This window comes from Drosophila mauritiana, chromosome X, assembly GCF_004382145.1.
Source record: "Drosophila mauritiana strain mau12 chromosome X, ASM438214v1, whole genome shotgun sequence".
NCBI lineage: Eukaryota > Metazoa > Arthropoda > Insecta > Diptera > Drosophilidae > Drosophila > Drosophila mauritiana.
The window spans coordinates 2,274,003-2,794,745 of NC_046672.1; the positions used below are offsets into that span (position 1 = coordinate 2,274,003).

Consider the following 520,743-nt stretch of genomic DNA (forward strand, 5'->3'; position numbering starts at 1 on the left):
TGGATTTTGCACGCTCGTTTCTCCGCTCGCTTCGTTTTGGAAATTGTTGTGTTTGGTATTGAGTTACTCTGCGCCACATCCACCAGATCCGCAAGAAACGGTCAGGTGGGGTTGCCCCCCTCCCCTCGCCCTATCACTCCACGCCCCTCATCACCAACACGCCCCAAAAAATAGAGTTCAACTTCTAGGGGCTTCCACTGGCGACAAATGAATACCGATAATTGAGTGCTGAATCGGAAATGAATCTCGAGTGCTCCCCTTCCTCACCCGCCTGGTGGAGCCACTGGAGCTCCTTATCAATGCAGATGGAAGCCATCATTGGCGCCTTAGATGGCGAACTTACCACTAAAGAGCCCCACACACTCTTTGAACTGTGCACATGGTGACATTGATGGCATTGGGGCATCGGGGAAGCCATCGTTTTTCGAAATGCGCAAGTGAGTGAGCCCCTGAGCAGGGGAAGGGGGTAGCATGGTAGCGGGGTAGCGGGGTAGGGAGGGAGCTCCTTGGGTTGTGAAAAGCCATTTGTAACCAGTTTGCAGCACACATTTTCGAGATTTCGCCAACTGCTGAACTAGCCCACCGCAGTTATCGGCATAGAGCGTCTCATATTAATAATCAACGTTTTTCTGTATCTCTACGCGGTGCCCGGTTAGCGCTGTCTCTTTCTGCACGGCGCTAGCCGTCTCCCTCGCTCGCCTTGCATCCGCTGTGTGTATCCGTGTTTGGCAGCCACGACGAGAGCAATAAAATAGGGCAAAGCAGGCATAGGCTAACGAGGGGGGGGGGGGACTGACAGAAATATCTTATAATTTCAAAGACAAACACATCGCATAACCCGAAATCTTCGTTGTGGGAAAGTAATTTCTATTTTTCGGTTTCAGTTTCGGTTTCTCCGCACGTTGTTTTGTAACATATACAAACGTACATTTAATATAATGTAATATATGTATGTACATATGTAGTAGTAGCATGTGTTTCAATTGTGTGATAAGTAGTTCCATTGTCTTTACATTCTTATAGAGCACACTTCTTACCTTACCTTACCCTTACTTTTGCAATTGGGGTCAAAACCTGTTGACACACGCATTTAAAATGGGTTAAAGACAATTTCAATAAAAGCCAATAGCAAAACTAATAACATTAACCAGCCGAGGAAAAAACATAAAAACTATAACAACAACAAAGAGCCAGCCGCTAGCTTACAATAACAACAATGCGGGCGCGGAGATGGGGTGAGAGAGCAGAGAGGGCGAAGAAGAAGAGCGATTATCTTGAAATGAGACCAATGCGCACACACACGTGCGGGCCTCACACACACACACAATCAAACAGTCGGGCACACAAAGTTAAACGGCCGCGCAACAATGACGACGCTGACGTCGACGTCGCAGCCGACAGGGCAACACGCTCTCTCTCTTCGGAAGAGTGACCCTAAGAGAGCCCCGTCGAAAGAGAGCAATAGCAGCTAAGCGACGAAAACAAAATAAAACCAAGCCAGCGAAAATACTCTGTTTTTTTTTTGTCGTTGGTTTCCCATTTGATTATTACTTTTTTGTTTGTTAATTTGGCTGTCCAAGAAGGAAAAACAAAAAAACTGAGCTGGCTAAAAAAGAGAGCGCAGCGCCCTTCACTCGAAATATGTATGAATATGCACGAAATGCTAACCCAACAGCATGGGCCACACCATTAGCCAGCTGCGAAGAAAGTCACTGGTGGCTGTTGGCAAGGATGTGCCAGGACTGCTCTGATTCGCATGGGTTTCATTTATTTAACATTGTACAAGTGCCCAAAGTCCGAGGTAAATATAGGAAAGATAGTGGAATAGATAATGGAATGTCTGTGTTTTGGCCCCATGTCCTTAGGCAACGATCTCTTCCAGATTCTGCAGTACAACTCTTGGATCCCAAAGGCACTTGGGATCTGCAGCAAACACCTAAAACGCTGACCGCACTTGTGTGCGTGTCTGTGTGAGCCGTTTGCGATTGCGACGCTTGCGTGTGTGTGTGTGTTTGTGCAATTATACTGGTTTGCTGTGCATGGCCGACAATCAAATGTTGCTTGAGTTTGGCGTCGTTCCTCTGTCTTTGCTCTCTGCCTGTCTTTTTGTCTTTTTGCCTTGTGTCTTTGCTGGCGTTTTGTGTTTGCTGTCTATGCTTTTGTTTGTTTGGCTTTGTGTGTTTCCTCGTTGCCGGAGAAGTGCACTGAGTACGGCCATCTCCCTCTCGCTCTCACTACCGCCCTTGTCGGACCCCCCATCCCCCTTCACCCCTGGGGTCCCACTCGCTACCGTCTGGCCCACAAAACTGAAGTTGTACAACTTAAATGGATTTTGCACGCTCGTTTCTCCGCTCGCTTCGTTTTGGAAATTGTTGTGTTTGGTATTGAGTTACTCTGCGCCACATCCACCAGATCCGCAAGAAACGGTCAGGTGGGGTTGCCCCCCTCCCCTCGCCCTATCACTCCACGCCCCTCATCACCAACACGCCCCAAAAAATAGAGTTCAACTTTCTAGGGGCTTCCAACTGGCGACAAATGAATACCGATAATTGAGTGCTGAATCGGAAATGAATCTCGAGGTGCTCCCCTTCCTCACCCGCCTGGTGGAGCCACTGGAGCTCCTTATCAATGCAGATGGAAGCCATCATTGGCGGCCTTAGATGGCGAACTTACCACTAAAGAGCCCCACACACTCTTTGAACTGTGCACATGGTGACATTGATGGGCATTGGGGCATCGGGGAAGCCATCGTTTTTCGAAATGCGCAAGTGAGTGAGCCGCCTGAGCAGGGGAAGGGGGTAGCATGGTAGCGGGGTAGCGGGGTAGGGAGGGAGCTCCATTGGGTTGTGAAAAGCCATTTGTAACCAGTTTGCAGGCACACATTTTCGAGATTTTCGCCAACTGCTGAACTAGCCCACCGCAGTTATCGGCCATAGAGCGTCTCATAATTAATAATCAACGTTTTTCTGTATCTCTACGCGGTGCCCGGTTAGCGCTGTCTCTTTCTGCACGGCGCTAGCCGTCTCCCTCGCTCGCCTTGCATCCGCTGTGTGTATCCGTGTTTGGCAGCCACGACGAGAGGCAATAAAATAAAGGGCCAAAGGCAAGGCACTAGGCGCTGCAAACAAAGCAAAAGGGCCAGGGTGTCCTGGATTGTTGGGGTGAGGGGCGAGGCGCGGGGCACAGCGCTCGGCTACACGGCGAAAAATGCATAGTTAGTTTGTTAACAGTGTGACATCTGAGTGAGCAGTTGAACCAAGGATTTCTTCGAGTGTGTGGCACACAATGCGTTTTTGCGTGTCGGTTTGTTGCTTTTGGCAGGGTTGTCACTGGCCACGTCTCAAAAGCGGGCAGCAATTAAGCAGGGATTATGCCGAAAGAGGGTTTCCTTCTATCGGGGGGTTTGTTGTTCAGGAAGTGGCAAAATCGTTTAATGGCGATATGCTCGAATTTTGGGTCGGTAAGTCAACGAGAACTTGTTTTCAATTCCCTTGAATGCCACTCGGGAGTCAATTTATGTACACAAATTTATGTAAATGGTTAGTCATACTGTTTATCGTACCTATGTAAGAGCAACCCACAAACATACATACGTACATACATGCATACATCGCTGTTTGTGTGCTAGATTCAGTTCTGGGAATCCGTTAAGGAAAAGTGTTGGCCAAACTAGATAAGCAACGAAATTAGCCCATATAGCGTCTTTGATTTCGCTGAACCTTTCAGCCTAATGTCTAACCTAGTTTCCTGAAGAATTCGCGCTGGCTCGTGCATCTGTAGCATTCACTTCAATGGGTTAGCAGCAAGTATGTATGTACATGGATGTACGTACGTATGCACGTAAGAGGTTAAGGGACTATCATTCTGGGAAAGGGAAGATCTCCAGACTCCGTTGGCATTGACCTCTCGCCTGCTGTTGCTTTGCCCCTCCTTTCTCCTCCCTCGTCGTCCTGCGACTCACATGTGCAGCTGTTCATCGAGTCAATCACAATCGGGATCACAGGTAGCCTCACTCACACAGATGCGGTGGCGGCCGATATCCCACTGAATATACATATGTACATAAATATCGTTAAATGACGAGCTGATTAACAATAAAGGTGAAATGAATAAGTTGAAGTTCACAAATCACCTACAGTCGAGACCAAAGTGATTTAAAGCGATTAAGATTCATGTTTTCTTGGCCGCAGCTGTAGACACGCGCGCACACACACACGCGTACACACACGCACACTCAGCCGCACACGCACACTCAATTGTCAGCTGTTATCAGTGCAAGACAGAAACGTAACATGACAAAGCGGGGGGCACAAAAACACAAGAAGAGAGACGGAGAACAGAGAAAAGAAAGGGGGAGGCCGTCGAGAACGAGAACAACTGTTACTTGTCAAGATCGTGATCGTGTCTCCCCCAAATCGCTCTGTCCCGCTCACCCGGAAGTTTGATCCCCTCGAATCAAAACCAAACAGAGAGAGGGCGAGAGAGAGTCAGAGAGCGCCAAAAGAGAGCGCGCCTCTCTTCGTCTGCGAGATTTGAGTGTTTGCTCGACGTCATCATAAATTTGGTATGCCCATCAGCTGTTCACAATGAATACAGCTGCTGCTAAAGGCAAGAAAAAACAGAGAAATGTCATTGGGGGGTTGCTCTGTTCTCCCGCCGTTTCCCCCCTCTCTACGCGCTGTTCTTGAAAAGCAATTAAAGTGAAAAACGCTTTTTGATTTCAATCGCCGTTGATGGAATCATTTTCCCTGTGTGATTTGTTAATTGGAAATCAAGGAATGTCTTAACTCGGTGGTTTTTATTTCGCCTGGCCTCTTTTTCCCATGAAATCGGTAAACCCATGGCATTTACGCCCTTAGGGAGAACAACATCAGTTTTTGATCTAGAAAAAACATATTCGAAAAAGTGGTGCAGATTTGCAGCTTACTCACTGGAAGCTCTGGCATTTCTCGTGGCCTCCATGACCCCGCTGCATCCACTTTCCTCCGAAAATTACGCACCATCTTTTTGGGGGCCCTTGGCCAGGAACTAATTGCGTCGCAGCTGGCGCCCGGTGGAGTATGTGTTGATTCTTCGCACTCCAACGCATCGTCAAGTCGAAGCGGACCACATCCACCACCCACCACCCGCCGAATAGCACCCGTCCACCAAACAGAATCCCCGTCTCCGCCAGACACTCCATCCCAGAAAAGTTCACCACGCGGCGTGGACAAATCCACTTGGTCGGCAAACAAACCCTCTCTTTTCTACCCCGTACCCAAGCAGCAGCCAGAGGGTATATTACGTTGGCATAAGGAATGTAAGACAAACAACTTCTCGGAAACCATAAAATTGAATTTGATTTGTCAACGTCTACCTGGATACCAACGGTTTCCCCAGACGGGCCAGTCTTCGCCGAGTTACAATGGGTATCTGGTAGTCCGAACCACGCGACCGAGGCGTTCCTGCTTCGAATGCAGCCGACCCCCCCGCTGAGCCAATGGGAAGAAAGAAGAGGGGATATTGCGATGACGCTGTTCAATACGCCCATTGTCGTTTCGTTGATGGATTTTAATGCAGCAGCCCGCAAAATCGTTTACGGGGCTTTTCTCTACCATTACGCCCCGTGCTTCTACACTCTGCTACACTCTTTCTGGTTGCCCGGCAATCGGGGGCTTAATTAGTTTAAGTGCGTCCCGTTGTACGGGTACCGGCCTATATGTACCCTATACACATACTCGTGTATGTGTACTCCATACTCCATATTGCATCCATACTGTTCGCTCTATCCCTTCTCCGGATGGTTTGAAAGCCTTTTAATCGATCTAATAGTAGCTGCTAGCCAAAGCGTTAACTTTTTGCGTCGCAATGCTGCCAAATTGAGTTTGGCTCAATAACTGCCCGCACTCTTGAAGGCCTTTTTTTGTATCTTTAAGCCTTAAACTATTCGATAGTCTATTCGATACCTTCAAATGAAGGTAACTGCTGGGAAAGTTAATAATTTTAATTGATTGCGGGTGGTGAGAGGTGATACAAATCTAGCGCAACAATGAATTTCCACCCCATGTGTATCTTATAGATCATTTGCACCGAAATACTGGTTAACGGCTTAATCATTACGGATGAAAGCCTTATTGCAGGGGTGCATAAGTTGCTTAGCCATAACAACAATGAATAATTAATTCGAGCAGAATAATTGTATTATTATTTTGCAATCTTTTCTTTGCCTGTTATTAAGCAGTTTGAATGGGAAATGAGCATTGTCTCTCAAATTTTTAGTAACTTGGGGTGGTTTCTGTTGAAATGTTCCAAATTTGGAATTATTTGTGTGGGTGGTTGACATGAGTGGTAGAGCAAACTTTGGACACGTGGCCATGGCCAAGCTCGGAAGTCACTCGCCAAATTGTATTTATCTTGCGCTGCGCCTCATATATGTACATATACGTATGGTAATCTCCAGAGGTCCAGGTGCTCAAATACCGAACAGCTTCTATCCGCAGTTCATTCCACGACTTGTTGTGCGACTTTTTCAGGGCGACGACTATAACGATGGCGATGGCGATGATGATTATGATGAGGTTTCGGTGGCTGTTGTTTGTGACTGCATGAGGACTCCTCCTCAGCCATGTTTTCCCACCCCCCTGTGCCCGGATTTTCCCATTTTGACTGACAGGCGGTGGCGGCGGTGGACGTCAGCGTTTCTGTTGACGTCTCCCGTCGCGTCGTTTTCATTACCTTCGAGGGACATTGTCGTCAGAAAACGCACACATTCACATGCGTGTGTGTGTGTGTGCCAGCGGAAAAGTGGAGGAAAAACAGGAAAACTCCCTTAGGCTGGGAGATGAGCCGAGCTGAGATGCTAGATGTCTGACGCTTCGAACGCCTGACTACGTGAATATGGGAATATGGGTTAGGCGGCAAATTGATTTGATTAGGCCACCATTTGTGTCATCGATAAACGATTTCGAATCGATACCGGAAATGCGATTAGGATTTGAATAAGTGGGCCCAAATGAATGCAGTTTGTGTGCAATTAGTAGTTGTAGTAGTGGCAATGAATTTGCTAGGTTTGTTAATTAATAAGACTGGTTAATAATAATACCCTGTTTCCAATTACTCTCCAGGGATCCTTGATTGTAGCGCCTAACCGCTTCTAATGCCTTAATACGTTCTCTATACCAAATAACCAGTTCGAAAGCCTATTTCTGGGCGTCAGCATTGTGTTTCGAAGTCCCTAGGGGTTTTTGAAACACCCTTCAACATTTGCCATGCAAAACAGCGCGCTTTCATATTACTCGTGTCGAAGCTGTAATTTTGTGGGGTGTAAAAACACACAGTGCATTTGGTAGCTGGTTGGGTTTTTTCAAATATTTCCATATTTCAGTATCTTTGCGAACCAATTGCGTGACGTGGAGAAGTCGATGAACTTGAAATGGATTCCACGCTTTGTAATGCATTTGCAACGACTCCTTGGTGGGTTAATTACGCAAGTCTTTGATGGCAGCTATGCCGCGTAACTTCCACGTGGGCAGGGGTCAAAGGCCTGAATTCCCCGGATTTTGGGGACATGCGCATGCAAATTTCATGATCTAGATTCCGGGTGCATGTGTCATTGTTCGCGGGCCCCAAGTGAATCCGACAAATCCATCTTGAATGTGTATTTATTCCACGGGACCTTCCTGCACTTCTCGCCCCATTTCCTTCCTCGTTCCATTCGCTTCAGTTCAGTTGGCTTTTCTTTTCGCTTTTCTCGCTTGCTGGCTTTCCCCTGGGAGGTCGAGCTGCGTTGTTGTTGTTGTTGGCCTCGAGTGGCTCGATTTGTTTTCAAAATTGAAATGGTAAAAAGATTGATGTAATTATAGCCACCCTTAAATGACGATGGAAGCGACAAATTCAATGAGTTCTCCCCGCTTTCCACATTCGTTGGTGTATTGGTGTATTGTTGTATTTTCGTGTGTTTGTTTTACAAGCATTGTGTTAACATTTGCCCGCGTTCTTCGTCTTTTCTAAATATATACGGCATAAACCTACTAAAAACCCACTAAAAAAAAAAGAAATACAAAACCTCCCAGAGAAAGCGAGTCAGTTGCTTGGGGATAGATGATTGCCTTCATCTGGGGGATGGACGAGTGCAGGTATCGCACTGAAATCCCCGAAAACTCGATGAAATCATTTGGTTCTGTGTACGCACACCTTTCCCACTTTTCGAGTTTATTTCCATTTGTGTGTCCCCTCGCTACGCTTCCTTCCCTTTTCGCCGCTGTGCCGGCCTTTTTATCTTTTGTAAAACGAGTTCTTTAAACCCAAAACAGAATTCAAGACACGTCAAATTGATTTTCATCCATTTCATTTGCAACACGAGGAAAAGCAAGCCGAGTTACTGGTATTACCATCCCGATTTTCCATCCATTTCGTATGTTTTTTGGGTGGTGCCTGGTTTTGCATGGCTCTCAAGCAAGTGGGCGTGGCCGTCGTGGAATCAATCGGCGCGATAAAGGGAATATGGCGAACAGCTATATCTTGTTATTATGGTAAAACCAAAGGATTATTGGTATTAGCCTCGTCGCGCAAGCACACATGTACATACATATGTATGTGAGTACTTCTCCGCCAGGATGTTCGGTTAAATGTATTCCGTTTTCGGTGTCTACTGCTCCCTGGCTCTCCTCCACTTGCTCCATCTCCGTTGGACTGAAGTACAGTGAGGATTACTATGCATTACTAGGGATTTTTGTGGTTATCAAGAAACTGTGCGTGTTTGAAGAACAGAACAGTCACACTCCCTTCTACGACATTTGTGGCATCCCTTCACAGGCAATCCTCACTGTACCGTACTGCTCTTGGCCTTCTTGTTGCGCTTCTTGATGTGGCTGTTGCTTTTGCGTTTTTGCTGCCTTGAACGTGCGAACGAAAGATTTTGGTGGCAACTCCCACGGCAACTTGTTGTTGGCCTTTGTCTGCCACCATTACACACACACACACATGTCCATCGATGTGCGTGTGTGTATCCATTGCGAGGTTGGTGTTTTTGTTCTCATCTTTCAGCTGTTCAAAGATTGTTAAATATCAAAGGCGAACCTCAACGGGGAACTCTGTTTTCCTTGTTTCCTATTGAAGATAAAGCTGAATTTGTTTACTTATCCGTCTGACGACGGTTGGGGCAACACATGCACATCTCCCGAGAACGAGGCTGAGGATGAGGATGAGGCTGAGGATGAGGCTAGGGCGGAGGAAGTCGTTTTTGGTACTCGGTGGGGTGAAAAAACCAAAGGCACTGGAGCTGGAGCTGGAATATTGACGGAAGTGGGGGCCACAAGGGCACAATGGCAGGCATGGTCTAATTGCTTTCTTTGGAAACCTAAGCCGAGTTGACCATTCTGCTAATAAAATTATTTGCAATTTTAGCTCCTAACTGGGGTCGGTAAATCAAAGAGTCGAATGGCTTCTTGGCTTCTTCTTGGCTGCGAAATGGGACACTGGCCAGCGTAGGAAATCGAAGTTTCACCATATGGCTAAGCCAATGCCTCCTTGGTCCCTTCAGACTCGGGTTGCGTTCCTCTTGCCATTTCCTTATCGTCATACGGGCATCATCATTCATGCGACGAGACCGAAACTTTTCCCTGGAGTCCTGAAATCCTGAGTCTTATCGGTGGCACGCCCACATGCGGCAAGAACGCATTTCAATTGCGCCTGAAAAAGATCTGCTTGGGATGTAATTCATTTCTGAACGCAACTCCCAGTGTAATCAAAGGAGTGCAATACTTTTGGATCTATCTAAGCCTGCTGATTCTACATCTTAAAAAATGTGTGTGTGTGTGTGCGAAGAAAACCAGTAAAGGAAATGGAATGGCAGGGAACATGGGTAGGTTGTGGAAAAGGCAGGTGTGCGGCACCGAGGTTAGGGGCAACTGAACTATTCTCAGGACCCTGTTTCCATCCATCTCACCTTTGTGGTTCCTTCGTCTCGCACTTTCCCTAACTGAAATCCCAAGGAAGTTAAACATAATTGAGTGGCATTCGAGTTTGGCGACCAAACTTCTTGACGCAATTTCATACCCGTAACGCAAACTTTGAACTTTCCTGACGACTGGACTCTCTTCGCAACTTTCGGGACTACTTCCGTTTCCTTTTAGCGGAGAATTACTTGCAGAAGGTTAATATTTAATAGAAATTAATTGTTTTCCGGCTAAAGATCAAAAGCGCTTGTTAGCCGCTTTAGGTTTAAGCACACTTAAAGCAAGCGTTTAAAACGCAGCTTCCATGTGGGCACCAAATCAAGGTCCTTTATTGGCCCAATCGTTCGGCTGAATATATTTGCCAGGGCCAGACTAGTAGTGGCAGATGGTTCATCGAATTACAGAAGTTCGTTGGTATTTAGTAATGAACCTTTAATAGCGAGCCAAAAGGACGCTGAACGCACAGCCATGGCCTGCACATAAATCGAATTGCCTGGAGGTCGGGAGACGGGGGTTGAAGCGATACATAATCGGTAGGTGGAGTTGGGGAGGATTGCAAGTACACAGGGCGCCCCTATGCGAACAGGCACAGACGGATGAAGGGTCCGTGGTCCGTGGCTGGTGGAGGAGGAAGGAGGATGGAGGGAGGAGGGTCGGAACAGACGTTGCAGGTCTCGTTTCCAAGTTTCTGCAGGAAGAGAGATACAAACAAAGCCGGTCAGCCGGCACACAGATACAAACCCACACAGCGAAGAGCCCTTGCTGCTCTTTCCGTCGCTTTAAAGAGCACGAACACAGGCGCAACATTTGCTCTCGTCTCGGGGAAAATGAGATACGAAAAGCGAAACTTTTCACCAGAGTGCCAAGCGAAAATCCCAGCACTACGCACTTTTCTACACATTTTATTTTACCCAGCCCAATCGGGCATTTCGATGATGGTGTTGACCCTCTGCGGCCACTGAACTGGCTTACAGCTGCGACCCTTAAAAAACGAACTCCTCCCCCCCACAAACAAAAGTCGAGGGGCCAAGGATCTGATTTGGCCCAAAGCTAACCGATGCGGTGGGAAAGTGAAGGGGGTAATTGACCTGATTTGTGGACATTTTAATGCTTTTTATTGTGTCGGGTAATAAATACATTGGCCATGGAAAAAATGAAAGCTATTTGTGGAGTGAAACGAATGAAAACATGCTTATGAGCTATGAATGCCTGGATGGATGGATAAAATATGAGGGAATTCAAATTTTTGGGCGTAAATCTTACTTGTTGTAACATCTTGAACAAGCGAGCTGCAATCACTTCATTAAAAGTTTATGGGATTTGAATTATGATAATTGAAACCACGAGGTGTTACCAACGACCAATCAAAAAAGAAAAAAAAACCTTGCCACCCCTTAATCTGACTTGCAACCCCTAAAGTTTGTTGGTTTTTTAGGTGTTTGACAACTCGTGAGATAATTTTTATTTACAGCAAAGCGTTAAGAAACATATGTACAGCATAGAGACGCTACGGGGAGGCGTCGTCGGCATCGCCCGTCCTGGAATCTGTTTCTTCAAAGTGACCCATGTCCGCCTTGTACAGGATGCGTGTAAAATCCCAAATAAGAAGACTTTACTCGTTGAGTTTTTGTAAGAAACTGGTTTTATTTGGAAATATCTTCGGTTTAGATAGGTGACATGAGAATCGCATCTTAAAGTAAATGGCCTACGCAGAGGCCTAAGTAAATAGTCCCCGCCTTATCGAGGTCCCACGCTCGGGCACATCTGCCTATCTTGAGCGGCGAGGACCTTATCTGTGGTCTCCCACTAAGGGACTATTTTAGGAGGCGGGGAACGATCTCAAGTGACTGACTCATGTAGTGTGCACTTAAATTACATGTTTTTGAGCAATGCACCCATGTCGCCTTAGATAACAAAATCCTAAATATAATTTATCGCTCTCGATTCATTTACATAAGATATGAACGGAGCCCAAAATTGTAAGTCTTTAAATATATTCGTGTTCATGTGTGAACATTCTGCCAAAGGGCCAGCAAAGCTGAGATGTACATTAGTATATTAGTTGCATTTATAACAGTAGTGGACTGTATTTATTTGATATATGTTCATTTATTTTGCAACTAAGATTTCAATGGGCCTAGTTTTTCTGGCTTTTAATTTTATTGGATTACAATTATGGTTTATATTATTTTTAATTCAACAATTTGTACTCAATTAACTTATTTTAAACATTTTGCTTTTTCTATGTAGAAGTACATTTTCTATTAAACAACGATATAGTGGACTGTATATTTTTATTTGTTATATTATTTTATTGTTTATTTACTATTGATATTTATAGTACTGGCAACGGACCTGCAAAGGTTATTGCTTGCATTCTTTGTTGCACAGCACATTTCCGTATGAAATATATTATTAATACTATCATTAGTATTAAAGCAATAATTAAACCAGCATGTCCGGAAATATGATGGAAATGTAAATCTTTCAATTTTTGATGGTTCTCTTTCATAAATTTAATTTCATTATTCAATCGTTCAAATTCCTCAGTATGATTTAATATTGATAGTTTCAGCGGATCCCAAATAATCTTCGGCACTTCACTAACTTCTCCTATATAAGGTGTTGATAATAATTCTTCACTTTCGGACTGAATGTTATGGTGGGCAACTAGAATTTTATCGTCGGTTCTTGCCGTACAATATGGCGCAATGCTTAAAACTCCTTGCTGAGGCAAATCAAACAATTCAATTTGAGAGCCAGTACATTGCAGACGGACTTTTGAATTCGCAGGAACCTTAAACAACCAACTACTTTTCTTTTCTAACTCTACCCAGTAACTTTTAGAGTCGACTACTGTTTTATAGATGCAGTTCGCCGCTTTATCTGGCTTTAGAGGCTGAATCTCACATGCATTATCATTCGCTGAATTCCAGGGCCAACTTCCTTTGCATATTCTCTTATTTAATTGCCATTTCTGACATTGATTTAATGTGGCTTCCGTCATTATGTGATAGGAATCTATCTCAAAATTATAAATTAAATATTCGGACGTTGTATGCACCATTATTATCCGATCTTCATTTCGAATTGGCACCGGAATAAGCCTGAACAATTTGGATGGATGCCTGCTAAACAGAGGCACCTTTGCACTAATGATCAATTTATCGTCGATGAATAAACCCCTGGCTGTTAACAGTGTATACACCTCCTTAAGTTCCGTACCTGACCGTTTTCCTGGAATTACTAGGTTCTCCGAAAGACTCTGCTGAATTTTGGCAATTTCTTTTTTAAGCTGATTTGGCCTGAGAATATTTGTATTTAGCCTACCGTGATTAATATCAATCAACAGGCTTATAATGCCTGCTTGAATTTTTTCGCCTTCTTCAATCAATGAGTGTAGCTGTTTCGTAATCATAAAGAATTTTATTGATTCCTTATAAACATAATAATTTTCTTTAAGAACTTCTGTCATGTTCTCAATTCTTATTTGCATACTTCTAAAATTGGAGTTAACATCTTCTGTTGTTCTCTTTAATAGATTAGAAGTTGAATCAACCACAGATGTTTGTTTTTGAATTAGTTTATCAAGGTTGTTCTGGTTATCTAACAAATTCTTCATATTTTCTTCTAATTGCTCTCTATCATCTTCATCCATTATACCAAATAAAATATGATACAAGGAACCCATAAATTCGAAAGGAGCACGCTTGCTTCTAGATCTAGACTGCATCATAAACAATTTATTGTTTTCTTCAAGTTCCGATAACTGACTTTGCATATTATCTAAGACTAGACTACATTGCTCTTCAAAGCTATGAAGTCTTTCGCAAACTTTCCTCATACTTTGTATAAGCGCATTACCCTTTGTTAACATTTTAAAATATGGATCCATTTTATAATAGATAACCAAATTCCAAGAAGTACTCACAATCTCAACATCTCCTAGCGGGTCTAGATATATTGCTGAGGTTTTATTTATTTTGTCTATAGAATATCTTGGTGCTATATCTTTAGGTAATGCGCTAGAAACTTGACAACTTAACACAAACAACAACATTGCCATAATGATTCCGATCTTGGACATTCCCGATGTCGCTCTAGTTCGTCTTTTTGGCTCTTGGTCAGCCTCATTTTTGTCAACAGACTTTATTCCTTCCAAGGGACAAATTTTAGTAATGGGTCTAGTGATATATCCTTCCTGCATCTTTACTTTAGCCACTCGGACCTTATCATCATTCCCCTTATGCACCTTTTCCACCTTTCCTAAAGGCCATCTTGCAGGATGACAATTCTCATCCTTCAATAAAACTATTTGCCCTTCTTCTATATTAGGAATTTCCTTTTTCCATTTATTCCTTTGCTGGAGCGTATGCAAATATTCACTTTTCCACTTAACCCAGAAATCTTTCTTCATTTTTTGGATAAGTCTCCACCTATCCAAATTTCCGATTTTTTCATCTTCCATTGGTTCGACTATTTCTAAAGGTGGTCTTCCAATTAAAAAATGACCTGGTGTTAAAACTTTAGGACTAAAATGGGAACCTCAAAATGATTTATTTAAGTTCAGCGTAAATTGTAATGATGAATCAAAAAATATAAATAAGCGCGTTGTGTTATCAACGCTAGCAAAAATATTTGATCCGTTAGGATGGTTGGCACCAGTCACGGTTTCAGGAAAACTTTTTATTCAAAAACTTTGGATAAATAAAAGTGAATGGGATCAGGAATTATCCATAGAAGATAAAAATTATTGGGAAAAATATAAAGAAAATTTATTATTGTTAGAGAATATTCGAATCCCAAGGTGGATTAATTCAAACAGTTCTTCAGTCATTCAGATTCACGGATTTGCGGACGCCTCCGAAAAAGCATATGCTGCAGTAGTCTATGCTAAAGTAGGACCTCATGTTAATATAATAGCTAGCAAAAGTAGAGTCAACCCTATAAAAAATAGGAAGACAATTCCCAAACTCGAGCTGTGTGCAGCTCACCTGCTTAGTGAATTAATCCAAAGACTAAAAGGATCAATTGACAATATAATGGAGATCTATGCTTGGAGTGATTCCACGATTACCTTAGCATGGATTAACAGTGGTCAAAGTAAGATCAAATTTATAAAAAGAAGAACGGATGACATTCGGAAATTAAAAAATACTGAATGGAATCATGTTAAGTCAGAGGATAATCCAGCAGATTTAGCATCCAGGGGAGTGGATTCTAACCAGTTGATCAACTGTGATTTTTGGTGGAAAGGTCCGAAATGGCTAGCAGACCCAAAAGAACTTTGGCCTCGGCAGCAGTCTGTAGAAGAACCTGTCTTAATAAATACGGTATTAAATGACAAAATAGATGATCCTATTTACGAATTAATAGAAAGGTATTCCAGTATAGAAAAACTTATACGTATAATAGCATACATAAATAGATTCGTGCAGATGAAAACAAGAAATAAAGCCTATTCATCAATTATTTCAGTAAAGGAGATAAGAATAGCGGAAACAATTGTTATTAAGAAACAACAAGAATACCAGTTTAGGCAAGAGATAAAGTGCCTTAAAATCAAAAAGGAAATCAAGACAAATAATAAAATATTGTCATTGAATCCATTTTTGGACAAGGATGGGGTTCTAAGAGTTGGAGGAAGATTGCAAAATTCCAATGCAGAATTTAATGTTAAACATCCAATCATTTTAGAAAAATGCCACCTAACAAGCTTATTAATAAAAAATGCTCATAAGGAAACATTGCATGGAGGGATAAACCTAATGCGAAACTATATCCAAAGAAAGTATTGGATTTTCGGGTTGAAAAATTCGTTGAAAAAGTATTTAAGAGAATGTGTAACGTGTGCAAGGTATAAACAAAATACAGCTCAGCAAATAATGGGTAACTTGCCAAAATATAGAGTGACGATGACATTCCCGTTTCTTAATACTGGAATAGATTACGCAGGTCCTTATTATGTTAAATGTTCAAAAAATCGTGGCCAAAAAACATTTAAAGGATACGTTGCTGTATTCGTTTGCATGGCCACCAAAGCCATACACTTAGAAATGGTAAGCGATCTAACTTCAGACGCATTTTTAGCAGCACTCAGAAGATTTATTGCTAGACGGGGAAAATGTTCCAATATCTATTCAGACAACGGAACAAATTTTGTAGGAGCTGCAAGAAAATTAGATCAAGAGTTATTTAATGCAATACAAGAAAATATAACGATTGCAGCGCAGCTTGAAAAGGACAGGATTGATTGGCATTTTATTCCCCCGGCAGGACCTCACTTCGGAGGTATTTGGGAAGCTGGAGTTAAGTCAATGAAATACCATTTAAAGCGTATAATCGGCGACACTATTTTGACTTACGAAGAAATGTCAACTCTTTTATGTCAAATAGAAGCATGCTTAAATTCAAGGCCATTATACACTATAGTTAGTGAGAAGGACCAACAAGGCTTGACCTGTTGTTCTACACGTATTCACTTTTTCTGGATTATGACCTGCAAAGTGAAGTAACGTGTGGTGAGGTTTACGACAAGTCGAACAAAGCTGCTCGCTTATACATTTTTTACCAAACGGATGCCTCAGACATCTTAGGCAAATCCCATTTTTTCTTACCCAGTCAGACCGTTCTGCTGGATTCATTATTTTAAATTTATGGCATTGAATTAAATAATGCCCTGGTAGTTTGCAATATGCACAATTGTCACTATAATTTTTATTCTTGTTATTATTAATCATTTTCTTTACAGGTTTTACTTCCTGTGAGAATGATGATATAGAATTGAGCCTTTGCTCTAAAAAGTCCATGACATCAGAAAGTGCCTGTATTTCTTTTGTCTTTTTAACATGGCTTTCATATAAATTGAGTGATTCTTTATTGAATTTCCGAAGAATTATGTGAGCGAAAATTGCATCCACATCTTCTGGTAATTGTGCCTTTAATTTTATAATATAAATTGACTCGTTAATCGTGTCAATAAATGTCTTTATTTGCTTATTGGATTCTAAATTTAAATTTGGCATATCCATAAGCCTATTCATATGATCTGAGAATATGTTTCTTTTATTCTCATATCGCTTGGTCAAAAACTCCCAAGTGGCTTCATAATTTTCTCCAGAGCCGAGCAGTAAATGAGTAACCACATTTCTGGCTTCTCCTTTTAATGCTGACTTTAGATAATTAAATTTGAGAGAAGGACTGAGATCCTCTCTCACATGTATGAGCTCTGTAAAGAGTTCATTAAAAAGATCCCATTCTTTGGAATCACCAAAGAAAGTGGGAATCTGTATTTTAGGCAGGGTTGGTAACTCCTCCGCCTTAACAACCGTCGACATTTCAGCTTTATTTATTGTGCCACTGAGTCGACTATTAATGGCTGTAATAATATTTTGTTTGTCAAATTCAAGTTCGCTAATTTCTTCTTCGAATAGCGAGCTCTCAAAATGACTATTCACCTGTTCAATCAGGTTATCTATTTTATGCCATAAAAATTCAATTTTATTTTTCCTTATTTTAAGGAAATCTGGACTACTGTCTATTAGTTTAGACGTATCTTCTAGATATACTCGAAATTGGCCAACATTATTTCGAAATGCCTGCTCTACTTTTAAAGCGTTGTTTTGTGCTATACCCTCTTTTTCAGGGTGACCACACATTTCAAGGTTTAATGTAGGGGGAGGGTTTGATTTAGGGACAGTGTTTGATTTAGGGAAAGTGTTTTCTACCGACTCGCCCTTAATTTTTTCATTTTTATTTTTAATTTTTTCTAACACCATCATTATTAAATCATACTGCTTCGCGTTAAAATATTCATGATCGACAACGCCGATCTTTAACAAATTGCTATGATTAGCAATGAAACATTTTTGAAGCTCATTTAATTTTAGAATTTCTACATCTGTTAATGTTGGTTTTACTTCCAACTTTCTAATTTCCAAAATAATTTCGGACTGCTTCTTAAGGAATTGAATAGTCTTTTCTGACATCATTTTGAAAATTTTTTGTAATTTCTTAATATATATAGTACGTGTATATGTATTTTATATGTATTTATATATATATGTGTGTTTGGATAAACAGAAAATTCTTGTTTTGACTTAGCTGATGTCGTTGTTGTTGCTGCTGCTGTTGCTGCTGTTGTTGCTGCTGTTGCTACTGCTGTTGCTGCTTCTGCTGCTGCTGTTGTTGCTGCTTCTGCTGCTGGTAGAGGCTCCTTTGAATTTGACTTCCTTCTCTTCTTTAAGGCTCCGTCGATGTTTAAAGATGATTTTTTTTTTTTTTTTGGCACGTTTTATTATTTTTGTAGTCCAGTCAGATTTTTTGTTTTTTAGCCATTTATTTCGGCATTTATGCTCTTTTGGCATATACACTGCACTCTATTTATGAGCTGATTTAATGCTATTAGAGCATTTATAAGGCACTGTTTTCAGGCACTTTTTATTTAATTTATGCTCTTATGGCATATACACTGCACTCTATTTATGAGCTGATTTAATGCTATTAGAGCATTTATAAGGCACTTTTGTTATGCACTTTTTAATTTCACAATTGCTGATGTATGGCCTCAAGCACGCCTTACCACAATTTATAATGGTACACAAAGCAACCTTTAGCTATAGACTATAAGGTGCTTGTTTTAAAACATAAAAGATTCTTTTGTATCTTTTTGCTTTTTATATTTATACTCTGTTCCTTACCTTTGGTAGGGGGAAACAAGAGTCACTTATTTTTGCTACCTTTAGCTGTAAGATGCTTAAAGGAGCTGGCCTTTCTCTGAGTTCCTTACCTTTGGTAGGGGGAAACTGCAGAGTCGATTAAAGGCTCGATTGACCAAATGTAAAATCCCAAATAAGAAGACTTTACTCGTTGAGTTTTTGTAAGAAACTGGTTTTATTTGGAAATATCTTCGGTTTAGATAGGTGACATGAGAATCGCATCTTAAAGTAAATGGCCTACGCAGAGGCCTAAGTAAATAGTCCCCGCCTTATCGAGGTCCCACGCTCGGGCACATCTGCCTATCTTGAGCGGCGAGGACCTTATCTGTGGTCTCCCACTAAGGGACTATTTTAGGAGGCGGGGAACGATCTCAAGTGACTGACTCATGTAGTGTGCACTTAAATTACATGTTTTTGAGCAATGCACCCATGTCGCCTTAGATAACAAAATCCTAAATATAATTTATCGCTCTCGATTCATTTACATAAGATATGAACGGAGCCCAAAATTGTAAGTCTTTAAATATATTCGTGTTCATGTGTGAACAATGCGATTAATATGAAACTGGACTGTGTTCTTCGTGCGCGCGGAGTATTTGCCCAATTTGCTGCCGAGATAGCGGAGGAAGTAGTCCTCGTCGCCTGAAGAATTGTCTAGAGCAGCCGAAGATGCGGCTCTGGCTGGAGACTTGGCACGAGCAGTGGTGGAAGTGGGGGCCACACAGACGCTGGATTCGCTTGTAGTCAGTTCCATGTTTGCGGAGTTTTTCCACTGATACTCCTCGTCAGGTATCTCCGATTTCCCAATAAAAACGCCCTGGAACTGACTATCTGTAGCGTTGTTCTTGTTATCTACGTCCCCGGTCTGTTCACCATTCACCATCACCATGGTTTCCATGGCAGTAAGCTGGGAGTCGTCGTCCTGCAAAAGAATGGCTATTTAGTTGGGTCTTTGTGATTCTTGAGCTGTAGAAGCTCTGAATTTGAATAGATTGTGTATGCACCTCGGTAATGAAAGTCTTCTTTCGTGTCGATGGATATTGACACTTAGATGTCAGGACTTTCTGCGTCGGATTGACTGCGTCTTTGGTGGCCTGCTGCTGGGCAAGTGCCGCACGGATTTCTCGCTTCTCGTCCAGAACACTTTTGTAGGCATCCTCGTGCTTGCGTTTCAGGTGCCGCATCAGATTCTCGGAGTGGCGACCTGCCATGTCGAAGTGGCACCTTTTGCAGGTACTCTTCCGCGTCCTATCGCTGTAGATGAAGTGCTTGGTCACCGGGTTCGGGTACTTTTTAGACATTGTTCCGGACTGCGGGAACCTGCGGTTCAGCTTTTGGGTTCTGGGGTGCACCGTACTCAAGTTACGGCTGGTTACTAACTCACGTTCTCGCGCTCGAGCCACAGCCAAAGCGAAAACCGTTCTCTGAACCAGAGAGCGTGAGAGCGGTTCGGAGAGGAGCGGTTCAGAGAGCTGCGGTTTCACGGGCAAGCACACTGATACGCCGAACCGGTTGCAAACGGTTTTGTTCGCTTGATTTGTGATTATAGCGGTTCGTTTATGCGCCACAAAGTTATCACGTTCTCTCGCACAGTTCTATGATCAGTGGTAAGCGTGGGCACATACATATGTTTTAAATAATAATTTTCAGCACTCATCGCCACTCTGGGGTTAATAGTGGCGTGTGTGAAAAAAGACAAAGGCAAACAGAAACCAAAAAACACATGCAAAAAGTCATTTTCAACTGCATGGTGCGAGAGAGAGAGGCGCCGAGCGCGCCAGAAAGAGAGGGGACGAGTGCGTGCTGCAGCAGCGCTGCTAAATGTTCCGCAGCTGCCGGAGATGCAATATTTTACCCTTGTTACTTGCGCTTTGAGTGGCGGTCTGGTGGTTACTACTGCTGTTTTAGCTACAGTCAAGCGTGGCTCTAAAGTGATTACCATTTGATCTGGCTCGGTTCTCAATTCAAAGCCATACAGTAAAAAGTCGAGGATACGTTGGAGGAACATCTAAACTCTTAGGCTTTCAAATTTGCTTATTGATGCACATATAGAAATATTAGGAGTTTGCATTGTATGATTAAGGGGCGCTAAGTTATCAGGTCTAAATTTCAACGCTTAGGATGCATTTCAGGACTTTTCCACTGGCGATGGCTGGCATAGTTAACAGATTGCTGGTTATCCTGAAATTCGAATTCGAATTCGTCGACAGGACTGTGTCTGAAATGACATTACTTATCCCTTCCGGCCAAATAGCCGCATGCATGACAAAGGGAAAAGCACACATCTATTCTTAACAAATACCAGCTTTATGGGGTTAACTTACGGCTGTACTTTATGTGCGTGTTTTGTGTGCCAAAGTTTTATTTGCCTCCGCATTCAACGCTTCGGAATGGAGGGAGGACCATGTATGTATGTACATGCGGGCTCTGGGATTGCCTCAATATTCCCTTTTCCATTTTGGTTCACACACTGGCGAGCGGAGTGGAGGACAGCAGTTTCTCTACTTGCCACTCGGGGCAACTACAGTTAATTTTTTAGTGAAAAACTTCATCTGCTTGCTGCATGTGCAGTTGCAGGTGCAGCATTTCGCATTTCCTGCTAGGTGTTTGCCCAAAAAAAGTTGGTAAACATGAGTGAAGTATCTAGTCGGCATATTATGCCTGTGAGATTTATGTGTTTGTTTGCGGTCTCGAATTCATTGCAAAATTCGTCAGCTTCAGCAGCAGATATCACATTTTTTCTAATATTCAAAATTCGTACGACTTGGCAGCACTTAAAATGGTCACACTGCGCTTCCTCACTCCTCGCAGGATCGTCGACTATTGTCGTCGTCTGCTGAGCACGGACTTGGTCACGGCCCTTCGTCCGTTCTACCAGGCCATTCGAACGGATGGCCTGACTCACAATCCGGCGGAGAAGCGGGTCAACGAGGAGTCACTACGTCTGCTCTGCTCCCATCTGGAATCCCTGACTGGGCCGTCGGCAAGTGGTCTTCCGCCCGATGGCCACTTGGGGTTCTATATTCCCTCGGGCGCGGAGGGGGCCGGCGGGCAGGGGGTTAGTCGACTGGTGAGGGTGCAGGTAGACCGGAGTTTACTGGATCCCAGGGCGGTGATTAGCCAGATTCTGAGGTCCTGTAAGCTGCTGCCGAAGGAAAAGGAGCGGGAACAAATGAAGCGGGTAAACCAAATGATCAACTCATAAACACATGAATATTTGTTAGGTTCGGTACCCATTCTCTTCACAACGTAGTTTTGCACCCCCCCTCTACAAGGGGCTTCCCAAACTTATTGCACACATAAAGATTCATATTGTCCGTGCAACCCCTTTTCCACTCAGGGCCAGGAGATGGAAAAGGAGCTCGGAAAGGTGCTGAGAAAGGGACCGGTGAGGGAAAAGGTGAGACCGCCCCAAGCGCCAGTGCAAACGAACACGAGTGCCTTAAGGGAACTCTTTAAGGATGCCAAAAGGGAGCACTCCCTGGAAATATGGATGCGTCAGGCCCTGGCACGCTCCCAGGCCTCCGAAGTCGCTACTCTGCGCGGCAAAATCGAGGGCATTGAAGGGGCTTTGGTCCAGTTGCTGGGCATTCGGGGAACCCGCTACGATTGTGGCTGCAACATGGAACGCTACCACAACTGCCTCAGCAGCCTCAAGGGCTTGTCCGAGGATCCGAAGGTCGCCGGCCAGCTGGGAGCGCTTCGCAATCGGTTTGTGGTCTTCGCCCCGTACACTGGTATCAGCTTGGAGGGCGATGTAATGCTCTTTTCGGGCGACTCCCCCGCGGGATGGCTGGCCTTCCTCTCCGAGATGCGCTTGCACGAGGAGCAACTGAAGCTAGTGCCCCTGTACGAGAAAGCCCTGTCTGCCGTGCTCCTCGGCATCCGGATTGAGAGGCGCAGGGTTCCGGAGCCGGGCTGTGAGGCGCGTGCCTATGCGGGCAGCTTGAGGCGCGTGATCCGGGCGGTCAGTGAGCACCTGAGGCTGGAGGAGAGTGTCCAGGAGCTGCCGGCATCGCTGCAGGACCATCAGTTGGCCATTGTGCCGGACAGCGATATACCGAAGGTCAGCCAGACCGGTCTGTTCTTGGCCCCCGCCTCCTGCTCCGGACCCGATCTCGTGGAGTTCATATGCCGGAACTTGGACGTGGCCAGCGGGCGGTTCAGTCGCTATCGCAGGGACATCCAGGTGGAGCGGCAATTGTGGCGACAGTGCCAGGAGGAACTTGGCCTGCAGCGACTCAGCAAGGACGACTCCGTAACGCCGGACAAGATGGTCGTGGCCATACGGCATCTGCTCCAGAGTGGCGTCAAGTCCTGCCGCGGCCTCAGTCTGCACATCACGAACTATTGGTCAGTGCCCACCGATGGCATCGTCTGCATTCCCTGGGACTTTATGTCCCGCGAGAAGTAGGGAATCCTGCTGGGTTGTGTCACTTAAATTGCATAAATTGGTAGATAAATTGATAGGTTTGGGCTCACGCTTAAATGTTCCACTCGGCATTCCGGCTGCTTTTTGTTTCTGGCTCGTTGGGGGCTTGGATTTGGCTACCTTGTTGATCGATTGCCATTGTTCATTTATTATTTCGATTGATCCCGCTCATTTGATTGCTCCTCCTCCGTGGCCAGTGTCTGTGCGCTATTTTACTGAGTCAGCTGGAATCATTGTTTATTCAGGTAATTTTTATTGTGTTCCTGCGTTGGGTTGGCTGCCCAGTTGAAGTTCCTTCTCGGTTCATTACATTCCTTAGGCTTTTCGGGCGAACTAAATGCATAAATAGAAGGACATTCTGGTAAGAGAGCACACAGGCAGGACTGAACCAAAGTTCGCAACTCTTGCCCGGATGACTGGGATTTTCCTGTACTTTTCGTTCGGCGTTGCCTTGCCCTCTGGGGTTGAACGTGTCCCTGTACGACTTCTGTTGACACTACCCACTTCCAGCCGTCGCATCCCTGCAGATAGAGAAAATGTATGGGAAAGCGGACTTGCAGGACACCTTTTTGGAATGAAAGCGTATCAATGGAACATTTAAGTGCTTAGTACGAGCTACTAGAACTTCATTTGCCTAACTTGTCGCGGAAAGTAAGAGCAGTTGCTTCGGTTGGTTAGCAGGAGTTTTTCCCAGTGCACGACGACCCTTTGAGCTATGTTTTCCTTTGCAACCCCGTCGAGGGGCGAATGGAGTGGAATGGTCTGGTTGGGCGGTCGAAGCCCCGGGACCCGCACCCTTCGTTTTCGCCACGTTGTGCGAAATTTCTGTAAGATTTAGCTAATGTTCCATGGCTTCGCTCCATCAATGTCGAGCGATGGGATGGGGATGGTTGGTTTCCAAGCCTAAGCCCGGCGAAGTTTGTCTGGTGTCGTTTATCCTTCTTGGGCAACCCACATCCCACCCACTTTCGGACCACTCGATTTCCAGACGTTGTCATCCAGCTCCGACCCATCTCGTGTCCGTCGCGTGTCCGTGTCCACTGGGTGGAGAATCCTTTTCCTTTTCAATTTGCTATTACGCATGAGTTATAACTTTCTAATATCAAGGATCTTTCGCATTTCTGAAATATTAGGAATACATAAACACATACTTATTCCGCATCCGCTTGAGGAACTATTCAAGTTTCCTTGAATTCCAAGTAGTCCATGGGTCAGACGAATCCAACTGTCAAAGTCAGATATATTCCTGTCCCCATATTCAGAGCACAACTCCCAGCACTTGCACACAAATATAATTTTCACAACGTTAAGCATAAACAAGCATCTAAATTCTACGGCTCCACATTCGATACAATTCGATTGCCCTCGTTTTTCAGTTTTCTTCGAGATCCGTTTCCATGGCTAAAATCAATCTGTGGTTGGGTAAACTCCGTGACTGCGTTCTGACCGGGCTGCGAGTGGGTGCTGATCAGATTTCTTCGGTGGCAAGGAGATGCCCATTGAAACCGCCGTCCCTCCAACGGAGCATCAAGAAACCCATAACCCTTCCTTCGACCAAGAAGGCTTCCTTCAATGAAGCCAATGAAACCTCCAATTCCGATGGAAATATTTGTGACTTTCAGCAGGGCGATCCAATAGAAGCTAACAAGACACCGAGGCCTCAAAATGGATTCGTCAGCCGAGCCCTCTACTACCGAGGATACTACATACGGCGCTAAAGGATTCGTGGCCAACATGAAATTCCGTCTAAATGGACAATTTTACACATTCTCGGATTAACAATCAAATGGCCTTGAAACACCGGCTATGTACAAATCAGCTGAGTAATTTCTCGATCACGAACTTTTCCAAATTATCTGCCGTGGAATATGCATGTGCCACATGTGTCACTCTCTTTACGTCTAAAATTGGAAATCAATAAACGTTTGTACTAAATATGAGCCAAAGGATGCAGGATACATTTACTGCGAACTCATCCGAATTACAAGATTTTTCATTTTCCCCGAGCCAGAGAGGCGAGCCCTTCTTGTCCCCATAGAGATTTGCAGCTGAAGTGGCGCTGGAGGGATACACTCGCACTCCCATGTGTGCCTGATTTGCACCATCATTAAAATCATCATCGTCAGCGTTTGTAATCTAATTTGCAGTCATCTCATCACCATTTGACCCCATATATTCGGTGCTCAGCTTGCGAGTGTCCTTTGCAAAAGTTTTACGCCCGGCATTCAATTTAAATGGGGTGGGTGGCCTGGCCCATTGGCCATTGGCCACTCGAAGGGTGGTGGTGTGCTTGTTGAATGACCCAAACCCAAACCCAAACCCAAACCCAAATCCCAAACCCTAACTCAAAGCCATGACAATCTCTTCGAGTGTCGCCATGAATAGATTTCGCCCACAATAGAGGGGTCTAATGAAAGGGGTGTGCCGAGGAGTGGCATGGATTCGACTTGGAAAGATCCCAAAATTGGAGCGGGAAATTGGTACATGGTGGTACCACTACATTTGGAAACCTACTACGCTACACATGCTCGCGCTCACTTCAAATTTCTTTTATTGTACAGAATTTAGTTAGTGTTTAGTTAAATTAGTAAATATACTTAGTATACTCTAGGGCACACTGCTGCTTGCGCTTCATATCTTAGGGATTACGAATGATGGAGTGGTGTAAATTGGTTTGCAGTGGATGGGTGTGGCGAAGTGGTGTGTGGCTGTGTGGCTGTGGATCCTCCACTATCCTTTGCAGTACTGCAAGAGCTCCCTGTAGGTGCAGCCACCCGACTTGCAGCACAAGTCGGTCACACTCTGCAAGTCGCGCTTCCTGCGCTTCCCGAAACTGTTGGCTGTGGGGATTCGTTGGGATTAGATGTCGTCGGAATGGCAAGAATGCTAGATCGAACTCAAGGATCACACTTACGAAAAACGTCGCCGAGGGCCACCGTTCCGCTTACGCATATCTTCTGTATCACATCGCTGAGGCCGGTGGAGCACATCATGCGTCTCTGCTCGTACTCCGTGGGCGCGAGCGGACTGGCCGCCACCTGGGGCACCCAACTGCCGATCAGCGCCGGCACGGCGAACAAGGTGGCCAGGACTAGCAGGACTTTGGACGTTGGCACTTTGAGAACCATCTGCAATGGGCACAGATTGTTAGATTGCTTTGAATCGCTGAGGCAGTGTGCCCCCGGATATGATTGACCCCCTTGGCCCCTTCCCCCCGTGCTCCCCGTTCTCCCCGTTCTCCCCCCGCCTGGCCCCAAAAAACCTGTGTGGCTGCAGTACGCCCATGGGTCGGCAAAGGACACGGTTCTTCGGAGCCGGCCAGATAACTCCCCACTCTCTTCCGCCTCGCACACGCGCCTGTTCCCTGGTCCCTGGTCTCTGGTCTCTGGTTTCTGGCTGGCTCCCTTATCAGCAACAACGCTCAAATATTATTGTATTTTCCATTCGATTCTGTTATTGTTTGTGTCTGGGCTGGCCAGGAAATATATTTACATAAACTTCAGTGTTTAAAAATAACCCACCGATTTGCCGCCTTGCTGGGCTCCCCACTTATCATTTGGAACATGAGTTCTTTTTATACACAATCAGAAAGTCGTAGTGACTCGAATGGAAGGGGGCGGGGGATTGGGTGTTCGTGGGGCATATGCCCCATGTGGCTTGTGTTGTTTTTGCTTTTGATATTGCTTGCTTTTATGACTCTCCTTTGGAAACTCGGTTTCCAACCACACGCTATATATAGTAATGTGGTTCAATGTTTTTCCACTTCTGTCGCTTTCGTTTTCACAGCGATATAGACGAGTGTACATGGGTGTATATTTAGATGTCGCACACCACTTGGCTGATTTCGGCTGGTCGCTTGGTTTGTTTGTTTGTTTGTTTGGTTTCATTTCCTTGGGAAGACCCGATCCCGGCTCGAGTTTTGTTTCCATCGTGATAAGAATCGAGAAGAGGTTAAGGCTGTCTTTGTGTCAATCTCTAGCGATTGGATGGTTCAAGGGGCTTGAGGTCTTACACTTCTTACATCCTTGAAGGGCTTCGATTTTTGAATCTTGTGCGACTTTGATTTAACAAAAGATTATGGGCTATTCCATGTTTTTTTCTTTTCTTTAAAATCTATGGTTATGCCTATGAAATTGAAAAACAAGCGTGATAAGACATTTCTGGTAGCCATACCCGTGTTATTCCGTCCTAACTCTGAACTTGTGCTTTCTAGAAAATCCGCTTCTACACAATATGATTTATCAATCCACCACTAGATAGTCCCTACTATGACATAACCCCATGGAAAATTTAAAAATATCCCATACGAGTGTGTGAACTTACGTTTGCATGCCGTTTAATCCTTGTTTTTGAAGTATTAATTAGTTTCCTCAGTAGTAGTCCTCGATGACGAATGACAGCGATACTTATGATGTTTATGCTTTGCTTGATTTTGTGGACTATATTATGCGGTGCTAATATGCTTTAGTTTCGTGGTTTTGTGTCTCTTTTCTCCGGCGCTTCCTCTTCTTTTCTGTCTTTAGAGTTTCTATCGGATTATCACTTGCTTAAGGAACTTTCTTTTTTGCTAATTTGCAGATTTTCTTTTGCGATCACACAGTTTCAAAATCACAATCAATTGACGAAAAAACAAAACAAAGCGACTAATAATAAGGGGTAACTATAGTTTTTTCGTGGGAGTCGTTTGGGTTTTTAATGTTTAGTATAGGTTTTTACGTGCAAAAAAAAAAGGGCGAATTGATAAATATCCGTGGGTCTTGCGATTGACGTTCGATCAATGTCCTTTTAAAATCGATTGGCGTTCGGAGTGTGGAAAATAGAGCAAGTGGTTAACTTCTGCTGCGGCTGCTGCGTTTTCGACTGCTGTTGCGGCTGCTGCGTTTTCTGCTGCTGCTGCGCCCGCCAGTTGTTGTTTCATCGCGTGAAGTATTGTGGCAGGAACAGAAGAGTGCGGGTATACGTCTCGGGCCGCAGGAGAAGGAGTGAGTGAGTGAGAGGGCAGTCGACTGAGAGTGCGAATTGTAGCGGTATTCCGCTGTCGTTGCGACTGGCTTGGAATTGGAAACGCTTTTGGAAGCTAGACGCTTGGTTGCTGGAACGTAAAGCTGCCGTTTTCTTCGGAGTGTCTCGTGTTCCTATCTGCCGCGATCTCCCTTCCACTGCCACAACCTCAGTCTCAGTCTCAGACTCAGTCTCAGTCTCTGTCTCTTTCTCGCTCACTCTTCGCTCATGTTGCGCTGGGCTGGCTCTCTGCGCGTCCTTATCTCTATCTCTTTCTCCGGGAGAGAGTAGAATCCGAGTCCGAATCCGAATCGAACAGCTGTTTAAAACACTCTCCAATTGTTTGGCGTTGTTTGCGGTTGTTTATTTTTAGACCACCAGTGGGGTCTATAATTAGATGCCGTCTTATCGCCACTTTCTTGCACTTTCTTTCACTTCTACCCCTTTCACTGCACTCCGGACGAACTCTTCTCGCTCGTTCTTCGCTCGTCGGATCTTACACTTTTAATTGCACTCTCGACGAACTTTACTCGCTCGTTGTTTGCCAGGAAGACCGTTCTTCGCACTGCCTTTCTTCCGCTTTCCACGCTTTTAATTGCACTCTTAGCGAATTCTTCGCTCGCTCGGCAGAACGTTCTTCGTTGTTTCACAGCCAAATTGGAAAAGAACCGTTGCCGCGACGCCAGCGCAAAACGAAGCCTCACTTTACGCGCGTGCGAATGAGAGAGCAGGATGCAGCGAATGCGCAGCACGTGGACTGCAGGTGGAAGTGCGAGCGAGACGGCGGCCCCTGGAAGCAAAGTCCAGTGTCTTGCGAAAAGGAAAACGAAAACGAAAAAAAAAAAATAAAAAAAAAACACAGTAAGCGCAAACAAATGCTTAAAATTAAACAATTTGCCGGCCATGACACATTCAATCAACTTTGGGTCACCGTGGGTCCGAGTGTTTGCGGGTGTATTAGTGTGTGATTGTGTGAGTGTTCGAGTGCTTGAGTGTTTGAGAGCATTAATACAGGGCAACGTCAGTACGCCGAACTTTTGTGGGTCAAGATGTTCGTTGGGGTTGCTCAGTGAACGCCACCGCTCCAGATCGGTTCTCCAGAGTGATAGCCTGATTCTTACTGCTTTTTTTTTTAACTCCATTAGCCTAATCTTCGCCTCTAGTATATGTATGTAAGTACCTAACTGGAGGAGCTTCAGTCAGAGTTCAATTTGTGATATCAGCTAGAATTGCGTTTTGGGTTGTTGACGTCCAGCTGCGTTTGCAAATTTGGGGATTATGCGATTATCGCATAATATACACACATAGTCATCGGGCAGCGGTGAGTCAGATGTCGGGATGTCAGGGATTTGGGGCTCCAGAATATCGACTGCGGAGCACTTTGGTTCGGGTTAGGAATGTCGGACTGTATAAGCATACAATGGAATAATCATATTAATAAGATCGCCTTTGAACAAAGTACACACAAACGCCGCCTGTGTGGGTGTGCATGCGTGTGTGTGTGTGTGTGCGACAAATGCACACAGCAACAGCAGGCACAACAACAATAAATAGAGTGAATCCATCAGTGGAAAAGCAGCATCCAGTCCACGCTCCATATATGCACTTGTTGATTTTCAATTTCCCTATTAACGCTGCCGCTTCGTCAAAGCGACAAAGTTCACTCGCTTAGATGACTCCAAACTACATACATATGTACACATGTGTGTATGTATGTATGTATGTACGTACCTAGATAGTATAGATAGTATTTTATTCACGTTGTTTCCGCAACCCTTGCCCCCAATTTGCACGAATATGTGTAATAGCCACTTGTTAACGCTCATTTGGCCAAAACGAACAACTGGAACTTATGGATATCCCATTGGTTATGGCACATACTAATCAATTGATATCCCATGGAGATGCAAGCAATTGGGGTCTGAAACCCTGGAAGTACCCTACATACGACCAGATATACCCTGTATACGGGGTCTTGGGCTTGGCTTGGCTTGCAGATAATGATTCGGCGATAAGCTTGTTGATGTTTTTGTTGCTGGAACTGCGAGTGCGACTGCGACTGCGACTTCTACTGCACGAAGATGAAGAACGGAAGCCGATGGGGCAGCCCAAAAGGGGGCGGTACGGGTCAGTGGGCGGAAGGGGGGTGGTAGGAAGGAGGGGGGGCGGTACGTTGGGAACGCCTGCATATATCAGTGAAAAATCCGTAAACAACGCCAACGTGAATTCGTCGTGATCTAGTTTCAATTCAAAATAAAAGATCCCTATTTTTAGCATTACTCTTGGCACTCCGTCGGGAAAAACAACAGAGCGGTGGAGAAAGAGAGAGAGACAGTTGAGTAAGGAGAGAAAGAGACGGCGCAAATTGGGGGGAGGGGTGCGAGGCCCAGTGCGCTAAGTCATCGCGAAAGATAAGCCAAGACTTCTACATACTGAGAGAAATAACAGTGAAGTACCTATCCAAGTTTGAGTAAATGATATAGGTACATGATATATGTTATATGTACATATGTACCTGCATGTTTGTTAACAATCCTTTGATTCCTTGGGAATCCCTGAGTGTAGATACTTTTAAGAAACTTCGCAGTTTCTCCGCGTGTAGGTTTGCCATCTGTTGTTTTGGGAAGAGGGATGCGTTGGATTGGATTGGATTGGAGGATCGGCGAGATCGGGATCGAGAGATCGGAGATCTCAGTGCCTTGGGCAATACGCAATACGCGTTGCGGGGCAGAGTCCAAGGTGGGCAGGCCCACACGGGCGGCATGCCACGTCAGGGTCAACGATTGGGATGGATGCCTAAATATACCCCGTTTTGGGCTGGAAACCCAGCTGGTGAATCATGACTACTGAGGGGGTAGTGGAGCTATCTAAACAAGTCTGCGAATTTGGGGGCTAACTCTGTTTATTTGGCCAATAAATTCGATGCGTATGTTGGATAAACCGATCGTAGTTGTGATCGCTGAGGGGAAACACGAGCGGCCCCTTGGTTTTTTTCCTTTAGCCAGCGCTGCAGATAAGCCGCAAGTGGGGGGCGCCTCAGGTCCACCTCCCACTACAACCGCGCAGTGCAAACCCCCGCCCCACAGTCACTTCCCACGCTGCAGCGAATATTGTTTACTTGTGCTAAAATTGGATCTCCATTGATTGACATCTGCGATCGGGCGCCAACGCCAAGACATCGCGAATCTATAGCTCGCAGCGCGCATCTCGCATCTCCCAGTTTGCAACTCTCAGCACGAAGCTGTAGCTCAGACGCAGATTATTGACCCAGAAGCGTGGAGGAGGTTTGTTGTTGATACCAAAAGCCTAGACATCGGCGACAACAGTCTGCAATCGTACCCGCAGTATGGGGGCAAAGAGAAACAAGAGCAATAACAAATCAAATGCCCATTCTAGCGAATTGAACTTTGCAATTAAGCCGCAAGTTTCATCGAACTGGCTCTAATGCGAAATTCCTGGATGGGGTTCCCAATCAAATGCCACGGACCCTTTCCACCGCTTGCGATGAGTATTTCACAACCCAGCTCAAGTGATCCGATCCAGTAACCTTGTCCATGATGATTTACCAAGATTTGTTATTCACTGCGTTTAGTAGCAACATTGATTTCGAGCTAATTAGCCTTTTAAAGAATTACATAGTCATAATAAGTTAGTTCTTATTATTTGTCTATGGCGGGAATTTGTAAATGAATAATTAAATGGTATTCGCAAGGGCTGATTTACGAATATCCCCTGCGTTACTTTGGTAACACACCTTTGCATATTTGATGACCATTTCAAATCGCACTTAAATATTCAAGAATCTGTTATTGTTGTTCCTCTTTTTTCACCCGGGTGCTGTGCCAAAAAAAACAGCTCACGAAATTATCGCCCGATGTCAATAAACTGTCGCCAACGACCCCAAAAAAGCAACAACAGCGCGCTGCGGTGATGCCTGATGCTGTGGGTGGTGGGTGGGTGGTGGGTGATGGGTGACGAAGTGGCAGAGTGTCCAAGTGGGTGCTCGGGGGCTTGGGTGTTTGGGCTGAAGAGCGAAGAGCAACAATCGATGGTGGCAGCCACCAGCGGGCATAGACACACATTTGCTGGCTATACTTCTTGTTGCCCTCCACATTGGTGGGCGGTGGGCGGTGGGCGGTCTCTAGTTCGGTTGGTTTTGCCAGCTGCCAATGAACTGCAATCGGCTGAACGGCTGGGCGGCTGGGCGGCCTCAAGGTCAACGCTTGGCAGACAGAACTCTGTGGTTCAGGGAGTGCTGAACTGGAATTGAACCCACCGAAACAGCGAGAAAGCCAAGGGGCCTTGAACTCGGTTAACACCGAAAGTGGACAATCAACTAGGGTCTTAAAGTGAATTCCTTAATTCGGCACATAAAACCAATTTCTAAATTTATAAACGCAGCACTTAAAGGTGTCAAATAAATAACACCATGAGTTAGTAGGGCATTTATCCGAGTTCGCGGACAAGTAGCAAGCAACATCAAAAAAACCGCATGGAGAGTGTTAACTTTACTAGAGTAACTAGAGATAAGTAAAGGCTGGGGTCCTTCGAGGAATTCGCAAGTCTAGTGGATTGGATTCACTAGAAGCACTATAGGCTAAACACTGTTTGTTTACGCGCCACTTCAAGGTTGGCTCGATTTCAGTTCATCCGTCAATGAAATAGGAACCACTGACCCACAAATCCCATCTCTAATCTGTTTTCCCGGACTCTCCGGCTTCGTAACCGTCTTCGTATTCGTAATCTGCGGGGGTCGGCCATCTGGAGTCGGAAATCGGGAGTTGGGGCGCTGTCTACCATCCGTCTGGCTGACTGGCTAGCTGGCTGGCTGGCTGGCTGGCCGGCTGGTGACCTTGAAAACGCCCAGAATGTGCCGTGAACACGGGTACTTTGCACCCATCGAAAATTGAGTGTCCCGATGAACTTTCACCCGAGCTTTTCCATTTCCCGTGAAACAGAAGCCAGCGGGCGAATCACTTGAACGGCGCGTGGTCCCGACTTGTAAACAGAATCGAGTTTACTATATGCCAGACTTACTACACCGTCCATTTCTATATATAAATATATATATTCATTATGCTTGCACGCAAGTGTGCGATTAGGAGTGCGATTTCAAAATAAATCATTAACCGCATTTCAATAATTTTCATCAATTAATCATTGACCAAAAAGCGAAGCGTGAAATATATACAGAGGTGGTCAAAAGTATTTACACAACGAGCTTTTTTTTCAATTAGTTGACAATTGAAAAAAAAGCTCGTTGTGTAAATACTTTTGACCACCTCTGTATATAGTTCCTCGGCGAATCTAGCCGTTTTACGGGGAAAGAAGGAGCACAAGGGTATCGGATCGGAGTGACCCGGTTCCAATCATTCAATCTTTCAATCTGTTCGATTTCCCACGTGGCCGCTATTTTACAATTAATATGGGTAATCCGCTGCAATCTAAATTTGTTGTTGTTCGCATCGCTTGACACCTCTATCAGGAATCATCTCAAAAGTCATTGGGATCCTAACTTATCGGCCAAGCCATCAACAGCAATTCAAAAACCTATCTTAATGTAATAAGGATATGTACATATGTACATATACATATGTGTATATAGCAATAGCAATAAAAACACCAGTAAAGTCTGCGGATTCTGGATTTACTTCAAAGATTTGAAATTGACTGCAGTTCGTGTTGAAATCCTTTTAAAATATTAATTCTGGTTTCATTTATTTGTATCATTTCAAGCGACCAAAAGTGGCCTTTAATTTAAATTTCGCGCCAATGCACGCCATCTATTGGTGATATGCTGAAACACGCTGCTTTTGTCAGGGCTGCCACTTGGATCGAACCCATCGATGTTTCTTCCATCACTACCGCCTGCACCTGTATATATATGTAGTGGATTAATATCCACGCCAGAAACTAATTTACCTGTTGCCGCCCGTACAATCGAGATTTTTACTACCCCGAGAAGTTAAAAGCTCTAGGCAAATTAACAATTAGCCGCGACACAAACCCCGTATCGCAGAGCACCTGATACCCTTTATCGTTATCGATTGGTACAGCCGAATCACGCCTCCTGATAACGATTAAACAAAAAGTCGAAATGTAGTAAAATTCGCGGAAAGTAAATAAATTGTTATAGCCAAGGTGAAATAACGAGCGGCCAGCTAGTGGCGATACTGATACTATTGCGAACGTTGGGCAGCCACCGACGGTGCCGGCTGGTCAGGGTGTTATCGGGTAATTGGCAGCTCCTGTGGAAAATCCTCAAGTTCAGCTGCTTCTGCACACACTGACCTTCATTATACATACATACCGTATATACGAGCTGTTTGTGCGTGTGTGCGTGCGCCTGCAAGTGTGTGGGTGCACTGAAAAAAGGTTGGAAAGGATACAAGCTAGAAGTCAGTGAAAACCGGGAATATTGCATCCCGGAGACGGCGGAAGAGCCGAAAAAGCCCATTAAAAGTCAAGGACGACATGCTGCCCTCCGCCCACAGAAGTGGATGTGGGTGGCTCACCCATTAAAACTCCACCAAAACGCAAGCGCAGGAGTTTTTCCTTCAAGAAGTCAAGGCTTCTTCGTTTTCGGGGTCATGGTCACAGCGTATAGTATATAGGATAAAGCAACACCATGTCCAGCGAGTCCTCCACCGAAGGCGACAGCGATCTATACGATCCATTGGCTGAGGAGCTGCACAACGTCCAGTTGGTCAAACATGTGACCCGCGAGAATATTGATGCCCTGAATGCCAAGTTTGCCAACCTGCAGGAGCCACCAGCCATGTACTTAATAGGTGAGTCGTCGAAAGCCGAGCTGAACACTTCCTGGGTTCTTGGAAATCCCACGCCCACCTCCAAGCTATTTATAAAATACCCGACATATGTATGTATGTATCTCACGACTTTGGTTCTTGCCCACAGAATACCAGGAGTTGACCTCCAAGCTCCACGAACTGGAGGCCAAGGAGCAGGAGCTAATGGAGCGACTGAACTCGCAGGACCAGCAGGAGGATTCCTCCTTGGTCGAGCGGTTTAAGGAGCAGCCCCACTATCAAAATCAAACCCAAATCCTGCAGCAACAGCGGCAATTGGCGCGAGTGCACCACGGCAACGATCTAACCGATAGCTTGGGCTCCCAGCCGGGCAGCCAATGTGGAACTTTGACCCGTCAGCCCAAGATACTTTTGCGAGCCCACCTGCCCAATCAACAGCGCACTTCAGTGGAGGTAATTTCGGGAGTACGACTATGTGATGCCCTCATGAAGGCCCTAAAACTCCGGCAACTAACGCCGGATATGTGCGAAGTAAGCACAACTCATTCCGGAAGACATATCATACCCTGGCACACGGATATCGGCACTCTGCATGTGGAGGAGATCTTTGTCAGGCTGCTGGATAAGTTTCCCATAAGGACCCACATCAAGCACCAGATCATACGGAAGACCTTCTTCTCGTTGGTATTCTGCGAGGGCTGTCGAAGGCTTCTGTTCACCGGGTTCTACTGTAGCCAGTGTAATTTCCGATTCCATCAGAGGTGTGCCAATAGAGTGCCCATGCTGTGCCAGCCCTTTCCCATGGATAGCTACTATCAGCTACTGCTGGCCGAGAATCCGGATAATGGCGTTGGTTTTCCCGGCAGAGGCACTGCTGTCCGCTTCAATATGAGCAGCCGGAGTCGCAGTCGGCGTTGCAGCAGCAGTGGCAGCAGCAGCAGCTCGAAGCCACCATCTTCATCCTCTGGCAATCATCGACAGGGTCGTCCGCCGAGGATCAGCCAGGACGATCGATCCAATTCCGCACCAAATGTGTGCATCAACAATATTCGATCGGTCACAAGCGAAGTGCAGCGCAGTTTGATAATGCAGGCCAGACCTCCTTTGCCGGTGAGTCTAAATATTTGCTGTTCATATTCTTATGTGGCTTAACATATGCATGGATTTCTTACAGCATCCGTGCACAGATCACTCCAACTCCACGCAAGCGTCGCCCACCAGCACTTTGAAACACAATCGTCCCAGGGCCAGGTCCGCCGATGAGAGCAACAAAAATCTGCTTTTAAGGGACGCCAAAAGCTCAGAGGAAAACTGGGTAAGCTAGGTTGCGTGTGCGGTTACGTATTCAACATAATGAAAAAATGTTCTATTCCTGCAGAATATTCTTGCGGAGGAGATTTTAATTGGGCCGCGCATCGGATCGGGCTCCTTTGGAACCGTTTATCGCGCCCATTGGCACGGTCCCGTGGCCGTAAAGACACTCAACGTGAAGACACCGAGTCCCGCCCAGTTGCAGGCATTTAAGAACGAGGTGGCCATGCTAAAGAAGACGCGCCACTGCAATATCCTCCTCTTCATGGGGTGTGTATCCAAACCATCTTTAGCGATTGTGACCCAGTGGTGCGAGGGCAGCAGTCTCTACAAGCACGTCCATGTCAGCGAGACCAAGTTTAAGTTGAACACGCTCATCGATATCGGACGTCAGGTGGCCCAGGGCATGGATTACCTGCATGCCAAGAACATCATTCATAGGTGGGTTTCTGTGTGGTAATCAGTTGTAATCGGTTAATAATTCTATTTTGTTTCCTCTTTTAGAGACCTCAAGTCAAACAACATCTTCTTGCACGAGGATCTCTCCGTGAAGATAGGCGACTTCGGATTGGCCACTGCGAAAACTCGATGGTCGGGTGAAAAGCAAGCCAATCAACCCACGGGCAGTATTTTATGGATGGCTCCGGAGGTGATTCGTATGCAGGAGCTGAACCCCTACTCCTTCCAGTCGGACGTGTATGCCTTTGGTATCGTGATGTACGAACTGTTGGCGGAGTGCTTGCCCTACGGTCATATTAGCAACAAGGATCAGATCCTGTTTATGGTGGGGCGAGGACTTCTGCGCCCGGACATGAGTCAAGTGCGCTCGGATGCGCCGCAGGCATTGAAACGCTTGGCCGAGGACTGCATTAAGTATACCCCCAAGGACCGACCGCTCTTTAGGCCGCTGCTCAATATGCTGGAGAACATGCTGCGCACTTTGCCCAAAATTCATCGCAGTGCCAGTGAACCGAACTTGACGCAATCGCAGCTGCAGAACGATGAGTTTCTGTATCTGCCCAGCCCGAAAACGCCGGTGAACTTCAACAACTTTCAGTTCTTCGGCAGCGCTGGGAATATCTAGACAGCGACCTGTACCTGTACTTACATATATCCTGCGTGATCAACGTGATCCTACATCTATATACTTTTCGTTCTTGTCCCTCTGTACATAAGCGATTCGCGAAGGGGACGGCTTTGGTTGCCCACCAAAGTGAAAGAGAGAGAGACAGAGAGATGGGTTGCCTGCCGACCCGGGAGCGAAACTTGCTTCTTTCCTTGGAACTGACAAAGTGCATTTCTGTTACCACACACAAAACGACTACAAACTGTAAACTAAACTGCAACGCCCATGTGTACATAACTGCATCATAACTTATATACGTTAGGCAAGACTACTGAAACTAAACTAAACTAAACTAAACTAGCTGATCGCAATTACATTATACACATTATACTTATACTACAAGAGAAGGTGTTGTTTCTGGAGTTGAGAGAAGGTGTGGAGCACGACGAAGAACATTTAATTCAGGTATTATTTGTTATTCATTCTCATTTACTACTTCTTGGTTTATGTTTACACAAGGTCTTTGCCATTTTTATGTATGGAACCACCCTATCTGGCTAAGCAGCATGGTATATTCAATTGGAAACACCACTGATTCAGTTGGATAAACTTTATTCATTTAGCAACAGAATGGCGTGATCCGGAGGATCCTAAACATATCTGCTGGCGATGGCCAGAACCTTGGTGTAATCGGCTCCTTTGGCCAGCGTCTTCTCCTTGAGGATGGTTCGCAGGATCGTGGGAATGGGCACATGGATGCGAGTGCCCAGCGGACTGCCATTGTCGTCGATGAGCACCAGGTTGTTGCTATCGAATTTGGGCTGTTTGGGCTTCTGCTTCTGCTTGAGTCCCACGAGAATGCCCTTCTTCATCTGCCCCTTGATGGCCACCAGCACCTTATCCCCGATCAAGCCGACTCCGCGTTTGTTGTAGACATGGATGCACCTCGGTGGTCGTCCCTCGGCCATCGCCTTCTTTCCCAAATCGCTGTTGTCCACCACCCGTAACCGGGCCAATTTCCGGATTTCGCAGCACGCCGGCGTTGTGTGAATCAACTGTTGTGTTTGCTGGCCGCCCAAGGCTACCGCCAGCGGTTGGGCCACTTGTCTAACTGTCTTCAGGATGCGCAGCGCCATTATTCGCAGGTATTTTTGTAGCTCCTAATTTATTTAATTCATTAAACTCAAGGGAAACGCACAACAAAAATAAATTATACAATTCCTTCCAATCGTTCGACAGCGTTGCCACATCGCGGCGATAATCATATGGTGTGCTACAGCATAGTTATCGATGTTACCACCTAACAGAGCAAACAGCTGTAAGAGCGGACTATTTAAACAGTACTGTTAAAAGGCAAGTGTTTTTAATTCGAATTATTCCTCGTTTAGTTTATAATGGAAAATTGGCTTATTGAGAATAATTCAGGTCAGTCGATCGTCTTTCAATAACGATCACTCCTACTAGAACCACCCTCGTCACTCTCACATTTTAAAGATCCAAGTGCAAGGTATAAAAAACACCACATTTAACTTCTGTTTTTTATTTTATTCAGTTTAATACAATGCCATATATATATATACATCAGCGCATTAACTGCAGTTGTTTAAAAATAATTTATTAGCATTATTAACTCTCGGTATTGGGCTAGTTTGTTTCGCTACCGTTTGCTTTTATTTGTTTGACACGACTAAGTAGACCAGTCCCATTGGTTAGAAAATTGGTTACTATATTTCACTATGACGTAAGAAATATTATATCGGCATAACATATATATATATATCTATATAGATAAATTTTGCGCTTTTCATTTTCTTGTTAATTTTTTGGGTTCTCTTGTGACCTAATGACTAAAACAAACTTTTAAAAAACTAGATAGTTCATAACAAAAACTAAGATTAGTTAAAAAAAAATGCGGGGGGGAGGGCGCACTTTAAAAGTACGGGGATGAGGTGAAAATAAGTTTTACTAAATCTTGGCATTATCGAAATTATTTACAAAATCAACACAAAATGTACTGTTAACGGTTTAAAAAATATATAACTTGTGCGCTGCTTCTATGATCTTTGCCCGACTCTCCTCAGTACATTTTCAAAAACTTAGGATCGTTTGAGGTCCTCGCGTTTGAAGTTCCGTATTGCGTCCATCAGTTGGAAGCGGGGATCAGGCGCGGTGGGACCGCTGCGTCCGCCGTTGGTTTTCACGGGCTTTGCAGCCGGAGGCGGCGGCGGAGGAGAGGGTGTGGCCGCTGGCTGGGCAATGGGCTTGAGTTTGACCTGCAGGCTCACCGGCTTAGATTCCGGCTCCTGGAGTTTCAGCTCCACTTTGGTGGACTTCAGAGCGACGTTCTCACTTTTCGACGGCGGTGCTGGTTTGCTTTCTGGCGGGGACTTGGGCGTGATAGCTGAAGAAGGAATGCTTTCGTTCACGGACACCTCTATTCTCAAGGCCTGCTCCTGTTCCTGCTGCTCCTTGGCCAACATGCGTTCCTTGAAGCCTGTGCGGCGTAGAGTACTCTGGCCAAAGGGCGCTGGTGCAGGATTGGCTTCCACTGGTCTGTTCCTCTCCAAACTGGAAAGAGGGCGTGGAAGGGAGTTCATGGCCAAGTTGGAGACCATTTGGTTGTTTTGGGCAGCGGGTAGAGTGAATCGATTGGTTTTTGCTGGACGCGGCAATGTAGAGGAATGGTTTTGAAGGGAGTTTTGAGCCTGATCCAGTGGTTTTTCTATACGTTTTCCTACAGGCTTTGCCGGTGGTTTAGGCCCTACTTTAACTGAAACGGTTTCCCTTTCGATGTCTTGATCCTTTAGCTCCCGGACCTCTGGCTTATCCTGCTTTTCCTGCTGTTGATTTTCTAAAACCTCATCTTTTAGTGGCTTAACCGTAATGGGAACATGGTACTCCTTTCTCTGCGAAATGCCCATCCTCAAAGTGGGTGAAGCCACTCCGATGGTGAACTTGGCAGGCGGTGAAGTCACCTGTTGCGACTTCCCTGCCCCTCCAAAAATGTAGTCACCTTCGTTCTTAATGGCCACAGTGGATTTGGGTCGCTCGCTCCAAGTGGCGAAATTAATGCTCGGTGGTCCGGAATACCGATATGTGGTTGGCAGAGGTTTGGAGCTCGGAGCTGGTTCATTCCGCTGACTTGGTTCAATTTCCGCTACGGTGTTATTGGGGTTTCGTAAATTAACCGGACTGACTGGAGTGGATGGGGTATTTGGAGGAGTTATCGTGGATTTGGAACTCTCATTGCCTGAGGATTCCTCCTTGACTACTTTTGTGAATGGCTTTGGGACCTTCTTGACAGCTGGCGGGGACATCTTTGACACAATAACAGATGACTCCTTCATGGCCACAGGTGGCGGCGATTCTTTCTGTACAACTATCTCCTTTTGATGCAACGAAACTGCTTGCTTCTCGACAGGTTTCACAGCTGGAGGTAACGATGGCCTTTCAACTGGAGAAGTCCTTAGCTCTTGTACGGCAGCAGATGACTTCTGCAGTACAGGAGAAGACGGATAAGGTTCCTGCACAGCTTCGAAAGCCGGAGATGTGGGTTTCTCAACTTCACAATTCGACTTTTTCGGGACAGACGTAGGTGACTGTTGCGAAGCATCAGAACGAGAGGAACTCATGTCTTTTACTCCATCCACTGATGATTGTTCTTTGGCCAGGCTCTCCAGCTCTTTAATGATCTTTGGTTGCTCTGTAACAGGCGTAGATGCACTGCCTCCACTTTCGGCCAAACTGTTCTTTCTAGAGTTCAGAATGGTCTTGATGACCTCTGGACTTTGCAATGAAGGTGATTCACCAATGCTCAACTCACTAGAGGAGCGCCTCTGACCCAAACCAATGCCATTCTGCTCCAGCTTGTTTAAGGAGACGTGAGAAGCGCTGCGATGACTTAGAGCTCTTCCGGATGAGGCTTCCTCTGTCTCTCCGCCTGAGGCGCCTGCCTGAAAGGAGTCAGCTCGTCCAATCCTCGTCGTAGTTTTCGCCGTAGTTATGCTGAAGTTAGCCAATCGATTTGGTTTGGCCGATTCGATTTCAGCCAGTTGGGGATCGGGTTGTTTCTTTATCAGCGTATCCAGACGCTGTTGGTTGATTATAATGGCCAGTTCATCCACGATCTCGTCTAGCGGCGAGCCAGGACTTACCGAACCCGCATTGCGCTTCTGCATTTGCTGATCGGAGAAGTCGGGAGGAGGAGAGATGGGAACCGAGTAGTTCCACGAGGTGAGCGATGTTTCGCTACTGGGAGTGGCCAGATTTCCATTTGTTATGCTCGCTGGCTGGTCCACGTGATTGTCCTCCTCCTCGATATCCTGGGCTGTCAGAGCTGCCAATTCCGCCAAAGTGGCTGTTGGTGGTTCAGGTTTCTTGGATGTCTGGCACAGCTTGAAATTGTACACCTTGATTGCCTCATCGTCCTCGGAACTCGATTCCTGCTGCGATTTCTCCGCCTCTGGTTCGGGAGAGACGGAAGGCGATGGCGCTGGCTCTCCGATTCCCGAATCTGCTTGCTTTGAAGCCGTATCGTTGTCATCATCCTCTGTGGCACTGCCCAGGGATCGGGGCTCTGGAGTGGGCGTTCTATTCAGAAGGACTTTGGACACGTTTCCATTCGGTGATCCGTTGCCATTGCCAATGCCATTTACTTGGGGAAGTGGAGGATTGACTGTGGGGGCAATGGGCAAGGGAGTGGTTATCCTAGGCGCTGGTTGCGGAATATTCGGGGTAGGTGTGACCGGTTCCGGTAGTGAGGCCAGTGATATACTGTCTCCCCCACTTTGAAAGTCCGGCGGTGGAGCCGGTGCCGTTTTCTTTTTGATCTGCAGCAATCGCTTTCGGGGCGTTGGTTCCGGACCGCCAGCAATCGGAGGTTTCAGATCCAGGGTAGCATAATGGCCATCCGTTGAGTCTTCATCCGGCGACTTTGAGCCGTTCCCATTGCAGTCCAACTCCAAGGGACCGGAAAGGTTGGGCGTGGACATGCAGAGCTGGGGGCGCTTCACAATTACCGCATAAGCGGGTTCGCTTTTCGAGCTAGCAAGCGGAATATCCGGAACAGACTGCTCTGGAATGCAAACCTGGCTTGGCGGCCGTGGAGCGGCTCGCTTTTTGCGGGGTGGCGGTGCTAGTACCTTTGCTGGTGGCACCACCACCGGGGTACGAGTGTAGTTCATTCCCGTGGAGTCCATGGAGTTCAGTGAGTTGCTGGAACTGTACGGACTCGGCGTTTTGGCCGTGACCTTTGAGTTCCGGCTGCTACTGAAGTCCGAGCTGCTGCTCAACGAGTCTCGAGCGACTCCGGTGCGCTGGAATTTGTGCATCACGTCCGGATTGAAGTTGTCATAGGACTCCGACTTGTGGCACAGTCGGATCTCCGAGAGACCCACTGTTCCGATCGTCGATTCGCAGCTGTACACCTGACTAGCATCCACTGAAAGGTGAAGGAAGAAATGTAGTTTTATATAGGAAATCCTTCGTTAAGCTTTAGATCCACATACCTGGACTGCGAAACTCGTACTTGTCCGCATCCAGTTGCTTGTTGTCGCAGACGAGGGACAAGAGCTTGCTCAGTGGAACTCTGGCTCCCAATCGGGCCACGAAGAGCTGATCCTTCGGCAGCAGGACGGTGATGCGGAAGGTCTGTTCAAAGGGCGCATTGCTAGTGGCCGCGGGCACCGGGGTTATCCGGTTGTACTCCAATTGACTAGTCTCGTTTATGTCCGTGTCCGAGGACAAATGATGGAGCTGCGTCGACGACTTGGACAACTTGCCAATGGAGGAGTTGCCAGTGCCGGATTTGTCTGAAAGACAAACAATTGAGATGGTGATTTAAAGCGATTCTTAAGATCAAGCATAATTGTTTCCAAATCTTGCTGTTACTTTTTGGCCACTTACCCTTTTTTCGGCCAAACCAGCGGTTCAGTGTGGAGAAGCCGCCCTTCATGCTGCTCATGTTGTGGGCGTGGCTTCGTTAGTGTCTCACCCTCTCTCTCTCACTCGTTTCCCTCTTCTTCCTCCTTCACCGACTTCCGCTTTTGGTTTCCTGTCCAAAGGTGTCTTAATTTGTTCAACTAGGCGGTTGCTTTAGTATTTCGATCTAATTTCGTAATATTCGTGGCGTGCGATTTGTGCGCTGCAAAATCTGAAAGTGGAAAAAGGCAAGAAAGCGAGTCAGAAGCGGTCCGATTACAAAAGACGCTCGGTCTTATCGGTTTTTGGCTGATAAGGATGATGGAGGGGGAGGTGGGCCATTCCTCTGGCTCCTTATCAATGCCACATTCAAGCCACATACGCGTTATACTCCAGTGAGGAACACATCCATAATACGCTGTGCCAAAAGAAATAACTTTTTTTCTGAGCTTCCCAAAAAACAACAATTTTGATTTCCAAAGTATGTTCCAAAGTCGACTGAATGGATTTAGTGTCCCGACGTATCTGAACTGATAGTTCATTTTTCCCCGCCTGCTATTTGCCTTTTTCGCCTGGCTTACTGCTTAATTGTCGGCCAGCTTGTTTAATGGCCAACACCTACACACAAATATAAATACAAAATAGCTAGCGATAAGCCCAAGAAAATCGAAATCGTCGGCGGCATTGAGAAGCGCGCGACTCGCGGGCGTTTTTTGTCGCGTGCGATTCATTTGCACACAATGCATATCGCGAAGGCGATATTGCACTTGTGTATGTACACACGTATGTGCACACACATATGGGCGAAATGGAACAAGGGGCAGCCGGGGGGCGTGGCACTGTTCACTCAGTAGTGAGTTCTAATGACATAGTTAGGTGTGCGGCAGTGTGAGTGCAAGACCATGCAAATTACGGGCAATTGTTGCAGCACCAACTTCTTCCATTGTTCGTGCACTGAGAAAAATATATGTGTGTAAGCAGCGATCATTTAGATTATATTTGTATAGGCTGCAAGTTCTCTCAGCTCAGGAGGTACATTATATAAGCATGGTTGATACGGAAATATTTTAGAAATTAAAAGCAAACATTGTTGTTTTCTCTGCTTAGAGTTGAACTTACAATTTAATTAGACATACAGCAGGTAACAAACCTATAAGGTTGATCGCAAGCAGTTCCCACAGGAAGTGCATAGTTGCTCGTAATTGGGAAATCAATTCAGTAAATAACCTTCTGAACGACAAATAAAACAGATTTAATGGAACTAAATGATGATAATTGAACTCGGTTATATGTGCATTGTACAGCCCACTTATAAAGCAAAGGTGAAGTTATTAACATTGTTTACTGAAATTACAAGGGATCCCTCAAACGCGAAAAAGTGCTCAATGTAAGGCATCGCTACATCCTCAATGGACTTATGGTAATGAGCCGTACTGTGTACATTCGTGATTGGCTGTAGCCAATCGATTTGTGTTTGGTTTTTGGTGAGCAGCCCCGACTAATTAGTCCGGCCATTAGGCAGCCTAATTAGATATTAAGCCTAACATGAAGTCGTCACTTCGATGCCCATTAAATCGGCTGGGCGTATGGATACCCCTTACTAAGCTTGTAAACACTATTTTCATAGATATTTATGTTCATTCATTTGAATAGGCGTATGTGTTCACACATATGTCTTGCCAATAGGTATTTCCCCGTTCCGTTTACAAACTCTTCTAAACAGTTTCGGGTTATCAATGCGTCGTTGTTTTTGCTTTAACCCAAGCGCTTTTATAGTCAGTCACTAAAGTTCCCCTTGAAATAGACATGAGTAAGTATAAATTCCGCAGCTATCGTGGGGCGACGATGAAAAATGTTTTTTATTTTGGTTTTTGCCTTAAATCATCACGTTCCATAAACATGGCTGTGTGGTGTTGCCAAAAATAATGGGCCTGCCTAATGGCGTTAAGTGTTTGGGGGCCTTTGTGAACCGGCTAATTGAAATAAAAATTCATTTGCTCTCGGATTGCGGATGGTACGCGATCGTGAACGTGAACTTTATACTTTGCCTATTGCCATAATATGCCCGGGATATGCGCGTATCTTTACAAAGGCGCTTAAATTTATGGCCATTTATAAGCTCTCGGCTATCTAAACATATTGCCTAGTATAGTATATGGCATATAGCATTTGAATAGCGGTGAATCAGAGGCAACTGGCAACTGCCAACTGCCAACTGCAGCTGAACAATCCGACGTAATTGAACTGTTTGCTTTGGCACGTTGGCTTCGTGTGTTTGGGATTGGAGATGGTTAAGTAACCTCTATCGATTTCCACTTCTCTCCACGAGTAGCCCAGTTTACAGACAAACAACGAGTGATATGCCATATAACGTGAAGTGCGATCGAGTCAGAGCAATTCCCATTCCGGCGTTTATCAACTGAATCGTTCCGAAACAAGGTCTCCGAAACTTGGCGAACTCAGATCGCTGTGTGAACTTGATTGATCGGCGACATGGCGACCTTAGCTCCCATATCTTTGGCTTTGAAAACGAGAATCCCCAGGCGAAAGTATTGAGTTTACTTCGTGTTGAACAGCCCCTCAATTAAGGAAACATCTTTGGCAAACGATATTGACGAGCCAAAGCACAAATGGAGCTGCGCATATCTTAATTGGTATATATTTTTAAGTGTTCCCATCGAGAGTCGTTATTTGAATCTTTACGGCTAGCAGTCCACTTGAGATCCTTTGTTCAAGTTCTGAATGGAAGCCATTAAAAAGTCTGGCCATTTGGGTCTTTATTATGGTTCTACATACATTGGATAACCCAGGCAGAAACTACGACTCCCATCCCATAATCGCATGCTAATTTCACGACTTGTGTCTTTTGCCATTTTAAAAGACTGATTCGATTCTTCTGTCCGTTATGTGTACTCTTCGAATTGGCAACTTTCTACCGTTACACAAGTGCCCGAATAAATGGAGGCATTTTCGTTTTGGCGGCCCAAGTACCGCTCCATGTTTAAACAAGCCGAATCAGAAGTGCAAATAGAGGATGATTAATGGCCCGGCTCTGTGGCTTCGGATGTGATTATTGAAAGTGCCGGAATGTCGGAGTGTCTGTCCATAGGAATGCCGGAATGTCGGGGGATCGCTCCATCATGGGCTTAAATATAGAGATCTTTCGACTGCGAATCATTTTCGCCGTTCCACGGATGACACTGACATTGAAGTTCGGCATTGCATTCAGCGGTTCGACTGAGGTTGATCCAAAGTTAGGCGATGATATCATGGCGGGCAACGGACGTGAGGGAATTTTTTATTGGTGCTCATCATTGTTTTTCTATAATCATGACCCATCCAGCTAGACGGCTATGCTAATTTCCTTCGACTGGTGAGTCGCTAGAGCCAGAAACACCTGCCGAATGACTTTCTCGAGTCACTGTTCGTTCGCCTGTTTTGCGACAACTTTATCTGGTCGCTTGTTTGGCTTGTTGTGAGTTATCAGCCTAGTGATACGCATGACTAATCCCGAATATGCTAAGTCGTAGTCGTCGTCGTTATGTCGCCACTGTCACTTGCCGGCCATTATCTATTTCAATTTGTGCGGCAATTTGAGCCACTTGATTAGGCCGCTACGGTCTGCAATGTGCGATCCTCGGGGTCTCAGCCATATGCCATATAGTACAGTACATGTCAGCTATCACGTACCAGTGCAATAGATCGAATGGCTCAGGAGAAGTCACCTGTACCTCTGAAATTCGCTTGGGTAATCCATTGGCACTTTGCACTTTCAAGCTATACTGCAGATAACAAACTCTTGGTAGAACCAATATACCCTATATAGCCTTCATTTAAAGGAAGGTATATTATTTTAATTACGATACTAAATGTGAAAAAAACAAATCACGTCGCGAGAATCAATCAACAAAACCCCAATAGAGATAATGAATAATTAGAATCGATGGCATAATATTGCTGAAAGACACCAAAGAAAGAAACGGTAATGGCTGGCGAGTCCAAAGAAGGCAACGGGTTCGAATAAGTTTAAATATGAATGAGGCAGCCGGGATGGCCAACAATAAGAAGAAGAAGAAAAAGTGAGTTAGTAAAAATCGATAGGCCGACTATTTTCCGCACTTTAAGCCAGGTTCTTGTGGTTCTGCCGCCTGAAACTGAAACCCAACTTGCCCGGCTAATTGAAAACAAATCGCCCGACGCTTGGCTTACGGCAAGTTTTCCGTTCATTTTACAAAGATAACAATGTAGCAACTGTTTTGTAAGTGGCAAGCGCGTACAGCTGTGTTCAAAACAATAGCAGCGGCTCAAGTGCTAAATTCATGAAGAACATGGCCTGGATCCAATATCTGATTGGAAGTTCATTGTAGCGGTTCTCGTTCTTTAATGCTTTAATGGTAACTGCTGGGCATTATTTAAACCGCAGCTTTGTTTATTGTGCGGTATAAAGGTCGTTTAACATTGTTTCGCAGGATAGGTTAGGTTAGTCAGGACCCCAATGTTCGTGACGAATCGCTCCTCGCACTTTGCACTTTCTTTTGCTCCTCACTAACCGCACATGTGTACATATGTATATGCAAACATATGTACTTAGATTTGTATGTGCATACATGAGAGCAGTGTTTGTTGTTCGACAAATTGCACGTTGTCATAAACAGACATAAATTAATGCACGCACTATAGAATCAGCTATTAAGGTGAACTTGAAAAACAACAAAAAATTGCGTACTAACTGCGGCTTCGGTGTTTTTCGATTTGGCTTTCTCTCTCTTTCTAGACGAGGCGGCGCGGACGACGACGTTAACAAAACTGAAAACAAAAACGAGCAAATTATGCATAGAACACAAAAGCACGCACACACGTAAAGAACACCACACACTCTACACACACAAGCAAGAGACCACAATAATAGTGGCAATAATAAAACAACGGTAACTCTCTCTCTTCCGCTGCTGCTTTATCTTATCAGACCATGCCAAACGATAGAGCACAATAACAGGGTAACCAAAAATGCATGCGAAATATTTGTAAAGTTCTCTGATTGGAGATTCCTTTTTCGATGTTTCTAATTGGATTTTTTTTTTTTTTTGGCATTTTATTCTTGAAACTTTGTCTTCATTGATAGTGAGCTGTAGTTTCAGTTTCTTCTGTGAAAAAACTCTGAAAGTTACATTTGTTGAAGACTTTTGGGTAGAATTAGAATACGATATTTAGTTTAGAGCTTTAATACCTATGATAACCAATGAACCAATGTTTCGAAAGTGGTTTTTTGAGGCACTCGTGGGTTCTTGGCGTATGCTTTGGCTGGACTTGTACTTCACTTTGGTATCTGGAATCTGTTGCTCTGCGTTTCTGTATCTTCACTTGTCGCCGCTCTTGGGCCAACTGAACTAAAGCTTTTAGCTATGTGCGTTGCATAAGTCAATGATGATGAGCTGCGCCGACTGCAGCGCCGACAGAATTGCGCAAGTCTCGCGTTCTGATTGACGACCTTCAATCGCAGTTAACTATTACTATAACGCGTGGGAGTCAGACCACCTTCTCTTAGTTTTTAAGAGGTGGCGCTCCTTGTGCTAAAAATGTAGAAGAACAACAAGCGCCACCAACGCTTTCCTCTGCCAGGAGTGGCGACATCGACATGCGTGACCATTTTCGGCCCATAGCCAAGAAATTAGAAGAAAAAAAGAGGAAGGAAGCCTCACCTAAACGCACACGCACACTACCTTTCTGATGACATCATACGTATCTGAACCACCATAAATGGACATTCCGAAAGACTATAGGGTGTGTTCCACCTTCTTTGCTTTGCGATTTAATTAAGTGCATCTCAGAAATTAAGACTTATAGATTTCAGTTTGCTTAAAAATCGAATCTGCATAGAAATCGTTAGAATTATGTTTATACAAACATCGATATTGAATACTTGGTTTTGATCGAAAGCATTACTAGTCTAAACCCATATTAGGCGCATAGTAAATCTGTTCTAGGAATTGATTAAACAGCAAACGATCGACTGGCTTGGCTAGTATAAGTCCGATTCCAGTAAGGCCCCAGCTGCTATCGCATCCATCTCGCATGGCTTCCCTTCTAGACCGACCCTATCTTGATCACTTAAGGCCTGTTTGACTCGCATATTAGCGGTTCTGCATTATCGGAAGCCACGATAATGTACGCGAAGAATTCCAATAAATTTGGTATTTTTCGGACGCCTGATATGACTGGAGCATTTTCGAGGGCGCCACTAAGGCATTGGAACACCCAAACTAACCAGTCGAAAACACTACTCGTACCATCTGGCACTCGCTGTATACTTGTACTTGTACTTGTAGCTGTTATATCTCCATCTATTTGTAGTTGTACGGGCACGTTTTGGGGTCTGTGATAACCTCAACCTTAACACAGTCGTGTCTTCGGTCGTCGTGAAGGTTTCTTCGCAGACGGGGGCGTTGCTGTCAGTCGTGTACTATTTAGATGTCGATATGTGTAGCAATAGCGCAATAACACATCGTATCATTGAGGCATTTCTCCAGCCAACAGACAAGACCTCCTGTCTGGTACTTGGTGACCCCGATTTGGGGAATTCTTGTGCTGTCTTCTCTCTCTCTCTCCCTCTTAGCTTTGGCTCATTTTTTCGTAGCTGTTGCGAAAAGTGGCACAAACTCATTCCGAAAAGCGGCAAGAAGAACACAGAGAGAACGAGTCGTAAACAAGTTTCGCGATGGCAAATTCGACAATGGAAACCATATGATCAGCGTAATAATAGTTATGATCATTGGTTGCCAGAGGTTCGCTTCAGGACGGCTCGAAAGATCTGTTCGTGGCAAATCGTCTATATATATTTCGTGGCACGCCTCGGAAAAGTAACCCTCCTTTTCACTGTTTTTGTTGGCCAGGAAAGGCGGATGGAAAATGCTCGGCATAGCTAAGAAAAGAGTTGATCCACATACCGGGCCGCAACAATCTCCGTTAGCCGTGGCCCTTTTATTCAGTTTTTTCTTCAGTTCTTCTTATTTTTGCATGTCTCGCTTTAATTAGACTTCAATCAATGCCAGAGGCAATTGTCAGCGCCCTAGTGGCTTTATGGGTATCCTACACCGGGAAAAACACCTAGTACTTCAGAATTGTCTGTATCGTTTGTGGCATGATGGAGTCAAAATGAAGACTCCACGAGTCAAAGCAACACAGCGGTGCTGCCTTGAGTAAGCCTTCAAATCGGTGGAGCTGTGGAGTATACTCCACTTCTTTCTGTGCAGCAACTCGCACTCCAACTCTGACGTCAGTCATTAGTTCGCAGAATGGGGTCAACTGCAGTACGGCAGACTGGATACCCCCGAAGCACTCGATCTCTACGGAGTCTTAGCCGAACTGACAGTTGCATGCGTTTGCGATGATTTCAATTCGACGAGATCCAAGCAGCTGATTCAATTACGGTCGCCATTGCGTTTGCGAGTGCAGTCAGCCGTCCGGACAATTGAATGTGGCTCAATCTGCGACAGACATTTGCGTACACATGTGTTCAAATTCGCAGAGTGGAGTGCGACAGGAGATATCCACTTACACATGTTGATCGATCTTGTATTACATATGTGCATAACCACCATTATCACTGCTCCCGCTCCCCGCTTCCCGCTCCCTACAATACACGAGTCGTCTATATGGTTTAATCTATGAGGTATTTATAGCTATAAACTCTCGCCTCTGCAGCTGTTTGCCCCGATTTCCTCCACTTTGTGGACTTTGACTAGGGTCAGTAGCAATAAGAACGTGATATAATGCTTATCTGTGATCAAAGTGTAGTAAAAAGTACTTGCAGTGCTGGAGGTCAAGAATTGTAGTATGCATGTGGAGTTTTTCTGTTTCAGTGTTTGTTTTTTTGGCAAATAGCATTCAGCAATTGCGGTGGCCGGCCCATTAAGATACCCCATTAAATGGATACCCTTTCGTGGCTCTGGCCACCTGCTAGTGTTTTATAGTGGTTTTTTCGGAACTTCAGAGCACTGAAAATGCCCCTCAATAAACGGCAACGGTGCATAGTCAACCAACCTGTCAAGATCGGGTTTTTTATGATTATTTTTTGGGTGTTTGGGTGAGTGTTGCAACTGGCAACCACAGAGGCAGCAACATGCTCACCAGCTCCCCACACATCCACAACCAATTGCAGACCAAGTGCTGCGAACAACAATTTGTTGGAGTGCATTTTCCACATTGCGAACGGGGATGCCGGTTTTTCAAATCCCCAACCCCGCCCACTGGCCAAACGAGCTGGAAAACGGCTGCCTGGAAGAAAGTGAAGCGAAATGAAATGCAGCTGCACCAGCAGCAACATGCCACTTGCAACTTGCTACTCGCTCTTACCGACTAGCAACTTCTGCTTCTCTCTCCCTCACTCACTCTGTCTCTCTCTCCTTCTCTCTCTCTCCGGTTTAAGCAGCTTTCTTACTTGGGTAATAACTGGCTTGCATTTCATTTGAAAGACGTTTAACGCACCGCTTTAATTGTGGCTTTAATTGTGGCAGCCAGATACAATTGCAACCATCGGACGCAAGATGCAGCGTGTTGCCGGTGGCACCCCTGATGTTGCAGCTACATATAGTCACGGTGAGTTGCTGCTGCTGCTGGGCTTGCCTTGCCGAACAACCTTGACATGCAGCCAAACTAATGACAGGAAATCGTCGACAAGTGCGCGGCCCAATCCCATCTGCAGTTTGAAATCTGGCATCTCCATTCGACGGTCTCCAAACCCATCCGCGATCCAAAATGATCCATTCCAATCTAGTCCCACACAGAGATGAGCTCGCCTCACCTTATTATAGTTAGTGTCACAGTAGAGCCTCTGCAGATTGATGCACCCTTTGCCAGATATGCACGGGAAATGCCAATATGCCTGGTTTGTTTACGTTGCCTCTCGTCAAGTCATTCATTCTACCAACATATATGTACAAGGGTCTTTAGTTTTCCGCATAATTTCGACTCGGATATAGTGGTCCGGCTTAAAGATGTTCAACTGTGGTTAGATTGCCTTGGTTGGTCGCGCTTTTTAATTGCACGTCGCATCCAACCGGTTGCCACTCGAATTGAACAATCGCCGCCCATGCCATCCACGTATCTGTATCTTGAATCTGTATATCCGTAAGTGCAAGTATCTGCATCTGTTTGCCAGGCGAAGCAACAAAAATGCGGCTAACTTCGTTTTGGCCATTTGAGCCGATTGATCATAGCCTGCCTGGTGGACAGACGCCGAAAGGCTGCTGGCCATTGGAAGTGGAGTGTCTGCACCACAAAGTGCACCACTGCACCACTAGGCGGGGTGCATTGAACCAATCGAAATTGAATCGAACGAATGTGGCTCACCTTGGCTCAAGATATTTCTCTATTGCTCTCTTTCTATGATGTATATGTGTGTGTGTGTGTGTTGGGAGGGTGGGGCAAATGGGCAAATGTTTATCAATGAAATTGGACAGCTGAATGGGTAACTAGGTGGCCAGGTGCCACCGCGAACCACCAATTAGTGGGTGAACATGGCCTGGCCAAATATGAGAAAAATGCTAAGCTAATGGAACGTGTCGCAAAAAGGAACCAGCTAAATGTTGCACTTGCATTAAAGGGCTTTATACATTTCGATAAGATTTTCCAAACAATAATTACCCACTTTCAAATTCCGTGCAAAGTTCTTCTGTTTTCTGTGAATATCCATGTCCAGTTCCGGAGTCATGCGTACCTGTTAACCCCCTTTGGATCGCTTTCAGCGGCTATCGGATCCGATTACCCTGTTGATTCGCTCCAGAAGCCGGATGACCAGTCGCAAAATGGATGAGCTCACACCGCCTGGAATGCAGTTGCGATTCGGAGTCTGATTCCGCAAACAAAAAGCCAAAGTACGCATAAAGCTGTGCAAAGTATAAAAAATGCCAAGGGGGAACAAACCCAGGCGCATGTCATTGCCCGGATTTGGAAACGGATTCGATTCGATTCGAGCCGGAGACTCGAAAACTGTCAGCCATATATTTGCATGTGCAGATAATGGCCATCATCTGGCTGGCATTAAGATTCATTGTGAATGCAAGTCACAGCTTTTGGATGGTGGGAAACTACGGACACGACTGTCGCTGACCTTGAAATGGACCCCATAGAAAACCAGCCAAGAAATGCGCTGAGAAATCCGGCAAGAAATCCAGCCAAGAAATCCAGCCAAGAAATCCAGCCAAGAAACCAGCCAAGAAATTCACCATCAGGGCAGAGAAAGTAGTTAGCCAACCAGTTGGCGGCTAAGAAAAAGTAAAATTATTTTAGGACAGGCCGCCGAGAAAAGTATGTCACCTGCACCCAAGGCACTTAGACTTTCAGACCTGGCCGAAAAAAGTCGAGACCTGGCCAAAAAAAGTTGTGGCAAGTGGCGGATTTTACTTTCTGCCCCCCGAAAAGCGGTGCACAGAGAGAAAATACGAGAAGCAACTTATTACTGAAAACGAGAAAATATGGGTGTTGCAAAACGCCTTTGTACCTTTTGACTCGTACCAAGGATTAAGATGTAAAAAACTGAATCCTCCCAAATTTGATCTCGATTTGAAAGAGTGATTACGCTCAGTGTAAAGTATCGACAACAAGTCTCTCTCTCTAGATTCGCATACTGGCCAAACAAGTTGGCCAAGGCCCCCCGATCACTGATCACTCCGCTCCCAACTGGATGCGTGTTGCATGCCTTCTCTGAGCAGGAAGCACTTGCAACTTGCAACACTTGCAGCACGCAAGCGCCGCTTGATTTGAGCTCTGGTTCGTTTTTCGCTATGCCACTTTTCGGAGTTCGGCTAATGGAATTCCAGCCTGCACTTATATAAAAGATTAGACCCGCCGATGCCTCAGTCATGTCACGTAGCTCCCGGCTGAAGATATCGCTGAGTGTCCAAGTCTTGGAGTCTCCGACTCCGAGATTATACAATGATCGAAATGTGTGTTTTGGGAGCGTCTCTCGCTCATGTGAGGCACGTCCTCCTCAGGCATCATGCTTTGGACATTAGCTAAACCCAATGGGACTTCAATCGATCGGCGCTGTCTGCCATCAGTAATACTCGTATGCATGTGCGAGTGCTCCGATGGCGAAATGTGGTATCGATAGTGGGGCGGTTTCGCAGGGGTATAGCTAGTATATGATGGGTGAATCCCATTCCATATAGCATTACCATTTTTAAAAGTTACTGATAGTTCTACAAATAGTTCTCATAATGCTCGCTGTTGTGGGGTCTTAATAAAATATACACAATTTGTACAGACTTGTGGAATTCAGTCGTTCTATTAGAATTCTACGTACAAGTTCTTGACAGAGAAAACATAACCTTTTTTTATATATCTGTTTCTTAAATTTACCCCCTACTCCTACGCGCATGTACAAATTTCAAATAATATAGCCAAATCACGTATCGATATTTGCTATGATTATGCAATAGATGGCTAAATCTGTTTGTGCATTTGGGGCGTATTTCACGCACGTCTTCCCACCCGCTGCTCTTTCTTCGCCTTCGTCGGCTGCTCCGTCTTCTGGGCAGTCTTCTTCTCAGTCTTCTCGGGTGTCTGCGGCCCTTGCCCAACATTCGTGGATTTCATGCTGACCCACTTGCCCCAATGCGATCCCATTTCAACTCTCCGGCTTTCTGGGCTTCTCCTCTTTCTTTTCTTTTTGTGTGTTTTTGTTGCCCCTTTTTCTTTTGGCCATTTTCAATGTCAACACGCTTTTTTGGGTGACAATGAAGTCAACTGGAGCTGGACGCTTTTTTTGCCTAATTTCTTTGGACAGCGCGTGTTTTGCATTTTCAGCCGAACAAAACAAAAAATATGTCTGCGAAAACGAGAATTTACACAAAATCATATGTAAATGCCATTGAAGATTTGCATAAAGACGCGCCATAAATAACAGTTTTTATATTTTATTTTCGTCAGCAGCTTTCAGGTTCAAAGCAATTAAGTAATAACACAAATCAAAGTTAACAAAGGCTAAACGTAAAAATTAAGTTATGCAAGTCCCGCCTAGCGAAAGAAACTACGGTTCGGTGATTTGGAGGCTCCCGACCTGCAAGACACATTTTTACCACGCATTTCAAGTTCAAATAAAAGCCCCGTTTTGAGCTAATTTCAAAACTGCTTCTCCAACACTACGTCCAATAAATCCAATAAAAAGCAATACACTCCGGTGGTCAGTGGCCGGTCAACTCCATTAATAATGCTGGAATATGTCGAGTTTTTCACGCTTTCGTACTCGGCACAATTGAGTCGAATTGCAATTGAAAAGGAAAAACGAGAAGCGACAAGAAACGAATTGCAATTGTTAGACAAGCATATAAGTACGTACTATGTACACAGTTGTGGTCACTAAAATAGCACTGAATTAAGAAAAGCTAACCAGCTTTAGAGTTGGGAATGCTGCACCTGGCGATCGGTTTCATTTGTTTGGTCAGTGATCTGTGAACAATATATATTCCTTTGTTTTTATATTTTTTCATAAACTGTTCTCTATTATAGCCAGTTTGCACTTAAAATTTAGCTAGGCCTAATGTGCGTTCAATTTACCAAGCTGACTCCCACAGCCTCCAAACTCGCATACAGATTTTATAGCTTACTCAAGTAATGTACCACTAAGTAAAAAGGCAAAAAATGCCAATAATTATTTGAAAGCGTTAAAGGAAAATAGCAAATTTTGCCCATTTGGCTTACTCTTTGCATTGCTATTAACTGAGCTTTATTTGTTCATTCATGCATGCCCGCCCATAAGGGGGTGTGCTTTTGCTTGGATGCTCTGTTGCAAGTCTGCTGTGCCAGCATGCTTTTGGCTCATGCTTCGGTTCTCCCCTTTGGCACGTGGTAAAAAATCAGCTTGCTTGCTCGTCCATTTTTCGTGTGACAATTTTTGTGTTGGGAAATCTGTGAAGCATCTCCAAAGTCTAAAATATCAGCGGTCGCAGGAGGCAAGTGGAGGGGATGATGGGAGCATACCGGTTTGCTTAGAGAGCAAACACGTTTGCTGAGCGGCTGCCCTTGTCAAGGTCATGCCCAGTCAAATGCTGCTCATTTTATACATTATTTTGGTTTCTGTTTTACCAAAGGTAAAACTGCAGCTTTCGTTTCACAATTTAATGGAGAAGTAAAATGATGGATCAGCAGCTGATCTATTGTATAACTGCGATGTCCCCGACTTTTAACACAAACACGGATAAAACCAAGAAAAAAAACGAAAAAAAACAATGTTTGGTCAGAAGGGGGGACAAATAAACTCTGGTTGTTGGGGGCTCTTGAGTTCAACGACTCCTCATGACAATTGGCCATTGTTGGTGTTGTTGTTTGTTGAATGTTTTGTCGTCGTGGAAAAAGCAAAAGCAAAGGCACAAGCACAAGCACAAGCAAAGCAACAGCACGAGCAATTAAAAAGACGTTAATTTGTCGACTTTTGTGGCCACGAAATTGAATTTTCAACTGACCAACTCCAGTGATTAATAGCATTGACGACCAGCTGGACTCAGCTATCTCCGATCCCGAATCAAATTCTTTGCGTCGAATGGCTTCAGAGGCAAATGGGAAATGGTCCGCTTCTGTCGTTCATAATTACCGGAGTCTAAATTAACGACTGCGGCGCAAACGCCAACGGTTAAAGTCACAGTCAGCGAACTCTGAACACATACCCCCGGATAAACACACAGCTACAAAGTTACAGATACAGACAGCCAAAGGTATGCTCGTGCATGATTCTAATTACTATGTATGGGCTTTGTGCCCCATGGATTATATAGACAATGCATAGGGAGCGGGCTGAAAGGGGGCCCAGAACAAAAATAGTAGAATCCAGCAGCAACAAGAACTCCATTGTTCGGTGAGCGTCGCCAGCGGAGCGTCAGTTGGAGAATGGAGAATCGAGAACGGAGAATGGAAGTTCAAGTACCCCCTGGCAGAGGCATTACATGATAGCTATAGATCATAGAGGAAGTCTTTAAGCAAACGTCGTATCCCAAGGGAAAAGCTGAGGTGGAACTTTTTGATAGCTCAAGAAAGAATTACCATAAAATTGCTCTTATTTTCGTGTTTTTTTTTAGCTATGCATTAAATATCTTAAACATATTGTTCACCTAGTGGTTGTTAACCAAAATCAAATTACCAAAGAGGTAACTCAATGAACCTTCGGTACTATTATCTTTCCCGCATTTGTTCCACAGCTTGTAGCAGTTTTGTGTACACAACGCATTACACAGAATTCCCAGTATCAAAGGTAAAAGGGGATCATCGATGGCGACTGGCCATTAAAGATTTAGAAAGGCCCTTCATCACGCAGTTGCGGGTTGTCCAAAATCGAACGAAAGTGAGAGGAGCGCGCGGCAGAGTGACAGGTACAAAAGCGAGAAAAAGTAATGGCGCCCAACGGGGGACTTTTGGGGTGGGGAGGAGGCCCAAGTGGGAAAATAAAGAGAGTGATCCGAATCGGAAGGGAAATAAGGCGCAGATTCATTCAGCAAATGGTAACCCAAGACTTTGTTTGTTCGTCTTTTGTTCGCATTTTGAATTCTAACCGGGGACTTAAGCTGCTTGCGAGGCAGCTGTTGTGTTGGGCCGACACTTTTTTCGGGAGGGTTTGTCAGTTTTCAATCTCGAACTGCTCGAGCTTTTTGCGCGTCGGTGAGAATCAGATTCAGAATCAGAATGAGAACAATTCTACGGTGAGTCAAATACCTTGGACAAACTCAACGAGCATCGAGATCTTTTGTTTTCTTACTGAAATTGTTTATTGTTCGGCGGCTGGAGCGATGCAAATGTTGTATAAAATTCAATAAACTGCAAAACCAGTTTATCAGTTCATCGCCGAGCTTGGTTTCTCAGGGAAAAGTCTTGGGCAAAAGTTGCCAAATAATAAACGCCATACGTATGTGTTCATTAAAATTAAAAAACAAAAAATGTATAAATACAGTACAAAAAACAAAATCGTCGGCAGATTCGAGCTTCATGTCCCAATCATCATGATCACCATTTGTTGTCTTTGTCGCCGCGTTTTTGTTTATCTTGCTTTTTATTTGATTTTTTCCCCATTTTTGCTCTTTTATGTTTTTTACTTTTTATGTGAGATTCAATTAAAAACTTTTGACCAGCAATTTCATAAATTTGCGGGTTTACGAGTGGGGGAAAATAGAGGAGGGTGCTCCTATCGTATCCATCTCCAGCTAACCAGTTTGATGTTAATCAATTTTCGCAACAAATTTTTGCACTTGCCATTTGCCTTAGCGGAACCAAAAGCACAAAAAAAAAACACAAAAACAAGCTGCGAATGTTTGCCAAAAGGAAACATGCGCTAAATAGAGCCGTACAAGTATCTATTTACGTTTTATCTGGCTTTTTTTTTGAGTTTCTCACTTGCTGGAAATTACTTAATATGCATTTAGCCGCCGTGCTTCGACCTTACATAGCTGCCTGCTTTTTTGATCGATAGTTGAAAGCCGCGATAATGCCGTTTCCGCTGTGGTTTTCATCGCCGATCGGGCCAGCATCATTATGGCCATAAACCATTGATTGCCGCTCAGTTATGTGGCCGCCTGCCTGTTTGGATAATTATATTATCAGAGCCCGTCCCCAATGGCTCAGCATTCTGGTTCTCACTCCGCAGATCGTAAGATCTTCAGATTACCGAGCATCGGCGACGAGGAAGTGGAGTCGAGAGAGCTTTCGATCCAATCCAATCCAATCCGAATCGCTGCTTTCACTGCTGACTCAGTGGCTTTTTCTTCTGACGAACTCCGACTATCTGTCATTTTGATTTTCCGCTTTTTGCTGGCCACCCTGGGGCAACCGCACTTAAAGATGGTGCGATTTCCTAGACGGCGGGGAAAAACAAATTCAGGGGAAACCAGGTGCTGCGGTTTTACCCGAGAAATCAAAATATTTAAATGAACTTGAAATTACATTTCATTAGAACACTAAACCACCACGGTAGTGCTAAATTCAAAAGTTACAAAAATTATATTTTTCCATAGTTCTTAGAGTCCCTTCTTTACTCTATTGAGCCGGGATCCTTTTTTATATCATTATTATATGCGTATAGGCAGTCCGCTTTCCACATCCTTTGCCCCACTGTGCAACGTGTGAATTTTGCAGACCAGGAGAGTTTTTTGCCCCCAGCGCGCCGGCATAATTTACCGTTTTGGAGCTTTATCTGCCGATCGCAGATCGTTGTTAGTTAGCAGTATTATTTCTGTTGGTGTTGCATTGCTTGTAAGTGAATTTTTCAGAGCTGCTGCAAAACGGAAACCAGAAGAAACTGACAACTTACCTAGACAACGACCTCAATTAGCAAATTTGTTTGGGCCGCGTCTTTCCATGGTTCTAACTGCCTTTTGATGTGGAGTGATGCGATGCGATGTGATATGTGATGTGCTGTTGTTGGCTTAATGGCGCTCTATTTCCTGCCAGTTCACATGCATCGGTCTATAATGCCTGTACCCAGGTTAGCACTCTCTCACACACTCTCTTTTCTATCTTTCTTTTTTGGTTACTTTTTCGGAAGGCACTTTCGAGAAAAAAAAAAATTCCAAAAAAAAGAAGCGAACAAAGTAAGGCAAATTATTTTGCACACACTCGAAAACTCGTACACTCGCGCAGCCAATTAAAAAGCCATGTAACGTATGTAAATAAACAAAGCTCGGCGAATTCTTTCCCCACTTTTCTACCGCAGCGAGAAATCGGCGCAGCGAGAGCGTCCGTTCGGCTTGAAACTCGTTTCTCGACTGAACCGCTCAGCTGAAAGCTGACTGAGCCTCAGCTGCAGCTGCTCGGCGGCAGCGGGCGCCAGCTGACGACCGAGAGCCGAAAAGAGAGCTCAGCCGCCAGAGCAGCACCTTTCCACCCAACCACCCAACTACCCAGCTACCTATCCACCCATCCACCGATCCACCCTCCGACCTGGGAGCCCAACCCCCGGAACCCGATCCCCAAACTGGGGGAATGCGCATTAACCAACCGACCGGGCGCACGCACTCGGTGTGCCTACGAGTATGAACGGCCCAGCCCAGCGCCGCGGGAATTACAATTAATTTGACCAACATTTTCAGTGGGAGCACTCTCCCCACCAGGGGGGTATCCCAGTGCGCCCAGAGTTCTGGTAGAGTACTCGCTGGAAAAAAAACAGATTTTCACGTATGTACAATAATATCACGTCACATCAAAGCGTGTAATTCATTTTCGATTCGATGGGTATGCATTATTGTATTATTGCAAATATACAGTTGCAAAAGTTGCAGCAAGTGTATTACGGACTACGACTACTGACTACTGAAACCCAAGTTTCTCAGCTGAATTGCAGCTGCTGAACAAACACAGGGAAAATGACCAATTGCCTGCACATTCGGGAAAGGCACAGGGACCGCAAGTAGAGAAACACTGTGGTGATGCATTCGATTTTGATTTATTGTATATTGAATTTATTTAGATGCTTGTCCTTGGAATTTGTTTTTTTTTAAATAATTGAATTTCTTAGCGAATTTCAAGAGAAATTCGTGTCTGCACTCTAGTACTCTCGTAAAATTCAAATATTGACCAAAAAAATCTATGTACGAGTATACCGCAGATATTGAATACACTCCATCCATTTTGTTTTGTAGCCCCGTATACGTAAAGTACATTGTGTGTTTTCTGAGTTTACAAACTAAGTTACTGAATATCTCACGTGGTGTAAACGGTGCAGGATCAATGAATGCTTCGAGTGAATGCGAGTGATAAATGCCTAATAACTCGATCGCGTACTCACTATTCAAAAGTAATTCGCATATGTCAATTATTTAACTATATCTAGAACTATTTAGATTCATGTATATATATTAGATTTTCTATTAAAGCTGATAAATGTACTTGATCGTTTGTTATTAATTCGTATAATTTGTTAGCATTTTCCAGCTGGGCGCTGCGTTCAACAATTTTCATGCCATTCCCGATTCAAATTCCAATTGCAATTCCAATATCAATTTCAATGTGAAATGAACTACCAAGACTCGCTACATATACTCGTATATATATATATATATATATATAAGTATATATACATATACATAAGATCAACTGATGCAAAAGTTCCGTTTGTAAATAGTTGAGAAAAACGTGGAATTGAAGTACTTAAACTTTTATTACGACCAACTACTAACGACTGACTACTACGAACTGCTGAGGCTGTAAATGTTATGTGTATAAAGACTACTACGTTAAGCTACCCATACAATAGTTCATTGGATACGTAAGGCAAATTCACTGTCTCAATCCCGCAACATAAACCCAAAACTGCTAAGCTAAGACATAATCATGATCTCTAAAAAATAGTCAGTTTACGAACTCCTCTAGATCCTAATTCATTTGGCTGGACTGAAGTGTTATTTGTTATGTGTTAAGTTTTTTAATGTCTACAATGTCTATTTTGGAGTGAGTGAGTGAGTGTGCCCAGTACTACCAACGTTCGTTGTCTATATCATATTTGGCTGGGACTCGGTTCCTTGGCTCTGCTGGCAGGAGAATCGACTTTTATCATTTCTATCATTTTTATCGTTTTAGTCGCTTATCGCTTATCGCTTATCGTTTTTTTGGACGCAATTGGACGCCTAGAGCTGCCCGGTATCGTTGCGATCCGGGGGATTCGCTAGCTACAAAGTCGTATCAAAATTCTTAACATACTACTAAGTTTTTGGTTTAGCTTTTGCCAGTTCTTTCGGTGGGACAGCCCGTGAAGATCACCGTGATATGGTTACAGTTGATTACTGCCTATCGACGGGCTGCCCCGTGCAAATTGTTGTCTGCCATCGCTCGTCGATCGCTGCTGCTGCTCAACGGCAATCGCGGATCGAGGCTAAGATCTAGCCACACAACACGGTTAGTGAAAGTAACAGAGGGGACGAGTGGGGGCGACGAATCGACGGATCGACGGGCCGACGGGTGGTGACTCCCCTAGCCTGCGACTATTTGGGACACGGAGTTGGTGCGTCTGCGTTTGGTGATTTGCTTCCAAAGGCGGCGATTCAGCGATGGCTTGTCCTGCATTCGAAATAGACGTTACGCGATTGAAAGCCTTTGGGAATTTGATGGGTACTTACGTTATCCTTGCGCGGCGACATTTGGGCCATTTCCACTGAGTCCTGGGCCTGCGACTGACCCGGCGGCAGTTTCTGGAGAAGAAGACTGCTCTGGCTGTGGCTCGGTTGGGGCTGCTCGCCAAAGGCGCCGTCGGAGAAGTTGGGGGTGCTGCTGGTGCTACTGGCGGTTATCTCGGAGTTGCGACGCTTAATAAAGTTTATCCTGCGGAGGGGTTAGACATTTGACTGGCTCCATGTCCGGTGGTCTGGTGTGAGTAATACTCACAAGCGCTTCGATCTGCCCACTTCGGTCTCAAGGAAGGCCTCCTCAGTCATTGTTGTGGTGGTTGTGGTTGTGGTGCTGATGGCTCCCGCTCCGTCCATCGAAGTAGAACTCCTCGTCCTCGTCAGAGAGGCTGCTGCAGCTGCTCGTTTGGGCCAGGAAGAGTCGCGTTTCTCCGAATCCATCCCCGAACGCATCTCCGTAGCCATGGCCATCAGAGTGGTCGTGGACGTCGTCTCCCTGACTCGACAGCCACTCCTCGATTGAGACATGGAGTATATCTTCTCGCGTCTCGCTAAGATTTCCAGATCGCCTAATTTGCTCCCGCCTCTGCTGGAGCTGCAGGCGGTGCTGTTGCCGCCGGCGCTTCCGCTCCCGCCGCCTACTCGACCAGCAGATCCACCACCTGCTTGACCCACCTGCTGCTGGTGGCCCACTGGGTCGACGCCGGCACGGGTTAAACCACCGCCGAGCGGACTGTTGCCGTGGCTGCTGCTGCTGCGACTGTTGTTCGGATTGCTGTTGCTGGTGGAGCCGCCCAAGGCGCCCGCTGAGAGGGGGCGGGGCCGGCGGTTCACCGTCGGCGTGTCCATCTTTGAGTTGCGTTGTTGAGAGTACGATATGACAGCCTCTTTTGGCTGCACCCTGTTCGTGGCTGAACGACTCAATAAATCGCGACCCGTCAGACGATGAAATGTGGAGAGGTCGTGCCTGGAATAGGGACACCATTTTAATTTAGTACTAAAGCTGATCTAGTGTGCGATTGGGGGGACACCCTTACCCCAGAATAGTCGTTAGATCGGGACCAGGCTCGTAGCAGATCAAGTCCTCGTCCCCGAGAATGTCGTGGTTGAGGGCCAGCCGCATTTCCAGCCTTGGGCTTAGGCCGCATCCAGCGTGGGGCATTGGGGCAGTGGGTGCGTCTGGCGCAGCCGTCGACGGTGCTGGCGCTGCAGCCGGGCAGCTCTGACCCCTCGGCTGCGACTGGTGCTGGGTGGGCGGACTCTGGCGGATCGGCTTTGCCATCCTCGAGGCTGTTGCTGATGAAGTGGCTGAGGCGGGCCTGGGTGCCCCCAGCAGGCAGGTCTCTATTATCGTTGATGACGGTCGTTTTGGGGCCGCCGCCGACGCCAAGCTGCTGGTACTCGGTGTTGATGGCATTGTCCTTGACCCGATAGCGGTTGGGTCCGAAGCGCTGGCGGCGCCGCCGACAACCACCGAGCAGCCACTGTCAGCAGTAGCGCCAGATCTTTTTCGAGGTAGCTCCTAAACGGAAACACGGAAACCTTCATTATTGCGAGGATCAAGTGCATTAATGCTACGCTGTTTACCTCTAAGACTGTCTGTCTTTCTATATAAATACACTGGGAACTCACCGTTTTGGCCTGACCAGCGACTGGATCGGTCTGCGTGAGGAGCAAGCGACGTGGAGGCGGTGGCGGCGGCACAAATCTCGGAGGTCTGCCGCTGGCTCTGCCGCCGGAGCTGGTAGTGTCGCTCGCGTTGCTGGTTGTTGAAATAGTCGATGAGGGAGCTCGACTCGGCATCATCATCGTCGTCGTCGTCGTCTTCGTTGTCATCATCGCATTCATCCCGATCGGCGTCGCTGCTGCCTTCGCCGGAGACGGAGGCGTCGGCCGAGAGGATGTCATCGTGGTGGTGCTGATGCTCCCGCCGGCGAGATCGCGTCCTGGTACGCTCGAGGGGCGCTGATCGAGCAGATACTCGCAGGATGAGGCCACCAGCACTGCCGGCGGCTGAGGATCGATAGCCGTGGTGGGCAGTAGACGGGTGGTGAGCAAGGGACGCGGCCCCATCGCACTCGTGGCCAGATTCGGAATCAGGCGCTCCACGCTGGAGTGCAAGTCCTCCTGGTCCTCCGTCGCCAGATTCACCTGCTGGCCCTCCGCCGACGGATCCTCCTCCCGATCCGGCACCACTTGCCGAGGAACTAGTGGTGGGGCTGGTGGCACCGACTCGCTGTCGCTTGAACTTCCAGCCGAATCCTCTAGGTAGTGGCCATTGGTCGTTGCTTCCCCCTACCAATTGTTGGGAATAGAATTCAACTAATCAATTCTGGTTGGGATAGAGATTCCTGCCAGCGGTTGGCGCAGTTTGATGTGAATGGGGGTGAGGAGTTGGATGCTTGGTTCGTTTTCAGTACGGAATGTCGACAGCAAGATCGAATCGATGGGTCTAGTTCGCAGGAGGTGGGTGATGGTTGTTTTCCGGTTGTACGTCAATCATGTCCGGACGTGTGATGTTGATGAGCTCGCAGTATTGCAGGATGGGCTAAAGCTTCACTAATTTTACTACGACCTTCTATACAAGTACAAGTACATATTTATATTTGGCAACACGTTTTACAGTAACACATTAAGCAGACAGGCATTAAAAGTACAGTTTTCATACAAAGTCAAAACATGTTAGCATGATTGATTGATTGTTTTATGGTGGTGATGTTTGATCGATGAAGATGAAGATGATGATGGAGATGAGCAAGTTGCAGACGATGGTTTATGAAAATACAGACAGAATAGAAAGACAAATCAAGGTCAATTCCGAGGCTAGTTTAATAGTGTGGCTAGGGCTACATGCAGGAGGATTAAATCTAAAGAATCGTTGCAGATGGAGCAAGATTTAGCTCTCCTTCCCGATCTTTTATTGTGCTTGGGTACAGTTGCCCACTGTAGTAGTAGTTGGCCATGCAGCGGAGTGCGGAGTTGAAACGAAACGCGAGCACTGAACACGGTTGCATTTTCGTTTGGACCCGGGACCATGTTTTTGTTTTGTTACATTTTGGGGCGTGTGACTGGGATTTGCTGTAATAACGACCCACCTTTTTGATGTCATCGCTGTCCTGCTGCGTCTTCTCTTCGTCGCTCTCCGTCTCCTCCTCAAAAAGGGGCTCAAGGCGACGTCTACGTCGACAATACGGATACGATTTACGATAACGATTTCGAAAATACGTGTGTATGGCGAATGCAAACGAATTTCAATTGGAATTTAGCAACAGTCGATCGATGTGTTGATTGTGTGTCGATGGCATAAATGATATATCAATTTCGATTGAGCAAAACTTAGTTGAGGTTATATGTAAATACGTTGGTAAATATATGTAAGAATGGAGGGATATGCTACAAAGGTATGAACCCTCGCCTTATTATTAATAACCTGGCTATAACTATGACTAGATCTAGGACTAGCCCGCAAATGAGTGAGCAATACTAGGTATAAAGTTATTGGTTACAGATAGAGATACAATGTATGACACCGATTCAAATCGAATTTAGGCTCATGTGAGATACGTGTGTGTGTGTGAAACGAATGATAACGAAAGGATAAACACCTGTAAAAGCTACGAAAGAAAGTTTCCAAAGGAGTACACGAAAAAAAGAAAGTTCGTATTCTTATTAACAGTAGGATCAATGGAGGCACTAGACTAAGCTATACTAAGTATGGCAGATATAGTAAGTCGAGATACTCGGTATGGTGTTCAACAGTTAGAGATCGGCTGCCTAGGGTTTCTCTACCGGCTGTGTGTGATTATTGGTGGGTGTTTCTTGGAGCTCCAAGTGCCAACTTAACCTGAAAAACCTCCTCAAGTCCTACATACCGCGGCAACAATCCCCGAATCGTGCTGGCAGTCATAGGTGGCGCCATTAACAGCTCGTCCATCATCAACTCCGTGTCGTCGTCGTCATTCAAGGAGGTGCTCGACTTGGTTGGCGACTGTACGTAATCAGATTCATTAACGATATATTAATGTACATTACAAATATCAAATGCTCACCGAATGTGTGTTCTCCGAATTGATCAGCTGCAAGTCCTGATCATCGTTATCCCCGCCACTGGTGGGTGTGCCCCAGACCTCTTCACCACTGGTGGCTCCCGAGGTGCACTCGTCCATCTGCTCATCCGTCTCCGAGGCGGTTCCCTGGTGCTGCTGTTGCGCATCGCCAGCATTCCAGCGACCCAAGTACTTATCAATGAAAGCGCGCGACTCCTCGAAGAAGGACATCTTGTCGGAGACATAGGCTCCCGCCCGATTTGTCCACGCACCACTGGCCAGGCCCTCGCCATTGACAATCACTCCCGACGAACTGGAGGCCCCTAGGTCGTTTTGTACCAAAGCTCGTTCCGAGCCCGCATCCTCGTCGTCTTCCTCGTTTTGGGGACTGTTGTCATCATGGCCATTTGGCTTAAATGAGTCCAAATCATCATCTAGCTCATCGGCCTCATCCATTCGATCATCGGAAGGTAGTTTCTCTAAGCTTGACATGGTGCCGAATCGGCGAAGAGCACTGCTCATGGGTCGATAGGGTGGTTCCTCATCCAATGGGGACTCGTCACACGAGTCCTCTGGAATATTCTCAATAATGGCCTGCCTGGGCTGTTTCGTTGTAGTGGTAGCGGTGCTGGTGGTGGAGGTGCCCCCGCCGTTTGACGAGCAGCCACTGTTGTCCCAAACGTGAGTGCTGGTTTTTGTGAGCACCGAATCGGGAGTGGGCGGCACCACGGCTATGGTGGGTGTACTATTCTCCTCCTTGGGGATCCTTTCCTGCCCACAAAGTGTGGCAGCCGGAGCAAGCTGAGCCAGCCCAATGAGCATCAGGGACAACTGCTCATCTTCCTGTTTCTGCTCCAGTGTGGTGGTCGTTTGCTTGGGTGATTCCAGTAGCTTGCAGGTCTGGTGCTCCATTTTGTCCGGCGAGAGTTGGGCGTGGGTAAAGTCCTCTGGAGTGCAGCGGCAGTGGCAGGCCGCATACTTGGCTGGGGAACCACCCACCGAGCCTGTGCCTGTTCCCGATCCCGAACCCGAGCCTTTCGTTGGACTGCTCCGCATTATCCTGGCCGTCTCCGTAATGGTCACAATGGCCTTCACCTGCTGGTTGGCCTTGGGCCTTGGTGGCTCCTGGCACATTTGGGCCACAACGCGGGTGCGACGTGGTGGTGGCAACGGTTTTGGCGAACCACCACCGACGCCAGCGGAGCAATGGCCATTGGGCAAGGATGAAACTGAGACTGTTGGATCTAGATGACGTAGTTTGGAGCCGGTGGTGACTGGGATTCCCTCTCCGGCACTGCTACTGCTATTGGGCATGGCTCCGACGCTGTCATCGGTGGCCTCTGATTGCGATTGGGAAATTTCATCGGTTATCAGTTGGGCCACGTCACTCTCGGTGTCGCCGGTTTCCCGACGACTGCTACTGGCCACCACTTTGGAGGACAGTTCCCCCGTAATAGTGCTGCTGGACATGCTGGTCACGCTTCCTGTCCCAGTTCCAGTTCGATTGCTGTTCTTCGGGTTAGCCATTTCCGTGGCACCCGCAATACCATTGCTAAGCTTGCAGCAGCGATTTGGCGAGGATTGGCTGTGCTGCACTTTCAACGAATTGCAGAGCAGGACGGGCGTGGAGCTGGAGTTGTTGACTCCGCCTCCGCCGCCAGGACGCGCTCCACCCGGTCCGCTCTGCTGGCAATTCTTGTGGCAATGACGGCAAACGGCCAGCTTGTCCAGCACAATGGGACTCGAGCGTACGGTGATCTGGCAGCGGGTTACAAAACAGCAGCAGGAAAAAGTTGGGAACAAAGAGCAGGGTTAGCATGGAAGTCTACAAGTAAGAGGCAAGGGGTTGAAGCTGGTTGCGTTAATAGGTTGCTATGCATAAGGGACTACAGTTGAAGCAGTATTGTGGACGGAAATAATCGCTTCTCACCTGACTGTCGGATGTGGTGCTATGCGACTGACTGATCACACTGGTCACGCCCTCCGCCTCCGACGTGGAGTAGATATCCGAGGTGGCGCTCATGCTCAGCTCCTCGACGCCACTTAGACGCTTGCCCCCAAAATTGGGCCTAGCCGATAGGGCGCCATTTTCCTTGGCCAGATTGAGCTCCTTGGTACGCTTCTCCAGCTGCTGACGCGTCCAGTAGGTGATCCGTTCGTCCTGCTCGCTGTCGCTGTTGAAGATCAGCTGCTCGTCCTCGGCACTCACATTCTCCTGCGATCGCGCGATCGCCGCCAGTCGAGCCTGCTGCTGCTGCTTGTCCAGCTGGCCCTTCATCCAGTTGGCCAGGTGCAGGGCGCTCGACTTGGGAGTGCCTGTCTTGTTCAGAATGCGACACTTCTCGTCGATCAGCAGCTCGATCTGCTCCACATGACCACCGTGGATGCCATGGTTGTGGCCGTGGGAGCGATCCGCAGATCGATCGGTGGCCACTCCTGCGGCGGAGTGAGCGTGTCCGTGGGAATTGTTGGTGCGCTGCTGGAAAAGCTCGGTTATGTGAGTAATACGTTACCTGGACCCGGGGACCATGACCTTGAGCCTCAAACACCACACCACCAGCACCACCCACTGCCGCCTGTCGTTTGGCAAATTAAAAATTTGTGATGGGCTCATTTGCTTTTTGCTTTTTGCTTTTTGCTTTAGCTTAGCTCGGGTCTTGCCCTGTGTTTGCTTTTGCTTTGCTTTTTGGCTTTGTCTTTGGGTCAGAGAACTCTTTTTGCGAAGCGGTGAAACGGAACGGAAACAATAATCTCAGTCCATCTTTGATTAAAAACGCTTGCTTTTGGCTAACAACGGAAATTGGCTCAAAAGGGACATTAGGACTTTACGGATCTATAAATATATTATATATATGACACAAGACAACGGTTTACGATAGCGAGTACAATCACACAACAAACAACTAATAAGCAATGGAAGTTGAAGTAGGTTTGGAGAATAGAAAGAAGCAATTCGAACTTAAAACTAAAATTGAGTCCATCACAATTTTTAATTTATCAATTTTGGTTTTTGATTGGTTTCATCTTTTTTTGCACGGCTTAAAAAAGATTTTTGCATATATTTTCTTCGGATCACAGGATCTGGTTTTGCGGAGCTATATGGTTATCCAGTGAGTGCTCGGTGGGTTTCTACTTGGTATAATTTTCACTTATTTTGTTTTTCGTATTTTTTTTTTTGTTGGTTTTTGAAATGAAATAAAAAGATCATCACAAGCGTTTTTAGTCAAAGAATCATTTGGTTTTATTATTATTTGAATTCATCGTTTCTCTTCGCATTCTTAATCTCAATCTCAATCGACTCGATATATCGATGGTCGATTCGCGATCCTCTCGTTTTATGTAAAATGTCGAAAAACCATAAATGGAAAATATCTAGACGTACATAAAGTTTACAGAATATGAATATGAATCTAAATAGTTAGCATGTATATATATACTGTGTATAGAAGTTTCTTGTTTACTGCTCAAGGCACACTCAAAACCGAACCGCAAAAGACAAAGCGGCGTATGCTTGATATTTCACAATCAGTTTCAATTCGCAAATGGATGTCTGTGTGCGTAGCGTGTGTGGGTGTTTCTTTGTGTGTGTGAGTGTGTGTCTGTTTGTATGCTAAACTGTCTGTTTAAACTTCTGGCTGGGTGGAAATTTGAACAAACTGAATCCACACTGCAGGACCATATTTCAGAAGGTTAGCCATTTATCAAACTAACTTTCTTTAGAATTTTGTCCCACTGTGCAAAGGCAGTCTAGTGCTAGGTAATACATACATGTAAGTGGTTAGCGTGAAGATATATTTTTAAGGCAACAAATTGCTTGTCGTAGCTAATTGACATCGATGGCTAGATCAGATACATATATGTATGTAGCTCATGTAGTTCGCCATCCAGCCAAAAGTCTTTCGACTGAGCACCATTTTAATACAGATGAAACAACGCATACTGAACTATGTTGATAGGAAAGTAGTATATATACAACTAAGATTTTGATTTCGATTTTGATTAAAATTTGAACTGGCCAATCGAGGTGAACTTAACTAAGTTAGTCGATTAATCGAGCGATTCTACAAGAAATTTGGCTAATGGGTCAACTTAGCATACGAGGAGGATCCGATCCGAGGCGAGAATTTCGGGGAAGTTAGGAGAAACTAGGACTAGGCTAATGTAGGATAACAACAGCAATAACAGTAATCAATAGGTTTTCAATTTGGCTACAAAATGGAAGCATTATTAACATTAGTATAATTTCAAGTAGGTTATCTTGTTTCTTTGTTTTTGTTTTTGTTGGATTGGCAAAAAAGTTTCAATCGAATGGTTAGTACGAATAGAGTGTGATATATATATATATGCATATTCTATGTAGATATATGTATATATCTATAAGCTAAAAACTCTTGTAAAACGCAAACCCCGTTGGGGTTTCGCGTAGCAGATTGTGCATCTGTTTGGTGTATATTTGACTAGCTAATATACATATATATACGGCTATATCTAAGGTGGGTATACTACGTATACTCACATACATTACTAAAAAGAGCTAAATACTAGCGTCAAACACATACAATCATCATCGAACCTTAATCTCTGCCCTCGTTCAACTGTTTATTGCTATTTACACCCGATTCAAAATCGACTTGGATGGAACGAATACCATATAAAGGGAGGGTTACTCAATGGGATATATGGTATGGATGTCAATACACGAGTATATACAATGCACAACAGAGATACATACACTTAGAGAGCGATGATTATATGTCTATGTACAATTTTCCACGGATAATTGTCACTTCTCACTCAAAGTTAGAGTCAGCTAAACACATATGCTTTTCACCTGGATCTTAAAATCTTTGGCCGTTTATGTGTTTCCGCCTTAAGAAATCACTAGAGCTATTATATAACAGTTGGATATACATGTGAAGTCAGCTAGCTATCTTGCAATGCAAACTGGAAAAGAAATCTGTGAAACACAGCGGATTTTTAAAATGGCTCTTATCCAGGTGATAGGTTCCTAAATGTTGTTTCTAGTATCTTATTCGGGTGTCACTCGTTTTAATCTCACTGTTCGGTTTCTGATTCTGATATCCTGGCAAAGTCAATCCCCAATCTTCCAAAGACAGGCTGCCACTACACTGCAAAGTTTTGATTGTGAGTGATGGAAAACTTGGCCAAAGCTGACACAAAAGCAGAGCAAAACGGCGATTGAGCTAAATATTTAGAGATATAGAGCAGAGGTTTCTGGGTAGTTCAGTGGTAACATAGTTGAGTAAGCTCGTCGAGATTCAAAGATTGTGCGGCAAGGGGCTGTTAGCGGGGTCTGACTGCAGCCAGAAGTCAAATCACAGGTCCAGCGAGTCCGGTGGCGTTGGTCTGGTTGGTAGCATGCCGAAGGGATCGTCCACCACCACGCTGTCGTCCTCGTCACTGTCCTCGTCGTGTCCGTGTCCCTCAGTGCCCTCCCTGTCCTCCTCGTCGCCCAAAAAGATGCACTCCTCCACATCCGTGTCGTAGCTGGGATCTAAATTGACCTCGTGCAGCTGGAGATCGAGCTCCAGTAGATCCCAGGAGCCACCAAATTCAGCTAGTGGTATATTCGGGCCTTTCCCGCTCGTGGAGGTTGCCACGAAGTCATTGGAAAAGGCGTCCGAGTTGCAGGGCTGCGAAGTGGTGGGTGAGATGTTGGGTGTGGGGGTCTCTGGCGTAGTCAGGGAGACCTGACCACCAACCACTCCACCGGACTCATCGATGAACGATCGACCCACTGAGCTCAAGCTAAACTCCAGGAGTTTCTGCGTGGCATGCTGGTTGACTGGCGGTTCACTAGTAACCTCCGGAATGACGGTTAAGCACTTGCAACTGGAGAGGGACAGCACAGAGGTTTGGGTCTGCGAGTGGGTCTGGGAATGGCTTAGAGTCTGGGTGTGGACCTGCGTCTGGGTTTGAGTCAAGCTAGCGTTGCTGCTCAGGCAAGAGCTGTTTGTATTGCAGCCACCGAATCCCACACCACCCACTCCATTGGGCACCGACCCACCCACATGACCTTGACCATTCGGATGGCGTTGGTTGCGGGCGGGCGAGTTGGTGCGCGAGGGCAGCGAGGTGGTGCAGAGAGGTGGCTGCGGATGGGACTGCGTCTGGGTGGCGCTGCTCGTGGTGGTGCTGGCACAGTGGTGCCGAACCGCACTGGCCAGCCGCTGAAGATTCTCGTAGGAATCACCGCTGTCCAAGCGCTTGCTGCGAAAGAGACGCACCTGCTGTTTCTGCTGCTGCTTCAGGTGGATGCTGTCCAGCGAGGGTAACTTCATCGACCCCATGGAGGCGGTGGTCAGACCAATATCGCTTAGCGGAACCAGGGTGTTGAGGACATCCGGCGAGTCCAAAGGACTGGACAAGGGCGTGGAGCCAAGGGCGGCGTTAACTAGAAAGCTGAGGGGAAAGGTAGTAGATGAGTGGTATGGTTTCCTCACTGGCAGGCATATGACTTACATCTGCCGCTGGAGAAGATTCTGCCAAACGGCCTTAAGTTCCAGCGAAGGTGCCCTTAAAATAAGGCTCTTGCGGCGGGCTCCTCGCTTTGGAGTGCGGGTAAGATCGGGGGCACAGTAACCCGTTGGACTCTCCGCCAGGCGTCCATTGGGATCCACTGTGAGACGGAACTCGGTGGCTGAAAGGGAAAAGTTGAATGTCAAGTCTGGGAGCCGATCTTGCGGACTCGCACTCACTTTTCTTGCGCATGTGAAAACAAGAGTCAACCACATTGGCGATGGGAATGGGCTCCTCTGTGATAAACAGGACGCGATCACGGCTGACCTTGGCAAAAACGATGATATCACTGAATAGCAGTGTCCAATAGGGTTTCACGGAGCGACCTTCGACCCGGGACAAATCGCCACCAAAGATCCACTGGCGCCCCTGAACGGCCAACGTAAAAGGCTTGCATTTGGTGAAGACCATCCGGGACTCCAGATCCTGGAGGGTGAGCAGGGGGCGACCTTCTCCCAGTGGTTCCATCAGACCACTGCTCACAGTGATCTCCCGATAGGCGGCCTGCAGTTCGTTGATAACCGTGCTAAAGTTCTTGTGCTCCTCCGTATCCACATGACAATTTCCAGCGAGCAACTGCATCAGTTTGAGGATTTCGCGAAAATGCTGCAGTGGTCGATGGATGAACATGGTGAGATCGGGTCTTTTACGTGGAACGGCCGGTTCCGTAATGAAGGCTATAAACTCGGAGCCAGTCTGTCGGGACTTATTGACCAAAACACAGTCCGCCCGCTTGATTCCATTGCAGTACTTCTTGTATGCCGCGCAGATCGCTGTAGTTTTTGATAGGTAGACCCGCGAGGCAAAGTTCATGTGCGGCTCCTGGTCCTGCTGATCGCTGCTGCACAACTGCTCCAGGATGTCCTCCGCAATCCTGAGCAGCTCGTCGATGTTCTGGAACAATGTGCGATGATCGTTCGGCGATATCAGATCCTTTCGTTCCCCAAGCGGCTGCACAAAGCGGTCCACTCCGAAGTGCAGGGCAGCCGTGAAGTTCTGCTCCCGACTAATCAGCTGGAGCAGGAAGCGCCTACGGTTGTCCGTGATAGGCACAATCGACTGTGGGCATTCAAACGGGTCAAGGGTTAGAGAGCTTAATAAGTCGAGCTTGTTAGCATATGGGAACCAATGGGAACAGCAGATGGAAACAAACTTATGGCAATAAAATAAACTCAAAATCATTTGGGATCGAAAAAAAAAGTTTATTGTCAAGCGTAGCGAAGTCGCACGAAGCTTAAGGACTCTCAAACAAAATAGAGGCCTAGGCTAGGCAAAAAAAAGGATAAATAATTAGGTAGTCGTAATGATAACCAGCATGGCGATAACTTAATCTCTTAAACTTAACAAATTAGTATGTACACAAAGACACGAAATGATTCAAAGAAAATAATAATCCTTAGACGAAGACACCTTTGCCTACCTCCTTGCTGAAGGTGACCTGTGGCAGGTGAAGCCTCCTTTTGGCCGCCTCGATGGAGGAGGTGGTTCCCGAGCATGCGGTAGCCGGCCGGCTCATGCTATTTGCCACCGGCTGGATCCTCGTACTGGTGGTCCTTTGCAGACTCATTACGGTGGTCGTTCCTGTGGCGGTGGTGGCCAGGGTGTGCTCCTCGCTGCCCAAGCCCACTGCCGCGCCCAATCTGGTGCTTATGTGTACATTGTTCTGGCCCAAGTCCGTCGACGTGATTGTTGTGGCGCCCGCGCCTGACCTTCTGAATATCTCCAACGTCAAGGACGAGCCCTGCGATCGTATCAAATTCAGAACATCAGCCTCGGGCATCGTGACGACGTTGTGCTTGTCCACAAAGATCACATAGTCGCCGGGCAAAATGCCACACCGATCGGCCGAGAGTCCCGCCTCGATTTTCTCCACCCGTGGCGGATGCGTCCAGACAATAGAGAATCCAAAGCCCCGTTCCTCGGTTCGCGTAAGTCTTTTCGTCATGGTGAATGGGGTACGTCCCTGTTGCTGGCGGACAGCGCCTCCTACGCTGGATCCTCCGCTATTTGGCATGGTGGACTGTCTGCGGCCACCGGATGTCCCATTGTTCAGATGGTTGGCATTGCTCTCGTTGGCCTTCGACGCCGAGGACTGGGAGCCCGCCGCCAGTGCCTGGGTGGTGGTACTGTTTGCATTGCCATCCGCTGGCGGATCCAGCTCAAGGAATCTCAGAAAGAGATTCTCGTCGGCATCTCGCTGGTGGAGTGCCTTCTTGCTGAGCTTCATGGGCTGTTGGGGCTGCTGGGGCAGCAGAGGATCCTCTTTGCCCATGCTATCGATGCTAATGCTGATCACCTCGTCGTTCAGTGCCATCGCTGCGGAATTTGATCCCGATCCGGATCCAGTGGCAACCGGTTTTTGGGGCGTGACTGTGGCGGCGGCTGCCATTTCTGCGGGGGAGTCGTCCTGCTGTTTATCCTGATCCTTCGGCACTTCCGTTTCCTGCTTTTGATCCTGGCCTGCGTTGGCTTTTGGTTGGCTATGGCGGCTAGTAGGCGGAGGACATGCCTGTGCATGCAGCTTGTAGGATCCTGCCGAGACGCCCGAATCCGGATGCACTAACTCATTCAGTGGAAAAGTGCTGCAGCCCAGGAACTCGCTGCGTCTGAAAGGGAATTCAAAAAAAACAGTCAGTGGGAAAGTTCTAAGTCACTCAAAAAATCACTAATATATATGAGTTGAAGAATTATAGGTATTCAAATTTCCATACAGGAAACCTACAGCCTTCGATGGTGGTCAAAGTCCCCTGAATGATGGAATCAATGGGTTTGTGGACAGACTTGGACAAAATGCGAAAACTAATATGGCCATTAAATATAAACGAACGATTGTCCGCCAAATCCTTGGCCCCTCGCAATTGCTTTTGGATAATGCCAATGCCCATGGCAGTACCCATTTTGGTCAGTTTGCGTCACGTTACAACGTCTGACGGACATTGTCTATTTATAAGTGAGTGAAGGTGGCTCGCCAACAGCTGATCCAATCCAATCCGTGGAAGGCCCCAGAAAGCCCGTACCGAGGCACCAAGTTCTCCTGGTCGTACGTGACATAAATCAATTAGCGGCCCTAAGCTGCCGCCACATTCCACATTTCCACATGCCACAAAGTACGTATGTACGTACTACGGACATGTGGCCCGGAAATGCGCTTGGCCCGGCCAATTGGCTGGGTGTTCGGGTGGTTCGGTGTATGGTGGTTCGGTGGGTGGTCCAGTGGGTGGACCAGTGGGTGGCATGACAGTGGCTTAAGGCTCTGTCTGCTGCTTCTTCCACTGGCCACTTTAGCTGAAGTTGGCGCGCGTATTTGGGTCACTTTTATTGATTTTCCTTGCGGAGTCCGTGGGCTTCTACTCGTACCATATATGTATAGTTGTTTCTTTTTTGGGGCGATTGCAATCGCAGCTGTCAGTTCGGGAGGTGCATTAAAAATGTTGGGGCCTTCGTACTGCTGCCTCCGCAACTGTGTGCCGAAAAGCTGGCCATAAATTATTCAACCGCCAGTCGTTTTGTAAATTGACTTAAAACGTTCCTTTTTGGCCTAGACTGTTTTCACAACCCAGGTGAACCTAAATTATGCATGGCCAACAAATAAAGGCAGGTGCGTGTGAGGCAGGGAAATGGAATAGGTGATATGGTTCCCGGGTGTACATTTAGTTAGTTGGCCACTTCAATTAGCTGCTGACAGCAAAAAACAAAGGAAAATACAGAAGATAGGGGTGTGTATGTGCGTGAGCTGGTGATTATTGCATAATCGCCCCCAACCGCCAGCATCGATTTGGCATTAAACCCAGAATTTGACCAATTTTATTGTAGAATTTCAAGTACCACACTCCTGAATGTCCTTGAATTTTAATTAACTTTCGAGCACGCTGCGAAAGGCCCTCTCTCACATAGATACGATACTCCGAGTCACGCACACACTGGCACGCACACACACTAGGCCTTCTTCCACTTCCTGTTTGCAATTTGTTTAGCAGCATGCCCGAAATTATGCTACACTTTCCATGCTTCGCGCACTCACGTACACAGTTACATAAGTTTTCGTTGCACTCTTTTTTGGGCAACGGAATTGAACACTGCCATTGAAGGCACTTTAAAAAAAAGGTAAACAAAATGGAATATTTTAGCCTGCGTTGTGGCCCGCAAGGATATACATTTTCTTGGGCTTACTTTGCCTCGTTTCCTGCGTTTCGAGCTTCGCCAGCCGTTCTGCCGTTCGCCGTTCTGTGCCGCTTTTCACGCGAGCTTGCCACTCGGACTGAGTAACGGGAACTGAGCTGGGAAAACTCGGGAAAACACGCAGCAGCGCAGGTCAGCCCGGGAAAGTCGCTGGAAGTCGCATGCCCGAGCCACTGCGCCTGCGCTGGCAAGCTGGAACTTCCGGGGGAAAGCGCCGAGCGCTTGTTTATGTGCAGGAAATGCACCAGGAAAGGCGGGAGGCGAAAGGCGCTGGAGGTGCCACGAGGCCAGGAAGAGCGCCACAATTAACCAGACTTGGTCTTTTGCCTGTCTGCGGAGCAGGCCCTCCGTCGCCATTCCCCAATCTCTTCCAGAACTTCCCCCGATAAACGTTTAGGGGTGAATGACTTACAACAGGACGATGATGGCACGCGCAAGAAGGCGCATTACAAGGGGTCAATATGGACATATTTTATGGCAATATATGGCAATTGATACTTTGATTGAATACGTTTGGCATTCTCTTTTAAGATATGATTATACTATATTGGAACTACTGGAAGAGAGTACTTTGCATAAGCAATTCAAATTTAACAACCAATTGTGCAACCCCACCCCCTTTCATATAATCATATAATATATAACATTTGCTCTTCAATTTCAGGAAATACTTTCTGTGCTTTTCTTGGCTGTCGACCGTACTCGTACTCACTTTAAATGGCGATCCCGATGCCACACGGCCAATTGAAGATACTGTCCGGCGGTCTCCTCGCCACTGGAAATCTGGAAGTTGAAGCGCTGATCGAAGTACGGGCGACCCGAGTGCCGATGGACGGCGGTGCGTTGGTACCCGGAACTCATGCTTCCCCCCGACGAGTGGCCACCGTATCCGTGTGGCTGGGCTCCTCCGGACAAGGCCACCTTGACGTAGGCGTTGATGCTGCCGTTTCCACTGCCATGGGAGCGCTGCAAGTCGCGACAGCGAATCACTGCAATGGAGAAGGACGGGGTGGACAGGTGTAATTAACAGGTGAGTTCGGCAATGATTCTCGTGGGCTGGCGGGTCAGTATGGGGGATTGGGACCTCAAGACTCAGGCAGACGGCTCCCCGATAATCCTATTTACCGAAATTGAGTGCCGTCTGTCTGGTGTACATAGAAAGTTTCTAAATTGAATTGAAGTGCAGTTTTTGCAGAAAAGTAAGTGGCAAACGATAGACATTGATAGCAGAAATTATTGGAATTATAGGGATATTTTTGAGTTGGGTTTTTACGAATTTAAATTGGAACTCACCATGTACATTAAGTTGTTGCTCCTTGGCATCGAATGCGATGCTTACATCGATGCTGCCCCGCTGACTGGCCTCCACGTCCGCCCCACTATTACTGCTGCTGCCGCTGCTGCTGATGCTGCTGGTGGTGCTGGTGGTGGTGGTGCAGTGGGAGGGTGGTGTGGTCGTGGGGGAGGCCAGCGAACTCCTCTTGGCCACCTGCTGCTCATCCTCGTCCAAATCACTCGAGGCGGAACTGGATGAGAAGCTTAGGCAGCGTTTGGTGCTGGGAACCAGCTGCAGTGGCTCCAATTTCTTGGCTTGGTGGCTTTGCGTTTGGTTGATGGTGGTAGTCTTGTGTGGGTTCTTGCGCCGCACCACCCGCTGCCGCTTCAAGTGGGTGGGCGTGCGCACCTCCATTTCGTGGACACTGGTCTCGCTCCACTCGGCATTATCCGCCAGAATGGTGGTCGAAGTGGTGGCGCCGGCGCCTGCCAGTGGCTTCGTACACCTCACCTCCTTCCTGGCCGACTCTATGATGGCATCCAGCATGCGGTCCAGTGTGGTATCGCCCATTCGCGATGAGGAGAGCTGAGAATCCTCCAGAGCAACTGCACCACCGGTGGTGCGTGGCAAGCAGCGCAGTGCCGCCAATTGTGGCGTGGCCTGCCGCGGACCACTGCCCTCGCTGAAACTCCTGCGCTGCGGACTCTTTCCGTGCACGTTGCTCAAATCCTGCAGAGCAATCAAACTGGCATTGCCGAAGGGACTGCTCATGAAGTGCACCCCGAAATTCTCCTTGTTCGCGTCACCGACTCCTGGCACGCCCACTCCACGGCGCCGGCCACGCGACTCCTCCACCACGGCACTGGAACTGGAGTGGCGATGCATCCGTGTCATGGTTGGCATGTCCCTACTGAAATAGAAGAAATACCTATGTAATCTATGAAGGTAATCTAGGTGGTTTTATAATCCTAATAAATGTGCCATTGTTCCACTTAGAGCTCTTAGCTTGGCCAAAAGTTGAAATATTTTAGAGTGGAATACATTTTTAGACTCCTAAATATATGTTCAATTATTAGGCTTTTCAACTTTTTCGATTTGAAAAAAAATTTTTTTTTCGAAATTTTAAATTTTTGTAAGGGGTACCATCACAAAAATTGTAAATTTTCGAAAAAAAAAATTTTTTTCTTAGTTCTTTAATATTTAAATACATGTTTTTTGGGTTAATCAAAACGACCAAATAGAAGTATTCGGATCAAATTTTGGGCAAGTTTTGGCTGAGATATGGCACGTTGAGTGAAAAAGCAGCCGCAATATGTTGAATTTAATTAGGTTTTTTTGGCGATTTCCAACTGTTAACAGCTTGGTGCCAGTAAAGATATAGAACAGATTAGTCTGGATGATTTTCCGGATCTGGTTGGCAAATCGGGTATGCCCGGTTAGGTCCTTGGTCCTTGGCAGCTGGCTGCCAAACAAGGGGATCAGAGCGACGGCTTCCGATCTGGTTTCGTTTTTTCCCATTCTTCTGGTGTCCTTCGGTTTTTGGGAACTCTTCCAGACAATTTCGAGGCAGAAAAACAACGGCAACAAATGAAGGGGCGAGCTGGCAAACAAAGTGCAGGACAAAGCAGGAAATTTGCAAATTGTTCTGGCGGCAAACGAGTTCCTCGCCAGGTCCTTCGTACGTCGCTTTCCTTGCGAATTTCAGGTTTGCATTTAAATTGAAATTAAACATATGCTAATTTCCCTAACAGATTTCTGCGCTGCGGTTGCCAACCATAAAATTGAGCGGGTCCTTTGGACAAGGAGTCTTAAAGGATGCTCTGTGGCTCTATGGTCTGAGATCTGCGATGTGCGTTTTCTTTTCGCTGTGTGAGTGTGCGTGTGTGCGCGCAACAATTACGCCCCAGCATAATGATGCCATTTTGCAAAAATGCGGCGATCGGCAAAGCCAAAAGGGGCCTTAAAGGATCGTCCCAAAGATCCTGGCCATTGTCTCTCACGGAGAGTGAGATAGAAAATGGGTTTTCGTGTAATCCATAAACGTCACCCCAGCCCCAGAATAAGATGAAAAGCCGGGCGAAACTACACAAACGCAGCCGGTAAAGGCGAGCAAAAAAATATTTTCTTTCCAGCCCAAGATCCTGCGAAGAATGTGCGTGTGTGTGTGACTTGTGCCCGGAGGATTAGCTCGGGGTGGTAGGAAAAAGAAGTTGAGGAAAAGAAAAAAAAACACAGCAACAAATTAAATGTATTAGAGAACGCACCACCCCTTTTTTACTGTGGGTACCGAGATCTGGATCGGGATCGCTGTCTCTAGGGGTTAGGGACTTACGTCAATTCGTCCCTTTCCTTGGCTAAATTAAAATTAGAGCTAGAGCAAAGACAAACACGGCTACCTCATGGGTGCGATCGTAATTGTTTTTTCCAGGTGTGCCGCCGCTTCGGAAACCGAGCTTATCGAGCGATCTACAGATCGATCGATCTAAATGGACGTATCGATCCATTTCTCGGCACAGATTGTATGTCTTTTGTATGGACTTACCTGGTAACTTGATCTTTTTGCGACTACGTCGCCTGGCGAACTGAAACTCGATTTAGCCTAGGTTCAACTTGATTAACAGCACTGATTTTGTTTAAGAATGTGATCCTTGCGCGTCGGCGGCACACAAATTTTGATAGATCCTTTGCACGAAAAAAAATAAACCAACTAATTTCTTCAAGCCAAAGGTATTTTCGTTCCTTGCTGCTATGAAGTTCACGTGTCTGCTTAGCACGAGCTCAGAAACGGAAATGAAGGTCGGCGCAAGCGCACGTTTCAGCGAAGGCTCGTCCGAGACCCGAGGCGAAACGAAGCGCTCACGAAGCTAAACGAAGTGGAAGACCAACCACCAGAGAGCAGCTTAAAGAGAGCCTCTCTCTTGGGCTCTGATTTTGTGGGCAGACTAACGGAATCTTGACTGTGGGAAAAACGGAACTAAAACTAATACTACAGATTAGATAAGGAGTATTTGAAGCTAGGACTGCTTGTATCAACAGATATCCGTCATCTGTCATATATGTATTTATGGGTAAGATAACCAAGCAAGTGGGGCTACAAAAGGGGGGGAAGGGGGGCTGAATGATACTGTTTGAGAGAGGGACGTGGGGATTTATTACCATACCTCTGAAGAAGGAAAAGAAGATAAGCTTACGATAATAATGTCAAACAAATAAGATCCCAAAGATTTGTTGTCCATATTTGAGGATCTCAGGACCTCAGCTGATCTGAGTTTCAGCCACCGTCCAACAGGGGGCGCTGTGCGAAAAGTGCTAGAATCTCCTGTTGAACCTCTCCTCGCTCTCTACTCTCACCGCTCTTCCGGTGAAAGAACAGTCGCTCAGCTAAGCAGGTAAATCCCGGTAGATTGGATCCTTTGTGTTTGCCAGACTTTGCCGTTTGCCCCTGCCCATATATATCTGACTATATGTCAAACAATGGTCCGATCTCCGGCCAGCTGGCGACGAGCTGTAAAAAAAGTGGGAAAAGAAAGGAAACCCACACGGCGACGTCGCAAGGTGTCTTAGCCCAGATTTGTCTCGTGTGTTGTCCAAAATGTGGAACAATTGCCGAGGGAAACGGCAGGAGCAGAAGCCAAGATCTTCGGGACTACAAAAACAGTAGCCTAATGTCTCTGTCCAGGGATACCGGTCATTACTTTCACTTTGATTTGTACTTGGTCCCGAAATTGCATTGTGTGTAGGCGGCAATTTACGAGCCGAAGCTTCGGTAAATATTTGCCCAGATGCCCGGATCGGATCCCGACATCCTTACAGCATTGCAGGATTGAAGGACTCGTGCCCTACATTAGCAGCCGGTTGGCCATGTTTATGTGACGTCCGCTGTCGATCTTGGCATTTTACGAGCTCCCATCAACTTTTCGACCCAAAAGAGAATTCAATTCGATCGCAATGGCAATGCGATTCCCATTGCGTGTCCCTTAAGGATTGCGGGGGAGTTGGTTGGCCGGGTTTTCGTGGAAAACTGAGTTTTCCCGAAACTTCGGTTGAGAGTACTTAAGAATACGGTTGCCCAAACCCGCTGAGACCGCTCGAGATCCTCAAGTCCTTTAGTCAAAAGTCAAAATTTGGACAGCTGTATATCTGTTATGTCATTGAACCGACAGTCACGTTTTCAGCTGACTATTGATGAGAAGTTATGTTACTGATGGGTTTATAAAGGTTCTTATAGCTAAGGAGCTTCCGTTCGTTATTAAAACAAATATGGGCAATGCACGAGCAAAGAGCTTAAAGTTTTCATTCCCATAATTCGCGATATTTGGATATTTTGCAATGTGATTCAGCCCACATCCTCCACATTTGATTTTCTAATATGCAAGAGTTCTGTGAAAGGTCTTTCCCCTAACTCGATCATGTTTGCGCTTTTCATGGCCGCGCTGGATGAGATTCGAGGGCAGATTTGAGGCTGATCTTTGTCTCTGTAATTGATACGATTTCCATGTTTTCGTAATTCGCGCTTCATTAGAATCGAAATTAGCAACAACAAGAGACAGCGTTTCGCATGATGGAAGGGTTACGTCCTGGCATTTCGGGGTGGATTTGCCATTTGTGTGTTGGCAGAGCTGTATTGCAAAAAATGATCTAAATTGATTATAAATTCAATTTAAATCTCGATGGAGTCGAGGGTTTGGCCGTCTAATTGCGAATGCATTAGGCATTAGCCTTTTAGCCCTTTGGGTTGACACGAACCTAAACCCCTTGACATATTTGGTGGCCTGAAATTTGCCTAATTTGTGCGAAACTTGATTTCGGCATGTAAGCGATAAATATTGCGGATTTCGGGGATTTGTGAGAAATTTGCATGCAAGTTAAGTTGCTCAGGGAAAATGCAAATGTGGGAAATGCTGAAAATATATGTGCAGAGACGAGGGACAGAGATGAAAATGGGAGCTGGAAAAATCGAAGAGGACTTTTGATTGACAGGCCGACAAGACGCGCCCCGAAAAAGGACTTTCCGCAAAGAAAGCAAGAAAACGACTCCGATGTCCTTGTTTTGTTTTGATATTCACTTCACACAGACACATACACACACACACACATAGACACACTGATCTGCTTTTGCTTGAAATTTGATAAATGACCAAAAAATGGCAGACACCGCTTCGAGCCATTGAGGTCCTTCAAAGTCCTGCTGACTGTTGTCAGGAGCAAAAACTCTGGGGGTGGGCAGTACCCTTCTCAAGACCGAAGACCCAAGACTGCATTTCGTAAAAACATCAAATTAGTGCAGCGCTTTTTTCCACTCTTATTCCCTAACAAATTTCAGTTTTTTTCCATCGCCAAATTTGCATTTCTCAGGGTTCGCCGCATCGAAAAAAGGTCTATCCACCCGAAAATGAGAGAAGAGTTGTCTGCACTGCAGATCCCGTGGCCCTCGTGTCTTGTGTCTGCAGTTGCATCCTTTTCGTCCTCGTACCCACAAATAATTCTCAGACATTGCGGCGCCCTCAAGTAATTTGACAGGCAGCCAACCAAAAAAATATAAAAAACGAACCAACCCGCCGCAAAAAACGGGGATTTGAAATAATGCAGCTCACTTTTTAGCCAAAAACCCGAGGAAAAAAACTAAGAAACTTGTTATGCAGCATGTCAAGTCGCCGAATGACATTAGGCAGCCTGATTTACGAGGCCCCAGGCTCTGATTTCCTTCGCAAGCGCATTTTTCGGATGCGGATGCAGCCTGCGATCCGCGACAGGATCTTAATTTCGGCAGTTGCCGGAGTCCTTAGACGATCGCCGTGGGGTCCGGCCAAAAAAAAAGTAAAGCCGAAATTTAATTGAAAATGTCTGCCTTTATACTTTATACTCGTAATGGAAAACAGCGTATAGCCTGCAGATGGATTTCCTACAACAGATAGATAGCTAAGGGTTAAATACTATTTAATAACTCAATTCTTCCAATTAGCCATCTGAAGTTAGTTTACTTCTTTCAAATAACTATACAATACATTTTGATTTGCCGTTTGAAAAAGAACAATGTCGAACAATCCTTCATATATAAGATGCACATAGATAGCATTGAGGTTAAAGATCTGGCAGAATCGCCAAACATCTTTGATTGCAGATGAACCCACACCTTTGTGTTTGCACAACTGGGCCATCGAATGCCCATGCCCATCGCAACCGATCGATCAACCATGGTCCATCGATCGATCTGTCGCCCACGAGTTGGCTTAATGGCTCACTTAAGCACCTCGACTTGAACCCCTGATCCGAGCTCGAATCGCTCACTTGGAGTGCTGCTTCCACACCGATCTCTGTCCATTTCCGGGGCGAGCTGTCACCGAGCACTAATTAGAATGTCAGTCGAGGTCCTGGTCAAGGCAGGACAACCCACACATCGCCACAGCACCACACCACACAGCACAGCAGTGGAAGCCACACCGCAGATGAGCCCACACCACAATCGCAGCAACTCCCTGACGGATTGATTGGAATGATTAATGGCCAGGCCAGAGTGGCATTGCGTGACAAGTTTGTTAGATATTGAGCACACCGTGGACGTGGATGTGGTTGTGGTTGGCCTGTGGTCCTATGGTCCCATAGTCCTGCCTTTCTCCTGCAGCTTGCCACTAACACCTTTTCGTGACAGCTCCGAGCAGTTGCATCATTAATCTTTCTCCGGCGCGTACTGTACATCCATGGAGTAACCATTACTGGTGCCCCATCTACTGTATGTCATCGGCCTAACTATAGTCGTAAGTTCTGCGGTTTGGCGCGATTCCCACGGCGATCTCGCGGCGATCTTAAATCGATTTTAATGAAGTCCTCATAAACTGGCCGAAAACTGTCATAAGCCGGGATTGGGTCCAAACATCCTACTTTCCGAAACGCAGCGTTGCGTGAATTTTTCGCCGAGCTGACCACAAGAACAAACAGATTTTAATAGGGAATCAAAGGGAAATTTATTGGATGCGATCATTGTTGTGGACTTCTTCGACCCTCACTGCGTTTGCATATCCTGGGCTAGACCTCAAAATCAAATCCCCACCCCGAGACTCGGTGCCATATAAAGGTAAATACCTCAGAGATTAATGAGATTTCTTATGGGTGATTTTTTTGTGTATTTCCATTCCGTTTTCTGTGTGTTTTCCCGGGGTTTTTTCTTGTGGATTTTTTATGGCTCGTTTAGCGATCGGCAAACAGGGCGCTTGTCTCATAATTTACATGAAATTACTTCATTTGCAGGGGCATTCTTCTTGGTCCTGCGATCAAACAAATCGTGAGAATGCAAATCAGTCAGGGTTCGATCTCCTTTGCCGATCGTCTTCCATCAAAGTCAGAAACTAAAGCAGATCGGTGTGGTCCTCGAGGAAGTTTCCTCCAGCAGCTGCTGACCAATGGACACGCTGCCAATTAGCCATGAAATTTTCCATCTTGCCGGGATCTTCGGCACCTTTGTCCTCTGTCGCTGGACAGTGGAAAATCAATGTGCAAAATTATGGTCTACGCGGCAATTTTCATAACCAGGCTTCGAGTTATGAATGGTCGTCAGATTCGGTCGAATTTTCCAACAAAAAAAGTCGAAAAAATATGCCTTAACATCCAATCTAAAGGATCCAGAAGGATCAGAAAGATGTCATGCTAAAGCAAGACTAGATTATACGAATGGGAAATACTTTTAACTTAGCTCTTATGCTTTTCCCATAATAAATAAGAAATGGAATATTTGTCAGAGCAAAGACCTTCGAGACCCCATAGGCAGTTTACATAACCCAGTGTCTCCAGTATCTGATCCCGGAACCCAGCCAAGATCACGAATAATGCTGCCACTGAAAGGACACTAATCACATTCCATTCAGCGCAGAAGGACATCCCGCTGGTCGGCGAATAAATTCAGCTGGAGATCAGCCACAGATCAGTAATCCGTAATCCCATTCCTCGAAGACACCCCAAAAGATACATATACGGACGACGCCCTGCCGTTGCCCTTGACCAGGGAAATGGGTTTGTTGGTTATTCCTTCAGTTTTTTATGACCCCCGACGAAACGGCGATGAAAACCCACCGAAAACGTTGGGCAAACACTCTTGTCTCACTTTTTATGACACTTTTCCCACTTTTTGTGGACGTTTCGCTGCGGTCAGCGTTTTTGCATAAGAACCTCAGTCGAATGCGATCCCAACTGGGGACGGGGCATTGAAGAGAAATTAATGTGAAATTGAAAAAGGTAGAGGGAAATCGTGAGGGAAAATGCATGCGAAGCGGGAAAGGCAACATGCAAAATCGGCTGGGAAATGGGGCGCAGCTCATAAACTAGCTGGCAAACATTGTTTTGATGACACTCAGGGGCAGTCAGCCACCCCAGTCCGCTGTCAGTTTTTCACCATGTCCGTATTTAAATTTTCGCAATCCATGTCAATCTGTGACGAATCCCGGGTCCGATTCGATGCACTTAATTGGCCCGGCCAGGAATCACTGGGAATGTGACGAGGGCAGGGAGCACAGCCAGAAACTAGAAAGTAGAAAGTGAGGCGAAATGTATGCGCCATAAATGTCGATCAGATGCGATGATGCGTTCGCAAAGTTATAGCCCTAGTTATGCATTCATGACGAAAGGGTTCCTTCACACGGTTGTAGGTGCTAGCCATCCGCACTGCTGGATGCTCCCTACGATCTCCCAAGATCGACGATAAGATCCCGGAATCGCTGTGAATGAAGACCGGGTTTACGATCTCTCTAATTTGTTGTGGTTTCCGAAGATGCCAGTCGCATGCCATGTTTCCAGTGATGATCTCTTGGCAGAGATATAGGTCCGTTAAGTGCCCCTGCTAAGGCGATTACCCAGAAGCTTGTCCAATTGTAGTACAACTATTTGGGATCAGAGATAATCGAACACTAAACCCACACTCGTAGTGTAGTGTAGTCTCTCGAGGTTATGTCCTATATAGCAAACTAATTCTGGAGCAACGAGAGTCTTAAGGATCTTAAGTGGAAGCTCAATCAAGCCCGACTCGCATTACGAGCATCGCGGTGCTGATGACCGACTTGGCTGGCAAAGTTGCCTCCTGCGAAGGGCGTGTCAGTTGGTCGCTTGCCCGATCCTTATCTTAAGTGTCGCCCAGTTGGTTACCAAAAGGGTTCGGACTGGGTGTACTTATTATTTATTTGAGAGCGGGGTGCTGTGCTCCGTGGAGCTGGAGAATGCTTCCGATGTGGGCGCTGACAGGCGACGCTGCTTGAAATTTATGCGCCTCCAGCTCGTCGGCAATTGTTCGGCGTTTTTGGCCATATGTCGTTCCGCTTGTTGGTCTGAACTTTATCCTTGGGTTTTAATTTAATTTACATAAATTTCATTCCTCGCTGAGCGTCGAGAAATTAAAAGGAAAACGGTTACACGTCCTGAACTTTCCAAAGAATGCGCAATTGTCGCGGCTGTAACTCCTTGAGTTCAACTGCTATGCTAATTACGCGTGTGGCCCATTGTCCAGTGCACTGAGAGAAATATTCTCAAGTCGTTATGAGTTGGCCACTTTCTGTGCAGCGGTCCTGCTTGCATGGTGTAGGTATTTCTCAGCCCTAAAGGCATCCAATTTTGGTAAAACGAGCATTGCGGGTAATTGGCATTTTGTTCAGTGTACAATTGCACCACGTGCCGATGGTGGAAGCACCATAAATGTGGAAATGGAAATGCAAATGCGAGGCGGGACGAAGGGTGCAACAATAACTGTAATTAAACGCGACCATTGTTGCGGTCACTCCACCAGCATGTCCTTACACCACCCCTCCCCCTACCAACCCGCTGCCCGCTGCCCGCTGCCCGCTGCCCGCTCCACCCCCACCACCATGCGGCCAAGGACACGTGGCCAGCGTTTGTTTTGTTGAATGCCCACACACTCGCACCGACAAAAAACAGGGGAAACGTTTTAGATTAGCACCGATAGCGGGTAGAAGAGCCTAAGCCCAAAACCTGAAGTTGGGCGTTGACTGTCCACTCAATGCAATTAGGCCTGTACAACAGGGAGCGCTCTATATAATCAACGGCACCAGCAGCTGCTGTCCGGCGAAGATGAATTATAGATCAGGGCGAGAACGGGAGGCTGCTGACCAAAACAGCAAATAATAGCCAATTAATCGATTGTTCGCTCTAATTCAACGTAAGGTAACGGATTTAGATTTCAAGTTCATATCGTATGCAACGGTTTGGAAATAAGTCAGTTTCCGTGCGTAGAATAATCTTATAGGGAAGATATGCCATGCATTTTAGTGGTAAACATTCGTTTTCCCCAACTTTATCTCTTTTTTTTTATCTTCCCGCAAAACGCTCATTAAATTCCTATAAATAAATTCGCATTGCCCATTTTTTACTTGGCTTGAGAACTTTTGACAGCAATTAGCAAATGATCGGAGTCCACAGCTGCCTTCCAGTCATTCTTCTTCGGATACGATGGGTTAGGTGTACATGGTTATAGGATGGAATGATCTATGATCGAATTTCTACTCAAATCGGGCGCCGTCTTGCGAAAAACAAACGTGACTTGAGCGTTTTATCAACGCTTCATTTGCCACTTTTCGCTTTCTTTTGTGCGAATCCGCAAAAAATGCACCCAAAAAATGGGAAAATGCTTTGTTTGTCTAGCGAAGAAAGGAAAAACAAACCCTCCACAAAAGCAAGTTTAGCAAGGGGTTTGTGCGGTCGAAATATCTCCTGTTTTTTGTGCATTTTTCGACACATTTTGTGTGCCGGCTTTGTTTCGTTTTTTAATTTCCAATGTAAGAAAAATCGTTTTTGTTGCGCCCTTTTGTGCGCGGCTTTTCAGCAGTTTCCGTCATCGCTTTTCGCCGCTTTCCCGATGAAAACCCTTGGCAGCTCATTAGGCGAGCGCAGTTTAATTTGTCATGGTGGCTAAATCAATTCCGGCACCTCATTAACGGCTAACGAATGGATTTCCCAAAGCACTCGCCGATAAATGGATTTCTAAATCTGCAGTTATGGTCAAAAACAGGAATAAGACCCGATTCTGCGGAGTCTGTTGGAAGCTAAGAATGTATTTTATGTGATTTTAGTGACGAATAATATATACTCCTAAACTGACTGCCAACGAAAACCTCTCGATAAGCCAAAGGCAAACGTCACTGAGCAAGCTAAATGCAAAACTAGTCGTAGGCAACTTTTGTGGCTTAGTTTCATTCAGGTTGCGATTATTGGGTGGACGATCCGGCCGCGTCCGCTTGGGTCACGTGCGTCCAATCATAAGGATGTGGCTTATCGCATATAGCATTCGGCGGAATTAGGCCCGGGGCAATGACGAGTTAAGCGCCCGCGCCGCTTTTAATAGCACATAAATTAACATAAACGACGGCAGCCTTTGTTTTGCCAATGACGTTGCATGGCGTTCGCATTTCAATGCCACCAATCCCACTTTCCATGGTGGTGGTGGTGTACTTCGGCACCACTCTGCACCCACTGTGGTTTTGTTTGCCCATCAGATAGAAATCTGCATTACCCACCCCTCGCTACCTTGCTATTCCTCCTCCCCGTTCCATTCGATGCCATTCCACTGGCGCAGCTTAACGTCGAAAGTTGCTTTCGTTACCTATACCTTACCTCACCCCGGGGAATGCCGACATGCGAAAGGGGAGATGGAAAGCCAAGGGCTAAAACGAGACAGCAACAGACCGCGGCGGACTCGAGTGGCCGGGACAGTGGGTCGCGCAGGGCTAATACAGATTATTCTGGTATGATTTATTTTACCTTTTCGTTACTACGCTAATTTTTTATTAAGTAAAGTATATTGGTAAACATATTTCTTGATTACAAATGTGCTGCAACTACAAACATATATATGTATATATATATATTAGCTTGTTAGTAATTCGTGCTGGAATTGTGTTTACTCAGCCCACTGTGCGTGTGAGCGCTCAATGCGATGGCAAACGAAAAGCGAAAAAAAATGAATAAATAAATAAAAGTGCCTTGGCTTCATTAGGCGATTAGCGCGACTCAGAGCAATGATCATCCTGTTGCCAGGACCCGGTTTTGGGATTCCGATTCCGATCCCGGTCGCTCTTTCACCCCCACTTCTGCTTTTGCTTTTGCTTTTGCTGTTGCTCTGCTTTTTCCCTGCTTTCCGCTTTTGCTCACTTAATGCGCGCCTGCGCAGCAAGTCAAGTGCGAATCATGTCAATCAGGACCATTTGCGGGATGGAAGCCAGGATGGAAACCAGGACGAAGGACCGTTAAAAATGTGTCGCCCGGCCACGCCCCCTCCCCTTTTTGCGATGCACACTTTTTTTGACGAACTGACAGGCAAATGTCAGCGATTTACAAAACGTTTAAGCCGCGCGCTCTTTGTCCACTTCACTGCCCATGAAACAACAAACACTCGGGCCAGTTTCCCGAATTTCCCTCCACTCGACTTGAAAACTCGCTCGTATTTGTTTTTCATGAGCAGCCAGCAAGCAGCTACAGCCACTGGAAAAAATGTAAATTTTCACCCAAATAGAAGAGGGACGGCGGCACGCGTGTAATCGCCCGGAAGCGTTTCGTTCGCATTCCCATTTTTTATATTCACTTTTATTGTTTTGTCGCCCGTGCAAGTCACCCCCTTTTCGTGGAGCGTGCGACGAGCGACTTGCAATGTGCCACCAGCAACAGTGCAACATTGCAACATCGCAACATCGCAGATGCACTGCAGCCATTACTCAGCCTTACATGGACATGGGGTGGCTAGCTCCGGCCCAAAAAGCTTCTGTTGCATCATTAGTCGCCTGCAAATTTGCATGCCCTGTGTGCCTTTTGACCTGCGGCAACAGACGGGGCACGTGGCACTCCGAGGAAGCGGCGGCATATGGCATGCAGCATATAGCACACAGCATATAGCATATAGCAAATATAAAATAACGTATAGCGTACGGCCAACTGTCACTCCGATCCGGCGGAACTGCGTCGTCATTTGCCGATCACTCATACTCATTCGACACTCTGCATTCTGTATTCTGCCCACTCATCATTACACGGCGAGAAAAATTTTAATACTTCGAACTGACATGGTAACCCTGCTACTGGTCCATACAAGGTCCTTTCTTCGTAGAACTTTTAGTCCTGACTGGCTGACTGGCTAGCTGGCTAGTAGTACAGATACATACTATACATCCTAGATGCCTGCTGCATTTTCGCATGAAATGAACCACCAGAGTTGAGTTCAATTTCTCACAGTGCAGCGCTCGCTTGACTTTCACACCTTGCGAATTGCCCACTTCACCCGATGCGATGCGATTCCGATCGCAAAGCTAATTAGCAGACTTGCAAAAACCCATTTCACCAGCGTTGCGATCCATCCGCTGGAGTTTGAAGTCGCCAGCGGCAACGAAATGTTGCAACCCTTTCGCTTCAGTTTCAGTTTCTGCTTCGGTTTTTTCTCCTTCACTTTTTTTTCTTTGTCAACGCCGCTGTTCGGATTGCATTGGAAAATTTGTTTATCATTAACAGATTGCAGCAGCTCGCGCTGGAAAATGAATTATAATTACGTAGCAACCACCCTTGCCGGGATTTAAATATTAAATATGTGCCACACGCGGCGAGCGGGGATTTCAGTTTGGATGCCCATTGTTTGCATAATATTTGGCAATTATTGGAACACACTCACTGACAGTTCGGGAATCCTCGGGACCTCGAGCGGCAGTGGAGTGTCCTGCCAGGACGGCGGATGGCAGACGGATTTCTAAGCCGGCTTACCAGCTTTCTAGCGGGGGTTCTGGCGTTTCCCTCTGCGGTTTCTGCTTTGGGGAGGACGCTCTTGCAGCTTGCCCTTCGCAAAAGAAAGTTGCCTGCCCCGGGGCCAGTGCGAAAATTCGCTGGCATTCTGACTCCGAGGCAGGGGCGTTAGGGGGTTAGGGGCGCGGCAGAGGTTCCTTCGAATCCCATTCGCCCGCGGCGCTGACGACGTCTTGTTTGTCAATCAACAGCACAACGCGTACGAAAATCCGCGAATGCATCGGCATCTGGCGAAATCTGCTCCTGCCCCCGAAGCGGTGGTCCCTCGACTCAATCCTGAATCCTCAATTCAGAATCCTTTTCAGCCGCAGAACTTCCTCTTTCTGCGGCCAGCTGTTGATTAACTAACTGCATAATGAAGGAGTGGAGAAGAATGTGCGCAGGAGAAGCTGAACCCGAAGGAAATCGGGTTTTATTATTGTACTTATACGATTTAAGTGGAGGGAGATATACCCTTGCATACTATACAAACATTTTCAGAGTTTGCAGTGCTCTCATTGGCATTAAAATGATTAGGTATGATTTTAAAAACAACTGATCATTTAAATTACCTGACTTCCGAGTGAAAAGTCTTCGATTACACAACTGTAGTAGTTCCTTTGGCGACATAGCTCGTCCGAGTCGTACCCCTTTTCCGGTGCCCTGTCAGCTGTGACCAGAGTTTCCACGCCTTGCCGAGGATCCAGAAGCCCCCATAACCGATGATCATCCATGCTCTGCACACTCGATGGCTGGCACTTCCCCCGTTCGGGGGACGCTTGTTTCTATCACATTTACAGGCAATTAATTAAATTTTTATCGATTAACCAAGTGACACCAAGCAGCCCGAAGGAAGTGCGGAAGGGGGCGAAGACGGAAACGGGCCAAGAAATGTAAATTCGATGGCTCTACGGGCCGAGTTCGGCTAAAAGGGTTAGAACGGGAAAAGGGGTGTGACCCAAGACGACGGCATTAGGAAATTGGTCTAACGATGCGGGTGAGCACAGCTGGCCAGGTCGAGCGGAGCAAGTGCGCCCAGCGGGGCCCATAACCGGTCGTCCGATGCGAACAATAAAAATAATTCAATTATCTATCGCATCGCAGTCTAAATGGTCTACAAATTAGGGACAAGCCCACAGAAATGTGCGATGCGATGACAGGTTGCTAAGCCGGGGATTAAGCGGGTTCCTTCCGCAACAGTAGGGCTCCTGCGGAACAGCGACAGGTACTGGCATGGTTATGGGTATAGCTATAGGTAGAGGCAAAGGATACCATCCATGCCGCACTCAAAACGAGTTACAGTGCCAAAAAGTGTGTGCGAGGGCGTCAACGTGCCAACAAGTGTCATGTGCCGGAGGATTAGAGATGATGTTCTTGCCAAAAGTCGGAGCATGGAAACATAGCTAGATTTTCTAGCTGGACACTGCAGTTCCCATAATTCGATTTCGAAACATGGACATCCGCAAGGGTGCCTACGATTTTTTTAATAGGATACTAATATGAGCAAAACGTTTTCTGGTTGGATTACTCTAAGCTCTAAAGCTCACAGACAAAAGCGAAAATCGGGGGTTGATTTCGTTTCGATGACTTTGGAAACTCATTTGCTGTAAAATATGATTTTGAAATGGATTTAAATTATGATAAGCGAGTGTACGCGAAATGTGTTCTCTTCAAAAGCGGTCGCAATGAATGAATTAATAACATATAGCCATATAGTTCTTGAGCAGCCAGTTCGATGGGAAAATAGCCAATTGAGCAGCACAGCGGACGCAGAGTCCCGAGTCCTCGGAAACAAGGAGTGGACCAGCTGTTGGCTGGCTCTGACTTCTCCTTTTCTTCTTGATTGTAGATCCCGGGGCGTGCCATTGTACCTGTCAGGCATTCAATTATTCCCAGTTCCCAACCTGCACCGCCGTTGTTTGTTTTGGTCGCCTGGAAAAGCAAAGCAAATCGCTTGGTCAAGCAACTGTGTAAATACACGTTGTGCGTAGCCGCAGGTCAAAATGCAATCGGCACGAGATGGGATATTGCGTAGGTGACGAAGGTGACCGCAGATGTTTCGCATTCCTCCGAAAACTCAATGCGATGCTATGGCACAAACAAAATTATATTTTTTCGTCTTTCGGAAATCTATCTATCTATAAACCTAACATTTAAAGACTACGTTTCAATGGATACATGCCAACACCTTTCTAGACTATGAAGTTAGCTAAGGTATTTCAAATATCACCATTTCTATTCAATACGCATGGAAGTAGCCAAAGTTACAAAGTTACAAAAAACATTTTGACATTTATGACAAAAAGCTGATGTATAAAGTATTTCCCATTTCAAAAGAAAAGAAAAGTGTGCTTCATTGTTTTTGATTTAATGCTTTTATTTTAAAAAAATAATTATTTGGGTAACTTAAAGTAGCAATAAATATTCATACAAATATTTGCTTAAAATTAAATAATGAAAAAAAAGGTATATTCGAAAACTACATAACAGCAGCAAAAAAAAAGGGTTTGTTAGTAATTGGAATAAATAGTGATTAAGGTGAGCTACGAAATTATGTACAGTAATTGAAAGATGATTAGTTTACGACTTAGGAACTAGTTAAGCGTCATAGTTAAGCGTTTTCCCCCCGTTTGTCAGCGTTGCTCGCTTCCTCGTCTTCATCTGCATCTCGCATTTTGTTTCTCTTCTCTTTTTTGTGGCTATCCGAGGATCTGTTTGAAAGGACCTCTTCTCAGACATATATAGATGAGGGCAGGGCCAATCCCACCTCGAAGTAATTGCGCTCGTCCACCTTGTAGCGCTTAATGGGGGACTCCTTGGCGACGATCTCCTTGCGGGTCCTCTTCAGGGCCTTGACCGGAGTCTCCAGGCAGAAGGTGTTGTCGCAGGGGGCGGACTTGGGGGCCACTGGAGTGGCCAGTTGGACAAGCAAGTTGTGTGGAATCTTGGACAGGGGCGAGGCCGGTTCCGGAGTGGCCATCAGGTTGTGCATGGGCAGGGGAACCAGGCCAAAGCTCAGATCCGAGGCCGGATCGTCTCCAGGTGCGTAGGATGGCGACAGCACCTCCTGGGGGCAGTTCGACTCCATTTGCTGCTTGACCAAGGTGCGCCTGCGCAGATTGAAGGTGGACCTTCTCGGCTTCTTCTTGGTGCTGGCATTCGCCTTGCAGGCGGAATCCAAGATGGCATCGATTAGGCGATCCAAAGTCTGATCCCCCATCTGCGTGGAGGCGGGCTGCGGTGTGCTTGGACGCACTTCCACCTTGGGGGTGGGTGGCTCCAGCACTGCCGGCTCCTGCAACTCCGGCTCCAAGGTGGCCACAAAGTCCTCGTCCAGTCTACGCTGCTTTAGTTTGGTGACTCCTGCACCCGAGCCCACTATGTAGCGCGGCTGGCCCAGAAAGGGATCCAACGGAGCCAGGCCCCTCAGCGCCAAGTGTTGACCACTGGGCAGTCCGTTGGGCGAGTAATCCTCGGCAAAACGTGGCAATGTGGTGGCGTATCGCACACTCTGTACCCTTTGGGGCGCCTGACTGCGCACCACCGCCTCCGGGGTGACATTCCGGATATCGCTCAGCGGCGCCAGGACCAGGGGACTGTTGAGCAGCCTGGAAATGGGCACTGGCGTGGAGGTGTAGCCCACGGTGTCGGGCACGTTCTCCTTGTTGGCGATGGTGGCCCTCCGCTGACGGCGCTGCCTTCTCTGCAGCCTCCTCCTCTGCGGCTGGTTGGCATCCTGATCGTGCACGGGAATCTCGTTCAGGCGCTGCGCCGATGCCGTCCACTTTAGCATGTTGTGTGTGGTTCTGTTTCTACTGCTCCTGGTGCACAAAAAAAAAGATGTACTTCTAGACTCTGCTAGTCTTCTGCTCTCGAACGCTCTCGCTGACAAACTGAAGCGGTACGGGGAGCGGGCTGCGTTTTATACCCGCTCGGCGCTCAGGGGTTAATGGCTAGAGGTTACGGGGCTAGGGGTTGTTGCGCAAGAGGCACCCCGGCGGGCAGAAGGACACTCGCTCTCTCCGGCGCTCTCTCTTTGGGTGAGAAGGCTCTCTTTCGAAGGATGGATGTGTGTGGTATCAAACAGTCTTTGGATCTCGAGCTCGAGGATGTCAGAAGCTTAGCTTAGAATATGAAAGTATAATTTCACCTTATATCTGTGAGCCCATAAGATCTCTTACTTTGATGAAGATTTTGAGGCGTGCTTGGCTTCGTCCTTTCCCACAGTTCCCAGTACCAGCCGAGAATCACCCACTCCAATCCAGCCACTCATCCACAGCACCACCACACGAAAATGACATCTAGATGTCTATCGGCCAGCGCTTGGTTATTAAATTTGCTTTCATTCCCCTCAAGGAAGTCTGCTTCCTTTCGCCCTTGTCTCCCCCTCATTTGAATGGACATTTAGAGCAGCAACAGGCTGAAAAACAGTGAAGGGAAGTAGAAGGGAAGCCAGGTTGGCCGGCTAATTAGCCCATGCCAAGTCCAACTTCCTGGCCGACAGCTCCTCGTCATTTTAGCCACTTGTCGTAGCGCGGTATCAGTATTAATTGCGGCTCTTTAGCGGCCGCAAATGCAATTTATATACTCGGCGGCTTTAATTGAAAATGTTTGCCACTTCCGGAAGGAAGCATTAGAAAAACGTTACAAACTCTGGGAAAAGTCCTGTGCAAAGCGTTAGTTGTTCACCCAACAGGGAAAAAGTTTGTTCACAGTATGCATTATCAAATTATCAACTTTTTAATAGGTGTTCTCTCTACATATATAAGGGCCTCATGCCGTGCAAATTCACAGCTGGTGAGGATTTGACTTTGAGATGTTCTGTGGTAAAAGGATATGGTTCCCATAACCTTTGTAGTGATCTATATTTTAAAGCACAACCGCAGTCCTCCATATGAATATGAAATGTGGAACCAATAAGTAGATTATATTTCCGATGACAAGATCAAAGATAACTGCCCCCATATGTGGCTCTTGACCAGCTGAAGATGAAGTGATCGTCGAGATCCCTGAGTGATCTTCAAGTGATCATCGACCAGCGATCCTAAGTGACGTTCAAGTGATCGCAGCTCGTCATCTCCTGGACTTGGATCACTCAAAGTGTCCGTGACCGACGTGGCTGGCTATCTGGCGGTCTCATCTAGTTCAGGATAAAAAGGCGCATCCTTGAATGGGTTCTGGTCCCCTGGAGATATCTTTATTTGCGATCGATCGCTGAAAGATTTTCGCTAACGGGGATCGTATATTTCGCACGTTATCCTTTTCGGCTTTTTTGCGGTGAAAGTAGTTTTGTTTCGTATGTGTTCATGTGACTATCTTCCGATCGGCTTTCATCCTGGATAGGGACACAAAAAGGGTGCAGGGGTAGTTAATCGATTGCCCAGTTCCATCCACTGAAATGGCGAATTTCTCAACTTTTCAACTCTTTTTCAGCGTTTACTTTGCGAAATGCGCTCCTTTTGCTTACTTTTTACCTCTTTTCCCTTCGATTTGCCCTCGTTATGTCCCCGAGTCCTTCGATTCTCTTTGTGGCGCTGAGTTATTGCTGTTTACACAGCCGCACACAAGGATTAAATGGGTTTTTGAGAGAGTTTCCAGCGCTAAGAAAGGATTCCGGCTGTTGATTAATATGATTTAACGAGCATCCTGCCTAACAAGGCGTATCCCGGCTAGTCTTCACCGGCAATTGCCACACAAAATTACCATAATCCTCGCATTTTCTGCGGTTTAGAGGGACACAACGAAACACAAAATGGATAAAGAACAACACGAAAACCTCTCAAATTCAATTTGAATTTTCGGCATTTCGTGTGCGACGATTTTACGCTTAATTAACGAGCCCAAGGACCCTGCCTCAAGGACTGCCCGAAGTCACGATCCAGTCCCGATCGCTGTATGCAAATTGCCCATGCATTTTTTACCGCTCCGCCCGGCCTGCATCTCCCGTCCCTTTCCCCTGCACGCGTGCTCGAGCGAGATCGCGTCGCCAAGAGCCACTTGACTTTCACTCTCACTCAGCCGGCGTCCCGAGGTCCTGCGCTCCTGCGGTCCTGCGCCGCGAAGCCGGAAGGATTTGCATGCTCGGCGGCAAGCTCGCGAATCCGCTAGAGATGCGTGCTCAACCCGATTACCATCCAGATGTGAAGAGTACTGGGTAGCACCTCCTACGATTAGGACTTGAAGTTAGCACCCCACTAATTGCGACATATGTTTTAGTCTTATAAGTTGTAAGTTAGTCGTGTTTACTTGTACTATTGTGTGCGAGCAGCTTAGTTTACCCCGTTTGAACGTGTGAATTAGCTACTTGAACCTCTCCGGCAGGCTCGATCGCTATTACCCTCCCCTTCGAACGCCTTTGCATATGTGCTTACATGCAGATCGGCCACTTTGGCTGGATCCTACAGATAGGGCTGCTTTATTGTTGCCGCATTTGATTAATGCGCCCGTGTTCGCATTGTTTGCGAAATTTATCGATATTTGATTTGCTGCGCGCCGCCTGAAATGGCATTCAAAGTGCCCAAAGTGTATCAAATGCTTGTCGCGCGGCTTTGTTTGCGTTTTGCATAACGGAGGGAAAGTGTTTGCGAAAGGGGAAAGTTCGCATATAGCCATGCGCTGCATTGGGCGGTAGGACAGTAGGAAAGTGGGAAAGTGCCAGTTTGCGACTTCATTAACGCGCTGCGAAAAGGTTGTGGGGATTTTACGTTTTACGACTCTAAGCGGAAACCACAAAAAGTGAAGCCATTAAATCATAAATGAGCCGAAATGATTAATTGATTTCATAACTTTTACGCTGGCATTTTCGCTGGAGGCAGGGGACTAAAAATGACTGGCACTATATAAAGGATAAATTGCCAAATGGCAATAGCAACACGGGCCCCTGGCAAATATCATGTTTATGCTCATAACTTTCAAACTCAAAAGTCGACCAACTGTCAACTGTCAAATACGAGACAGTTTCGCAAACGGATCCTGGCCATTTGGGGTGGGGGATGCTCTCCTAAGGACGACGACTGAGACTCGAATTGTGACCCTGAAAAAATAAAGAAGAGGCAGCGCAAACTGGAACACACGAAGGGACACCCAAAGGATGCGTCTGAGGCAGACAGCGCAAGACAATGGATGCCATAATGAAGAGCAGATACAGATACAGATACATATAGAAATACAAGCGCGAGCACGGACGGAGATCCTGATACACAGATACAGATACAGATACAGATACGCAACGGGAGATGTCTGCTGCATCCAAGGAGCAGAAAGTAAATTGCAACAAAGGAACGCCAGGGAAAGGATGCGAAGTGGGCAAAAAATCAGAGGCCGGGGCTGAAATTATTGCAAATAATTTAGAGCACATATTGCAGGGATCCGAAAAAAAGGATCCGACTGCCGATCCCTTTTCGGTTTGTTCGATTGTCATTTGCCCACAGCGAAAATCAGCAAGGACTCGCAGGAGCAAACCCAAGAAGTAGGTCTTCTCCCAGCCCTCGAACATAAATTTGCAACAATTAAAAACAAAGTTAATTAAAATTTATGTGCGACAGTTTCTGCACTCTCGAGCAAAAGAAAGTGCCGATCGGGCCCATCCTTTGGCTAATTGCTGGGTGTGTCCTGCGAAATGGAGAGGCATTCTGCGCTTCAACAGTCCACTTAAAAAATGAGATAGGGCACGAAGAAAGCAAGTCGAGCATCGCAAATGAAGATGTTTGGGCGCACATAAAAAATGGGCGGATCGGGGAGGAAGCGAGGTGATGACCATCGATGACCACCGATGGCCAGTGGTTGACCTATACGACGCACAATGGATTTTATGGCGTATTGGTCAAATATAGATGGCCAATTCCTCACACAATAGCCCCTTTGTCGCCTTTTTTTCCACAAATTTCAGACTACCAAAGCTGAAAATGCTTCTACATGTTGAGAAAAAATATATTCGAAAAGACGTATGAATAGCAAGAGAATTGCTGCAGTAATTCTCCTATTTTTGTTACCAATTTCGCAACTTTCCGAGCACCAATAATTAGTACTGCTATTTTTTGTTAAGCTGATTTGCCGTCGAAAAACAATCAGGACTTTAGCCACAACACACAATGAGGCGCACTTTATTGGCTCCTCCCGCCCGCTGTTCCGGAATCCTTTGGTGGATTCCGATCGGGCGGCGCCTGTTTTGCATAGGAACCGCAGTCGGCGCCACCGGTTTTACGATCCAGCGGGGGGCTACGATCCTACGATGCGGGCTTTGGTGTCCTGCTCCGCTTCCGATCGGCCCAATTCGAATTGGCGCGTCCTTTGTTCGCCTCACGAGCTCTCGACGAAGACAAAGCCGGCCTGTCAGTTTTTGATGCGCTGCCGATGCGTAGCAGATTTATTGGCCTCTGGCTTTGTTTGATCGCATCCTGGGCATCGGGATTGGACTCGGACTCGTCCTTGTCACGTTCCACACGCTGCGAGGACTCGGGTCTCGGCACGTTGGACTAAGGAGCGTGAAAGTGCCGAATGTCCGGCAGCCGGACCTCAACAAAGGATCAAGGACCGAGATGAGCCAATTTCAATTTCAATTCCCATTCCGATTCCTTGCGCAAAAATTACCCAAAACGTCTCTAAATTAGAGCAACTGTCTTGGGCGGCTCTGCCGAGGTGCGCAGATTGGTTCGGTGGTTGGAGGGCCACTCTGGATTGCAGCTGCGTCCATTGCCCATCGTCTTTCGTGGCTACGACTACCGGACTTATCGCCTATTATCCTTTTACCTGGCTAGGAGGAGCTCTTGAAAGGCTTTCCCTAAATCTAAATCGATTCGGAGCAGACTCTAAAATGCCGATGTGGCTGATCGAGTCAATTTACTCCGAAGTTTATTCAGTTTTAAGACATTCTGATACATTATTTGGTTACATACCTTACTTGAAGGACCTCTAAATACTACAAGGATGAAGGATGCGTTTTATTATAGCTTCTAGGACTGTCTCCACACAAGTTATCGCGATATTCCACTCATTCAACTATAATTTCATTACGATCTGACCATTCGAAGTTTATTAAACACGAATTGGGCAAGGGCGGGGAACAGGGGAAGTCAGGAGGGACCCTATCGGCGCATCCTTCGCATGTAATTAGCCCTGCAGCTCGGCGATATGGAAATCCGCTTGCCACCTTGATTGACAATCCCCTGATCCGATCCCGATCTGCCAGATCCTCGTAAGTGATGTTCTGCGAGGGACGCGAACAAAAAAGGCATGCCTAAAAAAAGAAACATTTCCCACGTAACCGAAGATGTCAGGAAAAAAACGTCGCACCCCCAGGAGAAAGCAATGTTGTTGCAACCATAGCTAACAAGCCTGTAATTACTCGGCGGAGATTGTTGCCCGAGTAACACCTTAATGGACTTTCCGTCGGGACCTCAGGGCTCACAGTCATCGCCGTTCGTCAGTTACCCCCCAGAAAATGCAGGGCACACGGGGAAATTTGCATAAAAAATTCAGAAATACCCAAGAATCGGAAAATGAAAAATGAAAATCCGAGATGGTGTCAGGGTGAATCCTTTCGATGATATTTTGACATGACATCGTGGAAATATTTATTTGTCATCGCCTTGACAAAGGGATTAGGCGCAATCATATTTTACGGACATGAAAATCCGTGTTCTGCTGTCCCGGAATTAGCATAGGTCCAAAGTGCAGGAAATATTTTGACACCCAGTCCCGTGCAAGGACACAAAGACAGTTCAATTATGAGCACAAAGGGTTAGGGGTTGCCAAGGAGTTGGAGTCGGAGTTCTGGCCAGCGTAAGCTGGCTTACGTAACCCGCCGCACAAAGCAAATCGGGACTAAGTCGCTTAGCGAACTGCACAACGTGTCAAGATCCCCTGACATCTGTCGGACCTCTGGGTTTCCGATCCCCACAGCCCTTTCTTATCGCCAGTGCCACATCGCACGGCGTCTCTAAACGCAGCAATTAACTTAAAGGCCACCTCAAGATATCCCTAGCTGCGCAAGGAAGAGAGCTCACTCAAGCGCGGAGTCCAAGTCAGCCTCTAAGTAGTTGCACTTCCGACAATTACTGCGCAGCCAGGACCCCGAAGACTGGACATTACTTGGCTCCTGTGGGGGAGTACTCGTAGTTGAAATGATTGCGGTCAACTCGGGATCGCGTTTCTCAGGGTCATAGCTCGCTAAACATGCCCGCTACTCTTTCTTTCCTTCTTTCCCAACCCTCCAGTGCGACTTTCTTGGTTTGCTTTTCGTGAGATATCTTTTGGAGGAGCAAAGACCGTGTTCATGGCACAGATCCTATGGATTTTGCGATCTTGTAATCACTGATCATCTAAATATGGGAACAACTTGTGTTTATTTATTGTTTACAATACATTTTTTATGCACTTATTCCTATCAGTAGGGATACAGATCCCAATTAATTGTCGAGTGGTCATCGAACCAAGCGAGGCTTAAAAGGAAATGAACACGGCAAACAGCTCTATAAAACTAGGTAAACATCGATGTGAAACCCACCCAAAACCAAACACCACCCCCTGTTTGCGAGCTCGAAATTAAGAAATTACAATGCGGCGGCACAAAACGTCGCATGGCCAATTAAAATGCATTCGTTTTAGGCCTATCAAAACAGTTGGAACAACTTGCATGAAGCGATAAGCAAATACCAATAAAAAGGACATCGGCTCGGCGGAAAAGTGTGGGATGATACGGCCTGGAGCGTCATCTGGCTGATCGGTTCGTGTTGGACAATTTAATGCAATTAGTGCGATATGCGATGGTCAGTGTTTTGGGCATCGCTTTCGGTATCGGCACTCCGTATTCCATATCGGTAATTACATAATTACAGCGCGTGTCCTGCAATCGAAGGGATGTACGGAACGTGTATCCTCTATCCACCCTCTCCTCGGATCAGAAGAAGGTGGCACATGTCATATGCCGCGGCATTCCAGTTCCGATTGCGATTCCGATTTCACTCGGCTGATTAATGATATTATGTAATCCCATTAGGGGCCTTTCGGCCTCGGGGCAGTTTGCTGAAAATAGAATCGAACCGAGCCGAACTGAAAAGAAAATGCCTGTGAAATGCAGCCAACCGCAATAATCGCGAACGGCAAAGAGCGAAAATCGAAATTCGCAAAAATCGAAAGCAAAACATTAGGCGCTTAATGCGACTTAGCCCAAAATGAGAGGGATCTGGAAATGGACGTGCCAGTGGCAATGGCAGCGAAAGCCAAGAAAACCAGACCAACGACCTACTTCAATGACGATGTGTTAATTTCATTTGATTGACATCTGTCGGGTAGAGGGCCGTACGACTGCGATCCTCGTTCCCAATCCGGCGGATTCTTCCTTAAAAAAGGAAATGTCCCATCTCTTGACTTGTCATGTAAATCTCAAGGATGTTGTTGCGGCTGGCCAAGCATGACGCTTCATATTTTCGGGGATTGCGCCTAGGCGAAGGACTTCACGTCACAGGACATTGTCCCGATTGAGCTGTCAGCGGATGACGGCACACAAACCCATAATCAAAATCGAAAAACGGCAGAAAGCAACTTTTTCAGGTCCGAATCTGAAAGAGATAGTCGTGTATCCATGTATGACATGTATACGCGATACAAGGACATCCTCCGGGAGAGTCAATGTCAGGACTTTTCTGTCCTTCTCCCGAAGGACAGATGCAAACTTGGCCAGCGCAGAGAAAAGAGCAGCAGCAGCAAAAGAGGAAGAGCAAGGGAAGGATTGTAATTTAAGACACTGCCATTCATGACGTTTAAATTTCGCAAATTGTCAAAATTATTGCATTCGATATGCAGCGCACAAAGCGAAGGGAAAATTGTGCAATGAAGCCGACTGCATTTTGCATGCCCTGCCCTTAACCCTTGAGTGAGAATGAGAGTGAGGAGGTACTCTAATCACTCGGAAAATGCCTCCCATCCCCGCCCCTCCTGCGAAATTCTTGAGGAGTGTGTGAAAAATTGATAGACTTGTCATTCGCTCGTCGGTCGTCGGTCGCCGGCGGGGTGGATTTCCATTGCGCCCGTTGTCCTGTTGTCCTCCTTCTCATAAAGTTGCATAAATGTCAGGCGACTGTCATGACAACCTCTTGTAAACGCCCCATAATTTTTATTATTAATGGACTCGGCCCGCCATAATCGATGAGCTGCTCTATCTGCTATATATCCCTTCCATATCTGCCATCGATTCGCATGCCGAAAAGAGTTGGCAGGGGTTCCAAGGATACCCAGACCTATCCGCTTTGTTTTGTTATTTAGTACTCATGTACTCAGGTCTTGGAGTGAAAGCCTAAAATTCTTTTCTTCAGCGTTGGTGCTTACCTAAACTTATTTAGGAACAACTCCATATAGATATTCTATTCAAATTATTAACGTTCATATAAAAATTGCAAGTTTTCAAGACCTATCTAATTCTTTGTGTTATATTGCCAGACATACAATATAATATTTATTCAAAAGCTTAACAAATTGAAATAATCTACATCTTACACCCTGTTTCATGTCAAATGTATATAAACTTTAGCGCACTTTGATAACGAGTATTTTAAAGTATTCGATAAGTGTTAATTATTGGATCGTGTCTACGCTAAGTCTAGTAAAGTTTCTGATCCGTAAATGTGAGCAGCTGAATTCGGTTCGATTGAGCGCTATCTACATCCAAGTTTCCAACCACAAAAACCCAACAAAGTTTTCTCCTTTTTCCAATCGTGATGTAAAAAATGTTTGCGAAGTTCCAACTAAAACAAATAAAAAAACGATAAACTTGGCAAACAAATGTGATATGATATTAAGTAACAAAAATATCAGAATTTTACCCACAACTTTTGGTAATAGTCGATTAAATGCGGAATGCCATACCTTGTTAAATTCGTAGCTTAATTTCCTTTCGAGTGGCATTCACAGCTGAAAAATTTTAAATTTTACCATTTTTCGAAAAAAATTGTGATGTAACTAACCCCTTATAAAAAAGTGCAAATTTCGCACAAAAATATTTTTACCAAATGATCTAAAAAGTGAAATGAGTCGATTGGTAAGGTTGTCAGCTGAAAAAAAACAGTACGTTTCGTATCTGTGCGTCATAATTTTGCGAAGTTATAACTAAAAAAACACAAAAACATTATTTCTATTAAATAAAGTTAATAAAGTTCCCTAGTTGGTTTTCAGTAGACACCTTATACTGATTATGATCGCCTGGTACGATAAACCAAATAAGGCAAATTGTGGGATCTTTCGGTTTAAATTTCTAAGCAAACTGAAATAGCAGAAGGTGACGCTGAGTAAATCGAATTCTTACAGAGCCTAAAAGTATGCAACAAATATATGAGCACCATTGAGTGTCAATTTGGCGCGGCCTAAAAGCTTAGTGGTTTGGTGGGTATATGATTTACAGTAGTTGCATTATAATTATTATTAGTTTATAGGTAGCTTTTGCTGATCTCTACATTTATTCTTTATCAACATTTAAGGTAAGTTTCACATTTTGTCCGCTTTTCGGGGGATAAACCTAAACGCGCTTGTGCGTCCATTTTTGAATTACTAATAAAAAAGTTCAAATTTCCAGTTGAAATGTTTTCGCTTTTTTTGTAAAAGTTTTTTCATTTTCCATTTTTTGTTTTATTTTTTGTTATTTTTTTTGTTGGCTGCATGTTTATTTCGATTTTTTGCCACTCATTGACGAAGTCGGGCTCCACCGGGTGTTCTAGCCATTCACATCGGTCCTCCAGATTCTTCCAGAGATTCATCATCATCCAGCTCCAGACACTGATCCTCCAGCATCTGTGTGGTAACGACTGCACATTGAGCAACAGTTGTGCGTGTCGAAGTCATCGAGGAGATTCTGCATCAACATCTGGAACTTGGGCATCGACGGCATCATCACCATGGGAAGTTTACCCTTTGACCTGGACAACGTCCAGTGCTCAGGGCCGTTGGAGCTGGTGCAAGGAAGAATTTGCTGACCGCGAATCCTAAAATTTTGCACAAAAATGCGCATTTTGTACGCCAAATTGAGAGATTTTTCGGTTCAAACTACCAGGCGAACTGGAATTCCAGGAGGTGACCAACGATAAGTTGGTTTTCAGTAGACACCCGCTACTGATTATGATCGCCTGGTATCTAAAATCGAAAAATCCACAAATTTTCGACAAAAATGCGCATTTTGTTAACAAAATTTAGAGATTTTTCGGTATAAACTACCAGGCAAACAAGAATTCCAGGAGGTGACCAACGATAAGTTGGTTTTCAGTAGACACCCGCTACTGATTATGATCGCCTGGTATCTAAAATCGAAAAATTCAAAAATGTTGCACAAAAATGCGCATTTTGTTAACAAAATTTAGATATTTTTCGGTTTAAACTACCAGGCGAACTGGAATTCCAGGAGGTGACCAACGATAAGTTGGTTTTCAGTAGACACCTGCTACTGATTATGATCGCCTGGTATCTAAAATCGAAAAATCCACAAATTTTCGACAAAAATGCGCATTTTGTTAACAAAATTTAGAGATTTTTCGGTTTAAACTACCAGGCGAACTGGAATTCCAGGAGGTGACCAACGATAAGTTGGTTTTCAGTAGACACCCGCTACTGATTATGATCGCCTGGTATCTAAAATCGAAAAATCCACAAATTTTCGACAAAAATGCGCATTTTGTTAACAAAATTTAGAGATTTTTCGGTTTAAACTACCAGGCGAACTGGAATTCCAGGAGGTGACCAACGATAAGTTGGTTTTCAGTAGACACCCGCTACTGATTATGATCGCCTGGTATCTAAAATCGAAAAATCCACAAATTTTCGACAAAAATGCGCATTTTGTTAACAAAATTTAGAGATTTTTCGGTATAAACTACCAGGCAAACAAGAATTCCAGGAGGTGACCAACGATAAGTTGGTTTTCAGTAGACACCCGCTACTGATTATGATCGCCTGGTATCTAAAATCGAAAAATTCAAAAATGTTGCACAAAAATGCGCATTTTGTTAACAAAATTTAGATATTTTTCGGTTTAAACTACAGGCGAACTGGAATTCCAGGAGGTGACCAACGATAAGTTGGTTTTCAGTAGACACCGCTACTGATTATGATCGCCTGGTATCTAAAATCGAAAAATCCACAAATTTTCGACAAAAATGCGCATTTTGTTAACAAAATTTAGAGATTTTTCGGTTTAAACTACCAGGCGAACTGGAATTCCAGGAGGTGACCAACGATAAGTTGGTTTTCAGTAGACACCCGCTACTGATTATCATCGCCTGGTATCTAAAATCGAAAAATCCAAAATTTTCACAAAAATGCGCATTTTGTTAACAAAATTTAGATATTTTTCGGTTTAAACTACCAGGCGAACTGGAATTCCAGGAGGTGACCAACGATAAGTTGGTTTTCAGTAGACACCCGCTACTGATTATGATCGCCTGGTATCTAAAATCGAAAAATCCACAAATTTTCGACAAAAATGCGCATTTTGTTAACAAAATTTAGAGATTTTTCGGTTTAACCTACCAGGCGAACTGGAATTCCAGGAGGTGACCAACGATAAGTTGGTTTTCAGTAGACACCCGCTACTGATTATCATCGCCTGGTATCTAAAATCGAAAAATCCACAAATTTTCGACAAAAATGCGCATTTTGTTAACAAAATTTAGAGATTTTTCGGTTTAAATTACCAGGCGAACAAGAATTCCAGAAGGTGACCAACGATAAGTTGGTGTTCAGTAGACACCCGCTACTGATTATGATCGCCTGGGATCTAAAATCGAAAAATCCACAAATTTTCGACAAAAATGCGCATTTTGTTAACAAAATTTAGAGATTTTTCGGTTTAAACTACCAGGCGAACTGGAATTCGAGGAGGTGACCAACGATAAGTTGGTTTTCAGTAGACACCCGCTACTGATTATCATCGCCTGGTATCTAAAATCGAAAAATCCACAAATTTTCGACAAAAATGCGCATTTTGTTAACAAAATTTAGAGATTTTTCGGTTCAAACTACCAGGCGAACTGGAATTCCAGGAGGTGACCAACGATAAGTTGGTTTTCAGTAGACACCCGCTACTGATTATCATCGCCTGGTATCTAAAATCGAAAAATCCACAAATTTTCGACAAAAATGCGCATTTTGTTAACAAAATTTAGAGATTTTTCGGTTTAAATTACCAGGCGAACAAGAATTCCAGAAGGTGACCAACGATAAGTTGGTGTTCAGTAGACACCCGCTACTGATTATGATCGCCTGGGATCTAAAATCGAAAAATCCACAAATTTTCGACAAAAATGCGCATTTTGTTAACAAAATTTAGAGATTTTTCGGTTTAAACTACCAGGCGAACTGGAATTCGAGGAGGTGACCAACGATAAGTTGGTTTTCAGTAGACACCCGCTACTGATTATCATCGCCTGGTATCTAAAATCGAAAAATCCACAAATTTTCGACAAAAATGCGCATTTTGTTAACAAAATTTAGAGATTTTTCGGTTTAAATTACCAGGCGAACAAGAATTCCAGAAGGTGACCAACGATAAGTTGGTGTTCAGTAGACAGCCGCTACTGATTATGATCGCCTGGGATCTAAAATCGAAAAATCCACAAATTTTCGACAAAAATGCGCATTTTGTTAACAAAATTTAGAGATTTTTCGGTTTAAACTACCAGGCGAACTGGAATTTCAGGAGGTGACCAACGATAAGTTGGTTTTCAGTAGACACCCGCTACTGATTATCATCGCCTGGTATCTAAAATCGAAAAATCCACAAATTTTCGACAAAAATGCGCATTTTGTTAAGAAAATTTAGAGATTTTTCGGTTTAAACTACCAGGCGAACAAGAATTCCAGAAGGTGACCAACTATTAGTTGGTTTTCAGTAGACACCCGCTACTGATTATCATCGCCTGGTATCTAAAATCGAAAAATCATAACATTTTCCAAATTCTGTGATTTTTCGGTTTAGATTACCACGCGAACTGAAAGGTGAACAGAAGGTGACGCTGGTGATTGAATTCTTTCAGGGCCTAAAAGTATGTTACAAATATATGGGGCACCATTGAGTGGCTATCTTTTTCGGCCTAAAAGTACATAATGTAATGTTAAAAATTTGCAAATGTTTAATATCAGGTCTCGTTGAGCTTGCATTCAAATGTTATCACTTTTACATTTATAATATATCTTGCAAATTTAACAATTCAAAAATTTGGCCAAAAATTTATTTTCCATAAGTAAAAATGTTAGGGATTCCATGGGTAATGAGCTGTACTAAACGTTGAAAATTTTTAGCTTTACGAACATTTATGATGAAAAAGTAAAGTATCGAATTTTGTAATTTTTCAGATTCTGAACACCAGGCGAGCAGAAGTTTCAGTAGGTAGCAACAGCTTACCAAGAGACAACGAAGACCATATTAAGCAGTAATGAAATATAATTATTTTCGATAATTTATTATAATTGATTCCTTAGGGCTATGAAAAAAATTCACTTATAAGTTAAACATTACTGGCTAGCTGGGACTGCTACAACTATAGAGGATTCCATTGATAGTTAACTGGTGAGATTGCGAGATGCACTACAGCTAATACATTTTCCAAATATAACGTATACTCCAAGGACTTAAAGTACTTAAATGCGAGTGTGTAAAAAAAAGAAAGTTGAGCCCCCTAAACTATTCACAGATAAGCTGACCCAAAAACAGGACATACGATTCGGATCCTCGCGTTCAACGCATCAAGAGAGGAGTGGACCTTTAGGCGGTGGTTACTTTGGCGGAGGTGAAGGCGGCCAGCTGGGCCTTGAGTGCGTCGATCTGGCACAAGAGCTCGATGTTCTGGCGCTCCAGATAGGCGGCCCTGATGGCGATCTCATCCTCCTTGATGCGGCGGCGATCGCGGGACTTCTTGGCGGCAGCATTGTTCTTGCGACGCCTCTCGTAGTAGGCGGCATCCTTAACCTGGCTGCCCGAGCTGATACCGGAGTTCGCTGCAGTAGCGTTGGCCAAGTTGCTGGAGCTGCTGGTGGCGGACTTGCCCTCGAAGTTGCCCGCCTGGGAGTCGCAGTCGCTTGACTCCTCCGCAGCAGCGCGATCCTCGCTTTCGCTGTTGTTGTTTGAGGAGCTGCCTTCGTTGACGGATCCACTTCTTGAGTTGGTCCTTCGCATTTTTGGGTTGGTTACGGTGCGCGATCCTCCGTTGGAGCTGCGGATTTGCTCAAGCACTCGCTTCCGGTATTCCGTGTAGCGCTCCACTCGCGGATTGTCCAGAAGGACATCAGTGGCTGCGAAATTGGCAGCTATGACCAAGGGATCCCGGGGAAAGGCCTTGAAGGGACGGGTGTTCTTTCCCGCCTCGCCGCTGCTGGAGGTGGTGGGCGTGGTGGCCTCAACAGCCGGGGACTGGGGATTCTCCAGAACGTCTATCTGCATTGTGCTGGCGTTGCTGGCGGGTCTTGGTGAGTTGGTCGAAGAAGCGGCAGCAGCAGCGGCGGCCGCAGCAGAGGCGGCAGCAAAGGTTTGCAGAAGGTTGGCGGTTGGTGTGACCTTGGGCGGAGCAGCAGTGGGCGTGGCTTGCTCCTGCTTGATGTTGCTGTAGTAAAAAGCGGGATACAGGGAGGCCAATTGTTGCTGCTGCTGCTGTTGCTGCTGATGTTGCTGCTGTTGCATTTGGGCCGCATACAGAAGATTGCTGGTGGGCGAGGCCGAGGGGGAACCACTGCCGTAGCTGTAGCTTGTTTGATACGGCGAGGGAGTCTTCCTTGGCGTCTCTACGCTGTCACAACGACGGGAAAGATCCAGGACCTCTGCAGAGGAGGTCTGCTGCTGCTGCAGCTGTTGATGTTGCTGCTGCTGCTGTTGCTGTTGTTGCTGCTGACTGAGGGCAGCTCCCAGCAACTGCTGCTGGTAGGCGTAGGCCGTGTACAGATCCATTTTGGGCAGGCCCAAGGATCCCTGAACCGGCAATTGGCTGTGCGGCAAGTGGTGCAGTGGTTGCTGCTGGTGGTGCTGGTACTGGTGGTGGTGCATCAGGGGCTTGCGATCTGCGGAGATTGAGAGAGAAGGGATTTGTTAGTTTACGGATCGAGGAGAGTCCAAGGGGCGTGGCCAACTTACCAGTCTTGAGATCGAAGAACTGCCCGGCCATGAGTTTCTCGTGCATTAGCATGGTGTTCGGTGTATGGTCTCTGGGTTTAATCCAACTGATTGACGCTATATAGACTGGTGATCTAGCTCTGATATTGCTATATCTTCACGCTGACGATGTCGAACGCAAACTGATTTCCTCTCGTCGGAACCCCCTGCATTTATACCGAAATCCGGAGGCTGCGCCGACGCCTCATTCACATCGAAATGGCGGACACGAGCGGCCAGCCGAAGCGGTACGAAGCAGGTAGGCGGTACAAAGGCCAAAGGGCAAAGGGGTGATTCTGGCTCTGCTTCTGACTCTGTCCCGCTCTGCCCTGTTGCCCTCTCTGTCTCGCCGCATTCGAAAGGGTTTTACAAGGGTGCGGCTGCCCCTTCCCTCATTTGGTTTTCGCAGTTTTCGCAAAAATCATAGTTCTTTGTGCTATTGTTAGTTCGCCATTTAACGTAATTTAAAAAAAAAGTACAAAGAGTTTTCGAACTTTATGTTTCATTAGTTTCCGCGAAAGGATATGGTTTTTTCTTGGTTTTAATATTCAATGGGGAAAAATATAAAAATTCGTACCACCTTTGCAATGCTTTACATTTCGTTTTCATGGAATTGGCTAAAAATATTCATAATCAATGTAGAGTTTTAAACTTCGGGTTTATTTTCATAGGCGTTCATCGCGAAGTTATAAGTCCAAGTTTGAGGAAACCCCATTTTTGTATATACCAGCATTGTACAATCGATGTTTTATCGCAATTATACCTAACTTACTTCCTTTGATATCTAAATGATAAAGCCCTTACCCAAAAACCAACCTGAAAAATCTTTAGTTACTAAGTCTTTAGATTTAAGTAACTGCTGAATATGTTTCTTATGTTGTTTAAAGAATAAACCGCAATTAAACATCGTAGGCTATTCTCTTCTGCACTGAAATAAACCATAAGCATGCTTCTGAATTTTCCAGAACGTTTCGCATATCAAAGACCCCCTGACCGTGGTATATTATAATCACAGTGAAATCATACTTTTCTGGCCAGAAAGAGAGGCATCTGGTCAAAGGAAAGAGATGGAATCTGGTTTGTTGATAATAGATGCACAACATCCAAGGGTTGTGATGGCTAAATCCGTTTGTTTTGCGCTTTTGTCCCGAAATCCTTTTGCTGACCAGCCCATCTAGAATCTGTGTATCTATGCGATGGCGAATTCGTTGGATTGTGCGTGACAAATTATGGAAATTAGGCCGAGTTCTGGCGTTCTTGCAATTTGCAGCCCTTTTCGGCTGGCGTAATTCGCATCCTTTTCTTATTTCGGCAATGAAAACTCGTCTTCCCGGAATCTCGACAAGGACACTCGCCAGTCTGCCCAGTTGATTCATGACGCCGCCAGCCCGAGGATCGAGAATCAAGAGTCCAGGATCATTGCGACAAGTGTCCGTCAGTGTTGACTGCTCGTGTTTGTCCTCCTCCTTAAACATCCTTGATTCTACGTCCTTTATCCCTTTGGCTTCCGCTGCGGCGTGGGATGTGGGATCCTCGACAAGTTGTTTCACTTTGTTAACTGTTTGTCCTAACGGTCGCCTCGACGGCCAACGGAAGTGGGTAGCGGTACAATGTTGGCTGTCATCCATGGGAAATGTTATGCTGGATACTTACTGCAGCTACTTCGAGGACATGACGGTCAGTGTGTCCAAATCTGTAGTTTAGATTTGTTACGCAGAAATGATATCAAATCCTATCAACAATACCTACTTTATATACGTTGATCAGATTTCCATATCCCCTTGCTAACTTTCATTCATTCTCTTTTTACGACTTCCCATTCAGTGGGATTGGGTGGATTGGAAATAAAAAGAGGGATCGATATGGTAATCAGTAAAAAACCGCGAACTTATCCGCTAATCCGTGCGCTAATCCAACCGTAAAAATGGTGGATTAAACTAAAACTCGGACGGTCACGTCGCCGTCATTGAGTCGATCCCTTACCTGCGGTTCCCGGGCCCGAGCCCGAGCCCTTCCAGATCCTGGACATACGTGTAACCCAGCCCAATCGATCCCGAGCAGATGCCATAAAAAGTCGCGGCCGAAGTCGCAGCCAAAGAGTTGCCAAGTTCGGTGTAAAAACCAGATTCAGCGAAAAAACTTAAAAAACAGCAGGCCATAAAACCATATATTCATATACGCGGACTGCTGTTGCTTCGCCATAATGAGCTCCGAACCAAAGATGCAATATTTGTGCAATCCTTTGAGTGGTGACCTTGGGCGCGTTTTTTACGGAATCATCTACCTGATGCCCGAACGGGTTGCCCACCCACAATATGCGCTGTATTAGGCTGTTATGCTGTTGCCTAAAAAACATCCAGAGTTTTATTGCATAATGGACGCTTCGTGCGAAAAGGCCTCATTCCAAGTCCGCGGACCCTAAAACCGCTGCTGTTTTTTAAGGAGCCATAAACTGACATTTCAGACATCGGCTGTCCTTAAAAAAAAAGGGTTCTCTCCTCCGCCCATTGTGGCTACGATTTTTATATTGGTCCGCTGCGAGGTGACAAAGAAAATCAGCGACTAATTGACTGAAAGGGGTTTTGCCTTATATGACCCGACCCACCCGACCAAAAAAGGGTGAGGAGTGGCTTGGATTTGGATTGGGATTCGTGCTTGGTTTCGGGGAATTGCCGTTAACTCCTTTCGCGGCCCTTTGTCTTAATGGGTTAACAGTCGCATATTGGAAGCCTTAGCTTCAAATGGCCCCTGTCGTAAACGTAAGTTGAAAGCAACTTATCGCATATTAGGACTGCCATTTTGTTTCTGAGAAACTGTTACCCGCTTTTTATCCCTAAAAAACCCTAGTTTGGGATAAGCAAAGAGCAGCGCTCTCCTCCGCATTTTCATCTCGATGTGATGGTAAGTTACAGCTAATAAATGATCTTTTTGATATCATCAAATATATTTCACTAATGCAGTGCTGTTTGAAAGAGTCGTGCTTCGTTCATTCTTCCAACTTCCTCCAAAAGGAACTCCTTGAAAGGCCGTTCCTCAGCACAATTGATGAAATGAGATTACTTTCAAATGTATGATTAGTTTGGCCGTCATTCAGTTGATTCTCAGCCACGATGGCCGCCTAAGCCCATCAGGAAAGGCACTTGGGCCCGTCCATATCCCTATATCCTGCGATGCTAATGAGGAAGTAAGTAGTCGGCCGGCGAGGAAGTGAACGGGGATTACACGTGCTCCTCGGGCGGACAAAGGCCCTCTCCTCTCGCAGCAGAGTGTTTGGGCTAAGCGAAAAAGACTAACCAGGATCGAGAGTCGGGAATCGAGGACCAAGGATCACTTGTTTGTTTTCCTTGGCATATGCAAAGTGCACACTTGCAGAGGATAATGGGAACAGGTATTGCTCGGCTCGATGTGTCTGGGGATTTGCCTTAGCCACTTCCGCAAACGGAAGTGCACAGCTCGGCAAAAAGAACCCCGACTAAAAAAGACACAAGTTAAGTACTCGAAGGGAACCCACAATGGCCATAGCTTCCGTCGTCAAATCCTTTGGCTAATTGTTATCCTATGGCTCCTAATCCCACGTCCAGCAAAAGGCTGCTCAATTATGGCATCTCTTTAATTGAGAGACGTCGAGCCGCTCCGAATAGAGCCTTCCTTCATTCACCGCTGACCAGCCGAGCGAAAAGATCTCGAGCAGATCTCAAGTCCGGAATATGAAATCCGGATCCCAAATCCCAAGGCAGTATTGCATTACTATGCCAATTAGTGCGGTTTTGATTACCCAAATGACATTTGCCTCGCAGGCCCGCAATGCTTTGGAGTCCTCTTATCTGCCGAGCGAGTTGCATCTCCCAAATTGGGGCGACAGCGCGTCTATCGTATTACTATCTTATGTTTGCACCGGCCAAACATCCCAGCAACTCAATGAACTTTGAATGATCGACTGCGCTGAGCTGCGAATGCCCAATATTGAAATTGTGCGCGATAAGTTCAAGGTTCTGACTCAAGATTCGGCCGATCGATCGAGCGATTGATCGATGGGGAGACCCCACACGGGAAAAGTGCCATTTAATGCTCGTCAAATCGACGCACAAAGAGCTCGGTGTCCAGAGTGCTATTTAAATGGGCAAAACTAACTTGCTACTTCCTTACGCCATCATTGTGCCTGTTGTGCTCTTGTCCCGTTGTCCCGTTGTCAGGACCTCAGGAAGATGGCCAGGATACAGGGGATCGAGGGGTGTGTCCGTGTCCACGCCCATCGCCATAGTCAGAGGAAAATGAGAATGCTCGGGTTGGGAAAATACTGAAAAAGTCGCACACACAAGACGAGCAAAAGAAAGGAATCCAAAGAAAGCAACATTTCACGCATGATTTCCGAGTGGGAGATCTCTGCTCCTACAGCTACACTGCGATCATCTGGAAGGACCAATATCTGAACATTAATACTTAAGTGAGCAAGTTTCGCCAAACCCCTTTTCCAGTGCACCAGACACTGCTGCTGAGCAGCGATTGCAGGGTATTTGCCATCGCTGACGGCACATTCATTTTGCATGCTTCATTCGTTTTGATGAACTGTCAACGTTTTGGGCCATTGTTCCAACTCGGAGCTCTGTGATCGGTATCTATTTGGGTGAGAACCGCTCGCGGTACAGTTATGTGCGGATAGTGTGAAACAATTCTAATAGCCGGCGCAAAGACCCTTATTCCCGATAATGCCCTTTCAATGCTCACTTAATTTTATGCATTTTACTGTTGATTAGCTGCCATCAGCCACGACGCCCATTGTCAGCGGCCGAGCACCGTTAGGGGTTTCTCCGGAGTTAATCAAACCGCCGGTCGAAGAGCCCACATAAAAAGAGTTACGATCCGCCCCCGGCCATCGGGGTGTCGAGCCCACTCGATCTATCAAGCGGCCCTTGAAATTTTCACACCTTTTTGCGGGAGTGTCCTTGCTGCAGCACTCCTTTTTGTCCTTTTGCCATTGTTCAACTGCAAGCCAAAGCCGCCTACGAAACCCCGTTAGAATGGCTACTGTTAGCCCCCTTCCTCTCGAGAAGCGAAATTCAAAATTCCAGATCCCAGATCACATTGTTGGCCAGGACAATTGCTGTCAAAATGGCATTGCAGCGGTTTGCGGATTTGGCCGTCCTGGTAATTGTGTCAATTGTCAGTTCGCACCATCTCCTAACTGCCATCAGCATATAAAGCATATCCATCCAGCACGATCTCCACCGGAACGGATGCGCTGCCCAGATACAATCGGGATCGGCAGATCGGGACCGGGCGAGAACGGTAGATCGAGGAAATCCTGGAACAGAGAACGGAACTGAACCGAACGGAACTGAACGGTCCTAAGCCTCATTCCGCATAACTCTTTTTCATAGAGTGACTCCTGGCCAGCTCGTAATATGAGCATTTAACACCGTAAAGTCTTCGACCCGGCCACGCCCATTGTATCCGAGTTCCGTTCCGTTCTGTTCTCATCTCCTTTGAGAACCACAGTTGCCTTTTGCCTCGAGTTTTTTCACATGAAACTAAAAACGACTGAAATCCATGAGATTAAACGGTCTTTAAGCGGTTTAAGCCCTTTGTGCACGCAGTTTCGTAGGTGGCAAAATGTGCCATTGTCACCGAGTTCTGCCAAAAATATGAACTAGCATATCATTTCATAATTTTCAGTTTCATCTTTAAAAGTGCATTTTTTGCTTCTCGGAAGGAGAACACAAATATTGTTGGAAGCTCAGTGGGCCGGAGGGTTCCGGGTGATCCGACAGGTGACCAGGTACAGCTCTCTCGATCCTCCAATCCTCCATGCTAATCCTGACTATCTGGCTGCCTCAAGTTAATCTCGCATAATATTGCGTCTTCCGAACAGCGTAATCCCCTGAAAACAAGTGTCCAGATCCGCAGCTCTCCACTTTTAAGCCGGCAATGGATTCCAGATGACTTGACTAACTGTCGAGCTAGGCTCAACGAGCAGATTTCTCTGAGCCTGGTCGCAACAGTAATACGTTTGACGTAATGCAGGAGAATCAAAAAGGTCGAACAATGTGTCTAAAAACTGGCAAGTAAGGAGCTGGAGTTAAGTAAGCTATGTTAAGTAAAGCTAAACTTACTACATTGCTAATTTCTTGCTGATTGGACAGTTTATACAATATTTCAAATCAAACCATTCCCTAGATCACTGAAACTTCAGTCAGGAACTGCAATTAATCTTCTTCATCTCGAACTTTCCTCACATTCCCCACAGTTTGTAGAACTTGACTCAAGGTCGCATAGTCCAAAGATCGAACTGAGGCCCAGTTCCATCGCCATGTTACGTTGCATCCTCCATTGCCAGGGATTGCGCCATTTTGGCGTTTATAATCGAGGTCCTGCTACGAAATCGAAGACTCTGCCGAACTCCGGGCCACGCAATAAAGTAGAGCTCAAAGGCTCGGCCAATCAGAGGCAGAAACCACAGCTGGAGGGGATTTCGAAAAACCACCACCACAGCGACTTCATTTTGTGCGTCTGGTGGGAAACTGGTTCTCTGGGCAATGAATCCCCGCAACTTCATTAAAGCCGGGAGATATAGGACCGCATTTAGGGAGTTGGGGGAAGCGGTGAAGATGGAGGTGGAGGTGGAGGTGGGGGTGGAGATGGACGTGCAGGGAGTGGGTGACGGATCCAGAGATCCAGGGCTTAGGGAAAATGTGACAGCTGTGCCAGCTGACCCAGTCCATTGTCCGATGTCCATTGTGTCCATCCGGAGGCGAGGGAGTCTCCTGCATTTAATAAATAAATAGCAGGCGACAGACAGACACACAGAGAGACAGCATCGGGGGCATTTTCATTAGGGCAAATGAAAGGGTTCTGCCTCGGCGTGGTTCGGCTCGGGAAAGCCCTTTTCCGACTTTCCCGGGCGGTTGCTTAATGATAACAAAACCGGATGGCGTTGGCTTGATTACAAGTGGTCGCTCGCTGGCAATTTTGCGGGTCGCTCGAAATGCTGACCGCCGCTGTGGTCACTTTTGGCAATTTCCTACAATTGTTGGCTCAACCCCTCCTGCGTTTCTGGGGCGCAGCAGGGTGGACGTGGCTGTCTGGAGTTTGGGGTGGGGTGGAAGATTGGGGAACGAACACCCCATCAATTCGTCGCGCTGTGACACATTTATGGGGAGTCAGTGGAGTTAGTTGCTGGCTCGAAATTAGGTTTTACGCCCCCACTCCCGCCTAAATCGATGCGGTGACCACCTGCCCCTCGCCGTGGCCGAAAACCCTGTCATCGATACTGAAACTGTTTTGTCAATACAATCGGGGGAAACTCGAGAAGACTTTTGCTGTGGCGCAGCAACATTATAAGATTATCTGGTCAGGCAACCTCAAATTTGTGGCCAGACAAGTGGAAACGATGCGAAGAAAGCAGATCACTTCCTGTCTTACCCTTCGCCGATTATCTTTTTGTCGTGATCGAGGTCTGTTTGCCAAATAGACAAATAGTGCGATCAGCGGAGCGTGGAAAGAGTTCCTCTCCCTGGGAACTGACCCGCTGTCCCCCGGAATCCTTTTCTCTACCAGACCATGTATAAATATACATCGCGTTTATTGTCTCGACTGTCAGCGCAGACCATTAGCCAGGGTTTTCCAACAATCCGCCGGACACAATGGAGGATCACTCACATATGCCACGCCATCTTAGCACTCTAAGCGCTGAACTCCTAACTCCTAATGATCTACGGTTCCGGTCGACCCTTGGATACCCCTTGCATACAATTTGCCACAAGTTGCCGTGATTAATTAACTCGAATGGCAATGGCATTTGCATTTCCATTGCCATTGCCAAGGCTCATGTTGCGTTCTTGTTCGGATTGCACGAGTAATTTGAGGCGCTCAATTTTTCGACGCATAATTAGGAGCGGACTGGGAACTGAGGACCGCTGGCTGCGGAATTGTGTCGGTGCACGAGCCACACGACTTTCTTCACTAATTGTTAGCTGGAACGCTTCAAAGGAACTGCGGGAAAGAAAGTTCCTCGACTAACAGCCTCCTGCCACGAAGCCCGGACTTGATCCTTTCCCTTGGAGTGTGGCAAACGAATCGATTCTGGGTTATGCTCTGGGTGCAGCAATTAGTTCGAATTTGCTGGGTCTCAGCTCAGATGCTGAATTGGAGATCATTGGGCGCCATTCGGAGTGCTGCAGCGTTCTAGTGGTCAGATCGCGTGGCAGTCAGCAACCCACTGACTGCTTGGGGTAATTGTGGAGTGAGTGGGAATAGAAATCGAGATACGATGCTCCAAGTAGTGGCTGCCCAGCTGGCTGCTGGCTGCTGGCCACATCCCGAAGGAAATGCTGTCACAGAATCCGAGCATTGAAGACCAACACGAGCCATCGAGCGACAGTTCGCCTCCCATTGTTGGTTAATTTATCAAAGATGCAAAAAGAGCCAACTCACGCTTAAGTGGAAGGCTGCCTAATGAGCGTGTTCAGTGGTCTTTTTTCGGTGTTTGGTGTTCAATGCTCAATGACCAAAGTCCGATGCCCAGTGCCCAGTGTGGTCAGCAGCTGGAAAAAAGGAACACATGTGGCTCATGCCCCTGGCTAGTGAAAGGATTCGACTTTGGACTCTGGGCTCTGGATCCTGGACTCTCGATTCTGGATTCTGGATTCTGGACTGGGAACATGACGGAGTAAACACACGCCGCACATCCTCATTAATCTCGAGGGGGCGTAGACCGAATGGGATCGGAGTTCGGACTGCGGCCGGAGGATCGAAGCTGCTCCGGCTCTAATCCCGCCGCACACAACATATTGCAACTTTATGTCGGGGAAACGCGATTCGAAATCCATTTCGATGGCTTGACTTGCGTTTTGTTTTTCCAGCGTCAATGGCGAGTTAGTTTGGCCTTCCAGCCCCGGACTGGAATCCAACGAAAATATAATAAGTGGGCACGTGTTTCTGCCTGGTCCATAGGGCATACAAACGATTTGTTTTTCTACGGCCAACAGGCCCTTGGGCCTCGTCTGGGGTTTGTTTTTACGCATAAATATTTGTTTATATTTGCCTAAGCACAGAGTTTGTGTCGTCTTCTAGGGAACGCACACACCACAGCCAGGAACGCAGTTCGAGAGTCGCAGGATCCTTGTCCAGGCGCCAATCGAGCACCTCTTAAGCCTTTACAGCTGCCCAACGGAAGTGAAGTGAAGGAGTTGCTCAAAGTGGCCTCACGTTCGCCGAGGTCAATGGGTGAGTTGTCGAAGTCCACATTTAGGAAGTATGTCTCTAGTTCCCCCGGACACCAGATACATACATAGGAAAGGCTTGTAAGCCTGGTAAATTATGAATTGGCAATCAATTGAAATAAAGAGATTTCCCTTCTTTCTGCAGGAACACAACTTTAGCCCCTTTTTTGCAGGCGCACACAACAGTGTGTGGATAAAGTTTTGGCCTAAGTGAGAGAAAAAAACTCATTATGAGTTGCATAAGGCTCATAATTGATTGGCAAATGGGCCGACGAGCTGGTGGAACTGATGGCCAAGACGCACCATAGTGCAGGGTCCACGCTCTGGATTAGACCAATTTTAAGGAGAATTGCTCTCTGCACGGTTCACACATAGCTGATCTGCCCTGTCCTGCTCTGAATTGCAGGACGTTAGACGCTGGGCCGAGAATTTTGAGCCGTGGGCGTGTGCGGGCCATGGATTTCACACACCGATCTCAGGAGGATCCTGAAACAATCCCTTGCAGCATGACGAAAGGTAAATTTGTAAACAATTGTGCTAATTAAGCCAGCCCAATAAAAATCGGCTCACGAAGGCTTGAGCGGCTCGAGCGGCCTGAGTGGCCTGAGAGCTCTGGGCGGATGGCCGAGTGGCCTGAGATCTCCCGGGGAGATCCAGGCGAGCACTTGAACTAAATCCGGTAGCTTAAACGAGTTAAAGGAACTTGAACGGAACTTAATCCCATAAATTTGGGAAAAATACAATTTTAATCAGGTTAATTCGTGTGTAGCGCGACTGTTGCATGGTTTCGGGATCTGGGCCACGGGATCAGGGGCCAGGTAGTCGGTCAAGCGAAAGGATTAGGCCTCTGGATCTCGGGGATTTAGCGCAAACAGAGGTGAGTCCGTCCAGCACAGGCCCACCGCCCATCGCCTTCCTGCGACATTTTAATTTAATCTCAGATTACGAGCGAACGAGGAGAGGAGATCGCGGATCGGGAACGGGATCGGTATCGGGATCAGTCCACAGTCCACCAGATTAGGCCACTCCGCTCGTATATTGCCAAATAATGGTCGAGTTCCAGGGGCCGCCACTTCGATTGCAAAAGTTTCACGTAAATCCGTAAGATTAGATGGCTAGATCCCCAGATTTTCAGATTCCCTCCCGCGCCTAGCCCAATTGTTAGGTCAATTGCCAAATCACTTGAGCGGGGAATGGAAAACTGGGCCATCTCATCATGGAGGTAATCCCAGTCGCAGCAGATCTAGGTAGATCCTTGAAAGCCACTGGTCATGCCCACTAAAGCTAGCAGTGCCTCCGATGATCTCATTCCCCTGATCCCCACACAAGTCCAAAGTAGTCTCCTGGACTAGATGCGTTGACTTTCGAACCCCTGGGAATACTACAGCTACAAATGCTACATGCTACAAAACTTAATTATAAATAATGTTTAGGATGCAGAAACAAATACTCTAGAATCTGTAGTTATTTACGAATTGTACATCAAGATTGTGAACGAATAAATCAATGATTAAAATCAATTATCTCTTCTGTTTCTACCGACAAAATTCACGAGAAAAAGTGCGAAAAATATCAGCTCACGATCCAAGTCGCCACGTGCCGATCGTGCGCTGGCTAGAAAGGATTGCCATTCGATCGTGACGCCCCAAAGGGAAGGGATTTAGGCCATGAGTAAACACATTTCGATCGCCAGGATCTCTTTGACAGTGTCAACACAGATCGAATAGGAGTCGTGGGCTGCGATCGTGGCGAATCAGATGCGATCTGCGATCGCTTGGGGTTGAAATGCGGAAATCACAAGGGGATCGCGAGTGAGTCCTGATTGACACTTGGGCCGCTCACCTGGCGGCCAAGGTGTGTGTGTCTTTTCTCGCCTGTGATTGGAGTGTGCTCTGCACGTGGCCAGAGGACACACATTCCGCACATTCGCAGCAGAGCGAGAACGACGATCGGATGACGATCCTTTGTGTGGTTTGGCCCGCCCGTCGTTTGTTGTTGCTTCTCCTCCCTTTTTCCGTTGGCCCGTTTTTTGTCAGTTTGATCTTTCTGAGAGAGATTTGCTCGGTTCTCGCCTCTTTCTGCAATCGATTACAAGAAAATGATGATGTTTCCGAAGGATAATCTCGGTTGCAGCATCTAGAGACCGTCTGGTCGGGGGTTATGCATCATTATTTGACTCACACTTGACATTTCGATTGTTGCCAAAGAAAAGGCACAAGGGCCAAAACAACAAGATGCCAATTAGGGACCTCTTTCTTGTGCGATCTAAAGAAGATCAGACCAGAAGTTAAGGATCACAGGTCCCCGCGGAATGCAGCTTAGCTGAAACCATTTTTATTGCGAATCGCACACTGATTCTGGGATTCCGGGATTCAGCCATTTGGCAGCGCCATTTTGGCTCCGGCGTTACGAGACTCACATCACGCAAGCACAAGGGTTGCACAAGGGTTGAACATTAGGGAGTCGTCATCTTCTCGGGGTGGCCCATTCTCCATCCACCGTCCGCAATCCACTATCAACCCCCAGCCACCCAACCCCGAAAGGTCGCCGAACACGTGTCCATGATTAAATAAAATGTTTGGCAATTCGTACAGTCAAACTCCAGTGACTCCGCCACCCTTTCTCTACGCCTTTCCATTTCGTGTCCGCAGAAAAGAGTAAAACTAAACGGGGAAGTGACAGCATCGATTGGTTATGGGTGTGCAAAAGATGATTAGAAGGGGTGCAGGCACAATTAAAGCCCTTGGCCACAAAACAACCAGAACAGAAACTCACAGATATAGAAGAGGCCAAAGTTGGGAGAAAATCAATAACTAACGCCCAATGTTGTGGTAAGCAAAGAACAATTAAATATATAGTCGATGCAAGAGCCAGAGGGTCAAGGGTGAGTTTGATTTAAGATGTGTTATATCTTCGCAAATATTCTAGATATACAACAAGATTAGCATATTGGCCGGCCGTATCTCCTAGTTCGGACACTCAATCATTCCCCGAAAAATTGCGATTCGAGTCGCACAATTCGTTGGAGATAAAAACTTTTGAATTTCTTTTTCCCAGATGTTTTGCCAATTCATTCTGGCCAAGCCACAGACGTGTGAACGCCTCGATGATTGGCCAGTAATCCCCGAGACCGGGAGTCATTTTTCATTTAACAAATTTTACAGTTAACACGGCGAACAAAAGGAGCTGAAGAAAAAGCAGCTAATATCCTTCGGTGATTACACGGAAGCGGGACTCGTATGTGTTTTTTCCTCAACGCTGGACAATGGCGTTTTTATTGATAAAAATTATGCACGCCGGCAAACAAAGGCGGGGCCCAAAGATGTTGGACAACTTGACTCAGCAGAAAAGACGGCGAAGACGAACGATCCCCGGACAAAGGACCTGCTGTCATAATGGCTCAATCAGGCAGCAGGACTAAGGACTTTCGGCCGGGACTAACGGTACACCCATGGTCCTGCATTCCGACCCTCTGTTGACACAATGTCTGGCGGACAGAGGAAACGGCATTGCTGCGGTCACCGAAATGTCATCCATCCGAGGATGTGGACAAAAAAGACATCTACACGGCGACAGCTTCGACGTCGGCTAACTTAAAAAGGATCCTTCGATGTATTTGCCTAACGGTCTCTGCGACTGTCCATTCTGCGGATGGGTTAACGGTGAGTCCTGCGCAGGACACTCCCGAAACGACTTTGATTCGGACCGACAATTCGGGTTGAGGAGAGTAACTGAGGATCCCACAACTATGAACTGTGCCTGTAATTATAGTTTGATATTAGATAGTTTGCAATCAGAGATATTTACATTTTGTGCCCATATGCATTTCATCTTCAGCGAATGATAAATCGTAGAAGCCCAAACCCAAACCCAAGCCAAGCTCGTAATTAGCAATTGCACTTGTGATCAGAACTGATCAATCCGTATTTAAGTCCCAGTTCTTTAAAGAAGATACTTCCCCTTGTGGAAGGACTCAATTTTCTTAGCTAATTTTCGGCAGTCACCCAGCAGGATTCCCAAAAAGGACCAACTACTACATCGATTTTCCATTGAACTTCGTAGCTGTGAAGAGTGGGCGTATTGCAGTGACGCCCATTTCAGCTAACGATTATTTGGCAGAAAATTTGCAATTCTGTTAAAAAGCAAACAGGATTCATGCAAAAGGATTTGCCAGCTAAAGCGTAAAATGCCGTTTAAGACCATTTTCCCCTGAGAGACCCGGCTATTCTTAGGTAAAGATGATGCGACAGCCTATTGACTTAAGATTACGAGAATGCAGCCAACCGAAAGGAGATCCTGACTGAGCCCGTTCACTTGTCACTACTCACTCACTTACCTCTTAAGCCGGCTGAGCTGCATAATTTTCCGTAAAAAACAAACAATAATAAGAACGACGCATCCGTCTGTTGATTGTGGAGCTATGCATTTGAACAACGTGATTAGGAAGTGGTTAATAACTATTGGCTCTTCTTGATGACGTGCGCCAAGTCGTAGACTCCGCGCACAGCCTTCAGCTTCACGCCGGGCACGTCCTGCAGACGCCCCACGCGGCACAGTACGATGTTGTGCTCCTGCAGGTTGTGCCCGATGCCGGGGATGTAGGCCACCATCTCCTTGCCGGTGGAGAGGCGCACCAGCACGCACTTTCGATTGGCCGAGTTCGGCTTCTTGGGCTTCTTAATCAGCGTCTTCAGGACGACGCCCTTGGCGAAGGGCTTTCCATCAAGCGGCTGGCGCGGCGGCCGCGTCTTTATGTGCGGTCCGCTGCGGTGCATCTGCTGCAGCGATGCCATTCCACGGACGGCGGTCTCATAGCTGCACTGGATGGCTGGCAAAGAAGTGAAAGAGTTAGATATGTCGCTTAAAAAAAAACCAGTACTCATGATCATGATCATCTATAAAGGTAATACTTCTAGTAGAAACTCCTTGATTATGAGCAAGTGGCTAGACTATGAACACACAAGGGTTCGGCCATCGACTCGATTGAGAATGCAATGATGGGAGCGAAAGAGATCGGTCGAAATCAATAAAGCACGACTGTACCGGCTTCGAAATGCGGACAAAAGGGTCACTTCCACGGACAGTTGGTCAGTGATTGACAATGCCCGCTGGTTCTGTGCTGGCTCCTTTGTCATGCGGCTAATCTCTGTGGAAATCGAGAATTGTGGAACGGAGTTGGCGGCTGGCGACAATAATTGCGGCCAAATGACGCGCAAGCATGGGAGTACTCGCTCCGAATCCTGTCAAGCCTTTTTGGCCAGAAACAAAGCGACGCAGCAGCGTTTTCAATTATAAATATGCCAAATGCCACACACAACACAAGCGGCAGGTAATAATTTCCATATGCAGGATTGCCGGACAAACAAATCCGGCACCTATTGTCCCCTAAACTGCGACCTTTTTTTGCGGTTGAACATTTCTATTGTTTCCGCGCTTTTCCTTCTTTTTCGGGGTGACAGGTTTTCAATTATTTTACCAATCTAAAGCGGGGGAGCTGCGGAATGTGCATGTGCATGTGAAACTGGCAATGAAAATATTCGCATGCGAAAAGTGCGGCCGCCACGCGCTGCCAAAACTCAAACTCAAAAAGAGTTGGGAAAACCTGGGGAAATGCAGGAAAGTCGGGGGAAAACAAACACTTATGCGCTCCCGCTTTATTTGGTTTGCACTTCGCAGCGGAAGGGTGGCTAAATGCGCCAAGTCACGGACTTCTAGGGGCCAGTTCCTGCGTAGGAGCAGCTCATGCCCACAAAATCAATTAAAATATTCGTTTTTAATGCATTTAACTTGTTTTAGTTAAGCTTACCCTGCGAAGCCAACTGTTTCGTAATGCCAAAGGATTGCCGCAGAAAATTCATGCTCTCGGAGTTCTGTTCAGCTTGTTCGTGGTACCAGCCGTTCCTCGGATTGGTGGCGCTTGTTCGGAAGCTATTTAGTCGGCCTCTTGTGTTATAAAAGCGCTAAAATAATTAATAATCTAATTCCAATTCAGTTCTAATGTGACAATCAGCTGTTGTTGTCCTAGAGCTGGCACAAGTGTCGATAGTCACGCATGGCAGTCAAGTATGGTAGGTGCGCTCGCTAAGAAATGGTGGGTGTATTCGCTAGTGAGCGCCATATGAAGGCGGGATTTTTAAAAATGGTACTCAAATATATGAAAATCCCAGTATCTTGAATGCCAGCACTTAAATTTCCCATCATTAGAACAAAAATACCGGGATATGTTTAAAGATTCACTTTTTAATTTCAGGACTCGCATATTCGTTTAAAACTGCCGCCTATGAGCTTAAATGTAGTTTAGGATGCTTCTCTCTTGGGTTTTGTGTATTAGTCACATCTAGAAATGTACTTATTGCTAGATAGTTGGTTTGACTTAAACGTACATTAGGTTGCTTGGTAATTGAACTAATCAATTCGAGTTGCTGACGCCTGACGCTTACACTGCAATAAATAAATAACGCTATGCTACAGGGCTTGTTCGAGATAAAGTTTGGCCCCCGAAATAGTTCTATCAATAGTAAAAAAAAACTTAACATTAGTAATCCTACTGACTATCTGGCCGGCAGCAACGGGAAAAGTTTTACATTACCAATTACTTATACTTAAGTTTGTATATTTTCAAATTCAATATTTACCTAAAACAAAACAAAGCAGCATTAGCGTTTAACGACTTAGCTGCTTAGCTGTTTTTTAAACGTAAATTAAACGTTCTGCTCGAAATACATTTTAATGAGCTCAAAATGAAACCGAAATAGCGCAAAGTTACTCGAGCATATTAAACGACAGAAACTTCTGTTAATGGCAAAATCCCTAGCTTAATGGTTGGCCAAATTGATTGGTTTTTGGAAAACTAAACAGTACCGGGTGCCTTAAAGCTAATATTCGAGGGTTTTGAGCTGCTTTGCCGGCCTGTCCTACGATTACCTCAATAATACACATCTAGTTTCGTATCCTTAACTGTCTGTTTTTGGGGAACCACTTTCGCTTGACGCTTAGGTATATTTCTCCTCGTTGTGCTGCTCCGCCCACTAGTTCTGGTGCTCCTCTGCGAGTCATCACACCTCAATACTGTTCAGACTGCCCGACGATATGTTGTCCGTGTGGCTGCCCAGGCGCGTCCTCTTGATCATCGCCCTGCTCGGCATCGGCGATCTCTGGACCCTCGGGCTCCCTGGCACGATGGGTATGCCCACCAGGCCACCCGGATGGCCAGGGTGGTGGTGCAGATGCTGGTGGTGCGGCGGCAGGTTGTTGTTGTTGTTGTTGTGGTGGCTCAGGCCAATATTGAGATTGCTGTGGCTGTTGTGCACCTGCTGGTTGCCCGAGGTGCGTCGCTGTCGCCGCAGGGATGGGATCCTGGTCGGCGTGGGTGTGCCCTCCTCCAGATGAAAGCCCCCAGGCTGCTGGTGACCCCTGACACTGCGCTCCATCATCGGCGACGGCTGGTGCGTGGGCGCCTGTTGGTAGTAGGCCGAGTGCGGAGGCACCGGCGGCGGCTGCTGGTGGTAGTCCAGTCGCTTGTGCATCAAGGTGGGCGTGCCAGGCGGATGGTACGGCTGTGCGTGGTGAAGGCCATTCTGATGGAGGCCAGAGTTGTTCTGTGGAACATTAGGAGACATAAATTAGCAGGATAGGACACTAGGCGAATCGTTTCTTCATGAGTGAATGAATGACAATGTTGACAAAACAATATCGGCTGGAGGGGTTGGCTTATCCTGGTTGCGGAGGCGGAAAGGCAATAGCACATGGGAGTTGTATGCACAAACTGCCAGCAAGTTGATGTTGTCAAAATTGGTATACAGTTTTCATTTGCATTGCTATGCGCCCGTGTGCTATTGTTTTCGATTGCAGGCTTACTTGGCCAGCGCCGTTTGCTGGTTTCTTGGGCAGCGGAGGTAGCGGCTTGCTGGGCGCCTCCAGCACCGCGTTCGGAGCATCCAGCTGCTCCTGGTCGTGTTTCTGGGGAAGATTCAGTTTAATTGCAGCGTCGCAGGCCTCCAGCGTTTCGCAGGAGGACGAGGCAACCGCCGGTAGCCCCTTATCATCTTCGTTTCCGTCCTCATCCTGCTGCTCTTCCGCGTTCGACCGCTCCAGGGCTAGATCTCTGGCCATGCAGTTGCCATTTCCATTTCCATTCGCCAGCGGCGGCAGGAAACGCAGCTCCATCACGTTGCGGTTCTGGAACATTGGACGCTCAATTGGCAGGCGAATCTCGACGAGATTTGGCAGAGTAACCAAGCGAAAGAGACAGAGACAGCGAGAGAGAGGGCAAGCGAGACAGAGATACCACGTTCGAAGGGGTGTTTACAATTTGAATTTGAATTTTGACCAACCAACCAGCGAAAAGTTTTGGATGAAGCTGTGAAAATTGGGCTCGAGTTTAGACCCGGAAGTTCATGGTTTACCTTATCGGATGCCGTTTCCTGGGCCATCGGATTGGGCGTAATGTTCATCCTCGGAACCACTCCGTTGAGGCGCCTCACATCGCCACTCTTGTGGTGGCCACCAACTCCCAGGACGGCGGAGGTAACAAAGTCCGCTTGGATGTGCTCCAATTGCGGTTTGTTCTCATCTGTGGATGCAGAGATATAATTTGATAAGTACGAGGATATCCCACTCCATTAAGCTGGACTTACCCTCCGGCTGAGAGTTTTCACGTCTTTTTAGGCAAAGGCAGACCAGCAATGAGGCGATGAGGAGTAGTATGCCTCCGCCAGCGGCACCTGCGATCAGTGGATATAAGGAGTTCTGGTGCTGTTCCACTGCTTTATTGGCTGGCACTGGCGTGGCAGAAGATGAAGCTGGTTGCTCGTGGGTTTCTAAAAAGGAACACAAGTTAAAACATATTTCAAGTCCATCATAGCAAACCTGAGCTGCACTCACTTCTGGTCCTCGCTTGTCGAATAGCACTGAATTCAGAGGCTGCGTCGGAGTTGAACGATTGCAATTTGAACTCATAGGGGGTTCCTGGACGAAGGAGGTCTATCTTAAAGCTCCTGCTTCTTCCGCCATCCACCGTGGCCTTCAAATACTCCGCTGCTGAGTCCGCTGGCCTATAGTAGGCATAGTACCCGTCTATATCCTCGTTTTGAGTCGAGGATACCAGGGACCAATGGAGCACCACGGCGGACTCGGAGAGCGTCTCCACCGCGCGAAGTTCTGGCACTGGCAGATTCGACTTGGCCGTTCCATTCTGCAGGAAGAACTTGAGGGAGGTGTTGCCCTCCTTGTTGTCGTTATTGGAGTACACCGCCACAATTCGGAAGCGGTAGTACTTGCCGGCGGTCAGTCCTCTAACGGAGGAGGTGAAGTTCTTGGGCGGATTGCCCATCTCATACTCCCTGTCCCTGTTCCGCGCCCGCCAGTGACTGTTCCCCTGGCCAGGCCCGGATCCGTGCGCGTTTCCGTATGGAATATTGTCGCTGGTCGTCTGCCAGTTCTCCCTTCGATTTTTTCCGTCTCCCAACTTGCGATACTGCACCTTAAAGAAGGTGATCTGGAGTCCAGAGTTTTGTGGCACACTCCAGCGCAGCATCACGGACTCGTCCGAAAGCCGGGTGACATTGGGTCGCGACGGAGGCACCATGCTCGCTGTAACAAGCGTTTTTATTAGGTTTAATTTAATTAATTGTTTTGTTGAGGTTTCTGTTTACAATTCTGAACATTTGAATATCTGGCGTTGCCAGACCAGACCACCGATATACATTTTCATATAAATCGATGGTAAGGAATAAGATCGGATAATTGCTATTCAGAATGATCATGAGCACTAAATTACTGGTGGAATAATAAATTTATAGATTTGAAAAAGTAAATTGTTAAAAATGCTGCAGAAGCTATCTTGTTAAAATTAATTGTTGATAAGAAGACCAACATTATCGATAGATTAGTGAACAGAATTTAGAGTACACACGATATCGATTGGTATCGAAACTGCGGCATCGATACCAACTCTCGTATATCGCAGCGCTTACCAGCTCTGACATTCGAGTGAAAATGTGTGCGTGTAAGCGATTTATTTATTGAGCGGCGACTCTCGGGCGTCCTAAGACTTTTTTATTTATTTATGTAAACCAACGCGAGCCGAATCAAGTGCAATATAGAATTTGCGGCTGCAAATCGGGTGAAAGGGGTAATATGACGGCGACTGACGCACACTAACACACGGGCGCGCGCGCTGCTGCGTCTGTGTGTGCGTGTTTGTGTGCCAGCCACTACTGTGTGTGTATAAGTGTATACATCGAAGAAGAAGCAAGGACTCAAACTCAAGTGAAAAACTCAAAACAAACTCAAATGTCGGCGCAGGGAGAAGGGGGCGGTGCTGGCGGAAGCGGCGGCGGTGGTGCTGGTTCGGATGGAGGCGGCAATGCTGGGCAAAGCTCCACGGGGAGTGGCACAGTGGTGGTCACCAACGGAGGCAATTCGTCCGCCAAAAACCAGCTGCCGCTCACCCCGCGCTTCACCGCTGAGGAAAAGGAGGTCCTGTACACCCTGTTCCATTTACACGAGGAGGTCATCGACATCAAGCATCGCAAGAAGCAGCGCAACAAGTACTCCGTCCGAGAAACATGGGACAAGATCGTCAAGGACTTCAACTCGCACCCGCATGTGAGCGCCATGCGGAACATCAAGCAGATCCAGAAATTCTGGCTTAACTCCAGGTGCGGAATAGTGTTTATGTGGTCGGAAAATGTTGCTAGAGTAGTATAGGTTCCACAAATCCCACCTCAGCAAGAACTAGCTTTCAACTCATTATCTTGTTATTTGTGATTTTCTGTTTAGACTCCGCAAACAGTATCCGTACAGGGATGGCAGCTCCTCAAATCTCAGCTCTGGTAGTGCCAAGATCAGCTCCGTATCCGTGTCCGTCGCGTCAGCGGTGCCACAACAGCAGCAGCAACAGCATCACCAGCAGCATGACAATGTGAAGGAGGAACCCGAGTACCAGATTAGTCCCGATGCCTCCGAGCACAATCCCCAGGCGGACACCTTCGACGAGATCGAGATGGATGCCAACGATGTGAGCGAGATCGACGAGGACCCGATGGAGCAGCAGCAGCAACAGCAGCAGGAGGCTCAGGCCCAAGCCCAAGCTCAGGCCCAAGTGCAATCCGCCGCCGCCGAGATGCAGAAGATGCAACAGGTGAACGCGGTGGCAGTGGCTGCGGCGGCGGCGGCCAATGCCACCATGATCAACACCCACCAGATAAACGTGGACCAGATCAGTGCTGAGAAACTGACTCTGAATGATCTGCTGCACTTCAAGACAGCTCGCCCCCGCGAGGAGATCATATTGCAGATTAAGCACCCATCAGAGGCTACCGGTGAGATTGTACACCCTTCTTAAAGATCCCCTTCAAAAGCTAAATTGTTCCTTTTCGTTTAGCCACCCAGATCCACACCATACCCACCCAGGCGCAGCAGCATCCAATGGCCACAATCACCGCCGGCGGCTATAATCAGCAGATAATTAGTGAGATCAAGCCGCAGCAGATAACTTTGGCCCAGTACCAGGCTCAGCAGCAACAGCAGGCTCAAGCGCAGGCCCAGGCACAAGCACAGGCTCAAGCGCAAGCTCAGGCACAGGCCCAGGCCCAAGCACAGGCGCAACAGCTTGCCCAGCAGCAACTTGCTGCCGCTCAACATCAGCAACTGGCCGCCGCCGTCCAAGTGCATCACCAGCATCAGCAGCAACAACAGGCGGCCGTTGCCGTCCAACAGCAACAACAGGCAGCAGCGGCGGCGGCGGTTAAGATGCAACTAACCGCCGCCACGCCAACGTTCACCTTCAGCGCCCTGCCCACAGTTACGGCTGCTACGACGGTGCCCGCGGCGGTTCCAGTGCCCGTGGCCACTGCATCATCGGGATCAGCGGCGGTCAACACATCAACAGCCTCCTCCGTGAGTATCAACAACACCAGCCTCGGCGGAGGAGGGGGAAACGGAGCCACCAATTCGTCTGCTGCCGCTGCGGACAGCTTCGAAGAGCGAATGAACTACTTCAAAATCCGCGAGGCCGAACTGCGCTGCAAGGAGCAGCAGCTGTCCACAGAGGCCAAGCGCATTGAGCTCAACAAGGCGCAGGATGAACTCAAGTACATGAAGGAGGTGCATCGACTTCGAGTCGAGGAGCTCAGAATGAAGATACGCATCCTGCAAAAAGAGGAGGAACAGCTGCGGAAGTGCTCCAATTCATGAGGTCTGGAGGACATTAGCGACGCCGACGGTGACGATGATGAGGAGGACGCGGATGCCTATTTGGATCGCTTCAACACTGGGGGCTTTTAATTCGTTAGTTTTAGATTTTAACAACCATCGACCTATCCCTATCCCAATTCCACTTTCCACCTAGATTTTTTTGTTTAGGTTTTTTTTCTAGTTGTCGCGGGGCGGGGGACAGCGGTGCGACTTTAGTCCATCGCTGGCCAGGATTACCGACTAAGCCATCATAAATTGTAAATCGCAATCAATCAATTATACAGACACGCAATTATACAGTGGGCGTGGCCAGCTAATCCACGATGAAATCTTAGCATGTTAAAACGTGACTTTTTTTTATGAATTCCAGCCGAATCGAATCGAACAATGATTCACGAATATTTCCAACTGATTCGAATGCATTCACAACTTCTGCTGTTTGGGTAATTCCCATAAAATGTATGGATTTGCACTCACCTTTAAACTTTCGCCTGCCGCTCTTGTTCTTGGAGCCCACAGAAGGAGTTGACGAGGTGCCCATTCCATTGTTGGATTCATGAACTGGCCACACGGGAACTCCGCCAAGTGGTTCGTCATCCTCGCCGGTGATTTCCAGCGGATTCACGCGCAGTATGTTTCCCTCGCTTGTCTGCAGGGCGTTGGGAAAGTTAATTAGAACTGCCTATCCAATGAGAACCCTACTCCAAGCTTACCTCTCCCAAAATGTTCTTTGCGAAGCACTGAACCACGCCAGCGTGACGCTTTTGAACTCGCTTCAGCTGCAGGCTCCGGTTATCCACGACGGCCTCCGGATCTTTGGTGGCATCCTCACCGTTTATGAGCCAGTAAATATCGGGTTGGGGATTCCCCGAGGCGGAGCAATCCAGCAGCAGAGGATTGCTCTCATTTGTCAGAGTGGCGGCCGGTCCTCTTAAGATCGTGGGCCGCTGCAAAACACTCAACTTGATGGTGTGATCGATGGGTGGTGCAATGCCATTGTCCAACATGCAGATATAGGAACCCTGATCCTCAGGCTTCACATCGGTGATTTGCAGGCCGTAGGACAGGATGGTGCTTCTGTTATTATAGATCTCAACCACATTGGGACTACTCCAAATGACTCGGGGTCGTGGGGATCCCACGCCAGGACACTCGAGCACCACTGTTTCTCCGGGACGAGCTGAGTATTCGGTGGGTGGACGTTGTAGAAAGTACGGCGGTGTCCTATCTGTGTAGTCCACTCTTAGTTCAATAGTTTGGGGGAGCCTAAGTTCATCGCCTGTTATGGAATTCGTGGCTACGCACGAGTAGTTACCCGCATCTTTGGCGGTGACCGTATCCAAAACCAATGCCCCCGCAGCGCCAGGCAGCAGCTCCGACTGAGGTAGCTTCTTTCCGTTTCTGTAGAAGCTCCAAATAGCCGGCGGATTGGATATGACGCTGCCGCAACGAATGAGCAGGCAGTTTTTGGGCGCCACGCTCCAGCGGATGGAGCTCCTGGCCCCCATGGATCCCTGGCCGACGTCCAAAGCAATCGAGACCAAGGCCAAGCGGGCTGGCGTGGAAGCCAGTGCACCTGGGCCATACCAAGCCACACACTGGTAGTCCCCAGCCGTTTGGGCACTCACATAGATGCGCAGTCTCCAGGCAAGACCATCGCTGCCGCTGGTCACGTTATAGCCAGCCGAGGGTCTTAGGTATAGATAGGGATCCGAGGAATCACTGCGTCTGAACCGCCACTCCAGGCGATCAGGTTTCAGATTCAGCTCGCACTCGAAGACCACCTCATCTCCCTTCGGGGCCACCGCTGATTCGGGAGCCCTCTCGAACAAAACGCCCAAGGTGGTTGCCACGGAGGAATTACTGTCACTGGCTTGAAGTGTGTAGATACACGTTGTCATAAGGACCAGTAGAAACACAACTAGCCTGATTTCAGTCATTGCGAAGCAGATCCTACTCTGAAATAGACAGACAAGAAGGGTTTCGATAGGTTAGAAAGATAGTCCCGATACGCATATTTATTTTCGATGGACTATCCAACTCAGCTAGATAAATCAATTCCCCCATTCCCAATCCTATTCCCATAGTAAATCTAGAGAGAGATCTCTAACCATTTGACAAGCGAGGAATGCGACGGAGTGGGTCTTGGACCCTACTGTACCATTCAACCTGCTCCTTTCTCTGCTGCTGGTACTGGTGCTGGTGCTGATGCTTCTGCTACTGCCCCAACTGCCACACAAGGGGGCGTGGCAACGGAAGCAGTCGGGCCAGGCAATGTGCCATTTAAACTGGAGCTCCAGCTCCGCGCACCCAAGGACTCGACGTCCCGGACCCAGATTGTTAATGGCGTGTCATTATTATGAGCTGCAATGCCCTGCCCTGCCCTGTCCAGTTTCTCTGAACGGGCAGCAAAGCAGGAGGCGGACGGCTGGGGATCCAGAACGGGTTGGTCGAGCGTCTGGCCTGCGACAGTTTGGGGGCCCTCGATTTGAAATTTAAACGATGCCACAACACAAAAGCGCGCGCGGAATTCCAGGAAAACGGTCGCCCTGTCGTTAGGCATCCACCTCGGTCCTGCCCCCGGCTACTCCCCCAGCTGCCCCCTGCCTCCACGATTCTCTACAGATAAAAAAATTCAATGTAGCATTAGCAGTACTCGATTCAGCATTTTACAGGCCTAGATACGGTTGTCTAAACCTTTTCCTAATCGATTTACTTTGATTTGGGGGTATAGTTTGTTGGCCTGACAACCAAGACATGACAGTGATTCAGCTAAAGGTGCCGTCATCATCATGTCGTAGGGAAATCCATTAAAATCCAAGTCAACCACACCACATGCAGGTTGTTCCCTGTGTAGCAGTCCCTGCAGGGAAACTCCTGATGCGCATAAATCGCAAAGCGGCTCCCATTTGATAGTCATTATTGGTCCGAAGGCGCGTGCAGCTGCCGATGTTGCTGTTGCTGTTGTTGGGGCTGTTGCAGATGTTGCTGCTGGTGGTGGCCACTTGTTAACCCAAGGAGCAAACCGGACTGCCTACACACGAGCAATCCAACAGCAACACGGAGTCGAAAACCAGCTCGCCGCCGCTGATTTAAAACATCTGACAACAAAAGTAAAGCGCGAAATTGACGCAGGTTTCTGTGCCTGCCCCGCACAGCAATCCGCATCCACTTGTTGCTGTTGCCGCAGCCGTTCCTGTTGCTCTTGCTCTTGCTGCTCGCTGGTTGCGTGTGTTGGAAATTAATGCGCATTCCTGGGCCAAGAGCAACACAAGCTAAAAAACCCCACAACGACTGAAAACTGAAGCAAAGGAAATGAATGGGGAGCGCTGCAAGAATCCATAAAAAGTTGAAAAAGAGTCAACAAACCAGCAGAACGAAGAAGTCTGGGACAGATGCGCTGCACTGGCCCACACAGAAAGAAAAATGCATTTCGTATGGTTCCGTGCAACATATCGAAACGAAAGTGGAAAATAGATTATTTGCCCAGCCGGCATCTATATGTATGTATGTATATAATAGCCACCTCTGTTAACTGTCAACCATTGTGGCCAAAATAGCGCAGACAATATGTTGCTAGTTCCCAACACGACGTCCATTGTTGCTCGTCTGGCAACATGCCGTCGCTGCGTATTACCAACTATTACGAGCTGTGCAATCAAACATTGATTGCCTCCATTGACAACATGCAATTTGTGTTGGCCACATAGCGGCAACTAGCTGCAACTAGCAATAAACACCTATTAGTTGGCTCTTAATGGGCAACATGTTGCTGCTGTGAAAATCGCAAGTCAAAACACATGTGGCCAACAATTAAGCGATTGTTCCTGGTCACAAAGAACACTGTGTTCGAGCTGAACATTATTATGAAACGGCAGCAACATGTTGCTGGCTGCTGCTTGCAACAGGCAACAGTTGCTAGACGATTGTTGCCGCAAGCAGATGTTGCTGCCGTGCATTATTCACCATCCCAGCCAAATATGGCCAATGATCTTGGATCGCTGTTTATGGTTGTTGCTGCCTCTGCTGTTGTTGCAGCTGTTGGCAGCACAATTAATTGGTTGTTTGTTTTCGGGCCAGAAGTTAATTTGATTAGCCGCGGACAACGCGACAGCCTCCTTTTGTTGACTCATCCGGCGATCTATTCACGGACATCACAAGGCGCGACTAAGAAGGGTTATAAATCAAAGCGGGATGCCAAATTAAAAGGCATTAATTAATGGCAAATGAATATGTTGATCGACGTCTCTTTCGTCTTCATCATGAGCGCAACCACCGGCGGTACACTGTGCAAAAGGAACTATGCGCTCCCTTGCCAATATGATTTATGGTTATCACTCGTAGAAAGGCCACGTTTTTCCCCTTCACTAATGGCCCAAAGCAATTTGCTATATTTAAATGAAATGACAAGCACTTTGGACAGTGCACGTGTTTATATTAATCCAAAGCTGATCTCTTCTGAATCAACCATGTTGATTAAGTCGTTCGCCTCCTTGCCTAGTTTTGAGATATATATGGGAAGATTATGAAATTCCATCGGGCCTATTTTTCAATGTGTACTATCTTAGTGACTGTCTGTTTGTTTGCCTGCCAGAAATTAGCATAAAACTGTTAGAAAACCCATTCAGCGATGGCCTGGGCGTGGCGCCCGGGGTTTGAGACAATTGAATTGAGTGGCGGAAGAGTGGAGGGTCTTCACATCTGGGGAGGGTCTCATGTCTCATGTCTCAGGTCTCAGGTCTCGGTTCTCAGATCTCAGATCTCAGGCCTAAGACCGTGTTTAAGTTCATTAAATAAGTGCGAGGCGTAACGAAGGAACATCCACGATGGTGGTTTAATTTATCCATATGAGTGCTGTTGTCATAAGAGAGGTGCCCCTTTCTCGAATCCCATTCCCCTGATACCCTGCTGCACTTGGCCATTAGCCGCGGCAGTTAACAGCTTGTAAAACACTAACACCTGCTACAAGTTGTCGTTGTTTTGTGGTTGCTGCTACACCGGGTTCAATAAAACCTGAGAGCCAGTTCATCATCATCATTGCGATCATCAGAAACAGTTGCTGGCAGAAAAGGAGCAATAGAAAAATCACGAACCACAAAACCCCCAATCACAGTGGCAGATGATTAAGGCAAACACATCATGGGTTATTAAATTCCGCAAGAGAAAATTATGGTCTACTTATTGGAACAGTAGTTTTTGCAGTGTCACCCTTAAAAGTCATCTTCACGACGGTGATCTTAACAAATAATTAACGTTGAATTATCTTGGGTGAATTTTAAACTCCACTTTGCTGGAGAAAAGGCGATCATATTATTATTAAGGCTTATTAAAATCAAATGTCATGACATTAATTCAATTTGAAGCCTGGCCATTATGTGACTGTAATTTTCTCCAGAACTCTGTCCACTGTGGCCGGTCTCCACTGTACGCTCACACACACACACACACACACAGGCGGAAGATATCGGCGAAAATTCTTTAGCAATGGAACCTGTTTTGCCAGCCGGAGAAGAAGCAGCAGCTGAAATTTTTTTTTAAGCGCGACCGGAACCGGAGCCCAAAAACAAGATGCCAAGCCACACACACACACACACCAGTATCCATTAATACCAATACACACGCACGCGGAGAGAGAGACAACAGGAGCGCTGTGGCGCCCAAGAAGAGGGGCCTCTAAATCAAGCTCATACGTGAAGATGTGGCGCCCAACGTGGGGCATTAAGGTCGCGACCAAATGGGCGGACCGAGGAGACAACCGCAATGTATACATTTTGACGCACATTGTAACGTTTTAAAATGCATTTTCTCTCAGTGCATAGCCTTTTTCCAGGGCACGTTAAGCGCCAGGGCGGTGGCGTAGAAGGTGAAGAAACTCGCATGTAAACGAGTTCGAAATCTGCATTCCACCGACAGCCAACAGGATTTTCTACTGCGGCTAAAACGAGGATGATCACCATCATGATCGTCTTCGAGGTCATAATGATCCCGATGAAGAAGCTGGATGGGTTTGCCCCACCTGTTGCTGTTGCAATTCTGTCTTGAAACGAAAAGGAATGGTGTGGTATAGAATGGAATGAGTTGAGATGGGATGGGATGGAATGGCATGAGATGGTATAGGACGACATAGGATGGGGAACACAACCCCACAACCCCTTTTCATCTGATGGGTCCAATATATTTTTCAGAAGGTGCGTGGGCTCCAAAAACGAATTGTATGGGCTATGAGCCAGAGCCGAAAGTCAGTCTGAAGTTGAGTACTGGAGTGAGGGTTATATGGGTGCGGAATCGAAGCTGCACGCCCACCAACTAAAGTTTCGAGGATCGAGGGAACCTGGGGATGCGATCATATTTTGTATTCTTCTCTCTAATCGCGTGGGCGCCGCGGTCAGGATTAAGATTAGCAGTAAGTTACCTTTTGTACCCTTTGTCACTTGCTTATCCCTCCGTCTCGTTTTCCCGCTGTCTTGCTGTCTCTTTCCAGGCGTATCTGCTGCTTTAGAACTGCATTCTGCAAATAAGAGAAAAAGGTCGAATCAAAACACACATAAATATTGAAAATAGACGACACTTTTAATGAATTTCAAAATAATTGAGGCCTAAAGTGGCACAAAAATGCTTGGCGACAGCCAAATAAATGCGAAGCCTATAAATAACCACAAAACTGGGAGAGTGAATGGGTAAAAAAGAGCTGACACGTGCGTGTGAAGAACACTAGAAGATGTTGGGGTTACTCAGCAACTTGGGAATACATATGCTTTTCAAATCATATGAACTTAAAAATGCAAGTGAAGTAAAGTTAGTGAAACCGGAATTAACTTATATACATATACTTATTTTATAGATGCTAGAAATCAAAAAATGTATTAAAAAACTTGGTAATCGCAGTCCATTAGACTAATTCCCGCTGCTGAATGCCCACCGTACCTGGGGCTAAGAAGAAAACTCCCCTTCGGTGTTTGCCTGTCCATTTAAAAAGACATAAAACTAAGACTACGACTGAGACGGAGGCAGAGAAATGAAAATTCCCAAACGAACAAATGTCATAAATATCCCGGGAATCCAAATCTCCAAGCGAGTGGCTAAAAATTATGCCAAAAAGAACATAAATAATAACGAAAGGAGCGCGAGAGGAGGTGAAGTCTTTCGATTTCCATCCAATACTCTTAATAAATTTATGCGATTCTCTCACTTTTCTCTGGAACTTCGCCCACCCACCCACACACACAGTTGTTGGGCCATAATTTTTCTAGAATTTTTGAAAAGTCGCCAAGTCGAACAGGGCCCCAAGCACAAAAAATACAAAAAAGTTAACAACGTACAAAAAATGTGAAAGAGAACAATAAAAATAAAACGAGCGCCACCCCAAAAGCGTCTGTTGCATGTATTGCTATATCGGTGTGTGACAGTTGTCATTTTTCATAAATATTTTCCAATTTCCCCAAAGCCAAGTGAGAAATTAACGACGAAAACAGACACAAAACAGGGAAATAAACTCGGAATGCCATTTGCAGATCCGTAGAATTGGGCAATAGCGCGGCAGGTCTTCAGGTGGCGATCTCCAGATTCTTCACAAATAATTTCATAACTTTAATGGCGCTTGTCAGTCATCATGAGGCGATAATGGCAGCAAATAGAATCAAGTTTGAGTCGTGATAAATAAATTTGGGGTTTTATGTGCGCCGACTTAAGTGAATTCCATGAAATGACTGCTTTTAAATTAATAACTTTATCGCTCGATATTTAAAATGAGCCGACTTAATAAAGGCGAGTCAATTTGAATATTTGCACAAACCCCAGCTGAGTTTCGAACAATAATACACTTGGACCTTCCAGAATCCATTGCGAGCATGGTCTTTTCACTGAGTGCTCACTGTGCTTTTCATACTCTCGATGTACGATGTACAGACGCAAATATCGTGTTTCGCAGCGGCCTTTTTGCAGAATTGGCGGCACTTCGGCAAGACAGCAACATGTTGTTGTGCGGCTGTCGCATGTTGCTGATGTCGCTGCGGCTGATGACTCACTTTCGGCTTTTTGTCGGTCAGCGAATTAGAAATCGGTGCAACTGCATCCAAATAAGTGACAGCGAAGCTTTTTTACTTGACACCGGGGCGCTTCGAGTATCTCGCAGATGTGCCACTGCCGCCGCGCCGCCTCGCCGCCTCTTACTTTTGCCATAATTATTGTGCAGTTTCACTGCCTTGTCTCTCCCTCTCTCCCTTTTCCGCATCTCTTGTTATCATTATTATTAACATTGGCCACTATTAGCCGCCCTGCAGCGAACGACATTTGAGCCAATTTTCCCGCTGCTCGCATTCCGCGGGTGAAAGCCATCGCCTCTCCATCGACATCGACATCCACATTCCCATTTAAATTTACGTTCACATGCACATTCACATTTCACAGCAATACGCGCCATTCTGCCAAATGCAAAATGCAAAATGCAGAAAAAGAGACTCATATAAAAATAAGAAACGACAGTCTGAAAGGAAGAGGGCTGCGTTTGGGTGGCGAAGAGGCGAATACCCTGCGAGCATGAATAAATACCGAGTCATACCATTATTTGCAGTTTTCCCGCCCCTGGGCACACTAAAAGTGGGTCAAGTACAGTAATTCCCATGCCTTTTCTAGGTTCGAAAGCAGCTTGGGATTGACTACTTGCGCCACCTACTCTCTAACAGGGTACTAACTAGTCTACCGAGCATGCTTGCAAAGCATGCTTCAAAATTTATGCGTTGCCTGATTTGAGGGGTACGTCCAGGGGAAGGATTGGGATCTGGGCTGGGGGGAACTGGGCCTTCAGATGGCTCCGATGGGTGGCTCGAGTCCAGTTTTGAATATCGTTCAATTTGCGATCACCCCCCTCGGGGCTCCCAGCGTCTTGCTCTGTGCGGTCGCATTCCTGGTTTTCCATTCCTGCTTTTTGGCTCATGGCAAGTCTTATCCATTTTCGATTGCCCCCAAAGTCCCGCGGTGTCCCTCATTTGCATGCCTATTATAAATTTTTCAAATACTTGTCTTGGGCTGCCCTCGTTGTTTTTTTTTTTGTTTTTTTATGGCCCACCATGTTTAGTGATTGCTATCTTTGTCATTGTTGCTTTTGGATTCGTTTTTGTTGGTGGGGCCCGGCTTTTCGCTGCAATTTATTTGATTTTCATTGCATTAAATTTGCGCCGTCTCACTCTTTGCTTTTGTTTCCTGGCGCTGCGTTGCCATAATTTGTTGTCTCTTTTCTGCCTTGCCTCGATTCTGATCTTGGAATTTCAATTTGCGTTTCGTTTCTTGGCTTTTGCGCAATTCGCCTGTCTGCATTCTGGTCTTCTGGTCTTCTGGTTTTCTGGTCTTCTAGTCTTCTGGTTTTTCACCTAACAAGCTTGTCGAGCCATTTATCATAAACATTCGTCAGCTGTCCCACGCCCCTTGGGGAAATTCCTGCCCCGTCATTAAGATATTTTTGTTTTTGGGCTTTTCCATCTCTATTTTCATGTCGCCCTGCAGCTAGACTAAAATGCCGGCCTCTGAGGTTACCAAACGATCTCTTCTAGTATTCCCCTTTGCACGTACAGTGTCGGAAAAGTTTCCTCAAAAGCATATCCACATCGCAAGCTGTGTTTTTTTTTTGTTAAATATTACATATAGGTAACCACCAGTTTTTTGTCCGTGTATCCCAGCAGTCGGTTTATTATTTCAAGCTTCTGCGACCGCTTTCCAAGCGCTTTTCATCGGAGCTGAGTACATGTGGGCGCCCTAATGGTCAAAGATTAGATTTCCCCGCTTTCCCAGCCTGCTCACCCCCTTCCCATTCGCCTAATGGGTCTCTTAAGTCGCTTGGGCCGCCTCTCTGCCCACACAAACTCTGGCAAATTGCGCAAATTAATATGAAATTCATCAGCGGCAAAATATCAACTAATTTGGCAGCAAACAGGAAATGCAAGTCTCTCGCATGTGGGGCAGACGAATAAAAAATTATCTATTTTTTCGCACGACAAAAACGCCCAGGCGGACAAAAAAAGAAAAGTGAAAAATGAAAAACAAAATAGAGGCAACGGCAGCACACCTAGAGCTTCCCCTCTGCGCTCATGGTAATTTTTGATCATACAGCCGCCGCTTTTCGCCTTCACTTCCCATTTTCATTTTGCCACTAGCCGGGTGGCATCCAAATTGCCCCACTTTTGGCTGCCGTTTGGCTTTTTCTGTCGGCTGCTCCTCCTGTTTCCCGGGCACAGTGATCGCCAGCTAAGATGATTTTGGGTCTTGGAGTGTCAAATACTGGGACTGCTTGTCCAATAGGCAATAGTTACAATAGGAAAGTTGGCACCAGTTGCATAAATTCATATATGAAATTATTGTTACAACAAGAATTGTGATCAGGAGAGAGTAGAATTTATACACTGGGTTGGGGCAATCACTCAACTCCTCTCGTCAGTTGGGGACACCTTAATTTGCGTCACAATTTTCGACTCACTTTTTTTTGGGGAGGGGGGCCCTGTTCCTCTTTTTGTTCGGGGTAATTTAAAACGCGCGCCAAGTTCTTCGATTACCTGCGGGTTAGACAATGGTCACCATTTCCCATTGTTGGTCTTCCCCGACGTGGCCCCTCTTCGAAAGCTCCCTTAATACGTTCATTAATTTTAATTATGCATAAATAGTCGGTGTCAAAAGAACAAGGAAACAACAATGAAAATCGAGAATAAAATGACCAAAAATGTTGAGAATAAAGCATGGCGCATAAAACTTGATACGAGCAATATTGAAATATATTGGGAGTGGCAGGTTTGGGGTTCGCTGTAAGGCACGCGATTCAGCAAGGGGGAGGGGGGTAGAAGCCGGGCAAGTGCCAAAGGAACTAGACGACTAGCAGATACCCTCTGCCTGCCACGGCATCAAACTAACGGAAGAGCAGTACATATTTATGTGCCATGGATTTCAGAGGAAGGCACCCCACACATATTTTCATTTCTGATGGAACTGCAGCCCAATTGCCCAAATCATACCCCTTAAAACTGAAACTGAAACTGAACTCTGAGTCTGCCCACTCACTCACTTGGAAAAGAGGAACGTGCAGCGGTGTCGACTTACAATGCCATACCATTCCCGTTCCGTAAATTCGCGAGGCACTTTTCCCTGGGCAGACTGAGATCTGAATCCAAGCTTCTCGGGCGGCGATTTCGTCATCGATGGCCAGTCGAAAATGTATGCTGGCAAAATAAACTCGAAGATCACAACAACTCAATTGGTCTGGCCAAAAATAAACAAAACGTGCAATCAACGAAAAGAGATGCAAATTAATTATGCAATTAAGCACGCGTCACTTTGCTCGCGGTTTCTTGCTTTTGCTTTGCTGCTTTGCTGCTTTTTGTCGCATTAATAAGCATTTCCACATGAAAATTGTCAATTGGTATTTTGGCCAAGATAGTTTAGGATTAATCAAAGAAGTGACCAGATCATGGTAGTGGCATATCACCAAAAGATGGTTCGTAAGACGCGAGATGCAATGGCAATGAGGAGAAGTGAAGATTTCCTTCCTTTCTTTCCGTCTCGAGTTGGTTTCCCATGAAAAATGCAATTGATGCAGAAATTCAGACACGTAGGCGCAATGGGGCGTGGCAGACAGAAATAACACAAGCAGAAAGTGGCGAAGGAGGGGAGGGAGAAACGGGGAGAGGAGCAAAGCGGAACGGAAGAAGAGCCGGGTTACGAAATCTGTGGGGAGCGAGCAAATAGATTCGGATTCTACAATGTAGAATCTACATCACATGTGATACATTTGATACATTTGATACATTTGAGACCGCCCATCTATGGAACCACATCCCCACACCCCTTCAGCTAACCACCCACCTGAACCTGAGGCGGCTCCGCCTTTGTAGCGCTCTTTTTTATTGTTGTGCGACCGCTCTTTCGGTTTTATTAGATCATATTATCTATTTTCGGGTACGACAAATTTGTAATTTAGATCAACCGGCAGTGGCGTCGCCCCAGTGGGGACTGTTCGGCGGCCTGCCTACCGTTATGGGCTTTTAATTAATTGGCATTTTGGCATTTAATTGAAGCAAACGCAGCTTAGCGGTGCGTAAAAGGGGTACGAGTGCTAGAAGGGGTTTCGGGCTCGGCGATTAATGGGCGGGCTGGCCCACATTTGTGGCCTAACTGCTTGATTCAATTGATTGAATGATTGAACATTGTTGGGCGCTTTTGATTTGACAAACAAGTTCGGGGACGGACTGTGTACTGTACCATGTGGATGGATCGTTTTCGGTTCAGTTTTCAGCTTCTTCTGCTCGGTTTGCCTTTCACATGAAATGCAATAAACCCAATTTAATTTTTGTTTTTATTTGTTTCGCTTATTTACTCAAACGGTCGGACGGACGTACGTGTGTGTGTGTTTTGGCCCACACCCCCTGCCCAGCCCAGCCCACCACTCCACTCCACTCCACTCCACTCCACCAAGTAAGCCGCAGGGTCGTAGGGATTTCTTATCAGGCCCCGGAATCAATGGACAACAATCTTTTTATCACGTAACAAGAAGAGAAGGCAAGACAAAAAAAAAAAATAACTATGCGTACGGAAAGAAGAGTAATTTTAAAGTACAAACAGAAATTCTAACCTTTTGGGGGTTGAATGCTCCGGATTTCTTTCAACATCTTGATACCCCACTCCCATTCCGTTTGGGGATAGTACAATGCGTTCCTTTCAACGAGATTGCTACCCTTTCGGTTTTTGTTTTTTTATCAATTTTTCAATACTGTGATATATTATTTATGGTACCAAGCACTGGAACATGGCGTTGAGATCTTCAACTCCTGTCTGTGTTCACCAATTAAATATTTATTGAGATAAGCGTAAGTTATATTTCTTTGAATATGGTTCGAATTCGTCATGGATTTCTTAAGTCCGGAAATGGCTTTTTATTTTGCTCAAAGGAGATCACTCGTTGGGCAAAATGCTGAGGGGAGTAGTGCGGTCTAGCCAAAAGTCGGAAACAATTAGCCGGGGAACGGAGAAGGGAGTTCGGGGAAGTAGGGGCTTTGGCTTTGCTAACTTCTGATGCCCAGTGATCGCGGTAAGCGATGCCTTGGAATGCAGTTCGGATTTCCAGTGAAACAAGACGGGAAGAAAGAACTCGGTGGAGGTGGAGGTGGAGGCAGGGGATTCAAACAGAGACACAATCGATGAAAAGGTTACCCTGGGTCTGGACCCGCTCCTCCTCCTACTCCTCCTCCTCAGCCTCCTCTTCATCCTCTTCTTCGTTGGTATGCGCTTCAAGGTGAACCGAAGACCAGGGACAAACTACTAAATTCGAAACAGGGGGAAGAATGACAAACGTGACCGTGGGTCGTCTCTCCATCTATATCTCTCCCTCTCGCTCTGTCTGGCCCTTATGCAAATGCGGATGCAGCAGCCACTGTTTGGAGCCCCTTTTCATCTCTGTCTGAACGCCTACCTTTCCTCTCCTGGCCTACGGTTGAGCTTGGCTATGGTGAACTGTTCATCGTCAGTACTCAGTTGTTTATGCGATCGAGAAAGTCGATTGTTTCTGCCATACATGTATAACTCGCATTTGTTTGGGAGTTTCTTAGCCAGTTCCCACTGTGTTACATTGTTTGTAATGAAGCAGTTAAGAATGCAGCCTCTATTTCTGTCTCTCCCATCTACCTCTCGTTGCCAGGTAGCTAGTTGAAGACCCCTCCCCCTGGTTTTCCTACGTGGGCGACGGATACCCCTTTACCCATTCCCCTCTGCCGGGTTTTGAACTTTGTGCGGCGTCTGTTTATGAATGAAATCCGTTCGAGCCTCTTCCAAAACTCTGCTACCATTTTCCCGATTTCCATGAATGAACGTGCGAGCGAGCGCAGGGCAACTTTGTGGAGCTGCTGCAGCTGGCGGGAATCGTAGTTGAGGGTTCACGGTTCAATGCACATGCAATGCAGATGCCAAATTAGCTCACTCCCCACACCACGCCACCCACTTCACCCATTTCGATTCGATTGAGTGAGCAAATTGATCCTCCAATTAGGGAAAATGGGGAGCAGAGAAATAGACCTCGGGCATTAGGGGCTCCCCTTGGAGCATGGCTCTCGAAACGGGTGCAAAAGGTTAAGCTCGCGGGTTAAATGTGTATCGGTACCGTTACGGAGTTACTGTTACAGATTTTGCCAACACATTCGCTCTTCTGCTAATCACTTCTCTAAACCGGTGCAAGACTTTCAAAAAATCAAATGAAAGAAAACCTGAGAGAAAGACAAGAAAATACCAGGCTGGAGCAATCTCCCTCGTCTCCGTCCTCAAAATGCTTGCTTTCTACTCACGCAGCAGCAAACGTAGGTAGTACCCTGTTAACTTGATCGGCTGAGGGGTATGCCCGAACTCAAGGGTCTCAAGGTCTAGCATAACTAACTTCCTTTTGGTGGTCGAGGCCTCAGGCGAGACTTCAATTAACTAATTTTTGGGCAAGGTCAACCCTACAATTTTAATGGCAAAACCTAGAGTAAAGACGAGAACTAGTGAGCAACAAGGTTGTGACCCTGCCCAAAGCTTTTGAATTATGAACTATATGATCTTCATACATCAATTATAACCCATTATCGAACCATTCAACAAGTATCCCCAAGTATCCATTATCCTAAAGACCCGATGTGGAGGAAAGTTGCCTTCGTAGGTATCACATAGTTGGCATATGGCGTCTCGGGAGCCTTAACTTATTTCCACATCTGGCTTATCATGAACGCTGATCTATGACTCGAGCTGGCCTGCGAATGGAGCTCCGATCTTGGATCTCGGATCTCGGAATGGAACGCTAGCGTTCGCCGACTTGGCTTCGAACTCATTTTCTAATTGCCCCACGGTGGCCGAGGAATGTCTGTCTATTCATTCGCGGTCTCCTACTCTTCATCTTACTGCTCACTCTGGTATGTTTATTTCGTTTCGTTTCGTTTTCCTGTTTCCACGCAGGTTTAATTACCACATGGAGGGAGCTGCGAGACGTGCAAAGTTCGAATCGGCAATGGAATCTCGGTTTTCAGCATTTGCATGGATCCCGATCCCCCGAGATCGCTTGAAATACCGATCGTCTGCTATTTTAATTGAGTTCACAAATGCCCTGAACCGAACCCCATTCACAGCTGGCGATCGACCCCCCATCTCTCCCCCCTCCGACCCCACGCCCCTGACCCTGAGGAGAGAAGTGCTTTGATGGCTAGTTAGTTAGTCGGAAATCAAAGCAGTTCGATTACTCAATATTTTCACAGGGCTGGTGGGAAATTAATACATCATCGTGGCCCCAGGCCTCCCATCCGAAGACCCCAAACCCACTCGCCCCCCTCCATTTGCTTCCCCTCTGCAGAGGGCTCTAATTAAAAACTGCTTGAAGCAGGTGTGCGCAGGAAAAAAGGGGAAAGCGTTGCTCTAATCCATCAAACAGTTTCGGCTTCATAGAGGTTCATTGATCAACCGATGTTGTAATATATGTATATATATCTATTCAGCGGACTAGGAACATTTAAAGCACGCATTTACTCAAGTATTACAGTTTGGTCCAAAAAGTGTCTAAAAATTTCTTTCGAAATTGTTTCAATTCATTCACAATTTTCCCTAAGCCGATATTCCTAGATTTCCTTTGTCAGTCCCCTTGCGATCTGAAGTGAACCGTTTAAAATCGGCTTTATAGGCCAGACGACTCATTCCAGCCGATCTCCGGCGAAGATATCAACATCCGCACATCCCTCGGAGGTTCGTCTCGGAGCACACTTGCCGGAGTTCCCGAATCACTGAATCACTGGGCCACTGGGCACGACGAAGGCAGGGAAAGAAGTGAGGTGGCTACCTGGGCATTGTTACTGCGATTCTCTACCTGTGTCAATGTCAGACTTCAGCGCTAAATTGTCGCTTATTAAATGTCTCTCGTCCCGCCGACGAGCCACTTTATCAAAACTCCTGAGGGCGGAGATACATGAGATACATGAGATAAAGGAGGAAATGGCGGGCGGAGGTAGCCGAATTCCACGTAACCGTAGTGTCGTCTGCGGCCCATTGTCGAAAATTATGACTTGTTTTGGGATTGGAGTGCAAATAGCCCACTTCCTGTCTGTCTTAGTCCGCCTCAGTCTGCGCTCTTTCTCTGTCTGCTGTCCCGATCTTTCTTCCCAGTCCATCTACCCCCTGCCCACTGAGCCGCTCCAACGTGGCCGTTGTCATTGTCACGGACCGCCGATGTCTCCGCTGATAAGAGGTGCTCATGGAGGGGGGGTGCAATGGGGGAGTGGGGTGTGGAACATTTGTTTATGCACTACCGTCTTTGTTTCTGTTCAAACTACTGCGGTTAGTTCTGGATTGCTGGTGATACTGGTCATTGCATTGGATGCAGTCATATCGTCAATAGGAATAGCCTACTTCCACGAGTATGTCGCCGTCGTATCGTCCAGAATTTTAACTTCTACTAGGACACTTCGTAGCTGACCAGGTAGAATCCAAATTCCTATAAACCGCATAAGCAGAGCAATTGATGTGGTCAATCCCAGGCGATGTATTTAGTGCGATAAGCTGAAGATCTACGTGCCTGGGACGCACCTCATCCCCATTAAAGGCCGCATTTCGGGATCTGTGGGAGTGGCATCACTCAGAAGAACATATGTGATCACATTACGTTGGCGGCTTGTAATGTGCTTCCGTTTTGTGCTCCCCGCTCCGCCCCTGCCCCTGCTCCTGCCCCCGTTTAGGTAGTTATGCTGGTAACCACTCTTCTTTGCCCTCATTTGTCTTCTTCGTGGCTAATTTACCCAGTGATGCAAAGGCGCCGCATAAAAAGAGCCAAGATGGGCCAAGATGACTACTCCCAATCCCAATCCGAATCCGAATCGGAATCCCGGCCAAATCAGCCTGCAATTACACTTCCGCTGGCGGAGAGCGAAGATCACAAAAAGGCAGGGAGAAACATAGCCCCTCGCCCGAACGAATGCCTCCCATTCATGCCGTCTCCGCGTCTCAGGCTCATTCACAAGATTCAAAGTCGAGACGAGAGTTCAGCCATTCATTCATTCACGTTGATTGCCACCTTTCTCGATATTTTTTTCTCCTGCCCCACGGCAGCCTCTTGTGCTCCAATGATTAGTCTGTGCTAATGAACAGGCGGCGGCTACCTAGCAAAAAAAAAAATACAACAAAAAACGATGAAGGGAGGCGGGGCGGGGGAAGGTATCCATGAAGTCCAAGACCAACAAAAAAAATCCCAAAGACACAAAAACGCCGAAAAAAGAGCGAGTAAAAGCGAGGCAAAGCTGCAAGAAAGCGGCAAACAAACAGAAATCAAATCCAATTTATGTTTTCAGCATTAATCATAATTTCTTGGGGGCCCATTTTTTTGGTGTGGCGTGAAATAATTTTTATGCGCCGTTTTTACGGAACCCAAAATCGAAATCGAAATCAAAATCCCAAGGGGAAAAGGTGTCAATGTCTAATTTTGTGGCCAATGCACTCGGAGCATTCTGTTTCCCTCATTATGATGGCTATGGCTGTGGCTGTGAGGTTATTGCCTGAATGTGGGCTGGATGGAAACTGGATCAGTGGATCAGTGCTAATGGGGTGTGAGAATCGATCGCGGACGTTTTGGCCATGAAATTCGAGCGCACAGAATGGGAAACAGTGCCCGAGATCAATTGGAAATGCGTACAACTTGAGTTAAGCTCTTCATTTGCGGAATGAATTAACCCCAACCACTAAATCGCATGCCTGGGTGGGCTGTTCGATTGATGCAATTTAGATGCTTGCAGCAGGATCGAGACCCTTTACTGTCCCATCCAATTATCCCGTTTTATGCTAAGCCATTTCCCATTGATTCATTGCAACACGATGATTCCCCCAGTGAAAAGGACCTGGCTAGAGCCATGTTTCGGATCGGTAGCTAGCCAGACTATAGTCTACTGGAGTGGACCCCACATCGAATAGGGCCCTGGGTTTCGGGGCGGGGGTTTCGTTGCTGGGCCACTTGAAAAGCAATTTTTTGAAATTTATTTTCCATTTATCGCTTTATTTATTTTCTACCTTCTTTCAGTGTGGCCCTGTCGCTTTGCTCCCCTCGTCCACAGTTCACCTGGTCTATCTGCTTATGCGATTAGAGTTGCAGCAAAGGAGCCCAGGAAGATGACGACGTGGATGGTACAAGATTGGGATTGGGACTGCGACTGGGAATGGGAATGGGAATGAGAACGATGACGATGACGGCGATGATGGTGATGATGCTGCTCGGCGTGTTTATTTTTGTTTGGACCGAGAGACCTTTTTGTTTGTCTGCATTTTCGACGACGAACAAGACGGAGCAAAGGAACTGTGTCTCAATGGGCCACAATCGAAAGTAATAATGAAATCCCATCAACAACGAGACAAAGGCTCTCTGACCATTCCGATTCCCATTCCCTCGCCCTTTCCATCCCTTTTTTGGCCAGCAGAATGAGAAGACGACGACACTTGGCTTGATTTTTATTGTTGGGCTTTTCCCCCGGCCCTTTGATTTATTGTTAGCGGGAAGGGGCTGGAAAATGGGAATGCTCTCCGGTTTCAGGTTTGGCATTGGTATTGGTTTTAGTTTTGGTTTTGGCCAAGTGTCCGGTTCCCTGAATGCATCTATGTATCTCTATCTCTCTTCTCCCAGATGATCTTGTTCTGCGACCAGCTGCCTGTTGCATTCCGCTCGCTCACCTCTTGCCAATGGCAACAGAAATGTGCGTGCTTAAGCTACAGGTGGACTTGGCAACAGACGGACTGTGGAGACTGTGGAAACTGGTGGTAACGTACCGCGCATACAACAACAAAAAACTCTTGAGAAAAGTTAAGAAGGCCATAATAATTCAGCAAAGAATTATAATAATACTGGTTTCACATACTGGGCTAAGGATCTCCACATTACGGAGGGTCCACTGTAGTTGTGCAACCTCTCCCGATCCCCCATCCCATTCCCAACGTGGGGTTCTATTCTGGTGCACGGCACATAGACAGTTCATTAATGTTATCAACGAGCAAAAAGGGGAATGAAGGATGGTCTTGGGACCCCTGCCACCTCGGATGACAGGTTTGGTTGTGCACTTTTCTGGTTTATGTACGCGCTGGATTTGATGTGCAACACTTGTTGTTATTTTGTGATTTTGTTGGGGGCCCGCTGACACATAAGAGTAACGGCAATTGGCAATTGGCCATTGGCCATCGCCTGTTGGCCAAAAAAGGACATGGCCACATGACCATCGCGAAAAACTTGTCAACTGGAATCGATCGATATGGCAGTGGTAACTGCGGGGAAGGGGCTTTGTCTGATTTACCGACATTTACGGACTGCACTGACCAGATGAACTACTTTCGAGCCACTGGCCACTGGCCGCTGGCCATTTACCGTTGCAAAACTCACCTGTTGACTGAAACCTCGAAGGGCAGCTAAATCCTCTATCCAAATCCAAATCCAATTCCAATTCCAATCTGCACCACTTGTCGCACGCTAAACGAACGGTAAATATTTTGATTAGATTTTGATCACTGGTCGCGGCATTCTTGCGATTTTCCCATCACACAAGAAGCAGCAGTAAAAGAACAATGAGAGCCGAGAGGAAAGGCAGTCCAAATAACAGAAACCCATTAAAATGTTATGGCATTTTCAAAGCCTTTCGAACACACACACACACACATGCACACACTCGAGAACAGGGCGATTGGCATCGGCTTAAATCGAATTTCTGGGGATATGGAGATCACTTCTCGACGGACATTCGGCAAGTATTGATGTTCCGCCAGGGCATAATTTATAGTTATTAGGTGTTTCCTACGCGACGCCGCTGCCTTTTTAGCCGGTTGCCGTTATAAAAATAAAAACAAACTTGGCACACGCACTTTTCTTGCTCTCGCTCGCTCCCTCTCTCTCTCTCTCTCTCTCTCTTTCTTTGCACTTCCTAATTTGAATGCACTTCAAGGGCAGCCAAACCGGCACTCACAGGGATTTAGAACTGGCAAAAAAAGGTAAACAAATAACCGTTATTAGCACGACGATTTTATTTTCAGATATATATTCAAATATATCTCTGTTATAGTTTCGCGCAGACTCCGCACACACGTCTTTCTTGCTCGGCGGCGCGAAGCGAAGTGAGCACAGTAACGTCAATGTAGTATTTATATCATTTCGTGCATACTTTTGGGCGCGCTTCGAAAATCATGATGCGAAAGAGAGAAGAGTTGCAATAGAGAAACCTAAAGAGAATATTTTGAAGTTGTCTTCTCTCTTCTCTTTGAATCGTAATTGAAATCTTCTCTTCTCCTACAGTTTTGAATTTGATTGATCGGGAGAGGGCCACTCTATTTTGATATTACAAATAACGGAAGTAGGAGCTAATGATTGTTGTGAGCATACTTTTTATAGTTTTATAATGAGTATAATAATAAATACCTTAATTCTGAAAAATCCTTAATAGAGATGGAGATGATCTATGGAAATGATGATCTATGAATGAAGAACTCCTCCCACAATTAAACACCTTCCAGACTGTTGTTGATTTCATTTTAATATATCTTCTGCATTTGCTTTTATCCACTCCACTTTTTAATCGCTCGTTCACAATAGTTGCATTCTTAGTAATTCATTTATCATTATATGTAGGTATATTATCAATTGGTTTTTTCTTTTTAATTAATAACGTGGTCTTGTGTGTGTGTAGGGCCAATTTGCGATCTCCAACTTTTTTACACTGGGCTGGCAAAAAAAGAGTCGTAGTCATAGGTATAAGCTAGAGACTAAAATTATAATTAAAATGCCTTCACTATTGTGGATTTTGTGGTTGCAGTTGGCTAGTATGCGTTGTTGTTGCTCGAGTTAGTTAGTAAGTTCTTAGGGTTCTAGGCTTTAACGGTATTTTCTGTATTATTTGCATTAGTTGCATTATTGTATCTGTTTCGTTTCACTTCTTGCATGGCGTTTTTGTTAAATAAATGTTTGTGATACTTTCGCGTTTTTCCTTGCTACAATCTTTAACTTAGACTTAAGGATCGAAGAAGCAATTGTAGTTGAAGTGATCGTTTCTCTTTTGTTTTTGTGTTTTATATTATGTGTAAGTGATATAATATTCAATTTTTGTGGATTTCCTTGGGCTTATGCATATGTTGTATATATAAAAATTGTTGTTCGTTTTGTTTCATTTGTTAATGTTTAATTAAAAAGCTAGTTTCGGTTGTTGGTTGTGTCCTCAGACGACTGGCGGTTCGGTTCCTCCCAGTGGATCGTCGTTACTAATAAAATAAAATGAAGAAACGAAACAAATTGTAAATAAATTAAGGAAACAAAATAAATTAAGGAATAACTAAGAAATAAATATGAAATCAAATTTGTGCGTAACTTTAATAAATACATTACTTCTATTTAAAATTTGATAAAAGCCTCGCCAAACTGCATTTTCAGACTTTGCCTCAACGCGAAGAAGAACTATGGTTTTCTTCGTACACTCAATGTCAATGTAAATTTGAATATAACTTCTTACATACATATATGTATATTATTTTAAATAATTGGGCAACTACGCATCTCAGCACTACCCATCTTTATAAGAACATCTAGCTAATAAGCATGGATAATACACAGCTATATCAAATAATAACGAAGTCAGCTTTTTGAGATCTGCTAAAATTAAATATAATTTTATAATTGTTTCATATGGTATATAGGTATGCCCCCTGCCAAACTGAAATATCTTACTGGTTAAAATAACAATTCAGTTTATAGATATGGTCACAAAGCAGAATACATTTCGACTACATTGAGCTACAGCTACCGTATCTCAGGATAGATATATGCACAGATATCTGTTTTAAGGGTTTTTCCTATAGGATATGTTTGAACTACCTATCTATGCAAGAGTTTTCTACCTATAGATAACTGGTGTTCGGATGTGACCAAATATATAGCTTTAGAGTTGTGTGACCTGAGCTTGGCTTCGAAACGAGTACAATCCAGTTAGAATTGGCTAATACTAGATAGGATCTGTAACAATACCATATGTGTGAACTCCGCACATGTCTGACTTGGTGCTAACTATTTGACTAGAAAAAAAAAACTTATGGATTTAATATCCTTTATGATAGCTTAATATAGTAGATTATCTATTTTCCTTTATCCGTCTGCCGTTCTAATATACTTTGTATAATATAACATGATATTCTGCAATGATATGGCACGATAATTTCAATGGTAACACTTCAAAAGTATTTGACTATATTGTAAATGGATTAGGATATGCGGCTAGGACACTTGTTATACCTATATTTGGAATGATTAAAGACTTTCAAAATGTCAGAGATACTCAAACGGTTTTAAATATTTTACTGCAGACACATTTCTACACAGATTAAAATTTAAAACATCATAGGTTGATTTTCATTTTATTTTTAAAAGAGCCTTTTATGGGCTTTAAACAATCTAGCTAAAACAGCTCAAATATTATGTTGCCACATGGACTTGAGAAGTGTCATAGCCGCCCTTCTTTTAGGTTAACAAAAATGGAACAAAATTCCTTTTATGTTTAATTAGGGGTACAGTTGCCACAGTCAACTGATGGCGATTAACTATTTCGCCCCATGATTCGCTGTCATTTCCGTTACAACCCTGGCAATAATAGCTTAGCTTGGAGCGGGCAATAGACACAAGGATATCACCGATAACCGACAACTCAAAAGGAGTATCGATAAGGAAAGTGATAGTGGTAGGACCACTCGAGGAGCCTTGTTGGTGGGAAACTCGTTGATTTTGGGACGCGGATATAAGATATGCACCGGTGGTGGTTGATCCAGCTCGTCGAAGAAACTGAGATCCTTGCCAATCACGTGGTGGTCCATAACTACATCAGTGCCGATCTCCTGGTGCACAAGGCTAGAAGGACTCCATAGACTAATCGCAGGCATAGGATTGATAAGTGGCGAAACCTGGTATTTTTTTTCTGGAATTTAGCTTAGATTTGGGATTACTTACGCGGGACAGACGTTGGCATTCACTCCGTTAACGGCAGCAGAACTAAGATTAATTTGGCCCACAGTTTCGCCCTCGACGACCACAATGCAGCCGTTCAAATTGTGCTTGTATCGGAAACCCGTAAACACCTCGAGGTCAGGAGCGCCACCTGGAAAATGAATGAATGGGTATGATTAATACAAAACTGCTATGCTTCAATGCTTTTTTATATCCATGAATATGAGGACACTTACCGACAAAAACATTGCCCGGCAGCTTCATCGACTTTTTGCTGGTGGGTCGGGTTTCGCCCGAATGCAGCATGCGATCGACCTCTAGAATGGCGGTGTTTTCGTCCCGCTTAGCGATCACAATGTGCCGCTCCCCATTGTCTACGCGGATATCGCTGTTCCGGATCACCGCCTCCTCGCCATCGAGCCTCATGGAGTACTCCACATAGCCATCCACCACTGCGGCAGCTATGAAGTCCTGTCCGGTGTACTCCTCTCCGGCCTCTTGGCCCCACCAGAACAGCAGACCGTTCGGCTTGTTGGTGGTGAAGACGATGCCCATAGAAGTGTAGGATTGCTCCAAAGCAGGTTGGAAGTGGCTTCGATTCAGCTCAACGTACCCATCGCCTCGGAACGAGGCATTGAAGCCCAGTTGGAGGTCTGCAATTAGATTTGAGATGAGGTTTGAATGTCCTTGCTCCCCTATTTGAATTTTGTATTTGACTTACGCTCCTGACAGTGCTTGCCACTGAATCCGAAAGGACAGGAGCATACGGCCACGTCCTCCTGCTCACTGCAGCTTCCTCCGTTTTCACATGGATCGCTGGCGCACGGTGCCATCGCATATGGTTGAAGTTCGTTCTCGTGAACATCTGGAGTTGGAGGCGGAACTGGGGGCTCATTGTCGCTATCCTCGTCGCCTCCGATCATATTAGTCTCCCCACAACTCTGAATATTTGCCGCATCCTTGATGTCCGCTAGGAGATTGACAGGTTTTTGGAAGTTGTATAGCCTGGAGATGCAGCCATCGAAGCCCTTAGTGATGTTCACGTCCCGATTGACCTTGACCGTGGAGCGATCGTAGCCGCCCACATAGAGGTGCGTTTTAAGGGACAAAATTCGATCCGAGCCTGGGGCCTTGGCCTTTCGCTCTGGTCCGTCGCCCACCCGTAGGATTCCTTCGCCCAGGCGACGTCTGATCTCAATTCTTGTCCAGCGGTTCAGGGGCAGTGGCTCAGCAGATCGCACTACCACGGGATCCAATCGAGCCGCCGTATTTATTAAGAGCTCCGCGTGACCACCACGCAGTACCAGGGCCAGGTAATCGCCGCTGGGCAGAGTCGATTCTGCAGTATACAAAATCACGGAGTCCGCCAAACTTGCCGGACGTACGGAGAGCGTTATGTTGACCTTGGTGACTTTAGGAGTTCTGCGGAAAGTAGAAATGTTCAGTATTTAGTTAAGATATAACTTTATTTTCGAGTTATTGATAACTCACCCATAGGCCGCAAAGCTGTTGCTCTTAAAGTTGAGACTGTGCTCATTTAAGATCTCATTATATTGGCATCGATCTCCGGATCGGTTTAGTGGGCACAGGCACTCCATGTCGTTTTCCGTATTCTCGCAGCGTCCGGCGCCACAGACTCCGGGCGTACACTGGGTGCCCTCAATGGCACAATCCCTTCCAGTCCAACCCGGCTGGCAAATGCAGGTGTAGGCCTGCTCGGTCTGGCTCTCCAAGCAAACTCCCTTATTTTGGCAAGGTCCCTGCGCACATGGCCGGCAGTCCGTGATGCCCTCTTTGTACTTCGCCTCACGGATCAGTTCCACGGTGCGTCCTTGCAGGGTTAAGCGACTGATGCAGCCCACGAAGCCAACTTGCTGGCTAACAGCATCGGCGGGCAGGAGCTCCCAGTTGGGTACTCCGCCGATATACAGATCTTCGATCAGATCCAGTTGGGGTATCTGCTGCAGGGTGGGGAAGGCCACCGGGTGTTGTTCGTCCACCTGGATGTATCCATCCCTCTTGAAGCGACTCACACGAACCGTGTGCCACTCATTCAGCGCCAGTGGTTCCTCAGCTCGCACCAGCATTGGCTTACCACCAAAATCAAAGCGGAATTCCGCATAGCGATCCTTGAGCGAAAGTGCGATGTAGTCGCCACTACCGCGGGTTTGTCCGTTGAACAGTAGGAGACCGTCGCCGTTTTCCGGTCGGAAGGTCAGCTCGAAGTTGAACTTAAACGAAGAGTTTGGCAGCGTGGGGAAGCTCATGTAGCTGCGAGGTTCCTGCCGGAACTGGGGAATGGCCCCAGTCACAACCAGGATATTGGGGAAGTCCGCAGTCTCACCGTCGGCGTATTGAGCGGTGCAAATATACGTACCGGCATCGTTTGCCTGCACACTGTCCAGGGACAGTTTCTCCTGAAATGGACAAAGGGTGCCGATCAAGGGTTGTACTTTTGCTTTGCATCAGGGACTTACGTTCATTAGACTGCGTCCCGCTTGAAGTTGCCCGTATTGGCGAGACCAGCGGTAGGTGGGCTGTCGACTTTCATCGGCCCCGCAGTGCAAGTCGGCATTGGCGCCCACCTTGGCGTAAACTATCTTGGAACTCTTGAGTTCATGAGGCTGATCCTCGACCTCCAGTTTGTAGCTGGTGGTGTAAAGATCCCCTTCGTCCGTCTTGCACTTGCACACGTAGTTACCGGCATCGCTTGGCGCCACATTACTGATCACCAGATGATTTCCCACTTGCTGGAAATCAAAGGACGATAACGTTAGGAATAGGAATCAAGCACAAAAAGAAAAGTATTGGCTAATTCGGAGTAGACAGTGATAGGGACAAGAAAGTTAGGAGATAGTATATTCGTACTAACCCTGACATTATTGCTGAGTGGAGCCCCGTCAGAGCGTTCCCACACCACGTCTGTGTAGGTGTCATCGGAGGAGTAGCACTCGACGTCGGTGGATTCACCCGCTCGCAGGTTCGAGGACTGCTCGTCCAGTTTGAGGCTGTAGTCGCGGCTCTTTGCTGGCAACTGCGGCGGCAGGTAGATGGGGCTGTTGGGCGGGGTAGCCACTGATGCCGCTGATACCGCCAAACCGTCAACAGGACACCAGATACACACGCACATTGAAAGAAGGCGACAGGTCGACAAGGTGGACAAGGATGGTCGGCGGAACGATCACAATTCAGCGACAATTCACAAGTGCATGGGTGCATGTGTGTGTTCGTGTGTTCGTGTGTTTATGTGTGTGTATTTGTGTGGGTGGTTTATTCGTGTTTGTGTGGTGGTGAGCGATGGAAATGGGAGTAAGATAGTAAAAAATACACAGAAAGAGAAAACAGTTAGCAAAATTACACGTCTAAATTGGGCGTTCAAACAGAAGGAGAGCGATAGTCATCGAACGAAACGTTCTTGTTTGTTCTGCATTTATGTATATGTAAACAACAAATGATATAACAACACGTATTTTAATTCATTTTATAATTTATCGTTCGACTACCATTGCATCTCGGCATTTTTTAGTTGTTTCGTTTTGGAATTTGGTTTCCTAGTTAGACAATACATAGATATACGATATACATTTAGAGAGGCGACAGAGAGGGACTTTGTGGATTGGTGAGGTGAACTACATTTTATGGAGCTACTATTATTCAATACTGCTACGGATCGAATCACACAAATACGAATACATGGGGTGTTACATATGGGGTCTTTTAGATTGGTTTTGTACTGGTTTTTGTTCATCATTCATCTGGAGCGTTTGAATTCTACAGTTCTAATTTGGACTCGGGTTACCACTAAAATCACAGATGATTGATTTCGGTTTTTGGTTTGACAAATACATATACATATAAGGTAGATACGGTTAAGGGTACACTTTACAGAATTTCGATTACTTAGCTATCGAAGATCATGTGGCTTTGAGTGCGCGCTCATATGTGTAGGTGTGTTGTAGGCAGTGTCTCGTATTATTTACACAATGTGTATTGTTCTTAAGTCTAGATTGGGTTATAGTAGTTAGTAACTCTGTAGCCAGCCGCATGCATATTCACAAACATCCACGGTTAGAACCTGTTAAATTGCCAACCCGCACAGCGCTGCAAAAGTATCGATCGATTGGCTATCGCTTATCGTTATTTGTTACATGTTAACCCCATCTAGGTGCGTGTGCTCGACGTTTCTCCATTTTTGGGTCTCGCTTGCTTTCTTTTGGTGCAGTTGGTCGTTCATCGCAGTCGTCTATCGACCGATTGGGATGCCTCCATTTGAGTGCCCATTGCAATCGCTTCAACTCTACGATTTTGTGCACCCGGGAGCATTACGGAATTGGACAGCCAGCGAAAGGAGTGAAGAGATAGTTGGGACTAGGGAGAGAATATTGGGTGGGATCGTATAGAGGTGGAACTGGGGGTAGGAGGACTTGGACACAAATAGGTACAGTTCAGTATTAGACAGCGATACCAGGGTAGGAAGTGAGAGAGAAAGCTTTTGCGGTGAGGATAGAGACAAAACTTTGGGACCAACCGAAGCTGCGCTTCCTCAGCTTCCATTCCTTAACGGCCTTCGCCAGGCTCCTCCTTCCTTGCTCTGGGCTCTTCTTCCAGCGCTTAAAGCTCCCCGATCCCGAGTCGGATCCTGATTTGCCGCCTCCCTTGCCGCCGATGCAGTTGAACTCGTCAGAGTGATCCGTACAGTCGTAAATCCCATCGCACACCATGTTGGCTCTGACGCAAGTGTGCGGATGCGAAACGCACTTGAAGTCGTTGGGTTGGCAGACGTACGAGATGGCTGGAGCCCGAGTGGTGGCTGGTCCGGAAATGATGGGCTTCGCGGGCGAGAGTTTGCTGCTCTTGAAGTCTGTGGCGTTTTTTTTAGATCGTAATTTTGCGGTTCGAAATTTTCGGTAATTTTTTTTTCGGTATTTTTTTTTTTTTTTTTTTTTTTGAGAGGGCACAAAGTAAAACATTAGCAAGAGTTTACAGCCTCCGCAGCACCAAAGCCCTTGGTTAGTATTGGTCCCTAAACCCTATATATGTATAGAACTGAAAGCCCGAGGGTCTTATGTACGTAACTAGGGTATGCTGTAGTTTGGACAATGTAATGTTACTAAAATCGGGGATCCACACATGCTGGAACGGTTGCGATGGTGCTTTACTAATCGAACCGAAACTCGTGGGACAATGTGCATTAGTGGGCGTGGTGGTGGGCTGGGGGAGTTTCATTAAAGCAACTTCTTACAGGTTTTTGGTATTATTTTTGATTCTTTTTTTTATAAAACTTATTTTGATCTAGGGTTAGGCAGTACATAATACAGATATAAAGATCATTAGGATAATAATACAAAACAAATGCAAAATAAACGAAAATAAAAGGTCAAACAAAATCAAGGGAACTCAATAAAATACAAAAAATATAGAAATCGTATAATGGAGGATCGCTGCGATTAGATTTGGTTAGGCGGCAGTGGCTGTAACACACCTGCACAAATATACAGAACCATGCAGGGCGTGTCCTTCAGGGAGACACCGCCCTTGAACCGATTGTAAGGATACTGGGGAGCTCCTGGGCAGTTGTAGTCGCGTCGTTCGTTCGATTGATTGCAGTTGCATGCCATACCATTACATTTGTTTGTGTTTTGTGTGTTTTTCGTTTTTTTTTTTTTTCGATTTTTCGACATGGGAACAGCAAAAGCGCACACAGTGTACCATATCATATATAGCATTTACCAATTAAACAGTTTAAGTCAAGTCAAATCAAAGGGTAATTAAAAATATTTCAACAAGCGCACATGTAAGAAAGTGGAAGAGAGAGAGAGAAGAGCGTGAGAGAGGAAGAAATAAATATCAAATTAACAAATTAATCAATGTGTTCCATTTGCATAAAAAAAGTAGGTGGAAATGTAAAACCTACAACTCAACGGATTCTTTGAACTGATTCATTTGCATCTGATTGTTTGACTGATTTTGACTGATTCAGGACCAAAAAGTTTAAGCTACATTTATTATTTACAATTTAATTGGTGCTGGATTCCTTCGTTATTGTTTTTTCCTTGTGCTTTCGGTGCGAATTCAGTGAAGTTGTAGAAACTCCAGAATGGAGTGGTGGAAATGGCAGTGGATTGTGTGCAGTGCTTAAATTATAGATATTTAGCTTGTCGTTGATTTACACTTATTAATTCACAAAAACACAAACAAACAGTTGACAACCAATAACCACGGTAAGTAAGATAAAATCATAATATAGTTAGCTTAACTTTTAAGGGGACCGATATAGACAAACAACACCAAGGGGGTCAGTAGCGATAAGGAGAGAGGAGCCGACACCAGAATGGTATTTTTTTTTTGGTTTTTTTTATATGTTAATAAAAACGCAACGAAAAATGGCCAGAATCGGCAAACCGATGCTCTTAATACCCGTGCAGATCCACAAGTATGGTACCATGTAATTTTAATTGGTTTTTTCAAAAAATTTGTATAACTACGTACGGAGTTTGCTCTTCTAATTTGCTCGGACAAATTAAATAAGTTAATAAATATAACAATTTGATGCTCAACAAATGGACTCTGCAAGAGCTTGGAATGTAAATAAAAAGAATATGTTACAATTTGCTTTACACATTTCGCTGTGCAAGTTTTTAATGTTAATAATATGTTTATTTCTCACTTTAAGTGGGCTTTACTTAAATGTATCGTATTAGAAATGTTTTTGGCAGCCATTTAGGTAAGCTTAAGATTTATCAAGTTGTAAGAATGTTCGTATATATATTATATATGTATATATAAGTGTGCGTGTGGTGTATAATTTCGATTGTTCAGAGCTTAGTTTGCTAGAATTTCAATTGGTTAAAAAAATAATGGAACAACATTCGGAAAATCTTCGGATTCGGACATTGTTTGCATGCAATGGACTTGGTACTAAAAATTACTACATGATTGGTAGTTGTCCCCTTCGTTTGTCACTCCGCCACCAAAGTTCGTTCAATGATTTCGATATCTTTTGCTGGTCATTTGTTATATACATAGTGTGTTGTTGTTCGTAGGACCCTGGAACCGCTGCCTATGGTGCTGGACATATATATATATACATAAAGATATTGCTCGATTTTAGTTGTTGGGGGGACTGACAATTTCCGTTTGCATATATACAGGGTGTTTATCTGACATCGACTGCGTGCCATTATCTTAGGGTCGATTTTGAGTTTAGGCTAACAGATACGAGTACATTGATGTGTTTATATATATAGGAGTATTATATCTATATATATATGTGTGTATATATGTATATATGTATCATTCAATTGAGTGGGGAATTAGTAAAATCAGCGAACGATCAAACCTGCTTAACAAAGCCTAATCCTTGAAAATTCTTCCTTTTCTTATACATTTAAGCATTATTACTCTTTTCGCAGTTTCTTAATTATTTAGTTGGTTTGGTTTGGTTTGGTTTGGTTTTGTTTTCGGGCTGGCCTAACAAGCTTTTGTTCAAAATTGATTTTCTTTGGAGTAAGCCCATTTTTGAATGGGTCTTTCTTTTCTTTCTTTTCAGGGGCGAAATGGAAGTAAGGTTGCTTGTCGGACTCGACATCTTCTGACTGCGGACCGGCGGACCCGACTCCACCTCTAAGCCGGAGTCGGAGATTCCGGGGCCTCAGAAAACCTAACGCGTGGCGATTACTCACTTAGTACTTGCAAGTCGATGGACACTTCGGGCAGTTGCTGCCCACGGTCCACGTCGTACGAGTTGCAGATGTAGCGACCCGCATCCTCGGGTCGCAAATTGGTCAGCACCAGGACCTGGCTATCCGTACGGGCGTTGTTCGGCAGGGGCCTTCTGTCCTCGCGGAACCAGTTGAACTGTAACGGACATGAAAACGTTAATCCATTGCTGAAGATATAGGACCAGTGTATGGCTAGAAGGTATATTCATATTCTCAAGAGAACGGAAGTTCTTGATGTTTTGCTATTGATATTCAAGGGATTTTCGGTGACAGGAGGACACTCACCTCAACATTGCCTTGAGCCTTTACGCCATATTGATCGGTCACACTGCATTGCAGTTGGATGTTTTCACCCTCGCGGTGCCGTTGCAACTGGGACTGAGGAACCTGATGGAAGTCGGCGGGCTTCTTCACCGCCACTCTTGCGATCTGCGATCGGTTTCCATATTGGTTGAAGGCCGAGCAGCGGTATTCACCGGCAGCCGCCTGTGTGATGGACACGAAGCGCAGGACGCTGCCCACAATGCGAACCGAACTGGAGTGGAGTCAGATGGGTGGCAAGAGGTAAGAGGTTAGTAGTATATCTCATCAAACACTTTCCCCCTATGTGTTGGTATTTCCCCTACCTGGGCAGTGGTCGATTGTTGTCGGTACTCCAATGGACGTCCTCCGGATTCACGTTTTCCACTTGACAGTGCACATCCAAGTTCTGACCCACATCCACGGTCAGCGGGATATTCGGGTAGAACCTGATTCGGGGCAGGGGCAGAAGGACCAGCTCTTTAACGTAATAGGCCTTAACGTTGCCATCGCGACCGATTGCATTGCACCGGTACTGGCCCAGATTTTGCTGTTCCACGCGCACAATCTCCAGCCTGTTTCTAATCGTGTAGGCATTTCGGGGCAGTGGTGCTCCGTCGACGCGTTCCCAGCGCGTGTTCAGGGCTTGGAACACGTCGCAGGTCAGGGTCACATTGTTGCCAAAGTCGGTGGCCAGGAGTTGGTTGCTGCCCGGCTGTTGGATGCCAGGGTGTTGTGGTTGTGCCGGATTTTGGATTATGGGATCCCGGTCGGAATCATCATCAACTGTAAAATGCATTTCAAGATTGGCGTTAAATTGTATTCATGCAGGAATTAACAACGATGAAAACCATTTCTATATAAGCTTACTTGCACAGTACATTTTTCAATTACATCCCAACATACCTCCTCCGATATCTCCGCGCCGTTCCTTGACCTCCACGCGAACGTAAGCTTCATCGCTACCCGCCTCATTTTTGCCATGGCAGGTGTATATGCCTGCATCCGCCTTGGTCACTCGATAGATCTTCAGGATCGCTTCATTGCTCGGGGGGCTGTAGAGATCCCGTTTCAAGTCCATTTCATTAACCCATTCGACTTCCGGGCTTGGGACGCCGCTGCCCACGCAGGTCAGTGAGAGTTCATCGCCCTCCGTGAGCCTAATATCCCTGTTGTCGGGCAATATCTGGACGAGAGTTGGCTCCTGGACGGTAATGGTGGCCACGCCGGTCGCCTCGCCAACTATGTTCTTTGCGCGACACTCGTAGTTGCCGCTGTCCTCGAGCTGGATATCGTCGATCCTGCAGAGAATTATTAAGTATATATAAAGTAATGGAAGCTTTAGGAGAGTCCGAACGTTGTACTACTTACAGCATGTAGCCGGGTGACTGGCTCTTGTGACGCGGCGACAGCGGTTGGCCGTCCACACGAACCCATTCGATGGTCGGATCGGGAATTCCCTCTACCCTGCAGTAGAGGGATGCCTGAGCGCCAACCGAAAATGTTTGCAGGGGCGCCGATACAATCTTTACACTCGGCCGCTCCCGGGCTGCAAGCAAGTAAACCACAGTGGTGGCACCAATTAGTATTAGGATCAGACTGTGCGGACCTGTCTTATTACCAACTCCACTCTTGTGCACTTGCATGGTGAAGTTTTGGGTTTAAATTATATCAAGGATCGGGATTGGGTTGGGTTAGGGCACAGGGTAATGCAAATCAAAATTCAAAGAAGGGGGCAAGGCAAGGTAATCAGTGTTTGTGATGGAAGAGAGACAACAGTACGAAATAGAGCAAAGGCATCGTTAGTGGGTTACCTTTTTTTCTGTCTTTTGAGTATTTTTTTGTCAGAATGAAAGAGTTAAGAGAAGATGCGGTCAAAGTAGTCTTCAACGCCGACTTGTTGCTAACCCCATTGCACTTCTTGTTATAAAAGCACCCGCTCTTTAACCGCAGCTTATATAGACTCTATGTAGTATATAAAGGGTCATGGACTGCTGAAAACTTACGTTCAATGTCGATACTTGTGCTGGACAAATCGGATCCGTGGTCATTTTCGGCAACGCAGGAGTAGACACCACGATTCTCGAATCGTGCTCCATAGATGGTCAGCACGTTGCCACTGATGTGCACATTTTCGGGCATGAAGTCGTGCACCTTGGCCCACTTGATCGATGGATATGGCGATCCACTCGCCTCGCAGGTGATGCTATAGTCCTCGCCCTGGATGATCAGGATATTCTGCTGCAAGCTCTCGATGACCGGTTTGTTGCTGTGATTTATAAGTGCATCCATCAAGATCATCGTTCATTCAAACTCCACATAAGGAGTACAGTCCTCTTGGGACCTTTCTATACTCACCCAAATGGATGTTCCTCGCGTCGGTCGATGTTAACACGGGCGCTCTCGGTGAAGTTGCGGCGGGTGCGGACGTCATATGCCACACAGGTGTAGATGCCGGAGTCGCTTTCGCTGGCTTCGCGAACTTCCAGGGTGTTGTCTCGGATCTGAACATTTCGCGCGGGCGAAGAGGACAAGGAGCGGCCATTGTGCGACCAATCGTAGCGCAGAGAGGCAACACTTGTGAATTGGCAGTTCAACTGGAAGGACTCGCCGGCCAGGCCATTAATCTCCTCCGGTGTGATGTACAAGCGATCCTGTTGCGGCGGCGGCTGGGGCGGATTGCTCTGGACATAGACGATCACGTACTTCTCATCGCGGTTCTGTTCATTTTCCGCCTGGCAGCGATAGCGACCTTCGTCCGATTTCCTTGGCGAGTCGAAGATCAATCGGTTGTCGTATGTCCGGGTACTTTGGGCATCCGCATGGCCATCCACTCGCGCCCAGGTGACTCTGGGTGCTGGGTTGCCAAGTACTTCGCAGATGATCTCATTGCTCACGTATTCCTCAAATGTAACGTGGCTCGGTAAATTCACAATCTCAGCCGGTGAGAGCTGGTCCTTCTCTGTGGGTTACATTTGAAGTTTAAGAAAAGGATACTGAGCGTCAATATGGCTTTCATAGATATTGGGGGCTTAATGAGGTAAAATCCATATACAAAATCATATCTTATGTTTAAAAATGTAAAATACCGTAGCGTGCCAGCATTTCCTGGGCATATCCTTTGATAAATGCCGCAATTTGTATAAGGTTAGGCGAATGATTAATGCATTGGTACACATTTGCGGACAGATGAGCATTACTTACTGGTTATGGTAATGGATACAGTGTCCTTAAACACGCTGGCGGTTTCATTGTTGACGGCCTGGCAGATGTAGACTCCAGAATCGCTGATCTGCAGGTCGTACAGATACAGATTTCCGCCTTGGACTTCAATATTCTCTGGCAGGCGGCTGTTCTCCTTGTACCAGTTGACAATGACTGGACTCTGGACGATACAAAATTCGATGTGTTATACATAGTCATTACATAAATTCCTAGATAAAATATATACTATGATTAAATCAAAGTCATGTACACTCACATTGCTCCAACGCATTCGACCGCTACAGCTGAGGGTCATGGAACCGCCCACTGGCACAATGGTGATCTCAGGCTTTTGAATCGACACGATAATCTGGGTGAGCACGGGATCGTCGGTACTGTTATCCGTTGGATCGCTGGTGTCTAGGGTGGCGAGGAACAACGATTAGACATAATCCTGGCCATAACCCTCGTGGTTTCCCACAAACTGAGTTTCTTGCGGTGTGAGTAAAGCCCCTTTTAAACGAGGCGGTATCTCATTCGAGTTCTTACATTAAATTTTGCTTTGATAATATTTGGATCTAAGAGATAGGTGGTTGAATTTTTAATATAAGAAACTCGTATGGGAACTCAAATCGTCTAAAGTGGTCCTTGGAGTGTGTTAGTGACATGTGGTTGCGGCTTAATGACTCCTAGTTGGCCACGAAGCCAGGCGGTTTAATTAGGGGTTTAAGTTTGGTTTCTTAAAATTCGCATCCTCTTAATTGGGATGACTCCAGCTAACTTATAGATTCGAGGGTTAGGCGACAGATGGGTTAACAAACACGGAGAAAGTGCGTTTCAAGATTATCGAAGTTATTTTTAATGGTTAGTCTTAATACTTGAAGTAACTACTTTACAGCGTAGTTTTTATTAAACTAACAATAGATACGCTGTTTCTTAGTAGTTTAGTCAGTATGTCATCAAGGTCACCTAATTGTTAGTCATTAGAGCTATCGATATCACCGAATTCGTGTCCCGGAGTTATGAATCGCACGGTAGAACTTACATAGAAGTTTTTAACTTTGGGTTAGTGGCTATAAGTATCTATGGCAATGTCATAAGCTACTTCAACGCGATTCGGGCCAATATTTGTTGGCTTTGTTGTCGCTGACGTTATAGACTGGTAGCTAAGATACACATTATATTTGATACACACAGAGACAGAGACAAGAGACGTTATGTTTGGACTTGTCAAGGAGGGTTCGGAGGAGCAGAGGCACTAGTCTGGCATCTGTACATAGAGAGCAAAAACTACGTTGGGGTAAGACAAGTACTAAGACACATAGACTAGCTAAGTGGTTTTTAAGTCACCGAAAGGTCAGATACAGAGTCAGAGAAAGAGAGGCGGTAAACAGGAGCTAACTCAATTACAAGAGTTGTGGATACTTCCCACTTGGACTACTTGGGGTTTAGGCCACAGATTTACGAGTTAGGTTCGCTCTACACACAGATCTACAGATCTTTACACATATCTAAGCTGGGAAGATTCTTTATATAGGGTGTAGAGTGGAGTTTTAGGAGTGCCGGTGTAAGAGATAAAGGAACGAGTATTAGGAAAGCAACAGTTGTGGTGTTTTGCAGACGCCTGAGTGGTTTTCAGTGTTTTTTTCTTTCAATTCGGTGGATCGGAGAGATTGGAGCGAACCTCGCGATGGACAGCCGTAGCGCAGCTTGGTCATATTTCCTATGATTCTGTTGCCCTTATATATCTGCAGTGTGTCATTGAACGAGATTGTCTCATTCGGTGCGATATCGAACTGAAAGCCGCTGCAACAGAATCCCCTGCTTAAATCACATATCTGGGGCGGTTCTTCGATAATGGGCGATGTGTCTAGAATGTGGATGGATGGGATTTTTGTTGGTTTTGATGATTGCAAATTTAAAGTTTTTTTGTTTTTGTTTTTTTTTTTAAATATTGTTGGTATCGAAATTCGATGGGGTTCAGAGTTCATGACGGAGAAAGAATGGAAAACAAGGTCCGAGAGAGAGAAAGGAGAAAATAAATCAAATAGGTAAAAGATTTCATTAATCGGGTATCCGATCGTGTAATACCTACAACTTAGATTGCGCAGCTTCCAAAGGTCGAAAAATGGTAAAAGGTTACACAAACTCGTATTGCGCTAAAACGTTTACTTTCATCAGGGTTCTGGCTCTAGTTCCTGAATTTACAAAGCACTTTTCTTTTTAAGCGGACATTCCTAGTTTCGACCTAATGTTACTTTCACAAAATCTAAGTGGGTATTTTAAATGCAAAACGGGTCTCTTCTACTAGTACAAATACGTTATATAACCTGGAACTTGAATTGGACACGGGCCTAAAGAACGGGGATATCGTATAAGAGTATTTTTTGTAGTTTGATATGAAGAAGATTGGCTAGAGGCCAGTGATTATAAATGGGAAGAGCGGCAAAAGGACAAATGTCATTTGATGAGCAACGATACTTGAAGTTTTTCACTCACCGATCTCGCGACACCGATCGCCCTTCCAACGTGGCTTGCAACGACATTCAACGTATCCGCCACTGACCAAGTCACACGACTCCGTGTTGGAAGCGTCGCAAGGACACATGCTGCAAGCTCCGCTGGCATCGCGGTAGTGGAGAGGTGCGCAGGATTCACAGGAGGTGCCCGTGTATCCGGATGGGCACTGGCACAACTCAATGTCGGAAGCATGCGTTGCTCCTGGCGTCCTTGTGGTCACCGCACTCTCCAGAATGACATTGCCGATCGAAGTACGTTGTGTGGGCACTTTGGGTGTGGCTCGGATCAGGATGTGCTGCAGATCCGACAGCACAGTCATGAAATCAGACCGAGAAGCCGGTCGTGCCGATTCGCGATCCTGGCGGGTCCATTGCTCGTCCTCGTGCAGTTGGACATTGTATTCCTCCTGATTCTCATTTCCCTCGGGTCGCGACCAGATGAGCTTCAATCCATTGCCAATAAGCACGACGTCGTGGCCACGCTCATAGTTGCCATATGACTCCACTATTAGACTGTACGCCAGGCGGCCACCGTACGAGTATAGCTGGTTGCCCAGCACACTTCCCCTAAGACTCCAGTACTTGGGCAGATAGGAGGTGTACGCGTAGGTGTACATATTCCTAGATATGTCGGGAATTAAGTTCTCCGTGTCCTGGACAACTCCGTTTTCGTCTGTAATTAATGGTGCGTTAAGAATAAAGTCCACCGGTATTAGCTGGCGGTAGAGAGCTGCCGAACGACACTGGCTGGCCAACCCAGAGCAGTAGCACTCTTTGCAGCCATCCTGATTTAGAGCTGACAGTCCATAGGTTCCAGGGCGGCATTGGTCGCATCGATCACCAATTACGTTCCTCTTGCACAGGCAGTCGTTGCCGCGGCAATCATAGATGCCCTCTATTTGGCAATAGGCTGTGCATTGCAAAGTCTGGTTGCCGGGTTCCGGATTAATCGGGATCGGGTAGTCTTCATCGGGTTGGCAGTCGTAAATTGTTCCACGGGTGGCATCACCCACATATCCAGCGACGCATCGCTCACAGCTAGGTCCTTCAGTGTTGTTAGCACATTCCTGAAAATTATATAAAGTATTATTTAGTTGTCGTCATCGCCTTGGTACTCCGCGTCGGATACTCACTTCGCAGTCGCCGGTATCGCTGTTGCAATATTTGGAATGTCCATTGCACTCACAAGGCCTGCAGAGTCCCAGATAGATTCCGCCCTCCGGATCGCGGGCATAGCCAGGAGCGCACTGCTCACAAGAAAGACCCAAATAGCCTTCTGGACAGCGGCACTGTTCAACTTCGACGGCACGGGGAGTGCCAAGGTTCGTGGGAGTGGCAACGTCCAAAGTCACCTGTCGCAATGAGGCCTCCTTGGTGCTAGTGGTGTATGTGGCCTTTATGTAGATGGCCGTAATATCGCTAAGTGCCATAAGAACGTGCTCACGGTTGGCCACCACTTCGTCGCCGCGCTGCCAGGCACTTTCCTTGATTTCCACGGAATAGGTGTTGGCCACACTGGGGACAACCTGGGATTTCCTATAATGGATGAGCCTTAGATCCTCGCCACTCTTGATCACCACATCTGGGGCACTGTTCCGGGACATAATGCCGTTGGGCAGCGGACTGTAACTTAGGGTGTAAGTCAGCTTGCCTCCATATGAAGAGAGTTTGTTTCCCAAAAAGGCGGCTGGCAGACTCCAGTAGAGCGTATTTCCAGATTGCTCAGCCGATCCTATAAAGCTTAACGCATTGGGTTCTCCGGCCATTGAGACAGGTACGGTGTCTGGCGTAGGTTGCATATAGTTAGTAACCAAAGCAAATCCGTGATCGACGCGTGATCTTCCGAACGTGCTCGTTACTTGATCGCGATACCACGTGCTGCTATCGCAGTCCAAGCCCACTCCGCTGCAGAAGCACTCGATGCAACCGGTATAGGTGAACGAATTGAGGTGGAAACTCTTTGATTTGCAAGTGTCGCACTGTTCGCCAATTACGCTGTCCTTGCATTGGCAGGTTCCATTGGAATGAACGGAGTACGTACCATCCACGTTGCATGAAGTATCGGGTATTCTGCGGCAAATTCCGCCCGGAGCCAAAGGATTGCCCTGGTAGCCGGCGGCGCACTGTTCGCACCGCCTGCCTGTGTAGCCCTCATTACATCGGCAAACCACGTCGCCATCAGGACTTTGTTGACAGCCGCTGGCAAAGTTATTGCTGCCGGTTAGTGGACAAGGACACTCCTTGCAGGGCACACCACGGCGGGGATCTCCATAGGTTCCGGATGGGCAGGGTTCAGGGATGAACGGCACACAGTGACCCAACCAAGGTCCACCGGGCTGTCTCACATAACCGGAGGCACAGGACTCACACGAATCACCAACATAACCAGGTGGGCACGAGCACTTCTCCACGAGAGACGCACTACCCAGTCCCTTATCGGCAGAGCCTGCCGAGTCCAAGGCAATATTTATAAGATCCACTTCGCGAGCGGTGCTATCCAGGTATCCGAGTCGGATCAGGATATTGTCCACATTGGCCAGAATCATCATGATCTCCTCACGCGACGCCTTGCGACCATCGGGCTTTTGCCATCCTCCTGGCACGAATGGAATGCTCACTCTGTTGTTTTGACCCGGCTGAGTGCGAACTCGATAAGTAAGTGTAAAGCGATTGCCAGTGATTATTACATCTGGACCGTTGACGGGTCTTCCGCTGCCTCGGTAGTTAACCTCGTAGCGTAGATTTCCGCCATAAGACTTTAGCTGGTTGCCCATGTACTCCGCGGGCAAGGCCAAATAAGGCGTCTCCCGACCGCTGAAGTGAACATTGGTGGCCCTGAACTGAACGCCATGGAGCAGTGTGAGCAGGTCCTGGCCAGGAGCAGCCTCATTGATCACAATCTGTCGAAGTGGACTCAGCTCAACACTGACAACGCGGTGTGAAAGGATCGGCGGGTGGATGGCATACGTAAATAAGTTGGCACTGTCGCAGGCCTTAGCTACTCCGAAGCAGAAGCACTGGACGCACTCCTCCGCTTTGCGGGCTAACATATTGAAGAATCCAGCTTCGCACACATCTGTACGCACGGGACTAACGGTAACAATGGTGTCCGGGTTCACAAAGTGGGTGCCGCGTGTGTTAATAATTTCGCACGAGTAAGCTCCACTGTCCTGCGGCCTCATGTCCGGACAACGAAGTGTTCCGGTTCCACCGTAGCTCTTTGACTCGCACTTATCGGGCACATGACCCCAGTTCAGACGCCACACGATTGTGGGAATGGGGGTTCCGGTGGCCACACACGTAAGCTCGAGCACCTCGTACTCCAACAGGGAAACAGATTGGGGTGGAGGGCGGATTGGCAATGGTGCCACTGCGAATAAGAGAGGTTTGCACATATAGTAACTAAAAATGGAATTTTAAAAACAACTGACGACTATATCCGTCCTGAAGGACCATTTGCTAGAATGTTAGCAAGCAATCAATCATTCGATTCGAGCCTACATTATCTATCCTACGGGTACTTACTGCATCCAACTTCATCGGAACCGTCCGTGCAATCAGGAACATTGTCGCACTGGAAGCTCTTGGGTATACAATGACCACTGCGACACTGGAATTCATTATAGCGGCAGGGAGCGCCACTTGGCTCCGGATCGCAGGAGGTCTCATCCGAATTATCTCCGCAGTCATTCTCGCCATCGCATCGCCAGGTGCGGTCCACGCACTTGGAGTTCGAGCACAGGAACTGGTTGGGCTGGCACTTGAGACCTAAACTGCAGCTTTGCTCATCGGAGGCGTCCGAACAGTCCGGATTTCCGTCACAGATGGACGACTTGTCAATACATTCGCCGTTCATGCAGGTGGCCTGATATTCCGTGCAGGCTGATTCCGGACGAGATCCAATGTCGTTATCTGGTGAGAGGAGAGTTGGGGGTAAGAACAGAGTGTTATTTATGTGGAGAGCTCTGACGAGTTCTAATTGCTGGCCAGCTTACCAATAACAAAGCCAAGCGGCAACGGGGGAGTACAAAAGTTATTTAAGATTCTTGCAAAATTCTATTCGGTCAGGGAAGTAACCAACACTTATTGATTATTGATTGTTTTCTTCAAGGTGATCGTGAAAAGTTCATTTAAGTTCGATTTTCGATGTGTTGGTTACCTCTTGGAGACCCGAGTCAACTTCCAATCGACAATATAACCCTACCTAGTCCGAAGAACTCTAGATCGATGTGCGGCACAGTTCCATATCGTATGCGATTTGAACGTAGCTCCTCGTACTTGTTTTCGCCCCAGGCTGCGTCCACGGATTGTACAATATCTTTTACCCTTAGAAAACCCAAGCCCAGCACTCAGTTCAACTTAGACTCATACTCACAGCGCTCGACGTTGAGGTTGACGGTGACCTGCTGGCCGGGAATATAGTTGGCATAGCCCACAGCCTCGCAAACATAAGTACCGGCATCCTCGACCTAAAACATAGGTAAATGCAACGTGATTTAAGCTTGGCTAAGTTTGTTTGGGAAGTAACTTACCCTGATGTTGGGAATCTCCAGGCGGCCGTTCCGATCGGTGAAACCAGGTGGCAGAGGCCGTCCGCCTGGGCGGGACCACTTGACCTTGGCGCGGGCGGGTCCCTCATCTCGGCAACGGAAGATGACCTCGCGACCTGTGGTGCAAAGGCTAATTAATGGGGTTCAAGTACGCATTGAACGGCAAGGACAAGCAAATCAGGGAAAATGCAGTAGGCTTGCGGAACTCAAAAGTTGATCGTAGTGGGATTTACGGATATGATATAAGTGTTCTAATTCATTAAAGTATAATATATAATATATAAATGACCTTAAGGGCACGAATGGAAATCTAAAACTAAATACAGGAACAGAATTTTGACAACCAACTATTCACACAGTAATCCTCACTCGTATCATACTGAAAAAGAATAGTATTTATCTTAATAATAATCATTGCGCTATAAGGGGAATTCTAAGGAATTTGTGTTTGAAAATTTCGACTCAATTTACAACTCCACTTGTGGCCAAATTCGTTCGTGCAATTTCGAAGTGCTGGAGGTGCTGGGATCCATGTGCTCATCGACACTATTGTGTCTACTATTGGATATGCATACAGTGATTGTAGTTAGGCCAACTTACCCTCCCTAATATATCCTGGGGTTTTTATATATTATTTGGTTTATAGAATTGGATTGGGTTAAGCATTAACGAGAACAGAGAACGGCAATTAGGGTTTTCCAAACAATTTTAAGTATCAAAATAACGAGACATAAGATTAGACAACATCTCCCGGCACATTTAACAGACAGAAGATTCATCTCATTTTTTCTTTTAATTTTCAATAAAAGGAAAAACAATTGCAATACTTACTCTCCTTGATGATCTGGCTGTCGGGATAGGTCTTGAGATTCAGTTGGTTTGATTTGCGGTCATTACTGTTGTCGGCGGCTGTTTTTAAAAGGATTGATGGAAACTCAGAATTAGTCTCGTATAAAGTCGGCTTATCACTCGGTTATGGTTATGGATGGCAGGGTGGATCAGGGGATAATAGGTTTGATAGACAGATGCGTGGTAGCCAAAGCCCTCGATAGCAGTTAGTAGCTACTTTAGGGTAAGTCAGACAGTTAATTATTAACTTTGGTTCTGTGGCATCTCGGTGGTGCAGTGGGTGACCCACTTACGATCGATATCGTTGCTGATTTGACCACAATCCGCCTCATCGCTACCATCATATGGACAATCAACGCGTCCATTGCATTTGAGACCCAGCGAAATGCAGGGACCGTTTTCGCATTTGAATGAGGTTGGCGGGCAGATGATTCTCAGTGGCGTCATGGCAGTGGTGCTGGTCGTGGAGGTGGTGAAAACTCCAGTGGTTCCCAGGCCCTGACTGACCTCTGTATGACGATGACCTTTTGGCATGTAGAAGCGAGCAAATGAAGCAGTGTTCGGCGATGACGATGATGCTGGTCTCGGAGTCTAACGCATGGCGACCATCTAATGCTCTTACTTACCGCAATTTTGCTCGTCGGAGCTATCACGGCAATCGGTTCGTCCGTTGCATCGCACTGAGGAGCTCACGCACTGGCCACTGTTGCAGCGGAATTGGTTGGGCATACACTTCGGGGTTTCGCCACAGTGGATCTCATCGGAGTGGTCACTGCACTCGGAATATCCGTTGCAGGGAGCGGATCCGGAAACGCAGTCACCATTGTCGCAGCGGAATTGGTTTGCGTAACAGCCTGTTGGTTAAGGTGAAAATACAGGTTAAGTTCAGGCACTCGCACAAGTTTTGCTACTTCTGAAAGGTTTGGGGTCTATATCGGATTCGAAGAAATTAAAAGTATCAAAAACAGTGCACACAATGTTCAGAGCATGCAGTCGGACTTACAGCAAACTTAAATACCTATTGCGTAAGAGCAATTATATTGAAAATCATCGATTAATTGTACTAAAACAATAATGCTAAATAAATCCAAATATTATAATTGCTTGGGCAAACTTAAAAAATAGAATTAAATCAACTGGATTTGGTGTTCTATTAACCAATGCAGTTCTGCTCGTCGGAAAAATCTCGGCAGTCGTAGAAGCCATCACATTGCTGCGTTGCATTTATGCAAAACTGACGATCGAAGCAGAGGAACTCGTTATCCTTGCACAAGATGGCGGTACCTGTATGCGATATTTGGTTGGTGGTGTGCAGTGATTGTGATATTTGGCGGTGCAGTTCAATATCAAGTGGATGTAATTATGTAATATGTAATACACGCAAAATCAATAATATAATAATATAATATAATATGATATTATATAGTCACACGATCAAAAGCAGAGTGGAGAAAGCGTGAGAGATAGAGAAACGAGGTGAGAGACGAATAATAGAGAACGAGAAAGAGAGAGATTAGCAACTGAAAAGGCACATAAGATATATTGGATGCAGTACGATGTTTGGGTGCAATAACTGTACCCCTGTTAAATCCTTACATCTAACATCAATTCAAAATGAAATCGGGAACATGTCAGGCCATATTCCGTATTCTTGCCAAAAGACAATATGACTAAACTCTGCAATCTAACAGATCAAACTTCGATGTATGTATGCACGTTCTTATTAAATGGAATGTGTTAATATTAACTATCATTAGTGCTGATCAAAAATAAGCGCTGTGCTTATATTTACGAATACACAGAAAAAGTGCTTAGGAAACGATGAGAGATACACTTAGATTGCGGTCTTGGTTGAATATTCAACCAATTATTACTTGCAGACCTCCACAGATCTGAGCCGAATACAACTTTGCGATCGCGAACCCTGATCTCAAAATCAAAGGAACTGGTCGGATATGGCACATGGAACGATGGAGACGGAGACTTACAGTTGGCCTCATCGGAGCCGTCCTCGCAGTGTCTGTGCCGGTCGCATCGTTCACTTTCCGTATAACACCGGCCACTGGGACACTGGTGCTGCGGACATGGCAGTGAACAGCCCACCTCATCACTGCCATCCGTGCATTCCACGTGCCCATTGCATCGAACGGAGCGATTGTAGCACGACTCATCGCAGAAGAACTGGTCCGGACTGCAGTCGCTGGGCTTGAGTCGGGTGGTGGCTAAATGTTCAAATGGCATCGGATCGGTAGCATCATGCAGGGTGCGTTGTGTGTGGTTTAATGTTTGATGTGTGGATGACGCGGCAAGAAAGAGAGACAAGAAAGCGTTGTGATTAAGCTCATGCCTTGGCTGGGGCAGCTCCTAAGTCTAGGGGCACATACAAACCTGGTTCCGTTGGGAGAGACTTACGTAACTACTTGATCTCATTTAAATGCTTACGGATTATTATATTCTTAAGGAAACTGTGGCTAATGAGTTAAGAAATGAGTGAGCTCGAAAGCGGCGGGACTAAGGATCAAATAAACCGCCAGTATATCGTTGTGTATCCTAAAGAAAGAGTGTCAGTGGAGGACTTGTCTCGTTTACCGGTGCCAAAGCAAACGCTGAGCTCCTCATCGGATCCATCGGAGCAATCCTTAAAGCCATTGCACTGCAAACTGTGATCTATGCACTCGAGATTCGCACACTGCCATTCATGGGGGCGGCAGGATTTCGGTATAGGATTGGGGCCCAGTTTTGGTCGAATAACATTCACATTTTGTGTGGGATAGTGGTTGTTGGTCTCTGTGGTGTTGAATGCGTGTGTGTGGCGTGGATGTTGGTGTGTAGGTTAGCAAAAACAATGGAACGACAAAACGAGACAAAACCGTAAACGAATGCTGGGTTACAGATTGATATGGCTGATATGGCATTGATAGTTAATAGAAAAGCATTTAAGTTGTAGCAGTAGCATAGGCTTGGTTTCAGATTTGAGTCGGAAAAGATTTTGAAGTTCGGTCTTTCACAATTTCAAGTTGAATGCCAGTGGAAGGCCTCGTCGCGTAAGAAGAAATTAGAATTGGCAAAGGAGCTTTAGCTTCACAGGAGTACAGAACAGAAGAGTCGTCAGAGAGGAGTAAACTGGAAGGATTACAGACTACAGGTTGGATTCATTACCCGGACAGTACATCTCGTCATAGCCATCGAGGCAATCGCGGATGCCATCACACCTTATTCTCCGACTGACGCAAGTGCCATTGCAGGCTAGCTTGTTAGGTGGACAATATATCCTTGCTTGAATGTGGAAAGATAGATTTCACCATGAGAACTCACTTTCAAAGGACTAAGGCGGGTTTTTACCGAGTCGAAGCCAATCGAATAGAATCTAAGACCAAATCAAGCGTACCCAAAGCAAAGCAAAGAACTAAATCTACATTCTTGGACGGTGCAGGGGATTCGGGACTAGGATTGAACCACGGATTCCAATGGCTCATGGCTTTATGGCTTTGATGGACTTCTTACCGCAGTGACGCTCGTCGCTGCCGTCGGCGCAATCGGCGATGCCGTTGCATCTCTGATTATCGGCCACGCACTCGCCGGTGTTGCAACTGAAGACGATGGACGATGAGTTTCGGTTAGCGATGGTCGACGGTGAGTGATGTTCATGTTCGAGTAGTATGGTGGATGATGTGGTTTGTGTGGTGTGTCGTGTTTTGTTGAAAGAGCCATGACATGAAAAACGTAAAGAAATGATTATGATATGGAAGGAGTAGATCGGAATGGATAGGGAGATGCGTAGGATCATAGATGTGTGGCGGAAATCATTATCTAAACTTTGATCAATTTCGACTTTAGTTTCGTAACGAGAACTAAATAAAAATGAATAACCTTGGCAATCAAATGGATAGGTAGGTGTGTGTGTGTGTGTGGGGGAGGTAGCTTTGGTGGGTAGATGGTTTGTGGTCTTACAGGTAGGCGTCTTCCCGGCAGAAGGTGCAGTTGCGCTCGTCGCTGCCATCTAGGCAATTGGGATTTCCGTTGCACAACTGATCGCGGGGCAGGCAGTAGCTGTCGCATTCGAACTCAGACTCTAGACAATGGTCTGCGAATGATGAATGATGAGGTGAATGTGAAGTTGGACGGGGTGTAAGGCGGTGCATGATTGATATTGAGCGCAAGTGGGTGGTTGGTTTGTTGGTTGTTTGTTTAGAGTTAGAGGGTTAGACTTAGCACAAGTAGCACCTGATGCCATTTGGTTAGCCCCGATCCGGGGGTCTTTACCTGTGTACGACTGACATTCGAGCTCGTCGCTCATGTCTTCGCAGTCTGCGTAGCCATCGCATTTCTTCTCTAGCGGCAAACACCGACTGTAGTCACATTCAAACTCAAGGATATCACATTCATTCAATGGATTGTTGTTCGGGTCGGTGTCTGTTTTTCGTTTTTACATGTGAATGTGTTTTTGGTATATGAAAAGTTGGAAAGATAAATAAGATAAATGTTATGATCACTGGGGAGGCGCGCAGACAAGTCGATGGGTTCGAAGTCAGGCGGATAGATGCAATTGCGACTAGAATAGTAGCACCTTGGGTTCCTTAGCATTTTCAATAAAAGATTACATTTCAAAGCAATTCATAGGGCGTTTCTGATGCTATATAGCTGCTTTGGTTCTAAAATTGCTTTGGAGGCAGTAATTTCTCATTGAGATTCTTTTCGGAATTCCCGGCTATTTTAACCGCAACTGCAGAGAGCTATGGATGGTGAGTAGATGAAAGGAGGGATCTATGGGCTACCGTAGGTGTCTTCGTAGTCATAGATGCAGTTGTACTCGTCGGATGCATCGGCGCAATCGTGGATGCCATTGCAGCGCTTGTAGCCGGAGATGCAGCTTCCATCGCCACATTGATACTGGCTCTCCAGGCACTTGACCCCCAAACGAGTCTTATTCAACCTTCCCTGGAGGTCTGGAGATCGGAGTTTTCAGGGGCGGGCGCGGTGTGTTGTGCGATAGCGGGGATAGCAGAGTAATACGTTTCAGGGTGTCAAAGTACGGGATAGATTTTTACACAGGACATTTTTTTGGCGAAGAGAGAACAAAAGAGAAAGTACAGTTAGCAACAAAAGTCGAGTTGTGAAATGGAGTAAACACGGCGGGCTTGGCACTATCAGTTAGCAGTTAAACCAATTGGAATTGCGTTCTAATCTACATATGTTAGCTTCGAACTCAGTCTTAATCTAAAGTATCATTAATTGTATTAAATTGAACCAATTGCTTGTTAGAGAGCAGGAGAGATTAGGAGAATCGATGATGAAAGGAAAAGGCAGCGATGAATAGAAATGCGAAGTTCATAATGTTAATACCTATTAATTTAAAATACACCCAATTCGATTTTAATCAAATTGGATGTGACTTTAGTGGTTGATAGAAGCCCCGAGTGACAAAAAATGCGAAAAGATATGGTAATGCTACTTACGACATGCACTCTCATCGCTGCGGTCGTGGCATTGAGGTTTGCCATCGCACACCTGGGATTTCGGAATGCAGCCTCCGCCGCGCTGGCATTTGTACTGCAGAAAGCATGAGAATGGGTGTGTATTCCTACTGGCGCCAGAGGTGGGTCCTAGATCGCAGATCCCACCTCTGACAGCGGCGTGTGTGTGTGGGGATGTGGGGATGTTTGGGGGGATCAGTGCTTAATATATAGTACTTAGTGCTTATTATGATTGTATCTTTCAAACTATTTGATTTAATTGATTATTTGATAATCCATTCATGGATGCCTTTGGATCACACCGACTGTTTTCCATTGCGTTCCATCTAACAAGCACTAAGTATGTATATATTTTACACGGGATATGTGTGGGTGGGGTGGTCAGTGCGGTGGTGGGCTCACCTTGTCGCCGCTGCACTTGCACAGAGCGTCGTCCTCGTCTTCATTGCGTCCGCAGTCGGGGATGCCATCGCAGACGCTCTCAATCGAAATGCAATCGCGATTGTGGCACGCGAATTCGATGTTTTCGAGGCATGTCTGGGGTGAGCTGTCTATACGTGCGGCGTTTTATTTTTTTTTTGTTGGGGGTGTTGATGATGGGTGACACAACGGGGCATATGTATAATCGCAATGATAATAAAACAAGCCATAACGAGAATGGAAAGAAAGAGAGGAAGCGTGAGCGGTGCATGTTTATGTACAGGCATGAGCTGTATGAGGCATATCAATTAAAAGAGCTTATAAACTAAATGCTTAACTAACTAAATTGTAATTGTGCGTGTGTGTGTGCGCTGGGGCAGGGATGGTTATAGCTAAAGTAGGTTTCTATGTTCCAAACGTGGCATGCTCTTTTACTTAACCCAACGCTTCCTAAACCATCAACGTGACTTAGATTTTTTAAGGTAATGTTACCAATTATCCTATACCAGTTATTAATCCATTTATGTATGCTCGGTATTATTGCAACAAAAGCTGGGGAAACGAAAATACTTTTTCATCGCCTATTCCTGTTACTCTCAGGGTATTTTGTTTTAACCATTTTTTGTTGCAAACGAACCTCTACCCACTTAAGTATGCTACACTTTTCACCGATTTTCAAGGACACCTACTCGCTACGCCAACTGTTGTTATTGGGTTAGAAGTCGTGGTCGCGATTGTTGTCGTTTTCGTTGCCCATGGCCATCGCGATGCTTCGGTGGCTCTGGTGGTATTGCGACGCTCCAGAAGACCTGGGCCCTGGGTGGTGAATCTGGAGGGGGGCGTGGCCGCGGTCAAGGGGCGTCGAGTCGTGGTGTGACGTTGATACTGCTCGCAGGACTTCTCGTCGCTCATATCATTGCAGTGATAGAAGCCATCGCACCGCAAGTGCAGCGGGATGCAAACATTCGAGGTGGTGCAGCGGAATTGGTTGCTTGCACATGGATTTTGAGAATTGGCCTTCTCATAGACATTACTCGGCTGGTACACCTGGTACTCGCTGGCGTCCATTTCGTGCAGCCAATCGTCGTGCTTGGACGCTGGCCTCCGCGGCTGGTGGCCAATGGGTATGCCCACCCTATCCTCCTCTTCGTCTTCGACTGTTATCGTCCGGTTATTAATTTGGTTGAGGGTTTACGATTAACGATTCACGGCACATGAGACAACCGCATGCAGACCACGGATTTTGGGTTAGGGGGAGTATTGATAGCACATGCATTTAATTTTTAAAAAATTCGTTGAGCCAATTCGTAGATCGTCGCATTTGCGGGTATTTTTCCAGAGTGGGTTGACGTGCAGTTAATCGATTAATTTTTGGGCATTTGGTAACCAAAACCAGGGGTTTTCAATACACATTTTATCGTGTGGGAGGGGGAGAAGAAAAATAAAATATTTCGAGTTAAAATCAAAATCAAAGAAATATTGGTTGACACACACACTTCGATAAGTGACTATCGCACAGATAGCGATTAAAGCGATTTCAACGGAAGGGGCACACAGATGACAGCTGACAAGAAGGTGGTAAGACGGAGATAGAAACACAGAGAGAGCGAGAGAGACCAACACCAGTAATCGATTTTAGTTACCCAGGAAGAGGCATCAAAGCAAAGCAGAACAGTAAAACTTATCGATTACACGAAACGCTTACCGCAGTTAACCTCATCGGAATAATCGTTGCAATCGTAGATATTATCGCACACCTGACGCATTGGTATGCACTCACCAGTCCCGCAATGGAACTCATCAAAGCGACATTCCTCGCTATCATAGCCACCTGGCGACGACGATCGATATTTATCGATAGCACGCATTTGTTAGTGTTTGTTCGGTATTTGTGAATGTTTCGGTGAGGTGGAGTGGGTGATGTGACTTGATCAATTTTGCAATGAAGTGATAGGGAAAAGGATAAACTTACCGCTTCTCCACGGAGAATTCTTAAAAAACAGAAGCAACAAAGCTCCGTATTTTACTCACCCTCGCAGTAGCGCTCATCGGAAATGTCCTCGGGACAATCGATGTTGCCATTGCAGAGTAGTTCCTTGGCTATACAGGTGCCGTCGTCACACTGCCACTTGTCGTACAGACAGGCTGCATTCCCATAAGAGAAGCGAAGCGGGAAAAAAGAGCAAGGAAGAGACATCGATACTTATCGAGGATAATTTATCCAAAACCGGACACCTACGACAGCCCTCCTCGTCCGATCGATCGTTCGGACAATCGGCCCGACCATCGCAGCGATGGACAATCGATATGCAGCTCAAGTCCCGGCACGTAAATTTGCCCTTGGGGCAGGTGTATCGTAGCTTGGGTACAACTGTACCGCGGCAGCATTAAAGGAAGATTCAAATGGAAATTGAAAGTGATGAGGAAATGATGAGATGGTAAGAAAAAACGGTGTGTTGTGTATGAGGTGTTGCCCTCTCTTCAACACATCATAAACACGAAGTATGAGGGTGGTTGGATGTACTATGTAGAGGTGGGGTGGCTGATGGGGTGGTGTTAACTCACTTCCGTCGCAATGCTCCTCGTCGTCGCCGTCACTGCAATCGGAGTGACCGTCGCATTGCTGGCTCACACTGATACAGCGCGTGCCGTCGCGACATTGGTACTCCATTCCGCTGCAGGCGGCGGCTGTTAGTAGATTGGGTTAGTGGTAGCGGTTAGCATGTCGTCGGGGTTAGAGGAGAAAAGAGAGATGGGGTTAGTAGAGCTGTGGGCTAGCCGACGGCTTTCGACGGGCAACTTATTCTAAGTCTTAGATACTTTAAGCTTAGCCACTACAAAACGGTTCTAGTTATTAAAGCGGAAGTTAATCCATAGAGCGAGGCAGAGATAGAAAGAGAGAGCGTATCACTCTCACTTAATGTGTTTAGATACTTTAAGCTTAGATACCTCGTTTGGTATCCACATGTTAAGAGTGATCATAGGAACCGTTTGTTCTACGTCTTAGATACTAAAATCGCATAGTTAACTAAAAGTTAAGGGGTGTACTATAGGTGCACCCTTACATTTCTTGATTAGCACTGTATTCTCTACTGGATTCTAGATGAACCGAGTCTATGTATATATCACTTACGGCACTCCTCGTTCTCGTCCTCGCCTTCGCTACAATCCGAAACGTTGTTGCATCGCTTTCTGGCATCGATGCAGTCGCCATTATTGCATCTAAACTCGTTGGCCTGGCACTCTGCAAATACATAAAAATGGGGGATATTTATATTTGGAACGCCAGATGGATTTGACAGCCTGCAATTAGATGACAACCGGATGCAGTTTAACAAGGACTTCCGCCGGCCGATGGAAATACTTCTACATCGCCAACTCCGACACCCCCGTCCGTCATCAACTTGAAAGCAAAAGTTTGTTAGGTGTTTGTTGTGTGACAGGACTGGCATCCCCGCCCTCGTTAGCCACAGTTTCCTGTGCATGTCTGTTGGCCTTTTGAACCCTTTTTTCCGCCGGACTCCGCTTAATATTTCATACAGGAGGAGCAGCAGCACAAGACTCTTAAGCAATTTCACAAATATTTTTGGACAATTTTTTTTTCCAGCCCCATTCAAAGTGACACAACGCGGATTTGATTACAAGCAGCCGGAAAATTCGCGTAGAGGGGTATAGATAACAAAGGGAGCTGGGGCAAAAGGCAGAAGAGCCGCGAGCAGCGGCTAATTAAAAGCAAAGAAAAGTTAAGTGAACATTTAAGGGAGTGTGGGTGTCGTAATCAGAGGAGCTTAAAGTAAAAGCCAATTCAGAAGCAAACAATAAGCGATGATTTCACTTTGTGCTCCACAATGTTTAGCTTAGCCATTGAGCTGAATAACAACGACTATATTTAAGAAAATTCTTAGCATAGCTTAGGTGTGTACAGCGATCATTACAAGCCGCCGAAATAATTGCTTATATTTATAAACAAAATTTAAACTGCGACTTAGTTTTGCAGGCACTGGGGTTATTGGCCCCGCAAGTCAACAATTTGTCATCGCGAATGTGGCAGTTAATGTGGAACTGCAGTGGCGAAAACTTAAGCAACTTTTGGGCCGCACACAAATCGCCAAAGTTTTCCATTCGGCAATTTTCAACACGAAGGCGAGCGAAATTCCGGCCAACAATTTGACAATTTCATTGCGGACAGACAGACAGACAGGCGAAAAAAAGTGAGGGAAGGGCACCTGCACCTCAAGTCAATTTGCAAACGGAGGCAAATATGATTTTTCGCTGATGTTCCTTGGCCTCTGTTTGTTTTTATTTGCCAACTGCCGCTTATTGACATTAAAGATTCAAATAGTGGGCGAAAGCAGAAGGGCACACAAAGGATTTTCGGCTGCCAAAGGTTGTTGGGCTCCAATTATTTGGCCAGACGTGTGATCCTAATCCTTTTGACGGCCCCACACAAGCTACAAATTATAATCCGCAGTCGGAAAACAAGTTTTTCTTTCGTGCATTTTCTTGATAAAGGTGAAATTTCGAAGGGAATGGGTTTATGGTCCAGCTGGGGATTTACTCCTTTCACTTTTTGTTCTCATTTTTTGTTATTTGAACAATTTAATAGGTGTTATTTTTTTGGAATTTCAATCCATTTATGTATCTTAGGTTTAGTTATAATCCACAAAATGACAGAAGGGAATCTATGCCAATTCGTTTGGTGGCAAAGTGACAACTTCTTTAAATATTGGTTATATCAATTACTGCTTTCAGCATTCTCCGTGCCCATAAATTTGTCCCTAATGACTGTTACCTGCCACTCGTTCCCGCATTGCACTACTTTGCAGCTCCTTTGGCTCCACAGTTGCATTGTGTCCTCCTCGCTGAGTGTCAAATAGATTTTCTCAACCGAAGGAAAGCTTTTACATTCTTTTCTTTGCTCCCTTGAAATGGGATCAGTTGGGATGGCTGACTGACTTTATTTTTTATTTTTTTTTTGCCTTTTCCCAGTTGGCTTGCACTTGAACTTAAAGCGCCGCCAGAAAGTATGCAACACACATACAAATGCGGCGGAAAAAATAGCACTGCATTTTGTGAATCATGCACTTTGATTTGCATGCAAAGAGTGCAATGGTTAATAGTCAATATGCTGGTGAATTTGCCCTTTAGATAACGATATATTGTCGAAATCCGAATGGTAAAAGTAGCGCTATTCATCCAGCCGCAGCTGTGCGTATCTTCGAACGAAAAAAATGGTCGTGCATGCGGTGGGGAAAAGCTGGGAAGGAAGAGCTGGGAAAAGGAGGGCTAAATTCGAGTCGATAATTGATACGCGCGGGCGCATGGAAAACTCAAAAGAGCGCCAACAGGCCAAAAGCCGCAAACAAACAAGTTAAGAGGTGTGTGTGTTCGGGTTTTCGGTGGGGGCCAAGATAGACCAGTAATGTGGGGTTATGCAAAAAAAAAAAAAAAAAACTGTTCACTCTGCTGCCACGAAAATTGTATAAAAATTCAGATGAGATTTAGCGCGAGGAAAAGCTGTTTAACAGCAATTTGTAAAAAGTATTTTTGATTTGATTATTGCTCGTTAGCGCTTAGCGTTCCATCGAATCATTAACTCGCATTTATGAACAGCCAAAGTGCTTTGGAGGGGGGCGGGAAAACAGCATTAGAGTCTGCCTTAAAGCTGCGACACGAGTGGTAAAAAGTGCGAGTAAACATCCGCACAAAATTGGTAAAGAGTCTGGTCTGGCATGCAAAAGTGTTATTACCTTAACCTTGCAACCTTAGCCACCAGCCCCCCGCCCAGAAGAAACCTCTTAATTACGGACCCCCAAAAAAACTATCAGCGATAAACATTCATTTCGGTGTTACGCGGATGACTAATCGATTTCCGTTTCCGCTTCGGCTTCGGCTTTTCGGTGCGCTAGACGGGAGTTAGCCAAGCAGGTAAGGAAGGGGTTAAACAGGAAGAGTGGGCCATGTCCCGATGCAAATCTGGCATATGTGGCGTATGCGTGATGCCTCATATTATTAATGGCCAATATTTGGTTGGGAAGGGGCGACAGAGAATGGGAAATGGCCCAGACAACATTGTCGGTTCGTTTAATTATGGTTTTCCTTTTTGGAAATTCAACTATCTTGATTGTGGCTACTGTAGGACTTGGTGAATAACAAGGAGTTGTAAGCCAAACTCTAAAGTTCTAGCGTATAATAGTTTGTATTTTTTTTACGAATGTATAAAGAAAATTTAGTTTTTGCGATCCAATGATTCATTTGGGATTTATGATCTAAGCAGCTCGGTTGAATCAATCTCCGTCAATCAAAGCACTCAAATGCCGCCTAGCCCATCATTCATGATCGCATTCATTCAGCTATTTCGGCAGAGTTTCGCGAACCCAAACCGCAACCCTTAACCCCCTGCTGCCGGCAGGGGCTGGGCTAGAATGCATGTCAAGTGGCAGCAGGGCGACGCACTCGAATGACACAGAGACAGGGACACACCGCACTCTGATTGATGGCTTGATTCATATTCATATTCATATACTCAAACTGGTGTGTGCACTCACTGTTCTTCGCTCGGCTTTTTCGGCTATGTAAACACTGCCAACAGTCGACGTCAAAATGGCAGCTTAACACGAAGCTCATGAATATGCACACATTCCTCATCCACATCCTCTTCCCTCCCCCGCCGAGCCTTAACCCCTTGGTGCAGCGCGTTATTTAATGAGTCATTAGCTGGGGGGCTGAGGACTGGGGGTTAGGGGGTTACGGGGTCAGGGGTTTCGGAGGTCGTAAAGGTTGCCCCCGAGTGTTTAGCTTTTGGTTGCAGTTAGCTTAACTCGCGAAGGATAGGGAATCCGTGTCACAAACCAGTGACAGTTGTCAGTGCAGCAATGCACTGCGAGAAACACTTTCCTCTATTGAAGTATTTCAAAAAAAGGGACGAATGGCTGTCCAGTTTAGGTGCGATTTCCACCCGATTTCCACCCCCGCTAAAGAGGGGGCAAGTAAAGGGGGCTCTCCATGCAGCAGCTGCCAAAGGAAGGAGGGCGGGTGGGGGGCGACAATTATGTGGCGTCTGCAGTTTTAAGTGCGCCTTTGCATGTGACTCTGTTTGCCCAGGCCCAAGCAGCGGCTCCTTGCCATCGCCCACCTCGTGACCCCCCAACCACCAACCCACTTCCCCACTTGCCACTTGCCACTTTCCCCTTGCCACGCCACTCGGGCGCTTCTTCAATCTATTGCACATTTCACTTATTCATTTCGGAACCGTAAACACACAATGAAAATGTCGCATAAATAAGCTCAAAACAAAAACAAGAATCCAGCGGAAAACCAGCGGCGGCAACAACTTGTTGGCCCAAACTCCCTCCGTGTTTTCTTTTTGTTTTTGTGAAATGCCCTGGTAAATCGATGCGATTGTTTGACGTTGGCATGTGTGCCTGCCACGCCCCCTCCTCGTTCCTCGCTCGAAAAAAAAGGACCTGTCTGCGGGTTAAAGTTTAGCCACTGATTTGTCGCATTCCATGCGCAATGTGACAAACGTTAATTTTTGTGGCTTGTTTTGCATAAACTTTTGCTGTAAGACATAATCCTCGGGGAAGGGGGAGCGGCAAGGGGTGTTTGCCGGTGGAGGGTGGAGGGTTAAGGGTTCAGAGTTCAGGGGTTGCGTTGTCATTGCGTGCGTCGTCTTAGTTACTCGGCCAATTTATGGCAAATTAAATAAATTTATCATTTGCGGCCACAGTTGCAGCCGCAGCTCTATAAAGAACCCATACATTCAAGACCTACACTTGGATACAAAAAAAAAAAAAAATAAAAATAAGGTAAACAAATTTTTGTTTTGCTCAAGAGGAGATTTTTCTATATACATTTCATGTGTAAGCTTTTAAAAAAATATTTTTATATCTGTCGTTGTAAACTAAAAAGTATGGAAGATGTTTGATAAAATCATGATACCAGAAAAAAGAAAATATAACTGATAATGCGAATCCACTGATTTCAAGCAAAATATGACTGGATTAATATGGTCGGCGACTGAAGGATTATGTCAAACTGGATTCCAGATGACATCAGGCTAGAACTAGATCAATGTGAACTGAGTTGTTTCCGCACGGTCGTCGGTGGCATGCTCGTGGCTCCCGGTTGCAAGTTGCCGGTTGCCAGTTGCTGGTTGCTGGTTGCCGCCCTTCGAGGTCCGTGGACAAAGTAAAAGTGTCAGCGCGTGCCAGGCACCAGCGACAAAGGGAAACGGAAGGCGGCGAACAGCAAACGGAAACCGAAAACCGTAGTAGGAGTTTTCCCAAGGAGGAGTTTTCCAAGGAGCACTAGCAGGAGCAGGAGCAGGAGCATCGGGATGGCAAAGAAACCCAACCTGAGAGTGGGAGACAAGCCCAAAAACGAATCGTCTATTTTTTTCTACCCATTTCTTTGCGTTTTGTTTGCAAGTTTTTAAATACTTTTGCGGCGGCCAAAACGGGGGAAAGGGCGAAAAGTCAAACGGGCAAAGCCGCAACATGAGCCACACAACGTCGGTGGCAACAAAACCAACAAAAGTCAGCGGCCAGCAATTAACGGAGTTTCGGCTAGCAAACTGGTCAAACAGGCACACAAATACGGTTACTTTAAAACTATTAAGCATATTAAAAAAAACATAGTGCAGACCTTAACATCGAACTCTTAGGGAGGCTTAAAAAAAAAGGAAGGCAATCAATGAAGATATGATAATTATGAATTAAATTTGCGATTAAATATTTATTCGCACCCATAACAAGCGCACTTAAAATTCGAGCACCCGGAAACCCCTTCTGTTTGCCATAATTTGCACCGCAACTGTCTGGAAAATATCAAATCAGAGCATATGGTCGCTGGCTATCCATTTGTTTGCACAACATGTCGTATGCGTGATTTGGCTGGCCTCCCTCACTGTCTTTTTGTTTTTGGTTTATGAGTTGACTTTGGACTGCATTCGTGGGGCAGCGGCATGAAATGCAATGCAAATATGTATATATATGCATCAGCAGCCAGCGCATATGTAAATATTTTATGCAATTTATTTATTTAATTTTCAAGTCTTGAGAGGGGACGCGAGTGCTCGCTATCTTCTGATATATCGCTGAGCAATTAAATGCTATCGGCCAGAGAGACGTCAAAAACATACATATGTACATCTGTATATACCCGCACGGATACGGACACGCGGACATACGGACACGCGGACATACGGACATGGGTGTTCAGATGTATACATATGCATATATAGATGGTGGAAAGGAGCAGGCTATAAGTAGGGAAATTGGAGAGACACGTTCAATCCAGCGATTGTCATTAATCATTGCGGGCGGCCAGACATAACCATAATAACCATTTTGTGGCCAAATATTTGTTGGCCGCGGCCAGCGGAAACAATTTCTATGATTGTGCCAGGACACGCTTCAGTTTCAGTTTCAGTTCCAGTTCCAGTTTCGGCTACGACTCCCCCCTCAGCGCTGCCCTTCCCCTTAAATCAGCAAACAACCGGCTGAATCATGAAGTTCATTGCCAAATGCAGTCCAACATTCGGAATGGATATGCAAATTCAGAGTGTGCAACTGATCGATGACCGAGGAACAACAAATGACGCAAATGGAGGGGGAGTCACGAAGTTAGAGATGCGGATATTAGCCCAGATAGATGGAAAATATGTGCCCAAAATGATGGGGTCGCCCTTAAAGTCAGTCACATTTCCAGAGATATCAGCGAAAACTTGAAAACATCTGGTTACATCTAGTTCAGTATATAATTTTGATTGGCTATGTATCGCCTTGGTCATTTTCCGATTTAATCTACTAACCCTGCCGCTCTTCGATTTTCTACTGATTCATTCAATGAATAACTAATGAAATTAGCTCGTGGCATATTCATATTCCTTGGCAATCATTCGATTGGAATGCACTTTCAATTCCCGACTTGCATGCAGGGAGCTTTGCCCATAGAAGAATCCATCGGATGCGATCTGTATATTATACTCCCCTTGTGGATTCCCCAGCGGAATATTAATGGTGCAACGTGCGGCGTCGCTTTGTGAGTTTCTGTCTCTTTCTGCACTGTTCTCGATCTCTTTCTGAATATCATCATCGTCTTTCCGCAGCATCAGCTGTCGGCCGATGATGTCAAGCTGCCTGTAATAGCAATTACAAATCGTTCAAATGCATTTATGCATGTTCTCGTGCCTGCATTCTTACACTCAAAAAAAATGAGTATATAGTTGTTGGTTGTAGTTTTTTCTTTAAAAATACTATCCAAAATGAAATTATATGAATGAATTATGCTTTTTAAATGCGTCTGGCAGAGTGAACTATATTTTTTTTTCAGTGTAGCAGCAATCGTGAGTGTGTGATCTACACTGCCTCCCTCCTCCTCCCTCCCCCCTCCGCTCTTCCACTCAATATATCTAATTTTGCTATTTTCGCTGGCGTTGCGCCGACATCGCTTATCGTTTTGGATGCTCGATTAAAATTCTTTACTTCATTTCGATAACGAGTGTAGGCCAGAGTTTTGTTGTATCTCAGATTTTTGCCTTGCTGATAAAATATTAAAAAAAAAAACACAAACGCAGACGCTCATGCCCAAGTAACCCAGTAAAATCCACCTCGTGGCGCCACTCGCTCCGCCACAAGTTCTGCATGTTCGAGTCAAGTGGGTGCAGCCACAATTGAAGTGCATTATCGACGAGCTTAATACCCCGCAGATTGCCTAGAATTGCCGCTGAGCTCATTAGGCAGGTGTGATCGCACTCATGAATTATTCATCTATGTGTGTACGAGTATGAGGTTGTGCGTATAAGAAGCGCGAGGATTGAGTCAAAGGAATTTAAATGGATTATTATGGGGATTACATTTGCCAAGGCCTGCCATTATCATTATCCCTCTCATGCCAAAAATATGCGCGAAATAATTTATTTCTCCAATACTTCCTAAGGCCATAACCTAACTGGATGGGCACCAGTTCCATATCCGAATCCGGCCGTTTTCCCCTCGGTTTCTCCGCGGCGCTTTCCGCTTTCGTTTTGCAAATTGATTTCCTTTTCGCAATTCAAATGCCGCCGCAGTTTCCCTTTTCGATGGATGAATCTGAGGGCCTATCGCTGGGAAATCGCTGAATGTATCTGCTAGATGCATTATGCGGTATCTGACCGCATCTGCAGTGCGCTCGTAAATTCACTTTTGCTGTCCCGTTGTCGGTCGTTCGTTGTTCGCTGTTCGCTGTTCGCCGTACACGTTGTTCCAGTTGTCATGCAAGTCTGTCAGCATTTCTGCCATTTGCATTAGAGTTGGACAAATAAACTACATAAGTAAACAGAAATGGAAAAAAAACACTGTCTAAAACTCTGACAAGCGATGCTGGGAACACAAATTAATAAATAAGCTACATTTGTGCAGTGCACGTGCCAAACACTTCAGCTGTCTTAGTTACGAGCTGCACGAATGCAGTGGCAATTAATAGCATGCATTAGGTGCGCTACACTGAGAAAAGAAGTGGGAAATCGTAGTACTAATGCAGACAATCCAATCGAGATGGCGTACTAGTATTCCTAAACTATGATCTAGTTAGTTTCAATGATTTAAGCTGGCACAAGTTCTCCCCAACTGCTATTCAAGGAAATGCATATGCAGGATCCTAGTTTGAATTCAATACTGCACTTGCCGTCCCATGAATTTTGCATAATTGGATATCGGGTTACTGGTTAGCTACATTCTCGCAGTGCATATGGAGAAGGTAATGTATCGAATTGAATCGAATCGAATCGAATCTTCGGATATTCTGTATCTGAATGGCGAGCGAGGCCAAGTTGAGTTGCAATCGTCACCCGTCCGTCAATCGGGCCAATCAAATGTTAATTCTAATTGCATTGCCACTGCATAAATTTGTATAAGTCGAGTATCTTTAAGATACCGGGAATTAAGTCACGTATTTAATCAGCTAAACAGATTTCCCTCTTTTCCGCATACGCAACAATGTCTGGCCATTTCCCATTTTCCCCCACAATCCAGATCCCATTTCGATTTCGTCTCGAGTTTTCAGTTCGGTTTTTACTCCCGGTCCAGGCGCAAATATCAAATCTCATTGCGAAAAACTTTTCTTTTCGTATAATCTGCAAGGCGACTTTTCTCTAGGTTCTCTTGACATTTCGCACGCGCCTTCAACAAGCAAATTACGTGCCTGGAAAACGCTGGCGGGCGGCGGGCGGCGGGTGGCGGGTGGCTGGTGGAAAACTGTGAAAAGCTTCTGTGTATAGTCATATGCCCAATGGCATTTAGACGTTTTGACATTTTTGTTAATGGCATAAGCATCAAATTACATACAAGTCAGCAAAGAATCAGAATCAGTGAAGGGTTTTCCACACACACACGCACACAAACAAACAAACACACACTCGTACGAGTACAAAGGAGGAAAATCTCGGCAAGCATGAGCAACTTTAATCCAAAGGCAAGGCGAAAGCAAACAATTCTGGCCAAGCGGTAAACAAGCGTTAAGTTAACCCTGAAAAAATAAAATAGAATTAAACAGAACAAACAGTGTGGCGCTGGCACTGCAAATGGGAAATGCACTCCGCAGCGTTTTCTAATTGTTCTCGCAGAAGGCGCTTACATCAGCGCATGAGCATTCAGCTCGACGCCTTCCCATTCTTCAGTTGTGCACACACACACATGCACCACCTCCACCCCCCCCCATCTATACCCATTTATTTATTCAAGAGCCTCCGCAGATCTCATTTCATTTTCTCGGGCTTTCAGGAAGCGCTCTGCGCTCTAAGCCGGCGACCAGAAAAGAAAACTTGCTACAAATGGTTGGAAGATGGCAGGCCGTGTGGCCAGAGGGGCAGGGGGGTGTGTGTGTGTGTGTGTGTGTTAAACAGCAGCCAGTGTGTGTGGCACATTGTACTAAAAATAAACATCTTTCAATTCATTCTTCCAGCAATTGCAAGCAGCGGAGTAAATAAGAGTCCCGAATTGAAAAGTTGATTTCAGGACACGGATAACGAAGCGAATAGCGACGCCTGAATACTCTGCACACAATGTTTGCAATATGCACATACCCTGTAAAGTCTCGTTCCACTTATCGCTGTTCTAAATTCAAATATTTAGCAAATGACTCAGAGATTGGACCATTTTCCTGCTTTTCATAGTTGCGTGTGCGCGAACGAGATAAGAATCTGTATCTGTATCTGTATCTTTGGCTGTATCTGCATCTGCATCTGCATCTGTATCTTTATCTGGTCCTGAGTCAGACGATGACTTCAGAGTGCAATTCAGTAGTGCAAAATAATAGTTTCGCTTTATCTCGAGGGCTTGGCTTCGTTTGTTTGTTAGCTGTTATACTGGTTTACTGGTTTGATGCCTGCTTACTTGTTTATTTGTTTGTTTGTTTGTTTGTTTCTTTGTTTGCTGGTTGGCTCCCGCTGAGGTTTTAACTTCAATGCGATCGTGTTACGGTTAATGAAGTCAAGGATGACATTGTTGTAATGGCCGCAGTTGCCGTTTAGATGCAGTTAACCGTTTTTAATTTCTCTCTGACGACCGACGGTTCCTGGAGTATCCGATGACCATTCCGTTTGTGCCTCAAGCCACAAGCCCCTTAAATCTCAAATCTCGAATCTCGAATCTTTCTCCCACTGACCGTGACCAAAGGCCTAGAAAACAGTTAGCGATCATACAAAGGGTACCCATTCCAAGGCAATAAAAGGCCAGACAATGCCAATGAAAGGCAACTACTCTGGTTACCACACCAGAAGTTTCTACTCCACTACTATTTAGGCTATTTTGGCAATTAGTCAGCCTGGCTAGTCACTGTTTAATTTGCAATGCAGTGAACGGATGTGTAAGTAATAATTCACTTTGCTATTCTTGTCGCATGAATAATGCACTGAGTAATCCTAGCCTCAGAACCATAGCAACTTTGCAAGAATTCTGCACACGAAGTACATAAGGTCATCGACGGAAGCGGAGAACTACCTTTGTGAGTCACTTGTGCTGCGATCTCGTTAGGAGTAGCCCATTTATCCTGGCATTTGGCCCTTCAGTTGTAGCACTCTGCTCCGGCGCCTAAATTCTTTGTCAGCAGCTCATCGCGGCTTATCAAGATAATTATTCTATTCTTAGAACCGGGCAGTGCTCAGCTGCTCGCCAGCTTATCAAGTGTTGCCAGTTGTCGAGTGTGCTCTCTTTGCGGCGGCTTCCTAAATTAAGATGTTTGTGCAAATTAATTGGTCGCTGGCATCATTATTACAACAGCGACAAACAATTAGCCTAGATTTGCGCAATGCAACGCAATGCGGCGCAGTGCAACTCGACTCGACTCAACTCAACTCAACTCAAATCAACCCAACTCATCCGAATGAACTGGCACTTCCAATCTCTGCATCATCGCCAACTTGCAGCTGCATTCCTCAATTCCTCAATTCGATATCAAGCCGGCAATTGTTGTCACTTGAGGGGCAATTAAATGGGGATGGGGCCGATTGAAATGAATTGCCATCGAGTGCCAGGGCATATCCATATATCCCTGCCCCTGCCCCTGCCCCTGCCCCTGCCCCTGCCCCTGCCCCTGCCCCTGCCCACTGCCCACTGCCCCATGCCACACCCACACCCACACAGCGAGGGTCGTTCGATTGTTTCTACTTCAAAAACGAAGACACGTGGTTTTAAACACGAATTATTTGAGCTATGAAAAACTAGCATGTTCTTAACATTTTTTTATTTTTTTATATTTTTTATTTTGCTAATCGTAATGCCCTCGTTGTGTCTTGTGAACTTACCACCGTAGCTGAGGTACGTGCCGCGAGCCACGCTTTTTTGGGGCTTTTCGATGACGATCAGGACCGCCAGCAGCCAAAAAGCTGCCCTCAGGCGCCGTCCCATCGCGGATGCGAGATGCGGATGCGGATGTGGATGCGGAAGCGCGAGCTAGGGAAAAACTATAAAGAAAAGGGCACGACGAATGGCGTTGGGTTTTTTTTTTTCAAGCTCAATCTTGGCAATTTTGGCTTTGACTTCTTTTATTCTCGAGCAGCTCTTTGGGAATGTGCGAAAATTTCTGTTTCTGTTTTGGCGCATAAAAATCACAGCGTGGGGTCTGGGATCAGGGGTCAGAAGGGGCGTGGGGCGGCGTGACCGCACCCGGCGAGCGGCGACACTTCCGCTGGCAAACTGAACGCATTAACAACAACAAAAAGAAGGATACTTTAACAAACATTTCCGTTACAAATGAAAGCAATGAAGGACCCAAAACAACCCACCCACTACTACTGGTGACCCACACACTGCCACCCACCCAATGCAAACCCACACACGCCCAGGGCCACCCACTTGCGAAGTCCACTCCGGATTTCCGCCTTTGTCTATGCAGCCGAAAGTCGAGAAGTGCTGGACCAACTACACTGAAAACAATGGTTTTCACTCATGTTTGCTCTATAAGTGGGTCACTTGCTGAAATTACAACTCTCTTATGCGTTGCAAAGTTAATATTTAATAGTGGACAAAATTATAATATTATTATTACTAATAAATAGTATTTTTAAGTATTGTTCTGCACTTCAAAATCAATTCTCGCGGTGCAAGTGAAAAAGAGCAAATGCGAGCGTAGTGCCATTAAGTGTTTGCTTAATTTTAAATAACGCAACGCCAGAGAATCCCCATTCAAGGATGAAGGGCCCCCCGCCAGGAGCAGGCTTCATCAGCATTCAATTGTCTGGCCTTCATAACTGAGCGCGAATCTCAGATATGCATGTATTTATATATATTTCCATGCATAAAAGGGGGAATCCCATTTCTTTTTCTGTTGCTTGCGACCCTGCCAGGGGTGTTAAATGAAAATTGAGGCAGAAATTATTATAATAATAAACCTTTTATCAGCTAGCTGGAAAAATTCATCAGTATGACAAATAGTCAAAAGATAATGTTTGAATATTTGCATGATTTCAAGGTGTTATATCCTCAAATATCTCTTTTCTTTATTCATCATCACAAACACTTGTTTCGATCACGATTTCCCTGGCATTACGTAATCCCCATTATGCTTACTTCCAATGCACATATCGATTTCGATCTGAAATTGACTCACTGCATACTGATGGTGAATTAATACCTAGCAAACATAACCAAAACGTGACCAATTAATCCCCATCTAGCCACCATATAATCTTCCACTTCCCGAAGAATCAGCGCTTTCTTTGCCGCCCGCTGTGCAAATTTTCGCAAAAATGAAAATTTCGCGAGTAAATTACAACAAATTGCTGGTCTCCTCTTTTGTTGCTCTTTCCCTAATGAACTTGAACTTGAGTTGTTTTATCGTGTGTGCCATATATATTTGTGGGCGATTATATAGAGCAAACCGGCGGGCATATGACATCTGAGTGCAAAGTCGAGTGGCGATTGTGAAAGGTTTCGTTTCGTTTAGTTTCAGTTACGGTTTCTTTGCTTCTTATTTTTTTTATTTTTTTTTTTTTATGAGGGGCAGCTAAACGTATCTGTGAGATACGCGCCTAAAAGCTTTGTTGTTTATGCGGTTTTGGCAAGATGCCTGCATTTTTCAATTATTATATCGCAAAAAGTTGTTCGCCAGCGGCCCGGAGAGTATGTTTCAATTAACCGAGCATTAAAGGAATGCTTTTAGTTTGTCCAAACGGTAAGTGGTCTTCAGCCGCCTCCAGCCGGCAGCGTTTTGGCCAAGTTTCGAGTTACCCGACCCAACATGTTACGCATAATAAATTGGCGAATTGCACCGCCGCCAACACACACAATAAAGGCTTTTCGTTAATGAGATGCTCCGGCAGATTCCATTCACCCAAGATGCATTCATCCCAAAATCAACGAGTTCGTGAGTCCACCAGGCGATGCTTCCAGGGAGAACCAGGCAGCCAGGAGCCGCGAGATGTTAATGATGAGTTTTTGGAGTCATTAGAAACTCAAATTGCGTCCGAGTTTTTAGCCAAACTCCCGCATCGCCTTCATATTAACAGTCATTAAAATTAATGATGCATATAGTGCTTTCTTTATCTAATGTCCGTTTAAGACCGCCAAGCGGCGAGTGAGTGCATTCATTGCAGAAAGCAGGCTTAAATCAAAATGCTCATCCTTTGAATTGGAGGCGATGTCTTTGAGGAAGGACCAACCTTCAACGTGATTGCATAGAATTGGGGGAAAATTCTTGCAAAGATCTTTGTTAATAATGTTATTCGAATCTCCATACGATTTGTATAACATTTCGATTCACACATATCGCAAAAGCGTAGAATACCAGGCTCGCAATTAAATTCTCTGAATGTCCAAAATCCTTCTTAAAAGTCAAGTTTTTCAGAAACAACAAATGCTTCGCTCTAACAACAAATATTGGTCAAATTGCCAAGGGAATAAGTGCGCACTGTGCAGAAACTTTGCTCACTTGTTTTCCCATAAGCCAAAGCAAGACGATCCGCGCCGATCCTGGCATTATAACATTGGAATTAGCATTATCATTCTGCCGAGCGAAGCAAATTGCATTTGACAGACGGACAAAGAGACAGACTGACAGACAGACAGACGGGCAATGGAAGTGAGCAGGGCTGAAGAGCCCAACCGAAGAATTCAGATTTGAAAATCCGAAAAAAATCGGAGCGCACTCCGAAAATAGCCTGGCTTCATCCATATTTGGGCGCTTATTTTTGTCAGCCCGAGGCGGAAAATTTGTCAGCACCCTGCGCATTGCCGCATTCCTTCGATTTTCCCAGCTATTTTGGGGCATGGCTAATCGAAGTCGCGGAGTTTCGGGGGCGAGCAATCAGTGTCAGAAGTATTTAACATTTTTCCCTCGCCTGTTTGTTTTTTGTATCCACCGAACGAGATTTATTTGCCCAATCTCTACTCGGCTCTTCCGAACTTCTTTGATTGAGATTTACGACCTGGCAACAGGCGACGGTAATGTGCAATCGCATCGCATCGCATCGCATCGCATCGCATCACAATCACAACATTAATGACATTAATAGCATTAATAGCAGTCACCTCAAATGCAACCGCAAGAGCAACAATAACACACAATAACCACAAGATGTCAGAGCTCGCTAAATTAATAACCGATGGCAAATATTTGGTTTCGTTCATTCACAATGAGTGAGCTGAGCAAACATTGTTTGGTCTAAATGAGTATTAAGTATTTGGCTCGATTTCCACCGATCTTGTTTGATGGTCTGCTGCCTATTTCAGGCATATATTTGAGTATACAGCTGAATTTAGGCAGATCATTTTCGAGGCAAAAAAAACTAAAGGATATAATGAAAACAAGAACTATAGATTGGGTAAGTACTTTGGTTTTTAAGGGCCATTTGCAGGATGCTATTAACAAAAGCCTTTAATCACTACTACTCGAAGGGGTAATACTCCCCTCAAAAGCTCAACTGTCAGCTTTAAAAAAAAATGAAAACGATCTGCTAATCAATGAATATTCACGGGAAAGTTATAGTTTCGCACTGAGCTGAGATCACACGCACCGAACAGAATTTTGAGAGGATTTCGCACACCAAAGGCTGTTTTTTTTTGTTTTGGTTCTTTCAACACAATTGATAAAAAAAAATAGTTACAAAAAAAATGGGTATTACACGTTTCTCGAACAACGACTTCTTGAAGAATCGAATCGAATCGAGAGGAAAGGATGTGTTTTGTTGATACTGTTGAGCTGGAGCCAAAGTCGCGCCAACGTAACGCACACGCAAACGCTTCACGTTGAACTGAACTGAAAATGCAAAAGCCTCGCAAGCGTTCGTTGAGCAGGCGTAGCGGAATGTTGCCGAGCTGCGCCGACAATGTTGCCCGTGTTGCCAAGCATCTCAATGAAAATGACAACAACTCTCGGAAGATGATGGCCAAGGGATGTTTGGAAAGATGATATTGAATACTATTTAGCTGAAGAGGAAAAAGCACGTACATAACTCAATTATGAATTAAATTGCATTAATTATTTTTCTAACAATTAGATATGTTACAAAGTCCGTTATACACTTTACTTCTTATTCGGTTGCCTTTCGAATAAATAACTAATTCTGTGGGAAAATGTGCACTATTGGCAACATTGCTGCGGCCTTAAATGTTGATGGCAAAACAGCGAACACGAATACAAAAGCCGAAGGCCGAAGATGACGACACCGGGCGCACCACACGTATAAAACCCGAACGGAACGGAACCCGAGCATTTGCCAAGCAGCCAACCAGGTGAAAGCAACATGCTGCCGAAGGTTCGCCTGCTTCTGGCCGCAACATGTTGCTGCCGACGGGCAAATCTTGAAAATGCTGCGCTTGCGCCAAAGGTTTAAATTAAATCGAATTTTATACATTTGGAGCCAATTTTCACACATTTGGTTCACTAAATATTAGTTACTTTCATTGCTGACGCTCTACGTTATGCATAGAAGCCAGGAAGCAGTGCTAAAGGAAGCAGCATCGGCGCAACAAGCTTTTCACTTTTCCCTTGCAACACAATCAACGTTTATGCGCATGCCGTGAACTCGAATAAAATGTTTCGATGGCGTAACTCAAATAAATATGTTTGCACGTGGAACTTTTTCCGTTCAACAATGTGAACCAAAGTAGATTTTCGAAAATAACAGAAAAGGAATTCAAGTTGTTGCAAGCAGCGGACGTGTAAACGCCACCAAGGGCACACATTCGGGCAAAGCTCATCAGACATGCACAACTCCCCGGGGGGCGGGGTCGTGGCAGGGGGAGTGGCATTGTTTGCTGTTATGTTTTTTTATGATTTCAGCAGATTTTCCGCAGGTCTTTGATTCGAAGGGTAGTTGCAAACTACAGTAGCCCTTGCTCCCCAAATTATTTATTATTATATTGAAAGCATACAAAACATACACATTTAACTAATTAAGTAGCGTATTTGATAGCTGCTGATACTTGTTACCATAAGATGTTCGCAATTCAAATTATTTTGCAGGGTATCTGTGTGTGCGCTTTCTATTTGCCCATACTTACCATTCTATATTTTGTCTGCCCCCTTTGTTTTTGCCATTTGCTGGCTTGTGTACTTCTTTCTTGGCTTAATTTTCGCCCTTTTTGGCGCTCGGCGAGAAAAGAAAAGCGTTGGCTGGCAAATTCAATTTGCATATGTGTGGCCACCTAGATGTTGCCCACTTTCCTTGTCCATTTGAGCATTGTGCATTGTTTTGCGCTGATTTTTGTGTTCGCTACTAGCTACTAGCTACTACATACGTGTGTGCTTGCTAGTTGCTGGTGGCTGGGTGAGCACATTGAAATCTGCAGCCATTTAACACAGTTCAGGCAACTGAAGCCGCTAATTGACTCGCGCGCAAAATAAAAAAAATAATAAAAAAAAAACGAGCGGGAAAAGTGCAAGTTGTCTTTGCCAAATTTAATCAACAAAAAAGCCAATGCAGCCGCAAAAGCGCACAAAAAATATGTGCTTCATAAATCCAACTTTGAATACCAAATTACAAAATTTTCTAGGGAGCCGAGGACGAAGGGCGGTAATTACATTTCCCAACTATGCACATATGTATGTACGTTGCACAATCATAAAAGCGGAGGCACACCAAACACAATTCGAGCTTCAAGTGCAAGCTGTGCACAGCTTCCATTGACGCACTTTCGAAACCAACCCAAAATCCACGAAAGTCTAGGATTTCAGAACAGCGACAACGAGTGTAATGGCAAACAAGAACATCACTCAGATGCGAAGAGTGTGGAAATATACGTACATATGTTATTTCTGCATTGGAATCCACGAATATTGCCTTCATTAACCCAAATGAGCCCAATTTAAGGTCAATTTAAGGTCAAGCAGCGGGAATCGAGCATTTATCACATGTTCATCTATGTGTCCTATTAGTAAAATTATTCAATTCGTTTTGATAAATTTCTTGATTCCATCTAAACACTATCCCAACTAATTCCAGGGTATCTCCCATTTCCCACCCTTTTCCCCCAGCTGCTCTTCCCCTTCGAATGCCGCGAAGTGGAGTGTTGGAAATTCATTAAATTTCCAAGGACACAACTTTTTTCGGGGCTTTTTTTTTTCGGTGCGTGTGTGCCATTTGGTGTTTGGTTTTTGGTGGGTGGCGACCTCCGACATTGCATTTAATCTCGTTGACAGCACTTAACACGCCCCCAAAAGTAGTAAAAGCGAGCTGGGAATCTGCTCGCTGGCTATAAGGAGTCAGGACTCGGTTCTCTGGACTTGGGGGTGGTTCTTGTTGTTCTTGCAGTGCGAGAGGATTATTTAAGTTTATAATACGCTTAGGGGTAATTTTAATCTGTTGCAAATTGTTTTTGCTGTTAGCTGTCGACAACACAGTGCAGCCCCCACCCAAAATGGAAATATATAGAGAACATAAAAAACATACACACGCACACACACAACACACACACTCTCTACGGACACACACTGCCTGTCAGACCTCAAATCACCATCTATATAACATATTTTTTCTCCCGACTTTTGTGGCATATTTCATGGATATTGTAATCTGGTTTTTTGGCTTGCTACAATTGCGGTTCGCGCTGGCTCGTTGGGTTGGGTTGGGAGGTTAGAAGTTGGTTTGTAATTTCACTTTTTGGTAGAACGCTTGTTTCGCCTTTTTGTCTCCGCTGCTATTTACATTTATGTTTTTCGGTTTTCGCTGCAATGTGCACAGCATGAGGTTGCTTGGAGGGCCAAGGAGGCGGAATGGTGTTGGTAAGCGGATACAAAGTGTTCAGGGTCAACATTTCAAGTAGCAGCGAGGTTTCTAGAAGTTCAACATAGAATGCTTAACTTATCGCTGAGTTGACTAACTCATATGCACAACTCAGAACTGAGAAAAGGTCCATTGAAGTGCAGGAATAGTTTCGCATTATTGTAAATTATCCAAATTTTTCTTTTGGCCCAAATCCCAGAAATGTACATTAACCGGATTGGAGCGCGTATTCGATTACGTGCCGTCTAATGGCGACCAAAAAATTCCAATGCATTGGAAATCCATTAGAAAATCAAATATTTAACCCAATTGCCTGCCCGCGAAAGGAACTTTATTCAAGTTGAAAGAACACAACAATGAGCAAAAGTCCATAAATAAAATACGAAAGATATTACAAAGAACGAAATGAACTGGCCGGCATGAGTGGCACTCGGTGGAAATATTTGATTATCGGGCCAATTAATATGCGGAATTTATTTGGCCATTACAAAGAGCATAGTTCTACTGAACGAGCGCCGAACGCAGACATTAAGGCAATGAGATCATGCGATCACCCAAATTAGGCGAATGCGAACGAACAGAGATCCCAAATCAAAGAGTTCCCATGTCCCCGCAGCAAACTATCAAAAAAAAAAGAAACTGTGGGATCTGACCGCTTTCAGAACGAACCCAAAGTTACAAAATAATAGCACATACAAGAAAATAATCAAACAAAATGACGCAAAATAATCAATAGAACTTACCATTGGCTTCCGGGACTTGGGGTTCAGGTTCTGGTTCTGGTTCAGGTTCGGGTTCGGGCTCTGGTTCAGGTTCAGGCTCTGGTTCAGGTTCAGGCTCCGGTACAGGCTGCTCATTAATGCAGCCAGCCTCGTCGGTCTGATCCAGACAATCGATTGTTCCGTCGCAACGTCTTCTGAGCTCCAGGCACTTATCGTCGCACTTGAACTGATCTTCAGTGCAAACTGAGGCGCGACAAGAAATTAAAATGAGATGCGAAATAAAATCAAAATTGAATGAAAACAATATAAGAAGCCAAATCAAATGTAAATGAACGAATACTAAGTTCTAGAGTGAAAAGTTGTCATATATAGAGCTGCAAAGCGTGAACGACTTGAATCTACATAGCTTATATATATACACAAAATCAGGTATCCCTCAACCAAGAGTTTTCCAATATATTTAGAAGAAATGTATCCACTGATTTGCAGCTCTATTGACTTAAAGTCGTAAAGAATTAGAAGAAACATTAAACTATTTGATGAGCCCCCTTTGGAATTGTTTTTAGTATGGAGATGTGGGGATCGGACAATGCCAAACGATCGATGATGAGTCGAAGATCTTTCGTTATGATCTGTTATTAAGCTCCCGCGACATTTACCATTTGGATAGGTGCAGAACTCTTCGTCCTCGCCATCGGGACATTGGATCTCTCTATCGCATCGCATTTCATCGCAAATGATTTTTCCGCTCCGCATACAGGTGTAGGTGGCGTCTCCACGACAGCTGGAGTCATCGCTACCAGAGCCCTCAACCTCTTCCGTGGTCAATGCAACATCGATTGGCTCATCCTCGATATCTGTGAGGTCACAAAGTGGATTAGCTATGGGACATTCAAGTTCTGGGAGGGTGTTTCCCAAGACATAAATACAGGATTTCGGACAGAGATCACAGAAATGGAAATAGAGCGGATGGAGCGGATGGCATGAAGCGACACAACTATTGATGATGAGGGACGTTCACGGAGGTCAAGAGGTCACAAGGTCACGCAAACACAAACAGGGCACCATCCAAAGCACAATTACATAGAGGTCCACTCCGGATGTAACTTTAAACTCAACTCTTATTAACGAAATGATTAAAATTTTCGGCAAATTTTCTCCACATATAACCGCAGATGAGAACCAAAATTCGAGTTCTTCAGGCATGTAAACTAATTCCAGGAAATACTTTGAACAAAAAACCAGAGCAGACCCACACTCGTGTTAGCAATATTAAATTTATTTTCGCGCTGCGAGCTTTGCCGGGTTAATCACACATGGGGCAATCTCGTAACTTTCGGTTTATCGGTATCCGTCGGTGGGTGCACAAACCTTGGGCTTCGGTGGTTGGCTTTCTTTCAAAATCTTCGTGTCCTGTAGCTGGCCCTTTGAAGTAAATCGTAGGATATTCCGCAGATCCCACATTAAAATGTTGAAGTGGTTCTTCTGTCCCTTTTGGGTTTGAACATTGGTTGATTTTCAAGGGTTTTCGAGTAGAGAAAGAATTTGGGTATGGTGATTTGTATTAAGGGAGTGGGATGCAAACGAATAGAAGAATTATGCTCAGCAGTACGGTTATACCCCGAAATAAAATCGAAATATAATACAAAAATAATTCTTGTTGCACCCAAAGTGGGCTTCACCAGTTTGCATCCGCTACTCGGGAATTGGAAAGTTAAGGTTGCTAAAAGCTGCGTCTTACACCAAAGCTACGTAGAAAGTCGCAGAAAAATAAAGCCATGGATTCATAGGCACTTACCATTAGATTCAGTGAAGGAAAAGATGCCATCGGTGGCGGCGCCCAATTGATCGATTCGATTATAGACATTCAGTTGCTCCTGCAACTTGCTGCCGAAGTCGTTGACCGAATTGGGCAGCTCTATTCTGAGTTGCACGCGAACTTTGAAGTTGTCATTAGTGGGTCTGAAAGGTAATCGATTTGAACAGCATTAGCAATCGAACGAGCTTCGAGGACATGTGCTTGGGACTCACTCAACGCGCTCCAGGGTGCTGCGAATTTCCTGCTCCTCGTCATCGTTACCTTCGTAGTTGCTGTGAAAGAAGTTGCGCAGATCATTGTCCAGGAATTTTTGCAGGTTCTGGAACTGTTCGCTTTCCCGATCTCTGTATTCGTTGGTATAAGGTTCGTTGACGACGAAGTAGGTACGATCTAGTCGGAAGAGGATAAACACAGTTTTCATTATCGCGTTTGAACTCTATGCATTGCAATGCTTACAGAGAGTGGTGTCCTCCTCGTGGTAGCCGGATGCCTCGTTCTCGTCGTAAAGGTCCGATGCCCGCTTGCGAGGATCGGTGGCGCGGTTGAAGACAACATGATTGGCCCGTTTGGCCAGGCGTTGCTTCTCCAGCTGTCGCTCAATTCGCATTTGCTTCAAGTGGTTCTGGTTCTCCTTTTGTCTGCGGCGCAGTTCTTTTTGCCGGTTAATCGCATCGCGAGTCCTTTGCGACCGCTCACGCTGTCGTCGTCGTTCCCGCTCCTGATTGTCATCGGCACCAAATAGACGGTTTATGGAACGGCGAACGCGGTGGACACTCTGGCTGAACCAGTTGCCAGTGGGCAAGTCCTCCTCCTCGGACTTGGTCTCCATGGGCTGCAGTGTCTCATCGACGTCGTCCAGAAGGCCGTCGTCAATGTCATCACCCGTGGGCTGCCACTCGGAATCGTTGATGCCCTGCAGCGACACATCATCCGCCAGCATAAAATCTTGGTCATCGTCAAGATTTGAGATTTGCTAAAATGGGAGATACGAGATTAAATCATATTAGTAGAGCATAAGAATTGTTAAGTTCAATATAAGAAGGCAACAAGTCCAATTACATAAATAAAACATTTAAATATTATCACTGCACAAGCTTATTTTTAAATGCAGCCTGCAGCTTTCCTTAATTATTTTCCAGATATTGCAAAGAAACTTTCTCGTCGGGTTGTTCTCCATGCTAAGCAATGAAAGTGGCTGCTAAAGTTTGAGAGGAATTGTGTATCGGCTAAGGTTTCACCACAGTTACAAAACATAACAGTACTGTTAGCCCTAACATACATGTGGGCTTGGAAAATGTTATTTTATCACTAGTAATTATTTTATCTAAGTTTTTTGAGCTTAAAAAATTTGTTTTCAGCACTTAGATTTCAGCGTGAACGTATTATAAAGCTTAAGACTTTCAGCTTGCCGGAGCCCTTTCCATATTTTGTTTTTCCTTTTACAAACCCTTTTTAAAAGCAACTCAGTACCTCCCCCCTGTTTTTTTACCCACTTCCGATCTACAGAGGTGGTCAAAAGTATTTACACAACGAGCTTTTTTTTCAATTAGTTGACAATTGAAAAAAAAGCTCGTTGTGTAAATACTTTTGACCACCTCTGTATTTCGGTCGACTTTTTAATTGAGCATTGATTTCAAGTGTCAATTCCTCTTCATTTCTTTTCGGTAATCGGTGCTGGCTCTATTTTCGGTCTGCCTCCACCCAAACTCGTATGTCTTACTCCCCCCACCAGCAATTCTTCTGTTGAGTGGAAGTGTCAGGAAAACGCGTGCTACGTCATATTTATTGTTGCCTGTGCTGATAAAAAGCACTTGCCCCGCATGTTCAACATGTGCCACACGCACACAATACAGCCCCGCCCCTTATTACCAGGCCACCGCCCCATTTCGAGGGACCCACGCCCCTGATCCCCTCAAGAGAGAAGATCATATCTGGCCACGAAATCGATGTTCGATGCTTTTCCTTGCAACAGGAAAACTTTTCTTTTGCTCAGCTCTTCGTTAGTTAGTTAGTTAATACTAACTATTTTTGTTTCTTTAGTTCAAATTCAGTGTATTACTTTTCAAAATGTTTAACTGAAAACCGATTCTAGTGGAACTTTAGTGGCGCGAAGAGCCGCCGACTGACTTAGTCGTGATTTTTCGCAGTGTGATAAATGGTATGTGGGCCAAATGTGCATGGCCCGAGCACCTTCTATCCTCTTATCGAAATGCTTCGATAAACTAAAAAGATAATGGAAAGACATAGGAATGGCAGATAGCATTTATAGGTGGGAAAAAAGGTGGAAGCATATGGAAGTATGGGAATACTTTCATTTTAAATTGCCAACGCACACCATAATTCAAATATTCAGATTCGTATTCAGATATATCATATTTTCACACACTGAAAATGTACATTTTGATGGCAACTTCATCAACTTCCTTTTACATACAAAATACTACTAAGCGGCACTTGCTTAAAACCAAAGTTGAACCAACTTCAATGACAAATTTCGCCGGATTGTTTGGGTTTCATTGTTGTTTTGAGTTTTAAGTGTTGTCTGCGCTGTGTCTGGTGTTTTTTTCGGATGTCTGGGTGGCCACGGGGTGGAAACTGGGTTGCTCCGTGTGGTTTTTGGCCAAACTGGGCTGGGCTGCCTTCTGAAGCTGCATAGTCACGTGCCACGACTTTGGAGTTGGCCATGTTTCCCGGCAAGTTTGCGCTTGTTTGGTGTGTGTTACACATAATAATGCTACTGAAATCAGGTCTAAGCTATCGACATCACGATACAGACGGCCGCCAATCGATTTGCGGGTACATAAATTATTAACTTGAATGATTAGCTTCGACTTTTAATTGGCCCTTTAAATCTCAGCCCGATCAACAGCCGATTGCTGCCCCCCGAAGATGGGATGGGATGAGGTGGCATCTGCTGCCCGTTTATAGCCCCCATTTTAGACGGCCAGTCCGCATGCTTGACACAGATTCCTGGCGTTTATTGTGATTACTCGAGCTGTTCGCTAATGCAAAAACCAGCATGGCCTGATCACTACAGTGGCTGCCAAACTGTACAGTGAACTCCGAATGCAATGCCTTGCTTCGTTTATATTCATTCCACAGTGGGCTGTAATCTGCATAGATATTCATATTTGATAAGTAAACACTTCGCATAGCTTCCTTTATTTTGTATTATTTAATCTAGGAATGTAGCAACAAATGCATCCGCATAGCCATTGCATCTTTTGCGGCCGCCACTGTGCAAATGCCATATGCAATCCCAAATGAGTGTCGAAATGAATTATTACGCATACGCAACGTGCGAACGGCGAAAATAAATAAATACGCTGGCGTGGAAACAATGAGAAATGTTATTTATGTGCCCGCCCAATTAGATGACAACGCAGTGTCCTTGAACCCATTTCTGCGAAATGCATCTGCATCTGCAACTGCATCTAGATTTATGCAAGTGAAAAGTGGCGGGGGGAAGAAGAAAGGCAGAGGAGCAAAATAAGCAGACAGAATGCCAATTGTCTCAACTTGTTGCTCGCGAGTGTGTTTGTGGCCAGCCACCAAGTGGGTCAGTTTGGGGCGGAAGGTCGCGAATTGCACCATCCACCAACCACTCCACCCACCACCACCCACAACACACCCGTCATGAAATCAGTGTGCGTGCATTGAACCCCCAAATGGACAGGGCATTTTTAACCTTTTTGGCTTTTCTGCACTTTTGCCTGCCGGGCCTCATTTCCTGCAAGACAAATTACACATCGAGTCTATGGCCACTCCCCCTTTTTGGCCAGTCATAAATTTGGCGCACATATGTGTGCTGGCAATTTATTTTCATCATGTTCAAAAATCGCAGCAGACAACCGGCCTGGCAATTCTCGTTAAATCGATCGCAAACACATCGAGAAATATTCCCTCCGCCGCCGGACGGCAAAAGCCGAAAGAAAAAGTTATTGACTGACTGACTGACTGACTGACTGCGCACATTTTGTGGCCAAAAGGCACGCCAGACGATGGGCGGTTGTCCTGAGGGCGTGGCTCAGCTAGCCGTTCGCAATAGACGCCACGAAAATGAAAAGCAAACAGGATGGATATAGGATGCAGGTCATCCTCCTTTGAGTTCCTCTCTATATATATATATATATGTTCCAATTCATTTTGAAAGTATCAAGATCCAAGACTTTGAAAACTTAATTTCAAAAGAACTGAAATATTTTTATATTTAGCAATATTACTATTTTACCAATAGTAAGCATGATTCCGCCGCGAAGAGTATCACGAATTGGACAGACGGAGACACTGACTCTGCTAGGAGCACATGTGTGCCAGAAGCCAACTTTGTCTTTTGCCCACAATTATCCCAGAAATGCGGGGCGAAGTGGAAGGCGGGAAATCGAAAAGGGAAAAGCAGGGGCAATGGAAATGGTACTGGAACTGGAACTGCAGGAGGTGGAGGAGGAAAAGTTGGGGCAGGAAATTTGGGGGGTGGAAACATGTGAAAATTTGATTAAAAACTAGCGTCAAGGTAATTGCCCGGCGAACGCAGACAGACGAATTCCTGTTCCTCCCTCCAAGAAGTAACCAGAAAATTGCGCATACGCCGTGTGGTTGCGGCGGTGGTGGAGGTGATGGCGGTGGATGTGGATGTGGAAAGTGCAGCGAGTGACATCAAGCCGAAGAATCTAGGTATGTGGAGCAAGTGCAAAGCAATTGACGCCGTAATCCTCCGCCTAGAGAAGATTGCGCCGTCAATCATCATTGCAAGATTGCGAGCCAGAGATTTCGATTCCGCTGGGAGCGACCGACCTGGTTGCCCGGGACTTGGCGACTTGGGGACTTGGGGACTTGTGGACCTGGGTACCCACATTTATGTGCAGCTGAAGATTCCGATTCCGATCCCGAGTGCCCGCTCAGCAGGAAATATTTAGCGCTGCGCTCTTGTGTCTCATGATGTGCTTAATTAAACTGTACGTTCCAACAATTGCTTTGATTTAATTAGTTTTACCCCATATCCATAACGTTCTCCGTGGGCGTCAATGGAACTCGGCCGATGGATGATCGTCATCGTCTTCCTCTGATTTACCCATTTGTCCATTTGCCCTGGATATTGCTCACACAGGTTCCATATTAATGGGAAAAGTATGAAAATCCAATCAGTTCCAACTACGTTTCCCACTGCACCATTTAACCTTTAACCTTTCGCTGTGGGGATTAGTCGATTGAGGGGGAGGGGGAACGGAGGGGCGCTGTGCGGAATTCCTGGCCCCACTGACTTGCTCTTTCAGCTAATTCTCCCATGGAAGCCTTTCATTTCGCTGACATAAACAAATAATTCAATTCAGCTGCCGCGCTGATTGCCACTAGGAACTGACCTGTTGTTTCTATTCCTATTGTTATTATCTACTCTGGGCGCAAAGATCTCGGACTGAACCCATGAACCAACCACCTGCTCATCCAGAGATTCATGTGGAATGCACTTGCAATGGGGAGGAAATTAGATTTCGCAAAACAATGGGTGTGTGTATGTTCTGAAAACATGTGAGTGCTATTCAGGTGCTATTTCAATGTAAGGAGATCCCCTATTTCAGTTCGCAGCATACCCATTACAGGGTATCTCTGCAGCACTGACACCTGCTCGAGCTTTGATTTGCTGTGGCCTTTGTGCGGTGGCAAGAAACGGGCTAAAGTTCAGCGCAGCGCGAGACAATGTTGTTGACGCTAATATTTATGTTTTGTTTTCCATTTTATTATGCTGCACAAACTCATTTAAATGTTGAAGCCACTCCAAGGTTGTCACGTCGCTCGGCCAAAAAGTGAGGGAAAAGGCAGCGGAAAGATACAGAGAAGTACAGAGTATAAAGAACATGGAGGAGCACGCTTGGCGACTGTTGATCCTGGGCGCTTTGATGTCTCTGTGTGATTCCTCCTCCTTCTCCTCCTCCTCCTCCCACATCCTCATCGCCGGAAAGGGCCGAAAGAATCTGGATGCCGCTCACGTTTTGGCAATTTCTCATAAAACAAACGACCATTAACGCCTTTAAGTTGTCGGCAGCATTTCGCCAGCTTCTCACCCCCCTCCACCCACCGCACCACTATCATTCCCCCAGTTTTTTTTTTTTCTTTATTTTTTTTTTCTTTTTTGACATCAGGCTTGCGACTTGAGGCTTCTTGGCCGGCTTGGTTGACTTGGTTCGTGCCTCATATTAAGTTGTCAGCCAGCTTGAGCCACTCCCCCCGCCCCGTCCCACTGACTGACGATATATATATATATATGTCGCTCAGGAAGTGCACTTACTTTGTTGCTGCTGGTCCTAAGCCCCGTTTAATGGGCGAATTTTGTGCTTTCCTCAGGGCTGCATACACGCAGAGAAATGATTTAGCCCAGCACTTTCGAGTATTTGCTTTCCCATACTTTGCACTCATTATTTCTCCCAGTTGATTGAAACGATTGCAGGGAAACTATCGATGCTGCAGCGGATCGCAACCACCCAAAGAGACAGACCACCCACCACCCACCACCCACCACCCACAGAGACCACCACCCACCACCCAACTGCCGACACAACAAAGCCAATTTGCGTGCGTAATTTGCGGCACTTAGAAGCTACGTGACAATGATGCGGATGCCTCCTGCGGACGTCCTCATCCTGCCACTTTCAGGTGCCTTTGGCTGTCATTTGTCTGCATTAGTGGCCACAAGAAGAACAAAAACCGAAGCAAAACCAGTTGAAAGGGGGAGCGGCGGTGGTAGCAGTCCATCAATTTGCATTACTTGCCCACCTGCGCGTAATTAATGTAAGTTTAATTAGGTTACGAATTTGTGGGCAAAAGCGTAATAAAGTGGCCCGAAATGCAAACGATGTCTGGCCCATATTGCACGCATTAATTGATCCAATGATTTTGAATAATACTATCCATAGTTTTGTTGCTTCGGATTCTGACTTTTATTCTCCACAGATTTCCATTTCAGCTCTCACGGACCGCGTAACTTGGGGCATTTGTTTAGTGCGCATTTGTTGTTGGCTGTTACGATTGTTGCTAACTTTTATGACCCATGTTCGCGGCACTTTCGTGACTCCTTACCAAACGATTCGTTCTTATTTCGTATTTCAATGTTTTATGGCCTCTTGTTTTGCCATTCGCGCATATTTTGTAATAATCTGAAACTGAGTAATAACCCCTTGTGCTTCTTTGGGTATCGCATTTTATGGCACCACGTGTGTGCGGCACTCTGATCCATCACATTTTTATAGTGATCTGTTCGGCTGAAGACATGCCACATTCTCATTTCATTAAATCTATTTCATTTGACAGCCCAATGGGAATTGCTTCTACATACATACATACATACATACATGCATATGTACATCCACATATTGTGTCTTCAATTTGCTTACACATGTTCTTCATCTATTTTCAGATGATGAAATGGAAAGAGTTCCAAATAGTTTGTCAGATCGTTTGTTGGGTCGCCTTTCGATTGTCGTTTATTTATTCAAATCAAATGAAATGGGAACTGGAATCGGAATTGGAATTGCTTTATTGCTACACTCGCCGAAAAACTTCGTTCCCCTTCTCACGCTTATCGTTTAAGTTTAAAGTCCCAATGGCCTCAATTCTCCGCCTGCGTGTGCGTGTGTGTGAATTCTTTTTGCTTGATACTCTTTTCTTGCTTTTGTAGCTGATTATGAAAGCCAAAGGCGATTCGTACATATCGTCCATATGTACATTCTCACGAAAGTGCGTGGATCCAGATCCCTCCATTCGGATCGGTCGCACTCGTTTTGAGGAAGTGAATTCCGATTTCAATGACTTGAACTTCTATAAAAAGCATTTACGCAATTTGTTCTTCAGCTTTTCAACTCAGGCTGCTGAATCCATTTGTTGCTATTGTTGCCATTGTTGTTGTTGTTGCTGCTGGACTGCTCGGTGCGTTTTATTACACACATTTTGGCTTCGCCTTATTTATAGGCGACCGTTGGCTGATAACAAGCACTTGGCTACAGCGATACTGCGATACGGCGATGCCACAAACAAGCAGTAGTAAAAGGCGCACAACCTCTGATTGCTGATTGCGATTATTGAATGAATATTAATTAATGCCAATCAACTTTGCAGCGACACACTGACAAAAAGCAATCGATGAGCTAAAGGAAACACACTTTCACTTTCACTGCTCTTTTGGGACAGTTTTCCTACATTTTTCGCCACTTTTTTTCGCCCAGTGCCGTGGAGATCTCTAGCAGGTTAATGAGGCCTAAGCCAAGTATTGCCGCCCTGCTTAACCCTTTTTTGGCCACAGCTCGAGCTTCTGTGCGGCAAAAGCACGGCGCTTGTCGACTGAAACCCGAGCTCAATTAGAAGAGGCAAGTTCAGAGACTAGCTGCCATACACATCACCATCTCCATCTCCATCTCCATCTGGAGCAGCATGCCCATCTGCAGGCCCACTCCCATTCCCATTGCCAGCCCGAATTTGTTGCCCGGGTAAAATACTCTGGCTTCCTCTTGGCGTGTTGTTGCAGTGCTTCTGCTACAATTTCATTTGACCGACAACAAAAACATCGGGACAGGCAGTGAGTATCAGTTAAAGTTTCGTGTCGGCAGGAACATTGCTGTGGCCACGTGTGTACTCAGTTTTAATTTATCTAAACTTTTGCAAGTTTTAACTGACTGCCGTCTCCGCCAGCCGCCGTTCAACCCCCGACCGCAATTTGCAATCTGACCTTTTAACCCCTTGGCACACGGACCTCGCCGCAAAAGCGGGAAAACCAGACGGGGCGACCTTGTAACCACAGCAACAGCATGGCTCACTAAAAACGGGGAATCCCTGCAAAACGGATGCCGCATTCGCAATTCACAGATTGCAGCGCATCCCGAAATTTATCATCATTCGATTTGATGGCCTTTAAATGTTACTAACCACTTGATTACTGTGATTATAATCGGTATAATAAGGTAGTAAACATTTATTTCGGTAATTTTGAAGTTATTTGCGAGAGTCGATAGAAAAGCGATGGATGCAACAGGTGTTTTGAGGTTGCACGTTGCAGTACGAAAAAAAGGGAGTTGCGAACATAATAAGTACATAATAAATGATTTAATGTTATTAATATTTAGTTGCAAATATCTGTGCGGCATCGCAAACATGGCCTAGGAAAAGCCTACATATAACATTTACCGAAGATAAGAATACGAATATAGGGGAATTTATTATTCATCACGAAGACAGCCCAAGGAGGTGTCCGTCCATTATTATCGGTAGCTTATCTCCTGCTCTGGAGCCACAAAAGGTGACTGACTGCACGACTGCAACTGCACTTGGCCACATTTCACGATAACAATAATCTAAACATCTGCGATTGGCGAGATGCATTTATGCAAACTCCAGGCGACCGATTCGCGAATCTGTGTCACTAGCTTCGGGGGAAAAGCGGGTGTAACCCACTAGGGTATATTGTGGTCTATTAGGTAATTTTTTTATTTTTGGGAAATACAAAACCAGAATACCCTCGAATTCCAATTCAGCATCGCATTGAGTCACTCATATGTAAGTGCAAAAAAAATAAGAAAAAATGCTGAAAAGCAACAAAATTCAAATGAGCGGATGATGTCATAGGCTCGGCGAGCAGAACCTAACTTTTTTGCCACATAAATCAGATTGCCAGTGGCGCAAAGTGCACTGTGCAGCAATCATTATCATCGGGCCTCGACATCCCAGAGACCCCAGAGAGGCCATTAATCAAAGTTCGGCCATCAAGATGTTAGCATCGAAATTACAGAGTCATAAAAAGCGAAGAGCCGAACAAACGGCGACTTTTGGGGCCTTTTTGGAGAGCGGCTGAGCCGAGCCACCCAATTGAGTATACAGCTCCAACTGCATCCTAACCTCCAACCTACTCCTCGTCCTACTCCATCCCAGCATCTTGGTGGGCGATGCAAATCGCAAATGGCTGAGTCGCCGGCGGGTGACGCGGCATGATGATGTTGTATACGGTATACGGATAAAAAAAGCCAAACGGCCTATGGCAAACTGTTCAAAATCGAAATTAATACATCGCCAAATGCATATAGATGCACATATTTTTTTCACGTGCACTTCAGCCGTACGAAAGCTGAACCACCAGCGAATTCTGCACCGCCGAGTGGGGCAAGATTCAGTCGGCATGGAGCGTGTTTAATTGCGTGCAATTTGTTTTAGACACTCCGTGGCTACCTAAGCCAGACACTTGCCACAGTGAGGACTCGTACATGTGCAACAGATATACGCAAGGGTGGTCCGTGTTATTCAAACAACCAAGCATGGGATAGTTTTCAGGCTGCAGAAATCCTAACATTTTAGTTTCAGTCCTCCAACTCGAGGTCCCACTGTGGCCGGCGAGCTCCGTCTATATGGGCCAGGCTATATGTTACAGCCACTCACAATGGGCAGACGGTCGTATGAAAATTTTCGGTTTTGCATTACAGCAACTCATTAGGCACGCACAGACGCCAAGAGACGAGTGACGAACGACAAAGGGGCGGCGTTGGTGACGAAGGCGCCTCGTTGTAGGTCAGCTCGGCGGCGACTGCACTGCACAGAACAAAAAACTGACTGACTTGGTGAATTTCGGGAACATCGGGAACTTTGTATAACAGCAATCCGATCGCATCTGAATATTAGGCTCATATTGAACCTTTTTTCTTTCTGTGTTCCTTGCAATTGCGTCGCCTGGCGTGCTTCACAGTTCAGTCGCTTTTTGCTGGTTTTTCAACTTGATTTTCCTTTATTTTGTTTGGGTTTTCAGCTTTTTTAGCTGAATGCTTTTTGTGCCTCAACTTGAAACTTAATTACCTGAGCGAGTGTGAGTGTGTGCGAATGGCACGGAGGCGGGCGTTCGGCACTACGCATAGTCCGCAGATTGTTTAATAGCCACATCACTCTTTACTTTATTATATTTCCATTTCAATTTCGTGTTACCAACTTCCTTATGGGCCGAGTCGCCAGCACGTGTACCATAAGTGCTCAAGTAAGCATATTTATGGTGACTCAAATGTTGGGGAACCTAACTCGGTTGCGAGAAACGAGACTTGGAATTAGCTTCCAAGAATCCTGGCGCACAACTAACTTGAAATCGCATAATAGAAAAATTCAGAAAGAGGAGAAGAATTGTATCAAGTACATATAACGAAATTAGCAACTATTCAATGCTCTTTACACCTACTATTTGCTAGCTCGAGCCAGTGTTGTTAATGATGCAAAAACCAAATTTTTTTCGGTGCAATGAAAATCGCTTTAAAGGAGTTTGGACCACGATGACTGCCTCTGCGATGCCGGGGCCATATCTATAAATTAAATATTGACGTAGCCGGCAGTTAACTTATCGTGCCGGCGGACTTATCGTTACCCGCTGACGATACCGACCTCGGATTGGGCTTATCAACATACCCAGATATTACCTCATCACCGGCTAATCGTAAAAACCGAGGCGAAGAATCAATCAAATGGCCCAAAAAAAACATTTTTGCGGCCAAGCATTTTTCTACCAATTCTCCTGGCTCTCCAGGCTCTGTTTTTTTAAGATTTTTTTCATACCTATGTTTAGATTATATTTTTCATTTTCATACTCTTTCTTCAGACACTGCCGTATGCAAAAGGCGTCGCGGAATGAGCAGAGGAACTGTCTTGGAAGCGGCATAAATTATCCGGCTTAGGCCACTCCAATCTAAGTTTGAAGACTGTCTGCCGGGTTGTCTTTTTTTTTTTTTTTTGCCTCATTTTTGTTCATTTTTGATTCGTTTCTTATTTTTTTAGCTTTTTGTCTGGGCTCAGCGATTGCGACGTGTTTGGCGCACCAAGTGGGCGCGGCCAATATGCAAAGCACGTTTCCCGATCCATTCCGATCCCCGCCGATGGGCCTATATGCTCCTGCTCCCGATGCCCAAAAAACAGCGAAGCCACAGGCTTCACTCTGCACTTGGGAGATCATAATGACACTAATGTGGATCAGATTAGAGTGATTTTTATTTAATGCATAACATGACTTGTGGCAAGTACACAATGTATGATAAACCGGCTATACTCGCAACAATTAGATCCTGGCTAGCATGCCGGCTGAGTTTTAAAGATTCTCCACAATGTCGCAGTGCGTAAGCACTCAACGTAAACTAACCTCAAAAAACGCCAGGAAGAATATCGGGAGTGGAGAACGGGTGGCATTATGTGGAGGTGGGTGGACTAGAGACTAGAGATGGAGGTGGTGACCTCAAGTGCGGCACCCAGAACAAAAGCCCGCCAGCTGCAACAAAGGTAGCCAGCCTCCTGCAGCCTCGTGCTCTCCCGCTCGCACCGCGCTCTGCCGTCTCGCTTGCTCCTGGCCGCTGCAGTTGTTGTCATCAAGTGCAACGTCATCCTGCTTATTAAGGGTATTACAATGCGAGAGGGAAGAATACGAAATAAAGAGTGCAACCTCAGACAAGTAAACGTAATTACGGACTCTGTTACTTTTACTGCCTGAAAATCAGCTAAGATTTACACTGGCAAAAAATATGGGCACCTAGCATGGGAGTATTTCACAACTTCGTTTCTGGCAAACCGTTGATTCTACTTAAAAGGAATTTCCACTTTATTTACCCTTCGAGGAGAATCCCCCCGTTTCTCGCAGTGCTCGTTGTCGGCTGTAGACCTCCTTCTCATTGTCACACACAAGAAGATATATGTATGTATGTAGTAGTGTGGCGGCGGGGTCTTGAGAGGGGACAACCTCTTGACTTGCGGCTTGTTGATTTCTTCTCTCTCCCTCGGCGGGCAGATGAAGGGACTCTACTTCGAGGGGGGGTGACTGGTGACTGTGTGTGCGGACTCGACGCGCATTGCTGCACATTTTCCGCGGCAGCAAAACAGAAAAGTTATTTCTTCTATGATTCCAACACTTGAACTGCATTAGCGTAAGCTGCACCTACATGGGCATAGCCCCCAAAGACATCTATCTATCCATCATAACTGGGTCTCGTGCTGAACAACAGCCTCAGTCCTCCTCGCACATCAATGGCTGTCAAACTGTCGCCGGTGGAGAGGGTCCAAGGTGTGGCGGGCGGGGTTTTCAAACAATTGAGAGCCCTGTCACTGGGAAGGCCGCTCGCACAATGTGCCATCCTGGGACCATTAACATCGGGCATTTGGCAGGTTCTATGACCCAGAGAAAAACAATTTGCCCGTCTTCAAAAGCAACAAGTTATGGCGAAATACATAATACACATGTGCTTTTCATGCACACTTCTGAGAAAATGAGGTAGTTGCCTCAAACAAATGGGATTGACTGTAAACTGGGGGTTAGATGTCAGCAAGTGACTGGTGATTAGCATTTACGCTATAAGCCTTACTTTTTACAGGCTATTACTAGTTCACATCATCGGTCGACAGTTCATTTAGCAGTGAATCTTGCAGTTGGCCAACTTATCGACGAACTGCCCATCTTGGTGACCAAATGTTTGTGGGATGTCAGCTTGGAACTTCAAGGTCAAGTGGCTGCTGTTGCTTTTTTTACTGTTTCAGCCCAAAAAAAATAGAAATCGTTGCCGTCTGAAGTTCATACTTGTTTTTTGTTTTCTTTGGGTCTATTTCTATGTTTTTTTTTTTTTTGGCTCTTTTGGCGGCACGTTTCATTTCAATAAGAGCAACACGCACACACACACAGAAACAGGAAATAAATCAAGTTTGGCTTTTGGTCAAGAGCCAACGTTGTTGTTGCCCGGCGACAGCGACAAATATTTGTCTTTTGACAGCTAATGGGTCTCATTTGGAGATCGCCAGAAATCGCTGGATCGATTCGGGGTATACGCATGTATAGGGGTTTCAAGGGGCGGCTCCCCAGCGTCAAGCAGTCTGTTTGGCTCGTCGCTTTAAGATCTCTCGATCCGAATCGAATCGAATCGAATGGAAATAGATTTCGGCTTGCAAATTCGTCGAGATCGTCACATGCATACATACCTGTTAAAGAGGCGGCGCGAAGGCGGTTTCTTTTAATTGAATTATTAATGCATAAATCAATAATAGCGAAAAACGATTGGGGAACTCGTTTTTCGTTTCGAAACAAAGGGTTTGTGGTGCACAAATGCGATGTGTCATTCAGACCAAAATGTGCTGAAATGTAATTGAATCTAAAGTGTATAAATTTTGCCTTTTCTAGCTGTGATATCATTCATTCACAAACAACTCGAGTTGCGATCCCCCGTTATCAGTTGCCCAAAATCGGACGAACTTTCGCCTACTTTTTGGCCAGCACATTGCTGAAATACGATTTGTGTTGCCTGGGAAATGATAACTACATCAGCTGATCACCTACCTAGACACTCAACACGCTTCGCAGAAGCTAATGAACTTGCGTTATGAAAGCGCTGATCTGGCCAAAAAAGCATGGGACGCCTTTTTGCTGGCCACGGAAAACTGAATTGGATCGGATCGCATTGGATCGCATCGGCTTGGATCGTAGAAAAAAGCGCATATGTGGTCGATGGGCAGACGAAACTGTATAACTTGGAATATTTGTGGTCTTAGTCAGACATAATGCCTCGATATTGGAGCCCAAAAAAAGGTCTTGCTAATGGCTAATGAATGATAAGGCAACTAGTTCTGGCCACAAATAAAATAATCATAAACTGTGGCAGCTTCTGCGGCCGGAGCGAGCGAGAAACCAGAACCAGTTTCCAGATCGAGTGACGATCTCACACGAATTTGGTCATGCAAATGTCAGCGGCATATGCATTAAATTAAGATTCATCAGCGCACGAGTGCCGCCAGTTTGACAGCCACTACACATGCAGTACATACATACATGTATGTATATAGCGACACGCATACATACATATGCCCGTCCGATCCGATCCCTTATTAACCTGGTCCCACTATCAGTCAGTTGACACCTTATCAACTTGCCAAGAACTGGGAACTGAGCATCGGAAACTATGCCACCTATGTACATACACATACATACATATGTATGCAGCCGCCATATCTTATCTGGCCGGTCTGGGGTTTCTTCCAGATACTCGGGGCTTACACAGCCGACTTTGTGTGGGTAACATTTTCTTTAATTGACTGCTCCGTTCGCCGCTTTTGGCGGCAATTAGCTGAAAACCCCGCGCCTCTGTTCCGCGATGGAGTATCAATGGAGAAGCTGACACGCCGAAAAATATATATAAATATTATTAGTTGGCACCTCGTCGAAGTGCGAACACGCTTTAATCGATCTCATTCGGCAAATAAATCGTTAAAATCGATAAAACCGATTTCATTCATCTGCAATCTTTCAATGTTTTTATTTTGCTAAAGATTGTTCGTAGATTGTTAACATGTTCTTCGACATATGTAGATATTCCATCGATCTCTTTTAGTCTGATGCTTTAATCTATAATTTTGTTAATTACCGTAATGTACTTTACTTAATTGCTATCTGCGCATGATTAATCAATGCTCTGGCATAGCATTTTATTTATTTATTTATGTCAAATCTGTTATTAATTAAGTAGCTTATCGCTGTTATTTTGTTTGCCCAACTTCGATAGTCGTCTATGGCTGGCTGAAGCCATCAGAAACGTATCCAAAGCGACTGAGATTCAAATGAATCCCGATATCGAACCGAATCGAGTTGAAAATCAAAGTGTTTGCGGGCTTATTAAAGCATAAATATATGCAAGTCGCGTAAGGCAATGGCAAATTAACGAATTTGCATAATTATGCATCGTTTTTTGGCTTGTTTGATTGCTGCTCTTATGCTTTGTTTACTAATTAATTGGCGCGGACTTCGGCGCAGTTTGGCAGCCACTGGGGGCGATTCGGAATTGATTGTTAAATTTATTTCGCCATTTGGGCCCGAGCAGCAATTAATACAAATTGAAATGATGTGGATTTCCATTGAAATGGGAGCCTCCTTTTTATTTATCTTCGTTTTCCCTCGACTTCGTCATGCTCCGAATCATGACGACGATGATGCAACTCCATTGGCATCAAAATTGGGGAGACGCCACATGGATACATATATATATATATATGTATGGATATATCTCTCGATCGCTGTGAGGCATTTTTTAATTTCCCCGAAATAAAAAAGCGTTTAAGATTCATGGAGACGATTGCCGCCGCACTGAAGCTGATGTCACCCGCATCGTCGATATTTTCATATTTTCATGTTTCAATTCATCTTCATGTTTCATTTTCCACAGCCCATCCCCGATTCCCAATTTCCGGCGCACTGATTATGATTAACGATTAGGACGGACGCAAAGTAGTCGCCATCTCGATCGATCTGTAATTGGCAGTCAATTCCGCCAATTGAAAAATCGCCCCTAACATTTCGGCCAATTAAACTCAACCCATCTGAATTCGGCTCGGCATTCAAAAAAAAGTTTCACCCATTAATTCGCCGCCTTGCGGTTTAAACCCGTTTTGTATCTTCGAGAATGTGTATCTGATTTTGACTATCAATCAGAGACTTTCAAATGACATACGATTAATCGAACTCGAAGATCCGATAATTAGAGTCTCAAAATATTTAAAGCGATACATATTTGTATTATTCTAATAGAATGTTCCTATATCTTTCTTGCACTGTACCTAAAAGTCATTTGCATCCTTTCTATCTATCTATCTATTTGTATAACCATTCAGCTTGACGTGTTATCTATATCCAAATCAAAGCCGATAAATCTTAGAATCTCTATGGCTTTAATCGCCTTTATCGATGGGCCCTGCGATGCCTTGAATTTCGAATGAGACCTACCCAAAAAAGCCGATTATTGCCTTGCATACTAAGTTTCGCGATGGGATCATCAGCTTCGGTTCTTGGCGATAATATTCTAATATTCTAAGCTCTATAATCGCTTGAATTGAAAAATTTAAATGCAGTTTTCAAACACATTTTATGGCATCATGTGTGCGAACAATGTGTCTTTACTCTTCGTGCGTCTTATGTTCAGTGGGATTGGGATGATGACACGATCTACGTATATACATATATAAAATATCTAGATATATATATGTATGTCCACCCACACGACCTCCTGCATTTTGCAATAACTCAGAAGGCAAATTGCGACAGTTTAGGAATTTCCCCATCCTAGAAATGCTGTTAATGGGTGCTGGGATGATTTTTTTGTATTTTCTCGCTGCTTTTTTCTATTTTCAAAATTTACGCAATGCAATAGTCAAACAATAATTGCTCATATGCCACATATATACATAGATGTATATATATATATATATAGTATACTTGTGCCCCCACAGACGCGCCATGCAAATATTAAATTACAATAGTTGGTTGGGGACTGCGAAGTGAGAAATGAAAAGTCAGGCTGAGAAATTGGTTTACCCTACACTTCGGAGTTGTTTTTCAGTGTTTAGTCTATGTGGCAAATAGCCCAGTGGGATCCCCTTTACTCGCATTCTTGTGGCTCGCAATATGGCGAAATATTCGAGGGTGGAATGAACTCTAAAGAACATCAGGTGTATCAGGTGTATCGCAAGAGAAAAGGTGTTGATTTTCAATTAGTAATCAATGTACTTCAGTTGCACATTCCATTTGCATTTGCACTAGATCACAATTCGACTTATCTATAGGCTATTATAGGGCATCATTATAGGGTATTAGCCAATTTAGCCACTCCGAGTTCCCAACTTTAATGCTACGCCTCGAATCGAAAACTTTCGTCTCTGGTATCTTGTCGCCATCTATTTTTAAATGCTTGCCTCATAGCCTTGCCTCTCCCCATTGACTCCCAGATTCCACCAGCTCGTTCCTTACAGAAATGCATACGTCAGCCGGGGAAAATAGATTCCGGATCCGCAGAAATGAATCGCCCGGTCTGGGCATCTAAGGATCCCGACCAGGTCAAATGCGGCTGCCCCAGTGACTAATGGCAATGGAAGCCATCTGGCAATGCCAATTTGACAAAGCCAACACTCGGCGATATCGCCAATCAGCGTTTCAGATACAGTGCCACAAATATAGGAAGGGAAAAGCGAGCCAGACACTTCACTAGCACCTCGCACCTCGCACCTCGCACATCTCGCACAAACAGTTTTAAGTGTGCCAGTTGTCTCTGCCCCCGCGGCCCCGCCCCCTTATCGAGTACCCGCCCCTTGGTCAATGTCTGAACTTGAGCTCAAGTGGGCGGGGGGTGGATGGTGGGTGGGTATGCGTTAGGCAGCACACCAGCGTAATATTTAAACAAATGCTCGCATGACTCTTCCCGTGAAACTGCATGTGATCGCTGTGCGAATGTTTTCGATACACAGGAAAGGAGGATGAGCTATATATACAAATGTTACATATTTTCATCGCGAAATGAAACTTGATTGAAAGTATTAGTTAATATTCAAAACCGATTCGATCCCACCCCGCCACCACACCTATTCAACTTAAAGGCCATTTCCCAGTGATTCCATAAGGCCAGCAAAATAAGGCAGATACACAAACAGTCAAGCAGCCGGTCACATGTGTGATCGGTGGTACAACATCTTGTGTCCATATGTTGCACAAACAAACAATCGAAACAGAAACCGTGAAGCCACGGCAACAAGAAAACCAGAAAACTAAAGACCGAAAACTGAAAACTGAAAACAAGGAGAACGAACTGAACCGAAGGGAATGTGCCAACGAACGCATCTTCAGACCAATGAAAAACAAAGAAAACATAATCCCAAAAAGCTGAAAAAGAAACCAAAACGATACGGCCGAGTCAAAAAAAAACAAAAAAAAAAAGCTGCGAAATGATATTTTCTCATCTGTTGGCTGCCGTTTTGTGCTTTAATTTTTCGTCTTATTTGCTTTGCAGTTGTGTTGTTGATGATGCAAATATTTTGACAGTTTGTTTGACAGATATCGGGGCAAAGTGATGAGCGATATACAAGCGATGGGGGATCGGATACCCTTGTAAGCCGGAAAAGGGCCATCGAATGGGGACCCATCCGTCGATGTAAACACAGCAGCTCAAGTCGGTTGCCAGGCGAATATCAGTTGAAGCAACAGAAGTTGACATATGGAATATATATCTTATATATCTTAATCTGTGGCAAGTTGCACAGTGGCCAAAAACAAGTAGCACTTGACTTAAAATGCCAGCCGGAATGATGACATAACGTATGGATAGGTGTTTACTGGTAGCATATGTGCTTCAGTCAAGTTCAGCTATCAATTTGAAACGGATAAAACCCAAGATAAACGATATCGAATGCCCCAAGGGGCCGTGTGCCACCTGATCGTATGCGCAATGTCCGATGACCGGCAATACGCATACGCCGGATGGGCAAAAGCGGAGGATGGAGCTATCGTGCTGCAGCAGTGACCTCGTTCGCAGTCCGATTTGCAGTGGTTCCTTCTTCGAAGTGTGGCTCCCATTCCCGTCCCACTCCCATTCCCACTCCCAGTCCCAGTCCCACCGATAAGCCCTGAGCAGGCGACATGGCCCCGTATGTATGTGTACATGTGTTTCGAATTTGGCCTCATTTACGCAACTTCCGATGTGATAAAAAGTGTGAGCGCTGCAGCAAAACAAATCGAATGGAAACGACACTCGACGAAATCGAGCCGAGTTGTCCAGAATTGTCCAGCAGGTACTGACGTCCGTTCACACATCCAACGAAATTCACAAACGTTCAGTGATTTTAAATGTTAATTTAAGAAATTATTTCATTGCAGGCAAACGTCTGTGGGCAACATGTCATTAACACGCTGATAACGCGCTATCATCGAGGCTCATTATGGTGGCAAACACACACACACACACACACACACACACACACATCCCTCCTTCAGACACAAAGATAGAATTTGGAACTGGAACAATCGACTTCTCATAATAATTGGCAAAGACGTCCGAACACAATCGCATCATTATTCAAAACGCCAGCAGCTGAACTCGATCCGAATTTGGAAAAAAGAAATTAATTCAGCGTCTGTTTTTCGAGGGAGTAGTGATAACCCGCAATGATGACCCCGGCCCAATGGACTCGGTGATCTACTTTTTTGGCCTCTGCTCAACTCGAAATCCGGTCCTTAACAGAGCGAACCGAAGCGCGGCTCACTTCCCAATTTGATGGCGAGTGGTGGAGAGGAAAACTATTTTCCAAACCACTTACTATAAATACATTTTTATGCTAATCACTGGGGCGCTCGTTTTATGTCTGTCCCCTCTCATCTATTGGGAAAACAATACTCGTATGTGTGTCATGCTAAATAGTTCAAGTTCGTCGCGGGCCCCAGTTGTGTCATCCGGAATAGGAGATCATTGGATGACCGATCCCGACAATTGGATGTGGATCAGCTGATGGGCTGATGGGCTGATGGTCATGTGAATGTTACCATTCAGCTGTTGGGATCATGTCACCGAATAGAACTAATCAAACGTTTGACTGCAGCATTCCTGGGCCTCAAATACCAATCTAATATAAATGAACTCACCTTGGCATTGGTCAGCGGTGCGTGGCAGGCGGCGAGGACGAAGGTCACGGCAAGGAGGCGCAGGAGCAGCGACACACCCGCTTGACCCCTCCGCCCGCTTCTGATTCCGACCGAGGTCGCGATCGCGGACGCTTGGGATCCCGGCGATCCCATCATCTCTTTTCCGGGGAACGGCGGTTTTGGTTTCTTTTGGCAGCTATTTACGTTTGGTTTAGGTACTTTGTGAAGGCAGTTTCGGTTCGTTTTTTAGTTTGGCTTTAAACGGCTGGCAGGTTGTGGTTACGGCTATGGCACTGCACGGAGAAAAAAAGCCCCGACATTAATTCGCAATTGAGCAACAATTAAGCGTCAGACAGGGACAGACACTTGGGCCCAGACTGAGATAGATATAGAGAGCATCCTGATATTATGTTTCTGGGGATTTTTTTCTCCGCGCACGGAAAAAGGGGAAACAAATCGGTGATTTGACATCAGCAAAAAAGTGTTGGCTTTGGTGAAACCAAATCCGAATAAAAAAACCCGAAACCGTTATGTTTCAGAAGTTTCCTCGAAAAATCTGAACGATCCCCTTTGATCATCTGTTCGCTCCTGGCCGAGCCGATGTTTGTTTCCCCTCTTTCTGTTCGCTTTTCCGCCATTTCGCTTTATTTTCTTGTTTCATTCTTTATTCTTTAGTTTCGTTTCACACGCGATGGACACTATTCGTATTCGTTGCGAGTGTGGATTCCTTTTTGGGATCACAATAGTTAATTAATTTAAAAAAAAAAGGAGCAGGGCTTGGGTTATTTGTTTAAACGTTGAACCGATATCACCAGGATATCTTGTCGGGGATTTTGAAAATTTCGGCACTTCGAGGATATGTGAGAGCACTCAACAAAAAAAAAAGCAAACGCTCCCCACAAGAGAGTCAGAGTCACACAGAAAACAAAGGGACAGCACACCGTGGAATGTGCGACCGCCTGGAACGATGGCGCGCAACCTAATGTCTAAGAACCGTTGCTGCGATTCCCATCGCTGCCTCTGCTCTGCCGGCGTCGCCCGAAGACGCACGAAGGCCGAAAGCGCGACGGAGCCGAAGCGATTTGCGTGCTCTTGTTATTGTTTAACGGCGCTTAATGGCCATTGCAAGCCTGTTGCGTCGATGCACCGCACTCTCTCTCTCTCCCTTACCCTCTCCCTCTCTCCCTCTCGCTCACATGCGTGGGTGTCCGCTTACGCAGAGTTAGCCGCGCCTGCTCTCTCTCCTCTCGCTCTCCCTGACCATCCTTATTCGCGGAGCGTAGTCGCGATTTAGTCAGTGGGCTAAAGCAGCATTTAAGGCCGTAAAAATGGGGAAAAAAGTAACTGTTATATTGCATAGTATGATAAGCCCCTCCAATTTTTCACTCAACACCCGCCCCTGTGGCTCTCGCTCTCTGGGTCAACTGATAAACAAGTGAAAACCGTTGCTCCTTGCTCTCTTTTCACCTTTCGTTGTTGCTGCGGCAGCCGGTTTGCAAATTATCCCACTCACTCCCACGAAAAGCGGCGCTCTCCTCGCACATTTGTTTTCTGGAAGTTCTTTGAATTTTACACTCGAAAAAAAGGGGAGTTCAATAAAATGCTTTTTATGGCATTTAATACAAAAAGTTGCCTTATACTCTTTGCATTTGAATAATCCTCAAGATGCAATTCGCGTAGGAAAAACAAACTTTATAGCCTTTACTCTCTGTTCCTCGGAATATTTGCGTTTTATGAGCAATTAATTCTTGGCGCATCCAACACATACATACATATGAGCAAAACATCTTAAATGTGCAGTCATCGGTCTAAAATTGAAGCAAAGCAGCATTTAAATATTCAACACAATACAAGTTTGGCAGGACATCCATGTGGTGTTAGTATTTAAGGCTCGGCGGCTTTGGCGGTTAAGTTGGTTGTCAAGTAGCCATAGGTCATGGGCTTCAGCGGCCACAATCCGTGACCTTCAGCCCCATTAGCCCCCCACCCGTCACCCCCAAAAAGGCGGCTTCCCATTGGCGCCTGACCCAATGACATCCGAAAATGACGCATGCGTGAGGGTGAATTACCGGACTTGGATGCCGACGCCCCACATGGAGGACCAATGGACACGTTGCGATTTTTTAGGGCCCCATCTCCTGGAATAATTGGCCCATTCCCCAGGTTCGTTTCCCTGCTTCTCCCCTTTTTCGCCTTTGGTAATTCCCAATGTGAAATATTTAAATAGTGGACCCTCGCAAGTGGCCACAGCTTCCGTTCGCAGATAAGAAAAGGCACTAAAAATACGAGCAGAAAATTGTTGAATACGCCGTTGAAAATAATGGCAATGGTCTGGATACACTTGGAGAAATTAGCTTAGATGGGCACATAAATATGAGCTCAATATTAAGCTTTATAAATTGGAGATAAGATAACATTAAATATTTGAATAAAATTGCACACGATTTAATTTCAATGTCGGAGTGCGATTCTTACAAATATTTTCTTCAATTCAAAAGCAATGACATCTGTTCGACTTTCGAAGCACTTGTTTTTTCGACTGCTCAAATCATTTAATATTTAGACATGTGTGCACTCCCGAGCATTTCATTCAATTTGGGGAGTCAAAAGTTATCACATCAAAATTGGAGCAAATGCTGAAACAATTAGAATTATCAACCTAAGTCCGTAACCTATAAAGGTTATCGACGGTGAGAAAAAAATGCCAAAAAAAACTATTTTTAATTTGCCGAACTCACCACAGTCGTCGCGTGGTGAGTACACAATTCTGTTAGCCACATTTGCCATAGAAAGCTATCTACAGTTTGAGAGCCATTGCACAAAAGCTTTTAGCCAAGTCAGCAAAAAAGCTTTCCCAAAGCGTTAGCCGGCAAAAGTATAAGTTTTCTAAACACGAATAGTCAACTATAGGTGCAAAAAAAAAGAAATAAAATACGATTAGGAAATAACAAGTTATATTTGATTAAACACACATTAAGAGATTATGAAATAGCTGACTCCCAGGATCTCAACAACTTGTCAGAAAAAATATTGTGTTCATTCGTAAAGAATATGTACCTCTGTATACAGAGGTGGTCAAAAGTATTTACACAACGTGCTTTTTTTTCAATTGTCAACTAATTGAAAAAAAAGCTCGTTGTGTAAATACTTTTGACCACCTCTGTATACAGAGGTGGTCAAAAGTATTTACACAACGAGCTTTTTTTTCAATTAGTTGACAATTGAAAAAAAAGCTCGTTGTGTAAATACTTTTGACCACCTCTGTATATATGTGGCCACAAGGACAATCCAGAAAATGACTGTTTTTGAAGAGCTTAATAATAGACTGAAGGATCATTTTCCATTTGTCCATTGAAGATATCCCTGTCCCATTTACATTCCGCCCTCGTTTTTGCACTCACTTTTACATTTTCTGAGCACATTTTTGGTTTCCGTTACCGACTTTTACGCTAAATACTCGCCTACCCCATTTTCTGGCCCAGTCACGTGTTTCGCAATGGCAACTTGTTGGCTGCGTAAAATGTGGTAGTGAATTAGTGAACTAGGAGGACATTTTGTAATTGAAAACTAATTGTTGCCGCGAATGATTTCAAGCCACACAGCTGCGTTCTATTTTTATACACGGTATAAATAGCCTTTACGAATGTTTAATTATATTCTATGATAGAACAGAAGAACAGCTTATTGGAGTAAAGTTGGCAGATATTACCCATACGCCTAGTGTTCCAGGTCAAGTTGTGTTCAACTTGGCGTATGAGCGATATTGCAAGGATTCCTTTGTTCGAAAGAAGAACGCTGCCTAACATCTAGTGACTGGTAAATGATTGCTTGCAGAATTACGTATGGATAAAAACTATGAAACCATAAGTGTGTATATAGTTTACTCTTTTTTGTTTCTTGCCAGTGGGGCGCTCCCACCTGCAGCTGACATATGTACAGCCCAAGTTCTAGGGCAGTGCGAAGCTATCTTTGCCAATCAACAAGCTGCCCCAATCGCAAAATCGACAGACGTGCATATGTATATGCGTTTGAATCGAATTTCAAGGAAATGTCGGTTACGCGAAAACCCCACGAACAGTTTTCCCCCGGAAAGCCCAACAAGTGGCCGGGGTAACAAGTTGAAAACTGCAGTTTGCATAAGGAGGAGCCAACCTTCGGTGTTAGAGAAGTGGAAAAGTGGGAAAGCTGGGAGGCAGCATCCCATTCCCATATTTTGGACCCCATTGTTGTGCAATTGCCGGCCAGTCTGCGTGTGTGTGTCCTGCTGCGGAAAAGGTCTCACCGGGCTTGCTGAGTTGAGTTACCAACCAACCAAGGCCGTTGCTGCTAATTGTTTGGCCGGCTTTCACTCAGTTCTTGGCAAGCCCTTTTGGCCGGAGCTTTTAGCTTAATTGAGCCAGCCGCTCATCAATACGCATCCGAGAGTACTTTGTGGCATTGAAATTTAATTTCGGTTTCAATTCGCATTTCGCATTTCACATTAATTAAATTGACCTCCTTCTGTGCGAATTTGGGGGCGGGGCCACAAGACTGCCAAAAGGTCGGCGGCGAAAGTTAAAAGCCAACGGGCGGATTTGCAGATAACACATGTAGTCAGTTTGTATGGGGGGTTGGGTCTATTCGACAATTGAAGGTCGTCTGAAAATGATTTCGACTCCTCCCCATCTGCCCAAAATCTCCGATGAGGAAATTCATGGTCAACGCTCCACTTGCCACCTGTCTTGAGGTGGACCTAACCTAATCCCGATCCCTGATCCCTGCTCGTTCGTACTCCCGATCTAATAATAAACCATGCTAGACGTCGGATTTGCCATCAAAGGCAGCACTACTTAATTAATTAATTTATATGCCCGGCTTTGTTTTTGGTGGCCCCATCCGAATGGAAACATTGCCACTTTGGATTTACAAACGCATTGCCAATGAATTGGCTTCAATTAGTTTCCCAACTTCGAAGCGAGTTTCAAACGGGCGAGGAAAGATAAAAGATAGAACCGCTGGAGAACGAGATAAACAAAGCCAAACCAAAGAAGGCCGTTGCTCTTTTTTTCTGCTTTTTTATTTCCAATTGCTGCTGGCCGAGCTTAATCATTAATATTTTTGTTTTTGGGCCTGTTTTCGTTTCGTTTTAATATGTGCATGTGCTCTTCGCCGGCTAAATACAGATCTCCTATTTTTCGCCAAACGCCATTGTTTATGTTTATTTGCTGCTCAGTAATTAAAAGGCAATCAAAAGGCAAATAGATTCTTGCACCGGGCACCTGAGCCACGCCCACAGCACCACCTCCTTCTTTTATTGTTCCATCCACTGAAAAGATTCGGAGCTACTGAATAACATTCGAAAATCAATAAAACAATGCTACTTTTATGAAAAAAAAGGAAAAACTTCAAACACCTTTTAATCGTCTAGTTATATGTGCATATATTACCCACCGATTTTTCTCTCTGCATTCTGCGCGACTTGTCAACTTTGCTGGGGCCAACAGCGGTAATAAAACGCTGAGAAAAAAGCGCTGCTCTTGCTGCCTGCTAATAAATCTGGCTAAAATCTAAACAAAAGCAACGCAGCAGCCAACTGAAGCAACAGGGCAATAAAAAATTGATTTTCCACCCTGCCGGCGCTTCGTTTAAACAAATTCTGTTGCCAAACGCGGCACAACTGACAGTCATAAAATATCTATATGTATATATGAAGGGGAAAGGCTTTCACGCAAAATCGAATCGCTTTGCACATACCCCTTAGTTGCTATTCTCAAAAGTTGTTTGGAACAACAAGAATTCATGGCTTTTGTAAACATGTTTTGAATGAAGTCCCAAAATAAGCGAATAACATTAATTTCAAATCGAAATAGCTGCAAACTCAAGTGGCGACTTCCAGATACCCCTTAAAAATGCCAAATAATGGGTAATACAAAGAACTGAGCACTCGCTAAGCATAAAAATTGCAAAAAAGACCATGAACTGCTGAGATGCTCGGCGGAGCGTTGAATATGATCGAATTTTCGGAAACTTAAATGTCCAGATGGAACTGACAGATGTAAGAATACATATCCAATGCATACATGCTGATGTATGTATGATGTATGATGTATGCAGGTGTGAAATGAATTTTGTTAAATATTCGCGTTTGCCGAGACTATCAAGTAATTGCATTCAGTCGCCGTGTTTCGATCAATTAAAGACGTCAATGGCAAGCGGTGCACAGTGCAGCAAGTTTCCTTTTTCTTCTGCCATTCTCTAGTTGCAGGACGAGTTTTCCTTTCCCCGCCCCGCCTCGCCTTCAGCACTCAGTCAATTTAACGCTTCATTTGCACAAGTTTTTCTCCGTATTTTCGTTATTCCTTCCTTTTATTCCTCCCTTTCAAATGGACAAAAAGGAAAGCATTCAAGGCAAACAAAACGTGGAACAAGAGGGCAGGGAACCGAAATAGGGGCATTCTACCCACCCAGCCACCTACCACCTGCGGCACTCCTGCCCGGAAAATCCCCCTGAAAATTCCACTCGTACAGGTGACGACGAGTGGCACTTCAAAATGAAAATCTGCATAGAGCTCGGCCAAAGTTAGTCGAAATAATGCTACATTTTATGGCAGATCTTGAAAGTATATAGTAGTATATAGTATATATAGTATGTATATACGTATTCAGTGTTACATTTAACAATTAATTTTTGCCAGTGTGCGATGAAGATGATAACTGCGTTGACAGGCCAGAGAAAGACAAGAGATTCTGATTATTATAATGCACGCAAGCGTTTTGCTCCATTCAAAATAACAACAACGTTACTTTAGTTTTCCAGTCGACTGGCGAGGGGCAGGGCGACGCAAGTGGGCGGATGTCATCAGCTGCGCTTTTGCCTTTTGTTTTTGTGCGCCACCCTCCCCCACTTCCCACCCACCACCCACCACCCACCAGGCAGCAGTACTTGCATTTTCTGCGTCTTGGCGGCGCGAATCCATCATCAAGATTGCAAAAATTACGCAAAATCGCACTAAATGTCAAATTAAGTTGCCTCATTTCGTTAAATTCTTAAAAATAGTTAGTAATACCCTATATTTTCATGTTCCGCTTTCCACCGCCCAAGATCGCGGCAATTTTCCTTTGACATTTTCGCATTTCCCCCGATGTTTATTTAATTTTTACGCTTCACTCTTCTCATTTGCCTTAATTTATGCCTTCGCATACAGCGGAATTCAGGGAAACACAAGTTGCAGCGGCATCCCCCCACCCCGCCCCCCTTGGATACATATACTTAGTATTATATATATTCCATAATTTGATACTGTGTTGTTGCGGCGGCTTTGTGTCGGTTTGCATATTTTTTGCGGCTTTTGTTTTCGCTTCGAATTGGTTGCACATCACAAAAACCAATGGCAGTTGTCGGTTCCCTTTGTGCTTGCCACCTGTTGCCGGTGATTTTTGTACAAATGATGCATGCCTCCTAGTTGCATCCTGACTGCATCCTTAATCTTTACTACTACTATTTTACCAGCTACTTTTCCTGTGCCTCCATTTGTGGCAGCACTGCGGACGGGCTGCTGTTGCACATTTGAATTTAAATTTATATGGCACTTGCAGGCGTTGCCGCTGTTGTTTTAAATTCCGCATTTGTTGCATCTTTTGTGCTCATTAGCATTGTGCTCCCCCTGCTGTTTTCCACACTCTTCCTGGTGATCCCCGCCTTTGACAGCCGCTTCAGCCGCTCATTATGGCTGCATGTGTGTAGCAAATAGCTTATAGCTTATAGCTCATAGCTCATAGCTCATAGCTCATTTAATATAGTAAATAGCAGTGGCTGATACTCGAGACAAGTTGCAGTCAGTTCCGATTGCGCCCCCAGTCGCCGGTCGCCCGTCAACGCCGCTTGATCGTCGGACCAAGTCGGTGCCAAGTTCATTCCGCAAATCCCATTCCGTAAGATTACCTACCGTTTGGCGGGCAGGCGGCACAGATTAGACGCCTAATCGGAATCGCCTAGGTGCCGGAGTTCAGGGACAGCTCGCAAGCGCCTGCTACTATTGCTCGCCCGGATTTCGCCTTGTAAACCCAACAGCCGAAACATTTGATTGCATTCAACAAGAGTGCTGCCCCAGACTATCGCCCATCGATTTCCCATACTCGTTTTTTTTTTGCTCATTTACGATCTCGGAAAACAAACTTCATCTGAGCCGGGCAAACAAACATCTGCTGGCCCTTCGAGTGATTGTTGCCTGATTTATGAATTCTGCACATTTTTTGTTTGGCCCAAACAAACACCAGTGTTCCATATGCGTGTGTGTATCTGTGTGTGCGGCGGCATTTGATTTATGAACGTGTGGAGCACAAGCGTTGCATTTGACCGCATTTCATGCAAAATGGGTCGGTCAGTCAGTCAGTCAGTCAGTCAGTCAGTCAGTCAGTCAGTCAGTCAGTCAGTCAGTCAGTCAGTTAGTCAGATAGTCAGTAGTCATTCATCCCACTAGTCAGTGACTATAATTAAACATAGGCCGACCGATGCTGGCACAGTTTTGCCACAATTTTTCTCCAGCTTTTTGTGCATCTTTTCGTTTGTCCAGTGCAAATTGAAAGGCCAGTGTTGCGGCAGCCATGGCAGGAGTCGCAGCCGGATTACCCTGTAAATAGCTACTGATACCATTTGCACGAATGCGACTAGTCGACTAGTTTACCCCACACTCGCTACTTGGAAAGGAGCGGGTATAAACGATTGAGGAGCGAATCAAAACGTGACTAGGCCAATGTTGACGTCGTTGCTGCTGCTACAAATGTTGTTGCTGCTGTTGCTGCTGCTGCTGCTAATGTCGCTGATGCTGCTGCGTGCCTGCAACAGTTGCTGCCGCGGCGCGTTGACGTGGGCGCATCGCTTTTTGCTTGTGACAGCGATTCGAGGCGCACATATGTATGCCTATATATAGCGCCTCATATGTGCCGCCCTGCTCGAGTTGGTCACGTGCTCCGCCGGAGGCATCAGTTGCATGCAGCGTGTAGCCAGTTGCAGCTGCAGCCACAGTCGTGGTGCAGCAAACAAGGATGCAACTGTATGTTGCCTACTTCGCAGCGCGCTGCTCGAGTGGCCTGCACTTTGGCGCCTAATAAATCCATTTGGCTGAAGGCGTCCTTTGCAGGGCATCCATCATTCGTTGTCACACTCGTTTTGCCACGTCAATCATCATTACGGGGCAGAAATTGTCACGGGAATTCGAAATTCATAGACAACCAGGCCAAAATGAAAGGAATTGTGGCCATTTCATAGTTTAACAGCCATCAGGAAGTAATTAATTTGCGCTTGGCAATTACAAATTTCACATAAATAGGTTACGCCCAGATCTGACATTGTTTCCGCCTTTCGTTTTCCAATTTGATAGTTTGTTTTTGCGACTTGTGAATGCGTGTTGCAGAACCGGAAGTGTCGCTTTCTCCGGCTTCTTGTTGTCACTATTTGGTGTAAATAGCCATTACTTTTGGGTGTGTTTGTTGCCGGCAGCGGAGATTTATGCTCACTCACTTTTTTCACGGCCAGGCCAAAGCGGCAAAGCGGGTAAAGCGGGAAAAGCGACAGAGGCAGCAGTAACAGTAAACAGTAAACAAACAGGCAAACAAACAACAGTGAAACTTGCAGTGCAAAAAGAGAGGAAAGAGCGAAAGATTTCCCGATATTCCCTGCAGTTGCACACACACACACACACACACACACTGAGTAAATGACCGAGAGCCGAGCGGCGTTCGTGCATTGGCTTTTCCGCTCGGCTTTTTCCGCTTTTCCGTTAAGGATAAGTTGCTCGGCTGCTAGCCAGATTCTGTCATAACGGCTTCGGCACTCGTGGCGTTCGTTTCGCTTTTCCAGCAAAAATTAGCAGAGGCAATCGCCCCATTGATTTCAACCCGCTTTCGAAAACGTTTTTCAAGTTCATACTCCCACATTTTTTTTTGCTGTGCTTTCAACGCGAGTTTGAAATAAACAAAAAAAATTAACAAAATTAAAACAAAGATTTAACACCCAAAAAAAACTCGAAAACGCCAAGAAAATACAACACACATTTGAATCGAGTCCGGAACCCAAAAAAAAAAGAATTACCACCAGCAGTAGCAGCAGCGAAACCGGCGGGTGAGTGTTAATTGGTTAACAAACACGCTTTCAGCGGGTTAAATGCCATTCGGTGATAAAAAATACTTCTTCTATTTGTGCGCTGTTTGCCGGCCTTTTTGTATTCATTCATTATTTGAGCGGATTGTTTGTTTGCTTTAATCTTGGCCCAACGGCTTCATTACGAACTCACAAAGCCAAACGATATAATTGTGGAAAATTATCATATCAGTTGGGCGGGCGGTCCAACTATTTACTTATTTATTACCAATATTTGCAAGGTCTATAATCCAAAGTAAATGTGAAATAAATATATTATAACACAGAGGTAACTATTTTATTAAAAAACAACAACAGTACACTTACAACGAAAACAAAGTTCAACGATATTTTGTGCAAAACTCATAGAACTTCTTGGGTTAATGAGCTCTATTCATCTCAGAAGTATTTGTTTAAAAAGTTATAGTACCATTGACTTTGCTGGTTCAAAATGAGGACCAACTTTGGGTTTTATGAAGTTCAAAGATGCGATTTTTGTAAGGAAGCTTTGTTTCGATTTCCGCACATTTGGATATTTTTCGAGCTCGTTGCGCATTCTGCAAATGGTTTGCGCAAATGGAAGCTGTGCACCTGCCATATTCTGGGATAAATATTTATGAACCCAAGCGGTGCAGATCCCTCCACTCATACTGACACATCTATCTAGCTATCTTCGTATCTATCTATCTATCTACCTATCTTTATATCTATCCATCTATCTATCTTTGTATCCTTCTATCTATCTATCTATGTCAAATCGCTAGCGGTCAAAGTGTTTACACATGTCATACTTTTGATATAACTTCGTCATTGTCTGCTAAACAAGCTGTCCGTGCGCCACTCCATTTCACGTTTTGCCAAAACTTTGGGATGCATTCTCTGCATCTTTGTATCTTTGTATCTTCGCATCTTTGCATCTTGCACATGAAGCGAAGCAAACTACATTTAGTATTTATATTTGAAGTGTGCACTGCTACACACTCGTACACGAGTATATAGCACCCACAGCGTGTATGTATGTAGGTGCATCCATGTTATGTGGACGAGGTGGTAGCTCGTTAGCATTGTCCAAAGTGCCGCGTGAAGTGTTTTTGTGTGCCCTGGAGGAGACTTTAAATGTCCTTGACTCGCTCTCTAATGAACTGGGCAAGGAACTGAGTTGGGCGGCGATTCCCAATGGGAGCACCTGTCCATGTGCAACCAGCCCGCCTGCCCACCTGCCCACCTCATTATCGGAACCGGCATCCTGTGGCCAACTTAAACGTTCTTGTAATCAAATTGTGCCACTTGCGGCACAGCCGTCCCCATCTCGACCACATCTGTCCACTTCACCACTTTGTTGCACTTCGAGAAAGTTTCCAAATTGTTGAGTCAATTAAATTGCAAGCTCGCAAGACCTTCATACTGCAGCTAAGTTATAAGCCGCAGGTAAAAGTTTGTGGGCCACCTTTTGCGCTGCTCGGCGAAATTAAATCGCTAATGCAACGCTGCATATTTTTGAAAGTTTAAATAAGTTGCAGCGCGTTCTTATTCCCAGATTTCGTTATGTAATTTTGTCCCATTAATATGCAGTTCGGAGTCATGATAGCTTTCCGTTGAATGATTGGCCCAATGGCCCAATTTATTGTGAGATGGTGTAATTTTCCGCGGATTTTCGCAGTGCAGCCAAAAACCCTTTCCTCGTCTGTCAAGTGCTTCGACCATTTCCCATTTCCCATTTTCCGCCGCCTTTCGCACGACACTGGAACTGTGTCAATTGTTTTTTTTTTTTTCTGTTTTTCGGGAGACAAGTGCGGAATGTGTCGAGGCACAGCCAAATGTTTGGACGCGGATGCGAAGGCGAAGGCGAATTTCGATGGGATTTGTATGGGTGGGCATGGAGCTGGGATGCGCTCGGTGGCGTATGCGTAATGTGCAAATAGTGCCAGCGCCGAAAATTTGTTTATCAGCTGCGAGTTTGCCAGCAAGTGTCTAAACAAAGGAGACAAGCGTAAACAAATGGGTCTATTTCGGACAGCGATTCTCGGCCGCCGTCGACCGGCTACAGTGAATACAGTGAAGCCCCCCGGCCCCCCGGTGGACGGTGGCCCAGAAAAACCATAAAGGAAACCAAGTTAAGGGCTCTTCAGCTAATTATAAGCCCCTGCCGTCTTAACCTGGCCCATAAGCCACTTACGAACCGACCGTTCAATATAAACGCAGAGAGTAGAGATCTGGGCCAAATCACAAGAAATATTCTGTATTTTCTTTCAACTTTGCGGTAAACATACAGAATTGGTGAACACTGAAATATGACTAATTTGCACTCAGATAAGATAATAAAAATAGGAAGATACTTCTTTTAAATCTACTCTTTTAGGGTGGATAAAATTCACATTATCCAAAAATCCTTGATTTATTCTCTACATATGTACCTATGAACAATCCAGTGCAAATAATTTTCATATCAAGTTGTAAATATTTGTTCAATTTGCATTTATTTCGCCCACGCAAATCGAAAATTCCATAGAGTAATATTTCGCTGAACTCGAGTGCAGCAGGGAGTTGAAATGAAATCGAATAAGCCACGACTTTGAAAAGGGAGTTGGATGAGCCGGGCACTTCAAAGCTGGATCGCATGGTATCAAATGGGCTTTCAGGACCTGCAAGATTGATTGAACACGTAAGCCCGATCTGAGTGGCGAATTTTCGTTAAATCCGATGTGGCAGATACTTTCATCGCTGCGCACTCGTTACAATGTCAAAAACCATCCGGTTTGCCAGTCATAATTGTCGCGAGTGCTCAAATATCAATTGTTACGTAAGGCAAGTGAATCCGTTTCCAGCGCAACTAATTAATCACTCTTGGCTTCCCATTTAGCTCAGCTGAGCTTTCTGATGTTACGGGCTTATGGGGGCGGCGCCAAGTGAAAAAGGGGGCGTGGCGGATTGTGGAAAATTCTACGTTTTGTTCGGCACAAAATGTGATTGAAATGTAACCCTGAGTTACAGAAGGGGAAACCAATTAATATCTGCCCTTCACATTGCAGGACCAACAACCGATGTATCTAAAAATGCACATTTATTAATTACTTTATTGTGTAATTTTATTTATTCGCATACCTCGCACGAACGTGCAAGCCAGCCTTCCCCTGACCTCCAAATTGAAATCAAATTGCACTCGCTTTTCCACTACGTGAAAATCGTGAAAAACGTTTGGCTCTTCGGCGTTCTGAAAGCGCACCAAATACCCTATTCAAAATCATGCAAGAAATTCGAATTTCGAACGAAGCAAAACATTGTAGATTTTAACAATAATAAGCATAAACATTAGTTACATTCATTCAATAACAATTCTCAATTATTTTAAAACAGAGTAGGCAATGTATCGCCTTACTAAAATCACCATAAGCCCATGAAAATCGTGTTTTGGCCGTTGATCCCGAGGAAAAACAAGCGGTTTTCCCTTCTTGTTGCCGCGTGCATTTAACGCTGAATTTAATACATGTGAAAAACAATTTATTGGCATCAGCGAACGAAATCGCATAAAAACAGCCGATGGCGGTGAATTACGGGGGCACAAAAGGGATGTTGTTGAAACAATAAATCAATTATATAGTTTGTTTTTGGCATGTTTTTTTTTTCTTTTTTGTATAAAAAAACTTCGAAAGTAAGTGAGCACCGAGACCGATCCATGCAAAGTTTATTTTTAATCAGTCGAACGGGAAGAGGGAATCCATCGATTGACGTCAGTGGGGAAATGTTTCAAATGTTTGACGACGATGCAGTCCGATAATCGAAAAATCGGCATGAAAAACGCTGCACGAAAATGTAGAAAAAAATTTGGGCGAACCGGAAGTGATTTTCCAACGGAAGCCTGCAGCCATAAAATATTAAATGGAAACCTTCAATCTCACTTGTCCAGTTCGCTGTGACAATCGGTGAAGTAAATAACAAAAACATGATTAAATATAAGTATTCAATATAAAGAAATCAACGGAAAAATGCTTACAAATGATGTAAGAAGGCTGAAGAATGGCATCTATTTGTGTGCTTTACAGTTTATTTATGTTTAAAACGTACTAAATCAATATTATGCAGAAACTCAATGGTTACACAATTGTTTATTCTTGGACTTCAGCGCTTCTTCTTGCAAACACTTAATTATTTGTTTATGTGAACGCCTTCGAAATTGATTTACTTGCATGTTTGGGCATCACTGAAATGTGGGATAATAAAAACTAAAACTTGCCCACGCTTGTTTTATGGCAACTAGGATGCGCGAATAGTTCTGGACTTAGTTGCCACTAAAAGCATTTGCTCGAATCATGTCCTGCGGATTAGGGACCATGTGTGTGGAGATCGCACGACAAAACGCGAATTCGTTCTGCCGAAATTCCGAAATTCTGAAATCCCTCAAGTGCGAATTGTAAGAGTTAACTGTCAATGGGCTGTAACCCTTACACCCATACACACCTACACACTCGCACAAAAGGATGCCAGGATGTGTTCCGTGTAGTTGTTGTTGCGGCAGTACTTTAAGCTAAATCGGCTTAGTGGAAGACAGACAGACACACTCACACACCCATGATAAAGTGGGCGTGGCAATGGAACGTCACCTCTTAAATTTATTTGCGCATTTGAGCGCATTTAAAACGGAATTCGACGCCCTAGGCAATTGTGTGTGTGACTGAGTGCAAGAGTGTGTGTGGGATCCTTGCACCTACGACTAGTCTACGTGACTTTCATAATCCTTCCACTTGCACTGCGAAAATCACACAACCGAATAAACAATATTCTAAGGGTTAAGGGCGCAAAACTTTTATTTGCAAAATTTTCCATTTGCCTAGTTTAATTTAAATTACTAATATTAAAAAAATATTAAAAAAATATTCTAAAAATATTCGGTATATATATGTTAAAAATACTAAGTTGACAAACACTAGAAATATATACCATAAACAAAAACTATATTTGCACTGTGCCGTGTGCTTACGTGCCACTAATGAGAATCGAGGAGGAGGGCTCAAAATTTTTACTTGCAAAATTCTCCATTTGCTTAGTTTAATTTCTAATTTACCTCCAGCAAAAACAAAAAACTTTTAATTCGGCATATCATATCGTATGAAACAGATACAACAATTGTTGTATTCGACATCAAATTTTATTCTACCAATTTCGAAATATTAGGCGTTGACTTAATAGTTTGAATGGCAGCCACAACTCTTGGTGCAACGAAATGCATGTCCATGCAACCGCAAGCCACAAATGCTTTTCATTTGCAATATCAATTTCAGTTACTGCCAATTAGGCCAGCATGCCTTATACATCTAATCAAACAATTAGGTGAAGGAATCACATGTCACTTGGAGATAAATTTCCACATTTCGGCCAGTGCATGCCAAACTGTGATAGAGTCTGTCACGTTACGCGCCATTTTTCCCCCCCTTTTCGAAGATTTTGTTATTGATTTTCGCCCACGTACATCCACACGACATGTAACACATTATTATGCCATACTTTTATTTTTCATTTCACTTTTTTTTTCTTTTTTTTTTTTTTTGGGCCAGCAACTGCATTTGCCTTAGGCCAACAATGAGGGAAGAAGCAGAGCAAGATGCAGTGAAAACAGAAGAAGAAGGAAAAAGCCAAGGGAGCGCTTCTTCTTCCTCATGTGACATTACATTGCTTGGCTTTGTGTACGCCTGTGGGCATATAAATACAGTCAAGCACACGCCAACATTGGTGTGGCTGCACAGCGAGAAGTTGCGGGTAATGTCGCAGTGTGACCCTGCTAGCGACAGCGTGTCGAAAAGTAGGGCAATCCAATGCGTAACTTAGGAACTTAGGAGTGATGTAAATACCCATTTACTGGGTTATGGAACCTAAAAAACCGATCGTAAAGAAATCTAATCAAGCAATTTGCACAGTACGGACTATTTCGTTATGTGTTTAAAGGCCCCAGCGTTGACTTGTTGTCAATTTCATTTGGCTGCCATGGCAATTATACCCCGAGACTTTCTAATTGAATCGACGCCATTAGAGCAGCGACTGTCCCCCACTTTCACCCACTTACAACCCCATTTGTGATCCTTAATTTATGCACATCTCAGTTGGCCTTGCCCAAGTCATGCAGCACATAATTGGCAAATTGCAATTCCCAGGACCACAAAGACGGCGACCGAGTAATGTCAAATGAAAGTTGCTGCCACGACCACTAGTCCTGCTCCGGGTACCAAAGACCCCCTCTTCTGCTCTTCTTTGAAATTCCCCTCGGTAAAATAAGCCAAGAAGGCAATTAGTCACTCAATGCATTGACAGCAAAATTTAAAGAGTGGCAGAATCAAGAAATCAACAATATGCGAACCCAGTCAACACATAGGGCCATCCCGACTGCTACACAGGAATAGTATGTCTTAAAGCACATTAATGAAAATTACACACGGATTTGAATAAGGATTGTGGGCAAATTACGGGAGGAATACGAGAGCTTTGGGCCCACAAAACAGGCAGGGAAGGACATGACTTTTGGGCGGCCCAAGCCGCTAATTTCACTTAACTCGGTGGAAATTTGCATACGCCAGGTGCCGCATGAAACACTCCTGTAGTTGTAAGGCACTTTAGCCCACTCATAACCAATTCCCTTTGGGCCGTAACTATAAGCTGACTCTTCAACTTAATTTGGCAACATATTTAAGGGCCAAAGCCCAAAGCAGAGCCAAAGCCAATGGAAGAATGCCAAAAATTCGCTATTCGCCAGGATTTGTTTTTGGAGTTAAACTTATGTACTCAACACTCTTGTTGGCCACTTGACCTTATGGTACTTTAAGCTCAAAATTAATAAAAGTTGCAACAATTGCGTAGGAAAAAGAGCCCACAAATCGTTTTAATATTTCATAACTTCTTTACAACCTACGTTATATAAACAGATTCTGTGGTCACGCCGCCAAGGCTTCAACGAACTGAAGAAAAACAAATGTTGAAATCAGAAAATATAACAAAGATGTTTGTTAATAAATAAAAAAAATCCCCTTTTTAGTGAATATGTTTACATTAAGAATAAAATAAACTTAACCATTTTAAAAATGTGTCCTTTAAAATTGCATCTTCCCATTTATCCACACATGATTGTGAAAGGAGGTAAAGAGCTTGCGAAGAATTATCCTTAATTTATTCTTACATTATAAGGGATGTGCTCTGTAAATATTTATAGTCTGGAATAAGGGAAACGGCGGAAGAAGAGGGAGAAATCCGCGCAAACCGAGAAAGTTAATTAAATGCCAAAAGGCGAATGGCTTAAAGGACACACACACCATTACATGGCGCGGTCAGCTGTCTTTGTGCGTCCACATCTGTGTGTGCTGGCAGCATTTATAGTTTTTTTTTACCAAACAAGTGGCAAGGTCAGCCGTGAATTTTGATGGCAGGCCTAGTCGTCTGTTGCAAAATGAGAGGAGATGGCCCCAAAAAAGGGGTGAAATAGAAAAATAGGAGAGCAAAAAAGCACAAAAATCACAGCAAGGACAACAAGGAAACTCGGCCAGCGCCATTGGTCATTTTGGTGGCCATTCGCCGGCGTACGAAAAAATACAAACAATAATTAAAAACTTTCCCAGAGTAAAATAGAGGAAAATATCTCAGAATAGCTGCCAAGAGAATGCCTCTTTTCGAGTTCAGCTCGCCAAACTTTCCCCACTTCTCGCAAACTTTTCAATTGGTCGAGATTCACAGCTGAATTCCCATCGATGTCCAAGTGGACTTGGAAAAAAGGCATATTTGAAAATAAATGGCAAAGTAATGGGATCCAATAAAGGCGATTCAATTATTGGCAACCATTTCAGAGAAACCACGAAAAGGGAAAAGGTAGTGGAAAGATAGAAATGACGACGCGGAAAACGAATGCAAATAACAAGGAATCTGCGGAATGCAATTATTAGTCAGCTTAACTTTTCTTCAAAGCTATACTTAAAGCTATTTACTTAACCTTTAAATGCTGGAAAATGGATTAGCAAACACTAGGATAAATTGATATATTAATTTCCTTTGTGCGGAAAAAAGATACCACATCAAGATCAAGGTCACACTGCATCTTGCCACACTCAACGCACACATGGCCACACTCAAACACACATGCTACGTTTTTTACAGCAACTCATTTATAAGTAGAACAAGTGATGCATGGCAGTCGCCGCAGCTTTATATGCAAATCTTTGCTAGCCCCACCATCCCCCTCTCCCCCTCTTGCACACCCATCTCTTTACCGGGGCAAGTGGAACATTTTAAGCATGTGCAAACACACACAAACACATCGTATCGTGTTTGAGCTCGTTTCCCTCGCTTGCTGTCCTGCTCTGCTGATTAACATAAATGGCAGGCCAAACTGAGGGGACACAACAGCCAAAACTAGGGGAAAAATCACAAAAATTCACAGTGAATCGAGATCAATTAAAGTACATTTTCAATTATAAGAAAGTAAATTTATCCCTATTACTTATTCATTAGCCATTTGAACTGGAACTCTATAACAGTTAAATAATTTACTACTGATCTGGAAATTAACAAATGTATTCATTGAAAGGATATTTTTGTAGTTATTTCCAAGTACCGTGTACATTCGTTTCGGAACTTGATATTGTTCGAAAACATTTCATAATCCCAATGTGGTTTTTCATCCACTGTTGCAAGACAAGAAGACTTGAGATATTGCGATTACAGTGGTCTCTGGGTATAACATTTCATTGCCGCATTGTCTTGCCTCTCCCCTGCCACGCCCATGCCTCGCGAACTGTGGGCAGTAAAAAAACGTGGCATGTGCCCCGGCTTTTGTTTTGTGTTTTGCGTTTTGTGTGTGTGTGTGTGTGTGTGTGTGTTCGTTTATTTTTCCCTTTTTCTCCAAGCGTGTTTTGTGCCGGAACAATGCAACAGTTTTTGGCCTGGCCAACCAAGTCTGGCAAACAAAGCCAGCCATAATAAAAATAACAACAATAATACACATAATACATAATAAGAAGAAAGCCTCCGTTCTCCCACCGCCCGCCCCACATGGAACAACCTCTCAGCGTTGTCTGATATTTCGGGCTCTTTTGTCTTCGGCGAAAGTGTGTAGAATGTAGAATGTGAAAAGTGCAGAGCGCAGCAGATAGCTAAAGACTTAAGCATCCGCCCCCTAGTGGGCGGGGCGGGGCCACGCCCACTGCGAAGGAAGTTCGTCGATTTTGGCGATTAGCGAAGGAGAAGTCAATCGACAGTTCGATTGGGGAATACAAATTAGTACAAATTGGAAATATGTTAACTTGACTATTTGCTAAGCGTTAAAAGCAAGGCCAAATAAAAACTTATCAAAGAAATTAACAAACATTAGAGAGCAGAAATTCCGCAAAGTTAACCATGTAGAAATGGAAGTGAAATAAATTGAATACCAGAGTAACATCCGAAACAAAGCAGAATTAAAAGTCGGCCGTGCAATCAATAAGCACGTAGCATTACGCAATCGAAATCAATTAACCGAAAAAATGAGAAGAGATTCTAGTTCAATGGGAGCAGAGCAGAGATTTCGATTTCCCATCGAAGAAATTCGAAATTCAGGCGTAATTGATAATCTAATTGCTGAAAGCGATATGGCATCTCATTTGTGTCCTTTTTCATCGAACGCAAAGCGATATAAATTATTTGATTAACTGATATGTTATTCCGGCTTATATAATTGTTTTTCATTTGATTTCAGGCATGTGTGTGTGAGCAATCGATTGGTTGTGGCGCCCGCATTGTTTTGCGGTCGCCGTTGCGTATGCGTAATGAATTTTACGACCCATATTAATCATACGCCATGTGTACGGGCTTTTAGTTGTTCGTGTTGTTGTTATCGCCGCGCACTAACTGCACTCGATTCAATTAGTATGCGAAATTAATCGAAGCGCGAATTACTGGACTCCAGCCAAGTCCAATTAGCCGGGAAGTCCGACGAGTCGTCATCCCAATCGCAAGCCCAATCGCAATCCCTTTGACATTGTTGCCAACGGACGCTTATTATCTAATCAGACAGCGAGTCCTGCTGTCCCGGTTTTCAGGGACATCCTTGCCAGCATTTATCGCCCAAGGTCTTTCCGCGAAGTCAGGAAAATAATTGCACAATTATAAAACATGGCCATTTTCGAAATTCATAGCCCCATTTGCGCAATAGAGATTTAAATACTATAATTATAGTGAAGTTATCACCTCTGGTGATGCAATGAGCCAAGCTAGCCGAATTCTGCACTTTAATCCAGCGATATTTTCCTTGCACCGTTTTGCCATATTTTTGTTAACCAAGCAAAAAACAGTGTTTCCATCTTGTCTGTGGTTTTGCCGAAATCCAACCAGCTTCAAACTTATGCTAATCCAAAGTACACTTTCAAAAATAAAGTGTGCTTAAAGTCCCTGGTGCAGATGTTCATTTAATAGCTTGAATATTAAGTGCCACATTTTCGTGCCATTTCGCCACCAGTGTAGTAGTGTCCATGCAAATCCTGTAAAAACAAGGCCAAAGGGAAACTTTCGAGGCCAGTTTTTTTTAAGTGTGGAACACGGAAAACTGGGCATCCAAACGGAAACCCAGAACGCCGAAAAACAGAACGCAGGAAGCATAACTGCAAAGCGCAGCAAAGTATGCTACATAATTTTTTGCAGCACGATAAACTCGTATATGGCGTAAATGGTGGATGCGGGGGCATCTAGTGGATCTAGTGGGGCAGTAAGCTGCTTGGCCGGCTCAAAGCTCACAAAGGGAATGCCCAAGAAGGCGGTGGCGGTTAAAAGTGGGCGTAGCCACTTACTGACTGCCACATGTATGCGAATTGTGTGAATAGTGAAATGCGAAACGCAAAATGCGAAATGCTAAATGGAAAATGCAAAATGCAAAATGCAAAATGGGAAATGTGAGCGGAAAAAAGCTGGCGAAAAGCGGCGGTAGGTGGGCGGGCAATTAGCCAACCGCAGTCAGCTGTTAGCGGATGACCCTTGACCTTGCTGCCACATCAACGACCCTCAATTAAGAGCCAGCCACCCAGGACACTCCACTCGATTGGCTTAATCCCCACCTGACAGCAAAGTCGAGTCCTTTTGATCCGTAATCCGTAATCCGTAGTCCGGATTCCGCCTCCCGGATTCCATTACAATTTCACATGGCAATCCTGGATGGCAGTGAGTGGGTTAACCTCGCTGCGCACTTTGACAGCGGCTGTCAGTGGGTTAAGTCCACCGAAAAAGTTAAACAATATGCAGCTCTTGGCTTTGAGTTTCTCTCGCTCCCTCTCTCGTTCTCTCTCTCTCTCTCTCTTTCTCCCTCACTTCCTGCCTTACTCGCTCGGCATTCTCCTCTTTCCACTTCCGGTTATTGACGGCAGTTCAGCTCCGACTTGGCCATTAACATTCAGCTGCAGTTATTTCGTATGCCATCTGCGCTGATTGAATTCGAACCGTCCAGTGGAATCACTGGAGAAAAACGGCAGTTGTTACGGCCCTCAATCAATGTTGACCCAGTTCTCAGGTGTTTCAGCCATCGTAGTTTTGAGCGAAGACTGAACCCGTTAATAGCTAAAGAAAAAAAGTTCGAAATAACATTATTATGCGAATATGAATAAAACATCGAAATGTTTTCGAGTGCCGACACGCAAAAACATGCCACTCGTTTCTTTCGCAGCCTTCTGTTTTGACAGCCTCTTATTAATAGCGAAAAAGAAAATGGCGGCAGCTTTTGATGCTGTTCGAAATTAGAAAGCATGTGGTTCACGGCGAAATTCCACTTTAAAACTAAAAGCACAGGTAGCGTTGCTCAATCGTGAGCTAAATAAGTGAACTTCCAAGGATAGCCATTGCGAAAACAGCTCTCGAAATCACTTCACTCACTTAAAACCATTACCGCAAAAGGTTCCGTCTGCAGGAATTTGATGAATATTTTCGACCGCCCTTGTTGCACAAAAAAAAAAAAAATGAAAAGAAAAAGGAAAATGCGAATCCGAAGAAAAGTGAAGCAAACGTGTGGTGATGCACGGGAAAAATGGGAGCATTTCCTCACACATTATTTCACGAGCTTCACATCTGCTAGCCAGGATGGGCTATCCCAACCCCATCCCATCCCATTCAGCTACATAACAAATCGAGCCCTTGAAGCCCCTTTCTTTCTGGACACCGATAGATAGATCTAACAACATTCAATGACAATCACGGGGCAAATTTTCGATTGGTTTGCGAGCAAGAGCGACATAATTACGCGTAATTGTATTGCGAACAATTAGGGGCGAATCATTATTATTTTCATGTCATTCGAAACGCAAGTCAAAGCCGCCGAAGCAGATAAACGAGCCGAGAGAACGGTGAAGATACATCTGCGGACGCCGCAGATGTATATATGTATGTAGATTCAGATTCACGGATAGTCGGCGATGCAGGAAGGCTGAAAAGCGGAGGAGCAGGAAGGCAGCGACCACAACAATCAGCCAGCGAACCAAAACGAGAGTTACGAGAATTATTCTGGCAGTCTGCCAAATATATTAAAAAAAAAAAACAACAAAGCTGCACTGCGCGAAATGAAGGAGTTACCTTCTAATAGGCGAATATGTAAATCTTAAAAAATTCAGGTATTTAAGATAAGAAACTATGCTATGTGGTATTATAGGCATGCTGATGGTATTCACGCATACAAAACATTTTTCGACAAAAATGTGGATCATGAAATGTTTGAACTGACCCCGCATTTCGCTGAGTGTGCATACCTATGTGTGTGTGTGGTCCTGGGTGGGCAGAAAAGCGCCAGAGCAGCGCAGATCCTGTTGCCTCGTTGCCAAGGTCTGGCTGCGACTTGTGCCGGGCTAACGAGTAAAGAATTTCCTTCGTGGCCAGAGCTTAGTGGGATGGGTCGACCGGGAGTGGGTGGTGGGTTACTGGCTGGGTCGACTGGGTGGATTGTGGGCTGCCAGGCAGCCAATTTGGGGCCACTGCCAGTAGCCTGGGCCACAAAACGTCGAGGTGAACGAGAGCAAACAACGAAGCAACGAACCTTGGACTACACCCTACGCTACTCGAAAGATGTTTACTTATGCCGCAGGTTGCTTCCCAACCACTAGGCCTTTTTTTTTTGAGTGTACGATGGGTGGGTAGGGTGGTTGGGCGACGGTCCATCAACAGGTGCCCGTTAAAGCCCTGCAAATTTGAATAAACATTATGTAACTAGCTTATTATTGTGCAACGCTGTAACGAATATTTCGAGCTCGTGTTTTATGCAAACTGTTTGCGTAAGTCCCACCCCGAATTAGGTTGGTCAGTGAACTCCTGCGGATGCTGCACGATTGCATAATGTGTCAGAGCTATAAATACATCATGATCAATTATAAGGCGGCCTAACGAGTGACGCAAGATGTGGTCCATTGTTGGCCAAAAGATGGCATTTATTTAAAAACCCAATCCTGGATTAATAACAATCGTGCGCTTCGGCAAGACAACTGCCAACGAAATGGGTTGGAAAACCAATTCAAGGGAATTCATTTGGCACGACAAGCACTCAAATTCAATTGACATTTAATGGTATTAAGAAGAATCACCAACCAATCGAGGCAAAACGGAGCGGCGATTAAACAAAGCAGTAAACTCTTTTGTGGCCTCGAGAATCGACAACCCTCTGTCCACTTGGAAGACAGTAATCCATTGAGGATGCTTAATTCATCGATAGCCATGCCGAGCGTCTTTTGTCGGTGGCAATATTCCTGTGGCGACTCGCATTGACACATTGCACCTGCCACCGGACGGCACAGTGAACACGTTCCCGGCTTCACTGTGGAGCACCATAGAGCATTGTAACTGTAACTGGCAGTGCCAACAAATGGCAGTAAGTGCTGCTGGGCCAGGCCAGCACGTTCTGTTCCGATGATATTGATTTATAGAGTGTCAATCTGGCAAATTGCACAGCAATAGCGTAATCAGTAATGCAACAGTTGCTCGCACTCAGCCATTCGCACACTCTGGCATTTTTCGGAATTTTCGACAGGCGAGGAAAATCGGGCTAAAGCTGTGCGGCATTCAACATGGGGCATGGGGCATGGGGCATGGGCCATGGGGCGCACAAAACAACTTGACGAGCTGTCAAAATCTGTTCGGTCTGTCAAACGGATTTCAATACAAAATATCAACATGCAAATCGGCGGAGCGAAATCGTGAGGCCCATTCATTAGAATTTCGCCCCCGGAATTTCCCCTTTTCGTTGGGTTTTCTTCGCTTATTCAATTACAAGCCCGAGACCAAGACACTAGCATCGATCCAAGATGCGAAGCGTAACAAAACTGTGGAGAACAAAAAGCGCTCAGCAGCTAAGTGCACTGAGCAAAATGGGTGTGAATGGAAATAGTCAATGATTCGGTTGCATGCTACTCTAAAGTATTTCCATTCATCGATTTAAAGAGAAAGTGAGCTGAAATTATATGATTGTGGAGACCAGCTATTCTTTTTTTTCCAGTGTAGCCAACTGCAAACAGTGGCACTTTCAATGCCAAATTGTATAAGCAGCTGCAGTGGCTCAGCCAAGCGGCAAATGTCCTGCGGTGACAAAAGCAAAGCACCACCCACTCGGGGTATGCTGCGAGATTGTGGCCAAAAGGTGATGTAACCTGACCCCCGCCCTCCTCCCGGACTACCGAACTACCGAACTACCATCTACCATCTTCGCCAGAATAGGCTTTTAATGTGGCCACTTGTCTGGCCTCGTTCTTCCTGGGAAATCCCTAAAATTTAAGATTCATTTGGCTGCTGCTTAAACATTGGGCCATCCAAACTCTCACTCAATTGGAAAACCCTTTGTGGCGACTTAATTGGCCCGGATCCACAGACTACAGTGCGTTTCGCAAACGAAGGGATGCAAATGTACAGACCACGCTGCAAGATAAGTAATTCAGATTGGTTGCACTTGCAATTAGAAAATCCTTTGTGCCGCCCCCAATTGGCACAAGCACAAATGCAAGTCAACATTAATGAGCTGCCGACACCGGAGTATGACCAAAAGATTTAGTTTAAAGTGCGCTCTTGAGTATTTATAACTATTATTAAGTGACCCAATTGTTAGGCATTAATGTTTTAAAACATTTGCAGTTCACAATAATTGAAATAGGTTTGTGGAAAGCACTCGAAAGTTTCTTTCGTTTCGAATAAAACTTAATTAAGCCCAATTTAATTGGGCCTACACTCCCGAAACGCACTGTACTTGCTATGGCAACTCTGGGCTAAAGAAACCCCGCAGTGAAAAGTCTTTTGGCTTGTCAAATAGCGCGAAAACTTTTCAAATAGCGTCGCTAGCCGCCAAACCAAGCCCAACCAGTTTTTCGTGCACTTCCACCCGCTTTCCACCCGCTTTCCACACGCTTTCCACCCGCTTTCCGCCCGCTTTCCACACGCTTTTCCGTCACCCACTTCACCACTTGGCCCACTAGCCTTTTGTTAGCGAGCATTGGCCCATTCAATGCACTTCGTCTCGCTGAATGGCGGCTCTTGAGATTCATTTTCTTTCATTTTCGCCATAATTATGGCAAAGAAATATACGAAAAACACGCCCCAACGCCTGCAGATGAGTTTTCTCCCCGTGGCTCTGTGATTTTTCCGGGCCTACCGTAAAGGAAAACACCAAGTCTTGGAACACCAAAAAACTTCGACTGCACTTGTGGGCCGATGAAAATGTTAAAACAATCGATCGGCGAAAGGGCACGCCCATTATTTAGGGCTCAATCAACCCAATTTTCAAGTCGGGCGACGTCAGCTGAAATTACTTTATAATCCTGTCGATTGCTGATTGCTTTTATTGCACATTTAAAGCTCCGTCCGACTAACGAATTAAATCCACATAAATCCTGATTGCCTGTCACTATCCACTGCGAGTAGCCACCATCAAGTGGAATTGACAAGCTATTTGGGGCATTGCAATGCGTGTTAAATAATTGAATTGCTGAGTGTTCAATAAGAAAGTTGATTAATTATTCAAACGGCCCAGCATGTTGGGTTTCGAAATTGTTGTAAACAATCGAGTCGAAGCTCGTTCAATTATCGGCCTGAAAATGGATTGCTCAAGTTAAAAACATATGCCAAGGGCGTGATAAATATAAAAATGTGCTTATGTGATATGCAAGAACATTTTGATAAACATATTTGTAATAACAATAATATTTACACACAAACAAGCTGCAGTGCAACAAACCGCTTTCCTCAATGTGATTAAATTTTAGTTACTTTCCGTTGCGAACTGCTGCAAACTTTAAATTGCACAAGTATTTAATCGGGTGACGGAGCCCCTAACCCCTTAACCCCTGGCCATCGCATTTTAACCCGCACGCTGCAACTGCTGCCAAGTGACCCAAATCAGGGTCTGCCGTCAGCTTGGAGATGCCGAGTAGCGGGATCCAGCATCCAGCCAGTTGGTTATCCAATCCAATCCAATCCAATCCAAACCAAGCCAAACCAAACCGTTCCCAATCCCTGGCTCCTCCACCAGCTTTTCAGTCGCTTTGGAGGGGCTTTTGCGCTTAGTTAGCTTAATTAGGAGCGCGAGCTGAGAATCGGTTCGCTGCGGCGATAAGCATCGATTGGCAAATGAGCGCAGAATTCAAGGTCTTAATTACTTAATAATATATCTTAAATATACAGAGGTGGTCAAAAGTATTTACACAACGAGCTTTTTTTTCAATTGTCAACTAATTGAAAAAAAAGCTCGTTGTGTAAATACTTTTGACCACCTCTGTATATATATATCGTTGGTTTTTTGCGCCGTGGGAGTGCTTAGTCGTTTTTGCTAATGCTGCACTTCGTCTGGCGCTGGCGCTTATGCAACCAAAATACATATTGAGCAGTACAAAGCCAGAGGAATGCCCCCAGGGTTGCGGAAATGCGGAAGATGCAGAGATGCACAGACGGTTAGCGGGGGGGAGTGCGGCCGTGTGGGCGGAGCATATCCTGCATGCATGCATTCGTGTGCAGCGACTACTGGCGAAATTGAAATTCTTATGAAATTATGTAAAATGCACTCAAAGGCATTTTTGGGGCAGCTTAGCAACACAAGCAACATGGGCGAAATGTGCAACTTTGGCCACTTTGGACGACCGTCCTCCGCATGGCTTGTTTACGCAATTCCGGAAGTGAAAAAAAATGAAAAATAAAAAGTTGCGGCAAAAGCAGCGAATGGCAACGTGTTTCCTGTGGCGTGGTGCCCAAGCTGCTGCAGCAACGCAACCAAGACAGGAAGAAATCATAATTTGTCGTGTGCGATTGTCATTGAAGTAATTTACATTCCGTTTAGCCTTGGCCATAAATGGCGCACAAGAAACTATGTGATGCCGTCATTAAAATGTGAAATCTTGTTTTTCACGAAACGTGGCACTAATGATAAACAAGCTGTGTTTTTCATTGGGAATTACTCCATTTGATAGAAGCAAGATCGTTGGCCACATCATCAGTAGTTTCCAGGACCTTGAGTCCTTCATACAAAGTGTTAGCTGGCCACTTTAAGCTGTTCCTTGTGCAGAGATTACACTTCTCCGAACAGAACCGACACGTAAATTGGAAAAGGGCCAGCGCAACTGTTGGCATTGGAATCCATCACATAGCCCGGCCCGTAGTTCCTCCTCCTGCTGCACAGAAAGAAATTCGTATGTGGCGATCGTTGCCATGCCCGATGGAAACTTACATGGCGCCATGAAAAGTATTTGAAATGGGTAAACAAACCCACTTGTTTTCTTTTCTGCGTGTATGCGCTCCTGGCCGTTTGCCATTTCGCCAGACATAATCCCGACAATCGGTGCGATGTGGGTGATACGAGTGCGAGTGCGAATGCGAGTGCGAATGCCAATGATATGTGTATGTACATATGGCGGCGTAGCGTGTGGGCGTGATGTTTGCACTCCGCTGCAGCGGGACTATAAATAAGCCGGGTATTTATTAGGGGCAATCATAAACTGCGTTAACGACGGGCACTCGCTCTGCCAACGAGAATAAGATCCGGTAAACAAAGGCGCCGGTCGACGTACGTCTCATTGTGCGATAAGCTTTCAATTAAATCTGACCCGGATAACGGGGCGCACGGGTGCGGGAAATCGGAAACGAAAACGAAAACGGAAGCGGAAATCGAAATCGAAATCGAAAGAGATCAATTTCCAATTGCAACCAGTGCATGCATGTCCATGGGTTCAATGCTAATATCCAAAGACAAAGCTCCATGCTCTGGAGGTCGTATTCGCCATGCAGAATCATTGGTTGGTTGGGTTGGTTTCATAGAACGATATAGCTCGATATAATGCTGGTGCGTTAATAACAAGATATCAATGCTCGTTTTGCAGCACATTTACTATGTGGTCGATGGCAAAATGACCCTCCTGTCGAACATTCTCGACTGCGGAGGCTGTATTTCCGCCCAGCGCTTCACCCGCCTGCTGCGCCAGTCCGGCTCATCGGGACCATCCCCATCTGCACCGGCGCCCGGAACATTTGAATCCAAATCCATGCTGGAGCCGACATCCTCGCACAGCCTGGCGACCGGACGCGTGCCACTCCTGCACGATTTCGATGCCACGACAACGGAATCGCCGGGAACCCATGTCCTCGACGGTGTCGCCAGGGTGGCCCAGTTGGCCCTGGAGCCCACCGTCATGGACGCACTGCCGGATCCGGACACGGAACAGGTTCTCGGTAATCTCAACAGCAACGCGCCCTGGAATCTAACGCTTGCGTCGGCGGCGGCCACCAATTTCGAGAACTGCTCGGCGCTTTTTGTCAATTACACCCTACCACAAACAGGTAACAAAATCCTACAATCTTTTAAAAAATTTTAAATCATATTGCAGCATTTTTTTCTTGCCGGGACAGGACTCTACTGCAATTGGACCTGGGACACATTGCTCTGCTGGCCACCCACTCCGGCTGGAGTCCTCGCACGGATGAATTGTCCCGGCGGCTTTCATGGCGTCGATACGCGCAGTAAGTAACTTAAAAACACTAAAAATTCAGCAGCCCAAAAGAGAACACAGCCAAAATGCTTAGTACAATTAGCGTAATTAATTGTCGAAGCTGTTTAGCTGTTTAGCAGCCACAAGCGATTTTCTATTTGCCAGCTTTATGACTTTTGCCGGCTTGTTAGGAGTCAAAAGACATGTCCTGCGGTGTTTATCCCCATCCACACGGCACATCTGGCGGTCACAATCATACGGATCATTAGCTGGGAATCGGTTCAAGTGCTGCACGGCAAACAATTACTTGATTCCGTATTCATCGAAAGGATGTCAATATTTACATGCATGACTGGGGCGTCCACTCAACCGCACTCCCAGTCGGGGCCGCCGCCCCTCCTTGGCCCCCGAACATTCTACATATACAATATCCCGACGAGGTCACCACGAAACTGGGACGAAAGTGGGCGTGGACATCGCCGGGGGCTGTCCAGGTGTTCCATGTGCACCCTCGAGCTCCGCCAGTTGAACAGGGTTTAAAACACCAGTCAATCGATTGCTTAATTACGATCCTAAATGCTTGCTACCCCTCCTATGAATTAAACGTTCTGCAATCGGGAATTGCTATTTAATAACCATGGGCGAAATACACTGAACGAAACTATTCTCAGTAGCTGACTTGCCACCCAATATTTCACTAACTTTAAATGTGCGCTTGTGGTGCCAAATCTGGTTATACCGAACCATATCTGTTAGGAATTCTTCGAGTGCATTATTGAGCTATGGCCTCATTTCTCCGGGCCATGTCTTGATTTTTAGCCCCAATCTTTCCAACTGGACGAGGTCGGTCGCCCATTCGATTGGCATAATTGCACTTGTCAGTCAGTGTGTCAAAGCTCGATTACTGTCATTAATCCGACCCAACCCCCTCTTTTTCGGTTCGCAGAATTCGCCATCCGAAAGTGCGAGCTGGATGGCCGATGGGGCAGCAGGCCAAATGCCACGGAGGTGAGTCCGCCGGGATGGACGGACTACGGGCCGTGTTACAAGCCGGAGATTATCCGACTCATGCAGCAGATGGGCAGCAAGGACTTCGATGTGAGTTGAATTCTTTCTTTCACACTACATAATGCAGGAATCATAACACCTGTTTCAGTTAAAAGTATTGTTTAAATCCCAACCCAAATTCCAAATCAAGGGTTTTGAAATTACCTAATAAGGTTCTAGATTCTAAGTGATTTCAAAGGTTACATTTGTTTATAATAGTTTATAGTAGTAGTTTTAATTCAATTTCTTCCAACTGGTTTGCGATATCCTTCAGGCCTACATAGACATTGCCAGGAGGACTCGGACCCTGGAGATCGTTGGCCTCTGCCTCTCCCTGTTCGCCCTGATAGTCTCCCTGCTGATCTTCTGCACATTTCGCTCGCTGCGAAACAATCGCACCAAGATCCACAAGAACCTCTTCGTCGCCATGGTGCTGCAGGTGATCATCCGCCTGACCTTGTACCTCGACCAGTTCCGGCGGGGAAACAAGGAGGCGGCCACCAACACGAGTCTCTCCGTCATTGAGAACACGGTAGGCTTCACAAAGAGATCCCCAAATATGGGTGCTTAAGTTCGATATTATGTATTCTACAGCCCTATTTGTGCGAGGCATCCTATGTACTGCTGGAGTACGCTCGCACCGCCATGTTCATGTGGATGTTCATCGAGGGCCTTTACCTGCACAACATGGTCACGGTGGCCGTTTTCCAGGGCAGCTTTCCCCTCAAGTTCTTCTCGCGACTCGGCTGGTGTGTGCCCATTCTGATGACCACCGTGTGGGCGAGATGCACGGTCATGTATATGGACACCTCGCTGGGCGAGTGCTTGTGGAACTATAATCTCACGCCCTACTACTGGATCCTCGAGGGGCCACGACTAGCGGTCATACTGGTGGGTAATATCAACTGTTGATCGCTGTGATCCCCTATTCACCCAACTAAAACCATCCGCACGCAGCTCAACTTCTGTTTCCTGGTGAACATTATCCGTGTGCTGGTGATGAAGCTGCGTCAATCGCAGGCCAGCGACATAGAACAGACTCGCAAGGCCGTTAGAGCGGCTATAGTCCTACTACCACTTTTGGGTATAACCAATCTCCTGCACCAGCTGGCTCCTCTGAAAACGGCCACGAACTTCGCGGTCTGGTCGTATGGCACCCACTTTCTCACCTCGTTTCAGGGATTTTTTATAGCGCTAATTTACTGCTTTCTAAATGGCGAGGTAAGTCATCAAGTCACGAAGGTGTACAGTTTTTCGCATTTCCCTAAAACCTTTACTATTTCCAACCAAAATATATATTTGTTAGGTTCGTGCCGTGCTACTGAAGAGTCTGGCCACCCAGCTGTCGGTGCGTGGTCATCCGGAGTGGGCGCCGAAAAGGGCATCTATGTACTCGGGTGCTTATAACACGGCGCCGGATACGGATGCAGTGCAGCCTGCAGGAGATCCATCGGCCACTGGAAAGCGGTAAGTCTTCGCTTTGTGCACACCCCAATTTGAACCTCCTTGCATCAATAAAAAACTCCCAGAATATCACCGCCGAATAAAAGGCTGAATGGAAGGAAGCCGAGCAGTGCCAGCATCGTGATGATCCACGAGCCTCAACAGCGCCAGCGACTGATGCCCCGGATGCAAAACAAGGCGCGGGAAAAGGGCAAGGACCGGGTGGAGAAGACGGATGCGGAAGCGGAGCCGGATCCGGCCATATCCCGCATTCACAGCAAGGAGGCGGGCAGCGCGAGATCGCGGACTCGCGGCTCCAAGTGGATAATGGGCATCTGCTTCCGGGGTCAAAAGGTACTGAGAGTACCGTCAGCGTCATCCGTGCCACCCGAGTCAGTTGTATTTGAGTTGTCAGAGCAGTAGACCAAAACCTAGCCTAACTAGTAGATGTAGCCATAGCCGTAGCCAAATAGCCGTAGAAGTAGCCAACGCCATGTAGCCACCACCACAGTAGCCAGCACCCACACATCGGACCGGAAATGCCCCCAAAGATAACCCAGAACCCGACTATTCCTGCATCTCCCATCGACCCACCAAGAAAGCCAGCTGGAAACAGCACATATGTAAATTACCCCAACAAAATATCGCAGTTCTAATCCCCAAGATCATTTCGAACAGAAAGTAAGCTCATTGTTTTGTAATTCTAATTAACCTAATAGACATTTTATTTCAATAGTTATATTCGCTTGCCCTCCTTCCTTGCTACCCTGTAATTATGTAAATACATACATACCCTTATTTGTGTAAGCCAGATCCAAGCCCTTTCCAAAATTTAGAAACTTCCTATCCTTTCGAAATCGGCAAATCCTGCGAAAATTCAAATTTTCACCACAAGTTTTACAAAATATTTTTGATGACAATAAATTTCCAATAGCGTCACCTTCTGTTCTGGACACGCAAATACACTCAAAAACACTCGCACACGGTTCTTACTCGATGAATTTTTCAGCAAAACTTCAGCGGCATGTTCTTTTACTTCTACTATTTATATTTAAATATTACATTGAAATATTTAAGTGAATTAACACAAACTTGCGGTAACTGCGCAGTGTGGCCAGGCATTGTGAGCCATTAGAACTTATTACATAACTGAATTAGTTTGCCCAAATTGTATTGACATTGTATAAAGAAACTCACCTTTAGTCAACTGGTAAACTTGTTGTTCATCGAATTCCGTTATTTTTTTATTTGTTAACAGCTTTCTTATTGGTTGTACTTGTTTTTGCTTTCTCTTTACCACATTGATTTGCTTACACTTTCCGTTCCTGAGCTGGTCACACTGCCAGCTACGATCTATCACGTTCACTGCAACTGCCTTGAATTTTGCTAGCTGCGCTTTGTTGTGCAACAAAAACTTTGCCACAATCGATATTTAACTAATGGGGTCCGCAATCGGAGACACATAAATGCAATAAATATCTTTTTGGCCATTCTCTCCTCCTTGTTTCCCACTCAAAATGCGGCTCTCTTGGCGGACTCTTTTCGTCTTCTTTTTCTTCTTTCTCGCTTTCTCGCCTTTCGTTCGCAGGACAAATGTGTGATGCCGGGCTCGCAAAAGACGCAGCAAATATTCATGACGTCGCAAATGCCGCCGACGTCGACGCTGGCAGCGGTCGCAACAACAATTACCACAACATCAACAACAACAACCGCAGCGGCAGCCAAAACAACAATAGCATCCATTGCAACCATCGCGACGATAACAAAGTCGAAGGCGAAAGCCAAAGCGATTTCGAAGAGCCATCAAATACAAATGCCGAAAGCCTAGTGCATCTCGCTCTTTTTACCGCTCACACCAGCAACACACACCGAAACACAATACTCACGTCCAACCGCAGGCGCAACTGTTCTTAAACTAACTGAAATGCCGCGAAGTATGCTCTCTTAGTGCAAGCAGCGAGTTCGATAAGTCGGATATCGATCGATACACGACACACACACACATACATACATATATCCTATATTTTTGTATATTTACCAACAGCAGTTGGGCCACAGTTTTTTTTGCACATGTGTATGGGAGTGCGCTGATGAATGTAACTGTTAATCTTTTTTTTCTAAATAAGCTCAATATACATAGATGTAACGGTATTTACAAGAGCATAGATAAAGCATACATATTTACATACCTGTTATTTACACGGATGCAAGCAGAAGAGAAATGTCGGAGAGTAGTTCGTACATATAATACGAGTATATATGTACATAAGTACATACATATGTGCATTATGTATGTACACACATAACGAGAGTACAAAGCACATGGAATGGTAACGAGGAACAAACAGAAACAAACGGAAATTGAACGTATCACATCATCTGATCTGCGATCAGTGCGAATGTCGAATATTCATTACCCTAGCTTTAAGCTTACAGTGCATTTTAAGTGGAATATCTTGTGTGTGGAATCGTGTTTGTTTTCAGTTTTTAGTTTGGTTTCCTACTCGCTTCACGCAATTTCGAAACTAAGAATTCAAGCCGAATTTAAAAAGAGAGGAACCTAAGAACCAGATCCCCAGTGGTCGTCAATGGCAAACTATTACGTGTATAAGGCTAGATGGAAAATGAATAAACTTGATTTTATATGCATACATCTAAACTTCACTCGGCTGTCGTCTACTTTCTTCATCTGGATTTGGGATCGGGCCCAAGCTCGGGATCCATTAGGTGTGCCGTTTTTGGATAGGCACGTGCCGCTCGTGAATCCCCCAATTGGCATGGCTAAATTGGCAATTTCAGCCCATAAGCAGCTTAATCCGATGTTTTGATGGACCATCAAATGAATATTACGGGTCGGATAGTGTGTGCTGAGTATTCAACACACGGAGAGATGGGGATACCCTACTTTTGTTTCTCCGTTATGATTCGGATCTGGTGACCACTCTAATTGCCTACCTTTTGAATACTTGTCGTCACCTTTACTGAATACTTGATATTTCTACAGATTTCACAAACACAATAGTTGGCTGGCGATAGAAACCACAAACATGGCGTTTACAAAGGTTACGATTACGGATTGTATTTCCAAGAACGACAAGTGGTACAACATCCGGATCACAACGAACGACAACAATAACGAGTGGGAAGTGAGGTAGCAAAGTTGAGTGATGATTGGGTTGTCAGGTGGAGCACAGGATGGGTTGGTACACATGTGGCTGCTGTTCGTGTGTCTAGAAGAGCAGATCCTCGTCGCCGTCCTCGTCGAGTATATTCTGCACCTCCTGCGCTTCGGCCACTTGGCCCAGGAGACGCTGCTCCGCTCGCAGCTTATCGGATGCCTTGCGAGCCTCGCGCTTCTTGTCCTGAATCTTCTTCAGTCGGTAGAACTCCTCGCGCTCCAACTCGTCCAGCTCGCTGATGATGTACTCTATGGTTCGGTTGATGCGGGGGATGATCACTGGATAGGAGAAGCATGTCAGATGCGTATCGTTTCAAGCGTTTTCAAGCAAACCCACCGTGCTCGATGGCGTTGACCCGCCGGTTGGTGACCTTGATGACATCGTCGAGGGTCACAAAGGAGGTCTGCAGGGAGGCCAGTTGGACGAGCAGGCGCACGGCGCTCTGGTAGTTCTTCTTGAGCTTGGCCAGCTGCTGGCCACCACGTGCCAGGCCGGCCAACTCATAGGTGTCCACGCCATCCGTGTAGGGCTCAAAGATGGGCAGCGTTACCCCGGCCACATTGTCCTTCTTGGTGCGGATCTTGATCTGGGCCTTGGTCACGTTCTGCAGCACAATCTGATTGATGTCGCCGGTCGTAAACTTGACCTCGGCCAAGGAGAAGGCAGCCTCCTTCATCACCTGACCCATCAGGGTCTTGGTCTGGAAAGCGGGTATGATAGGATAGTAGGGAGGATCTTCTTAGTTACACGCGCTCACCTCAATAATCTTGCCCAGAATCAGACGGAAGCGCATCTGCAGGGCATCCGCCTTTTTCTTTAGCAAACCATGTCCCTTGGTGGCGCCCGCCAAACGCGACTTCATCAGCGTTTGTGCCCTACAACATGGAGTAAAGGGGTATAGGGTTGTGGGAGCTCAGCAAGGATTAACTACTCACCCGCGCGACGGGAAGATGGGCAAACGGTCTTTGGCTGCCATCGGAAATCAAACAATATATGCCACTCAAAAAAAAAACAAGAGTACAACACGCACCACGCCAACCAAGTCAAAACTATAAATAACAACAACAAAATATTTACTAAATATACGCGACACAACGAAAATAAAATAGACGACAAAGTGGGCTACAGCGGACAGAACAGCGCGACGACAAACTGGGCCAGCGAATGAAGACTCATCGAGCGACCTGGCGAGAGAACGGCGATCTTGGGTAGGCATCACATCGCATTGGATCGGATCGGATCCGATTGGATGGTGTGGTGGCGGTAGGGGGGATTTTGGGGGCTCGGGACTCGATTCGGGCCCATCAGCTGTTCCGGAACAGCTGTCGCCCACAGCGAACGATGATGAGTATGGTGTGTCCCCACCGCAAACACCTGTAACTCGGTGGTTCTTGAGGTTCGAGATATGAAACTTGGTATGCGCACTTGGGATACTAAAATATAATCGAATATATTACAAAGAGTATCTGCTGGTCGATGGGGTTTGAGGAACACACTCTCCGTGCTAGTTAACCAATGGAAAACTGTCAGTAGTAACAATTATTTAAGCCATAACGTGAACAAATTAATTATTCGTATTCATAACAGATACGCAGCAAACAATGAAAGGCAATAGTTCCAAAATGATGCCGATGGCATGGCTGGATGGATTCTCGACATGACAATTGCTTTGTTCGGCACTTAGTAAACTTTTTGAATCAAAATTGAATCAAAGATAGACTAACTATCCCACTCAAAATTCCAAGTCTGCGCCATCAATAGTATGGGTTTCAAGAGGTTGGCTCCACGGATCCTGAACCATCCCGGTTTCCGCGGTAGAGCCACTGGGATTCCCCGTTCCAAGGTCAGTTAGTGATGCCTTCCCTTCGATAGTCAATCGATATTGACCGTTAGGGCAGATTGATTTCAATTGAATCTGATTGCCATCAATGGATGGACAACAAAGAGCAATAGCCACACGCAGCTAAACGCACTGCGTCACTGGCTGTGAAATACCTTTGTACTCCGACGACAATTTGGACGTCTCCGGATCTCAGTCTCCGGTCATGGCTACATGATACCCACCCATCCATCCGGCGCAGAGTCACGCAATTTGAATACGGTTCTTGGTGTCGTCATGTGGCCCAATTTCAGCACTTTTGTGCAGAGCGAGAAAATATAGAAGATTCAGTAACTAGACTATTTGATGCCTCGCATTGGTTTCGAGTTAACAGCTAAATTGCTCATGGCCGGAAGAAAGATTTGTTTTCAGTGTACTCTGGCCACGTGTCCGCCACAATTGGTCAACAGGGCTAATAATTAACGTAACGAATATGCATAGCAGGGAGTTGGTTACGCGGCGAGGAAGGTCAAAGTGGGCGGCACTTTTGGTCAAGCAACAGTTGGTGGCTGTCTAGACTCCACAATGAGGCAAGGTCATGCCGACTACCTATGAAATTCGTCTTCATACCATATGTATATACTAGTTACCAGTTAAGTTATACTTATAACGCATTTAAATTTAGGACATGTTTAACCCCCTATATCCAACCTCTCATATTGCGCCATATAAGCAGAGGATAACACGGGCTTTTCCCCTCACTTAATGGTGCTAACGGCACGTCCTGGTCGTCGAGAGTCAAAATCTGTATATGAGTGCGGCTTACATTGTGCGGCGGAATCAACAGTTGGTGCGTATAAGCAAAGGGCGGCACTTCGCACGTATTTTCCATGGCAAATTGGGGCGGGGGGACACTCTCGATTTCACTGTACTCCGGCACAAGTCACGAGCAGGCGGCAATCGCTCCCATTGCTCCAGTGTGCGTATGTTGCGTATACGCATGGCTGACACTCGAGGGATACGACAACAACAAGGAGAACTCGGCACCCGCTCCCTGCCCCACTTTACTTGCACCCCATCCCAGAGGACAGCATTTTTCTCATGCTTCGGCAATGAGGCAAACACGAGGGCGTACACGCAGCGAAAAGTTGGAGTCACTTGGAGTGGGTTGACCTACAAATAACCTGTGAAATAGTATTGATATTGAAGGCCAATCGTTTTCACTTACGTGTGTGCAAAGTAATTTCAATTTCCATTGGTTTGTAAGTTAGTCTGAGTATTTTCTCGACGTGTATTAACGGGAGGATGCTGGCGCTTCGCTTGGTCGGTCGGCTGCTCCAGCTGCTCCAGTCGCATTTCGCATCTGAAAGCGCCCGCAAGTAGGTTACACATTTTTTCGCCGAGCAAAACAAACAGCACTCCTCTGCCCGCCGTCCAGCTCATCCGATCCCATTGGCCACAGACGAACTGAGTAAGTGGAACTAACTTCCAAATCCAGCACCGAAATCGGTTGGCCACAGGTGACACCGCTTTGGTCGCGGTGCCTGGGATTAGGTGGCCTAAAAAGTCGCGATTATCGGAAAGGGGGCGGCATTCGTTGGGGGTGTGTCATTGGGGCAACACAAAGCATAGCGAAAGTGCACTGGGAGCGAGCGAGAGGCAAGAGGTCGAGAGTTGAAAGGACAGCCAGAGAGTTGCGACTAATTGAGTTATAGGAAAAAAGTCGCAACACATTCGACGAGCACCAAGCCCACATGTGTGTACCTAGACTTTTGCAAACGAAAATTAAAATTAAAAAATAAATAAATAGTGCTTAAATACACAGTAGGAGAAGAAAACCTTAGCCAATGCGCACTTACATCTTAAATCATCTAGATTTAATAGCAATAATATTTATAAGCTCCTCCCACAGATCTTCATTACCATCCGCAGACGATTCGGCGATTGCAGCGGCTGTGACACCATGGAGTACCAGATGATTGCACCGGAGCACAGTGAACAGGTGCTGGAGCACCTGCGCCGCAACTTCTTCGCCGACGAGCCGCTGAACAAGGCGGCCGGCTTGTGCCAGAACGGCAGCAGCTGCCCCGCCCTGGAGGCGCACTGTGCCGAGGCCATACAGCACCGGATGAGCGTGATGGCTGTGGACGCGAAGGAGAAGGGTGCCTGCAAAATAGTCGGCGTCGTCCTCAATGGCATCCTCAAGCCGGGCGACACGGCCAAGGCGCTGAGCAAGCTGGACTGCAACGACGACGCAGACTTCCGCAAGATCTTCGACTTGCTGCACAGGCACAATCTCAAGCACAATCTCTTCGAGCACTTCGACGTGGACTGCATGTTCGACGTGCGCATCCTATCGGTGGACTCGTGCTACCGTGGCCAGGGCATTGCGAATGAGCTGGTCAAGCGGTCCGTGGCGGTGGCCAGGAAGAATGGCTTCCGCCTGCTGAAGGCCGACGCCACCGGCATCTTCTCGCAGAAGATCTTTCGCTCCCATGGATTCGAGGTCTTCTCGGAGCAACCGTACATCAAGTACACGGATGAGGATGGCAAGGTGATCTTGCCCGTGGAGGCGCCCCACATCAAGTTGCAGCAGCTCTACAAGGCGATCTGCGCGGGTGACCAGGATGAGAAGAAGCAGTCGCTTTAAGGAGTCACCCGGCTGGCTCACATTTGGAACAATAATCTCATTTATTTTCTACATATACATACACGCATAATCGTTATTGGAATGTTTTCGTACTACAAATATGAAAATTAGTTGGGGGGCGTTTAACGGAAAGTTAGCTAGGAACAATTATTATTGTTCTGTGTTAAACATAACTATGAATAACATTGGATTTTCGGACTTTCCTCCGACGGTTTTTGGCGCGTCAATGGAACGCCTCTAAAATGTACGAGTAGACGCTGCCTGGCAAGTTTACATAAATATGTGTGTAATTGTTTTTTGTATGGGGACCAACTGCTAACAATACCTAAATAAAGTACACTGTTGTGCCAAAGTTAACCAGACAGCTATTTCTCTTACCTCCCACTCGAAGTCCCCCCCCAGAAGGTCTCCTCCTAAAGTCCTAATATCACAAGCGCAGATTCCAATCATCCGTTCTCATCACCTGGCAACCTGGCGACGGCAGGTACTTCTGTTCATCTGTTCATTTGTTTATCTGTTCATTTGTTCATCTATTCATCTGTTCCTCTGTTCCGCTGGCTAATCCATCTACTACTCCCTAGTTTCCTTCTTCTCGTATATGAAAATGATGTCCTCGTCGGTGCCATAGGCGCGCCGGGCCGTGTCCATGGACTCGATGAGGCAGCGACAAATGTCTGTGGAACGCAGCCAAAAACGAAAATCAATGAATTTTCAAGGACTGCTAGTAACTGGAATACTCACGGCCATCGTGGACCTCGGGATTGTGGTAGAAGAGCTTCTGGGCGGCCATGTCGTATCCGCAGAGCACCACATAGTGTCCGGCATACCTTTTGGGTCCATGGAGGCGTGTATTTTGAGCAATGCAGGGTATGTGAAAACAGCTTTTCATTCGAGTTTGAGGGTTCGTGGGTGTGGATTTAAGGTGGTTTTTGTGAATCGCCGGTGGCAAGAGGAACTCACCCGAACTTCTCCAGGACATTGCGCTTGCACACCTCGCACGTGAGCAGCGAGGCGTTGGTCAGCAGGATGACGGGACCGTGGCGGGCCAAGTGCCGCAGAATGACCTCCATGTCCACGGTGCGCTGCTCCACGCGCAGTCCGTGTGCCCGGGCGTCCTTGAACTTGCGCGTCACGCGCCGTTCGTCCTTGTCGATGATCTTGGAGTAGTACGTGTGCTGCGCGTAGTTGGGATCGATCCCCAGCGTTTGGGTGAAGTACTCGTGGCGCACCTGGCCAAGAAGAGAGTGTCAATGAAGTGAGCGAATACACATGTGCACCATGGCATGCCCACCTGGTAGCGCATCAGCAGATAGCACAGGTCGATGGTCCAGGTGCTCGAGCCGAATCCCTCCTCGCCGCACACGGCCTCAAAGTTCCCAAGGAGCTGCTCCCTTTGCTGCGCCGACAGGATCATAATGATGCAGGACAGACCGCAGTCCCAGTTGTAGCGTTGCTGGTAGTGCGTCAGGTTGTAATGCTTGCTCGGCGGCAGTCCGTTCATCCTGGCCAGCAGCTGGGCTCTTCTTGGCTTCTTGTGCTCCTCGGGTCCTCGAGTCCTTGGCTCCGTGTGCTTCGCGTGCTCCTGTGCCCGCGGCTGCGCTCCTTTGATCCTGGCGTCCAATTGGAAACTGAACTGGGAATGTTTTGGTCTGAGAATTTGCTTAAACGCTGGTCAGTGTGGCCAGGTGCAGCGGTCTGCGGAATGCCAATTGTCGGCCATGTCCAGTTGGAAATAAAGCCAATTGGAATTTTTAAACGAGTGCCGGATATTTTGTAATTAAATATTATTTATACATACATTGTAAGTCGCCAAAGGAGTTAGGTGTATTATCCTACAAATCTTGGTTGCTGCTAGAGAATTTTTGGTTTGAAATCTTAAAGGCGCATAATATGTTCTAACAATATGTAAATACTAATTAAATCTAATAAAGTTGCCAATTCAGTTAAAATTACCTGCAATTTTAAGACCAAATAACTACTGACAATTGATTTAAATTTAAATGCAACTGTACACGAAATTTCAAACATGTATGAAGCGATCTGGCAACGTCGAGCTAACTGCATGCAATTTTGCATCGATGTGCCGATGCACCCCCCTTGATTTTTTCAGCGGGAAACTAAGAGTCCCATTCTAGAATCATCCCCCAAGGACGAAAACAGCGAAAATCTCCCTAAAAAGAAAGGGGAACCGAGTAAACACGTTCCACCACCGCTGTGGCAATCCGCTGAAGGTGCGCAGCGGTCACATTGACGCGCTGACCAATTTTTAGTTATTAGTGTGACCGTGCGCATTATTATTTTCACGTGTGGCACGCAAACGAGCCAAAAAACCAAGCGGCTATTTACACAAACAAATCGCACGCCCAACAGTGAGAGCAGCCGGTGACCACCGGTAACGGGAGTAGCTGCAGTTAATCCGACAGGCCCAACGAATTCGCCCGCTAATTGGCGGCGTTCCTCTAGCCGGAACAACAAGAAGAAGAAGCACGTGTGCGGCGTGCCAAAGAGAAGGGAAAATAAACAAGCAGGCCAGGCCAAGGAGCATAAGCAGAATCCGCATCCGGAGGACATGGTGCCCATCGGAGCCGTGCACGGCGGCCATCCCGGCGTAGTGCATCCGCCACAGCAACCCCTGCCCACGGCGCCCAGCGGCCCAAACTCGCTGCAGCCGAACTCGGTGGGCCAGCCGGGGGCCACCACCTCATCGAACAGCAGCGCCTCCAACAAGAGCTCGCTCTCCGTCAAGCCCAACTACACGCTCAAGTTCACGCTGGCCGGGCACACCAAGGCGGTGTCGGCGGTCAAGTTCAGTCCGAACGGCGAGTGGCTGGCCAGCTCCTGTAAGTACAAACATCCCTACCACGAATCTCTGGCGGGAATATGATGGTATTGAACAGCTGCTGTACAGCTCTGGCAGCTCAGTTAATGGGAATTGGGATGTTTATGTTTTAAATAAGCTTTCTGTAAAGAGAAGAAGCATTTTTAGAATGCACATGGTGTTCATTCGTTCCATACATACAGCACATGCCTATTAAACTTCCACTTCTACTCCTCAGCCGCTGATAAACTAATCAAAATCTGGGGAGCCTACGATGGCAAGTTCGAGAAGACCATTTCGGGCCACAAGCTGGGCATCAGCGATGTGGCCTGGAGCTCAGACTCGCGACTCCTCGTGAGCGGCAGCGATGACAAGACGCTCAAGGTCTGGGAGCTGAGCACCGGGAAGAGCCTGAAAACCCTGAAGGGCCACAGCAACTATGTGTTCTGCTGCAACTTTAATCCGCAGTCCAATCTGATCGTCTCCGGCAGCTTCGACGAGAGCGTTCGCATATGGGATGTGCGCACCGGGAAGTGTCTGAAGACCCTACCCGCCCATTCCGATCCCGTTTCGGCGGTGCATTTCAATCGCGATGGCTCGCTGATCGTCAGCAGCAGCTACGACGGCCTCTGTCGCATATGGGACACGGCCAGTGGTCAGTGCTTGAAAACCCTGATCGACGACGACAATCCGCCCGTCAGCTTTGTGAAGTTCTCGCCCAACGGCAAGTACATCTTGGCCGCCACGCTGGATAACACGCTCAAGTTGTGGGACTACTCGAAGGGCAAGTGCCTGAAGACGTACACGGGTCACAAGAACGAGAAGTACTGCATATTCGCCAACTTCTCGGTGACGGGAGGAAAGGTGAGTTCATATCTTATGCACACTAAAACATTGAGGCTTTAACTCACAAGCGTCGATTGCAGTGGATCGTGAGTGGCAGCGAGGACAACATGGTCTACATCTGGAATCTGCAGAGCAAGGAGGTGGTGCAAAAGCTGCAGGGACACACCGACACCGTTCTGTGCACCGCCTGCCATCCCACGGAGAACATCATTGCCTCCGCGGCGCTCGAGAACGACAAGACCATCAAGCTGTGGAAGTCGGATACATAGAGTGGCTGGTATCCAGCTGGAGGACGCGCGATCGGAACACACACATACATTTCTTGGATAATATTATTATAATGCGGATCGCCTAATCGTAATTGTAACACCCCCACACCCCCCACCACACCCCTTTTTTTTGTACGCATAATTTAGAAAAAGAAGAGGAACTCTAAAATTCTACGTTTAAATCACACTTTAAACCTCACATTCTACGGCAAAACGGAAAAATCACAAACAAACAAAAAGAAAAAGTGAAAACAAAAAAACGATTAATGTATAAATATTTATTAGCCTATTGTATTGGCCACCATGCAAACGAGAATATTCCCCCAAAATTGTTTGTAACCTTTGACACAGCCACGCAAACCAACAAAACTTATATTGATCTTTCGGTGACGAGAAAACTAAATTTAAGCGAAACACATACAACAGGTGCTCGGGTCAGAATCCCAGCGCCAGAAAGAATATATATAAAATACGAAATGTAAATTTTGAATAAAAGAAAACACCGTCTCAGCGGCGCCCAAGTGTCCTTTCAACTTGCGCGCCTTTTGAGGCGAGACACTTAAATGTACAAATTGCATTTTATTCACTCAAAAGGAAGTTTCAATTCTAAAAAAGCATATAGCTAGCAAAGTTACGAAACAAACAAACCTTCATTACGGGTTAGAAGCGATAATGAGCGGGTTTAATATATTACGTTTTTCTTTAACGTAACGTTTTCTTTAAGTTATTTATTTTTAAACTTTGGCGCCTATTTGAGTGCGACCCTGCGCTGACTTGGCTTGTAGAGGGCCACACTGCCCTCTTTCGTTCAGTTTCAACGTTTGCCACTGGATTTCGATAACGGCGCGCGACGGTCACTTGGCGAAACGAAAATCGAAAAAACCGACGAATCGAAACTCGGGATGACGGATTCGACTCACTTGATTCAGAACCTTGCCGAATCCGAATGCCATGCGATGCGCGCGCCAATCCGCTGAACAACATTCGCCCAGTGAATTTTGCAATTAATTTGCAAATCAATTTCGACCCGCCGCCGTCGCGCGCACACACACACACGCAAGCACCCGCACCGCGCACACATACACACACACACATACACACCGCGACACGCGTAGTGAGAAAAAAAAGTGGCAATAAAAGCAAAAGAAGAGAAAAAATACAACGGTCGTGGGAAAATCGATTTTCCTTTTAAACAAATCGCTGCTAGTTTGGGCTTTTCCAGGCGCCTCTACTGCAATTCCTTTGCTTTTTTTTCTGTGCAAAGTACGCCGAAAGAGCGGCGTGAACCGGTGCAGAGAGAGAGCGAGTGTGAAGAGGTGAGAGAGAGGAAGGTGTTCATCGGCGGAAAATTAGCAAGGCAACAAACGTTTATAAATATAAACACATATATTCCAATATAAAAATCGCAAATATTAATGACGAGACAAGAGCGCCTGCAACAACAGCAACCACAGCAAGAACTGCAACAACAGCAGCCCAGCAACCAGGGATTATAATTTGAAAATAAACCAAACAAATCCAAATCGGCGGGAGCGACAAGGAGGAGAGGAGAGTGCGAAAGAGAGGCGCCAACAAAAGTGTATCATTTAGCAGCGGCACACCCAGGAACGCGGAAAACTCCCGCCCACCCTCGCCACGCCCCTCGCCGCCCAGCACACCCATTACCAATACCAATAACAGCAATAACAACAACAATAACAGCAGTCTGCAGCGAAGAAACGCCGAGGAAGAGGCAGACGGAGACAGATAGAAACCCAAACATTCGGACACTCGCTCTTCTTCTTCCCAATACGTTTGGCATGGAAAACATGGTGAGCAAAGAAAAGCAAGTTGTTAACTTTTCAGGGGCGTAAATCGACAGGGGTTTAGCTAATATTCATCGAGTAAATGTCCGCTTGACGAACTAGTTTAATGAGCTCAACTACCCAATTATTAAACCCATTTAACTGCGCCCTTGGCTAGCCACCCCCTCACCCACCCCCCTTTTCGACGCCCTTGGACCGCCTATTAGCACATTTCGGTTAGCAGCACTCGTTGTCGCCGTGTGTGTACATATGTATGTGCACAGCGGCGGGCAAGAAAGTAGGACTAAGTGCGAGTAATTATGCAGGGTCATAACTATGTCCTTATTACTTAAGATGAGCCGCATTACCAAATCAGGCATTGGCAGTACTTTTGTTGCCATGAGAAAAGAAAGTCCTAGACTTTGCAGCACAGCCGTGTCTGTTTGCTCGCGTGTTTTTGTGTAATTTCGTTCCCATGTGGCAATGTGACCTGTTAACTTGGAAAGTTACCCGTTGGATCTCGTGACTCTCGTCTGCATCCAATATTCATAGCCAGCGGCGAATGTCCTTGAGCAAGGGATTGGCCCCCATTTAACCCCCGACGGGCGCAGCAGGGCGTGCGCCTAACCCTTATGCCGCCGCTCCCTCGATGACGTACAGTCAACACGGCGAGCGAAATAAGAATGCAGGATGTGTATGATGTTGATGATGTTTATGTGCACATATGCACATGCATAAGATAAACATATATATGCTCAATGGCTCCATTGTGGAAGCATTGACAACTCGGCGGTGTAAACAAAGTTAGCTTCGTATTTAGAGCGCAAGAAGGGTTTCCGTTGAACGGAAACGTAGACTTTAGCAAACAACTGGGATTGTATTTCGGTTTCCTACCTAAGTAGGTTTCCAAGATTCTAAGGCTTTACTTTAAGCAAACGTTGATAAACACGAATGGAGGAGCAACGACCATATAATTTCCTACTAAGACCACGCCTACAGCAACTTGATCCGCTGCACTTTCTGGCGAGCTGCTGCAGATAAGGAGAAATGTAGGCTTTAGCTGGTAAACAAACTGGGAAACAGTACAATGTGGCACACCTTTGTGGCGAGCTTACTTGTCCGACGAGGGAACTTTCCGTTTAGCTACCGGCTACTGTATTTGTCATTGTGTTTACTCGGCGGACTGCTCTGTGCGGTCCAGTTGTCCAGTTGTCCAGTTCTTGCCCTAATCGAAGGGATGGGGGCCCACCGTTTGCATGGCCCCCTTTTGCAACTGGCGGCCTGCACTCGAGGAAACCTGCCCACATTTCACTTGTGGCCACCATAAACGAGTGCTGATTGTGTGCTCTGCCCGCGCTTATCTACGCACGGACACAGACGCATGTTTGTCGCTGTTTGCTCAGTCCATTGCGATAAGCGATGTGGCTCTCTGCCGCTGGTCTCTTTTCTTTCTTGCGTGTCAGCCCTCGATTTGTGGCCAAAAAGCTGCTCAGTGGGCTGGTGACATAGCACGCCTGGTGGTGCTCGGTCCATGTCCTAGGTGCCATCCTGCCCCACCTCCTGACCTGGCCATGATGTCATGTCGGGGGAAGCACCTGCCTGACCTACTGCTAATGTGCGCTCCTAGTTTTCGACATGCAATTATCCTATCCGTCCATCTGCTCCGCTTCCAGCGACGCCAATGAACTAGGCTTACAACGAACCGCCATCTGATATCGAGTCCATTTGCATGTCCAGCTCCACGATGATGTCATACTGGAACTTATAGTCCCACCGACCATCTGAATAGGTGCCCTTGACTTGGCATTGTCCTCCTGTACACTCCAAATGTCCTATCTACGATAGTGTATTCAGTGCATCTGCAGACATACATGCGTATCTTTGCCTTTTGGAATCCCCATTTGCCTGGCCCATGACGACATTTCGACAGAAGTAACACATTCGGAACGACTGTCCTACGGAAACCGAGTGCAAATGCTCCGGAATTAGTCACCCACTGTGGCAGACACTCACCATTATCAGAACTCGTTGTTGTGTGATTCAAATGATTCAAGAGTTGGACGGACAGCCGAGCTGTGATTACGACGTAATCAAGCAGTACGCACAAAGAAATAAGTATGTTTTATTGTTGGGAGCTAAGAACTTAAATAAATATGCTGGTCTGCAGGAAATGCGACACAATATAGATCACAATTGCTTGGAAAGCGTGCAAATCATAAACTAGATATGGGCACTCCCCCCGGAGAAACCCACACAAAACATTCAGATCAAATTGGGGCTAGAAACGGAAACCACTCAAGTGACGTTCGATGCACCAACGATGAGTTGGCCCAGATCAGTGCAGTTCCTTGCCAGTTGGCTGGATCGTGGCCAAGAGCGTAGTGATTGCTGCAGGCGATTCCTCTACGTGTACCAACCAAGTACTTAGTGCCAACATTGGTTAGCGGCGCTCTGCCCTCCGCTGATTGTGTTCTGCGCTTGATAACGTATTTAATTTATTATTATGACTGCGCACACACACACGGGGACGGCGTATAGCGTAGCGTATGGGCAGGTGTACCTGGTGTACCTGACCGATTTCCATGGAGCTTAGTGTGCCGGCGACCGTCTTCGGAGCTCCAAGCACGAGAGGAGTACTCACAAATCGCGCGTACTAAACGAATCCCATTCAGTCGAAAACGTGCAGCGAATCAAAGCGAACAAAAAACGAAAAAACAACGAACTATAGTCAAATCGGAAAAGAGAAAAAAACAAATAAATAAATAAAAAAAATAAAAAAATAAAAAACAGAAAACGAATACGAATACGCGCGATTATGGACTGGTGAGCGGGGCGCTTCGATGGCGTGGGGGTGGTGGGTTGGTATTGGGACCTAAACACCTGGAACGATCCCCTGTGAAGCGGGGATTTCCCATTCATGGAGCACGCCGCTGGACTTTGACATTGACTGCAGCGGTGCGGTGCTCAGGGAGAAATGTTGCGAGTGGCGGCAAATCGATATTAAATGGACGCGAATCATTATCAGAAATGTGCGCTTGCAGGACTTTGAGTTGAGGATGATCTGTGGGGCAGTAACTTTGTGAGCTATATACATTCGCACGATGTTACATAAGGTAGTTGGATAATGCAAGGTTGGGCGGGCGCAGTTAAGGCACTACTTTAATTGGCTTCTAGGCCAGTCGGCCGTTCGAGAGACGTGCTAATTAATGGCCACCGTCGTTCGGAGGGGGCGTGGCGGGCAAAGGGGCGCACTATTAACTTGGCTAATGGAAACGCTGCTCGAGTGGCCAACGCGATGTGACTCAGGGCAGGTGCTCACGATTAGATTTCCCGCGACCAGGCTGCACTTGGAGAGCTGCTCATCGCTGCTTTCAACTGGAATTGTGCCCGGGAACAATGTGCCGCGGCAATTAACCAGTATATCAGTATATCAGCAATGGCATCGCGCACCACAGTGGTTATCGCCAGCGAATTGTTCGCAAATAAAAGTTATGCATTAAGTTGGACAATCTTTCGATTGGCACTCGAAGGAACCAAGAGCGATAGCATTAGCCAAGAAGGAGGACCACATCTTCGCACCGGCAAGGTAGTGATCACTGGCTCAGTTTCTTGTTCACCTGCTCAAGCGTTTGCACTTTCGATTTTGTTTCGCCCCCACCGCCCAAACCCATGTGTGCACCAGCCACCCACTGTATTCGATTTTGTGCACTGCCCTGCAATCGCTGGAGCGTTGCATTCATTTTCATTTTCATTTTCTCGCAGTTAGTTGCGAAAAAAGAAAACAAACAAAGCGAATGAGAGGCGCGATATATAGTATAGTAAAGTGCTATTGTTTAAATGATTGCACCCAGTCAGTCAGCCAGTCAGACAGTCAGACAGTCGGGCAGTCCGATTTGGTTTTTTTATATAAGCGCGGACCGGTTATCGCGAGCAATCCAAGTTCATTACGCCCCCAACAACAAGGGCCCGGGTTAATCTGCGGCTGGTCTCTCCGGAGTTGCCGTTGAACCCGCTCCTCCTCCGGCCGAATGATTCATTCGCACGCGGAATCTCGATCGCGGATCTGGCGGTGATAAGCGCAGCGCGCTGGAGTCATTGGATTTGAATTTGGACGTGGATTTGGATGTGGTTTCCAGCCATTTCGGATGGCCTGTCATGCCTGATGGCATCGGCCAGCTCTGACGTACAAACGCATGTATCTGGGATTTCGCAATTGTCGAAGGCCGTCGCTTATCGTCAACGGATTGTAAACTGTGTACTCGGTTGCGGGTCCGATTCGCCGTGCGAAGAGTTTCTTATCAGGTTGTCTGAAGTGTCACAATAGCCGGCCAAGTACGGTGGCCACCGGCTAGGGTGGACAGCAAAAGATATGCAAAGACACAATGGTCGGACAGAAGGGGGTATCTTAAATATATACTCAAGTAGGATGCCTTACATGACAAAGATCACAGTTGTATACATACATATATGTATAAGTCCACCGAGTACTCACTGTTCCACTCGAAATCGGAGCTCTGTTCCATTTGGAACAGCTCACATGAGCCTCTAATCCAGAGACCCTAGGGAATCGTAAACATTTGATTGTTATAGCCAGCCCTCGATATTGTGTGTTATTGCCGCTGAAAACGACACACCGCAAAACCTCCCAAGTTTGTGGGTTCCTATTGCTCCTGGGTGGTGGCACCCCTCCGCCAATTGAGGCGATGTCAGTGGATAAATCGATATGGGGCGTGTGTAATCTTTATGTGCCCACCCCACCATTGGACAACGCCCCAGACTGTGGAGTACACTCCCGTGGAACTCGAATCGATGGAAAATTTCGCTGGCACTTGGTCAGATATTTTCGTTATTGGACTTGGACCTGGTTCCTTGGTTCCCTGGTCAAGGGCCTCGATTCGTCTCGATTCCAAGTGCATGAGCATGAGTCAGCCATCATGGAATGGAATGTGTGTGTACAAAATTCCGACCTATTGTGATTTCCCTTTTGTTCAACTTCCTTTCTTTTCCATTCATCAATATAATACACAGTTGTATATATTGCTTATACGAGATTTGAGAATTCATATTTATAGAATTGGCTCCGAAAGTCGCCAGAATCCTATATTTAGATTAGATTAGGAATATTTTCTTTCAATTCGAGTTAATTGGACCACATGAGATTGTCGGTACTCCGATCCATAATTGTGGTTAATTGCTTCTATGGCATTGCAAATTGAAGTGCGAAGGGAAATCAAGTCCACGAATTTATGTATATATGTTGGACTATTTGACAAATGATTGATGATTATTGGAAACGAGTGTTCTTATCGCCGCCTATTTGATTTCCAGCTCCCCTAAATTCACGCGATAGTGCCAATCAAACGCTGCTACTCTGAGTACTTCCTGGTATCCCCAGTTTTTTTTTTTTTTTTGTTTTTTTGAAATGCCTCTAATCATATGAAATGAACGACCTGCCAGCGACAAATGGAAACATTTGCAAACACACAATATGGATGTTCTTTAAATAATACAGATGGCCAGTCCTTATCCGCGTGGCTGGCCGAGAGTTCCCCTTTCCCCCAAAAAATTGCCAAGGCAAGAACGATAAACACTCGATATGATGTGTACCAATTGTAATCAAATCGTTGCCATTTGAACCCGCTCAATTGCTGCCCATGATGATGATGCGGGCTTTATGGAAAATAGATGGAATGCGGAGAAGCTGAATGGCCGCATGGCTGGCTGCTGGTTATGTGATCAATAGTTCTATGGGCCGCCGGGCACGCGATGATGGAGATGATTAACAAGTTTCCATGGCGGTGGGGCAGGGAAGGCCCGCCCAAATACTCAGTTCTAATTCAATCATACGAGTAAAATGTGACCGATGTGAAAGGTTAAAAAAATTAAGTATACTATACAGCCGGGCCAGCAGCACTAATTCATTTTTAATGCCAGATTACGAGTCACAGCGGCGAGGCGGGATGCCAATTGTGTGGCATATTTGGTGGGATTCTGAGGGCTGATAAGGGCTAACGAAATGCTACCATGCTCGCTTTCCATTTAGAACTCGATACTAATGCCAAAACCTCTTGTTTCCGTTCCAATCGCAGAAATGTCTGACCAGGAAACAGAGCTGAGAGTCTCAAATGCAAGAAAGCCAACGCCTGCGGCAGCAACCACGTCCAAGTTCACCAACAGCTGAAGAGGAAGCGGAGGAGACGAGACCGCGGAGCAGCACAGCCAGGAGCTGATAGAGCATCCGGAGCACCACACATATTGACCCGGGGTGCCTGGACCAACCAACTTCCGTTCCGCTCGGCGGCAATCGCTGAGCTTCAGGCACAAACAAACTTACAAACCCTTAGTATCTTTAGCCGGGTAGCCGGGTAGCTGACTCATCCACCATCGTTTGAGTCGGGATCGAACGAACGAACTAACGAAAAAACAAGGCAGATAAGGATTCCAGATTGCGGAATTGCCAGATTGCCAGAGCACAAGTCTACTTAAGGCTGGAGGACCATAGCCACTTAAGTTACGTTATTACACACAAAAACTAAAAACTAAAAACTAAAAACAGAAAACAGAAAACAAAAAACCAGACGCAACCCGCAAACCAAGATGAACTCCACCACAAAGCATCTGCTGCACTGCGCACTGCTCATCACTGTGATAGTTACCTTCGAAGTATTCTCCGGCGGTATTAAGATTGACGAGAACTCGTTCACGCTCGTGGATCCTTGGACTGAATACGGCCAGTTGGCCACGGTTCTGCTGTACTTACTGCGCTTTCTCACGCTGCTCACGCTGCCCCAGGTGCTGTTCAACTTCTGCGGCCTGGTATTCTACAATGCCTTCCCCGAGAAGGTCGTCCTCAAGGGCAGCCCCCTGCTGGCGCCCTTCATCTGCATCCGTGTGGTCACGCGCGGCGACTTCCCGGACCTGGTGAAGACGAATGTGCTGCGCAACATGAACACCTGCCTAGACACGGGACTGGAGAACTTTCTCATCGAGGTGGTCACGGACAAGGCGGTGAATCTGTCGCAGCATCGACGCATCCGGGAGATCGTGGTGCCCAAGGAGTACAAGACGAGAACCGGCGCGTTGTTCAAGTCGCGCGCCCTGCAGTATTGCCTGGAGGATAATGTGAACGTGCTGAACGACAGCGACTGGATCGTCCACCTGGATGAGGAGACGCTGCTCACGGAGAATTCGGTGCGTGGAATCATTAACTTTGTGCTGGATGGCAAGCACCCGTTTGGCCAGGGCCTGATCACCTATGCCAACGAGAACGTGGTCAATTGGCTGACCACCTTGGCGGACAGCTTTCGGGTCTCCGATGATATGGGCAAGCTGCGCCTGCAGTTCAAGCTCTTCCACAAGCCGCTCTTCAGTTGGAAGGGCAGCTATGTGGTCACCCAGGTGAGTAATTCCCTACGTTTCGTTGCTCGATTTGTGGGCGAATGAGTGGGCCTTTGGGGAATTCCACTCACTACTTTCCCAACGGTCTTTTATCAACCGTGACAGCTCAGTAAGCTCTGAACGGAAAGCAATCTAATTCCTGCACTCACGACACGAATGAGAAATCGCAGGCATTTCCAAGGGGCATTCTTATGGCATTTGTTGTGCCATAGGAATGAAATCACACTTGCACAAGGTTTCAATCATATTATGCCCACAAATCGAACTACAACTACATATATGCGTGTACTAACTAATCTTCATTATGCTAGGTGAGTGCTGAGCGTTCAGTGTCCTTTGACAACGGCATCGACGGCTCGGTGGCCGAGGATTGCTTCTTCGCGATGCGTGCCTTCAGCCAGGGATACACGTTCAACTTCATCGAGGGCGAGATGTACGAGAAGTCGCCGTTCACGCTGCTGGACTTCCTGCAGCAGAGGAAGCGTTGGCTCCAGGGCATCCTGCTGGTGGTGCACTCCAAGATGATCCCCTTCAAGCACAAGCTCCTGCTGGGCATCAGTGTCTATTCGTGGGTCACCATGCCGCTGTCCACGTCGAACATCATCTTTGCGGCACTGTATCCCATTCCCTGCCCCAATCTGGTTGACTTCGTGTGCGCCTTCATCGCGGCCATTAATATCTACATGTACGTCTTTGGCGTAATCAAGTCCTTTTCGCTGTACCGCTTCGGTTTGTTCCGATTCCTGGCCTGCGTGCTGGGTGCGGTGTGCACGATACCCGTGAATGTGGTCATCGAGAATGTGGCCGTCATTTGGGGCCTGGTGGGCAAGAAGCACAAGTTCTATGTGGTTCAGAAGGACGTGCGCGTACTGGAGACTGTCTAGGATATTGTGGAACTGGCGAAGGGAGTCATCGAGTGCAGCCATGGTCATCATATCGCCCCCAGAAACCAAAAACCAAATTAAGCAAGGCAAAAACAAACGAAATTTCGCACAATTCGGCCAGGCTCAGTGCGTTGTCCTGGCACAATCTGATTGATTTACTTTATTTGTACATTTTATAAGCATAAGAGTCACTCAACAACCACACCCACACCCACACGCACACCACATACACCACCTGCACACACGCACATATAATTGTTGTTTCGTTCTAAAGTCATGGTCATTCGCAACATTGCCAAAAAGAAAAAGGAAATCAGATCAGATCATCGTAGCAGCAATCAGCACGGATTACAAGCGTACCAGGGTGTCCGACCCAAAGAACAAATGCAATAGACAACGTCTTGGAGCGAGATCTATGATCTAGTGCATCACTCACTAGAAGATGCAACTGCAATACAACAACAATTGGGGCAATAACAATGATGCAAGAGAACCACACGCGAAAACTCTCCATTAAGTGTAATTTCATTATATATATTTTTTTTTTGTATAGTCTGTAGTGAAAGAAATGCGCTATATTTATATAAACGTAAATATTGTATGTACATTGTAGATTTATTATTACAATTACGATTATTTAAAAATGTGTACATTGATGTATTGAAAATCTGTTAAATATCATTCACACCGAAACCAAGGTTAAAAACAAAAAGCGAAGCAAACTTAAATGTTTAGACTTATGTACTTACGTGCGCAAATTTTGATGTACTTGTGAGCAGTTTGGCCTATGTAAATACGTCATTCACCACAGGATGTATGCCCCGAGAGCCGGGAGGATCAGGATCGCCCACTTTCCGCATCCTTCCGAAGACCTTCTTCAGCCCGGAGAAGTCGGGTGTGAATGATATGATCGTGATTTGAGAAGAGGTCCTCGATCCTCTCGGGGAGCCCCCTTCGAATTTCGTTGTTCTTATTTTTTAGTTGGAGTACTCTGTTTTAGTCACATTTCCTTTGTTTGCCTCTGTCATTCTGTTAATCTGTTATCGGTGCTTTGAAACCCACGCCCAAATCACTCACGCCCCCTGAAAATGTGGAGCACGTGAGTTGCAGTCACCTCGTAAATCCCAAAAACAAAGAAAAAAGAAAAGGCGAAAAAGGATGTCTCGTCCACTCACACACACACACCACCAATACACACACACACATACAACTGTTACGAAAAAAGAACCAAATACAAAAACAATAATAAAATGTCAAAATATAAATGCATGTCTTTTATATTCGAAAGTTGGGGTGAAAATACGAGACTTATTTCGAAAAAACAAAACAAAAACAGCAAGGTTCTAATTTTATTCCTTGGAAAAAAATGGGTGCATTTTCTTGGGAAATCCTGTTTTTAAAAATATATCCATCTCTCTCGTAATCATGTATTTTGGACAAAAAAAAAAAAAAAGAATTTGTTCTGAATGTTTCTGAATCGAAAAAATTTGGAATAGCGTAAGAAAAGATATAAGTTATTTGAATCATCTGAGTGCTGCAGCTAACCGAATTTAAGCTTAGATGACCCAGGAATGAATTGATGCAGATCAATGGATACTATATTGATAAATTATAAAACATGGATGGGTAATACAGTCTTGGTTGATAAAAAGTTCATAACGATCATTTCCTAAAAGATAACGAACATAGCGAGAACAAGGCGAGTCTAATCTCGCCACTACAATATGGGCTGTCAGGCATTTAGGGGCTCCTCCTTCCTGCACATCTGTTAATGCTCCTCCGTTGACATCCCTGATTGGTTCCCTGAGGTTCCCTCCAAATTCAAAAGAATTTCCGCTTGGGCGTGTCAAACGCCAGTCCGGACATCCTGCGAAATTAAATCGAATGCTTGCATTTGGAACGTACAAAATGAAGTAGTCTTGCCCACTTAGCCAACTTGGGTCCATTGAAGTCTTCCCCTGCGTTTGTATCCATCAGCGGTGTGGCCGCGGCCTTCGGATCCTGCAGCGTTCGCTTCGGCGAAGCCACAACTTTGCCGGGCGCTTCTGGAGTGACGAACTTCACCGCGTTCTCCTTGGCGGTCTGGGGCTCGTCGTCGCCGTCATCATCAGACTTGTCGGCATCCTCCGCCTCGTCCTTCTGGCGTTCTTCGTCAAGCGGGTCATCGCCACCCCCGCAATGCGGAGCTTGATCCTTGAGATTTAGGGGATTGTGGCAGTTGCTCTTGCAAACGCAGCTCTCGCTGCACGCATTGTTGCCCAAAAGGCAGCCGCAGCGCTTGGTGGTGCACTTTGTCCGACACTTGCAGCCCTTGCAGCGTTTGCCATCCTCTGTGGCGGATGTGGAGTTCAGCGATTGTATGGATGAGTTGCCCAATGACGTCACGTTGGCATCCTGTTTCTCTGGCGGAGAAATCACATTGCGGCTATCGGATTGAATCCTCTGCGGCAATGTCAAGAAAATTGGGGAACAATTAGTTTCAAGAGTTTTCGAAAGCCAAATGCAAACTCACCTTGGATTTCGATGTGGATGGCACCCAGTCGGGATCGTCGCTGACATCGCTTAGTACTATTGTATCGTTGCCATCCACTATCTGGAAACTATCATCTAAGTCCTGAGGCTCGGACTTAGCTGCCTTGGCTTTTGACTTGTTCTTGGCTCTAAGCTTGTCCAGCTCCTGCTGCAGTGCCTCCCGGCTGCTGAGCAGCTCTTCGAGGATCTGATTGCGCTGCTGATCCTCCGCCGGTGACTGAGCTGCAGCCCATCGCCGGTTTGCTGTCCTGATTAAAACGGAAACCTTTTCCTCGTAGTCGCGCTGTTGCGCCAGCATTTGCTCTTCATGCTGGGCTTGGAGCAGACGAAGGCGTTTGCTGGCCAAATCTTCCAGCTGTTGAGCATCCAGTAGCTGCACGCGCAGCTCATCCAACGTTGTGCGCTGCTCATTCAAGATGGAGGCCTGTAGACGCCGCTGCTGCACCAAAGTCTTCAAGAGGTGCTTGCTAACCGTCCTGGACTCGCCAAGGCTTTGGACGCCCTCAGCCAAGGAGCGAATGCGGCTATCCAGATCGGTGGGGCAGACTTTCTGCTGAAGATCGGAGATCTGGGCATTGCGCATTTCCAGCTCCTCCTCGAGACTCGCCAGAATGCGGGCCTGCTCTGCGGCTTCGGCGGGATCGTCGACTTTGTCCTGCTGGACCAGATGGTAGTGATTGTTGATTACCGCCCGGTCCTCCATCAGTTGCTCCAGGCTGTGCTCAGCATCTATAAGCGAGAGTATGATCTCCAGTTCACGATCCACCCAGGAATCTGTCTTCGCGTTCGCGTTGGAGGAGCCAGCGGCAGAGCCACCGTTATCCTTGTACTTGTGACGCTGGGCCTGCGCCGAAGCCTGCCGCTCGAGAGCATCCTTCAGCCTCTTGTTGGCAGCCAGTGCCTCCTCGCACTTGCGCTTGAGGACCTGGCGCTGCTTGGAGTGCAGCGTCTTTTGGCGCACAATCTCCGACTGCATTTTGCGGTCCTTGCTCTTGAGTTGGGTTAGCTCCTTTTCGCGAACCATCTTCCATTGGCGGAACTTCTCGGACTCACCACGCATTGCTCGTATGAGCTTCACCTTGGATTCCTTCATGGTGCGGATTTCGGTACTTAGATTCCTAATCTTTTCACGCTCCTTGTCTCGTATCTTTAGCAAGTTGGCCTGCGTGATCAGCTTCCGGCGCAGATCGGAGATCTCCTGCTCCAAGAGCTGCAGGCGTTTGCGTCGCTCCTCCGCCAATTTGGCAGATGCATCCTTGTTCTTAATGTTGCGCAGCTGATCCATGAGGTCTCGTCGCTCCGCCTCGAGGTCATCGATCTTTTGGTTGCACAGCCGCAACTTGACGTCCTCGTCATCCGAGTCCAGTCTGCTAAAGTTGCGCATAATACGCTCGTGCAGCTCCTGCTTGAGATCCAGCTGGCGATTGATGTTGCGCAGTTCGCCAGCGAAGTTCATTTGCTTGTTGGTATACTCCTCCGAATGGGAATGCAGCATTTCGTGGACCTCATCGCCGCCGCCTTCACCGCCTTCTGTATGGGAACGACTGCTCTGTCGCTGGCGTGTCTCATGGCCCTGGGACTCCAGCTCCTCCTGAGTGCGTTGCAATTCTGCGTGCACTTTATCCACCAGCAGTGAGAATTCGCGAAGATCATCGTCACCATTTTTATTCTCGTTTCCGAGTTGCGCCTGTTCTCTTTTATCCAGTTTGCTCTTTAGCTCCGTCACATGGCTTCGGAGTTTATCGTGGGCCTGCTCGGCGATGTGGGCACGCATTTCTTTCTCGGTGAGATCGAGCAACGACTGATGAAGCTCTTGCTGTAATTTCCTATTCCTGTCCTGCAGGGTGCGCACCTGTTCCTTAAGCAGCTGGAACTCGGCCGCATTGGCCATTGAACCAGCTAGTGAATCCTCACAGGAAACGGCACCCAAGCCTACGGCTCCGACAGCGCTGGTTAAGGAACTGCTCATCTTGCCGCCCGCCAACAGCTCTACACGCAGCTTTTGGATGACATCCTTCAGGAAATTAATCTCCGCCGCATGCGGATCGAGATTGACCACTGGCTTGTTTTTGATTTGCAGTGCTCGATCCGCATAGCGTAGGGTGCTCAATGTCTCGGCCACGTTGTAGTCGGCGGGGCTGACGCAAGCAATCATGAGCGTAATGGAATTACCGCCCAGAGAGTCCTGCAGCAGACGCGTCAGCTTAGACTGGCGATAGGGTACGTAGCCAGCGGCCTGACCAGCTGCAATGTATATGGAATATATGAAAATGGAGACCAGTGGTTAAATCATAGATACTCACATCCCAAGGCATTGATCACGTTGCCCAGGGCCAGAAGACCCTTATTGATGTTTACGCCCTCTTTGAAGCGATCGCCGCTGGCTAGGGTCTTTGAGCAGCGTTCAGAGCCAGCCAGATCCACCAGGTTGAACCTGGACGTGGTGACGGATTGTCTATCGGAGATTGGGGGAAAAATGTGATTAAGAATTAAGTATTCTCGCGAGGTGATGGCGCCCCACTTACTTGCCGTCCAGCTTGGTAGCTACTAGCGTCAATGTGAATATGGCATGGGATCTTGAAGAGGTTTCATTCATAGCCGTGGCGGCCACAGCGCGTCCGGCTGAGCCGCGGATCAGATGATCGGTCACTTCCTGGGCTGATGTGACCTCTAGCTCGGTGAGACCCGGCATGATAATACGGTTCTTGACCTCCCTGATGTCTACGGTGGCCTTGTCCCGAGTTTTCGACGAAAAAAGGTCATAGAACTGCTCCTGGTAGAGCTCCACAAAAGAGCATGTGACAGAAAAACGAAATTCACTCTGCATTTCCGCAATGGCTTGGAATATATCATGAACGGCGCGTGGTATAACGCCCACATGATCATCTAGCACTCCGTTGAAGGCGGTGCCCATGGTGTAGGTCTTTCCGGAACCCGTTTGTCCATAGGCCAAGATTGTGACGTTATAGCCATGCAACAGCTTCTTCACTTTGGCCTGCACACACGTCTCGAATAGATCCTTCTGCGAGTCGCCAATGTCGAAGACATAGTTGTACGTATACGACTCATTCCGGTTGACTGTAACCTGTGGCGCTCCATCCGCTGATCGTTCGACGGCAATCCGGCAGCCGCGATCCAACTCGGACTGCACCAGGGGACGCACGCGCAAGGCCACTGCCACGCAGCTGGGATCCTCGCTGGACATCTGGGGGTTTTGGAAGGACAATCATCACATTCCATCACCCTTACCGACATCTCCACCAACCACTTACCTTCTCTGGGGCACAGCAGATCCGCTCAAGTCCGAATCGGGAAATAGAAAATCGCGCGAAAACTGATCTGATGGTTAGCACTTACAAAAACTTAGAATTTAGGTTGTTCTTGATTTTGGAGCAAAGTGGCTTCTCCGCGCGCAGCCCGGCACTCTCAATGAATTCTTTTTTGAGTCCTAAACTAAACTAATCCAATGCGACGCTAAAAAGCAAAGGCATTTCTGCCAGTATTTTTAAAAATGGCGTTGTTATCGATTCTCCGCAGATGTCGATAAGTGCCTGACGATGGAGGTGCCGGTGTATAACGATTTCGATTGTTTTGGCTCTAAATAGCATCTGAAAAACTGTTGTTGAACGATTTGTGTACAGCGATATGACTAAAGGAAACCTAGACAGTCTACCTACAAACCTATACATAAAAATACAAGCTACCTAGTTCTACATTTATTTTCGCTCCTGCCAGTGATAGTGATGAAAGGCCAATTCTTGTCAACTAGCCAATTCGCCGATAGCCGATAGCAGACAGCCGCACATATCTATCGCTTTTTTGAACAATCGTTGGCAGCAACAGGGAATTGCAGAAACCAGTTGTCTTGGGTTTCGCAAGAATTGAAAAAGGAGGATTTGGTCAAACGGCAGGACATGGAGGAAGAGGCGCCGGGGTTCAAAGTGCTGGAGGAGGCGTTCAACGGCAATGGGAACGGGTGCGCCAACGTGGAGGCCACCCAATCGGCCATATTAAAAGTGCTGACGCGCGTAAATCGCTTCCAGCTGCGCGTCCGCAAGCACATCGAAGACAACTACACGGAGTTTATGCCCAACAACACGTCGCCGGACATATTTCTGGAGGAGTCGGGGTCCTTGAATCGCGAGATTCACGACATGCTCGAGAACTTGGGCTCCGATGGACTGGACGCCTTGGACGAGGCGAAGGTCAAGATGGCGGGTAACGGCAGGCAGCTGCGAGAGATCCTTTTGGGTCTGGGTGTCAGCGAGCATGTGCTAAGGATCGACGAGCTGTTCCAGTGCGTGGAGGAGGCCAAGGCCACCAAGGATTACTTGGTGTTACTGGACCTTGTGGGTCGTTTGAGGGCTTTCATCTATGGCGATGATTCCGTCGACGGGGACGCGCAGGTGGCCACGCCAGAGGTTCGACGCATCTTTAAGGCTCTCGAGTGCTACGAGACCATCAAGGTGAAGTACCATGTGCAGGCATATATGCTGCAGCAGAGCCTCCAGGAGCGCTTCGATCGCCTGGTGCAGCTGCAGTCCAAATCCTTTCCCACATCGCGGTGCGTCACCTTGCAGGTGAGCCGGGATCAAACGCAGCTGCAGGATATTGTGCAGGCTCTCTTCCAGGAGCCCTACAATCCTGCGCGCCTCTGCGAATTCCTGCTGGACAATTGCATCGAACCGGTGATCATGCGCCCAGTGATGGCCGATTACAGCGAAGAAGTCGACGGTGGCTCCTTCGTCCGATTGTCGCTTTCCTACGCCACCAAGGAGCCCAGCTCAGCACAGCTGCGTCCGAACTACAAGCAGGTCTTGGAGAACCTCAGGCTGCTGCTGCAGACGCTGGCCGGGATCAACTGCAGTGTGTCCAGTGACCAACATGTCTTTGGCATTATTGGCGATCATGTGAAGGATAAAATGCTGAAATTACTGGTGGACGAGTGTCTGATACCAGCTGTGCCCGAAAGCACGGAGGAGTATCAGGCTTCCACGCTGTGTGAGGATGTCGCCCAGCTGGAGCAGCTGCTGGTAGACTCATTCATCATCAATCCCGAGCACGATCGAGCCCTAGGGCAGTTTGTGGAGAAGTACGAGACCTACTACCGCAATCGGATGTTCCGTCGGGTGCTGGAAACGGCGCGCGAGATCATCCAGCGCGATCTGCAGGACATGGTGCTGGTGGCGCCCAACAACCACTCAGCCGAGGTGGCAAACGATCCCTTCCTCTTCCCACGCTGCATGATCTCGAAAAGTGCTCAGGTAAGTCGCTCGCTAAACGAAACGATTGATTTCACTAAAGGATTCATTGTCGCCGGCAGGACTTCGTCAAACTGATGGACCGCATTCTTCGCCAGCCCACGGACAAGCTGGGCGACCAAGAGGCCGATCCCATAGCCGGCGTCATTTCCGTCATGCTGCACACCTACATCGATGAGGTGCCCAAGGTGCACCGCAAGCTCCTCGAAAGCATTCCACAGCAGGCCGTGCTGTTCCACAACAATTGCATGTTCTTCACCCACTGGGTGGCGCAGCATGCCAACAAGGGCATCGAAAGCTTGGCGGCGCTGGCCAAGACACTGCAGGCCACCGGTCAGCAGCATTTCCGCGTGCAGGTCGACTACCAGTCCTCCATCCTGATGGGCATCATGCAGGAGTTCGAGTTCGAGAGCACGCACACGCTGGGCTCTGGTCCGCTGAAGCTGGTGCGCCAGTGCCTGCGCCAGCTGGAGCTGCTGAAGAACGTGTGGGCCAATGTGCTCCCGGAGACCGTGTACAATGCAACCTTCTGCGAGCTGATCAACACATTTGTCGCCGAGCTAATCCGTCGAGTGTTCACGCTGCGCGACATTTCCGCACAGATGGCCTGTGAGCTGAGCGATCTCATTGACGTGGTGCTCCAGCGGGCGCCCGCGCTCTTCCGCGAGCCAAACGAGGTGGTCCAGGTCCTCTCTTGGCTGAAGCTGCAGCAACTGAAGGCCATGCTGAACGCGTCGCTCATGGAGATCACAGAGCTGTGGGGCGACGGCGTCGGCCCGCTGACCGCCAGCTACAAGTCGGACGAGATAAAGCACCTCATCAGGGCGTTGTTCCAGGATACGGATTGGCGGGCCAAGGCCATTACGCAGATTGTCTAGGACGTGCTCCACGCGTTTTTGCGAGCGAGGGTTGCTGAACGGCGGGATACACATCACATTTGAGGTGGTAAACGGAGTCTAAATTTGACGATCACCATCATGTGTCCTTACTGAAATTCCTTGAACTGTTTACCACAAATGCCAAAAGTAATATAATTTGATAATCTTTAATTCTCCGAATGGTTTCACTTGTACATAGAGAAGTTACAATCCACAAAAGTCGTTCCATTCTTCCCGCAACGCAACACAATTTTTAACATAAGACTTATTTAAATGAATAAAAACAACTGAATCCCATTAGTGCGCCTCTTGTCGCGCTTGGAGAACGAGCAGGTACAGCTGCTCAGTTAGCAGTCTGTGATCTCGGCCGTGGGTGACGGTTAGGATGCGTTGGGCCTCCTCCAGATGGTGCAGGGCCTCCTTGGCATGGCCCTCGTAGAGCTGAATCTTGCCCAGCTTCATGTGAAGCAGGCCCAACAGCGGATTCCAGGGACCATGGTATTTCCGAAAGCCTGGCAGCAAACGTTGGCCGTAATCCAGGGCGTCGCTCCACTTGCCCACTTCGATGGCTGCTTCGAAGGCCGCATCGAGCGTCTTGACGTACCACACGTTCAGGGGATGGAACACGCCAGTCTGCTTGTCCAGGCACACCTTGCACACATCGAGATCTGTGATCGAGGAAGTGAAAAGGTGCTATAGTATGGAGCTTATGCCAACTTGGCGCAGCTACTCACAGGCCACGTCCTTCATGTTCTCCAGGTTGTGCCGGGTCAGAGTCATCGCCTCGTTGAAGGCATTTCTCAGCTTGGGACTGATGCCCGCGTCGCAGCGCGGGCAGTTGGTGCGGTCCACACTGATTCCCACGCCGCAGTTGCGATTGGGACACAGGGCAGCCAGCATCTCCTTCGACTCCTTGGCATCCGTGCACTTGCTGCACACGCAGAGGAAGTAGTAGTGCTCCTTGAGATCCAGACGCCTCTGCTCCGGCGTGTTGAGCAGGTCAATGTAGCTGATAAAGATTTTCGACCAGTCCAGGCACTCCATGTCCTCGATCGCGTGCACGTGCAGCTCGTTGCCCTCGAAGGTGGCGACCGCATTTGGCTGGCAACTGTGGTCCGTAATCGAGACGCCCAGATATATGGCCGTGGCAATTGAGTTCATCTCGGCGTCCAAGATATTGAAGCCGTTGGTGATCAGCTGCGAAGAGCAGAGAAGAAAGAGCATGAGCTCCCGCGTATCTGTGCGCCGGGGAATGTGAACCGAAGCCCTTCCTAGATAATCAATTGACTGGCAGAGCGCCAGGCACACAGCATTGATTGCTATCTAATTTGGGCGACCAGGAGCGGCTGCATACGCAAGCGTCGTGGTTTCTCGATTCAGTACCAGCGCGACGAATCGCCCAATCCGCTCCTGCTCGCTCGCACAGGTGCCTGCACACTTACGCGACCGTAGATGCTCATCAGTTCCGTCTTGTTTGGCACCGTGCTGGGACTCTCGGCCATCATATCGCTGAGGACTGCGTGCAGCGAGTCCAAGTGCTCCAGTCGCATGGGGTCGTTCTTGATTTCGGCGTAGTCTGCGCACGTCAACGGGTATTAGCAAGGAATGACCATGCAAAGGGTTTCGCCCTCTGGCTTACTCACGGGACATGAGATCGCGGAACTTGCGGGAGCCGTGCTCGGTGTAATAGCCGCGGATCAGGTCTCCGCCGTGCTCCAGGCGCAGGATCAGTCGGCAGAGCATTCGGGCAGCATCGGGCACAACTCTGGGATGCACCTTCTTGAGGAAAGGACACTCGTGCTTGTGCTGGGCCCAGGCTTGCATCTGGCAGGAGCGATGGCAGTAGGACACATACCTGCAGTTGGAGCACTTCAGCACCTTGGTCCTGCAACGACGAACCCAAATTAGAGAGCCCACAAAGGCAGCCACATGGCGAAACTTACGCCTCCAGGCAGTTATCGCAGCGCTCCAGGCGGTACTGCGACTTCAAGACGAAGGCAAAGGGTTTCTCCGTGAGGATCCGCTGCCCCCTTTTTATTTGCGGCGCCGGATTCTTTCCGTTCTTGGATTTGGATGAGCATGCGAATGTGGGTGCGGATCTGGATGAACCAACGGCGGGGGTGGCCATTTCGTCCGAACGGAGCAACAACAAAGACTTTCGCCTGGGGGCCCGTCTCACTGACGACTGAAAATGAGCGCACACCTGAAGATCAAAAATATTGTTTCGAATGCTTTTTGAATATTTTGCGGCATCTGATTTCTATTTTTGGCCACAAAAACAAACACAATTTACGCAAATCGCTGGCAAACACAAAAACAACAACACCATGGTGTTTATTCGCATGCACACGATGGCGTTGCCAGATCGACTGGAATCATGCTTTCTACAGTGGGCACCGCGTATGGTTAACGCAGTGGTTAATGTGGGTAACTGCATATCTTTAAGAAATACGCTTAACAAAACATATTTAAGTTTGTTAGGTAACAAATAAAATATATTTCTTTTATGTGTTGTTCCCAGTGTCTACGGTTTGGAGGCCTTGTGTCCTTTAAAACGAGGGAGACAGCTATATAGAGCAAATGCATTTGTAAAATAAAGAAGAGCAAGTAAAGTTATATCAAATATGGAAAAGATACGATTCTAGATACAATTGTAACCTCAGAGAGCATAGTCGTCTGGTTTTCGGTGCCCGTGGGGGCTGTTTTAAGATTTATTTGTAGCAAACTTAGCATAGCATCGGGACAAATTGTGTGATCGACTCGAACGGACTCCTATGAGCAGTAAACGCGGGTAGTGGGAACGGGACTAACTAATTGTTCTGGGGCTTGGACCATTCGACGCTGAGGATCAAGTGGTCGTAGCCGTGTCCGTTGAGGATCTCGATGGCGGCGGCCGCATCCTTGCGCTGCTTGAAGTGCACGTAGGCGAATCCCTTGCAGAGTCCGGTGTTCTTGTCGCGGGCGAGATACATCTTGCTCTGCGGCCCAATCTTCTTCACCAGCTCCTCGAGATCCGCCTCGGTCATCGACTCCGACAGATTGGATATCCTGATGGCGGCCGTGTCGTCGCGTCCGCGCATTCCCAGCGCGCCCTTTTGGCTGTCCTTGAGGAACGGCGGCACATACTTGCCGGACTTGGGCGCATCGACGGCGGCCGCGGCGGCTGCCGAGGCCTTCTTCTCCATCATATTCGTGTCCATCGCCGTGCCCTTGTACGGGCAGTTGACCGACCAATGCTCGCCGTTGCAGATGCGGCACTTGGCAATGTTCTTGGTGGGGTCCAGCAGCGGATCGTTGGCCTTCTCGTCCTCCTTGGAGTTGAGGAACTGCATGAAGATCTCCTCGGATACCATGGTCGTCTGCGAGTTGGGGCCGGGCTTGTCGTTCTTCGACTCGCCGAACTTCGTCCAGGTCCGCCGCTTGGCCACCGTCTTGGGCACCACCTGCTTGGAGATCTTGTACGTGCGCACCACCTTCGTCTTCTTGTCGTCCTTGTTGTACTTGTACTCCGTCACGTACTTCTGCCCGTTCTCCACGGTCTCCGTCGTCGGAGGGAGTCCACCATAGTCGAGCTCCACCTCGTCGGCCCAGGAGGATTTGATCGTTTCAACGCCCGGCATCTGAAAGAGATTGAGGGCGCAGTGAGTGGGGCTTCACTGGGCGCTTGCTTGGGGTGCACTCACTCTGTTTTTCAACGCGATTTGTATGCGAAATCGTAAATGCAAATTTCGCCACGAGTTAAGCGGATTTTTAATCAGCAACAAAAGAGTGTTACCCTGCCGCGGTCACAAAAACATGCCGTGTGTCCAAAAAATATACCGCTAATACCAATTTGCTCTTTTTTGAATATACCATTCGAAATTTCGATACTTTTGGTATTTGTTTAAACATTTAAATTAAAAACTGTCTGTTTTTACTTTAAATTGCAAAATAAATCCCAAAATTAGGAAAGAACGTATTAAACTTTTGATTTTACTACGCTGGTATATATACCAAAAGGTATTTAAAATACCATAAAGACCGCGTATTTTCAAATTTACCATTTACTTTAAATAAATTCGTTTTCTTTGATTTACTATGTGTTTTATTATCATACATCTACAATATTAGGGCTCTAGATTAATAATAAACCCAGAAATAGTTCTGGATGAATAGATATTCAAGATTTGTGCGCATTGTGGTTGCTTTTTCCAAGTTACATATAAATAAATGCATCGAATTTCAGCAAGTAAGTCACTAACTAAATATAATGTACATATGGCGTTGTTTGGTCGGCTTGAGATTACAATAATTAAGTGGTTTGAGATGCGTCTACAACTTCATGTAGGAGTATATACAGCCAGGCAGTCGATTGCCACAAAAGTTGGGGAATGAGTATTAAGGAATTAAAAATGCACACACCTTACACAAAACATGCAAGGAAAATAGGAAAAAATATTCGAAAATAATATTGCACCGTGGAAAATTCATCGGTAAGTCTGGCGGGTCTCTTAGTCAATGAATAGGGAGAAATATAGGTCTCACTTAAGACTAAGACTATCGTTTAACTATTCGAGCTTATGCATACATATTTATAATATTCGCTTACTACTGGGCTTTTCTTGCATTACGATCTCCGACTTTTCACTACTGGCAATCCGTCCGCACGTGAGTGGTGCACAAAACAGGGTACTGATTCCGAGAGTATGTAGTTCAGGTGCGGTTGTAGGGCCCGTAGAACTCGGGCTGTCCCGGATCTCACGCCAGCCAACGCGACTTCTGCAGCTCGATTTGGCCCTCCAGCGTCTTGGCCAAGTAGATGACCAGCAGCTGGATGAGCGCAATGCCCAGAGCATTGCCGGCAATCACGTACAGATTGTGCTCGGCCCAATCTCGGACGATCTCTATGCAGCCGCTGGTCCAGATCAGTTTCCTGGCCTCGGGAACGGGAGCGTTTTGGACGCCGTAGCCGCACATGATGTTCACCAGGCCGGAGGATATGTCGGTGGCATTGATGCAGCAACTGTAGGGCACTCCGCACTTCTCCACCGACGGCGAGCTGCAGTTGAAGTACTCGTTTTTGCCTGCAAAAATTAATTAATTGCTATTAATGGCAATTCATCTGCGATTCAACTCAAGTTTTATGCGATTTTCTGATAATAATTTAACCAATGTTTCTGCATCAACTCACTCCAGTCCTGGTAGCCCGAATTACTGAGGCCACAGCACTTGAACTCCTGCTGAGCAAAGTCAATGAAGTTCTGCAGGTCGGGATCGTCGCGGTACGAGTGGATGATCTTGTGCGTGAACTGCTTCTCCAGGAAGGTGTGCATATACTGCGGGCACACGAAGCAGACGATGGCTGTGGGCGCAGACAGAGGGGGAGGTAGAGAAAGTTGGTGACATTACGGCAGCGCAACAAAAAACCAGGTGGGCACCAGGTGGCGTGACTCACCGATGGCCATCTCCAGCAGGAAGAAGAGCAGCAGGCACATGGAGTAGAACTTCAGCAGGAAGGTGTTCTCGCGCAGTGCGCCCAGGCAGCCGGAGAAGCTGACCAGAAAGATGACCATGCCGGCCAGGATCATCACCAGCGAGATGTTGAGGAACACGTCGTAGAAGTTCTCCAGCCGCACCGATCCGTTCGCCTCCTCCCACTTGTCCTTGAACGCGTAGGCGCCAATGCCCAGGAGCAGGCCGCCAAAGAGCCAGAACACGAAGTTCAGCAGGAAGATCATGTACTTGACGCACTGGCTCACGTAGGTGAAGTGGTGCGGATGCATCACCTCGTGCACCTCGATGCCGCTGTAGCCACGCCCCCCGGCCAAGCCGCCGCCCCCGAGCCCAGCACCCTGATATCGGTAGTTGCTCATCCTCGCCGTTTATCTGTATCCGTATCTTGAACTTCAACCACTCGCTATGCCACTGATTTCACTTTGCATCCGCTTCAGTCACCCGTTTATCTTGTTTGCCCAATTAGCATTGGCAGTTGATTAGCATTGGCACCTTGATAATCACTCTTTATTCATCCAATCTCCTTTTAGTAGCGTAGTAATATTGCACGAAAAGTAAAGTGTACAAACAATGGACGCAATCGGATGGATTCGTATCGGTCGTGTTATCGATAAACGATAGCGGCGCACAGCTGTTTGGAATGGGGAGCCACTACACTGTGCAGCAAAACTGAGCAACAAGTTGGACCAGCAATCTGTCTTCTGTACTCAAATCAATGAATTTGGCGCCTTGGGATAATAAACTTTGCAGGCCAATCATACGTCGTGTTGTCCAGTGTAATCACTATCATTATCACTCCGAAGCCATAAAATTGGAAACAAAATCGTTTCGGCACTGACCTTTGAGCCGCCGGTACAACGTCTGGGATCGCGGATAGATGGATCACAGCCATTGCGCCATATGTGAATCAGCAGTCGATAGTGCCCATGCAAATCCCAGTGAGAGAGAGAGAGGACTTCCAAGCGGTGGCCACTATCGTGAATTGGGAACTGGAAATTGGAAATTGGGCACTGGGGATCGGGAAACGATAAGCAATCGCGGATCGGCGCTGATAGCAGCGGAATACAAAATACCTAGCTTGGCTAATTGCTGTTCCAGTTGCAGCTAGTGCTCCTCTGCCACCATGAACATCCTGCTGCGCTTAATCGTCTTCGCCCTGGATCCTCTGGGTCTGGGCCGGCGCTTCCTCATCCGGCCGGCCGTGAATGTGGGCTGGAACGTCTACGATCGCGTGCGCAGCAAGGCGGACGAGAAGGTGGGCACGGTGCGGGAGCTGGTCCTCCGACTGGGCCTCATCGCCTTCGCCGTGGTGCTCATCATCTGGCTGGCGGTCTTCATGTACGCCGCCTTCTACTACGTCTACATGCCGGCCATATCGCACACTCGACCCGTCCACATGCAGTTCAAGTGAGTAGCCCCGAATGTGAAGGAAATCGAAGTGGCCACAGGTTTCTTCCTGTGCTATGTACATGTATCTAAATGGAGGCCAATTGTCCATAAATACAGACCTAATCTGCTTATCAGTCACTGCGATTGGCTATTGCAAGCTAGTTAGTACCTGTGTTATCTCGGCAATTGTCAAGTCGTTTGATTCTAGACTTAGTACCCAATGAAACCATGTCGTTGAATCCCGCAGAACCTGCCTGGAGACCAGCACGCCCTGCACATTTCCGCACGCGCACGTCTCGCTGACCAAGAAGCAGCAGCTCCTGATGGTTGGCCAGGCGTACAAGGTGATCGTGAACATCGACATGCCGGAGTCGCCGCAGAATCTCGAGCTGGGCATGTTCATGGTGTGCGCCGAGATGAGGGACTACGACTCGATGCTGAGGGGCCACTCCTGTCGGTCCGCCATGATGCGCTATCGGTCGCCGCTGATCCGCATGATCTCCACGTGGGCCCTGAGTCCGCTCTACGTGCTCGGCTGGAAGGAGGAGTTCCAGCAGGTGCCAGTGGAGATATTCTCGCGCTACCTGGAGGAGCGACAGCATCCCATAACGGACGTCTACGTGGAGATACAGTCGCAGAAGATCCAGTTCTACACGGTCACCCTGCACATAGTCGCCGATTTTACCGGGCTGCGGTACATCATGTTCAACTGGCCCGTCCTGTCGGCCATAGTGGGTATGTTGGCGCATATGCCTCCCCATGCCAGCCGCCAGCGAACCGCCGCTAATCCTATTTTTTTCCTTTCCAGCCATTAGCACCAATCTGTTCTTTATACTGGTCGTCTTTCTGCTCAGCTGGTACCACTGGTCCGACGCCAAGTGGCTGCACAGCGTGCAAATCAAGTACGCCCGGCTCACGAAGTCGCTCGAACCCGACGTAATGCTCTCCAAGGCGAGCAGCCTGCGCGACGACGACGACGACCTGGTTGCCTACAGTGATAAGTCCGACATTGCGGACGTGGGCGGTGACACGCTGAGCGACGTCGATGCCGACGACTTGGTGCTGGTCAAGAAATCCCGCGGTGGCAAGCGCGAATCGCCCGATGCGCTGCGTAAGCGTCCCACAAAGAAGACCACCGCGGACCATTGAAAAGTGAAAGGGTGGAGTTGAAACGAGATGGGATGGAACGAAGGAGGGACCACCATTTACCACCGAAGGCTAGACCACCGCCCGTGCGACGCTTGAGCCAAAGACTAAATAGATTTAGGACTAAGTTAGTGAACACAGCGACAGCCCACAGCCCACAGCCAGCTGAAGTATTCCGGCGGATTAGCCCACAGAGCTCAAGCTTCAACTAGTTCTTACTTAAGTGGTGGACAAAAGTGTATCACAGTATAGGTATTATTGCCCCAGTTAGAGATTGCCTTGTAGATTGCTGAACTGTGCATTTTCGATGCAGTTGCTCATTCGTTGTTATCTATGCCCAGTTGGGAACTGCAATCCATTGAGCCATGCAAGTCAATTAGCTTAACAAGAAAGCATTCCATTTGTACATGAAATTTTACCAACAAAGGAAGTCGAATCTAATGAACTTGTAAACGAACGTGAATTAAACAGTTTCTCTTGAGATTTGGCAAGGAGCACATTCATCTTTAGGCTTCAGCCTCGTCCTGGCTCTTGTTCTTCGGCGGCGATCCGTCTGGCCCCCAATCGGGCTGCTCCCGCTGCTCCTGCGGCAATTCAACATCTTCGTCGAAGAGGAACATTCTGATCAAGGTGAGCTGCGTGTTGAGGATATTCTGCACGTTGACCATCTTCTCGCCGCGATCCTTGTACTCCAGCAGGGCATCCTCGGCCGATTCTTGTCTACGCACTCGATGGGGCCGCAACCTCCGCCGCATCAAACGCTGCCTGTCCATGGAGTCCAGTTTCCGGCTCACGTTTTGCGCCACCGTACGCCCGTTGCGGACGTAGTTCCTCCGCCAGCAGGGCAGCTTGCGGAAGCGCCCAAGGACGCCCGAGAACTCGACGAGCAGAAAGTCGAAGAAAGTGATGCGATTCTCCCGTTCCGAGTCCCTGATCATCTTCGACACGGTGAAGTAGTCGTTGATCAGGGACACAAAGACGTTGATCAGCAGCACGATGATGACGAAGGCCAAGACGCCGTAGCAGACAATGCCCAGCCACTTGCCGCCGTGGAAGAGCTCCGATGGCTTCACCTGGGCACTGAAGCCGAAGGAGAAGCACATGCACATCACCATGCTCTTCACCAGATTGTTGAAGTTGCTGCTGTAGTTGCCGTTAATGGTGACCACGGCGAAGCAGAAGCCGATGAGGAATATGACGATGGCGATCGCGGTGCTGGCCACCGCTGACCAGGCCAAGTAGAGCGTCCTGGTGAACAGCTTGAAGACGCTGGCGAACTGCAGCACTCGCCACAGGCGCAGCGTGGTTATGCAGATCAAGAAGCCGATCGTGATCGTGGTCAACTGGTGCATGCGCGACGGCCGCCGGAAGTCGATGAACTCCACCTTGCTGGCGCCCTCCACCTTCTTCATCATGCTGGCCACCAGGGACTCGCGCAGCACCACCAGCACCATCACCAGCAGGTTGACCATAAAGATGAACACGTCCAGCTTGTTCCAAACGCTCTTCAGCAGATGCGGCTCGTACCACAGCTTGACCGCCAGCGTCTGCGCGAACTGTATGAAGACCAGCACGTAGATGAGCAGGGCCAGCAGCCCCGTGTATGGCATCTGGTCGACGTTCTCCAGCAGCTTGGCGCTCTCCACCTGCACGTCGGGCACTATGCCGCCGAATGGCGTCTTCTCCACGCGCAGCGTGCAGATGCTGAACAGATTCACGTCCACGTTGTACAGCGTGAAGTCGATGAACACCGCCGACGTGTTCAGCGTCAGCCAGTGGTTCTCCGAGAGGTAGTCAATCACCTGGGGGCAGTGCGAGATGAAGAGATTGTACTAGTAAGTATGCTCGCCCACCTTCATGCTATTAGCCGCGCTCCTGGCCAGCAGGCTGACGTAGCCCGCCAGCTCCGGATAGCTGTTGAGCGAGCCCACATGGTCGAAGTTCATGAGCAGGGCGTCGAGGAACTCGAAGTTCATCTTGATGGGTAACCAGGGCTCGTAGATGCGCCAGTACTTGTCGGAGTAGTGGAGCTTGCGGTAGGGCAGCTGCCAGCCGGGCATGTAGTATGTGTCGGAGAACTTCGGTGGACCGAGGCCGACTTCCGGATTGGACACGCGCAGCTGGCGCAGTCGCATCACGCCCAGGAGCACCGATTGCTCGGCGTGTGCCCAGCCGGGCGAGCCGCTCTCGGAGGCATTCGAGTTGAAGGCGATCACCAGGGTGGACTCGATGAAGTCGAAGAGCTGGTTGAGGAAGTACACCTCCTGGAGGCCCGTGTAGTCCGTGTGGTTGTACATGAAGAGGTCCGTGATGATGCGCGTGTTGTGGTAAAGGGTTTGGTCCCTCGTCACCAGCACCAGGCACATCAGGCAGAGGAAGTACGGGCCGTAGATGAAGAGGTCGTGGGCGATCATCTTGTACTGCTCGTTGAGCTTATAGTTCCTGTAGCGCGAGGACAGCATCAGGTTGGCGCGCTTGCTAACCAGCCGCCGCTTGAGGAAGTCCCTGCGTTCCTCCTTCTCCTCCTTCAAATTCTTGTCACAGCGTGGCGGTATGTAGATCCGCGGTGGCCACAGGGCCCGGTCGACGGACAGGATCACGAACTTGATGGGGTCCCCGATGAGGAACTGGAAGAGCAGCACTATCACAATGCTCACCAGCATCGTCTTGAACTTGACGTCCTCGTGCTGGAAGCCGGCGAACACCGCGATGCATATCAAGCAGCCAATTATAATGCCCACCGTGATCGCGAACATGGCCCAATGCGCTTTTTTCACTTTCATTTCGAGCAGTTTTTTATCCCCCGTATTTTATATATTTTTCGATATTTTCGGCTTTTTAGGCGATTCACTGGCTCTCAAATGCTCTCCAAGCAATTCGAGTTCGGAACTACGAGTGGCGTGAGCTGAAAGGCCAGCTAGACGAAACAAAAATAAAATAACTTTGGAAAGAAACGTTTTTCGAATGTGTAACGTATTTTGGTCTGCATAAGGGTTAATTCGAATTTATCGAGACACGACATTCGGTTGAGCGGCTCATTCCCGCGCACTACGCAGCCAGCGCCACATTTGCTGGCCAATGCGCGCTGGTCACACTGGCGAAAGTAAAATAAAAAAAATTAGTTTTATTTAATTTCTTGCGAGCGAGCCACGAAAATGACGAACGCCTAGTGCGATTGCCCAAAACGACCCACTGAACCAACCGCACCGCACCGCAGCGAACCGCATCGAAACGAACGAACGGAGGAGGAGCAGGTGGCCGCCAGTTAGAGCAGCCATGACGATGACCGCCTCGGATAAATACACGTACCAGCGGACCGTTCTCTGCCTGGCCCGCGTTCTGGCGGGCATCCAGCCCACTCCCTGGGATAAGGTACATGATACATGTCCACCTGGCCACGCACTGCACCAGCCACTCCGCCAGCCACTGCGCCAGCCCCCTGGCAATCGACTTTTCGCACTGACCTTGAGCGGCGGCCATAAAACAGACATGCGTGGGCGCTAAGGGGGCGGCGGTGAGGCGGTGGGGCGGTGGGGCAGCCTCGCAATTCGCAGGAGCCCCACACCAAACCAACTCAGTTCGCAAAAGTGCCTTTGGAACATCAACAGTGCAGCGAATCTTCAGCTGTTGCTCACTGAAGCGCTCACACGAAAGCTGCTGATGATTCAGGCACAACAGAGGAGCTGTAGGATGTAGTTGTCTTCCCATGCACTGAGGTCACCAGCAGTAGAAGCTATATCATGAGTAGAGTGTATAGGTCAAGGAATAGGAATAGGAATAGGAATAGGAATAGCAATAGCAATAGCAATAGCAATAAGCACAAGACACTAATATATGGCTTCCTCTTGCCACACGCCCACAGGTGCAGACCCTGTTCCGGTATTGCCCGCAGGAGAATGCCGCCGGAGTGTTTTGCCTGGACACGCGGGCCCAGGATGCCGTGATTGCGCTGGGCATTTACTTCCTGGAGGGCGGCTGCCAGCACGAGGGTCAGATTGTGCCCTACCTGCTGCGTCTGGCCAAGTGCCTGCCGAAGGCGGTCTGGATTGACGATGCCCGGAGCAACAAAGTGGAACGTAAGTACCAGCTGCTTGCCACATGAGTGCCTGCCACACAGTTGGCTAATCCTGGCTTCCCCACTTCCCTCTGGCAGGCGTTCGCATTCCGTCGGCGGAGAAGTTCAGCTTCTGCTTGAACACCCTGCTGTCCGACATAGCGGCCAAGTGCCCGGATTCGCGCGAGGAGATCATCCTGAACCAGGTGGAAACGCTGAGCGCGCTGGCCAACATAGTCAAGTCGAGCAGGGACAGCAGCTCCGCGCCGCCGCCCATCATCCTGTGCAAGGCCACGGTGCCGCTGCTCTTCGGCCTGGCCCGATCGATGGGTCGCTATGCCAGCAACGATCCGCCGCTGCTGTGCCGCATCTTCCCGCCCGAGCTGCTGCCCATCCAGAAGGGCGGCGGCCGCGACGGCACCGGCTCGAGCAGCAGTGCCAGCGGCACCTGCGGCGGCTCCTTCAGCAGCAGCGAGCGCCTGGCGGCCACGCATCACTTCCGACCCATCATACCGCGCTCCATGTCCGGCAGCCTGGCGCAGGCCCAGAACGCAAGCTACGACGATGGACGGCAGCGGTACGCGGGCGGCAAGCCCAGCAAGCCCTCGTTGCACAGCTACTTCTCGGTGCCGTACGATCCGCGGACGCACTTCTTCACGCGCTACGGCTCCAGTTTCAACCAATTCCCCAACATGCGCGTCTGCGAATCGCCCACGAAGGGCGGCCCACGACCCCTGTATCGTGTGCCTCCGTTTCCCATCCAGCATCTGCAGACCATTTTCGCGGTGTCCAAGAAGCTGCTCACCAAGGACACCCTCGAACATCTCGACGAGCAGGCCAGCGACATATTCTCGCTGCACCAAATCAAGGGCTATTGCTACAAGAGCTTCTCGGAAACGCTGAACCTGGTGCTGGTGACCCTGCTCCGGGAACTGCTGCAGCATCAGGTCGACCTGCCCACGCCGTTCACCAAGGACGTGCAGGAGTTCGTCAAGCGGCTCTTCCTCAACGGGCAGACGGAGCTGCAGAACAAGCAGCAGGATCAGGAGCGCGAGCGGCGCGAGGAGAACGGCATCGCGGTGGTCAACAAGTACAAGGTCAATGTGATGGCCAATGCGGCGTGCGTCGACCTGCTGGTTTGGGCCATTCGCGACGAAACGGGTAAGCGCACATCCTCGCCGCGGAGCAAGCGATCTTGAATTCCAGCTCAACGCAAAATGCAAATGCAAATGGCAATATCCAAGCAGCAACTTATTGCAAAACAGATCGAAAGAGAGAGAGAGGGAAGTAGCTTCATTGCCAGTTAGAAGGAGAGAGTTCCATGATTATACTATATATAAACTAGCTCACAATCCATAGTCATGACCATCCAAGATGCTCATCCATCCAATCACTCGAATAACTATGTGAGAGCGGGTGAAGGAGCTACTTCCTTCTGGTGCTGCACATCCATTATCCATTATCCATTTATTTATCGAGTGAATTATGCTTTCGTTGGGTGCTTCTATATCTACATACTACACACGTTCGACTTCCGATTCTGCCCCTCTCTCTTTCTTCAGTAAGTTTCAGTTATTTCGTTTAATCTCTTTTAGTTTCTTATAGTTTGTTTGTATTGATTTTGTTTTTTGGTGGCCGGAACCCGGAATATGGTTCAGTTGACGTCGACTATAATGTGCCATCCCTGCAGAATGGCTTGCAATTTTTATTGAAGAAAGGTCAAGAGCAGTGTAATCCCCAATAGTTTCGATTCTTGCACCCACAAAACTGATCGTTGAGGGGGGAGCCATCCGAAAGAGCTTTCGTACTAATCCTCCAATTGGGAACACATTCGTTTCGATGAACTTCGATTAATTGGCCATAGTTTGCGTGGATTCCCCCTCTTAACTGGAACTACCTTGTACGTCGGTTTTGTGGCTTAATTGTTAATTGCCTGGCCAACGTTCGCTGCATGCTGCAACAGACCCACCTGCTCCTCCTGATCCCCTTTTTGCTCCTCGTTGCCTTGTTCCCTTGTTTGCAAACTGCCAAACGCCGCCATTGCCGTGTACTAATCCATACTTGCCACCCAAACAGAGGCGGACAAGCTGTGCGGCCGGCTGTCGCAGAAGCTGAACCTGGAGCTCAGCCACAAGATCGTGATGGATCACATGCCGCTGCTGATGGTTTGCCTGGAGGGACTGGGCAAGCTGGCCCACAAGTTTCCCAACATAGCCGGCACCTCGATCTCGTATCTGCGCGACTTCCTTGTGGCGCCCAGTCCCATTCTGGGCAAGCTCCACGACCATGCCATGCAATCGCTGGCCCAGCAGAAGAAGGAGAAGGAACTGACGCCCTTCAAGATCGCGGTCCAGCACTCGGACTCGCGGACGGCGGTCGTCATCTACGGGGATAATCAAAAGCCGCCGGGCAGCGGAACCGGTCGCAGTGGTCATGCCGCCTTCGAGTCACTGCGCGATGCGGCCATCGAGAATCTATCGATCGCCCTGCGCGCTGCCCACACCCTGGACCAGTTCTGTGTGCCAGCTCTGGTGGCCAACGTCTCCAATCGGCTCTTCACAGCCGAAAAGTCTGGAAGGTGGGTGCAATGGTGCGATATATGTGTATATATAGTTGACTCATCCGACCGAGTCATGTTTTCAGTGAATCGCAAGGCGAGTGCCACAAATCCAACCTGGTCAGCCTGAACATCATCGTGATGCTGGGCCACGTGGCCGTGGCGCTGAAGGACACCTCGAAAACGACGCAGAACATCCTGCAGTTCTTTATCCAGCGCTTCTGCAAGGTGCCATCGGAGCAGAACGCCCTGATTGTGGATCAGCTGGGCTGCATGATCATCTCGCAGTGCGAAACGCATGTCTTCGATGAGATCATGAAGATGTTCTCGCGCGTCACCGTGCAATCGGCGTCGTTGGCGTACACCTCGGATCCGGAGCACCGGAAGCAATTCCATCACGTCTCGGATGCGGTGGTCAATGCATTGGGCAACATCGCGGCCAACATTCAAGGGGATGCCGAGATGCTGGAGCTGCTGGGCAAGCTGCTGGAGCTGTTCGTCCAGATCGGCTTGGACGGCGAGCGCAGCTACGACAATACACCGGGCGCCCAGAAGGCCAGCTCGCGTGCTGGCAATCTGGGCATGCTTATACCGGTGATTGCGGTACTGGTGCGCCGCCTGCCGCCGATCAAGAATCCCCGCCAGCGACTGCACAAGCTATTCAAGGACTTCTGGGCCTACTGTGTCGTGATGGGCTTCACCAACGCCCGCCTCTGGCCAGCGGACTGGTACCAGGGCGTGCAGCAGATAGCGGCCAAGTCGCCGCTACTCATCTCGCAGACAGCCCACAAGTCGGATATGCGGGAGCTCAACTACACGCTGGCCATCAAGAGCGATTCGGTGAACGAGCTGCGTAGCCAGATCCTGGTGCTCCTCGAGCACTCCTCGGACAACGTGGCCACGGCGATCAATAAGCTCTCATTTGCGCAGTGCACGTACCTGCTGAGCGTTTACTGGCTGGAGATGCTGCGCGTGGAGAATGCGGATGAGCCGAGTCTGGAGCCGATCATGAGCTACCTCTGCGACACGGCGCTCCAGAGGGACAAGACGGGCATCTGGCAGTGCGTCAAGTGGTAGGCCTTCTCGAATTAATGCTTGACTTTCTTTGTGTTCCTAAGTAACCAATCATTCATTCATTTTTCCTTCCTCTGTTCCACATAGCGTTGCCGACCAGGTCTTCGAGAAGTTCCGCAACGTTCTATACGCCCACGACGAGATCCGCGAAAAGGTGCTGGAGTCGCAAGCCACGCTGCTGCTGGTCTACTTCAACCACATCCACAAACCCATCCAGATGGTGGCCGATCAGTACCTCTCCTTCCTGGTGGATCGCTTTCCCCACTTGCTCTGGAATCGCCGCGTGCTGTGGTGCATGCTGGACATCCTCCAGCTGCTGGCGTACTCCCTCAGCCTGGACCCCAACGAGGAGACGCCCACCTTGCGGGTGGTCTCGACGCCCTACACCCTGCAGCTGATGGACTCGCTGCCGGCGCGAGAGCTGCGCCTCAAGGACTTCGCCGATCGGTGCCAGGGCATTGTGAACGAAGCCATGAAGTGGGCGCCGCGATCCACGCGCTCGCACCTACAGGAGTATCCCAACCAGATCCCCACGCCCGTGCTGGCTCACCACAGCGGACTGGCGCTGGCCTTCGACTCGGTGGTGAGCAGCAGTGCCCAGCACACGGGCACCATGAGCAAGCGGCCGAGCTGCGTCAACTCCGACACGCCCAGATTCGTATCGGTGTTGTGCCTGAGGAGCAAATACGCCGGTGAGATCAGTGGCCTGCTGTCCGTACTTAGCGAGAAGGATAAAGCCGGCCTGGCGGACCGACTGGTCAGCGATGTGTGGGAGGCGTGTGCCGAGAAGAGCGACGCCCGCCATCGTGGCGCCCTTTGGCGTGCCACCGCCTACCTGATCATATGCTCGGAGATCAGCAGAAAACTGCTGCACGCGGTGGCCAGTTCGCAGCTGGAGCTGTTCACCGAATCGGCGATGGAGACCGCCGTTGAGTGCTGGCAGTGGGTGCTGACTGCCCGCCAGGATCTGGAGCTGTGCTTCATCCAGGAGATGGTCAGCGCCTGGCAGACGACATTCGAGAAGCGAATGGGCTTGTTTGCATGGGAGACGGAGGTCACCAATCCCCTGGCCGCCTACGAAGGCTGCAAGCTGGTCAGCAAGCCCATACTGATCACGCCCCATCTGATTTGGCTGCAGCTGCTCTCCGAAATGGTGGACACAGCCAAGTATTGCAACAGGGACAAGGTGGAGATGTTCTGCCTCCTGCTGCACCGATGTCTTCCCGTTCTCAAGAGTAGCAAACAGAACCGCCAGGTGTCCACCGTTGGCTGTCGCTTCAAGCTGCTGCAGTGCGGACTGTCGCTGCTGCAGGGCAACACCATTCCGAAGTCGCTCTCCAGAAATATCCTGCGCGAGCGGATATACTCGAACGCACTGGACTACTTCTGCGGACCACCCACGTGTCCCAATCAGAGCAGGGAGCAGCTACTGGAGGACATAATGATACTGCTGAAGTTCTGGCAGACGATGCGCAGTGAAAAGAAGCATCTGGTCACCTCGGAAGTGGGCGACTACGACTTGACAAATGCCTCCGTGAGCTCCACGCAAATGCTGGCCGTGAGAAATAATCCGGAGACGGCCTCACTGATCAGCGGCGGTGGGCTAGTCAACGACTACACGCGCTCCATGAGTGCCAGTGGCAATGCGGTGGGCATGGGCATGGGTGTAGCGGGCGGCGGGAGCAGCAGCGGCTGGTACAACACCATTCCGCACTCCACGTCCACGCTGTCGAAGCGATCGAATCGCTCCAAGCGGCTGCAGTACCAGAAGGATTCCTACGACAAGGACTACATGAAGAAGCGCAATCTGATCCTTGAGTTGCTGGCCGTCGAGCTAGAGTTCCTCATTACCTGGTACAATCCCAACAGTCTGCCGGATCTTATAGTGCCGGGTGAGTTAAGAAGAGTTGGCAACTTCAGTCCAGAACCTAATCGATCCCATTCCCTTTTCAGGCGAGGAACAGATCACGGAATGGCGCAACCGGCCGTACAAGCCGAACGTTTGGCGGGACTACGCGCGTCTCGCCTGGTGCTATAACCCGGCGCTGGCTGTCTTCCTACCGCAGCGGATCAAGAACGCGGAGATCATTGATGAGGAGGTGTCGCGGCTGGTCTGCTCCGATCCCATAGCGGTGTGCCACATTCCCGAGGCGCTCAAGTACCTGTGCACCACCAAGAACCTGCTGCAGGAGAGCCCGGATCTGGTGTACATTCTCTCGTGGTCGCCAGTGACGCCCATCCATGCGCTCGCCTACTTCTCGCGGCAGTATCCATCGCATCCGCTGACAGCTCAGTACGCCGTGAAGACCCTCTCCTCGTATCCGGCGGAGTCGGTGCTGCCGTACATCCCGCAGCTGGTCCAAGCACTGCGACACGACACCATGGGCTATGTGGTGGAGTTCATCAAGAATATATCGCGGCGGTCGCAGATAGTGGCGCACCAGCTGATCTGGAACATGCAGACGAACATGTACATGGACGAGGATCAGCAGCACAGGGATCCCAATCTGTACGAGGCACTCGACCAGCTATCGCAAAGTATTATCGCATCGTTCTCGGGCGCCGCCAAGCGGTTCTACGAGCGGGAGTTCGACTTCTTCGGCAAGATAACGGCCGTCTCCGGCGAGATTCGATCGTTTGCCAAGGGCATTGAGCGGAAGAACGCATGCCTGGCGGCGCTCAGCAGGATCAAGGTGCAGGGCGGCTGTTATCTGCCCTCCAATCCGGAGGCCATGGTCCTGGATATCGACTACAGCAGCGGCACGCCGATGCAAAGTGCAGCCAAGGCGCCGTATTTGGCCAGATTCCGGGTGTATCGTTGCGGCATCACGGAGCTGGAGACGCGCGCCATGGAGGTGTCCAACAATCCGGTAGGATTGCCCTTGCCCCACTTGCAACACCCAGCTTAGGTTATCTTCGGTTTTGCTTACAGAACTCCCAGGAGGACGCCAAGATGACGCTGGGCGTGGAGTCGTGGCAGGCCGCCATTTTCAAGGTGGGCGACGATGTGCGCCAGGACATGCTGGCGCTCCAGGTGATCACCATCTTCAAGAACATCTTCCAGCAGGTGGGACTCGATCTGTTCCTCTTCCCCTACCGCGTTGTGGCCACCGCTCCGGGCGTAAGTTCTCCACCTCCCAACTACCTATAGGTATAGTGCCGTGATATCCTAATCGTGTTTGCCTCATGTTCCTTCAGTGCGGCGTCATCGAGTGCGTGCCGAATGCCAAGTCGAGGGATCAACTCGGCCGACAGACGGACAGTGGACTCTCCGAGTATTTCCAGCATCAGTACGGCGACGAGAGCTCCAAGGAGTTCCAGGCGGCGCGCGCAAACTTTGTCAAGTCCATGGCGGCCTACTCGTTGATCGGCTATCTGCTCCAGATCAAGGATCGCCACAATGGCAACATCATGATCGACAAGGATGGCCACATCATACACATAGGTGACTCACTTGGTTAGTGCGCTGGGCATATCGTTGTCTACAATACGATTTCGTTGCAGATTTTGGCTTTATGTTCGAGTCGTCGCCAGGTGGTAATATCGGCTTCGAGCCGGACATGAAGCTGACCGACGAAATGGTCATGATCATGGGCGGCAAGATGGACTCGCCGGCCTTCAAGTGGTTCTGCGAGCTGTGCGTGCAGGCCTTCCTCGCCGTTCGTCCGTACCAGGACGCAATCGTCTCGCTGGTATCCCTGATGCTGGACACTGGACTGCCCTGCTTCCGCGGCCAGACGATCAATCTGCTGAAGCAGCGCTTCGTGGCCACCAAGAACAACAAGGAGGCGGCCGCCCACATGCTGGCCGTCATCCGCAACTCGTACCAGAACTTCCGCACGCGTACCTACGACATGATCCAGTACTACCAGAACCAGATACCCTACTAAACCCAAGTTGCAGGCACCTCGCGTTCGTTGTTGTTTGGCCAAAAGACACTTAAAAAAATACACTCCCCATTAGTCCCAACTGGAAATCAGTACGCCCCGTACTCGAATCCTTCTATCCGTATTATCAATGTTTCGTTGTCGTATTCCTTAACCCGTATTTTTCCGAGTGTGTGTTTCGTTTTACCTTCGCGTACTTATAAGATGTTGAACTTTTTCCAAGATTTTACGACGCATATATACGTTATACAATATTTATAAATATTAAATCAATTATAGGGCAATATGTTATATAATGGTAAAACAAGAAACGTATTATTAGAGGGAAGTGGATGTCGTTTTTGGTGGTTCCAATAAATAAAAGGTTTTCCTTCAGAAATTATGCATTGCAATTGATGCGGTTGTTCTATTATATATCGCTTTTAAATAACAGCTCTTAAATGGCATATTAAAAAAATAAAGATATTTTATAACATATTTGAACATAAAATTTCATAATTAAGCGATTAAATCAAATTATTGAATACATGTTTAACAGTCGATAAGTATTGTATTCGATAACACCCGATAACAAGGTGGTTCGCGTCAGTATTAAATGGCATTTCTGGTATTCGTGACTGCATGCGCTCATCTCCTTTTGGTAGTTTCTTGCGATTTCTGCGCACGGTCACGCTTTACAGTCGGACTAAAAAAATATACAGATCTTTTGTTGTAAGTAAAAAACTCGAAAAGTAAAATAGAAGCCATTTGGCGAAACTCGCAGCTGCTAAAAAGTGCCAAAGAGTAACAAACAAGTGACCCAGCATACGGCAGTTTTCCCAATTTTCGCCCCACACTTTTTTTTGTGCGAAGCGAGTGTGAAAGGTACATATATATATATACATATATACGGAAGCAAGGTGTAGCAAAAGACGAAAAAAAGCAGCAGAGCGTGTTTGTGTGTGTGTTGAGTAAAAGAAAGCAGTCGAAAAATGAAACGCATGAAAATGTCACGAAAAGCGATGAAGCCAAGAGAAACGTATACATGAAAGCGCAAAAACACAAAAGGCGAACATAATATTAATAATTTTTCGAAATAAGTGCTCATGAGCACCGCTCTCTCGACGTGTGCCTCCGTATGAGCGTGTGTGTGTGAGTGTGTGTGTATGTATGTGAGCGTGCGTTCCGTTCCTATTTTTTTCACCCCATGCGTGTTCCTTTTTTTTGTTGTGTGTGCGTTTGAATTGCTAAGGAAATGGTGGAAATTCTAGAGAAATTAATACTGGAAAATTGCGATTTATTTTTTGTAGTACATTGCACACACGCACACACCGAAAGGCGAGGAAATTGCGTTACACAAGCACACCCGCTGCCGGCGTCGCTGCCAGCGTCTCTGCCCAGAACCTCCGCTGTGGTGAACAAGTGTACGTGTGTGTGTGTGTGTCGCGTGTCTCTCTCTGCGCGAGTATGTGTGCCTGTGTGGGTGTGCGTGCTTCAATAATCAAATAACATTTTTTTTTCGAGTGTTGCAAGCCAGCGAATTCAAATAAAATAACAAACGAAACCAAAGTAACAAGAAAGTAAATAAATTGTTGCAGAAAGCAACCAAACACACACGCGAAAAACGAATTGAAACGAAAACGAACAAAACTGCAGCCAAACTGCGCCTCTACGCCTGCGTCGACGTCGACTGCGCAGCCAGCGCACAGTGGAACAGAATTGCAGGTAAGTGGGCCACAACTACACCGACCCCATTAAATTTAAACATAGCTTTGTTTCTGAAACGCTAAAAATCGGCATTACTTTTGCTTTCCACTTTCCGAAAAAGTGGAAAGTTATACATAAATTTACCCAAAATAGTAGATTAGCTTATAGTACCATGTGTTCTTTTTGCAAAGTCAAGACCCCTGTTTAAATTGCTAACACAGGGTATATACCCACTAGTGGTTAGGGTAGCTAAGCACTGGAAGAGATCGGTGCAATAAGTGCGTCAAGTGTTTTTTTTTTCGATCGGTGCGACATTACTCATTTGGATGTTAATTGATTGAGCAGCGGGATATCCGTAACAGCGCTTTTCCCATATCCAATGCAAATAAAATGAAATATTTTTTCTTTAATCCCGTACAATTAAGAATCTCACTGGCGTTGATATGTGGAGTTACTTAAACATTGCACCGTGTATCTGGTGGTGTCCCCACTGTGCTCAATTTCGACCCACTGTGGCTATGGCGACGTTTCCATGAAATTAACAGTCTGCCTGTCGTCGGTCAAAGGAATTTAAATTAAATAAGACGAAATTGGTGCGAAAAGTCTTTGTGTATGGCGTTCCTCTTGTTGTTGTTGTTGTTGTTGTGGGCTCGTTGCTGCTTGTAGCGGATTGTATATCATTATTTTGACTGCAAAGTGCAACGTTTGCACTGAAAGTGACATTGAAAGTGAAGACAACAAGTAAACACCCAAATTCACATGCGTGTGATCGGACTTGAATTTCTTCTGATCGTTCTATTTTCTTTTTAGTGTGCAAGCGTGGTTGTCAATAAATGTCAATAAATGCTTTGCTCCTGGAATTATTTACTTTGTAGGCTGGCAATTTGACACTCAACTGCGACATTTTATCCTCAATAGACATGCATATTTCTTTCCAGTTTGTAGTCAGTGTTTTTGAGGCTTCCCTGTGGGGAAATGCCTTCGCAATAAATGTCAGCCTGCACGGTGCAAGGGTGGGCCTAGAAAGCGAGAGAGAGAGAGGGAGAGAGCGCGAAAGAAAGAGAGAGGCGCTGCACGCTATGCGACGGCACGAGATCCGCCCCGCCCCTCCTCTCTTCCTTTCCTGCGGCCCACAGGCACATGCACACCAACGCCCACGAACTTTGCAGGGGCACGCACACTCGTGCAACTCCACGCCAGAGTTGTCAACTTCCTGTACACGTGCTCCACTCTCGCTTGGCAACTCCGCTCAGTTAGGGGAAACAAGATTGCGCAAAAGTGCAGGGCACAAAAACACGGGGTGACAAATGATTGACTTTTCACGTTTCATTTCCAAGTCGGGCTTCTGTGGCTCAGCTGTTCCTCTGCCGCACACCCACACATCTGCGCCTGGCTTTGTGTTGTGGTGGCAACACTTCTGCTCAGTGTGTGTACGTGACGATGTCCTTCGCCTGCGCGTGACATTCCGATACTTTGTACACAGTGTGCACGCCGCCAACGTCTTATCGATTATTCCATTAGTCATCGTCTTCTTTTTGGGAACTGGCCGCTTGGAGAGTTATAAAAACATCACATCTTCATCTTTAGTACCGCCACTTAAAGTGCAGGCACTATTAAATTTTGCTTTCCCATTGAAATGATCGTTTTTGAATTACCTGTAGAATTGGCCGAGAAACCGTGAGCGGAATACTAAGTTTATGTGCATATCAACCTGTATTTGGTGGTGGTGATTTTGTGGCCATTTTTCCGACTGCTGGCCACTAAATCCACTAATCCACAGGACAAGTATGAGCTGTTTAGCCAAGTTGATTTATCTGTGCAATAGTGGGCAATGAGCTTTTTGGCGCGAAGGAGGCGGCAGGGCTGACATCACTTTGCAGTCGGTAATCGATTGCAGTGGGAATTTGACATTTGACAGTGTTGTAAAGCGGCGGGGCAGCAGCACTAGTTGCGTCGCGTCTCAGTCGCTGCGCTGTCGACGGCGACGTCCTTGCTGAGCTCCTGTAGCGGCTCTCTCGAGGCATTTTCCCCGGACTCTCTCTCAGTTTTCCTCTGCCTTTCCCGTTTGGTTCGTCAGTCGAATTCTGCCAGCAGCGGGCTCAAAATCAATGCAAATTTTCGCGCCGCCGTTTTCCACGCTTTTCACAATTATGCTCGGTTCCCAGCCGAGCGGTTTGACTTACTTTATTTTCAAATACCTATTTTAGCTACAGAAACTGGTTTAGATAGTGGTAAAAATCAGCTGATTAGCATTACGTAATTGTGTGTGTGTGTGTGTGTCACGTGCGTTGCTCTCTCAAGCGTGTGTGTGTGTGTAGGTGTGTGTGCGTGGGTGCTGCAGTTTCTCCTTTTTGCCGGCAGCCGAAAACTTGGAAACCACTTCCAATCTGAAAACCCTTTTTTCTTTTATTTTTTTTGAGTGCATTATGGTTTTCCAACTACGTCATTGAAGAACCGAAAAGAAGTAAGTTTGGATAGCGGTGTGTATAATTATAAACTATAAGAAGGACTTTCGAATATCCCTTTCGACTCATTTGTTTATCGATGTTAAAGGCAAATAGCTAAAACTAATAAGAAATCCCCTTCAGCGTAATAATCTATTACCACTTTTCGCTGCTGATATCTGCTGATACCATCGAACTGGAAATGTCTTATTGTTCTTGTTATTGTTTTCAAATCATTTCGAAACAATGGAATGAAGTGCAAAATACGACAAATAATTTAAACTCCCCATACTTGTACATACATACACATACTTACGTACGTATATACTGTGCGGTTCAAACGATAAGATTATGATTGGGTTCTTTGTTGCTTAGTTCCATTTGAAAGTACACTGTGTATATCATTATTTGATATTGTTACTGGGTTCTTCCATTGATACTGGCCACAGGTAGGGAATATATAGAAATGACTGCGGAATAATTGAGCTGAATTGAGTGTGTATTACAAATGCGATCAGTAGATAGGTGGACTGGAGATACTCCGTAATGGCCAAGTATTGATTTGCGTGATCCAAAAATAGGGGGGTTTCCCCTTGAGCTGACCAACCGGCGGAAAAACAATAACTTCAAAAAAGAAAAATGTGAAAAACCAAATAGAAAGGGAAAATAGAAGGCACCCAACAATGGCAATTTCTACGCTCTATTCGAACGTTTCTTTGGTTGTGTGGGGCGCGTGTATCAATAAATAAAATCAACTAAAAATACGTGTGAAACGCACGCGAAAATAGCCGGCAATCTGCAAATGAAAAGAAATGCGCGGGGAGGGGGGTGGTGTTGGTGGTCGGAGAAGGAAAAGCGCGGGGGGTGGACAGCGGGAAAATTATGACGCGTTCGCGACTTTTGCGCGAAGGCGGTTGGACCCAGCGAACCCCGCCCCTTTTGCCAAAAATAATCATCACCATTGGGGCGACACTTTCTGCGAAACTCACGAATGCAGGGGGCAAAAAAAAAAAAAAACAGGGAAATTGGGAAAATTGGGTAAGGAAAAGTCGTCGGCACGCAGAGCTTCATTTTAAATTCAATTAAGGGACATCAAGGCAGTTATTGAACTGCCAATAGTTAAACGGCTTTGGGAAATCGAAACCGACCGAAAAACATCAAACGTCCGAAAAGCACTGTGAGAAAAAGTCGGTACAAACCATTTGTGCCTTTCGAAAATAAAGATAAAAAAAAATAAAAAAAATAAAATATCAACGAAACGGTATTAATATCAATTTGCTGTTGTTCTGACTTAGTTTCTGAGAAAAAGTGAAAAAGTATAATTTTTTTTTAGCTGTTTTCCCGAATGGATTTTTGATGAAGGGGGGACCTTCGTCACCAGCTCGCTCTACCATATCGCCCCGCATTTCCCGCCCGTTTACGGTTGCTGCCAAAATGTTTGCCTTGACGCTTTTAACCTTGATGGATTCGCTTTTGGAGGCGGTGGGCGGTGGATGTGTGGGTGGTGCAGAAGTGTTTGCTGCTGGAATGCCATAGCATACTTTCTAGAGTGCGGCCACAAACACAACAGCACACACACACAGGCACACACACACACACACACCCGCAAACATCACAGCCCTCGGGTGTGCATTGATTTTTCTGTTCTCCTTGCTTTCCTCATTTTTCCTTGATTTTGTTGTGTATTTAGTCATCTTTTTTGGGTTGCCAGGCAGCCACCGCAATGCTCACAAGAAGGGTCGTCCTCCTGCGCCCTCTGACCCCTGCGATCGATAATTTATTGAGGCGCATCATTGGCATCGTTGAGTGAAATTCAGATGGCGATGACGCTGTTGTTCCTTTGATATTTACACGGCCAACTAGTAGCAGCACTAGTTTGTATGCGATCAGCTGCACATTTTCCATTCGCTTTATTAGAGCATTTACTTTTTCCCGGAGCTTCCATTCAAGCTCTGGTCCTTGGTCCTTAGTTATTAGTCCTCCGTCCTTAGTCCAACATTAATTACGCGAATTGCGATGGCTGGCGCGAATTTACTTTGGCCGAACACGCAATTCGCTGGGGTCAGGTCAAGTGACCTTCGCCCCGCTCTCTGGTACGATTCTGGCCAAGTCAGTCGAATGAATGAGCTAATTGAATGAATGGAAATGAGATGGCGACCAACGCCAATGTGGAAAGCCTGCTGGCGGGGTCAAAACCCGAGGGGATGGCTGGGTGGTACGGGAAATTGGAATTGGAGAACCTCTTCGACGCTGCGGCGTTTGGTTTTGTGGGTCAAATGGCGGCAGTCGCATGACGACAGCCACGAAAATGAAACCTACGAAGCGTCCTCGTTGTCATCGTCGGTGTGTCGCCACTAGTTCCCTCTCTTTCTCGTCGTCGTCTCTCTCTCTCTCGCACTCTGCGCTGCCCTTTGACCCCTTTCTGCCACAGTCACCCCCCTGAAATTTGGGCTTATTATTTATGCCCTTTCTGCAGCGGGCCACTTGCATTTTTAACGACGACCTTTGCGGCCCATAAAGTAACAATCTATTTCCAATGCAAACCGATTAGAAAACTCATGTTCATCCTCGCACAGAAGGATCCTCGGGGATGGGGCGGGGGCGAATAAACGATGGGATGTGTTCTAGGATGGGAGTCTAGGACTTGGACTTACTTTCTCATGCCACGTACTCTGCTTGTCCTTTGTATTGTACTTGAATTTATTGCATGCAGTTTGGCCGCTCGCGTGGTGGAAAGTCATAAATTGGAGGCTCCCCGCTTTTCCGGCCCCGCCCCTTTTGCGCCGCCCTTGCCGTTGATCTATTTAAAATTAAATGGTGTCATTGTCAGGCGGGCAGTCGTCTCTCTCTCGCTCGCTCTCTGCTTTCCTAGCCACTCTCTCTCCCTCGTCCTTTTTTTTCCAGCTGCAGGACACTTTGTCGAAGGTCTTGTGGGGCGGAAAAAAGGGTGGTAATGGATTTGGGCATGCACCACTACTACTACTTTTGGTTTATTTGCACTGCAATATTTCAGATTCAGAGACTACTTCGAAGTGGAAATGTTAAGGATACCCAACTGGGAAATGCCGGAAGAGGTTATTCCACTTGTTGGCTGTGGTCCATGCGCATGGAGTTTTCAATCAGATCAGTTGCAGTTGGTCAGTCTAGGGACATTGGTGGAGCGTCACTGCAAGTGGGTCAATCAGTGGGCGCCACGCCCTAACCTTTGCCCCGCACCGGGTCCATCTAGCTGAGTGAGCCACCAGTTTGCTTGTGGCTCTTGGAGGTTTTCTCGGCTGAAACGTGGCCACCCGGCTGTTGCAGCTTTGATTAACATCTGTTTGCAAATTGCGGGGCAATTTATTTTGTTGACACCGTGTGGGGGGAAGGGGGGAGGTAGGTGGGCTGTTAGTCAGCCGCCTTTGTCACTGTGCCCCTTCGATTTCCTTGCAATTTCCAACACAACTAACTGCCAATTTCTCTTTCTTTTGTTGCAGACTGCAGTGCGCCCGTCTCTTTCGCACCCATTTGAAGAGCTGCCAATGGGAAAAGGAGCGGATTTTCAAGTGGACTGAGAACTTTGTGTATTTAAAAACATACAATAAAAAAACAACTGAAAATAAACAAAAGAACAAGAGCTGTTGTGCAACTATGAAAAAGTAAAACAAAATTAAACGAAAAACCGCGAATTCGACCAAACTGCATTTGTGTGTGTGAATGAATCGGTAAAATATGCAACAACAATACCCCAAAAACCAAAAACATTCGAAAACGAAAAGGAAAACGCGAGAGCAAAGTTTCTAAAATAAAAATTAGGATAATTAACCTATTAACCCAACCAAATGAACTGAGAAATTGAATTCTTTAAAATAAGATAGTGTTTTTTTTTTGATTATTCTGAAGGCTTGTAACCTATATATCGCTAATGTAATAAAATTTTTAATAATTGCAGCCAATGAACAGTTACAATTGTTGAGCCGTTGACGAGTTTGTGTGTTTGAAAAGAGAAGCCGGAAATACAGAACTAAAGTTGATTCTTGCCAAAATACTCGAAACAACACTGCTGCATGCCAATGGCCTTGCAGTGCAGTAGAAAAACGCAGCAGCCGAAGAAGTAGCTGTAAAACGTGGTTTTTTTGACATACTCGTTATTTTGTAGTGGCAATAAAACCGAAATCGCAGCAATAACAACACCGCGGCCACGAGCAACGCAGATATATCGAAGCCAGCTGAGCTACCAATTAGCTGAGATAATCACTTCAGAACCAACAGCAAGCCAGCTCCAAAGAGTTATAAAAGCCGAACAAGGAAGGAGCACCGGAAGCAAAGCAGCAGCAGGCGTTACGATGAGCGGTCGTCCAAGAACTTCCTCCTTCGCCGAGGGCAACAAACAGTCGCCGAGTTTGGTGCTGGGCGGCGTCAAAACATGCAGTAAGTAGAGCCAGATCCTTAACGAATATCCATCCCCACTGCAGCGAAGGATCCAAAATCCTGGCAACCAATTTTACAGCCTGAGAATTACATATTACATGAGTGTAACAGCGATGTAGAACTAGCGCTCGCACCGATTGGGAATTATAAGTGCGCATAGTGGAGCAGTGATAATCGAAATCTTGTTTTCTTGTTACTTCCTTCGTTAGTTACTCAGAATATAATTTCTGTGCTCCTGATCCGTTTCAGAACAAAGACCAAGATGTTTATTTCAGCAAATTAATTAAGCGACCAGTTGCTGTAAAGTGAAATTAAGCCTTAATTGAGTTGCTGCTTTATTTGTTAGATTTTGTGTTCTTGAGTAATTGAATTTTATTACTCAGCTGTTTTGGGCACACGGCTGTTTTTAGCCCTCGATACGCGAAAAATGCCATCGTATTATCAGTGCTTACCCCGCCCGCCCCTTTTCAACGCTACTGCTACCACCTGTGTTAAATGTTAAAAGCTTAATTCTTAACAGCGGCTGCTTAGCAGAATGTTCCCTCTCTCCCGCTCTCTCTCTCTCTCCCTCTCTTCACTCACTTACTCGGCCGCTCTCTTGTGCTCTTCTTCTTTGCCAGTCAATCGATAAATATGTCCAAGTATTCGTATTCGCCGCTCTCTCAGCTGCCTCTTTTTCGCCGCATTTTCGCTGCGCTCGACTTTTGCGCTGGTATGCGTGTCTGCTGTTTTCTGTTTAATTCGCCTTTTTGCTCGGATTCCGCAGCGAAAACGTCAAATTTTTAGTAGCACGAAATTCGTGGCGAGAAGAACGCTGAAATCGAAAAACGCGCGCCACAAATTAAAGTTAAAAGTGGAAAACAATAAGAGTAAAACCTTTGAATTTGCCGCTCTGCCGCTGTCACCGCGCTGCCTGCGTCGCTGCCCCCCGCTGCGCTGACGCTGCTGCGAATTTAGTTTCAATCGAGATTCACTCGCTGTGTGTTCGAGTTCTCTGCTCTTCGCTCTTCGCTTCGCCTTTGATACCCGAGTTTGCACTAAATAACGCAGGAAAAAAGCGCTGAATAAAACACGAAAAACAAACGAAAAACGCAGAGAAAGAAGCAAAAGTAAAGCACCTCGAAAACACCGCAGAAAAGGCAAAAAAACGACGAAACTAAGCCAAGAAGGCAAAAACGAAATCAAACGTCACTTTAATTTTGTTCTGTGCCCCTGTGTGTGTGTGTATTTGTGTGCGCGCGCGCTCGTGTGTGTATGTGTGTCAGTGCCCGTGCGTGTGTGTATCAGTAACTGCTGCGCTGCAGTCGACAGCGCGGCGACTGCGACGCCGTTAGCGCTGCAGAAGTTTTCGCCAGCAGAGAACAGAAACAACAAAAGGAAGTGGCTGAGGAAAAGAAGGTCAACAGTTGAAAACCCAAATCAACCCAAAATCAAAAATCCAAAAACCCACCGACCGACCGACCGCCCAGCCACCCACACTTTCTTCGCTGCTCTCGGCGACCGCGACAGCGATAGCGGCGTCGACGTCCAGCGCCTTTCGCTTCTCCCGTTCTTCGCATCGCATCGCCTCGCATTTCTTCACTTCACCTCGATTCAACAGCGCTTTTCCGCTCCGCAATCTCATCGAGCATGTTGATCAACCGCGGCTCCCTACTCGAAGGTAAATCCGCGACAACAACAAGAACAACAACAAAAACAGCAGCAGCAGCAGCACGTACATAAAATAAACAACCAGTTGCGGGGAAATATAAAATAAAATTGAGGAAAATCACACACGAACCAGGCGCTATTCCACCGTGCCCTTTGACCCTAATTTCCTTGGCCGTTTCCCAATTGCTCGTATAGTTTCTGGAGAGAGACAGAGAGCGAGCGAGAGAGAGCGAATTAATCGTAACAGATTCAAAACCCAATAGCATCTGTTTTTCGCTGTTAAATGGGTGAACCAAATCGCCATTGTTGGGCTATCAAAGGTGAATCATAATTTACGAATTAATCAAGGTGGAAGCCATCATCTCATCAGCGCTTGGCATTGCAATTTGCAAACGAAATGAAATGAAATGATTGCGCGCGCTATTCCGAATCCATTTCCACGCCGCTTTTCCGACTTCTGCTTGGGATGCATTTCCAGCTGTCTCGCGTCACTCCGCACCACCCACCACCCACCCATCCGCTCAATTAATTTCGATTCATAATTCGATTCGCAACAACAGGAGCTTTCTTGGTGCACCTGACCCCCAGTTTATGCCGCCTATTACGTTTATGCGGTGGCGAGATCGCGAATTTGGGCCAAGTTGCAAGTTTTCGCAGTTGCACAAACACTCCGTTTGATTGCTGGCTGTTTTCATTATTCGATTTTCATTGCGATTAGTAACGCACTAACTACGCAGCTGTAGTCGCCGCTCTCCGGCGTAAACAAGATAATGACCTACATTGTGGGCGGGGTGTGGGAATGGATGCAACGATCTCTGTTGCTCGCTACTTGGTTTCTCATAAATATTTCTGCCGTTCCGAAGAAACGGAAATTTTAGCGGCCACCTTTTTGCTATTTTTATTTATTTAATTTGTACATTTGGTTTTTCTTTGTATTCGATTGCGCTTGGTGTCCTGCGATCGGCGACCCCCAAATGCGTTTTTCGGTTTATATATTGCGTGCACTTGGCGCTTCTCCAAATCCGCCATCCATAATTTATCAATGTTGTTTATAATTGAAGAAAAGCAAATTAAATGTGTCTGTAAATTCGGCTACAGAATTCCTTGCTATCGAGCAAAATAAAAAAGTCAGTCTACTGGCAAGGTCACAGACCTCATGTGCGTGCGATACTTTAGCTTAGCGCAGTATCTAAAAACACTTTTCTCAATAAGTAGGTCTGATAAGGCGGGTCTGTCTGAATTTATTGTCAAAAATTCTGTTCTGCTTTAAATGCCAAAATTGTGTTCAAAATCTTTCGTCAAATATTCCCATAAATTAACTTAAAGAACGGACAGCCTCCACTTGTTAGCCTAATTAGCATTAGCATTCACTTTCGCGAAACCATCGAGGCCTCTTTGATTTGACCACAAGTCCCTAGAATCAGTAACCATATCGGCCAACAAGAAGGCAGCCAAACAGGGCCCCACCCGCGATGTGAAAGTCAAGAGCGCGGCCATCGAGAGCGGCCCCTCCAAGCCGCCGCCGGACAAACATCTGGAGCGGCAGTTTGTCCAGTCCGTGAATAGTTAGTGTCCGGCCGCTTCGAACCGCTGAAATTATAGCTAATTATTAAGTATCCGTACTAATCCCGAAATTTCTTTTCCATTTTCTTTCCAGGTAAGTTGACTATCATATTACCAAAGTTACTATAAACGGGTAAACGGGTAAGCAAAAGTCTGTTCTCCCACATTAAAGTCTATATATATATAGTAATAACTGCTAAAACTTATAGATATTGTAATCAATAATTTAAGTAATATTTACTTAGAATAGAACCGTTAAATGAGTACGAAAATGTTAAGCTAGTCTAATTTTGCAGAATTTGTATCTAGTATTGCCCAAATGGCTTAAGTTACTTGAGGTTATAAGATAAGAAGGCTTAAGATTTCAACATTGAAGGCTGTGGCCTTGGGACTTGCATACTTTCGGGCGGCGCTCGTAATGAACCGGCTGCATTTTTCGATGCTTTCGCAATTAGCGGTGCTTAAAAGACTTCGCCACCCACCGCCCACCCTCCACATTCACCACCCACTGCATTTTCCACTCTTTTTACTCTTCTCTTTTTGTTTTGTTTTGTTGACTCATCGGCACGCGCGCTCTCATTTCGGCCTCTTTCTTTATCTCTTTCTCGGTTACCTAATTTTTGCATAAGTCGCGCCGACACATGAGAAATTCCGGCGCAGCGTACTAACAAATACGCACACACACATTCACACACGTTCACACACACACACACACATGCATGCAGCTAGCACACTCACGCACCGCATGCAAATTAGCTGTCCGCTGACTAGAAATTCTTTCGCGCGCGCTCTCTTTCCCGCCCCCTTGCTCTGTGTGCTCGCTCGCTCCCCAAACTCCACACACACGCTCCCCCGCTCCCTCCCTCGCCATACACCGTCCATGTGACGATCAATTTTAGCGCACATTGGGGCAAAAATGTGGAGCAAGCTGCCAGCATTGCTCTCTTTCTGTTGAGAAACAGCATAAATACTTCTTTCATTTATTTCCACTTCCATTTGAGAAGCGAAGCAGAGCTTTCGGCCCACCGTACAAACGTTCAATGCTCCGGTACAGCTGCGGTCAGTCAATTAGAAATAAAAGATATGTCAAATATTCCTTGCAAGAGGCCAAAAAAGATGGGTCATGCCTTGGTAGAGACAAGCTTACCTAGAAAAGTGGCTGCATTTATAAACTACGATGACATTTATTAAAAGTTGTCGAAATATAGATTAGTTAGGTGGTCCTTCCGTTGCGAGCGCTGCTGTGCTGGGGACGCCGGCGCAGGCGCTGCTGCGCTGCCGGCGACGCTGTCGCCTGATGTGAATGTGATGTAGATGCCCATGCTTCGACTCGCTCACTCGCGTTGAATCCATCGAGCAGGCGCGTCGTTCTCTCCTCTCGTTCCGCCGCGTTCCATTCAGCCATTCCGCGACTCTATTTGCTTGTTGTTTTTGTAGCTTTATCAGCGACAAATAAAAGAAAAAACAAAGCGAAACGAAACATATAAATATAAATAACAACGGCGAAACAAAAAGTGAAACAAAATCGTGACGCGCCTGATTACTTCTTTATTTTTTGTGTCAACAGTGTGTGCAGTGTAATGTGTCTCCAAAAGAAAACAAATACAAAAAAAAAAGAAAAAAAAATAAGAAACTAGTCGTATTCAATATGCATTGAAATCTAATTAGTTGCCGCATTGTTGTTTTTTGTTTTTGCCGCCTGACACCATTAGAAAATCACGAAAAGAGCTATCAACATGGCCTAAAGTGGCCAATGAATTGGAGTTTATTTCACGGCGTTGTGAAATGTGCTCCAACTTTAACCCAAAAACGCACACACACTCACTGCCAATGTATTTATGTTTTTTTTTATTTATACTTGGGGGAGATATATTTTTAGTGGGGCGAATGTTCTAGAAAGCTCTTTAAAGTACCTCGATTTGTGTGGGAATCTAACGCTCGTTGTGGGGGCACCAACTCGCAATAGTTGTTTGTGGAAATGTTGAGATGTATACGTATCCACGATTTCAGTGCATCTTCACTACCAAATCCGAGAAGTGCCTTAAAATTCATCAATGGAAAAGTTTTTGCAATCTCCCCGTCTCGCTCACTTGCTCTGGCCCCCTCCATCGCCGCTCTCTTTCCCCCGCAAGGCGCACAACAAGTGGCAAACCGAAGCGGCGGCGGCGTCGTCTTCAAACCAGTTTTACTGTAGCGCTGTTGTTGCTGCTTCAGCTTACACGGAAAAAAATGCAGTTAATAGATCTTTCATAGAGGTTAAAATAAATTCGTTCTATATATTTTATTAACACATTTTATAAACAGGAATTAAGAGAGAATATGCAACAGATACATACCTAAAAAAGCGCAAATGATGTGATTAAAGTTTGTTTTATTATCACGACACTTAAATTGTTCTCTGTGTAGTTCTGCGGCTGCTGCGTCTCCGCGATAATTGGTGCGGAGGCTGCCCCTTCCGCCCTCCCCCAAACTCCATCTACCATCTACCGTTCCGCCGATCAGTATTTGCTTTTATGGGCAAAAGTTCTTCAATGAGTGGTCACAGCATTTGCGAAAAGGGGGTGGGGACGGTTGCGGTACGTGCATGCAATTCCTTATTGGCGACAATGTTGAAATGTGTGCCTGTTTGAAGGAAAACACCGCAGATCAAACCAATAGCTTTTAAAATTTTGATTGCCTTCTGATTAAATACAATCAATGGGATGTAGAACTTAGTGCCATCACAGTTATTGGACGTATTCTAATTCCAATTTCCAAATGAGAAGCGGCTGAGGTCATGCTGAAAATGCAATTGTTCCTCGTAACGTGAATCGGTGAACAGGGGAATCCCCCTCAATGAACTTGCACACTCGCATACCCACCTTTCCCAGCGCAGTGGGGCCAAAGTCCCAAGTTTTCAGTATGGATGGCAGTGCCTATTAGTGTGACCGCTGGTGTTCGTGGTGGCTTGGGCCAAAAGTGAATTATTCATGTTGTTGCTGCTGTCGCTCTGCCAGTGGAAAATTCCCAAAAAAAATTCGCATGAACTGCGCCGGCTGCTCCTCCGCTCCTCCGCTGCCCCACGCTTCTCCTTCCACTCGTTCTTCTTCTTCTTTGAGTGCCCCCCAAAGGCAAAAAGTCGGAGTCGAAGTTACTTGGTGTGTTAGTTGTTGTTGCTCTTGCCCACTCATTCGCCTCGGTTTTTTTTTTTTATTTTCTTTTCTTGTCTTTAACATTTTTTCTTTTTATAAAAATAGCACAGACGAAGAAATATTTGCACACACACACACCACGCACACACGTGTATTGTAGCATTTGCTAATTTTCTTCGTTTGTTTCGCTTGGCGTTTTTTGTTTGTTGATTCGCCTATTGCTCTCCCCCCTCCCCCAAACACCACCTCCGTCTTCCCGCTCTCGGTCACTTTTGTATTTTCAAAGACAGCAATTTGTATATTTAGTGCGGGGATCACTTTTCTCTCTTAAACCCGACTTTCTCACGCTCTCTTCTGACGCTCTTTCGTCTCCTTACCCCCCACCCACCCACGCCCTAAATGTGTCAATGGTTCAAGGCGGACGAATGAATAATCAAAGAAGAATTAACTCGGAGCTTTTCACATTAAAAAGCTTCTCAATTGTGGAGCTTTGCTTTCGTCAGACTTTTTTCGGGGGCCAAAACTGCATGACGTGCCGCCAAAATCAACAAACATAGTTTTATTTCGCACTTGGTGTATACATACTTCCACACTTGTTTTTCCCATCCAAGATCTTAGTATTTTCCTAGCTCCTTTGATCTTGATTTCTATGGTTGTCTTCATTATTGAAACCGAATCCATCTCGTTTAATGCGGCTGTCACCGCCTCTAATCTTTGATTTCCCTTCAACATTCCTCCCACTTGCAGGCAGTTGAGTTTGTTTCACTGGGAGCCACGCGTTCCTTGTCGATTTGATCCTCTTATAAATATTTGCACGTCTCGATTTACATTTCAGCTTGTTGTTTTTGTATTTATGGCATAATGACGCTTACGATGACGCGCTTGAAACGACCAAAAGTCGGAATTATATGGTGGCCCCCCGCTGATTTCTCACGCCCATTTTTGGAAGTGAATCGGAGCTTTGGCATTTTTGATAACCAGAAATGCTGTCGCCACTGCAAATACGAACAAAATATACATAATAACATGCGGAATCCGGCCCATGCCGTAAACCGGTGCAACCTTACTGACAAATTGCAAATGCGAATAGAGGTGCGTTTCATAATGCACTTCCGGTCATAAAACAAATAGTTCCACACATAATAAACAAAGCTTTCGATTGCTAATTTCGTTGTTAAACAAAAGTATGAATTTCCTTTAAGTCCTAAGGCGAATTAATTGTTTATCAATCAATTGTTTTGATACAAAAGCACACATGGACACAAAGAATCTGCTGACGTCGTCGCATTCTTGTTATCGATCAATTAACGCTTTTCACTTCAATTTGCAATAAAGTAATTCTTACGATAATAATGACAGGGCAGGATTGGATGGTTCGTACTCGAATCGGTAATATGAGGCAAGGGAAAGGAACACGGGTAAAAATAAAGTTAACGATATGGCAGTAAACAATGTGGGTTGGACACAAGCTGTCCAAGAAGCCGCTCGACGCGACGACTTGGGTTATAAAACTTCGACAACAGTTTTCACAGCACGCGCTGTTCCATTCCGTTTTATTCCTTTCGAAAATTGCTTTTTCGCTCAATTAATTAACTTATTTTTTATTGCACACAATTCTATTAAATGTGTGTTGTCTGTTGATTGGATTGCTGGGATTGTGTGTGGAGCATACAAATCTATTGGGGAATGTGGCCCCCATCATGCTGGCACTAAAATCAACTTAATAGCTGCGCACAGCTTGGGAACATGTTCATTGTGTGGATTTCTTCAGGACTTACTCTTCCTGTATGACGGGAATGAACTCGTCGATATCCACTCGTCGTTTGATCAGTAACTGTCATCAGGTGGTGGTTTCGATGGAATTGATTGACAGCGAGTGACAAGTTAAAACTAATCTTTAAATTGAGTTCTAAGCGAAAATATTGTCAATTAAGTAAGGGAAGGGGGTTGGTGCCGCTTGCTTTGCTTTATTGTGCCCGTTTTTGCGGAAACTCGCAGCGTAGCACGAAAAACGCAATTAATTTATGCGAGAATGTGGAAATGGCGGAAAAGCATTTGCCTTTGTGACGCACCGCTCCTCCTTACATTTATTTGTGCAGGTGAATGGAATGGAAAAAGGTCTATACTTCTATGACTCGAGCTGAGTATACATTATATATATTATATAGTGTACTTGTATCGCATTGAATGCGCTTTTAACCTTTGCGGTTTAGATTTGGCTTTGGCCATTTGCTGTTCTTTTGTTGGTGGGCTGGCTGTTTGGTGTGTGAGTGCGAGGCCAGTAAACCACACTGAAACCAGTTGTGTGGTGTTCGCAACTACGCCGCCCACCTGCCTCTTTCCCATCGTTCCTGCCCCCCAATTGGCAAGGCCGATTATCGACCGCTGGCCGAAGGCTGCGAAGAAAAAGCAAACAACGAGCCGTTTAGAAAGTTACCAACTGTTTAAGTTGCCTTAATTGATCTGTTGCGTTTATTCCTCGTTTCATTTTGCTGTTTCAGGTTAACGGTCGTGCCTGGCCTTGGCTGCGTTCTATTCCGTTGTTGTGCTAACGCAACGTTTGGAATTTAGCCAACTAAAAACTGCATTTACCAACTGTAATGATTTGGATTTGTTTTTTGTTGCGCTTAATTGGTTTCGTTGTGGTTATCACCTGGGTTTTATATCGCTGTTTCAGGCTAAAGCACATTTGGCCTTGACTGTCCATGTTCCATTCCGATTCGTTCCGCCCGTTCCACTTAGCACATTGCCAGGCGTCAATTAATTGATCAACAGTAGGAACGTTTTGCATCCAAAAATAGGCGCCAAATATTATCACTTGCCTTTTGTCTATTTTTAATGCAAATTTTGAGGGCAGGGAATGGGGAGAAAAGGACGTTTAATCAGCGGCGCGTGGCGGCTAACGAAATTATCGCATGACCAACTAAATCGGCTGGCTGCCCCCTCCTCATCCACCGATTACACTGAGATTTTTCGCCGCTCGCCAAAACTTTCCAGTCTGCTGCACAACAATGTGAAACGGAACACGAAACGTTCCTCTTCTTGATTCACATATCTGTACATATAGACCGACAGACAAACGTATTTTCTGCGTTTCGTTGCGAATCTTTTGGCGCAATTAGCGTGCACAATTAGCACATCTCTAGTACTCGTAGCGCCGTCCTTTTCCAGCTCGCTTGCGTGCAAATTTAATTAGCGGCCCATGCCCGGCGAGAAAGAGACGGCAAGATGGGAAGTACTGGATGAATTATTGGATGGAAATTTAATGGCTTCGAGGTGAAGTCTTTTGTCCACGACTCCCAATTATCGATTAAAAAGAGAAAAGAAAGACACACAAATTTTCCACTGGGACGATCTGCAATTAGCACCTCGTTATTTATGCGCCGAATTCATTTTCCGCCTTGCAATTTGCCTACGACAAATATAAACATACAGTATTGGGACTAGCACTTAGCTGGATCCATCAAAAATCCGCTTATCGCTTATCACGTGCTTCCCCAAACGCCCCCGAGTGTCGTCTATACGAGTATTTGCGATGTCGTTTGTAACTCGCAGTAAATTTCGACCGGACTTTTGTGGGCCCACCGGTGGCGTCTGGTCTGAACCGAATCTGACGCAACTTGGCCCAAGTTGCTTGGGATCGATCTTCCGGTGCACTAGCACCTAGGGCGAAATGTGGGTCTTTCTGTTGTTGGATTTTGTCTGTCTGGGGGGAAATCTTATCGCACACCATATAGAGTTGGGCTCGCCTGCCGTCTGGTGTCATCAAGTGTCTGCGCCAGATACGGATACGATGTGTAAAAAACTACTTGATGGAATCTTGGGAAAGTTTATTTACTACCCAGAATAATATTTCTACTCGAGTACTGCGTTCACACTCGCATTTTGTTCAATGAAAAGTACCAATTCGTGTCAAATTGTGACTTATTTAAGTTCGCGCTTTTGCGAAATCATGAAACCTTACTGCATAAACGTAATAATGCATGAAGGCGGTGTGTCGGCGAACTTTGAAGGGGTTATGTGGCTAACTTCTGTGCTTTCGATTTTAAACAATAATGCGGGGAAGCACAATGAAAATGAAACATAACGAGAAACAAAAACAGAAACAACACAAAGGCGTTTCAAGAAACAGGGGAAGCAGCGAGAAAGAAGCAGAAACTTCAGCATTCGCCTGACGTAAATGCTGCCACGCATTGCGTCATTGTGGGGCTGAAGTGGGAGCGAGAGGGCCGAGACTGTGCGAGTGAGATGGCTGCATGCGTGAGAGGGAGAGCAGCTGTCGTTCCTTCTCTCATGAGAGCATTTGTCGGCTTTTTCTGCTCATTAATGATTCGATTTTTGTTTTGTATTTTGTGGTTTTGTGTGTGCCTTTTGTTGTTGTTGTTGCTGTTGGAGATGACACATGGCTCACTTATTCAACGAGGGGGGTGAGCCAAAAAACAAAAACAAAAAGAGAGGAGAGATTGTCTATAAATAAACCAACATTTTGGTAAACTTTATGCGGTGCAAGCGCTTTTCTCTGTGATAAACTGTGCGTAATTTTTGTGGGAAAAATGGGGAAAAATTGGGAAAAATTGGGAAAATCAAAATTTCATGGTGACCTGAATTTTCGAGTTCACTATCTCCAACGATCGCTTATTGAATTGGCTGATGCAATTCATCGATGGCTTGCAAATACCAATTTGGCATTATGTTTTTGTGTTGTATTAATTTATAAGTTTTTTTTATTGGATTTACTTGATCAATAGCTATAAGGGTTTTTAAAGTCTGGGTTGAAGGCAGTTCGCTGGCTTACTTTTGCATATTTTTTCTTCTTTGTTTTGTTTCTCGGGTTTCTTGGCTCGAGTTTTTGCATTTGGGGGACAACCCAAGTACTTGGAACTCCGCATTTAGTCAGCGCTCGTTTAATTTGTCTTGGTTTTTTCCTTCGGTCTGCTTTGAATGGGTAAAAATGGGTAGTGACTAAGCCAATGCCAATTTAAGTGGCTTTAACCCATTGGCGCCGCTCGAAGTCGTAGAATTGTTTCGACGAAAATCACTGTGTTAAGCAACATACACACATTCAACCACTCTTTCGCTTTATGAGTTGACTCACTGTGTTTTTGTTTATATGCAAATTGTGTTCCGTTTTATTTTTACAATCGCAGTCGTTGTGACTTTCCCATAAATTCCAAAAAATAAACAAAAATATTTTGTAATTTCTTATCAATGTGGAAAATGCTTCTCCGCTGCCTTGTTTATTTGTTTACATTAAGCAACCCAACATTGTTGTTGTTTGTCATGTAATTATGATAATCAAGTGCAGTAAAAACGAAAACAAAGAACTTGGCAACAAGAAGGGGTTTTTTTCGAGGGGGTTTTGGGGATTGGGATTGGCATACGTTCGCATATATGTATGGTGTGAGGTTTTAGAGTGGATTGCCGCTTATCATCGCAAGTTAATCTCCTTTCCCAGCTCATATACTCGTTCACGATCATGTACTCCTGTTCTGTATGTTCTATATGCACACTTAAATGCGACGGGCCATATAGATAGGCGATACATGATCCGAGGTGCTCCAATATAACCCCAGTCCCATTTCACTCTCTTCCCCGTTCCCAATTAACAGGGAAAAGTACTTAGCACAACACACACATGACCAAAGTTCACTTTCGGCTAAGCGTTTTATATTATTTTTGATTAATTAGGCAATTTGCCTGCACAGTTGTTGTTGCTACTTTTTATTTGCTGATAAGATTGGGCCATGAATTGCGACGTGCACGTGCGGTTTTGGCATAAGTCGAGTCCCTCCTCCATGCTTCCGCCCACCAGAAGCAAATCCACTCCAGAATCGGTGCTTTGGTTTGGCGACAACTTGACATTCAGACCACCAGCCATCCACCTGGTGGGTCTTTGGTTTTGTTGGTCGTATCGTATTGAGTGCACAGCTAAGGACCGAAAGTGAATTTCAAGTAGGAGTGGGTTTTTAAGTGGATGAGTGACACGAATAGCGTTATTACTTGATTGGTCATAGTTTCATGGAGTGGAGTGGCTCTCTGGAGCTGTTTGGTAGTCTAGCAACATAATATGGGCTCCTACATATATGCACGACGTAGCTTTTCTAGTAACCGATACTGTATATTGTTAGCTTTTGTTTGTATCAGGGTTCTTAGTGAGTAGTGCTCTCATTATATTTCCTCGCCTTGGGTTATATTTTTTTGTTTCCATTGTTTGGCCATTATCTCTTGCTGCAACTATTGATTTCCAGCTGAAATTACTAATCAATTGATAATGGATTGCTCTTAATGTACGTTTAAAGTCAGAGTTTCGTAGTCAGAGCGAAAAACTTTGTTCTCCAAGTTTCTTCGTTTCCATTTTATCACTTTGTTGTCATATAAGTGGGTTAAACAATTATCATATAATTGCCGTTCTAATGATACGAGCAAACGCATACGCCGATGCCTAATCAACAAATATTGATTGTTTTCATTATACATGCATTCCGTTTACATAGAAGTATTTCTGAATATATATTATATATATTTACATGTGCTCTAGACGACGAGAATCAAGGTATTATTACCACAAATTATCGCATTTTGAGAAGCCAGTTTGGACGTTGAGCTTGTTGTTTCGGTTTTTACCAGTTTTTGGTTGTTCTTGCTGCCATTTGTTTCGGACTAGAAAGGTGTGGGTGGTGGTAATTGGTAATTGGGTGGCGGTTGCCACCAGGGTTGGGCATTCACTAATCGCGTGTTGGCTTTGGCACCACCACCACCTCCCCTCACCTCACATTTCTCCCATCACCTCTCCTTTGTGTTGTTCGCTTCCTTTTCCTTCAGTTTTCCAGAGATGGCTCGTCTTTTTACCATTTTGACGGCTTTGTGTTGGTGGCTTTGTGCCCTGTAACTTTCCTTTTGTGTTAAATGTCCCATTGTCTTTTGTTTGTCGATTTCCCCGGCAAGAAGCAACTACGCGTCGCAATATCAATTATAAGGGCTTTTTTCTAGAAGAATTTCTTCCAATATGGTATAAGAGAATTGTAATAGGGGAAGAATCTTCTTTGTTTCACTTTGAACTCCATTTCCGCTTTTAACCAGTTTACGTTTGTTTATCGTTATCGCTGTAATCGGTGTTCGCCACCATTGCTATCGAAGTCATATGCCTTTAAGATGTTAATCGACGTCGGTGTGATGCGATGTGCTGCAGTCTGTCATGGGTTAATTGCTTGGTCAGCTCTAATTATTGATTGCCGACTCGGTCATTAGCAGCTGGCGAAGGAAGTCAACGATAGCGATAGCCATGACCAAGCTTTTTCGGTTTCTTTTTATTTTCTTTCCATAGTAGATATGTGTGTATGAATATGTTTGTATTTTTATTTACCACACCCTGCGTAGGGTGGTCTTTTGTGTATCACCCCACCAGGGCCTCCCAGTTTTAGTTGGTTCTTTGTTGACTGTTGGTATTCTCAAGTCTTTGGCAAATATGCAGATGCGCAAAATTTCCTGTGGCGCTTTACTCTTCAATTCTCCTCATTTAATGATTCTCCTTCTATTTCTTTCCCAAATGAAATGCAAATGTTTTGCTGTTTGCTATTTGCTATTTTCTTTCGCCTATTTCATCTATTGTTCTATTTTATGCTGTTCTAGCGCTCGTTGTTGTACTTTCACTTTCGCGCGGTTGATGAGGTGGCCAACAGATGGTGCTGGCGTGCAAGCAACAGGCGTTGATGAAACAGTGGAATTGGAACACATTCGATGTATTTTTGGGTCTCCTTTATTCCTTTTGCTAATTATTTGCTGCTTATTTATATTTCACTTTCGATTTCGAATGCCGCCTCTACAGTATTTTTAGTTTCGATTCAGTTCGATAGCCTAGACCTCAAAAAGGGGCACGGTACGGTACGAATGGCGAATGTTAAAACATGTTTCGCTTTTTGACATTTTTCCTGCATTCGGAATCAATATTGCCCAGCCGGTATAAATAGCCTGTTAAAGCATGTCTTGCGGCAATTACCGCTGTTAATAATACCAACCACGGCAAATGTCAGAGCGCATTATCGACATGCAAGTTCAAGACCAAGTAAACAAGAACCACAGCCGCTTGGCTCACATGCCCCTCACAAGACCCACAGACCAGCCTTTCTCTGTGGAAACCCCACTACTTAAGCCCGACCCAACTCATTTGCTATTTAAATGGAAGTTGACTCGAAGCCGGAACCCACCGGCACGTGGGTAATATCGATTGAAATGGAAAAGAAACTGTATTGTCCTGTGCTGTGGCACATTTCAAAATTTTCCGTTCCCTGCGGCTCCAGATACTCAGAAGCAGTTGGAATTTGATGCATTTCGAAAGTTTTTTTTTTTTTTTTTTTTTTTTTTTATTATTTCTTACGTAACTTAATTCCCAGGTGTTTATTAGAGAAACAACCAATTTGCTGATATTTATTACAATGAATTATTTCTAGAGTGGCTAATAAGTGAATGTCCCTATAAGTCACCTTCTGCTCAACCCAACAAGAGCGCATTCCATGGTGTATACAACGAGTAATAACTTGTAGGCATTATATATTTAAGGATTGGGGCTCTGCGTCTTTTCTAAGCTCCAATGTCAAGTCAATAAACATTAAAGCAAATGACGCAGTGGCGAACGGAATTGGTTGCTGTTAGTAGAGGGGTTGCTTGTAGGCGAAAGTGCAAGTTCGGAAAGTTCGTGAACATGGGCCCGATTGATGTGTTGGGTATAATCTAAATGATATGATATTTGGCAAAGTAAACATCATTATTGTAAAAAAAAAAGTATTTGAAAGTTGATCCCCGAGGTCCGAATGATAGGTGTGTTGGAACGACTTGTACATTGAACACCCTGTACGAACTACACCACCCTGTAGGTAGATTTGTTCATCCCCCAACTAGCAGGGTTTCGTGTTTCTGTTTCTTTATCATTATTTTCCCGTTTCTTGTTGTTTTTGTGCCATGGCATGACCTAACCGACTAAGCCAACAAACTGACCCAAGCACACCCTTCACAACTTCCCGTCTCGTCCGTTGTTGGACACTTGTCATCCGTCTGCAAAACCGCTTTCAACCTAAAACCAACCCGTACGCCGTTTAGGGGAATTGGACCTACGGACGGAGACTCGTGCAATAATTGTGTTGCCTCGTTGATGGGGTTTGTCTTTGGTCTATTGCGCACTATTGGTGTTGACCATTGTTGATTTTTTGTTAATGTTTACCTTCTACACGTTTGCCGTAGTTCCGTGCGTAGTAGTTTTCTTGGCAAACTACTCAATCTCATTTAAATAAATAAGACTTGCGGACTCTCCCCTATTCGCAGTAATGCGGGTCGATATCTATAGATGGAATCTAGATGGTGCGATACCAATTGGTATATGTACTGATATTCCTTCTATAATTTCCGTTTTTGATATTGTTCGTTGCAGTACAACTTTTTTTTAGCACATTTTTCCAGATGCCGTTAAGCTGTTGCTTAATTTATAATTCCTGTTTGATTTAACACCTCCGCTTTATTTTAGGTCTCTTGATAAATATGTGCAGTTGTAAATTAATGGCAACAAAAAGATTTCCTACCCGCCCCACCCATAGGCGGCATGCATAAGGCATAAGTAAATAAAAAACGCTGTTGTTTTATTGTTGTTTCTTTTTTTGGCTTTTAGTGTAGTATTTTTAATGCTGATAAATGGCAGTTTAAAGTAGTGATAAGATTAAGGTTTTTACGGCCAGAGGAATAATGGAAGAAGAAGATACCAGGAGCTTATCACATTTCTGCCAGAATTGCATCTGTGTTCCATTCCATCGTGTTCCGGTCTCTGCAGGTGTTTCGCTGCCAAAGCGTTACACACATTTGACCGAGGAAAGTTTGCTCGCCATCTCGCTCTGAATCCGTGCCCCTCTCATTGTTCTGTGCTCTCCCTTTCTCTTTCTGTCACTGCGTTGCGTTACATTCCCACTCGTTCCGCCGTCCATCACATACACATATGTGTGTTGGCGTGCGTCAGCGATAATAATTTGGAATTTGAGTTGTCGTTTTCGCTCTGTTTCGCTCTTTCTCTCTGCGTTTCTGTTTCTCGGTTTCGTTTGAGCTTCTCGAGTTCTCAGTTCATTCGCGACCTTAAAGGCGGCCGCACATGTTGCACGCTGAGAAAAACGGACCAGACCAGAACACAAATAAATAACCCAAATTGACAGTAAAATATTGAAAATCACAAAGATCTCCCCATTTCTGTTTTTTTTTTTTTGTTTCTGTTTCGTGAGAGTGTGTTGTTTAAATTCGAATGCTTTTTGTTTGGCTTTTCTCTATGGTTTTTACGGTTTTAACAAACCGCAGTGCTAGGCTAAATTTAGCCAGAAATTCAAAATAGAACAAATTGGTTTTTGAAAATGCAGCAAAAACAGCAACAATTCGTGTAACAAATCGAAAACAACCACTAATTTGTTTACTTGATTTGAATAATATTAGGCAATGTGACTGTGAAGCGCCAACACTAAATAAAAAGAATCGAAACTAAGCTAAAATCAAGAAGTGATTTAAACTACCCAAAACAGAAAAACTGTGCCGCTTTAGACGCTTTAAAAGTTTCAAAGAACCGAAAAGGAAATACTCTAACGCCTAGAGTATTTAACAGACCATTAAAAACCTGATGGCAACAACAACAACCACGCAGGCAGCAGGAGCTGCACCAGCTCTCAATTTATTGCCCGCCAGCAATAACAACATAAATAATACACTGAACAACAACAATAACAATAACACTAGTAACAGTAATAACAATAACAACAACGTAATAAGCCAGCCGATTAAAATACCGCTGACCGAGCGCTTCTCATCGCAAACATCGACGGGCTCGGCGGACAGCGGTGTAATTGTTTCCAGTGCATCGCAGCAGCAACTGCAGTTGCCACCACCACGCAGTAGCAGTGGCTCGCTGAGCCTGCCGCAGGCGCCACCTGGCGGCAAGTGGCGGCAGAAGCAGCAGCGCCAGCAGTTGCTGCTCAGCCAGGACAGCGGCATCGAAAATGGTGTCACCACCCGTCCATCGAAAGCCAAGGACATCCAGGGTGCGGGAAAAGCCAGTCACAATGCCACAAGCTCGAAGGAGAGCGGCGCGCAGTCGAACAGCAGCAGCGAGAGCCTGGGCAGCAACTGCTCCGAGGCCCGGGAGCAGCAGAGAGTAAGGGCCTCCTCCGCCCTGGAGCTCAGCAGCGTGGACACTCCCGTGATCGTGGGCAGTGTGGTCAGTGGCGGCAACAGCATCTTGCGCAGCCGCATTAAGTACAAGAGTACGAACAGCACCGGAACCCAGGGATTCGATGTGGAGGATCGCATCGATGAGGTGGATATCTGTGATGACGATGACGTCGACTGCGATGATCGCGGATCGGAGATCGAGGAGGAGGACGACGGCGTCAATGTGGACGACGATGTCGAGGAGGCCGACAACCAGTCGGACAATCAGTCGGGTATTATAATAAACCTCAAGAGCAAAACCGAACAAGAGGAGGAGGTGGACGAGGTGGATGCCAAGCCGAAGAACCGACTTCTGCCACCGGATCAGGCGGAACTCACAGTGGCGGCGGCCATGGCACGTCGACGCGATGCCAAGAGCCTGGCCACCGACGGCCACATATATTTCCCGCTGCTCAAGATCAGCGAGGATCCGCACATTGATTCGAAGCTGATCAATCGCAAGGATGGCCTCCAGGACACCATGTATTATTTGGACGAGTTCGGCAGTCCCAAGTTGCGGGAGAAGTTCGCCCGCAAGCAGAAGCAGCTGCTCGCCAAGCAGCAGAAGCAGATGATGAAACGGGAGAGGAGGAGCGAGGAGCAGCGCAAGAAGCGAAACACCACCGTGGCATCCAACTTGGCGGCCAGCGGAGCGGTGGTGGACGACACCAAAGATGATTACAAACAACAACCACACTGTGATACTAGCTCTAGGAGCAAACATAACTCGGTACCCAATCCACCCAGCGGCCACCTCCATCAGAACCACAACCATCTCGTTGTGGATGTGCAAGAGGATGTGGCTGATGTGAATGTGGTTGCCACCAGCGACGTGGACAGTGGTGCCGTCAAGATGCGCCGCCACAGCCACGACAACCACTACGACCGAATCCCCCGGAGCAATGCTGCCACCATCACCACCCGCCCTCAAATCGACCACCAGTCCCAGAACACCGAGGACGTGGAGCAAGGAGCCGAGCCCCAAATCGACGGCGAGCCAGATCTGGACGCGGATGCGGATGCGGACAGCGATGGGAGCGGCGAGAACGTTAAGACTGCCAAATTGGCCAGAACACAGTCCTGCGTCAGTTGGACCAAAGTGGTGCAGAAGTTCAAGAACATACTAGGTAAAATATATGCTCTAAGCTTAATCGGAAGCTAACTATAGGATAGTAATTAGTACACAGACTACATAGTATATAGACTTCAAAGCCCCAGACTTTGCCCCTTCATAGAGATTTTCCACAATGGATATATAGAAATAGCAGAATGTCTCTTATCAATTGTTTTAAACTGTGATTTCTAAAGTCTTTCATTTCCTTTCTTCTATTTGTAGGTAAGTGTTGATTGAATGGAAAACACAAATTCCTCATAACTCCCGAGGGTTATCGTATCGGGTGAGATTGTTCTATGTACACACACATATGCACGCATAGATAAGTATTCTTTATACGTTTATGGGTGCGGAAAATTTTCGGAGATTTAATGTAAAGTGATAAAGGTCTGGCTGTGCTCTCTGCTTCCATTACTCGTCATTAGTCAGCGAGTGAAATGATGATGTATAATGCAAAATAGTTTGATGAAACATACGCACTTTGTTGCATATTTTCTGTTTCTGTTGGGGAAGTTGGGTCAATAACCCAGCAACGAGTACATTTTTCCATTTTTCCGATAGCTTTGTCTTCAGATAAACGAGGGTGGAGATGATATACGCCTATATGGGATCTTATTCTCCCTTTTATTGCCATATGTACATGTAAAATGTGATCTTGGCTTTATCGTGGAGCGCCGACGATAAGGCAAAGCGGAATATTCTCGCTCGGTCTCTACAACAGGCCATTTCTCTGTTGTTGCATTTGCTCGTTGATAAGAAAAAATCCGACGATGGGCAGGGCAGGGCAACAGCACCGACTTACGCCAGCTGATGTTGATTTCTTCGCCAACTCATCTACATAGTATACTTTATGACTGGCAAACTTTGGATTAAGTGTATAGGTTATAATTATAACGAGTAGAAATTAGTGCGCACAAAATGACCGACGAGTTTGAGGACTGACTTATGGATAATATAACTTTTCCGACGAGCGATCCAGTTACCTGCCCACCTGTGTCATTCGATAGCGTAGTTAGTACTTGCAGTTGGTTGTTTTTTTTAAGATTCCACTACCCACTAAACGGTTGTCAGTTGCATCACTTGGGAATCTTGGCCCGTGAGCTTAGCTAGCAAACGAAGCGTTAACGCCGCGGTGCGAAAAGTGGTGAGTGGTGAGTGGTAAGTGGCTAGTGGCATTCCCCTGGCTGGCTGCTACGATTCCAGCGTATGGAAGGCACTGTGTCACAGCGTGCTTGTCACCTCGGTATCATCGCCATATCATCATCAGCCCAAGGCATCGTCTCAGTTCCCATCCGGCAAGTCGTAGAAGTGATTTGTAGCTTTTCGCAGATGCTGACTGATAGCAGGAAGGTTGGCGAACTATATACATATATATTTTTGCTTTACTCCACTCCCAACCCAACTCCCTCCCCGGGTTTCTCGCTGTGTAGAGGTTAAGTCAAAGCTACGGCAGGCTGCATGATCAGAGATCGGCGGTAAAGAGATCAAGAGGCACGCGGCTATACTGCTTACAGCGCTGATTATATATAGCCATATATATAGACCCGATTCCCGTCGAGGGGGTGGCAGGGCAGAGAATGGGAAGACGGGAGGAATTGGGGATTCGGGAGCAGAGATTACGCCGTGTTAGCTGCTGCTGTTGTTCTTTTTGTGTTAACGCTCGACAATCACGCGCTCGTTTCATAAAACGGATGACAGAGCAAAAAACTTTTCCAAAAATATCAAAGCCCAACAACATGCATATATTGAGCAGCTTGTGAAATGTATTTTTACGTATATGTACATATATGTATTATATACATTCGAATATTCACTAAATCTGTGACCAAACGGAGGCGTGTCTCTGTCGTCTTGTTATTTTTTTCGTTTTTTATGCCGCCCTCTCACCTCATTTCCTTTCTACCCTGCCCTGCCTCACTTTCGATTTGGGATTTGAAATGGAAAAATATGTTTTTGTGTATTTCACTGAGTATTTGGGAATGTAATATGTATATTTGCAACTGGTATTATTATTTGGTGGCAAAGAGGAGGGGGAATCCCTATATTGATGCTCCATATTGATCTGATTAGTACAATACTGCAATTTGTGTATTTGTATTTGCACACCGATAGCGATGCAACAGGTGATTAGTGATTAGTGTTGCTATTTTCGTCAGTTACAGCGAGGGAAATGTTTTATTTAGCATTTGCCCAGCTGTTTTCCATTGCCGATACGCGTCTGCTTTTATTTTAATTGGCTTTAGTTGATTTTATGCTATGTCAACTCGCATTCAATACTCGTGTTTGATCAGCTGCGAAAGGAGCGTTTTCAATGGGTTCTAGTTACTTACTAGATACCAGACACTAGTACTAGACACTAGTAGTTCTCTTTAAAATGCACCTCACGAACTATTGATTTCTCTTCGGCGAAATGGCTTCCTCTGCTCCGATTTGTTTGCGTTTTGTATATTTTCCGCACTTTGAGGTCTTCTAACGATTGGGAATGGATGGGGAGGCATTTGGACGTTCCGTAGATACAAAAGAGAAGAGTGTTGCCCGATTTTATTGGTGGCATTCAAAAGTATGCTATGGAAAGTTCTGCCGATGCAGCCGAAAGACGCTGCGATAAAAGCGACCGATGATAATGATGCAGGTGACAATGGCTGGTGGATTCATTTCTAGAAGGTTGCCAAGTGCTGCAGATTGTGGGGCATCTCGTGATCTCCGCCCGCGTGGGTCGTCATCTGGCCATCCCTCTTGCACCGCCTCGCTTAGCGATCTCTGGCCTCTCTTTTGCCCAAAAACCGTGATCGACAGATAGCTTTCTTAGCCAATAAAATAAAATAAAATCAATTCGATTCGATTAAATGAAGTCTATATGTGCAAACTATATATACTGCATATGCATTATACTGGCACTGATAGAGTATATTTTTTAATAGTCAGCAACGGCAAGGTGAAGATTGCGCATCAAATATATAAAAAATAGTCTAAAAAACAAGGGCTATACGTACTCGTACATACATTTACCCTTCAGACGTTCCAGTCTTGGCTGATCTCAAAGGGTTTATTGTAAAGTGTTTTTCTTATCCCTCAAAGTAGGTGGGCAAATCCAAGTGGGGATTATCGTTCTACATCCTTGAAATAAAACTAGTTGGGTGTTGCGTAAAGGTTTTCATTCAATTCAGAAGCCCAACTCAGTTGGGGGATAGCCTGCTCTAATCGTGGGCATTTAGGGCGTGGTTCAACTGAACCCAAAGTTCGTGCGGCGATGACTCCACTCCGCACAGATATCTATCTAATGGTGGGGTTGCAAAATGCCAGTTTTTCGGGGTAGATCCCGATTATTGTTTGGTAACGCGCCTTCCATTTTCCTTTATTGCTCCATCCGTCTGCGTTAGCTTCCTCCGCCTCCGCCGTTCCGAATGGGGGGATGTTCGCCCCTCAATGTGGTGGTACTGCGTCATGGCATTTTGCATGCCACCGCACTGCGCCGCCCACAACCGCCCACGCCCCCTTTTGCGGCTGAGTGGTGCCAAATGCTTGTATATCGATTAGTTTCCGTCGACGGTGGCGGCGGCACAACAAATTGCTTTGCCGCTCGGACAGCTCCAACTGTTCCACCAGCAGCAGCGGCCCATGTTCCACCTTTCTGAATGTTTGGCCAGCGGGAGGGGAGCAGTGTGTTCTACCCATTGATAATTTGATTGATTTGGTCGCAGTCCTGTAGAAACTCAGTTGATTAATGTGAGAATGGCAGCGGAGGAACCAAAACAGAAACGATTTACAATTGATTAATCGATCAAATCGATAAATGCACATTGAAATGTATATAACTGTATGTATATTGATCCTTTGCGATTCTTTCGAAAGTGCGAAGGCCACAGCGTCGTCTAGCAATAATTTGTATATCGATTGACAAAGTTTATGGGCCAATAAAGTAAATTGGTTTATAAGCTAGCACGCAAATATTTTATTATCAATTTTATTATCATTTACTAAAGCTTTTCAACTTTGAGTACCTTGCTAACATTTCGCATATGGATCTTATCTCTTCGCCGCTGCAGATGCAATGAGAAACAATGTCAATGCTATTGGGGCTTTCATTTTCGTCGCATTTGTGATTCTAATTGATTCATTAAAATAAAATAAATTTGATTTGCACTTGCACTTGCATGTGCTGCGTGGTGTATCCTTTGATTGGTCTTCTCCGCCGTATTCTCTTCGAATTCTTCTGGCGAATCTTCGTTCTCCGCTCTGCCTCATTCTTCTCCGCCGCCGCCGCCGCCGCCGCATTGAACTGTCAGTTGTCTGTCGTCAGAAAAAGGCAGGGGCCATAAGGGGGCGTGGCTGTCGCATGCTTGACCACGCTTGGCTGCCACTGTCTTTCTTCTGTCGACTGTCTTCAGTCGTTCTGTCTTCTGCGTCTCCGAACCAGCGTCTTCTCTGCCTTGGCCTTATCACAATTTTCCCTCAATTAAAATTTTCCCCAAAACCGCAACAAATTGTACGCGATTATTATGATGGGGATGGTCTAAGATTAGTAGGCTTTTGAATTTTTTCAAGCGCGTTTTAAACGATCGAAGAATCGGTGGACCGCATTCGCGTGTGGGTCGCGTGTGGAACCCACCGATCGCCCTTCGTGTGGCATTCGAGTGCGATCTGTGGGTCTCTCAGCTGTCGTTCGTCGTTCGTGTTGTCCTCTGCCTTCTTCCATTTTTTGTCGCCAATTGTGCAACGGTAGCTCGAGCGATCGGATCGTTGGATCGAAAGCGGAACGAAACGGACGGAACGCATCGGATCTGATCGGAGGAGGAGCACTCCTCTTCTCTCGCTTCTTCTTCTCGCCCCTTCTTCCTAAAAAAAAAAACATTCGAAAAATCGAAGATCGTACTATTTCGGTTCGCAATTTTTTTTACTGTGATATTCCACTTTGTTGTTGTTTTCGGTGGTGCCGCGTGTTTGCATTTTTGCTATTTGAAGATCGATCGATCGATTGATCTGCACACAAAGCGAACGAAACGTCAAGTGACCGAAAATAAAAACTAGGCCAAAGCCTGCCATCGTACACAGAGAGAAAAAGCATTTAGAGTTTGTATGCAGTGAACCAACCACATTTGGCATCGCCTTAAATAAGGCCTATATTTTTTGCATTCGAAACTGGAAAATTGGACGTTAGATTTAGATTACCCATTCTGAAACACAAGCACTTGGTGCAGATACATTTGTATCTGTGAAAAAATGCTCTTAGGAGTGAGCTTGCGTAATAAGTAGGAATTAAAGCAATTGCTTACGTACGTGTATACACTTCGTATATTCTCCAAGATATGTTGCTTAAATTCTATAAATTCTCAAATATGTTTCATCCAAATAATGAGTTTCGAATATAGGTTTCAACTAATTTAGCTGCCGTTCTGCACAGGCTTTGATTTCATATATATATATACATATTTTTTTGCCGTGTAAGGCAGGCATCACTCTACCGCCACTCGCACGGTGGTTCAGTGGTTCAGTGGATCAGTAAACCAGTGGTGGCCACTACTCCCCGCTCAAGGTGGATAAGTCACAGGTGGTGCCCGTGGCGGTGCCGCGCGGTGTCCGCAAGGTGGTGCGAGTGGTTCGCAAAAAGAAGCTGGCACCCGGCAGTGGGTCAGTGAACGAGGCCAGTGAGTCGGATGGTGCTGGCTCTGGCACCACTACCTCCGGCAGGCAGAACTCCATAGACGCCAGCAAACCGCCCGCCAAGGTCATCAAGAATAAAAGGGGCTCCCTGGGCGGCGGTGGTGCAGCGCCACCCATACCGTTGGCCACCAAAAAAAAGAACAAACGTCGATCGTCCAGCGATGAGGAGGCGAGCTCCTGCAACGAAAGCCCCACCGAATCCGAGCCGGAATCCGGTTCGGGCAGCTGCTCCAGCGCAGGCAGCGAATCTGATTCGGACAGCGAAACCACCAGCAGTAGTTCCTCCACCACCGAGTCCTCCAATGCGGATCGCAAGTCGAAGGCCAATGGCAAGCACAAACCCCTTTCCGCCGCGGCCAAGGCGGCCCAGTCCGCCTGCTCGTCGTCCTTGGTGGTGGCCGCCGCTCTGAAGAAAAGCAAACCGCCGAACCGGAGCGGCAGTGGGGCCAGCATCGCCAGTGCCGGCGGAGGAGGAAAGCAGTACAAGGACCCAAGTACAGAGATAGGACCTAGAAGAACACCCCCAATATCCCAGATCCCAAAATGTGAACCACGCACACACCCGACATCCTTTATCGATGTAGATATAAATACATAAAGATAGAACGATAGAATTTGTTATGGAAAAGCGAAAAGTACGAAGCATCTGAAGATGTGTGACCACCAAAATCGACAGTGATGCGAGAGGCAGTAGCAGCTGCCCCATCATCATCATCATCGTCGTCATCATGAGCATGAACATGGCATCGGCATCTTTGGCGCCAATGCCAAAATTAATTAGCAACAAAAATGCAAAGGGCTCGGTCGCAAATTGCAGGGAAAAATCAGGCACTTAGTTTAGTTGCTATCTTATGTTAAATGTATTAAACCTAATCAGTATGATCGCAAGCGATAGTTAGAGATGCAGGTGTGACATAATTTTAATCTCTTTTAATACTCTTTGACTTTCTCAAAAGACTTTATTTTGCAACTCGTCGCGCGGAATACACTATCCACATCCTTTTATCTCTGTTTCTCGCACTCCTAACCGCCAACTTGCCTTGTCCCATCAATCCGAACTCTTCTGTCTGTATCTCCAACCCGTGTTTGTTTAGTTCTTCACCCCCGTGACTCTTCTATCTTCCCTCCATTCCTCGTTCCGCTGTTTTTGTTTCGAGATGATCCCTGAGCAGGGACGATGACTGATCGTTATCCTGACCACATCTTGTGTGATTCGTGTCTGATTTGTGTGCAGGCATGAAACAACTGATCGGCAAGCTGAACGACCTGTGGCCCGAGCACAGTGTTGCACTGTCCATTCCAAAGGAGGTCGATAGGAGCAAGGAGAAGCTGGAGGGCGCCTGGGAGACGACAGGTGTATAAACCATCAATATTTACGATTTACTATATATATGTGTGTGTGCCTAGGATGAGGGAATCCAACTTGCTCCCACATACCAAATACTTGAACTAACGAAATATCATTTTGCTCTTGTGCCCCAAACCAAACAGGTCGCGATGGTTCTAAAATCACAACAGTTGTTGCAACACCCGGCCAAGGCACCGATCGCGTACAAGAGGTCTCCTATACAGACACAAAGGTCATCGGCAATGGCAGCTTCGGCGTCGTGTTCCAGGCCAAGCTCTGCGATACCGGCGAACTGGTGGCAATCAAAAAAGTTTTACAAGACAGACGATTTAAGGTGGGTGCATCAATTGAATTGAATCAACATGTACTGATCCTGACTAACAATGCCACTTTCTCTTCACAGAATCGCGAATTGCAAATAATGCGCAAACTGGAGCATTGTAATATTGTGAAGCTTTTGTACTTTTTCTATTCGAGTGGTGAAAAGGTAAGATCTGCTTGCCGAAGGTCAAGTAGCCGATCAAGTAGCAACCTTTTTGGGGGAGGTGGACTGCTGAAGTTGCCAGCATTGGTAATTACTTAGTACGTTTCAGTTGAAAATCCATCATCCACGAGCGAGTGGAATGCGAAAGAATTCAGCTGTGCTGAGTTTTAAGCCAATTATGTTGATGGTTAAACCGTACTAAGTATTTATTTTCAGCTGAACTGAGCTTTAGCTTAGCACTTTATGACCGTTTTATGAGTTAAGCGATTGCCGAATTGAAACGAATCTCTTTCACTTGCATATTGAAACTGATACTGACTGAACCGAACCCGTTTCGAAACTGAATCTGAATCCGAATCCGAATCCAAAACCGAACTCGGAATCGGTCACTAGCTGGCCGAGTTCCCCATCGATTTGGGCATATTCGCGAGTGTGCTGAAGCCCCAGGTATCCCAGATCTCAAAGTTATCAGTTCTCCAGCTCAGATCATTCAGCGACTTGCTCTCACTCGATCTTGATCTTTCTCTATCTCTCATAAACGAATCCGAACGAATCCCCCGCTATCTATTAGAGAAATGTACAATGAAACGTGCAGAAGATCACACCGCATGGTACTCGTACAATCTCCCGTGAATCAATGATATCCTGCTGCTATGCTAGTTTGCTAGACTCAGTTAAATGTCGCCGACTGTACAACCCCGATCAAATAAAACGCATGTTGACAGCTCGCAACTGCATCGGTCAGCTTCCCCCAAAACCCAGACTCACATACGCATCCACACCATGGATCATTTGCGCCCAAAACACTCCGATGTCGTATCCTAATCGATTCTTTCTCCCCCCTCCCCACTTTGCAGCGTGATGAAGTATTTTTGAATTTAGTCCTCGAATATATACCAGAAACCGTATACAAAGTGGCTCGCCAATATGCCAAAACCAAGCAAACGATACCAATCAACTTTATTCGGGTGAGTCCTCCACTGCACTCCGTGTCTACGCACTCGGCGCTAACTTCCCTGCTCTTTCGCCCGGTTAGCTCTACATGTATCAACTGTTCAGAAGCTTGGCCTACATCCACTCGCTGGGCATTTGCCATCGTGATATCAAGCCGCAGAACCTTCTGCTCGATCCGGAGACGGCTGTGCTGAAGCTCTGTGACTTTGGCAGCGCCAAACAGCTGCTGCACGGCGAGCCGAATGTGTCGTATATCTGCTCCCGGTATTACCGCGCCCCCGAGCTCATCTTTGGCGCCATCAATTATACAACAAAGATCGGTGAGTACTATATCCTCATACCATCCCATACCATGTAATCCTAATCCTGCATTTTTCAGATGTCTGGAGTGCTGGTTGCGTTTTGGCCGAGCTGCTGCTGGGCCAGCCCATCTTCCCTGGCGATTCCGGTGTGGACCAGCTCGTCGAGGTCATCAAGGTCCTGGGCACACCGACAAGAGAACAGATACGCGAGATGAATCCAAACTACACGGAATTCAAGTTCCCCCAGATTAAGAGTCATCCATGGCAGAAAGTAAGTGGCTAGTTGCCAGGAAATGAATTGGATCGATTATGATTTTCGATTTCCCTCGCGCTTTTCACGCGCTCATGTTAACCGCCCCTCAGCACTCTTCTCGGGGGAGGAAACTCCATTTTCCCCTGGAACAAGCACCCAAAGCACTCATTGTTAATTTACCACAAGTGTTTCTAACCGAAAATTGTGTGTACATACAAACTCGTTGCAGTCACTACTCGAACGCACCCAATTTCCAAACGCCCTAAACCAGAAACAACGATTGCGAGTAAGCCAAGAAACGAATTGAAAACATCAAGCAAAAAGCGTTAAGCAAAATGACCAAATTAAATAAGCACAAATGCCAATCGCAGCCACATTTGCTCTTCAAATCATGCAGGGTCGTATCATGACTACTCAAGTGATTGTGGGCGCATCTAGATCCAGATACAGATTCCCATTCTTGCTTGATCTTGATCTCCCAACTGATAAGCCTGGTTTATCCCAAAAGCTTTCACTCAGTTATGTATTAACTGCGGGAGCCTACAGATGCAGCCGCCTCAATCAATCCGCATTTCATGCTCAACTGCATACATTGGGATGGGTACAAGTATCCAGATTCCGCTTGGCTTTCGGTTCATGCTTAGCTTTTCGCCAGCCCTCCCAGCTGTACAAAGAAGTTATACATTTGATTGATTTATTGGATTTGATTTGGAGTTGAATTTAATTGATTGTTTTGGTTTCTTGCCCTACTGCCTACTGCCGACGTTTGTTTTGATCCGTAAAAAATGAAGAATGGTCGGTGCTGTTTCGTGCTGAATTCCGAAACGCGTCGATCAAATATCTGTAAATACGAACGCTTCCTCTGTGTTCTCGTTTGTGTTCTGTCCATATCTACGATGATTGCCTTACTGCCCGCCCCTTTTGCCCTCCAGTCCAATTCTGTCCCGCCAAGTTGTTGAGTCCCGCAAGAGAGTCCGTGCAAAGATGTCCGGTGGTTGAAAACGCTACTTAACCGGATGCTTCTCCCACTCCACAGGTTTTCCGTATACGCACTCCTACAGAAGCTATCAACTTGGTGTCCCTGCTGCTCGAGTACACGCCCAGTGCCAGGATCACACCGCTCAAGGCCTGTGCACATCCGTTCTTCGATGAGTTGCGCATGGAGGGCAATCACACCTTGCCCAACGGTCGCGATATGCCGCCGCTGTTCAACTTCACAGAGCATGGTGAGTGATCAGGTCGAGCAGACCCACGTGGGGCAGAATCGTTGCAACACTAATGTCGCCTTCAACCCGCAGAGCTCTCAATACAGCCCAGCCTAGTGCCGCAGTTGTTGCCCAAGCATCTGCAGAACGCATCCGGACCTGGCGGCAATCGGCCCTCGGCCGGCGGGGCAGCCTCCATTGCGGCCAGCGGCTCCACCAGCGTCTCGTCAACGGGCAGTGGTGCCTCGGTGGAAGGATCCGCCCAGCCACAGTCGCAGGGCACAGCAGCAGCTGCGGGATCCGGATCGGGCGGAGCAACAGCAGGAACCGGCGGAGCGAGTGCCGGTGGACCCGGATCCGGCAACAACAGCAGCAGCGGCGGAGCATCGGGAGCGCCGACCGCCGTGGCTGCCGGAGCCAATGCCGCCGTCGCTGGCGGTGGTGGCGGAGCCGGTGCGGCGACCGCAGCTGCCACAGCAACTGGCGCTATAGGCGCGACTAACGCCGGCGGCGCCAATGTAACAGGTGAGTAAGCGGTTGGCCATGCAGCTCCTCCCGCCTCCTACTCCTTTTCACCCCCTCACCTCTCGTTCCCAGTCATAGCATCAGTATTGCATCGTATCGTATCGTTCCTTCAGTTTCTAGCTTGTGCGCCATGTGACGGGCACTAATTTTCCAAATCAAGCCTCGATTTGCAGTACAGTTTCCATATTTGCAATAAAAAGCAGCATTTAATCACGATACGATACTTTGATCTTGGCAATGCGCTTGCCACACACAACCCCATACTTCATCCATTGCCCGATCCTTAGCTGGTGACCATCTCATGCTGAAGCAACATCGCAAGTTGCCGTTGTCGGGGAAGCCCTTCCAGCGCTATACGTCCAACATTTGATTCCAAGCTACCCGAGCACCGTTCCTGTATCCATCCATTAAAAGCACCTCCCGAAACCCAAGCACACCCAGGGAAAGATACGAATAGATCCAGTAGTAAAGAAGCCGTAGAAGAAGCATGCTATATGTGGGCAAAGAGTGGAAATTATGAATCAAGAATTACGAATCAAGAAAAATAATATTTTGCAGACTCAAGAGAATGATCTCAAAAACAAATTCTTGATGTAGTTACATTTTCAGTTAAATATAAATCAGTTATTCCCGTCACTTCAGTGGGGTTTTGTTAAAGGTTCTTAAAGTGGAGATCTTCAATAGAGTTCATCAGGGTTGCACTGAAAATGTCTTTCCAAGGTTTGCCTACTATCCATGCACTGAAAATCCTTTTCTGCAATTGTCCTTTTCGCCATATTTCGAATCGATCGGGATATAACGATCGATCACGGCTTTTTATGTCTATCTATCGCTATGGAACACTTGATAATAGAACCTTGTATTTCATTCGATTTCATTTGATTTCATTAAGTCATGTTTACTTTGGTTTTGGTGTGTCATTAGACGGCTAAAGAATTATGATTTTAATTTGTTTTTTGTTTCCTTTTGTTTTATTTACAGATTCATAGGGGAAATAGTAACATACATACACACACTAATATATATCCAGGCATATATATATAGTAATCATTATATATAACACCTACACCCACAACAACAACAACAGCAATTATATATAATAACCGTAAACAAGAATGGAGCAAGCCAATCCAATCCAGCAATCACAGCAAACTATATACACGAGAATAATTAAATTAATTAATGCAATTGATGAAAGAACAGCAGCAGCAGCCGCAGCAGCATCAACCGCACTTTCAAAAGAACTAGAAACAGCAAAGGCAGAAAATATAACAAAAGAAATATTTTACTTAGGTAAAACATTAAATTTATTTTAAATCTAAAATAAACTAATAAGCATTAAATAATAATACATGATAATGGTAAATAAACACACAATAATTATAATAGTAGAGCGAGCGCTGATCGATTGTCATTTTATTGCTGCCGCGCGTGGCGATATATATCTTTTAATTAATACTTTAAGTGATCCTCTCCGCCACTCTCTTCGTTAATTATTGTACCCTCCTATTTTTTGACGCCTTAAAGAAAAAACACGAAACATGTATATGTACATTGAAAAGAGTCACGCATATTTTTTTTACAACACCTTGATTTAGTACGTTTAACTTATGATAACTGATGGTAACACAATGGCGGGCGAGTTTTGTGTGGTTAGAGCTAAGATCTAACTAACTAAGAGTTTGCGTAGGTTAACCAGGGCATGGTCGTGCAACATGCAGCATGCAACACACTCACACACACACACACACACACACACACACGACCCTAAGACAGCAGAAGAAGGCAGAAGATTGCAGAAGAAGGCAGAAGATTGCAGAAGAGGAGGCGAAGATGAAGTAAAGTGGAGGAGAATGAGGAAGAGAAGGTACAGAACAGAAACAAAGCAAAGCCCCGAGCATAATGTTAATGTTATGTTAAAACCTAAATTTAATGAAAATTATTAACGCAGAGAAAACGAAAGAGAAAAGAAAAGAGAAAAAAGCAAAAAAACAAAGCAAAAGCGAAAGCGAAACTGTTTAAAAACTATACCTATAAAATATATAATCATTATGAATATAAACTATATTTTTTTTTCAACACGCATTATGTATACATACATACTGAATAAATAAATTATTTTTATTTTTATTAAATAATAACTATGATTATTGAGCAGCAAGTAAAACTCGATTCACAAGCCGAGAAAGCAGATCGAGCAAGCTAAGAACCCCTAATCGTATATATTTTTTTTCGCACTAAAATATATATGTACAGATACCATTATTTAGCCAGTAGATGAGTTAATGACCACATACGGACATACAGACGGAGGAGGAAGAGAGCGCAGGCGTGGAGCTGGCGCCTGAGAACCGGCGGCTTAGTTGCAATATGTAGATAAGGTCCAATTACCGGGTTCCCGCCACCGTAGAGCTCCATTATTATTCGCATACATAGTCAGTGTCGTCCTGCCTCGCCCCAAAAGCTCCTTCCCCGCTCCCCCCGCTCGCCACACTTTCCGCACAGAGCTGCTACTGAATATTATTAACAATTTCTTGCTCAGAGTGGCAGGAGGAAGAGAAAAAAGAAAGAGAAGAAGAAGGAAGCGAATTGCATATGCGAAATAATGAGAAATGAGCAAAACACTTATATTTATTTCTATAGCTTATTATAATCGACCTAAAACTAATTATTACGCTAATTATAAACGATTATTGAATACACACACATGCACACACGCAGAATAAAATACATTTTCCTAGTAACTTAGGCACACGCGAGTATAAAAGAGAACAACTGGAAAATCTTGAAAAATACAAAAAAAAAAAAACCATGGAAAATTAAACACGTTAGCTTATTTTTAGACTCGCTAATTACATAACACAATAACACACACACACACACACGTGCATACACCGACAATTGTATATGTAATGCTGTAATAATCATGATAATATTTAGATTCGTTGATGATAATGAGCAAAGAAGCCGTAATGATAATGATAATAAATGAATACAACAAAATCCAACAAATAAAAAGAGAAACAAATACAATATTTAAACAAAGTAAAACCTTCTGTTGTTGCCTTTCCTTTTGACCACCGTATCCACAGTATCATTTTGTTCAGTGTGTCGGCTGCATCTTCATTTTCCTCCCGGAGCAAAAATCTCCGAAGTAATTGGGCTCCAAATGGTTGGGATTCCATCGATTCTAATGGTGTTACCTATTCGCCATACTTAATGTTTAACTATAATTATTTGCATTTTCAGTTAAACATGAGTTCTTAAATCATTTCCATATTATTTCTTACTTAAATGGGTAGTGTGCATTCTGATTGAGCTCCTAGGAAATGGCTTGAAACTGTGTGCAAAGGTTGGGTCTCTGTTTGGGCCTCCCAAGCGCAACACCCCCAACATAAAGCTAATGCATACGAATTGCAATCCACATCTGTATATCTTTTCCTTCTTGGCTGACTCGTTTTGTAGGCTCGCAGTCGAACAGCGCCCTCAACAGCAGCGGAAGTGGCGGAAGCGGAAACGGAGAGGCAGCCGGCTCGGGTTCCGCATCCGGTTCGGGCTCAGGAGGCGGGAACGGCGGGGATAACGACGCTGGCGACAGTGGAGCAGCCGCATCTGGAGGCGGAGCAGCAGAAACCGAGGCAGCGGCGTCGGGTTAGCGCGAGCGAGGAGCTCTTTCAATGTAATGTTATTAGCAGGTTTTTCGCTCGGCCCGGGGATTCAGTTAACCCATTTCGGCCAAGAGCGAGATGACAACACCACACACACACACACACACACGCAGCTACACTCGAAATATGAAAGAGATGTCGGATGTTCCCCAGCAGAAGCTATGAGTAAATGAAATGAGACAAAGGAATTCACACACACAAAACGCCCAGTACCCTTACACACCCACACAACAATAAACCCATCCCTACACACACACACACCAACACAAACACACACACACATGTATGTATGTATATCTAGCTATATGCATTGGGCGCAAGCAAATATTTAGCATAAAATCGAAATAAAACCAAAAATCCACTTTAAACTATGCATAAATAATTAAAATAATTATCTGTACTATTAAAGACAAGGAGAAATCCCGGATGGAATGTTGAGAAATAATCGGAAGACCCCTCGCCCGCGTCCCAAACCTTCAATATAGTAAATAACACTTAACAACCAGCTCGCGGAACGTAATATAACTTAAGTAAAAACGCAGACGAAACTTGAATGAATACTTAGTGAAATAAATCAAAATTTTTGCCCATTTAACGTTTATATATATGCGCGGTTATACAAATATATAACGATCACAGCAGTTAGCAATCCATAGTAAAAGTAAACAATTAAAGGCGGCAAGTAAGAGGAACTAGCAAAAGGGCGGATACAACATAAACTAAACTCGCGCAAGTGCATCTATATGAGTACGATATAGATATTATATAAACATAGATATATATATATATACGAGATATTAACAAGAGTAGTTATCCCAGTAGCCACCCCCGACCCTCGAACCCCACTCAACCCCCGACCCTTGAACCGGAAACTCCCCAGATAACGAGAAAAAGAAAGAGAAAGAAAGAAAGAAAGAAGAATAACAACTCTCCACGAATAGCAACATTTTCCGTGGCCTGTTCTTATGTAACGTATAGCAAGTACGATTATCTAAGGAAGCGATCGTCAAAATGCAATATACACTAAACACTATACATAAAGACAAGAAATATAACAAATTGAGCAACAAGTAAGTGAATGTATGAATGAGTAAAACGCTTTTAGCGCGCGACGCCACCCATTAACTTAAATAAACAATGCAAATAAATGAGGTAATGAGATAGTGGAGCCACAATCTTGATATATGTAAAAGTAATCGACAAAGGACATTTAGCTGCAATTGAAAATTTAAACTAATTTAATACAAATTGAAGTAAAATACAATGAAACCGATGATGGTTTTAGTACGTAAGGCCTTAGATCGATCAACCGGAAACTCCTGCGCAACTATAGTATTGGTTCCAATCTATCTACTATATATACCTATGACAACCACCCAGTTAAACTGCTTACCATGATAGATCTCGTTTCCAAATTATGTCTGCGATTATGTCCCAGCACTTTAACCCATTTACCAGCAACTAAGTAAGCAAACAAAAGCGAAAAAGAAACCAGAAGGCAAAGGGCAAAGGGCAAAAGCAAAAGCAAGAGCAAAACCAAGTCTATTTGTATGTATTTCCATAGAACTCCTTATATATTGTACGAGAACATATTTTTTTTTACTAACTAAATGATACATTTATACAATTAATGAACGTTGAGTTTTGTGGCATCAAAACTAATTAAATTTAACTATATACATATATGTACACACCCACACAAGAACACAATCGAGCATTCAGACATACTCACGCGCACATACGTCTATAATTTCAAATAAATTAGAAAGAAAAAACCGAAGATTTCCAAACTAAGCCCCAAACATTTTAGTAATAATCTAAGTAAACAGCAGACAAGTTATATAAATCTTTAAACACACCCACTCACACACACACACACACCACACACACTCTTTATTTGTATTTGAAAATGTCAGCAGATGGAAAATGACAGCCCAAATCAATATATATTCAAACATATATATGCATAGAAAAACCAACTTATATATGATGAACAACTTCAGCGTTTCGCTTTAATTATGAGGCAACAACCTCATGAGAAATTCAAACCGAACATTAACTTAATTAACAAATAAACACAAAACTAAACTAAACAATAACAACAGGAAGCCCCAAATTCAAAGAGGAAATGAAAATGAACACGAGACAAATGCGTAAAGAAAACATTAATTTAAAAACAATAAAAATTACAAACAAAAATATATACAAATATGCGTATTTCTTCAATTCGGTGTGGTGGAAACAAAATGTAGTATACTTTTGGGCTGCGGAAGGATTGGGACAAATGTCAGTTGTTAGCTGAAATCCCACAATTTTCAACTTACTTTGGAAAAATTAACATATTTAATTCCTTCTTGATTCTTAACACCAGGACACCATAAACCGTAGAAGGTCAGAAAAAGTCTACTGAAAACCAACTAACGATCGTTGGTCACCTTCTGAAATTCCAGTTCGTCAAAAATCGGATATTTACAAGCTCGATTTTCTCCATAACTTGGAAAATAGGCATAACTATCAAAATTACAATTTGAATGATGTGAAAAATTGATTGAAAAAAAAATTTTTTTTTAATTTTTCGCATTTTTGGTTTTCAGTAGACACCCGCTACTGATTATCATCGCCTGGTATCTAAAATCGAAAAATCCAGAAATTTTTGACAAAAATGCGCATTTTGTTAACAAAATTTAGATATTTTTCGGTTTAAACTACCAGGCGAACTGGAATTCCAGGAGGTGACCAGCGATAAGTTGGTTTTCAGTAGACACCCGCTACTGATTATGATCGCCTGGTATCTAAAATCGAAAAATCCACAAATTTTCGACAAAAATGCGCATTTTGTTAACAAAATTTAGAGATTTTTCGGTTTAAACTACCAGGCGAACTGGAATTCCAGGAGGTGACCAACGATAAGTTGGTTTTCAGTAGACACCCGCTACTGATTATGATCGCCTGGTATCTAAAATCGAAAAATTCAAAAATTTTGCCCAAAAATGCGCATTTTGTAAGCCAAATTGATAGATTTTTCGGTTTAAACTACCAGGCGAACTGGAATTCCAGGAGGTGACCAACGATAAGTTGGTTTTCAGTAGACACCCGCTACTGATTATGATCGCCTGGTATCTAAAATCGAAAAATCCACAAATTTTCGACAAAAATGCGCATTTTGTAAGCCAAATTGATAGATTTTTCGGTTTAAACTACCAGGCGAACTGGAATTCCAGGAGGTGACCAACGATAAGTTGGTTTTCAGTAGACACCCGCTACTGATTATGATCGCCTGGTATCTAAAATCGAAAAATCCACAAATTTTCGACAAAAATGCGCATTTTGTTAACAAAATTTAGAGATTTTTCGGTTTAAACTACCAGGCGAACTGGAATTCCAGGAGGTGACCAACGATAAGTTGGTTTTCAGTAGACACCCGCTACTGATTATGATCGCCTGGTATCTAAAATCGAAAAATCCACAAATTTTCGACAAAAATGCGCAATTTGTTAACAAAATTTAGAGATTTTTCGGTTTAAACTACCATGCGAACTGGAATTCCAGGAGGTGACCAACGATAAGTTGGTTTTCAGTAGACACCCGCTACTGATTATGATCGCCTGGTATCTAAAATCGAAAAATCCACAAATTTTCGACAAAAATGCGCATTTTGTTAACAAAATTTAGAGATTTTTCGGTTTAAACTACCAGGCGAACTGGAATTCCAGGAGGTGACCAACGATAAGTTGGTTTTCAGTAGACACCCGCTACTGATTATGATCGCCTGGTATCTAAAATCGAAAAATTCAAAAATTTTGCCCAAAAATGCGCATTTTGTAAGCCAAATTGATAGATTTTTCGGTTTAAACTACCAGGCGAACTGGAATTCCAGGAGGTGACCAACGATAAGTTGGTTTTCAGTAGACACCCGCTACTGATTATGATCGCCTGGTATCTAAAATCGAAAAATTCAAAAATTTTGCCCAAAAATGCGCATTTTGTAAGCCAAATTGATAGATTTTTCGGTTTAAACTACCAGGCGAACTGGAATTCCAGGAGGTGACCAACGATAAGTTGGTTTTCAGTAGACACCCGCTACTGATTATGATCGCCTGGTATCTAAAATCGAAAAATCCACAAATTTTCGACAAAAATGCGCATTTTGTTAACAAAATTTAGAGATTTTTCGGTTTAAACTACCAGGCGAACTGGAATTCCAGGAGGTGACCAACGATAAGTTGGTTTTCAGTAGACACCCGCTATCATTAAAATTAGCAAAAAATGGCAAAAAATTAGAATTTCCAATTTTGAATACAGTTCGATGGGGAATTTTGTATCGAATTCAACGAGGTATGACATTCCACTTTTGGACAACTATTTTGATTGCTATCGAAAAAATAATGATTATTTTTTGTCGAAAAAACACAAAATAAAAATAATGTCAAAAATCGGGTAGTTACAAACGGGGTTTTGTCCATAACTTGGCCAAAAAAGATATCACCGCTGAAATGAAGTTTGTTTTGTGCTGCTAATAAGCATAGCTAACTATCCCTATCACTATTTTTATGATTCCCAAAAATAAAAATTTTGACAAATTTTCGCATTTTCGGTAAGGGTACCATCGGTACCATTCGGTACCATCATCAAAATTTGCAAAAAATGTCAAAAAATTAGAATTTCCAATTTCGAATACAGTTCGATAGGGAATTTTGTAACGAATTCAACGAGGTATGATATTCCACTTTTTGACATTTATTTTGATTGCCATCGAAAAAATAATGATTATCACACCATTTGCATTTTAAAGTCCGCGATTTTGTGGCAAATTAATTAGATTTTGGAATTTAAATGGCTTTTTTATCTTGGCTCACATCCTAACTTTGTGATTTATGTTCCTTCTTTGCTAATTTCGTTCGATTGGAAATTCGATTCAGAGTTTTAGGTTATGGCATTATAGCTTTTTCCAATGATTTGTCGAATTTGCTGTTTATTTTAAACCGTTAATTATTTAAACTTAAATTTGAATAAACAATTCAAACTATAACTATTGATTCCGGATCTTTAATTTGCACTATTAACTTTGTAATTTATTGGTAGTTTAAAAAAAATAGCAAAACGGGGTAGTATACTATCTCCGGATGCTTTGGCAAAGCCGGTATCCACTTGTTCCAAGATTCCATCCCTTAGATTCCTTATTCTACGTCCTGCGCCGTTTGCCCAGACTGAGATCGGTGGCTCCGCCTTCCGGCTTGAGGCGTCGCTTGCTGCTCCGACCGCTGGCCGACTTTACACCGGATACGGTGCCGCTGATCCGCTGAGTCTCGGCCATGGCCAGCGGAGCAGTGGGCAGTGGCAGGGGTGGGCCGGTTAGCGGATGCCCAAGTGGGAGTGGAGACTCCAGGAGGAGCTCGCTTTTGACGACGGCTCCCGGGGCAATCATCAGCAGGTCGTTGCCTGTGTTCCCGTTGCCATGTCCGTGCCCAATGCCATTCCTGTGCAGCTGTGCGTCGGTGCGTTCACACTTGATGTGCCGTACAGGCGGAACATCTGGGTTCTCCAGCTCCCCGTCCGCCGCGTGGCCATTGGCCATCCTATTGTCGTTGTTGTTCGGCTCCAGTTGAGCCCGGATCGGATGCGAGGGCGCCTGCCGCTGCTGCCACTCGAGGATGCCCGTCAGTAGCTTGATGTACTTAATGGCCGAGCGCAGGATCTCGTTCTTCGATAGCTTCTTGTCCGGCGGATGCGTGGGCACCAGCTTGCGCAGCTCTGCAAAGGCGCCGGACACGTTCTGCTGGCGCCATCGCTCCCTTGTGTTGGTGAACACCTTGCGCACTCCGCCGGTGGCTCCTCCGCCGCTGCCGCCGCCACTGGATGCATTGCCGCCGGAGCCGTTGCCTCCACCACCGCCGCTTCCGCCGACGGAGCTTCCGGAGCTGGCCGGCGCCGTCAGCAGTCCGTTGCGGGAGTGACTGCGCGGCGAACTGGACAGTGAGCGATTGCCTGCGGGCGGAACAAAGGAATTGAACGTTATATTACGTATATTGAAAAATGGGAATTACGGGATGTACATAAAAGTGGAGAAAGTGGAGTGTGAGAAATGTTCTGGTTGCTCTACAGTTGTAAAGACTATGCCTCACCATCCGCCTGGTTGCCATTCAGAACGATGTAATCGCGAAGATCCTCCTCGTCCTCCTCCGTGTCGTTGAGCGAGAAGTCGGAGAGCTCCGCGTCGCCGTCTCCGTCGGATATGGACTCCGTCTTGGGCTGCAGGTGGGGCGTGGCATGTCGGAGCAGGGCGGGCGGATGCCTGCCGGCGGCAGTGTCCCGCATGCCTCCGTTACCGTTCATGTGCCCGGAACGCGGTGACTCGTTGGGCTGGCTGTGGCCGGAGGATCCGCTCGAGGCGGTGCTCCGTTCGTCCGCGTTATCCGCTCCGTTCGAGCTGCTCGGTAGCCAGGCCATCGCCGCGATTCGCCGGAGCAGAGGATACGTGTGTTCCGTTGCGTTTGAAGCGCCGCAGCGAAGTGAGCAACTGACTGGGTAACTGGCACTGTGTGTCTGGGAACCAACCCCCGTTTGGACAGAGGGCGGAGCCAATGGCGCAGCATCCACCCCCGGACGAGGCATACACACAAAATGGGCGTAATCTTACATACTTACGGAGCGTTAGGGTTACCAATGTTGGACTGACTTCTTAGATTAGATGTATACCAATATATATATTATTATTATATTAGCATAAGCAGTTGGCTTAAAAGTAAAATAAATTTATAATTTATGTAGTAATTTAAACGTATCCAATGCCAATCCAGTAACTGCACAAATTTTCGCATGCCAGGACAACAAACATTCCCAGTTGTTCCTTTCATGGAGCCCAATGTATACTACTGGCCGATGGAGTGAGGTATGCCCACACTTAGGCGGTTCTTGGGCTGCTTTGCCGGCGTCTGCGAGGGTCGCGCCACATCGCCCACCTGCTCCCGGTCCCGGTCCTGTTCCTTTTGCTCCCCCGGTGCCTCCGGCACGGCGGAATCCATTGCGAACTGGGGCGATGCCCTGGGCGGACCATTTGCACTGGGCACGAGCACGGGCGTCAGGTTCTGTCTCATCATGGGTGAGGGATTGACGAATATCATCTTGTCGAGCATCTCCTCGCAGATACCGGCGTGACCCTCGCGCACCACGCGCGGCCGGAAGATGTACGAGGTGGCCGACATGCGGGCATCTATGTACTGCACCTGCACCTCCAATGGAAAGTCGCTGCCCAGGACCTCGCCGATCTCGAACGGCGCGCTGTCCGCCACGTGCAGTCGCAGCGGCAGGCGCGGCGACATCTTGAAGGTGACGCGCCGCACGAACCGCGACAGGTCGGCGCCATCGCGGCCTGGGCGCAGGTAGACGCCCCACGTCGGCTCCAGCATGTAGGGCATGTCCGGGTCGCACTGCTCCATGCGGCAGCCGATCACGATGTCCCGGCTGATCACACAGCGCCCGGTGACAGTGACCGGCGGACTGCGGTTGCAGCTCACCCGCTGGCAGTCATCCACCACATTCTGATGGCGCAGGAGGTTTGTGTAGCTCATCGCGATTCAAAAAAAAAAGTAAATTAAATGTAAAACTAAAAATTTGTCTACGAAAATTTGAAGGGAGCTAACTTGTGTGGTTGGTGTGCTGCTTTCAAATCGAAAGCGACAGCAAAAACAGAAGCCCACTAGATATGGATATAATTACTTTCTAGATTTTATCACACTTCTTAAAATTTGTAATAACCGTGGAATGTCTGCTACCTTGTTTTCCCCCTCGCAGAAGATGTTAATCCCAACTTGGGATTAAGGACCCTCAAAAGTTTCGCGAAAGGCGTTGAAATTTCAACGCCTCCGTCGTCTTACACCGGCCATCTCGGATTTTTTCACGCCTTAAACTGTGATTTTTCTAACTAATTAACGCGGAATCGGTTGGTGGACCAGGGAAGAGTAGGTGGACTTGGGAGAACGCAATGCGCAGACGCCGGAGGGCGGAGTTAAGTGCTAGGTCAGAGGAACTTGGGGTTGGTGCGGCCCGGGCAGTTACTTGGCCGGGAATTTTCCGGGCACAGCGGCAGCTGAATTGTAATGTGGACATTTCGAGAATACGGTTGGACCAGGTAACGACGCTCATGGACGATGCAGTGTAATCTGTAGGTGCTCCAAGGTGCTAAAGATCTACTTCAAGTCCGTCTGATCTGAGCCGCGTATCTGTTATATTTTGTGATGCACCTTCTCCTGAAGTTGCCACCCGAGCAGCTCCTTACGAGGCTTCCTAAGGAAACCTAAGTTGGAAAGTTCCCACTATATTTCTGGATCCTTCTTCAACAGAAGCCTGATGTTAATTACGGACATCTATCTCAACAGTAAGTAGTAAATGCTGAAGTAATCTCGCTGGGTTTGTATCCCCGTTTGTGCTTACAGTTCAGCGCTGGGGCGGAGTTGAGGTGCCAGCAATGCCACCTGATGTGGTCCGCCCATCCTCTAATCGCAGTCCATATTCATGGGCAGGTCCTCGGACCTACGCCACTTGGGCGTTCAAAGGGTGGGCCTTGGGAACCCGGCTCTAATCCCGCTCACAGTCCGAGCGACACTCACCCGAAACCACCACCCGGAATCCGATTAGAGGCAATCAAATGAAATCACAGCACATCAAAACGCGGCGGGGAGTGGAGAAGTGCGGCAAGTCAACAGTCGCAGCATCAAAATCAAATTAGCAGCAGTTTGGTGGCTAATTCGAACGCACTTTATCATTTTCGGGCAGGCGTCGGTGACTTGGCGGCACGTGTGTGGCAGCGATAGATAAGAGCGAGCCCCAGCTTGGGCAAACACCCACACGTGCCCACAAAGGAGCTGCGTGTGGAGTGGGCCGGGTCAAATGGATTTTCACACCCACTCGACGTCGGCAAAGCCGCCAATTAATAGAATTCAATTATTCAAAGCCACCGCAGGCCGATGGGCCAATGGGCCGGCTGATAAGGCATAAAGACATCCTGGACACTTCCATCGGATTAGGATAATAAAAAGTGCCGAAAAAATATGATTTTATGAGGGGTGCTAAAACCATTTCATATTTATCAGATGCCTCAACTTTTAACCCTTCCATTGCTGAGGCTAAAAGCCAAATGCAATGCACAGTAATTGCAAGTAATCATCATTTGTAACTACATATGAGTAGTATCAATGTCGAAACACTCGCCCGCTCGGAGTTCATCAACCCCTTGGGAAAAGACGGGGAATCCCCTGCTGGCAGGTATGTGTAACGCCACCTGTGGGCCACAGCGCGCAACAGCCAGCTGGGCGGAGGCGGAAAAGCCAGGGAAAATCAGCTGTCGCTGCCGTCCCACTCCGTACGCGCCCAGGTAGAGCTTCCACGAGACGAACGGGAAACAGAAGCACCCAAAAGCTTGGCGCCACTTTCAACTGCTAGAGAGCCGAGCTGCTGGACCGATGCACTGCGTTGATCCACTGGCGCTCGGGTGCACTGCCGGCCGCACTTGGACCATGGCCAGTGGGTGGGTGAGTAATGCCGTTGCGAAATGCCAGTGCGAGTGGCTGTGCGCACAAGTCATGGTGGGGGCAGGGACGGGTCCGAGTGCAAAAAGCGTCCGAGAAAGCCGTAGGCAGTGAAAAGCCGCCGCTCACGTGGCAAACTGCGTGACTTGGCCAGCAAATCCGCCGCCCAGCCGGCTCCCCGGAAAACACCCCTCGGAAAACGTGCTGCCAGCCGCCCACCAGGCAGCCCCAAAAAGGCAGGGGATTCCACAGCTTTCCTTAACCTGCAGTTGGTGCGTGGGGCTTGGATTGACACTTGGCAGCGGAAGTGCCATTCCAGCATAAATAAAAACCAACAGAAACTAGTATTCCATAGAATGAAGCCTTGAAAAAGACAGGAATATGCCATTGGGGGTTCCTTGCAATGGAAATGGAGTCTTTGGCATTGCAATTACTTGCTTTTGGTGTTCTTAGCTGGAATTCCCAGCAAAAGCTTCGCCCAAGGGTTAATGTTTGGGTCCGAGTATCTCAGCCGACCAGCGATTTCCCGAGCGACTGCGATTCCCCGATTCTCAGCGACGGCGGAGAGCAGCGAGTGAGTGTGAGAAAATTCTGGGAATGCGAGTGCACGCGGGCTTATAGAGCGGAGCTTGCGATGCGAGCACTAGTGTTCGTGCGAATTTGGAGCCAGAAGGTCGACATCGCGCGCTCGTCGCATCGCAGAAAGAATCGCCCTATCCCAAATAAATCGAAACAACGACCTGTCGAATCACGCAAACAAACACCTTCTTCGTTTTTTTTTTCAACCAGAAACAAACTGTTGTTCTTTGGTGACAGTGAGTCAGTGTGTACAGCTGAGTGACGGATAGCCAGCCAAAAAGTGAGACATAAGTGAGAGATTCCAAACAGAGGCAGCAGCAGACGGCGCGCAAACCCGATCCACACCAGTTGGCCACGGAGTGCAGCTGGGGAGAGCGAGTAGTCGGCGAGCGAGAGTGTAAGTGCAATTGTCACGTTGTTGCAATAAAGCTGCACAACAAAAAAATCGCAGAAACAAAATAGTTAGAGGCGCGAGAGCGACCATTATCATATTGCCAATAGAAAACAACGCTTACATAAAGAACTCGGTTCATAACGTCTGTATGTATGTAGCGTGTTTATTAATAAGTGCACGTTGCACACAGAGCAAAGCGTAAACAAAAGCCCACAGCACATACCTGACCCTACTGAACAACGCTTCGGGAATGCCCCCATCCTCCAGTGCGAACACACACTCCGACCGCACAATACGCATACGCCGCGTGGTCCGCCGCTGCAGTCGCCGCTTGCCTTCCGGTCACCTGGAGTGCAGCACGCACACTGCGGCTACGTGGAGTGAACTCACATAGCTGCACATAGCCAATCGATGCCCGCCGCCAATCTGGGTCAGAGCATATTGCGCATACGCAGCGTGGTCCCTTTGGGCATTGACCCTTGGTATTTTCAGCTTATTTGGAAGCAAATTTGGAATGTCTATTAAAACCCATGCGGTTTGATAGCCACAGTCGCGTTACACAAGTTATACAGAATACCATTAATAGCTCACCATTCCCGCATTTCCACAGTCTTCCCCAGTAAGTCTTGCCCCCGGGTTATGCGACTGTCATCCATGTCTGCCGCGCTTCCTCTGCTGCATTATCTAACATCCTCGGAATGACGCACGACCAATGTAATCCAGCAAATCCCAGCATCGCGGCGGTTTCGATTCGACCAGTTGGCCTTCTTGCCGCGCTGCGTCAAAGTTCACCCACATATGGGATGCGAACTGGGTTAACCACCGAGTTACACAATCCTTGGTGGGGATAAACTGGAGGATTTGGGCAGATGGAGCAGTCGGTTGGAAGCCACTTTGTTGGGCACAAAATGGTATTATCCAATGGAATTTTTCGACACACCTATCAGCTTGTTTACGTGGCCCATTTGGTTATCTTTGCTTTGAATAGAAACTCTGAAGAGCCTGGAATGGGGTCCACCCTAATGGCTGTGTGTCTGTAGTATTTTTGGGCTTAGTTGATTCAGCCAAATCGGGGAGGATGAACCTGGGTCTTATGCAATCGCTGAAACCGAACTCCTCGCCGAATTGGGTGCTTGCTATATGCACGATTACGACATAGTGTGCATTGTGGGAAATATGAGTTCCTCGATGGGTTCTTTTGTAATTGCAGTTTTCACCAAGTCAGCGCTTTTCGTGCTGGAGAATGTGCCTCCAACCAGGGTACATTTGCGCACCAAAGTCGCATTTGTGCAGCTACGTATCTGAGTATCTGAGTATCTGAGTATCTATGTACGTATCTGCGTATCTGGAGCCGGGCTGCATTGCGACTGCATAACGACATCCGTTGGCGGAGCTGCAGAGGCAACGCGAGAGCAAAAGCACATCGCACTGCACGTGAATGCAGCGTCGCGCCGTCTCGCTCGCTCCCGCTGCGCTGTTAATTAGCACAGTGAAGCCTCGTTGCAGTCAACCCCCGTGTGGGCGGCTTTGTTCTCTACCCATCGTTCTCAGTCTGAGCCGGGCAGAGAGTATCCACTCTATGGCCACCAAGCAGGTGCAAGTCAAGGTGACAATTTCACAATAAAGCTCTGGCCAATTAGGACTAGGAGCTACCCAAGCCATGATTCATGAACACGAATGGCAGGCAGTCGGAACACGTGCAACAACGGCTGGTTTCCCCCCCTCCAATCGCTGGGCCTCAGATCCTAGAAAGCGTCGGTGGGTAGCTGGGCACAATACCTTTGGCGAGCAACGTGAAGACGCTAACGAACCAACATTCGGAATTTGAATTGGATTCTAGGGAATCGGGGGGCTTGCGCGCCGCAGCCCGGTGCCGCAACAGATTTCGTGATTCATTTCATCACCCGGCCGAAGTGAAACTACTCACAACGCAATCGACTCACGTTGATGCAACAGTGCTGCTCTGAATGAATCCGGTGCAAATAGAATCCGCATTGTGGTGGTCGGTCATTCATTGAACGGGTACTCAGTAGTCCTGTCCTGCTCACGGAATCTCCTCGAAGGAAGGACATACATAAATAGGTTCATCATAGAAGTTTAATCAGTTGTGTTAGTTTGAATAGGAATAGTGGGTTATCCCTATTCAAGGTCCTATCAAGGATAACTAAAGTGCTAATGGTCACCCTACGATTTTCCAGCATCTCGCACTAGTCAACGAATTCTCTCTGGGCAAGCTGGAGAACCTAAGCACCATGGAGGGCGGCGAGTCCACGGAGTCCACACACAACACCAAGGTGTCCGACTCGGCCTACTCGAACAGCTGCAGCAACAGCCAGTCGCAGCGCAGGTGAGTCCATCTAATGTGCACCATCGTGCGGAGCGGTGACTAAGCGTTCCTACTCCCATCCCCTTCCAGTGGCAGCTCCAAGTCCCGCCTGAGCGGCAGCCACTCCTCCGGCAGCAGTGGCTATGGCGGCAAGCCCTCGACGCAGGCCAGCAGCAGCGACATGATCATCAAGCGCAACAAGGATAAGTCGCGCAAGAAGAAGAAGAACAAGGGCGCCGGCCAGGGGGCGGGGCAGGCGCAGACCCTCATCTCGGCGTCGACGAGCCTGGAGGGCAGGGACGAAGAGAAGCCGCGGCCCAGCGGCACTGGGTGCGTAGAGCAGCAGATATGCAGAGAGCTGCAGGACCAGCAGCACGGCGAGGATCACAGCGAGCCGCAGGCCACAGAGCAGCTGCAGCAGGAGGAGGAGGACCAGTCCGGCTCCGAGTCGGAGGCAGACCGAGTCGAGGGCGTGGCCAAGTCGGAGGCGGCACAGAGCTTTCCGATTCCCTCGCCGCTGTCCGTCACCATTGTCCCGCCCTCGATGGGCGGCTGCGGCGGAGTGGGCCACGCAGCTGGTCTGGACAGCGGCCTGGCCAAGTTCGACAAGACCTGGGAGGCAGGTCCGGGCAAGCTAGAGTCCATGACCGGGGTGGGCGCAGCAGCGGCGGGCACAGGACAGCGCGGGGAGCGGGTGAAGGAGGACAGCTTCTGCTGCGTCATCTCCATGCACGACGGCATCGTCCTGTACACGACGCCCAGCATCACCGATGTCCTGGGCTACCCGCGCGACATGTGGCTGGGCAGGTCCTTCATCGACTTTGTGCACCTCAAGGACCGTGCCACCTTCGCCAGTCAGATTACCACGGGCATACCCATTGCGGAGTCCAGGGGCAGCGTGCCCAAGGACGCCAAGAGCACCTTCTGTGTAATGCTGCGTCGCTACCGGGGACTCAAGTCCGGCGGATTCGGCGTCATCGGCAGGCCCGTCAGCTACGAACCCTTCCGCCTGGGGCTCACCTTCAGGGAGGCCCCGGAGGAGGCGCGACCGGACAACTACATGGTCTCCAATGGCACCAACATGCTGCTCGTCATCTGCGCCACTCCGATCAAGAGTAGCTACAAGGGTGAGTATCTGCGCCTGTTTAGATTCATCCAGCCATCTAACCATCTATCTCTGCCCCCAGTTCCCGACGAGATTCTCTCCCAGAAGAGCCCCAAGTTCGCCATACGCCACACGGCCACCGGGATCATATCGCACGTGGACAGCGCGGCGGTCAGTGCGCTGGGCTACTTGCCGCAGGACCTGATTGGCCGCAGCATCATGGACTTCTACCACCACGAGGACCTCTCCGTCATGAAGGAGACCTACGAGACGGTGATGAAGAAGGGCCAGACGGCGGGCGCCTCCTTCTGCAGCAAGCCATACCGTTTCCTCATCCAGAACGGCTGCTACGTCCTTCTGGAGACCGAGTGGACGAGCTTCGTCAATCCATGGTCGCGGAAGTTGGAGTTTGTCGTCGGACACCATCGCGTCTTTCAGGGTGAGTTCGCAGGCCGACCCAGTGATCCAATGATCCTCTAAACAGGTCGTTTCACCTTCCAGGACCCAAGCAGTGCAACGTCTTCGAGGCGGCGCCCACGTGCAAGCTCAAGATATCTGAGGAGGCACAGAGCCGGAACACGCGGATAAAGGAGGACATCGTGAAGCGCCTGGCGGAGACGGTTTCCCGTCCGTCGGACACGGTCAAGCAGGAGGTTTCCCGCCGCTGCCAGGCACTGGCCAGCTTCATGGAGACGCTCATGGACGAGGTGTCCCGGGCGGACCTCAAGCTGGAGCTGCCGCACGAGAACGAGTTGACCGTCTCGGAGCGGGACAGCGTGATGCTCGGCGAGATCTCGCCGCACCACGACTACTATGACAGTAAGAGTTCCACCGAGACGCCGCCCAGCTACAACCAGCTAAACTATAACGAGAACCTGCTGCGTTTTTTCAACAGCAAGCCGGTCACGGCGCCGGCGGAGCTCGATCCGCCCAAAACGGAGCCGCCGGAGCCGCGCGGCACATGTGTCAGTGGCGCCAGTGGTCCGATGAGTCCCGTCCACGAGGGCAGCGGGGGCAGTGGCTCCTCGGGCAACTTCACCACCGCCAGTAACATACACATGAGCAGTGTGACGAATACGAGCATTGCGGGCACTGGTGGCACGGGCACTGGTACAGGGACTGGTACAGGTACAGGTACTGGAACTGGAACCGGGACTGGAACTGGGACGGGAACAGGTACAGGCACTGGAACTGGAACCGGGACAGGAACTGGGACGGGAACAGGTACAGGCACAGGTACTGGAACAGGCAATGGAACGAATTCCTGCACCGGAACCGGCACCACCAGCTCATCCAGAGGCGGAAGCGCCGCCATACCGCCAGTCACGCTGACCGAATCCCTGCTCAATAAGCACAACGACGAGATGGAGAAGTTCATGCTGAAGAAGCACCGCGAGTCGCGCGGACGGACGGGTGAGAAGAGCAAGAAGTCCGCCAATGACACCCTTAAGATGCTGGAGTACAGTGGTCCAGGCCACGGGATAAAAAGAGGCGGCTCCCACTCCTGGGAGGGAGAAGCCAACAAGCCCAAGCAGCAGCTGACCCTGGGAACAGATGCGATCAAGGGAGCGGCAGGGAGTGCGGGAGGAGCAGCCGGCACTGGCGGTGTGGGATCGGGAGGAGCCGGTGTGGCGGGCGGAGGAGGATCCGGAACAGGCGTAGCAGGCACACCGGACGGCAGAGCCACAACGACCTCGGGAACGGGTACTCCAGGTACAGCCGGAGGAGGAGCAGGAGCGGCAGCAGCGGCGGGAGCGTCCTCCTCCGTGGGCAGTTCTACGCCAGGACCCTCGTCCTATCCCACCTGCACGCAGAACATAAACCTCTGGCCACCGTTCTCGGTGGGTATCACCCCGCCCGTCCACTCCACGCACACGGCCATGGCTCAAAGCAGCTTTTCCTCCGCCGGCCTCTTCCCGACCTTCTACTACATCCCCGCCTCCTTGACGCCCACCAGTCCCACGCGCTCCCCCCGGATGCACAAGCATCCGCACAAGGGTGGCACGGACATGCCCACCACCTCGCAGCAGGCGGCTGCCGCGGCCGCCCAGGCCATGCCGCTGCAGTACATGGCCGGCGTGATGTACCCGCATCCTTCGCTCTTCTACACACACCCGGCGGCGGCCGCAGCCACGGCCATGATGTACCAGCCGATGCCCTTTCCCGGAATGGCCAACGCTCTCCAGATTCCCGAGCGTCCGTTGGGCTCCCAATCCGCGTACAACAAGTCGGTGTACACGGTAAGTCAGTGGCCGGTGCCGTACCGAATTGTCTTAACTCCAACGAATCCCCATACTCATCCACAGACCACGCCGGCGTCCATGACGAAGAAGGTGCCGGGTGCATTCCACTCGGTCACCACTCCTGCCCAGGTGCAGCGTCCCTCCTCGCAGAGCGCATCCGTCAAGACGGAGCCGGGCTCCAGTGCGGCGGTGTCCGATCCCTGCAAGAAGGAGGTGCCGGACTCCTCGCCCATTCCCTCCGTGATGGGCGACTACAACTCCGACCCGCCCTGCAGCAGCAGCAATCCCGCCAACAACAAGGTATGCTATACGAGTGAGGTCCATTGGTAATGGCCAGTATGAAGAACATGCGCTCATCCACAGAAATACACGGACAGCAATGGGAACAGCGACGACATGGATGGCTCCAGCTTCTCCTCCTTCTACTCGTCCTTCATCAAGACCACGGACGGATCGGAGAGTCCGCCGGACACCGAAAAGGACCCCAAGCACCGAAAGCTGAAGGTACGTACAGTCCAGTCCACGATGCGATTCAATGTAAACCATTTCTGTACTTTGCAGAACATGAGCACATCTGAGAGCAAGATCATGGAGCACCCGGAGGAGGACCAGACACAGCACGGGGATGGGTAGTAGCCACACCCGCAGTTGCTGCTGACCGACGTACACAACCGAGTGCACAATGTCGATCCCTAGGACGATCCGAGCAGCAGACACCGAGGAGCAGCAGGGTCCTGGAAACGAGTGAGCAGTTGCCTCCGGTCTGGCCGAGCACCAGCCAGTCCCACCAGTTCCCCCCATTCCTAACTCCCCCTTCCATTCCCTTCAAGTTCTCCGAATCAACGCGAACGCATCCGTGGGATGTCACCATTCAGTATCCGAAAGCATCAGAAGAACTGACGTGGAAGCCGACCTTGGAGGATGCCCAGAACCTGTGCAAGCCGAGGATAATGTAGATCTCAAGCCAAGCAAAGCTTCTAGATGATATCTGTCCTATGTTTAACCAGAATATTAAGTGAATTGAAAACTAGAGTGGTTCGAACCACCCTTCTCTTCTACCTAAGGTTTATTTATCCGAATCTTTTTTAGTTATTTATTGTACAATAAATATCGAAAAGCCAACGCCCACACCTGGCCTAGTTGTTTCAATCGGATATGGATTAAGTGCAGCTAGTTAGTTAGATGGTTTAATCAGTAATTAGCTAGAGTGGCAAGTAGTTCGACTTCGATGCGTTCATTCCTCTTCGAAGAACTCGTCGTAGGGAATGTTGGCCCACAGATGCTGCACGATGACCCTGAAGGCCCTGGAGCAGGCCTCGTTGATCTTCGGCTGGACATCGAGGGCCAGGGTGCTCCACTCCTGGTTCAGCACCTTCAGCGTGCTGTCGCGCAGCTCCTTGTTGTCGTTGAACAGATTCGACAGGTCAAAGTGGCCACTAGGAGGAGAGGTTTGAGGTCACCATTCAGTTGGCTAGACATGCAGGCCATGCTCACCCCTTGATCTTGGTGGCCGTCTTGTAGTCGGTGATGTTGAGGTAGGTGTGGCCATCGGAGCGCTTCACTGGCTCGGCGGTAATCCGAACCTTTGTGTGCACATCGTTCATCCGAATGGTCAGGTCGCCCTTGCTGACAATGGGCAGGATGAGCAGTTTGCCGTCTACGTCGTACTTGGCCCGCACCTCCAGTTCCGGATTGTCCAAGAGCAGGGTCAGCTTGAGCGGCCTGGTTAGGTCCTTGGTGAATCCCTTCAGGCTCTTGAACATCATCGAGTTGGCCAGATTGTAGAGCTTGGCATCGCTCATGGTCAGCTTGAACTTCAGCGAGTCCGAGTGGCCGCCGCTCTCGATGAGCAACGTGCCCAGCGCAATGGGCTCCAGCGCGGCCACCTGCCGCTCCGGAATGCCATTCTTGAAGGCCTGGAAAAAGGTCTGCGCCTGCGCCACCAAGCACGCCTCATCCTGAAGCTTGCAGCGTTTCAGCGGCGATGCTGCCATTCGAGGGTATGGAGTAAACAATTAGGAAACATTAGGAGCCACTTCACTTATACTGATTAACGATTGAAAACTCACGAAATCCTTCGGAGGCGTCCACTCTGCTGGAAGCCCAGCTAAGTAGACCCATCCACACGAGGAACATAGGGGCACCGGTAAGCTGCATTTCTCCGTATTCCGTGTTCCGTTGTCCGTAGTCCGTAATCTCTGTGCGCCGATTTAGCCAAGCGACAACTGACGGAATCCAGCCAGAAGTCGGGCCTATTTATCCTCTGGCGGCGGGTGCAAGTTCAAGTGCGATTCTGCGACCAGATTGAATTAATTGCGCCCAAGTGCGGCTTACCGGCATGAAACTTAGTTTTAATGCGGACTGGGAAAACTGGAAAAACATCGCCTTTGATCAGAGATCATACTTTTCCATTATAAATTTGAACTTAAACGAGTCCAATAAAAGGCATTCTCCTTCCTACATAAATCATCGGCCATAACTAAAGGCGCTAAAGTAAGTAACTTGCCGGTATGGATGTGAGCTACGTCCAAGCCGCACTCGGATCATTCATCGTATCCGATCGGATGTGAGTAGAAGCCGAACGCTTCTCAACTGGGTTGCAATGGAGAACTGGTTTCTCTTCTCCATATCTCTCTCGTGCGGGGAATCTCCTCTAGAGGTTCCATAGAACCGCCATGAATATGGCATACCCTGTTATTTAGGTAGCTTCGATCCACAAGAGATACTCTTGGCATCTCAAAAAAGTAAGTTGTGTAAAATAGAGTTCAAAGTTGCGCTCCCCTTATTCAACTTGGATTCGGATTCGTATTCGGATACGGACTGCCATCTGGTGACCATCGGACCGCTCGGCCAATTGGCAGTGCGTGTCAGGTTCTAGGTCGGCGTGGACAAGTGTGGAGTCAACTTTGATCTCCTGCCATGTCGGTGAGATGACGCCGACTCAACATGGGCGCCAATCAACAGCGAGTTGTGTGAACTGGAACAGTGATGTCGGCTTATCCACATACCATGTTAAGCTCCAAATTAATTCAATACTTAAAATCTAAACCATTTTACATTTAAAGTACTATGCGAGCAATAGTTTCTGTAAAAACCTTTAATATATTGCTTTGGGTCAACAAAAAATACATAACAATTTGTGTGCCGCTCACCATCGAGTGCATTTCTTTTCCGGGGCGTGACAATTAGTGGAGTTGTACTGTACTGTCCGTTAGGTTGTTAAAAGTCGCCTTGCCCGCCGCGACGCGTCTGATGAGCGAGCAATTAGTTAATGAACACGGATCGGAGTCATGTAGAAAGGTAAACAACTTTATTTACATTCAACGCACATGAGCCAGGGGCGGGCGAAAAGGTGAGCGACTAGGGGCACGTGGCGTACGAAGACTATGGTTATGACTTGGTATCTGAGCTGGGATCTGAGTTGGACCCATGGCCTCAGGCTTTTGTGGTGTCCGTGTCGGTGCTTAGGTTCTTCAGTGACTGCTCAAACTCCACGCTCTCCACCTGCCGCCTGCCCAGATCGTATGGCGGGGGTCCGATTAGCTGCACCACCTGGTCGTAGTCCAGCGTTTCCTTCTCCAGCAGAGCTTCGGCCAGCTAACAAAAAGAAAGCGATTAGTCAAGGCAAGCATAATAAATTTAGCTTAAGCCAATTTATGGAACAACTCGTTTCATTAGGTATTGATTTACCGAAATCAATCATCAATCATTTTCTATAGTTTACGCTGCGAGATCTCTAACAAATCTAAATTGTATTACCTTTATAGTGGTACGTTCTAGAAGCACGTGAATCTAATAAAACAGTTTACGAGGCATAAACAAAAACCAATTAATCTATTGATTGTTAATTCTCCATTAATTCTAAGGGGAAGAACAAAATTTAAGAAAACGTATAGAGGAGTGCCAACAAACCTTCTCGAGCTTATCGCGATGCGTAGTGAGTATGCCCTCGGTGGTTTGGTAGGCACTCGCCACCACATGCCGCGCCTCGTTGTCGATCATGCTCTCCATGGCCCGCGAGAAGGGCTTCTTGCCACCGCTGCCCATCGCACCGCCGCCCTCGGTCTCATCCGCGTCGCGTACGTAGATGGGACCGAGGGTGTCGTTCATGCCGAACTTCTTGATCTGCGAGTACGCGATCTTCGTCACCTTCTCCAGGTCGTTTTGAGCACCCGTCGTTATGCGGTTAAAGACTAGATTCTCGGCAGCGCGCCCGCCGAGCGCCATGCACATCTTGTCGAACAGCTCCTCCTTGCTGTACAAATGCTGTTCGCTGGGCGTATATTGGGCGAAGCCGAGCGCCAGACTGGTGCGCGGCACAATGGTCACCTTAAGCAGGATGTCCGAGTTGGGCAACATCCAGCCCACCAGCGCGTGTCCCGATTCGTGGTAGGCGATCACCTTGCGCTCCGCCAGCGACAGGGCATGCGAACGTTTCTCAGTGCCGCCTGATTGCAAAGTTATTAGTAAAGTAGTTAAGCAATCTGCTTGTGCGAGAAGAGAACAACTTACCAACTAGGCGCTCAACGGCGTACTCAAGATTCTTGCTGCTGACCTCCGTCTGTGTGTTCCGCGCCGCATGCAGGGCGGCCTCATTGCACACGTTGGCGATGTCAGCACCCGAAAAACCCGGTGTCAGGCGGGCCAAGCGTTGTGAGAAGGTCGTGGGCGACGACTCCAGTTTCACCGATGACAAATGCTTCTCAAAGATCTCCTTGCGCTCCGCAAGCGTCGGCAAATCGATGAGAATGTGGCGATCAAAGCGACCGGGTCGCAGCAGCGCCTTAAAAAATGTAACAAGTATGGTATGGTATGGAAATGTCAAAAGATTGGCTTGTTCCGAACCTTGTCTAGGATATCAGCTCGATTCGTACTGGCCAACATCAGCACGCCCTCCTTGGTGGCCATGCCGTCCATCTCGACCAGCAGCTGGTTGAGCGTCTGCTCCGATTCGCCAGAGCTGCCCTGTCCCATGCTTTCAGTTCCCGAACGTTGCCGACCGATGGCGTCTATCTCATCGATGTAAATGATGCATGGCGCCCGTTTTTTGCCTTCCTTAAACAGATCACGCACTCGCGCGGCCCCCAGACCGCCAATCATCTCGATGAACTCGGAGCCGTTCATGCTGAGAAACGGCACCTGGGCCTCGGTGGCGACCGCCTTGGCCAGTAGCGTCTTGCCGCATCCTGGTGGACCCAAGAGTAGGGCTCCTCGTGGCACCTTGGCGCCCAGCCGCTGGTACTTCTCCGGCGACTTGAGGTAATCCACAAATTCCTTAACCTCCTGTTTCGCTTCACTGAGACCGGCCACGTCCCGGAAAAGCACACCGCGACCGCCATCGAAAGGATCAACTAGCGTGAACTTGGCACGGCCCATTTGGTTCTGGAACAAATTAACTGCGTGAGATCCGCGGATTTTTAGCCTAAACACTACTACTCACGAATGAATCCATGCTGAGCGGGCTCTTGATGCTCTTCATGCGGGTGGCAATGGACATAAGCAGGGCGCAGACGAGAAGCAGCATGAGAATACGTCCGGTGGTGTCCGTCTGCCGGTCGTAGGTCACCGGCACACCATCCTTGATGCCCAAGCGCTTCTCCACATCACGCAGCTTCTCCTCGAACTTGTTGGCATCGGCCACCGCCATATGAAAGATGGTCGAGGACACCTTCCGACCCTTGATGACGGCTCCCTCGTGCAGAATGATGGTCACCATTTCCATGTCGGGTCTGATGATCAGCTCCTTGACCTCACCCACGGCCAGCATGTGGTGCACGAACTCGTTCCACGACACGTAGCGCGTGGAACCCTGTACAATAGGAAAGATTCAATAATTGAACACCTTTTGCGGGCTCAGACTTACCTCGGGTCTCTCGGAACGCGGAGTAATTAGCAGGGAAAAGAAGGCCACAAACATGTAGATGGTAAAGAGCCACAGTACGGCCTTGGTCAGTACAGAACGCATCTTTTCGTCATTCTCGTTGTTGTTTTTGTTGGGATCTTCGCCGGGCTCACCAATGGTACTGCTAGAACTAGGAGTACTGGCAGCCTCCTCTCCTGGCGCTCTGCTGCTCTTGTCGCCATCCTCCGCCGCGACAGCTGATTTTTTATCCTTCGACGAATCATCTTTATCCTTGGCACTGGCCTTCTCGGGCTGTCCATGCTTTTCCGTTTTGCCATCCGAAGCGGTTGGAGGTTTTGCGGTGCTGCTCAGGCTGCGCAGGTGCATCAGTCTTACCTCCTTTGGGGTCAGCTGCAGGGAGCGCGCTATTAGGCCCACAATCGCCTTGTACTCCGCCTGCAGCTGCATCACCTACAGAGAGAAACAGCCTGCGTAAGTCTCTGGGGGATTGGGGTACCCTCTCATCATACCTGCCGCCGGCTGAGCTGAAGGAGCGACAGTTCCCGCCCAATCCTTGGCGGTTGTCCTGTGGCACTGCGGAGCTGGACCAGCTGAGATCCACCGCGCTGCAGCGCATTCCGCACATGCCGCAGGCCCTTCAACATTATTTCCCAATCGCGGACCGGCTGCGACTACGTAACTCCACCGAGTCCAAACACAAAACACTATTTCGTTGACAGGTCCCGATTAGCCCGATTAGTCGTCAGCCCCTGCGAATACTGATTTATAACCGAAGAGCTCCCTAATTCCCGGGTCACGCTCTTGGCCAGCCCCAAAAAATGATGATTTAACTAAAATAAAAACACACGAAATTTCACGATAGACCCCGATAGGTCACACAAATACCGCCTTCTGATATCGATGTATCGATAAAGGAAGGATCCGATAGGGGCAGTAGATTTGTCTGCATCTATATCGATATGTCTTCTTTTTGTATTGTTCAAATACATTTTTTAAATAATAAACGCACTCTTTGGGAGTTGTTAGCCACTTTATGCGTGCAATTTTGAAAATTTAGCCCATCATTGATGGAATTGCATAAGAATTAAACCTTATGCGTTACGCAAGGCTTTAAATATTGAGTACTTTATTAATGATAGACATTAATTTTTGTTTTGGCGGACTCTTGGCGATTAACTAATCTCCTGACCCAACCGATGTAAGTCGCCTGATGCACGTTCATTATAAACGTGTACAACTTTTAGACTCTTTAGTTTTAATACAACATATCGTGAATATTCGGATATAAACATATTTGGATGGATATTAGGGGCATAATCCAGCAATCCACCCCGCCTATCGCACTGTGCCCACTATCGATGTTATCGACTAAACAAATATTGTGTCCATCGCGCCATTCAAAGTACTGACTGATTTTGTTAGCAACGCTTTTCGAGAACAAACCGGTGACTATGAAAAAATCCAAGGACGAAGACAAGGAGGAGTCGCCGGTTCAACCGACGACCCCCAATTCCAGCGCAGGCAGCAACGACAACGACGCCAAATCTCCAGTGGTTACTTCTGCACCGGCAGCAACTTTATCCGTATCCGTTTCGGATGCCTCGGGAGCTGGAGCTTCCGTTCGCACCACTGGACGCGTGAAGGTGAGTGAGACCCGCATCCCTGCGCCCCACAATTCTCCATCTGATCTTGAATCCGTGTCCTGCAGAAACCCAAACAGGTGTACGATCCCTCGGACAACTATGTGTCCCGCAGCAACCGCAACTCTTTCGGCGGCACAGCCGCATCTTCAGTCCCGGCCACCTCCAGTGTCCAGTCACCGCCAGTCAAGGAGGCCACCGATTCGCAGGACTCCACAACCAGTCCTGTTTCGGAGCAGCAGCAGCAGCTACAGCAGGCCCACCATCGCAACTTCGACACGTGCCAGAAGTGTGGCAAAAGCGAGCCCAAGCGCGGATCTGGCCATAAGAGCAACTTCCTCACTTGCAAGGGCTGCATGCAGAAATGTAAATATCCCTTACTACTTTCCCACTTCACCACATTACCATTGGCTACGTAAACCATGGCACGACCATAGAGAAAAGTATACTTTTATTGTTGGTCAATGCTATCTACCTTTTGTAGTCGCTTTATCAAAAATGCAAACATGCAACGAAAACAAAACTGGTTTTTAAAAATCCTGCTATTCTTTCCGATGTTCATGGTTTAGTTTACACCAAACCATAAATTTGCTGTCTATGCATATGTGCAGTTGTTGTTATCTTACACACGTACTTACGTGATGTGCCACTTCGGCAGGTACTAATTCGTTGTGTACTTGCATTCGCATCATTAGCATCATAGTGTCTTGCAGTGATAATAGATTGCCATCAGTTCACAAAGAAAGTAAAAGGACAATCCTTGTTTTACTTTTACACACGATATATCTAACAATAGCTAGCGACTTAAGCATATCGCTTACTAGATTCCTATAATAATACCCACATTTTGTGCAATTCTTTACAGGGCACTTCCCGTGCTTGCCGGTCACGTTCCACAACCAGAGCACGGCCCGCAAGAAGTTCAAGTGCGACAAGTGTCGCTACTGCCGGTTGTGCAACGTGAGGGGTCCAGGTCTTTCCATTTGCAGTTTATGCGTGGACGCCTATCACCCGGACTGCAATGATCCCACTCTCAAGCAGAGCAAAACCGTCGAGGACAATCCCAAGTGGCGGTGCTTCCGCTGCGAGGCGTGTAATGTCGGCAGCAGCACGAGTGCCTCCAGCGAGGAGCAAACGGCGGCCAAGAAATCCACTGCTAGCCGCGAGGACCAGGACCAGGCCCAGCCGGTGGTGCCCAGGAAGTCGAATGCGGGTCGCAAGAAGCGCGTCCAATCGGATCCCACCGGGCAAGAGAAGCCAGCGAAGATTGAGAAGGTAGCCAAACGAAGACAGCCCTTGAAAACAGAAAAGAAGAAAGAGTTCAAAAAGGAGAAGGATGAGGAGCCGGCACCAATAACACTCAAGGTGGAGAAGGCCGAGCCGGTAGATATGGAGACTGAGCAGATTGAGAATAACGACGTGCCTCAGCCAGAAGAGGAATCGTTTTCCTTGCGTCTAATCACACCTGTAGAGAGAAGGAACCATCCAGTATCCACCTGGTCCGTGGAACAGGTCGTCCAATTTGTTGCCAAGCGCTACCCGGAGGAGGCGAACGTGTTCCGCTACCAGGACATTGATGGCGCCTCCCTGCTGCTGCTCAACCGCCAGGATGTGATGAACGGATTCGGTTTGAAGCTGGGACCGGCGCTGCGCGTCTTCGAACTCGTGATGTCCCTGCAGACTCAATCCAACAACGTGGGCCTCGCCTGGCTAGAATAGCATCCCCACCTCCTTAGCACCTAACGTCATGTATCAATACTCTCTTCTGCAGCCATCGCAACCGCATCCATTCACAGCCAATGATGCTTATATTAAGTCTTCTGGCGGATGGCTAAGATTTTGCTTTAGTTTTAAGAATTTTCCGCAATCCGCACTCGCAAAAGCACATACTTTTGAATGGTATCTGCTGGATTTGCAACACGTTATGATTTTTATTAAGGTTGTTTTTTTTAGGGTAAAGGCAAAGGTTTACTCTTTTATAGATGAACTTAAGATCTTCAGTTAAGAGGAAACCTTCCTTTGCCAATAAAGCAAAAAACTGACCCCAAAACCTTTGTTGTGTTTTTACTTTGCCTGGGTGGAAAGTTGTTATTACTTTTAATTGGAGTAAAAAACGCCTCTTATTCGTCTAATATTTATTCAAACAAAATGAAACATACGATATGGAATCACTCTTAAAACGCTGTGCGAATGATGCGACTTTAGTGCAAATGTAAATATATAAGTGTGGATTGGTTCATCCTAGGATTTCTCAAAAATATAGTAATTGGCAATGAATGAATGCACATTCAAGTAGCTATATATACATATATATGATCTTCTTAAAAAATTCGAACAAAAGTAGTTGTGGCTGGGCATTGGCCGAACATCAGGTGTAACTTGAACACTATAAATCGCTACAAATCTTAGTCTAAACTTGAGTGCAAGTGGATATTTACAAAAAGATAGGCACGGGATGTGTGGTGTGTTCAGTAAATACTGCTGGCATTCCTTAGCATTCGCAAAGTAACAATCAAAATGATCAATTCAAGCTGTATCATTTCATTATCTATACTTTAGTTTCGCTAGTGAATACCCTAAATACATTTAAATTACATAAATAATTAAGTATTCTTATCGCTGCTTTACATTACAATTATCGTCTCAACTGAAAGTGCTACGAATTGTCCAGACGTTAATATCCACCATAACATATATACACACAGAACGTGGGGAATATCAAGGACACCGGATGCACCGGATGCACCAGAGCAATTACCGAACGGCCTCCGGGTTGCGGACAAATACTGTTGGCAGATCCGGATTCCTCCAGAGCTAGACGCGTGGCAGCAGCTTCTCCTCATCGCCGCCAGGACCCTGCATAGTTGGCTTCGGCGACGACCTGGCCGGATCGTAGCCGTAGAGGAAGATGGAGGCGATGACCAGGCCAGCTCCGAAGCTGAACTGCAGCGTGAGATTGAAGTCGAAGATGTATATGGAGGCCACGCACGAGATGATGATGGCCAGCGAGGTGGCGAAGCCCTTGAGAATGTTATCCGCGTACTTGACCACCACGGCAACGATCAATCCACCGCCGGCCTGCAGCAGGACCAGGTACCAGACAAACAGGTCGTAGCCCTTGAAGAATCCCTGGTCGAAGATCCTGCTGCCGTCGTTAACGAAGCAGGTGAGCAGGCCGAAGGGAATGCTGAGCAGACTCAACTGCACATTCCGCATCCACACGGAGATCTCGGCGCCCTTGAGGATCTTCTCGAAGTAGATGCCCGCGAATCCGGAGAGGAAGCAGGCGCCCAGTGCGGCCCACAGTCCGAGCATCCTGTTCTGCTCAGGCGCCCCGCCAGAGGAGGCGGCCGTGGCGGCAGCTGCGGCCCCACCGGCCGAGCCACTCGCCGGACCCTCCGTTTGGGCCAACTGCACCAGGACGATGCCCATCACCAGGAGCAGCAGCGCTCCCCACTGCGTGTTCAGCAGCTTGCGGCGCAGAATGACAACCGCGAACATGGCCGTGGTGAGAATCTTCAGCTGGTACGTCACCTGGTAGGTGGCCGCATCCAAATGGGAGGCAGAGACGTACAGCAGATTGTTCTGAACGATATAGACCAGCGAGGGGACGCACACCTTCAGCGTGTCCATGGGATTCGCAATGATGGTCTTGTGCAGCGAGCGTACAAACTTCTGGGCATCCTTGCCCTCCTCGTTGAAGACCAGGAACAGGCACGTGATCAGTTTGGCGAACTCTGCCATGAGTACGGCTGCGAACGAGGGCAAAAATAGCAATCAATCAAATATGTGTACATATATACTAATAAATCCAAGAATCGCTGTTCGGGTTTTCAAATACAGAGTCACCAAAGCAATCACCAAAGTTTAATGGCAAAATTTTAACCCAAATGTAATTCAGAATGTCAACCAAAACCTCTTGAACTGTCGCGGTTTTATCTAACTATTAGGAGCCAAGTGCGGAAGTGGCTGCTTATCAGTTTCTTTGGCAGCTTCACATCTACCCGAACGACCATTCCCCGCCTGCCGCTGCTCCTCCAACCACCTCCACCTCTACGACTCGTTTGCTTTTACTGCTGATGTTGCTGCTTGCGTGGACAGACCCACGTCGAGGTTTCGTGGAAGTGGCTCTGGGCAACAAGGTGAATCTGCTAAGCGGTGAACCGGCTTGACCTGCTGAGCCCGACGACCTGTTGGATAAGCACTCACCCGTGGAGCTGAGGAAGATGTCGCCTGGCCGGGTGCGGGCGTAGCGCATGCTGAGGCCCAGGATGGCATTCTGCAGGGTCAGCGTCAGCAGGCTGATGTACTTCAGCGTATTGGCGTTCACTGCGCGATGGGAATAGGAATACGTGACGGGGGCGGGCAGGAGCGCCATATCAGTACCGCTGGAGCAACGCCACCGCACTAAAGGCCAAATACTCACTGTGTATGCTGTTCATGGTGCTACGCTTCTAGCTCTATTGTTGTCTCAACTCCAAAACCAAATAGAAAACGAAGGCAAACAAAACGCCGTAGTTGCGGGGTACACAAAGACTCCGTTCCTGGCCAAGATCAGTAGTCGGCGGGCCGTTCCGTTCGTCAGTTCGATCCCTTCAAGTTGGCCACAAAAGCAGAAGAGCGCAAATGAAGACGACTCCACCGGACCGGGCGACACGTAAACAACAATCAGAGCCCGAAGCTTCTGCCAGCGGCGGCTTTTTATCGCCGCCTATGTGGTTGTTGTTGATGTGCGCCAGGGACGTGGTCAGGGCTGGCAACGGGGGCTATAAACGCAAGACCTTCTTTGTTGAATGCAATCGAAATTTAAAACTGCATTGTGAATTTCAGTAAAGTAAATATAGCTTACATATGCTCCCAGGGGATGAACCCCCATCTTATTGCAAGCTACGCCCATGGCCTGCAACTTTTGTTGTTGTTCTCGCAGCAGAGACCGACTTTTCGATAGCCACAGTGCTGACATTGTGGCGGGACTCGCGAAAAGTTGATCCCAAAAAAAAGCTAGATATGCAATAATCGGGCATGATTGCTTAAATTAATATTATGACTTTATTGCTATTAAAATCTAAGGCGCTTAAACAAGAGAGCATGAGGAACGAAAGTAGAAAACTAGAGAAAAACTAATAGACGAATTAACTACTATGAGCGTAAATACATATTGTGTATGATTGTTCTACATACACATGTATGTTAAATGTTTTAGCTCAGCGGAATTTATTTATGCCGCACTAGGTTGGCTATTTACTCAGCTGTCGTTGAAAATACGTCACAAAACCCAGTAGATGCAGACAATTGAAATAAACATAAGAAAACAAATTAAACCAGTGAATGGTGAACAACCTATTGGCGGCACCTAATAATAGTGATGCATCAAATTTACAATACAATATTACAAATATATTGCCATTTGGGGAATTAAATAAATTAATTTAATGAAATGCAATAAATGAAAACATTAATAATTTTCGAGTTCATTTTAAATATATTACTTTTTTGAGTTCATCACTAGCATGTGCTTTCGTCTGCCCGCCTATCGATAACACCGCTCGGTGTGGCGATTTCGTAAATAGTTTTCTAATTTAATAATGGTAACAGTTGGCCACTTTAGTTGATAATTCATAATTGCAAAAACCATAGACGCCAGGACACGATGAAGGAACAGCCGCTCAAGGAGATCACCCAGCTGATCCACGCCATCAAAGTGGGGTAAGCCGTCGGTTGGCAGGCACTGCGATTCATTTTACAGTGGCAAATATTCTACAGGCTGGTGGAGGGTTCCTACAACATAACCAACAAGACGCTGGACATCTTCAAGTACATCATCATGAGCAAGAGTTGGCAGAACGCCGAGTGAGTTGCAAGGGATGGCACACCGAGGATAACACATTAACCGAAACAACTCCCCCTCATTTGACAGTGCTCTCATGCAGATCGTGCGCGACCAGTGTAAGATCCTGCAGGCAGCTCTGCCCCAGGAGACGGTTACCTCGAACATTGCCAGGCGGATACTCAAGCTGACTCGCGAGGAGTTCGACCTGTTGCACGCCAAGGTGCAACACTTCGCGGACGACTCACAGGCCTCGCTGTCGCTTCACAAGCTAGTCACGCAGACCAGCGAGAGCAACGTCAGCGTAGATTACTCGGTGCCCCAGCATGGATTGCGGGAAGCGCTGCTCGACCACCTGCAGGAGGTGGAAACGGAGCTGGAGACCAGTTCGGAGAACATCTGCGTCCAGGCCGAGGAGCACATCCATTCGTCGGAGATCATCTTGACACTGGGCCACTCGCGCAGCGTCGAGAACTTCCTCAAAAGGGCGATCAAGAAGCGTCAGTTTCTCACCATCATCGTAGCCGAATGTGCACCAGCCTGCCGGGTTAGTTGGGTCTCTTTATGGGACGACAGTATTTGGGTCTGTATAGATGTGGCTAAATGTAAGTACATGCCTTTTGCAGGGTCACAATTTGGCCGCCAGCTTGGCCAGCGAGAAGAATGTGGAGATTGTCGTGATCCCAGATGCGGCCATCTTCGCAATGATGTCGCGCGTCAACAAGGTAATAATCGGTACGCACAGCGTGGTGGCTAATGGAGGACTCAGAGCGGCATGTGGAGCGTACACAGTGGCCCTGGCCGCCAAGCATTACTCAGTGCCGGTCATTGTACTGGCGCCCATGTACAAACTCTCTCCACTGCATCTGTGCGAGCAAGACGCCTTCAATATGGTTGGCTGTGCGGAGGATGTGATACCCTACGATTCGATTCCAGCGCGCGAAGCCAAGGTATACAGTCCCATGTTCGACTACGTGCCTCCGGAACTGGTCACCCTTTTCATATCCAACACGTGAGTAGTGCGCTTACCGGCCTTTCGACTCTTTTTATTGCATATATTGGATTCTTCTTTTACTCAGCGGTGGCCATGCCCCCTCGTATGTGTACCGCCTCCTTACGGAACTGTATCATCCCGAAGATTTGGAGATTTGAAATCGTGTTTGTCTCCTTGTTTTAGCAATTCTACCAATAAAGTCTACAGTATAATCTACAGTAGCAAGCCCATTTCGAATCGATCCGATTCGGATTGATTTAAATGCATCAATTTCGTAGACATTTATAAACTTTAAAATTCAACAATGATTATATCGAATAAGCAATAACGGTGGATCGGTTTTCGATTAAAGAACACACTACTTTATCTTGCGTTGATATTGCTAATTTCAGGTAGCACGTTTCTCGTAATTTCCCTGCGGCACACGATCCCTAATCTATTTTTGAATATTTTCAAGCAGCTGCGTGAAGTCGGCCAGGCTATCGGCATAGTAGTCCGGCTGGGCTTCCACCGGGGCGTTCAGCATGTCCTCCTTGGTGAGGCAGCCGCTAAGTACCAGCAGGGACTGGAAGCCGCAGGCCTTGCCGAACTGCACATCCTGCACCAGGGTGTCCCCGATGAAGATGCAGCGCTTGCAATCACGAATCTCGAACATTTCGCCAAACATCTCGCCCAAAATGGGAGACGGCTTGCCCAGGAACGTGGCCTCGCGTTGCGTGTAGCGTTTAACGTGCTCCAGGAAGTCAAAGAAGCCGGCCACATTGAGATTCTCCGCCAGTGGCATGATGACATCGCTGCCGCCGGCTATCAACTGGCAGTCGTCGTTCTCCTGAAGGTGCCTGATGGCCTTCGCCAGCTCCACGTACGAGAGGTCCAAGTGGATGTCGAAAAGCACAGCGCCCACGGGCTTTTCAATGGCCAGGTGATCCACCAGCGACGCGGCCGTCAGGTGCTCCTTGACTTGCTGAAGGAGAATGAAATGAAATTTTAAAGTCACACGGAAGCTCTTGAACTAAATATATTGTATATATATGTGTTAGTAATAACCTTCCCCTTACCAGCGATTCAAACTCGATGTTGTGCTTACGCAACGTTTCGTTCGCTTCGAGGGACATGAGGGAGAATACCCGCTCCCCCGGCTTGTGCTTCTTCAGGTACCGGACAATGGTCTTCACCGGATGGACGATGTCGTCCTCCTGGACGTTCTTGGCGCCGATGTGGCGAAACTTCTCCATGTAAGCCTCCTCGGACCGGAAGCTGTTGTTCGACACGAACTTGATCTGCTTGCCGGCCGCTTTCAAGGCATTGACGGCGGCTCCCGTGTTGGGAATCCAGCCCACCAGGAGCCAGACGACGCCATCGCAGTCGCTGATCACCAAATCGAAGGAATCGATGAACTGCCGCTGCTCCTCGAGGCTGAGCTTCAAAATGTGTCGTGGTGGCGACATGGAAATGTGTGTTGGTTTTGTTGGTTGGTTTTTTGGCTTACAGGAACGAATGGGATGCTGGTTGCGCGCGCACCGAAATTCCACAGCCGACTGACTGCCATTGCCGGCATTTAACCTTCAATGTCAACGCATTGACATTGTTTCCCCGGTTCCTCGGACCCGAGCCCACCCAACCCTGCCCTATACAACCCTATGCCTACGTACATACGTGCTAAGTATCTTTTATTACACGATTTAGCGAACCGAGCGGAGTGGTTGGTCCGATAAGATTCCGTATGTAAATATAAGATCTTCTGTGTGGAACGCGGCATGAAAGACTCGTGCGCCCAGTCTATTTCACATTCCCATCTGCCGGACAGAGCGATAAATAGTCCGGAAAACACCTACATACATATGTATCTCATTTGCTTCCTAGTTGTCGGATTTGCAATCAAGCGTAAGCGTGATTATACCAAGTTATCTTAAGGAACACCTTATAAAATGAGTCTGCTGTCTTCGACAATTTTGGTTGTTCATGCTTTTTGGCTGACATTTGAATTTAACGGAAATAATTTAGAACCATATAGATTATCGAACTAGTTCACTGCAAAAGTGACTGGAATATTTTGGGGTCTCGAAATAATTGACAGCCTTATTATTGAATTCAATTTTATGCAATCAAACCGAAATCACAAACCCAAAATGGCTGTGAAGAAAAACTTAATTAAATTTCAAAGGTTTCGCATGATATAAATATTATATGTATTTGGCGATTCACATGCTTCCTTTTCTTCCTTCCAATTGCATTTCTTAGAAATCCTCTGCGATGCACGTGATTGAAGGCGATTGGATTGACATATGTAAGTATTGATCGGTGCATCGGCCTTTTGTTGTTTACACCCATCGCAAATGTTGCTGTTCGCTCAAGCTTATAACTATTGCAGGCACAAACATGTACAGTGAACTCTCGAGGAAACATGTATGAGCACGCTTTCCTCAGTTGGAAAAGCAACGGTACAGTTGACGCATGGGCAAACTAAGCCTGAATGATATGCACATAGTATGATGACGATCGCGAAGACAACAGAAGGCCTGTCGCCCTACGGAGGTCCCACTGTGCTGGGCCGTAGACCCTGGCCACACATGTCAACACCTTGACATTGATGGCTGCGGCATTTGGCCAGCGGAAGCGGCGAGGGGAAATGGAAAGGGGAAGGCGGCAAATGGAAAAGCCGCCGGAACGGAGGAAACCACAAATGGCCAATAATTCAAATTCAAATGCAACATTTCAATCGGCGGTGTCCGGAAGACGCTCGTGTCCATGTCCGCGTCCGCGGCGGAGAAGGAGAAGGCGAAAGAACAGGCCAACGGGGCGGGTACTTGATGTGCGAGCGTGTGAGTCGCGTCGCTTGGGGTTCGGCTGGGTTTTGGTTTGGTTTGGTTTGGTTTCGGCTGCGGCATTTTGGTATATCGCATCACAAGTCCAAATCGATTGCCGGGCCAGCTAGTTTAGTTAGGCGTCTCCCTGATAAGATACGAAAGTACGAGTTGCGAACGCTTGCGGAGAATTCCGCCAGAAGAAAAGCACATTCGGGCACCTGAGCTTGGAGCAACTGTTCCCGGCGGTTATACAACCAGACAACTAGTCAAGAAGTAAAGAAAATTGCCGAAAATGTCTGCCCTGGCCAATGGTGGAAAGGAGGAGGATCTGAAAATTCTGGCTCAGCTGAAGAGCATCGAGCAGATCAACGAGCAGCGCCGCATATTCCTCAACAGCACGATCAACGAGGAGGTGCCGGAGGCCACAAACGGATCGACGGTTCGGGAGGAGGACCTGGAGCAGAATCTGAAGGGCTTGGACGAGCCGCAGTCCACGAAGGTGCCTCCGGAGGAGGTGGCGAAGAAAACGCCTGATGAGGTCCCAGCCCAGGAGCAGCAGAAGGAACCCGAAAAGGTGGAGCCAGCCAAGCCTGTGCCTCCCAACACGCTCACCCTGAACGTGAAATACGCCACGCTGCCAAGTCCCAATGTGGTGACCCTGCGATCCCCAATCTCGCCGCCCCCCAAGCCGCCCATGCTGGGCCGCACCCGCAGCACAGGTCCCGGCGATGGCAAGGGTCCAGCGGGCAATGGAGCTCTCTCGCCCGACAGCTCCCTGATCCGCCAGAGCTTTCCCGAAGGCGTCATCACGCCCAGCAAGCCGGCAAAGAGCCCTGCCACGCCCAGCGAGGAGGTCCCGCCGACGACCGTCTCCGCCCGCCACTACGAGGGACTGATCGAGGAGCTGAGGTGTCCCGGCTGTGCCGGCGCCATGAAGGCGCCCATCCTGCTCTGCAAGAGTGGCCACAGTGTCTGCGAACAGTGCACCCGCATTCTGCTCATGTGCCCGCTCTGCAAGGTAAAAATTGACGTCAGCTCGCCGAAAGTGTTGTTCGGTTATCAATATCATATTGCCCCAATGTGCTCCTTATCTAGTGACGTGCAAATATACATTGGCATAGACTAAGGAAAAGCTACCCGCAGATTGCCATCATCGACAGGCGCAGGACAGAATGATCTCCCGTGGAGATTACTTTATTACCCAGCCGAGGGTGTCTAATCAATTTTCAAGTGCAGCCCACTATCTGCACTACAAGTGGGACTATAAAAAGTAAGCCTTGTCTTGCTCTAGGAAATGTGTACCATCAGTCCGCAACCTTCTAACTATCCAACCGAATCTGAAATCTGCAGAGGAAGTCGATATTAACGTTCGCTCGGACTTTCCCATAGATAAACTAGCTCGCTAGCCAATGGACAAAATAAGTACATCGAAAAGTCCGTGTCATACTATCACTATGATAAGTATGATAAAGTGTATAGTTTCTTCATCAAGTTCTTTCCATCAATGCTTGAATACTAGGAAATGGGGCATATGATATGGGTAACACACATCGCATTCGAACTTTCACACTAATTGTATGCCAATGCCAATGCGAATAACTTTATGTTCCAGGAACCCTTCACCGCCTCCCGATCGCTGACCGTGGAGGCGCTGTGCGCCAAGGCGCACTTCCGGTGCGGACACGCTTCCGGCGGCTGCCAGGTGCGGATGCCGGTCGTCCTGCTGCCGTGGCACGAACAGCAGTGCATGTACAAGCCGATGAAGTGCTTCATGGGCCGCGTGTGGGGCGATTGCCGCTGGCAGGGGCGCGAGGTGCAGTGGAAAGAGCATCTGGAGGAGGAGCACGACGACCGCCTGTTCCGGTCAAGCAGCGCCGATCTGGAATGGAACCTGGCCACGCGGCGGAAACCGCTAACCGGCTACTACGTCTTCCAGGCGCACGACGAAATGTTCAACTTCTACGAGATCCACGACCGCCAGCGCGTGCTGTTCACCATGACCTGCACGTCGAACCGGCGGGACAGCAAGTACAACTACGCCTACGAGGTGACGGTGCTGCAGCCGGACAACGAGGCGCTGTCCATGACCCAGAAGTTTCCCGTGCACAGCGAGTACGACAAGGACATCCTCATGGAGGGCACCTGTGTCAGCATTCCGCTGACGGAGCTTAACCGCTTTCTGGACCAGGACAAGGTGAGGAGTACTTAGCAGCAAATGCTCAGCATTTAACTAATCTACTTATTCGACGACCACCCGGCAGGTTCTCCACTACCGCGTGAGTGTGCTGGCGGTCAAGTCGCCGCGTCGCGCAAAGCCACCTCGCCAAAGTCTGCCGCAGCCGGTGGACCTGGAACAGGCCCCGAATGGAGGCGTCAACGTGAAGAGCGTGCCGACCAACATGATCATTACGCGCACCTACAAGGAGGCCATCGGCGAGGTGGCCAAGGCGGATGTGGCCAGTCCCGAATCGGAGGAGGATCCGGCTGCCGCCGACGGCACTGGGGCCATTGGGACCGACGGAGCCGGCGGCGTGGAGCTCGAGCGCAAGTGGGGCACACCGCAGCTGCACTTCAACCGGAAATATCTGCGGAACACTCTGAACGACGCCACGCCCGCGGAGGACGAGCTGCGTCCGCTGGCCGCCGATCCGCGCAACGGACATGGCGACGACAAGCTCTCCCAGTGCAGCAACAGCACGAGTTACACGAAAAAGGTGTCGGATTCGCTGCGAAGAAGCTTCCGGGCACTCAAGGCGGATATCGTGGATCTGCGCCCGTTCAGCAAGAAGGCAGTCAGGGCTGGGTCAACCTCTCCGGTCCAAACCAATGGCAAGTAGTCATTCCGTGTGTGTGCCTCTTCTAATTCGTCAACAGTCAACAGTTGAAAGCATGTAAATATAGCAAATGTTTTAATCTATTGTATATGTACTAAAACCGAAATAAAAATAAAAAAAACAAATTATACTCCACACACGTTCGTTACTTGAATCTCAATCCGTAGCGAATGAAACGAGTATGGCTTGGTATTGGTTTGGATGACACGCTTTATCTAGGACTTAGACTACTCAGCTACTACTACGCGACTCCTTTCGCGTGCTACAGCAAGCCCTGCATCTCGTTCATGAACTGCAGATAGGCGTCATCCTTGGTGGGCGGCTTGCTGTGCACCTCGGAGTGGGCGTGGTGTCCATCGTTGGCCGCGTGCCTGGGCCTCGCCGTGCGGCGCTGATCCTCGCGCTTCACTCGCAACGTGGACGGTACAAAGCGGGTGACATCCGCACTCAGATTCCTAATGAGTAAGTAAGGAATATTTAGCAATGGCAATTGGTTCTACTGCGCCGTAAAGTCATCGAACCCACCTGATTTGTGGCTTGGCTGTAATGGTGGCCACGCCCTTGGCTGACTCCTTCGGTGCACCTGCGCCGCCTCCCTGCTTATTGTGGTGCGCGAGGCGCGGAGGCAGGCCGGGCGGCGGTCCTGGCGGCATCCTGATGCCCATGCGCGGTATTGGTCCCAGGCCATGCGGTGCCCTGGGTCCTGGCGGCGGTCCAGGTGGCATGCGTATGCCGAAGCCGGCACCCGGGTGAGGAGGTCGCATGGGTGGAGGTCGGTACATTATGCCCGGTGGCCCAAGATTTGGAATGGGCGGTAGGTGTGGCAGCTGTGGCGGCGCAGGCACCGACGACGCTGGTGGCAGCGGAATAGTCGGCAATGTGGGCGCTGTCGCAGGAGCTGGTGCGGGCGTTATTGTGGATGATTTGACTGATGCTGGCTTGGTCGGCACTTCGGGCATCTTTTCATCCTCATCCTGGTCATCGTCCTCCTCATTGTCCGTACTGCTGGGGGTTTTCTTATCGGAGTCAGATGCTCGTTCATCTAACTTATCTATATCTTTCCCATTGTCCTCCTCCCGCTTTTTGTCGGCCTCGTCCTCTTTAGCCGTTAGTTTTCGGTGCTTACGCTTGTGAACATGCTCCATTTCTTTCATGAAGTCGTCGATATTTTGGTTATTTGGCTCGGCGGCTTCGCTGTTCTTGTCCTTGTCCTTCTCCTTGTCCTTGCCCTTCTTCAACGACTCTGGCTCTTCCTCCTCGCCCTCACCATCGTAGTCAGTATTTCCCTCGGCATCGGAATTGAGTTCGGATAAGGCAAACAGATCTGGCGGCGGTCCCGGCGGGACACCCAGCCAATCCTTTTGCTCGTTCTCCTTCGATTTCTCCGCTTGCGCCTCGCTGGCTAAATCGCTATTTCTGGACACGCCTGGCGGAGCACCTGGCGCATAAGGCGGCAGGGCCATTGTCATGGGCGGTGGGGGAAGGCGTATGACAACGGATGCGCCGAATCCCGTCACCACCGATCCGCCAGTCGTTTCGGTAGATCCGCCTGGCATGGCAGACACCGGAGCGGGCAGCGGAATTTCGTCAATCTGGACGCTCTGGGCGTGCTTAACGCTTTCGTAGTACTGCTGCTTCTTCAGGCGCTTCTTCTCGTACTCCACCTCCTTGCGCTTGAGGTCCGCCCAGTGCTCCGGCTCGTCATTGTGCTGGAAGATGGATTTTTGAGTTGTTAGGTGGACTACCCTATTATAGAGCGAGTTCGTCTTACATAGAGTCGCATTACGCGGTCGAATGTCTCCTTCAGCTTTTTGCGCTTGTCGCGCAGCACCTTCTCGTTCAGCGGCGATGGTTGCAGAACGTTGTACTCTGCAAATTGAAGGCGCTGCATGAGTGGCTGAGGCGAACCCTGCTTGCTCAATGGACTACTCACCCATCTCGTCGATCTTCTCCATCTCCTCAAGTATCTGTGAAGGATCCTTGTTCTTCAAAACGGCGGCCCGCACCATTTGGCGCTGTTTCTTGTTCTTCTTGAGCTCCTTCTTGCGGGCCTCCTTGCCTGAAAGGTGCAGCTAGGTGGGTTCAACATATCGAGCTGAAAAGGATCATACTTACGCGCCTGGTCCGTGGGATTCATGTACTTTCCACTCTTCGTGGTGTTTATGGAGCGGCGTCCCATCTTGCTGGCGATTTGTTGTGACTGCAACTAAACGAAAGACTTCACCTAACCGCCGGCGCTTTTATATCGTTACCGGCGTTTTTCTCCTGCCCAACGTCACAATTTGCTCTTATAATATCACTTTCAATTTATTTATTTATTTATTTTTTCGTTTGCAGCTCGATAGGCCGATAGGCGCGTGGTCCGCTGATATCGATGAAAACAGAACAGTAAGCACTAGGGCTCGAAGTGTGACAAAATACATTTGGCGGGAAATAGCTAACACTAATACGCTCAAGCGTCTTCGCCGATGTTTTCCATCACTAGCAAGGATTAGAAAAACGATAGACGATTGTTGCCGCCACACAGTTAACGCGGCTAAAGACGCGAAATTGCCAGTGCGATGGCATTCGAGAGCTCTAAACAGCAGTTAAAGATTCCTGACGAAGGGATGAATGCACAGTGGAACAATAGTGGCGTACAGGTAGGATGTGCACCAGTCGCCAGCCAGGTCAGTCAATCCTAATCCCATTTGGTTCATTTCATGTAACCGCGTGCAAGGCGTCCCATGCAGAAATCGCACTCAATCAGATACCGGACGCGTTGATATGCATTTCAGACGATTTCCGTACCTCCACGCCGGGAGAGGGCCAGGAGGTCGTGGAGAACCTGTACCGCCGCAAGCTGCGGGCCAGAGGTAATAACACTGTTGTCTGGTTGACACCTGCATTTTCATTCCGATTTCATGCCGCAGGTCCTGTTTCCATTCGAGATGAGAGAAAGACCGCGAAGTTGGCCGTGAAGCGTCTCTGGACAGACTGCGAGGACGATGAGCCGAACGCCAAAAAAGGTAAGTGGGTCTGGTTATGGGAATATGGGATATGGGGCAACCCAAGCTAAATTCATGCAGGCACCTAGCTGTGTATTTTAAGTCATCCCATTAACCGGCCTCAAACTTTCCCGCTATCCGCAACATTGCTGTTTACATAGCTTCTCTTGCCGTTGTTTTTCAGCACTGGAATTCGAGCAATTTGTGCCGATATACGATAGGAACATAACACCGCTGCCTCAAATCGAAAAAAGTCAAAACCGCAAACCAAATAACGAATTCGATTTCGCATTCGAAATGTCCGCGCAGCCGAGTGCCAAACCGGAGGACATGCTGGTCGGCCTGTTCCAGGACTGCAAACTGGAGAAAGATGACGAGGCACAGATTGGCTGCGACCAAGCGGCCATGCCGGCCAGTCAATCCGAATTGGCACTGGTTCATTTGAAGTTGCCGTGCAAGACGCCCCAATCCCAGTCCCAGGCGGAAATCCATCAAAATGATTCAGTTGCGACCGCCAACAGCGACAGCGAAAGCATAATACTGGCGTCCGATGATTCCTCAGCTACGCCGTGCAGCTTCCTTCACTCGTCCGAGCTCTGTAACTCCTCCGACTTCGAGGAACTTCGCAAGGAGTTCACCGAGGACTCCTCCCACATCGATCTCTCACTTGATTCGGCCAGCAGCAGTGAGTGCCGATCAATGAGTAATAACAATAACAATAATAATAACACTGCGAATGCAATAGATCCTAGTGCCACTGAAACCGACATGAAGACACCCAAGCTGGGCGCGAAGCGCAAATCGCCGGAGACCAAGGACCATGTGTTGGCCAAAAAGATTTGTGAGTAATAGTATATAATTGATCTGCAAGCTCCTAAGGTTGCAACTGCCCTAGCTAAACCATTTACTAAATTGCTACTACGCAGCTTACCAAAATCGGAACGAGATGAACACCTCGAATCAGCCCGTGGTGACGCGCAGCGGCCGTGTTGTGGTGTCACGTCCGAACCAGCAGTTTGACTACTCCTCCTCCTCGAAGGACGATGGCGAGGAGGACTCTGACGAGGTGTCGCTGGATGCCGAAGACGATGAGTATGAGGAAGAAGATTTCGATCAACTCCAGTGGACGGACCGCAAACGGCGTAGCTCCAGAAACAGCAGCTTGGCCAAAAGCCCCGATGGCAGCCTCTCGTCGCCGGAGGCAGTGCCTCCGATGGTCTATGTCGAATTGGGCGGCAAAGTCGTGATCATTAGGGACAAACCACAGCCCAACATCGTTCTGGAAGAGGATGAGGAACTCAAGACGCAGATGCACAAGTTTTTGGGTCTGATGCCATCACGTCGCAAGCTCTTTGATCCGGCTGAGTACAATATGGATCGGGGGGATACTGAGATGGATGTGTACGTACCGATCAGTATTTTTACCAATCCATCTCTTAGGTCCTCACCAAGTCCAGGTACTCCATCGGCCAAGCCACCAATGTGGCCGGAAATAACGCCGACATCCACTTGCTCCAAGTTAAATTTATCCAATTCTACCTACACGCCGTCCGAGAATGATCTCCAGACTAAGAGCACGGATGACTTTATAACCCAGGTCAATTTGGACTGCTTTCAGGAGCAAACGCCGGGCTTTATCAAGGAGCCCATTGATCTAAGCGAGCTACCCAGCCAAAAGCAACTAGCCACCAACTGCCGCCGGCACAGGAGCTGTATAAGCCGCCTGGAGCGGCACCCACATTTCTACGGATTCGTCCAGTCGCTCAGACTGAAAGTCCCGATCAACATGTGCCATCCGCTGGCCATCAGCTTCCGGCGGAGCAGTTTCCAGAAATATAAGATGGCACTGGCCAAGATTCTGTTCAACATGTTCAATCACGCGATCTTCCACTGTGGCCTGCAGGTGCCCCTTGTTTGGAAGCACGCAATGAAGAAGCGCTCGAAAGGCGAGCTTGGCATCGACGCCTTCGGCAGGCGCACAGCAGAGATCCTGCTTCTGCACAGCATAAACAAGACGGCCGAGCTCATCAATCTAATGCTGCACGAGATGTGCCATGCGGCGGCTTTCCTGTTTAACCGGGAGTTGGGTCACGGCGACAACTGCCGCAGATGGTAAGATCACCCTGTCTCACATTGAATGTGCCTTCACTAATCTTCGTTCCATTCCTCAGGGCCTACCAGGCGAAGATGGCCTTTCCAGAGGTGCCCGCCATCATGGAGTGCATTCCTAGCTTCATGTATACGTGCAGCATGTGCAGCCGCTCCTCCTACGCCTCGGACGACTTCCAAGCGTACAACATACGCTGCTACTACTGCCAGTTCGAGGTGAGCGTGAAGACCGTAAACCAAGCGAACTTGTACGAGGGCACCCGTTCCGATCGGACGATGACTCCGTTCAAGTGCTTCATCCGTGACAAGTATTTGAAGCTGGGCGAGGAGGGGGGCGCCACACACTCATCGAAGATGGCGCTACTCAACGAGCAGTTCGCGAAGATGAAAGCCGCGACGGATTAGCTGCCAGCTGTCTAGCTGCTGGCACACAACTTGGAGAATATATATTTTATAAGTACTATATGAACAACCATGGAAGGCCCCATCAAAATGGAGCAGCCTTCAGTGAAAATGAACCCGCTGTGACCTTTATACCTACACTATATACAAACTTCTATAACCTGTACAATGGCGCACTACGGGATGGGGTGTCCACGGAGCCCCAGAACCCCGAGAAGGCGTTCGGCACTAGTCTACGTGTTAACTAGTATATACTTTTATGTTAACTAACAAATTACATGTGAATACTACTACAGTAAGTCCCGTCGGAACGCTGGTGGCTATTGAATAGCGACATGCTACTATTCTTCAAGGAAATCAAACGAGAAATCAAAATTTAAAACAATTTAATATGAGGAACCATCATTAGTCGCATGTTCGAATGGAATGCGTTGTTTGTTTTTTTTTTTTTTTTGTGAAAACGTACTGTTTGCCAAATTCTCTGTTATCGGCATCCCAAAAATAAAAACGATTCAAATACAAATACAGATACACCAAGTATAGATACTTTTATTTCAATCCACATCCTCTAGCCCATCATGCCCTTGCTGCGCTTGAAGGCTGCTCCTGCTTTCCGATTGTGGTTGGCACGAGAGGACTTGTGGGCCTCCTTTTGGCCACGGCTGCGCTGCGTCTGCTGGGACTGCCCCTGGCCCTTGGGTGCGCCGACCACCGAGGGACTTGCTCCTTGTGCCCCACTCTTCTGGCCGTACTTGGACATCTGGCGCTGCTGGTAGCGGGCGCGAGTCACCTCTGGATTCTCGCAAAAGTCTCGGTTGGTGGGCTTCGACGGCTCCGATTCCGAACGGTCGCCGGAGCTCTCCTCGTCGTCGTTCTCCAGCTCATCCTGTGCCTTGTGCGCCGAACTGGAGGCGGCTTCCTGGAGCCTCGCGCGCAGCAGACTTACTGGCGGCGCTTGACCCTCGTTCTGGGCCTCGTAGCTGTCGTCGTACTCGTCGTCATACTCGCCCCTCTCCAGCGTGGTCTCCTCGACCATGGCGTACTTCTGGTAGTGCTCCTTTAGCGACTTCAGGTCGCGCTTGTCGTCCAGCAGCTGTTCCGCATTGCGCGGCGCGCCCGGCAATCCCTTGCCCTGCTTGATAATGCACTCGGGCTGGTCCCGCGTCAGCACGTCGTAGCGATCGCCGTCGTGGACGTTGAAGTGCCGCAGGCCCGTTTGGCGTTGCTGTGTGTCCTGCGGGTCGGGCGGAATGTACACCTCCTGGCGGTCCATCTGCGCTAGATCCGGCGGCAGATTGTCGTCCAGAATGGCGGCAATGACCTGCTCGCTGTTGTCGTAGCGGATGAGGAGGCGCCTTATGAAGCCACTGCCCAGATCGGGCAGCACTTCCAGCACGGCGGTGACTTCCAAGTCGATGTCCCTTGTCGTTCCGTTGGCCGTCGGCGCCGCCTGTGTAGAAGTGCGCGAGGAGTCGCCGTTCTTGAGTTCCTCGTCCTGGACGTTGCTCGTAACTTGGACAGCGTCACTGGCCATATCGTCGGCCATTATGCCGTTGGGGCAGCTGGTCAGTGCCTTCTGGTAACCGGACACCACGAAGTCCACCTCGTAGTTCTTGCTGGCGATGCAGAGATGGCGAATTAGAATAACACAGGCTACTGCTACTGACCACTGGGCAAGGCAGACAACTCACATATTTGGGCAACGTTGGATCAGCAGCTTCATGTCGTGCTCCAACGGAAACTGCCGCTGGTAGTCCACAACGAAGTTCTGGGCGGACAGGCACTCCTGCATCACTTCCACCAGCTGCTGGCCGCGTCCCAACTCCATCTGCAGGCTGACCACGCCACGAATGATGAAGATATATTGCTGGCGCGTCTCATTCAGCCAGCGCAGCGAACTCGCACCCGGGTTCACCATGTAGATGTTCTTGTACAACATGGGCACAGTCATGTCATAGAAATTGGCAATGCTGCGAATACGAAAGGGAAGGCAATAGAATCACACGGAACACGGATGCTGGTAATGATAGTAACCTTGGGGCCAAACGCAGCTGTTCGATGGTCTCCAATAGCTGGGGACAGAGGAGCAACAGCAGGCGCAGCGTGTAGGCGCAGTCCATGGCGAAGAGCACCACATCGTCGTAGGGCGTCTCCAAGTCGACGTCCAGAGACGCCCCGCCGCCAGCGCCTTCGCAGCCCTCGTTCTCCACCTGGATCTGCATGCTGAGGAAGGCGCTCTCGTAGAAGGTCAGCGCCTCCTTCAGATCCTTTAGGTACTCCGGCTGCACTTGCAGCACCTTGTCGAAGATCTGGCGCAACAGTTCCACGTTCTCCGGCTCCGCATCGCCAACAGCGATGAGCAGATCGAAGAGCAGTGGCACAGAGATCAGGTAGTTGCTGTACAGCAGGCTGCCGTGCTGCTTCGGGCTGATCCACTCCGAGTCCGATTCCTCACCGGTGCACAGTCGCATTATCAGACGCACGACGAGATCCAGCAGCTCTCCGTACAGCAGATGGGCCTGCTCCAACTCCTTGTCCCGGCTGGCGTCCGTCTGTCTGTAGTAGGGATTGGCGCGCTGCAGGAATGTGACAACGGCCGCCATGGCCGACTCCTCGTACACCATGTAGGACCAGAATCTGGCGGGGATCAAGTGTTAATATGTCTTCGGTATACTGAGCGCAACACGATGTAGCTTACTCGTGCTGCGTCAGGCTCAGCAGGAACTCCATGTCCGCGCGGAAACTGTTCGCCGAGAAGGTCCATTCCTCCAGTGCAGCTCCGGATTTTAGGCGTCCATAGGAGCTCAACATGCACAAATAGCTGGCAAAGGGCTTCTCGCGCCGCACCCAGTGCTCGTCCTGTCCACACAAGAACACATATGCATAGTACTATCTCGCCGGAGGTGCACCAACATGTCCACTTACCAGCGCCGGAACGTTCCTGCGCACCCCATCCTTGCCAGAAAGTGCAAACTTGAGTTCGTCCAGCGGCAGTTTCTGTGGGTTGCAGTTGTTGTTGTTGCTGGTGTCGTTGTCCAGCATCTCGCCCCCTTTGGCTGCTAAAACTCTCGAATTTCGTACAATAACAAATAAAATGCAACTTAAGCGAATTTCGTGCGACGCAAGGTGGCAGCACACTGGTAAGGTGGCGCACGCAGGCTCAGTTTGTAACGTCACAAGCTGCGAACGAGAGTTGCCAGACGATCGGAGTGGTTCGATTATCGATATTCAGTAGTAATCGAACTTGAAGCTGAAGCGACAAAAGAATTCAGTTGGTTTAAAATTTCCAAAGCAAAAGGAGATTCTCCCCGGTGAAGTGGAAGGCGATAAAAAAGCCATTAGTGCGCGATTTGTTTATTTACTTGCCGAAGCGCTGCCCGTAACCGCGCTAGCCGTACATATCTTAGGCGCAGCATGAAGCCAATTGGAGATCTCCAAGTGCCCAGCTTCCAGGTGGTGTCCGGGGTAACCACCTTCACGTACGCCAGTCCCGCATCCGGAGCAGCCTCCCTCGACTTTCTGGCGCACACCCTGCGGAAAAGAGAGGCGAACACAGGAAAAACCATTTTGATTTGTCAGCAGAATCGCGAGGCCGAGCGCCTGAAATTTGATCTTGCCGAGCGGGATGTCAACACTATTCTCCTTCCACCGCATGAGGCAATGATCGGTCAAGTGCTGCTCCTCTGGTCCAAGGGGGTGAGTTTGAATCGGAGCACTAATATTACGTCAGCAGAGGTTATTGCTCCCCTTTCCAGTACATCAACCAAGCTCTAATTCTCTGCGACGACATGCTGGAGCATCTTGGAGTAGTCGATGCGAACCTGGTGATCCACACAACGCTGCCGGAGCTGAACAAGTTCGAGGAGCGTTTGAAGTGGCTGAGCATGTCGGCGGAAAAAGCCGAGATGTTGGTCATAACTCCGTGCGACGAGGAGAACGAAAAAGAAGGCCAGGGAGAGACCGAGCTGGAAGTCGTCCAGCAAACCAAGCCACTCAAAGTAGATGCCCTAAATTCCAAGCAGCTTCCTGAAATGAAGGAAAATACGCCTCCAACATCATCGGAGGATTACAAGGCGGAGGCGGATGCTGCAACTCCAGCGACAATCCCAAAAGATGATAAGGAGCAGGAGATATTTTTAAGCGTGGAGGATGCTACAGAAAAGCTCCTGGTGTCCACAAGTACCGACTCGTCCAATTCACTGGATAAATCGCAGCTCGATCAAGCTTCTTCTGAGTTGGCGACAGTGGACGCATCCTCTCCAGCCGCTGCTAACGCCAATGCTCCTGGAAATTCTCCTTTCGATACTGAAAATCCAACGAAGTCTGCGGACGCCGGGTTTCAGGAGTGGGTAAAGTTGGTGCAAAACGCATCCAACGACATGAACTTGCCGCCTCCTCCCTCTGTTTCCATTGAAGAACCGTTGTCCAGTGCCTCCGCTTCTGATCTTCGACGCCAGATCGACACCACTTCGCTGGACTCCATTCGAAGTGTGGAGGATTCGCCTGCCTCGCTGGCAGTGGTTCCCTTTTCTGCAGAGGGAATAACCTACAACAACTATGGCGTTCTCGGCTGGAGTCGCCACGCGGTCGTGCCGTGCTACAACTTGACCGAAGCGCCGGACATAAGCGCCATCATCGCGCGGGCCATGCAGCAGATGGGTGTGGGTAAGCCGCGGGCGCGGGCGGTCCAGAGGTTCGCCTGGCCACATGTCTCGTCGGGTAAATCCGTGTTAGTTGTGGGCAACATGCAGGTGGGGAAGACGTGGTCCTACCTGCCCACCGTGTGCCAGCGCAGCCACGAGGATCTGCTGCGCCGGAGAGATGTTGGCCGCGGACCTACCTGCATCTTTGTGTGTCCCAACCAGGGGCAGGGCAAACAGATCGAACGCTGGATGAGCACGTTGCTCCGTTCGCTGGGCAGTACGGCGGGGTTCGAGGATGTGGTTACCCACTGGGACAAGAGCCAAGTGGCGGACATCGTACGCCGGCTCGAAAAGCCCGTCGGAATCCTGCTGACCAGCGTGGACTTGCTGCTCCAACTGCTGACCCAGCACTCGGTCTGCAAATCGAAAATTTTCGATGCCCAGGCGGTGAAGTGCATAGCCTTGGATAACCTGAACGACATGGTTCGTGTCCTGCCAAGCGACACGATGAAGCTGCTGAAACAATTGCCCAAAATGTTCCAGCTCACCCAAAGTAAGTGCCAACTGCTCGTCTCCGGCCGCGTCTGGCACACCGATCTGATGGTGCAGCACATCCTGCCTCTGATGCCCGACGTCCTCCTTCTCTTCGACGACGCCTTGGAGGCGAGTGTCTATGGCGGCGTCCAGCTGGACGTGAGAATCGTGGCGGAGGAGCCGGAGAAGCTCGATCATTTGAAGGCGCTGATCGCCGAGCGCAGGAACTTTGCCAATGAGCCCGCCGTTGTGGTCTGCTCCACCTCGACAGAGGTACTCCTACTCCGCCGTAAACTGCAAGCGATTGGGGTGCATGCTCATACCTGCGAATCGGAGGCGCGCTACTCCAATGTCGCCGAGTGGCGACGCCAGTCCCCGGGTGGCCTGCTGCTGGTCACGGATGACGTGGTGCCGAGACTGAAATGCGGAAAGATCCCGCTGCTCATCCACTACAGCTTTGCCAACAACTGGACGCGTTTCAAGAGCCGCTTCAGCCTGTTCTACGCGAACCTCAAGTCGCCAACTACGCGCCCGGTCGGCCAGTCCGTGATCTTCGCCAAGCCCACTGATGTGGATAACATCTGGAGGCTGTGCGACTTTTACATGAAGCACAAGTTGCCCAGGCCCATCCGTATGCTGGAAATCCTTTCGCAGCGACACCTGGAAGAGCCCCACGAACCGACAAGCACCAGGCTCTGCCACCAAATGGCCGCTTTCGGGGATTGCCTGAGGCACAGCTGCAGGTATCGCCATGTGATGTGGCGGCACGAGGTGCTGCCGCCGGATCACTATCCCAAATATGGAAGGATTCGGTTCTTGGTCCTAGTTGTAAGTACTCTCGATATGATCGCTAACAAGGCCTGCCCCCCACTGACTCCTTTTCCATTTGCCAGTGCTACAGCCCCGCTGCGTTGGCGGTGCGCTTGAGCAACCAGTTCCCCACAGCGATCCGCTTCCTCAACTTCCCGATGAGCACTCTGGGCGAGCAAGTGCAGCGCCACTACGAAGTGGAGGCGAACCGGCGCATGCACCTCAATCCCGTGCCCGGCGAGATGGCGGTGCTCAAGAACGCCAACCGCTACGAGCGGGTGGACATTGTCAGTGTGGAAAGCGATAGCTTGGTGGTGGTGCAACTGCTGGACACGTCCACCGAAAGTTTTCCCTGCAACACCAGCAAGCTGTACAGCTGCGATGAGATCTTCAAGGTATGTCCATGGATGATGTATGCTAGTAGTGTGGATTCACTGTAAACTGTTGCGACTTCACAGGATTCACCCAGAGAAGCGATGGACTTGAGGATCATTGGCCTGCAGCCCGAGAGCCTGGATCGCATCTGGCCCGATGACGCGCGCAACTTGGTGCGCAAGGAGTTCTTTCGTCGCACGCACAAGCGGAGTCGCCTATTCCACGCCGTCGTCGAGTCCGTCATCCACCGCACGATCTTCGTTAGCAACATGTACGACGACGAGGGCAACGACCTGCTCAGCTTCGTCACCAGTCGCTTTCGCTCGCATCAGGAGCAGCGCTGCCAGCTCAAGCTGGATGCGATGGTGCGGAGCTCCAAGGACCTTCCACATATGTAGCTTCTAGTTTCATCATGGCGCCACCACTGACCACTGACCATTGACCACTGACCGGCATGCTCTTGCGAAGGAAACCAGCTTCTACAGAAAACCAATTCAATTTCCTATTAGATTACGAATTTATACAAAGATTCTTCAAAATATTGTTTCAAAATTACTAATAATAATCGAACATGTGCATCATCGTCTTCAAAGTATTTGAAGATCTTCACTTGGCACGCTCTTTTAAATGTATTCCTAAACTTGAACTTAAACGTAAAATAAAGGGCATGCGCTCAAGAGTTTTTTTTAAGTGTACTGCGTGCTTTCGTTTGTTACAGGTTCATAGCTAGCAATCGATATACCTAGTCTGGATCTCCTAGATCTAGATGAGAGAGATTAGCTGCCATATCTAGCCGAAGAACCGTTTCATTTCCGTGTGAAGGTGTGTGTCCATGTGTTAAGTCCGCAACTTGCGCGCTTGATGTCGTTTTCCAATGTCCTAATCATGCGACAGCCCGACGAGGTAGGCTCCAAACGCATCCAAACGTTCCATCCGTAGTGACTCCACCTTGATTTCCAGGGCAAGTGCCACATCTGCAAGCGTGTCTTCTGCTGCGGCAAATGCCGCCAGAAGCATCAGTTCAAAGCGCACGCCATTGCTGTGCGCGAGCCATTGAGATTGAGGGCCGCCGGCGGCGGGATCGTCGAGCATCGCCATCAAATGGAGTCCGGCGCGACCACCATCTATGTGTTCTGTCCGATCTGCGAGCGGCGCCCCCTGCTGCTGCGCGAGGAGATGCACGGCGAGCTGCTGGCCCACATCGAGACCTGCCACCTGCCGCTGCGGTGCCGCAAGTGCCAGCGCAACTACACGCGCGTCGACGATCTGCGGGAGTTCAGCAAGTGCGTGGACCAGCAGCAGAGCTGCACTGATGTCACCGGCGCCACGGAGACATCGAGGGCGACGCTAAAGAAGGCAGCGAATAGCACGGCCATTTCCACGCAAACGTCGCCGTCCGTGACGCCCATTTCACTGATCAACATGCGCTGGAAGGCCAAGAGCCGCGTCACCCACGAGGAGTTCATCAGCGACAGCGTCTCCTCCATACGCAACCTGTCCTCGTTCAGCAACAGCTCCATTCGCCGCTCCATTGGCCACCTGGGCGTGAATGCGTCGGAAACGGTGGGGAAGGGCAAGGTCATACGCTCGACGTCCACGCCACTGCACGTGGAGTCCGTGTTCGCCAAGCCCAAGGAGCCGATTACCTTCAATGCCTCCACTGGCGGCCACGTGTCCAGCATCTACCACGAGGAGCCCAGTCCGACACCCGAGAGCAATCCCGTCCAGCAGCAGCAGCAGCAGCAGCCGTTGCAGCAGCGCACCTGGAAAATGGGCGCCCGCAACAAGATGAGCGCCGCAACGCCGCTGCGCCAGGTCATGTCCAAGAGCATTCAGAAGGCCTTCGTGGAGCACGGCGGCATGATGGTCCACCAGCCGCCATCCGCAGTGGTGCAACGTCGCGTGCGCCTCGATCTCAGCGAGCACAGTTCGCACGAGGCAGCAGGCTCGTCCGCTCTGGACCTGCGACTCTCGCCAGCTATGCGGCGCACTCAGAGCGAGTCCAGCGCCTCGGAGGTCAGCAGCGGCAGCAGCTCCAGCTGCAGCACCTCGCGGAATGCCGATCTGTGCAAGCGGCAGTTCTTGCTGTCCGCACAGAAACTCACCACCGAATCGATCATCATCACGCGGACGAACTCCAGCTCACAGGAGACCTCTTCCACGGTGTACAACTCCTGCGAGAGCGTCGAGATCATACGCTCCACCTCGGAGTCGGCGGAAGTGTGCCACGTGCCGGCCATAACGCCCATCCGTGTCACCGGTGCCGGCATCAATAAGAAGCAGATCAAGTTCGAGACGCCGCCCAAGAGCATCCAGCAAATGCGACCGAATGGCGAGGGCGATGAAACCAAGGACCAGTTTTTCACGCCGGAACCGGGAACGCCGGAACTCCCAGAGCGTCGTCATCGCCAGGCGATTGTGCCGCGCCAGCTGAGCGGCGAGTTTTCCCCCAAGAAGGATAAGCCGAAGGAGAAGGGGCTGGCGGTGATGGCCCTGATCTCGCCGCCATTGCAGCATCCCAGGGCGCGTCCTCCGTTGCGGGAATGCCGCCAGCAGAGGGTCTTTAGCGGCGTGCAGGATGTGGGCGAGCCGGAGGACGTGGACGCGGACGAGGAGGACGAGGTGTTCCGCCCCACGAACGCCTCCACGTGCAACGACAAGAAGCTGGAGGCGCCCAACTCCGGTCGCCTGTGGTCGCTGATGAGTTCCATGATGCGACTGCCGGCCAGCTTGCGCGGCGAACGCGAAAAGGACAGGGACAGGGATTCGGATAAGGAGAACGCTGGCTCGGGCTCACTCATCCGTCGCTGCGCCTCCATCGCTGGTTCCCTGGTGCGCCCCAGTGCAAGGGACTCCTCCATGGAGAACCAGCAGTGCCTCAAGAGGAAGCGCACTCAGACGCTGGACAGCCAGTACTGCAGCCCACTGTCGCCGTCCAGCTCCTCGAAACGCTACCGCATCCGGCCCAGGGAGCCCATCGAGCGCATGCGTCGCCAGTAGGTTTTAAGCTTTTGCTTGCGAATCTGTGTTTTAATTGTGAAATTCTTTTTTTTGTCGTTTAATAAATGTTTGGTCTTGCATTAACCGTTATGCGCAGCAGGAGTTGGCAGGTTCAGGAGCTGTGCTCGCCTCATTTAGAGCTGCCAACTCGATCTATTGATTCTGTTATTAATTAGAAGCGCAAAAAATCTAAAAGCTTAATTAAGTCGAAATGTGCGCGTAAGCCAGTGGACAACGGAGCGCCCATGCCGAGATCACAAGCAGGCCAGACCGTCGAGCCGGAGGCGTGCAAGCTGTGGATCCACTGCAACAGCTGCTGCGCCCTGTTCTGCGATAAGAAGCACACCTTCTTCCTGCTCGCCTGCCACCACGTGTTCTGCGAGCGGTGCGTCAAGGTCTCCGCCGGCCGCACGCCCAGCGACGCGCCCATCTTCGAGTGCTCCACCTGCCGGCGGAGCGTGCGCGGCCGCCAGTTGACCAACTCGATGCCCAACCACTTCAAGCAGCTCTTCCATCCGGAGCCCTTCACCATCGGCAACGACTTTGTGGAGACGTTCCAGCGCGGCAATCATCGGCACTTCGACAAGTACAAGGAGAGAAAGGAACTGGAGATGGATAAGCTGTTCAAGGACATCGAGGTGGCCAAGTCCGTGTGCCAGAAACGCTTCCTGGAGGCGCAGATGCTGCGCGTGGAGCGCAAGAAGCTGATGCAGCGATCGCGCTACATTAAGGCGGAAGTCGCCAATCGGAAGGCGGAAATGCATCGGTGCGACATTTGGATTCCACTGAAAATAGTTCCCATTAATGCATTCTATTTCTACCCGCCTTAGGATGGCCCAGGCCTACCGAAGCCGCTCGTTGACTTCGCAATCTTCGTCATCCGCCCAATGCTCGGTGCGTGGACGTCCTCGTGGCCGTGGAACAGCCACACAGTCCTCCAGTCGACGACGATCAAAGGAATCAAGGGAATCAGCCAAGCGGCAGCAAATCACCAGCTTTATACACCCGCCGAACCACTCGTTCGATCTGTGAGCTAGTGCGGATAGGGTAGGCTCTGTTTTAAAACCGAGGGGGATTTCAACTGCTACAACGTATATATTTTTTGTAAATAATCAGCTGAAAACAATAAAATTGTGCCATTAGCTTTAAAATAATAAACTGCTAAGTTAACAGCGACCGTTAAGTTTCAATTAACAGCTTAGTTTAACAGAAGTGTTGAAAGTGAATTCGATTAATCGAAATCCATCGATGTTTGGCTGCACCGATAGTATCGCATAAGCATCTGCGCTAAAAACGCATAAAAATTGAATTGACCAAAGTAGAAGTAAGGAAACGTCACAAAAGCGGCAAATCCGGCGCAGTCCGACAAGAACGACAGGGGAAAGCGGATAAGTACGTTATGATGAATGGCAAAATCGCCGAGGCAGTGGTGCTCAACTGCCGGACCTGCACGCGTGCCTGCAAGCTGCACAAGCCGCTGCAGGAGGAGATCGATCTTGGTTCGGAGGGCAGCACCACGCTGGCCAGCATGCTGAACTACTGCGCGGGACTCTCGTTCGAGCCGCAAGACGGCGCCGCCATGCCGCAGCACATCTGCCTCCACTGCCTGCAGCTTCTGGAGCAGGCGTTCAACTTCAAACGCATGGTCATCGAATCGGACGACCTGCTCCGCCAGGCCCTGGACGAGGCGGTCGGCACCAGCTTCTATCAGAGTCAGATTGATAGCCCCGACCAGAGCCAGCAGCACGACCAGCAACAGCAGGCGTTCGACTCCGAGGAGTACCTCATGATCGAGATGCTCAACGAGGAGCAGGAGAACATCGCCAACGTAAGTAGCTATCACTTTAGGGTGCAATGGAATGCAGGCACTCTTGTCCACTCCCATAGACCTGAACCTCCATACGATGGATTTGTCTGCTCTTGCTGGCACTACGTCTAAATAGGAGATGGGTTTCATTAAGGCTAACTCCAAAGTAAAATTAATAACACCTCCTTCATCCACAGTTGGAAGAACTAGCAGAGGAGGAACGTCGCATGCAGGACATCGCCGTGGAGGAGGAGGAGGAGGAGTTCCTCAACGAGGCGCTGGATCAGGATGACGAGCTGTCGGAGGAGGAGCACCATCTGGCTGAGTCGGGCGACCAGCAGGAGGAGCACATCACTATGGAGAGCGTGCATGAGTTTCAGCCCGCCGAAGTGGAGTATGTGACCATCAAGAATGAGTTCGAAACGATCGTCACAGAGGATGATGAGTTCGAGGATATGAACGGCTCCCACGACGCCATACTGGACTGTCAGATGATTGTGATACCCGCCGAAGGAGCCATAGACGAGGTCATCGGCGAGGAGACCCTCGAAATGGAGGAGGATGGGCTCGAGGAGCACCTGGTGAGAGTGGCCACGTAATATTGCACTAGAATACCATTCATCCTCCATTCTACTACACACAGCTGCCCGAGGCGGAGGATGTCTGCGAAGGTGAGGACTTCCTGGAGGAGTCGCTGGACTCAGCGCCGCCGACCGCTGGCGAGGCGCTGCCGTACGTGTGCGCCGTGTGCCAGAAGGCGTTCCGCCAGCAGTGCCGTCTCAACCAGCACATGCGCTCGCACGTGGACGAGAAGCAATTCGAGTGCGAGGAGTGTGGCAAGCGTCTGAAGCACCTGCGCAACTACAAGGAGCACATGCTGACCCACACAAATGTCAAGCCGCACCAGTGCAGCATCTGCGGCCGCTTCTATCGCACCACCTCCAGTCTGGCGGTGCACAAGAGGACTCATGCGGAGAAGAAGCCCTACAACTGCGATCAGTGCGGCCGCGGATACGCGGCGTTCGACCATCTGCGGCGCCACAAGCTCACCCACACGGGCGAGCGACCCTACGCATGCGATCAGTGCGACAAGGCCTACTACGATTCGTCCTCGCTGCGCCAGCACAAGATAAGCCACACCGGCAAGAAGGCCTACACCTGCGAGATCTGCGGCGTGGGCCTGTCCCAGAAGTCGGGCTACAAGAAGCACATGCTGGTCCACAGCGGCGTCAAGCCGTTCAAGTGTGAAGTCTGCGGGCATGCCTTCACCTTCTCCAGCAACCTCAATGCCCACGCTCGCCTCCATTCCGGCGAAAAGCCGTTCAAGTGCGAATTCTGCGTGAAGGCCTTTCCCACAAAGAAGCGACTGGTCAGCCATTTGCGCGTCCACAACAAGGAGTCGCCGGTGACGGCCACCGCCGCTATTCAGTCCATCAATCCTCAGAGCCGACAGGCGGGCGCAGAAGGTGCCGGTGGATCGGCAACCAACCTCCACATCACCGAAGTACCTGAGCAGCCGGTGTCCACCTCCAAAGTGGTGATGGTGCTCTAAGCGGGCACCAAGCCGTGGGAGCGGCTCTAGAATGTAAGCCTAGGCTAACGATAAGACACTAAGATCCAGAAAACTGTTTTAGTTCCAGAAAACTGATTTAAAAACAATAAAGAAAACTCGACACTTTTTTTTACATACATAAAAATAATTTGTTTTCACGATAACTATCTCAGCAGGTTTAGCCACCCTTATCCAACATCGTGATTAGATAGCGCACGGCAAGCTCTCCACTTCCGTAACGAAACACATGGGTGTCTTGTTTTTGGTTTCACGGTTAAGTCGTCTGTTTATAATAATAGTATTACGATTAAATTGCCAAAAAACAAAAACAAGCAAGTTTAGTTATTCAATAAAACAAAAACATGCGCCTCGTCTTTTCCCAAAGGAGCAAAAGACAGAGCGGGCCTCCCAGTCCTGCTTCCTGCTGTCTGCTGTCTGCTACTGCTTTTGCTTCTGCTTCCCACTACTAATCTAAAGGTCGACGAAAAATATGGCCAGTGTGCTGCTGCAGGGCGTGTTTGTTGCTCCGGGGCAGGCGGAAGGTTAAGGTATGCGTATGGAACGGGTTGTGCGGGATGGCCAGCCTCCTAGCGGCCGAGAATGTTGCGCGACCACTGCTTGACCATGGGCTTGGTCTTGGACTGCTCGATGCGTTCCGCCTCCAGCATTTGCTCGGCCAGCTTGCGCTGGTTCTCCCGGAACTGGTTGATGGGATCGTCGAACTGGCGGTAGTAGTGGAGCACCTCGCGCACGTCCTCCACGTTGTTCTGCGCAATAACTGTAGCGAATTGCAAGCGTCAGTGTTTAGCTTTCGTTGTCACTCGTGGCGCAACTTACTCTTTAGGAAGGCGATGAGGTCCAGCAGCTGGCCATCATCGTCGTTGCCATGCCAGCGGGCCAAGCCGAATGTGTTGTCCGGATGCATCTTGGTGGCGTTCGCATCCCAGTCCACAACAATCACCTAAAATACTCCCTTCTTTCTAGATCATTGCAATAGAAAATACGCTGTGCATGACTTGCCTTCTTGAGGTCGCGGTTAAGGTTGTCCAGGTTCTTCACATGATGGCCGTCCACAAAGTGCGTGGCATCCCTGACCAGGCGGTACATAATGTAGCCGTTGGGATCGAGGGCGTCCAGGATGGGAAACACGGTCATGCCCTGTTCGGCGGTGAAGACGACAATTTCAAAGTCCTTGGCGCACTCGGCCAGGAAGTGGTCGACGCCGGGACGCTTCTTGAAGCGCCAGCCAGTTTGGTAAGTCCAGTCCGGATGCACCAGCACGTCCTTCATCTCCAGCACAAGCGTGTAGCGCGGCTGCACGTACGGCGGCTTGAGCGGATCGGGCAGCAGCTTGGCCCGCGACGGCTCCTGGATCATGCGCTGATAGTAGTGGATGCTCTTCCACATCCGCTGAAGATACTGCTGCACCAGCGGCTTGTGTGTGAACTCGTCCTCGATGGTCTGCCCGTTGGGGTCCACCTCGGGCTTGCCGAACTCGTAGACGGCCCAAAATCCAGCAGCCACGGCGCTGCCTCCGAATATTGCAAAGCTGCAGCAGGAAGTATTGTTATGGTACTCTTAGGCATTGAATGGCCGTCAGCTTACCCCAGCTTCATGCGCTTCCAGGCGCGCTCGTTCTCCTTGGCCTCCTCCTCCTCGCGCTTCTGGCGCTCCTGCTCGGCGTTGCTGTCCGCCTCCGGCGAGGTCTGAGGAAAGAGTTTGGCCAGCAGCGGGGCATTCGGTGCGGCCTCGGGCGCATCACTGGCTCCAGTGGCTCCAGCTTCCTGCTCTGCGAAACGAAAGTGGCCATGGATGGATGTTTAGGACTTGGAGGTCTCTACCGCGAATCACTTACTGGTTGTGCTGCTGTAGCCACGCGCTGTGTGCAGGATCGGGAAGAGCGCCGGAGCAGCCGCTGGCAGTGCTGTGCAAGTGAATAGTCGGAGGTACTGCTGCTGGTGGCGGAGGAGGTGGTGCTGGTGCTGGTGCTGGTAGTGTTGGTGGTAGTGGTGATAGTGATTACCCAATGCGCGGTGCTGGTGGATTTGGGTGAGAAGGCGCGGCGTGTTAAGGCCGCGCAACATCTGGAGGACGGTGGCCGGTGCCATGCTCATGCTCATGCTTCACCCTTCCTTCCCGATGTCGAGTCCTAGAGCCGTTCACGAGTCCTGCTCGGATGGCAGCGACTTTTCTCTTATAAAAAATTCCAACAAAATTTCAACTTCCCACCGGCACGGCGTTGGCGTTAGGGATTTTATATACTGTCCACTGCCAGGCGGCACCAGGCGTTAGTACATTTAGCACGTGGCTCTCAGCAGCTGTGAATCGTCGGTTTTCCAGCCAGATCTGGCGGGATTTTTTGAAAATAACTGCGAATGTATGTTGCCTTCGGCAATCTGAATAATCATGGTATTAAGATAATTTTATATTAAAGTCTTAAAAATAATATGGAAATATACAACCTTTAGCCAACCTCCAAGCCACTGTGCCTCTGGCCATTTCCTAGCTGCTGTGCCTGGCTAGCTATTTTAGGTGCCACCACTAACGCATCAGCTGGACTTTGGCAACACTGTTTGGGACGCTAAATTAAGCTATTTATTTGAACGTAAGTTATCTACTGCGGATTTCAAACCAGGACAGCCATGTCGCCGCCGTTCCCCATGGATGCCTTGTGCCGCGTGTGCCACAAAACATCGCCGCTCTGCCTGTCGCTCTTCAAACCGCTCGACAATGCAATTTCCGGCAAACTTGCGACGCTGGCCAGCATTTTAAGCTACTGCAGCGGTCTGGAGATCCTAGAGGCGGAGCTCTTCCTCCCCCACCACATCTGCCCGGGCTGCGTGGCCAAGTTGCAACTCTCGCTGGAGTTCAAGCGGAGTGTCCACCGCATGGACAGAATTCTGCGGCAGAGTCATGCGGAATTTTGCTGCAGCAAAAGGATCAGCGCGGTGAATACTGGGCCCAGGATGTCACCCGAGATTCCGGAGGACTTTGTACTCGTGCTCGATGACCAGGAAGTGACTGAGCATCCAGCAGAAACGGTACGAAATGAGGAGGAACTCGTGGTCGTGGTCGAATCAGATGAGGGGGAGAGCCGGGTGGAAGGGCCAATTATACAGGAGGAGAGGCTGGATAATGCACTGGAACAGCACGCAGACTTTCCAGGTAGGGAGAACAACGAGGAACAACAGAGTCACACATTTGAGGAGATCTACTTGGTTGCCAAAGCAGATGACGATATCTGCGAGATTGTCGACGATTCGGATTCGGAGCAACGTAGGAGCAGGTTAGGAAGATCCAAGCCAGCGCTGCAATGTTCCGTGAGTTGCCTTACCGAGTTATAAGAAAAGTAATAAAATAGTTTCCCATCTTCGGCAGATTTGCGGCAAACAACTGCACAGCAAGCGGACCTTTCAGTCTCACATGACGCTACATAGCCCGCTTCCCGTTCGCCAAGATGGCAACGTCCACTGCATTGAAGAATCCCTCCAAGTAGAGCCCGTTTTGCAGGCCAATGCTGGCGAAGATCTCTACGAGATTGTGGAGAAAACAGCGCAGCCTTCTGCGGCGCAGAGAACTTTTCCGAATAGGAGCCGGCTGTGGAAACCACTCAATCCCTGCCTAAAGTGCCAAGTAAGTTGGTCATCGCAGCTCGCAAATAACTCAAAGCCGAAGGTCATGAACTCTCTCTTCCTCAGATCTGCGGCAAGCAGCTAAGCACCAACAACTCCTTCAAGTACCACATGCAGCTACATGGCACCGCCACGCCCTACGTTTGCACGATCTGCGGAGAGTCCTTTAAGACGCGAAACGCCCACGACGGCCATGTCACGCTGCACGATCGAAACAATCCGAATCGGTGCCCCACCTGCTTCAAGGTCTTCCGGCAGGCATCCTCGCTGCGCACACACCTTCTAATCCACAGCGGAATCAAGCCATTCCCGTGCACCATCTGCGGCAAGAGGCTGACCCAGAAGTCGGGCCAAAAGAAGCACATGCTCACCCACACGGGCGAGATGCCGCACGGCTGCGACATCTGCGGCCGCCGCTTCCGCTTCTCGAGCAACCTGACTGCCCACAAGCGCTGCCACAGCCAGGAGAAGCCCCACCCGTGTCCGGTGTGCCAGGAGCGCAGCTTCGGCAGCAGGTCCGAGCTCAACCGCCACATGCTCGTCCACAGCAGCGAGCGACCGTTCGGCTGTGAGCAGTGCGGCAAGTCCTTCAAGCGCCGCATCTCACTCGGCATCCACCGCCAGTCGCACAAGGCGGGAGGGCAGCGGAGGCGGGCCGAGCGTCCAGTGGTTGTCCAACTGGAGGAGCAGGACGAGGAGGAGCAGGACGAGACCTGAACCTGCACACAAGTCACGACATTTAGTTTTAGTTCATTTCGCTTTTATTTTCGGTACTTTCTCTCGCACAATAACAAGTTCTAACTGTTACTATTGTTACATACATATGTACGCCTTAGGATAACATTTGTTGTGTTCCCACCGAAAATAAAGCGTTTCATACATACATATATATATATATGGTCAACAAACATTTCGAGTCTTCTGACGATCCTTTCGATTTGATTTAATGAGCTTTAGTTTATCAGGTGGAGGCGGGAGAATCTCTATACATATGGAAGTTTCGATTGGGTTTGGGATTGGGATTGGGGTTGGTGGTGCGGGGGCCTTAAACTAAGCAACTATGCTGGATTTAACTTACGCGCTAGAAACCAATTAGAGTAGTGCGGAACGAGTGTGCGAGCGGGTAACAAACAAAGTGGGGCTGGGATTTAAAAGTGTGAGATGGGAGCTACGCGTTACGCTGCCGCGTGATACATAAAGTTAATGTATAAATAAATATATGTGTTTAGACAATGTGAGTGCTTGCTAATACTTGGCATACATAAAATGAGTATAGATCACAAAAAGTCGCGTAAAAACATAAATGTTAGTGGGTGTAACGTGGGTGGGATGAGTAATGAGTAATATCAGTGGGACATGAGGCTTGGAGGCACACGTGGCTTTCCTTTCCGTCGTCCAGCTTGGACGGATACCCATCGTCCTTGGCTCTCATCTCAAGATCCGGACGACTTGGGTACACGAACGAAGAGGACACGACCGGATTGCCGCAGTGGCCACTGCTAATCCTTCTCCTGCTGCTGCAGCAGGGCGGCGATTTCCTGGAACTTGTGCCGAAAGTCCACGCTGCTCTCGCTGATTATCGACATGCTCGACGACGGATCCTGCGGATTGGGTTAGACAATGAGTGTCCACAATGAATGCATGCGGTCTGGCTTACCAGTATATCCCTGGTGGCATCAATCTCATCCAAATGCCCCAGCAGCGACGTCAACGAGAAGTCATTGATATTGTCCTCCAGCCAGCGCGCGTTGGATGTTGAATCCCTGAGCAAGTGCATCGGACTCATGCTGCCGTGGAAGAAGCTTTGATCTGTGCGGAGAAGATAATATAAGATTGATTTAAGAATGAAAAGCGAAACCGTGCTGATGCTCCTACTTGTGCTCTCGTCTTGGACCGCCTCTTTCAGGGAACCGCTGACGTCCGTCCTGCTGGTGGCCACGCAAATGTCCAGGTTGGGCATGTCCCGATTGCTGGCCTGCGTGGCCTCGTCGTTGAGGAAGTCCAACGCCCGCTGATCCCCTGGCTCTTGATCCTGCGAAGCGGCCGTGGCACCCATGCTGGAATCGGGTTTTGAGCCGGAGGAGCTGATGCCACCGGAACTGGTGCCATCCACGCGATCAATCGGCTCGAAAAGGCCGCTGTGGAGTTGGCGCACACTCAGCAGATCGTACGGACGATCGCCAACGGATGTGGGGGGCAGGAGACGGCGCTGCACAAGCACCTGACGATTGATCTTTTGCCGTGTGAGCTGCAACGCACGCAATGAATGCAAATGAATGGGCATTTGGGTAACGCCAATGGGAAAGACCACTTACCGCTGAGAGCTGGCGCACAGGATCGATGTTGAATATCGGCCGGCGCACCGGCAGCATCGGCGTGCGGAAATTGCCATCAACCACACCGGTGGCCGTCGCCTCCGCCAGCTGCTGCGCCTTGGTCATCAGGTCCCGCTTGCGATCGCACGTGTGGCCGCAGTTGCACTGGCGCTTGCGCACGCGCTCGCTGAGATTGGCCACGAGCAGCAGGTGCTTCAGCTTGTTGCTCACCGACGATGTGGTGACGGCCCTGACGCGTTCCACGCTATCACAGTCGTTGGGATTGTAGGGCAGCGAAGTGCTCGAGGTGCTCGATGCGCTGACGTAGCAGTTGGAAGATGCGCTTGTTTGGATGGCGTTCGAGGCGGAACTGCCGGTTTGGGTGGCCACCGACGAGGAGCTGGGCGCTACCGTGTTGATCGTTAGTATGCTCGATGCCATGGCCGTCGAACTGTCCACCTCGCACCAATAATACTCCAGCTCCAGCTTGGAGTCCTGGCCAAAGACCACGTACAGATCACCGATGGTTATATCCGCCGCATTCGCCTGCGTCCAGCCCTTGCGGATTCTCTTGAGTATGTCGTCGCTGAGCAGGGGCTTAAAATTTCGAGCCTGTGCCGCGGCCGCCGCCTCCTTAGCTTCTTTGCGTTTGGAGCGGGCTACGGATGGAGCCGTCAAAGAACCAGATACAAGAGTGGAAGGAGCAGGAGCTGCAGCACAGGTAGTTTGTATAACAGAGGTCACCATGGCATGAGATAGATCAGCGCTGGCTGGATAGGCCTGCAGTACAGGATCGTGCGACGTTTCGAGCGCAACAGCAACAGTTGTGGTATCACCAGTGGTGGTCGAAAGTGCTGGAATAGTGACTGCTTGCGGATGCGGTATGGCCTCCAATATGTCGCCCAGAAACTCATGAATCTCCTCGCCCAGCTCATCACCGCTGCTGTTCTCCATCTTCATCAGATTGCCCTCCAAGGGCCCATCGTCCAAGCTCTTCTCCAGCGGCGGGCTGGCACCCGATTTTGGTTTCTTTGTCTCCGGCGAACGCTTCTCGGAGCCGCTTTCCGTCCGCAGTCGCTTGCTGGCCGCCACCGGCATGCCGGCCAAGTTGCCCAAGGTCTCGCTGCGCACTTTGAAGCCCATGCGCTCCTCGTATGCCGTCAAGCATATGCTGATGCTGCTTAGGTAGGCGGTGATGCTGAGCAAAGGTCGGTGGATGGCCACTCCCGGTCGTGGCTGGAAGCACATTGAGGGATCCAGCGATGCAACCGACGGCTGCAATGGTTCCGTTTCATTGTTGTTGTTATTGTTGTTGGACGCAGTGGATGGCAGGTTGCTGGGAAAGAATGCACTCTTCTCCTCGTGCAAACGCTGATTGGCGCTGCGCCATTTGTACTCGAACGTCTTGATGAAGCTGATTAGTTTCTTGTGCAGCGGAACTATGATCCTGCCGCGTGGGTTCTGCGCCAGGGACTGGACGCGACCGAAGGCCTCCATATTGGCGGGAGTCACCAGCACCTCCACCTTGCTGGGCAGCCGGATATCCTCCAGAGAGTCTACGGTTTGTCATTGGATATTATTGGGCACACATATCGCATGGAAGCGCACTCACCATCCAATTGATTCAGCCGTCGGAGCGCCTTGCACGATGGCGTCTTAATGCGGATGTTCTTGCCCTTGCAGCGCACGGTGATCTGGCCCTGGTAGACCAGCTGCTTCAGCTTCATGAAGTGCTTCTCCGTGAGGAACTGCAGCTTGCGCCGCATCTCGCCGTAGTTGATCAGCGTGTACAACTCCTGGGCGGGCTTTTTCAGTTCTAAAACGATTGATTGAAGTTACAAAATGTCCAGCAATTCGAAAAGAACAAGGCCAATGGCAAAATGGCAAATGGCTAGTTGAATTCTGGGAATTGACCGATTCGCAGAAATTCAAAGCACGCGGCGCGAAGTTTTTGGCGCCGAAAATATCTATTTTTCCCGGAAACCAAAACCAGCGAACTGTGACCTTATTTACGCATTATTTTGCCAATAGCTTGCTAATTCAACATTTTGGGACATGCCGCATCCAGTTTGACCCTTCTTCTTACCCTCCGAGTAGCGCACATATTTGCAGATCTTGTGATAGGTCTGGTAGTAGTGCTGGCGAACTTGGTCCTTGGTTTTGAAGCTATAGTCGCTGTTGGCGTTGCGGCGCTTCAGCTTGGCGTTGATGCAGTTGGCCACCGCCTCGAAGTCCTTGCCGAACTCGTTGAGGGCGTCGAAGAAGCAGTTGCGCTCCACATTCGTCCAGGTGGTCTTCCCGCTGCCCGTCTTCAGCTGGCTGGGCGTCTTTTGGGCGGCCTTCTCCTCCTTCTTGTTCGGCTCCCGTTCGCTGGGCGGCGGTGTCATCGGGCGCGTCTGGTCCTGCTTCATCTTCTGTATGACCCGGGCACTGGCCCGCGTTCCCGGACAATTGTGCATGGTCACCGAGCCGAGGAGCTCCTCCTCGGGCAGCTTAGCTATCGAGTGCACAACTACTGCTCCTCCTCCCTTGCCATTTGGTAGCGGATCCTCAATGGCCACGGATGACGACGACGGCGGCGGCGGCAGCGGTGGCGGGGGCGGCGGCTGCTTGCACAGTTCCTCCATGTTGGACAATCCACATCCGCTTGCCTCCTAGACGGGATTATCAATGACAATATCAATTAAACTGCGTAGTCTTCCGGGAAAAGTGGGAAAATGGCGCCGAACCGTCCGATTGCTTGTTATTGTCGCCGAACCGCGCGCCCTGACAAATCCACTGCCGACCAGATGTGATCTCGAAGGCTTTCCTAAGCTCCTACGTGCACTCACCTACAAATCAGACATGGGAAATCGGTGCTAAACGACTATATAAAAAACTTATTAACGAGACGCCAGGGATGTTGATGTTGGACAACAGTGTTCAATCAACAGTGCAGTGTGTGCTGTTAGGCGCGAAGTGGTTGCTGTTAAGTTGTTTTGTTTACTCGCAGCGATGCCCGCCCGGCTGTTTTACAGCCGACAACGGCTAGTTCTAGCCGCAGCTTTCGTTTCCTGGCTGCTTTCCAGCTAAATGCGTACCCTTTGTACTGACCGTTATTTTATTTACATTTTAAATTTAATAAAAATATACAAAATCCGCACGAAACAGCGAACTAATAATTTAAAGGGACTCAGAATAGAGCATGCTCTCAATAGCATGAGCTTTTATTGATTTCGTTTACCTGTTGATTAATTGCAAAGTTTCTTCTTGAGGTTTTAAAGTTTATTTTCTTACGTGTAAATTTTAAAATTAGGCCAAAAAAAAAGTGTCTCGCGTGCATCACAAATAAATACCAACAAGGAGTAATACTAACAACACGGCTGCGAGTATCACGATGAGCATTATCTTTTTCTGCAAATACAAGGTAAAATGCCTTTTAGAACCCAACGCTCTCGGGGATTCGCAGTGTGCCCACCTTGCGCGCCTTTTTCTGGTGCTGCTCCGCTTGGTCCAGCTCGTCGGCGCCCTTGTCCACGTGGAGCGTGGCCTGCTGGGCGTGGAACTCCACACGCTGGATCACCTCGCTCTGCTCCATCACCAGGGTCTGGATGCGCATGAACAGGGCGTGGACCTCCTCGATGGACTTCTCCAGGCGGCGCAGCTCGTTGAATCGGTCCATCATTTCGCGCAGTGTCTGCCGCTCCTTCTCCGTTTCCTGCAGAAACTAAAGATACAAAAATTGTTAATATAAAGCCTAAGCAATGCTTGAATGTATTATTTATTATTTGCAAAAAAATACCTTTTGATCTTTATATTTTGTGTTAAAAGGGAGGTTAATTAACAGAGAATGTTAGAAACGGCGGGAAAAGAGCTTCTTTTATTGATTTACCGTTGGTCCTTGATCGTTTTCTCTGCAAGTATTCCTCTTCCCTTTTTCTCAGCGACATCGAACTACGCACGTGATTTTTAATTGTGCGTCGCGAAATAAGGTTTATTGTATTTAGCGTTGTTTAGATGTAAATGTGAGTATCGGCATTGTGATACGCGCATTGGCGCGCTTTTCTTTCTAAGTTCGCGGTAATTTTGAGTTTTCAATCGCGCGCGAAATATGTTTGTGTGTATAGAATGTGCGCCCTAAAATCCGCATTTACATATGTATGTATGTATGTGTATGTTAATTTGTGTGTTGCGCTATATAAGCTTCCACTTCTTTTTTTTATATTTTTTTATGGTGAACCATCTAGTTTGAAAATATATTCTATTGCCTTTGGCCCATTCTATATAAATATGTATAGCATAACTATACATATATATTTGTATATATATGTACACATATACATATGTGTATGTGGTGATCTGTATTGCAGAACATGATGTCAAGACAACAGCGTGAAACAGTGAGAGTGCATATGAGTTTGATTTACCGTTGGTCCTTGCTCGTTCCCTTTTGAAAACTTCCTCTTTCCTTCTTATTCGCGAGCATCGAAATGCGCACGTGTTTTTTAACTGCAAGCCGCGAAATTAGGTTAATTGAATTCAGCGTTGTTTAGATGGCGAAAAGTGTTATTATTTGGATAAATGTGGTTACCGGCATTGTGATGCGAAGCGTTTAGTGGTTTTTCCAAATTTCCTTATAATTTTGCGTTTTAGCAAAATACCAACATACATACATATGTATGTATGTATGTATGTAGGTGTGTGGGTGTTACACCAAATGAGCTTCAGTGCTTTTTTTTCATTTTTTTTTATGTGTAAAGCTTTACTAAAAGCAATGTAAAAATGATCGTCTCGCGAAGTGTAGATGCGATAAAGTCAGATAAATGAATATAACATCGAGGTGAGTTTAGTTCTACTACTTTCTATATATTTTATATATATTTAATAGGTTATAGTCCTTGATTGTATAAATGCCATTTAAACTACATACTAAATGCCAAACATATTAAAAATATATGTTTATGAAACCGACAATATTATCGAAATTGATAAGGAATCATATCAGACAGAAGACTTGGTTGTTTGTATCATTCTTTCTCTACTCACATTATCCACAAAGAGTTTGGTTGTCTTGTTCTCGATGAGTAACTCGATTTCTTGTTCGCTGGCTTCAGAATTAACTGAAAAGTAGATGGTAACGAAGTTCTTAAACAAAATAATTTAAAAGTTGCGAAGTTTTTAATCAGACTCGTCCATTTTGTCTCACACTTACTGATTTTTGTATGCAGTCTCAGATTCTTTTTGACCTTGGTCTCGTAGTTCTGCAGGAATAGTTCGTTTTTGTGCCACAGATTGATGAAAGTCTGGTGGAGGCCATAGAAAAGGGTTCTTTTCATCCTTGCCTCCAAGCTGTAATCGTTTTCCGCCGGCAGATTCGCCTTGAAGTCGTTGAATCGCGTCATTAGCTGATTGCCCAGCCTCAGGTTTTTGTTGTGAAGCTCATCCATCTCGTTCTCTGCGAATTGCATTTAGACCGTGATGCAGTGGAAGTATTCACAACTTTAGATTCAAATTCTTACCGTTGAAAGTTCGCAGATTGACGGTTTGGGCCATGCGGTTCATCGCCTCCAAGTTGGCGGCTATCTGTGCGAGTTGTTGGCGAATCTCCGTGTACTAAAGAAAGGATACCGTAAAATTCTATTAAAATCGTATATTCACTTCCATTCCATAATAAATTTCCTTCCTGAGGAGGAAGCAGTGCTTGTTTTGCTTTTTGCAAGAGTTTCTCCCGTTGTTTACATTGCGACTACTCTCCTTCTCTTCATCCGCTCTCTTAACCACAATAAAAAACGTAGTTAATGAGAAGAGGTTTTTTTTCTGGACTTATCACGAGTTTTCGCGCTACGCCGGCAGCGATTGAGTAATACAGCTGATTCATAAGTGCACAAATGTGTGGGTAAACCTTAAAAAAGAAAAAAGGTTTCCCCTTTCTCCTGCTCTCTGATCTTTTATTTCCATTGAGGGGAAGCGTTTAACTATCTGCTGGATATTAGCTGCTTTGTGTTTTATGTTCTTGCTTCGCTAAGTATTAATAACTTTTAAGATAGCTATCATGGGAGTTAAAGTTTTTTCTATTAACTATTTCAATACTCAAGAATGTTAAGAACTTGTAAGAGGTTGTGTTTCGCATCCACTTCGATCCTTAAACTCACCGGATTGAGTATGTCGTCCACATTCGAGCCATACTGCGCCATCTTTGCACTGGACCGATCCTTGGGTTCGCTGCTGCTGTTGTTGTTGCTGCAGCTGTGAGAGTTTTGGCTAACGATACTGTAGCTATTATTGTTACCGCCGGTGTTGCTAGTGATGAACTCCGTGGTTCCACTGTACACGTTCAAAAGCAGTGAACCGTTCGACGACGAGTTCGACGAGTTCGTGCTCAATGAGCGCTGGAATTAGTACGGCAAAAGTGAGAAGAAACAAAAAAAATAAAAATAAAATAGGTCCATGCGGTCCTAACCAACTGCAGGGAAAAACTGAGAAAAAACTAAATTGAAACTAACAACTTTGGTTGCGTTTATTTACGTTTGTGTGTTCACAATCTGGCGCGGTGTAAATGAACAATAAAAATGACTTCGGTACTGAAATTCACCTGGTGCTAAAAGTTTGGCGGCGGAGTCGCGGGGTTGCCCCGCAAGTGTGATGTGTGGCCACATTATCGTCGTTATCTCTGGCCGATCTGATAAATGGCATAGCGAACACCCACCAAACCCCCTTGGCTCTCAAGTCGAAATAGTGCCAAAAGCGCCAACAGAAATGTGAGAGATTGGGCCAATTGTAAAGAAGGTGGCAGCACCTTGGTCAGAAAGTGTTTAAATGTGCCGCAAAAAAAAACTTTTATAATGATTATTTTTGCCGAGAAGAGTGGATTCCTTTCCTAACAAATACCACCAAATTCAAATCATCTTGTTCGGTACATTTTATTCGTGTTGCGGTTTCGAGTGCTACCAAACCACTGTGCTTCAAACTAATTAGCAGTTACCTCATCCCAACCTCCCAACCAACCACCCACGTTTCTAATATTTTCTTACCTGCAAAAGCTCGGGCAGACGATCTTTTCCCATTTCTGCAACTCGGACTGCCTTTGAATTATGCCAACTTTATGCCAATTACTTGTATTCCTTTGCAGGACTCCAAAAATGTCCACTTTGTATCCTTTACAGCGGCTTCTGAGCTTTGTTCCTGGTTTGTTGTTGCCGTTGCCTCCAACAGCTGTTCGCGAATGGGAAAATTTGATTGAGAGCGCAGGAGAGAGCGAAACCTGCTATCGAAGCTTATCAGCAGTGTCTGATAAGAGCCGCCTAATATTTACCGTCTGCCCTTCGGAAAGCGACAGGGTGGGGTGGAAAGTCGGGGAGAGAGAGCGAGAGAGGGCGGCCTAAACACAGATTATCACCTATCACATATTTGCCATTTATTGGCGGCTCTTTGCTCTCTTACTCGCTCTTTTGTTGCACACACACACACAAAAAAAAGAAAAAAATTGGATTATTGGAATAACCAGCTTTCTGTATTTTCAAAATGTAACATGTAAATACATTCTGTTACATTTTTTTCGATTTATTGAAAATCAATTCCTTTGTCTTCACCGCGCCGCATACGTTTTCGAACTAAAAAATCGACGCCGGCACAAAAACGCAGAGCCTCCCAGTCGCGTCGAGATTTCTTTCAATTCAAAAAGATTAAAGACAGCAAACACTCTGGCCACAGCCTGGGCCAAGATAATAGGCATTTTAGGGTATAAATTCATTGGGCCTCATCTAAATTCAAATTAGTTGTGGAAAATTCTAAAATGTACATTTTATGCAGCAATAGGATGGTGATTTGAATATGCAGGGAGGTATTCGATTTCGTGAACTCGGGTGTATTTGATATGTACGTTCATTTGCTTTAGCTGGAGAGAGATAAAGATGGAGACTCGTACTACATTATGTGTAGTTAGTGGCGATCTACATTTTTTGTTGTCTCCGAATAAAATGAATAAATCGTCTTTGCCACCGAAATGAAAACTGGTTAGGCGGCGGAGAAAAATGTGTTAATTGTTTTTATTATTATTTCTACACTGTTGTATGGTAAACATTTATACATTGCTCTGCCGCCTTTTGCTGTTGTTGCGGCACTTTTCACGCTCCATGTTGCCGTTCAATTGAAATAAAAGACCGAGTAAGAGAAATAAACCTGCGACGAGAACGTTCAAAAGTCACTTGCGCTAATTAGTTGAACTTTTTTCTATTGCTGGCTTTGTACGGTGCCTCCATATGCATGTACAGGGTATCAGCGGGTCGCATTTATGTAGGTCACTGTCAGATCTTTTTATAACTTGGTCCACTTGGTAACACGCTTGTGTTAACTTAACTTCTTAAGCACAGTTAAGTAGCTTGTTTCTTCGAGTGTATGGTGTTTATTTCCCATGATGAATTTATTTATATTTTGTTGCTGGGTAGTTACATGGTCTACCCGCTTTATATTAGCAATTCTTGCGGTTGCAAAACGCAGCTTATGAACTGCCCTCAACTACGTCAACAACAATAACAAGAAAAATAAAACCATCAACACCAGACAGTTGCGAATTTCCATTTCTCATTTGGTTCGCAATTCTTCTCAAGTTGCCATGTCATTTGAAGAGACAGCAGAAAAGAATCGTGTCGCGAATTCTTCCCTCTCTAATGATTCTACAAAACGTACGTACGTATACGTGATATACTGATACTTTGAATTGAACTGCATGTAGCGCCATAAGGTTAAAATATTTAAATCGATTTGGAAATTCCATGTGGAATATGTGAATTCGCGAATACCCTTTAATGCACCCTTTAACCATGTACATTAACTTTTTATTGCCAAATACCAATTAATTGAGATTGAGAGAAACTGATTTTTCTCAGCTTGAGCTTGTTACTTTTTTTATTTTTTTTTGTTTGGATTTTAAAATGACTCATATATGCAAATAAGTTTATTTTGTGACCCCGTCGTGGAATTCGAACCGCCAATCGTTTATCAGATACATTCGTAAGGTTTTGTGGGTTCCAATGTCATTTCTCGCATATCCCATCTGATTAGTCGACGATTTCTTGCCAACTCGTTATTAAGAGGCATTCAATTGCTCGAAAGTCGTGAATCCGCTTTTATGTACGTAAGGTACTTTTAGAACTCTGACTCAATGGAGATATTGTCACTTTTGTGTTGTAAAGTTTAAAAAAAAACTGCATAACAAAGCAAAACTCAATTTAGGTGGAGTGGCTATACAAAGCAGTTTATTTTTATCAATCCACGGGATTCATTGAGTTTAGGTAATGGGAATACAAAAAGATGAAATTCTTCTTTTTCCCGCCTTTATTTGCATTGCGGACTGTAAGTCTAAAATGTATTGCAGCTTATTATTATCTATTCACTAATTTTCATAGTGCAAATTGTTGGCAAAAACAGCAACATATTCTCATATTCCCTGCGTTTAACACCCGCTTTCCACCTTTTTCCATTGCTTTTCCATAAACAAAGAGGTCGGAAAAGCGGAGATATTGTCATAGGCAGTCAAGTTTATTGTGCCCGTTTTTTTGTTAGTTTTCTCGGCTCTCGCGCTTTCCTTTGTTTACAATTTATTTTGTCATGTGTCGAAAATTGCAAATTTATGAGTTTTTGATGAGTCTTTTTGTGCGTTGTTGTCCCCACCTTAGTTACCACTTCTGTTGTTATTCCTGTTTGTTTTTATTTGGGTCAGAGGCTCACGCACAAAACGAGAAATGGGAACTGGTGGAAAGCGCTGGCGGGGCGGGGGAAAAGCGATAGCTTTGGGAAAATCAACTGGGGCGGTGGGGTGGTCGGCAAGTGTGTGCGCTTTTTGACTTTTGATTAAATTCGCACTCGTCAAAAAAATAAAAAAAAAATAGGCCAACATCTACAAAAAATATGATAAATAATTGAACTCTTGCAGAAAAGGCTTAGACCTGCCGATATCCTGTAGTTTTCAGTCCTTATTTTAAGCTATCTTCGCACGCCATTAAACTAAATTAAAAATTAAATAAATAAATTAAATTCGCTTGAGTATAAGCCAATCGGATCATTCCAAATAAATAAATTGAATTCCTAAATTCCTGATTAAACAGTATAACCGGGTTGGCATCATATGCATCCCTTGGCATAGCCGGGCTTGGTTGCCATGCCCAAATGGGCAGAGGAAAATATCCAAATATTTCACGTGCCAAACACAACTGTAGACAAATTGCTTTTAAAGCCTTTAAGGCAAGCTGCAAGTGCAGGGCGATGGGTTAAAAAGGATGAGAACGTTGATCCGCACCAATTTAAATGCGCGCCCAAAACTATGCAACGAAATTTCATATTTCTCTCTACCATTTGCATAAAAGTCACACCAACGCAAAAACCAAAAACCAGAAACCAAAAAGAGTCCCCTCTCTCCCACTTTCATGGCGTTTCTGGTTCTGGTTCTTGTTCGGTTTTTTTTCCAATGCAAATTTTTGACTAGTTGCGGTCAGGATAAGTGTTTGGTTTCGATGGTTCACAGAGAAGAAGGGTCCTTCACGTGGGGCGTGCACCACATCGTAATGTGAATTATTCATTTGTTTATGCTCTTAGTTTGTGTTTTAATTAAACTTGTTGGATGTCAGGGGCGGGTTTGGTTTGTATTCCCATACATGTGTAGGTGGGTGCCTCGAATTCTCTCGAGGAGACCCACGGGTCGTATGAGTGATGCACGGTTTGATTGTCGCTTTTTTATTGCCAAGCAGTATCTTTTGCATTATTTTATATTATATATACTAATTATTGATTGGAGTGGAGTAGTGCAAGTGCTTTTTAGTGGCCTATCCATGCTTGGTAATATTTTATCAGCTCGAAACTTTAAGGTCGGGTCTCCGAAAAAGGCATAAAACCCAGAGAAGGCAATGAAAATTGCCAAGTCGCATTATTTATCGTATACGCATCGGGGAGTATAGCGAGCACACACACACACACACAAGTGCTCTTAAATGCACACACACACACACACACACACACATGCAGTGTTAGAGCGGAAGGGGGCAAAACAAAATGGCGCTGCATTCATAATGGCGGTTGGTGGTTCGGTCGCTTCCTGTCGTCGTTCCGTCGACGCTCCGGTTCTTCTTGTCGCAGCGGATGCTTGGCATTTATTGCAGGCGACAATATTTTGCTTTGCCCTGCATCCTCTCAGCGCCTTGGCCCAGCCCAGCCCAGCCCACCGCCACGCCCCCTTGCCATGCACTGAGAACAATGCGAGTAAGGAATTGAATTACAAGGCTTTGGCAGCATCATTCAATAATGGAACCAAAATATTATGCACCAACTATTGAGGCCTTCTCCCGAATTTTATTAGATTTTTATGTTAGGCCGTATTCACTGTATCGGAATGTCCTTTGAAATTGGAAGAGTAAACTGCCTTTCTTGCACTGCACTCCTCTTGTGTGCATCCTGCTTTTGCCCTGTCATTGTCAGCAGGCGATAGAAGCTCGCTGAGAGCCAAGGAAATTTTTACTCCTATTTGTTTATAATAAAGTCACAAAAGGACAACAAAGCACTCTTCGCCGATAGGATGCGAGAAGGTGATGAACGGGGACAGGAAGTGACACGTTCCACAAAGCCGATGGATGGAGATTACGTTATGGGCAGCAGGCATACCGAAAATAAATTAAAGGTGCGTTAAATCCGAGGCATTCGGGGCAGATGTCTCAAGAATGAGGTCTTGTTGGAAAAAATCAACAACGAGAAATTGATTCATAAGCTGAAGAAAGCCTGAAAAAATTGCGTTTCTTTGAGCAACGATTAAGTTTATGCTGCAAAAATACATAGGTGTCTCTAAGCTCCTTCGTTCGTTCGTTTTCTATTACAATCTATTTATTCGTTTACAAGGCCTTATTCACGGTATCCTCGAGGCAAGTTGATTGTATAAAGCAAAACTATAGCCGAGGATACAGCAAAGTAAACAACTTACTTTGTAATCAGAGCCCAGGATTGGGTGCTGCAAGAACATGTTGTTGTCCTGATGCTGCCACACTTAACCCCCACTGAAAAGGACCTTTTGGCCAACACGTCTTTCCACTCAATGCCCTTCTTCCTACCCAGGCTTCCCTGGATTCCCCTCTAGTTTGCCGGCTGGACCAGCAATTGTCCTGTCCGAAGACAAATTTCATTCTTAGTCCTTGCCGCAGCCAAAGGATTTGTCAAAGCATATGAAGAGACTAAAACTTGTTAAGTGAAATCTCTTTTATTTTGCTTTATTCGCCGGAGAAAATCACTCGCATATGGAGAGGAAAATGCTGGAGAATGCATTTAAGGAAGTGGGCAAAAAAAGAGGCAGAGGCGAAGTACATCACTTGCCGGCTTAAAAATTTAAGAGCATCCGACAAATTTGCCGCAGATTTTCACAACTGAGTTATCGCTTTTTGACTCATATACTCGTGTGTTGCAAAGGTTACCTCCAAAATGGAAAATCAAATAAAATAATTTATGCAATGTTGCTTCAACTTATATGAAGCACAACAACATTAATCCTACCTGGCGAACTTTCCACGCATTTGAGTCCGCAGGCTGCATGTAAAGTGTGTCATAAGGGCCAGGGTTCCCAAACTCTCCGTTTACTCGCTATTCCAGGATGCCTTGTAACACAACTCTTTGATGATTACCGCCATGTATCACTAGGACAACTGCTGAGCGAGCGAAATCAAATTGAAACGCTATTCAGTTGACAGCCCTTTGCCACCCCATAAAGCCCTTTTGCAAACCTCCAGCAACGCATTCCCTACACAGTGAAAATATTAGGATATTTGTCGATATATCAACTCAATTTCAATGCAATTTATGTGTCAGAGAAACATTTTGATGATCCTGTCATCCAGCATTTCTTTTAGTGCACTTAATAAGACGACTCCTGTTGCTGCCACACAACGTGCGTTCGGGGCGACATTGATTGTGGGATTCGATTTGGCCAAACGCGGGCAATTACATCAATTATTTCGATAATTATCAATTGCAGCCGGCCCGCAAATTAATTGTGGCCAGCTCTTCTATCATGCCGCCTGTGTCCGCGCTGCTATGGTATCCTTGAAGTGAAGCGAATCTCTGGAACCTCTCCAATTTTCCGCAGAGTTGAAGAGCAACATAAAAAAGAGCTGCTTACTTTTCGGCGTCGTTTGCCGTTTGCGAGGGTATTTTTCGGGGTGGACCTCGTAGTGGCCTCGTAGATTGAGTGTAAACCTATTAGAGAAATTGCCAACTAAATGAACCCCTAAGCACACACACAAGAACAAAAAACACACATACACGCCCAAGCACCTGATCTGGGTCAATTCAATTACTGTGAAACGCGAGGGCGGATCCAAAACTTGTCGCGATATTAAGATACTTTTAAAGCAGATCGTAGGAGCACTGCCAACTGGTAAAATAAACCCTTTAAGTTTCTTAAGATCAAAAGTTCTTTAATGAGTTGTTAAGGGAACTTGCAAGTCCCAGAAAGTAGTGAAACCACCCGTGCTCGCTATGATTTGGCTGCCGTGTAATTTAAGACATATCCCCCCGCTCTTTGTGGCTGTAAATATTTAATATATTTGCAGGGCCGTTCCCGTAAAGCTTTCACCTTAGCATCTAACCTTTCTGCGGGGCAAAGTCGCCACGTTCCAACGGCAATTGGCATAAAAATAAAGCGAAGTCCTCGAATTTCCTGGACTAGCATTATTATTGTTATTAAATTTTACTGCCGTTAACTGTTGCTGCGGGTGCCAGACAAATTAGGGGAAGCCGGCGGCTACGTGTGGGTGTGTAAGGTCCTGTTCGCAGGACCTCGACCGCCCTACGCACAATGTTTTAATGTTGTGTTTGTGTGCTCATCAATATTTATTGCGGTTCGACTACGTGAGCCGCACACAATCAGCGCAGCTCCACCGTGTTCGTTCGGCCTCAACATTTGTGCAAATATTTTTATTATGCCCGATACCTGTTCTCAAAAATAAAAATCGATACAATTTAAAATGTACCCAGGAACTTATATTAATATAAAATAATAGCATAATCATATTTTTGCCACTAATTACTTGAGATGTTTCATTCATGAGTCACTTAAAATCGGTTAGTTTAAACTTACATATGAACCAAGTTACCCATATTTACCCATTCTTCTACAGTATTTTCTGCGTCGAGTACATGTTTGCTTAAGCACTTAAATTTACTTACTTTATTTGTTGTTATCGTTGGGTGGAAGGTGGGCCAAGTAAGCCAGCCGGGTCTGACCCCTGAAATATTGCCGAGGCGTGGGCGAAAAACAATGAGCAATTGTGGGCGGTTAATTGCGTTGGAAAGGAGTGGGGGGAGGGGGGCGTGGCTATTGCTAAACATAGCTCTTATTTACTATTCAAAAAACTTCAATTACCGCAAAGTAGTCGCAAGAGTTGCTGCCAGTTGAGTTGTTATGCTGATTTAGCGCTTTATTTGCGCATAAATATAACAAAAGATTATTGGCTATTAAGTCATTTCCGCCGCTTTTCATATTTCCACGCCCACATTTTCCTTTGCCCGAAAACGATTTAGCCGCACGCAGCTCCAAAAATAGCCAACAGTGCGATTGGAATCGCCTAATGAGATATCAACGTAATATGATGGACAATTAGTTAAAGCTGATTAGGGCATCGAGAAGGTATCAATTGAATTTTGGCACCCTCTATGAGCCACGTTGCTTTAAACCGGAGGCTATGTGGCCCACTGGCCAGCCTCATCCCTCATCCTTGATCCGTCGACTGAGTCCTCAACATTATTCGCAGCCATCTTTCCGTCGAGTTGGCCACGCGAACAGACACAAACAAATGTGGCGCATTAAATGCAAATGGCTCTTGTCCCACCTGAGGCAACCCGTGTCCATCGAGGTCCATGGGGCTCCTCTGCCCCTCTGCCAACGCCCTGCCCCACTGCACTCTTGTCTCCGATACCCGAGCTCCCAACTCCTCGACGCTACAATTTCCCTCCAGCAGGGGATTTTGCTAATTAAACTCAAATCGCTATAGTTCACAGCGTGTTAGGCCGAGCAAATTGATTTGAACAACAGGAACAGGAACAGGAACAGGAACAGGGGCTTCGGGTGCCAGAGGGAATTGTCTGCTGCACACTGGAAATCGTTAAAAAAATGATGTTTCATTCCAATCTATAGGTTAAATTTCAAGTTTTGTTGCTTTCTTATTTTGCCATTTGTTAAGAAGCAAGTTGCACTTTTTAAGGCAGTTAAAGGAAAGTGAAATTACATATTTGTTATTCATATAGGAGCATTTTAGATATAAGTTGAATTATATTTACTCCTTTACAACTTCCAATGGAGGGCTACTTGTTTTTTGCGCAGTGTATTAGTCGCATTACAGCTAATTAATTCGTTGGCCGCTTGGTTAATTAAAGGCGAGTGACCATGGAAGCCGAAGTGGATTCCGCAGCTGATGAGGTGGCTTCCTTGCCACGCCTCCTTTTGCTGCACTCCTTCCCACCTGTCCATTAACCGTTGCCTTTGTAATTCAATAAACGCAATAAATGCAATTTGTCAAGGAAGTTTTCTGCGGGACAGGAAACACAACAAGGTATTTAAAAATCAAAGGTGCACTTTGAGTTTAATTGTTATGTAAATCAATCAAATCAAATAAAACTATGCTTTTAAAAATGAAGCAGCAGGGAATGTGATCTATTAATTAAGCCGCTGTTAGTTTCCACATATTTTCAACGTGTATTTCAACGACAGTCAGGTGAAAGCAGCGGGGCTGCGGAATGGACTGTTCCACTGGCTTTGTTCATTTGCAGTCGGCGGCCATAAATCGCCGGGCAACGCGGCGTATGAGTTACGGAACCTGGTCGACCGAGAAGAGGAGAGCTGAGAGCCAGGATGGCCAGGGAGCGCATCTTTCAAGGATCCCGCCGCCGCGTCAGCAATTTTTCATGCATTTAACAATGGGAGGAGGTCGCCGCCAAGATGCAGATGCAGTTGGGAGCGGGCTTGGCATTGACACCTCCTGCCGCATCCTGTCCGCTGCCATTCACTCGCGCAGCCACTCAGTCACTCGGTCAGCCATTCAGTTGCTCATCCAGTCAGTCAGCTGGCCATTCATCCATTGCCTGGATTGATGGACTAATACCCTGTGAAGGAGGCCCTAAGCTCCAGGCTAAACTGACTATTATTCATCGATTGGAATGGAACAATGGTAGGAGGCATTTCAATAGATGTCTTGATGGCCTTGGCGTTTTTGCATTAAACATATAATTATATACAATATTTAACAATGTAACGTAGTAACGACTCTAGTGATCTGAGTCGGCTTTTCCAGCCATACTGCTTTCCATTTGGTGGCTTTCCGCCCTTGTTATTTATGCAATGTCTTGACAAAAGTGTGGAATAGCTGCGGCCATTATGGCTTAATTAAGTTTTGCTATACTAATTGAAACTTGCCCTTGCCTTGACACCTTACTGTCTCCATTTTCCCGTTTTTCATTTGTTTCTCGCACATTTTTCACCCATTTCCCCGGCCCCCTTTGGATCTCCTCCGTCAGCGAGTCAACCACATTCACGTGCCTCGGCAGTTTATCTTCCCACATTTGTCCTTTGTTCCTTCATTTTGTTTGGCCGGGCCAAAGGACACGCCGCCTTGGTGGCCTTGTCACCGTCTCTTTCGCTCCAACTAGCCCCCTCCCCCTTGCTCCCTCGCCGCTCTGTTGTTTCCCTTTTGTTGGCTTTTTGATTGGAACAAATGCTTTTCTAATCTCAGCTGGAACATTGCCTTCTTCGAGCATTTCTTCATCTCGCTTTGCTCCTCCTTCGATATTTCTCATTTCGTTTTGTCGCCTATTTGTCATTGCATTTTCCTTGCACATTTTCCCACAGGCAACACCCCAGAGTTCCCTCCTCACCAACCCCCTTCCCGCCACACACACTCACACACAGATGGAAGGACATAGATGTCAACACCCACATCTGCTGCAGGCCATCTTCAATAGCTTTGCTCCTTGCCTAGGATGGATGCACTCGGCCAAACAAGTAGCTACTTGTGTTTCTTGCAATATATTTAACTTTCCATTTCAGCACTTAAATTGCTAAACATTCTCAATCTGAAAGTATTTCAAAATGCACACAAGCATACGTATATTTTTTTGTAATAGTAAAGCGCCAAACCTGGTTTCTCTCTCTGTGGAGATGAAGATATGACCGGGTGGCGGAGGGATGGCGGGGGATGGCGGTGCACTGTGGAGCATTGCATTTAATGGCCAGCTGTGTCCAGCACATTTTTGGAGGCCAAAGGGGGACAGTCTATGTATCCGGAAACAAGTTGGGAAGTTGGGAAGTTGGAAAGTTTCTCCGAAAAATGTTCGATTCCAAAACGGAAGTTTTGCGTCTTTTTAGCTACAAACACATGTCCTTGCCAGCTCAAAGAAGCTGGGTTCGGAAAAATCGAATTTTTGAAATTTAAAAGCTGGAATCGTTTGCCCATTTTTTGCCCATGTTTGCCCACCAATTAGTTTTTTTTGCCCACGTCCAGTTTTTGAGATATGAATTTTCGAACAAGTTCGAAAATTTTCGAAGATCAAAAATTTCACTTTTTTCAAAATTTTTTTTTTTTAATCGCAATAACTTCGTTTGCCCACGTTTGCCCACCCTTTAGAATTTTGAAATTTTCGAAAATTTTCAAAGATCAAAAATTTGACTTTTTTCAATTTTTTTTTTTTAAATCGCAATAACATCGTTTGCCCACGTTTGCCCACCCTTTACAATTTTGAAAAAATTTATACTTTAGAAAATATAAGACATTCAAATTTACCTATGTGTCTTTGCCCATCCTTTGAAATTAATTTTTTTCGTTTGCCCACCCTTTAATATTACATTTTAAAGTTTGCCCACCCTTCAAAATTATTTTTTTTCGTTTGCCCACTCTTAAAAATAAAAAATTTCGAATGCCCACCTCTTAAAACTAAAAAATTTCGTTTGCCCATCCTTTAAAATTAGTTTATTTCGTTTGCCCACCCTTTAAAATTAATTTTTTTCGTTTGCCCACCCTTCGAAATTAGTTTTTTTCGTTTGCCCACTCTTAAAAATAAAAAATTTCGATTGCCCACCTCTTAAAACTAAATAATTTCGTTTGCCCATCCTTTAAAATTAGTTTATTTCGTTTGCCCACCCTTTAAAATTAATTTTTTTCGTTTGCCCACCCTTCGAAATTAGTTTTTTTCGTTTGCCCACTCTTAAAAATAAAAAATTTCGATTGCCCACCTCTTAAAACTAAATAATTTCGTTTGTCCATCCTTTAAAATTAGTTTATTTCGTTTGCCCACCCTTTAAAATTAATTTTTTTCGTTTGCCCACCCTTCGAAATTAGTTTTTTTCGTTTGCCCACTCTTAAAAATAAAAAATTTCGATTGCCCACCTCTTAAAACTAAATAATTTCGTTTGTCCATCCTTTAAAATTAGTTTATTTCGTTTGCCCACCCTTTACAATTTTGAAAAAATTTATACTTTAGAAAATATAAGACATTCAAATTTACCTATGTGTCTTTGCCCATCCTTTGAAATTAATTTTTTTCGTTTGCCCACCCTTTAATATTACATTTTAACGTTTGCCCACCCTTCAAAATTATTTTTTTTCGTTTGCCCACTCTTAAAAATAAAAAATTTCGAATGCCCACCTCTTAAAACTAAATAATTTCGTTTGCCCACCCTTTAAAATTTTTTTATAATGTTTGCCCATCGTTTAAACTTAGTTTTTTCGTTAGCCCACCTCTTTAAAATAAATATTTTCAGTTAAAAACGTTTTCCCACGCCTTAAAAATGTTTTTTTTTCGATTTTCTACTTATAAAACCAAATTTTTACATATGTATGTAATAACTGTAAGTTGTGCCGCCAATTCACATATGTATCTTAGGATCGGCGGACAGAATCACTAATATTATATGATTATGATGAACGTACATAAGGAGATCGCAACCCGTTACACAGTTTTTTCTTTAATATTTATATAATGTTAATCATTCGCTTACAATTTATAAATTTTTCTTAATCATTGATAAATTTCATGCAAGTGTTGATGAACATACATATGTATATATATTTATATATATTTATTTGTATATATATATATATATGTGTTCATCATAATCATATAATATTAGTGATTCTGTCCGCCGATCCTAAGATACATATGTGAATTGGCGGCACAACTTACAGTTATTACATACATATGTAAAAATTTGGTTTTATAAGTAGAAAATCGAAAAAAAAACATTTTTAAGGCGTGGGAAAACGTTTTTAACTGAAAATATTTATTTTAAAGAGGTGGGCTAACGAAAAAACTAAGTTTAAACGATGGGCAAACATTATAAAAAAATTTTAAAGGGTGGGCAAACGAAATTATTTAGTTTTAAGAGGTGGGCATTCGAAATTTTTTATTTTTAAGAGTGGGCAAACGAAAAAAAATAATTTTGAAGGGTGGGCAAACGTTAAAATGTAATATTAAAGGGTGGGCAAACGAAAAAAATTAATTTCAAAGGATGGGCAAAGACACATAGGTAAATTTGAATGTCTTATATTTTCTAAAGTATAAATTTTTTCAAAATTGTAAAGGGTGGGCAAACGTGGGCAAACGATGTTATTGCGATTTAAAAAAAAAAAATTGAAAAAAGTCAAATTTTTGATCTTTGAAAATTTTCGAAAATTTCAAAATTCTAAAGGGTGGGCAAACGTGGGCAAACGAAGTTATTGCGATTAAAAAAAAAAAAATTTGAAAAAAGTGAAATTTTTGATCTTCGAAAATTTTCGAACTTGTTCGAAAATTCATATCTCAAAAACTGGACGTGGGCAAAAAAAACTAATTGGTGGGCAAACATGGGCAAAAAATGGGCAAACGATTCCAGCTTTTAAATTTCAAAAATTCGATTTTTCCGAACCCAGCTTCATTGAGCTGTCCTTGCCGCAATTCAAAAGGATTTAAGTGCCTGCCGCGAGTGTTGAAAATCGGTCTATTGATAATCTGCTGCATTTCGGTAATATGATTTGCCACAAACTTCAGTTGCTCAGGGCTAGTGTAAATCAATATTTATGATTTATCACATGCTTGGCAAATTAATTTTTAAGTGGATTGTTCAATAAGGAATTTGTTCTGCCAAAATAATAATTTGCTAATGCTGATTGATTATATAAACGATACAGAACACAAGTTCAATTTAAATTAAACCATGTTTGTGTAATGCACACAATGTGTGTCACACATTTTATATAATTTATTAGTCAGTGCGTAGTTTATTCAGCACAAACCCCAATTTACTTTGAAATACCAGCTCGGTACACAGCAAACTGATTATTAAATCAAATGCAATATACTATGCAATAGTAAGTAATTAAAGGGAAAACGTCTCGAAATGAATGAAGAACAAGTTAAATTAAATTCCTGGTCCAATTTTATAATTGCAAATAGGTATTGCTCTCCACTGTAATTTCTGGCGAAATGTTCGCGAATCTTTGATATCACTTGGCTACCATAGACCAATTGCCAAATTGACTTAATCACCTTTCACCGGCACTCGTTTATCAATCAATCGATTGCATTGGGCGATAGGTGAAAGTGTGTGGGTAATAGCTTCTGGGCGCACACTAAAAATCAATGTCTGATGATTCTGCTGGCATTTTGCACTTAATTCCAAGGCAACTTTAAACTGAAGGCTAAAGCTGAGTACATCGAGATATGGAGGAGCAAAGGTCTCGGGACAGGCATTCGACTCTGGTTTTTCCACCATTCCTTTCCCTCGCAAAAAGCCTCTTCTTTTGCCTTCCATCCCGACTTTTTCGTTTTGCTAAAATTCCGAAATCATATCCCACACACACACACACCAACCCTGAGATCTGCACACATATCCCAGCCATTTGGACATTTGGTAGTCTCTGTAGGTCGCATTGCATTTTAGTCACGTACCGTCGGAAAAGTTATCGAAGATTTAAACGCACGAACATGGGGCCAAGGAAAATTCTGACAGTGCGTTACGTTAAATTCATAATTCCCCGGAAAATCATCACGAAGAATGAGGATAAGAACCTCTAGCAAATAGACAGATATATAATTAGGGGTTTATAATGGTCTCGTGCTCGCTTTACATTTGTTATATCAAATGTTTGTAGAAAACTGTTGAATTTAGTTATAATTTGGTAGTACTTATTTTTGCGGAACGCACCTTATGCAGGAATGCAGGAAGATAGGAAGTACCAAAAGCCGTCATCAAATGCCGTGAGTTATTGTAAAACGTCGAGTTCTTCAATTGCGACTCCAATGCGGACGGGAATATATTCGCACTGGGTTGGCAAGGGGCGGTGGAAATGCGGGGAAAACGAGAAGCGGAAAGCGGAAAACGGAAAACGGAAAACTCCTAGGACTCCCCAAACGATTTGCACGTAGTCGAGGAAAGAGAAAAAGTGCCAACTGTTTTGCTTGTCAAATTGAAATTAAAAGCCAAAATGTCTCAACTTGGCTGATCCCAACTCACCCCTGCCGCCGCCAATGTACAGATATATATATGGACCGCCTGATCAAGCAGCGTTCCCAGTTGGAGTCATAGATATAACCATTTTATAAAATCAATAAAACCGAATAAAATATGTAGAGAAGTATCCGCAGTCGAGCGGCTTAGGCGCACTTGGAGAAAACGTATAATATACATAAAAAATGAAGTTGAAAAGTTAAGAGTAATCTGGGCTACCAAATCTGTTAACTGAATTCATGTTATTTGGAATAATCTTTTGTAATCTTCGGAGGCAGTGTTCAGTAGTTTTGCGTGTTTCTCCCAGTGCACGATGTGGCACGTAGACAGTTGTGGATTCCTTATCCTTGGGACTGGGGCCAGTCCCCGGAGGCAGACGCAGGACGAGACCGAGCCAGACGCGTTGCTGCGGTCAGCTTTGGTTGTATTGTGATACTTTTGCGGTCGCGTGACCTTTGCCCTCCGCCAGAAACAGAAACTTACGTGAAGGCGGGGATGTTCGTGTCTGGGTCAGTAGTCAGTTGGTGGTGGTGGTCCACTTGATCACAGGTTTGTCCACCTTAAATAATTCACTTTTCACCAAGTATTTCAAGAAATCTAGAAACATGCGTTGTGTGCATTTGATGTTGATTAACTTTCATGTAGTTTCTTCTCCCAATTATTTGGGATTCAATTTGATATCGAAGCGAACAGCAGCAGTGAATGGTTTTTATTGAAGTCTTCTTGCCACTTCTGTACTCTGTACGTTCCCCACGTTAATTTGCCCGGTGCTCGCTCATTTGGCCAATTGCCCTTCACGGCTCCGCATTTCATTTGCCCCTCGTTGCTCGTTGCCTGGCTGCCTGGCTGCCTCATTCGCTCGTTCATATATTGATGATTTAAGTGCCGTTTCGACTTTCGGCAATCCTGTGGGATCCTGCAGCCCCTGGAGGCCCCGTGGTCCTCGGACCCCCAGTAAAATGCAGCTCGCGGCCTGCGAAGCCAGCTTGGCAATTATTCATGCAGCCTAAACACAGAACAGAAGCTGCCTACACATGTGTGTGCGTGTGTGTGGGAGTGTGTGTGATGCTGAAATAGTGTGTGTGTGCGAGCGAGGGAGTCCATGTGGGTGCAATTAAACGGAACTGTCTGTCTGTCTGTCTGTCCATCTGGCAACCTCATCTCATCTGCGCTTTCGCCATTCCAACACTGGCGAAAAATGTGTTGAGAAATTCAAAAAAATGTAGTATAGAATGTGGAAATTCTAAAAGGCAGAACAAAGGGTAACTACATAGATAAAACTCATTTGGCTCATTTAATCTAGCAGTTTTTTTTCAGTGCTCTTTATGTCGTCTTGCGTTTCGGTTGTTTAGCTGCGTTTGCGCAATTTTCCCATTTCCCGCTCGCTTATTAATGAATTTTCCAATAATTTCTGTTGCCAAAGGGAGGGGAAGCGGCGGCTGTGGTGATCGGGATTTTTGGAACGAGGGGGGGTCGAGCACTCCACCTCCCATGTGCTGCTGGCATTTTGGTCGCACTCGGAGTTATTGTTCGGGCATTCGCCATTAAATCATTTTATTTCGACGGCAGACAGATGGTGAGTGCAGAAGAATCTGTTTTTGTTTTGCGCATTACGAAGTCTTTCGTGTTGCGATTTGATTTTGGATTATTACACTACAGGCACAAAAAGAAATTGTTGATTTCAATACAAATTTGTTTGAAATGCATGTTGTATTAGTTCATTTTTGATCTGTGGGGGAGGGGCCCTTGCCCATTCATTCCTTCATTCATTCAGCGCAGTTGGGGCTCAAACTCAATCAGCGACCAACAACAGCCTGCGGCATTGTAAGCTTTTCTTTTTTCACGCTTTCCCGACCACGTTTTCCCACATTTTCCAACCCTAGCCGGCGCAGCTCGGCAACTTTCATTTGCTTGGGGAATTCGAAGTGAACGTTTTCTGCCATTAGTTAAGCTTGAGGTCGATTGTTGGCCTGCAAAAGGGGCACACGCGAAGAAATAAAATGTTGGAATGAAAACTCATATATATCTGCTAATTCTGGCCGAAAAATTCCGCAATGCTCTGGAATATTTAATAGCAATTTGGCTCAGTTAGCTTTGTTGCTTGAATTAAATATTGATCGTACACTTAGATTATTTGCCGTGTAAGCGATATGGGAGGAGGTGTGGCAAGTGGCGGAGAAGACGAGGGGAATCCCCACTTGGGTTCCCGGTTGTGTGTTAACGTTAATGCTGTTAAGTGTTAACTCTGGGTCGGTAATGTATGTTTGATAAGTTAATTTTCGCCGATGCGAGGGGGTTGGGAAATCGAAGGGATAGCCGGTAAAACTGGCAGCTTATCATTAAAGGCACTGGAAACGATTCCTTGGCTGGCACACACACACCCACACACACACGTACAGCCATGAGGACTCCCACGGCAACAAAGCCATTAAAGCGCTTTGTGTGGGTGGCTCAGCGGAGGAAAAGATGGAGATGGCAAGAACCGGGGGCATTCAAAGTTACCAAGACGCAGCCTTCGCCCCTCTCTGACCTCCGAAAATAACCCCCATTCAGTCACTCATCGTCATTGATCCAATCATTCATTTTCTGAAGGGGTCGAAAGGGCAGGCCATTTTGATTGCCCAGTTAGTGGGCGGAGTGGGGACACGAATGGCGAAGTCACCAGGCAGACAAAGGCGGACAGTCAGCCATCCATACCCAGTACAGTGGGTTCAATTCAATTTTGAATATGTTCATCATGAAATATTACGTATTAGGTAAAACCAATAATTGCATTCTAATGTGCAGCCAAATAAATTGAATTCATTTCGAGTGATTTAATATGTGTATCATTATTAAATTGACTTGACCTACATTTTCCTCTTTACAATCACAAGTCTTAATAATTACTTAACATGCTGACAGACGGTCAAAAGTAAGAGTTAATGCAATTAAATTGCACTTTACGTTTTTATGAACAATCCCAAGCCAATGTGCGAGTATCTATTGAAAACGATGGATGATTTGTTTTATTTTTATTTGATGTACTTAAGAAATCGAACGCTTTGCGATTTTGATTTGCGCTCGTTGTGTTTGCTTATGAAAGTGCTACTTACAGTGCAACAATGGCTGCCACATCGTCATCCCCAACCATGCCGGAGTAACCACAGTTCTGGAGCCAGTTCTCCAATATGCCAATGTCAGGACGAGGAAGGGGCAAGGCAGGACGGACCGGGACCAGGACGAGGACCAGGACCAAGACCAGGACCAATAACCATTCCCCCGCCAAGTCCCAAGTGGCTGGTGTCGTTGCTCGGTTCGCTTCTGTTTGGGTTCGGTTTGGTTATGGCTTGGCTTTTGGCTGATTACACTGTGCGCAAATAAGGCTTTAAAATCAATGATGTGGGATATAAGAAACTTAATTGTAACCTAATTACAAATATTTAACCATGACTATATCAATGACTCATTTATCTGGAGACAAGTGATTCTCGGTTCAAATGCAAACTTTGGATAGCAGTGCAGAACTTTAGCTCGGGAGCTGGCTTGGCTTGGCTTGCTATCCTTTCTGCGCGAGGACTCGCTGGTAATCAATGAAATTACTTTTTAGTTCAAGGCGAGCCAATAGTGTTGCAAAATGAAATTATTGAGAGTAGGACGAAGGAGGCGGCGCTGGAGAGGACGTGGGTGTGGATGACTAGGAGAAGCGGGTCCTGGCGCTTTTTTCCAGAGCTTGCTAATGAAGTGTTGCCAAGATTGGAGGGCGGGATCGGGCGTGAGATATTGGCGGGACATGCCAGCTCACATTTTTCAGTTATTTCAGCTCAGCTCAGTTCCAGCTCCAGCTCCAGCTCCAGCTCCTCTTTTTTTCCGGTTGGCTTGGGTGTTGCATACATTTGCGCTTAATGGCTTTGGGGAATTCCGATGACGTTTATAGTCGACGGCAGCCGGAGCTGCTGCTCCTTGGATCCTCGGGGAAATTTGCTTTTGAAAGTTTCACCCCCCCTTACCACCCATCTCCTGACCACCCCGCCACCATGGCCTGGCCGCCTGCTTCCAAAACACTTAAAGCCCGGCTCAGAATAAATGGCAAAGAAATGGCCTGGACATAAAGCAAGGCACAATCTCTGCCCGGACAATAACTCCTTGATGGTCAATGATTTGCTGATGGATGATCTTCATTTCATCCTGGCCTGGATGGCACAAAACCAGACCGGAGATTATCAACTTGTCGGGATGGATGACAGACAGCAGGCAAAAACGATGCACTTACTTAGTTTCTTTAAACGCCAAAGGAATGTTGATATATTGCAAACTTGTGCACTTTTATAGTTGCGTATTTATGTAAATTCTTTTTAAATTTAGACTATGAAGAATTGGAAGTGTTGTACCCATGTACCCATGTTTTTGTCAATTAGTGTTGTTTCGCCTTTTTTCAGTCTAGATTTGAAGGATGCAAGGATATCACCCAGACGCTCGGTGGTCCCTGGCCATAATTAGTGCGTTCCTTTCTCGATGGTTCACTGTACTGACAACCGTGGCTGCCTGTCCGGATGATTGACTCCGGCCGCGGGGATTTCCGTGGACGGATGGCGGAAGGATGGGTAGACAGGATGCTTGACAGGAGGGGGAGGGAGATGTGCATGTAGTGGAGTAGACGGCGGAGGCAGGCAGTCAAGGGTTAAGCGGGTCACACAGCCGGTTGACAGTTGCAATTAATGCGGCAATTGCAGTTGAGTTTTTGCGCCAAAGATGATGCTGCATCATCAGGCGATGGATGAACGGAATGGGGCAGGGTGGAGTAGCTCCATGTCCACGATGGTTATACCCAGTTTACAGCTCCGCCTGCTAATTGGCATGCACCAATGCATCGATGACGTTTATTAGCAGTGCTCAGACACACTCGAGGGCGGTGGGATGGCACTCTCTGATGACGTTATTGTGTGCGCAGTGCGGCAAATTAACTTAATTTGATTTAATGGGCAACGCGAGCCCTGACGGCTGGCGGATAATAATACCAGCGATCCCGGCTCCACGTGCCCATGTGATTGGAGTGGGTAAGTGGTGCACTTCGAGGGCCCAATGCCAAACAGCCAACAATGCAGCCCATTAAAATGCGTCCTAATTGCCAGCGACTTCTATTCGAAAGGCACTACTACTATCTCCACTGACTCTTCACATCGCGCTTTGAATTTAATTGCATTCCATGAATGTACACTTATGATACTATAGTATATAGCCATTGCTCACGTTCTTAAATTCCATCTGATGGCACGGCGAACGATCACCTGTGCATCATCATCATTAGCCCGCGAGATGTAAACACTGGCTCTGGTTTTCCGCCCACCTTCCTCAAACAAAAGCCCCTCGTTCGGGCTTACATATGTAGATGTGTTCTTTGGGCACTGATTTAGCTCCTGTCGCATCTTGTTCCCACTCGTTGTCGTCATCGGGTCGAGTGGCAGTATTTAATGAGGTGCAAATGAGCTTGTCCCGGCATCAGCATCAGCATCATCACACCGTGTAGCCCAAGGAGCCCGAGTCGCGCCCTTTAAAAAGAAATTAGCTGCCAGGAGTAGGCCAAGTGGCAGAGGAGCGACCCAAAGAGCGACCGGCTCAAGGGTGCACAGTGAGAAAAGGTTTGGTGGAATGTCATGGTCATGTAATATACTATAGCATTTGTAGCTCCTTACCTGAAAATGTATATACATTGGGTATATTTGGATATATTTGGTATGGGTTCCATGTTGTTGCTCCGTTCCATCAAAGTCATCGAAAGTTTCTCTCAGTGCACTCAAAATCGAGATGAGTGGCAAATGTTGTTGCTAATTTCCCCACTTGCTATGTTCTTGTTTATTTTTTTGTTTTTTTGCTTTTCTTTAACTGTCTGTCTGTCTGTGCGTCTTGAGAATTTTACATATTTTCTATGAAAATTACCATAGACACATGGCGGTCGTCCTGCTGCCCTGCCTCCTCCCTCTTGGAGCGTGGGAGCTGGATACAGTGCGGTGGCGGCGTGGGGTTACTTCGCCCCCGGCCCCGCCCCCTTGCTCACATGCCGGGCACGTAGTCGTGGGTGCACTTAACATGATAAGCGACAAGACACCTAACATGTTCAACACGACACCTTCACGACAGCGACGACGGAGCAGCCGAGATCCTTCAGGGTATGGCTATGGAGAGATGTGGGTGGGTATGGAGATGGGGATGGGGATGGGGATGGGGATTTCCGGGTGGTTCTGGCCCCAACGGGGGCATGACGCTGCAGGAGTTGTGGGTACTGAGTACTCAGCTCGTTTATGGCCAAGACTTTGATTTGATGGGTGACATTTATCACGTTCATAGGTAAACAGAAATAATCAAAGCGCTGCAAAGCTTGTTAAAAATTTGTATCCTCTTGTTCTAAGCAATTATTAAACAATTTGATAGTCTTCACTTTCAATGCGACAAAACTTTCGAATGGCAGTTGGCAGTTATTTGTATGCAAAATGTAATCAATTGGCGGCATTTGAAATGCAATTTGTAAATGACAGCTACCTGAATACTCTTTATGCGAGCAAAATCCAGGCTATCTTAGCGGGAAACTTTGGATTGCTGGAGGAGCGAGGAACGGGATGAGGAGATACCACTTGCGTGGTTTTGCTGGGAATTGCGGGTGGTGCGGCACCCAAGGTGTCCTTACCCCTTGCTCCTTCCATTCTCTGGTTGCTGCTGGTTGCTGCTGGTTGCTGCTGGTTGCTGCTGCTGCTGCTGACTTGCGGCTTCTGTGTCTGCGGCAGGACTTCTGCGGAATACACCCGCCCACATGTCATATTAAGCCAGTGTCCTAGTGAACGTGTGTGGCGTAAGTTGCCACAGCGTTTACACTCGACGCCCACCGAACTCCTACGGCTGCAATTATCTATTTGCGACAAACATTTGCAAACAAAATTTCGCCTTTGACTAATTAGCGGGCTTAGCGTTTTTCCCATACTGTGTGCCAACATTTTCTTTATGCAAATGGCTGCTGATTTTAGGCGCAAATTAAATACGCCGCCAATGAATGAGTACCACGTGTCAGTGAAATTGGCTTTAATTCAAAAAGAGTAGTAATTAAAAGCGCAAATGTCAGAATTTTCCAACGGAGGTGGGGGGTCATTAAACAGCATTTTCTTGAATTATTCCTAATTATAAGATACGTTTTGACCGATTGCGTAGCTTGTTTAAAACAAAATAAACAAGGCAATGGAAATAAATTTGAGTGTTGCGAAAGAAATATTGCACATACGCCTCGTTGCCAAGTGAATAATTTTAAACACACACATTTCAGCCATCTGTGCGCTTTAAAACACAAACATTGAATAAGGCACAAAATGAATTGGGCCTGGAAGACGATACTCTAATTAGTTTTCGCAATGGAAATCCGCCTCGACCCTTTTCCCCCTTCCACACATTTACTGCTTTTATTTTTTGGGGCTGTTGCGAAATGTATGGACAGCTCCATAAATTGTCAAACCACAATGTGGGCGGTGCAGTGGATAACACAAGCCAAACCACAAAACGATTGAATGCAACCACGTAACGTTTTGCCACTTTTTACACTTGTCTACAGTATTTTAAATATACTTTTGCGGTCGGCAGGGAAAGGGGCAAAAACCAAAAGCCAATAAATATAAAAAAATCTGCGTAAAAACAGCGACAAATTGCTACCCAGTGTGTGGAAGTGATGTTTAAGGGAAATTGTTTAAATAAACTGGAAACTCTGAATGCAAAAACGTTTATTAATTATTAAGTTATTAAGTTATTAAGTTGGCTAGATTTAGAACTAATAACTTTTGAATTTCATTAGGTCTGAAGGCCCTTGACATCCTGTGTTTCATAAAAACATAACTAACGTGATGTGTACACTTCAAACACTCCATTTATTTACCTCTCTCTCTCGTTTTTCGCCGCTGGTGACTTTTCACGTTGGGTTTTCCTCTTCTGTTTTCTTTTTTTTTTTTTGCTTTAAGCTACACAAATTGCATAAGGTCGGGGATTTTGGGGGAAACGGGCGGGGAGGCTGACGAGTCAATGACTCGGAATGAACACCTTTAAGCCGCTTAGAAAATTGCAATGCCCAAAAATCACATCACAGCGGAGCGGAGTGGCCAGCAACAACAATGGTTGGACATTTTTCCAGTTGTCAAGGGACATGACATTGCATGGGCCAACCGTGCCTAGTAATACACTGGAAAAATATAGAGCTATCTGAACTTTCGCTGTATAAGCTAATGAATTTCCACAGCAAATATAAATAGATGCCAGTGAAGAAGCGCTAGTTAAAAAGTAAATCAAAGTTCAAAGAAAAGCTGATATTTAGTAAGATATAAGCTTAATATGCAAATAATCTTGAGATTGAGATTGCACACTTATAAAATTTGAATTTTCAATTTTTGCGACCGGAAGAAAACAAGCCTACAAGTATCGGAATTTTCCGGCATTCTCCTCAGTATAGCAACTCCATTTCTGCGACTCCTTTTCCCTGTTGCACTCGCTTCTGTCCAAAAGGATTTCCAAATCAATTTGATTTGCCGGGGGTTAGTATGTGTGTGTGTGTGTGTGTGTGTTGCGTGTGGTAGGTGGCGGTTGAAGGGGGGAAACTGGCGAAAAGGGGTAGTTTCAGGTCTGCTGCCGTTCGCAATCAATATGCAATACTGTTGCCCATTGTCTCTTGCTTTTTGATTTCGTTTGCTTTTGTCAATTTCCACGGGCGGCCTCTTGGTTTCGTCCTTTTTTTTTCGTTTTGATCCCACTGGTCCTGACTCCTCGATTTTTTTTTTTTTGTATTCTTGTTGATTTTGTTTGCTGCAGAGATTTCATTGCTTGGTTCTGCTTTGTTTGCCCCAGTGCCACTCCCATTCCAATTTCCATGCGCCCAGCGAAATCACTTTTGACTTGGCATTTTAATGACGTTGACAGGAGCGGAATTCCAGTCGTAACAAGCCAAATTAACAATGTTTTTCGGGCCAATCAAAGTGAATGCGCGGAAAATATGCAACATATTCAAATTTGACAATCAATTAAATGGAAATTTGTATTTAAGTAATATTATTTGGTGTTTGTATGTAGTTTTACCATTAAGATAGGTATGATAATGGTTTAGGTTTATGAAGACCCATGCTTGCCATATGAAAAGAGAAACTCCATTGGGTATATTTTATCAACGTAAAACCTGCAAATTCGCTGTAAACCAATTTATTTTCCAGTTGCTCCTTTCTTCGCAAAAATTTCCACAAATTATTCGATAATAGAAAATCAAATTGCAACAAATTCGCACACAATTGCAACACAAAATGTGAAGGGGGGCTGGGGGGATTTGGTGAATGCGAAAAGATAAAAACGATGTGAGATCGAAAATAAAGTGAATGCCATCAGCAAGACGCCATTGCGTCAGTTCGATTCTCCCCATTTTCACTTGAGGCGGCGGGCAAATGTAGGGGAAAGTCGGGCTCACTCCAAAGGGCAACAATGTTGTCGCATTTCGTAACTGTCTTGCACCGGTCGCACCCGCAGACACCCCGGAAAATGCTCGGAAAAGCGGCAGGGGTTTCCCCGAGCACATGCAGCGAGTTAAAGAATTCCAATCAGCAGGACCATTGTTCTTGAGACATTCGCCCGACAAAATTGAAGATAATTGAAGTGTAAAACGTTGCAAGCGGAAGTGCAGCAGTCAGCAAGGGGTTTCCCTGGAAAATCACCCCTTACAACACCCCCTCCCCCCCGCTCCAAGCTTTTCCCACACTCTCGAGCTTGTGTTTGTGCTGATGTCAAGGCATATTATGCAATACAATTTTGGCAACAGCAGAGTTCCCTCCTCAAACATTTTTGAGTCACGTCGACTGTCGAATGCGGAAATGATGAGACAAAAGGAGATGAGGCGGAAAGAAAGAGAGGGCTGTATGCGCCTATATAAGAGAGACAGAGATAGCTGCTCACGGAGGGAGAAGGAGTGAGAGAGAGGGAGGCTTGTGGGAGAGCAAGGAGACCACAGCGCAAATGGGGGCCAGCAATAAAACTGTTTGCTGCATGGACAGCAACAACAATGACTGTGCAACACTACACTGGAAAAAATATGTGATTGAAAGGACTAGCAATGGTGCTACTGCGAATCTATTCCAATGTTCCAGTTCCAACACCAAAATGTTTGCAGTGTTTGAAGTAAAACAAGATTCCGAACACAATGGCAGCAATATGAAGTCGAGAAATAAGAACAAAAAGCGCAGTAACAAAACAACGATATGCAAATCGCTGACAACGAAGTGAGCAAACAATCCTTGCACCGAATCCTTTTGTCCTGCCAATGCAATTGCCAAATTGCCAACGTAATAATAAACAAGAAAACGATTCTGGGGACAGTAAAAAAAAGAAAGGGAGACTGCGAACAGCGATAGAGCAGAACAAAAACTTGAACTATTTTCATAGGCAATTTTCCAGTTTTTATGGTGCAGCATTTTATTTGAGGGAAATTTCCTTTTTCGCTTTTTCTAAATAATATATGCACTTTACAACACTTTAACCAAAGTAATAGGTGGATCAAGAAATACGCAAAGATTTAATCGTGATTTAGTTTCCAAAGGCAGACTTATCTGAATTTGCAACAAAAATATGCCGAAAATGGAATGTAAACGAAAACTGAAAGTAAATCAAAACAAGAAACGACGAAAATCGCGCAACGACATGCGATAAAAAATTGCTTTGCTTTTGTGATTGAAGCGACCGCTCGGGGGGAAATGGGCGTGGGGGGTGGGGGGTGTGTGCTGGGCGGGGCCAATGAAAAACGAGTGGGGAGGGGGGCGTGGTGCAACCATTTTGCCTTAGGCGGAAATGTCATTGGCAACGCGACTCAGATTGGCAACAGTTGTATAAACGATTGGAATGTTTACTTCATGATACGTATAGAAGGGTCCGAAACACACACCCCCCACCCCCTTTTCGGCGAGTGTAGGCGGCGGAAAATCAAAAATAAAAACAAGAACATTGCAGCAGTATCGAAAAACCAGGGCTGCAGCAAAATGAAGATTACATCTCATACCTTTATATTTTAATATATTTCAAGAAATATTTCTTCATTTTTCTTGTTCAGAATAATATTAAGTAGCTTTAATTTAATTTAATTGTTTGTTATGTATGCACTTGCATTTTGAGCATTGGGCAGCCCTAGAAAACATAAAAAATTGGGGAAATCCCAGGGTGGAATTTTCAAGGGGGTTTGGGTAAATTGGCATCCATCACCTGGAGCGCATTACCAGCGGTAAAAGCGAAAACGAATAAATGAAATACCGAATGCATGTGAAATTGCATTTGTGCATGCAGATGAGCGGGGAAAATGGACAAAAAGTAGGTGGAAAATCGGTGGGAAACTGGGCGGAGCACAAGAGTTATATGTATGGACAGGCGGTTTAGAAAAGTAGGCGTGGCAATGGCACTCTTCGCAATTTTTCAAAATGCCCTAGCTCCTTTTTGAAATAATAATAATAATATGAATTATGTTTGGTTGATTTTGCTAGAAAAATTCATTTTCCTATCTAGTTTATTCTGCGCATAAATCTTTAAATTTAAGTGATTTGTTTCTTGGTATTTTCCCTCGTTTTTGGATGAAACCTTTTCCGCTTTTTCTGTGTTTTCCTTTAGCCGCCGGCAAATACCTCCAACATCTGTCACTCTCGATTGTCCCCTAACCATCGCCCCTAAAATTGTGTCGACCGTGTTATCCACTTTTGGGCGCCCGGCTCCTCCTCTTCGCCTTTTTGCGAACCCTTCCTGCCTTCCTGAACTTTGCCGCCCACTCCGCCATCCTCTTTTTCCTGACCATTTAAAGTCAACGATGCGTTGATGCTGCAAAGGATTCCCGCTGCACACAGGCTGCTGTCAGCAGGTGACTGCCCAAAGGGGCGTGGCACATGGGGGAAGGACTCGTTGAACAGACAATTCGCTGACTGGTAGCCAAAAACAAAAAGGATGTACAGAAATAAACAAATACAAAAAGTACAGAGAACAATGAAATAAGCGTACTGTTTTCACTTTTTCCACCTCACTCCACAGATAAACAGTTTGGTTTGAAATTTTAGTTCGGAAAACTTATATTAAATAATAAATATTATGAAACAATAACATAAATAACATATATTACAAATTAAAGAATGATTCTGTATATCATTTATGTGCCATAGTTTATTTATATTGTTCATACTGCTATTATCTTGAACTCGGGTGTATTTCTGCGCAGTACGTATGCAGACATAGAAATAGTTTTATATGCACTTGATTGTTTTCGCTGTTTTTGATCAGTTTCTGAACCACGACTGTTTGTGGCAACAAAGTGGAAATGCGATTTAAATTATTTGATTTCCGTGTTTGTGGGCGAGCTATTTATTTTCCCCTGCAGTGTTTTCAACTGCATATATGTATATATATGTATGCATTTCGGCGACATTTTTCCCAACTCCACAAAAGTGATGCATTCAAAGCTAGCTACCGTTGTATTAAATGCATTTTGTGTTTGTTTTTTTTGCATTCGCATTTCTTTAATCAGTCTTATGATCTCTGCATTTTTTAATTGCAGACAAAAAATTCGATTGCAGCGTATTAATAAATTCCATACTTTCCAAAACTTTTCCACTGTTTGCACGCTTCGCTCTGTTCGCTTTTCTCTTCTCGTTTCCCTTTTTTTTCACTGCCTCTATCCTAATGATGGCCACTTCAGTGTTTCCGCTTGCCAGCGGTGGAAAACGCAAAGGCAATGGGGAAAAGCCAAAAGGAAAGCCATCGGCATTGGCAGCATCAGGGGGCGGAGGCTGGGGGCGGGGGCTGGACTGGCGTGAATGTAGCTCGTAAATTTGTTAGTTTATTAGCGCAATTTCCGTTGCTAATTAATTTCCAGGCTACACACACAAATACAGCAGAGAAACGGAGCAAACACTACAAAAATTTAGCTGACTTAAAAAAAACGGGTTTAAATTGTTTTTGCACAAACGTTGTGACGAAAAAACAATAAATCCGTCAAAAAGTAATAAGAATTTTTAGTATTGGTAATTAGCTGTCCAGAACAGTAACTTTAAAGATCATTATAGGCAAAGTTATGATTAATGTGGATCGAAATTTTTTGTAATTTTTGCATAAAGCCGTTTTTCGAAATTTTGGTAACAAAAAAACAGTTTTTTGGCCACATCTTTTAACTAAATTGCCTAAATATAAAATGTCATATCTCGTTGAGCTCGTATTAAAATTCCCAATCGAACTGTATCCTTGAATGCGAATTCTATTTTTTAGCCATTTTTTGCAAATTTCGATGATTACAAAAAATGCAAAAATTGAACCAAAAATTAATTTTCCTAAATCCTTCAAAAAGTTTAAGGGATCGTTAGCATTGGTAATTAGCTGTCCAGAACAGTTATTCTTTCATCTATATGACAATTTTTACCGAAGTTATGACGAAAATTCCGTTTGTAAAATCATGTTTTTGGCAAAAGTCGTTTTTCCAAATTTCGTTCATCAAAAAATCCATTTTTTTGGCACAACTTTAAAAATAATTGCCTGAATATGGAATGTCATACCTCATTGATCTCGTAATTAAATTTCCAATCAAACTTTGTTCAAACATGGGAATTTTATTTTTTCGCCATTTTTTGCAAATTTTGATGATGTTACCCCCGTTAGCAGTAGTTATAAGCTTTGCAAAACTGTTATTCTTTTACCAATATGACCATTTTTGGCCAATCTATGAAGAATAAGCATTCGTAAATATTGAATATATGCCAAAAATGGTTTGTTTATATTATGATTGAGTTATTTCTTCAAGTGTAGCTTAGGTCGTCTCGCTCTAACGCTGGCAGAGATATTAGTGACATGCAGCCTGCAGTTTTTAAAATGCCGGAAAGTGGGGAAAAGTGAGAGGGTTGGCAGAGTGGGAGGGGGACGGGGCGAGGTGGAAGGAAAGGAAGGACGCTTCAAGGATGCTGCGGTTTTGTTCTTGTGCCAGGCAATCTGCTGAGCTGCATATTTCTAATTAATTAACCTGCATGCTGGAGTGTATATATATATAGTAAATCCATGTAAATATACTAGCACACACACAAATAGCGAGCACCTATGCAAATTTTCAATTTCCGGCCATGTCTTAAGTAGAAAAGTTGCCAACTGGCAGTAGCTAGCCTGGTGATGCTCTACCACAGCGATTTAAAATTGAAAGTGCCTCGAAATATAACAATGAAAACTACTAAATTTGAGTTACCCGCACGCGCTGAAAATTGAATTTATTTTTCGTGTGCTCCAACTTGTGTGGCTAAGCTCATTTCCTGTGCCCTTTTTTTCTACTTTTCGTTAGAGTATTGTGCCCTATAAAAATGAAATCCGACTAAAAGCGGCTACAAAGGAGGCCGGCGACAAGCTATAAATTATAATTTCCAAGACATGTTTTCGGCACATGGCGCGGGCGACGAGTGTGGAGGGTGCGAGGGGGGCGATGGTGGCAGGGGGCCAGGGGTCAGGGGTCGGTGTGTGACTTTGACAAGTTTTGATGATGTGTGCCCCGGCATATCGGCCGCTTCATGCCCCCAAACCCCCAAAAACCCGATCCCACTCCCTCGTGTAGGCAACATTTTTCAATTAACAGACGAACGAAAAATGTATGACATGCCACACATAGATACTCACTAATACTACCATGCTAGCCACTCGACATGAGAAACGGTGCCAGGCACCTCCCAACCACCCCCTGCCAACCCTGCCTGCCACCACGCTTCCAACCTGATACACATCATTTTTCATAGGCTTTCAGGTTTTTCCCTTACATTTCCCTCCACCGCAGCGTTTCGAATCAAAGCGCCAAAAACGTCCTGTCAAAAGAGGCAAAAGGGTGGCGCAAAAAAAGTGGTGCAGGGGGATCTGCGGATCAGAGGGTAACTAACTAACTAACTAACTAACAACCAGTGGACGAAGAAGACGAGCCGAAACTCTCTGATCGAATGGCAAACACCCTGCAAACTGAACTGAACTTTAAAGATACTCAACAAACTCTGTTAAGTTTTAACAACTTTCTAAAAATTTAAGGTTCATTCAGGAAACTGTGTGTTTGATAACATATTTAATATAGGGTATCGCAGAACAGACTATCTACATATCCATATATATATATACATATATATTAGGTGGGATTAGTCTGGGCGCCTGTGTGATGTACTTGTGTCATTCATTTTCGCCTTGGCAAAATGACAAGCGGAATGTTTGCTGCCACAAAATTTCATTTACAAAAAGGGTTATTAATATTATAAAATTTGACGCTGGGCGGCCATCACCCATCGCATAGAGGAACCCCTTAGTCTGCTAGCGAGCCGTGTCCTGGCTTGTCTTTTTGGGCGTTTTGTGGCGCGCTAAACACCTGCTATTTTATGATTTTATTAGGCACTCAACACGCCACACGAAAAGGGGTTTTTTCGCCAGGGGTGGCGACTCCACGTTGGCCGGATGGTCTAACTTGACGTGTGGAAAGCGAACTTCACTTGATGAAATGGTTCGTGTCCACAGCGAAAAGGGAATAAAAGAACCATGGCTGGCTGAACATATTGATAAGTTTATACTGTATGTTGATTGTTAATAAACCATTGGGCTATTTAAATGTAAGAAAGTTGTAATAGCTGCAAGCACACACACAATAACTTTTACAAAAATGTGTCTTATTCCACAAAATTGTGCCGTGTCACATTTCCCAACTTCCTTCTCTGCAATTTTGCCATCAAAATCACTTGCCAAATTGTGACAGGAAAAGCAACGGTCAAGTGTTTTAAAGGCCAAAAGTGTCACTATACCCATGTCCCTTTTGTGTAGCATTTCCTGGGGCGGATGCCGGGTCGAAGGGGCGTGGCTTTGCCACTGCCCAGCGGTTGTATAAACGTTTTCCCATAAATAAACTGCCAAACATAAAATATGCATATGAATGCTGGCCTCACTCACTCACTCAATCACACAAAAGGCGGAGCACTCACACACGGACATGAATTTAAATTGATTCAACTTACACGGACACGATACACTGAGCGAAAGAAACAGAGGGTAGTTCGCTGAAAATTGTCGAATAAAGTTTGTTGCATTTTGTTATTTTTATAAATATTCACTTGGATTCCTTGAACAGAGAGACATATTGAAATAATTCAGGCGTTTCCTTTGTTTTATTACGTTTACAACACTACATGTAGTACCCTTTAATTACTAGGCTCAATTACTGAACGTCCTTTTTTGTTATGCATAATTTAGCACTGCTAAATCAGCAAAGCACAAGAGTTGTTAAAAACATCGCAATCAGAACAAATGGATCCCCATATTCAGCGACACGGAATAAGTGTTATCCGCCTGCTTTTCCTTTCACCTAATTAATTTCCAACTTTTCCAACAAATTTCGCTGGAAATCATAATGATTTTGGCTGGTGAAAATTTCCGGGCCATAAAATGTGAGCATATTCAAAACAAAGCCAATAAAAAAAGTGGCCCGAACCCGGCGATGATTTCCTTGGAGACAAATTAGAAAAAGCAGTTGACACACACACACCGCAAATGCTTTTTCGGGGTTTTTCTTCAGGATCCTTTGGTCAAACATTAATAAACTTGCCAACGCTGCAGCGTTTTCCTCTGGCCTTTTTCCCCGTTGCCCCTAAAAGTTCAGGTCAAAATGTTGCCACTGGCAATTTGGCATTTGTCTTTATTAAAGTGTCCGTGCGAGTGCGTTTGTGTGTTGTGAAAGTCTTTTATTTTCACCGGAAGTAGTGTCGCAGCCAGGCGTTTCCGGCCAACATTGGCATCCTGGGCCCGCCTGGGCTAAAACTCACAAAACTTCCTTCTAGAAATGGTTTAAAAAATTTAGTAAGTGATTATCTTTACTTCAAATTATATGAGAATACTTCATTTAAATTCGTATACATTTAGAATACACTAATTTTTTCAACACTGCTCGCTGTTTCTGTCATTTCTTGAGGGGATTTTATTATGCAGCTCGGTAAATTAGCGAAAATTCGCCTTTTGTGGCACAGATGCGTAACTAATTTGGTTTGGTTAAAAACTAACCAGAGATGAGAGCTCTAAATATGTGCACAAAAAATGGGTGCAAAAAAAGAAATGTGTAAGAACAGGAATCCATGTATATAAATGAGTTGGCTCAAGGGCGTGGGGTGTGGGGTGGGGCGGGGGAGGGGGAAAGGGGTGCGGTGGGTTGCGCAGGGACAGGGGAACCTAACAGGTGGAAGACGATTTAATGCATACAAAATGATTTACACGCCGCTGGCCAAAGATAATACGAGAGCTGGTTGGGTTGAGGAGGGGGAGGGGGTATGTGGAGTACGGGGATGCACGCATGTGTGCCTCCCCCCCCACACACCGCCCATGCCACTGGTCTTCTGTTATCTGCTGGGGGCCCAGTTTTTGTGCTTGGCTAGCAGATGCAACCCCCCAGTTGCACCACATTCTTCCACACTTGCTGCAACACCCTCGGCACACCATGTGCCCCGCCCCTTCAGTGGCCGCCGGGGAGGCGGCTCTGCTTCATATAATCAGGCAGCGCTGAAAAGTATGCTACACTTTTTGCCCCCATTGACTGCACTCGCAGAAATGCTCAACTTATTGATTGTTTAAGATGTACGTATATAAACTAATAGTGCTTACAGTTATATTACCAAATGCAATGCATTTAGATGTTAAGTTAACAAATTCCAGAGTGTGGACTCTATAGTTCGCCAACTATAAAGTACATATGTTCAATTTTTGTAGTGCACAAATAGCTTTCTCTCGCTCCTTTACGCTCTGCCAGCTCTGCTAGCATTTCAAAGCCAGGAGCCTGACAGGCCATCAAGCTGAAATCTCTGATGATACGAAATCAGCATAAGCAACAACAACAACAACAACAACAAAGCAGCAGCAGGGGGGAGCATGAGCAGGGGGGGGGGGGGGTGTTAGTGGCTGGAAGGGTAAAAAAAAGGGGGATGAGGAAGACTGCGTTTATGGCACAAAAGCAACTGCAAATAGGGTTAACAGCCAGTGCAATTTTCATATTACCAGGCTTTCGAAAAACTGCAGGCGATTTTAACCAACCCCGGCCACGCCCCCTTTGCCCGGTCCCCCTTAACCCTATCGTTGCCGCAGAGAGTTCGTTGAACGCATTTTGAGCGGAAAAAATGGTTTAAAGAGTCCCCATCGAACGCCGCACATGGAAGAATGGGAATTTTGGTTTCAGATTATGGAAAGCACACAAAACATTTGGTCTGTTGTGGACTTGAAGCACACTTTCGTCGTTTCCAAAAGAATGGCCAAGGAAATCACATGATTTCGAATGCGTTTCCCTTAGTCAAAAGTGTACATTGAATAATTTGAGAGCTCTGGTTTTTAGTGTAAATATGTGTGACAGTGATAACTACAAAAAGATAATGAGCGACTTGCCAACAATGGGTATTAATGGAACACGGAAATGGGAACTAGAGTGATTTGACCGGAATTGAATGCTTCTCAAATCCCCTGACCCATGGCCACGCCCACTTTTCCGCCCAACTTTTTCCAGCAACTCCGAGGATGCGAATGCAAAATTGACAAATCCAAAATGCTTTGTATAAGCACACATTGTTTAGACCCATTTGCGTTGAAAAGAAGCAGAAGTCAAGTAAGATGTTTCACAGCCAACTGATAGAGAATGAAAATGAAAGACAGAGAGAGAGAGGGAGATGGTGTGTGAGAGAGACAGAGTGAGAGAGGGAGAGCTGAGGAGTGGGACAGAACGTGCCATTAAATCTCTTTAGAACTCAATTCTTATTCCCAAAGCAATTTATACAACAAAATTCCAGACACATTCGCACACAGATGCACTTCACTCATATGCAACACACACACACTCGCACACACACTCAGAGACCAGAAAAGCTACAAATAAAGATTTATGAATGTACGAAGTGAAATACTCTAACCTTTTTTGATTTTGCCTATTTTTCTTTAAAAAAAATCAAGTATTTTTGAACAGCGAATGTTCCTAAATGAGAGTAAAATGTACTTTCAATTAAAAAAAAACCCACACACATTGTACACATAAATTTATTAAAGTGAAATTCCTGGCAAATTTTTAAAAATGTCGCTAATTTGTTTTTATGCGTTCATATTTTTTATAGAGTATATTTTTAAAGGCAAACAGAAAATGATAAAAATGAAAAAAAAAAAAGAAAACGGAGGCAGTAAAAAGCAGAAGAAAGAAGTGAACACGAAAAATTGAAACGATGCACAACAAAAGCACCGCCGCTTCTGCATTTCTCTCCGCTTTCTCCCCGCTTTCTCCGTGTCTGTACATGTGTGAGTGTGACATATGGAGCGGAATAGAAAATAAGCGCACGTCAACTGCATGACACAAACACAGAAAACACACGACGCGATAAAGCCGAAAAAGTATAGAAAAAATAGAAAAAAACAGGCAAACACACGTGGGGAAACGAAAGGAAGTGAGGTGCAAAGGATTAGACGGAGGAAAAGAGGAAGTGAGTCCTCGCGGAGAAAGGAGAGTGCATAAAAATGGCGTTAAGCCGTGGAACATATTTATATTTCAGGCGCGCACGTAAAGAAAAAGCTATTTAAGTCACTTCATGCAAAACCAAAATGGAATAAAAAACGAGTGGAAAAAATGAAAAACGAACAGTTAACTAGATTTATTTTTAATTGTCACTCGAAGATATAATAGATTCCTTAAGTTGAGTTTTGATCAGGTGTTGACCTCTCTAAATGTAGTAAAAGTAGTGGCAACGCTGCGTATGAGTAATGTATGCAAATTACTCATACGCACTGTGAAGGCAAGCATATTAGAAACATCAGTTTAATAAACTAGGCTTTCATATACCATATATACACATCTATATATATATATATATATATATATTCACTGGCCATTTCCCTGGATATTTTCCATTGCGTTTCTTTGCCTTCTATTTGCCAACTTGTTTCGTACATTATTTTGCTTGCCCAGTTATTATCATTTGTGCGAGAGGCGGCTGTCACCTGGACAAGGATATGGGGAATGCCTGGTACTTGGAGTTGCTTTTCACTGCCCCTCGCCCCCATCGTGTTCCCCGTCCATCAAATGCCATTTCAGGAAAATGCGGGCCAGAGCATGTGTGTGTGTGTGTGTGTGTGTGTGTGAGATCCCAGTTGTTGCTTCTGTTTGCCGTCGTTTTGTTTTTGTTTTCATTTTGCTTGGCTGGTTTGTTTGTTTGCTTTGCCGCCTGCCCTCGTTGGCTCGTTGAATCTGCCACAGCTCCCCTTTCCGCCCCTCTTCGCCCCTTTCCGACTCCATTTTCCGCCCCCTTGGCGACCATGTCAGAACTTTGCCAACATTGCATACTTCAAGGGGCCAGTCGAAATGGCTATACTGCATTCCACAGGACATGAAGATCCTTGGTCAATGGACCACGAATCACTTTGCGCTTTAAATCGAACAGAAAAGGTTAGAGTACTAGTGTTTAAACACTTGCCCCATTTGGATACTTACTTCTTTGCCAATCCTACACCGTTATTTAGTTAAATATTAACGTGTGCCATGAAGTATTCCAAAATTTGTTTAAGTTGGCCCTTAGTTCGGCTTTAAGTTCCATCCTTGCTCTTGCTTCGCGGCAGGGAATTAATTTTTGTGCATATATCTCAAGGCTTTAACACATTTATCACCAAATCTTGTTAGTTGTGCTGAGCCTCATTGGATTGGGGCGGACCCAAATGAGGGGGCGTGGCGAACAGTGGTGCGTCAACATGATTAACGCTTTATTATGAGCATGTGTGCGAGTCTGCTGTCTGTGTGTACCCTATATGTATGTGCACGTATAAATCCTGGCACATCCTTGCGCCAGCCGCTTTTTCCTGTTTGTTTTTCTTCGCGTCAGTGCGATGGCGCTGGAATAAATGTGAATACTTTTTTATAATTAATTGACACATGTGTGCAGTGGCTCCTTTATCCTTTATCCTCGGGTTAAACTGCACAAATAATTAAACTAAAGGCGCCTGCTCAGCAACGGAAATCGCTGTCAATTCATTTTGCCGCATTTTAAATGCTCGAAAGTAATTTAAAACAAAAAAACGAAAGCGCAAGAAAAGGAAAAAAAGCGCCGAAAATAACGAAATGTATACAAGGATCGAAAGGATATCGATGGGATGGCTGGCTGGATGGTTGGAAATTTATTGTTTTTGCCATTAGCGCTGCGCAAATGCGTGGAAAGTCGGAAAAGTGAAGGTGGAAAGGTGGCACGGAAGGGTCTCTTGCCAGAATTGATGTCGATGAGTTTTCGTTAATGTGCGAATATTTATTAAAAGGAATTGGCGGCGTGCAAAAAAAACCCCCTGAATGGCCGCAAAAGCGATCGCTGTGGGTTAATTGAAATGCGTAATAAAGGGTTGCCAAATCTAAGTTTAAGTTAAAGCGTGAAATCAATTGATGCCATTTGAACGATTGACAATTACACTCTAAAACTGCTAATATATATTAATTGAAAACTGGCGTTATTTTCCATTGAGACGACTTTACTCTTCTACGTTGATTTTTCCCCCAGTTTTTTTATTTCTCTGCCTGCATATACTTTTTTTTTAGCCTTTTATATTTGTTTATAAATTTGTTCGCCCAACTCTTTGGCGGCTGCTCATTAGCCGCTTGTCCAGTTTGCTCATTTGCCTGGCCATTAACCGGCTTCAACTTCAACTGCAGTTGGAAGTCCGCCCCCCATCGGAACCCTTAACCCTCTGACGCCCCCAGCTGACCCAAAAACTTTTGCCACTTGCCGGCCATTGTTGTCGTTTTAAAAATCCAGAAATGGTGCGAAGAGTGCGGAGAAAGGCGGGAAATATCGAGGGAAACTACGGCAATTAAATACTGGGCGTGCGAAAACTTTAAGGCGGTGTGAGGGGCGTGGCTACACTAAAGGAAAATGCTGTACGTACCGATTGCGCTATGTAGCGCACTTATTTAAATTTTAAAAATATTTTAAAACATGTTAGTCGAATGTTGCTAAGGACTATTGCAACTCTTAGTTTTAAGATATTTTTTCTCCGCTTCCTAACACTGACTTACCTAATTGGCGAACATGCATTTCGCAGTGCCCTTGGCTTCAGTTTGAGTTGAGGCGAGTTGACCAACAACCGTCGAAGTTCGTTGGCGACGACAATCAATTTACCTGACGCCACTGAAGAGGATGGTGGTGGGTGGTCTGCTTTTGGTGGCTGCAAGGAGAGGCTGTGGGCCAAAGGTAACATCTCTGGTCCCTCCATCGCCTGATAAATGAGAAAAGTTTTTAACGCCGTCCGCTCAGGTCGGCTCATTGGCATTTTTACGATGTCTCTGTGCGGGGAAACGGAGCGGGATGGGAGGGGGCAATGGGTGGGGGGAAATGCTGGGAAAACGCTGGGAAAGCCAAAGGGAAAGCCAAGGGGAGCCATGGACAAATAGGCAACAAATGAGACGAGCCTGGGATGCTTAATAGAAAAACTGAAGCGTATGGGGCTGGCAATGGGTGAAGGGGGAGGGGCAGCGGCATTGTTCGGTTAAGAAGGTGGGAAAAGGGCGAAAATCGGTTGGAAAATCGGGTGGAAAAGCGGCTGGCTGGTCGAGCGGGGCACTTAAAACTTTTTAGCATGCAACCGCGAAACGTTGCAGCTGGCAAACATTTTTTTTTTTTTGGGAACAGAAAAAAGGAAGTACACATCCCGAAAATTTGTGTGTGTGTGTGATGGGGGCGTTGTAATGGGTGGTCTCCAGTGGGTTGTTCCTGGTCATGACCAAAGCCTGTCAGCAATTAAAAGCACGGAGCCAACGTGTCGCCCTCTATCGGCGACATTAAAAGCACACTTCCGGGGAAGAATATTATCTTATGTTTGGGAATATGTAATAATACTATGCATGTCTATCTATAATATATATAGTTTAAAAACTTATAAATCTAGTTTAAAGTCCTGGGAATCATGGGAATTTTCGAAGTTATTCCAATATGGTATAGTGCACAGTCAATCTATAAAAGAAGCCGCAGCGTTGTCGTTAGAAGGCTTCTAACAAACTAAAACTAAGTGAAAAACCGAATGAAACGAAAGGGTGAGTGGAAAGCGTCTGACTTCTGACCGCGGGCAGCAAAAGCGTGACAAAAAGCGTGACCCGAACTCTACTACTTTTTTTGGGAATGAAGAGTACATAGTTCAGTGGCGCAGAGGAGTTGCGGTCTTTTGTGGCGGGTTTTGTGTCTGCTAACAAATTTCAATAAATTACAGTTACATTTGCCAAAGTCACAGTGCCTGGAGTGGCCTTGGGTGGGTGGCAAGGATCCCTGACCCCGTGCCAATGTCTGTCTCGCTCACTCGCTGAACCCTTTCAACCCACTCTCCACATTTTGCCTTTGTGTCTGCCACTGGCGACTGGCGACTGGCGACTGGGCGACTGCATAATTCAATTTGTGTGAAAGTTTTGCGAGTGCGTGGTGGAGCATTTTTAGGCACTCCCTCGCAGTATTCCAAGCCACCACCACCTCATTACACCCCACTATTTCGCCAAAGAGGACCAACTAATGCGGCACATAATTCAAACCAAAGCTAAAAATTTGTGGTTTTGTATGGGGTAGTAGAAATGGGCGAATGACCAGAGTTTCTGGGTTCACGGGTGAAGAAGGGTCATGCGGGCATATAGCCACAGGCGCAAACCGTGATTATAATTGCAATGTGCCATCCAGTGGCTTTAATTCAACGAAATGTGGAATGTCCGCAGGTATTGAGCTATTCAAACTTAAATGCACATATGTACTTTATACCCAACCTAACCCCAACCTTAACCTCACTTTAACCCCCCTTCCGCCGTTGAAGATTTCTCTCGATCCTTTTATAGACTCCTGTATCTCGGTGCATTGATCTGATTTTCAATTGTTGCCGGCGGACCAGAGGCGAAGAACGCTGCAAACATTTTGTTGGCAACCGAAAATCGTGTGTCGGCTATAAATCAGGCTCAGACAGAGGCGGTGTTAGGGGGGGAGGGGGTCTAGGGGCGGAAAGGCGACTGATTACGTGGTTCAGATCCGGACCGGGCCAAAACGAAACTAACGATTTTACGCTACATTTGCTGCTCGAAGGAAGTTGAAGAAGGTGGGCGAGGGGGGCGGTGTCTGGGGTAGACAATCTCTGACCATGGACATTACAACCCCCCCTCCCCCTCCCCCTACCCCTTTGCTGCTACCCTTTTGTTGTTGGCCATATTACATAGTTGAGTGCATTTATTTATTTGCTGGTATGTCAACCTGTTTGTCTCCTTTTCAATTTTCCCGGTGGGGGGAAGGATAGAACTGAAGGGCCAGAAACTGACCCCATTGATCCTGGCCAAGTTCTTGATTAACTTATTATGCTCATTTGATTGCTCGATTTAATTTGCCATTTCTTTCATCTCTTTCAATTTTTCTCTCCTCTTGGGCAGCTGAACTTTTGGGCTCTTTGAAAATTGAATTTTCTTTTGATGACTTTTTCAGGCTGTTCGCATTGTTGTCCTCTTCTGCTTAAATTCATTTCCATTGTTGGCGAAATTTAATTTCGAAATTAATTTCATTTTTTATTCCGTTCGATTGTTAATAGCCGCATATGCATGCGTTTATATTCATATTCATATTTCGAACAGACACAAATTGCCTTTGCCTCTATATTTTATAATTGTTTATTGTGCTCGTTTGATTTGATTTGAAAATTTCAATTTCATGTTGCGCACTTTTTCCCCGTTTTCGTTTGAGGACATCTTTTGTCACTAGTTCAAATTGTATACATTGCATAATAGCCATTCAAGTGTTGACTTATGTACTGTCCCACACTGGTTTTCTTGGCCATTTGTGCACACAGTTTTTCTATAATTTAATCATCATTTCAGTGAAATACCATGAATGATCATCAGATTTAAAATGCACAAACAAACCTTTTTCCAATGCCCCCGTTTCGCTTTTTATGCGCCGTTCGATGCGTAAATCAAACGCTGATTAAGTGCGATTTTTCGCGCATAAATTAAATCAGAATTATTGGCCGAAAGCGGACTGTCAGCGCCCACGCGTCCTGTGGTTTGGGCCACATTGCGAACTGCTTTCGGCCAACTCGGAACGAATCGTTGTCATGGCAGCCAAAAGGACCACGGTCGTACGCAAAATTCAGCGTGCACAACTATATTTTAAATAACTATAACTTAATGCATAAATATTTAAGCAGGAATATAATAAGTTTAAGCAAAGAGATGTTGCAAAAGCAAGTTGTAAAGTGAAGCTGCATTCGAAGCACGAATTGTGTGACCAACTTGTCAATCAACCCACTGTTGCAGCATTATAACCAATTGGTATTATCAATGTTCCGCCTCTGACCGCCGCTCATACATATGTAGTGCCCCTCTCCTAGTTGGCATTATTTTTGTTTTTTTTTTGTTGTTTTCGATCGGGCGGGCTCTGCGTGATTTTCAATCGGTGGCGGTGCAACATGGCGTATGCTTATCAAATTAACGAATTACCCGCCTTTACAATGGCCCCGTCCGACATTTTCCGCTTTCCGCGAGCGCATGCGGTTGCAATAAATGATAATCGCGCAGGGGGGTGGGGGTGCTGGTCCCTTAACCCGCCGCCGGGCCGCTCTTTAACCCTTGTCGCTTCCTTTTTGATGGTCGCTGCGGCTGCGTTGACCAAAAGTCGTAAATTCCGTTGTTGCCATTTGCCGCAGAAAAACAGTGGGTGCTGGCGGGCAACGGTGGGCAGTGGGTTTTGCAGCAACAATGCAAACAGTGCCACAAATGCACAAAATACGAACAGCACCACCACCTACCCACCACCACCCACCACCGAACCCAGCGAAGCCAGCGAACCCACCGCTCAACGTTCGACATAATTAAAAGCGCGCGCCGTTTACGCAATTAATGAACTCTCGCCAAATTAGGCTGCGGCAGAGCGCAGACAAGCAAAATGGCCAGGATCCCGGGATCCTGGAACCGGCAACTCACTGCACGGGCCCACATGCACTGGGAGAAAAAAGGCGCCCGCCTTTGCCAGCAATTGCTGTTCATAGTGCTCCCTTTTATCCGCCACAAGGTCGTATTTTCTCACTGTGTACGAACGCACTCACACAGAGACACTGGGCTTGCGGTTTTCGCGGTCGAGGCGGGCGATGGCAAAATGGAGCTGCAAAAACCGCGCCGCTTTTTGCCGCATTGCAGGAGGCGAACCTTTGTTGCACCAAATGTGAGGTGAGCGGGGCAAGGGAACGGCGGCGGAGGGGGGCGGGGAATTCGGAAAAGCCAGGGGACCCCCTTTTCCGGCCGGGAAATGCTGGGGAGACGGCCATCAGGGAGCCGCATTAATGGCCGCCAGTAAAACAAGGCGACATTACCTAAGCCTTGTCACCACGCCGCCTGCCACTTTTTGGAGTCATTTGCACCCCAGGGGGAAACCGCTTTGGTTGGAATGGAACATGGTGCACACGGTTTATAGAGACCTCCTTACTTTTCCACTTATAACACGAAATGCATATTATTAACCATCATTCGTTCTCATTTATTTGTCTTTTTTTTTTAGCTTCCATTTCAATCTTAGTCTAAACATAAAAAATAAACAAAAACGGGTCACTTCAATTCCATTTAATATTTCATCTTCTCACTTTTCATACTTACAATTAGGCGAAAAAAAAATGTGTACTATGACTACATATTGTTGTTTTTTCTTTGCTTATATAGTGTTTGCTTCAAATGTACAACAGTTTTACATTATGTGTAATGAAATGGGGAAAAAGACACACTTCAAAGTCGTTTTGGTGGCTGGGTGGGGGGAGAGGAACAAAACCAAGGGGAAATTTAATAAATAGGAAAAAAAACGTAGTAAAAACAGTAGATATATGTTCAATTGAAATGCCTGGCTAATCAGAAACAGCACACCGATCCGCTTAAGTTTCCTTCTTCTCGGCGGGCGTTTGCGTCGCAGTCGCAATGGAAGTGGTCGAGGTCGCAGTGGGCGAAAGTTTCGAGCCGCTCGAGAGGTCCAAGTCACTGGCGCTATTCTGCAATTAGGTACGAGCAAACATATGTGGTTATGTGTGGGAGTTGATCAAAAGATTCACATCGGCGACAAGGGGTTAATATGCCATGCTATTCACGAATCAATACCAGGAATAAAACCATATCTAAACAAACCCAATTCGAATACCGAAGCCATGTTGGAAATACACAAATTTAATATTCCAATTTCATATATATATATATATGTGTTAGAGCTTGAAGCTTCTGCAGTCTTTTGCCAACTTGCTATTTTGCCCGGAAGAAAAAGGACAGAATGCCATAGTCGCCGCCATTGGACTTCCTCACCTTCATCTCCTTGCGCAGCTTCATCGACTTGCCCATGCTCTGGAGTCGGTAGCGCTCCTTGGCCCGTTCGCGTATCTTCTCGGGCACCACCCACAATGTGGTGGCCATGTTGCCCACGAAGAGCAGCAGGAACAGGCCGGACATGACGGACACGTGCCACGGCGCATCCGGCGGGCTGTAGGCCAACTTGTAGAGCGTCCACGCGTTGTACGCCTGGTAACCGTAGCCGATGAACAGGAAGGGCAGCAGGAAGCTCAGGCCGCGCCACATCCACGAGTGGAAGCCCTCGATGGTGATGTCCATGTTGTGCCGCTCGCCGAGCGCCTTCAGCCGATAGAGCAGGCCCTTCTGGTAGCCAAACTGCAAATACTGGACTATGCCTGCAATTGAGAGACACGGGATACGCCGCGATTACAATGCATACAAAGGCGGAGTTTTAACGAAATATTCTTGGAGGAGTTAGTAGGGGCGTAGTTTGGCGCAAGCTGAAATGCACAACTCACTGATGTAGACGTTGAAGTACATGAACTGCATCCGGAAGATCTGCCAGTGCTCGCCCTGTGGCCAAACCAATAGAACTCCGGCGGCGACCGTGGAGATGAAGTGGTGCGCCCGCCACCAGCCCTTGATCCTCGAGCCGTTCACCTTCAGGATGGACTCGCGAATGGTCAGGGTGCAGTAGTACCAGACCAGCAGGAATATGAAGGCCAGCTCCAGGGCCCTGCGAAGCACAAGTTGTGAGTGGGAGCAACTCATGGCAGTGCCGGAGAGTGCCACTCACCTGTAGTTGAATATCAAATTGAAGAAGGCCATTATCAGTCCAATTACGTTGAGTATTAATTTAAACTTTTCATAGTCGTCTTTATAGCGAACTTTGTCGTTTCTGTTGAGAATCGAGACATTTACATCGCCCAGGATTATCTGCAAAGAAATGGGGAGAGCAGAGCGAGGAGGTCGCCAGTGAGTTTCAGTGGGTCAACTTCGAGTCAAGTTGAGTTGATTCAACTCGAGTGGAGGAGTGGAGTCCAACTGAAATGCCCGGAACAAGACCAAAGCCCAAAGTCCTGCCATAGTCCATAACAAGAGACGCGAGAATTGTCGCGCAGGAAAGAACTTTTTCCTCACTTATTTCCCGTTTCCACTTGGAGGCAAAGTTCTCAGTTTTATGGCCTGGGCGCACTTTTATATCAGAGACTTTGGACCTCGGAACTCGGACTTCAGAGTGGGGAACTCACCTGCAAGTAGCGGCCGGATTTCGCTGGCAAGGATTGCTCGATTTCGTGCAGTTGCGCTTTGCGCTTCAAGGTCATCTTGTGCAGGTCATCGACCTTCTCCTTGTCCTCCGCCGGAACGGGCCCTTTGAACCTGACAAAATATCGATGATGATCGGGGGTCAGAATTTAGACAAATTTTGTACATAACATTTAAGGAAGGAGCGTTGGGCCAATATACACTTTGCGTCATAGAATACAGATAAGATTACTTTCTCATAAATTGAGTGTAAAGATAAAGACGGTGCCTTGTAAATAAATGTACGTAAAATAACCCTATAAATAAGATAGATTTGTTTTCGGTATTGTAAAGTGCTAAAAAAGAGTATTTTCCGTTATGTAATAACCGAAAGAACACAGTTTGAAGTATATTCAACTGTTAAGTAAAAACAATCTATACAAGACTACCGTTGGCAAAAAATGCGATTAGATTATGTGTATAAAGGTGTACTTAAACTATCGTATCAGTGGCGAAAATTGTTTTGTATTTCTTCGTATGTATTTTTTTTTTGCTATATTCCCATAAATTAACATAAAATCATTTTCGGACTTTGTTCGAATGTACATTTATTGTTTTATTGATTGTCACACGCTTCACTTTAAGCCATATTTTTGTAATAATTTATTCGCTTATACACGCAGTTATTTGTTTATGGCGGCACAATGGCAACTGTGGGGCAGCAAGAACAATTTCCACCGTCAAAGTTCAATTTAGATGCGCATAATTGATGGCCAAAGTGGGCGGGTATAGTTTATTCGGTCAATTAACAGTTACCATAAACGTATGTATGTTCCGCCTCCAGTGCACATCTATATGGCTCGTCAAAGGTGGATTTATAGTTGTTTTATCTCTGAACACCTCTAATACCCCGTTGAAGCCGCAAGCCGATGGACAGATAACGTTTACCGAGCCATGGCGATACGGCGAAATGGAGCTGACCATACTAAGTGGTGCGATTATATTTGTTTCCGCTCCATTTGCTTATGGGAACGCAACCCTCTCATCTACCCCTACTTGCCACCAATATCGTCTGGGATGATGACTTGCCAATCTGTTGCAGATTATTTCGTACAAGATAGTGGGAAGTTTCCATAGAAAAGAGCCCGAAAAAATGAAATGAAATAGTTCTTATTGTGAAATTTGACTAATTGCTCATACTACCAATTAGCCTGAAACACATTCAAATGTCTCAAATAAATAATCATTGAGAAAAGGGCGAGTCTCAAACGTAATCGCAAAATTCTCTTACAAAATCATGGGACCACAAAGGCAAAAAAAAAAAAAAAAACACTTAAAAGTGCAAACAAATTAAAAGCTTCTTTATGTACACACACCCAACCAACTCTACAATTACAATTAACTGAGATATCTAGCCAACGAAATGGTTACAAAACGCGCTTACCCAACTCTATTTGATCATTAGTGAATAAACAATATTTGAGTGTTGAGCAACGATGCTAAACGCCATTGAACTGTTTGCCAGTGTTTGCCATTGTTTGCATTCAAACACTTTCTACGGCTAGCACCACAAAACAGGAGCGAATTCCGTAACTTCGACACCCGATTTGCATGCCTCAATTAAAATTCATTTGGCTTGGAAAAAATACGGCGGAAAGCAAGCCAGCCAATCAGCGACAAAAACATCGCGAGTGTAACAGGTTTTCGTTGCGCACACTTGGAGAAAAAAGCAGAGTGCTCAAAAACATATATAATCTAGCAAAAAGGTTTCAATGTGTATCGTAGATCTTTTATTGTAAACTTAAACTGCTTGTTTCCAATGGAATTTGTGAGTTTTTTGCAGTGCAGGACCTGTCAGGTCAAGATGGTAATCAGTTGATTTTAGCTATTACTCCGCGAATTGCATAATTTATGCGACCGACTGAATGAATGCGTTTCTCGGGTTCGCGGGGTTCAGCAAACGGTTGCAACGTGACGCCAAACACGCGACACAAGGGGCAGAACTACATACATACATACATAGTATGAATAGGGAAATTAAAGCTCGCGATTAGCCAGCTAGCAATCAAACAAACGACAGGCCTCAATAAAAGTGTTAAGAATCTGGTGTTTCATCATCGCGCAGCCAGCTATTTGATTTGTGTACCCCACATTTGTGAGTGTTCGAAAGCGCGCCAATGCAAGCGATTTCTCTTCCACTTCCACTCGCTGCGAAGCCGCGCTCAAAACAAATATAAAGTATATAGTATAGAGTATAAAAGCGAAAAGCGAAACGCCTTGGCCGCACAGTGGGTCAAAGTTGAGGCGGTATTTTGCATGCGAAGTAAAGCAATTCGCCACCCTGCGGCTCAACAGAGATATTCAACAGATAATATAATTTAAATTATAATTATAATTTAAATTATAATTATAATTTAAATCGAAAACGACGAAGAGCGTGCAACGCACTTAAATCGCTTCGATCTACTATACTTTCCACTATATTTAATATCAGTGAATCATCGCATTTCAACAACAGTGAATTAAAATAATTCCCTTTTTTGTTTTGTTTTGGTTTTGGATTGAATATATACGAATTTTCAAAAACCCCTCCATCTAACGCACTTTGCCCCACTGTGCCTGCACATTTGTGTGTTTGTGTTTGCTGGGATTGCGTGTTGCGCAGGTGAGTGTGTGTACGATTGCGACGTAGGGTCAAGGGCAGCTGGTCAGCTGGTCAGCTGGGCAGTTGGGCAGTTTTGGGCTTAATTTGCAGTCCGGCAGAATGCTCCACTCCCCCTTTTTATGTTTTTGCCGAGCGTATCGGGCCAGGGGTATTTTTATGACGCGACCATAAAACACGGAGCCCGAATAGTCGCAGTCTTGGATGGACGGCGGTGAGCAAAGTCTAGGGGCTCTGGTTTATCAGAAGTTTTATCACGGCCAAGAAAAAAAAAAGAAGAAAAGAAAACAGTTGTAAAAACACTGTTTCCGAGCGATTCAACCAACAACCAACTGTTGCCAGTTCCGCGATAAGAACTGATTACGGCCTGACTAATTGCCGCAAGAACTGTGTTCCCTGCCTCGGCCCACCTAATCAACGCAAGTGCTCGAGTGCTGAAATGCGTGTGTTCGCCTGATTAGACGGCTCTAATTGATTGAAGTCAAATTCCAATCGTGCAAACAAGAACACACAGCTCAAAATCCCCGCGAAAGCGTTGGCCAAGGGGTGGGAAAATGCCGCCGGTTTTCAAGGTGCCAAAGCGATTGGAATGGAAATGTCATTGTGCAAAGATCGCGCAGCTTTATATATATAAATATATATACATAACTGGAGTTGGTTAGCAAACCCATTTAATGCAAGGAACATCTTTAATCTTCAACGCTAGAATGGGAGCCCACCTTCCCGTTGGTTCTTCAAAATAATCGAGGGTCGATGACCTCCAATACTCACTGTCGCAGAGACGTCGTTATCTGGTTCATGCGGTACCGCTGATGCTTGATCTCATTGAAGCACATTTGTTGGTGGCTGTGCAGCTGCTCCAGCAGCTCGATGTACCGCCTGTTGCAGCTCTGTGATCCGTGGGAATGAAAAGAAAAGGGTTGGAAACGGATGAGCAAGAGACCATTGAGAACACCCACAGAGGTTGCGACTTGGACGCGCGAATTTTGAATACCCTTGCCGAGCATCGAGCAACTCAATTGAAAATAAAGTTCGAAGTTCAATGGTATTATCTTTAGTTATCGTAATAAACAGCCATATAACAACTGTGAGTTCAATAATCTTTGAAAACAGGCGATCGGCATTCCATATTCCATTCCATTCTTTACTGATATCATATAAGGCAGCTGTAAAATTATTTCGATAACAGCTGTTTTTTAAAGTTTTAATTTTGAAAATCATCTGATTGGAAAAAAAGAGTATACAATTGTACATACAAATTGATGCAATTTATAGTTCAATGCTGATAACAGTGTCAAATTCATTGGAAATTATTGAGTTCTTAGCGGATTTCATTTGGCTCTTTTGGCAAGGGTATTTTTAAGAACAAGCAGCTGTTTTTGTCCAAGGTGAAAGCGACACAGACACACACGTGTGGGTGTTTGTTTGTGCGCTTGCCTCTTTCTTGTTTTCGGATTCTGGTATTGATATCTATATAGTCTTTGGGCATTACTTCTCGATTCTACAGATATATGTGTGCATATATAAATGTATATATATATAGAGTTTACCTCCAGTTCGACAAACTCCTTGTTGAGTTCCTCCCACTCGTTTTTCAGCGAATCGATATTCATTTTTGTGGTTTCTTGCGGCTTTTCTCGCCGTTTATCCTTTATTTGGCTGCTATTATTTCTCAGTTTGTTTTTGTTTTCCTATGTGGTTGTTGTTGTTATTATTATTATTATTTGTTGTATGCAACAGCTGGCAAAGAAGAAGAAGGAGATGTTGCGTTTGAGGTTAGGAAATAAACCGGTGAAAAATCAATTAAATATTTTCTGCGATTTCCCAACAAAAAAACACGCACGCACTCACACACATGCACACACACGCCAAAGCACACCCACACATTCACGTTGCCACGTTGGAAAAGCAAAGAAGCAAAAAAAAACCGCAATTTTGCTTTGCAATTGGAAAATTAACAAACAAAACTCAAAAATCAACACAACTTATGCCGCGTTCTCTTGCCTTTCGCGTTTATTATTTTTTAAAAATAAATACGTACTCGCGATGAGCACGAAAACAACCGGACCGCTACCGTCGACTAATATTTTGTTATTAACTATTTCCGCTGCACTTTTGTTTTAAATACTTCGGCCAAACACACAAAATACAACACATAAAGCGCAAAACAACAAAAAACACACTGTCCACACGCACACAAAGAGAGCGCGAGAGCGCGCCAGCCAAAGAGCGATAGATAAGAAGAGAGCGAGTGAGCATGGAAGCATGGAACTAGTTCCAGTGGAATCCAAGCAATTTCAAAATAAATATATTCTTATTATTATAGTTGCTAGTTTTGATAAATAGAAACAACACTAATATATACCCACCAATTTTTGAGATGCGTCTACACGAGGAACAAACGAGGTCAAATTTTAACGCTAATCACTCCCGATTAGGTTAGAAAAAATTAACTTAAAAGAAATAAAATTAAATAAGAATAAATATAGCTGAGAGGGAAATACATACAAATATACTGGAGCGAATTACCTGTATATATAAATAATATAATAACTAATTTCTCTTGAGACGAAATGAACCACTTGGAACTACTTGAGCAAACCGAATCGCGCGGAACTAACGACTGCCGCTCCAAGGTCGTCGAACAAAAGATGAATGTGTGTGGTGTGGTGAGCGGGTGGGAAGACAGCGAAAGAGCAACTACGAAACGTGGTGTGGTGGAGGTGAGTTATGAAGAGCGCGCGCTATTTGAAATGTTTGTATACAAAATATATTCCGGTGTTTTATTTTACGATGAATTAGTTTTTGATGATAGGTTTGAGGGTGTGTAAGTCTTTTGGTTGGAAGACAAATCCAAAGTCTACTTGTGGGATGTTCGAGTGACATTATAAAATTGTTTCTATGGGTCATATCTTGTTTTTATTGACACAAACATAATTACATTGGCTTTTGAGGGGGCAATAAACAGTAAACACGATGGTAATAATGGTAAAAAAAAACAAGCAGTTATATACGTATTTATGCCGGCTACTCCTTGCGCCGGGCCCGAAGTCTTAGGGCCAGATATGCGAGCACCCGGAAGCTCACGATGAGAATGGCCAGACCTACGTAGTCCAGCGGCAGATCGGCGGCGGAGAAGTTGAGCGTCTCCAGGATGACCTTGCCCGAACTGGGGCACGTGGTGTTCGACGAGGTGCAGCTTATTTCGCCCGGCTCCACGTCCGCCCATTGGTTTATCAGCAGACCCTCGTTGGCGTAACGGAACCATGAGAGGTACGACAGCCATTTGAGGTACACTGGCACCGAGCCCGAGTTCAAGAAGAAGCCGCCAAAGAGCAGGAAGGGTATGATAACGGGCGGACCCACGGACAGCGCCATCGAGGTCGAGGAGCTGGCGCAGGATATCAGGTATCCGAAGGACGTGGACACATTGGCCACCAGAGTGACCAGCGCCAGGCAGTTGAAGAAGTGCATCACTCCGGCCCGCAGGCCGATCATCGGATAGGCAATCGCCGTGAAGACCAGCGGCACCGTGAGAAAAAGCGGCAGTTCGGCAATCGTTTTGCCCAGAAAGTACGTGTCACAGCGATAAAGTCGACTTCGGGCCTCCCTCATAAAAACCGGCAGTTCTGAGGTGAACACCTGTTCACACATGAACACGAATATATTTAAAGACTTACAATTTTGGGCTCCGTTCATATCTTATGTAAATGAATCGAGAGCGATAAACTATATTTAGGATTTTGTTATCTAAGGCGACATGGGTGCATTGCTCAAAAACATGTGCACACCACATGAGTCAGTCACTTGAGATCGTTCCCCGCCTCCTAAAATAGTCCCTTAGTGGGAGACCACAGATAAGGTCCTCGCCGCTCAAGATAGGCAGATGTGCCCGAGCGTGGGACCTCGATAAGGCGGGGACTATTTACTTAGGCCTCTGCGTAGGCCATTTACTTTAAGATGCGATTCTCATGTCACCTATTTAAACCAAAGATATTTCCAAATAAAACCAGTTTCTTACAAAAACTCAACGAGTAAAGTCTTCTTATTTGGGATTTTACATTTGGTCAATCGAGCCTTTAATCGACTCTGCAGTTTCCCCCTACCAAAGGTAAGGAACTCAGAGAAAGGCCAGCTCCTTTAAGCATCTTACAGCTAAAGGTAGCAAAAATAAGTGACTCTTGTTTCCCCCTACCAAAGGTAAGGAACAGAGTATAAATATAAAAAGCAAAAAGATACAAAAGAATCTTTTATGTTTTAAAACAAGCACCTTATAGTCTATAGCTAAAGGTTGCTTTGTGTACCATTATAAATTGTGGTAAGGCGTGCTTGAGGCCATACATCAGCAATTGTGAAATTAAAAAGTGCATAACAAAAGTGCCTTATAAATGCTCTAATAGCATTAAATCAGCTCATAAATAGAGTGCAGTGTATATGCCATAAGAGCATAAATTAAATAAAAAGTGCCTGAAAACAGTGCCTTATAAATGCTCTAATAGCATTAAATCAGCTCATAAATAGAGTGCAGTGTATATGCCAAAAGAGCATAAATGCCGAAATAAATGGCTAAAAAACAAAAAATCTGACTGGACTACAAAAATAATAAAACGTGCCAAATAAAAAAAAAAAAATCATCTTTAAACATCAAAGGAGCCTCTACCAGCAGCAGAAGCAGCAACAACAGCAGCAGCAGAAGCAGCAACAGCAGTAGCAACAGCAGCAACAACAGCAGCAACAGCAGCAGCAACAACAACGACATCAGCTAAGTCAAAACAAGAATTTTCTGTTTATCCAAACACACATATATATATAAATACATATAAAATACATATACACGTACTATATATATTAAGAAATTACAAAAAATTTTCAAAATGATGTCAGAAAAGACTATTCAATTCCTTAAGAAGCAGTCCGAAATTATTTTGGAAATTAGAAAGTTGGAAGTAAAACCAACATTAACAGATGTAGAAATTCTAAAATTAAATGAGCTTCAAAAATGTTTCATTGCTAATCATAGCAATTTGTTAAAGATCGGCGTTGTCGATCATGAATATTTTAACGCGAAGCAGTATGATTTAATAATGATGGTGTTAGAAAAAATTAAAAATAAAAATGAAAAAATTAAGGGCGAGTCGGTAGAAAACACTTTCCCAAAATCAAACACTGTCCCTAAATCAAACCCTCCCCCTACATTAAACCTTGAAATGTGTGGTCACCCTGAAAAAGAGGGTATAGCACAAAACAACGCTTTAAAAGTAGAGCAGGCATTTCGAAATAATGTTGGCCAATTTCGAGTATATCTAGAAGATACGTCTAAACTAATAGACAGTAGTCCAGATTTCCTTAAAATAAGGAAAAATAAAATTGAATTTTTATGGCATAAAATAGATAACCTGATTGAACAGGTGAATAGTCATTTTGAGAGCTCGCTATTCGAAGAAGAAATTAGCGAACTTGAATTTGACAAACAAAATATTATTACAGCCATTAATAGTCGACTCAGTGGCACAATAAATAAAGCTGAAATGTCGACGGTTGTTAAGGCGGAGGAGTTACCAACCCTGCCTAAAATACAGATTCCCACTTTCTTTGGTGATTCCAAAGAATGGGATCTTTTTAATGAACTCTTTACAGAGCTCATACATGTGAGAGAGGATCTCAGTCCTTCTCTCAAATTTAATTATCTAAAGTCAGCATTAAAAGGAGAAGCCAGAAATGTGGTTACTCATTTACTGCTCGGCTCTGGAGAAAATTATGAAGCCACTTGGGAGTTTTTGACCAAGCGATATGAGAATAAAAGAAACATATTCTCAGATCATATGAATAGGCTTATGGATATGCCAAATTTAAATTTAGAATCCAATAAGCAAATAAAGACATTTATTGACACGATTAACGAGTCAATTTATATTATAAAATTAAAGGCACAATTACCAGAAGATGTGGATGCAATTTTCGCTCACATAATTCTTCGGAAATTCAATAAAGAATCACTCAATTTATATGAAAGCCATGTTAAAAAGACAAAAGAAATACAGGCACTTTCTGATGTCATGGACTTTTTAGAGCAAAGGCTCAATTCTATATCATCATTCTCACAGGAAGTAAAACCTGTAAAGAAAATGATTAATAATAACAAGAATAAAAATTATAGTGACAATTGTGCATATTGCAAACTACCAGGGCATTATTTAATTCAATGCCATAAATTTAAAATAATGAATCCAGCAGAACGGTCTGACTGGGTAAGAAAAAATGGGATTTGCCTAAGATGTCTGAGGCATCCGTTTGGTAAAAAATGTATAAGCGAGCAGCTTTGTTCGACTTGTCGTAAACCTCACCACACGTTACTTCACTTTGCAGGTCATAATCCAGAAAAAGTGAATACGTGTAGAACAACAGGTCAAGCCTTGTTGGCCACGGCCTTGATTCAAGTAAAGACGAGGTATGGAGGCTTTGAACAATTAAGAGCATTGATTGATAGTGGCTCTCAAAGCACAATTATTTCAGAAGAGTCTGCACAGATTCTAAAATTGAAAAAATTTCGGTCTCATACTGAAATAAGTGGAGTATCTTCCACAGGAACGTGCATCTCCAAGCACAAAGCGGTTATTTCGATAAGAAATTCTCCGAAAAATTTAGAAATTGAAGCAATTATTCTCCCAAAACTTATGAAGGCACTTCCAGTCAACACGATTAATGTTGATCAGAAAAAATGGAAGAACTTTAAATTAGCCGACCCCGATTTTAATAAACCGGGTCGCATTGATCTAATCATTGGAGCAGACGTATATACTCACATTCTGCAAAATGGAGTTATAAAAATAGACGGTCTCCTTGGGCAAAAAACTGATTTCGGGTGGATAGTTTCTGGATGTAAAAAATCCAAAGGAAAAGAAACCATTGTAGCCACAACAATAGAAATAAAAGAGTTAGATCGCTACTGGGAAGTGGAAGAAGAAGAAAAAGATGATATCGAGTCTGAAATCTGTGAAAATAAATTTATCAAAACGACAAAAAAAGATTCAGATGGGCGATACATTGTGTCAATTCCATTCAAGGAGGATGTCACCTTAGGAGATTCAAAGAAACAAGCGATAGCTCGTTACATGAATCTGGAGAAAAAACTAAAAAGAAATGAAAAACTTAAGGTTGACTACACTAAATTCATGAATGAATACATGGATTTAGGACACATGATTGAAGTGAGTGATGAAGGCAAATATTTTTTACCGCACCAGGCAGTGATTAGAGATTCAAGCCTTACGACCAAATTGAGAGTAGTTTTTGATGCTTCAGCAAAAACTACGAATAACAAAAGTTTGAACGACATAATGTGGGTTGGGCCACGAGTTCAAAAAGATATTTTTGACATTATTATTAAATGGAGAAAATGGGAATTTGTTGTTTCGGCAGACATTGAAAAGATGTACCGACAAATTAAAATAGATAATAATGATCAAAAATATCAATATATTTTATGGAGAAATTCTCCAAAAGAAAAAATTAAAACATATAAATTAACCACAGTCACTTACGGAACTGCATCTGCACCATATTTGGCTACCAGGGTTCTGGTAGATATTGCAGATAAATGTAAAAACCAAGTTATTAGTGCAATAATTAGGAATGATTTCTATATGGATGACCTAATGACTGGAGCTGATTCGGTAGAGGAAGCTAATAAATTAATAACATTAATTCTCCATGAATTGCAGAAAGTTGGATTCAACTTAAGGAAATGGATTTCCAACAATTCCAAAATATTAACCACTGTGGAGGACACAGGGGACAATAAGGTTCTCAATATTATCGAAAATGAATGTGTTAAAACTTTAGGACTAAAATGGGAACCTCAAAATGATTTATTTAAGTTCAGCGTAAATTGTAATGATGAATCAAAAAATATAAATAAGCGCGTTGTGTTATCAACGCTAGCAAAAATATTTGATCCGTTAGGATGGTTGGCACCAGTCACGGTTTCAGGAAAACTTTTTATTCAAAAACTTTGGATAAATAAAAGTGAATGGGATCAGGAATTATCCATAGAAGATAAAAATTATTGGGAAAAATATAAAGAAAATTTATTATTGTTAGAGAATATTCGAATCCCAAGGTGGATTAATTCAAACAGTTCTTCAGTCATTCAGATTCACGGATTTGCGGACGCCTCCGAAAAAGCATATGCTGCAGTAGTCTATGCTAAAGTAGGACCTCATGTTAATATAATAGCTAGCAAAAGTAGAGTCAACCCTATAAAAAATAGGAAGACAATTCCCAAACTCGAGCTGTGTGCAGCTCACCTGCTTAGTGAATTAATCCAAAGACTAAAAGGATCAATTGACAATATAATGGAGATCTATGCTTGGAGTGATTCCACGATTACCTTAGCATGGATTAACAGTGGTCAAAGTAAGATCAAATTTATAAAAAGAAGAACGGATGACATTCGGAAATTAAAAAATACTGAATGGAATCATGTTAAGTCAGAGGATAATCCAGCAGATTTAGCATCCAGGGGAGTGGATTCTAACCAGTTGATCAACTGTGATTTTTGGTGGAAAGGTCCGAAATGGCTAGCAGACCCAAAAGAACTTTGGCCTCGGCAGCAGTCTGTAGAAGAACCTGTCTTAATAAATACGGTATTAAATGACAAAATAGATGATCCTATTTACGAATTAATAGAAAGGTATTCCAGTATAGAAAAACTTATACGTATAATAGCATACATAAATAGATTCGTGCAGATGAAAACAAGAAATAAAGCCTATTCATCAATTATTTCAGTAAAGGAGATAAGAATAGCGGAAACAGTTGTTATTAAGAAACAACAAGAATACCAGTTTAGGCAAGAGATAAAGTGCCTTAAAATCAAAAAGGAAATCAAGACAAATAATAAAATATTGTCATTGAATCCATTTTTGGACAAGGATGGGGTTCTAAGAGTTGGAGGAAGATTGCAAAATTCCAATGCAGAATTTAATGTTAAACATCCAATCATTTTAGAAAAATGCCACCTAACAAGCTTATTAATAAAAAATGCTCATAAGGAAACATTGCATGGAGGGATAAACCTAATGCGAAACTATATCCAAAGAAAGTATTGGATTTTCGGGTTGAAAAATTCGTTGAAAAAGTATTTAAGAGAATGTGTAACGTGTGCAAGGTATAAACAAAATACAGCTCAGCAAATAATGGGTAACTTGCCAAAATATAGAGTGACGATGACATTCCCGTTTCTTAATACTGGAATAGATTACGCAGGTCCTTATTATGTTAAATGTTCAAAAAATCGTGGCCAAAAAACATTTAAAGGATACGTTGCTGTATTCGTTTGCATGGCCACCAAAGCCATACACTTAGAAATGGTAAGCGATCTAACTTCAGACGCATTTTTAGCAGCACTCAGAAGATTTATTGCTAGACGGGGAAAATGTTCCAATATCTATTCAGACAACGGAACAAATTTTGTAGGAGCTGCAAGAAAATTAGATCAAGAGTTATTTAATGCAATACAAGAAAATATAACGATTGCAGCGCAGCTTGAAAAGGACAGGATTGATTGGCATTTTATTCCCCCGGCAGGACCTCACTTCGGAGGTATTTGGGAAGCTGGAGTTAAGTCAATGAAATACCATTTAAAGCGTATAATCGGCGACACTATTTTGACTTACGAAGAAATGTCAACTCTTTTATGTCAAATAGAAGCATGCTTAAATTCAAGGCCATTATACACTATAGTTAGTGAGAAGGACCAACAAGAAGTTTTAACACCAGGTCATTTTTTAATTGGAAGACCACCTTTAGAAATAGTCGAACCAATGGAAGATGAAAAAATCGGAAATTTGGATAGGTGGAGACTTATCCAAAAAATGAAGAAAGATTTCTGGGTTAAGTGGAAAAGTGAATATTTGCATACGCTCCAGCAAAGGAATAAATGGAAAAAGGAAATTCCTAATATAGAAGAAGGGCAAATAGTTTTATTAAAGGATGAGAATTGTCATCCTGCAAGATGGCCTTTAGGAAAGGTGGAAAAGGTGCATAAGGGGAATGATGATAAGGTCCGAGTGGCTAAAGTAAAGATGCAGGAAGGATATATCACTAGACCCATTACTAAAATTTGTCCCTTGGAAGGAATAAAGTCTGTTGACAAAAATGAGGCTGACCAAGAGCCAAAAAGACGAACTAGAGCGACTCTAAAAGTTACTGGGTAGAGTTAGAAAAGAAAAGTAGTTGGTTGTTTAAGGTTCCTGCGAATTCAAAAGTCCGTCTGCAATGTACTGGCTCTCAAATTGAATTGTTTGATTTGCCTCAGCAAGGAGTTTTAAGCATTGCGCCATATTGTACGGCAAGAACCGACGATAAAATTCTAGTTGCCCACCATAACATTCAGTCCGAAAGTGAAGAATTATTATCAACACCTTATATAGGAGAAGTTAGTGAAGTGCCGAAGATTATTTGGGATCCGCTGAAACTATCAATATTAAATCATACTGAGGAATTTAAACGATTGAATAATGAAATTAAATTTATGAAAGAGAACCATCAAAAATTGAAAGATTTACATTTCCATCATATTTCCGGACATGCTGGATTAATTATTGCTTTAATACTAATGATAGTATTAATAATATATTTCATACGGAAATGTGCTGTGCAACAAAGAATGCAAGCAATAACCTTTGCAGGTCCGTTGCCAGTACTATAAATATCAATAGTAAATAAACAATAAAATAATATAACAAATAAAAATATACAGTCCACTATATCGTTGTTTAATAGAAAATGTACTTCTACATAGAAAAAGCAAAATGTTTAAAATAAGTTAATTGAGTACAAATTGTTGAATTAAAAATAATATAAACCATAATTGTAATCCAATAAAATTAAAAGCCAGAAAAACTAGGCCCATTGAAATCTTAGTTGCAAAATAAATGAACATATATCAAATAAATACAGTCCACTACTGTTATAAATGCAACTAATATACTAATGTACATCTCAGCTTTGCTGGCCCTTTGGCAGAATGTTCACACATGAACACGAATATATTTAAAGACTTACAATTTTGGGCTCCGTTCATATCTTATGTAAATGAATCGAGAGCGATAAACTATATTTAGGATTTTGTTATCTAAGGCGACATGGGTGCATTGCTCAAAAACATGTGCACACCACATGAGTCAGTCACTTGAGATCGTTCCCCGCCTCCTAAAATAGTCCCTTAGTGGGAGACCACAGATAAGGTCCTCGCCGCTCAAGATAGGCAGATGTGCCCGAGCGTGGGACCTCGATAAGGCGGGGACTATTTACTTAGGCCTCTGCGTAGGCCATTTACTTTAAGATGCGATTCTCATGTCACCTATTTAAACCAAAGATATTTCCAAATAAAACCAGTTTCTTACAAAAACTCAACGAGTAAAGTCTTCTTATTTGGGATTTTACAACACCTAAATCGAATAATTCATGAGAAGGAATCTCAATTATTGAAATATTCTAAGGAAGACTTACATTAATCGTGGCAAAGACGTTTTGGAAGGTCATGTTGGTCAGGAAGAGGAAGATGGCTCCGTTGATGTTCATCACACCCACTTGCGTGAGTTGTTGGCCCAAAAAGATGAGGCCAATCAAGATGGCAACCATCTGGAAATTGAAATGTTACTTGCATCTCATTAATTCATATTCAACATGTTCGCGAGTTAAATGAAATTTATTTGTCTTCTGCAAAACTATTACATCTCATTGAAAAAAAAAAACTAAAAAGGGTGTGGGATCAGCCAATTCTATCTAAAATCTAGCGAAATTGTTTCCAAAAATAGTATATCACTTGTTTCCACTGGAACCACTCACCGTTGTCTGAATAAGTCGCACTTTTACGAGGAGTGGTTCCTTGAGCACCGACAGCCAGGATCGCCACAGGACCGCCCGGAACTGCATGAACCAGGTGGCCTTGTAGGTGTACCCATTCTCCGGCTGCTCCAGTGGCTTCTCCAGATTTTTGGTGGCCAACAACTGCTCCATATCCCGGGCTACTTTGCTAATCGCAAAATTGTCGCAGATCTTGGCGATCCGATCGCGGGACTCGATCTCCCGTCCGGGCACAACGGCCAACACCTGTACGTAAAAGTCCGCCGGATTGTAGTTGGTGGGACACTGGGCGCCCACGCTGGATAGGAATTGAGATGTAATGCAAGATACCCTTAACAAACACACCGCACTCACTAGGAAAAGAAGTCGACGGCTTCGCTGGGAGTGCCCAGGAAAGCTACCCTGCCCTCGGCCATCAGGAGGATCTTGTCAAAGAGCTCAAACAGCTCGGAGGACGGCTGATGGATGGTCAGGATGACGGTCTTGCCCTTCTGCGACAGCTTCTTCAGCACCTGGACGACGCTGTGGGCGGTGAAGGAGTCCAGTCCGGAGGTGGGCTCATCGCAGATCAGAAGCGGCGGATCGGTTAGAGCCTCGGATGCGAATGCCAGACGCTTCCTTTCTCCGCCGGACAGACCTTTCACCCGGCCGGGCACACCGATGATCGTGTGCTGGCATTTGCTGAGCGAAAGCTCCTGGATCACCTGGTCCACGCGGGCCACTCGCTGCCGATAGGTCAGGTGTCGTGGCATCCGCACCATGGCCTGGAAAATGAGGTGTTCCCTGGCCGTTAGGGAGCCGATGAAGAGGTCATCCTGCTGGACATAGGCGCACCTGGCCTGCATTTCCTTGGCGTCCACAGGTTGGCCATTGAGCAGTCGCATCCCGGATGGCGATACTTGGATGCCCTGCGGCGATCGAAAGGCAAGGGCATTCAGCAGGGTCGTCTTTCCGGCGCCGGAACTGCCCATCACGGCCAAAAGTTCGCCCGGATAGGCCACGCCGCAAACTGGGTTACAAATAGTATAGGATCCTCTTAAGATTTCACACAGACTATCCGATTGCGAATAGAAACTCACCGTTCTTGAGCAAATGCTTCCTGGGCGCCGGTATGTGTCGCTCGTTGCAGAAGAGCCCGCGTGTCCGGTTGACCAGCTGCCGCCATCCGGAGCCCGGCTGATTGACGGCCCCGAAGATGTCCATGTTGTGCCAGGCATAGGTGAGGTTCTCGGCTACCTGGCCGCTCCCCGAACCGGAGTCCTCTGGCGGACTGGGCGGCCGGAGCGTGCCGTAGTTTTTGGCCTGCCCGAAGCCCTGGTTAATGCAGCTCTGCGAAGCGGCTCCGCTGTCACCCTGCAAAGAAAAGGGCTCTCAAAAATCAACAAATTATCTAATCCCGAACAAAACGAAGTATCCTATGAAGTAGGTGTATACTTTATTTTTTGAGTGCATCCAGAAAAGGTTGCAAGCTGAAAACTTTTCAATTTCACGGCGTTCGTCCATAAAAACGAAGACGTCTGTGCATAAATCTAGCCCAGCCTGGCTAATCCCTGCTCCGTCGTCCCTGTTTCCGGGCACTAACCCCCCCTACCCCCTTGGAGGAGGAGCCCATCTGTTTAATAAAAATGCCCAAGACCCGAGTTTTCCAAGTTTGCCAAAAAGGAGATGGCGAGGCCTATTTAAAATGTGCAAATTAGGGCTGGCACTTGGTGGACGGCCTTGAAAGTGGGCGGTGGGCGGTTGAGGCGGCCGGGGTCACAGGTCGTCGGGCGATGGACGATGGGTGGTGGGAGTGGTTCCAAGGTTCCTCCACCATGTTGCCACTTCATAAGACAATTGCGAGTGTAAATCGCCGGCATCTTCGGCTTTTGTTTGGGGACTTTGAGCTCCGCCAGTTTTGTTTTTATTAAATATAAAACTTGAAGGATACTTTTGCTATATAAATGGGACCTTCTTTTTTGGGTGGTGGGAAAACTCAATCATTGTAGATAAGTGCAATGAGTATCTGTTAATGTAGCTATTTTACTGGAGCGCACATCTAATAGTGTTCAAAACTACTGCTGCTATTGAATTTAACCTTAAAACCCGAAATACAAATTGTTATTAACGTTATTTATTTACGGGTAAAGTGATTTCCAAACCCACTGAGCCGTCAGTTTTCGCCCAGGTGGGGCTTCCCTTTCGAAAAGGCGGTAACCGAAGACGTTTGCGGTATGGTCAAATCGAGCCACCCCCTTCCCGCCCCAACTTCCCGCCCCATGCCACTTCCGCTCGCGCATATTTTCATTTTCATAAACAATTTTCCGTTTTCCATTTGTGGGGTTTCTTGCCATCGCAGCGGCCTGCGGCAAAGCATAAATAACAGGGATCCACTAATTGGCGTCCAGGCAAAAATAAAATGGGAAAACAAGACAAAATGATGGCCACAATATGGAAAGCATTTTATCCACCGCTGCTCTCATAATAATTTGTATAAATAATCATAAAAAATTAAGCAAAAAAATGCAAGCAAATGAGAAAGGCAAAATCCGAGGAAGCAGAAGAAGAAGAGGGCCAAATAAAAAGCTGACATTCAATAAAAGCAAGAAAAAATAATGTCCACCTTGCACTCAGCGCCTGGCGGTCCTGGCTACAGTAAGCCCTGCTTAGAACGGTCACTTTTGAAACAATTTAAAATTAAATTTATTTTGTAAACAACTGGAGGAGATTTCTCGTTTACATTACATTTTATATATGTCAAGGTAAAAGACTGAGAACTGTTGCATTTCCTCCTTAGCGAGGCTTCACTGCTCATCTTCTGCTGCGATGCTTTGACAGCTTATTCTTCTAGGCACTCAGTGTCCAGTTTTTGGCCTTTTACCAAAAAAAAGAGGCGGAATTGGTGACGTTACGAGAGGTAGACGCGAAAAAATGTAATATCCGTTTTCAGGCACTCCTCGAGCAGAGCGAGATGGCCATATGGCGGGGAAAGACAGAGAGAGAGAGAGAGAGAGAGACCTGGCGAAATTGTTTTCACAACAAATGAGGCCGAAAAATGTTATTAAAAAGTTTTCTTTTCTTTCTGTTTTCGCCGTCCCTTTCCCACTGGGTTTTCTTATCTTCTGCCTGTCTCTGGTTCACTCTCCCACCTTTTCCCTATTTTCGTATTTTGCTGAAATAAGTAGCGTAAGATGCTACATTTCATATTTATTTAATTTTTTGGCTTACTTTTTACTTTGCGTGCTATTTTTGAATTACTTACGAAATGCGAAGGAAACTCCCGGAGTGGGCGATAGATGGCGCTGCGCAGGCAGGCGAAGGAGTGTCGCTTTTTTTTGATGAACTTGACAAATTGAAATGACTGAATAAAGAAGCGACTCAATTTGTTCTCCCGCCCGTTTTGTCGATTGTGCGAGTGGCTAATGAGTGCACTCAAAAGTCATTCACTTTGATGAGAACGAAATACTGAAGGAGGCGCAATTATTCAGCGGAAAACCTCACGACCACTCGATATTATTAGGGAAATATCGGAGCGTAAACAGCCCAAAGTAACATATGGTATACAATACAAGGTACATATAAATAAAGATGTTTTAAAATATTCCATAGATATCATATTTAGTCTTTCCCCAAAGAATTAAAGTTCTTATCTCTCGTATAACTTTTTGAGACTTTTCAAAATTGTTTCAAAGAGCCCGGGGGTAGATATGCATATCATACTCACTTATTTATTTTGTTATACAAGCCGAGGTGCTAAGAATTTGAAGCGAGATACGTACGCAGATGCCAAGATATCAGATGCTGAGCCTGAAGCATTCGTCTAGCCAAATAATGACCCAGATAAGACAAGATTGTACATTTTTCGTCGAGCGAGACGTGCAAACAACGAGGTATTAAGATCATGTAGGAGAAATGGATACGGATACAGTATCTAGTATCTAGTATCTGGCAACCCCCGAGTTATAGACACCCAACAATGTTGTTGGCCAACTTAAGCCGATAAACCAAACCAAGCCGACTCCTCCTCCCCCACACACCCTCTGGTTATGCGTCCCTAATTACGATCTACTACTTCCAAATAAATATCTGCTTGCTATATTTATAAAAAAGAATATATTCCTAGAGAAAAGTAATGCCTTTCGATGTCTCGATCATGATATGATCTCAATAGTTGTCTCTTATAACATGTTCAGCTACCAGAATAATCCGTTTCGTGTCACTATTTGTTTGTTCGGTTGCGGTTTGGGATTTTTGTGGGTCGCAGTTCTCACGCCGCAGACCATTTGATGTTGCAATCGCTGTTCCTATGGATCAACTGATCTTAAGACATATGCACAAGACATATACTCACATTGTTCAGATGCTCGGCGGATGGGTGTTTGCTGCCTCCGCGAATCAGCAGCTCCTGATCCTCTTGGCCCATTGCCGGGATTTTCCAGACTTTCTTCCCTGCTTTCCCCGCCCAAAACCAATCACCCAATCACTCAAAAAACAAAAAAATATGAAGCGAGAGGAGTTTTGGCACAGCACTTCGTGTTTAATTGATGGCGTAAACCGCTTGGCGCTTCGTCACGAAACCGCTGACAAAATGCAACTGAAGGCGGACATTGACGCTAGGTAACGCTACAACGGTGGCGAAAGAGACAGCTGACGCGACAACGAAAGAGACGGCGACATGTCTGCGGACAGAGAAGGAGGCAAACAGCGCTGACTTTGAGTGGAATGACATTTTGAGTGAGAGGTAATCGAAAGAACCTGGTACTCCAAATACCCTAGGATCGAAGTAAATTAAATCCGATAGTTTGATGGTTTTATTTACTAACATACATACTAGTGACATCATTTGTGTTTAGCTAATGTGTTCTGTTCAAAAATAATTAAAAACTCGACCACCTTTGCTCAAATATGATAGTACCCCACCTGGGCAGTACTCATAAGCTGAGTGGCTGTATTTGAATACTGATTAGGGAGAGTGGGAAGCGTCTTCTTATCGTGAATAAGAGAGGTCTTGTTAATCCGCCTGTTGTCGTCCCGTTTCGGGGGTTTGCACTGTACTTTGCATGCATGATTTATCAAACGGCGACTGTTGATGATGCGCACTCCGGCCCCGTTTCCCGTACGCCAACCCGCGCCCGCACCCGTACTGCGGACACTCCGGTCGTTGTCGTCATCGTTAGCACCTCATCTCAGGGCCCGGGAATCATGGACTGCCGCCATCAGCTGTCCGGGCATTATCAATCTTCATCATCGGGCCAGTTGGTCCGGGATATGGATCCCGACTGGGACGGGTTCGCCGGGAGGCTATCAATACCATTTTCACGGACGATGTGGTAACAGGTTAGCAGTTGCAGTTGTCGAATCTGCGGGAATTAATTTGCTAACGACGATTAAGTGGTCTTCAAATGAAAATGGTTTTATTTGACAAGTCAGCTCGGATACTGAATGTTTGGAAAACCTTAGATAAGTTTGATTCGATTTGCAAGTTAGTTGTTGTAGAAGTAGTACCATTATTTCTTGTACCAGTTTTAGTACATATATGTTTTGCTCTAGAACAGCTTTAAAGTTCGAACTAAATGATTTTCCTATTTCACTGCAGATCTTTGGCTGAAACAAAGTCAGCTGTATGTTCGGTTCGTAAGAGACTTCCTTTGTGGTTTGATCTAGCGACAGACAACAAAGAAACGGCAATGTCCCACTCAAATTCGCCAACTAACCGAGTTTTTCGCTCAGTGACACTTTTGGGGCTTCTCCAACGTTGCTTGAGTGGAGCTCGAAGCGGGTTTAGAGCGTCTTGAAGTTCGTGTTCGTGTGTGTTTGCCATCACTTACTCACTCAAATGTTGTAAACTTTTTGCACTTAACAATTTATTGTCACTCGCCTGTCGCAGCAGCGAAAGAGCTGAAAATGGCATTAAAACAAAAAGTGCTTAAAACCGATTATGAAATGCTCTAAGGGAAAGCTGTAATTAATTAGTTTGCCGTTTTTTATGCGCTCTAAATCAATAATAAAGTTCATTGCATACGTATAAGTATGCAGTTTATTTTTGTGGAGTGGCATTAACTTGATTTTTGCGTATTAGCCCTGCAAGTTAACATTTTAACAGCTCATTAAATAATTGTTGTATATTTTCCATACCTTTGGATTCTTTCAAAATGCTTTGCTATTCCACAATGCAATACGCCACATGGAAAAGCGAAAAGGAAGTAACTTGAACTGAAGCGTAGAAAGTTTTTTTCAACACACACTTTTATACTCTCTCCGCACACTCACACCTACACATATATATATATATATATATAGGCAAAGGTAAATCCCCAGCCATTGTCACAGGAAGTGCGGTCTGCGGGATGGGGTAAGCTGGAGTGAGGTGGGCTGACTTAACCCCCAGATTTTCTTGCCTCTGTACGTTTAACCCATGCAAATTATTGACGCGGACAGCGGGCTCAATAAATCTGTGTGTGTGTGTGTGTGTGTGTGAGTGGAGAAACTTTTGCTAGCTGCACGCTAATCAGACAGCTTTCTAGTTCATTGCTTTGGTACCCCATTCCAAGGGCCACGCCCCCAACCTCTCCATCCTCAGCCAGCGCCCACTTTCATCTAAGGCACTCAGTTGGCTGTAATTGCAAAGTAAATCAGCGCTGCCATTTGCCATGGCCAAAAAGTACGATCCATGGGAAAAAGTGGCAAATGTGCGGCAGGGGGGAGTTTTCCGGGGGCCAAGGATTATGTGAGGGGGCTGCTGCCAAAGTTTGGGCAACTTTTAAAGAGAGGAATGTGTTATGGGTTCGGGTCACATAGTTAGTTAGTCGCACAACTTCAAACCAAATGACGTCGAAGCCATGGAGTTAAACGTTTGTCAGCCATCGAGGTGGAGATTTATGTGGAAGTGCCAAGAAAGATGTGAGTTGAAAGTTTACAAGATATTCCTCCGTTTCAACCGATTTAAATTAGTCCCAGCTCCGTGCGGAGTTGGACAGATGCAGATGCTCAGATACGTATATACTTTATTAAATGTAAATTCAAAAGCGTGTGTGCCTCTGTTCAAAGAAAACCCTTTAACCCGCGGTGTGCTCCCATTTATTGGTAAATAAAATTCTATGGTCCTTGGTGCTTTGGACGTTTTTTGGCCACCCTCACTTTATTTTGCTTCTACACTTCGCTTTTATGTGTCATCAATTCGAGTTCCGTTTGGCAATTTGTTTATGCAAAGAACCGACTTCGCCGCCAGAACCAATTTCGACTTCATGACAATCACTCCAATCTTCGCCTAGTTGGTCGCTCCCTGCAATAAATGCGACAGAGAGTCGGGTAAATATTTAGATACTTGCATATATTCATTGCCCTGCTGAATGCCCTATCGCTGCGGGTGTTTTGAATTCGTTGCGTAGTTTGAGTCCGACTAACAAACTTTCCCAGCAGTATGCCTATTGCAAACTTTAGGGTATCTAGAATTGTTTTCTCTTCCCCTCGAACTGAGTGCCGTTTTCTATTAGAGGACATCAAGCAAATGCTCAGCAGTGCGATAAGGCAGTGTCAGTGTGCGGATGTCAAAGGGGAGGGTGTATGGGCGTTAGGTGGCAGGAGGCAGGAGGCGTGGCCGGGAGTTATAGACGAGGCCTATGGCAAGCGGAAGTCGGCGTTCGCTTACAGCACGCGCGCGTCTCATAAAAACGTATCAAAACATCCGCTGGGAGTCATAAAAATTTTGCACTCTGACTTCGCTTTCCGTCGCCGCTTTTCCTCGATTTTCCCGCCCGTCGCAGCCTCCGCTTAGCGATTTTCCCAGCAATGCAGTTGCCGCTTTCTTCGTCTCCATGTGGGACTACGCGGCGTATGTGTAATCTAATAAAATTTGCTGTTTATGTGGCAACAGGCTCTGCTGTTTCTCTCCATAGCTAACTAGCTTCCTGCAAGTGGCTTTTCCCCAAGTTTTCCTCGTCTCCCTCTTGTTTTTTTTTGTGTTTTATTCTCATCTGTGCAACAGTTGCGCTGCTTTATGGCACAATGGCTGCGAGGAGTCAGGAATGCCAGTTAACTGGCTCCCATTTGTTGCAGTGTATGTGCGCGACGAAAGCGATGCGAAAGTTGCAGTGGGGCAAAAGTTTTACTCGGACTAAATTCCCGCATTGTTCTTAGGCTGTTGCTAATATTTTTAGAGCATATAATCACGTTATAGGATTAATATTGCTAATACTTTTGCAAACTTCCTCGCCAAACTCGATCAAAACAGTTAAATAAAGTTGAAAAATAGAAATTCTGTAGGGCGTGTGGTTTTATATATATATATTATTCAATCGATTTCACTAACACTTTAATATTTTATAATTTTTAAATTTGTACTTAAGTTAGCAGTTTTATTGTTCAAGCATCTCGAAACGAATTTAACCGATTTCTCTGCTTAAGCGTTTCAATATTTATTTGAAAAAGAAACGAGATGGCAAATTTGTTTTTAAGCGGCTTGTGCCTTAAATGCAATTATCGCATAACAAGCACACAGCAAAAAAAAAATATATATATATATGATATATATGTATATATCGCGAATCGGTTATGGGAGCACACACATAAATACATAAATATGCATATTTTTCCATGGTTTGAGCTTATCGCGAAATTATTTCCAGGCCATGTTTATAGGCGGATATTTAATGGATGGCCAAATCCCGCGAAATGATGATAAATCTGCCTATAGGAATTCCTTTTCTGGCAATGCTCCTCCAAAAAAAAACAAATATGTATATATATGAAATAGTTTGAAAATAAGAGGATAAAGGCGATTTACATTTTCGTTGCGCATTTCGAGAAGTTGTTAAAGTGCGCCAATTTTGAATATTATTAGATGAACACTCACACCAATTCGGGCATTATTTCTGAGTAATATCTCCCATTAATCATGACAAATCGGAAGACAACGACAACAATAACAAACAGCAGTCAGCCAGTGACATTTGCCGCCTTTTGCAATTTAATTAGATTAAAAATGCATATAATTTATCAAAATGTGAAGGAAAGCAGGCGGCAAAAGGTCGGAGGTCGGAGGTCGGGGGTCGGGGTATATGGCACATGTCAGAAGACATGGGCTTTGTCTTTCTGCCTGTGACGCAAACATATAGTAAAATAATTAAATTGCATTAAAAGAATGAAGGGACACAAGGCGAACAACATAAATTAACTCGGCGGAGTGAGTAAATATGCATGTGAATGGAGTTTTTAACGACAATGAAAATGCGTAGCTAATTAGCAAACTGACAGCACAAAGGGGCGAAAAATATTTATAAATACGTATGTATGTCGTCTGTGTGTGTGATGGTGTGTGTGTGTGGGGGGGAAGGGGGGAAATGGAAAAGCTCAAGGGAAAGTGGGGATAACGCATACGCACCGTTAGACAGGCCAATGAATTATGCAAAAATATATAGAGCCAAGGGAGCGAGATCCTTTTGTTATTTAATTTTCATCCTCATTTCCCTTTCTTTTTGCGGGCTTTCTTTAATTTTTGCTCTCTTTTTTTGGTGCCACAACATTTGACATTATGTCGGGCTTAAAAAAAAGAAAGAAAATATTACAAAGGCGGTAAAGCCACGTACTAATATGCCATCTAATTTGTTATTCATGTGATTTAAGCGCGTCAAAGAAGATTAATGGCTAAAAAGCGCCTGGCACCAAACTGAAAAGTGGCAAAAAGCCAAAGCAAAGCTCATAATAACAAAAGCCAAGACCGCCGGCGCGGGGGGAAGGGAAATCCAGGGGGGTAGTGCGATTGCGGTGTCTAAGGGATAATTTAATAATGCCCCAGATTGGTTAACCCACAACTCCACAGCCCACAGCCCACAGCCCACCCACTGGGGCGCTTTAATGCGAAATGAAATTCAATTAGAGCACTTTGCGATTAACCCAAGGAGAGTTTTAAACGTAGACAGCGCCTGAGTGTCGGCATTTTGCGAGGTATCACAATTACAAATGCAAGCTGCCTAGAAGTATGCAGCAGAATTAGCAGGAGAAGAATTCCTGGGGCTGCATGTGTACCTTTGTGAACTGGGAAAAATCAGCTAATTCCCGCCGAAGCTTATTCAATTTGCATAATACACCGGTTAGATTTGCGTTCGTTTTGCTTAGCGCACCTTTAAACCGCGCACTCTTCTAGGCCAAATTCCTAATTGAGTCGGATGGAAATCTGTGAAATACTTGGCGTAACAATGAGAGCACAAAATATTGGATGGAGAACCGGAATTAGTTGAGAGAAGGAAGTGCAAGTTTCATTGTTGGTTGTTGGTGAAAGTTTTCGTGCCGCAGCTATTAGCTTTTGTCTGTTTACAAATGGCCCTCGCAGTGGCTCTTTGATGCGGTCACTCGGGTTTTCCCAGTTCCTAAGGTTGGAGAAAAACTTTGCGAGTTCTGCTCACCGCAAATTAAAGTGCACAAAATGCTAAAGTTCTCACTGAAATATTTGCGAGACAGCGACGCAGAGTCGCCCAGAAAAATAGCTTTGTTTCGATGGAATGGGCAGGGGGCGGGGGGCAAGGGGCGCTGGAAAACTGACCGAGGGATTTTCTTCTGTGGTTTTCCCTCCCCCCACCCCCCATCCTTCCTGCAAGAGCAACAGTTCGAAAAATTGCAGCCCAGTCGCCTGCAATGGTGGCCCCGCCCCCTCGAACGGAACTCCTCCGCCAAGGCAAGTCTTGAGAAAATGTGCGGTTTCTGAGGTTCCCACTTGAGAAATCTAATTAAACAAATAGCAAAAGCTAAGCTTGGCTGTAAAATCCACACTGCAGCACACTAAAGGATATTAATAATAAGTTTCGGTTGACTGTACACGCAAAACTTGCCAAGCAACCGGCGAGGAAGCCAAAATAATTCCAATCTATGAAACTTTCGGCATGCGGTCAATAACTTTTGCCAATGGAATTGTACGGTTTTTGGTATTATCATAATATTGAGTTTATATGGAATACCGCAACAGATGGCGTAGTGGTTTTGTAAGAGTCCTTCAAAAGCTGAACAGTATTGGAAATTAACGCTGCATTCATTGAGTGCCAAGTGACGCGGCGGGGGAAAGGTATAGAAAGTAACGTCAAAGCAACTTATTTTTTACTTATTTTTTAGTCTCATAGCTTTTGCAATTAAGTATAATAAATGATTTCCTAATATTTCCCTGCACTTATCACTTCAATTCGGCAACAAGATCGCTAACTTGTCGTAAAAAACAAGCGAGATATATATGTGCCATATGTGTGTATCATACAACTGGTCTAGTTTACATCAGTGTGCGTGCGACACATGTCGCCGCGGGTGTGGGAAAACTCCTGTGTTGCGGGGGGGTGGATGGGTGTGGGTGTGGGGTTTTGGAAAAGCCGAAACTCGGAGCGCGGTGCTGGTGACGAAGGACAACTGTTGCTGCCGTACCTTTGCCACTTTTCCGCTTTGCCCGCTTCCCAACCCCCGACCGCCCCTTCCCCGCGTCGGCCGGAAATGGCGTCAATGTCAACGTCGACGCCAAAATGCTCCTGTCATATAGATGTCCCCGTGTGGGCGTGCGTGTGTGGGTGTGCCGGCATGTGCGTGTGCGGTTGACAGCAGCACGTTTATGTCTATGGAATGTCCTTGGCACCAAGTTCGGCTCCCCACCCCGCACACCCCCTCCCTCTTCACGTGCTCGTTCACAGTCATTTATCATAAAAATATTTTTGCACTCTCATTTTTATAAACTGTATTGTTTCACACCAACCACCCAAAAACTCAGTGGCACTGAGCGAGTCGACATTTTTATGAAGCTAATTTGATGTTGTCATTCTTCATTTCTCATTTTTGTAGCGCCGTTTTCATTTTTACAGGCACATGTGTGCGTTGCTCTTACTGCGAGTAATAAGTCAAGTCGCAGGCAACTGGCAACTGGAGCAGAACACTGAGAAAAATCAAATTAAAATTAGAAAATGGAGGAACTTTGAAAGGATCTCCTTGTTCACAAATCCTCTAGATATTGTTTTGATCGTAGATAGAAAATATATTTTTGCAGCTTCGCTTGCAGTAACTTCTAATTTATTTCTAAGGAAATTAGCGAACTTTTCATATTTCTTACGATGTACTAAGAACATATGGAAAACGCTGAAATGTGCCCATAAAGCGCCACCTAACGGCCGTGCACTGAAACTTAACGAGGAACGAAACTCAACTTTTAACTGTTTTCCACTCTCAATATAGTTGGGGAAATGGGCTCGGAAAATAAGAGGGAAATACAAAATTATAATCAAAGCACGTGGAAGGAAGTGGAGATAAAGCTGCAGACTGTAAGTGTTGTACACGGTTTTGCAATGCACAGGGTTGCCATCAGCAAAGTATATTTATACTCGTTAGTCGCAGAGGCAAAGACTTGTACGTTGGTTCTTGGTTCGTTAAAAAGCGAGTAACAGGTAGGAACAGGTAAACACGGCATAGTGAATATTAACAAGAAACCCGGCAGGAGTATCCAGATTGCTTTTAATTAATCGATTAAGTGCTTGGGAAATGGCTCACAATTTCCGAGATCTCCCGCGCAATGTGGGATGCTATATCAAAAGGACAAAGGCGGTTTGGTAAGCCGTCGCTTTTCCGGCCACACCCCCCATTTTCGCCGACTTTTCCTTTATGAGGGCATGTCAAAAGGAGCAGCAGCCGATGTGGAATGAGATTAAGGACAACGACGGTGGGGAATGCGAGTATAAAAAGGACTTCCTCTTAGACGACGCTTTTAGCTAAATTGCGACAAAAATGGCAGGATGATTCGGGCGGGCGGGAAGTGGTGGTGGGGTGGCAGCGAGGTAGGGAGGCAGGCAGGACGAAGACTAAAATAATAAAAGAACAATGTCGAAAAGAAGTTGGGCACATAAATAAGCTCTCAGTGTCCCGCGTGTGTGTGTGCGATTAGGATAAATGTCCTGTGGCTGTGCGTCTGTGTATGCCTGTGTATGTAGGCAGTGGGGTAGTGGTTGGTGCCTGGTGGCCACCGGAAGCGGATATGCGCTGCAATTGTCATCCAAAGCTGGGCCAAAATGCGTGCCTAGGTGGGCGCCATCATAATCATTATCCGTCCTCAGCTGTCCTTCAAGATGCCCGCCTGTCCACCCACCTGCCACTTTTCCCACCCTCCCGACTCGATTTATTTGCGCATTTGTTTGCCTTTGTCGGCACTCATTCATATCACAAACTCACAGCCACCCCCCCGGAGGCCAGCGAGGGGAAAACTCCCACATATGCTCCAATTTTTCCATTTTATTTATTAATAAAACCAGGGGAGCACGATATGCGGAAGATAGAACAAGTTGCCTGGTCACAAATCAAATATGAATCATTTATTCACTTGGCTTCATTCACTTCGCCTTGTGATTCATTCGTTCATAAACGAGTTTGTGGGCCCAAAATGTTGAGTTCATTTTGTGGAATTAACTTTGCATAGCTTAGCCAATTAGTGAATGTTTTTCATAATTTTAATTTAAATGTGGTTATTTAGTATATTTTCAAATAAATTTCTTTTTTATTTTTGCCCCACTTATGGGCTATGTACGTGTTTCACCTTGACTCTGTCCTCAGCGAACGCTTCCTTCCTGTGGAGGCCGCTTTCCTTCGATTTTCCTGGCTGTTGCCCACAACCACCCCTGGGTAGCCCCATTTTCCACCCACGCACCGCCCGCTTTTCCAGCTGTCATTCAGTGTATTTCCGCCTGTTCACAGTTAATTGCGGCTCAGCAGTTAATCGTCATTACGGACACATGTGGGACGCCCACGCCCTGGGGAGTTTTCCCCTCACCGAGGAAAATCCCCGGCCACCGGGAGGACCACCCTTAACCCCCCAATGAATGCCCCACCACCCACATATCACTTACAGGCTGCTCTGAGATGCCGTTTGTCTGTTTGCGGTTTTGATTGTCACTTGATGTGTTGTGATTATGATGTGTGCTCCTATCTGCCACGCCCACTGCGCCCACAGCACCCACTAATGTGGTGATTTGTGTAAATTTGCTTGTCGAATGCCCGTCGATTATGTTTGCTCTTGTTCGACAGGCGTGTATTTTTTTTGTTTTTCTTTTTTTTTTTCTACTCTAGCTGCTCGCCCAACGAAACTTTTTTGGGGGGCAACAAATTTATGCTCTCACCTGCTGCCAAACGCATTAAACTGAGCCAAAGGCAAGGAGGAAATCATAATTTCGCGCTTTTTACTTCTTTGTTTTGAAGCCAAAGTCAAAAGCGAAGGACAAGTGTAGCAGGTGCGTTCAATGCGCTCGACAACTTTAACACTTGCGCCCGCCGGCGAAAGTGGGTTAATATTACAAAAGGTTTATGTGCCCTACTCAAATTTTTCCTCCGATTTTCCTTCGCATGCTTCATTTGGTATTTTACAAATTGAAGGCGGGCTTACTTTGCTTTAAATATCAAGAGAGGTAATTAGAAAAGATTAGTGTAAAACAGTGTTGGGTTGTGTTTTAATTTTTAGCCACTGAAGTTGGAAAATCGAGTGGTAATATAGAGCAACCTGCAGTCACAGGTTTCTTGTTGCCTGTCAAACAAAAGCAGTGCACTTGAGGAACAATTTCTTTTTTTTTTTTTTTTTTAATTTTTTTTATCGTTTTGCAGTTCGTGTTTGCTATCTGTGTCATACACTCTACCCTTTCCCTCACTCGTTTTCTCTCCCTCCTTGTCACTCCCGCATGCTGTCCCTGTCTGACATCTTGCCTGTGCATATTTGAATGCCCAACATGGCTCATATTCAACTAATTAGGCGAGTTTTGCAAATACATTTTCATTATTGTAATTCTGCACCGTAGCAAGGGGGCGTGGCAAGCTGGGCGGTGTACGGAATCAGCAAGAAATGAATGGGGAAAAAACTGCAGTAGGCAACATGCTGGCAAAAGTTTCCCATATGCCAGGGGGTTTGGGGGTGTATGGGGGTGGAGAAAGGACAGTGCAGAAGGGGTTCTTTTTTGTGGGGTAACAGACACCGACACATGTAGGCCGAGGCATTTGCATATGCATACGGAACGAAAAATTCCTGGAGGTAAAATGCAAAAAGCTGCAACTGCACAGCACTAAAAAAAAAAAGTGTACTGAAAAAAAAAATAACCAGAAAAAAGCAAGCAGAAAAATCCAACTCAAAATAGCAAAAGAGCTCACGTCACAGACAGAGACAGAGAGAGAGAGAGAGAAAGAGAGAGAGAGAGGAGTGGGAAAGAAGCAGAAAGGGGAGGGGGGAAGTTGGTGGCAGGGTCTAGTGGTTGGGTTTTCGGGTTTTGCGGGGCAGACTGCGGTGGTTTCACACTGAAATTGGCCCAGACTGGAGAATTGTGAGGCGAGAAGCGGGGGCTGAAAAATCGGAAAAAAGCAGTAGAAGTACAGATCCGGAGAAGCGAGAAGACGGAACAGAGAAAAGCCTAAAAAACCGGAAGTGAGACTTACACGCAACCAGAGTTGATTATCATAAAGGAAGACCACAAATTAGCACGATAAAAAATGCAGGGCAGAAGGAAACAAACAGCAAATAGCTAGCTGGGATTTCCATCAATTTTCATTTAAATAGTTTGAGTCCAAGATCCAATGGAACTGAAATCCTGCAGGCTAAGAACAAACATAATGTGACCCTGCGTGCCACAAATTAGGCATATTCATGGCTGCAAAGTATTCCAAGCTTATAAATATGAAATGCGTTCGCTTTTTATGAAACGCGACGGTGGAGCTTGCATTTCCGCCACCACACCTTCAATATGATATCTAATCTGCTTGGACTGCAGATTTTCCAGTTGTCCATTCTGCGTTCGTCGTCCTTCACTTAGCATACCCACCCCACCACCCCAACCCGCCCCGCCCGCTAAGCCCAAAACCATTAACACTTGTTTCTGTCATTTTACATGAAAAGCAGAAGCGCTTTGTTTCTGTGCAACAAACAAGTTTCCTTGCCACGCTGCCAACTGGCACCTCGCAACCGGCAACTGGCAACTGCCCCTGGCCTAGTCACATTTACCGCCCGCTCCGCCCTGCGTCGTTCCTTTTATTTTTTTGACACGGGTATCCGTATGCTAGATTCGTTCGCAGCCCGGCCTGTGTCCTCCGCCATTTATGGTACGGGAATTTGCCGGCACTTGAGCCTTTGAATTTCGTGGCTGCGTTTGCATTCCAGCAGCTTGAATCAAGAAGTCCAGCTCAAATGCTAACTAGTGACTAGTAAATACAACGTTTGATTTAAGCAGTAATTAGCAGGGGCAAAAAGTATGTTGGATCCTTCTCTATATTTCCTTGCACTTCATTTGGGTTTGAGGACCGACGAGCACTGCTGGCAGCACTGCAAAGGGTTAAGGGCTTGGCATGTCAGCCAGCTGGACGAGGGTTCCGGCCTCCGCAGCTTCTCCTCCGTACATCCGTACATATATACGTACGTACTACGTACTACCCATGACACTACTCATGGGCGCAAACTTTCTGCACAGCCTGTCAACGTCAAGGAGTGGCCAACTGGCCTCCATGGCGGTGACTGTACCGCGCCCCCGGCCTAAAGGTGTTCGAGGAAAAGTTCTTGAGCCTCGTCGACTTGATGTTGGGTCCTCCAGTTGGACCAGCTGATGCCCTCGTGATGGATGGGTCTCATGGCGTTTAGAATTTTCTAGGATTTTTCACACCCATAGCCACTCAGTTTAAATTATTCGCATGACGTTCAGTTTTACGCCGTTTTAATAACTTCAACGCCACATGATTTGTATCAAAGTTCGCCCGAGGGATTGTCTCCCACGTGCCAGCTGCATAAATTACGCCAACTTGTATATATCTCTTAAATATTTCTGTCTGCTAAAAAGATTATATTAAATTTTGATTTGTTTTATTATAATTTATAAATCCAATATAGCCGATTAATTGCCCATTTTTGGCAGTGTTTCTTTCGCTTTATGGCCAAAAAAGAAAGCATCATTGAAATCGAAGGGAATTTCTGTTGGTCAGCTCATCGAAGATGAGGAGGTGTTGGATACTTGAGCAGGGGAGGAGGAGATGGCCTGAATAGCGATGCTGATGTGGCGGTGGACAAGGATATGGATGTGGATGCCGATGATGCCGATGATGATGATGATGATGATGACTGAGCTTGCATAAACGAGTTTGCCCTTAAGTGTATGCGCATACTGAAGGATGGGGCGGAGGATCCAAAGGAACTGGCTGAGGGGGACTCCAAAATGAGGTGCTGGTGAAGGTGGTTGGCAGGGGGTGTCAGGGGGTCGCAAGGACGACGAGCAGAGCGAGGAGAATTTGTGCGTGAGCAGCATATTCGATGTGCCACACATACAACCAAGTTATTTATGCAGACTCACATACAAAGCATGCAAAGATTTTGCATTACCCTTCCATCAGGCAACCACCATCCTTCCATTAACTCGCCACCCACCACTACCCACTATCCACTTTCCACTACCCACTACCCACTATATCCAGTTGCCAGTATCTATCAGGCATCCACCCACTGAATGGGCTCTGTGCCAGCATCAAAAGTAGCATCTGCCCGGGAGGTCCGCATACAATTAGCTGCAACTGTAATTAAAGCAATTGTATAATAAATCTTTTGCCAAATGGGAAAAGATCCAACCCACTCCCGCTCCTTTTAACCCCAGCAGGTATATATAATCGGCAAGGGGGGAAATGGGGGGCTTGAGCAGCGGGTGCCAAGTGAAATGCTAGCCAAGGAAAAACTACGAAATTAATATAAATTTAATAGTTTGGCCCCTGGCATTTATGGAGGGCATAAAACGAAGGCGGGTCGTTAAATGCATTCAAATGGATCAGCTAGAAAAAAAGGACGAAATTAGTGCACAGCTTTACAGTCTATACTTTTACTCGAGTTTTTGGAATGCGGCTACCATTTTCCAGTTGAGCACAAATTTATTCGATCCACTTGTCACAATTTGATTTTGTTCAGGCAACAAAAAGCCAAAAGCCATCAAAAATTGTTCGAATGTTGAGAAAACCTTTTTGGCGAAGCTCACTTAAGCCCACTTAAATGTCTGACCAGCGATCCCGACGCGTTCGTCGTCCGGCAGCGGAAATAGTCCGCGAACTGAGGAACCTGCGGGCTAAGCCTCTGCGGATCGACGACGAGAACGAGACGTGGGTGAATGGCTACGAGAAGCCAGCCACTCCAGATCTTCCGGTGACCAGTCGCGATCAGTTGGAGCTGCTACGTCTGAGCCGCCATCGAATCGGCATGCTCCTGGTTCGCCCCGCCTTCGAGCAGGCCGTCACTGGGTGCTTTGTGCGGGTGAACGTCAGTGGGCAGGGCGAGTTGCCTGATCATCGGATCGCCGAGGTGCTGGGCATCTGCGAGCTGGACTTTGGCTACAAAGTGGAGCAGATACCGACGAATGTGGCGCTGCGATTGCGCTACGAGGACCTGGAGATGCAGCACGAGATCAACGATGTCTCCAACTTGGCCTTCACCCAGGAGGAATTCGAACTGTGGCGCGATAACTGCGTTAACCAGGCCATAAGTCCACCCACCACCCACACGCTGACGCGCAAGAAGGTCGAGCTGTACAACGCGCTGCAGTTGGAGGCCAAGCCTTTAAGCCTGATCCAAAGGGCCTTCTCCTTCGCCCTGAGGCCCCCGGAGAAAATCGGCATCATGGAGCGGCATGGCGCTGCTTATCCCTGGCCATTGAGTCATCCGCTCCCGTTCGTTTCGCAACAGGCGCCTGAAAATCCACCGAGGGGAAAAACGGATACCGTAGCCGAGGAGGAAGATCCGGGGGCAGCTGCTCCATTATTACCAAAATCTGAACCAAATTAAAAGGCAATTGTTAATTTTTGAACATTTATTCAGCAAGGATAATGGCAATTGGTGGAACTTTTAATGGCTTGTTATCATAAATAATTACAGTCATAATTGTTGTGCGAATTTTTGGACTTAAAATGTGTTAAAACTGCGAACTGGTTGAAATATATTGAACACAAGTGAATTTATTCTATATGAATTAGGAAGTTCTATGATATGGGATATGCTCGGGGTTAGCCAAGCAAACTTTAATAAAAGGTTAAGCTTGGAGTTTAAAAATTATTTAAGTTCAAGGGTATGGTGTTGAATGCAATTTGGAACTTTCACTTTTACAGCACCTATAAATTCTGGAAATAAAATGTTTAAAATTCAACGATACAATGTGGGAGCAGGGAGTGAAATTGGGGACACTAAAATGCCGTGCAATTAGCAGTGAAAGAGCAAAGGGATTGAGATGGCCAAGGTGGCCAAGAAATTCGACCCCTTTGAACGGCTTTTGTCGCCGGTGTGGCGCCACCTAGCGGCCAGCCCCCGCAGATTTGGTAGCAACTTTGGCACGCTAATGAACAACAAAGTTGGAGCAACGTTACGAGAAATGGCAACAAAATATCGTCAATAGGGCAAAAGAAATGACGGAAATTAAATGAAATGCAATTAACCAGCTAAATGAGCGAGAGCCCGCGAAAAGGGGGCGTTCTGCTGGGGGGAGGGGGCGTGGCTAACAATCAAGCGACTGATGAGCAATTAGGAAATGTAAAATTAGCAAGTGAACTTGGCCAAAACGAAGCGAAGACAACAAGGCAATTAATTAATATTTAATTGATTGCAAAAATTCCGAGGCAAATTTTCCACAAGCTTCTTGGATTTCCACAAACTTGTGTGTGTGTGTGTGTCCTTCTCTTTTATTTTGTTTAATTTTCCATTGCCTAATTACGTTTGTCCAGCAAATGTTTTTCTCCTGTTTATGTCGCTTTATTATTACATTTTTCTGTTGGTTTGCTTTATGATTATGCCCGTGTTTTTTTCCGGCTACTTTATTTTACATACACAAAAATGTCACTTAATAAATTTTACGACTGTTTTATGTTGTCGCTTTGGCCCTAAAAACGGCAACGAAATAGAAGGTGGGATGGCCATAACACGCCCACTACAACACGTAGTATCCATAAATATAAAAAAGGGGGGCCGGGACACGCCCACACATGTGGAGGCTGGCGCTGCTTAACCCTTGTGTTGTTTGCATGTGCCTCTCTTCCATTCCACTCCATTCCATTCTATTCTATTATTCGGCTCTTCCCCCCACTCTCTTTTTTGCCCTTTCGTCACGCACATGCCCTTTTTGTTTCTCTTTTTTTTTTTTATTTTTTTTTTGTTATTTTTTTTTTTTTTTTGGGGCCTACTCCTGTTGATTCCCCATGATTTGGCTAAATTAATTTCGGGCCATTCTGATGTTGCAGGGGCTTGGGCGTAATTAAAAGCCCAATGCAAAAAGGAGGGAAAAAAAAGATTTAGGGCCAAGGAGGGGCCCAAAACATCATGAGTTATGAGCGAGAGATGCTTTCAAGTGGCTTTACGGGGAACCTCGTAAATTTGCCATGAAGAAAAGGGCAAATAGCTCACCCCGGCCTGAAATGTCCTGAAAACTTTTGAACATTTTAATTTGCCCTTGCATTTGTTTCTTGTTTTTTTTTTTTTTTTAATATTTTCTTTTTTTTTTTATTCACAATTTTCCCTGTCGGCGAAAGTCATTTTCATTGTTTAGAGGCGGCACATGTTTGGTATTAACCCCTCGACTTTGAGTCCTTGACTCGACTCTTTTTGCTCTGTGTTCTGAAACAGTTTGGCTGTTGATGTTAGGACTTTTGGTTGGATTAAATGCGCACTTCCACCTGGTGACATATCCTTTGGCTCCTGTTACTTGTGCTCGTTCTTCTTTCAAAAATAAATGCACTTGCAAAATGCGCGTTCTCCAAACACAATGTTTCACAGCTATTTGCAAATTGATCTTAAATAGATTCCCGTTTACCTTACACGTAATATTGTTGAAGAGTTTATGAATTAATATTACAAGTAGATAATATGTAATTTAGGTTTTTCTTTCAGTGCTTTTAAAAAGGCATGAGAATGAGTGGTTCGGCAAGATGGTCGGCAATCAGCGAGCATCAGAATCCAACGTTGAACTTTTGGCCAAGAAATCATGGAAGGCGGTGGCAGCAGGGGGCGAAGGGGAGAGGGCGTCGCTTGTCATGGCATCAGTCAAAAACTTTGCCAGCAACTGAATTATGTCATTTGCTTGACATGGTCCCACATCGCTCCTCATGGGATAATATTTATATGGATCAGGAGCTGGGGCGTCATCTGCAAGGGGTAAATAGCATAGAAGTCGGAAAAAACAAAACCATACGGGCCAGGTAGAAAAGGAAAATAAACTTGCGGAAACCCAATTGGAATGAAGACGATGAAAATGCCAGCAGCAGCAAGCAAGCACAGTGAAGCGGAAATGGATGGCAAAGTATGTATAAAGCTAAATAATATTGATTTGAAATGACTAATTTTGAAATAAATTACTTGTAAATATGTGCCATATTGGGTGTGCTGTTTTCCTATTACTCAACTTTTCGACGATATTGGTGTCACTGTGCGTGTGACGTGGCCGCTATTACATAGCCGCATATTTTGCGTTTTCACATTTTCCGCTTTTCATTTCGCCGTCGTCCGCCGCTGTCGCTGCTTCTGCTTCTGCGGAACTGCCTTGAATATTTTTCTTCAATTTTATTAAAATTATGGAAATGAATGAAATATCTGCTGCATCCCATGCCGTCCAATTCCGCCCCATTCCACACCATTCCGCCCTTTCCCATTTCTGCCCGGCGCATCTTTTGAGCAAAGAATTTATCGAAAATTGCAGCAGCTGCAAAATTGTCTTCCACTTCGTGCCCTGCCGCTGTCCCCGACCGCTTTTCCCAGTGGCTTGCCTAGTGGCTCTGCTGCTCGGTACACACCTGGCCAGTGGCAAGTTTAATAATCCGTTTCGCATTTTGCGTTGATGCGAAATCAATCGATGTGCATCGAAAATTCCCGGAAGGAGCAGCAAGATGGAGCTCCAACGAGGGCCAACTGGGATGCATAAATCCAACTCATTTGCATGGCCAAGGAATCAAGGATGAGCCGCCGGCAATGCCATCCACTGCAAGGATACTCCAGTGGAGGTGACCCCCCGCCACCTGCCACCTGCCTGCTGCCAACAGCCACCCCACCCTTCAGCACTCGGGCAAAATATACTTTAGGCAATCAAAATATTGCTATTTGATCTAAAATTTAGAAACGCCTCTTTTCTAACTATTAATAATTAAGTTTTTCAGCAGGCAAAAGGATAATTTACACATTATTTAAATTTAAATTGAAATATATTTCTACTTAGAAGACTTCTGTTTTTCATAGTGCACCGTGTAATTTTGCATTTGCTAATTACCGAACAGAAGCGTGATTCGTGATTCTAAGTTTACAAATCGGATTCATTCCCCTTGGCGGAAAACCCCCCGGCTGACTTGCCACTGACTTTTTCATTTTCTCGACCAACTTTTTAGCATTTCCCTTCCTCGAGGGCTTCGCTCATTTAGCTAGTTAATTGCATTTCATTTAATTTCTGTAATTTCTGTAATTTCTTTTGGCTTATTGACGATATTTTGTTGCCATTTCTCGTTACGTTTTTCCACCCGGAAAACCCTTAAGTTTGTTGTTCATTAGCTGCTCCTGGGCAGCGGGTGCTGGCCGGCAGGTGGCGCCACCCAAGGGAACGAAGGTGTTAAAAAAAAAACTCAAAGCGAGGATTTCGTCTTCCGTTTCCTGTGCTCTCCACCCGCTGACTGCTAATTGCTTTGCATTTTAGTGGGAAATCCCCTACTTTTTCATTCGGATGCGTTGACAATTGGATTTTTGGCCATATTTTTGCCATTTCCACACTCTTTGCGGGTGTTTGCAATCAATCACAGAAGGTCTACACACGTCTATTGCATATGTTACGGCAAATCTATTTCGGTCATATGTGCACTTTCGCCTTATATATCAAAAAATATTTAACTCTTTATTAGGCCAATGGCAGCATGTGATTTTTGTAAAATTTGCATATCAATGTATTTAAATATTTTGTTGATTAAGCTTTAAGTTAAATATGAAGCAACATTGATCTGCTATATTTGTGAATATGTAGCTCTCTCGAGCGACCGAATTTTCCACTACTGTGCCAGCGTTTTTTCTTGATTTTCCTACTAAATTTCCGCCTGCGAATTTTGAGACCATCCAGCGCCTGAGGCTTATGGATGACAATTAGTATCTCTGCTGGTTGGCTGCTGCTGGTGGTGCTCCTGCTGATGATGATGATATCCTGGCCATGTCCAGTTCCGGGGACCAGTTGCAGTTGACAGCTTAGAAAAATCACCGCAGGAGCCTCAAGTGTTTTCCTGCGGAACTTTGATGAAGTATTTGTTGGCTAGACAAATGTGACATATCTGTGGGTGCCGAAATACCCTGTACTCAAAAACCAAAACGTCACTGTGCACTGCAAAAAAAAAAAAAATGGGCTGCCATGAAGTAAAATTAACGCAGAACTAGTGAACTGGCAACTGTCGCAAACAAAATTCTTTAATCCTTTTAAACTTTTATGATTATTATTTAATGTGCTTGTGATTCGAAGAGCTATCCGCACTTCGAAATACACTTTGTTGGCCGCTTTTCTCAGTACAAAGCCCACGATGGCTGGACAATCTGTCATTAGTCATCTTCAAGTGGCGTTGAGTGGAATTATGTAAAGAGCCCTTCTGCCTTCTGTCGTCCCACACTGAAATTAATCTTATTTAATTTGAATTTTTATTCAAATAATGAAAACGCGTCGCCGAGAAAGTTTTGTTCCTCGCGAATTTCTCCCTTTTTGTCCGGCCCTTCTTTATTATTACTTATTATTAAATGGCCGCGGACAGACCAGGGGCGTTGGGACCGAAGGGGGCGTGGCACGTGCTTCTTGTGGAACACTTTCCAATTTGTTGGAACCCCGGCAAGCTCGAAAACAATTTGTGACCCCGAGAACTGCAAACAAGCCCAACAATGAGAGCAAACAAAGTTCTTGGGTATATATGATGGGTAGCGGGAGCAGGGGTGGTTGGTGGGATCATATGCCACCTGAGGCGGGGGCGGGGAGTGCTGTGCGCTGGGCCAGAGGGGGTGGCCAACTGGGCGGCAGTCGTGTGTCATTCTGCGGCAGCGCGCGGCACGAAAATGATTTATGAGTGAGCTGGGCCAATGGTCCCCTCTTTGCAGCGCGGTGGCAAGGGGGCAGGGGGCAGGGGGCAAGGGGGCTCAGGCGGTTTGGTGACCCCAGAGCAGCTTTAAATAAATGACAGGGTCAAGGGGATGGTATGGCGGTTCACAGGTCTCGGACTCTCATCACATTTGCCCCTGGAACGCGCAGAGCTGTGCACTATTTAAAACTTATATACAGTATAATTAAATAATGACTCAATACTTGTGAACTTTGACCCAATGTTCTGCCACAACGAATCAATTTGATCAAGCCTACCTTCCAAATTGGAGCAACTGCATCACATTGCATGTTTTGAGTTCTAAAGCAGAGCCAGTCCGGGATTTACATTGTTTCCTTTCGAGGATGCTGCGAAATTGAAAGCATTTTTAATTTAATTTTTACCCCTCGTCCGAAGATTCATTGTCCTGGCAAGCTATTATTTCTTATTCGGGTATCCTGTCGCCTTGGGCCGACTTTTTAATTGCATTAACACGCTAATGTAAGTCGCATAATGCCGACAGCTGTCCTCCGACCCCCCAACCCCCACCGATTTTGGTTGGAAAGCCTCGCTTATTACATATTTATGTTTATACTTTCCCATCTTTTTGGCCACCCCCCCTACTGCCCCCCCTCCTGCCACCCGGCAGAACGTTGAATAAATTTTAATTGTCTTTGGGTATCCTCTGGTGTTGTTCCCTGCGCCTCCGGGCGGGGCATTAAAAAATATTGCTTTGGAACATATGGACTGCGTTGGTTCGGTTCGGATCTGCCTTATTTTCGCCGCCATTGCTGGGAAATAGTAAAAGCTGGGCGAAATTAGCAGGACGCCAAGGGGACAGGGGAACATTTCTTTCTTACCTGTTGGCCATAAAATAAATTCCATTATACGAGCCTTTGTTGTTTGTCGTGGGCAGTGTTTTTCGGCTGGAGGTCTTTCGCTGCTCGATTCTCGGTAATAATAATAAAAGCCCAAATGACAAACAAAATGGGGAGTGTTTTAGCTATGCGATTCGGCTGGAGCCGAACAAGATGGAATGACAACCAGATTATGGCGGAGAAATACAATAAAAAAAAAAAAAAACACGGAGGATTCGTATTTGTGATTTAAAAGCTGGCTATTTGAATTGGGAGTAGTAGTAACTTGGGAGCTATACTTCTTAGGTTCTAGTTTCGCCGAAAAATGGCCAAAACAAGAATTCCCCAATGGATATACATTTTTAAACAGCTTGGAAAACAAAACAGCCCAACGATGGAATTTAATATATCTGGCACCCAACCAAAAAATGTGGCACCCAGTGGGCTCAAAAAGTGAAAGCTCGAGCAACACTTTCCTCCCCCAAAAAAAGGCCATTTTGGGTACATCTAATTTTATCTGCGTCCAGGGTGAAACAAGTTACAGGTGAATATAGCACCATCCCGTAACCATATTGTTTCGGTTCGTTCCTCCTTTAGGAACCGTCTCAGATTTACGCAGCTCACTGGACAATCACAAAGAGTCTACCACCAAATTTAAATTGCCCGGGTTTGTATTCAAATCGATTGGACTTTTGCCAAAATCTTAAGGTTTTTCTTTATAAAATGGCTAAAATGGTCAAGTAACTTAAAGAACACCTGTTTTGTGTAGCTTTCTACCAGCACTAACGATGTTTATCACTTTATGGCCGTCTAGGTCAAATTTATTTTTTTGGTCAATTTTCGCATTTTTGACATCATCGAAATTTACAAAAAATGGCCAAAATTTAAGATGTCAAACTTTGAACACAAACCGATTGCGAATTTGATTACGAGTTTATCAAGGTATGACATTCCATATTCGGACCATTATATACGATTTTATGAACAAAAGTCTATTTAAAATAAGCAAGAAAATTACTTTTAGTCAAAATGCAATATTTACTAATGGTTTTATAATCATAACTTGCTTAAAAAAATCACAAAAGTATGAAAGTTACTGTTTTGAAAAGCTATTTAATAATACTTTCGACTCCTATCACTTTTTTGCCCTCTTTGCGAAATTAATTTTTCTTCGAATTTTCATAGTAACATCATAAAAATTTACAAAAAATTGCCAAAATTTAAAATGTAATTTTTTTAATGCCAATCGATTGGGAATTTAATTACGAGTTCATCGAGGTATGACATTCCATATTTGGACCAATATTCTCATTATTATGATAAAAAAACGAAAAATTGGTAAAACGACTTTCAGAAAAAAAGTATATTTTTGAAAATGGTTTACTATTCAGAGATTCGTTTAAAATTGTCACATGCTAAAAAAAATAATTTTTAATTACAATTTGATTGCTTAAATATGCCAGCAAGTGTTGTAATAAACTGATTATATGCAATATATTTCTCCAGCACTTGGACTTCAAGAAAATGAAATATTTTTGGCTAATTTGCGAATTCCATTTGCCAAAAGTCAGGTGCTCACATCGAATGACGAAAGTACTTAGCATTTTGTATTTAATTTTCATTCCTGCATTTGCATTTCAACTTTTCACTCTCGCCGCACAAAAACACATAGGAAAAGCTTTGGGGCGTTCTAAGCACGTACTTTTATAGTATAGTTGCGTTCAGGAGATTAGTGTTACCATTTGCTGGGCTTACGTTAAAAAAATTTGTATTATCAAACAGAAAGGGAAGCTGTTCACACACCTAGATGTTGCCAATTTAAATAATATTAATAAAAATAATATATATGCTCTCCACATTTCAAACTTTAAATAATTCCCACTTTAACATAGCATATAACTTAATAATGCCAAGGAATCGGTTCTATAAATTTAACCATGGGTGTGGGAACAGCATGGCGATGGGATCAGTTGATGTGTCATAAAAACTATTTCCCATTGAAATTTTGTTACACGAGACAAAAACAGAGAGTCAAAGTAATCAGTCGCCCCCCGGTGGGCAGGTGCGGGGCTTTAAGGGGTTAAGGCCCGCAACGACAGTTTCCGGACAAATTGCTCGGCCCGAGTACGGGTTAAGTGCGGGGGTGTCGAGTTCAGGTTGGCGAAACTTTTTACGGCCGAACATGTGCGGGCATGCAAAACATTTGGAAATGTTAATTAAATTTCTCCGTGCACTTCGTCTTCTAATTGGGCGGGAAATTGGCATCGGGCCGGGCGGGAAAGCACGTTTGCCCAGGCCCACAATTATATTTTCGGGCCACTAATCAGGCTGAGTTGTCCTTCTGCGATTAATTAATGCGCACATTTCGTTGGCACTGCAATGCATGCCAATTGTTCATGCCAAAACTACACAGCTATAGTACTGCGATCTGACTACGCACACATATACATATATAATGGGTACAATATTATTTAAATTTCGGCAATTGTTATTGCTATTATGGCCGAACGTAAATTTGCGAGAAATCGAAAATGTTGCGCGCATAAATTAAATGCAATTTATGTCAAAAGTTCAAAATAATCAATGGAGAAACGGCGCTGGTATAAATCGCAAAATAGTTTACAATTTAATCGGGAAAACTGTTATTAAGCAGTTGTAGTAGCTTAAGTTATTTCAAAAGCTGAAAAAATAGCAATTTGTAGTCACATTGCTGTGGAATTCCTTAGTTTGGACTTCTGTAGTACAAAGCTAATTATTTTAACGATCGGAAGTTTCGTTGACTTCAATTAGACGAAGTGGCCAGGAGGCAACCTGATATTCCTTGCACGGCGGCCACAAAGTTGCTAAGGACGAATCCTGGGCCATAGGAAATCCATTTTGCCCTGCTGTTGCGAGGGGCGTTGGTCAAAGGATTTTATTAGTTTTTCGTTTATTCGCCGACTGCGTTAACTTTTCCGCTCAGCTCGGCGGCTCCTTGCTGGCCGTGTAATTTCTTTATATTTGTGGCTTTTATTGCCGGCCACACAGGACCAAGTCCGAGTCCTTGCTGTTTGCCTTTCGCTGCCACGTTGTTGGTTTTGCTAATTTTTATTTATGTTCTTAAATGCTCCTTGCCGTGCCAACGGGCCACGCATTTTTATTAATTTTATTTCAGCGTGATTATTGTGATTAGTTTGCCTCCCTCCCTCTCGCTCTCTCACTCTCTCGCTCTCTCTCGTCCTTCTGCCGCTTTATTTATTTGTGCGACGACTTTGTCGAAGTAATTTTCATAAATATTTGCCTCCTTTTTCCGACGGACCTTTTTGTTTAGCCAACGCTTTATTAGGATTAATTAAGAGAAATCCGTTTCGGGGATCGAAGGAAATTTGGCATAATAAATTAAATTAGCATATATGTCCTCTTTGAACTGCGAAACAAAGTTGCTTCTAATTAAAAATGGCTGGGGAAATATATAAAAAAAAAAAAATCAGCATCACCAATCAAATCAGTGCTGATTAGCGAGTGAATATTTTGAATATTTCTTTAGCGTTTTCCAAAACCAACCAGTAAATGCGAAGTTGCGAAAGTAAAACGTAGTGCATTAAACCTGCGATGAAGCCTATGCGGCGAACGGTAAATCGCCTCAATTTCCACCTTTCAACATGTCCGCGTTCCCGTCTTCGTCCTGCCTGCGCGTGTGTGTGTGTGTGGGTGTGCCGCGACATGTGTGTGTGTGTGTGTGTGTGTGCGTGCTGAGTAGGCTCTTGAGCCGCACAACACTTCCGGTTGCCACTTGTGAGCGAAAAGCTTTTCAGCCTTTGAGTGTTTTTTGTGGCAGGAACAAGGAGACATTTCAGACATCCCCTCCTTTTCCCTACCTCTCTTCCACACACTGCTTGCGTGTGTGTGTGTGTGTGTGTTTGTCGCACAATAACATAACTAAACGGAAAAACGTAATGCCATCATCCGACTAAAGGATACCCTGCAAATTCATATAGTAATTTTATCAAGTAGATAGATTAACTTGGCCATTGATAGGTTTATGTTTGGCCAGGCTATGAAAGACTTCCTTAATCCACCTTTTTTTTACTTCCTGCTGCCTTTTCTCTACTCGGAATAAGTGCTTTTATGACCAATTTGACGAATGACCCCCACTGGAATGGGTTAAAGCGGCCAGTCTCTCTGGTCGTGGAATATTGGAAGTTCGAAGCCAGCGATTTTTGCCTAATTTATTCGCTCGCATCGCTCATAAATAAACCAAAATTGGTTCAAAGCGAACGCAGACGAAGTTGACTTATTGAATTTGCCTAAACGGGGCGGGAAAATAAAAGAACGCCGACGCGGCCGCCAATAAAAACATAAGAGCAACGCGTAATCATCAAGGGGAAATGCCTCAGGCTGAAGGTCGTTGGGGGAGGGGGCGTGGTCGGTCCTAGGAAACGCCCTAATGCCCCATCTAATGGTGCAAATAAATTTCAACTAAGGAATTTTTATAGAGAGAGTCATAAAACCAAATGGCTGCCAATGTTTTGCTTTCCCCCTCGCCGTAGCAACGTTAATAGCCTTAATTGAGCGTCTGCCACGCCCACTTATTTGTTTATTAGTGCGCCCATGCCCAAAAACAACAAAAACACACGGGCAGATGTGCAGGGGAAAAAGGCATCATGCTGGAATTTTCATTTGCCGTTGACAATAAAAAGACGTGGCCAAATAGAAAGCTGCACTAAGGGAAAACGTATCTTTCGAGATCAAAATCAAAATGTTTTTTTTCGAGCGTAAAATATTTGTTGTAATGCTTAAAAAATTGGCTAATTATGAATGCAACATAAAGCACAGTTGGCTTGATCTTGTAATGAAACTATTTCTCTCACTGCACTTCAGTCTTATTTTCTTACATCTTGCCAGCATTCGCAGATTCCTGCAGCTTTTTCGTCAGTCGAATAATTTTCCACCTGGAATTCGCAGGGATATTTTTTAAGGGTGCTTGGCACGCCCACCGCCCATAATTATCAGCGTGTGCAACTGCTTGTATTTGTGTGTGTGTGTGTGTGTGTGTGCATTAAATCTTCTGCTGCGGGTCAAGTTTAAAGATTCAATTTCCGAGGCAGCGGGAAAAAATCCATTAAAATTGTTAAATGCACCGTTGGCAGTTTTCCACATCCTGTCTTCTTCTTCTTCGCCCATTTCCTTTGCACTAATTTGCGTGTGTGGGAGGGTGTGTGTGTGTGTGTGTGTGTGTGCCCTGGTCGGTGAGGTGTAACGATGTCGCCTGAAGTATGGCGCTGCAATTTGCTCCGAGAGTCAAATGGATTTGACCTTAGCCACATGGGCTGTGGGTGGTTGGGTTGGGTGCTGCAGTATGCTGGACCAGCACTAATGCTTAAGCTGATTTTAACAGACAGACACACACACAAACACACACATTGCCAAACACGCTCATACACCCTGAAACACACACACTCACGTCGCGGGCAGACTTCATTTGCAGACAGAGCGCAAAAATTTCTGAAACACACTGTCACAGTGGGCTAGTCACATAATAAAAGTGATTAAAAATAAAAAAAAAAATTACAAAATCTGTTTTTTTATTGAAAGCAATTAATCAAGTAGATGTTCTTAATTTGTGCACTATGAAATGCCCTTGAAAATCATTAGAAAGTCATTTGTTTGGAAAAAAGACCAGTGTAGTGCACTGTGCTTCCGAAGACCGGGAACAGTGGGCAAGTATCACGTAGTGCCGCGCGGAAAGCGCATTAACACATTTACACGACACACACACACACACACACACACATGCAGGTGAACAAAGAAAAAAGGAGAAGAATTCTTTGAAAAAAAGGAAACACGCGACACGCTTAAAAAATCTTTGCAACTTTCTTTCTGCGCCAAAAGCTGCAAATTTCATTTCACACCCAAAAGACCCCAGACATGCCAAACGAATGAAAGAGACGGCAGAAGGGGGACATAGAGAGAGAGGGAGAGAGATGGCGGGAGGGCGCCAGAGGGAGACAGCAGGCGGAGAAAAGTGCATGGCCACGAATTAAAAAGGTCATTTGGTCGCACTTTAGACAGTTTTTCTCCCCTTTACTTTTTAGGGTATTTTTTCACAAGCGTCGCCCAGTGGATAAATAGGGGAGCGAGGGGTGGTTTAGGGACATAAGGATATAAGGATATAAGGATATACCTTTCGGTTTGGGGACTTGTAAAATAACTTTGGCGCCTGTCCAAATGAGCAGCCCAGCGGCGCGTGGCGAATCCAAAAGGGAAAGAGCAGCGGTTCAGAGGTGGAAAATGGGGGAACAAATTGGGGAAACAAGGCATGGAAAAGCATGGAAAGCTGTTCGCTCCAGAATGGAGGGAAAATCGCTTAAATCTTCCCAAATAAGTTAATTTGAATGGCCATTTGAATTGCTTAGAACAGCAGCTACGGCTGCCAGTCAATTAGCAGCAACGGGAACCACCAAAAAAGTAACTTAAAGAAAGAAAGCGCTGGTGGCTAATAGTCATCAGATATTTAAATAGATGCTTGCAATAAAAAAAATTAATAAATTCCGTTGCGGCTTTATGTTTAAGGCAACCGTATTTCATTTCACGCTCAACAGTTGCCCAGAGGCAAATCCTACAGGATCCTTGTTGCCAGGACTACGGGAAAAGAAGAATCGTGGCTGGTACGGTAAGCCCTGGCAGAAGGGAACTTTGATGCCGTTTTAAAGTGCATCAAGAATTAAGAAAACGGAAGACGGGAAACGGAAACAGAAACAGAAACAGAAGAAGTCCCTGTAAAATGGAAAACAACAGCGTGGTTGGGGAAATGGCGGGAAAAAGCGGAAGCGGTGGAGGCGCTACTGGCGGAAGGATAAACAGGACTTAGTTGACCAGGTTGGCTGCAGGGCAAGATAAGAAAATTGCAATTTAATTAAACTAATTGAAAGACGATAGGCGGCGAAAGGTGTCTCCTTCGGGCTTCTCAAGGGCTTCTTTGGCCCGACTTTTCCCGTTCAACTTCAAGTCCGGGCTTTATCCTTATCGCCGCCGCCACACACCAAACAAAAACAACAATAGGTGCGCTGTACACTGCTCAAAATGATTGATTGACTTTGTAAAACAAGAGAAATAAAGCGATCTTTACTTTACCTCTGTATCAAATAACTTGAAAGATTACCAGTTATATAATATTACTACCCCTGATTGTTATAAGAAAAAGGACTGCACTGCTGCACATTTTTCGGGCAGTGTATTTGGTGAAAAGAATTAAGTGAAGCCATGCAAATTGCTTCTCATCTTGCCATTCGCCTTCGTCTGGACATTTGCATTCAAAACCAATGCGTCGTTGACTTTTGCTTGAGAACGCCAAGGAAAGAGATGGCTGTACGTCGGCGAGAGGGAGAGGGCATGCTGCCAAATGAAATGCAAACAGTCTGGAAGCGGAAGAGCGAGAGAGCTAAACAGCGGGGCTGAATGGGCCGAAGGAGGTGCATTCAGGCATACAAATGAGCCCAGGGATTGGAGGTGGACCCAGATGCGGGAGTGGAAGTGGTAGTGGCAGTGGGTAGTAGGCATGGGATGGGTAATAGGCCAGGCAAACTGCACATGGACTAGTGCCAATGACAGGGACGTGCCGGCCAGGAAAATTAACACATCGCCCTTAGGATCCCTGTCCGTTTTCCTTCTTTTTTTTCTACTCCGACTTCAGCTATCGAGTGCTGGTTCCGTGGTCTCCAGGTTTCATCTTCATCGGTAATGAATCGGTAATTCTTGCAAATCAATTTCTAAGCAGAAAAGCCAAAGAGCCACTTCCATCAAATGTCATCCGCCTGCACGGAAACAAAAAACTGTGTTGCTCTAGATATTATTTGATATTTATTTGATAACTTGAAAATAATTAAACTTTATTTAAAGAAACATGCTGACTTACAAAAATACACAAGCAATTTGGAAATATGTGTAAACTGATATGGTAAACAACGTTTCAATTTTGCAGCTATTGAAGAGAGTTTAAATTGTGCCACAGTATCTTTTATTGGTAGCGGATAATTTCGCCCATCATAATCTCGTTCTGCTCTATTACCAAAAAATGTAGCTAAAAAATGAGGAAGGGAAAATTGCCGGCACTTAATGCGCTTATCTCAGTTTGCAGTTTTGAGCTCTGTGTGCGATGGAATATTGCAATTAAGTGAAGAGGCAGCTTAGGCAGTCTATCTATCTTTACCCCGAATTCTCCCTCTGCGAGTCACCCAGACCAACTGCTCTTCGCATTCTCTGGCAGCGAAATCATTTTTGTTGCCATTTCCATGGGTTCTTGGTGTGTTTTTTGTACATGTTTTTTGGCCCACTGCTTAACTTGGTTGCTGTCGTCTCAAGCGTCGCCATAAATATGCCGTTACGCATTTCCTCGCTACATTTCGAGCACTGTGAAAAAATTCTTATAAGTTATAAGTATAAAAAATTAGCTTTCCACTTTTGAGCATCGTAAATGAACCAACTACATACCGATAATATAAGCTCGGTTTCGAGTTCGATATGCAGGCGTCTAAGGCAATCAAAATATGTTTTTTCCAGTGTATCCTGCGCTGTCTGTCTCTTTCGCTCCTGTTCACACGCATAGTTGGTTCATGCCAAATTGAACTGCCGTTGAGCCAAAGTCAACGTTCTCAGGCTTTGAAACACTTTATAGTTTTCCTTTGCGTTTCTTCTCGTGAGGTTTTTCTTTATTATTTTTCTTTTTTTTTTTTGGCCAAGTGTTTGCCTTTGCCGCTTGTTGACTCACCCACACAGTCATATAAATTATGACGTGCGTGTGTGTGTGTGTGTGTGTGGGCTAAGCAAAAGTGTTAAGTTGGAAACACGAAAAATGTGCGCGCCGCAAAACTTTGGTTTCCTTCGAAAAATGTAAAAAGAAGAACGAAAAATTGTGGTAAAAGTGGTAGCACACACACACACACAAAACACACACGCACTTGAGAGCAAGGCAACAAATTTTCTCAAATGCACACTGATTCGGTTTCCATGGAATTTTGAAACGGAAATTGTTTTTGGGAACAACCATGGAATAAGAATATTGTTGTATAATATTAATTTTACATACATATGTGCGAAGAAACCTATTTTACTACCATAAATTTGATTAAATTAAATCGGTATTCGTCCCACTGTGCGACTTCTGGCTGCTTCCACTAAGGCAGTTCTGTTGGCATAAGTGGATTACCGTATTAAGTTTTTATTATTAGTCTAAATGGGAAAGTCCTCGTTGACTTTCCGGGTCTTAGGAAACTGGCGAAAAGTGCGAAGTGGGCGGTTTGGCGAGCCCTTGAGTGCTGGGCTGAAAATGAAGTGTAAAATAAGAAAATTAGCTTAAAATAAATTCTGTTGCGGTTTCGTCGTCCTTCAATATTCATTTGGCTTTTCGTGCGCCAGTGCGAGGATTAATAATTAGAGACGACAGTGTACACATGTGGCTGTGTAACCACCGAGTCGCCCAAAAAAGCCACCCAAAAACCACCCACCGGAAGGAGGAAGAATCGCTTTCTGGTTCGCACAATTCTCAGAGCGTTCATTTGCTTGGCCAAAGACGGCATAACTTTCATTTATGACAGGCCCAGTTCGCATATTATGCGGTATTCCCTTCACTTGCCAGTTGTTGCACTTGGGAAAAAGATTTGAAGTTCTCAAGAAAAGTGTTGTGTAATTTTTTAGGATTTTTTTTTACTCATAAACAGGTATGAAATATGTGGCATTTGAAGTATGGATACTCTTTTCAAGACGATGGTAGTAGCAGTAGTAGTAGGCATTTCTCTCAGTGTACACCCTCTCCCTCGCTCCCTTGGCCATCAGTGCATATGCATAAAGTTTATGAGGCACTGGCGATTGCAAAACTTTTACCAACAATGGCGACAGAAAGTTTCCTTTCCTGTTTTCCGTTCTTTCGCCATCTCTGTCTCTCGCTCTGTCTATCGCTCCCTCTCGCTTCCGCCCGCTATCTGTCTCTTTTTGCTGTACCTGAAGTTAAAGACGACAAGCAACATAAGGCGGAATAATGCAGGAAGCGTGAAAACAAATCAATGTGTGTAGGCAAATTTTAATCGAAGTCGAGCAAATATTCAAACTGCATTCCACATGCTGCAAGTACAGCATTAATGTTGCGAATCTTGGCCTAGGTGATTTGTATATTCGCAGGATTAAAGTGGCAGTGTTGTGCAATAATGTATGCTGATAACCGGAGAATGTTCTTCCGATTTAAATGGCTTCTCGTTTGTGTGCTCTCAAATGGAGTGGCAAGTCTAATTGTAAAGTTTACTTTAAAGCTCATCAACTTCAAGTGTGATTTGCTTCGTAGTTTCTCGAGCTGAAAATAAAGCACTCTCGAGCGAAAAGCCAGGGATCAACATTCTCAGCTGCGAAAGCCGACTTTATTTACTCAACTGCAAATCCATGGACATTCTATTATCTCGAATTTAAGTTGGCGATTAAAGTTATCCTTCGGTCTACTTCACACCAACCGAAATGCGTTGAAAATCTCAGGCAAAGTCCTTTTCGCCGAGCAAAAGATTTAGAATCAAATTAAATGCTTGTTGACATGTCATCCACACATACACCCGAAACCGGAAAAAGGATTCAAGTTACTTGTGGGGGGCTAAGCGGCGATGGCAACGGGTAACGGGCGGTAAATTCGGGCGATAAGGGTTAGGGGTCGGTGGTTAGGGGTTGGGGTTGGGGTTGGGGTTGGTGTTGGGGCTAAGCTGCTGCATCAAGTGTCATGCAATAAATATCACTCAAAACTTTCCTCTTTTCGGGGCATGTGTAGCGATAAAATGTATCTAATTTAAGATGTTTTTGCCGCCCGAGCAAGCTGCATTCCAAGCCACCCGAACTCTTTGCCCAACTTCCGAGGAGCAGTAAACAATTTTAATTTGACAAAACTTTTTACCTTTGACCGCAGGTGGCTCCAGTGGGTGGCAGAGCAGTGGTTTAGTTGGGCACATCCCTTTTCCGGCAGCAACGTGAGGTCAATGCGGCAGGTTAAAGTCTGACGTCTGTGCGACGCAAGAGACGCAATCGGGGCACTACAATAAAAGGAGAATTTTCAAAATTGCAGCACTAGGCAGCACTGGTGCAGTGGAGAATCTCTTCTCGGACATCAGTGCTGCCAATGTGGCTAGTTTTTTGAATGCATTTAACTATGTGTGTAGAAAAAGATACACTCATTTGTGGTTAGCTAGGCACGGTTAATGGGGTAATTGAACTTCATAAGTTCCTCCCCCGTATTGCATAGTTCCCTAACTCATCTGGTATTAGCATAGTTCAACTTTATTCATTTACTTCTGCCATCATTGGCATCTCTCAAGTACGCACACACATGCACGTATGTATGTGTATATTCCATCTCTGTCGCCACGTCAAGTATGAAATTGTTGTGTTCACACTAAACTTAAGTAACTGAATTAAAATGCGGCTAATAGAGTAGTTGCAAACACATGGAGCTTAAATGGGGGGAGCGGCTGGTTGGGGCTGCGAGGGGCGTGTGACGGAGTAAGATGACCAGATTAACTGACTAGTTTATGGCAATCCCTGAAACCGAAGGACGGACCGGCCAGCCAGTGTGTGGGCGTGTGCGTGTTTCTGTCACTTGGCTTCTTCTTTTCCTTTATTTTGTACTCCTCTTTTGCCTCTGCTGACAGTTTCTACAGGTGGAAGACAGATGGCAGATGAGTGGTGGATGGAGGTCCTTGATGGACGGGCTAAGGAATTTCTGCTTTTGATGGGCTGCATAGGGCTTTCCTGCTCGTGTATTTAAACAATTACGCTAAATGGCAAGGAAGGAATATATCAATACAGATATTTCTAGATTGTATACCAAATACAATATTCACTGGAAGGATTTATTGAAATCAACAACCTGAATATTCACTGGAAGGATTTATTGAAATCAACAACCTGAATATTCACTGGAAGGATTTATTGAAATCAACAACCTGAAGCCATTTGCTTCCAGTTTTGGCTTCCAAATTTTTCCCAAATCTTTTTGGCTGTGTGCGATTTTCAGCATTGTGGGCTGTCAATCAAGTGCAGGAGTTTTTAACTGCAATTGCGAATCCGAGATGAGGAAAAACAGCGAAACTAAAAGGAAAAGTGCGGAAAAGCTCACCAAGATGGCTGGCTGTCCTATATAATGAAATAAAAGTGAGAGCAAATCCGCGCGAAGAATGCAAATTAAAGTGCAAATTGAAATCGAAATGACAGATCCCGGCCAGCCTACCCCAGAGTCCTTCTGCTCCTGCTCGTGCTCCTGCTGCTGCTGCAGCGCGTCATCGTCAGCCTTATCGTCATCAAGCTGAGATACTCTGAGAGTGAGTTGCTCAAGTGGAGGAGGGTGCCCCATTCGAATGGGGCGCCCCTTTTCCTAAGAGAAAACAATGCGTGTGCATTGTCAGCGGAAAACTTGCGAGGGGAATGCGACCTGCGAGACAGATGCACTATAAAAATGAAGAAATTATATAGCATACTTATGGGCGATGCAGCACGTGCACCTCGAGAGCGAACAGCACTGAAGGGTGGATTTGCAAGATTCTGGCAGAAAAGCCAGAAATACACGCAGCGACTTAAGCGATACTCTGCTCAAATCTATCAATTCAGACTAATAATATATGTAAAATAAATTAAAATAATATACAAGTTGCTCAAAACCCAATTGATGGACAAAAAATACGTAATTTATAAATGACTCGCTTAGATTTATTAAATAAAAAAATCGCTAAAAAACATTGTACATTTTTTAGCATTTATTAACGACTTGAAAGGAAAAAATAAAAACCATGGCAGAGCTTTTAAAATTCCAATAAATCCACCTGAAGCATCGAAAATAGCTCGTAAAAGTTGCGAATAGTTCTGAAAAGAATTTCACATGAAAATTTGCTCACTTTGTTTTGTATATCTCCTTAGTTTTATTGCGTACACATGCCAACGCGGTGCTGGCAGTCGGGGCGTATACGTAATCTTGCACAATGTGAATAATCTCTGCTGGCCATTAGGGCAGCCAACAAGTTTTGCTTTTGGCCTTGCTGCACACATACATACATACATACATATATAAACCCGCACAGGTGTAACTGGGTGTGCGAAAGAGAAAGTTAAATTAAAAAATGTCAAATTGCATACATTTAGGAGCTAATGAAATAAGTTAAGCGACAACAACAACTGCAAGCGTTGCCGAGCACTGAGTACTGCGTTAAGTACCTCTGTATGGGTATGGGTATGTGTGTGTATGTATGGGAGCTGTGCATGTGTGTGCATTGCAATTTGAATTAATTTGACTTTTTTATGAACTTTAAGTATGCCAACAGCAGCCCAAAGCTAAGCTATGCTCCTGTTTTCCTAGGTCCTTGTTGTTGTAGGTCTGGCAGCTATAGTTGTAGTTGTAGTTGTAGTTGCAGCCGCTCTTGTTGTTGTTGTTGTTGTTGTTGTTGTTGTTGTTATTGTTGTTGTTGTTATTGTTGTTGCCACTGCAGCTGTTTGGCTGCTGTAAGCTTGTGGCCTGTGCTTCACTGTATATGTACGTGTTTGTTGGCCACGTCGAGCGTTGATGAGATGCCAGTTGAGTTAATCAGGAAAACATGGTGAGCCAAAGGCGCCGACAGAGATAGATATATATGTATGTGAAGTGCTGCAACCAGCGTGAGCGAGTGGCGGCGAGTGCGAGAGAGAGAGGGGGATAGAGACCAGTGGGGAGGCATGGAAAATGGTATCCTTCAAGGCAGCGCTCTCAAGGCTCCCCTCGTCGTCGGCCACTTAAAAAATCATAATCATAACCAATTATGATTACGCCAGGCAACCGAGCCATAAGCCAGATGAGCCAAGCTGCCAGCTTTGGCCTTGGACATTTAGTTAGAAAGAAAAAAACCGGGATTACTTAGCCGATTTCATTAGAGAGTGAAGGCAGTATGCAGCACAAGAGATATTGGGGCATTTCGGATTAAAGGTGAAGAGTCGTAAGCCTTTCGGGGTCACGCCTCAGTAGACTATCTCAGCCAGCTTCGGTGTTGCCGCAGTGAAACCTATTCGTAGCTGCAGGCATAATAATGCTGTGTGTTCTCTATGACAGGTACGATTACACACTTTTATCGAACCGAAATCGATTTCCCTGGGCCCCATGATATCTACTTGACCATCATCCGATTCCGATTCTGGCCAACTGTCCATCATCCATCTATCAAAGTATCTATTTATCTTTTGTATCTTTCTATCTGCTTAACTGCGTCATCATCATCGCCATGATGGCCTTGCATGTGGGTGAGTGACTGTGTGTGTGGGAATATCTGTGCCATTCTCCCGCTGCCACTTCCACTTCCCACTTCACTTCCCTTCCACTTCCGTTCGTTGTCTTGGGCTTCCTGCGAGAATGCTGCTTGTTGTTGTGGATGGCGTTGATTGCTGTTGACTTTGATTTTTGCAATCTGCTTTCGATTTATTTTATATTTCTTCCAGGTCACTGACATTTGTGTGTGCAATGTCCAGTGTCCTCCTTTCTTGCTCCATTCACTTCCTTCTCCGGCTCCAGCTCATTCTCTTCCCCATCCGCATCCCCTTCCTCATTCCCATTCACCCACACATGTCCATCATCGTCATTTTTTCACCAGATCCTGCAGCTTCATATTGCTTTTGATTTCTAATTTGGTTCATTGGCTCTGGGCATGTCCGTCTAGTCCAGTATCTTTATCACCCCCCTCACCCCACCTAACCAGATTTTTCCCCGGTGTTCCCCTGATTTGGCACACCCCTTCCCCCCAGCCAACAACACATCCCATTGTTGTTTCTGCATGAAATTTGAGTAAATAGCTAAAGCAAAGCGAAATATGTCGACACATGCGGGCAGCTTTCCATTGTGGCTAAGTGTTGGTGTGTATTTGCTGGCATGTGTGTGTGTGCATGTGTGCTATTGTGGTGTGCGTGGGTGGCTGTGTGTGTATTTGTGTGATTGGGGCTGGAAATGCACATTTTGGCGCCCGCATTTTTCAGCACCAAGTGTTTCGATTTGGCCTGGTTAATTTCCCAACCATTTTCATTTCTAAACCAGATACTCAATTGTCTTATTCCGTATTGGATCTGGTGATAGCTCTTAAAGCATGAAGCCCAACAACTAACTAATTATAGGAAGCTATAAATAGAATCATAATTAGTTTTTATCCGCAATTGGCTTTTCTTTATTACTCATTGAACCAATCAAATGAATTTGCACTATTCATAAACACAAAATATCCATTTTGAGGCATTCAAAATGTGTTAAAACTACTACAAATTTTTTACGGAATTTGCGAATTGATCTGCCTGATTACTATCAATTAATAAAAATGTTACACACAATTTCATGATATTTACAATAAATATCCCAACTATTTGCGCATCCAATCAATCAAGTCTGCTGGGTATTCAAAATTCGCTTAAACAAAAAATGAAAATGTCAGAGTTTTTAGCCTGGTGGTTCGGTCTTCTTTTTCTTTTGGCCCAGCTTGGGTGTAGAACTCGTTATTGTTTCGTCTGATGGATGCCATGACAAGGTTTTCATAACTTTTTACAGCATGCAAAAGCGATGCAAAATATTCTCTAACACTGGCCCAGGGATTTTCCAATTGTTCCCCTCCGACCGTTGGAAAAACTCTTATTTTTGCTGCCAATCAGCAGAGAACTAAAAATGTGACCACGAAAAATATGCGGGGTTGGATTGAAACGTTGGGGGATTGTTGAATGTGATGTGTGTTTTTGGCATTAATATAAAAGGCAATCAAAATCAAATCAAATGAAAATCGTTCCAGTTGTTTTTGTGTGTGTTGACAAGTTCATTATGTTTGCATTGCGTTTCGGTTAGAGTTGGAGTCCCCCTTTTGTTTGTCCACCGATATGACCAATAATCAATGGCTAATACACACACATATGTGTGTGTGTGCGTGTGTGTGTGTGGAGGCTGAGACGCAGACAAACAAATGCTTGGGCGCACATTAAAAGCGACTTGGGCTAGCCGCAAATTGAACTAATTTGATGTGTGAACAGCGGCTAAAATGGAGCAGGGGTGTCCTGCCATTGATGAGCAAAGCCAGATGGATAGCACTCCCGGATACATACAGTTGAGGTCAAGAAAATACGAGTATGTTGCAACTCTGGAAACCGTATATTCAATACCCTTAAATCTATGCACTGTTTTCTATTACAACTAGGAAACCCTTATTGCAAATCTAGATATATATCGTTCGATATATATTTTCTTTACACGATATTCACTACTATTTTGACTTCATGTGTGCGTATAATATGTGTGTATTGATTGACAGCCAAAAGAAATGGTGTTCTTGGGCTTGGCAAGGGAATACGCAGACAGGACGAGTGTCCAGATCCGAAACCATCTCCCGATGCTCTGTGTTATGATTTTGTGATATATATACCGCATTAATTCAATTTGATGTGGAGCTCTTGTTGCCAGACTTCGGCCTGAATTTCGATAAACAGGCCGGCCGGCCAGCTTCTGCTACTTAATATGGATTCCATCTGTCTACGAATTAGTTAGAGCGACTTGGGCAGCTAACGAAGCTGGTCGGTTTTAATAACAAATACAATTTGTTTATCAAAAGTCTCGAAGCATCTGACTGCAGGAAGTCCGCAAGCCAAGAGTGCAAGAGTACGTGGCTGCAGGAATCAAAATTGAAGGAGTCTTTAAGGCAAGTGTGGGATTAGCCTGGGACTTGTTAACAATGTTTCGGCGCTGAAGCCTTGAATTATCAGCATATGTGTGAACAAATAATACTATTTTCGAAGGTATTTAAGCAGACTGAAGAACTTATGAGTGTAATACAAAGTAGCCTTATTGAATTTTAAGTATTTCGCATATATCTGATCGCTATGTCACATGAGCTAGTTATTTAAAGCTTTCTTTTAACGAATTTTGCATTCGGCATTCAAAAGTCAGACTGTTGGTCTATGGATCAACTCCCAAAGTAGTCTGAAATGAAAACAAGTAGCTGCGCATTTGGGACCGAAGCGAAATGAATTCATCATGTCGAACAAACGTCGAGTTATTTGCAATTATTCCTGCTGGCTTCCAATTAAATTAGCATACAATCAATCGAATACATTTACTATTCATACGGCAAGTGTGTGTGTGGGTGTGTGTGGGTGTGTTCATGCTGGCTCGATCGAATGCCCATCGTTCAGATAGATTTATATATGTATATATAAGTTGATGTGCATCGCCCAGATGTTGCGTATATACATATATATAAATATACAGCATCACAATGAGTTATCCTTACGCTCATTACATTTGGATTAACATGCTAATAATGCCAATGGGCAGCATTCAGTTCTCCTCGTCTTTGGTCGTCCTTGTGGGTAGGCTGTATGTAAATGCGGGCCGTACTCCACTTGGGATAAGTCCTGCTCATCCTGACTACTGGTATCCTACGCACTTGACTGAATAATTTAACAAATGCATGGGAGCTGCAAACCAGAATGGGATGGCAAATCGATGTTTGGCATTGATAGTTGGAGTGTTATAATTGTATGTTTGACAATCTTCATAACTGTCAATTAGATTGCCATATTGCCGATGCCGATGCCGATGCTGGTGCTGGTGCCAAGTTGGCCAGTTGGGCCATCGCCAGCCCCCGCTCGCTTATCCCCTGCTAATGTAATTGTTTAACACACTGCTGGGCATTATTATAAACAAATGGCTGTCTGGACGGACAGACAACGTAGATGGATGGACGTACTGCAATACGATTGCCTTGATTTTATTGACTGCACTGCGATTGTGGTGCGCAGCACATACTCTTACTCAGCTTATTTGCATATGTGGAAGGTTGTTCTTATCACCCGATCCTGCCACCCCACTCCATGCCGTGCCATCGCATTCCATCCATCCATCCATCCCAATGGGCTGCCTATTTTGATTTATGGCAGCAAATTGTGCTTTGGCCTTTTTGAGTGGCTCAAGTGGTGCAGTGGATCTGTATCTGTATCTGTATCTGTATCTGTGCCAAATTCCGAATATCTCTTGAGAGAGCCGTATTAGCATTTAATTGAAGGATTGCCAGGCCGTTGAGGGGAATTAGTCCCGATAATCGAGCATTGCTGCTGAGCACGGTAAATAATTTAATTCGAAGTTAGTTGCAAGTGGAAATTACACGCAATTAATTCGACAAATTTTAAATAAGAAACGTTGTACGCTTTAAAAATGCCAGTATTCATGTTGAAATAGTGTGCGTAGTTTTCCTTTATTTAACTGAACTTTCGTTTCTATTCCACTTCACTACGTGTTTTTGTTTCCCCCCCCATTTTCCAAACTGAGATCCCTAGACAGGTGACTGAATAACGCAGTTTGTCCGCCTCAAAGTTGCTTTGAATTTTGTTTTTCGGCCAGGACAATGCGACCAGATGTCGCAGTCGTCCTTTGGCCGCTTGTCAATGTCGCTCCTTGATGGCCGGCAATGCAATTTGGCTAAGGAAAATGGCCAAAAGGATGCCGAGCACACTGAATACGCAAAATACGGAAAATGCGAAATGCAAAATGCAAAATGCAAAATGCTGGGCTCTCACACAATCGGAGGCATAATGCATAATTATACAATGGCCCAGACGCCAAGGACGATCCAAATGAAGCGAGCTTCAGGGTCCTTATCAGGACATCCGCTTTCAGCGATTTTTAATTGCTATTGTTCGAGTTTATTGTTTTATTATAAAGGCCAAGTGAATGAATAGACAGAGCGGGGCTAGGGAAAAAAAAAATACCGAGAGACAGAAAGTGGTCACGAAAATTTTCATTTAATTTCTTTTGTCGCTTCAGTCGGTCGTTTGGTTTCTTTTTCGCAGCGTTTTCTAGTTCCTTCTTTTTTTTCGAAATAAATATGGCAACAATTAGCTGGCCGAGGATAAGAAACTTTGGCCAACCATAATTGCAATAAGTCGCAAATTAATTATGTACTGTCAGCAAGCGCTCCTGCAGTCGGCGTGTATTCAATTTGCAGTAATTTGCATTTGAAAAATGTGCTTAGGGACATAGTAAGGACCCTCTCTAAGCTACGAAAACATGGCGAATAACAACGAAAACTAATTGTGAAAGGCTTTAAGAAACTACGATGAAATTCAAAACAATGATTGTGCAATTTGAATAGCTTGTCGAAACATGCGGCCCCCTTTTAATGCAACAATGCCTTCGAACTGCGCGTCCTTCGGATGACAAGAACATCAAATTAATATGCACTTTTCCAACACTTGATCCTGGCAAGTGGGCATGTGGAGTGGCCGGTGGGAAGCCGGACACACTGCTATCCCCTGTATGGAGAATAGAAGGACCTGGCCGCAGAGTGCGCAAAAAAGGAGCGAAGGGGCAAAAGGAATTTGTATACAAATATGGCGAACAAATATAGTTGGAATGAAACAGCAGCAGAGTGCACTTGAAGGGCACTGGAGAGAAGGAGGGCCGAAAAACACGGGCATAAGTGCCAGGTCCTGGAACAAGGACGATGGGAACCACTGCGTCGACGACGACGACGACGTAGCCACTACAATAATCATAAAAGCGCAAAGAAACACAGCCACACCGCACAGCACATGTGCTCCGCGGGATTCCGGAGAGTTGGGGCGGAAGTAATGTATTAATCCTGTTGAGGCCATATTTTTTATTGGCATTCGTTTCCCTGTGCCGGCGTGCCACCATGCGTATACGTAATTTGCATTAGCAATCGTTGTCAGCACAGCGCCACGCCCCCCTTGCCTTTCGGCCAGGTGATAAACCGCATTCTTATTATAACACCGCAAAGAAATAAAAGGGAAGGAAATGCGCACGTACTTGTGTGTTATAATACACTGAAAAATACACCAATTATTGTGAAAAAGTCAATCAAAAGAGCAGACAGTTCGCTGGAGTTCGTCTGGATATCCGAACGATTGAAAGAAATCATTCCTTGCACTAGCGTTTCTCTTTGTGTTGATTTAAATGTATTTAAATATATATGTTGTACAACCGACAAGGACAATTTAAGCCCTTTCATAAATATTACTGCTTCGGCGGCGGCAACGCGTCGCGTAATTATTATTACGCATACGCCCCGTTACCCGACGACCCCAAGCGTAATTCAGCGTTAAGCACGGTGGTCAACGGATGACAGGAACTGCGAACGGAAATAATTGTTATGCAATTTAAATTATTCCCTATTTAAATTGGCGCACATTATTAACGCACACAGAACATTTTGCAATTATATTTTGCCATAGAGTTATTTATTTCGATTTAAAATGTGCCCACTTTGCGTGGAGTTCAATTGAAGGCGCGCAGAATTATTTAAATAGGGTAAATAGCTGATTTTAATAATTAAGATTGCGCTACCGCAGGATTTATGAAAACCTCATTTTTCATATTGATTTCAAGAGAAATGTTTCGATTTATTTGCTTAGTGTTTCGCAACCTTTATATATATATATATATTGATATTTTTTTTAATTTCAAAGTAATGTAGCTGTCAGCCCACTGTTGACCATGGTTGACCAGGAGCAGGTCCTGCGGGGGCTGTACAAGGTCGTCGGTGGCGGGGGAGGGGCGGTACATGACGCTGGCTGGCGACAATTATGCGCATGTTGGCGGCTTAAGCAGCCATTATTCCTGCTGCCTCACTTAGCCATTCCCTTTGTCTGCCCCATACCCATCCCCATACCCATCACCATCCATTCCCTTCCTGGCCTTTCCCCTTGCCCGCCCCTCGCCTCGTTTTCCCCTAATTTCCCGCCGTCTTTTACAGGACTTGCACTTCCATTGTTACCGCTTGCTTTTTCATAAATTTAAATACAAAACATATTAAGTTTTATAGCCCGGGAGGGTTAAGTTGTTCGCTGTCCCCTGTGCTTGGAGTCCCTGTCGCCCGAAAGTCTGCATATGTTTGAAATCCAGCTGAGAATTTACTAACTCCGGCATGTGTGGGACCGAACTGCATTCGAGGAGCAGGGAACAAGGAAGTGGGGCAAAAAATGGGCGACCAAAGCAATTGCCGGGTAACGTTAAGCACTCGAAAAGCTTCCGAGGAAAACGCTTAGCAAACAATTTGAGCAGCAGATCCTGAAAACGAATGAAAATTGGAACGGAAAAGGGCAGGAAGGCGAAATGCAGAGGAGTGGGGCTGGCAAATTCACAGCGCCGTTTAAATGAGTGGAATGAAATCATATTAATATCCGCATGAGTTGCCATTATGGCCGGGATCGCGGGCCTGCTCCAAGTTCACACAGTTCATCATGGGTTAAGTCCGGGAATCAGATTTAAAATACTTCCATTTGTGCAAACATAATAATTGCATTTTATTTCAATTCGTAATTTCGTAAAAAATTTCCCCTCGTTCAAATGCATTTTTGTATGCGGTTGAAAGTGGAAAACTGGTGTCTGGTTACTTTAATTTTTTTCCATTAAATTTAAGTTGTTCTCTTTCTGTCCTGTCAATTTGTTTGTTTGCTTGTTTTTTTCTTGTGCCCGCATTTTTTCGCCAACTGCGCGACTGGAGTTCAGATATTTTCTTTGAGTCTGAAATGGTTTTGCTCGATGGCTGAATGATATCGAAATAAATGCACAACCCGAGATGCATTTAAAGGCGACTTAACCCCCACCTTAACCCCTCATTGCCATTCCTCCGGCTGCTTCTTATGAAAATTTCGTTGGGTTTTCCTTTCACACGCAAACGGAACCAGAAATATCAAGTGGAACTGCATTGCATTTCCCTCGTGCGTGAGTGTGTGTGTCTGCGTGTATCTGTGTGTCTGGCATAAATACAGTTTACTAAAATTGAATTCATTATGCTGAAAATACAAAAACAGACAGACCGAAAGACACAGCGAAAGCATACAGCACTCGCCCCACATAAACCATATAGGATAAATATATAGCTATCGATGAACCTCCATCTCTATGCGAATATAATATATAATGGAGTCAAAAGCAAAATATTACCATGCATAAATAACGGATAGAAAAACCAATCCATATATATGAACACTGAAATGGGAGTGTATATGTGTGTCACAAACAAGTTTATCCGTTTCTATATCTATTTGTTTATCTTATTGTGGGGCCTCGAAAAATCTATACACGCACACAGAAAGAAAAGAAGTGTGAGTTTCAACAATTCAAAATGGAATGCAATCGAAAGGATTCAACTGAAAGCTTCAGCTATTTGTTTAAAAAGGAATCATAGTTGCTGAAGGGGTAATTGTTTTCAGTGCACTATATAAATACGTATAATGCACCAAAAATGTGTATATAAAGAAAAAAAAACATGAAACAGGGAATAAAAGGAGAATGCCATTGCAATGGCCCCATTTTGAATGCGACTCCTCCATTTTCGTTTGGCTTTCGGCGCCCACTGTCATTGATTTACTTTCCCAGCTCTGGCCCCTCCTCCTCCACTGATTTCCCCCCCGAACTGCAGTTCCTCCTCCGCCCAAGCTGGCCATTAACTAAATTGATTTGTTTTCAAATAAAAATACACATAACCGAACAAAAAAACGGGTCACCCCGTTTGGCAGCACAAAAAATCACCATACCGATGCATCCCGATGCATTGGAAATGGAATGCTATCGACAGGCCAATGCAATTCCCCTTAGATAAGAACGCCACTGAAAGCGTTCGGAAAAACCAACAATATGG

General features: G+C 46.1%; 53 protein-coding genes across 119 annotated transcripts; 23 read left to right on the forward strand and 30 right to left on the reverse strand.

Moving 5' to 3' along the window:
* Positions 1-11,345: 11,345 nt before the first annotated feature.
* On the reverse strand, positions 11,346-20,594 carry LOC117147479. Its single transcript, XM_033314375.1, has 3 exons — positions 19,657-20,594; positions 19,206-19,574; positions 11,346-11,523 (listed from the first exon to the last, which is right to left on the reverse strand). The coding sequence occupies exons 1-3, from the start codon at positions 19,951-19,953 to the stop codon at positions 11,443-11,445; spliced, it is 747 nt and encodes a 248-aa protein (XP_033170266.1). The 5' UTR covers positions 19,954-20,594; the 3' UTR covers positions 11,346-11,442.
* A 465-nt stretch (positions 20,595-21,059) lies between these two features.
* LOC117147478 (T-cell activation inhibitor, mitochondrial) lies at positions 21,060-23,155 on the forward strand. Its single transcript, XM_033314374.1, has 2 exons — positions 21,060-21,833; positions 21,993-23,155. The coding sequence occupies exons 1-2, from the start codon at positions 21,432-21,434 to the stop codon at positions 23,064-23,066; spliced, it is 1,476 nt and encodes a 491-aa protein (XP_033170265.1). The 5' UTR covers positions 21,060-21,431; the 3' UTR covers positions 23,067-23,155.
* A 1,166-nt stretch (positions 23,156-24,321) lies between these two features.
* Positions 24,322-25,699, forward strand: LOC117147482. Its single transcript, XM_033314380.1, has one exon. It carries the CDS (start codon positions 24,482-24,484, stop codon positions 24,800-24,802), a length of 321 nt encoding a protein of 106 aa, XP_033170271.1. The 5' UTR covers positions 24,322-24,481; the 3' UTR covers positions 24,803-25,699.
* Positions 25,700-25,790: 91 nt separating this feature from the next.
* LOC117147481 (probable insulin-like peptide 6) lies at positions 25,791-28,748 on the reverse strand. Of its 2 annotated transcripts, XM_033314377.1 has the most exons (3): positions 27,408-28,748; positions 25,999-26,212; positions 25,815-25,924 (listed from the first exon to the last, which is right to left on the reverse strand). In XM_033314377.1, exons 2-3 carry the CDS (start codon positions 26,210-26,212, stop codon positions 25,815-25,817), a joined length of 324 nt encoding a protein of 107 aa, XP_033170268.1. In that variant the 5' UTR covers positions 27,408-28,748. The 2 variants fall into 2 exon arrangements, with proteins under 2 accessions (XP_033170270.1, XP_033170268.1); XM_033314379.1 differs by lacking the exon at positions 27,408-28,748 and having other exon boundaries at positions 25,791-25,924.
* A 5,226-nt stretch (positions 28,749-33,974) lies between these two features.
* Positions 33,975-37,634, forward strand: LOC117147477 (raf homolog serine/threonine-protein kinase Raf). The gene is made up of 5 exons (XM_033314373.1): positions 33,975-34,876; positions 35,004-35,965; positions 36,030-36,170; positions 36,234-36,607; positions 36,671-37,634. Exons 1-5 carry the CDS (start codon positions 34,714-34,716, stop codon positions 37,248-37,250), a joined length of 2,220 nt encoding a protein of 739 aa, XP_033170264.1. The 5' UTR covers positions 33,975-34,713; the 3' UTR covers positions 37,251-37,634.
* A 193-nt stretch (positions 37,635-37,827) lies between these two features.
* On the reverse strand, positions 37,828-38,521 carry LOC117147480 (39S ribosomal protein L14, mitochondrial). The gene is made up of 2 exons (XM_033314376.1): positions 38,449-38,521; positions 37,828-38,392 (listed from the first exon to the last, which is right to left on the reverse strand). The coding sequence occupies exon 2, from the start codon at positions 38,366-38,368 to the stop codon at positions 37,883-37,885; it is 486 nt and encodes a 161-aa protein (XP_033170267.1). The 5' UTR covers positions 38,369-38,392; positions 38,449-38,521; the 3' UTR covers positions 37,828-37,882.
* A 656-nt stretch (positions 38,522-39,177) lies between these two features.
* LOC117147476 (nucleolar protein dao-5) lies at positions 39,178-59,881 on the reverse strand. 3 transcript variants are annotated; one of them, XM_033314370.1, is made up of 4 exons: positions 59,440-59,881; positions 43,137-43,383; positions 42,740-43,042; positions 39,178-42,672 (listed from the first exon to the last, which is right to left on the reverse strand). In XM_033314370.1, the coding sequence occupies exons 2-4, from the start codon at positions 43,192-43,194 to the stop codon at positions 39,329-39,331; spliced, it is 3,705 nt and encodes a 1,234-aa protein (XP_033170261.1). In that variant the 5' UTR covers positions 43,195-43,383; positions 59,440-59,881; the 3' UTR covers positions 39,178-39,328. The 3 variants fall into 3 exon arrangements, with proteins under 3 accessions (XP_033170261.1, XP_033170263.1, XP_033170262.1); XM_033314372.1 differs by lacking the exon at positions 59,440-59,881 and adding an exon at positions 47,882-47,957; XM_033314371.1 differs by lacking the exon at positions 59,440-59,881 and adding an exon at positions 43,534-43,704.
* A 2,212-nt stretch (positions 59,882-62,093) lies between these two features.
* LOC117148582 lies at positions 62,094-81,057 on the reverse strand. Of its 7 annotated transcripts, XM_033316049.1 has the most exons (15): positions 78,304-79,189; positions 77,723-77,999; positions 74,252-75,437; positions 73,011-73,890; positions 72,775-72,952; positions 72,540-72,714; positions 68,222-68,767; positions 66,295-68,049; positions 66,118-66,233; positions 65,341-65,422; positions 63,878-64,540; positions 63,283-63,767; positions 62,505-63,212; positions 62,240-62,441; positions 62,094-62,180 (listed from the first exon to the last, which is right to left on the reverse strand). In XM_033316049.1, the coding sequence occupies exons 1-15, from the start codon at positions 79,187-79,189 to the stop codon at positions 62,094-62,096; spliced, it is 8,226 nt and encodes a 2,741-aa protein (XP_033171940.1). The 7 variants fall into 7 exon arrangements, with proteins under 7 accessions (XP_033171940.1, XP_033171942.1, XP_033171943.1 ...); XM_033316051.1 differs by lacking the exons at positions 62,094-62,180; positions 62,240-62,441; positions 62,505-63,212; positions 63,283-63,767; positions 65,341-65,422 and adding an exon at positions 80,829-81,057 and having other exon boundaries at positions 64,412-64,540; positions 68,222-68,770; positions 78,304-79,196; XM_033316050.1 differs by lacking the exons at positions 62,094-62,180; positions 62,240-62,441; positions 62,505-63,212; positions 63,283-63,767; positions 63,878-64,540 and adding an exon at positions 64,794-64,823.
* A 13,496-nt stretch (positions 81,058-94,553) lies between these two features.
* Positions 94,554-95,912, reverse strand: LOC117148585. The gene has a single exon (XM_033316057.1). It carries the CDS (start codon positions 95,829-95,831, stop codon positions 94,770-94,772), a length of 1,062 nt encoding a protein of 353 aa, XP_033171948.1. The 5' UTR covers positions 95,832-95,912; the 3' UTR covers positions 94,554-94,769.
* Positions 95,913-109,460: 13,548 nt separating this feature from the next.
* LOC117148584 (protein giant) lies at positions 109,461-117,195 on the reverse strand. Its single transcript, XM_033316056.1, has 2 exons — positions 111,138-117,195; positions 109,461-111,064 (listed from the first exon to the last, which is right to left on the reverse strand). Exons 1-2 carry the CDS (start codon positions 111,187-111,189, stop codon positions 109,779-109,781), a joined length of 1,338 nt encoding a protein of 445 aa, XP_033171947.1. The 5' UTR covers positions 111,190-117,195; the 3' UTR covers positions 109,461-109,778.
* A 7,580-nt stretch (positions 117,196-124,775) lies between these two features.
* Positions 124,776-126,409, reverse strand: LOC117148586 (40S ribosomal protein S12, mitochondrial). The gene is made up of 2 exons (XM_033316058.1): positions 126,180-126,409; positions 124,776-125,201 (listed from the first exon to the last, which is right to left on the reverse strand). Exons 1-2 carry the CDS (start codon positions 126,229-126,231, stop codon positions 124,831-124,833), a joined length of 423 nt encoding a protein of 140 aa, XP_033171949.1. The 5' UTR covers positions 126,232-126,409; the 3' UTR covers positions 124,776-124,830.
* A 184-nt stretch (positions 126,410-126,593) lies between these two features.
* On the reverse strand, positions 126,594-152,681 carry LOC117146417 (interference hedgehog). 3 transcript variants are annotated; one of them, XM_033312616.1, is made up of 10 exons: positions 152,539-152,681; positions 151,962-152,048; positions 138,984-139,079; positions 133,285-134,529; positions 133,049-133,220; positions 129,257-129,964; positions 129,010-129,192; positions 128,779-128,945; positions 128,231-128,551; positions 126,594-127,971 (listed from the first exon to the last, which is right to left on the reverse strand). In XM_033312616.1, exons 4-10 carry the CDS (start codon positions 134,509-134,511, stop codon positions 127,429-127,431), a joined length of 3,321 nt encoding a protein of 1,106 aa, XP_033168507.1. In that variant the 5' UTR covers positions 134,512-134,529; positions 138,984-139,079; positions 151,962-152,048; positions 152,539-152,681; the 3' UTR covers positions 126,594-127,428. The 3 variants fall into 3 exon arrangements, with proteins under 3 accessions (XP_033168507.1, XP_033168508.1, XP_033168509.1); XM_033312617.1 differs by lacking the exon at positions 152,539-152,681 and adding an exon at positions 152,438-152,496; XM_033312618.1 differs by lacking the exon at positions 128,231-128,551.
* LOC117146418 (regulatory protein zeste) lies at positions 130,333-132,916 on the forward strand. The gene is made up of 3 exons (XM_033312620.1): positions 130,333-131,034; positions 131,156-131,697; positions 131,760-132,916. The coding sequence occupies exons 1-3, from the start codon at positions 130,667-130,669 to the stop codon at positions 132,569-132,571; spliced, it is 1,722 nt and encodes a 573-aa protein (XP_033168511.1). The 5' UTR covers positions 130,333-130,666; the 3' UTR covers positions 132,572-132,916.
* A 403-nt stretch (positions 152,682-153,084) lies between the features above and the next one.
* Positions 153,085-226,271, reverse strand: LOC117147036 (basement membrane-specific heparan sulfate proteoglycan core protein). 33 transcript variants are annotated; one of them, XM_033313765.1, is made up of 44 exons: positions 226,194-226,270; positions 225,253-225,545; positions 205,287-205,803; positions 205,043-205,220; positions 204,810-204,973; positions 203,671-203,868; positions 203,033-203,254; positions 183,723-183,833; positions 183,155-183,277; positions 182,295-182,420; positions 181,279-181,746; positions 180,572-180,720; positions 180,152-180,245; positions 179,471-179,641; positions 178,959-179,108; positions 178,647-178,779; positions 178,200-178,285; positions 177,855-177,971; positions 177,285-177,482; positions 176,684-176,917; positions 175,322-175,549; positions 174,678-174,755; positions 173,829-173,962; positions 173,672-173,765; positions 172,822-173,208; positions 170,430-172,666; positions 169,277-170,363; positions 167,055-167,197; positions 166,778-166,958; positions 165,932-166,535; positions 165,580-165,842; positions 164,945-165,122; positions 164,480-164,874; positions 163,900-164,359; positions 163,559-163,808; positions 163,235-163,409; positions 161,035-161,118; positions 158,425-158,627; positions 158,030-158,302; positions 157,044-157,969; positions 156,274-156,974; positions 155,789-156,205; positions 155,556-155,703; positions 153,085-153,823 (listed from the first exon to the last, which is right to left on the reverse strand). In XM_033313765.1, exons 2-44 carry the CDS (start codon positions 225,406-225,408, stop codon positions 153,781-153,783), a joined length of 13,284 nt encoding a protein of 4,427 aa, XP_033169656.1. In that variant the 5' UTR covers positions 225,409-225,545; positions 226,194-226,270; the 3' UTR covers positions 153,085-153,780. The 33 variants fall into 33 exon arrangements, with proteins under 33 accessions (XP_033169656.1, XP_033169623.1, XP_033169627.1 ...); XM_033313732.1 differs by lacking the exons at positions 161,035-161,118; positions 182,295-182,420; positions 183,155-183,277 and adding exons at positions 168,462-168,647; positions 174,989-175,219 and having other exon boundaries at positions 158,425-158,636; positions 226,192-226,206; XM_033313736.1 differs by lacking the exons at positions 161,035-161,118; positions 182,295-182,420; positions 183,155-183,277; positions 203,671-203,868 and adding exons at positions 168,462-168,647; positions 174,989-175,219 and having other exon boundaries at positions 158,425-158,636.
* Positions 226,272-233,093: 6,822 nt separating this feature from the next.
* Positions 233,094-259,446, forward strand: LOC117147039 (PDF receptor). Of its 3 annotated transcripts, XM_033313767.1 has the most exons (11): positions 233,094-233,163; positions 235,091-235,351; positions 253,687-254,143; positions 254,213-254,323; positions 255,239-255,390; positions 255,614-255,871; positions 255,934-256,230; positions 256,297-256,560; positions 256,646-256,806; positions 256,869-257,136; positions 258,371-259,446. In XM_033313767.1, the coding sequence occupies exons 3-11, from the start codon at positions 253,714-253,716 to the stop codon at positions 258,608-258,610; spliced, it is 2,181 nt and encodes a 726-aa protein (XP_033169658.1). In that variant the 5' UTR covers positions 233,094-233,163; positions 235,091-235,351; positions 253,687-253,713; the 3' UTR covers positions 258,611-259,446. The 3 variants fall into 3 exon arrangements, 1 of the variants encoding a protein (XP_033169658.1); XR_004459828.1 differs by lacking the exons at positions 233,094-233,163; positions 235,091-235,351 and having other exon boundaries at positions 256,869-257,463; positions 258,371-258,441; XR_004459827.1 differs by lacking the exons at positions 233,094-233,163; positions 235,091-235,351; positions 258,371-259,446 and adding an exon at positions 257,595-258,364 and having other exon boundaries at positions 256,869-257,463.
* Positions 259,447-259,804: 358 nt separating this feature from the next.
* LOC117147513 (probable V-type proton ATPase subunit D 2) lies at positions 259,805-264,888 on the reverse strand. The gene is made up of 5 exons (XM_033314428.1): positions 264,809-264,888; positions 260,897-261,010; positions 260,719-260,836; positions 260,298-260,661; positions 259,805-260,239 (listed from the first exon to the last, which is right to left on the reverse strand). The coding sequence occupies exons 2-5, from the start codon at positions 260,935-260,937 to the stop codon at positions 260,013-260,015; spliced, it is 750 nt and encodes a 249-aa protein (XP_033170319.1). The 5' UTR covers positions 260,938-261,010; positions 264,809-264,888; the 3' UTR covers positions 259,805-260,012.
* LOC117147512 (dopamine N-acetyltransferase) lies at positions 261,547-264,787 on the forward strand. 4 transcript variants are annotated; one of them, XM_033314423.1, is made up of 2 exons: positions 261,547-261,804; positions 263,693-264,787. In XM_033314423.1, the coding sequence occupies exons 1-2, from the start codon at positions 261,724-261,726 to the stop codon at positions 264,428-264,430; spliced, it is 819 nt and encodes a 272-aa protein (XP_033170314.1). In that variant the 5' UTR covers positions 261,547-261,723; the 3' UTR covers positions 264,431-264,787. The 4 variants fall into 4 exon arrangements, with proteins under 4 accessions (XP_033170314.1, XP_033170316.1, XP_033170315.1 ...); XM_033314425.1 differs by lacking the exon at positions 261,547-261,804 and adding an exon at positions 262,002-263,536 and having other exon boundaries at positions 263,681-264,787; XM_033314424.1 differs by lacking the exon at positions 261,547-261,804 and adding an exon at positions 262,002-263,536.
* On the reverse strand, positions 264,472-266,125 carry LOC117147514 (protein GUCD1). Of its 2 annotated transcripts, none has more exons than XM_033314430.1 (4): positions 265,722-266,124; positions 265,391-265,659; positions 265,172-265,257; positions 264,472-265,104 (listed from the first exon to the last, which is right to left on the reverse strand). In XM_033314430.1, the coding sequence occupies exons 1-4, from the start codon at positions 265,929-265,931 to the stop codon at positions 265,001-265,003; spliced, it is 669 nt and encodes a 222-aa protein (XP_033170321.1). In that variant the 5' UTR covers positions 265,932-266,124; the 3' UTR covers positions 264,472-265,000. The 2 variants fall into 2 exon arrangements, with proteins under 2 accessions (XP_033170321.1, XP_033170320.1); XM_033314429.1 differs by having other exon boundaries at positions 264,807-265,104; positions 265,172-265,311; positions 265,722-266,125.
* Positions 266,126-266,705: 580 nt separating this feature from the next.
* On the forward strand, positions 266,706-268,515 carry LOC117147031 (protein will die slowly). Its single transcript, XM_033313725.1, has 3 exons — positions 266,706-267,270; positions 267,487-268,112; positions 268,175-268,515. Exons 1-3 carry the CDS (start codon positions 267,000-267,002, stop codon positions 268,361-268,363), a joined length of 1,086 nt encoding a protein of 361 aa, XP_033169616.1. The 5' UTR covers positions 266,706-266,999; the 3' UTR covers positions 268,364-268,515.
* A 681-nt stretch (positions 268,516-269,196) lies between these two features.
* LOC117147030 (beta-1,4-mannosyltransferase egh) lies at positions 269,197-279,560 on the forward strand. 2 transcript variants are annotated; one of them, XM_033313723.1, is made up of 3 exons: positions 269,197-270,174; positions 276,237-277,545; positions 277,857-279,560. In XM_033313723.1, exons 2-3 carry the CDS (start codon positions 276,745-276,747, stop codon positions 278,427-278,429), a joined length of 1,374 nt encoding a protein of 457 aa, XP_033169614.1. In that variant the 5' UTR covers positions 269,197-270,174; positions 276,237-276,744; the 3' UTR covers positions 278,430-279,560. The 2 variants fall into 2 exon arrangements, with proteins under 2 accessions (XP_033169614.1, XP_033169615.1); XM_033313724.1 differs by lacking the exon at positions 269,197-270,174 and adding an exon at positions 272,677-272,970.
* A 128-nt stretch (positions 279,561-279,688) lies between these two features.
* LOC117147027 (chromosome-associated kinesin KIF4) lies at positions 279,689-284,519 on the reverse strand. Its single transcript, XM_033313720.1, has 6 exons — positions 284,234-284,519; positions 283,487-284,166; positions 283,265-283,416; positions 280,942-283,205; positions 280,357-280,871; positions 279,689-280,296 (listed from the first exon to the last, which is right to left on the reverse strand). The coding sequence occupies exons 2-6, from the start codon at positions 284,164-284,166 to the stop codon at positions 280,251-280,253; spliced, it is 3,657 nt and encodes a 1,218-aa protein (XP_033169611.1). The 5' UTR covers positions 284,234-284,519; the 3' UTR covers positions 279,689-280,250.
* A 176-nt stretch (positions 284,520-284,695) lies between these two features.
* Positions 284,696-287,394, forward strand: LOC117147028 (centromere/kinetochore protein zw10). Its single transcript, XM_033313721.1, has 2 exons — positions 284,696-286,225; positions 286,285-287,394. The coding sequence occupies exons 1-2, from the start codon at positions 284,876-284,878 to the stop codon at positions 287,098-287,100; spliced, it is 2,166 nt and encodes a 721-aa protein (XP_033169612.1). The 5' UTR covers positions 284,696-284,875; the 3' UTR covers positions 287,101-287,394.
* On the reverse strand, positions 287,249-289,460 carry LOC117147029 (histone-lysine N-methyltransferase SMYD3). Its single transcript, XM_033313722.1, has 5 exons — positions 289,044-289,460; positions 288,744-288,985; positions 288,543-288,676; positions 287,835-288,297; positions 287,249-287,768 (listed from the first exon to the last, which is right to left on the reverse strand). The coding sequence occupies exons 1-5, from the start codon at positions 289,226-289,228 to the stop codon at positions 287,398-287,400; spliced, it is 1,395 nt and encodes a 464-aa protein (XP_033169613.1). The 5' UTR covers positions 289,229-289,460; the 3' UTR covers positions 287,249-287,397.
* A 320-nt stretch (positions 289,461-289,780) lies between these two features.
* On the reverse strand, positions 289,781-290,893 carry LOC117147032 (eukaryotic translation initiation factor 3 subunit G-1). The gene is made up of 2 exons (XM_033313726.1): positions 290,784-290,893; positions 289,781-290,720 (listed from the first exon to the last, which is right to left on the reverse strand). The coding sequence occupies exon 2, from the start codon at positions 290,718-290,720 to the stop codon at positions 289,911-289,913; it is 810 nt and encodes a 269-aa protein (XP_033169617.1). The 5' UTR covers positions 290,784-290,893; the 3' UTR covers positions 289,781-289,910.
* Positions 290,894-291,319: 426 nt separating this feature from the next.
* LOC117147302 (tetraspanin-33) lies at positions 291,320-293,198 on the reverse strand. The gene is made up of 3 exons (XM_033314148.1): positions 292,535-293,198; positions 292,271-292,441; positions 291,320-292,163 (listed from the first exon to the last, which is right to left on the reverse strand). The coding sequence occupies exons 1-3, from the start codon at positions 292,950-292,952 to the stop codon at positions 291,838-291,840; spliced, it is 915 nt and encodes a 304-aa protein (XP_033170039.1). The 5' UTR covers positions 292,953-293,198; the 3' UTR covers positions 291,320-291,837.
* Positions 293,199-293,258: 60 nt separating this feature from the next.
* LOC117147301 (seipin) lies at positions 293,259-295,609 on the forward strand. The gene is made up of 3 exons (XM_033314147.1): positions 293,259-294,000; positions 294,230-294,717; positions 294,791-295,609. The coding sequence occupies exons 1-3, from the start codon at positions 293,717-293,719 to the stop codon at positions 295,129-295,131; spliced, it is 1,113 nt and encodes a 370-aa protein (XP_033170038.1). The 5' UTR covers positions 293,259-293,716; the 3' UTR covers positions 295,132-295,609.
* A 2-nt stretch (positions 295,610-295,611) lies between these two features.
* On the reverse strand, positions 295,612-297,979 carry LOC117147299 (polycystic kidney disease 2-like 1 protein). Its single transcript, XM_033314146.1, has 2 exons — positions 296,982-297,979; positions 295,612-296,930 (listed from the first exon to the last, which is right to left on the reverse strand). The coding sequence occupies exons 1-2, from the start codon at positions 297,909-297,911 to the stop codon at positions 295,635-295,637; spliced, it is 2,226 nt and encodes a 741-aa protein (XP_033170037.1). The 5' UTR covers positions 297,912-297,979; the 3' UTR covers positions 295,612-295,634.
* Positions 297,980-298,212: 233 nt separating this feature from the next.
* On the forward strand, positions 298,213-306,758 carry LOC117146724 (phosphatidylinositol 4-kinase alpha). 2 transcript variants are annotated; one of them, XM_033313160.1, is made up of 11 exons: positions 298,213-298,500; positions 298,991-299,204; positions 299,282-300,343; positions 300,841-300,900; positions 301,259-301,760; positions 301,826-302,812; positions 302,901-304,705; positions 304,767-305,683; positions 305,746-305,934; positions 306,012-306,258; positions 306,318-306,758. In XM_033313160.1, exons 1-11 carry the CDS (start codon positions 298,405-298,407, stop codon positions 306,701-306,703), a joined length of 6,465 nt encoding a protein of 2,154 aa, XP_033169051.1. In that variant the 5' UTR covers positions 298,213-298,404; the 3' UTR covers positions 306,704-306,758. The 2 variants fall into 2 exon arrangements, with proteins under 2 accessions (XP_033169051.1, XP_033169052.1); XM_033313161.1 differs by lacking the exon at positions 300,841-300,900.
* A 560-nt stretch (positions 306,759-307,318) lies between these two features.
* LOC117148286 (protein kinase shaggy) lies at positions 307,319-350,496 on the forward strand. Of its 7 annotated transcripts, none has more exons than XM_033315605.1 (10): positions 307,319-307,411; positions 314,762-315,240; positions 341,077-341,267; positions 341,337-341,420; positions 342,275-342,385; positions 342,454-342,691; positions 342,751-342,944; positions 343,963-344,152; positions 344,225-344,656; positions 348,122-350,492. In XM_033315605.1, exons 2-10 carry the CDS (start codon positions 315,156-315,158, stop codon positions 348,310-348,312), a joined length of 1,716 nt encoding a protein of 571 aa, XP_033171496.1. In that variant the 5' UTR covers positions 307,319-307,411; positions 314,762-315,155; the 3' UTR covers positions 348,313-350,492. The 7 variants fall into 7 exon arrangements, with proteins under 7 accessions (XP_033171496.1, XP_033171495.1, XP_033171497.1 ...); XM_033315604.1 differs by having other exon boundaries at positions 307,362-307,564; XM_033315599.1 differs by lacking the exons at positions 307,319-307,411; positions 314,762-315,240 and adding exons at positions 319,813-320,030; positions 332,043-333,937 and having other exon boundaries at positions 348,122-350,496.
* Positions 350,497-353,389: 2,893 nt separating this feature from the next.
* On the reverse strand, positions 353,390-354,789 carry LOC117147843. Its single transcript, XM_033314906.1, has 2 exons — positions 354,447-354,789; positions 353,390-354,309 (listed from the first exon to the last, which is right to left on the reverse strand). Exons 1-2 carry the CDS (start codon positions 354,769-354,771, stop codon positions 353,507-353,509), a joined length of 1,128 nt encoding a protein of 375 aa, XP_033170797.1. The 5' UTR covers positions 354,772-354,789; the 3' UTR covers positions 353,390-353,506.
* Positions 354,790-355,045: 256 nt separating this feature from the next.
* On the reverse strand, positions 355,046-355,993 carry LOC117147552 (protein AF-9 homolog). Its single transcript, XM_033314494.1, has one exon. It carries the CDS (start codon positions 355,890-355,892, stop codon positions 355,194-355,196), a length of 699 nt encoding a protein of 232 aa, XP_033170385.1. The 5' UTR covers positions 355,893-355,993; the 3' UTR covers positions 355,046-355,193.
* Positions 355,994-358,515: 2,522 nt separating this feature from the next.
* Positions 358,516-365,623, forward strand: LOC117148827 (period circadian protein). 4 transcript variants are annotated; one of them, XR_004459940.1, is made up of 9 exons: positions 358,516-358,824; positions 361,020-361,168; positions 361,238-362,274; positions 362,335-362,691; positions 362,754-364,492; positions 364,559-364,795; positions 364,859-364,999; positions 365,057-365,239; positions 365,326-365,623. XR_004459940.1 is itself a non-coding variant. In XM_033316475.1 (8 exons), the coding sequence occupies exons 2-8, from the start codon at positions 361,074-361,076 to the stop codon at positions 365,126-365,128; spliced, it is 3,678 nt and encodes a 1,225-aa protein (XP_033172366.1). In that variant the 5' UTR covers positions 358,516-358,824; positions 361,020-361,073; the 3' UTR covers positions 365,129-365,623. The 4 variants fall into 4 exon arrangements, 2 of the variants coding, with proteins under 2 accessions (XP_033172366.1, XP_033172367.1); XR_004459941.1 differs by lacking the exon at positions 358,516-358,824 and adding an exon at positions 360,704-360,903; XM_033316475.1 differs by having other exon boundaries at positions 365,057-365,623.
* On the reverse strand, positions 365,558-367,686 carry LOC117148829 (circadian clock-controlled protein). The gene is made up of 3 exons (XM_033316479.1): positions 366,565-367,686; positions 365,990-366,482; positions 365,558-365,931 (listed from the first exon to the last, which is right to left on the reverse strand). Exons 1-3 carry the CDS (start codon positions 366,650-366,652, stop codon positions 365,730-365,732), a joined length of 783 nt encoding a protein of 260 aa, XP_033172370.1. The 5' UTR covers positions 366,653-367,686; the 3' UTR covers positions 365,558-365,729.
* Positions 367,687-367,783: 97 nt separating this feature from the next.
* LOC117148828 (paraplegin) lies at positions 367,784-371,239 on the reverse strand. The gene is made up of 7 exons (XM_033316478.1): positions 370,868-371,239; positions 370,359-370,808; positions 369,936-370,304; positions 369,341-369,877; positions 369,008-369,278; positions 368,408-368,943; positions 367,784-368,092 (listed from the first exon to the last, which is right to left on the reverse strand). Exons 1-7 carry the CDS (start codon positions 371,000-371,002, stop codon positions 367,931-367,933), a joined length of 2,460 nt encoding a protein of 819 aa, XP_033172369.1. The 5' UTR covers positions 371,003-371,239; the 3' UTR covers positions 367,784-367,930.
* Positions 371,240-371,700: 461 nt separating this feature from the next.
* LOC117147395 lies at positions 371,701-374,048 on the forward strand. The gene is made up of 3 exons (XM_033314264.1): positions 371,701-372,001; positions 372,067-372,364; positions 372,864-374,048. The coding sequence occupies exons 1-3, from the start codon at positions 371,810-371,812 to the stop codon at positions 373,715-373,717; spliced, it is 1,344 nt and encodes a 447-aa protein (XP_033170155.1). The 5' UTR covers positions 371,701-371,809; the 3' UTR covers positions 373,718-374,048.
* Positions 374,049-374,118: 70 nt separating this feature from the next.
* LOC117147396 (UDP-N-acetylglucosamine transporter) lies at positions 374,119-376,718 on the reverse strand. 2 transcript variants are annotated; one of them, XM_033314266.1, is made up of 3 exons: positions 376,425-376,718; positions 376,208-376,327; positions 374,119-375,750 (listed from the first exon to the last, which is right to left on the reverse strand). In XM_033314266.1, the coding sequence occupies exons 1-3, from the start codon at positions 376,438-376,440 to the stop codon at positions 374,813-374,815; spliced, it is 1,074 nt and encodes a 357-aa protein (XP_033170157.1). In that variant the 5' UTR covers positions 376,441-376,718; the 3' UTR covers positions 374,119-374,812. The 2 variants fall into 2 exon arrangements, with proteins under 2 accessions (XP_033170157.1, XP_033170156.1); XM_033314265.1 differs by lacking the exon at positions 376,425-376,718 and having other exon boundaries at positions 376,208-376,391.
* Positions 376,719-377,519: 801 nt separating this feature from the next.
* LOC117148516 (translation initiation factor eIF-2B subunit beta) lies at positions 377,520-379,147 on the forward strand. The gene is made up of 5 exons (XM_033315923.1): positions 377,520-377,704; positions 377,762-377,848; positions 377,916-378,372; positions 378,452-378,837; positions 378,905-379,147. The coding sequence occupies exons 1-5, from the start codon at positions 377,649-377,651 to the stop codon at positions 378,975-378,977; spliced, it is 1,059 nt and encodes a 352-aa protein (XP_033171814.1). The 5' UTR covers positions 377,520-377,648; the 3' UTR covers positions 378,978-379,147.
* LOC117148517 (phosphoglycolate phosphatase 2) lies at positions 379,034-380,290 on the reverse strand. Its single transcript, XM_033315924.1, has 2 exons — positions 379,878-380,290; positions 379,034-379,783 (listed from the first exon to the last, which is right to left on the reverse strand). The coding sequence occupies exons 1-2, from the start codon at positions 380,265-380,267 to the stop codon at positions 379,256-379,258; spliced, it is 918 nt and encodes a 305-aa protein (XP_033171815.1). The 5' UTR covers positions 380,268-380,290; the 3' UTR covers positions 379,034-379,255.
* Positions 380,291-380,338: 48 nt separating this feature from the next.
* Positions 380,339-384,574, forward strand: LOC117148514. Of its 2 annotated transcripts, XM_033315920.1 has the most exons (4): positions 380,339-381,106; positions 381,191-382,644; positions 383,239-383,820; positions 383,888-384,574. In XM_033315920.1, the coding sequence occupies exons 2-4, from the start codon at positions 381,919-381,921 to the stop codon at positions 384,461-384,463; spliced, it is 1,884 nt and encodes a 627-aa protein (XP_033171811.1). In that variant the 5' UTR covers positions 380,339-381,106; positions 381,191-381,918; the 3' UTR covers positions 384,464-384,574. The 2 variants fall into 2 exon arrangements, with proteins under 2 accessions (XP_033171811.1, XP_033171812.1); XM_033315921.1 differs by lacking the exons at positions 380,339-381,106; positions 381,191-382,644 and adding an exon at positions 382,820-383,166.
* Positions 384,575-384,646: 72 nt separating this feature from the next.
* On the reverse strand, positions 384,647-386,839 carry LOC117148515 (WW domain-binding protein 11). The gene is made up of 5 exons (XM_033315922.1): positions 386,576-386,839; positions 386,394-386,519; positions 386,232-386,329; positions 384,986-386,169; positions 384,647-384,915 (listed from the first exon to the last, which is right to left on the reverse strand). Exons 1-5 carry the CDS (start codon positions 386,637-386,639, stop codon positions 384,723-384,725), a joined length of 1,665 nt encoding a protein of 554 aa, XP_033171813.1. The 5' UTR covers positions 386,640-386,839; the 3' UTR covers positions 384,647-384,722.
* Positions 386,840-386,931: 92 nt separating this feature from the next.
* LOC117148512 lies at positions 386,932-390,495 on the forward strand. 2 transcript variants are annotated; one of them, XM_033315917.1, is made up of 7 exons: positions 386,932-387,129; positions 387,210-387,315; positions 387,373-387,468; positions 387,632-388,132; positions 388,193-388,288; positions 388,374-389,559; positions 389,619-390,495. In XM_033315917.1, exons 1-7 carry the CDS (start codon positions 387,022-387,024, stop codon positions 389,959-389,961), a joined length of 2,436 nt encoding a protein of 811 aa, XP_033171808.1. In that variant the 5' UTR covers positions 386,932-387,021; the 3' UTR covers positions 389,962-390,495. The 2 variants fall into 2 exon arrangements, with proteins under 2 accessions (XP_033171808.1, XP_033171807.1); XM_033315916.1 differs by having other exon boundaries at positions 386,933-387,102; positions 387,180-387,315.
* Positions 390,476-393,105, reverse strand: LOC117148513 (activating signal cointegrator 1 complex subunit 2). Its single transcript, XM_033315919.1, has 5 exons — positions 392,884-393,105; positions 392,657-392,817; positions 391,993-392,595; positions 391,650-391,928; positions 390,476-391,574 (listed from the first exon to the last, which is right to left on the reverse strand). Exons 1-5 carry the CDS (start codon positions 392,998-393,000, stop codon positions 390,527-390,529), a joined length of 2,208 nt encoding a protein of 735 aa, XP_033171810.1. The 5' UTR covers positions 393,001-393,105; the 3' UTR covers positions 390,476-390,526.
* A 98-nt stretch (positions 393,106-393,203) lies between these two features.
* LOC117146823 (putative ATP-dependent RNA helicase SoYb) lies at positions 393,204-397,003 on the forward strand. Its single transcript, XM_033313377.1, has 4 exons — positions 393,204-393,654; positions 393,714-395,963; positions 396,029-396,340; positions 396,404-397,003. The coding sequence occupies exons 1-4, from the start codon at positions 393,373-393,375 to the stop codon at positions 396,716-396,718; spliced, it is 3,159 nt and encodes a 1,052-aa protein (XP_033169268.1). The 5' UTR covers positions 393,204-393,372; the 3' UTR covers positions 396,719-397,003.
* A 105-nt stretch (positions 397,004-397,108) lies between these two features.
* LOC117146825 (mitosis initiation protein fs(1)Ya) lies at positions 397,109-399,404 on the forward strand. The gene is made up of 2 exons (XM_033313378.1): positions 397,109-397,223; positions 397,281-399,404. The coding sequence occupies exons 1-2, from the start codon at positions 397,182-397,184 to the stop codon at positions 399,318-399,320; spliced, it is 2,082 nt and encodes a 693-aa protein (XP_033169269.1). The 5' UTR covers positions 397,109-397,181; the 3' UTR covers positions 399,321-399,404.
* A 68-nt stretch (positions 399,405-399,472) lies between these two features.
* Positions 399,473-400,499, forward strand: LOC117146828 (RING finger protein vilya). Its single transcript, XM_033313382.1, has 2 exons — positions 399,473-400,086; positions 400,151-400,499. The coding sequence occupies exons 1-2, from the start codon at positions 399,566-399,568 to the stop codon at positions 400,350-400,352; spliced, it is 723 nt and encodes a 240-aa protein (XP_033169273.1). The 5' UTR covers positions 399,473-399,565; the 3' UTR covers positions 400,353-400,499.
* Positions 400,500-400,599: 100 nt separating this feature from the next.
* Positions 400,600-402,919, forward strand: LOC117146826 (zinc finger protein 70). The gene is made up of 3 exons (XM_033313379.1): positions 400,600-401,148; positions 401,325-401,708; positions 401,771-402,919. Exons 1-3 carry the CDS (start codon positions 400,720-400,722, stop codon positions 402,677-402,679), a joined length of 1,722 nt encoding a protein of 573 aa, XP_033169270.1. The 5' UTR covers positions 400,600-400,719; the 3' UTR covers positions 402,680-402,919.
* A 14-nt stretch (positions 402,920-402,933) lies between these two features.
* LOC117146827 (mitochondrial import inner membrane translocase subunit TIM50-C) lies at positions 402,934-404,939 on the reverse strand. Its single transcript, XM_033313380.1, has 5 exons — positions 404,535-404,939; positions 404,285-404,468; positions 403,700-404,228; positions 403,517-403,640; positions 402,934-403,457 (listed from the first exon to the last, which is right to left on the reverse strand). Exons 1-5 carry the CDS (start codon positions 404,797-404,799, stop codon positions 403,267-403,269), a joined length of 1,293 nt encoding a protein of 430 aa, XP_033169271.1. The 5' UTR covers positions 404,800-404,939; the 3' UTR covers positions 402,934-403,266.
* Positions 404,940-405,237: 298 nt separating this feature from the next.
* On the forward strand, positions 405,238-407,219 carry LOC117147124 (zinc finger protein). The gene is made up of 3 exons (XM_033313891.1): positions 405,238-405,999; positions 406,058-406,312; positions 406,378-407,219. The coding sequence occupies exons 1-3, from the start codon at positions 405,322-405,324 to the stop codon at positions 407,026-407,028; spliced, it is 1,584 nt and encodes a 527-aa protein (XP_033169782.1). The 5' UTR covers positions 405,238-405,321; the 3' UTR covers positions 407,029-407,219.
* A 2-nt stretch (positions 407,220-407,221) lies between these two features.
* On the reverse strand, positions 407,222-411,564 carry LOC117147123 (protein cramped). The gene is made up of 7 exons (XM_033313889.1): positions 411,458-411,564; positions 410,713-411,280; positions 410,239-410,442; positions 408,627-410,182; positions 408,187-408,559; positions 407,969-408,120; positions 407,222-407,912 (listed from the first exon to the last, which is right to left on the reverse strand). The coding sequence occupies exons 2-7, from the start codon at positions 411,251-411,253 to the stop codon at positions 407,811-407,813; spliced, it is 2,928 nt and encodes a 975-aa protein (XP_033169780.1). The 5' UTR covers positions 411,254-411,280; positions 411,458-411,564; the 3' UTR covers positions 407,222-407,810.
* A 297-nt stretch (positions 411,565-411,861) lies between these two features.
* Positions 411,862-416,642, reverse strand: LOC117148668 (syntaxin-4). 2 transcript variants are annotated; one of them, XM_033316183.1, is made up of 8 exons: positions 415,918-416,229; positions 415,637-415,817; positions 414,758-414,994; positions 414,125-414,218; positions 413,818-414,060; positions 413,652-413,725; positions 412,084-412,332; positions 411,862-412,019 (listed from the first exon to the last, which is right to left on the reverse strand). In XM_033316183.1, exons 2-8 carry the CDS (start codon positions 415,667-415,669, stop codon positions 411,948-411,950), a joined length of 1,002 nt encoding a protein of 333 aa, XP_033172074.1. In that variant the 5' UTR covers positions 415,670-415,817; positions 415,918-416,229; the 3' UTR covers positions 411,862-411,947. The 2 variants fall into 2 exon arrangements, with proteins under 2 accessions (XP_033172074.1, XP_033172075.1); XM_033316184.1 differs by lacking the exons at positions 411,862-412,019; positions 412,084-412,332 and having other exon boundaries at positions 413,677-413,750; positions 415,637-416,642.
* A 40,061-nt stretch (positions 416,643-456,703) lies between these two features.
* On the reverse strand, positions 456,704-462,964 carry LOC117148667 (transmembrane protein 120 homolog). The gene is made up of 7 exons (XM_033316182.1): positions 462,881-462,964; positions 462,102-462,220; positions 458,674-458,803; positions 458,220-458,359; positions 457,942-458,159; positions 457,439-457,818; positions 456,704-457,134 (listed from the first exon to the last, which is right to left on the reverse strand). The coding sequence occupies exons 1-7, from the start codon at positions 462,941-462,943 to the stop codon at positions 457,021-457,023; spliced, it is 1,164 nt and encodes a 387-aa protein (XP_033172073.1). The 5' UTR covers positions 462,944-462,964; the 3' UTR covers positions 456,704-457,020.
* On the reverse strand, positions 462,937-477,783 carry LOC117148666 (protein white). 3 transcript variants are annotated; one of them, XR_004459913.1, is made up of 7 exons: positions 477,532-477,783; positions 474,281-474,554; positions 473,556-474,210; positions 473,184-473,499; positions 472,845-472,976; positions 463,700-463,783; positions 462,937-463,021 (listed from the first exon to the last, which is right to left on the reverse strand). XR_004459913.1 is itself a non-coding variant. In XM_033316181.1 (6 exons), exons 1-6 carry the CDS (start codon positions 477,601-477,603, stop codon positions 463,751-463,753), a joined length of 1,482 nt encoding a protein of 493 aa, XP_033172072.1. In that variant the 5' UTR covers positions 477,604-477,783; the 3' UTR covers positions 463,699-463,750. The 3 variants fall into 3 exon arrangements, 2 of the variants coding, with proteins under 2 accessions (XP_033172072.1, XP_033172070.1); XM_033316181.1 differs by lacking the exon at positions 462,937-463,021 and having other exon boundaries at positions 463,699-463,783; XM_033316179.1 differs by lacking the exons at positions 462,937-463,021; positions 463,700-463,783 and adding an exon at positions 464,216-464,972 and having other exon boundaries at positions 477,532-477,782.
* Positions 477,784-489,104: 11,321 nt separating this feature from the next.
* LOC117148669 (RNA polymerase-associated protein Rtf1) lies at positions 489,105-492,142 on the forward strand. The gene has a single exon (XM_033316185.1). It carries the CDS (start codon positions 491,179-491,181, stop codon positions 491,962-491,964), a length of 786 nt encoding a protein of 261 aa, XP_033172076.1. The 5' UTR covers positions 489,105-491,178; the 3' UTR covers positions 491,965-492,142.
* Positions 492,143-520,743: the final 28,601 nt, after the last annotated feature.

Bases quoted from the DNA above. Each gene is read 5' to 3' on its own strand.
- LOC117147481 (XM_033314379.1), bottom strand. From the start codon at position 26,212: ATGGTTCTCAAAGTGCCAACGTCCAAAGTCCTGCTAGTCCTGGCCACC. The intron at 25,925-25,998 runs GTAAGTGTGATC...GAATCCCCACAG, and splicing joins GGCCCTCGGCGACGTTTTTC to CCAACAGTTTCGGGAAGCGC.
- LOC117147032 (XM_033313726.1), bottom strand. From the start codon at position 290,720: ATGCCGGGCGTTGAAACGATCAAATCCTCCTGGGCCGACGAGGTGGAG.
- LOC117148827 (XM_033316475.1), top strand. From the start codon at position 361,074: ATGGAGGGCGGCGAGTCCACGGAGTCCACACACAACACCAAGGTGTCC. The intron at 362,692-362,753 runs GTGAGTTCGCAG...TTCACCTTCCAG, and splicing joins ACACCATCGCGTCTTTCAGG to GACCCAAGCAGTGCAACGTC. The intron at 365,000-365,056 runs GTACGTACAGTC...TGTACTTTGCAG, and splicing joins CCAAGCACCGAAAGCTGAAG to AACATGAGCACATCTGAGAG.
- LOC117147029 (XM_033313722.1), bottom strand. From the start codon at position 289,228: ATGGCCACCCCCGCCGTTGGTTCATCCAGATCCGCACCCACATTCGCA. The intron at 288,677-288,743 runs GTGAGTAAGCCA...TGACGTGCGCAG, and splicing joins GTTCCGCGATCTCATGTCCC to ACTACGCCGAAATCAAGAAC. The intron at 288,298-288,542 runs GTAAGTGTGCAG...TGCTCTTCGCAG, and splicing joins TGATGAGCATCTACGGTCGC to CTGATCACCAACGGCTTCAA.
- LOC117147480 (XM_033314376.1), bottom strand. From the start codon at position 38,368: ATGGCGCTGCGCATCCTGAAGACAGTTAGACAAGTGGCCCAACCGCTG.
- LOC117147027 (XM_033313720.1), bottom strand. From the start codon at position 284,166: ATGTCCAGCGAGGATCCCAGCTGCGTGGCAGTGGCCTTGCGCGTGCGT. The intron at 283,417-283,486 runs GTAAGTGGGGCG...AATCTCCGATAG, and splicing joins GCTACCAAGCTGGACGGCAA to ACAATCCGTCACCACGTCCA. The intron at 280,872-280,941 runs GTGAGTTTGCAT...ACATTGCCGCAG, and splicing joins CATCCACATCGAAATCCAAG to AGGATTCAATCCGATAGCCG.
- LOC117148666 (XM_033316179.1), bottom strand. From the start codon at position 477,603: ATGGGCCAAGAGGATCAGGAGCTGCTGATTCGCGGAGGCAGCAAACAC. The intron at 472,977-473,183 runs GTGAGTGGTTCC...TTCAATTTCCAG, and splicing joins TGCGACTTATTCAGACAACG to ATGGTTGCCATCTTGATTGG. The intron at 464,973-472,844 runs GTAAGTCTTCCT...ATGTGTGAACAG, and splicing joins ACGTCTTTGCCACGATTAAT to GTGTTCACCTCAGAACTGCC.
- LOC117147482 (XM_033314380.1), top strand. From the start codon at position 24,482: ATGGCTAAAATCAATCTGTGGTTGGGTAAACTCCGTGACTGCGTTCTG.
- LOC117148582 (XM_033316049.1), bottom strand. From the start codon at position 79,189: ATGCCAACCATGACACGGATGCATCGCCACTCCAGTTCCAGTGCCGTG. The intron at 72,715-72,774 runs GTAAGTCATATG...CTTTCCCCTCAG, and splicing joins AATCTTCTCCAGCGGCAGAT to CTTTCTAGTTAACGCCGCCC. The intron at 63,213-63,282 runs GTAAGGGTGTCC...TCCCTATTCCAG, and splicing joins GATCTAACGACTATTCTGGG to GCACGACCTCTCCACATTTC.
- LOC117147124 (XM_033313891.1), top strand. From the start codon at position 405,322: ATGTCGCCGCCGTTCCCCATGGATGCCTTGTGCCGCGTGTGCCACAAA. The intron at 406,000-406,057 runs GTGAGTTGCCTT...CATCTTCGGCAG, and splicing joins AGCCAGCGCTGCAATGTTCC to ATTTGCGGCAAACAACTGCA. The intron at 406,313-406,377 runs GTAAGTTGGTCA...TCTCTTCCTCAG, and splicing joins ATCCCTGCCTAAAGTGCCAA to ATCTGCGGCAAGCAGCTAAG.
- LOC117147031 (XM_033313725.1), top strand. From the start codon at position 267,000: ATGGTGCCCATCGGAGCCGTGCACGGCGGCCATCCCGGCGTAGTGCAT. The intron at 267,271-267,486 runs GTAAGTACAAAC...TCTACTCCTCAG, and splicing joins CGAGTGGCTGGCCAGCTCCT to CCGCTGATAAACTAATCAAA. The intron at 268,113-268,174 runs GTGAGTTCATAT...CGTCGATTGCAG, and splicing joins TCTCGGTGACGGGAGGAAAG to TGGATCGTGAGTGGCAGCGA.
- LOC117146823 (XM_033313377.1), top strand. From the start codon at position 393,373: ATGAAGCCAATTGGAGATCTCCAAGTGCCCAGCTTCCAGGTGGTGTCC. The intron at 395,964-396,028 runs GTAAGTACTCTC...TCCATTTGCCAG, and splicing joins TTCGGTTCTTGGTCCTAGTT to TGCTACAGCCCCGCTGCGTT. The intron at 396,341-396,403 runs GTATGTCCATGG...GCGACTTCACAG, and splicing joins GCTGCGATGAGATCTTCAAG to GATTCACCCAGAGAAGCGAT.
- LOC117147030 (XM_033313723.1), top strand. From the start codon at position 276,745: ATGAACTCCACCACAAAGCATCTGCTGCACTGCGCACTGCTCATCACT. The intron at 277,546-277,856 runs GTGAGTAATTCC...TCATTATGCTAG, and splicing joins GCAGCTATGTGGTCACCCAG to GTGAGTGCTGAGCGTTCAGT.
- LOC117147123 (XM_033313889.1), bottom strand. From the start codon at position 411,253: ATGGAGGAACTGTGCAAGCAGCCGCCGCCCCCGCCACCGCTGCCGCCG. The intron at 408,121-408,186 runs GTAGGAGCATCA...TTCTCCGCACAG, and splicing joins GGTCCAAGACGAGAGCACAA to ATCAAAGCTTCTTCCACGGC. The intron at 407,913-407,968 runs GTAAGCCAGACC...CCCAATCCGCAG, and splicing joins ATGCCACCAGGGATATACTG to GATCCGTCGTCGAGCATGTC.
- LOC117148512 (XM_033315916.1), top strand. From the start codon at position 387,022: ATGGCATTCGAGAGCTCTAAACAGCAGTTAAAGATTCCTGACGAAGGG. The intron at 387,316-387,372 runs GTAATAACACTG...TTCATGCCGCAG, and splicing joins CCGCAAGCTGCGGGCCAGAG to GTCCTGTTTCCATTCGAGAT. The intron at 387,469-387,631 runs GTAAGTGGGTCT...GTTGTTTTTCAG, and splicing joins TGAGCCGAACGCCAAAAAAG to CACTGGAATTCGAGCAATTT.
- LOC117147478 (XM_033314374.1), top strand. From the start codon at position 21,432: ATGGTCACACTGCGCTTCCTCACTCCTCGCAGGATCGTCGACTATTGT. The intron at 21,834-21,992 runs GTAAACCAAATG...TTTTCCACTCAG, and splicing joins AGCGGGAACAAATGAAGCGG to GGCCAGGAGATGGAAAAGGA.
- LOC117147039 (XM_033313767.1), top strand. From the start codon at position 253,714: ATGACCCTCCTGTCGAACATTCTCGACTGCGGAGGCTGTATTTCCGCC. The intron at 255,872-255,933 runs GTAGGCTTCACA...TGTATTCTACAG, and splicing joins TCTCCGTCATTGAGAACACG to CCCTATTTGTGCGAGGCATC. The intron at 256,231-256,296 runs GTGGGTAATATC...ATCCGCACGCAG, and splicing joins CACGACTAGCGGTCATACTG to CTCAACTTCTGTTTCCTGGT.
- LOC117146418 (XM_033312620.1), top strand. From the start codon at position 130,667: ATGTCGGCGCAGGGAGAAGGGGGCGGTGCTGGCGGAAGCGGCGGCGGT. The intron at 131,035-131,155 runs GTGCGGAATAGT...TTTTCTGTTTAG, and splicing joins AAATTCTGGCTTAACTCCAG to ACTCCGCAAACAGTATCCGT. The intron at 131,698-131,759 runs GTGAGATTGTAC...CTTTTCGTTTAG, and splicing joins GCACCCATCAGAGGCTACCG to CCACCCAGATCCACACCATA.
- LOC117146724 (XM_033313160.1), top strand. From the start codon at position 298,405: ATGACGATGACCGCCTCGGATAAATACACGTACCAGCGGACCGTTCTC. The intron at 300,344-300,840 runs GTAAGCGCACAT...AATATGGTTCAG, and splicing joins GGCCATTCGCGACGAAACGG to TTGACGTCGACTATAATGTG. The intron at 301,761-301,825 runs GTGGGTGCAATG...TCATGTTTTCAG, and splicing joins ACAGCCGAAAAGTCTGGAAG to TGAATCGCAAGGCGAGTGCC.
- LOC117147843 (XM_033314906.1), bottom strand. From the start codon at position 354,771: ATGGCCTGGCTACCGAGCAGCTCGAACGGAGCGGATAACGCGGACGAA. The intron at 354,310-354,446 runs GTGAGGCATAGT...TTCCGCCCGCAG, and splicing joins GAATGGCAACCAGGCGGATG to GCAATCGCTCACTGTCCAGT.
- LOC117147395 (XM_033314264.1), top strand. From the start codon at position 371,810: ATGAAAAAATCCAAGGACGAAGACAAGGAGGAGTCGCCGGTTCAACCG. The intron at 372,002-372,066 runs GTGAGTGAGACC...CGTGTCCTGCAG, and splicing joins GCACCACTGGACGCGTGAAG to AAACCCAAACAGGTGTACGA. The intron at 372,365-372,863 runs GTAAATATCCCT...AATTCTTTACAG, and splicing joins CAAGGGCTGCATGCAGAAAT to GGCACTTCCCGTGCTTGCCG.
- LOC117147513 (XM_033314428.1), bottom strand. From the start codon at position 260,937: ATGGCAGCCAAAGACCGTTTGCCCATCTTCCCGTCGCGCGG. The intron at 260,662-260,718 runs GTGAGCGCGTGT...CCCGCTTTCCAG, and splicing joins TTCTGGGCAAGATTATTGAG to ACCAAGACCCTGATGGGTCA. The intron at 260,240-260,297 runs GTGGGTTTGCTT...TCTCCTATCCAG, and splicing joins GGTCAACGCCATCGAGCACG to TGATCATCCCCCGCATCAAC.
- LOC117148516 (XM_033315923.1), top strand. From the start codon at position 377,649: ATGAAGGAACAGCCGCTCAAGGAGATCACCCAGCTGATCCACGCCATC. The intron at 377,705-377,761 runs GTAAGCCGTCGG...AATATTCTACAG, and splicing joins ATCCACGCCATCAAAGTGGG to GCTGGTGGAGGGTTCCTACA. The intron at 378,838-378,904 runs GTGAGTAGTGCG...TCTTTTACTCAG, and splicing joins ACCCTTTTCATATCCAACAC to CGGTGGCCATGCCCCCTCGT.
- LOC117146828 (XM_033313382.1), top strand. From the start codon at position 399,566: ATGCCGAGATCACAAGCAGGCCAGACCGTCGAGCCGGAGGCGTGCAAG. The intron at 400,087-400,150 runs GTGCGACATTTG...TACCCGCCTTAG, and splicing joins CGGAAGGCGGAAATGCATCG to GATGGCCCAGGCCTACCGAA.
- LOC117147028 (XM_033313721.1), top strand. From the start codon at position 284,876: ATGGAGGAAGAGGCGCCGGGGTTCAAAGTGCTGGAGGAGGCGTTCAAC. The intron at 286,226-286,284 runs GTAAGTCGCTCG...TGTCGCCGGCAG, and splicing joins TGATCTCGAAAAGTGCTCAG to GACTTCGTCAAACTGATGGA.
- LOC117147301 (XM_033314147.1), top strand. From the start codon at position 293,717: ATGAACATCCTGCTGCGCTTAATCGTCTTCGCCCTGGATCCTCTGGGT. The intron at 294,001-294,229 runs GTGAGTAGCCCC...TGAATCCCGCAG, and splicing joins CCCGTCCACATGCAGTTCAA to AACCTGCCTGGAGACCAGCA. The intron at 294,718-294,790 runs GTATGTTGGCGC...TTTCCTTTCCAG, and splicing joins CGTCCTGTCGGCCATAGTGG to CCATTAGCACCAATCTGTTC.
- LOC117148828 (XM_033316478.1), bottom strand. From the start codon at position 371,002: ATGTTGAAGGGCCTGCGGCATGTGCGGAATGCGCTGCAGCGCGGTGGA. The intron at 370,809-370,867 runs GTATGATGAGAG...TTCTCTCTGTAG, and splicing joins TTCAGCTCAGCCGGCGGCAG to GTGATGCAGCTGCAGGCGGA. The intron at 370,305-370,358 runs GTAAGTCTGAGC...CCTATTGTACAG, and splicing joins CGCGTTCCGAGAGACCCGAG to GGTTCCACGCGCTACGTGTC.
- LOC117146826 (XM_033313379.1), top strand. From the start codon at position 400,720: ATGATGAATGGCAAAATCGCCGAGGCAGTGGTGCTCAACTGCCGGACC. The intron at 401,149-401,324 runs GTAAGTAGCTAT...CTTCATCCACAG, and splicing joins AGCAGGAGAACATCGCCAAC to TTGGAAGAACTAGCAGAGGA. The intron at 401,709-401,770 runs GTGAGAGTGGCC...TACTACACACAG, and splicing joins ATGGGCTCGAGGAGCACCTG to CTGCCCGAGGCGGAGGATGT.
- LOC117147514 (XM_033314429.1), bottom strand. From the start codon at position 265,931: ATGAACGGACTGCCGCCGAGCAAGCATTACAACCTGACGCACTACCAG. The intron at 265,312-265,390 runs GTGAGTTCCTCT...TCGAATGAAAAG, and splicing joins AATGTCCTGGAGAAGTTCGG to CTGTTTTCACATACCCTGCA. The intron at 265,105-265,171 runs GTGAGTATTCCA...TGCGTTCCACAG, and splicing joins TCCCGAGGTCCACGATGGCC to ACATTTGTCGCTGCCTCATC.
- LOC117148585 (XM_033316057.1), bottom strand. From the start codon at position 95,831: ATGCTAAAGTGGACGGCATCGGCGCAGCGCCTGAACGAGATTCCCGTG.
- LOC117147479 (XM_033314375.1), bottom strand. From the start codon at position 19,953: ATGTCTAAAAAGTACCCGAACCCGGTGACCAAGCACTTCATCTACAGC. The intron at 19,575-19,656 runs GTGCATACACAA...ATTCTTTTGCAG, and splicing joins AGAAGACTTTCATTACCGAG to GACGACGACTCCCAGCTTAC. The intron at 11,524-19,205 runs CGCATTGTTCAC...TGGGATTTTACA, and splicing joins CAGTCCAGTTTCATATTAAT to CGCATCCTGTACAAGGCGGA.
- LOC117148669 (XM_033316185.1), top strand. From the start codon at position 491,179: ATGTCTGACCAGCGATCCCGACGCGTTCGTCGTCCGGCAGCGGAAATA.
- LOC117148514 (XM_033315920.1), top strand. From the start codon at position 381,919: ATGTCTGCCCTGGCCAATGGTGGAAAGGAGGAGGATCTGAAAATTCTG. The intron at 382,645-383,238 runs GTAAAAATTGAC...TTTATGTTCCAG, and splicing joins TCATGTGCCCGCTCTGCAAG to GAACCCTTCACCGCCTCCCG. The intron at 383,821-383,887 runs GTGAGGAGTACT...ACCACCCGGCAG, and splicing joins GCTTTCTGGACCAGGACAAG to GTTCTCCACTACCGCGTGAG.
- LOC117147477 (XM_033314373.1), top strand. From the start codon at position 34,714: ATGTCCAGCGAGTCCTCCACCGAAGGCGACAGCGATCTATACGATCCA. The intron at 35,966-36,029 runs GTGAGTCTAAAT...GATTTCTTACAG, and splicing joins AGGCCAGACCTCCTTTGCCG to CATCCGTGCACAGATCACTC. The intron at 36,608-36,670 runs GTGGGTTTCTGT...TTCCTCTTTTAG, and splicing joins GCCAAGAACATCATTCATAG to AGACCTCAAGTCAAACAACA.
- LOC117148668 (XM_033316183.1), bottom strand. From the start codon at position 415,669: ATGGGAAAAGATCGTCTGCCCGAGCTTTTGCAG. The intron at 412,333-413,651 runs GTGAGTAGAGAA...TTGTATCTTTAG, and splicing joins CCAAACTCTTTGTGGATAAT to TTTCTGCAGGAAACGGAGAA. The intron at 412,020-412,083 runs GTGGGCACACTG...TTGTATTTGCAG, and splicing joins ACCAGAAAAAGGCGCGCAAG to AAAAAGATAATGCTCATCGT.
- LOC117147476 (XM_033314370.1), bottom strand. From the start codon at position 43,194: ATGAGCAGCATGAAGGGCGGCTTCTCCACACTGAACCGCTGGTTTGGC. The intron at 43,043-43,136 runs GTAAGTGGCCAA...TTTGTCTTTCAG, and splicing joins CTGGTTTGGCCGAAAAAAGG to ACAAATCCGGCACTGGCAAC. The intron at 42,673-42,739 runs GTATGTGGATCT...TTCACCTTTCAG, and splicing joins GTACGAGTTTCGCAGTCCAG to TGGATGCTAGTCAGGTGTAC.
- LOC117146827 (XM_033313380.1), bottom strand. From the start codon at position 404,799: ATGAGCATGAGCATGGCACCGGCCACCGTCCTCCAGATGTTGCGCGGC. The intron at 403,641-403,699 runs GCAAGTCATGCA...GGAGTATTTTAG, and splicing joins TTAACCGCGACCTCAAGAAG to GTGATTGTTGTGGACTGGGA. The intron at 403,458-403,516 runs GTAAGTTGCGCC...AATTCGCTACAG, and splicing joins CCTCATCGCCTTCCTAAAGA to TTATTGCGCAGAACAACGTG.
- LOC117148667 (XM_033316182.1), bottom strand. From the start codon at position 462,943: ATGAATATCGATTCGCTGAAAAACGAGTGGGAGGAACTCAACAAGGAG. The intron at 458,804-462,101 runs GTGAGTATTGGA...ATATTTTGTCAG, and splicing joins ATAACGACGTCTCTGCGACA to GTTCAAAGGGCCCGTTCCGG. The intron at 457,135-457,438 runs GTGAGGAAGTCC...ACCTAATTGCAG, and splicing joins AGCTGCGCAAGGAGATGAAG to AATAGCGCCAGTGACTTGGA.
- LOC117147552 (XM_033314494.1), bottom strand. From the start codon at position 355,892: ATGAGCTACACAAACCTCCTGCGCCATCAGAATGTGGTGGATGACTGC.
- LOC117148517 (XM_033315924.1), bottom strand. From the start codon at position 380,267: ATGTCGCCACCACGACACATTTTGAAGCTCAGCCTCGAGGAGCAGCGG. The intron at 379,784-379,877 runs GTAAGGGGAAGG...ATTCTCCTTCAG, and splicing joins ACATCGAGTTTGAATCGCTG to CAAGTCAAGGAGCACCTGAC.
- LOC117147036 (XM_033313732.1), bottom strand. From the start codon at position 225,408: ATGATGGGATCGCCGGGATCCCAAGCGTCCGCGATCGCGACCTCGGTC. The intron at 175,550-176,683 runs GTAAGTCTCCGT...CTTAACCAACAG, and splicing joins CGGCTCCGATGAGGCCAACT to GCTGTTACGCAAACCAATTC. The intron at 165,123-165,579 runs GTAAGTTTTCAG...ACTTGCTTGCAG, and splicing joins CACAAGTATCGACATTGAAC to CCCGGGAGCGGCCGAGTGTA.
- LOC117148513 (XM_033315919.1), bottom strand. From the start codon at position 393,000: ATGCTGGACAACGACACCAGCAACAACAACAACTGCAACCCACAGAAA. The intron at 391,929-391,992 runs GTTACTATCATT...TCGTATTCGCAG, and splicing joins CAGCTGCGTTTGGCCCCAAG to CATTGCCAATTTCTATGACA. The intron at 391,575-391,649 runs GTGAGTTGTCTG...CTGCATCGCCAG, and splicing joins ATCCAACGTTGCCCAAATAT to CAAGAACTACGAGGTGGACT.
- LOC117148829 (XM_033316479.1), bottom strand. From the start codon at position 366,652: ATGCAGCTTACCGGTGCCCCTATGTTCCTCGTGTGGATGGGTCTACTT. The intron at 366,483-366,564 runs GTGAGTTTTCAA...CTCGAATGGCAG, and splicing joins GGACGCCTCCGAAGGATTTC to CATCGCCGCTGAAACGCTGC. The intron at 365,932-365,989 runs GTGAGCATGGCC...CTCTCCTCCTAG, and splicing joins ACGGCCACCAAGATCAAGGG to TGGCCACTTTGACCTGTCGA.
- LOC117148286 (XM_033315599.1), top strand. From the start codon at position 332,224: ATGGCAACAACAACAACCACGCAGGCAGCAGGAGCTGCACCAGCTCTC. The intron at 342,692-342,750 runs GTGAGTACTATA...TGCATTTTTCAG, and splicing joins CAATTATACAACAAAGATCG to ATGTCTGGAGTGCTGGTTGC. The intron at 342,945-343,962 runs GTAAGTGGCTAG...CCCACTCCACAG, and splicing joins AGAGTCATCCATGGCAGAAA to GTTTTCCGTATACGCACTCC.
- LOC117147512 (XM_033314423.1), top strand. From the start codon at position 261,724: ATGGGTTTCAAGAGGTTGGCTCCACGGATCCTGAACCATCCCGGTTTC. The intron at 261,805-263,692 runs GTCAGTTAGTGA...CTCCTCCCACAG, and splicing joins CTGGGATTCCCCGTTCCAAG to ATCTTCATTACCATCCGCAG.
- LOC117147299 (XM_033314146.1), bottom strand. From the start codon at position 297,911: ATGAAAGTGAAAAAAGCGCATTGGGCCATGTTCGCGATCACGGTGGGC. The intron at 296,931-296,981 runs GTGGGCGAGCAT...CACTGCCCCCAG, and splicing joins GCGCGGCTAATAGCATGAAG to GTGATTGACTACCTCTCGGA.
- LOC117146825 (XM_033313378.1), top strand. From the start codon at position 397,182: ATGTCGTTTTCCAATGTCCTAATCATGCGACAGCCCGACGAG. The intron at 397,224-397,280 runs GTAGGCTCCAAA...CTTGATTTCCAG, and splicing joins TCATGCGACAGCCCGACGAG to GGCAAGTGCCACATCTGCAA.
- LOC117148515 (XM_033315922.1), bottom strand. From the start codon at position 386,639: ATGGGACGCCGCTCCATAAACACCACGAAGAGTGGAAAGTACATGAAT. The intron at 386,330-386,393 runs GTGAGTAGTCCA...TTCAATTTGCAG, and splicing joins GGAGAAGATCGACGAGATGG to AGTACAACGTTCTGCAACCA. The intron at 384,916-384,985 runs GTGGGTTCGATG...CTTACTCATTAG, and splicing joins ACAGCCAAGCCACAAATCAG to GAATCTGAGTGCGGATGTCA.
- LOC117147302 (XM_033314148.1), bottom strand. From the start codon at position 292,952: ATGAGCAACTACCGATATCAGGGTGCTGGGCTCGGGGGCGGCGGCTTG. The intron at 292,442-292,534 runs GTGAGTCACGCC...CTGCGCCCACAG, and splicing joins CCTGCTGGAGATGGCCATCG to CCATCGTCTGCTTCGTGTGC. The intron at 292,164-292,270 runs GTGAGTTGATGC...TAATTTTTGCAG, and splicing joins TTCGGGCTACCAGGACTGGA to GCAAAAACGAGTACTTCAAC.
- LOC117147396 (XM_033314265.1), bottom strand. From the start codon at position 376,376: ATGGCGCTCCTGCCCGCCCCCGTCACGTATTCCTATTCCCATCGCGCA. The intron at 375,751-376,207 runs GTGAGTGCTTAT...CCTCGTTCGCAG, and splicing joins CATCTTCCTCAGCTCCACGG to CCGTACTCATGGCAGAGTTC.
- LOC117148584 (XM_033316056.1), bottom strand. From the start codon at position 111,189: ATGCTAATGCACGAGAAACTCATGGCCGGGCAGTTCTTCGATCTCAAG. The intron at 111,065-111,137 runs GTAAGTTGGCCA...CAATCTCCGCAG, and splicing joins GTTCTTCGATCTCAAGACTG to ATCGCAAGCCCCTGATGCAC.
- LOC117146417 (XM_033312616.1), bottom strand. From the start codon at position 134,511: ATGACTGAAATCAGGCTAGTTGTGTTTCTACTGGTCCTTATGACAACG. The intron at 129,965-133,048 runs GTGAGTGCAAAT...CGCTTGTTACAG, and splicing joins CGGCAGGCGAAAGTTTAAAG to CGAGCATGGTGCCTCCGTCG. The intron at 128,552-128,778 runs GTAAACCATGAA...CCAATGTTCCAG, and splicing joins AGGAAACGGCATCCGATAAG to AACCGCAACGTGATGGAGCT.
- LOC117148586 (XM_033316058.1), bottom strand. From the start codon at position 126,231: ATGAATTTTCTGCGGCAATCCTTTGGCATTACGAAACAGTTGGCTTCG. The intron at 125,202-126,179 runs GTAAGCTTAACT...CTTCTTTGCCAG, and splicing joins GAAACAGTTGGCTTCGCAGG to CCATCCAGTGCAGCTATGAG.